General features: G+C 43.0%; 1 protein-coding gene and 2 long non-coding RNA genes across 8 annotated transcripts; 2 read left to right on the forward strand and 1 right to left on the reverse strand.

Annotated features, from left to right (window-relative positions):
- The first annotated feature begins 25,142 nt into the window (after positions 1-25,142).
- Positions 25,143-267,295, forward strand: PDZRN3 (PDZ domain containing ring finger 3). 4 transcript variants are annotated; one of them, XM_025920850.2, is made up of 10 exons: positions 25,143-26,238; positions 41,906-41,992; positions 47,519-47,626; positions 245,935-246,182; positions 249,246-249,333; positions 259,354-259,452; positions 260,529-260,591; positions 262,387-262,488; positions 264,082-264,198; positions 264,893-267,295. In XM_025920850.2, the coding sequence occupies exons 1-10, from the start codon at positions 25,516-25,518 to the stop codon at positions 266,441-266,443; spliced, it is 3,186 nt and encodes a 1,061-aa protein (XP_025776635.2). In that variant the 5' UTR covers positions 25,143-25,515; the 3' UTR covers positions 266,444-267,295. The 4 variants fall into 4 exon arrangements, with proteins under 4 accessions (XP_025776635.2, XP_086553710.1, XP_086553712.1 ...); XM_086697584.1 differs by lacking the exons at positions 25,143-26,238; positions 41,906-41,992; positions 47,519-47,626 and adding an exon at positions 194,715-197,048; XM_086697586.1 differs by lacking the exons at positions 25,143-26,238; positions 41,906-41,992; positions 47,519-47,626 and adding an exon at positions 198,930-200,131.
- LOC147583507 (uncharacterized) lies at positions 84,699-102,593 on the forward strand. The gene is made up of 2 exons (XR_015248282.1): positions 84,699-93,908; positions 96,947-102,593. It is a non-coding gene; the product is annotated as an uncharacterized LOC147583507 (long non-coding RNA).
- Positions 233,702-473,287, reverse strand: LOC112857523 (uncharacterized). 3 transcript variants are annotated; one of them, XR_003223323.2, is made up of 7 exons: positions 473,216-473,233; positions 321,044-321,205; positions 318,483-318,561; positions 267,505-267,563; positions 247,519-247,630; positions 237,093-237,148; positions 233,702-233,935 (listed from the first exon to the last, which is right to left on the reverse strand). It is a non-coding gene; the product is annotated as an uncharacterized LOC112857523 (long non-coding RNA). The 3 variants fall into 3 exon arrangements; XR_015248280.1 differs by lacking the exon at positions 233,702-233,935 and adding an exon at positions 236,270-236,610; XR_015248281.1 differs by lacking the exons at positions 233,702-233,935; positions 321,044-321,205 and adding an exon at positions 236,270-236,610 and having other exon boundaries at positions 473,216-473,287.
- Positions 473,288-537,443: the final 64,156 nt, after the last annotated feature.

The raw sequence follows: 537,443 nt of genomic DNA on the forward strand, positions 1-537,443 counted from the left end.
AATTTGTGGCTGTCTTAGGTACTTAAACAAAAACATCTCCCACTGGCCCGTTCCTTTGTCTGAAATAGCCAGCATTTGCTGTAGCCTTGAAGCATCCTCTGGAGAAGCTCCGTTGGTTTACTTTGGCTCCACGTCCGCTGTTAAGTGGGAGAGGAAATGCATTTATTAGCAGTGGCCAGCCAACTCTTGACAAACCAGCCTCAACAATGGGAGCCCTGTGATAACCCCCGAGCCAAATATCAAAGAGGTGGCTGTGGGTGAGGAGGGTGGAGGAGGGGAGACCTGAGTGTAATTCCCTGTTGCGCCATCAACATCTCCCAGCAGTTATGCCTCTCTGAGGCACCAGTCATTTAGCTAAATCTTCCCTAGGTGCTGCACTATCCCTCCCACTCCTTTACCTTGGCTGACTCAAAGTGCTCTCAACACTTTGTGCTGAAACCACTTAATCCCAAGAGGTGAGAGATAGAGCCACACCGTAGGCATTACTCATGGATCCGGATGGCACGAAGTAGCACCAGGACTTGTCGTCAATCCTCTCCCCTCAGTGCTGTGCTCTAGGGCCTCAGTTTCCTCACATGTGAGAGGAGGATGTTTGGGGTAAGCCAATGGTTCTTAGGATTTTTAATGATGAAGACCCAACCCACGTTTAAAAAACCAATTCTGAGGTACATAAACTAATAGACACACTTTAAAAATTATACCCCCAAATCACTCAAAATTCCCCGAAATAACCATTTTAACATTTGGTGATAATTATATTCAATATTTCCCTATGTGTACAAAAAGAAAAGGAAGACAGGAAAGCAGAAAAGCCGGGGGAAATTGGGGAAATAATGGGGCGCCTGGGTGACTCAGTCGGTTGAGCGTCTGACTTCAGCTCAGGTCATGATCTCGCGGTCTGTGGGTTCGAGCCCCATGTCGGGCTCTGTGCTTACAGTGCCGAGCCTGGAGCCTGCTTCAGATTGTCTCCCTCTCTCTCTGCCCCTCCCCCACTCATGCTCTGTCTTTCTGTCTGTCAAAAATAAATAAAAATTTTTTAAAAATTTTTTTAAAAAGAAAAATGGAGGAAATGAAGCAAGAAGGGAGGGAGGCAGACTGTGAGGAAAGAAGAAACATTATGAATAAAAAGCCAACCCTGAAGATGGTCAAGCAGAGAGATGAGAAGATCTTGGGTCCATCATTCTATCGAATTGTGGAATCAACCAACCCTGAAGTCCCACCTACTTCCAACCCCTAGTGCAGTAGTTCTCAACTATGGCTTCATAGCGGAATCTCCTGGAATGGTAAAAAATGAAATAAAATGTAGTAGACTAAGCCTCAGAATTTCTAATTTAACTAGTAAGGGGTACAGCCTCCATGCCAGGACTGCTTAAAGCTACTTAGGGTTTATGCTTGGCTGTATAGCCAAGGTTGAGAACACCAACAAAAACTAAATCTCCCATCATTGAAGCCAGTGTTTCTCAGACCATAATGTGTATCTGAATCAGTAGAGAATCTCGTTAAAACTGCAGGTTCTGATTCAATAGATCTGGGATAAGGCCTGAGGTTCCACATTTCTTACAAGCTTCCAGGGGAGGCCACTGTTGCTGCAAAGGGACCACACCAGGAGTAGCAAGGTTGTGAGCCAATTTGAGTCAGTTTCTGTTCCCTACAGCAAAAAAAACATTCCCTGTGAAACATCTTCCACGTTAGGTTTTATTTGATCATCCCTTCTGAAATGCCTCACTTTTCTTGTTAAGATAGAATTCTTTTCTTTATTTATTTTTAATGTTTATCTGTTTTTGAGAGAGAGAGAGAGAGAGAGAGAGAGAGAGCCCACAGCAGTGGGGAAGGGCAGAGAGAGAGAAAGAGAGCTCACAGAAGTGGGGAAGGGCAGAGAGAGAGAGGGAGACAGAGGATCTGAAGCAAGCTCCTTATAGCGAGCGCAATGCAGGGCTCCAACTCACAAACCATGAGATCGTGCCCTGAGCTGAAGTCCGATGCTTAATCAACTGAGTCAACCAGGTGCCTCTCATTTTTCTTGTTTAAAAAACAGGAATATTCTTTGTGAAAAACATTCAAAATTTTTTTGCTTTTAAAAAAATTGCAATAACATTAACTGCTCCCAGTTAATGTTCTTCTGTTCCTTGTATGTATCTTCTGTTCCTTGTAATCTATCCCTTTTCTCAAGGATGTGGTGTGCCCTTCTGTCTCCAAATGAAATGTATTTCAAGAGTCTTTACATGTATTTTTTCACCGCATTTATTACTAATCTTCAGCAATTCTGGTTACGTATAAGTTGTACCTCCCGTACTTATCATCCTTTCTATAACCATGTTTAGATCTTTATTATATTTCATTGTATTTAGCAGGATTTCTTCAGTCCTTCAGTCATCAGTTTGGAGTTATGATTGGGTTTTTTGTTCCGTCTACTATGAATTTCACTCTGCCTTTTTTTCTCTTTCATTTGTTTCCCAAACCACTTATCACCCTTTGTTGTCTTAGCACCTCTCCTTCAAATCTTCATATCTCTTATTTTAAATATTTTCTTAGTGAGATTATATCGTATATATATAATTCCTTGGAGATTATTTCTGTCATCTTTTATATATTTCATCTTATTCTTTTTACATAAAGATACGTATCTATATAATACAGTTCTTGTTTATACTATTTTTTCAGGGTTTTTTTTTTCAGTTTATTTATTCTGAGAGCGAGAGAGCACGAGCAGAGGAGGGGCAGAGAGAGAGAGAGAGAGAGAGAGAGAGAGAATCCCAAGCAGGTTCTGCACTGTCAACCCAGTGAGACCAAGACTTGAGCCGAAGTCAGACGCTTAAGTGACTGAGCCACCCAGGCACCCATTTATTTTTCCAGTTTTTATGCATAAGCTCCATGTACACCTTTTTCTTATTAATCATCTTTGAATAAGTAACACAGCCTGATGAAGGTAGTGGGGAGTGGTGTGAATGAATTAGCACTGAAACAGTGTTTAGCTTCCATTCAGGTTTATGGTCTATTTTACTTTCTCACAAAATCTGTCATTGTTTTATTTCCTGAGAACACATCTCCTCATTTTCAGCAACGCCCAGATTAGAACTTCGCACCACGAAAGCCCTAATAAGATCAATTTTTAACTTTCAAAAGCATGGGAGAGTGCTAGAGAATAAGCTTGTACAAATTACCAGGGCATGGTGGTCTGGAGGTGGAAATTTTCATGTAAAGGAACGATGAATTTAGAAAATACCTCAAGACCCCCCCCCCAAAAAAAAAAAGAAAAGAAAAAAAGCCAATATCAACTCACTAACGTCGTAAAGGTACTTGAGTTTTGGTACACACTATAGCATCTGCAAACATTTGACAAAGAGCCCATGTGTGTGCAACATGTTATTTATTCTGTCTCTGGAAAATGGCTTGTCTGCAGATGGATTCACAGGACTTCTTTCATTCACTTATATTTATCAGGTGCTTACCATGTGCCTGTATGGAGTTCGGTCAAGTGGCAAGACAGGTAGTATGTAAGTAAACCAATAAGTAAGTATTTTCAAATTGTGGAAGTATATGAAGGAAGCAGATGGAGTCTTGAGAGGAGAATGACCTCTGCACAGAATGGCCTGATATTCAGGCTGGGAACCGCACGACAGAAAGCTCAAAAGCACGTGAAGAACTGAGGAAGAGCAAGCACGCTTGGCAGAAGGAACATCACCACAAGCTTACCCTGAAGTGGCCCGTCTGTGTTCTAGAAAGCAAGAAAAACTTTGTGGGGATGGGTATTGGTAGTTGAGTGGCTACACAATGACACTAGATGAGGTCAGAGCATACAGAGCCCCTTTAGACCACAGTGAGGTGTTAATTCTGTGTCTACCGCGAAGCAAAGTATCTTGGGCAGAGGTAGGGCATGATACAATTAAATTGACTTTTGATGGCTGTCGCGTAGAGCATGGATTTGAAAGTGACTGTGAACGAATCAGATGATAGACGGATGCCGCTCTGGTGACCCGGGACAGAGGTGATGATCCTCGAGCTACACTGGAGGCTACAGAGATGGAGGAAAGGTACTGATTTGATGTCCATTGAAGACGTACAACAGATGGGACATCCTGATGGCCTGAACATGCAAGGTGAAGAGCAGGGAGAAAGCACAGTCCTGTCTCCAGTTTCTGGCTTGGACAAACTCAACACAAGATGGCGGCCTTTACTGACATGAGGGTGATCAAGAAAAGAGGGTGTTTGGGAGGAGCAATCAAGAATTCGATTTTGGAAATGTGACATTTGACATGTCTCTGAGCATCAGGAAATAACTAAAGTAGTATGAGGCACCCAGGCAAAACTGGACAACATAGTACAAAAGATATTTGAAGTCCTATGAGCGAATGAGGCAATAGATGAAGACTAAAGAAAGGAGCCCAGTGAATCTTAGTTTTATTACTTAAAACTCTATAGCTTACATGTTGAAAATCATTGAATATAGTCACACTGGCCTTCTTTTAACTTGTTTTCAACTCTTCTGGTCACCCCGACAGAAATGCTAGTCAAATTGTATTAAGAAAAAAAAAAAGGAGTTATTGGTTCAAACATGCTTAAGCCCAACAATCAGTATGTTTTCAGGCACAGATGGATCCAGGTCATATGTGTCACCAGAACACAGTCATGCCTTATTTCTTGGATCTCTTTTCCTCCATGTTGGTTTCATTCTAGGCCAGCTCTCTCTCCTTGGTGCCCAACAGGGCCAGACTTACATCCTTCTGTTAGCATAGCCTATGTTAAAGAGAACTTATCCATTGCAATAATCCTAGAAAACTTCATGGATTTCTTCTGATTGTACTACCTTAGTATCTTAGTCCATTTGGGCTGCTACAATAAAATAATACACACTGGGTGACCTATAAACAACAAATAATTGTTTCTCACAGTTATGGAGTTGGGAAGTCCAAGATCATGGCACCAGCAGATTTGGTGTCTAAGCAGGCCCCACTTCCTGGATGACCACACTTTTGCTATCACCTCATATGATGGAAGGGGCAAGGGAGCTCTGTGGGGCCTCTTTTATAATGGCACTAATCCCATTCATGAGGGCTCTGCCCTTATGACCTAATTGCCTCCCAAACACCCTATTTCCTAATACTATCACATATATGGATTCCTAGGGGGTACACAACCACTCAGTCTATGGCACTGGGGTCATGTGTCAACATTATGCACAGAATATGCTGATTGGCCAAGCTGGGTCCCCTACCAATCCCTGAATCCAAGAGATGTGCATTATACCTTGGCCTAAAAACAGGGGGTGTACAAGACCTCAGAGGAAAGATCAGAGAACCACTTTCAGAAGAGGATATTGGTGCTGGACCAGGGAGAGCAACAGCCGTACTTAGAGATCACTTCTGTCTCTAAAATATACTGACTCATATAGACATCTGATATTTCCATTCGTCCCATCAGACAATCAACATAAAAGTTGACTTAACTTGGGGTGCATGGTTGGCTCAGTCAGATGAGTGCCCAACCTTTGATACCGGCTCGATCATGAACTCTTGAGGAGTTTGGAGCGTGTTTAGGATTCTCTCCTTCTCTTTCTGCCCCTCTCCCATGCAAAATAAATACATACTTTTTTAAAAAGTTGACTTACCTTTAGTTGATGGCCATATATGTCAAAGGTAGTTGTGGGTACTGATGAGGGTGGACCATTGATGGATGACCCCCAAATTAAGAGGTCAAAACTAAAAGGTCAAATTCCTACCCTCAAAAGGAAGGATGTAAGTGGGTAGATGTAGGAGAAGTCAGAGATATGAGGGTGGCTGTTTATGGAAGCGGTCACTCTCGGGATTCTTAAAGGAACAGGGTGACATCACGTTGTACAAATTCACCTTCACAGCTTTCCCTTGACCACTGAACAAGGTCAATGGCTGAGAATTCTATCAGGGTTAGGGACCTGGGCCCTAATAAGAAGCCTTTAAATGTAAGGACCTTAAGAGAAGTTTACCAGACAAAACTTATAAACCCATTTCTAAGCTTAGCAGGAAAGGGTGTGGACCTAGGTGAAATATTTGTAGCTTTAAACAGTGGAGCCTGACCCAGCATTTCTGTGTGGGTGTGACAGCTTGGAAACCGCAATTGTGGCAATAAGTCTTAACCGTCTTCTCTAAATTCTATTGAAAAGCACTAAATCAAACCCAGGTCCAGACTGCGGCTTGCACGCACAGAATAATTAGGCTCGTGTACTAGCTATTGTCTCTGTTTGAGCCTGTTGTACAAAAGCATAAAGCCAGAACCACAGGGGGGCTGTAACCGGGTGCCATGTCTGCATTTTAATTCCATGCACTTTCCCTTTCTCCGCTAGAGCACGAAGTATGAAGTGTGGAGCAGAGAGAAAAGCAGAGAGTTTATTTCCAGGTGTCTGGACATATTCAACAGGCACAAACTCCCACTAAGGTAGTTTTTCATCTCTAGGCTTTCGGGATTTGGCATACCAAATACGAATTTCTGAACTTTTTAAGATGCAATAGTTTAGGAATGGTGAGTAAGTACGTCAATGTGAAGCTTAAAAAGGAGGTTTTTGTGCTTGTTTCTGCAAAAAAAAAAGACCTCATCTCTGCTTGGTTTTGTGCATGGAGGGTGGGGTGCCTGGAGGAGGAAAGCCCAGAGGCCAGGAGAGGAGGCTGCAGATTCAAGGCTGCAGCTCTTTGTATGCAACCTTGCAGGAGTCACTTAATTACTCTGCATTTCAAACCACCTGGAAAATTCATAAAAGACAAGCTGGCTCAGAAAACCAGACACTCCACTGAATAAAGTGTGACTGAAGAAAATGAGGAGAAACCATTTCAGGCCAGAGGAAAAAGAAGTTAATGATTTTTTTTTTTTAAGTAAATACTTCATTCTCCTCTCCCATTATTAATTTGAGATATTTTAATCGTCAGAACACCTTTCAGAGTTTGAAATATTATGAACATCGTCTGCTATCTATTCACATTTTCTGTATCTCACTGTGTTTGCTTTATCGGAAGGGAAGAGGAGAGAGTATAAACAGTTCTAAATAGTTCTAAATAATAGCTGTGTCTCATAAGTGATGTTTGAATGAGTTTTGTCTCCAAATTATGGAGATGTTTATTTCCTGGAGCTGGGATTCATTTAACATTTGCTTATGCTGTTGGGGGGCTTTTTTTTTTTATCTTCTTAGACCAACAAGGGGCAATTTTTGTTGTTCACGGCAAAGAAAGAAGTTGTAGGAGTTAAGATAGTACAAGGGCTGTGACCAGGAAGACCTAAAAATGATAATGGCATAATCACAATACAAGTGTTTTTCTTGCTTAGCTTAGCTTATGGAAGTGTCCTGAGGGAGGGTGGCCTGTCGCTTCCCTTGCTTCCACATGGTAATTGAGAGACCCAGATTCCTTCCGTCTCCAAGTTCAGTCATCCTTCACTGTTGGTTGCCTGGGGAATCCAGCTAGAGGGAGGGGAAAAAAGAACATGAAGGAGGCACCCTGCCTCTTAAAAATGTTGGCTCTGAGGGGACACAGGCCGCATCTACTCCATTAGTGAATATGAGTGACAAGGTCCATCTCAATGCAAGCGGTGCTACGAGTGTTGTCCCTGGCTGGGCAGCCATGTCCCCGCCATATTGTCATGGCCTGGATGGGAGAATGGATTTGGGGTGGGTGCTAGTGCCTGCTACCTCAAGGATTTTCAGCCTTCTCACTGTGTGGAATCCTTGGGACCTTGCTCTACCCCTGGTGAGTTTAGGGTTTGGCATCAAGCACTCAGGAGTTAGAAATTCCGCTCCGTCACTCACAGGTCCACAGGAAGTCTTGGGCAAATCTGGGCCTCAAGTTCCTCATCTGTCAAACGGAGGTAATAGCATCTACCGTGTTAGAGTTGTTGTGAATAATTTGTACATTCGTTGCTAAACTTTTGTCATAGAGTAAGTGCCAAGTAAATGGCAACTAAGTATAAAATTCCTGAATGTTTAGTTCTGCTTAGTTTGATTATTTACATCTTGAGATACCCTGACACTTTGTTTGGGGCACCTGGGTAGCTCAGTTGGTTCAGCATCTGACTCTTGATTTCACCTCAGGTCGTTTTCCCCAGGTTGTGGGATCGAGCCCTGTGTCGGGCTCCACACTGATGGTGGAGCCTGTTTGGGATTCTGTCCTCTCCCTCTGCCCCTCTCTCCTGCTCACTCTCTCTCTTTCTTTCCCTCTCTCTCTCAAAATATTAAAAAATATGACACTTTTTTCATATTCCTATCTTCCCAGCTCATCCTCACTCTGATGTAATCCACAATTTGTCCTGCCCTCTCCTTATTCTGTGGCTTTTTCTTAGCCATTATGTACACCTTCCATCCATATATCCATGACCCTATACAACCTTCCGAGAAGAGGAGAGGGGAGAGAGAGAGGCAAGCCTGAAGATTTCTCGAGCAAGATACAAAGGTTCAGTGGAGGGTGTGCAGGTGGTATTTTTGTGTCTATATTAGCACAGGCATGAGTTTGCATACATGTGCTTGTTCATGCATGCATACAGTGACACATTACGGATGTGCAAGTGTCAAGATGCAAGGGTATTGCTTACCTCATGTGCTCTTAGAAGTGTCTTACAATGTCTGTCAGGGGCTCCCTTACAATGTCTGCCGGGGGTCCCTCGGATATTTGAATCAAGGTAAAGTGGTGAAGTCCCGTATGGTCTGGTTAGCAGAGCACAGTCACTGTCTGTTCCATGAATCAGCTGGTTATCTCAAGGTCTGTGACCTGTCTCAGGGATTCTGGTAAAGACGGAAAGGATGGATCATAGAAATAGCTTATATTCTGGGGCACCTGGGTGGCTCAGTTCGTTGAGCGTCCGGCTCTTGGTTTCCCCTCAGGTCACGATCCCCAGGTTGTGGGATCAAACTCTATGTCAGGCTTTGCACCGAGTGTGGAGCCTACTTCTCTCTCTCTCTCTCTTTCTCCATCTACCCCCTCCCCAACTCTCAAGAAAGAAAGAAAGAAAGAAAGAAAGAAAGAAAGAAAGAAAGAATATTCTTTGAACACCTGCTATGTGCAAGGCACTGTGTTCCTTAATCCTGCATACCTTCAGGTGAGCAATACTAGACCCATTTAAAAGATAAGGAAACCAAGGTTCAGAGCTTATACAACTGTTCACAGATGTACTGGCATCCTAATAACTGGTGGAACTCAATCTTAAAACCAGATCTGCTATAAAAGACATGCCTTTGGTATGGTGGTCAAATATCTCTTGCAACCATTACATGCACATGTGCACACGACTAGTGTGTATGTTCTTCTAAGAGAGGATGAAGAGAGTGCCCTTATTTTCAACAGTATATAAGTTCACTTACAGAATGCTAAGGATCTTGAGAAAAAGATTCTGGATGTGAAAGTGCAGAAGTCTAAAGAGAGGGATTGAGAGAGAAGACAAACTCTAACTGAACAGAGAGAAAAATATAAAGGACTTAGGTAGGCCACACACATCTCTTAATGGCTTCTGCTAAGGAAGCATCTAGATCTATCTGAAGGTTTAGCCTCTCAATTAGGATAAATGGAGGGGCTGGAGAATGTAGGGGGCACATATTTATCTGCACGTGAATTTAAGATGTGATTGTAGGGATTATCTTTAACTTAAAAGAGTATAGTGCAGGGTTAATAAATCATATCACATACAGCTTCACAGGCCGAAAAGGACAGGGTTAAAATGCAAGTGATTTCACAACCAAAGGCAAAGTAGAAATCCATATGTTGCTCTGAAATACAGAAATGCACTAACTTTAGCAGATGTTTTGGCTGCTACGGAAGGAAGGCAGGTCCCTTGGTTTATGGGAATTCTAGAGCTGGGAAGTACAGAGACCCCATTTCTCCCTGGCTGCCTCTTCCTTATTCTATAACCAGCAATATGGACCCAGTGCCCCCAGGCAGGACCATGGCAAGACTCAGGTTTGCCTCCTCTACAGTTACTGGTCCTCTGCTTTTCCCACAAAATTACAATGTCCCGTGAGTAAGCCAGTTAAGAACCACTTATTTATTATGTGTGTCTATGAATGACAAACAATATATCAATAATCACAATATCGTTGCCTAGGGACACGACAGGTGACTTTCAGAGCATTCTTTAGTGGGAGGATCAGTGGAGGGTTGTGAGGAAGTGATGTTGAAGCTGACACATGAAAGTTACGTGAGAGACAACCAGATGAGAAGTGGATCACAGCATTTCTGCTAGGGAGAGCAGTGGGGGGAGTTCCTGGCAGTGGGGGAGGGGTTCTGGAAGGTTTGAGGAGAGGGAGATGCTTAGCATAGCTGGTGAAGTTGCTCTAACACGATGCTTCTCAGCTAGAAGTAATTCCTATCCACCAAGAGATATTTGGCAATGTCTGCAGATATTTATAGTTGTCACAACTTGGGCAGTGGATGCTACTGTCATCTAGTGAGTACATTCCAGGACTGCTGTTTAACATCCTACAACGTACAATACAGCCTCCGAAAACAAAGAATTCTCCTACCCAAAACCTCAGTAATGCTCAGGTTGAAGGCCTCTCCAACAGAAGCCCCAGATACCAAAGCTGCAACAGGACAGATTTATTTTTTATATTTATCAGCCCAAATGGAGTGAGTCAGCTGATATGTCAGCTCTATAAGGCCATGAACCCGGGCCCCTTCTGTCTTGTTGCTCTGTACCCCTCGGGCACAGGTTGGCAAACTTCTCTGTAGAGGGCCAGACTGGCAATATTTTGTCTTTGCAGCTCGTATGGTCTCTGTTGCTTCTCAACTCTGACATTGTGGTGTGAAAGCAGCCACGGACAATGCCTAAGTCCATGGATGTGGCTATGTTCCAACCATACTTTACTGACATGATCGTGATACGCTGGGGTTGGCCTACGGGATATCCTCCCCTGGTCCTATGTGCTTAGCCTGCTTGTTGACCAGTAGGAGGGGAAAGCAAGGATATGGGGAGCAGGCTTATTTCCTTTTGAGGGACAATATCACTTCTCCCTCTGTTCTACTCTCCAGAACTCAGAAAAACTAGAAAAGTAGCTCTTGGCTGGGTAGTCATGGGCCCTGGGAAACCCAGCTTTTTTTTTCTCTCTCTCTTTAAACACAAGGGAAAATGGATACCAAGGGACAATTGGGAATGCCTGCATTTGCTGCAGCACAGAACTAAGAGAGAAGCACAAAATGAGGCTGGCAAGAGAGGCAGGGTGAGATCATGCCCAGCCTGAGAAGCGAGGTATAGAGTTACAATTCTTTCTCTTAAAAGAAACGGGAAACTGTTGAATGGTTATAAGCAGCAGTGGTTCAGAACCATTTTTCCATCTTAAAAAGATCACTCTGGCAGTGATGTGGAAATGGAAAGGGGTGTGCTGGGATGTAGAGAGAAAACTTTGGAAACTATTGCAATCGTCCAGGTAAGGGAGTTGGTGGCTTGGATGAGGAGGGTGGCAAAGACTTGAAGTAAATGGATGGGAGGGAGATTTAGAGGGGAGAGCCTGTAACTCTCCTCAGATCGAGTTCCCTTTTTAAAACTGAGGGGGGAAAGCAGCTTGATTATTAATGTTTTAAAAAATGAAAGGTGAACTTGATCAACAGTTTCCATCTGATCTGGCCCCAAGCAGTCCATGTCTGCCACTTTCCTCTTTTTCTTCCCGGACAGAAATGCCCATTGTTGACCATCTTCTCTGGGGAAAAGCCATCCCCGTTCTCCCAAGCATGAGCCTCCAGGCTGCGGTGACTCAGACCGTGGACACAGAGTTCACAAATCCCAATTGTAACAAGTGGGCAACCCCAGCACTTTACATAAGCAAAGCGAGGAAGCAGCATGTGTTTTGAGACTGACTGGCACCAAAGGAGACAAAAGCCTGCAGTATAATTATGCCAAGCATATAATATGATGCAATCGGTTACTGTCTCCAATATGCCCCACAGTGCAGCACAAGGGCTTTGAATAGTACACTGCTCCAGCCCCGTGTGTCCGTGCCATTGGAAGCCTGAGAAAGCCACTGCACCTTCTCTTCTGTCAGTCCAGAGTGTCCTGGGCATTTATTGAGCGGCTATTGTATACCCAGGACTGTGCTCAATCTGGGGGATATAGAGGGGAGAATAAGACTTGACCTTATGCTTTCTTCAATAAAATATCTCTCTAGTTTCTGTCTCTCATCCCTGTGAACAAAGGAGGAACAAGTGTCTCCCTGGTTTGTTTGAAATGCGCATCCGGTAATGAAGGCATATTCACTGTTATTCTCGGCACAGGGCTGTGGCAAAGATACTTTGGTTTTTACACTTAGCCCTGTGGGCACATTTATCCTTGAAAGACAGTGCCATCCAGCTGTTTCCTTTCAAGGGATTGCCTTAATGACTATTGCCACCATTTTTTTTTTTTTTTTTTTTATAGAGACAGGACCTCACATTCTTCTGATATTCATTTGTGTCTTGGGTTGGTAAAATTGTTGTGGGGACTCACTGGTTAATTCGCAGAATAATAAATAACTCCAAGAGAGTGATGATTCACAGGTAGCTCTGATAGGGACTTTTCTTTCTCTAATTCCTTTCTGGTGACATGTGTCAGCAAAACTCCTTTTAGTCCATCACTCCATATTCAGAGTCTGTATACAAAGGCATTTGGGTCCTCGAATTGCAGGTGTCTAGGGCAGAGAATCTGGGCCCGGTTTGTAGATGATAACTTCAGGAAACACAGACAATGCAATTCCACTAGAATGCTGACCCCCTCCTTATGGTCATTAATTCAGTCCTAATGTTGTCTCACGCAGGAAACGCCTGGCGTTGTGCCACGCACTTTCCATAGGCTTCCTGATTTCAGCGGTATGCCATTCAAATCTACATCTACCCTGTGAAACAGGTGCTAATAACATCTCCCTTTCAGAGATGAAGAAACTGAGGTGAGTGACTTGCAAAGGTCATACAGCCAATAAGCGGTATTGAATGTAGGTTTTTCGGATTCCCAAGTTTATAATATTCCACTGTTCCCTTCGTTCGAAGTATCAACATGAATTGAACATCTATTTAGTATAAAGTCCACATCTCTCTGTCTCACTCTGATGGTCTTAATGGGTTTGAGTTGAGCTGATTTTTGTCTTGCCCAAGTGGCAGGGCATTCATACGTGAGAGCCGTTGGCAAACTAAGGCCTGCATGCGAAATCCAACCCTTTGGAAAATAGAGTTTTATTGGAATCCAGCCACGGTCATTCATTTACATATTTTCTACAGCTGCTTTTTTGTGCTACAACGTTACAGCTGAATACTTGTGACAGAGACGACATGGCCCACAGTGCCGCCAATATTTACTATCTGGTTCTTTACAGAGAACGTTTGCCAAGACCCAAGATGGAGCACAATTACTCGTATTGTTTCTTTGATGAAATTCCTTCTAATGAGTAGAATGGTGTTATTCACCGACTTAGGGTCAGTGTTACTATTAAGTGTATATGTATATGTTATTTAATTCAATTCATTTTTGTCGACTGCCACAAAACAAAAAGGTCAGAAGTCCATGTGTGGGGGTTTTGGCATGAAGAAGAAACTCTACCATTCCCAAATAAAGGGCGAAGTGTGGAACTTCCTTTGACTTTTCCCAAAAGGCGTTCCTAAGTTTTTGTTATGATAGTCACCCCCACCACCCAGCCCTTACCTGCAGTTTCGCTTTCTGTGGTTTCGGTTACCCAAGGTCATGGAAGCAGGTGAGCCTCCTTGTGGTGCATGGTCAGAAGGTCAACGGTAGCCTGACGCTACATCACCATGCCTACGTTGTTCACCTCACTTTACGGCATCCACAGACATTTGATCATCTCAGGTCACAAGAAGGGTGAGGCTAGGGGTGCCTGGGTGGCTCAGTCAGTCATGTGTCCGACTTCCGCTCGGGTCATGATCTCATAGTTCGTGGGCCCTGCGTCGGGCTCTGTGCTGCCAGCTCAGAGCCTGGAGCCTGCTTTGAATACTGTGTCTCCCTCTCTCTCTGCCCTTCCCCTGCTCATGCTCTGTCTCTGTCTCTCTCTCTCTCTCAAAAGTAAATAAACATTTTCTTTAATGAGAAAAAAAAAAAAGAAAGGTGAGTCCAAGTAGATATTTTGAGGGAGAGAGAGACCACATTCCCGTAACTTTTATGACAGTATATTGTTATAATTGTTCTATTTTATTATTAGATATCATTAATCTCTGACTGTGCCTAATTTATAAATTTAATTTTATCATAGGTATGTACATATAGGGAAAAAACCCCACAGTCTATCCATGGTTTAGAGCTACCCATGGTTTCAGGCATCCCCCAGGGGGAGAGGGGGTCTTGGAACGTATCCCCTCAGGTAAGGGGGGCTACTGTCCCTGGAGTTGTGTGCAATTCTTGGACTATCACTGGCAATTCTGTTTACAAACTGGGTAGTCCCTGTCTTTGCTAGTCAATTACTGCCCTCTGGAAGTAACAAAATCAAAACATGTATTACAGAAGTTAGAAACACAATTTCACTTACTTCCCAGAACTTAAAGACCCCTCGGCGAGCTCTCTGAGTGCGGCTTTATCTTCATCTTTAAGCTTACACAACCCGTGGATAAATTATAAGTTACTGCAGAGATTCCCACCAATGACAAACTGACTCACTGTCCTCGGAGTTCTTTCATCTTTTTGGATTCAACTTCTAAGGCTTTGTGTATACTGTCAAGACTGAGTGTGCTATTTGCCAAAATTACAGAGAGTATGCCCGCGTTTGGACACATTTTCCATTTTACCTGTAGAGAAAAATGTTACCATTGCTGAAGGTTTTTCCATGATTGCTTTTTGCGCCTGTAACAAGTAGCTCGTGGCCAGCTTTGTGAAATGTTTCGTGTCTGTTCCTGCGCAGCAATGAAAATAGATCGAAAGGTTTGAGTGACTTTCGTTTGTTAAAATATAACAAACGATTATCCTAGGAACACCATACCATTGTAGGACTATTTTCAGTAATGTTTTGTTTTAGCTTTTTCATTGCCAAATGCCGGGTTGATCTGGGTACCAAAACCACAGTTTCAAGACAAGATTTCAAAGAACGGTAATGTCACGTTTCTCTCCGTTGGCTGACATCTCAAAAATATTCTGCCTGAAGCCCTCCCAGATGAAAAGAAGTTATTCTTTTGTTGTAAAAATGATAAAAAGGAAAGGCAAGGGAAAAACCCCTAAACAATGAGCATCTATCTCTCTCTCCTTTTTAAAGAGGGCATGGGCAACTCTCTTTTTTATTTTAATACAATCAAATAGTATGCAAATGAAAAGCAATTGTGTGTTCTATGTTAGATGAGGAAGGGGCACTCTGGAAATCACTAGTTCGAGAATTGTAACTCGACATCATTTGAACTCAGGCTCTGTTGACGCCAGTGTTGAAGTGGCTATGTTTTGCTGTAAAAAGGCCCCGACAGATGACACGCTGAGCACAGCTCTGACTATTTGAGACCCAAGGTGACAAGAGAAAGTGATATCACACTGCAGGGTTTTGTTTGTCAAATCAATCAGCAGTGGATGATACATGAAAGCAGTTTATAATACTGGATCCTCATGGAGTGGACAGCATTAGAGTGTGAGCCATCACACTTGCAAACAGAAAGTCGGATCTTCTCCTCCCTCCCCACCGAGCCTAAAATAATAACTTAGCACCTGTGTAAAGTCTTCACAGGTTTCTACATATAAAAATTAGTTAATTAGCAATTATTACCGAATGTTAGGTGAGCACAGATTATTATTATCATCATTTTACAGACAGAGTAAATGAGAGTGATGGAGAAGGTGCCAGGAGAAAAATTACAATTAATGAGTTCCTAGATCACAGGCCTGACCTGCAAGGAGGTTTAAGGAGCTTGCTTGTTTTAAAGAAGACACTGTAAAGTGAAACTTAAATATTGGAAAAACAGATTTTGCAAATTGAAAATGTCATGTTTATTAGCGAGGGTTGGGATTCTGGTTTTCATTTATGAATATTCCTTTTTATGATTTATTTTTACCCTCCGATACCCCTGTGATGACTGAGTCATCTTATTTTTAATGGGGGTTCCATGGGATCAAAGGATTCGCTCTTCAGATCACATTCTTTTCTTTTCTGCTAGGAATAATCAAGAGTCTCTGAGAATTTAGAAACCTGCAAAATGTTTCTGGACCAACAAATATTTGAGTAAGTTGCATAGACAGTCAACATATTTTGTGAGTGTCCAAATGTGAGCCAAACACTGTCATAGGTCTTAGGGATCCAGCACTGATATACACGACAGGTGTCTTTTAAACTTTAAAAGCTTAAATTCCAGTTTAGAAACTGTACCTTCATGTGATTTAGCTGAAGGAGGAGGGTCCATTGTTGCATGGAGCCGTTTTGAATTTATTGAATGGCCATAATTATGTGTATGTGTTTTCCCTTCACAGGCGATTGCTTCAAGTCGGGGAGAGTAAAACTGATAATGGTTAGGTGAGCTGATTGGCTGTTTTGAAATTCATCCCTAGACAATGGTTATGCATATATTTTACAGACAGTGTTTCTCCCTCCACCCTAAGATGAGTGATGGCTTCTGTAATAAGACTCTAGTGGGCATGTATTTTTGCCCATTCCTGCATCCTTTGGGGAACTGCTACTTCCCCTGCCTTCATTTCTTGTGGTCTGGGTGAGTTTGTCCCCACTCTGTGGTTCAGAAGTGGACAAATGACCTAAGGCAGCCCAAGAGTCATGCCTTGGAAATGTATTGGAACTACTAGAAAGAGAATGTTCTCTCTGCTGGGGTTGATAAGCTCATGCTATGCAAACCTGGGTTGCAAGGGTTTTCTGTCTAATCACTGGGGAGCAGATTCTTAACACATTCATGTTAGCACCTGGATTCAGATGCCTGAAGCCATTTCTACCTCCTGGACTTTTCATTGATGTGGCCTTGTCTTTTTTTTTTTTTTTTTTTTTAAATGCCTGAGTCACTTTGAATTGACTTTCAGAAAGTTGATGGTAAAACAAGTTCTAATGCAATTCGAATCAATAATTTTCTTAAAATACAGTTTTGGCATAGATGAGAAAATAGTTTAATAGATACAAGTTTAATAGATATAGATAATAGCTTAATAAATGTAATTTTGAGGGGAGCCTGGGTGTCTCAATTGGTTAAGCGTTCAACTTCAGCTCGGGTCATGATCTCATGAGTTCAGCCCGGTTCATGAGTTCCAGCCTGTGTTGGGCTCTGTGCTGACAGCTCAGAGCTTGGAGCCTGCTTCGGATTCTGTGTTTCCCTCTCTCTCTGTCCCTCCTCTGCCCATGCTCTGTCTGTCTGTCTCTCTCTCTCTCAAAAATAAACTTAAAAAACATTTTTTCATAAATATAATTTTGAAAAAAAAAGCTTATGAATGTATATAGACACATGCAGAGTGCTCCCTGTGTATCTAATATCCATTCCTTATTAACTGAACCCTATTAATATTTTTGTATTTTTTTTAAATTTTTTTTTCAACGTTTATTTATTTTGGGGACAGAGAGAGACAGAGCATGAACGGGGGAGGGGCAGAGAGAGAAGGAGACACAGAATCGGAAACAGGCTCCAGGCTCTGAGCCATCACCCCAGAGCGCGACGCGGGGCTCGAACTCACGGACCGCGAGATCGTGACCTGGCTGAAGTCGGACGCTTAACTGACTGCGCCACCCATGCGCCCCAATATTTTTGTATTTTTATGACAGCTTTATTGAATACTCGGTATATGAGATACATTTCACATACCGTGAAATTCACCGTTTTGGTTTTTTTAAGTTTATTTATTTATTTTGAGAGAAAGCACAAAGTGGGGGCACAGAGAGAAGGGGAGAGAGAGAGAGAGAGAGAGACAGAGACAGAGAGAGAGAGAACGAGAGAGAGAGAGAGAATCCCAAGCAGGCTCTGCACTATCAGCCCAAAGCCCGATGTGGACCTCAAACTCACAGACTATGAAATCATGACCTCAGCCAAAATCAAGAGCCAGACACTTAACTGACTGAACTAACCAGGGGCCCCAAAATTCACCCTTTTAAAGTATACAATTCAGTGGCTTTTAATACATTCACAAAGTTATGTAACCATCTGTATGATTAATTTTAGAAGATTTTCATCACCTCAAAAAGAAATCCCATATCCATCCCATTTCTCCTCCTCTCAGCTTCTGACAAGCACTAATCTGATTTGTGTCTCTATAGATTCTATATAAATAGAATCACACAATTATGTAGTCTTTTGTGTTTGGCTTCTTTCGCTCAGAATAACGTTTTCAATGTAACCCATATTATAGCATGAATCTGTACTTCGTTCCTTTTTATGGTGACTGATATTCCACTATATATTAGTTTTTCTTACACATTCATCAGTTGACGGATACTTGGGATGCTTAAACTTTATGACTATCATGAATAATGCTGCCATAAACATTCACATGCAAGTGTATATTTTCAGTTCTCTTGGTTATATAGCTAGGAGTGGAACTGCTGGGTCATCTGGTCACCCAGTGTGTAACATTCTGCATAACTGCCAAATTTTCCAGAGTGGCTGTTCCATTTTACAAAGCCACAAGCAGTGTATGAGAGTCCCAATTCCTCCATATCTTCATCTATACTTGTTATTGTCCGTTTTTTTGACATTAGCCATCCTAGTGGATGGGAAATGATATCTCACAATATACACCGGAAAGCAGTGTATTCATACACCTTATGAAAGACTTTATTTTACAAATCTTCTTTGCATGTAGGGATTGTTGCTGAAATGTAAGAGAAAGTACTTGGACGGGATTCTGAGAAAGGTCCTAAAGAAGGCTAAATTAGGAGGGGGGTAATTTTTGGTCTTTCCCTCTTTCCTTCACTCTTCCTCTTGGACCGATTGGCTCTGCAGTGGACATCTTGGTCCACAAAGTGAGCAGGGAGGCCAGGCCCTACTGACAATAGACTAGGGAGATTAAAGAATCCTAAGTCTTCGATGACCTGGAAGCCAGGGTATCAGCTTTGTGCTACTAGATATAAATACGACTTTTTTACTTCAGGGACAAAGAGATTTTTTGCTTACAGACTTCATGGTTATTTTGATGTTCTGTTTTCCTCAGCTAAACTTAATCTTTTTTTCTCCTGCACTTATAAATGCATGTGTGTATATACACCTGTGTTTTTATGCACATAAGTGTGTGTATACATACACACACATCCGTGCATAGATCGGCTAGATGCACACAAAACCGAATTCTTGTCCTACCTGAGAACATAGGTAGATCACACTCCCCACAATGCCCTGCTGTCATTGTGGCCCTGTGGTGAATTACAGCCGGGAGGCTGTGGGTGGAAGGAAGCATTCCCAGTCCTGCCTACACACACCTTCCATGGACACCTTCCCTTCCCTTCTCTTCTCCCCATCCACTGAATGGAGGCAGGTCTGAGGAGAGGCCTTAAAGTAGGGGAAAGCCAGTAGGTGGAAGGAACGAGGGTACCCAATGACCACATGGATATCTATACTGGACAAGAGTAAGAAACACATTCTTTAGTGTTAGATCTTAGAGAATTTGGAGTTTGCTTACCCTCACTGAATTGCATATACATACACATCCACATTTATATGAAATCACAGACTTTAACCCTAGGTCACTCAATGAACCAGAGTTAACACTCACCTCCTGACATTTGATCCAATCCTTTCTCTGTGGTACTAGGTTGTAAGGATAACCAAGCATCTGCAACTGTACGTTTCATCGTATGTATTTAGAAAGTCATCTAGGGGTACCTGGATGACTCAGTCAGTTAAGCATCTGGCTTTGGCTCAGGTCACGATCTCATGACTCTTGAGTTTGAGCCCCACATCAGGCTCTGTGCTGATGGCTCAGAGCCTGGAGTCTGCTTTGGATTCTGTCTCCCCCCCACCCTTGCCCCTCCCCCCTCAAATATAAATAAACATTAATAAAAAAATGTTTTTAAAAGAAAGCCATCTAATTTGTTTGAGCTTTCATGTCCCCTTTTGATACCGTGTAGTTTGCATTGGATACGATACTTAATACATTTGTTTTAGTATGAAAACTAAATGGTGAGTTCATCCAGCTGGCAACATTGGGGCCCTGTGAATTCACTAAGGTAAGAGCTAGATCCTGTGTCCTTTTTCATATGTCTTGTCTTCTATGCTCTCTACATGACAGGGGAGCAGTATTTGTGGGATAAAAGAGAAGCTCCCTTCTAGCTCCAAATGTCTACAATGTCACAAGTGTTTTGAATCACATTTGTCTCACACACACACACACACACACACACACACACACACAGACCTTTTCTGTTAAAAAAAAGCCACTCAGTTCACAACCAAATAATGATCCAGCTCTTTATGTGGGAGTTCAAAATTCAGGATAGATTTTGTTATGGGAATGATGTTCTAAATGATGACAGGCCACAGAAGTCTATTTAATTAATAATGTGATACAAATACCTTGCATGGTAGCACCAATCTGTGCCTAGGATTTTAGAAGCAGAAACTTACATCGAGTAGCAAGAGGGAGCAGTTTGTTCAGCATTTTTAAGTCTCTACTAAGTGTTAAATATGTGGGAAAGAAGATGGATACGGTAGCCCTGCTCTAGAATAGAATGGGGGTGGGGAGGTGGACATTGATCAAGCTGTGCCCCTCTGCTACCAAAACCTACCCATGCCACCCGGCACTCTCAGGTCATTTGAAACCCTTTAGTCTGCTGTGTGGCCTGCCAGCCCTGGATGTTTGGATTCTACCCACTTCTCTACCCTTACTCAATGCTATCCTTCCCCTTTCTCACCCTGTTTTAGGTCCTAGGCAAGCTCTAACTTAAACCAAGTGCTTGACTTCCTCTGGACCTCTGTACTTTCTGCCGCTTCTGCCTGGAATGTTCTCCGCTGACTATTGCCAGCTCATTCTCGCCCTTCAAACAACTCCCATTTCTCCTGTCATCAGACTTCCCTATTTGGAATGGGCTCCTCTAATTTCTCTCTAGCACAACAGCTTGTTGCATAGTGTTTATAGCAGGGCTTCTCAAACTTTAGGTGCATACATACCACTTGGGGACACTGTTAAAATGCAGATTCTAACTCAGTACATCCAGGAGGAAGCCTGAGATCCTGTAGTTTCAGCAGGTTTCCAGGTGATGCCACGCCTCTGACCACACTTTGATCAGCACTGCTGTAGAGAACTTCCAACATACCATCATGGTGTCGGTCACTTATTTGTTTATTGATACTTGGTTTTTTGCACCGTGGAACGAGGACTCAGCTGGGCACCATTGCCCATCTGGTTCACCCCTGTCACCCCAGTGCCACGACAGCACCTTCTTAGCGTACAGAAGCTACGAATTAATTAACTATTGGGGAAATTAAGGCATTCCAAGTGTGATGAATGTTATACATGGGAATATACGTGGTGCTGTACAAACTAGTCCCATCTGAAGGGACAGGAAAGGAGGGCTCACCACTGTGCAGCACCAGAGTCTTGCACAAATTTGTAAGAAGCTTTTTCACAACTCCCCCTGTTCTCTAGCCAATACCCCCCACTGTGGTAGCTCATCTTGACTTAGCCAAATTTTCAAGTCTCTAGGATAAAAAATTACCTATTCTTCTTCCTGCCCAAGGCCAAATGAAACGCCCCAGGCCCTAGAAGGGCTGACATTGGCTATGTTAGGAGGCAAGCAATCTGCTTGAGATGCGTCACACCTGTTCACCTGTGACTAATACAGCTTACTACTCTCTGGTAGTACTTCTGGTTGGTTTAAAAAAAAGGTTTATTAATCAAATTGTATGTATGGAACTATTTCAGCTAGTAGAATGTAAGTAGTTAAGCCTAGGGAAGCTGCTGCCAAAAAAAAGCAAAAAATCTTGACTTTTTTGCCTTCTTTAATGCCGAACACACAAATCATCTAAAGCCTAGGGGAAGCTGAGGGTTGACGGAGGGAAGAGGCAGGTGAGTCATGTTGAAGGCATGGAGTGATTTTCTACATCATTTGTAAGGTAGTAACTCCCGAGTTAAGAGTTATGCAGTAAACCACATAGTTGTCACAGAGGTTAAGTGTGAGGGTTGTGGAATCCTTCTGTCTATATTCTTGACTGCTGTTTTGATAACTTACAGAATCTCTGTAAACCTCAGTTTCTTCACTTGTAAACTGGAGCCAACAACACACACAAGTACTTTGTGATGTGCTGTGAGGGTTAATGAAAAAATGAAGGTCAAGTAGTGAGCACAATGCTTCGCACAGAGTACTAGCTCTCAACAGGGCACACATTATCATCTGGCGCAATCCGATAGAAGAGACCGTGAGGACAAAAGCCAAAATCAGGGTGATGGTGGACATAGCATTGCAGTTAGGCTTGGGATCACTTTTGGTGAGGAAGTGCCAAACCTGACTGTAAGAGGAAAGGGGGATAGCAAAGATGGTGGAGGCCATAAGGATCATTTGCAGGGGCACCTGGGTGGCTCAGTGGGGTTGCAAGTCTGAAATGGGCTCAGGTCATGATCTCACATTTCGTGAGTTCGAACCCCACATGGGGCTCAGCCTGTCGGCACAGAGTTTGTTTCGGGATCCTCTGTCCCCCTCTCTCTCCGCCCCTCCCCAATTTGTGCTCTCCCCAAACTAAATATTTAAAAAAAAAAAAAAGGATCGTTTGCAAAATGACCGATCCACCTGTCCCCAAGGAATCATGTTTATGAACAGTCAGCTGGTTCTGCGACTGTTGAGTTAGTATCTCATCCAGGTCAGAAAAACTAGCTAGTTTTCTCAGAGGGCCTGCCAGACCCAACACTCACCTTCCTAAGCTTGTATTCACGTTTATGAGTGTGCTGTCTCAGCTTTCTAATTTAACACCATTCTCTGTGCTGCATTCCCTAGGTCATTCTACAGCTAGCAGGGGTTGTGGGCTGCTAGTACTTGCCTGACTTCAGCAATTAATGAAAGGTTGCCCTAAACCAGCAGCAGTTCTCAATCCAGGGCAAGTTTGCCCCCAGGGCACATGGGCAAAATCTGGCGGGGGGGTGTGTGTGTGTGTGTGTGTGTGTGTGTATGAGGATGGGGTTGTCACTGGCATCTAGTGGGCAGTAACCAGAGATGCTGCTAAACGTTGTTGAATGGACAGAACAAGCCCCCACAACAAAGAATTGCTTGGCTGTCAGTAGAACCAAGGTTGAGAAACCTTGCCTTAAACTGTACTTGTTTTAAACTTTTGTAGTTCTCAGCCCCCCTGTTAAATTTAGCCCCTAAATAATATGCATGGTCCGCCAACTCTGACATTCTAGGAGGTGGTTTTTAATTCCGACCTCCAAAATTTTTGATACTAAAATTAACCAATAAGGAGTGGCTCTGCCAGACTTTGCTTTTGCCCAAAGAAGCTGATCCACACTCCTCCACAGCTTCTCGTAGGCCTCAGCTGTAGCATTTTATCAACAGCCTCTCAGTCGGCTGCAGGGGGAGGTGGTGGTGGGTGGCTCCTAAAAGAAGCTTACACCCAAAGCAAGCACTGATTTCCCATTTATGGTGTATGATGAGCTTCCCCCGGTTTCTCAAAACCAGTTTGGTTTGAAGATTATCCCCCTGTTGACACTAGCCCACCCTGTGAAACTGACAAGCCCACACACCTTTGTTGAAAAGAATGTGTTTCTTACTCATTATCTGAGAACCTGTGAGCTGCTTAATAAATATACTAATGGAGGATTCCTGGCACATGCTTTTCTGAACAAAGGCCAATTATATTCCACCCCATGTACTATCAAAGAAATGCGTTAATTGATTACAGCAATGAAAAGAAAGCCTCTACCACAAACAGCAAATGCCACCAACACTGATTAAAGAACACTGTCCAGTGACCTCAATGATGCATTGAAAAACCTAGTCAGTGACATCTTTTTAAAGGTCAGTTCAAAACAAGTAATCCTATGGACATCAAGGGAATCCTTTCACTCTGGTGAAGCAGTTAACTAGTGAAGGTCATGGGGCTGTAGCAGCCAGATAAAGAAGAGAAGTAAAAGCAATTAGACAAAATGGATGTTGTAATCCCACTTTCTAGACCTCAGAGCCACACTAAACACAGAGATCCAACTTTTCCACTTCACTATTCAGAAACTGCCAGCAGGGTCCAACTGAGAATTCTTTCCTTTGGTTTCTTTCTTACTGGTGCGGACTGCATGTTTCTCATCAATGTCTATAACCCTGGGTGAAAAAGAAAATCACCAACTCCATGGATGGTGCTATGTATTTTATCATGTAACTTGCAATCTCAACGTATTCCTTCAACACACTGGAGTATTGCTGAAAACTACAAGTGTCACGACACTGCTTGAAAAACTGACCCTGAGTAGAAGGAAAAAAGTCCAGGTTCAAGGATGGCCACTTTCCAATCAGGTGGAGGTACAGCCACCGGAAGCATCAGCCTCTTTTTGGAAGCTCTTTTAACTTGGAGATTCTCAGGCCCCGCCCCAGACCTACGGGATCGGGATCAGATTCCACCTCCACATTAAAATTTGAGAAACACTGCTGTAGGACATCTGACAGCACTTTTTTGTTTTTCTTCTCCCAGCCTGAGTGTCCCCTAAGTGGAAAATGGAAATGTAACAAAGTAATATTTGTGTATAACAAAGGAAAAAAAAAACTGAACACAGTTCACATGACGGGATGTGAGGGTGGGTTATGGGGAACTTCTCTCAGATTTATACTTGTGCGATTTTTCACTTTGTAGGACCAGCGTTACTTCTCTTGTCAGGCAGTAAAACAATTTTTAAATGGCGCTAACACTCTCTCACAACATCGTACTGATGATTTTTAAAGGGACCGATTTAGAAGCGCGGACACTTGAGAGGTGTTAAGTGAAATGGACCGAGCCAGGACTCTACCCTCTCCCATCCCGACAGCCTGTGAGCAGCTCTCTTCCCCGCAGATTCCCCCCTGCAGATTCGCCCTCTGGTCCTGGAATCCTTGGCCTGCCCAAATCCTGGGCTCCGCAGAACCTCGGGTCGGAACTGCAGTCGCTGGAGCGTTCCGCAGGCTCAGTAACTTTCCCTGGAATGAAATAAATAAAGACCGTAAGTGCTGAGATAGCTGACCCCAAAATATTTTTCGTTCTCTGCAATCAGCCAAGAAAAGAGAGCGCGGGGGAGGGGAGTTAAAAGTCACGATCTGTCCCGGAAGGGGCTCCAGGAGAAGTCTCTGGGCGGCAACAGCAGCCTCCGCTCCAAACTCAGTGAGCTTTTCTTGGCCTGTGTTGGTACCCTATAGCAAAAACTGCAAGAGAGCAGAGAGGAGTCGCCGGAGAGAAGGGCTCAGACTGGCGTCCTGGGCAGGCCAGTCCTCTCTCGGGGTCTCCCCATCCTCCTCTGCCTCCTCCTTGTGGCAGGGGGCGGGCCGGAGACAGCCGAGGCAGGATGTACGTGCGCACGCGCTCGCGCATATACGGCTGGAGGAGTCCTGTTCCTCGGGCATTTTCCGAGGAAGTCTGGAGCAATTAGGCTCAGTCCGGGGAGAGCGAGCGAGCGAGCGGGAGGCGCAGCCGGCGCGTCTGGGCTGCCTCGCAGGGAGGGAGGGGGCGGCCGGCCGCCCGGCGGCGACCCCGGGCCCCGGCCGCCACCATGGGCTTCGAGCTGGACCGCTTCGACGGCGACGTGGACCCGGACCTGAAGTGCGCGCTGTGCCACAAGGTCCTGGAGGACCCGCTGACCACGCCGTGCGGCCACGTCTTCTGCGCCGGCTGCGTGTTGCCCTGGGTGGTGCAGGAGGGCAGCTGCCCGGCGCGCTGCCGCGGTCGCCTGTCGGCCAAGGAGCTCAACCACGTCCTGCCGCTCAAGCGCCTCATCCTCAAGCTGGACATCAAGTGCGCGCACGCGGCGCGAGGCTGCGGCCGGGTGGTCAAGCTGCAGCAGCTGCCAGAGCACCTCGAGCGCTGCGACTTCGCGCCCGCGCGCTGCCGCCACGCGGGCTGCGGCCAGGTGCTGCTGCGGCGCGACGTGGAGGCGCACATGCGCGACGCGTGCGACGCGCGGCCGGTGGGCCGCTGCCAGGAGGGCTGCGGGCTGCCCCTGACGCACGGCGAGCAGCGCGCGGGCGGCCACTGCTGCGCCAGGGCCCTGCGGGCACATAACAGCGCGCTTCAGGCCCGCCTGGGCGCGCTGCACAAGGCGCTCAAGAAGGAGGCGCTGCGCGCCGGCAAGCGCGAGAAGTCGCTCGTGGCGCAGCTGGCCGCGGCGCAGCTGGAGCTGCAGATGACCGCACTGCGCTACCAAAAGAAGTTCACGGAGTACAGCGCGCGCCTCGACTCGCTCAGCCGCTGCGTGGCCGCGCCGCCCGGCGGCAAGGTAGGCGCCCGCCACCGGCCCCAACCCCCTGCCGGGCTCCCCTGGGTACCCAGGGCCCCTCCTGGTCCCTTTGGGCACCGGGATGCCTGGAACTTCCCAGGAGCATCCCTGCCGCCTCCTTCCACTGCTTACTCGCTGTATCACTAAGAGCGGGCCGCTGCAACAGTTTAAGCTTGGAAACTATGGTCCCTGCAGATCACATACACAGGGTGAAATGTAGCTACAGCAGCTTCCGGGGGTCTGGAAAGACTAAAAGGACCCCACAGCGTGGAGTAAGAATGAGTGCAGTTCCAAAGTCAGACGTTTTGCTGCTCAGATCAGCTAGGTGATCTTGGGGAAGTTGCTTAACTTCTTAAGGTTGAAAAACCTAGTTCTCTATACCTGTGGCACCAAGCATGAGATATCGACACACAGGGTAAACTGTATCCATGCATCCTTAGGAATTTCAGAAAGAGCAAATGAAATACACAGTTCTGAATAAGTTCAGAAGGATTCCAGAAGACAGGCCCCTGGAGTGAAAGCTGGATTCAGACGTGGGCTTTGCTGCCAACTGGCTGGCTGACCTTGAGCAAGCTGTGTAGCCTTTCTAAAGTTAGAAACTGGTCCCTAGAGATGTGACACGGGTAAAACACAGCCAGGCCCCGTCTGTGGCGTTCATGCGGGGATTCCAGAAAAAAAGAAGGTGCCACCAATCATAAAGTAATAATTGAGAGGAAGTTCTTTCAAATTGCAACTATTTTAGAACTTGGGCGTTTTGCACACCAACTGAGTGACTGTGAGGTTTAACATCCAGATGCATCAGTTTACCTAAATGTAAAATGGGTGGTTGTCAGCCTACTGGGAGAGAATAGTTACAAAGACCTGGCCCTGTGCTGGGTGGAGAGTGTGTGCTCAACAAAGTGTTAACATCCCCCTGGGGCCATCCCCTTGCGCTGATAGTTGGTGTAATTACAACGGTCACCCTGAGTGAAGGCTTGCTTTGCTCTAGGCCTTATGCTGAGTACTTCTCAGGTGTTTCCTTTTTAATCAAGTGAGGCAGCTGGGATGCTTCCCATTTTGTAGATGAAGAGACTGAGCCCCTGTGAGGGGCAGACATGTACCTGGGTCGTAGCTTTTAGTGCCAGAGTTGCCTTCTGAATGCTCATGTGCCTGTCTTTCCAGCCCAGAGTCATAAGCACTATTGTGTTGCCTCTCAGTGTAAACCCAAGGCCCATTTTTTGAGTGTTTATTATGTTCTAGCAACTGTGGGAAGCACTTTACAGGCATTATCTACTTAATCCTTTCAGGTGGAAGAAGCAGGTTCAGAGAGGTCATAGAACTTGTCCAGAGTCATACTGTGACTCTGGGAACAGAGTGAGGATTCGGGTTCTACATCGGAGTTATCAGCATTGGGATGTATTGACATACTGAGTCCCATCATTCTTTATTGGAGGAGGCCGTCCTCTGCATTGTAAAATGTTTAGCAGCTTCCCTGGCCTCTACCCACTAGATACTAGTAGCACTCCTGCCTCCAAGACATGACAACTAAAAATGTCTCCAAATATTATCAGGTGTTCTCTGGGGGTGGGGTGTGTGTTTGGACGCGTGCAAAATCGCCTGTTGAGAACCAGGGTTTTCCTGATTGTAAAGGCCACGTTTTATGCAAACGGGGAGGGGCGTGGTGCCACTGTGTGGTTGCCTGTTCCATATGGCTGTGGGAGAACATTTTTGCCCCAGGGGCCTGCATCTGCTTCGCCTCTCTCTGCCCTCTCCCAACCCCCTCTTTATGCACACACCAGGCCTGCAAGTTTTCCCTCTCCCCGCTCCTCCCCTCCCCATCCTGGCCCCCTGGCCTGTCAGCCTCAGTCTGAGCAGCTGGCCAGCTCTGGGCGAAGGGCAAATATTTACAACTGAGAGGCTCACCCAGGACCGCACAGGCATACAAAAGACTGGTGTGAGCCTGCTCACCAAAACAGAGGGCAAGACTTGGTCCTCTAGCAGGCACCGGGTTTGCAGCAGAAGAGTTCCTGAGTTTCTCTTGTTTATGCTGTCATGCGAACTTCCTGCGTAGTTTTAAGTGATGCTTATTTATAAATAAGCCATTCACTACCCCGGAGTTGATACATCATTCATTGTTAAGCTAGTTTATTATTTCTTCTTGCCTTTCTGTTTTCTTTCTGGAGTGTTTGGTTAAACCTTCTCTCAGAATCAAAAATAGGATACTTGAATCTGAACTGTGGTTGTGTTTGGAGCTGTGCTGGGTGAGCCAGTAAGATAATCAAGGGTATTAAGCTTAGGGACAAGATGTTGTTGCTTTTTGAGCTTACCGAGAAAGTTCGGGTCTGGAGTTGGAGCCTGCCCTGGGACTCCTATGCACCCCAGCGCTAGCCTCAAGGACAGCCAAGAATGGCCTGGCCTGCAGTTTGCACAAGTTCCTCTCTCTGGCTTCAGACCCTGGCTGGCCTCAACTGAGGCCTCAGGGAAGCTTGCTCCTCTTGCCCCAAAGTTAACCCTCAGTGGCCCTCGCTGAAAAGCTTTTGCTGTTCCTGCATCAGCCAGAAAAACCTCTCCCACTGCGAGCTGTTTAAGAACTTGTTTATTTCATTGGGTCGACTCTCTGTTCCTGCTGGGTACTGTTTATTCTCTTCCAAAAGGCAGAAGGATTTGTATTGCTTGGAAACTCTGATGCACAACACTTGATTTTTTTTTTTTTTTTTTAATAAGTCGTAATGTTTATCTGTCCCAAGCTGAAGTAGATAAGAAACACTTAGAAGATTTTCCCTACCAGCCCTTCAAGACCTAGACCTTGTTCCATAAAATGATCTGGCATTTTAAAAATTACCTTAACCTTTGGGTTTTGGACGCTCGCTGAGTGTTGAGGATTTGTCTGTGCTGGACCTACATAGACGTTGTTTCTCCTGCTCTAAAATGGGTACTAGGGCTTGCTTCTCAAACATCCCTGTGATCCGAAATCACCCAGATAGCTTGTTAAAACAGATTGCCGCATCTTACCTCCTCAAGATACTGATCAATTAGGGCTGGCTTGGGGCCTCAGAGTCTGTAGTTCTCACAAGCTCCCAGGTGATGCTGCTCTGCTTGTCAGGCTGGGTTAGCTACTCTTCTGGATGAAGAGTTAGGGTTCAAGTACAGACCTAGATGAACACATATTAGTCTCCTTTTACAAAAGATCAGGGTAAAGTTCTAAAACCCAGACCTACCCAGCAGTTACACAGTGGTTAACTACGGCCTGACCAGGCATCTTTAACCAATAAGAAGCTGCTTCTGGGCCGCAACAGACATGGTGATGACGGTTTGGTTGAATAAGTTCAAGAGTTTTGCTGCCAGCCTCAGTTTTTCCACCCTGACTGACCTACCTGATTCTAAGAGAAAAAGCATTTCATAGACTTCTCTGGCTTTCCAAGCAAGGGAAAGTTCTGAGCATAAATTTTCTTGAAAATTACTGAAAACCCGGGAACTCCTCCTTGGTACCTTTGCACTTTTATTTCTGTATCCAGTCCGTCATTAAGTCTTAGTGATTTTCCGTCCAAAACCCTTTTTAAAAAATTTTTAAATGTTTATTTTTGAGAGGGGCAGAGAGAGAGGGAGACACAGAATCCGAAACAGGCTCCAGGCTCTGAGCTGTCAATACAGAGCCTATTGCGGGGCTGGAACTCACGAACCGTGAGATCGTGACCTGAGCCGAAGTCGGACGCTTAACCCAATGAGCCATCGAGGTGCCCCTCCAAAATACTTTTGGAATCTATTTACTGCTCTGCCTCCCCATCCAGTGATATCCCTGGTTCAAACCACCGGTTTTCCAACTCCAGCTATTAACATTTTGGGCTAGATAATCCTTCATTGTATGTGTGTTGGGGGGGGGGGAGGGGAACAGTGTTCCTTGTTTTATAGGATCTTTAACGGCATCCCTGGCTCTATCTGCTGGATGTCCGTAGCACTGCTCAGGTTGGGATGATCACAGGTGTCTCCAGACACTGCCAGATGTCACCTTGGAAACAAAATCAGTCTTGATCTCAGCCACCACCACCTCTTGCCTATACCACAACTGCTCCCACTACGTATTTTCTTGCTCTCATGCAATTACCTAGCACCGGGAATAATCTCTTAGAAATGTCAGGTTGAGGGGCGCCTGGGTGACTTAGTTGGTTAAGTGTCCGACTCTTGATTTCAGCTGAGGTCATGATCTCACAGTTTGTGAGCTTGAGCCCCGTGTCAGGCTCTGTGCTGACAAGCGAGGAGCCTGCCAGGGATTCTCTCTCCCTCTCTGCCTGCCCCTCCTCTGCTTGTGCATATGCGTCCTCTTTTTCTCTCTCAAACTTACAAAGAAAAACAGAAATGTCAATCTGAAGCCTCCTGAAACCCTTCATTTGTTTTCTAGTTTCACTTGCGTGGCTGTAAGGTCCATGGTGCTCTGGATCCTGTCAGCCACCACCTGTCTGTCTGCTTGCATTCTTACCCTGTTGCTTCTCTCTTCCCAGCTTCTTGAGTCTCAGGAAGTTCCATGAATATGACCCTATGCTCCTTTCTGCCCCCGGGCCTTTACACTTGATCTTTTCTCTACTTACAAGTCTTTGCAAATACTCATCACTAGATAATCTACAAATTTTGAAATGTCGCCTTCTGCCCCTGCCTTTATGCCAGCACTTAAGGTTTGCTCATCACTAGATAACCTTTCTATCCTTCCCATCCCAGCTCAAGCACTCCTACATCCACGAAGCCCTCTCTCACCTCGTAGATGAGGTCTGGTGCCCTGAGATGTTCACTTTGGTCCTCCTCCTGCATGGTGTTTATCAAAGCTGTAACTAAATAATTGGAAGGGCAGTTTATTGTGTCTCCCCAGGAGGAAGCACGTCCCTCTTCTTCAGGGCTGTGCCCTGGACACAAGATTGCCATGTGCGCTGTAAGCTTTCAATATGTGTTGGTTTGGTGGGTGAATTCAAGATTGGAGAGGCTGTCTTGTCAGCCATCACAACTTTTCAGTTTTCTGAAAACCAACAGTGAGCTTGTATTGAAAAAGAATGAGTTTTTCCGTGACCCCCAAGTTAACAAAATTGTTCCCAGGTTTTTGGGAGGCATTCTTTTTGTTCTGCTGGATCCACCCAGATCAAATTGTATCAAGCACCAAATCCCAGAAACGATTTTGTCCATTTCAGAACTCCTGGAGGTAAGTGAATCTAATAGACAATTGTATCAGAAGGCTTTCCAGATGTGCAAACACTTTGAAATGTATCTATCACAGTGTTCACCTTCCAGTGTATTTTCTGTTTCTGGAAAAGCTTCAGCGAATAACCATTTCCTAGTGCATCTAACAAAACAGCCCAGTTCAGCTAAAGGAATTGTGGGCTGTCAATCCATTTAATTTAAATGTTTGATACACAGAATTAAGATTTGGTTTAATTATGTTAGCTACTCTTAATTGAATAATTAGAACTGGACTTTTTGAATTGGGAATTCTGATATTTATTCATAAGTGGTTCCTTCTGCATTTGGAAATAATGCTTGCTGGTTTGTAAAAATATTTGACGCATAAGAATCTATAAGGCCGTGGGGCGCCTGGGTGGCTCGTTGGCTAAGGGTTTGACTTCGGCTCAAGTCATGATCTCGAGGTTTGTGGGTTTGAGCCCCGCGTCAGGCTCTGTGCTGACAGCCCAGACCCTGGAGCCTGCTTCAGATTCTGTGTCTCCGTCTCTCTGCCCCTCCCCCACTTGTGCTCTGTCTCTATCAAAAATAAATAAAATGTAAAAAAAAAAAAAAAATTAAGAATCTATAAGGCTGTTATGCATTAGAGTATAGAACCAGGAGCTTGAAAGGAAAAGAAGTATTCATTTAATTATGTTGGGTGCCATACACTTAGGGTGCTTTATGTACGTATGTATATGAGCTTCTCCATCTTTTTCATTAGGTAGATCTCTCTTTTTTAAAAAATATGTTAGATAAAAGTTAGGTAAAGTCCAGAATTTACAGAGATTCCAAGTATAAAACTGAGATTTGAGCCCAGTGTCTGACTTCAGGCTCATACACTATGGCCACAATAAGAAAAGCATTTTCTTCCGAGGCACTGTTTCCTGTGAGGTCTCATACATGTTTCTAGAGGGCTGTTATTTATATATGCAGGCACTATGTTAATTGGAGGTGTTTATTTTATCCTCAGACCCCGTGAGGTAGGTACACCAAACCATTACCTTCCATATTACAGGCGGAGAAACCGAGGCCAGGAAGATTAAACATCTTCTCCCATCCTCTTCCTTTGGCTCCTTCTAGTTGGTTTGGTGGCTTCTGGTCCATGTTGATGAAGTGTGTTCTTCCCATGCCGTGACTCCCATTTTCATAGGTCTGGTGTAGAACACACAGAACATAAAACAGATCCTATGAAAAGAGAATCCAGTAAAACAAAAAAGAATTAAAGAAATGGAATCCTGGATGGAATAGTGGCTCATTTCTCTAATATTCATGCTAGTAATTTACCGAGTGGTTGATGGTAGAAAGAAAATAGAATCTTTTCCGAGTGTATTCTTGCTGTTTAGCTCCACACATTCTTAGACACATTGTGCCAGGCACCATGATAGGCACCACTGGATACAGAGGTCAACCTGAGCAGCTTTAACCCATGGGGTCAGTCACCCACTTGAGTCTTTGAAAACACGACACAAGTCTTCCTACTCTTTGTTTACTCAAGCTCTTTTGCTATGGCTTAGCTTCTGCCCCCCCTGAACTAATGGTGTTCTAATAAGCCTGTTCCAATAAAAAAGGGAAGTGGTATAACATAATGATTAGTCTTGTAAAGAAAATAACTAACAGATGGACACAGGCATCCACCTTTCTCACCCATTCCATATATACATTCGTGGGGAGTTTAGGGGACAGAGACCCCGTGCAGCCTGTGTGTGAGTGGGCCCTGCAGCAGTGTCGCCTGGAACGGGGAGGGATGAACTATTCTTTGGGCAGCGGTTAAGCAGCAATGAGTCCTGGGCAGAGAGGTCACCCTTAGAATTTTTCTAGGCGCTGTTTTCAGGTGTCTGTGTCTCTGCTGTATGTAGTCCTGGAGTCGGTGAAAATAGGATTCACATGTTTCCTCTGGCTCACTGTTTAGGGCCTCTGGGAGGATCTTGTAACCTCCTGTAAGCCTTATTTGTCTTATCTCTAAAATGGGATACTATTTGGGCTGATACAGTTGGCTTTAGGATTAAACCAGGTGATTGGTGTTAGGTGCACAGTAAGCCTTAACGAGCATTGATTGAACATCTGTTGAGCGCCTGGCACCTGTAGGTTTTTTAGATCTTTTTAAAAGGAATTGCTGAAGAAACATGAGAAATTTGAAGTGGTGTAATGGAGAAGATGGGCAGGAGTTTTTGCTCACAGGGTCACAGTTTCATTGTGAGAGTCGTGCTGCCCTGAGTGACTAGTTCTCTGGGTTCCTATCTGACTCTTTTCCCCTGGTGGCCACTGGGTAGAAGAGAAACATGCCAGGTCAGTTTTGCTGTGTCAGGGTAGCCTCTGGGCTAACATGTAAAGGAGGTGGTTAAAGCTCATGAATAAAATGAGGCTTAGGGGGTTATTAGGTGTGTTTGTGTCTGTCTAACTGAAAGTAACAAGGCTCAGGAGAGGTTGGCTGGGCAGAGCCCCTGCCTTCCTATAAGGGAGAACTTACCCGTGTTCCAGCTGCGTAACTTTTGCTTGCTTACCCTATGGAAATGTGACAATGCGGTAGCTCCTTAAATAAAGTTTGTTCTTGTTTGTTAGTTTTCCGGTGAAGGCTTGCTTGTAGATGTTCACCAGGAGAGACAGGAGTTGATAAAAGTTAAAGGTGCAGACTTGAAATCAAACTCATGGGAATAAAGAAGTAGATTTTTAGGGATTTCTTACGTTATTTAAGTAAAACTGCACAGTAGACACTACATATGTACCTTTGAACCTCGGGACTGTTTCTCTATACTGTTTTTCTTTTTCTTTTTTTTTTTTTTAATTTTTGTTTTCAATGTTTTTATTTATTTTTGGGACAGAGAGAGACAGAGCATGAACGGGGGAGGGGCAGAGAGAGAGGGAGACACAGAATCGGAAACAGGCTCCAGGCTCTGAGCCATCAGCCCAGAGCCCGACGCGGGGCTCGAACTCACGGACCGCGAGATCGTGACCTGGCTGAAGTCAGACGCTTAACCGACTGCGCCACCCAGGCGCCCCTCTATACTGTTTTTCAAAAATAACTTGTTTGGCCTATGGATGGGTTTATGTATACTATTCTGTAGATAGTATGACTTCAGAGAAGCTCTTTTTGTATTTCTTTCCACCTGTTTTTCCATCCTCTTTGCCTTTCTCATCTTTGCTTACTTTTATTTTGGTGACAGATACACACCACTGATACTTACATTGACTGTCTCATACATTTCTTTTTTAATGTTTATTTTTGAGATAGAGTCCGAGCATGAGCAGGGGAGGGGCAGAGAGAGAGAGGGAATCGCAGAATCCGAAGCAGCCTCTAGGCTCTGAGCTGTCAGCAAAGAGCTCGATGGGGCCTGACCCACGAACCGCAAGATTGTGACCTGAGTGGGTCTTAACTGACTAAGCCACCTGGGCGCCTCTCATCCATTTTCAGTTCGTTTGCATCAACCTCATGACTGCCTTCAGTTTGAGGCTTGAACAGCCCTCCCCTGTTCTTCCCCCAAGAATATCCCTTCTTTAGAGCTGGAGGTTGAGTTACAGGGAGGAGATTGACCCCAGCCAGCCATTAGAAACATAGTTTGAATGGCAAAGAGGACAAACACATTTCGGTGTAAGGAAGTGAAGATACCCTCATCTCTTCAGTAGGGAATTTCTGGCAGCCAGCTCTGCCTCCTGGTCTCTCAGCCCCCACCGCTGTACATTTTTGTGCTTTCTTGTGACTAGTGCACAGACAGAGCTGTTTCCCAGCTGTGGGACTCTCTGAAAGCTTTGCATAATCCGAGGCTGAGAGGTGTCCTGTCACCCCAGTTACATAGACTGGCGGTCAGTCAATTACAGTTCTCAGAACCCGCTGGGCAGCTTTCCAGTCCAGCCAGTTCTCGGCTGTGAGTCCCACAACACCAGTGATTGGGGAACACCCGTCACTGGGCGGAAAAGAGTGTTTAGAAAGAATCCACGTTGACAGTGGCATGGATGGGCTCTGGAGGCCACCGCATGGATTAGGAGATGGCACACATCCAAGCTTCTGAGGCCAGATTGTTTGGAGGAGGGTGGTGACAGAGTAATACTAAGGAAAAGGGACTTTTCCTGTAGGAGACACTTCATGTCCTTGGACACTTAAAAAACAAAGACTCCCCCCCGCCCCCAGCCACCATGTAAGGTGACTTTGACAAAGTAAATTTGATTTTTGCCTTTTCCACCGTTGACTTTTCCTCCCATATTGTCCACTTAGACCTTGAGTTGAAATTTGAGCAGATTGTGTTTTGGACAATTTAAACATTGATCCAGTAGTTACTTGTTCGAATATGATAGCAAAGCTTATTTTCAGAGAAATCAACTATGGTGTTCGTGAACATTGAGTTTCCATTTCTGCTGACTTAATGGTGTAAGTTATGTGGACTTTTCATGCCATTTATTTAGGGCTTGGTGCCCACATCTCCTTCTCCAAGGCTAATATATCTCTGTTCTTTCTTAATCCTAAAGACCTAAGCACCTCTCCAAGAGGTCCTCCCCTGCCCTAGGGACCCAGCAGTGAGCTGTGTTCTTGGGTGGAGGCTGGGGAGCTGAGGATCTGTTAGAGCTTCCAGCTCCACCCCCCCCACCCCAAGGAGCCCGTGCTGTATCTGGGGTCCAGAGAACGACTGGAGGCATCGTTTTCCATCTGCTGCCCAGGCTGTTGGTGAGACATGCCTGTCTCCTGGGTCCTGGCTCCTGAAGGAAAGAGACACAGGCCACCAGAGAAGAGGAACAGGATAGGGGCAGTTCTAGGGAAAGCGGCCAAGGAGATGCCATGTCACCAACATTTTTGTTGCTGATTTTCCCGTTTTTCACCTTTTCTTCCCAGCCCATCAGGACCCACTGATCTGGTAGAACGTGGAGCAGTCCACATGCCTCAGTGGTCGCCAGTTACCCCTCCCTTTCCATCTCCCCAGCATCTTCTAGGTTTGCTGTCCCTATCCAAGTCCACACGTTCTTGGACTTACTGATTGTCCTGTCCCGTTGTGAGCCAACACCTGTTTCCCCGTTCTCTCATGGCCACCTCCCTCAAGGCCTGGGTACGTCATGTGTCTTACTTCCCCTCCTTGTCCCCGTATCCCACCGGGACAGTATCACTTGCCCGTCCTAGCTCGCTGCACTGAAGGTTCAACCCCAGCTGCTCCTATTATGTTTACTTGTCGTCCTGCTACCATCTCTAAAATACCGACTATCTGTTGGCACTTAACCAGCCCTCCTAGAACGTGCCACTCTGTCTCCAGACTTTGGGGGGAAAACAGAGACACATACATGGAAGAATTCCCATCGTACAGCCAGATGGTATGATGAATACATAACTATCGTATTTTGCTTAACTTGAGGCTCTCCCAAACTTGCCTTAGATGGACTGAGTTAATTTGGGATTTGCTTGGACTTTGGGGCAGAGTAATTTATGTGGCTAAAGAGAACCAGGGCCCTCAGTGCTCAGTGTCATAGCGTTCACCACACACTGTGCCCCTGTTCATCTTGTGAGCAAGTCTGTTGGCCAGGCACTGTACTGAGGCACTGGTTGGCGGTTGTCTATCTCATTCATGCTTTATAATAACCCCGTGATGTGAGAAGAAACCATTATTATGCCCATTCTGGGGATGAGGAAACTCACCTCAGGTTCTGACTGTGCAGTCCGAGATCTTAACCATCACCCCGTTCCTGTCAGGGGCGTAATACTCTTATGATACCCTTCACGGTATAATAGACACTCTAATCTTTGCCACTGTTATTACATAGTCCAAAGAAACCTTGCTTAAAACTCTGATTACAAAACTAATTAGATGTCTAATCCTTCATGACATTTTAATGTGGAGGTTCACTCTTGTGAGGCAAAAGGATTTAAGATACAGTGCCAGAATTTACCCATGGAATACAAAGAACACGGACGTTGGAGTCCCATGGATCTTGATTCCTGGCTCTCCCTCTTTGCAGCTGTGTGATCTTAAGCAAGTGTCTGAATTTCTTGAAGCCTCAGTTTCTCAGGTTAGAGTGTGAATACAGTGCCTGCTTCAGAAAGCTGACCCTTTAGTCAGTTGTTTATGTGAAATAGAGCTCTTCCCCTTGTTTGTATTACTTCATTAGGCCATTGAGAAAATTTCAAAGCATGGGTTATGATAAACTCCCCGTACAGATTAATATCGGTTAAATTTTTCTTTAGACGAAAGAACCCCTTGTAAACATTTCCGTGAAAAGTCAGCAAAGTGGCATTGACAGGAGCCTTTGCCCTTGTCCCATTTATATATGTCTCTTTAATTACATAGAGCATAATTGAGCCAGAATCATTTGAATGCCCTCCATCCTGAAGCATTTTCAGCTCAGTACCAGGTTAAATGATATAAGCAGGAATTAATGTTAACGTGTTAAATACGTTGTGTGAAGCCCAGTGTTTAAATTCTTGATTAATGTTTCTTGGTGAAGAATTAAAAAGTAGAGTAGTTGAGATTGCTTTGTGGGGAAAGGAATGGAAAGGGAAAACCAGAGTCAAGTTCGTGGTGTCAGAGGCGAAGAGACCTCTGGAAGTTAGATGGAGAAATGAAAGAAATTCAGCCCAGACGCAGCTTTTCTCTTCTTTTGTTGCTCCCGGCATTGTGTGGTGAGTCTTGCCTGCGTTGGCTCACTATTACAAATCAGTCCTAAAATAGGCAGTGGCACTTGAAGCCAGTTCTTACCTTCCTGGACAGCAGACTACATCAAGATGCTTGTAGAAATGAGAATACCCCTTCTTTCTCTCCAGCGATTGCATCTGGCAGGGAAGTTTAGATGGTCAAACTGATTGTTCCAAAATGTTCTTTGCAAATCGCTGTTTGGCTGAGGAATGCTGTGTCTGAGGCATTTTCTGGCTTGTCCCTGGAGAGAGATCTGGGAGTCTAGGTATAGACTTAGGTGTCTGGGCATCTCAGATCGGGTCTTCTGGAGATAATTAGTTCAGTGCACAGTTGGGAGTTTTGTGTTGATGTTGGTTTCCTGGGTGAGAGCTCCTATGAGGAGTTCCTTTATGGAACTCCAACCATTGAACCATGTTGAGAGAGACCTAAGAGGTTAGCCCACATGGCCTTCTTTTCTGTATTCAATATGAAAAGGGAGTAGTGTAGAAGAGTAAATGGCGTCTCGAATCAGAGAGCCTGGGTCTAAAACGCAGCTAGACCTCTTACTAGCTCTTCCCACCTATATCATGAGGGTGGTAAGAGTGCCAGTGGAGGAGATGGGTTGGATTTATTAAAGAAAATAAAGCATTTAAATAAATGCTTAATATAATTTCTGGGACATGGTAAGCAGCCAGTAAATGGGAATGCCCTGTAATAAGATTTCCTGGTTTTTCTATAATTTTTAGAGCAAGGGTTATCACACAGTGGGTTTGAAACTAGTCTTTTAAAAAAATTCCGTTGTGCGTTCTCTTCCGTACATCATTTGAGATTGCCAGACTAGAGCCATCTGCCTCGGATTACTGTGTAACCGTGCAGTTTCTGTCATTAGTTAGGAAAGCCAGAAATGCAAGATATGTGTGATAACTCAGTCAAATTCCAATGTATTTCTAACTTTTTCACCCCTCTAAGATAGCAAAGTGAGACGCGGACTCACCAGGATTTTGCTTTTCCAAGGCAGGGAGATATAAACTATTTCAGTTTGCAAATCCTCACGTTTACATTTCAGAACTATCTGGTTGATCCCGAATGTTTATTCTGTTAGAACAGTGACGTTCTTGGGTTCTTGGCCGGTAACTTGTGTACATCAAATTTAATTGTATCAGTACCACTGACAGACGGATACTCTGGATGGTGGTACCAGGGATTGGAGATCTTTTTTTTTTTTTTTTTTTTTTTTTTTTTGCAAAATTGGTAGTTATTATAGAGGCTTTTCTGTTTTTGCTTAGGTACAGCAGCTTGATAAGAGAGTTTTTGCCTTTTACATTAAAACACTGTTTTACATATCAAGTAAGCGAGCAAGTGGAAGTGAGTATTTTATTGCGTTGTTCTTAGAGGACACCTAGTTCTTTCATTAAAAACTGTCTTTTTCTTCTTTTTTTTTTATTATTTTTTTTTTTTTTTTATTTTTTATTTTTTTTTTTTATTTATTTTTGGGACAGAGAGAGACAGAGCATGAACGGGGGAGGGGCAGAGAGAGAGGGAGACACAGAATCGGAAACAGGCTCCAGGCTCTGAGCCATCAGCCCAGAGCCTGACGCGGGGCTCAAACTCACGGACCGCGAGATCATGACCTGGCTGAAGTCGGACGCTTAACCGACTGCGCCACCCAGGCGCCCCTTTTTTTTATTATTTATTTTTGAGAGAGAAAGAGACAGACTGAGACAGAGTGAAAGTGGGGGAGGGACAGAGACAGAGAGACAGAATTGGAAGCAGGCTCCAGGCTCTGAGCTGTCAGCACAGAGCCCAACATGGGGCTTGAACTCATGAACCCTGAGATTATGACCTGAGCTGAAGTTGGATGCTTCACTGACTGAGCCACCCAGGTGCCCCTAAAGACTGTCTTTTTCTAATGAAAAATTGTCATTTTTGTTTTTACAGGATTTTAATAATTGATGCTTAGGCTTATGTAACAGTTTTAAAATTTTGAAAAATTCTAATATTTTAAATTCTGTACACTAGGCAGGAGAAACGGTTGTGGTTACTAAGAGCTTTCAACGGGGCGCCTGGGTGGCTCAGTCGGTTGAGCATCCAACTTCGGCTCAGGTCATGATCTCACGGCTTGTGAGTTCGAACCCTGTGTCGGGCTCTGTGCTGACAGCTCGGAGCCTGGAGCCTGCTTCGGATTCTGTGTCTCCCTCTCTCTCTGCCCCTCCCCTGCTCATGCTTTGTCTCTCTCTCTCTCTCTCTCTCAAAAATAAATAAACATTCCAAAAAAAAAAAAAAAAGAGTTTTAAGCACGTAGGTAATTTTGTATATCGAGGCCCATTAGCCATACACACAGAAACACACACACACACACACACACACACACACACACACACACACATATATTTGGTTCTGTTGGGCACATTAAAAAAAAATTTTTTTTTACATTTATTTATTACTGAGAGACAGACACAGAAGGTGAGCAGGGGAGGGTCAGAGAGGGTGAGACACAGAATCCGAAGCAGGCTCCAGGCTCTGAGCTGTCAGCACAGAGCCTGATGCGGGGCTCAAAGTCACAAACCGCGAGATCATGACCTGAGCTAAAGTCGCTTAACTGACTGAGCCACCCAGGCACCCCAGTGTTGGGCACATTTCTGCTGCCCAAATACAGAACCACAGTTCTTTGTTGACAACTCTAGCTTTAAATGGAGCAGTGCTTCAGAAAAGCCATTGACTGCCCGTCAGAAAGAGTGGTTTCCCTTGCCAGTGTAGCTGGGTCAGATACTTGGCATTCATGCCATTCAAATGTTGTCATTTATTTCCACAGAAAAAGGAGAAGGCAAAGGTTTGATCAGGAAGTGGTAAATATCAGAACAAAATCTATTTTGTCCTAAGCTGTTACGGGTTTTTTTTTTTTTTTTAAGCTTCTAACGAAGTATTCATATCTTAAAAAAATGTAGTGTTTAAATAATACCATGTTTAAACAGAAAACGTGAGTGAAGCGTTTGCAAGTCTCTGCAGTCCCTACGTGTAAAGTTTTGTGTATCATTCAAATAAGTGGAAACATTTCAGTGGTGTCTCGGTGAGGTTAATGTTGATGTCAATGCCTGTTTAGTGACAGTGTGCACCTAAGGTTAAACCTATTTTTATTCATCTGTCTGTTACTTGAGAGTGTTCGCTAAGGTGCCATGGAATCTCTGTCCCTTCTGACTGTTCACCATTGCCTGTGAGACCCGCCTGGGTGACTTCTGCTTGTTTGATTTAAAGGGGTTCACACTGACCAGCCTCCTTTGAACAGAGTGTTTTCTGTTAAATGTCTCGGCATCTCCTGTGGACTGGACAGTAATTACTTTGTGAAATTGCCCCCCTCCCCCTTGCTTTGCAGTAAGATACAGGATTTTTCTCTTTCCCCTCCACGTTCGCGTCTGACTTTGCACAGACTGCTTTTCCCCCAAGTCTCTCAAACACAGATGACTATTGACAGGCCATACATGTGCTCAGACTTCCGAGAGCATTGCTCCTTGAACCTCTCATGACAAAACAAGAATGGCGCTGTTGAGGATGGTTGAGAAACAGAAAGTAGCTGTCTAGACAGCTGGCGTGCGATGGGCCAGTCAAAGGAAAGATGCGTGTGCAGACCAAGGAGTCATTGATAGATAATGTTCATTAGACATGTCTGGACATCGCCAGACATTCTTATGCGGGCACTGCAGGGTTGGGATCTAGAAACGTTCGTAACCTCCTCAATACAGGACACGGTTTCAGCTTGGGCCCTAAAAGTTGCCTTGCTTAAACTACCCAAGAGACGTAGGATTTTAATGATGAGCTAAGAGCCCGTGAGTCTGCTTAGATAGAAAGGAAATTGCTACCATTTATTCCCTGTTTGTAAATAAAATTTTGAACTCCTCTGTTCCCTACAGGGAGAAGAAACCAAAAGTCTGACTCTTGTCCTACATCGAGACTCTGGCTCCCTGGGATTCAATATTATCGGTGGCCGGCCTTGTGTGGTATGTTAATTACTAAAAGTTTTCCTTTCTCTGCTGTACGAGGAAGACGGGTCAAGGTTTGGGGAGTGAGAAGTAGAAACCTCGCTCACCTCATTCTGCTCTCTTTAATTAGGGAGTTCATTGTTTATCTAACATCTTCACCCTCAGGAGTTTTTATTTAGTTGTGGTCTCCTAAAATAGCATCGTCCTAGTAATACAACAACTTATCTAAACCATTTAGGTTTGGGGGGGGGCATGTCTGGTTGGGTAGCAGTTGAGTGAAGAACGTTGTGTGAGATGCGGCCAGTTGGAACAGAGTAACCCAGCTGGAGTGGGGACTCTGTGCCTGGAAGTCTGATCTGGAGCTCTGCTCTGTCAGCTCTTCGTTAGTCAGGGACAGTTCCTCATTTGTAGACGATTGCGTCCCTTTGCTTTTCCTCCCACTGCAGCTCACCCCGTTCATCATTAGCTCCCCCTCCAGAAAGAGGAGGTCAAATTCAGACCAGTAGGTTTAACTGGGAGGAAAATGGCCGCTGAAACGGCTCTGGGGACCAGACACGGCAAAGGGCGTGTTGCAGGATCTCCCCTTTCATATGGGGTTATCTGAATGTGCATCGTCTGTTGCTCGTTTCTTCTGCTCGCCATTTCCTCGTCTATTAGTGTAAAAGGAAAATAGTCCAAGGGAAGGAAAAGAAAATCGTGAACAGGGGCTGTTTGGTAGGAACTGGGAGATGCTGTAGAGGCCAGGGAGACTGGGTCCCTGTGGTCATGGAGTTTGTGTCCTGGTGGGGACATCAAGCAAGAAACAGGTAAATAATAACAGTTACGGATTGGGGGACATGTGATGCAGGAAAAAAATGGGAGCACGGCAGGTGGTAGAGACCAAGCAGCAAGGGGTGTCGCTGGCCAGGGTGATCAAGAAAGAGCGGAGAAGATGTTAAGCTGAATCCTGAAGGGTAAGGAGATACCAGGCTTCCGTATGTGGCTAAACTGTGTGCCTGGGTTGGCTCACCCTTGGGGCCCAGATATACTGTATTTAGTTGAGTGCTCTTAACTGTAAAAAATTGAGCTTATTTAGTTAGCTCTAAATTATATTTTCACTGCTGAACTATGGTACGTGACTTAAAAAAGTTTCATGGAAAAAGCAGCATTTTAAAAGATGAAATTAAAATGTGAGTGTGAATAAAATTTCTCGTATGTTCTTTGATCGTTCCAGTGCACTGCTTTGCATGGGCCCATCTTTGAAGACCACTGAGCTAGAGGAAAGTGAACAGGCCTGAGGAAGCCCATGCAAAGCCTATAATAGGGTCGGAGTTGGCATTTGGGGAAACTGCAAAGAGTTCAGCGTGGCTAGAGTAGAGGAGCGGGCAAGAAGTGGTCAGAAAGAGACTGGGAGAAGATGGGGGAGTTAGCGTGAGGAGAAATGAGGGTTGAGTTCCCTTGGCTTTAGGCCAAAGCCACAGTTTCAAAAACACACAGGGTTAATTTTAAGAAATGACAACTTAACTTACAGGTGATATGTAGCCATTAAATGACGGACTGACCCATTATCTGTCCTATAAAACATACATACAGAGAGGAACCCTTCAGACCACGAGATTAAACTGTGAGAATGAAGAGGGGTGGGGACATTTTGCTGAGATGGGCACACACGGTTGTGTTTGTCTCCTTGTCTCGGTGACTTTCTTAAGAAAGTGTAGAATTCTGTCCCGTTGGTACTTTTTTCCTTTTGACTGTAGCCATTTGGCTGAACAGCTTGGCAGCATGTTGCAGTGCTGCTCTGCTTGAGTCCTTGCTGCCAGGAGTCCACACTCGCCAGCAAAGGGCAGGGCTGAGGGAGGGGCTCGGATGTCTAAGTAATTGGTCCCAGGAAACGAGCGGTCCGTGTTCCCCAACTTGTTTTAGAATGTGTTGTGCTCTGCCGCTTAGGGCGAATGACAGAGGCCGTCCTTGATTTGGCCTCGTAAATATTATTTCTCCTGTCCCTACTCACTGTTAATAGTTTCAAGAAATGACTTCAACCAGCTAAGATGCACTTCACCGTTAGATGTTTCAGCAACTTCCACAGGAGAAAGAGCCCAAACCAGGAAGGTCTGTTCTCTGCCTCACCAAAGCATATGTAGGAAAAAGGAGCCCACGGTTGGCAAAATGCTTGAAATGGAGAGGCATGCCTGTGTCTTGGGGATGGTTGGAGAACTTGATACGTGAAAGGCCGTGAAGATTGTATTTATTTTCTGTCCCTCTCTGGGAAGAAAGGCCACTCCCAGCCTCATTGGAATATGGTTCTTTCTTGTGCTTATCAAAGTACATGTTTTAGGTACTTTTTTTTTTCTTTCTCCTTTAAAAAGCTGATTGAAGTGAAAGCCAGAATGAATTTTGTAGCATTCATAAGTGTTCTTAGTTACTGTGGTCTTTTTTCAAGAACTGCGTGCATGTCCCCTGGAGGAAAGTTTAATTCCATATGCATGTGGTTACAATAGTGTTTTTAAAAAACTTGTCCTGATTAGCAGAAATAGCATAATGAACCCTAAATGTATTCTGAACTGTTGCCTGGAAATCTGGCAGGTCATTGAGAACACGCTAAAAAGCCAAGATGAGCAACAATGCACACTCATTGTTAGTAACTGGAATTGGAAGGCAGTACCCATGACGTGTGCGTTTCCCAAGGGATTCTTGTGTTAGATGCTTGGTTGGGTTGTGACATAAGCCCAGCGGGGGGGCGCTGACATGAGTCTTTTCCTTGCATGATGCACTGCCCTTCGCAGAGTCACATCATTCATTCATTAATTCTTATATCCCTTCAGACACAGCAGCCAGTCTGGTGTGTCAAACCTGTCACTTCGGCCTTTGGCGGGTATTCTTCATCTTCAGGTACCCCTCTGATGGAAACAATCCCTTTGATTTTTCCTTTTCTCAAGCTGGCAAAACAAAACATATCCCGAGCCGTGTTAGTTCACCTTGATAAATAACTTGGACTTAAAATGTATTCAGAGAGGGACCAAACAAAGAATCGAGCAATGTCTTTGAAGAGACACATCTAGCTTTCCAGGATGGGATTGCTTTGGTTTTCTTGGATTTTGTCCTTGCTGTATTTTTTTTTTTTTTTTTTTTTTGCGTTCTTTCTCCACCTCCTACCACTGTCTTACTAATTTAACCTGAATTGTGCTGTTTGCTTTTGCCTGTTCCTCTGCTTTTGCTTGAACTTAACTGATTGTCCTAAGAAAAATTACTTGTGCACAAAGTAGTATTCTGCAAAACAAACCAACGTCAAAATCCTGTTCCCATCTCCCTCTTCCGGCAAGAAATGCAAAGCAACGAATTCAGAGTAAGTGCAGATCTCTTTTCATTGGGTATATTGACATCACCTCTTAGGGAACCCACAATTGCCCACAAATCAAATCCTGTGTGGTCCATTGAGATTCTTCAGGTTTCTCCAGTGGAATATTCCATAGCCTGGAATGTGGAACTTCCGAATTAATGCTTCTTGTTGAGATTTTTCTCCATAGGAGGCAGTATTGCACTTTGAGCTTGTGTAAGGGAATGCCTTTAGTTTTGAAACTGACCTGTGCTACTTTTTAGCTCTGTGACCTCTGATAAGTTCTTTAACCTCTCTGTCTCAGGTTTTTCCTCTATGAAATGGAGAATAATATAGTACTCACCATTTTTAGTTATTGGAAGGATGAAACAGTGGACACAGGGTGCTCCCTACCTGCCTGCTGCCTAGCGTGTAGTCAGTAAATAGAAGCAGTTGCCCAACTGTGTACTTAAAATTGAGATATGCATGTGGGGAGATACATGAATGTGCTGGGATTAGTGCATTAGTGAGGCGGCTGTGAGAGAGAAAGGAGGCAGGGAGAAATCCAGACAGTGAAGGGTTAGTCTGCAGTGGCCCCATGCAGGGTGCTGTGATGCTGGGCAGGGCTGCCTGTTGAGGATGGCTGATCTAGCACAGCACCCACAGTCTCGCTGACCCTTCTCTCTTGGAAGAGTGTTGATAGAATCCAGATGTCAGTTTGGAGACCTGTCTTTGTCACGGGGGGATAAATGTTGGGGAAAACACTTAATGCTCATTTTAGGTTGTGATTTTGATTTCTTTTGAATCCTACTTATGACCTTATAGGGTGTGTGTGTGTGTGTGTGTGTGTGTGTGTGTGTGTGTGTGTTGGAGAGACAGGGGTGAGGATGGAGGGAGAGAGAGAAGAGGTACAGAGTGTGCATTTGCTTATTCTTATCCATTGCTCTTTCACTTGAAGCGGTCGATTCAACTATGTTAAAGTCCTCCCTTTCTCCTTTAGAATATGGGTTTTTTCTTTTCTGTTTAAAGAGAAAAATTTTATATTTTCCTTGTTACTTTTTAACAAATGGGATTTATATGTATTTCTGTATACAGAAATTATTTTTAAAATAGATCATCTTACGGCCTTATGGCAACTCCAGAATTTGGAGTTTCTGTGGAAGATCCTGAAATTACTTTTCAAATGCTTTTGTTTGGAAACAACACATACTTGGGCCGTTTAACTTATAAATCCATCTGTTAATCACTAGAAATTTAATCCACACACTTGGAGAGAATTCATCCCAGTGCTGTTTGGAAAGAAGTTCATGAACAAGCTGTGAGGGTTTTTTTTTTTTTTATGAGCTTGTTGGAGCTTTTTGATTTTAAATAAAGGAAGGAGTTTGAGCAGCGAGCCGTCGCTTTTCCCAGAAAGTTTCAGTCCAGACTTTGAAAGATCTAAAGGGATTTGAGATTGGAGATGAGAATTTATTAGGATTGGGGTGCTGGTGGTGAGCTTTTCTAATGTAAATCAGAGCATGCATAAAACACCTATTTTCACAATCAAATTGTTGGGTGCTTAAAAATTTTAATAGTACTTTATGCTGGTGAGGCTATGGAAAAACACTCTCATGAGCGACGAGTGCTTAATTTGGCAATGCCCGTCAAATCTACATATCCTTGGACCACTGGTTGCATTGATAGGGATATGCCCTAGATAAATACCGCAAAAGATATTTCATTGTACAGGTTGGAAGAAGGTATGAGACACATCGTTGTCTCTGAGAATGGCAACTGGAAGCTGCTTACTATCCCATTACTGGGATACCGTTCAGCCATTTAAGGGAGTGAGGTAGAAAGGAAGACTGGAGAAAAGTCCCTAAGATTTGTGAAGTTAAGCAAAAGAGGCAAGGCGCACAAGAATTGAGAGAGCACACTCCCGTTTGTATGCATGAAAAAGGAACAAATACATGTTGAAGAAAGGTGATCTGTGAAAAATGTTTTGGAAAGGGTATATAAACTGCCAATAGATGCTATAAAGGGGAAAAGGACACTGGGTAGGAGGTGGCAAGGACTTACACATTTTGATAGGTTTTGAAACATCGTACCATGTGCATGTATTAATTTTAGATTAAAACAGAAATTAGGGGTAACAGATGGGCTTTCACCCCATTGCCACTTTTGACATAAGCTCGAGTCCATCATAGTTTAAGAGTGTAAGCTTTAACCAAGTTAATGCCTAGCATTCATGTGTGTGTTTTTTTAACCCAAAGGACAACCAAGATGGATCGTCCACTGAAGGAATCTTTGTATCCAAAATAGTTGACAGTGGGCCCGCAGCCAAGGACGGAGGCCTGCAAATTCATGACAGGATTATTGAGGTATGTGAATGCTGGGCAGTGTCTTTTAATAGGCCGAATGCCATCCCGTCTTCGTCCGGTTCAGTTTGGTCAGGGAGGGAGGCCTGAACCCTCCTGATGGTTGGGCAGGAGAACTCTCCCATTGTGTGGGACTTTATGGAGTGCTGATTGCCTTGGTGTTAAGTTTTTGTTTATATTAAATATAGAGAAGCCAGATTATGAGTGTCATGTTCACAATTTGGCTCTCTTCCTTTAGTCTCGCATCTGTTTTGTGGGCTTCAGTTACAGTTTTGTGCAAAAGCCGTTGGAGAGTTGTCTGTTAGTTAGAACCAGATGAGCAATCCCTGTTGTGCACATTGTGTCGGTGTTCACGTTGGTTCCCAGGGTAAGATCGTGGCAGCTCTGGGGGCTTGCTCATGTCCTCCCAGCTCGCGGCACACAGTTACTGCTACAAATGCATCGTTCTTTCTTCTGTTGCCGGTTTTACCAAGTGATGGTCCAGGGATGTGCAGGCAAAGTTTGATAGGATAGTCACTCACATCATTCCCAACTCTGTCTATTCAGTTCTTCACGGAGCATTTTAAGGTTTTATAGAGCAGGTTTGTGGATTTGCTATATGGAGGAAGTAGATCTCCTGGCCCACCATCCAACACACTGGAATAGGGTCACATAGATGGCCTCAGATGCCCCAGGTTGCCCAAAGGGAGACAGTTACTCATGGTCTCCTTGTATGGGCTCTTGGTGCAAAGTTGGATACAAATGACTGTTTTCTGCTGCTTTTTTTGATCATTTTGATTGCTCTTTTAATAGGTAAATACATGGACTAAATGGTTGGGTGTCCTGTGAGGAAGAAACTAAATAGGAGAATCCTAGGTAATATGTTGAATCCCACAAGAAAGTCTCCAAGGCCATAGCCATGTAACACGGCACATTAAACGGGGAACAGGAAAAGCAGCACTGTTGGTATTCCAAACACATTAGTGTAGCGTCTGTATTTCTTGAGTGTTTTCATGGTCCGTTTCAAAACTTTGGGCCGAGTGGGAACTCTGACTATGAGATAAGCCATGAGTGGAGTTCATGTAACCCACTGGAATTTGGCCACATGCTTCTCCCCAGAGAAAGGAGCCTTGGGAAGACAGAGAACAAAGTCTGGCTTTCCATTCTTGTTTGAATGAATTCTGCAATGTGCGAAGCAGAACACTTCAGGATCATTTATGTCCTCAGGAAAAGATGCAGTTAAACGTCTCCAGGAAAACAAACTGAACATGTTAGGGTCTAAGAGTCACTTTTCTGCGGGAGCGGGTACATCGTGGTCACTTATGTATTAAAGGGATACTTGATTTTGTTTTAAGGACATTATTAATATTGTTACATCCCCATTGACTTTCTGAAGCGTTCTTAAACTTGGAGCTCTTTTTACTGCATGTTTTAGGGTCAATCTTTGTATTTCCCAGGTCAGGGGAGTGGATTTTCCCGAAGAGAAATTGGCTTGGACAAGAGCACTTTCTCAAGAGCTCAAAGGCAAACTTACTGTTTTTTTTTTTTTTTTTTTTTGTCTGAGAGAGAAAGAATACATTTTCTGAGGCTATTGTTCAGAAAGATAAGTACAGCTTCCGTTGCCAGGGGTTTGGTGGAACAGCCAGTTTCTCTAAGTAATGGAATTTCATTGCTCTTATGTTTTGCAAATGAGAAATCTACAGCTGGGCAGGATTTTCTCTTGGCAGAGGGGGGATCTGTATTTGAAATGTGGAGGATGGTTTCTGGTAAGTCACATTCCCCTTTTGGACAGTATGTAAAATATGAATCATGTCCCAGTGTTGAGATGGAAAGAAGGATGATCGCAACAGAGAAACAACATATGTGTCATTGCAATCGACACACCGTGCCCTTCTCCATTAAACCCTGATCTCCTTTGACGTGATACGGTAATTCCCATGACTGAAAAAAGTGTAACCTGCTTCACCTCGTCTGTGTCGGAGTTGATTACTGGGCACGAATTTGATGATTTTAACTGTGCCTGTGTTTCATCACTAAGGAGAGTCAGGCACTTTCTACTTTCCTACCATATTTCTTCCTTTTCAGGGGAGTGGGCCAACTACCAGCAGACCTTCCCCGTAAGAACTTTAATTCTCATGAAAGGGTGCTTCTGTGAAATCCACGGAGACTCACTGAGTTTCATGCTTTACTGCAGTCTTTAGGCTCTTGCTGCTGCTGTCTCTCCCTGAGACCAAAGCCAGGCCGCCTCCCTTCAGTTTTTTTCTAACAAATAGTGTTTCACTGACCCCGATACTAACGTGAAACGAAATTTACAAAGAAAGTAATAGATGCACACACCCCTACTTGTAAGATCTCAATGTACTGTAATAGAAAGCTGAAAATGAAGATAACTGATAATAAATCCCACGTATCAGGGTGTATGTGTGCGGACATGGTGACGTTTGAAGGTACCCTGAAGGTGCCAGGTGCTGGCACCCCCTGCTAGACCCAACCTGATGTACCAGCTGGAGAGGCTGCCAGAGCGGGAAGGTGGTGCTGGGGACTCTGGCCCTGGAGCCGTGTCACCATCCGAGATTGAATTTTCTGCAGTGGTGAACAGGTTGTGGTTGAGTTCTAGCACAACCAAGTCCAGTCTTCTTGTGACTTGCACACTTCCGTGTTTGTGTGTGTGTATTTTTAATGTGTGCTGAAATAAACATAACCCAATCTTGACCATTTAACTGTTTTTAGTCTTACCCTTCTGTGGCATTTACACGGTCATGCAGCCATCACCACCATCCATCTCCAGAGGTTTCCCGTCTTCCTTCAGTGAAACTCCCCGTGAAACAACTCCGTGCTCTTTCTGCCCCAGCTCCTGGCAACCACCATTCTACTTTCTGTTTCTGTAGGCACTCCGTGTAAGTGGAATCATGCAATATTGCTCCTTTTGTGTCTGGCTCATTCCATCTGACATGATTCATCCTCTAGGTTCGTCCCTATTGTAAGATACATCAGAATTGCTTCCTTTTTATGGCTAAATACTATCCCACTGTGTATTGATGCCTATACCACATTTCGTTTATCTCTGTATTGACGGACACTGGATTTGCTCCCACTTTTTGACTATTGTGAATAATGCTGCTATGAACAAGGGTGTACAATCTGTATATATGTAACTGAAAAAAAAACCCTTAGTGTGTAAATACGAAACAGAGTTAGGTTCTCCACTCCAATAATTATAAAATGTCTGTTATTTTACCTTCACAAAAGTCTGGCAGGATTTGTGTCAGTTGCATTGGAGGCTTAATGTTCATTGCATGGGACTGTGTGCATTGTAGGACTTGGAGCCTCCTTGGCCCCCTCCCCAATCCTTGTGCCAGTGAATGCCCCCACAGATTTCCAGCACTACCTCAGGGAATGGTGGGGGTACCAGAGAGAATCACTGGACTAGAGATTTATCTTACTCCAAAACCTTATGATGCACAGTGAGTTGGTCAGGAGCAGAGCTGTGAATGTGCCCCCCCTTCTAGCCTGACTGCTGGAGTTTTCTGTCTGGGGGCCCTCAAGGCATGAGAAGGCCTGAGCTGGCTCATTCTGGGGCTAGAAGTCTTGGACCCCCTCTGATCAAGTGTCTTCCCAGCCCACATAGCTACAGCTTTGGAGCCTGACTGTTCCAGGAGCCCACGCCCAATATTTGCATCCCGTGTCCTCCTGTCTGCTTTGGATTGGGACAGACAGATTGTTGTGCCCACCCTACCTCACATCTGACACTGAGATACAACAAGTTCCAACTTACTCAGTATTTCCTTGTGATTGTGTGTGTGTGTGTGTTTTCTCCCTGTCCTTAATTATGAGCTGCCTCAGACCCTTTTCATAACTTCTCACCTCACCTTTGATTGCATATAGTCAGCTCCTCTTTAGAAATTTAATTTCCCCACAGTACCTTTTGTGTACCATAAATACCCCAGTGGTTTAGTTTCTCTGCCTCAGAGCCTAGTCTGCTTTATGAACTCCCTTTCAAAGACAACGCACTACTCTTCATATCTCAGTACCACCACATTTCTTAAAGGAACTTTGCTTTTGTCCTTTGTAACAGTTTGAAACCTTTGGAAAAATCTGCCCAGTGCCAGCTGAGTATGTGTTAACCAATGTAAACAGAATCCATCACAAATAGAGTGCTTTTTTCTGTGACCTCTAGAGTCTACTCTGGACCACCAGTCACATTCTGCCCAATTCTACTGTAAGTGATTTGGAGAAACCAAAAGGTGAAAAATCACATATGGTTGATATTACCCTGAAAAATCCCTTAGGGATGTTCCATGTGGGGAGCATACATCTCTCCCTGAGTCCATCCAGCCGATTTCCCTAGCATTGGAGCATCTCGCTGTTCCCTCAGTTGACTACCATATGAGGTATTTGACTTGTTATGCAAATACCTCATTGGGCATAGTGCTCATGCCAAGAAAAGCACAGCAAAACCAAAGCCTACTAGGAAACTGGCAAATTCACTTGGAGGCATGTGCTATCGGTATATTAGTTTCTTGGTTCAATTTTTTTTTTTTTTTTTTTTTTTTTTTTTTTGTAGCTACATGGCTGGCATGGCAAATGCATGACCACATGATGTAGTTCCAGAGCAACTCTTAAACCACTTGTAGAGGCCGTCCACATTTATTTATTTATTTATTGATGGCCAGTTTTCAGGCTTCTTAGGTTGGAGAACTGAGCTCACAGCTGCATTGTGCGAGACTCCCATGTGGTAGTGAGCGTACTTGTGTGACAGTTGTTGGGTTAAATGCAGTGTCCTCTTGTACTTGGAGAGTGCAGATGTGGACTGCAGTGAAAGTGGACGGTGGCCCAGAGCCATTATTTTGTACCGTCGCCTGTAAATACAGGTTCCCCTTGAAAGCGGGAGGATATGAAGACCCACAGTTGTGGTCACAGAGGCCGTGAGACCTCAGCGGCTTTTGTGTACTCCAGTTACTCTGTTTTGTTTGCTGTAGGTCTGGTTAGCCTGTCATTGCTAATAAGGCTGGGTTGCAGGACGGACCAGAAAGCTTTAACAATACCTTCCCTTCCAGAACCAGGCTTTGATAGAACACGATGAGATTTTACCATTTGTTATTGTTAGAAGATACTGTTCTGAGACCAATAAAAATTGCAGAATGGCCTATCATTCACCTGATGAAGCATTTATTTAAAAAAAAAAAAAAAACAACTTGGGGTGCCTGGGTGACTCGGTCGGTTTAGCGTCTGACTTCAGTTCAGGTCATGATCTCGAGGTTCTTGAGTTTGAGGCCTGCGATGGGCTCTGTGCCAACAGCTTGGAGCCTGTAGCCTGCTTTGGATGCTGTGTCTCCCTCTGTCTCTGCCCCTCCTCCAGTCGCGCTCTGTCTTTGTCTCTGTCTCTCTCTCTCTCAAAAAAAAAAAAAAAAAAAAAAATTACTGTCTTTTATTAAGACTCTCTTTTTATTATCATATTGACTTTTATTTTGACATAATTTCAGATATATGTAAACAAATTCCTGCATAATCTCTTCCCAGATTTGCCAAATATTGACATCTATTACATTTACTTGAATTCTTTTCTCTGTCTACTCTTAATCCCTAAATATATCAGTGTGTGTGTTTTTTAGCAATAAGATGTTACCTTACAGAACTGGAGTACAGTTGTCTAAATCAGGAAATTCATATGGGGGGTGTCGTTAATCTACCAAATTTATTCAGATTTCACTAATAATCTTTATAATGTCCATTACAGTGAGAGAAAATCTTAGATCATATGTTTTATTTAGTTGTCATATTTCTTTAGTGTCTCTTAGTTGACAGCATTTGTTGAAGTTTTTTGTCTTTTACAGAAAAGGTCATTTGTAGACTGCCTCTCAGTTTGGATCTGTTTGTTGCTCATGAATATGGATTTAGGTCATATATTTTGAATGGAATACCTCAGAAGTGATAGTGTGTCCTTCTCAGCACATCCTGTTGGGAGTCACGTGATGTCAATTGGTGACATAAATTTGGACTGCTTGGTTCAAGTCCTGTCTGCCAGACTTCTCCACTATTCAGTTGTTGTTTTCTCCTTTACCTCGTATCTTACAGGGGGATATTTTGTGGATATGTAAATATTTTGCTGCTCCTCAAACTTTAATACACTGGTTTTCGCATTCTTTTATGGTGTTTACTTGAATTGATCAGTATTAGGGTGGTTGACAAATGGTTATTTTCTAACTGCATTCCTTCTGTGTTTATTAGTTGGCTTTCCACTATAAGAAAGAGTATTCTTTCCCCTGCTAAAAGTCAGTCTTTTTGGTGTTGACATGTAAAATGCAGCTAACACCTCCATAGTATTTGTTTTTTTTTTTTTCTTCTCCTGCCCCTCTGTTGAACCATTTTCATTTTACCCTAATGTCCTATACTAAAGCAATGGAAGACACTGGCAAAATGATGTTCCTCTAAAATGCAGCCAATTTCTTTCATCCTAATGGTGGAAAAAGCCCTGTGTTTTAGATCAAGATGCCCAAGTTGAAGTTTTGCCCAGTTACTGACTCTGTGGTCTTGGTATCCTCAGTGGTGAGCCTTGATTTCTTCATCTCTAAAAGAGGAAGAGCATTACTGCCTCCCTTACCTCTCATGCTGTGTGGGTGGATCAAGGAGATAATGCAGGTCGAAAGATTGTTGCTATTAAGTACAAATAGGAAGAATTGGTTTTCTTTTAAATTAAAATTTTAGCTTCTGACCCAAGAACTTAATACCAAAGCTAAACATAGAAGTCAGCAAAAATAATTTTGACATCTGTTTTCCTCTTACGTGTTTTGGCAAGAATATAGCGCTGCTATAGGATCATTGAGAAAACTCTGACCTGTTTCAAGGAGTAGTCATCTCTGGAATTAACTTTGTGACCAGTTACAACCAAATATACCCTCTCTGATCTATATTAATTGCTTTCTAATGACTGTACTGATGTATTGACTTTGTTATGTGTATTAGTGTTGTTGCTGTCTTACTATTGGGCTATTAAAACTAGTTTTTGGAAAAAAAAAACCCAAGAACAAGTAGGTTTTCACTGAACATCTTTGTAACAGACATCCCTGCACACCAGCCAGATAAACATACAACTTAGATGAAGAACAGAACATATGGCATGATGCAATTTGTGTATTTTAAAAGCATTTCTATATATTTGTCTTTTCATAGGAAAAATCCTCTGAGCTAATAAACATTTTATAGTTCTTAATTTTGTGGGGGATTGGGGGGAGACTTGAAATTTCTGAAGTCAGCTCGTATGTGGAACTTGAGAAACTTCATAGAAGACGATGGGGGAAGGGAAGGGGAAAAAAATAGTTACAAACAGAGAGGGAGGAAGGGAGGTAGTCAAACCAAAAGAAATTCTTTTTTTTTTTTTTTTTTTAATCATTTGTTTATTTTTGAGAGAGAGGAAGAGAGTGCAAGCAGGGGAGGGGCAGAGAGAGGAGACACAGAATCTGAAGCAGGCTCCAGGCTCTGAGTTGTCAGCACAGAGCCCAACACGGGGCTGGAACTCAAGAGCTGTGAGATCATGACCTGAGCCTGAGTCAGATGCTTAACAGGCTGAGCCACCCAGGTGCCCCAACCATGAGAGACCCTTAAATACAGAGAACAAACTCAGGGTTGATGGGCGGGGGAGAGGGGAAAATGGGTGATGGGCATTGAGGAGGGCACTTGTTGGGATGAGCACTGGGTGTTGTATGGAAGCTATGAATCACTGAAATCTACCCCCAAAACCAAGAGCACACTGTACACGCTGGATGTTAGCCAATTTGACAATAAGTTTTATTAAAAAAAAAAAAAAAAAAAAGATGGTGAAGCTAAACAGTAAAAATAAAAAAATAAATTTCTCAAGTAACATTAATGTTGGAAGTCTCCAAAGTGAGCATTAGTTTGGTAATCCATAAATAAGTAAAGATGAAACATGTGATGTTGGAAGTTTCTTCTCAGTTTTTTAAAAATTTTTTTATTAAAAAGATTTTTTTTCTTATGTTTGTTTATTTATTTTTTTTTGAGAGAGAGAGAGAGAGAGAGAGAGACCAAGCACGAGTGGGGGAAAAGCAGAGAGAGCATGGGACACAGAATCCAAAGCAGGCTCCAGGCTCTGAGCTGTCAGCACAGAGCCCGATGCAGGGCTCGAGCCCATGACCATGGGATCATGACCTGAGCCACCCAGGCGTGACTTTCTTCTTCGTTTTGAATGTCACAAGGCTGGCTCCTGCTCATAGTTCTTGAAAACGTTATTTGACGTTCTCATGTCTGAAAGCTCATGGCCTCTGCCCCATGTATGGACACGTGCAGGCAGCTAGCTTTATGCTGAAACTCTGGAATCAGGGCCCTGGACACTCCTCTTTGGCAGAGCACCTCCCCCCCATTCTCAGCTTAAGTTGATCAAAGTTCGCTGATGTTGGCCTGTGTACTTGTGCAGGAGTTCCGGCTCTACTGAAGTTTTAAATCTATCCCTCATGGTCCTCTTTTAATAAAAAGATTTAATTAGATCACCCACAGAGTACTTGAAAATCTAGAATAAATCAGAAGGGACTGGTGTCCCCGTTAAATTTTCTGAATAAAAATTAGGCCAAAAAAAGTATAATTTGGTAATTTCCCAAGGAAAACAAAATAAAACCGCAAACCTTTTGATAGCTGTACAGATAAAATGCATTTTATATTCACTCATCTTCTTTACACATGATGTCTAGACACTTAACCTTTAAGTATGGGGGGTGGTTTGAGAACAACTTTCTTTAAAATAAGGTTTTGTCTTTCTGTCACTATAAGGCAAAGAAAGCTGGAGAGACACAGGTCTGGGGACCCTTCAGAGCAGCAGACTGACATCATTTTGGAAACAGAAACTAAGCCCATTGCCTGTAGATTAGGGTGCGGTGAGCAGGAGGAGGGAGCGTTGATTTGGAAATTGTCAGTGCAAATTGCAAATGGGAAGACTTGGGGCGGATGGCAGCTGTGTGTACTGATTTGCCATTATGCCACTTTCACTGGGGACTCTGAATACCCCGGGGGGTGGGAAGTGGCGGCAGCATTTCCTCTAATGATGATGAATGGTTCCCAGGAGCCTCACCAGGAAGCGCAGCTGGGACAGAGCCTGTCTGCCTCTGCCACACTGAGTGCCACACTGCTCCAGGGAGACCTTTTTACCATTTACCCGTCTTTGTCTATTTTGGTAGCCGTTTGAACTGCACAGAGTCTGTGTCCCACCCCTTTTCTCCTGAGGGTGGCACTCCCTGCTGTCTTTTTGGCTCCTCTGATTCTTTTAACTTCCATCTTTCATCGCTTCCTCTTTTCCTGCTGGTGCTAGGGAGTCATTTGACAGCTCTTGCCGGGTAGGGGAACTGAGAGCCTACGCATGTTGCTTTTCCAACTCCTCTTCCACCTCTCAAAAGAGACCTTCTGCTGCGTTTTAAAATGTGCTAAATATATATGTTTTTTGTTTTTCAATCCTTCGAGAAACTCTAGGAACGGAATCAATTTTGACAGTCTCTAATCAAAGAAAACAATTTTTATTCTTTTCACAGAATGATTGTTACTAAGAAATACCGTGTTTCCAGACACCATGATTTTTTTTTTTTTTTTTTTGCTGTGAGACTTTCTGTTTTATTTTACTTATTTATTTTTTAATATAATTTATTGTCAAACTGGTTCACATCCAGTGTGTACAGTGTGCTCTTGATTTTGGGGTGGATTCCTGTGACTCATCGCTTACATACAACGCCCAGTGCTCATCCCGACAAGTGCCTTCCTCACTGCCCATCACCCATTTTCTCCTCTCCTCCACCCATCAACCCTCAGTTTGTTCCCTGTGTTTAAGAGTTTCTTATGGTTTGCCTCTCTCCCTTTCTGTAACTATTTTTCCCCTTCTCTTCTGCCATGGTCTTCTGTTAAGTTTCTCAAGTTCCACATATGAGTGAAAACATATGATACCTGTCTTTCTCTGACTGAGTTATTTCACTCAGCATAATACCTTCCAGTTCCACCCACGTTGCTGCAAATGGCATGATTTCATTCTTCCTCATGGTCAAGTAGTGTTCCATTGCATATATAAACCACATCTTCTTTATCCATTCATCAGTTGGTGGGCACTTGGGCTCTTTCCATAATTTGGCTGTGGTTGAAAGTGCTGCTATGAACATTGGGGTACATGTGCCCCTATGCATCAGCACTCCTGTATCCTTTGGATAAATTCCCAGGAGTGCTATTGGGTAGGGTAGTTCTATTTTTTTAAGTTTTTAAGGAACCTCCACACTGCTTTCTGGAATGGCTGCACCAGTTTGCATTCCCACCAGCAGTGGAAGAGGTTTCCCATTTCTCCACGTCGTTGCCAGCATCTGTTGTTTCCTGAGTTGTTCATTTTAGCCACTCTGACCGGTGTGAGGTGGTATCTCTGTATGGTTTTGATTTGTATTTCCCTGATGAGGAGTGATATTGAGCATCTTTTTATGTGTCTGTTAGCCATCTGGATGTCTTTTTGGAAGAGTGTCTATTCATGTCTTCTGCCCGTTTCTTCACTGGATTATTTGTTTTTCGGGTGTGGAGTTTGGTAAGTTCTTTATAGATTTTGGATACTAACCCTTCATCCAATACGTCATTTGCAAATACCTTTTCCCATTCTGTCGGTTGTCTTTTAGTTTTGTTGATTGTCTCCTTTGCAGTACAGAAACTTTTGATCTTGATGAGGTCCCAATAGTTCATTTTTGCTTTTAATTCCCTTGCCTTTGGAGGTGTGTCGAGCAAGAAATTGCTGTGGCTCAGATCACAGAGGTTGTTGCCTGCTTTCTCCTCTAGGGTTTTGATGGTTTCTTATCTCACATTTAGGTCTTTGATCCATTTTGAGTTTATTTTTGTGTATGGTTTAAGAAAGTGGTCTAGTATCAGTCTTCGGCATGTTGCTATCCAGTTCTCCCAACACCATTTGCTAAAAAGACTGTCTTTTTTCTATTGGATACTCTTTCCTGCTTTATCAAAGATCAGTTGGCCATCCATTTGTGGGTTCACTTCTGTGTTCTGTATTCTATTCCATTGGTCTGTATGTCTATTTTTGTGCCAGTACCATACTGTCTTGATGATTACAGCTTTGTAGTAGAGGCTAAAGCCAGACACAACAATTTGAGAATTTATTAGGCAGACACTTGGAACTCCTACCTAAAAAATTATTAGGTGTTTGTTTAAAAACTTGGGAGGAAGATGATTATATAGAATGATACAGTTGTGGCTTATTGAAATTTTTCAGGTTGTGGGAACGCCCGGGTGGCCCAGTCTGATGAGTGTCCAACTCTTGATTTCAGCTCAGGTCATGATTCCAGGGTCATGGGATCAAGTCTCATGTCAGCCTCAGCACTCAGTATGGAGCCTGCTTAAGATTGTCTCTTTCCCTGTCCCTTTGCCCCTCTCCCCAGCTCACATGCTCACTCTCTCTCTCTCTCTCAAAATAAAAATAAAATCTTAAAAAAAATCTTCATGTTGTGTGATTCTTAGGATAGTAGTGGAAGAGAAATCCTTGGCTAGTGTATTATCTCTTTGTGGATGTGAATCAAATTCCCCTTATTACGAGAGAGATCAGGATCCATAGAGAGCTAAACTGTGGTCCCTGACTGTAGGGTGTTTACCTGTAAGGCCAGTATATAGAACAAGATGGCTGACACTAGGGTTATAAGAAAGCCAGTCAGTACATAGAATGGTTAAGTCACACACTCTGAAATTAGAGCAAATTTTGAATTCTAGTCCTGCCATTTGCTATTGTTAGCCTTAAAACTACCAGCTATTTTTCCAGAAAAAGGTGGGTTTGTCTGCGAAGAGTAGAGAATTGGAATCCGGGATAAGTAAGCTACAGCAAATGTATAGGCAAGTTCAACAAACCAAAGAGAGGAACATTATTGTATGGAAAAGGAGGAGGAAGTTGGGAGGAGTTGTTTTGAATAAAATTACATTAAAGGGAATCAGGAATTCAGGGTGATGATGATTTCTCTTTGGCTAAGTTGCCAGGGGTATTTGATTTCTTGTAGGAGATATAACATGTATCTTCCCCTACTGGGGTTTTTCTTACAGAGTTCTGTAATTGACAGTTCTTCTTGTAATTGAGTGGTACAGCTCTCCCTACCAGCTTCTCCTCCTACCATCTCAAGTCTACTTTAGCGAGGTTTCCCTGTCTAAATTTTCACACTACCCTCATGACCTTGGGGAAGCTTATTATTATTTCCGGGCACTGCTTTCTTCTGTAAAATATGGACACTGTTTCATATATTATAAGGTTGCTATAGTAAAGAAAATAATGCGTGTGTCTGAATACTGTAAATTTGGCCCCAGAATAAACACTCGCCAGGTGGTTAGCTTTGCTGGGTTGTTTCCTGTAGTTGTGTAGAGGCTGGCCTGGAGGGACCTTGCAGCGAGCTCAAGCTTTGATGATGATTGTATGGCACAGTTTCGTGAGCCTGAAATTACAGTTGTGAGTAGATCATTTTAATTTGGTTTGGAGTTCTTTTTTAAGTTAGTGACCTTTTGAATCTGGATTGAGAAAGAGCTGTCACTTCCTAAGGCTATATAAATCACAGTAATTGATCAATCAGAAATAATTCTTAATTTACATCATAGTGTGAACAACATGGTAATTCATTGCATATGTGCTGACTTAAGTGTTCTAAAAATAAAGTAAAACAATTGCGTGTTTAATATCAGCTATTTTTAAAATGCCAGAACAGAATAAGATTTCCATTTTTAAGTTGACTCATGAAGAATGTTGGGATTTTCTTAAAACTGTGAAGGGTTTCTTTGACTACCTCATCCCTTAAGATTACAAGTCACATTTAATTTCTTTCTGTATCTTGATGCTAATATAATACACCAGTGTAGAAAAATTGAAAAATACAATAAAGTATAGAGATGAAACTAGAAACCGTTACTGATAGTAAGCATTGTCTCTTTAAAAAAAAAAATGTTTTTTTAATGATGTTTGTTTATTTTTGAGAGAGAGAGAGCGCATGAGTGGAGGAAGGGCAGAGAGAGGGAGACACAGAATCGGAAGCAGGCTCCAGGCTCTGAGCTGTCAGCACAGAGCCCGACGTGGGGCTCGAACTCACAGACTGCGAGATCATGACCAGAGCCGAAGTCAGACACTTACCTGACTGAGCCTCTGGGGCGCCCCAGTAAGCGTTGTCTTGACAAAAAGAGAGGAAGAGATAGAATCAGATGTGTGCCAGGATCTGATGGGGCATGGAAATTGCATAAGGGACACATATTTATTACTTGTTTTTAAACTGTCTTAACTGGAAACAGCTCAAATAAAATAGGATTAAGTATGATTTTGTTGTGGCATTGTTAATGGATTTCTAACGCTTTATATCATTTTTGGAAATATGCTTATAAGAACGTTTGGTGAGTATTGATGTTCATGGTGACTTAGAAGAGATTGCGGGTAATAAAGGAATTGTAGAGGAGGAGGAATCAAGCAAGAAAAAAAGTATTTCATCATATTTTTATTGAAAGCTCCTGAAACTATCAATAGAGCAACATCTGAATTTTCTTCCGTGATTAAAAGGTAAGTTTGACTTACCTTCTACTTCATTGTTTCCTTCTAGAGGACTAGTGGTGATGGTATCACAAGCTGGTGACGGTTTTAATTTCTCTATTTGGTGTCCTAATCAGCGTCTTGGTATCTAGAGAACTAATTTCCTTTGCTGTATGAACCAGCAGAAGGAAAGTGATCACACAGGACGTTAAATGCTAAGTTTCATGGAATCATGTTCACAGAAATGTTGCCTTAATCTTGGCGTTGGGGTTTTAATGAAGTTCTAAATGACACTTTAACTTATATTACTAGACAGAGTCCTTTAATTTACTGTGTTTTGACACATAAAAGTTTTTGATTGCCTAAAGAGCTTGTAAAATAATAGGTTTTACATATATGTATCTGTGTGACTCTCTATGAGTATATGAATCTGTGGGTAAGTGTGTATGCCTGAATACATAGCCCTTCCTTAAATTAACGTGAGTCACTTGCGAGATTTGCTTTTATTTTGTATGAGTCACTCAATGGAGACTCAAGACCAATTGAAGGTCTAAGCTATTTTTAATATAGTCCCTGTTTGGTAGGTAACCTTGGTTTATACTCTGTAAGAAAGGAAAGGAGAATCCTGTGGGCAGATGGTATTATGTAAAATAGAGGCAAGGAAATCTTTGTTGTGACAAGGTGACTTAATTACCTGTGAAGCCTATTCATAGGTAAATGTAGGTTACTTGGCCATATATACTCAGTCTTTTTTTTTTTTTTTTTTTTTAATTTTTTTTTTAAATTTTTTTTTTCAACGTTTATTTATTTTTGGGACAGAGAGAGACAGAGCATGAACGGGCGAGGGGCAGAGAGAGAGGGAGACACAGAATCGGAAACAGGCTCCAGGCTCTGAGCCATCAGCCCAGAGCCCGACGCGGGGCTCGAACTCACGGACCGCGAGATCGTGACCTGGCTGAAGTCGGACGCTTAACCGACTGCGCCACCCAGGCGCCCCTATACTCAGTCTTGTAAGTGAAATGCAGTCTCATCTGCTGAACTCACTAGATTTAATAGAGCATACAGGGAATTACACTAATTCAGAGAGAAGAAGAGAAGAAAGGAAGTTGCTCTTTCTATCAAAATATTTTCCTTTTCCCCCTTTAGTTAGTTTGAAAGTTAAGTACATATAAGCGTCCTTTGCTTTTTACCATAATTAGAACATTAAAGGCATTCAATATGAGCTGTTGGTAGGTTTTTGTTATAACTGATCCCAGTTCTAAGTGAGCTCTCAAAGCTTAAAATAGAGGTTTAAGGAGAGAAAAATCTGATAAGCTTCCATTCGTTCTGAATCCGTTTATTCCAGTCTTGTTAAGCGTGATACATGGGAGAGATACAAGCCAGAGGGTGTAGAAACAATGTCATATTATTTCCCTGAAGGACCAGCCATTAAACTTCTATGAACATACGTGGGAGAGGAAATTAGGCCTTGCGATACACCGCAGGGCAGGAGAGAGAGTGCACCCTCATCTGCAGAAAATCGGAGTGATGGATGGTCAGTTAGGCCTGTGTAGCATTTCGTACTGATTAGCAAACTGAAACAAGTGTTTATCAAACCTCAGTCATCTATCTTCTTACCATCTCTGTGCCACCTGTTTTTGTGAAATACCTAACATTGTTTTAAAGCAACATACATTTGTTTAACTTAAACTTATTTAAAAAAAAATTTTTTTTTTTAATGTTTATTTTATTTTTGAGACAGAGAGAGACAGAGCATGAACGGGGCAGGGTCAGAGAGAGGGAGACACAGAATCTGAAACAGGCTCCAGGCTCTGAGCTGTCAGCACAGAGCCCGACGCGGGGCTCGAACTCACGGACCGTGAGATCATGACCTGAGCCGAAGTCGGACGCTCAACCGACTAAGCCACCCAGGCGCCCCTAACTTAAACTTATTTTAAAAAGGAGACTGTGTCATGATTGTAAGTGGAAAGTCATTTTCATGTGGTGTAAAGAGAAGATAGTAATAAAAATAAAAACAATGAAAGGGTAGAGTTGGTAAATTTCAGCTTGTACTATCACTGGCTGATCACTGATCCTGAGCCTTGCTTTCTCTTTGAGAGCAAAATTATTCTTTGGATTCATACGGATGATGACTGGAAGCAAGCCCCAGGAGAGATTTGGGGTGTGGACCCCATTCTAATCTTCCTTTGGGTCATGGTTAATGAGTGGACTCAGGCTGTGAAAATGCATAATGATGTACACGTAAGGTTTATTGACTTCCTATACGTATGTCACACCTAGACGGTTTTATTCCTAAAAATGATGATACCAGCATTTAGGCCCCATATTGTTTCTGTCCCCTCCACATTGCTTGGAAATTTACAACAGAAAGGTGTGCTCATTAGGTCCATCAAGGTCCTTGAAAAGCATAGCCCAGAACCACCTACAGTACATGTCGCCTGTTTGTGACTTCATCTTTCCTGTGTGGCCATGAGCCAGTCTGGGCTAACTGCTCTGTGCAGCTACTTAAGTTTGTTTGGTTGAGGAATGAGGAGCTTTTAGAGATTACAGTCCACTACAGAGAAAAATAATTCCATCATTGTTAAAGAACTTCAGAGGCAAAAGGTGAATATTAGTGTCATAAGCCGCAAATCAGGGATTCCATCGTTGATCAACTTTTATTTGTCTTTATACATTAAAAAACAACAACAACAACAACCATGCTGTGGGTAGGCATTCCAATCATAGCTGTAGTTTGAATTCCATTCCATTCATAGTTTGTAGTACGAACATTTGTCGATTGATGCAACCCAAACATGGATCTAGGAACTGCTTGGGGTACAGAATGAATACATCACAGGAGTGAAAGGTACAGCATAGGAAATACAGTTAGTGGTGGTGTTTAGGACTGTGGTGACAGAAGGTAGCTACTTTGGGGTTAGCACGGCATAATGTATAGCTTTATCAGAGAATCACTATGTTGTACACCTGCAATTAATGTAACGCTGTGTCACCTACACTTCAGTGATGCAAACACCTGGAACAGCTTGTGGAGACTGCTCTTCCAAAGACCGACAGTAAGAAATAGGTTTTATGTAAAAACAAGTGAGAGTGGGTCCTGGTGCATATGCACAAAAATTGAAAAAATGTTGATGAGAGATACTTGACTACATGCAGCAGTCTGGTATTTCTGTTTTATTCTTGTCTTTTTTTCATGCTTTTTGCCGCCCACCAAGTTGATGGCATGGCTCACTAAAGGGCAGTGACCAGCAGTTTAAAAACCTTCTGCTCTGGAGGACAGAGCATGTTGATAACTTCCATGTTGATCGCAGATGTGTGTTTCGGATATTATCCCTTGGAATCTGTCAGATTTGCTGAAAGCATGCCTAAGTCTCAGCTCTTACAAGAAGAATGGAATCAAATGTGACATTAGAATGTATGACCATATTTGCAAAAATAAGTCTCATTACCTATCAACTTTCCCCTTACAAAGTTCTTGCCTGAGGCAAAGTTCACAGGCTGTGCACGCCCACCAGCAGACGGATGGCATTAGTGGTCACTTGTGTCATAATATAATAGACGTACCACACAGGGACCTAAGTTCAGCCTGTGGAAGCCTAACTTGTTTTTAAGAGTGAAGCTTTCATGTGCAGGGTCATCTCTCTGATGAGATTTGTGTCTGACTGATGTTCAGGGTGGATGCTTCATGTGGTAGGGGTCATCATTGCCTTCCAGAGTCTATGGAGAAGTGGGTAAGCTGTACCCAGATAGGCTTCTCAGTTCAGCATTTGTTAGACCCTACTGGTCAGGTGTCCCTGTGACGTTCATAGGTCATTAATGAAGGACCAAGGAGAGTCCCGTGTGAGGATAAGCACCCGGGATGGGAGACACATTGATAGAGCCGTGTATTTGCTGTGTTCCTGGGACCTACCGCTGCGTCTGCTGCAGAGTATTCAACCAGTAAATATCCATTTCCTGAGTTGGAAATAGATTTTCAAGTCACACGATCCATTTCTGAGGGTAAAACTGCAGGAGGTCTAACATTAGAAGCATTAGAGGCAGGTGACACTATGTCATGAGGTCTCCGTGGAATTGGAGACTTTGACAACACCTCCTTCAGACAGGTGGAATCTGCCAGTTGTCCATCCCAGAATAGCAGTGGCTTAAAATAGACCTCGCTGTCAGTGCCAGGGGGATTTAGGAGTAGAGTTCCTTTATTTGGAAACAAGGGAGTAAATTGGCTTGCCAGAGGAAAATCGTGAAGAAGCCCTATTTTGCCCCCACCTTTTTTTAAAAGATAAATATAAAGATAGCCTAAAAAAATAAAGAGTTCAATTTTTGGTATAACACATTAGGTTTTATAAACTAAATTTAAGAAAAACTCTACAGCATTTATGAATTGTAATCTTTATGTTTTAGGTAAACCCTTTTTTAAAAAATTTACTTTTATTTTTTTATTTTTGAGAGAGAGAGAGAGAAAGAGAGAGAGAGAGAGAGAGAGAGTGTGTTGGAGTGGGGGAGGGGCAGAGAGAGAGGGAGACACAGAATCTGAAGCAGGCTCCAGGCTCTGAGCTGTCAGCACAGAGGCCATTGGACTCAAACTCACGAGCCACCAGTTCAAGACCTGAGCCTGAGTCGGAAGCTTAACCAACTGAGCCACCCAGGTGCCCCTAAGTAAACCCTTTTTCTTATTAGTCATGTTTAGCAATAAGATTTAGTAAACTGTGTTACCTCCAGTTAATTAAATTTATGTGCAGTAAAGTTAGCTTGTTTGTATGTGTTTTTTGCTTATGAAGCTGAAGTCTTTACTGTCCTGTTTGGATAATAAATAACTCTGGTCATCTTTGTCTTCTGTCTCGCTGGCCTTGGTCTTGTCTTCCTAAAGGGCCCCATTTTAGGAACATAAAATTGATAGCAACTTCCAGCAAGTTCTGGAAGATGTCTTCACTCACTTCTTTTTCAAGTGTGCAGTTTTCTTAGATGAAAGTTTAGCCACTATCGTTGCCATGGAATTTTCATACATGTTCCAGGAAATAATTCCTTTACCACAATTGCTTGATTAAACCAACTTGCCAGTGAAGCAGTAAACCCCAGTGGAACTTTCTGAGGGCTTCTTTGGAGGGGAATATAAATGAAGCATTAAAGAAAGGCCTGGGGAATGGTCTTCACTGCTCCTTTACCATCAGTCCCACTCCCCAGGAGGGATCTGATGAGGGAGGTGATGTTTGAAGCCTGTTGGACTAAACAGATATATGTTACCTTTCTCCTGTTAACCTTTCTTCTGAGACGTTTGAGATTTGTGTTCTGCGCTGAACTAATGAGAAAAAGGTGACAAGCTGGAAATAGATGAGTGTCCTCATAGAATGAATAAAAGGCTAAAAACGGTGTGAATGTTAATATACATGAAGACATCAGATAGAAATTTCTTAGTAGACATTTCCTGCTGTGTTTCCTAGTAACATCTGCTAACAGAAAGTTTAAAACGTGAATTCCTATGCTTTGGAATGCTAAGAGTAATAAGACAGAACAGCTATCTTAATTTTTTCATTTGAACACTTGAGCCAAGAAAAGAAGCTAAATTTGTTGTGAGTCGGGCGTTTGCTTGTACGTTTATATGCCGGCCAGCTGAAACCTGAAATGTTCCCTCTGGAAGGTGGAGGCAACCTCATCCTGAAAGTTTACTTTGAAAACAGCAACAACAAAAACATAACTTTTTGTTAGAGGTTTCAGAAGGAGAAAACAAAACAGTGTAGTTTCTCTCTTCTTTTGGTCAGGGGGGAATGGCAGAGTTCATTGAAAGGGACATTTTTAAAAGTAAGTGATGTGTGTTACAGAGGTTGTAAGGATAATACTAAGCTCTGTGCATAATGAGCTACTTTCATTGACATTTGGTGATTTTGAATGCATTTGATGTACCGTTTTGCCTAGCTTGATACCCGGATGAGAATGTACAATATTAAGAATAGAATGCAGTATTATGTTTGTATCTCCTTTAGAGAAACTGCCATGAAATGTGGTTTAAGGAGGTCCTGTAAGTAACACGAGAATCTAAACCAGAAGAACTCTAGATGGATTGAAAGTAAATGTTTGAAGGAACTTCAAGAAAACAAACAACAACTAGGAGGTTTTATTAATAATATTTTTTTCTTTTTCTTCTAAATCAGGTTCCATTTATTTTCTTTGCACAGACATGCACGCACACACCATTAAATAGAGCATCCAGTCACGAAATAAAACTGGGTGACTTTTGCTAGAAATGTAGCTGTTGCCTTAATTGAGCAAAACACGTTAGGAGCTTACGTTCAGCTCCAGAGTGGGAGCGGTCTGTTGGAAAACAGTACCCTCTTCCTGGGAGAAGGTGGTTCTTCTCTTATTTCTCTCCTCTGTCATTTTAACCCCATGGCACCCAAAGTTCAGTAGTGACCAAAGAAGATGCTCCTGTCACAGGGATGCCAGATTCTGCTTGTTAAGAGCATTGAAGCAAACTCTGTGGTTATAAATGGCATGCTTTTTTTTTTTTTTCCCCTGTCCTTCTCCCCCCCCCCCCCCCCCCCCCATTCACCACACCAGACAGAGGGAAGGAATGTCCTGGCCTTGTCAGGGAGAGAAAAGAAGTGCCATGGCACTGGAAGTGAAAACATAAAGCTAATTGTTGATGGTGTAATGTTACAGACCACCAACGAGACACTGCCAGAACTTGAGGTCTGTTAGATCTTGGGGGAAACAGAAATGCCATTTTGATTTAATTTAAGAGAGTCCTAAAAGTGGTGGTAGACACGTTGCTAAACATCCCTGGTTTCTGGAGATTAGAAGTTATTTTTTCATGACATTAGGGTCACCTGTAGGTTTAATAGGCTGGTCATGGGACTCCCATGATCAGAGCCTGATGTGGGGCCCTTCATTCATTCATAAGCTAATGGGATACTCACGGTCTGAGCCATGCACCTGGGATGCAAATGCTGTTGGCCACTCAGTGAAGAGCGCTGTGGTTCAGGTGAGTCGAGCCCTTGAGGTTACCTTGTCCTATTTTACTTGTGGCATTTCCTCCTCCTCTTTGATTATATTTTGTTTTGAGTGCTGAAAGTACTTCTGGGAGAAGAGAAGCTCCTGGCCGACGGGGCTTCTTTGTGGGGCATAACTGGCTGGACACACGGGGAGAGATGGGCAGAGGGTGCTGAACGTCATAGAGGGGCTAGTTTGGGGTATCCAAGCGAGTGCACATGTATGTCCCCACACGAAAAGGCCTGGGAACTGGTGCTGAGAAAATTGACTGCTGGCTCGAGGCTGTTTTGGCTGTATCACTTGTTCCGTGGTACACACAGATTGTCCTATAGAACTTACCTTCTCTAAAGACCTTCCACAGCCGCGGTATTTGAACAGCAGAGTGTCTGTAGTGGGTAAGAGTAAACTAGCTGCATGGGTTTGAATCCCAGCTCTGGTACTCTTAGCTGTGTTAGCCTTGGGCAAGTTACCCAACTTCTCGGAATCTTCATTTTCTTGCCTGAAAAATGAGGGTGAGGGCATCTATCTCAGAAGTTACGTGTGTGGCTTCAATCATTTAATATGTCTTAAGTTTTTAGAAGCCCTCAGAAGAGTTCTTCGCACATGGCAAGTACTCAGTGACGTTGTTACTATTGAGTCATTCTTACAGTTTCCATTTGTTGAGCACCTGTTGTGTGTCGGGGAGTGAAGTTGTTTATCCTGATGAATTTTGTATCCTTCACGCAGCCCTGCAACAGCAGGGGGTCTTGTTTCCATTTTACGGCAGACACCACAGAGACTCAGCTCAGTGCCATAGCTAGCCATTAATGAGTCCCCATCTGGCTCTGTCGCTTTTCTGTCCAGCCAGACCCATGCCAGTGCAAACATGTTTAAGCCTCATTAAATGAATATACATATTAAAAAAACTACATCTGTGACATATATGTCACTTGTATATTTTATATTAATATTGAGTATAAAGAATTTCATTAAAAAAAACTTCGTGTAGGTAAGGGGAATGATCAAAATTTGTATACAAGTTGTCAGCAGTGGCCTACTTTAGAGGGTGGAAAGGGGTGGCTTCCGAAATCTATTATAATATTTAGTTGTCTTTTTCTCTCTCTCTTTAAAAAGACATCTTTTATTGAACATACTACCACCCAATTGTAAAGTTATGTGCAGTTGCCCGAATCATTGAACCATTGAAGTTGTATTTTTTTTATTTTTCTCATCTTTATTTTTGAGGGAGACAGAGAGAGACAGAGACACAGAGTGCCAGTGGGAGAAGGCAGAGAGAGAGGGAGACACAGAATCCGAAGGAGGCTCCAGGCTCTGAGTGGTCAGCACAGAGCCTGACGTTGGGCTCGAACTCATGAATGGCAAGACCATGACCTGAGCCAAAGTCGGACACTCAACCTACTGAGCCACCCAGGTGCCCCTGAACCAGTGAAGTTTTAAAATGAGGAAGACCATTCTCTGCCTACCTTTCTTTCCTTTTCCTACTCTGCTGTGAGGTAAGCAGTGTTTCAGCCTGGCACATATCCTTCCACAACCTTCTGCATCATTATACAAAAATAGAAACATACCCACGCATATGGGATGCTGGATTTTTCTTTTTTAGATCATTGTCTTTACACAAATGGAATCCTACTATACTCATTTTTTACTTTCTTTAACAGTATGTCCTGCACATACCATAAATAGATACAGATTTAAGTCATTGGTCTTAATGGACGCATGTGATCTCATCGTATGAATGTAACCTCAGCTTATTCTCTGGCACATGTATTGACAGATCCTTCAATTATTTTGCAACATTTGCCTCTGCAAACAGTCCTGTAAGCATGTCTTTGTACGTATGTACTTCCTTTGGTCCTAGGGTTTGGACCCCAAGAACTACGTGTACTGTATACATTCATATAATTTTGCAGTTTTATTTTCTACCATGAGCAGATTATTTCTTTATAATCAGAAAGATTTCAAGTAAAATACATAGAGCTCGATTTTCACACATTCACACCCACACACAGACATACCACACAAACTCCAAAGCCAGCATGAAGGATTTATCTTCCAAAAGCAGAGTCACATTTATTCAAAGATTAATGTAACATTGTTGGGTGTTCAGCATTGGGTTTCTGTGGTAAAAAAAAAAAAAAAAAAAAAAAAAAAAATGTGTAAAGACATATGGTCATGGCACAGAGAGTGTTTCTGTTATTTTAAAATTTGGGGGAAACTGGCAAACACAGTGAGCAGACCATAAGTTCTCTTTGCCTACTCAGCTGAGTGGAAGAAAGCTACACACACACACACACACACACACACACACACACACACACGTGTGCGTGTGCACACAAACCTCTTGAAAAGAATCCCAAAGTTACGTCACTTCTACTTTCTCAAGGGCTGTTCTGTATATGGGAGTAGGTTTGACCTTAAAAATGTATAGTTAGGTAAACCTCAGACTCCAGAATTCATCCTCTTTCTGCCCCCCCAGAAAGGGCGTTTTACTGAAATAAAACCCATGGCTGGTTGCTTCTGGGGTGTTGCTTCTGAAGTTGTTGACTGGATACTCTAAAGTCGGCCGTATTGGATTTCTGAATTGGTTTGAGGTAAATTTCACTGTTATGCAGCAAGATATAATTCAAACCAGTCTCTGGAAAAATAACAATTACAGAACACAGTCGTTTATGGGGAATTAGCAAACCCACAGATAGGGTACGTGGGGAGGTCCGTGTGCACTTTGTGTAGTCAGACTGAGGTCGAGATGAAATAAAAGCCCTATTTTGAGACTTAGGCTGTGTGTCAGGATACTGCCTTGTAGGTAAAATGGCCACAGAAAAGACCCTGGTGTTACTTGAGTAAGTAAACCTTTTTTTAAATTTTTTAAATTTTTTTTATTTTTGAGACAGAGACAGAGCATGAATGGGGGAGGGTCAGAGTGAGAGGGAGACACAGAATCCAAAACAAGCTCCAGGCTCTAAGCTGTCAGCACAGAGCCCATCGCGGGGCTCGAACTCACAGACTGCGAGATCATGACCTGAGCCGAAGTCAGACGTTTAACCAACTGAGCCACCCAGGTGCCCCAGTAACTAAACCTTTTGGATGGAGTCCAGTCCAGCCTTCTCCTATTTGTGTTGAATTCCACTCTGTGGGGACTAGTGATGTCACAGGGTCATTGTGAGTAAATGGTGGGTAAGGCCTAAGTCAAAGAGTAATGGCACATGCTCTCAGCTTAGGAGGAGGAGGAGCTAACTGCTGACACGTTTGCCCATCTACCTCAGCATGCCTCGTGAGCTTGATTTGCACACAAGGCACAAGGACTGTGTTAGCTCTCATCTCAGTAATGCTTTGTGGTTCAGGGGAGACAGACCCCTCAATAAGGATGTGATGAGAGTTTTGGATCTTCTTGCCAAAAAATGCACATCCTCCTCTTCTCTCGTTCTTTCTCATTGCTCGTTTCTTTCATGCGTGCGCTCACACAATTTTACGGGACTCAGACTCCTTGGAACCCATCCATGAACCTGTTAAGAATTTCTATGTTTGTAGGGTCCTAGACAAAGCTCTCAAAATCCTTATTCTCCCTCAGCCAAGACTAACTCCGTCCTAAAATGGGCTTTCCATTTTCCCACTTGATAAATGACCATCCGTAGGAAGAGTTCACACTGTAGACCTGCATACGAGGTGCCAAATAATGTGGGAAACAATAGACGGTGATTTAGGGAGACAGGAAGGACCTTCCTTTCTTGGGATAAGTTCATCTGCGACCCTTGCTTCTCTAGTGGGGTTTGAAACTTGTCACTTTTTCTACATAGGTCTGAGGAAGCTTAGTGTGAATGTAAATATGGCCTCCTCCCAAACTAGCTCCATACCTAAGAGCATATACCCCCAGAGCAAACACTTTACCTGACATTTAAGGTCAGGACCACAATAATAGTTTGAAACTCCCAGGAGCTCCAAGAACAGTGATGGCAGTGGTTGATGAAATAATCTCTGACTTGTACTCTTACTATAGTCAGATCATCAAAGGCAGGCTTCTTATTTCTCTTGGAGTGACAGCCCCTCTCATACAGGGGCAATTTTTGGCCTGCCTCCTTCAGAAAGGCAGGTTATAAACTTTAAGTTTTGTTGTTCACAGAGTGGGGTGAGTTCTCAATACCATTAACGTTCATTTTCTCACACCCAACAATGAAAGTAATAGTAGTACATTTAAAATTAAGTTTGTAGGCCTCAGTAAATGGAGAAAACGAACATGGAGTGTTTGTATAGGCCTTGGCACATCTAAAGTGCTAAGTAACTGGAAGTTTGAATTGATGGCTATTTATTGTTATCTAGTGGTAGCCGTTTATTGGTCTCAGACCCCACAGGGTGGGGCCTTCCAAATTCAGTGTACCTTGAAAGATTTCTGTTTTTCGACAGGATTCACATATTACAGAGTTCGTATCTAAAATCTAGGGGTTGGGGGCTGCCCACCGGGACCTGTGTTTAACCATGTAGCTCTCTCTGTTCACCAATCAAGAGCCCATGAACTTGTTTGACATCCTTCATGAATGAGGAAAGAATTCTGTAGCAAAATCTTTTCCAGTTCACTCAGCAAAGTATTCATGTGTCTCATATCCAAGCATATAATGCAAGGAAATGGCAGGAAATGGCAAGTGGGGGCAGGTTCCTCATCAGTCACCAAAGCAAACTTAGATTCTTGGCTGCTATTAATTTATCTTTTAAATAAAGGGGAAAATCCTGTGGATCATTAATGCATTGACAAATTTTAAACACTTCACCCATGAGTCAATCAATCTCTCTCTCTCTCTCTCTCTCTCTCTAAACTGCTTTTGGCTTTTTTTTTTTTTTAACCCGTTTCGTTCTCTTTTACCTAAGTATTTCCTCCAAAATGAATCTTAAACTTCTTTGTTGTGAATGAAATGGGAATAATTACCGTACCTAAAAGTACATCATAGGAGTAATTAAGGCTATCATGCAATATCCCAGGAATAAATAGATAGCATAACTTAACATAAGATAAATCAAAAGAGATAAGTTAAAGGGTTACTCTCAAGGGTATGGTAAGAGTGGGGGGCATATTTTTCTGTAAAGAGCCAGATCGTAAATATCTGCAGCTTTGGAGGCCATGTGGCCTCTGTTTCAACTGCTTTGCTGTTAAGTGCAAAAAGCAGCCATAGACAGCACAGAAATGAATGCTTGTGGTTTCCAATAAAACTTTATTAACCAAAACGTACTTTGGGCAGAATCTGGCTCCTGGGCCTTGATTTGTTGACCCCTGGTGTAGGGGAAGCCTAGAGGTGGGGCAGGATCCTGTGCTAAGAGCAGTGCTGTGACCTAGTTGGGCCAGCAAGGCAGGGCAGGAAGGAGTTACCAGATCCTAGAAGGAAGGGGCCCTGTGGAGAGGGACTGCCCAGACAGGAACAGTCGTCCCTGGAAGGACACTGCTGTCTAGAGACCACCCCATGAGGAAGGACAAATAACCCACGCCTCATTTGTCTTCCCTCCCTTGCTTCTCCTCTGGTGTGCCCCGTTGACTTAAGCCAGCAGAGCGGAGGGAGCACACTGACCTATTCTGTAGAGTGCCCTCCCTGGGAACAAAGAACAGGGTGGGGAAAGAAGGAAGCTGTCTGAGGTGAGAAGTTAATGAACCTGGATTCTCTCAGTTCCAAGGCGGGTTGTGTAAACGTTTGCTTCCTGTTGTTATTTATTATTCCTAGATCTCATAAACATCTACATGTCTCATTCTGTGTGGGGTTTATGTGCATTCTTTCACTTTACAGTCTGAAGGGTAAATGAATCCAGGGAGCTTGAAGAGAACTTGGTACAGAGACCCATTCAGTGCAGAAGTTAGTCATAGAATTGATTCAAATCCCTGGGGCCACTCAAGCTCTCCTTGGCTCTCCACGGCTCTCCACAGGGTTCTTTCTGTAAGTGATTCTGGAAAGTTACTCTATTAAGGTCTCTTTTGGAGTTTGAAAGCAGGGAAACCCTGTTTGCTTGAATGAATGGGTGAATATTGACCTTTAATAGAATGAGGCATCAACCAGAATGAGTGAATGACTCCATTTAAGGAAAGTACTAATTTAGTCATGTCCTGAAACATCACATCACACTGTGGATTAAAGTGAGGTCAGCAAAAGTGAGTGTCTTTGGTAACCTTGCAATCCACACTAATAGAGGCCTTGAAAATAAGTATCTTGAGAGTATGTGTTGTGCTTGGTTCTATCCTCACTTTTTTGTATTCGTTATAATTCAGTTTCTTGATTCTTTCTCTAAAAATTCCACTTATCTCTAGGACTTTGACTTCTTTATTTATAACTCTCAAAGCTATCACTAAATGCATAGTAACCCACACCAACCAGATAACAATTCCGTGAAGTCTCACTTTTGCAGGACATAGGATAAATGGGTATTGGTTTCTGTCAACAAGAGTAGTCAGGGAGTTGAATCAAGCAGAATTTGAAAAGGCTAAAGGTTGAGGATTTCAGCAGGCATCTCCGGGAGCTTGTGGTAGGTGCTGATGCTTGTATTCTGAGCAGTAAGTGGTCTTAAAAAGAGAAATTTCTTACTCTTTGGCGGGGTCTTAGAATTTGACTTGCATCACCCTGAAAACTTGTTTCTCTACATTTTTGTAGTTTGGATCATGTATTTTTACGTTCAGAAAACACACGAAAGTTTGCCGCGAAAACTTCAGATCTGTGGCATTGGTGTTTGGCACGGGGCAACTTGGAGAGATCACCAGTTGTCTTCACTTGAGCATTGGCAGTGGGGACAAAATACATCTCAGGTCTTGAGGATAGTTGGCTCAGCTTCTAGCACTTACTGAGGTGGGTGGCTGTCCTTACATATCTGCTTCAGTTTTGAATGGCAATGGGTAACACCGTCAGGTTTGCTAACTGTGTTATTTTAATCTGTCTCATCTTAGACTTTGTTCGCCAGTTCTTAACTGAAGAGCTGAACTTCCCAGTTTGGGGGGAGGAAGGGTAAAGGAAAGACTTTGGCAGAAAGTGGGCCATTCCTTAGCCCAGTGTACTTCAGTGCATGTGTGTGTCATGTCTTCAAAGGGACATCTTCCTTGCAGAATGACAGCAAAGGAACTAAAGGTGATTTCACTGGGTTTTTCTCCCCGTGCTCTTCCCTCCCTCCTTTTCCCATCATACTGCCCCTTACCTCTCTTTCTGTCACATTTCATCCAGACTTTCAGGTTCCATGACCTTGTAAGTATTCTTGGCAGCCAGACATAATTTTGTTGAGAGGGTTACTGCCGACTTATTATATAAAAATTGGTTTTGAGTGACATGAGTGGAGAGCCACAGAAGCAGTCTGAGGATCCTTGGAGGTTGGTCCATTTCGTCTCCTGCTTGTATAACGAGAAGACAGAGACAGGAAGCGCTGAGGGGCTTGTTCCCATCCCGTCACCTGACAGGTGGAAGACTTGGGGCCTGGCTGAGGCCTCATTTGCCGCAGCGCGCTGCCCACACCCCAACACGTGTTCTTGTCAAATGCTTTTCTGTTTCTTCATTCTGGACCTTTTCCGGAAATGTTCTTGAGCTTCTGTAAGCCCTTTGTCTTTTAAACACACATTGCATTTTGGCCCCACGGTAAACATTATGAGCTTTGGTGGTGAGTTTGCTCTGTGACTTGCCCGCCACCTCTCAGGTTTCTCCTTGAGACAGTTACCACGTTTGATTTCTGGGAGCCAAAGATGAGATGTGCGTTCCAGGGACAACGTTTTCTTGTGTGTAGCATCGCTGTGCCGGCCACAGATGTCACTTTGGAAAGAACACTTGCCTTGGAAACGGGATGCTCGGAGGTGTGATGTGTTAACACTGGAGTCGCTCATGCAGACATGGCTTTTCCAGAACGTGGCAGGCACCTTGGTGATCGGTGAACCGCACACATATTGTATTTGCTCTTTGTCAGGTTCCTGAAGACTTAGCTGTGTGATTATAAAGCCCTCTTTTTCCTTTTAAATACGGTCCAATGCTGTTTGTGTTCATTGTGTTCTTAGGCGATCATGTTGAATCACAGAAGCACGAGGATTTGCAAGATGAAATCCTTCCGAGCTGAGAGGTTTTCTGTATATGAACTTACTAACTTTTTCTTTATAAACCATGCCGTTGCTCTCTCATACTACGCTTCAAAGAAGAGGCATCTTATCACAACCCTTCCGTGAACCGAGAGGTATAAAACCCAGTTAGTTATACTTGATGGCATGCCCTAGTATGACTTGGTTGTGAATGAAGCGATTGTCGAGCACAGGGCTGAACTGCCAGAGACAGCAATGGTCTAGAGGAGGGGAAAAACTTGAATTTGTTTTAAAAATCCCCTTCCTTTAGGTGGAGTCAGTATCGGCTGCTGCCTTTTGGCTGTTTTGCGAAAATAAAATTGTGCTTGCTTGACTGAACTCAGTGATTTCATTTAGGTTTTTAACCAAGGGTTGGGGAGGGAGAGTGAGCTCAGAAAGCTTTCTTAGCTGTCCAGCCTCTCGCTGCCTAATTAGCATGGTCAAATACTCAGTTTGGTTTTCGAAGCTTTGGAGAGCTTTAGCCAAGAAGGCCCTTCTGTCCTGGGGCAGGTTTTCTTGATGCTGAGGAGATTAGCAGTCAAGAGGCTCTGAGAGCGGCAGTTAGAATGTACTCGGAGGGCAGCCTTTAGCCCTAGAAGGTAATTAATGTTGGACATTTTTTCCCTTTACAGGCTGAGTGTCAAATGTTGGACAGGGCTAGAGCCAGCTCATTAATCCTGGCAACTGTTACTTCTCTGTGATGTTAGAATGTAGAGTATTTGCCCTTTTAATTTTAGGCCTTCTTGTCGCCCACAGTCTACTTATGTCTAGAGGGTGTACTCAGGAGTCTAGCTACATATTCTTCCTGGCAGCCAAAAGTTTGCATTTGTGAAAAGGCAGAAGTGAACAGCTTATCCTGAGTGTGGTGAAAACTCCCTTGAGTATTTGCTATGATTTTTTTTTTTTTTTAAGTGTTACAACATGGGTTAATGTGGTAATGACCCCTGTGTATGGGGAGGTCAATTTTATATGATTTTGGCCATTTATAAAGCCTCATAAGGTGTTTTTTGGAGGGTTGTATAGATTTGGATGAAAGAACATGGCCCAGGACATTTGCATTTTATCACTGAAAAGGGTTTACTCTCTGTCAAGGGTCACATAGTGAATGTTTGGGGTTTGGGGCCACATAGTCTCTGTTGCAACTACTCAACCTGGCCTTCTTAGTGTGAAAATAGCCAGAGACATTATGTAAACACACGAGCATGACTCGTTCCCATAAAACTTTATTAAAAAACAAAAACTGGGGCGCCTGGGTGGCGCAGTCGGTTAAGCGTCCGACTTCAGCCAGGTCACGATCTCGCGGTCCGTGAGTTCGAGCCCCGCGTCAGGCTCTGGGCTGATGGCTCAGAGCCTGGAGCCTGTTTCCGATTCTGTGTCTCCCTCTCTCTCTGCCCCTCCCCCATTCATGCTCTGTGTCTCTCTGTCCCAAAAATAAATAAACGTTGAAAAAAAATTAAAAAAAAAATAAATAAAAAACAAAAACAAAACAGTGAGCCACATTTGGTTTGCTGGCTATGGTCGGCTGATGTTGGCTAGAAAGTGTTGCTTCTGATACATAGGTTTGGCTCTGTGGTTAGATTTCATCTTAGAGGCTGTTGTCCCTCATTTTCCTCCTCGTCCCCTACATTGCATTGTCACTTGCTATATGCCTTATAATAAAAACAATCATTCCTGAGGTGCATTGTACATGCTCTGTCATTCGCAGGCAACAGAAGGCTCTAGCTATCAGTTTTGGGGTCTTGTAGTACTGCCAGGATGGTCACTTAGGACCTCAGAGAGGCTTTCGGAGCCAGCAAAACTGATCAGCACTTACGCAAGCCACCACTGGTTTCCAGCCAACTGTCAACAAGCTCTGTATCTTGCTATAGAATTTGAGATAAGCCATAGTCCCTGGGGCACACTGTGGGATACAAAAGAAAAGCTGAAAACCTCCCTTTTGCTAATGAGCTGGTGGCATTTACTTAATTTATCCAAGGTCTCCAGCACAAAAGCTCCAGAAACAATCTTTCCAAAACTCCAGAAGTTTTCCCAAGTTTCCTTTTAAACTAGTGAAATCCAAGTTATATATAGTTTTCCCAAATATAGAAAGGAATCTGCATTTTTATTAGAAAGTTGGGAGGAGGGCGCTCTTAGAAAATCAGGCTTCTTTCTCTTTGACCCCTCTAGGGTTGGTCAGATTATTTCAGTCAGTACCTAATTATTTGCTCTCTCTGGACAGTTGTGCTCCTTTTCAGTATTGCTGTCTCACCGTTCCCAGGATCTCAGGTGTGCCTGGACTGGTGAAGCAACCAGCAGTAGTTGAGTTATATGCTCTATTGACAGACGGAATGCACAGTGTGATTTATGGAAGTTGTTCACATAGAGATCACCAGATAGCTTGATGCCCTGACATCCATGCGAGGTCTTGAGGCCCATGGAAGAGGAAGAGAAACATACTGGAAGGAGCAGATGAAGTTAATGATATTTTAAGCGTTGTGATTAATCGATCCAGGACTTCTTTTTTTTTTTTTTTTATGTTTATTTTATTTTTTACTTTTGAGACAGAGACAGAGCATGAGCAGGGGAAGGGCAGAGAGAGAGGGAGACACAGAATCTGAAGCAGGCTCCAGGCTCTGAGCGGTCAGCACAGAGCCCTATGTGGGTCTCAGACTCAAGGACTGTGAGATCATGACCTGAGCTGAAGTCAGACGTTTAACCGACTGAGCTACCCAGGCGCCTCGATCCAGGACTTCTTTACTTTTTTCCTCCACTAGAACAGAACGTAGTATTGGATTTCCAAGACACTGAGTTAATAACTAGCAATCTGACTACATAAACTTTGATACATTGGAAGAGCTTATTAAAATTTTTGAAAGAGAGATAAAAGAGAAAGAGAATCAGTCCATGGAACCACACATTAAATGGGTCAAAACTTAGAAAACACATAGCTGTGAGTAAACAGATTGGATATTTTATTTATTTATTTTATTACCAAGTTTGAAAATAGTGGAATGACTGTAGGGACCTGAATCCTAGTCATTTCAGTCCAGCTGGCTTACGTGTAAAAGTAAGATGCTAAATGAAGTGATTTTTAAGGTGTGTGTGTGTGTGTGTGTGTGTGTGTGTGTGTGTGTGTCAAAATTCTGTCAACAACAAGCCTAATTAATTTTCTGAGAACAGTCATGCTGTCCTTTGCTCACGTCAAGTACAAGCATTGCCCGGGACGTTTTCACCAAACCTAACCCGGTCTCAGCGTTGCCTGACCCTGTGAGAGAGGAAGCTATGTGTCTGTCTTTACCAAACAGAACTTGGGAAGCATTTGTGACCGTCCCAACTTTCAGGGCATGGCTTCTGCTCTCAGGGTTCCAACCAGCCGACTTAGAAGTAAACCCTGGGAGCAGAGTCTGTTGATGAGGTGGGGCCCACCTCTTGGAGATGGATGGGGTTCTCAAGGCCCTTCTCCCCAGGGCAGGGCTCACCCTCCGGCAGCTGTGGCTTTGATTGAAAAGGTATGCAGCCCTCCAGAGCTGACTGCAACCAAATGGCATTGGTCTTTGAAAAATGTACTTCAGCACACAGTCTCTGTGGAACGTGTTTACTTAGGGATTTTGCCCTTGCTTAGAAGTGAGAATGTGGTTTGAGCTGGATTGCCCCTCACTGAAGGCATTTGCTGTGAATGTGTCTTCAACTAATATGCTTAAGGATTTATAACGAAGAGTCATTCTTAAATAAAAGGACGCTGATACAGAAAGCAGTAATGGTGGATGGTATCTCTGTTTGAAGATAAGGGTTTTGTCACAAAGCCAGGGTTTATGGTGGGAATACTGAGTAGCGGACCATGGCAGGTGATAAATCACTTTTCTCACCACTGGATATTGAGAAGAAAGGAATGCAAAGACCTTTTTTAAAAAATAGGAAAAGAAGTACTCCGGAGCATTTATAAATGATATAGAATGTTTGCAGTAGAACCAAGATTGTGGGTATGCATGGCGTGAGGTGAAACGTTGTAATTCAATTATGAGGAAAGCTTTTATAAAAATACAAGTTTTTAGACATAGGGTTTCTAAAAACTCAGTCCATACATTGAATGGAGTCAAATGATGTTTTTTGATTTAGGGTTTTCATGCAAGTTGAACAGGTAAATATGGTGATCCTAAAACTCAGGACCTTTATCTTGTGTTTACTTCCTGCACAAGTTTTCTTGACATTGCCCACTACTAGGTAAATCAGAAAAAAACAGGAAGAAGACTCATTTACAGCACGCTAAGGGTGAGAACAAAGTAAGCACTGTAAGAAATTTTTGAGGGACCTTTTGAAAGGCATGAGTCCAGAGAGGAATTTGGGAGGTGGGGGTCCTCCTCCTCCCCCATTCTTGGTCCCCAGGGGAAATGATGCCATTGCCCCTTGGACACGTTGAGGCTCCTACTTCCCTCCACCATGCTTCCTTGTGGGTAGGAAGGCCCCGACCCCTCATCAGTCAAAGACTAGCCTTTGGGGAAACCTGAAGCTAGGCAGCTGGCCAACTGGAGTGGTAGATTTTCTTACAGAGGCTTTAGTCCTTTTTAAAGGGCTCTGCTAAAGCATAGTTCCATCATTGGGTGAGGGTGTGGGTTCACACAGCATTAATAATGGTGAGGCTGGGGACAGATAAGGTATGGGTGTGAGGTGAGGACTCCTTTGCCACTTAGTATGATATGAACAATAAATTCATGTCCAGGAATTCTCTTGACGTGCTGCTTTTATTTGGCGACTAACACAAAAAATGGAATACCCCTGTAGTTATTGACATCAAATGCCATTGCAAGGTCTTCAGTTTTGTTAATGTTCCTCAAGTGTCTTCTATTTTTTTTAATGTTTATTTTTGAGAGAGACTGAGTGTGAGTGGGGGTGGGGCAGAGAGACAGTGAGACATAAAATCCGAAGCAGGCTCCAGGCTCTGAGCTGTCAGCACAGAGCCCAATGTGGGGCTCAAACTCAGGAACGGCAAGATCAGGACCTGAGCTGAAGTCGGACGCTTAACCGACTGAGCCACCCAGGCGCCACCCCTCCTCAGGTGTCTTCTAGACTGTATGCTCTATGAGTTGGCCAGTCAGGATTCGTTAGTTCAGTCATTTGTTCATTTGTTAGTTTGTGCATTCATTCATTCAAGAAATATCTGAGGCCTTGTGCGTACCAGTTACTGCCTTGGTGCCACTACACCCAAGAGACGTAAACAAGCCTCCTTTCCTGATGGGCTTATTATCCTAGGAGGTTAGAGCCAGCGATAAGCCAAACCAAGTATATGATGTGTCGGCTGGACAGTGAGTGCCTGGAAGGAAATGAAGCAGGGTAAGGGGGACCAGAAGTGAGGGAATGCTAACATAGCCTCCGTTATGTTCCCAGCTACCCTCAGGTATCAGCATCTCCTAACCTTCTCTGCCTGTTACCCTGACAACAGCAAGACCCTCATCCCATTTAGTGATGAGGAGACCAAGGCACAATGTTTATGTCCTCCTAAGGGGACATAGGAGCTACATGTCATATTGCGCAGAGCCCTTGCTCTGAACCCCTCCAGTGTCCCTCATCTTGACAGCTGCCGTTTCTATCCCAGGACCCGGTGAAGGATCGGTGGGTATGTGTTTGAATTTGCAACTCAAAGGCAACATGCCAAGTACTGGAGAGGAAAGAGACTTGAACTTGGGTACTGCCTGGAGAAGTCCCAGAGCAGTGAAGAGGGTGCCTGGGAACACTGCCACCGTGCTAGGAATGTCCCGGGAGCCCTGAGCACTGCAGGCTTTGGGGTGCAGTGGTGGCATGGTGGTTCTGGTTCTCTTCTCAGAGAACTTCACTGAGGAGGAGCTGGTGCAGAGTAAAGGAGAGAAAGGCATTTGGTGCAGTAGGAATTGTCAGAGTAGAAACCAGAGGCTTGAAAGAATGTGACCCCCCAAGACGCAGGAATAGGTGCCTTTGTATAGGTATGAGGTGTGCCTGCGGCCCCTCCCTGCACTCCTCCTCAGAAGAGATTCTTAACCTGCTTGTCGGGATGTTCACCTGAGGTGATTTTGAGTGAAACTCAAGTCTTCATTTCATGCAACATTCTTCAGCTTCCTCTTCTCTAGGAACTAAAAGTTTGAGGAAGGACCTTCTAAAATCTTGTGTCCTGTGATGACTCCAGGAATAAAGAAGAATTGGACATAATTGACGGGGTGAGGCAACGTGATGAGGAAAAAGGTCATGTGATTTGGAACCACATGAATTTGATTAACGTTTTGGCCGTAGTACGTTCCTTGGGCAAGTTCATTGACTTCTTACGGCCTCAGTTTTTTCATCTGGAAACGGGATAATGACATGTACATCCTGATAGATCAGGAGCGAAATAGGAATTTTGTCAGGGCTCCCTAACTTCCATTGCCTTTCCCTTGCTGCCCAGCAAATCTCTTTTAAAAACTAGGGGTCTCGGGGCGCCTGGGTGGCGCAGTCGGTTAAGCGTCCGACTTCAGCCAGGTCACGATCTCGCGGTCCGTGAGTTCGAGCCCCGCGTCGGGCTCTGGGCTGATGGCTCAGAGCCTGGAGCCTGTTTCTGATTCTGTGTCTCCCTCTCTCTCTGACCCTCCCCCGTTCATGCTCTGTCTCTCTCTGTCCCAAAAAAATAAATAAACGTTAAAAAAAAAAAAAAAAAATTTAAAAACTAGGGGTCTGGGGGCGCCCAGGTTGAGGGTCCGACTTTAGATCAGGTCATGATCTCACAGTTTGTGGGTTCGAGCCCCATGTCGGGCTCTGTGCTGACAGCTCAGAGCCTGGAGCCTGTTTTGGATTCTGTGTCTCCCTCTCTTTCTGCCCCTACCCCACCCCCCTCAAAAATAAATGTAAAAAAAAAAAAAAAAATTTTTTTTTTTCAACTTGGGCGGCTGGCTTACCTTCATCAAATAGAGACAATTTCCAGCACAGTGCTCTGGGTGGGTCCAAAACAACGCTTGTAGGCTTATCAATGTGCCTGTCACTTGTTCCAGTCACAGGATTTCAATTTCCTCTTAGTGCTGTGGCTGGTTATTTAATTTTTAAGAAATCGCATGGCAAACACCATGTATCAGGAGCCAGGGCTATGAAAAGGGTATGCCGCAAAAAGGGTTTGGTTTTTCGCCAGCTGATTCCAGGCCACCTTTGCTGCCACGTGCTGGTGCATCAGATGACCGGCACAGGAATCCTCAGCTCGCTGCTGATTGGCCTTTCTCACTTGGGTCACTAGAGGGTAGTTCTGCGGTGTAATGTGTCTGTCGTCAGGGCACCGGCATGCATTTACCAAAATTCTGCAGGAAGAGTGATTCTCTGCTCTGATGTGGGAAGAGCCCTGTGGATCTCCAGGTAGCTCAAAGGCTGTAAAATGTCTCAAGTCAAAAGTAGTTTTAATTTACTGCTTCAGAGATGCAGCATGAAACATAAGACACCAGCAAGTTTATTTTTGGAGCACCTAAAGCCTCATGGTTTTTTGGAAGGTTTATAACAAGGGCACTTTACCATTTGTAGGGCTTTTAACCTTGAATTTAAAAATAGGAGGACTTTCTGTCATCATAACCAGCTCCAGGCAGAAGAGCAGGTTAGTGAAGATCTAAGCTGGCGTGGTCTGTGGCTTTGGTGCCAGCTACCATTTCTTGTCGCCTCCTGGCTTCACATAGCTGGTCCGTTGGTTGGTGCCTTTGTCTCACTGGGATCACAGCAGCTCTGTCACCTGTCTGAGAAACCTTGACTGCTTCTCCCATTGGAAGTAAAACTGCCTTCCCTACCCCGTTTCCTTTAGCCCCTTCCTTATTCCCTTATTAACATTAGCCCCAAGTTTTTTTTTTTTTTGTTTTTTTTTTTTAGTAATTATTTTTGAGAGAGAGAGAGAGCAGGGGAGGGGCAGAGAGAGGGGGAGACCCAGAATCTGAAGCAGGCTCCAGGCTCTGAACTGTCAGCACAGAGACCGACATGGGGCTCGAACTCACGAGCTCTGAGAACATGACCTGAGCCAAAGTCGGACACTTAATCCACTGAGCCACCTAGGCATCCCGCATTAGCCCCAAGTTTTAATTTTATTTCTTGAAATAAAATTTATTTTAGTGTTTCTTTTTACTAGTATTTACTATGTAACTTTGTCCCCACCTTTAAACCATACACTCCGTGAAAAGAGGACCCAGTTTTTGTACCTGCTGCCCTCGTCTAGTGCCCGACACACCTGAGGCCCTCTGTTACTGTTTAAGCAAGGAAGGTAGTAGCTGAAGTTTTAAAAGTGTAAGCCTTTCAGGGGTACCTGGGTGGTTCCTTTGGTTAAGCACCTGACATTAAAAATTTTTTTTTTTTTTTTTTTTTTTAAACTGTGCTGTTTTAAATTTTTTTTTTTTTTTTTTCAACGTTTATTTATTTTTGGGACAGAGAGAGACAGAGCATGAACGGGGGCGGGGCAGAGAGAGAGGGAGACACAGAATCGGAAACAGGCTCCAGGCTCTGAGCCATCAGCCCAGAGCCTGACGCGGGGCTCGAACTCCCGGACCGCGAGATCGTGACCTGGCTGAAGTCGGACGCTTAACCGACTGCGCCACCCAGGCGCCCCCAAAATTTTTTTTTTTTTTAACGTTTATTTTTGAGAGAGCAGAGAGAGGGGGAGATAGAGAATCCGAAGCAGGCTCCAGGCTCTAGGCTGGCAGCACTGAGCCTCAGGTGGGGCTCAAACTCACAAGCCGTGAGAACATGACCTGAGCCAAAGTTGGACACTTAACCCACTGAGCCATCCGGGCACCCCAAGCCCCTGAGCCTTGATCTCCATTCAGGTCTTGATCTCAGGGTCATAGGTTCAAGCCTTGTGTCGGGCTCCACGCTGGATATTAAGCCTATGTCATTGAAAGTTTATGTTTAAAAGGCAGAAAGCAGTCTGGAGGAAGGTTGATTGAGGTGTGAGCATTGTTAAAAATTTTTTTTCATAAATTAACCTGGTTTTTACCTTAATATATGTAGAGTTCTCTGAATTATGTCTGCCAGATAAATAGGACTAATTTGGGGGGCTTTTTTTGTAATTAAATGGACTTTGAATAAGAAGCAATTTCAGTGTTTGTTCTATTTGTATATGATTGATAAAAATTTTTAATCATCAGTTTTGTTTTGAACCCCTCAGGCATTTGTGAAGAACTTTGAAATCCCAGGCCGTGATTTTGGCCTGTGATTTTTAATAACAACCGTACCTGGTGTTTGTTGAGGGATGTCGTAGTCACTGATTTTTTTTTTTTTTTATCTTTTTATATCATTTCCATATGTAGTTTAGAAGGCTTGTTCCTAAATCCTCATTTCACAATTTGCAGAATTCAACACAGGAGGATGTTTAAGACATTGTGCCCTTGTTGTGGAAGTATCTACACACATCATAGTGAGTTGTGCCAGTTGTGTCCTCACTGATCAGTGTCCATGCTGTTCAAGCTAACAGGCTCTTGAAACTTGTTCTTTTCACATCTTGCCATTTAGGGTGGGGAAGAGCAACCCATTTCTGGATGCCCTTTGGAGGGCACACATAATGAAGAACTAGGTTTTTGTCTAACGTTTTTCCACGGGTCCAATTCTATTACTGTAGAGATGTTCTGAGCAATAGATAATGGAACTTGTAAATCAAAACAGCTTAAACATGTTGTGTTAAGTAAAAAGACTGAGTGATTGTCAGGTCAGTGAGCTGAGTAGTTTGGTGACCTTGTCAAAAAGCCACATTCTTCTTGGTCATTCTTAGCATGTCAGCTCGGTCTCCTCATGGTCACAAGATGGCTGCCACAGGTCCTAACATCACATCTGGACAGCCTCCAGAGACAGCAACAAGACAAAGATGCTTTCCTAGAAGTCCTGAAACAGACTGTACCTTTATATTGAGTTGCTAAATAGAGTGGGTCACACCCCAACTCTATTATAAGACATAATTTTCCTGTGATTGGCTTGGCCCCAGTGGGATTCATTCACGGTCTCTGAGGGTGACTAACTCTGGATTTCCTGTCAAAGAAAAGGTGTGAAAGAGAAGGGTGGGCAGTAAATGGTCACTGCCATTCCAGGTTTCTCCGACTGGAAGCCCCCTTCGTAAATGTATTTATTGCTCTCAGATAATGAGCATTTTATGAAATGGGAACAAAGGGAGAGTTCTTTTGGTGTGGAACTCTCACATAGATTTAGTTATGCCTTCTGGTAGTTTTGTGATAAAGCCAGTCGTTCAGTATTCTATGAAATGAATCCTGTGCTCACAGGTCATGGGAATATTCCAGTAAGATTATAAAATCACATTTTAGTCTCAATCTGGTGAGTGAGCATGACTGTTTCCCAGTTGGGGTTTTCTACAGTCCTTGTATTAGAAGAGATGTCATTTTGTGTAAACCAGGAAAGGGAATAGGTTCGAGTAAGTCTCACTGCAAAGTTGCCCAGCACACCATCCCTCCTCCTTCCTGTCACCCCAGAAAATTTGGAAGGTAACTTAAAATTGTCAAGCAGTCATCATGTGGCATCTGGAAATTTGAAGCTTCTGGTATCTTGTCCTTTTCCCTAATTATGTGAATACTTTGAACCTTTTGGCTTTCCATTGTTGGACCTTTCTGAAGTTGACAAAGGTACTGAGTTTATTTTTACTTTTCTCAGCTGTCACTTATTTCTTTGACATAAAAATCCTTATCTCACAGGATAAGCTTCAGAAAATGGCCTGAGCAATAAAGACAAACCTGGTTTTTATAACAGGAACGCTTTTTATCGGAAATAAAGTTTTTAACAAGCAGGGTCTTTTGGGAACCTGTAAGATTTGTCCTATCTTCCTAGGGTATTGAGGAAGTTGAAGTCAGCCTACAGGTTTATCAGCTTTATTCTTGGAGACAGTATTCAGGAACATGAACTCTGAGCGCATCCAACTTTTCTCCTTTTCAGAGGAAACGTGGGCCTACGGAGAATAAGTGATCTGTTCACTTCTGTTGATTTTCGTTGGGTATTTCATTCCCCGTGGCCCCAGAAAACACACAGCACACACAATCCTGTATGGCATCATACGTGTTGTTGCTATGACAATTCTGTACTTAGATAGCTTCGATGTTGTAAAAGTAGCAGTTGGTAGTGGCTATCAGGAAATAGCACTCCCTGACATTTAGTGAGCACTTACTGTGTGCCAGGCAGCGCAGATAGGACCTGTGCTGGCATCATCGCTTCAACCTCACAGTCATGTTAGTATTCCCCTTTTTACAGCCAAGGAAAGGGGAGTTGAGGCGTTAGACTTGCCCAGTCTCCCACAGCTGGCCAGCAGCAGGCCTAGGATTCCGGCCCACGTTTGGCTGATCTCAGACCCCTGGGTGACGGGTTGTCGTGGTGATGCTGAGAAGGAAGGTTCCTGACTGGCATCAGGTGTGACCTGGAAGAGTGAGCAGCCATAGGACAGGATGGGTTATCCCCGGCATGGGCTGCTGTGTCGATCAGGTGGCAACTTGAACTCGACCCTCCAGTGGAAGAGAAGGGGAGAGAGGAGCCTCAAAGACTTAGGCCCTGGTGGGACAAGTTGGTCCAGGTGCTGGAAGAGGCTGATGGAATGCAGATGGGGCTGGGGTTGCGATCCTAGCTCCCCATGACACACATCCCAAATTGAGGCCATATGGCTGCTGCTGCAAGGAGACCCAGATGCTGGCTTAGGTGACAGGTGAGACTAGGCCACACGGACACACGGGGAGACAATAGCCACAGCCCTGCAAGGCACATGGGTGAGTCTCGGGATCATAGAAAACTCTCAGGTGGGAAACGAAAATTTTACAGACTTGAAATGATAGCATCAGGTGGCACCTGGGTAGCTCCGTCAGTAAGCATCTGACTCTTGATATTGGGTTTGTGGGATCAAGCCCCACATCAGGCTGTATGTTGACAGTGCAGAGCCTGCTTGGGATTCTCTCTCTCTATTCCTCTCTGCCCCCTCCCCTGTTCTCTCTCTGTGCCCCTCCCCTGCTCTCTCTCTCTCTTTCAAACATAAATAAACTTTAAAAAAAGTCAGGCTCAGGTCGGCAGCTATAAGTCATTCAGCTGGGATTGCCAGCCCTGGCTCTGAGATTTTGGATGTAGAGTTAAACAGGTTTGACTCTAGAAGGCGTAGCTCAGGAAGCAAGACCCAGAGCCAGGAAGAGGGCGGAATATCAAAGACTGCAGAGCCACATCCTCTAAACCAGTAACCTCTCTCATGGCAGCCCAGAAGCCCAGGGAAGAAGGTAGGTGTTCCAGATAGCGCCTGTTGGTGATCATAATTACAGCAACACCAATGACAGAGAGGCTACACCAGGTTGTGAGCCATGGAGGCAGATTGCGTCACTTACCAGCTCCTGTATCTTCTTGCTTTGTTACTTCTAGTACATCGCTTTCCCTTTCTGGGCCTCCAGAAATGGCATCATACATGTTGTTGCTATAACAATTCTGTACTTAGATAGCTTCGATGTTGTAGAAGTAGCAGTTGGTAGTGACTATCAGGAAATAGCCTCTCGTGTACAATTGGGATAATAATAATGCTTCACAGAATTTACAGCAGATATCAGTAAAGGGACAAATGGTGAATATCTGTGGCACTGGGAGCCATGTGGTCTCTGTTGAGACTCTTCCCTGCTGCTGTAAACTGGTGGAAAGTTCCGGCATTTGAAAGTCTGTTATTTGTCATAGAAATTTGCAGAAAAGCCTGCAGTAGGCGAGTGGCCCTTGGCTTATAAATGAAATTGCTTAAAATGGTAGCCTTAAGTGTTAGACTTTGGACTCCAGAGTGTCAACCCAGTCAAGTGCAAAGAATGGCTAACTTTTATTATTTTTTTTAACGTTTATTTATTTTGAGAGTGAAAACGTGAGCAGAGGAGAACAGAGAGAGAGGGAGAGAGAGAATCCCAACCAGACTATGTGGTCAACACAGAGCCTGACATGGGGCTCAGTCTCATGAACTGTGAGATCATGACCCAAACTGAAATCAAGAGTCAGACACTTGACTGACTGAGCCACCCAGGCTCCCCACCCCCCCTTTTTTTTAATACAAAGTTTTAGGCTGCCCAAGTGTGATAATATGAGGCATGTTCTTTCTGCAAGTCTACCCACCTTTGTTCTAACATTCCTTTTGATTTATCTATCTCATCTACCCTTTTTTAAATAGAAAATATAATTTGGCAAGTGGCAGCCCATAGTTAAATAAGTACCACCAAAAAGTCTGAAAATGTGTTTTTCATTTACAAGGAAAAGAGTTAAGCTGACTTAGAGATGTTGTGTGTTGCCAGTAACACTTAAAGGAGATACACTTCATCCTTAAGGTGAGAAGCAGCTGAGAAATGGCTCTTGGAACCTTTTTCGGTGAAGTATTCTCTTACCCTCTCTTGAAATTAAAAAGAAAAAGAAGTGAAGAACGTGCAGAAAGCCATGTTAGGGTGCTGTCTCTTCGAGCTCTGTAAATTTTAGATGCTGTTGCACTAAATAAAGGTTAGGGAGCGTAAATGGCCAGCCTAAATGGGGCTGACCGTGGTAAATACAGGTTTTGGTGCCTGGCAGATATTTTGTAACAAGGTTCTCCAAAAGCAAAAGCAAAGTGAGGTCTGAGTAATGACCTATTTCGTCTGCAGTGTGCAGGGAATGGGGCCTTTTTTCTTTAATTTTTCAAAAGAACTCTGGAAAGCGTTTCTAATTTCAGTCTAATGGAACCTAACATCAGGGGTTTCTCAGGTCAGTGTTTTCTACGAATCACACCCCACGGTCATCTTGTAACATAATGTCCAGTATTCATACACTCTCTGCATAACGTACATCTTTAGATTGCTTTTTATTAGTTTGGACCCTGACTATTGTGAGGAAGTTTTCATGACTATTTTGTGTGTGTCTGTGACATGAATTCATCAAGTGCCCATTAGTTCCTACTATGTGCAGTCCACTCACTCCTGAATGTGAATGTCATGAAGACTGAGGCTTTTCTGTACCGATTTAAAGATTTGAAATCCACCCAGATAGAAGATGTTTCTGACCAAAATTGACGATGCTGTCAGTGGGGTTTGGTGAGCAGAATGGATCTTCTTGAAATTCGTAAAGCTTATGTGGGTATTTCGAGAAAACAGCAAGACAGCTTTTCCAGCAAAAAAAGATGATTTGGTTTTCTCTGTCATATTAATGGTACCAAGCTGTGACGATTTAAAATAGCACAAAGAAATGAGGAAAGAGTTGGCTTTTAGGTTGGCTTGTCCTGGAATGGAGACCTAGGACTTAATGAGTTCAGGCTGAAATTTCCCAAACTCTGGCCTCAGAAAAATCCAGACATGTGCCAGTTCAAAGACGAACTGCAGCACCCTTTCCTGTGTTGATCATGTGAAACGTGTGATTCCTCAGAAGTAGTCCAGTATTTCTCTGATAATAGCCGTGTCCTGAGAGGTGAACGGACTAGTAATGTGAGATGCTAAGGTATAAAGCTTCCATTCTCAGGTGCCTACATGTTGGATACACTTGAGGGATCTGCGTTGGTGAGTAGAAGAAAAGCATCCATTGTGCAGGACGCCCTTGCTCCCTGCAGCCCAGCACTCACTCGTGTGTCCAGCAGCCTCTCTAGAAATGCTGAGTAATCAGAGCAGGGACACTCATTCCATCGGAGCCCCGGACGGAAAGACAGCTTGCTGTGCTCAGAGCAATTCTAAAGAGGGAAGAAGGTGTGGGGTTTGCCAAAGTAGGGGTGAGTGCTATTGCATGAAACGTGGAGAGCTTTCAAAAATATTTGCTACTTTTCTTGAAAACAGCTCCACAAAAGCATTTTAGCAGATGTGGAAAGAAAACATTATCCAGCCCATGTATCAATGAAATCTACCGCACATTTTTTCCCAAGCATCCAATAATCCATTAGAAATAAAGTGTTCCTAACTGCAGGCAAGGTAAGAAAGTCATTGTCTGAAGTTTATTATCTGGAACGCTGTAGTGGAACATGGTGTGCTAATGGGTGAATTCACTTACTTTTCAAATGGTTTCCCCAGAGGAGCTGTTTACATGATTGTCCTTCTCTTTTCCTGCTCCTCTCCCTGTTGCTCTCTGACCAACATCATTTAGATTTAGCAGATAGAGTCGAGTAGTTGCAAATGTGCCAAACCTACTTCATACACATGAGCACTGTCCCCTTGGAGCCAAGGGACTTGCTGTACTAAGGATTCTTATTTTTTTTTTTCAACGTTTTTATTTATTTTTGAGACAGAGAGAGACAGAGCATGAACAGGGGAGGGGCAGAGAGAGAGGGAGACACAGAATATGAAGCAGGCTCCAGGCTCTGAGCTGTCAGCACAGAGCCCGACGCGGGGCTCGAACTCACGGGCCGTGAGATCATGACCCGAGCCGAAGTCGGACGCCCAACCGACCAAGCCACCCAGGCGCCCCTCTGTACTAAGGATTCTTAATCTTAATGCAGTATTCCTGCCTATGAGTGAGGGTCAACCTTGGCTGTATTAACACAGAAACATCCCTGTTCTAAAACCTCCATTTCTATACACTTAATCTGATGGTTATGCAAGGGGATCTATCTGCCAAAGGCCACAGTCCATCCCAAGACGGTGAGAAGAGGAGCAGACATCACAAAGCTGTATCTAAACCCCTTTCAGGGGTGCCTGGGTGGCTCAGTCGGTTAAGCGTCCAGCTCTGGATTTCAGCTCAGGTCTTGATCTCACAGTTTGTGAGTTCGAGCTCTGCATTGGGCTCTCCGCTGACTGTGCAGAGCCTGCTTGAGATTCTGTGTCTCCCTTTCTCTCTCCCCCTCCCGGCTCTGTATCTCTCCCTCTCTCAAAATAAATCAAATAAAACATTATAAAAAAATTAACTCCTTGAATGAGTAGATTGGGTATTTCCCGTTATGGAGCAAAATGTATCAGTCATGCCATTGAGCAGATATGTTTACATGATTTCCCATTTCTTCTACCATGTATACAGTGGCACAGGTTTTCTTACAGCATGCTCTGTTTCTCGACCTGACATTAAAAATTAAGCTCCCTAGATTATATTCCCATGGTGGGGTGAGGGAAGGGCACCCAGCTTTAGGGTTGAATTTTGACCTGCCCCTACTTGAGTCAGTCTGTCTTATTTAGTCTCCCTCTCTTAAACTCTTGAACAGGGTCATCAGTAAAGCCAAAAAAACAGGACCTGTGTTAGAATCAAAATCAATTGCCCAGTGTAGCCATTGGCACCTCAAAAGGACTGTGCACAGTGTTTTTCTTCTCTTGAGATTTTAAGGAAAAAAGTTTCACGGTTTTAACAGACAGGGTTTTAAACCTTTGGGGTTAAAGTCACGTTAATACTCTCAGATTGTTGGTTGCCTTGAGAGCAGGCAACTGTTTGGTGCAGGCTCTGTCCCCCGCAGAGATAGGAGTTCCAGGGTTCACGGCACTAATTAGACCATGTCAGGCAGGGATGGGGGGCAGGGCAGGGCCACAGCTTCTGCCTTTGGCAAAAAATGTTAACTGTGATTTGACAGTGACCTGTGTGCTCGCATGTTCTCTGTGACTGTAAATATTGATCCCAAAGAAAAACTAAGATGATACTGTGGTGTGGCACGTTTCCACCGTTCTTCTGTCCGTATTGTTATTTTAAAAAATATTTTTATTTAAATTCATTCTCTTTTTTTTAAGGCTTATTTTTTATAGAGAGAGAGCAAGTAGGGCAGGAGCAGAGAGATGGGGGGCAGAGGGGGGTGGAGAGAGAGAGAAAGAGAGAATCATGAGTAGACTCCATGCCATCCCTGTAAAGCCTGATGCAGGACTCAAACCCATGAACCCGAGATCATGACCTGAGCTGAAACCAAGAGTCAGACACTTAACTGTCTAAGCCACCCTAAATTCATTCTTTTTAAGCCACCCAGGTGCCCCTAAATTCATTCTTTTTAAGTGTAAACAAATTTTAAAAAGAAATAATCCTAAATAAATAAATAAGACCTCCTTGAATGGCATAGCCTAATCTTTTATTAACACGGTTATCATTTGAGGGTCCCATTCCCCTGACTTATAAAATAGCATCAGGACCAAGAGGAATCAAAGCTCAGTATGTTGCTGGCGTGAAACTGTAATTTTTAAGAACCCAGATCTGAGTAACTTCTCCAGTTCAGCCATCAGGTTCGGAAAGCCCTCATCAACCAGGCAGAATGTGTTAAATCCAAACCCACTGAAAGACGTTAGCCAGAGAATGGCCATGCACAGCCCCTGGCTCCTTGTGGCTCCTTGGGTGTTCTGTTCTGGTTGCTGGGAGTACCTACAGGCTTCTTGAGGTTAGGAGCCCTGTCTTAACACTCCTGTAGCATTTTTCTTGCGGTGGAATCCTAGTGATGTGCATATAGCATACGCCATAATCACTTGCCGTGCACACTTGGGCCATCTGGCAGCTGGCCAAGCAGAGGATTCCCATGTCCTTGGGACTGTTTTGTGTTGTCTTGCATAGGCTGTCAAACAGTGTGGCCCTCAGGTGTTCCTGGCTTCGGGGATCAGTGATGAAATTCACAGGTTTCTGAGAGTGCATGGTTTAAGACGTTATGGTAAAGCTTACATAGCATGTTTTAGGTAAAGTTTTTAGTCTACTCCTCCCTTGCATTTGCATTTAGAACGGCTGAGGAAGCTAGCTGTGTTTGTCTTGGACTGGATTCTCTACAGGCTTGGAGCCGCCCACTTCTCTCCTGACTTTAACATCAGTCTGGAAGATGCGGCCCCCTGACCAGTGGAGAGAGCCTGGGCAGGAAGAGGGATAGGAAGGACAGTTTGCATGTTCACACTTCTGGGCCCGGGTGCTGGCTGTGCCTGGGATGGGGCAAAACACACTGAAGGGTAAATCATTTATTTTTTGTCTACGTTTCTATTTTGATTGAGTGGATACTCTGGAGCTTAGCATAAATTTTCTTGTGATGGTTGTGGTGGCAGCGGGGGTTTATTATATGGTAAAGGAAGAAAATTTTAGTTTTTAAAAGAAAGATATTTTTGAGCCATTGTAATAACGCTTATATTTTACAAAGACCTCTCGTACACTGTGCAAAAGAATAGGACATTTACATGAATATTTAGTACTTAATTAAAAAAAAATTGTCTACTAGCTTTTCAGACATGCTCCTGAAGATTTTTTTCCCCAATATACCCAAGGAGTTTTCCCTCCCAGTGTAGTGCTAGCCAAGAGTTTCATTTTCATTATGTAAAAATAACTGGTTATACTGCAGAGGCCTATTTTTGGTAGCAGAGTGTCTATATTTGGTTTCTTTAATCTTAAAAAAAAAAACCATAGTAAAGATAAAAACTTTTCTTATTTTGTGAGAATAATGCATTTTCCTTTTATAGAACGTACAGAAAACTATGTGACAGTGAAATCCCACCAACAGGAGATAACCACTGTTAGTATTTTGGTGTTTCTCCTACTCTTACCCATAGGAGAAAAATACTGTGATTAAACCATTTAGGCTACTCTGTGAATTTTCATATTTCTGCTTCTTGCTCGTAAGACACAAGTTGAATTAAATGGTGTTTAGTGTTCTAAAACTCAATAGAGTCAGTGAAATGATTTGAAATGATGCTTTAAAATGTTAATATATTGCCTGCCTTTTTGAATCATTATGACCAGAGTCTCCCATATCTTTTTCTTGAAAAAATTTTTAATGTTTGTTTATTTTTGAGTGAGAGCAAGGACGCGCGAGCGAGCACAAGTGGGGGAGGAGCAGGGAGAGAGGGAGACACAGAATCCGAAGCAGGCTCCAGGATCTGAGCTGTCAACACAGAGCCTGATGTGGGGTTTGAATTCACAAACCTGCAGATCATGACCTAAGCTGAAGTTGGACGCTTAACCTACTGAGCCATTCAGGCACCCCCAGTCTCCCGTATCTTTAAACATTCTTCAGAAATATGTTAATCATAAGGCATAAAATATGACATTTAAATATTAAGTGGAAGAAAAGAGCCAGTGAGATTAATTGATTAAAAATGCTGAGATACATTCCAGACTTGGAATTGCTTTTATTTTCAACCACTTGTTTGATTACATAGCTTTTTAAATACGAGGCCTTGGATTTAAAGTGTATCATTATTCACCTGAATTAGAAGAAGGAATGACCACGTATTCAGTTTTATTGCCACCACAAGAAGGAAGGATTCAAATCATAAGATGAGAAATAGTCATAGAAATCCAACTTCCTAACTTAAAACTAGTGATCAGGTTCCAAGCAAAGATAATTCAGATTTTATTAACGTGAAGCAGCTGTGGTCTTTAATACAGTACTTTTTTTTTTTTTTTTCTGGAAAAGGAAAAGGGCTTATAAAATAAAGAATACTTTTGTTGTTTCTTTTTGAAAGCAGCTGGCTTCCCGTGGTTGAGCTGTTTTCGAGTTGAGAAACCCCAGGCTCTGGATGTTTTTCTTGTAAAGGAGCTGGGAGGAGGGGAGAAGTGGCTTTGACCATCCTGTGCAGGGTCCAGCTGCAGCAGTGTGGGGACCAGAGGAAAGAAGGACAGACAGGCCCTCCTTCCTCTGCCCCTTCTGTGTTTCCCCAAGGGCCAGCCTGCTGCTTTGAGTCTCACCACCATGACCCTGCCCACAGGGCCCCAGCAATGTGAGGAACAAGCTGGCAGGGCAGTCCTGTAGGCCTTGTGGAGGGAGGGCAGAGTGGGGGTTTGGGGGAGGAGGCAGCACAGGGTGGGGAAGGCTGTTCCCTGGTCAGGTGCACAGAACTCAGGGTTAGCCATGGAGTTCTGCACTGGGTGCTGTGATCCACTGGCCCCAGCATTCTCCAGAGGGACGAGTTCTTGGGCTGCTTCTACAAACTTCCTATGACCTCAGGGTCCCTAGGAGAGTAGCTTGGGTGTCATTTCTTGAGGATTGCCTTTGATTCCTGGCGTCGACTCCTCTCCAGACATTGGCTAGTTTTCCTTATCAGGGTTTATAGTTAATATTAGTAGGATTATTTGATAAATGTGACCTCCTTCCTGTTTAGTCACCATTTTGTTCTCAGCACCAGGCACTGTGTCTGGCCCACAGGAAGCTCTTGGTAAATAGTCAATAAAGGAAAAGGTGACTTTTATTTTGAGAATTAACCTTACCTCTCATTGCTTTATTTAGATATCTGAAATCTCTTGACGAAAATATATATGTAAACGTTGATAGCACTCTTTTGGGGGCATAGCATTCCATTTGTCAACAGGAAAAGAACAGAATTAAAGTATTCTTTATTCCAGATATTGAATATATATTTATATTACTATAAAATAACGTTTATATTTTACATTTTCTGAAACCATTTTTGGCTAAGTCTTAATTTTCAAATTGTTTTTTACATTTGTAGATAATGATTATTGCTTATTATGTTTGAGATTTCCTTGGTGTTTATTTCAGTTTCAAAGATGAAAGAGTGAGTTTGTATTATTAGGCTCATTTTAAAGGTGAGGATTTTGAAAGTTGAGAGCATTTCTCATTGTGGTAGATTTGGGAAGGAAAATTGGAGATTAGCAGACATCTTCAGAATTGTCTCTTGTGAATTCTGAAGCATATTTTGTAATTATTGCCTTTTCTGAGCCACTTTGCTCCCTTCAGTGATGAGCACAGCACCTAGCATATATTAGGTTTTGGACACAGTATTGAATCAACGTATGTATTTACTTATGGGTACGAACATGGAGGGAAGACATAAATCCAGCTATGAACAGTCTTGTATTAAAGCCTGTTCTTTTTACTTTAATACATTGTAAACAGTAGTTGCTTTAAATTCAGACGTAGAGAATCAAGGTTACCATTGGCCCCTCCCTGCCATCTTTCCATGCCCTGAAGCTCCTTCTTATCTTAGAGTTTCTCTTTCTTGGACCATGTGTATTCACTGTGTATGTTTTTTGTCAGCTTTATCTTTCCAAAGTTGAGGACTTTGAGACATGGCATTGATTCAGACTCAAGTAATGTGGAGCTGGAGGTCATCATGCAGGAACAAGTCTGAAGACAACCCTTGTTGCTCATAAGGAAAGGGTATGCCAAGGAGAATGATTTTTTTTTTTTTTTTGCAAAATGTCACTGGGAAAATTTTAATTACTGAAGAGAATTGAAGTGTTCTAAATATCCTGGACTAGAGGAATCTGTGAAAATTTGGGTTTTCCCTATGGGTTTGTGGGTTCAGAGTTTGGCTCTGCATTTTGATAACCATTGTAGCCGTTGTGTTTTGTTGTTTTATTCTGAAAACAAAGGTTCTCCTTCTGGAAGCTTCTCCGAGGCCTTACGCACATAGCTGCTTGACCGTCCCAAGGGACATGGCTAGTTTTTTAGTAAGTAGTGCTTGTTCCAGGGGGATAAAGTAGTGGCTCTAAAATGTTCCTTTAAAATGTGAGTGGTTATGGTATAATTATCTACACTGAAAGAAAAAAAAATAATTACTGGCTCTGAATCAAAAAAATAACAACACTTTGGCTATAAATCCCTAATTGCCTCTAAAATGCAAAAACAGACATGTTTAATTTTTCTTTCCCCTCTGCAACTTATCTGCTTTGTCTGGTGATTAAAACAGGCGACAGCCAGTCAGGCCTGCTGGAATCTGGTCCTTTCCCTGCCACTGAGGGCTTTGGCTCAGCCCTGACGATGTGCTTGGCCCTGTTCAATGCATTAGTATAGAAAACTGTTCTCCCTACCATGTGGGGGTGTCTGCAAAGGTTTTTTCTACTGAGAAATAGTTCCTAAGACCCTGAAGATGTTTGTGTGAAAGATCGTATGGTCACTGCCTTGTCACAATGAGTGACTATGGATGGGAATTCCAGAATTTGGCTTCTTCATTTCTCTTAACCTTTTATGTCTTGAAGGTCTTTCCAGGTTGAGATGTACGGAACAGTACTCCAGTTTTTTAAACTGTTGCCGGGGATAACATGGGGTAGCTATTTCTCCATGAATGTACATTCAGGTGATAAACAGACCATACTTAACATGAACCATGATGATGACAACAACCGAAACAATAAAGGACGCTTAGAAAGTGCTTACGTGCCTGGCATTGTTCTTATTATCATCCTTGGTATGTTTGTTTTCATCCTCAGAACAATCCTGTGAGAAAGGTATTCTCATTATTCCTATTTTATATTGGAATAAAATGAGATCCAGAGACATTTTCTAATTCGACAACTGTAACAGAGCTACTAAGCTCGATAGCTGGCGTATGAATCCAGATAGAACTTTATAGATAGATCTATCTGTTTATCTATCTATCTATCTATCTATCTATCTATCTATCTATCTATCTATCTATCTAAAACTGCTAAAATGGCTCTTTGCCTCTGTTTTGCATCTGCAGCTGCCAGTGAGACATTTACATACACTTGTAGGTATCTTTATTCCCCAACCCCCACGCTCTCTCATTGTTGTTTCCCTTCTAACCCCTCATGCCTCGGGTGAGGATCAACTACATTGTCATTTGTGTGCCATGCACATTTCATCTCCCCACCCCCCCACCCCCCGTCCATGCCCTTCTCATCTGTCCAAATCCTACCAGTCCTTTGCCAGAGCACAAGATAATCTCTTGCCTGTTACCTTTGCCAACTGTCTGCTCCAACCTATATTGACGTTTTTCTCTTGTGTTTTCTGAAACCATACAGTGGAATGCTTAAGGATGTGAACTGTGGGGTCAGAGTGTCTGGATTGCTGGCCTTTAGTTTCTTCATCTATAAAATTGGGATAATGGTTATTATTTCATACAGCTAGGAAGAGTAAATAAGATAATTTTGTAAAAAAAAAATGTTATCTTTTTACTGCTACTTTTACATTCTCAAAACACTTTCCCCTCTTTATAGTCTTACCCTTGGCCCTTGATTATTCTATTTTATGTGTTAGCGTTGCTTCTTTAAATTATGGGGGCTAGGGTCACCTGATCCTCTCTGTCCACCAGAAAATCAAGCCGGAGTGGGGAACAGATAGTAGGTGTTGGCTATTACCGAATAAAACATTGCTGAGAATGCGTGACTGACTCATCATGTCGAGCATCTGTGCTCTGTAAGCTGTGCTCTGTTTATCCGTGAATAAAAACATTTACCTTCATTCTGGGGAGCTGTTTTCCAAACACCATATTTGAGTATCTTCAAATTCCAAACAGTTTATTAGTCATACTTCTTACAAACAATGGCACTTATTTTCCCTGGGCAGATACTCTGTAGGCAGACATCTAGATCAGTCCAATTAGAACTTGTTGAATAACACAAACAGTGATGTCTTAGCAGCATGTTTTATGCAGTCTTGCTTTGTTTCTGCTAGAATATGCTTGATCAAAATGAACTGTCCTTTTGAAATCTATTTTAGCTTTCACAACTTGTACACTCTGTATATATCTACCTTCCCTGTTTCTCCCAGGGAAGAGAATAACCTAATTTTATGGGGTCATAAGGAGTTAAGTAAGGTAACTGTGTGAAATCCTCATGAACCTACCGTCTAGATCTAGTTATTATCCAATTAAAATTAGTCATTAGGACACTTCATGAGGAATGGGCAAGTTGTGAGTGGTAGGAAGGTACCAGGGTAATTATTCCCTAATTGCTAATAAAACATTATTTATATAGCACTTACTATATCCAGTGACTGTTCTAAAGTATGTAGTTAAACATGCACCTGTTCACCCCTCTCATTCCCGTAAGAAATCCAGGAGGCAGCGTTGAGGTGAGGAAGATGAGCCCCAGAGAGGATGAGTAACTGTGAGGACAGAAGAGGGTGCTGGAGAAAGAAGTCAGAACATAAACGTGCTCCAGGTGACTGGAGTCTCTGCCTTTCTAGAACTGACCCTGCACTCAAGTAGAGAGGGGTGTCCACGTGGAAGGAGAAGCTGTGAAAGGGACTGGGAGACCATAGACATCAGTTGCTTGTACATGGATGGGTCTGACAGCCTAGCCACCTCCTAGCAATGTGGCCTTAAGTGAGGTACCTTCTCTGAGCATCAGCTTCTTCACTGGCACATTAGGGGAAAGGTAATGGCCATTGTGTTGCTATGAAAAATAAACCGTGTGTAACAAGAAGGTTAGTAGTTGACTGCTTCAAGGGCATGGCATCCAAAAATAAGTCCCTTAATGCTTCCAGGACTCTTTCGTTGAGCTTCTAATATTACAATTAGGAAAATAATTATGTAAGTTTCTAATGTAGCTAAAGAAACGGAAACAGTGGTAGCCATTACTTACATTCAGCATAGGTCATAAGTTGTGGTACATTGGCTTTCCTTTGGCTCCTCTCTCTCCTTTTCTTCTCGCTGTACTGCAGCTTACTTGAGTATCCATCTCTAAAGAAAACATTTTCTTACTTAGGTGCAATGGAAGTGACAAAATTAAAACACTAAAACTTGGTGATAGCACAACGTTGGAAAAAAATCGAAAAACACACTTTGTCTAGTTGATGACGTTATGTTTTTTATGAGTGATCACTGTAAAGGTTATTTTGTGTACGGGTTTTGTTGCGCTTCCTTCCCTTAAATTTATTTTTGATCAGTTAATACACTCAAGATTTAAATATCCTCAAATGCAGTGAGTAGTGACTAAAACACAGATGTGGGCGTGTTCTAACAAGTGTTGACCTTTTACCATAATGGCTTGGAACATTTTTAAGGGGTAAATACTGTGGAAGACAGATAGGACTCCATTTCCAACTCTGATTGATCCCTTTCCCTCTGTCTTCGGATGTGGAAGGAGCGTTCTAATGTTGGTGTGTGACTTTGCTATCTCTTTGCTTTTTTAAAGACTTCTTTTGGAATTAAGATGGATGTTTTGTTAGGTTAAAATTCAGATAAAAAAAAAAACCCACCAGGTCCCTTCATTCCTTATTCTAATCTCCAAGTAGGTAACATAACTATCCCCATTTTACAGGTGCAGAAGCTGAAGCTTTAGATAGTCGGAATGATCTTACTTAGTAAGGTTACAAAACTTGCAAGTGGAGCGGTGGGCAGACCAACCCTGTTGGTTTGACTTCAGAGTCCGCTCTGAGGATGTGGTGTAACTGTTTCTCTTCTTTGTGAACTCTGATGCGAAGATGAATGTAAAATAGAGTGGACTAGAAGAGCGTAGACTGAAGGGCGTAGACTAGACTGAAGAGCGTATAGTGGCAAGTTTACAGTCCGCAGTCCAGAGACGATGTATTTAGTGGGGTGGAATATTCAAAGCGGAATTTAGGGCCCTGACAAAGCATAGTAAGGAAGAAGGGAAGGCACTACTCTTTGGACATGTGCACCTGGTCTAGGAGCTTGAAGATATGCACCTGATTGTTAAGAGCAGGGCTTCTCCAGCGTGATCTCCTTTGACCTGAATTTGCCAGGAGGTGGCCATCCCAGTTGACAGAAGGCAAAGCAGAGTCCAACCAGGGCTCCTTTCCTGGGTTGTGACCGCCTTCCTCGTGGGTTGTGTTTTAGGATGCTGGAAATGGGTGTGTTCAGGCGTGCCCAACCCGTGGGAAGATGGCGGTGCGGCTGCCTCTGCCCTCAGTTGCCCGGGACTCTCTGAACCCAAGCAGCCTTGCACAGAGCGGGGGTGGGGGGCAGCATGGACCTTGTGCAAGCGCTCTTGTTTCACTTGATCTTAAGTGAATGACAGTACAGTTGTTACTGCCTCAAACATGAACTGTGATAATGGCAGATGGAGAGGAATAAACCATCACTCCTTGAGAGCATCCGCAACTTTTCCGTACTGTTCAGCTTTAATGGGTTTTCTTTCTGATATTCTCAAAATGAACATGAAAAAGAACATTTTGCAACATCGGCTTCTGTAGGGCAGGGACCCTTTGGAGCATTGATGCCCGTCTGACCCTTGTAACAAATCTTCCGGTTTCAGAGGTGGGCCCAGATGCGGACTTTGTTTTCTTGAACATCAACTAATTCATTCTCCCCTTGCCCTGATCACTGTCACCTGTATATTTCTTTCTGATGCCCAAATAGGATATTAGACAAAAAGACCCACTTGCGCGGAAGCCGTGGTGCTTTTATGCTTAGAATGCAGCGCTCAGGCCACCACAGTGAAGTTGCTTTAGGGTCACTGCTTGCAGTGCTGGAAATGTCTGCTGCTGTGAGGTTTAGCTTGAAGTTGTGCAGGGCAGGGCTCTGCAGCAACAACAGTGGTTTCCAATTTTGACAGGGCACTAAATCAACTTGGGGACTTGTAAATAAAGAGTGAAGCCCAGGCCCCACCCTCAGAGAATTCTGGCTGAGTTGCCTAGGGTGGGACCAGGTATTGATAGGCTGAAAGGCTCTCCAGGGGTTTGTAATGCACAGCCAGGATGGAGAACCAGGGCCAGGGAACTGTGATTCTCAAGCTTGAGTCTGTGGTACCATCTCCTGAAGGGCTTGTTAAAACCAGGCGACTGGGCCTCACCCTCAGAATTTCTGGTTCAGTAGGTCTGAGTTGGGGCCGGAGAGTTTGCGTTTCTAGCAAGTTCCCAAGTGGTGCTGATGTGCTGGTTCTGGGAACCCACTTTAAGGACCTGGTGTGGAAGGATCTTTCCAATTGCTTTATAAAATTCTATTACAGTAAAAAAAAAAAAAAAAAAAAAAAAAGTGATGCCTACACAAATACCCAGTGTTGCTTTTAGTAGAACAACTGCATTAGGCACAAATATTAAAGTTTTATACTGCCCATTCCTAAGTAAGCTGGGCCATTAGCTTTTTTTTTTTAAACTAGTATGCTAACTGGAAGGCAGCTAGATCCCCAGGATCTGAAAGGAACTGGATTGGAGGCGGGTAAGAGTTGGAAAGAAAAGAAAACATTGCAAGGGCCTATGGAATTATTACTCGGGCTAGCAAATGGCCCATCGATGGGGGAGCTTTACTGAGACAGGTAGCTGGGGAACACATGAGTGGCAGCAACACTAACAATTCTCTGGGCAGCCTGGACTGTGGGACTGTAGTGCCAACAAGAATAAAAAAATTGGTGCTTGGCCCCCAGAAGAGGGCCCCTTAGCTGCAGAATGTACAGTCTATGACTGGATGTATAGATTTCTTCTTTAAATGGACACCCGAAATTTCTTTTTATCTCGTTCTTGGGACTTGTCCTAGTCCCCTTTCACTCTCCAAATACTTGTCTCAGTGTTGTAGTGAAAAACCCATTATGAAATGTTTGAAGTTCTAGGGTTCCACCTCAGCCTTGTCCGGGGATTCCTCTTACTGCATTGCTGCCCATGTGTCTACACCTGACTGTAACGGAGGAGTGAACTTGTAAAAGCAACTGTTCTGTGTCACATGCTCACGGCCTTCCAGGATAGGGCTTTGAACCCAAGCGATGGCGCGGCTCGACTCACTTTTCCTTCTTGCGATGTAGTTTCTCTTGGTTGAAGTGCCCAGTGCTGGCTGATAGAGAAGAAAAGAGCCCATTCTATCCATTTGACAGACCCTTAATTAATAGTAATCATGAAAACTGAAGTCATGCACTGCCACGGCATTCACCATTGTTGTCTTAGCAATTCCTGGACTTTACAAACAGAGCGCCCCTTATTCTGCAATGAAATGAAAAATAATGGCGTCATTTCAGCTTTAAAAGGAAGGAAATGTTCAAGTGGAATCTCTGTATAATTAAGCTTAACATTATTATCAACAGAAAGTGATTGTGCTTGTGTTCAGAGGCGAGAAGAGACTTAGACAAAGAACTGGTTCTTGTGATGTAGGAGGTTCCCTCCCACCGATAGCCAGCTACCTTTGTGTTTGACGTTGGGCAGGTGCCGTTTTCGGTGCCTTTCTCTCTCTCATCCTGCTGCTTTCAAGTTCCTTCTCATCAGTTCTTGGGACTGTCTTTGTAACATTTGCTTGTTGGCCGTTTCTTTTTAGGCCTTCCAGCATCTGCTTTCCTGCTTTTTCTTTTCTATTTCGTTTTTCTTCTAGGGTGAGAATCACTTTTTCTTGACTTGGACACACTGGCTTTCTGACATGTAAAATGAAAACAGTCTAATTTTTAGCCAAAACAGGTGTTGAGTGATTGATCCTATCAAGTGGCTCACTCCAGAAACCTCATTTACTCCTAGCTTCTTTATTACCTCCTCATAATTCATTAGCTTAATAAAACGCACGTGTGAAAGGGCAGCGGTCGAAACCACAGCTCTCCAGTGTGCATGCGTGCCTGCTCCATCCCCTGCCCCTATGCCAGGGGTTGGAGAGGACTGAGCTTCCCCTGGGAACATCAAGCCTCCAGGACGTGGTGCTATGAAGAACCTCCAATTAGCCCATGCCTGGGAGAAGGATTCCTTGTTTGCTGTGGCACATTGAGTCTGCCCGTCTTATGGAAACACCACCCGCATTCCCTTTAGTGGAATCCCAGGGATATAAAGTTTTTATATATGCTGCTTCATGATTCCCAACAGCCACAAAATATCGAATATTTTTGGCCTGTTACGGAAAATTTCCAGGTCCCCAAACGTCACCAAAGAAAGCCCCAGCCTCCAGGTATGTGGTACTTGTTCTCACTAACATCTAAGCTTGGTTGCTGGATACCAAAGGCCCACAGAGGAAGAGATGGGGCGGTTATTGTCCTAGTCTTCATTTAGGTCTAGTCTTCATTCGCCCCTCCCCTTTTTAACATTTTCGCCAGAGCCCAGACTCATCTTGTGGAGCATTCCCCCCACCTCTTCATTCCTAAACCCCTGTGTATTATAAAGGAAATGAAATCCATATGTTTCTGATTCATTTACATGTAGCTCATCAAAATGTAGTTTTGTAAGAGCTCTTTGGTGTCCAAGAAGCATTTGGAGCCTTTTTATGAGACTTTTAAACACCTCCCTCCCTTTCCCCTTAGAACCAGGAAGTCGGGACTTGCCAAGACTAAATAAAATCAAGCTTCAGGGTTGACTCCGTCTCTAGTCTGACCCACCAAACTTGAGCACACTCACAGCTTCAGCAAAAACAGAAAAGACTCTCTCTCTACCCTTTTGAAGGTGCCATAGAAGTGGCGCTAATCCCACTTAAACTCTGCATGACAGTGGGTTTGGTCTGGTCCTCAGCTTCTCCCGGAGAGAGCCAGTGATCTACACAGCTGAACCTCCCCCCTCTGGCCCGTTGGGCGAGCACGATGCCCGCTGCAGAAGCTCAGGGGGGTGCTTCCTGGCAGTGTTGCCCACCTTGTCCGCTGGCCGGTCACTAAGTTAAGTCTTTTTGACTTTCTCAGCCATGGATTTCCTACCAGGGGAATTCCTTTGCACCAGTGACTTCTGTCTTGCAGGAATGGTGACCGAAACATCCGGGACCATAAACTAGGCTTTAGGGCAGCACTGCTGTCATTTAATGACCTTTTTGAGTGTTTTTCTTCAGCAAGAAAAGCTTATAAGCTTTGAGGAAGAAACTATTGCCATTAGGACTTTAGAGCTTTTACTCTATACCCCCCCAAAAATGAAAGGAGTCAACCTGTTTTCAGAGTTCAGATAGTGAGAGGTTCTCGCTTGTCCTCTGTGATCCTAAAGGGGATGGATTATGTACAGCCACTCGAGAGCTTAGGATTCCTCTCTTGGGCTGTTGTAGTGGGGGGGGGAGGGGGGCGGGGGAGGAATTCTGCCCTCTTTGCACATCTCATCTCACTTCCCTCAGTCAGGGTGGTGTTGGGCCTTTCAGGGGCCACAGCCTGGGCGCATGGAAATGCAGAGGCCTGGAAGGAGCGGGAAAGAAAGCTGGACCTGGAAGCCCTCACTCTGCATTCTAGCTGCTGAACTCAGGCTCTTTCCAGAGTGTGTTTATTTATGCACGTGGACGCATACAATGTAGTAAAAGGCATCCGCTCATTCATACATGACATTGACTCAGGATGAGTCTGGAGAAGTGTGCTCTGTCTTCTTGTGCATAGAATTTGATAAAGTCCTTGTTTAGCTTCAACACAAAGATGATACAATTAAATATTATGTATACTGTGCGTGTGTGTGTGTGTGTGTGTGTGTGTGTGTGTGTGTGTAAGTGGAGGAGCCATTCTGAGCGGAAATTTTAAAATAGCAGCTATAAAATGTTTTAGGCAAGTTGGAAAAGTGTAAATTAGGTCTTGTTCCACCTTGAAGTCTGAGCATCACCTGAAACCCCATGGCAGGGAAAAATCCATTACCAGCAATACTTGTGTTGAAGCTGCCCCGTCACAGGTGAAAGGGCTTGCACCAGGGTCCTAGGTGCACTCAGTTATTTCTCAAAGTGCGTAAGCCTGCTCTTGTATGATCCAAGGACAGACAGCCGTCAGTCCATTGCAAAAATGCCTTCAAGGGGTCGAAGTTTACCTGATAGACGGTGAGGACCTTTGGCTCTATGAGCAGTGGGTAAGATTTTGTTCATTTTGTCCTGCCTCCTGCTGGTCTTCACTCTTCAGTGATATGTGGGTCCTCAGGTTTACAGATAACCAAGCACTATACACATTGTCTGTTAATTTCCCCTCAGTGTTCCAGTACTTTACTTTCTGGCGGAGAAATAGAAGTCGCACTTCATCCAGTGAATTGTGCCCAGTGTGATTAATTGATTGATTTACTCCTTAAGCAGATACTGAGTGCCTTCCCTGTGTGGAGACTTATTCTAGGTGCTGGGAAGTAGTGTTTAGGACACATGCAACTTCTCCATTGACACAGCTTCTGTTCCTGTGGGTACAGCTTACATTCTGGGGCTCAGCCAAGGAGTCACAGAGCCAAGGGGTGAACTTAGGCCTTCAGCTTCACTGAGAGAGAGTGGTGACTTTCCTTCCTACTTGAGCTATGGCTGACTTCCCTTGGAATGGCCCTTCCCGTCATCCTATGGAAAAAACTCTGTCACAGCATTCTCTGCCACACTGAAATTGAAGACTTTGAGGGAAAAAGCATTTTTATCAGAATTTTGGTATAGCCAAGAGGTTTAAAGATCCAGGGGTTTTTGGCAACATGTTGTGAGTAATTTCTAGTTAAGGATGTCTCAAGGACTAGAACTTTGAGGGTGAGCCATATGAAATTTCTTTTTGGTATAGGTCAGAATGGTCAAATACTGGCAATTCCTCATGTCTGTCCTCATATCAGACATTCCAAAAGTCTGATAGATTTTCTTCCTCTTTGTACCTTGTATGTGGTAAGTGCTTGATAAATGTAAGCAAAATTGCTATGTATATCTCAGGTACTCAGACACTTCTGAGCAGTCTAAATTATTTGTTTTCTGTCCATTTTGCAGTTCTTGTATGTAGCTAAAGTTGTATAACATTTTGTTAAAACTTACTATTCATCAACTTCATAGCAGTAGTTTATAGGATTTTTCACAGTGCGATCTTCCCTTCTCCAAAGGGTTTCTTAAACTCTCTGATCCTCACATTATAACCTCACTGAAAAGGATGTTGTTGGTATCCTCATCCTGGAAGGTACTCATGAGAGGCGTCTTGAAGGCATAGGATAAAGCAGGTGCGTATTCAACTTCATTAGCCCTGCCTACAGCTTGGGCTTACCTGCCTCCCAGGCCCTGTCCTGAAATACCAGGTGTTTGGCACCCAGTGGGGCTCAATAGATGTTAGCAGTTATTTTTATCATTGCTATTAAATGTCAGCGTTGTCAATGATATTATGATAAATGACATTATAGTGACAGATGATATCAACCCTTATGGTGAGCATGGTATAACATAAGCTTGTGGAATCACTATGTTGTACACTTGAAACTAATGCAACACTGTGTCAAAGCTACTCAAAAAATAATTTAAAAAGGTCATTGTAGGTATGCATGCTCTGAAATGAACAGGATATCTAAGTGGATTTTTTCCAAAAAAAATTTCCTTTGAAAATTGTTTTTGTTGTCTTGTGATTTGTTTGTATGGGTGTAAGTATTTGGAGGTGGGGAATATGACGTGGAGATTTTGATGAAAAGGTACAGTATTGGCTTCAGTTTTCATATCAAATCACATGCACATTATGAAATCTATAAGGAAACCTGCCACATAGGTTGATGCCTGGCATATAATAACCCAGAAAATGCTGTTTTTAACAGTAACTCCAACAGTTAGTTCCTTCCTTCTCAAAATATAAAGTACCCGATGTTTTGAGATTTTTTGGATTCTTTCAAAAGCCATCTTACAGACTCTTTCCAGGAAAAAAATCCAGATAGTTGGCGATTCAAGGTAGTCACTGGAAAAAATGCAGTGAAACTTAGTATGTTGGCACCATGGAGTGATGGTACCTTTGAATGTCTTTCTCTAAGATAACCTCCATTGTTCACTATTCAAATATATGTAACAGTTCAAGCGATGCTTGGCTGGATCAATTGGTAGAGCCAGTGACTCTTGATCTCAGGGTAGTGAGTTCAAGTCCCACATTGGGGCGTAGAGCCTACTTAAAAAAACAGAGACAACAAACAGAACATTTTAAGATGCATTGTTAAAAAGAGCAAGGCTTAAAACAATAGGTGTCATGGTCTCATTCGCATTAAATAACATCCATGGGGGTAGATGGTGCAGAGGACAATTTGAAGAAGCACAGGGTTAACTGCAGTGGGGGAGGGGGTTGGGAAAGCACAGGAAACTAGTTGAAATAGTTGATTACACATGTTTTATTCTTTCAGTTTTTTTTCTGACGAACATACATTTATTTGGATAGTGACAACTAAAAGTACCGAATCTGATTTAGGCAGGTGATGCTCTTTCTTTTCAGAGTGCTTATTAATCTACAGTTTTAACAGTCTGCTTTGGTTGTTACAGTATGAAGTGTCCTGTGTTCTAGCCCCAAGGATGGACTGTGCTGAGCTTACTTCCCATCTACAGTGAACTTCATTTCTAAGTGAAATAGTTGGCCCAGTTTTCTAAAACATGCCTGTGGTGTCTGTCAGTGCCAGGTGCATTGAGAGCTATCCCTGGAAATAACTGTGGAAGAGGCAGGAGTCTGAAGGCAATACTGAATCCTTGATCTATTTGAAATGTCAGGGTGCCCGGCAGCCCAGTCGGGTGAGCACCCGACTCTTGATTTCAGCTCCGGTCATGAGGTCAGGGTCGGCGAGATCGAGCCCATGCTGGGCTCCATGCTGACAGCAAGGAGCCTGCTTGGGCTTCTCTCTCTTCCCCCTCTGTCTGCCCCTCCTTTGCTCTCTTACAGTAAATAAATAAACTTAAAAAAAAAAAAGAATTGCTTCTATTTTTAAAGTTTCAGTTAAGACCAAACAAACAAACAAACAAACAAACCCATAAGGCCAGATCTCATTTGCAACTTATAAGACTCAATCTAAAGTCTGGATGAGATGTCCTTTTTGTTTTCAGTACAAGACTCAGTTTTGCCCAGTGTGTATAAAAGGCAACTCCCTTATCGCTCAGATGCTGCCTCATCTTGCGGTTTTGAGGAGGAAGTGGGTCAGTCAAATGTGGATAAAGCAGTTCTGTGGAGGGCCGTTGGAAGATGCCATAGGCTAGGTGCTCGCCTCACAGCGCAGGGCTCTGGGTTTGCCTGCCTGCTGAATTGGATCCTAGACCCCTCTTGGCTCTGCTTAGTGATATTTGGAACAACGGAAAATATGTGCCCTTGACGTTTGTCTCTGGGTGTCGTGTTGACCTTCTTAAAGCTCTCCGTGAATACGAGCTGTGTATATTTGTAATTAAATCTGTAGAACGTGAATCCAAAAGAATAACTTGAAGTCACCAGAAGTGCCCACACTTCTGGTGCCCATAGCAGCGTTTGCCATGGCTGACTCCATTTTTGGAAGTGATGTGTTTTGGGTTCACAAAGTACCAATTCAGATGATGTTGCATGCAGCTCTGTGAAGATAGTATGTGTGTTTTTTCATACAGTGATTGTCAGCAAGTGGGTCTTAGAATGACCTTTTATGGTGCCTTGATCCATGGGAATGACTTGTTTGAATTTAACTTAGAAATCTAGAAAAATCCATTGCTAAAGATTTACTGGTACGGAGTGATTGAGCTGACATTGAAACCCAGGCTGTGTGATGGTGGGGCCTTTGTTCTTAGCAACACAAACACCCCAGTGTGCTCCTGCCCAGGCACTGCTGACCTGCTGCTTTCTCTGCTTCTCTGGTCATCCAGAGAGACCTGTAAAACATGCTGATTTCTCTTGTGCTTTGCATTTCTCTGTCCATATTGAATAATGCCATCAAAGTGAGAACTTTATTATGTATTTTCTGCCCATGTCATTGCTAGAATTTTGGAGACCCATCCCAACATCGACCGCATTGTACATAGTTCTTCTCTAGAGAAACTTGAGATTACTCTTCTATTTGCTTTCACCCAAGTTCACTTTCCATGACATCTCTTTCATCCAAGGTCTAGAATATTTCCAAAGAGTTTTTGGAAATCAGTTACTCACATACTACTCTTTTAATATCCTCCTCTGCTGAAAATATGTCAAGCACCCAGATGTTTCTAGCATTTACAAAATTTTAGACCTCTTCAGAAAGTTGGGAGACAAAAAATAAGATGTAGTCCCTGCACCCTGTGCTTAATGACCTGTGAAATGTATTGAACTTAAGTCTTCAGTGTAAATACTCAATGTTTGAAATGGCTAAATTAGCCACCTAGGAGAAATCAGTGTGGGTTTAGAGACACCTGGAAAGACTTTGTGACAAAGGTGAGACTTTGACAGAAGGTTATTAGGGCTCTGAAAAAAAAAAAAATCTCAGTATAAGTCTGGAGTGCGTACATCATAGACACCATACAAAAAAAAAGACTGGAAGGAAAGTAGGAGAATGCCAGCTCATTGTCAGCACCGTATGTAGTGAGAGCCTGAGCCAGAACATCCATCTCTTCCTTTTTAAGGCTATTGGACCATGGACCTTGGAAATAACAGACCGTGGACCATGGAAGTAACAGACCATGGACCGTGGAAATAAAAGTTAACTTTAGTTCTCTCTGCCTCGGTTTCCTCATTTATAAATCAGTCAGTCAATCTCATGTATAACTCATGAACTTAGATGGATTAAATGAATTCATATTTGTAAAGAATTGCACTGTCTGGCTTACAGTCAGCACTCAGTAAGTATTAGCTAAATTGGGCATATTTGAATGGCAAAATAATGGGAACAGTCTGTTCATAGTCTTAATTTTTTTCATATTTTCTACAATGAACATGTGCCTTTAAAGCAGGATCTCTTAGTAGGGTTTACAAATATATATACCACAGGTGAGTCACACTTAGATGACGAAAAATCATTGCAGAGCATATTTTCATGAGGTTAGGCAACATTTTTGCTGACATTTAACTCAAAGCTCTTATTCATCTCCATAAATGGAATTTCAGGTTTACCACAAATTCCCACAACCTCTTTGCTCCACAGGGAATTTTAGCGTACCTTAGGATAGACCATTTCATTGCCTCTATTACTAGTAATGGGCAATTCTCTGTTGAGAATTGGATAAAAAGGCATCTTGGTGGGTAATTTAATTAACCACAGTTGTTTCCAAAAAATGATAGTTTTTGTACCTCCTCAGAGTAACTTCCGCCAAATTGTAGTCTCCATTTATTATATCTTTGAGCTTAATCATTTTATAAAATACCATATAAAATACCTACCCAAATGGAGGCCAAATTCTAGCATTTCCCCAATGAGAAAAACAGAGAACAACTTTTGTTTTGTTTTGGAAGAGGCCAACCTTAATATGTAAACTCTTACAGGTAGAGATGAAATAGTGAAGTATTAACTCATAACATAAAATGTTTCAGCTCTACACATTTAGGATCTCCGGTGAGTCATACACAAGATAACATGTTAAATTAGAAATACTGCCTTTTTACTATCTTATTTTATAAAACAGTCTTATTAAAACTTCCCTTGCATAGTTCACACCAGTGTCTTTGTCACCTCATGAGAGCTCCTTTCTTCATCCTGTAGTTTTCCAGAGCATACCATCATGACTTTTGTCTGACTTGTTAGAGTCAGGCCCTTCTTGAATCCTGTATATCACAGGGTGTTTCATTCTGAGCCGTAAATCCTCATCCAGACAGCATTTCAACATACTTTCCCTTTCACCGTATAAAAGGATATTTGTCCTATCCACAATTAACCACTTACTGATCGCTTTCAAAATTAACCTTTAAAAGACTGCTTTCCAGTCAATCTGACTCTTGGAATTACAGATCTACCCACTAGGAATAAGAAGTAAGTCTCTTGTCCCTTTTTTTGCCTTTGGTTTCAGTTACCTCTTGTTGTGTACAGAACCCTTTCTGTGTCTGTTACTTAACACAACATTGATGTATAATTCCTCATAATTCTGTGGATTGTGTGGGCCGTTTTTCCCCTGGCCTTACTTGGATTCATTCATATAACAGCTGGATTGTCCAAATGGCCACACTCGCAGTCTAGCGATTGGTGCTAGATGTTGATGGGTCCCTCTCTCCATGTAGTCTTTCCTGCTCACCGAGGCTAACAGGCTTTTTGATGGGGCAGTCTCAGAACATGGAGAGGGAAGAGTAGAAGGTGCGAGGTCTCCGCCAAAGTTAGTCATAATGCCAGCCTAGATTGGCAGTGAGTAAATCGATTTCACCTCTTGATGAGAGGAGAAACAGACAAGTTGTGGCCATGTTAAACCCACCACAACCTTTTTTTAAAAGTGATTCTCTGAGGGGTGGCTGGTTGGCTTAGTCGGGTAAGCATCTGACTTGATTTCCACTCAGGTCATGGTCTCACTGTTCATGAGTTCAAGCCCCACATTGGGCCCTGCGAGGACAGTGTGGAGCCTGCTTAGGATTCTTTCTCTCTCTCCCTCTCTCTCTCTCTCTCTCTGCTCCTTCCCCACTGGCTTGCGTGCTCTCTCATTCTCTCTTTGTCTCAGAATGAATATATACAGTTAAAAAATTAAAACTTAAAAAACACAAAAAACCTGATTCTCTATAGTGACGTCTATAAACGTGGCAAACTTCGCGTGCTTAAAATTTATTCAGGCTACCACACCGTCCCTAAATGTCACTTCCCTAAATATTTTGTGGTTCAAAACTAAGTAGTTAGGAGAATATGAAAACCTACTTAAGGGCTCAAATGGGAGGGAACTGCCTAGTCTGAAGAATAATTACCTTATGTTATGTTTTAATAAGTACGGTAAAGTCCGTGAAGCTGACCCTTGAAAAAACACAAGTTCCTTGTCAGCCTTGAAGGTTAGGGACAGATTTGTGGAAGTGGTCGTGTTCCCATAGGGGTTGGAGGTGGGGCAGAGCCGTATACTGTTCTGGTCAAAGCCCACTGGGGCTAAAAATAACACTTTTGGGAATACGCTTTCTGACAAGAAAGCCATTTGTCCGGTGTGTGTCTTTGTGTAAGCATTTCGATTAAGTAACTTTCAAGACCCTGTAAGATATACAGCCCTCTGGATGAGGACATCCAGCCCATCACAGTGATTAGCAAGCGTTTCGTGTGCATCTGCTGGGCTGCCATGAGGGCTTAATTACCAGGTCATAGAGTTTGCCTTTACCTACATCGTTGTGTAAGATTAAAACCAGATGAAGAAATCAAATGTTCTATGCAGGAGAAAAGTAGATGTAAACTAAGGCTTGCTCCAGCCTTAAGTGCTTTCTTTATTTTGCTGCAGGTTAACTGCATTGCCTCACCTAAGGAAAGACCAGGGAACTACTCTGAGCGAGAGGTAGTAGCATCAGGAAACCACAAAAGAGAGGGCTCGACTTCATAAGTGCATTTTAAAAATGCGTAGTACACGGTGTCAAAGTCGGCCTGCAATTTTTGAATTATGTTTCCTATAAAAGTACATCAGGTAAATATATGTGATGGGAGTCATGGGTGTTCTGGCTAAGCTCATTTTGAAGAACTTGAAAAAACTAGATTGCCTTTTTAAGGAGTATTATTTTGATTTGAAAAAGCTCTTCTTTGCCAGCGAGCCCCTGCCCAGAATTCATAAGAAGGGAGACAGCCTCATTGTGCTGGAAATGTGCATAATGCGTCCTGTTATGTGCAAGGAAATGAAGTCTCTGCTTTCATTCAGAAGCAATTAGAGGATGTCTTTGTGGCTGCTGGAAAACACATGCAAACTCCCGGAAGTCTGAAGGGTAAAATGGAGGTGGAAAATAAACTAGAATGCATCACGGCATATCCTAGGTTGTGAGGTAACAGCCCAGGCCCGGGACAAGTGAACACAGCTTGTGTGTCTACTGTGTGACCATCCCCAGTCAAGATGTGTTAGAGCTTTAAAGAATCATTTTGGTTCCTGAAGCCCCAGTGGTGAATTGAATGCTGATGTTGAACATGAGTTAGGAGACACGGTTTCCTTAATCAAATAACTGTGATTTGGTGTCTGGAAGGAGGGTTCTGTGTCTAGAGCCACGTGTGTTCTCAAGATGCCCCTGTCCTTAAATCCCCCGTGGTGGCAGCTTCTACTCAAGGAGAACATGAAACAGAGACCTCCCGTGTCTCTTAAAGAAGATAATAGTTGGATTCTGTTGGCTGTTCTTGAACTAGTGCTGTCCAGATTGGATAGTGTTCCACAAAAGATTGAAAGTTAAGACTGTTGCCTGGGGTTTGTTTGATGCCCGGTCTCCACATGTTCCCAGCTATTTGACAGTTGTGCCTTGTAGATTAAAGCCATCTGGTCAATTAAAGCAAATTTATCACTGTATTAGAATAGACTAAGTGCTATAACAAATAATCCCCCAACTTCACAAGTCCAACACAATAAATGTTTATCACTTGTTCACATCAAGAGCCAGATGCCCTCATTTCTGTTCTTTGCCCCAGTTGAGGGACCCAGGCTTCTCCCACCGTGCAGAGCCCACCTTCTCTAGATCTCCTGAGTCTCTCTCTTCCCTGGGAAAGCCAGTGAAGATCCAAGGAGAGGTTTCTTTGGGCCAGGCTCAGAAGTGAGGCACATCTCTTCTCACATTCTCTTGGCTGGAACTCATACTCCCTGACCTCATTGGACTTTAGGAGAGGCACATGGAGAAGTGCAGTTCTAAGAACCATGCAGTGTTTCTGAGCGCTGACAGTATGGTCCTTGCCTTTCAGTGGAGGACCAAGGGAGAGGGTAACTGCCCCCTCAGACGTGGTTACACATCTTAACACCAGCCCTAGAAGCCTCTCCAGTGGCCCGAGGCTGATATGCAAGGAAAAAGACTCTTGCAGTATAGGAGAAATTCTCTGTGAGCATAACATGTTTCCTGGAGTGGTCAAGACCTTGGTGTCTACTACCCCTATACCCAGTAAAGTAGATCTGTTGGGTCAAATTTCCCTCTGGGTCCATTCCCTTTTTTGTCTCTGATGCAGTTGTTCCTGAGTGTGGGAAACATGTTCTTGTGGAGAACCTGCCACCACGGGGGATTTAAGGACAGGACATCTGAAGAACACATGTGGCATTCTAGACATAGGACTCTCCTTCCAGTCTCTAAATTATGGATATTGGTTTAAAGAAACCTTTGTCTCTTAAAATAAGTTTCTCAGTGCTCAGGATTAGAAACAGCTGGAAATCTTTGCAAGGGGGCAGAGGTTTCAGATGTGCGTCTGAGTCTTTTTTCCTTGGGTACCACAGAGGCTCCAGAATGACACACATACCTGTCATGCCAGCAAAGCCACATCCTCAGAGCGTCTGCCCTGGCAGAAGTGATGGCTGGGCTGTTTGGGCGGGCTCTGGACCACCGCAAAGTTTACTACTGGAGATCCAGCTGTGGGAATTTTTCCTCTTCTTCCATCTGGTCAACCCTTGCTATTGTAGGGACTCCAGGAGAGTTTGATAAGGAGCAGTGAATCTTTCGATTTTATTAATCTAGCTACTTAAGGAGACTTGCGACATCTCTTTGGTGTACACGTGAACGCTGTGAGTCATTAAATTTAACAGATGCCATATCTGTCAGAATTGGCTTATTGTGGAGTACTGTGGCGTAGACATTGGTATTGATTACCGTGATGAAAAGTTGTAGCCCAAACAAAGAAATTACAGTAACATTCCTTGGGGTTTTTCTAGAGTCAACTTAGCATCACAAAAACATCCTGGCTTTTATATCTGTCACATTTATTAAATTGTGTGTGTGTGTGTGTGTGTGTGTGTGTGCACGCGCATGCACATGCGTGTTTTTAACGGAGCCTATCTAGGTCATACCATATTTTCTTTTAACACTGGTGTTACATAATATGTAATAGTAGAAAACACCAAAGTTATATCCTTCTAAATTCTTCCTTTACCTGCAGTTGAATCCTAAGCCGAGTGCCTCCAGGGCATACCTGGAATCTGCTTTGCTTGTTTGTGTACATGTGCATAATAAATACCATTCTATAGTCACCTTCAAGGTATACATTACGTGCAGGGTCTACACCATACATAGCAACAGATGACATGAAGGACAGTTTAGGAAATGCAGGTTATTAAGTGTGTAATTACTCTAATTATGGGCCTGTATGGAACTTGATTTGTTCTTAAGCTGCCGTCTGCCTATGTGAACTGTCAGGTGAGACTTTCACAAGCTACTCTATCCCCAAAAAGCCGCTTCTGTGGGTGTGTGTCTGTGTTTATCTTGCCTAGGGTCTTTGTTTTCACTTCAGATGTTTTAAGCATTGGGAGTGGGGTGGGGGGTCCATGACTTGGCTGAAATATGTTGGCCTTTGCCACTGCTGAGCCAGTTAGTCTCTCTTCAGGTGTAATCAAGGTGGAAACCTTGATTATTGCGAAGGCGACACCAATTCTTTGTTTACATGTTTAATAACAGGGTAGAAGGATCACTGCCAAAGGATCATCAGAGTACCGTTCTGCTTAGGCTAAGTTCTATTGCAGTCGCATCGTCTGAAAAGCGCAGCTGCTTGCAACAGTGGTTTATTTCTTGCTCTTGTCATGTGTCCATCTTGGGTCAGTAGCAGCTGTTTTCTGTGCCTTCAGCCTTCCAGAAGCTAGGCTGAAGGAGTGGCCCACTGCCTGGGACATGTCTCTGTGCAGGCAGAAGGAGAAGACGACATAGATCCAGGTGATGGTCCTGAATCTTCTGCTGAGAAGGGGCATGCTCCCTCCCAGCCATGTGTCATTAGTAAGTGACTTGATCAAGTCTGACATCCCTAGGACAGAGAAGGAGAATCCTTACACAGGGAAGGGCAGCAAACATTCTGAGCAATAACACAGCCTCATGCACTTGGCAAGGCAAAATTGATTTTCTCAGTGCTGTCCTTTGTAAACTAGACATGTCTTACAGTAGTTCGGGGAGACTGAATGACATACCATTAGAAACATGGAGATGGAATCCTCACTCTTTTTTAATCCTCATTGCCAGAAAGGTGATCAGGAATTTTCAGTGTCCAAAGGTGTTATTCACAAGAGGTGAGGACAAGATTAGGAAATCTTGGAGAAGTATGGCAAAATACGAGCCTGCAAGCGAAGTAGGGCTACCTTAGGGTAAGGCTGAGAGCCTTCTGCTTCAAGGTTCACAGACTCCTCTGTGAACCTTCTGAGATCTGATCACCATTTTTCCCTTGGTTCCCCTAAACATATTCCTTTCCACGAACACCCCATCCCATGATGTGACTGGAATGAGTCTGTTCCTTTCCATAGTACTCTTTTAAGAGTCAATATATTAACACGTAAAAGATGCACTTAAGTAGCTACAGAGTTTACCTCCAAAGATGTGGAGGTGTCCCTATCAAAAACAAGCAGTATTTGAATTTGAAACTCCGCTCCAGTCTTGACTGCACATGGAGAAGCATGGCTATTTCCAGCCAATGGAAATAGCTTGGCCGCAGAATGAACTGGAGTGTGTGATTCATCCGCTCACTGCTTCAGCCCTGCATCACTGTATGCCGGTACCTGTTGTAGATATGGAGCTGTGGAGGCTATAGGGAGACTAAGACACACACAGGAGCCCTGCTCTCAGGCATTTACATTCTGGTGGGCACGGTCATTAATGATCTATCATTTGTTCGCTTGTTTATTACTTAGTTACGTTCAAAAGATCTCACTGATGAAACTGTTAGATGCTAAGGATGTAGCATCGAAGGGAACTGGCAAAAGTCCAGCTTTCCTGGACGGGCCATTTTAACGGGGGATGAGTAGATGATAAACCAAGGAGTCAGTACACAAGATGTCGGGTGGTGCTAAGTGCTGGGATAAAAAATAAAAGAAGGAAGGGAGTTCTGTCAGGAAATAGGGGGTGTGGATAGACTGTTCAGGTTAGGTGTCATTGAATAGGTCACAAGACCCAGAGGCAATGGCGGTAATATTTGTGAAAGATATTCCAGAGTGAGGGGACAGAAAGTACAAAGTGGAACGAGCTGAGATGGCAGTGCTATCCCTAGCTGAGTTCTTTGCTTACCTCTGTCTTGCGTTTCTCATGTCGTATATTCCATCTTTGTAAGACCTGTCTGATGCAGGGCTTAGTCTACTGCATCAAGTAGAGTGGAATACAGCCCACATAATTCCAGGAAAAAAAAAATGCCCTCTGAATTCATAGTAGACTGTGCCTAGAGGTTTTCTGAATTTATTTGTTTGTTTCTTTTTTGCATTTGGAATTGAAAGCTGGCAGTGGGTTGATACATGGTTAAAAACTCCTATAGTCATACAGTCCTGTAAATAATTTGAAGCTTGTTGTTGAATGGGTTAGTGTAAGAGGAAAGAGCTGGAACTCCTGTGAGGAAGTATATCCTTCACAATGGCTCTATTGTCAAGTGAAATTAAGGCAAATAAAAATCACAACTGGCCTGTGCACTAATTTTGGATTCGGTTGCTTTTGCTTTAATTTGTGCCAAAAAATAAGCATTAGGAAAATATGGAAAGTTGCTTAAGTTAACTTAATTAAGAAAGAGTGCTGGATGAGGTTATTGGACTTCTTCTGTAAAAATACTTCACTTCTGATCCATTTGATGTTGAACCTTTTTCTCTCTTTGATGTTGAAATAATAAGACTAAAATCAACCTGTTTTTTTTTTTTTTAAGTTTATTTATTTTGAGAGAGAGAGAGGATAAGCTGGGGAAGGGCAGGGAGAGAGGGAGAAAGAACAGGCTTGTGCTGACAGATGGCAGGGCTCGATCCCATGTCCGTGAGATCATGACCTGAACCCAAATCAAGAGTAGGATGCTTAAGTGGCTGAGCCGCCCAGGTGGCCCATCTGCTTTTTTTTTTTTTTCTTTTTTTTTGAAGTCATCTCTACATCCAACATGGGTCTTAAACACACAAACCCTGAGATCAGGAGTCACACGCTCTATCTACTGAGCCAGCCAAGCACCCCCAAATCAACTTGTTAAACATGAAACCTATAGATGCAAGGGGAATCAATGAGTGAACACTTCTAATTTTTTTTTTTTAAACATTTATTCATCCCTGAGAGACAGAGACAGAGTGAGTGGGGGAGGAGCAGAGAGAGAGGGAGACACAGAATCTGAAGCAGACTCCAGGCTCTGGGCTGTAAGCACAGAGCCCGATGCGGGATCCGAACTCACTGACTGTGAGATCATGACCTGAGCCGAAGTCGGACACTTAACCAACTGAGCCAGCCAGGTGCCCCAGTGAGTGAACACTTCTAAAAACGTTTTTGGGGGAGCCTGGGTGGCTCAGTCGGTTAAGTGTCCGACTTCAGCTCAGGTCACTATCTCGCGCGGTCTGTGAGTTCGAGCTCCGCGTTGGGCTCTGGGCTGATGGCTCAGAGCCTGGAGCCTGCTTCCGATTCTGTGTCTCCCTCTCTCTCTGCCCCTCCCCGTTCATGCTCTGTCTCCCTCTGTCTCAAAAATAAATAAAAACGTTAAAAAAAAAATTAAAAAAAAAAAACGTTTTTGGCTTACTGTCTAAAAATTCTTCGTCTCCTCCTTATCATCATCATCATCATCATCATCATCATCATCATCAGTCATCAAGGGCCCTTTTGCTTGCAGATGCCTTTGGTGGCCAGCAATCTGACTACTTTCGGCAGGTCAAATACCAGTTTTTAGCAAGTGTCATGCTGAAGGGGTGAATCATTTGAAATGTGGTTGAAGACAGTATTATTTCTGACTTCGGAGATGTCCACATTGGACCACTGACCTCCAAACAACAGGTTTGGCAGTGTAGAGCCTAGTAAATGACACGAAGATCTGTAATGTCATCTCTCTGGTTTCCCCAGGGCCTAAGAGGCCCCTCCTGTGAGGTCTCTTTTGTGCTATTGTTGTTTCTAGGTGCAAATCCTGTGGTTTTAGGGGAAACCTGGTGGTGTTTAAAGTTGAGACTCAAGTTCCAATCCTGCTACTGCCTGGCTGGGGAAACTTAGACAAGGTCTTAACTTTCTAAGTGTCTTTCATCATCATCAGGGTGGCTGAGAATCACAATGAGGTGATGCATGGAAAGCCCTTCCATGGCTAGCACATGATTGGTGCTCCTTATTGGTTAGTTTTTTTTTTTTGTTTTTTTTTTTTTTTTTACAAATACTGTAGAGCTAGGAGTTATTATTCAGGTTCCCTTGATTTTGGGGGTGGGGTGGGGTGGGGAGTGGTGATCTCTACAACTGGCAGCCTGTAGACTAGATGTGGCCAAGAGGATGTTTGTTCAAACTATCACTGTGTCTAAAAATGTTTGGAATTTGTGGCCGACGTTGAAAAATGAGGTTTTTACGGAGAAGTCTGGGTCTGTGGCCATATTCGCAAACTGCACCTCTGCCAATAGCACCCTTCCCCTACTCTTCCCCGCATGACCAACAGTCAGTCAGGGCTGAGAAGTGCTGGCTTCCCTCAGGTGGACATGAGCACACCCTCGCCCCTTCGTGTTCCTGCCTGCTCCCTGACGGCATCTAAAGTGTTAACGGTCCCCAGTCCAGACGGTAGGCTGACTGGACCCAGTGAGCAAATGTGTCTGTTTTCTTTGTGTGGCAGGGAGAAGTTTGGAGGCTACAGATGGGCTTTGAGATGTATTTGGCTCTGATGAGGAAAGGAAATCCCTTGTACACCCCTGACTGGAGAAGAGGCACCTCCTTCCAAGGAGGCTGTCAGTTTGATTAAAACAGGCACTTTTGACAGCAACTAATCAGAAGTAGTGTGTGGGAAGGGGTTTGGGACACGGGATTCAGAAGGAGGATCAGCCCCTACGACCAGCCATTGAGTGGGGCGATAGATGCACATCCAAGTCAGTCTCAAGTACCACACGAGCAAACATGGAAAATGGTAGAGATTGTGAATGGGAAAAATTAGAGTGAGGGCATCAATAGGATAGGGAATATGGCTTATAATGGAGAAGGCAGGATTCAGTTGGTTCCAAACAGGCAGGATAATTCATTATCAATCAAGATACGGAACAGATCAGCACTCTTGATCAAAGTAAGGTAATTAAAAATTATACAGGACCAGATAGATTTGCAGGTGAACCATAGGGGGAGGATGCAGGGATAGTAAAATGGGTGGAGGGGAGCGGGAGATACAGGCTTCCAGTTACGGAATTAGTAAGACACCAGGATAAAACCAACAGCATAGGGACGGACTACAGTCCCTGGTACTGTAATAGTGTTGTATGGTGACAGATGGTAGTTACACTTGAGGTGCAGAGCGTAACATACAGACTTGTCAAATCACCACGTTGTGTACATGAAACTAATGTAACGTGTGTCAACTATACTTCAATAAAAAAATTACAGTCTAGTGATAATCTTTTGCATTTCCCTGGTTTTCTTTTCTTCAAAGCTTGTATACATTTCTGGTCTTCGTCACAGCCTGCTAAATTTGTCACAAGTGAAAGAAGAAATGTCAATTGATTCACTGGTCCATTCAGTGAATTAGTAATATGTCTTCCATAGAATTCCAAAATTTTGATTATGTTTTGAAGTACATAAGAAATGAATGTAAACTGAAGATTTCTCTGATTTTTTTCCCCTAAGCAATAAATTCAAGACTTAAGACTTGAATTTACTTTAAAAAATTTGATCTCTGTTATTTAGCTACAATTTAAGAGGCACGTTCTACTTTGAGTGACCTCTACAATTTATTATTATTATTATTATTTTTAGTGTTTATTTATTTTTGAGACAGAGAGAGACAGAGCATGAATGGGGGAGGGTCAGAGAGAGAGGGAGACACAGAATCCGAAGCAGGCTCCAGGCTCTGAGCTGTCAGCACAGAGCCCGACATGGGGCTTGAACTCACGGACCGAGAGATCATGACCTGAGCCAAAGTTGGACCCTCAACCGACTGAACCACCCAGGCGACCTGACATCTACAATTTTGTAGGCCATTTAGTTCTTAGGCTTGACCCAGATTTAGCATAACCTGGTACATCAGGACTTCTTACAAGATCCCTTTGATTACTTTGCTTTTTGTTTAATTCTCAAGGAACCAAGAATTACCTTGGTTTTTACAAAAATGTGAATATGTTGGCATTGATATTGGGTTATTCATGTTAATAAGTAGTTCTCAACTAGCATCCATGTTGGTGAAGGATTTCATATGTAAACCGATACATAATCGTAATTTTGTCATTTGGTGGTGGTCGTATGTAACCAGTTAATTTTTATTGCATAAGTATTAAGTCATAAAAAGCATCTACCCTGTGCTCAGTAAAAGAACCAGACCTTTCTAGACATCTTTGTCATTATTGTTCTAGCATTTCACTGTTGACTTCAGGCTGATGGGGAGCACAGTTGAACAAGACCACTGCAGGGAAGGCATAATTTGACTCCCGAAGTGGAAAGAGAGTCTGTGTTCTGTGGCTTTGCAGTAAGCTTCTGTAGTGGTTATCACAAGTTTCAGGAATTAAGTAAATGGCTAAGAAGTAAAATCATGCTAATAATGTTGCCGGTGTTGACAGCAAACATTGACAGAGGGCTCACCTGTGGCACGCGTTGCTCTGAGGGTTTGCTGTGCATTAATTCATTTAATTTTCCCAACAACTTTATGAGGAAGGTATTCTTCCTCCCCCCTGTTTACAAGTGAGGAACCTGAGGCACTGGCTGATGACGTGACTGGCCCCAAGTAGGGCATTTAGTGAAGTGGCACAGAATTTAGACCATCCTGTCTCGTTGATGTTCTTAATTCCTGTGCCTGCTTTTCAGAAGAGCTGGAGAAAACAAAGACACACACAAAAACATTCCTTTCTGCCTGTTCATTAATTCAGTGGCCTGAACAGCTGGCTCTTGAGGCATTATAGCTCTGTCGGGAAATTCATAGACACTTTCTCGGGTGGTGCACTGAAACACTTGTATGAAACTCTTCGTAAAGTGTGCTCTACTTTCCTGTTGCCTTCAAGAGCATCGAGTGAGTGTAATTCACATCTTTGGAGATGACTGTGAATCTCCAAGAAGGACGGTGACTGTTACTGTCCTGCTCTTTAGAAGGAATTACTGTGTCACTTTTTTTTTTTTTTTTTTTTTTTTTTTTTTTTCCAAACTCCCAGCGTGTACTTGGGAGTTCACAGATCTGCAGGCTTTGGTTTCCTTGCATTTTCTTTTATCTTCTCCCTACTGATGGGCGGTTAGCTATTGCTGGGTTTTTAGAGCCCATCTCCCCCTTCCCTCTGTCTTCCCATAATGTCTTTAATCTGCTGTGAGACGGGAGAGCACAGAACTGGCTTACCAAAGAATGAAGGGATAACCAGGAAATAGACTGGGTTCCCGAAGGAAAGGCTAAGCCAGGCGCCATTTAGTGAATTCTTTGTTTCCTTTTCATGCTTCCTTTTCCTTCCCCTCCCGCTTTTCTTTGTTTCCCTTCTTTTTAAAGAATTAATGAGTTCATCAAGATGATCTAGTTACACCGCACGTGTTTCAAAAAAGATTTATTTTCCTTGCCGTCCCCTTGGGGATAAGCAGTGTCCTTACAGTTCCTGTATCTTTGCTTTTCCCTGGAGCCCCTTGCTTAACGGAGTGGGTTGATGATGGAGTCGGTATCTGCTGGCTTGCATTGGAAATGGGTGATCTGGGCCATATCAGGGTGCAGTGAAGCAGGGAGGGCACCAGAGACAGCGGTGCAAGTGACCAGGGGTACAGAGTAATCGGGAGGGGGGTGGGGACTGAGGGTAGTGAAGAGCATGTAGCACAGACCCCACAAGCCGTCTGCACCCCTGTGTTCAGGTCATCTGCCTTCAGTTCAGTTTTGTCTTAATGCGTCAGATAAGCAGATTGACTGACATGCCAATGGTAAGGGGCAGAGGCAAAAGTCAGAACACTCCTACAGTCTCTGCCTAACAGGTTCTGAACAAGGAGTGGAACTCTGAGCAGCCCTTGGAGTCACATTTTTGAGTTTGCCGAGTTCAAGTTTAGTGGGATAATGAATGAAGCCCAGCTTATGAAGAAAGACGGTGTACAATGCTTTCTGACAGAAATGCTTAATTTTTATTTGCACTGGTGGACCTCAATCCCAAATCTTGGCTCCCCAGCCCTAGCCACGGGAACATAAAACAAAAGCCTCTTGAATATTTTTGAGTATATATTACTCTTGTCAGAGTTCTTTCGGTGAACATAGGTTGTTCAAATTTTATCCCTCTTTGTGTGAGATGTTTCTTGCAAGGTTTTAAAACAACCCCTATTAGATAGAAGGAACATACTTAAAGATCATAAAAGCCATTTATGAAAAGCCCACAGCTAACATCATCCTCAGTGGGGAAACACTGAGAGCTTTTTCTCTTAGATCAGGAACACGGCAGGGATGTCCACTCTCACCGCTGTTGTTTAACATAGTGTTGGAAGTTCTAGCATCAGCAATCAGACAACAAAAGGAAATCCAAGGCATCAAAATTGGCAAAGATGAAGTTAAGCTTTCACTTTTTGCAGATGACATGATACTATACATGGAAAATCCGATAGACTCCACCAGAAGTTTGCTAGAACTGATACATGAATTTAGCAAAGTTGCAGGATACAAAATCAATGTACAGAAATCAGTTGCATTCTTATACACTAATAATGAAGCAACAGAAAGGCAAATAAACTGATCCCATTCACAATTGCACCAAGAAGCATAAAATACTTAGGAATAAATCTAACCAAAGATGTAAAAGATCTGTATGCTGAAAACTATAGAAAGCTTATGAAGGAAATTGAAGAAGATATAAAGAAATGGAAAAACATTCCGTGCTCATGGGTTGGAAGAATATTGTCAAAATGTCAATACTACCCAAAGCTGTCTACACATTCAATGCAATCCCAATCAAAATCGCACCAGCATTCTTCTCAAAGCTAGAACAAGCAATCCTAAAATTCATATGGAACCACAAAAGGCCCCGAATAGCCAAAGTAATTTTGAAGAAGACCACCAAAGCAGGAGGCATCACAATCCCAGACTTTAGCCTCTACTACAAAGCTGTCATCATCAAGACAGCATGGTATTGGCACAAAAACAGACACATAGACCAATGGAATAGAAAAGAAACCCCAGAACTAGACCCACAAACGTATGGCCAACTAATCTTTGACAAAGCAGGAAAGAACATCCAATGGAAAAAAGACAGTCTCTTTAACAAATGGTGCTGGGAGAACTGGACAGCAACATGCAGAAGATTGAAACTAGACCACTTTCTCACACCATTCACAAAAATAAACTCAAAATGGATAAAGGACCTGAATGTGAGACAGGAAACCATCAAAACCCTAGAGGAGAAAGCAGGAAAAGTCCTCTCTGACCTCAGCCGTAGCAATTTCTTACTTGACACGTCCCCAAAGGCAAGGGAATTAAAAGCAAAAATGAACTACTGGGACCTTATGAAGATAAAAAGCTTCTGCACAGCAAAGGAAACAACCAACAAAACTAAAAGGCAACCAACGGAATGGGAAAAGATATTTGCAAATGACATATCGGACAAAGGGCTAGTATCCAAAATCTATAAAGAGCTCACCAAACTCCACACCCAAAAAACAAATAACCCAGTGAAGAAATGGGCAGAAAACATGAATAGACACTTCTCTGAAGAAGACATCCGGATGGCCAACAGGCACATGAAAAGATGCTCAACGTCGCTCCTCATCAGGGAAATACAAATCAAAACCACACTCAGATATCACCTCACGCCAGTCAGAGTGGCCAAAATGAACAAATCAGGAGACTCTAGATGCTGGAGAGGATGTGGAGAAACGGGAACCGTCTTGCACTGTTGGTGGGAATGCAAATTGGTGCAGCCACTCTGGAAAACAGTGTGGAGGTTCCTCAAAAAATTAAAAATAGACCTACCCTATGACCCAGCAATAGCACTGCTAGGAATTTACCCAAGGGATACAGGAGTGCTGATGCATAGGGGCACTTGTACCCCAATGTTTATAGCAGCACTCTCAACAATAGCCAAATTATGGAAAGAGCCTAAATGTCCATCAACTGATGAATGGATAAAGAAATTGTGGTTTATATACACCATGGAGTACTACGTAGCAATGAGAAAGAATGAAATATGGCCCTTTGTAGCAACATGGATGGAACTAGAGAGTGTGATGCTAAGTGAAATAAGCCATACAGAGAAAGACAGATACCATATGTTTTCACTCTTATGTGGATCCTGAGAAACTTAACAGAAACCCATGGGGGAGGGGAAGGAAAAAAAAAAAAAAGAGGTTAGAGTGGAAGAGAGCCAAAGCATAAGAGACTGTTAAAAACTGAGAACTGAGGGTTGATGGGGGGGTGGGAGGGAGGGGAGGGTGGGTGATGCGTATTGAGGAGGGCACCTTTTGGGATGAGCACTGGGTTTTGTATGGAAACCAATTTGACAATAAACTTCATATATTGAAAAATAAAAATAAAAAAAAAATAAAACAACCCCTATTAGCTGTTTGTGTAGAAAAGGTTCTTGAGGCTAAAAATACCCACTTTTCCTTGTGGCGGTCTGCCTTTCCCCTCCTCCTAAAGGCAGTGATGCACAGACCTCAGTGTTAAATTGCGTCAGATATAAAATATATTTTTAGTACCCGGTCCTCTGGGAAGGCATTCCTCATTCTGTTTCACTAGCCTTTAAGAATGGTTCCTTTTGTTACTTTGTTTTGATCCCCACTATATGGCACTGGTATAATACCAAGATAATTAATAATGCAGGCAGAAAGGGTGAAGAATGATAATTAGCAGAATTTGGAATCCTCTCTATAACTTGATAATTGCGTGTAAAAGATGGTCAGCTTTCTGAGTTGTTATTTCCGACAGTATCCTCAAGAGTTCTCTCATCTTCCTTGGGCTGAATTGGGGCCACACTCTGTTTCTGTGGTATGGCTCTCCTGAAGTTAGAGTGTTTCATGACGTATCTAAATATTATTGATCATCACTTGCTGCTTGATCCGTTGGCTGTTACTCCCATTGAAATGTTTTTCTCTGGAGCGGTAGTCTTCAAACTCCTTAGCCAGCTTTCCTGACCTTTGGAAGGGAAGCCATTTAGCGTGACCTTCCTGGCACACCGTCTGAAAGCAGGACCGGGCGTTCATGGGATTAACCAGCATATTTTTAAACCAGCTGTTTTTAAACATGCCTGTTTTTCTGGCAGGTCTAGGCCAGGAGGAATCCAAAGTGACTGACTGTGTCAGTCATAAGGAGTGATGTTGGCTGCAGCCTGTCTAGTTTGGGATGGGCAGCTCTGGACCTCACAGCCCTCTGCCCATTGACCTTGACCTTCATAGTTCTGAGTGATTTGTCCAGGTTTATTGTGTAAAAGATGTAAGCCAGTGAGCAAACCAACCTCATGAATGGAGCCTTACTCATCAGCTTACCATGGGGAAGAGTTACATGTTTTTTACATTTTGCCCAGTCCGAGTAAATAGGCTTTTATTTGCATCATTTGGTTTTTAGGTCACATGGTCTTTCTGGGTGGTCTGGGACGTGAGATGAAACGTGACTTTTTAGGATTTCCCCTGTGTTCTTGGAACAGTGCTAGCCCCCCGTTGACTAGAGTTCTGGAAAATGAATCTTTCTAATAGTAGAAGTGGGCAAAGTCTTTAAATAATTAGTTGGACTACTGTAGATAGCTTAAAGAAAGACAGCCACTTCCCCTAAAAGAACTTAATTCATGAGTTTGAGAATTCCAAGAAGAGCTCAGAATGTATGATATTTGGGGGGGGGGGGCTAGATTTAGGAATTGGAAATGGCCAGTTTGGCAGTCAGATTCCAGTACAGATGGGATTTTTGGATTTTCATATTTCATATTTCATAAGGCAATTTAGAAACTTCCAGGCCTCATATAGTATCTGCTATAAATCCAAGGACCTCAGCTTTCTAACTGCCCTATAATTTGAAAACAAAATAGCTGTTTGTAATGGATTCCTTTAAAAAATTTTTTTTTAATGTTTATTCATTTTTGAGTGAGAGAGCAGAGACAGAGCATGATTGGGGGAAGGGCAGAGAGAGAGAGGGAGACACAGAATGTAAAGCAGGCTCCAGTCTCTGAGCTGTCAGCACAGAGCCCGACGCGGGGCTCGAACTCATGGACCATGAGATCATGACCTAAGCCGAAGTCGGATGCTTAACCGACTGAGCTACCCAGGCACCACTGTAATGGATTCTTAATTGATGAGATCCAGGATAAGTGAGGCTTATGTCCTTAAAAATCATTTACTGGTTCACATTCCCTGGAGAGAATGAGGAAGTAAATAACAGAAGCTACCTTTTTTTGAGGATCTACTTAATTCCAAGCCCTGTGGGAGATGTTCTCCATATATTGTTACCTCCTTTCATCTCTCTTATCCCTATTTCACAGATGGGAAAAGTTGAAGTTCAAAGGGTTTATGGGAGACAGTCCATATCACACCATATTCATAACTGAAGGAACATTGTCTCACGCCTATAGATCTGTTCTTGTTTACTTCGTTTCTGATCGCTCTTGCCCTCAGCAGGTTGACGCGAAAACTATCAGGAGAGATGTACTGGAAATAATATCCTGAGTTGATTGCTGGTGGCCCTGGGTCTCAAAAATGGGACGTTTCTAGAGTTCTTTGAGACGTCAGAGAGGGCATCAGTCATCTCTCTAGTCCTTACCTGTGAAGTGGATGTAGGAACGCTTCATGGGTTGTGAGAGTACTCTGATACAATTAGAGTAAAGTGTATTGATTTAGTTAGTATTTGTGCACATTATAGTATGACAGCTGTGCCTGGTACTAGGTAGGTATACAGTGGTAAATAATAATAGTGCTCTTTTATGAAGGGCTTATTGTGTGACAAAGGTCATTTTAAGTCCTTTAGTGTCACATTTGATTTTAACCATCAAAAACATAAGGGTAGGTATTATTAACCCTTTCTTCACATAAGTTGAAGAAACCACTGCCCAGAGAAGTTCAGTAACTTGCTGAGGTCACACAGTTTGTGCATGATGGAGCTGGGATTGGGACCGAACGATCCACCTCTAAAACCTGTGTTTTAATCATGCCATTGCAGTTGTCTGTGCTCTGCTGGCACAGGGTCCCTCCTGAAGCTCACAGTCAAGTGGGGCAAGGACAGAACATAAGCAACATAAAGAGCATGAAAGCAACACACTGTGCCAAGTGCTATGAAGGGAGGAGACAGGGTGAGGAGAGTGGGACAAGCAGGTGAAGCTAAGTGAGGCCGGTGAATCTGACAGGGCCTCTCTGAGTGGGTGGCATTTGAGCTAAGACCTAGAAGAATGGCCGTTAGCCAGGTGACCACTGGGGAGCTGAGGACTTCAGCAGAGGGGACATGGTGGGTAAGCCTAGAGGTGGGAGAAATCTATATGCCAGCGGCTCCTATAAAGTAGCTGCCCCAAATGAGTGAACATGGGTCCTGGGAAAGAATACTTAGATCTTAAAAAAACAACTCCCAATCAGTTGAAGATTCTGCAGCTGCCTCTGTGGCTTTAAGTGTTTTCTCTCTTTTATTACATGTGTTCAAATTTAGAAACATGAAAGAGATTTAGCCTTTTCATGAATGCCCATAACTGGCCACATTTCACAGTCCCCTCCCCTCTTCCAAATGTGGGAAAACAGAAGGAAGGAGAAGTTTTGAAGTTCTGCCTCCAAATATTTCCTTAGTGGTCTTTTATGGGGCTTGGTTCCTTAGAACCTGACATGTGTTCATAAAAAATGATGTTCCTCTGCCTTTATATACATTCTTTAAAAAAAAAAAGATATAACAGAGTCTTAACTCTGAGCAAGGGAGTCCTCAAAAGAGCAGAGTAATTGTAAATGCTGAAGCACGCTATGCATAAAATTAATGAATGCTAATTTATTTGCTCTGCTCTTAACAAGAACAACATCAGGGAGACCACCAGAAATGTTTCCTGAAAACCTTTTTGTGAGTACCTACCCATGCCTTTTGATTCTGCCATTTCTTTTTTAAAAAAATTACTGAAAATCACAAATCTCTTGTGTCTCTGTGGTACTTTTTACCTCCTGAGCTACACCGGCTATTTTCCCAAAATGTAAAGTAGGATTATGTTCCCTTTTAATTTGCATGCCTGGGTAACAATGTCACTAACCCTTGCTATCCCTTTATAAATCATAATTAATTAAACTAGGGCTTGCCAGTGAAAACATACCCCTCTAAATACAGATTTTGGTTCTGTGGCCCTGTCCAGGCAAAAAAAAAAAAAAAAAAAATCCCTTTTATTAGAAATTGCTGATCTCAGATCAAAGCAGTATGAGAAGATCAAGTTCTCTTTCATTTTTAATGAAGGGATTTTCTGATCTCCCAGGGCACACCTGACCACAGCGCAACCCGCGCAGGGAGCCTGCGAAGAGCGGCCTGTGTGGGTCACAACCTGCTTTCAGAGGTCTCTGCTTTTTCTGCACTTAATGTGTTTTGTGCGGCTAATTTGTTCATCCCATGGAACTTTAGATGTCCCTGTGATTTCCTTTAGGCTGCTAGCAGTAATAGGAATCACTGGAGTTTTCAAGCCTTTTTTAAAGACTGATTTTGGATACCTTTGGGAGAAAGGAGTTTTGTATTACAGGAACGTAAAATATGTATATGCTTCTACTTTTACTTAAATTCCCACTTTTTTTTTTTTTTTTTAGGTCTGTCAGGCAGACTGTCTCCTAGTCTCCAAAATCCTTTGGTACGTTTGCAGCCTCGCCTCTAAAAAGGAATGGTAGTCTTCAGTCACCATGTCTGCCTTTGGCAGGGGTATAAATTAAATTATAAGTCAGCCCTTCTAGTCTGAGATATTTCCCAAACACCATAATACAAGTTCGCTGTGAACAGAAAGCTTTCAGGGAAGGGTGACCGTGGCCTCTGGTATCTATCTGTGTGTAAGAAATATTTCACACTACTGAAACTATTCCTTCCTGATTTGTAAATCCAAAGAATCAGCTCCCAGGCTCCCAACTCCTTTTACAGAACACTTTGGATCCTTTGCCAGGGTCTCTGTGGATGTGCTCCCTGCCTGTTCATTTCCTGCTGCTTTTTGAAAGCCTCCTGCTTCGTTTCTGCCAGTTGCATCTGCTCTGGCCTAAATGAAAGCAGCTTCCAGAAAGCGCTGGCCAACATCGGAGCAATGGGAGGGCTGTGCGTTAGCCCGCTGTGAGATACCGAGGTTGAGGTTTGTTTGAAGCTCTTCCATCCCTGTAGTTAAGCCACCAGATTTCTCTTTGGACCTTTAGGCAACTGTTCTGCCTTTGTGGTGGTGTTTTTCACTTATTTGAAGTGTTATGATCCATATTTTTTCATGACATTCCTTTGTGCCCCTCAGTAACATATTGTATCTTTCTGCAGAGAATTACTATGCATTTCTTTTGTTGTTTGACATTTTATGTGTGTGCATCTGTGTGTATATACATGTACATTGTGTGCATGTATGCATACATATGTGTACCTGTGTACATGTATATGTATACATACATATAGCTCTTCTAATCAGTAACTATTTAAATAGTTTTATAGCTTATTGTAAGCTTTTCTGAAGTAGTCTATCATGTTCTTTCTAGATAATGAGAATTGTTTCTCTTTCAAATATCTCAACCATTTATTGCTTTTTTTCTTGTCATATTTCATTGGCTAGAACATCTTTGTAAGAATCTGACATTTTATTCAGACACTCATCCTTAAGATTTCAGTGAGTTCATAGTCAGCATTTATGTCCTAGCATAATAATTCAGCTTTCATCATTAGGTGTAAAAACCTGCAGTCTGATAGAAGTAATTCATTTTAAATTATTTTTTAAATTTATTTTATTTTAGAGAGTGAGAGAGCAGGAGAGGGGTTGAGAGAGAGAGAGACAGGGAGAGAGAATCTTAAGCACCCTGAGTGTGGAGCCTGATGCGGGGCTTGATACCACAACCCCAAGATCATGACCTGAGCCAAAATCAAGAGTTGGACGGTCAACCGACTGAGTCACCCAGGGACCCTTGAAGTAATTCGTTTTAGGGTGGAAATATCAAAGAGCACATATCAAAGTGAAACACTCCTCCAAAGACAGTGAAGAAAGTTTGATTAACGAGATGCTTACTGGATGTCAAGTACAAGCTTGAGAGGTAAAAAATACGCTGTATTATCTCATTCTTAGAACAACCTTCTGATAAAGTCTTATAGTGCCCATTTTACTGCCAAGGAGGCTGAAGCTTAGGAAGTAAATAACCTGTCAGACATTCTTATAAGCATAGTGATAAATGCAAGGTCTTGTGAGTCCAGAGTCTGCTTCTTTATACCACTAGGATGTTTTGATGTTTGTGCCCCACAGTAGGTTAAAACGTCTTTCGTTTCCATGTCAATAATTGGAAAGTCTTAAAGGACTCTACTTGTTAGGAGGATTGTAGTCTGATAATTGCTTATCAACTAATTATCATGATAAGTCTCATGTTTATCTCCTGATTTAGTGTTTTGATATTAGGGGTCAGCAAACCTTTTCCATAAAGAATCAAAGAATAAAAATTTCACACAGACCCCCCCCGGATGGCTCGGTTGGTTAAGTGTCCGGCTCTTGATTTAGGCTCAGGTCATGATCTTACGGTTTGTGGCTCGAACTCCGTGTTGGGCTCTGTGCTCACAGTACAGAGTCTGCTTGGGATTCTTTCTCCCCCTTTCTCTGCCCTTATCCTGCTCGTGCTCGCTCTCTCTCTCTCTCTCTCTCTCTCTCCTCTCTCTCACACACACACACACACACACACACACTCTCTCTCAAACTAAATGAATAAACTTTTTTTTAAAAAGAATAAAAAGTTGAGGCATTTAGACCATGCTATTTCTGTCACAGCTGCTCCACAGTACTGAGATAGCCCCAAAGCAGCTATTGATAATATAGAAATGACTGGGTGTGGTTGTATTCCCATAAAACTTTATTGATGAACACAAACCTTTCAATTTCATATAATTTTTATACATCACAAAAATTTTCTCTAGTCATTTCAAACTCATAAACCGTACCCACATAGCCCACAGCCGAAGTTTACTCAGTTTACTTAGAACTTCAGATAAATGGAGAGGTGTGCTGTTGACCAGCACTTAAATCATCCTTCCTGTGACACTGATTTTTTAAACATTTTTTAATGTTTGTTTTTTTTTTTTTGAGAGAGACAGAGAGAGAGAGACAGAGCATGAGTAGGGGAGGGGCAGAGAGAGAGAGAGAGGGAAACAGAATCCAAAGCAGGCTCCAGGCTCTGAGCTGTCAGCACAGAGCCCGAGGCGGGGCTCAACCCACCGACTACCGCAAGACCATGACCTGAGCTGAAGTTGGACGCTTAACTGACTGAGCCAGCCAGGTGCCCCCTGTGACATTGATTTAACAAATACTTTTAGGGGCTGATTACTGCATGGCAGCCCCAGCTCGGGCAGTGAGAGTACAGAGATGATTGAGACAAACTTTGTTTTCAGAGAGTTGACAGTCTGGTTGGAGGAAGGGTAGCAGGGTGGAAGTGGTAAAAAGTAAACAACTGCAATACAACATGAAAAATACTTCAGACTTACAGCAAAGTATGTAACAGGATCATTGACTCTAACGAGCTTCTGGTCAATCTTGGGCTTTCTGGATTCTCAGACCCTCTAGAATTGCCTCCCTTCCTCCTCAGCGGTTTGTAGGGCATGAAGTTTTTTTGGAGAGACACAAGTTTTTAGGTCATGTGATGGCGTTCCTGATTCCACACTGCTATGCTGGAGACCATTCAGACACCACAGAGCGGCAAGCAAACCCAGCATCTTTTTAATCTGGTGCCATCTGCCCGCCCACCCCTCCCAGACGCACATTTTAGTCCTCTGAAGCTTGGCGAAGCTTCCTTCAGCCGATCTAAGTCTTCAAAAATGAGAATTAACAGGGAATGGAGGGGAGGGGTGTGCAGTGGCCCTAGAAGAGGTGTCCAGAAGCGTGACGTCTCACTTGAGGCTGTGCGGGGGGGGGGGGGGGCACCGGCACTTCGTGCACACAGACCAGTTTAAAGAGCCCACCAGCAGCAGAATGCTCCCCAGGGACAGAGTACATTGGCATTGTTTCCCTGTGCTTGTCTCCTCCTTTTATTTTCTCACTGACGTGTCTTGCTTGAATTAAATTCTTGACTCTCCCATGCCAATAGTTCTGTGGTTGTGTTCTGGCTGTTTTTTTACAGCCTCCTAGCTTTCAAACCAGGTGCATCCCACTTCTGCAGGGCCCAGTCCCTAGCACACTGCTTTTCCAGTGTTTGCACATTCCTCTCGACTGATCTTACCCTTACTTGGAGTTTCATTACCATCTGGGCACTGATGGCTTTCAGATCAGTATCTCCAGCCAGACCGGTCCCCTGGCTTTGTGTTTCTTCCTCCAGCTGTCTTCTCGAAGAGCTCATCTCTTCCTCTGCAAGACCAAGTTTGCCTCTACTCTGCCTCCATTTCCTTCCTTCTCTCTCTCTCTTTCTCTCTCCCTCTCCCTCCCTCCCTCTCTCCCTCTCTCCCTCTCTCAATCTTTGTCACATCTTTCTGTATTAAATGAACTTGCAAATCTTTGATGGTCTTTCTTTCTTCCCCCTGTTCATCTGCTAATCCAGACCCAAGTATCTCGTAGTCTGAATTTGAGGTTTGGCTATAAGAACAACTTGTATTCCATTGCCTCTCTCCTATCACCCTGGTGCTTATGATCCCTTCTCAGATACAAATCTGATCATGTATTCTCTCTGCATTAAACCCTCCTGTGGGTTTCCCACTGCTTTAAAAATTCCCAGGTTAGTGCACCACACTAACCTAGGAGGTATCATTCTCATCATAGTCTGTGTGAATAGTGCCTCATTCAGTTGTGCAGTGTATAGCCTAATCTGTCCATGACCGTTCTGGCTCACAGAGCCCAGCAACATCTACTCTTGAACTTTTGACCCAGCGTGACATCCCTTACAGCTCTCTACCTAAACGCCAGTCCCACAGTTTCTGACTCAGTGGAGTTGGGCCTGAAAATATGTATTTCTATCAAGTTGCCAAGAGATGTGGTACTGCTGATCCAGGGACCACACTTTGAGAACCACTGGTACAGGTAGAGCTTGATAATGATGGAACTTTTTCTGTTGTAATATTCTACTAACTTAAAGCCTCCAGGACATGTCTGCATGTTGGCTACCTAATCCAATTTTGTAAGAGCTAGAGGCACCTGCATTTTATAAAAAACAGTGAAATGATTGCATTTACTCATTTCTTAATAAAATGAAACTGCACAAATAGCACATGAGTACATTTTTCTTAAAAATCTTTGAAAAATTACAGATCTGCCCAAAGTCCCTTCCCCTCATCTCTGTCCCAGGTGTCTCTTACCAGTTGGTGTATATCCCGTTAGGCTGCGTTCTGCATTTCCTGGTAGAATATACACTTACTGTGGTGGTCCCCCTCCCCCTATCTTGAATCATACAATAGCGGGCCTTCTGGTTTGCAACTTGCTGTTTTTCATTCAACAGTGTTGGACATCCCCTCCGTTATGGTATATAGGGATTTTGCTGAATCTTGATAGCCTCTCACATCTGTGGCCTTTGTTTCCACCCTGCACTCTGCTCAGGGGTCCACACGACAGTCCAGTGCTGTCTGGTTTCTAACCGGGTTTGGCCACGGCGGGGTGGCGGTAGGAAGCAGGGGCTGTGTGGGATTTTGGGATGAGGAAGGAAATGGATTTCGGGGATCGTTTCTCACCCTCTGCCTGCGAGGTTATCTGAGGGTGGCTATGGATGTAGAGGGAAGCTTAGTGCACTCTTAAGACACAATCTGCACAACATGGGCCTTGACACGGTAACAGTCCGCTTGTGTTGGTCCTGCGGTCCTCCCCCCATACTCATGTTGGAAGTCAGCCCTGTTGGTGTTAATTATGCCATCTGTTTCCTTACTACAGGAGTATATCACTCCTTTTGTATTAGGTGTATGCGTGTAGTAAAATCTACACAGAACATAAAATTGATTACCATATTCACCTTTTTTTCCTGTTTTTTCTTTTTGATTATGGTAAAATTAGTGTAAAATATGGTATACGTTTTAGGTGTGCGAAATTAATAATTTGACAATGGTGGTCATTACGATGTGATCACCTCCAGAACTCTTGTCACCATCTATGACCATACGTTTGGCCACCGTGGTTCATTCCACCCAGCTCCCAACCCCTTTCCCTCTTGGTAACCACTACTCTCTTCTTTGTGTCTGTGAGTTTGTTTCTTGTTTGTTTTGTTTTGTTCTTGTTTTAGATTTCACATAGAAGTGAAGTCATACTGTTTCTCTCTTTCCCTTCTAACTTCGCTTAACATTATATTATCAGGGTCTCTCCATGTTGTCACAGATGGCAAGATTTTATTCTTTTTTATCTTGGAGTAATAGTCCATTCATGTTTACCCGTTCCTCTGTCATTGGACATTTACAGAGGTTCCATATCTTGCCTACTATAGGCAGTGCTGCTATGAACATTGGGGTGCATGTATCTTTTTGAATTAATATTCTGTATTTTTTGGATAAATATCTGAGAGTGGAATAGCTGGATCATATGGTAGTTTTATTCTTAATTTGTTGAGTAGTCTCCACAAACTGTTTTCCACAGTTGCTGTACCAATTTACATTCCCACCTCCAGAGCACAGGGGTTCCCTTTTGTCCACATCCTCCCCAACACTTGTTATTTCTTACCTTTTTGATGATGGTCAGTCTAACCAATTTGGACTGATACCTCTTCGTTGTTTCAATTTGCATCTCCCTAATAGTTACTGATTTCAGATAGCATTTTGTGTGCCTGTTTGCAATCTGTAAGTTGTCGTCGGAAAAATTTCTGTTCAGATCCTTTGCCCATTTTTAAATTGGGTTATTTTGGGTCTTAAGTTGTATGAATTTGTTTTATAGTTTGGACATTAACCCTTTGTTGGATATGTAATATGCAAGTATCTTCTCTCATTCAGCAGGTTGCTTTTTGTTTTAAATTTTTTTTTTTTTAACATTTATTTATTTTTGAGACAGAGAGAGACAGAGCATGAACGGGGGAGGGTCAGAGAGAGGGAGACACAGAATCTGAAATAGGCTCCAGGCTCTGAGCTGTCAGCACAGAGCCCGACACGGGGCTTGAACTCACGGACCGTGAGATCATGACCTGAGCTGAAGTCGGCAGCTTAACCGACTGAGCCACCCAGGCGCCCCAGGTTGCTTTTTGTTTTGATGATGGTTTCCTTTTGCTGTGCAGAAGCTTTTTAGATGTAGTCCTATTTGTTCATTTTTGCTTTTGTTTCTCTTGCCTTTGGAGTCAGATCCACAAAAACATCACTAAGATTAACGTCAGGGAGGGGTGCCTGGGTGACTCAGTCGCTTAAGAGGTCCAGCTTCAGCTCAGGTCATGATTTCACAGTTACCTGGGTTCGAGCCCCGCATTGCGTTCTCTGCTGTCAGTGCTGAGCCTGCTTTGGATCCTGTCCCATTCTCTTTGCCTGTCCCATTCTCTTCTGTGCTCGCACATGCTCTCTCTCTCTCAAAAATAAACATTTTTGAAAAATTTTAAAAAAGATGTCAAGGAGTCTACTGCCTATGTTTTCTTTTCAGGAATTGTCTGGTTTCAGGTCTTAAATTCAAGCCTTTAATCCATTTTGACTTAACTTTTATGTATGGTGTAAGATAGTGGTCTAGTCTCATTCTTTTGCATGTGGTTGTCCAGTTTTCCCAGGACCATTTATTGAAGAAACTATCCTTTTTCTGTTTATTCCTTTGATATAAATTGTGTATGTGTAGCTAAATTATTTCCGGGCTCTCTATTCTGTCCCATTGATCTGTGTGTCTTTTTATGCCAGTACTGTACTGTTTTGATTACTATAGCTTTGTAATATAGTTTGGGGTCAGGGCACATGATACCTCCAGCTTTGTTCTTTCTTAAGATTGCTTTGGTTATTTAGGATCTTTTGTGGTTTCACATAAATTTTAAGATTTTTCTAGTTCTGTAAAAATGCCATTGGAGGGCTGCCTGGGTGGCTCAGTTGGTTGAGTGTCCTACTCTTACTTTCAGCTCAGGTTATGATCTCATGGTTTGTGGGTTCGAGCCCCACATCGGGCTCTGCACTGACGGTGTGTAGCTTGCTTCGGATTCTCCCTCTCCCTCTCTGTCTATGCCTCCCCTGCTCACTCTCTCTCTCAAAGTAAATAAAAAACCATTTTTTTTAAAAAAAGAAATCTTTACCAAAGTGCCATTAGAATTTTGGTAGGGAGTGCATTCAATCTGTAGATTGCTTTTGGTAGTATGAACATGTTAACAATATTGATTCTTCTGATCTGTGAACATCAAATATCTTTCCATTTACTTGTGTTTTTCATTTCCCTTGTCAGTGTCTTGCAGTTTTTAGTGTATATAGGTCTTTCACCTCTTTGATTAAATTTCTTCCTAGTTATTCTTTTTTTTTTTTTTTTTTTGATCCAATTGTAAGTGGGATTGTTTTCTTAATTCCCCTTTCGGATAGTTTATTAGTTTATAGAAACAGCACTGGTTTCTGTAGATTGATTTGTGTCCTGCAACCTTACTGAATTCATGAATTAGTTCTAACAGGTTTTTTGTGGGTTTTTTTGTTTGTTTTTTGGTGGGTTTTTTTTTGTTTGTTTTTTGGTGGCATCTTTAGGGTTTTCTGTATAAAGTATCATGTCATCTGCAAATAGTGACAGTTTTATTTCTTCCTCTCTACTTTGTATGCCTTTTATTTCTCTTTCTTGCCTAATTCCTGTGGACTTCAACATGAAGTTGAATAAAAACAACAAGAATGGGCATTCTTCACTTGATCCTGATCTAAGAAGAAAAGATTTTAGCTTTTCACTCTTGCATATGATGTTAGCTGTGGATTTGTCATATATAGCCTTTATTATCTTTAGATATGTTCTCTCTCTATCCACTTTGTTGAGAGTTTTTATCATAGATGGATGTTGAGTTTTGTCAAATTTTTCTCCATCTGTTGAGATGATCGTGTGATTTTTTTTCCTTCATTTTGTTAATGTGGTGTATCATGTTGGTTGATTTGCAGATGTTTGAACCATACTTGCATCCCTGGAATAAATCCTACTTGATCATGTTGTATAATCCTTTTAATGTATTGTTGAATTAAATTTGCTTGTATTTTGTTGAGTATTTCTGCCTGTTTTTTTTTGTTTTTTTTTTTTTTTCCAGTAAGGATATTAGCCTGTAATTGTCTTTTTTTGTAATGGCCTTGCCTGGTTTTGTATCAGGGTAATGCTGGCCTCATGAAAGTAGTTTGGCAACGTTCCCCTTTTTTAATATTTTGCTGTTTTTGAGAAGGATACTGGTATGGGTATTGAATGGTAGAATTGGACCAGTGAATTCATCCAGTCCTGGACTTTTGTTTGTTGGGAAGTTTTCAATTACTGATTTAATCTCTTTACTAATAACTGGTCTGTTCACATTTTCTGTTTCTTCATCATCCAGACCTCAAAGATTGTATGTTCTTAGGAATTTGTCCATTTCTGCTAGTTGTCCAGTTTGTTGGCATGTAATTGTTGGTAATAGTTTCTTATGATCCTTTTTATTTCTATAGTTTGAATTGTAATATCTCCTTTTTCATTTTTGATTTTATTTAAGTCCTCACTCAGTTTTTTTTTTCTTATTTAGTCTAGCTAAAGGTTTATCAATTTTGTCATCTTTTCAAACTTGAGCTTTGAGCTTCATTGATCTTTTCCTTTTTTGTTGTTTTATTTTGTGTTTTTGTTTTTTTCAGTCTCAGTGTCATTTATTTCCACTCTCATCTTTACCATTCTCTTCATTCTAATTCTGGGCTGTGTTCATCTTTTTCTGGTTCCTTAAGTGTAAAGTTAGGTTATTTATTTGAGATTTTCTTTTTTCTCGAGGTAGTCCTGTACTGTTCCCTTTTTGAACTACTTTTGTTGCGTCCTATAGAGTTTGGAATGATTTCTTTCTGTTTTCATTTGTCTCTGTATTTTTAAAATTTCTTCTTAGATTTCTTCAGTGACCCATTGGTTTTCAGTAACGTATTGTTTAATCTCCACATTTTGATGGTTTTTCTACTTTTCCTTTTGTAATTGATTTATAATTTCATACCATTCTGTTCAGAGAAGATGCTGGATATGAGTTCAGTCATTAATTTATTGATAATTGTTTTGGCCAACATTTGATCTGTCGTGCAGAATGTTCCCTGTCCACTTGAGAAAAATGTGTTTTCTACTGCTTTTTGATGAAATGTTCTTCATGTGTCTATTAAGTCCAGCTGGTCTAATATGTTATTTAAGGTCCATGTTTTCTTACTGATTTTCTGTCTGGATGATCTATCTCCTGATGTAAGTGGGGTGTTAAAGTGCCTTAGTATTACTGTATTGCTGTTACTTTCTCCCTTTATGTCCATTAATACTTGTTTTATATATCCTGGTGTGCCTGTGTTGAGTACATAAATATTTATAAACATATATTTTTGCTGGATTGATCCCTTCATCATTACATAATGTCTTTCTTTACATTTCAATGCAGCCTTTGTTTAAAATCGGTTTTATCTGCTATAAGTATAGCAATACCAACTTCCTTTTCATTTCCATTTGCATAGTATATCTGTTTCCACCCCTTCACTTTGAGTCTTTGTGTGTACTTACTCTTGAAATGAGTTTCCTGTAGGCTGTATGTAGATAGATCTTGTTTTTTATCCATTAAGCCACATTGTGTCTTTTGATTGGAGCAGTTAGTCCATTTATATTTAAAGTAATTATTGATAGGTATGTACTCACTGCCATTATGTTCATTGTTTTCTGGCTCTTTTTTAGTTCCTTTCTGTTCCTTTCTTTTTCTCTCTTCCCTTATACTTTGATGGCCTGTGTGTGTGTGTGTGTGTGTGTGTGTGTGTGTGTGTGTGTGATGTTTATATTGCTCTTCCATTGTCTTTTGTGTATTTGCTATGAGTTTTTGCTTTGTGGTTACTGTGTGGTTCACATATAGCATCCTGTATATCTAACAGTCTTTTTTAAGCTAATAGCAACACAAATTTGAGCATATTTCGGAACATTATGTTTTTACTCCCCCCCACACACCCACATTCTGTATTTTTAATATCACATATTACATCTTTTTATTTTATGCTTGCTTTAATTATTGTAGTTTTAGTTAATTTTATTACTTTTGTCTATTAACCTTTATGCTTTATAAAGGTTGATTGGCCCACTACTTTTACTATCTATTTACCTTTTACAGTGGTATTTTTACTTTTATATGGTTTTTTTTTTGTTATTAATTAGTGCCATTTCTTGTCACCTCATAGGAGTCCCTTTAACATTTATTGTAGGGCTGGTTTAGTGATGATGAACTCCTCACGCTTTTGCTTATCTGGAAAACTCTCGATCTCGCTTTCATTTCTGAATGATAACCTTGTCAGGTAGAGAATTCTGTGGTGGAAGTTTTTCTCTTCAACTCTTATAGTGTGTCCTGCCACTCCCTCCTGGCCTGCAAGGTTTCTGCTAAGAAATCTGTTGATAGCCTTTTGGGGTTTCCTTTATATGTAAGTTGGGTTCTTTTGTTTTTTTTTTTTTTTTTCCTTGCTGCTTTCAAGATTCTCTCTTACCTTGAACTTGTCACATTTTAATTCTAATGTGTCTTGGTGTGGATATCTTTGGGTTCATTTTATTTGGGTCTCTCTGCAACATAGATCTGGATATCTCTTTCCTTTTAGATTAGGGAAGTTTTTAGCTATTATATCTTGAAACAACATTTTTGGCTCTTTCTCTTTCTTCTCTTCCTGGGACATCTGTAATGTGAATGTTTTACTCAATGAAGTCCTAGTGATCCCTTAAGGACTCTTCACCTTTTAAAAATATTTTTTCCTTTTGCTCCCCTGTTTGGGTAATTTCCGTTGTTCCGTCTTCCAGCTTACTGATCTGTTCTTCTGCTTCCTAGTCTGCTTTTGAACCCCTCTAGTGTATTTTTCAGTTTGGTTAGTATATTCTTGAGCTTTGTCACTTCTGTTGCTTTTTTTTATTTTTCTCTCTTATTTGAGGATCTCACTTCCCATTCTTCAGTCAAGTTTGGTGAACATCTTTGGTGAACAGCTTCTTTGAACTATTGATCAGATAAATTGCTTATTTCCAATTCATTATTTTTTTTTCCTGAGGTTTTTGTCTTTTTTTCTTTTTCTTTTTCTCTTGCTTTTTCTTTTTCTTTTTTTTCATTTGGAACATGTTCTTCCTCTGTCTCTTCATTTTTCCTTTGTTTCTGTGTATTAACTGAAGAAAGTATTTCTCCCTGTCTTGAAGGAGTGGTCACTGGAACACTAGGTGGGGAAGGGGAGGGATGTTTAATTCTGTTGTCTGTGGAGTACTTTATGGAGTGGTAGCTTTCTTAGTTTTGTGTCTACATTTGTTTCAGTCCTGAAGGCCCAGAAATGCAAGGCCTACTGGCCAGCAATGCCACATGTTCACAGGTACCCCCCTCTTGGAGCTAAGGGGCTGGGGCCGGTCCTGCCCATGGGGTCTGGCAGAGTAGAGGCCACAGTGGCTTAGGAAGATGGAAACAGCAGGGTGAGCACAGGTGCTGAATGTGGCACGGTGGGAGACCAGGTGGTTGAGCACTGGGCCAGGTCTGGTAGACTGTTAGAAAATATGGGGGTGAAGCAAGCCGCACTAGCATCTGCCCACCCTGTGCTAACAAGGAAGAAGAAGAGTTTAAAAAGAGGGGGGAGCTCACTGTTACCTCTTTTCTGGTACCGATCTGTATCAAACCCCTGCTCCTTCAGTATACTCCCTAAGAGTAATCAGTGTATCTCCCTCATACACAGCCAGGGTAATGGAGTCTCCGTTTCCAACAGTCCTCTGGCTTTCCTGGATATTAGCCCCACTGGTTTTCAAAGCCAGTAGTTGTGGGGACTCACCTTTCTGATGCAGATGGCTAGAGTGCCCAATGTAGGGCTCACACTCCTCCTCAGAAAGGAGCTGTGCATTTATGTTATGTCTCCCTCTTGTGGGTCGTGGTGCCAGGGGCTAGGGGTGGGGGTCCTGGCAAGGCTGCTTCTTTGTCCCTCTTACCGATCTGGTTGTGGCTTTTTTCTTTTCCTCCCCTCTACCCCCGTGTGTGTGTGTGTGTGTGTGTGTGTGTGTGTGTGTGTGTGTGTGTGTGTGGTGTGGTAGAGTTGTTCTGGAGTCTTCAAGTCTTTTTGGATAAAATTGTTTCATATGCGCTTATGGTGTGTTCTTGGGGGGAGGTGAGCCTCAGGATCTTGAACCCTCTCCCCTAGTCTTAATCATTTAAAAAAATTTTTTTAATGTTTATTTATTATTGAGAGGCAGAGCATGAGCAGGGGAGGGGCAGAGAGAGGAGGAGACAGAATCTGAAGCAGGCTCCAGGCTCTGAGCTGTCAGCACAGAGCCCGACACAGGGCTTGAACTCACAAACTGTGAGATCATGACCTGAGTGGAAGTTGGACGTTTAACTGCCTGAGCGGTCTTAATCATTTTTAAGTGCACAATTCACTGGTATTAAGTACATTCACATTGTTGTATAACTATCACTTACTGTGTCCGAATTTCCTTCCTTTTTTTTTTAACTTTATTTATTTTTGAGAGAGATAGAGAGAGCGCAAGCACGGGCGTGCATATGAGTGGAGAAGGGGCATAGAGAGGACAGAATCACAAGCTCCTCAGTGTCAGTGCAGAGCCAGACATGGGGCTTGAACTCGGAAACTGTGAGATCATGACCTGAGCCAAAATCAGGAGTCTGATGCTTAACTGACTGAGCCACCCAGGCGCCCCAGAATTTCCTTCTTTTTTTTTAAGGCTGAGTAATACTCCACTGTTTATCTATACCCCATTTTGTTTATTCATCTGCTATTATCCGTTTATTTATTTAGTCCCTGAAATGGTTTTCATCTTTGACTCTTGTGAATAATGCTGCTTCTAAGTCTGGGTGCTCGAGACCCTGCTTGTAACACTTTTGGGTGTATAACCAGGAGTGGAATTCCTGGATCATATGGCAATTCTATTTTTAATTTTTTGAGAATATACCATATTGCGTATTGTTTTCATCTCTTATTGTTTACTTTGACCTGAAAGACTAACTCTGGGAGTTGCTGTATCTATATGGTATCCCACATCAAAGGAGCTTATTTTAGTCATGTCTATGAGGTCAACTGCTTTTGCTTACACCCATTTATAATTTTGAGCTGGCAAATATTTTGGTCCCCAGAATGTATTAGCAAAATGCATTGCAGAAACTCTGCATCATCTTGCCTGTGAAATATGAAGCCGGTTTTCAAAGCAGATGTGTAAATTACAGATATGGATTCAATTATATGGCATACTGAATATTTTGATTGCCATGGCTACAGATTCTACAGATAATCTCTGAGTTTCTTGTGTGTCATCTTGGGAGTATACTCGTCAATACAGCTCAGTCTTCCAGGCTTTCCAGCCTTTTAAAGTGTCTTGTGGCATCCTTTCAGGCCTAAATCTAACGGTGATAATAAGTTTGGGGGGTTTTGGTTGCTTATCTAAAAATAACTTATTCTTCTATAAACTATATGTTAGGTACCAAAAGTGAAAGCATGTTATGCATGCTTTTGCATCTTGCAAGTCAAGATGAGATTTCTTTTCATGTAGAAGGAAAACCTCTTTGGAAAATCTTTGGTATACCAGGATTATACATTTTTAAAAAACTGTAATATGCTTGGAATTGTATTATAACTTTCCTAAAAGTTGTTGCACGTGCATAACAGGTAACATTAATACGTAGCCCAAGCACCTAACTCTTAAATGTCTGATCTTATTATTACTTGAATAACAAAGATAATAGAATTATCATCATCCTTATCAGTATCAAGGAAATTGATATTCAGAGAGGTTGTGTAAGTTACTCCAAGCACAAAGCTGGTAAACGGAGGTTATATAATGTAAGCCTGGGTCTTGACGCTTCATCACACTTTGTTTTCTTCCACCTGTAGCTGCATGCCATTGGGTAACCACACACACACACACACACACACACACACACACACACACACACACACGCTTCCTCAGACATTTGGACTGCTTTAGCACCTACTTTGTGGTAGCCAATGAACACTCCCCTCAAATATTAAATAAAGTAAGTATTTTGAGAGGTGCCTGGGTGGCTCTGTTGGTTAAGTTTCAGACTCTTGATCTCAGTGTCGTGAGTTCAAGCCCCAGGTTGGGCACCACACTATGCATGGAGCCTACTTAAAAGAAAAGGAGAGAAGAAGAAGCATTTTGATTTTCTGCATGGTGGTGGAATTTGAGGAACCAGGATCAGTTAGAGTTCGACCTGAAACTAGCTAGCACAGCTTTGGTTACAGCTCAGCTGGGCACAGCAACTGGGACTCAGTATTCCATTGTGTGAGGCATTTGCTCTGACCTGGAAAAATCCTCAGTGCTCTAGTCTGTAGGCAAATGATCACAAGCAGCAACATAGCAGGACCATAAATGGATTTGCAGAGTTCTGCTCTGGAAGGTTTGGGCAGGTGTCCAGAACTTTCTGAACTGCAACAAGTGTAGACCTCTCTCTGGAGTGTTTGTTTTAAATATCAGGCTTCGAGGGTAATTTTGGCCAGGCTTACTTTTACATTTTTCATGGATACCTATTTATAGGTCTGAATCAAATTGTTTTTTGTTTTGTTTTGTTTTTTTTTACCTTGTATACCCAGATGCCATAAGGAAAAAGATTGATAATTTGACTATACAAAACTTAGAATTTACATATAGTGGCAAAAATAGGATAAAAATTAAACCAGCAGAAGCAGACAAAGGGCCGATTTCCTGCTTTCCTAATAGACTCCTACATATCAATAGGGAAAAGACAAACTAGCCAATAGAAAAGTTAGCCAAGAATACCATCAGTTAATGTATGAAAAGGTGCTCAACTTCATTCATAACTGAGACGTGGTTGGCAAAGGTGTAACAGTCTGATAATATGCAGCATTGATGTGTGTGTTGACGTAGACATCCTCATAAACCATTGGTGGGAATTTAAATTGGTGCAGCTTTTGGCAATATCTGTTAAAATAGATAATGCGTTCTGGCTCATAAATTTTCATTGTCAGTCTGTGGATAAAATCACAAGAGAATGCCAAGATATGGATGCTCCTGTGCCGATATGGATGCGTGCACGTTACAAGGAGCACGTTACAAGGGTGCTCCTTGTAACATTAGGCAATGGAAAGCCAACCACCACAAGATACCCCTCTCCTAAATTAGAAATATAACTGCTAAATAAGTGACAATACATTTTATACAATGGGTTGCCCTGTTAAAAGGAATAAAGTAGATCTACAAGTGCTCGATTAGATCTCAAGCTTTATTAATGAAACAGTTCTTTATTTCTGTTAATGATATCTACATACTGGTATGTGCTTTTATCTGGAAGGACACGCAAGAAATTGTTAACAATGGCTAAACTTTTGGGACTACTGTTTGAAAGTGTGGGTAAACTTATTTTTTTATTTCATACTTCAAAAATGTTTTTCTTCGATGCATCTTCTTTGACCCAAAGTTCACTCAAATCAAAATTGGACTGAAATGCATGTGAAAGTGGTTCCAGCAGTTATAGGTAACCACATTTAGCTTTAAGTCTTGATTTCATCTGTGCAATCCAATCATTCAGAGCTATTCTTTAAGGAGAGAAAAATAGGGGGTCATTACGATCTGGGTATATCCTGGCCTCTGCTTACCTGTGGAAATCCATCTTTTAAAAGTCTTGGGTGGAGGGGCACCTGGGTGGCTCAGGTGGTTAAGCAACCGACTTGGGGTCAGGTCATGATCTCATGGTTTGTGGGTTCAAGCCCCACATCAGGCTCTGTGCTGATCACTCAGAGCCTGGAGCCAGCTTCGGATTCTGTGTCCCTCTCTCTCTGCCCCTCCCCTGCTCATGCTCTGTGTCTCTCTCAAAAATAAAAAAAAAAAAAAAATTAAAAAAAAATAAAAAATAAAGTCTTGGGTGGGGTTACATTGGAAACAAGAATGTGTAGATTAGGCAATTTCCTTCTAGGAACTTTAAAAAAAATTTTTTTTTAACATTTATTTATGTTCTGAGAGACAGACAGAGGCACAGCTTGAGCAGGGGAGGGCAGAGATAGAGGGGAGTCATAGTTTCCAAAGCAGGCTCCAGGCTCTGAGCTGTCAGTACAGAGCCCAACATGGGGCTCGCACTCATGAACCGGGGTACCATGACCTGTGCCGAAGTTAGACCCTTAACCGACTGAGCCACCAATGCACCCCCCTTGTAGGAACTTTTTGAGGCACATGGCGCAAGGCTGATTATTGGTGAAAAAGGAGGCTCCCCGGATTGCCAATTCAGAAAAGAACACCTAGGCTCCTGGATCTTTAGAGCCCTTCTGTGTTATACGGCTAATGAGCATATAAAGGGTACACTCTTTTTTGGGGTGGTTGCTTTTTTCATGTTGGGAAGCAGTATGGGGGGGTTATTTCTTCTCAGTCCGATATGTCTTCTATCGCTTTCTGACTTTGCGCTCTAGCATAACTTGTGTCCTGTCTGTAAAACGGATTTGTGAATAACATCTTGCTTACAGAGTTGTTAAGGGTTAAATGAGATAATGCAGGAGAAATGCTCATCTTCCCACCTAGCACCTGGCAAGCCTTCTTTGGTACCTGTCATTCTCTTGGACCACAACTGCACAAATGTAGCTCAGGAGCGTTTGCAGTTCTGCCCGCGTGAAAACCAAGTAGCTTAGATAGATTATCGCTTGGGATTCTGACAATTAAATGGGTTACAAACCAGCACTGAAGAACAGGAAAGCAGGTCAAAGAATCAGAACTCCAGACAGTTGGCCCAGACTGTTAACCTAACTTGGAGTGTAGAATATAAAAGATCCAGATGTGTCCGTTGAAATTTCTTAGGTCAGATATTGACCGGAATTGTTGGAATGTGAGTGTATTTGTGTCTTCATGATCATCATGGCCTGAATCAAGACCAGAGAATTTGCCCAGATAGAAAGTCATGAGCATACTCATGGCAGCCACCTCGCTTCTCTCTGCTGCTAAGCCTTCCATCCTACCCCTTCCTTAGCTCTTTTTTTTTTTTTTTTACCAAAGAAGATCTGGATAGAAGCATACTTCACTGTAAGACACATGCACAGATACTCAGTATAGTCCCTTTGCCTGAATCTACTACTATTTGCTCTCAGGCCTGCCCCAAAGAAAGAGTGATTTAGGTCATCTCAAACTTTTCAGTGAATTAATTCCAACTTGAACTAAGTAGGATAAACAGACCCCGGACCCCACATCCTGGAGACTTAGCCTTTCAATTCTTTTTAGAAATCTTTCTGCAGGATCAAAGCAGTGTCCCCTCCTCCCACAGGAGTTGCCTGTTTGTCTTGCTTATCCCAACCAAAGGTGATTTTTCATTTGCATTACTAATCACCCTCTTCAAATGCATTGTTTCTAAAATTAGATTAACTGCCCCCAAATAGTTCCTTTGGTTTGACAAAGGCAGCCTGACCCTTTAAACATGGGCGGCTAGTCTATGAAAGTACCAACCCAAAGGTCACTCAAAGTTTTGCATGTAGGAACAGATATGATCCTTCCATTCAATCCAGTATTGTAAGCCCATTCTCATCAGTGAGCCTAAATTTTGTGGGTATCCATTTTCAAGAGCGATAGAAGTTATTTCATTGAGGAATAACAAACTAAGCTTTTACCAAGGGGCATTCAACTGTGGGTCCAAATGTTTTTGTTTAGTGGGAGAGCGATAGTTTTTTGGTGGATTTTTTGCAATAAAGGTTCAGGGATCCAAGAAAACTATAGGAGCTTCGTTCTTGACTCCTAGCTTGCTGAGTTCAGGACCTGGATGTTAAATGTCCGGGTTTGAGGCAGGGAGAGGTGGAAAACTTTCTTACAGTTGAAGCTCTGTGTAGATGGAGGAAGGAAACGGCGGCTGTTGTTATGTGGACATGTGAATGTTTACAGGTTTGCTTCTCAGGGGCGCTGGTTAAACAACTTCTTAAGTGGCCAGAGTCCAGCAAGTTAATCATTAACCTGATGCTGAGCGGCTGCTGCCCCCTGGATGCAGAATTAGTTTATCATTACCTCTGACTACTCCCTTTTATGGTTCCGAAGAGCTTCTATGAAATCTCTTATCAGCGCCAAGCCTAATCTTCATTAACCAGGGGCCAGTGGGCTGATATTCTTAGTTGGACCAGAGTAAGCAGTTTATGGTCAATTGAGGAATTTTCAATCACAACTGCTTAAAGAAAGATAAAAAGGACAGCAGCTCACTCATTGCAGTCACTGGACCATGCTCACAAGTTGGTATTCTCATGACCTACTGTCCCGCTTAACTCTGGGTGTAAGCCTGGGTCTCTGCATTTTCTTCTTGACTCTGGAAGACTCAACATTGGCAGGGTAGAGTAAGACACCCTACCCTGGCAGGCAGTTTGGGCTTGAAGCTACATCTGGTGCCGCTTTGGAGTCCCATTTCAGCGGCCCTTGTGTTAGCTGTGCTCCCAGCCAGGCCACCACTCCTGGCTAAGTCTGCCCTGGAACCTGGAACCTGCCCTTAGTAATTTCCACAGACATCTCCAACATTCCAGTTTCCTGGGTTGACACACCGCATCTAGAAACTGCTCTGAAGAAGCCCTATCTTTTTCCTTTTCGTTCCGTCTCCTTTGCTCTTCTGATGTCTAAATGTGTGTATGTCTGTGTGACATTTTCCGTATTCTCATTATCAAAGTAGACGTTAACTAAACGAAAGCAATACATGTCTTCTACATGATGGAAAATCTGGAAGAGTCTGAAAATAAGAAAATAGCTTTTAAAAACAGAATTTTTAACATGCAAGCTGAGCTAATTTCATTTCCGTGTGTAAAAACAGCTTTTTAAAGCATTTTAAAAGGCTTGAAATGTTTGTGCAAGTATGAAACTTTGGCTACGCTAGCTTCTGCTTCCCCTGTAGCTGGAGGTTCAATAATCAGTTTATTAAAGCTTTTCTGAGCCTCCAGAAGGGTTTGTCTGGGTCTTATTTACCCCAATAGGCAAGTTAGGGAAATTTAGGTTTAACTTACAGTTCAAGTCAGTATTTTCTAAAATCTCTTTAGAAAACATGCGTGATTTGGGCTTTATTTATAGGGGCAGAGAGCTGTCCCCTCCCCCCACCCCCCCCCCCCCCCGCCTCAAAAAAAAAAAAACAAACACACACACACACTGAAATTCCCTTATGACGCTATTAAATGCCTTTCTTTGGGTTTTATGTTTCTAGGATATTGTCCACATAAATACATGCAACGTTAAAAGAATGTGGACGACTAGTAGCGTGTATGTTTTAGCCTTCTGAACCAAGGGTTTATGAAACTGGTTGAAGAGTGTTTTATTGAAACAAGACAAATATTTATGAACAATTCAGAATCCTCTGTTTTGAAATGTAAAGTGTGGTCCGAGTGGAGCACAGAGTTCCAGGTGTTTCCTGTCTGCATTTGGAATGCTTAGCTGCTGCTCTGGGCTGACCGAGCAGTGCTTTGCTAGCTTTTAATAAGAAACTAAGAACCACACAGCTTCCCTGCTAATGCCCGAATGGCTGAAAGCGCTCACGGCAGCATACTTGATTTAACGAGCATAAAGCCGTCTCGAGACATGTATGTATGGGTGTATTCTGATCTATTACATTTGTCACTTAATTAAAGAAAAAACAAACTTGTTTGCAGAAGGACTGTGTTAACTCCTGCAAGTATATAAGCTTTGCTTCTTAAGCACATTCGTACTAATCAGAGGTTTACTTTCTGGTCTTGCCAGCTTCTGTGTTGTTACAGTCCCTGGTTTCTGTGAAATAGAAATATTATGTATTCGCCCAGACAGTTGGAAGCCGTTCGTGTAAATACCGGCCGTTGTGATTTAACTGTCAGCCCGAAAGGCCTCTGCTTGGGAAGGGCTTCTTTTAAAGCTGAGCACAATGAGATGTCTGTTTCAGATGCGGCTGTGAAGCCTTGGTCCAAAGGCACGGATCTGTTTTCTGTTTGCCAGCAGAACTGCCTTTTACAGCATGCCCTGCTTTGTCTGCTGATGCTGCGGACCGTACTTTGGGGCAGTGAGAAATGCTGCCATTTCCTCCTTCCATCTGCTCCCCCTCCCCGATCTGCCCCAGGCCTGATACCCCAAGGACCCGATTTAAGGAAAAGGTTGAGATGTGCGGCACTGTCATTTCCTTAAGTATCAGTGGGAACATGAGAACGGAGAATCTTGCCCCATAAAGAATGTCCAAGTATACAAGCAAGCCCAAGTGTGGAATCCATCCAAGGACTGGAAGGATTGTGGAAGGGGGTCTGCAGATACCCAGGGCTGGGGTGGGAGTGGTTGGAAATGGGGACCACTTTTCTAGCTTGGAGAAGTACTGAGGGAATAGTAACTACCTGCTTCCTGCCTTGGCCCTTGTTTTTTGCATTGACTAGAGACCGCTTCAGTAGACTTCCTTATTCCTAACTGTGAGTGGGTGGGAGACCACATGAGGACAAAGACTGACTTATTTGTTTTTGTATTGGACTTTGGGAAAAGGTGAAAAAATAGAGAAAAGGAGAAATTAAGTCACACATACTATGCCCCCCCCCCATAAAAGTAGCCACTGTGAACATTTTGCCACGTTTTGCTTGGAGCAGGGGTTTTTATTTTATTTTTTTCCTTCCTCTGCTTATATATTGAAAAGTAATACCTGAATATCCTTTTCTTCATAGGTCGTCGTTAGAACTATAAAATGTTACATATATAACTAAAGCCCCTCCTTGGATCACAACCCCTCCCCACTCAGCGCTTACTTTGAATTTGATACGTGTTCTTTCAGTCTTTTATTTTCTACTTAGGGGCCTTTAAATTTTCCCTCTGGTTCAGGCCTCTTCGCAGAACACACACTGGATCCATTCCCCTGTTACTGGATCGCCACGTTGTTTGCACTCATTTTTCCAGGCCATGCTGCTGCAAGCTTCCTTGCACGCTTTCCCTTGTGTTTATGTGCTTACCAGCTCTTGTCCGGGACAGACCTGGGAATGGAATTGCTGGTTCTTGGGCAAGACCGGACTGTAAACATTGTATGCAAGAGTACGGAGTACTGCGTTTACCGACGTAGCCACTGACTGTATTTATTGTAATTGTGCTTGATTTCTGGCCAACAGATTAATCCATAGGAGAAGAGACCAAAGAGACAGCAGACAGAACACAGTAGGAATCCTACTGAACCTTCACGCTAAGTAGTTTTCTGAGCTGCTTGCACATTTATTTGATGTTTCCCTGATTATCAAAATACTTGCCTCTGATAGGAAACATTTGTTGGAGGGCCTCTCCTCTCCACCCCCAACCCCCAGTGTACAACAAATGAATCAGTCATGGCAGAAGAAACAAATGGCTTTTTGTTGTTGCTTCTTCTTTAAAGATAATCTGTTGTTTTCAAAACATTTGCAACTATTGCTTTCAAGGAAAGGTGGCTGGAGGCCCCTGGTTTCCCCCAGGTGGAAACATTTGCAGCCATTTGCAGAGACATCATAGAGAAGAGCTGCCCTTGCCAGGACTGGAGGCAGGAAGTTGTCTGTTGGGTATTTACTCAGGCGTCTTCTGGCAAGAATTGATTACTCTGTCAGAGCTGAAAGTTGTGGCTGGTGATTGCTTAGGAGGATATTTTTTCTCCCAAGGCCTAAAAGCCTGAGACCCTGATTTAAAATGACATTTTGGTGTGTCTTTCCCGATGGGATACTTCTGCCCCCCACGGCTCAAAGTCCAGTCTATCAGTTAGCTAATAAATATTGACAGGATGCCCCCTTGAGCCGTAGCACTGTGAGATCCAGAAGAGCCATTAGTCGTCATCTAGTTCGATTCCTTCGTTTCTATAGATCAGGAAACTGAGGCAGGAGGAAATCAAGTGATGAGTAGTTCACACCTTGTGGAGAAATTAGGGGACAAATGGAATGTGGAGAGCCAGCTCTTCTGTCTTCCAAGGGCAGAGACCCCCACGGGGATCTGTGTCCTGCTGGATCCGCTCCCAGAAGGCACCCAGCGCCGGTTACATGGTAGGTACTCATTGAATGTGTTATCCTGCAATCCTCCTTTCCCACGGTGGCTGGTTTCCAACGTGAGCATGAAGGCAGAGGCACCTCCTCACGCGGGTCTTGGGAAATAAAGGAAAAGTCAAACACATGAAAAATGTAAATAGCAGAGTAAGCCTCTGTGTTTTAAAAATTATTATTTATATCTTGCCTCCTTCCACAAAGGATTTAAGGTATCTTAGGAGCATTAAACACCAGTAGCAGAGCCCGCACTAGGCCTTGAGTAACTGATGGCCACACAAGGTTTATGGGTAACACATGTTGAGCACAAGAGTGGGTGAAATTGTCTTTGGGGCAGCAGAAAGTTTTCAGGTCCGTCCATTTATACCACGGCTGTAATATATGAGTAGAACCTCCCAGGGACGCTAAAGGCTCTTTTGCCAGATGTTTGTTTATTTATTTTGTCCTTTGCAAGAGGAAGCCTTGGTTATGGCTAGGGATGTGGACAGCAGAGAGCAAAGCATTTATTCTCCAACTTATCAGTTTCACGTGTCATTCCCTCCCCTTTCTCACATCTGCAGCAGAAAGCCTTTTATCCTTTTATTTCCAGAGAAGTTAGGAAGACCCTGCTTATATTTGTGATTAAAATTTAAAACCGCCCTTACCTGGGAAGTCCTGCTCTCCAAATTAGAGGCCTCTTGGCTGATCGTAAGGATGGAAATCTGGTCACTCCTCTGTCGCCCCCTGGTGGTCCCAGGGGTCATCGGTGGTCCTTGAAAAGTAGCTGCGGAACTGGTCCCCATTGAGGCACTACCCTCAACCTGACGTGTTGCTCAAAGGTGAAATTGACTGCCAGGATGGCAGAATTCTGTATGGAGAAACCGGTTGGTGTTACTTCTTTCACTCGCATTGTTTTCTTCTACTTCTGTGCCGCTGTCCCCAGAATTCTAGAGATGACTCAAGACAGATTTTAGGCACGAGGCTATGATAACCAAAGAGAGGGAGGCCTGCCTTGGTAAGTGCTCTGTCCAGGGAACTTACTTATTCCAGGCTGTATGGTGAGAGGGATTGGTGGGAGGTGACTGTAGTTCAGCTGGGGTGTCCAGCCTGTGAGGGATAGCGGTTTTCTTCAAGTAAGTTTCTAGTCGATAGTCCTGCGTATTGTGACAAATGGAGAACAGGGTGGCAGTAGCTGAGTTTTTTTTTTTACTTTTTTAATGTTGCTTTATTTTGAGAGAGAACATGAGCAGGGGAGTGGCAGAGAGAGAGGCAGAGAGAAAATTCACAGGAGGTTCCATGCTGTCAGCACAGAGCCCGACTCAGGGCTCGATCCCATGAACCATGAGATCATGACCTGAGTGGAAATCAAGAGTTGGACGCTTAACCAACTGAGCCACCCAGGCGCCCCCAGTAGTTGAGTCTTGTTTATAAAATGTAAGTCTGACTTACAATTATTAACGCCTGAGCACTCCTTCTTGTGTACAGTTTTAGAGATTGATGAAAGCCTCATTTAAATCTGTCTTTTCTGTGCCAAGTGTTCAACTGCCAAAAGTCCTTTCTCATTGGGCTGATTCTAATTAGACCTGACATTACCAAACTCCATCACTTCTCCAAGTTACTGAAGTGAGTAGGGGTGTGTAAATAACTGCATTAGAGAAAGCAAGAATGAAAATTTTTGCTTACACACAGAGTTTTAAAAGAAATCATTTTTTTTCCCTGATGTATGGTAGCCTCTTCTTACTTAGCATTCCATAAATGGTATCCTTTGTCATGAGGTAGTTTTGAGCGTCAGGGCTTTTTTTTTTTTTTTTTTTTTTTTTTTTTTCAACATTTATTTATTTTTGGGACAGAGAGAGACAGAGCATGAATGGGGGAGGGGCAGAGAGAGAGGGAGACATAGAATCAGAAACAGGCTCCAGGCTCTGAGCTGTCAGCACAGAGCCCGACGCGGGGCTCGAACTCACGGACCGCGAGATCGTGACCTGGCTGAAGTCGGACGCTTAACCGACTGCGCCACCCAGGCGCCCCGAGCGTCAGGGCTTTTAATGGCTATGTAGTTGACATGTGGCTGTGTTTTAGCTTCTCGTACTATTATTGCCATTTTTTTGTCATTATAAACAATGTTCTGTTGAATGTCTTTATATGTGGATCCTTCAGTCCATTTACGCATTTTTCCTCAAAGCTTCTAGAAGTAGAGTGTTTGTCCCATTATTATGAATATCTCCCTTGGAAGGTGGGCACCACTGCTTTCCCATAGGTAATATCTGAGCAGATTTTCCCCTTGTCCTTTGTTAGGACTGGGTTATTTTTAACCTTTGCTCCCTTGATAAGTGAAAAAATGGCACCTTGTTATTTAAATGAGTACTTGTTGGGGCCTGTGGGTGGTTCAGTCAGTGGAGCCTTTGAACTCCTCTGAACTTGGCTCAGGTCATGATCTTGTGGTTTTGTGAGTTTGAGCCCCGCGTCCGGCTCTGTGCTGACAGCTCAGAGCCTGGAGCCTGCTTTGGATTCTGTGTCTCCCTGTCTCTTTGTCCCTTCCTGGCTGCACTCTGTCTCTCTGTCTCAAAAATAAATATTAAAAAAAAATTTTTAAATAACATTAAAATTAAATTAGTACCTGTTTTACATACAGAGTTGGATCTTGTTTGACCTTGTCATTAGCCAATCATATTTCCTCTTTGGTGCAAGGCTTTTTATCACCACCATGTTTTGGTTCATATGTTCATCTTCTTCTGTTCTACTGATGTAGAAAAGCTTCATTTATATTAAAGATAAGCAACATTTTCATCTTTGTTGTAAATATTTACTCCCATTTGCCTTTTTTGGAGATTCGAGCGATACAAATAAACCATCTTTAATAGACATTGCTTATTTAATAAGCATATAAAATAAATAATGCATTAAGTTTCAAGTGTCAAAGATTTGATAAATTGTAACTGAGTATCTTTCACAAGATATACTATTTGAAAATTTTGGTTTTCAGGCTGATACGTCTAGTGGTTTGTCTCCTGGAAGATGTTTTTGCTGATACAGGTAATCAATGTTTGCTGATTTTGTCTGGGAGTCTTTGGTGCAGTATTATATCTACCCAGGGCATTGTGGCTCAGTTCTCTTAAAATCAACAGTAACAAGCCTGACCCAGTGAAGAAAGTTGCCTGGAATGAACTTATGTGACTTGCAGTTTTTAACACAAATCTGTGCTTCTCCCGAAGTCTGTCTTCCAAGCCTGTAACTTTTAGGGACTTGGGGCTTATTAGAAGTGTTCTGTCTGAGGGGTCCTTAGTATCAGAAGTGCCCAAATGGGTTATTCGTGGAAAACCAGTGAAATAAAATGACATCTACGTGTGAAAGTATGGCTTAATTCTTAATCAAAAGAGCAAAACCCTTGCCTTGAGTTCCTCTGTCTCATGCTCTTCATTTCCACGTTTGCCTCTCCAGGGTGTGGAGAGACTGTAGAACAGGAATGGGATTTGTCTAAAGAACAGAAACCTGATGGAATGGTGTTTCCAAGGAACCGGAAGCACTTGCTGGCGTTGCTAGAAAAACCATTCTTTCCGTATCACGAGCACAATCGCACAGCGACACCATTGTTTGGTTTCTTCCGTACCTGTTTTGAGTAGAGTTCCTAGGAAGCCTCCCTGTGCGTTTCTCCACATGCCAATCATCCAGTCCTGTGGTTAATTAGTATCTGAGCAATTCTTCTTCTTAAATTATTATGTGCACACACATGTGTGATCCCCAAACGGTTATCTTTATAAATGAAATCTTACCACTTAACATGGGTATGGACCCGCTTAACAATAAGTAATATACTGTGAGGATGGGAGCAGTGGTTTGTCGTTCTGGTGAGTTGTTGACTCAGAGCATTACTTCATTCCTTAAAAATGCAGGGCTCAGAAGACAGAGTCCTTATAAAATATGTCAGATCTGTAATCACCAACTAATAATGATTTGGCAGAAGCAGCATTATGGCTGCCCAAGGAGTGTTCAAATGAGCGCCAGGCTCGGATTGAGTCCGCTAGTGGGGCCGAGATGTTGATTCCAGAAAAACAACATTCTCTATTTGGAACCAGGAAAGTTGTCATGGAGATGAAAATCTTCCTGGTACCATAAAAACCCTGCTTGTCATCTGACTTGAGCCCCGTATTTGCACAGGTGGTTTTCCTAGCCGAGAAGGACTGAGTAAAAACAAATCTATTCTTCCTGAATGGCGCCTTTATGTGTCCAAAAGAATATTGTTTCCTTTCTTCAGCCCCTCAATTAATGACCCATTATCAGCTAATTAAATCACATGTAAATTTTATGTGAATTCATTTGTTACACAACACTTGCTAACTAACCCCGTATTCCTGTGTGTTTAACCACATATGTGTTCTAATTAATGGTGAGAATGAGGTGCATTGGTTGGTCATCCTGGGAAAACAATAATGTACCCACAAAAGGCAGACACGCATGCACAGCCACGAGTGTAATATTAATTTCCGTTTAATAAAGAAGACAGAAATACGAGTAAACGAACGCCTGGCATGTACCCTGCGACTTTGGGATGCCGTGTTTGCGTTTCTATTCAAAAAAGGAGTTACGTGCTGGGATTTCTCTTTCACTGAGTTCTGTTTCAAATGTGGAGGTTGTAGACGTAATACAAAAACGCATCTGTCCAACTTCTCTCCCTCCCCCCTTGCTTTCTTGCCTATGTGTCAGAAAGCAGAACTTGATCTATGTATAAATTTTGTATAAAAGCTTTAATTGTAGGTTTTTTATTTCAGTCTGTGATGCTTTTCTGCCCCTAAGAATTTCAAAGCTTTTACCACGTTTCTTGAGACACACTCGTGGTTGAACTGAGACAGTTGAGTTCAGACACAATAAATGCTGTGTTGTATTTTTGGAAAAGTACTCGTATTCTCTCATTTAAGACTTTGCAGCGTGCATGGGGAAAAGCAGTAGATGGTGTCCTCTATAATCAAAAAGTAACAGAGTGAAAGAAGGACTTTTTTCGTTATTCGTTAGGTGAAGCTGAAGAGACAGCAGTGGGAATGCTCTTTGGAATGAAGCATTATGGATAAAGGTTTGATTTAAAATGAATAAATTGCCTTTTTTTTTAAGGTTCGGTATTTAAACTATGAAATCATACTTCGTTGAGGTTTAAAAATAAAGAATTACCCATGTGTAATGCTGGAACGTGGTTATGCACTCCCAGATGTTTAACCCACCTGTCACTTGTAAATGGAACTCACATCAGATTTATGACCTCAGTAGAATCTTCTAGGTAAATAATGTGCCACTTACACATTTGCTTGTAAAAGTAGCACCTAATAGAAAAATTTTTGAAGGAACCATTAAAATCTAGATTGAACCTACTTACACACACACACACACACAGCTATCTAAAACTTGTTCATTTTATTTTTAAAAAACAGTTACCACAATTCTTTGAGAGGACGTTTTATATTTATAATAAAGTGTTAACGTTTTAAAACTGAGATCGAGAAAACTTTGCAATAAAAATGCCTTATCTAAAATAAAACTAGCTGCGGTAGTAGAATATTCTCTGCCCAGTAGTACCCATATATCCAGCCCCCAAAATGCAAAACCACAACTGTGTTTCGCATCTCTTTTGTGCCTCAGAAGAATTTCACTTTTTCTTATTTTAAGAGGATCAAAAAGATTTCTCTAGAAAGAACTGCAGTGTGTAAAACATTGTTGAAGCTCTGCCAGGAGGTGGCGCTCTGATACCATACCTCTCGGTCATTCCTTTCAGCTGAAGAGAGCCTCTTGCCACCCTGTGCCACACTGGAGAGTTTTCTGTAAGATATCCCACAGCCGATCTTTACAAATACCTGGACCCCTGAGGGACTTGCCGTACATCTGACCACTTAACATCCTTGACCAAGCTGCCTTCTCTGTAGCTACACATTGAAAATTGTACTTTTTTTCAGTTGCCTGGTTTCAGGATGCCGGTTCCAGAACATAACATACCGCAAAAAAGGAAGTCAGATCTAGCAGCCTTACTTAGGTGTGTCTGTTTGGGGGGGGGGGGTGGCGCGAAGGGGAACCACACTAATAAAAGATCATTCAGAAAGATATTAAATGTAATATTTAATGAATATTGAAGAAAATAATTGTACTTGACGGTGGCCTAAACTTCTAGAAAACTACGTATCTTCGTTTCTCTTCTCACATCTATCTTGACAGACCCCTTCTGAGAAGCCATTTATTTAGACCGTGAAGAACACCATTATGGAAATGGAATCTTTGCTGTAAAAACCTATCATTTGGGCTGCAACCAAGTTATAATTTTGACTGAAAACATAATAATTACTTCAGACAACAAGTTTTACACTTAACTCTGTGCATCATGAGTCAACTTAATCAAGATGCATGTGTGGTAGCATCTGATTTTCTCTCCTTTCAGCTGTTGTTATGCTTTTCGTCTTTCCTTAATAACACGACTCTAAGAGCGGGAGATAATCCAAGGAACTTCATTTGACAGCTTGTTTTAGAGTTTAGATGACAATGTCAACCACTTTGTTCCCACCAAGTATGGAACCAGAGAGTCAAATTTGCACGGCTTTCCTTTGACACCCAGAGAGCCTGGGTATCAACCTAGGGTTACAACCTAGGTATAACCTAGGGTTATACCTTCCTCCATGTCTGACATGGTTGCTTATTTTTTTACATAGTAAGCACACAACAGATACATGTTGAATGAATCCTCACTAGGTTAGAAGTGGGAGAGACTGAACATTGAAGGGATAGTTTAAGAGTCTTCTGCAGTTAGCAAGGTGAATGATGATGGTGACCTGTTTAGGGAAACGGCAGGAAAGCTGGAGATGGGATGCATGAGTCCTAGTTGGGAAGCAGATTCCATAGAGCCTAGGAATAAACACCAGTACATGGGACTCTCAATAAAGGGATCACCTCTGATATCTACTTCCCACTTGAGTGTACAAAGGACTTGGAAAGATGCCCTGCTCAGGAGGGCAGTTGACACGATTTAATCAGAGATGGGAATCAAGTGGAGAAATTGGTTTGGTTGTTAACAGCCCCACAGCAAACTAAGGCAGCTGTGGTTTTTGTGTGTGGACTTTGCAGCTTTAATCGAGTTCTTGAAGTCATAGCAAAATTTCAAAGAGTTTAAAATAACCTATCCAGATAGTTCCGAAGATTACAAGATGTCTGAATCACCTAACGGACTTTGCTTGGGAAGAAAAGCATGTGAACTACATAAGGAATGTATGACACCATGCCTCCGCTTGAGAAAATCGGAATCTGTCTTGGTAGACCAGACGTGCACAAATCGAGCCATGTTACACGAGAAAAAACAAACAATCAAGGCTCAAAATGAGCAGAAGAGTTGATGGAGTGATCCACATGGGCTACGTTATTTAGGTTAGACATCACGGAGAAATCAGAGCTTTGGATAGACAGATGTGGAAAGAGAGGAGTTGTCTCTGCAAAGTGTGGCTGTGGTGGACAGAGGTGGAAAGGGCCCAGAACATCAAAGTAGGAGGTTAAAATGGGACCAGTCTTGAGCGGAGGTGGGACCTGACAGGTGGGCTAGGCTGGGTTACTGAGTTGCCAGAGTAAAAGGATGAGGAGCCTTCCCTTAATCCAGTTTACAACAAGGAACCATTGTTGGGTGGGGGCAGAGCTTGTTAAGGCTGTGTTTTAGGAGGATTACTCTGGCAATGACACTGGTATAGACTGGAGCCTTGGCGATTAACGTCCCACAGCCCTAGTAATTGAGCTAGGAGATACTCAGGGCCCAAAGTGAAATGTGACATACCTCACATCGGAAAAGGGGGATGGGGGGAGATCAGAAAGAAGTTTAAAAGGCCAAGTTCAAGTTCAGTCTTAATAATAGACTTCAAAAGCAGCGAGGACTTCCCCTGATATTCTTTATAAACCCCCATTCTTACGGGGACATTGTTTTCCAAACAGTGAAAGAAATCTGACAATAACAACAGTAAGAACAATGACGTTCACTAATATCCATTAGGTTTTCTACGTGGCCGGCTCTGTCTAGGCACTGAAAATGTATTAAGTGATTTAATCATCACAACAATGTAGACGAAGGTACCGTCCTTATCCTTATTTTACAGGCAAGGAAATTGAAGCGTGGGGAAGTTCCATAACTCATTCCAGAGGATACAGCTACAGTAAGCAGCAAACCTAGATCAGAGCCACCTGGCATCCACAGGTCCCCTACTGCCTTTGGTAATTTAATAGAAGCCCCCTTTGCCCTTCCTTCTCCCTGTTCTTGCTCCAACCCCAGACATTGGACATTTTGGAGGATGCTGCTGTATTGATATTTCAGTGGTTTCTAAACCATCTGTGATCAGAACAGGGTATCTGATCACGTAAAACTGAATACGAGCTATGCTTCTGTAACAATTTTTGAAAATCAAAGAATCTAATTCTTTAAAAAAAATTTTTTTTTAAGTTTATTTGTTTTGAGAGAGAGAGAGCATATGCAGAGGAGGGGCAGAGAGAGAGGGAGGGAGAGGATCTCAAGCAGGCTCCAGCCCTGTCAGCACAGAGCCCAGAGCAAGGCACAAACCCATGAACCATTAGATCATGACCTGAGATAAAATTAGGAGTCAGACGCTTAACCTAGTGAACCACCCAAGTGCCCCCAAAATAATCTGTTTCCTTAAAAAGGGAAGAAAAACCACCTTTGGTTTATGATAGTTTGGAGCAGTATTTTTGTCTGTTGGCCACCTTTTGTTCTATAACATCTATTTGCCTGAAAAATGAGTGTGAATCAACCCAAGAGAAGGCCTTTATTATTGGTATAAGAGAGGCTCATGGCAACATTATTTGTAGTGGAGGAAAAAAAATATCAGAAGCAACCTAAATGCCAATCAACAACAGAATAAAGTATGGAATATCAAATAATGAGACAAATATATGTGCACTAACTAATAGGGAAAGATCTGTAATAAATACAACTATTGGGAGAAAAAAGGAAGTTACATAATGCTGCATGATGTTTGACAGCATTTGTGGAAAGACACATCCATACCAAGCAGTATAGACCTATAAGGAAAAATATCTGGGAGGGCACATCCCAGACAGGCAACACTGCTTTCTTGTCGGAACTGGAGATGAGTGCAGGAATTTTAGCTATGCCGGGCGTGCTTTAATTTTTTGTCAAACAAAACGTATTCTTATATTACTTGGACAATTTAAAAATTACGTAAAAGGTAAGACGCTTGCTGAATAAATACATCTTGCTGTTGAAAGGAACTCTTCGGTAAATCATTCTGTAAAGCAATTTTTTGATTTACTGGTTTTGCACTACTAGATTTTTTTTTCTTTTCTGTTTAGTGCGTGAAAAGTAAGCTTTGTCTTACACTATGGCCGGCCGAGGAGCCAGAAGTCATATTCTTTGTTAAAAAAAAGTTAGAGTCTTTGGATTTTGTCTTTTGGCATTGAAGAAACTGAATAAATTCATGTGGTTACATAAGTGTCTTTAAAATAATGCAGAAGATAAAGGTCATAGGTGGGCAAAAATTACTTTATAAATTAAGCTTCTTGAAGAAAGTAAAGAAATTTATGTCCACAACCAGCAGCTCTTAAATACTCCATTTCAGTAAAAAAAATCCATAAGCAGGTGCCGCAAAACTTCTGCAAATAGTACTTGATAGGTTATAAGTATTTCCCTTTATAAGTGTTACATGAGGTATTTGAATTATATTACTGCTGCTTTGGATGAGGGCAAATGGCTTGACAGAAGGTACACATAGATTTTATTCCTACATGTTCCCAGGAGTAGCTGTTTATAAATGTGTCAGGACTGTCGTGCCCTGAGCTTCATAGTTAACCAAGGGAAAGGGAGTTACTTTAAGGAATGGTCAGATTTGGACATGTAGTCAGAATCAGTTGTTTAATGAGTAATGTTGGAGATAGGAATACACAGATCATGAAAATAGCCTTTTACTTTTTAATTCTCTTGGTTTGTAGTAAGAAAGCCTTAGTATGCACTGAAGATATTTAACTAGCTTGAAGTACAACATTGCTCAGTGAAGGAAGATTATATTGGTCAGGATTCTTTGGAACGCATGTGTCTAACCCCAGCCCAAATTGGCCTCAGCAGTAAACAAAACAAAACAAAACAAAGAACAAATGGCAATTCATTGGCTCAAGCAGTGGAAAAATACAAGCGCATCTAGCTTTAGGCTCAACGAGATCCAGCTCTTCAAATCTTGTCATCTGACGTAGATTTGTCTGCATCTCGTAGCTGTGCTTAACTCTGGTTGGTTTCATTTGGGGCCATGCTGTACACACACGGTGGTAAAAACGGCCCCTAGTGTTTCCAAGACTGTTCCTGTCAGCCCAGCCCCACCCAGGGTAAAAGCAAGCTCTTTTTTTTTTTTTTTTTTTTTTTTTTTTTTTTATAATTCCATCGAAAATCTTACGGCAGTCTCTGATTGTACCAGTGTAGGTCATGTGCCATCCTTTAACCAATCACTAATGCCAAAGATTTGTAGCCGTATTATTGGCCGGGCTGAGGCAGGCACATGCTCATCTCTGGAACTAGTAATGGGGTCAAGTTCAGCTGAACCGTGTTGAGAGAATGAGGGGAGGAATAAGGAGCTGTTACCAAGTAGGGATACAGTATAGGTGAAGAGAGAGACGCATTACAGAAATACCAGGTATTTGAGCCTGCAGTCTGTCTGGGTTTTGCCAAGTGCTCATATTGTGTGTGTGTGGAGGGGTGTGGGTACAAACACAGGCATGCACATATGTAGACATCCTCCTCATCTGCTAGGGTGCCATTTTGAATGTTTGGGTGGTGAGTCTCATTCATAGTTTAGAGATGTACCACGATACTTGATCTTCTACCTTACAGTTCCAGTCACTCATAGGCTCCATGTTGTAGATGAGGTCCTGAGTATTGTCGTCGTATCTCTTACCAGTTGTATTCTTGTGGCACGTAACAGGGAGTTCTCCCATCACACCCCCCTGCTCGTTTCCATGGGGCATCTCAGACAGACACAGCAGGAGAGTATGGAGAGACCTCAGGCTTCATGCAGGTCCCTGAGGGCTCAGCTTGGGCTTTGGGGAGCTTGAGTTCCAGGAGAGGTCTCTCTGGGGCCAAAAAGAAGGTCTGGAATAAGAAGGGAAAGCCAAAGAGATGGGGGCCCCAGAGCTACCCTCCCTCCCACTTTCAGATTTCTTTTCGTATAAAATTTTGTATGAGAAATATTTCCAAGTTGTAAGTAAAGGAAGAAAGGGAAATGCTCATTTTTGGTGGTTCCCAGAAAATCCAGATGGCGCAGCTTAGCTCAGTACCACACTGCTTCCCCCAGTGCCTCTTTTCTTAAATATGCCTCATCTTTCCCCTTGCTCTCAGGTCCTGTGAAGGGAGGCTTTCTAACACGCCTGTGCGCTCCCATATTGCTGAGCGCGGAACTGCACGGAGGCGCTCAGTGAATATCCTCTACCAGTGCTTTGGACAGGTGGTAAATCTTGCATTTTCCAGAGCATGTTCAGGACAAGGGTCATAAACCCAAGCGCCTCCTAGGGCAGAGGACACAAAGGACAAGAATGAGTGAGGTGGGGCACTGTTGGGAGGGGGCTCATGGGCACACAGCCTGGCTTCAGACAGACAGAAGAAGACAGGTCACTGCCTTGAAGACACACAAGCCCCTGCTGCCTGAACTTACACGTTTTTGCAAGAGGAGACAGCACGACAGGATTTTCTGTGAATATTTTGATTCCTTAGTGTTGGAAAACCAGTTTACAAATCTCAGAGACCCTTTGAATCGGTGTACAGACGTGATAGGGCCCAGGAAGAGGATTCCGGGAGTCGAGCACACGAGAAATGTTGGCTGGTTTTCACTGCTGGTTCTCAGAATCTTCTAAGATTGCTCTTTACAATGGTTTGTGAGTTTTTCTTTTGGGGAGGAGCCCCTGGTGGACCATTGAGTCATTTATAGGCTGATCTTCATGCAGTCCCTGAAGCAGGAATGACCTGGCTGCGGGAGTTCCTCCTAAGCACCCCGGAGAGACTTTCACGGATTTAAAATAGGAGTTTCTGTAACCTGAGCAGGGGCCCTCGTGGCGCAGGGACTTACTTGTGCAGCCTGCCTGGCTGCCAGCAGGGCCAGAAGGTCATGGCGTGTGAGCCTTTAGCCATTGGGACTGTTGGGAATCGCAGCCGGCTCCCTGAGCCTTCCTGGAGTTTACTGAACTGACCCTGACCTTGGAGGGTTTGCCTGGCAGGGTTTCATTGGCTCCTGATACTGTAGTTTCAGCCTGAGATGGCAAAGAGAGAGGGGCTGTGCATTTCAGGATTGCTACACCCGCACTTACCTCTGGCTGGGGAGTCCTCTGACACTGTTTTCTTTGGCAGCCAGTTGGGCCCTGTTGCTTAAATTGCTTTGAAGTTCAGAGGTGCAGAGACCAGTAGCCCCTGACTGCGTTCTTTATTTCAGGCAAGAGTTCTGTGGCGTCGTGCCTGCCAAAGAAGCAGGCCTCCACCAGAAGGGCCATTGGAGTCTGAATGTACCTTCTCAGCAGCCTTTTCTCCTTACGTAGGATTTCATGCTGATTGCAGTAGAGACGAGTAACCACATACCCCCAGTTTTTGCTGACGTGGCATGCATTTGAACTTCTAGCCGGAGAATTGATGAAGGATAGAATCTTTGGCCACAGGTACAAATGTGGCTGTGAGGTTTTTGCCCACCTTGGGTGCGGACACCCATGCCAGTGAAGCACGAATCACTCTTGCCATGAATGATAAGAGGGGCTTGGAGTCTTTCTCGGCCGAGTGATGCATGGATCCAAAAAGCTTCAGGGTATCCTGATTGTACATAAACAGGAATCCTGACAAGGCTCGGTGTTTTCCCTCCCCTTGGTGGCCTGCAGGGGACTTGGGGTTCTGTGTGCAGTGGTGACAGTCGGTGCCTGAGATGGGATGGTCCGTGTTACCCCAGCCATGCAGAGCCTTCTGGCCCATGTGGGGCTCTCCTTCCCCCCAGGGGAGGAAGGCAGGCATTGCTGCTTACATATCCTCACAGAGGGAGAGGGGTGCTGGGGTGTAAAGATGAAATTAGCTGTGTAGAAGAAAACTCATGTCTTTAAGGTTCTGTAGGGCAGATAGTGGCAATTGAAGTCAGTTTAGCAGAGGATTTTTAGTCCGTGCATAGGCTCCTGGATGAAGAGACGTGGTCATGAGTCACGGGGTTTGATTCCACAGGCTCCCGTGAGATCCCATCATTCTTCTGTAATCACGTTGGTGGGTTCACGTAGCCGGGAACATTCTGCACCACCGCCGCCTCGGGTGCCTGCAAGCATCCAGGAAGCTGCCCGGAAGCCCAGCGAGGACGTCAGATACTGCCTTCAGTCTTCGGTAGTGCGCCCTCTGAAAGCCCTCCTCCCACCCCTTGACACTAGTTCTGACGGAAAGGTGTAAAGGGTTCTATTCAACAGAAGTTGGGAAAAAAAAAACAAAAGGAGGTAGGGAGGCGCCTCAGTGGGTTAAGTGTTCGACTTCAGCGCAGGTCATGATCTCACAGTTTGTGGGTTCAAACCCCACATCGGGCTCTGACCTGACACCTGAGAGGCTGGAGCCTGCTTCGGATTCTGTGTTTCCCTCTCTCTCTGCCCCTCCCCTCCTTGCACTCTGTCTCTCTCTATCTGAAAAATAAATAAACATTAAAAAAAAAAAGTTCAGGATCTGTGCTGGATGCCAGGGATATAGTCGTAAACAGGTAAGCTTCCTGATTTGCAGGGACCAGTGTGGAATGAAAGCAGAGAGCCACGGTGTTTGAAAACTCTGAAGAGGGGTCAGTCATTTAAAGGCATGTAAATAATGCTGTTTCCTTTTCTCCCGTGGTCTCTCTGTCTACCCACTGTGGGGTTTTTATTTGCTGTTTGATGTTGTGCTCCCTCAGGCATAGAGCTATCCACAGAACACGTGCAAGTGCAGACCCGCACAGGCTGCTGGGGGCCCGCCCTGCAATCTGCCACACGCACAACGAACTGCTGGGTCCCCTTCCCGTCAGCTGCCTGCCCATCGCCCCGTGACCCCGCCGGGGAAGGGAAGGTATCTCCATGGGTCTGCAGCCCTAACCCCGCACGGAACATACTGGGAAACCTCCACTGCCATGCCCCACCTAAAGATGCCACAGTCACATACACCTGACTCCAACCCTCTCCTGGCCCAGCCCCCACCAAGGATGGAGTCAGCAGCAGAGGCAGGGAAGAGGAAGCCAGCAGCGCCCAGGGTGACGCCACGTGAGACAAGCCTATAAGCCTCCGGCAGATACATTGTATAATCAGATTTCAGTTTCAAAACACAAATTCGAAGGTAAAATTATTAAGACTTTCAAGATAGTGACTGCAGAGCATTAAGCCCCAAGCATGGGGCTCTTCTGAGTGGAGCTGGTCCTACAGGTAAAAAAGAGGATGCTGTCCGTCCACCCTCCCACCTCCAATGAATATAATTTCTACTAATATAAGAAATAAATACGGAGACCAAGGCAAAGAAAAACCAAAAAGGTGACAGTTTTAGAAATGGTAGGCAGGTGGTGTTTTAGGAAATGGGTCATTTAAACCAAGAACGCAGGCTGTGAGAAGGCGGCAACCAAGGCAAGAGTTGGGAAGAAGGTTGTTCGAAGCAGGACAGATAGCACGTGCAAAGGCCCTGAGGCCAGAAAGGGCTTGCCTGTTGGAGGAACTGAAAGTGGATGTTGTGGTTGAGGCACAAAGAGTAATGAAGGCAGTGTGGGAGAAGGTGGCAAAGGTTGATATGGAATTGGTAGAGGTATTTGGAGACAAGTTTAGTTCCTCATAGCGCTCTTTTCCTTAAATTGTACCTGTATCTTTGTACAGCTCATTCTTGGGTTATTTCTGCCCAAAAGGCTCAGCTTCCCCCCCCCCACCCCCCCCAGGAAACTTTTAGGGCAAAAACTTAGATTTTCATCCATTTCTTTCAAAGGGGGATTTCATCTAGTAGCTAGAGGACCTGTACTGGCATGTGGCTTGACAATTAATCTAAAAGTCAAGCCACAGACCATGCCTTGCATTTGCCCTCATAAAATATAAAAGCCTAATGCCTCCATCACACCCTTATTGAAAAGAGCATATCTAAAGTTGGAGCAAATCAGCCTGCAGTTGGTGTATGATGTGTGTGTGTGTGTGTGTGTGTGTGTGTGTGTGTGTGTGTGTGTGTGTGTTTTTCTATACACTGCTCTGAGATAAGAAAATGGTTTCTGGGCTTCTCATGAGGTGATATTTCTGGGAGGCTTTGCCCTGTTGAGAAATGGCCTCAAAGTTGAATGCTTTGAACAGGGAGCAGTAAAAGGCCACCCTTGAGGCAGTGAGTGAGAAATCCTTGGGACAGTTAGATGGGTTCCAGATGTTTTCCACACTTGGGTGTCAGCAACACACAAATTACTGGCTTACATAAGAACCATTCTTTTTTTTTTTTTTTTAATTTTTTTTTTTCAACGTTTATTTATTTTTGGGACAGAGAGAGACAGAGCATGAACGGGGGAGGGGCAGAGAGAGAGGGAGACACAGAATCGGAAACAGGCTCCAGGCTCCGAGCCATCAGCCCAGAGCCCGACGCGGGGCTCGAACTCATGGACCGCGAGATCGTGACCTGGCTGAAGTCGGACGCTTAACCGACTGCGCCACCCAGGCGCCCCAAGAACCATTCTTAAGACACTTGCAGGAATTCAAGATGGTGAATGTTTTGGCTCTTTAATGGTGGCACATTTGTTCTGACTCTGCAAAAACTTGGTTTTTCTTTTCAGCCAGAGAAGGCTTGGATGTTGCTAGAAGAGTGAGCTGTGTTGTGTCCCAGGCAGTCTCAGCGGTAATTAGTTGGCTTTGGGTAATTGTGACGTCTTCATCTTGTGTATTTTAATGAACTGATTAGTTGGCCTCCCAGAAAATATAGAAAGGGAAGGCAGCCTTCTCCTGGGAGTTGTGCAGAGCGAATGTAGGAAATGATAGTTTGGGTTTCCTCTGTTCCATTTTATTACTTAAGTGTTTATTGTATTGGTGTTATTTTTTCCAGGGGTAAAAGTTCTTTGTTTTCTTTTTGAAGAAGATCTTGACCATCTGATAATAAGATACAGAATTAAACGCTATCTAAGTTTGGTAAAAAAAAATTATTCAAGTGCCTTGGTTTTCAAAGCCTAAAACTGTTTCTTAGGAAACATCTCTAAGTTCAGAGATACTGAAGCTGATGAAAATCAGTACCAGAAGTTGACATTTAGATCCCTTCTTTATAGAAGTCAGTGCTCAGTACTGGTAATTATTTTTTTTTAATTATACTCACTATGAAAATCCATTTGATTCCTGTATAAATTGGAAATGTTGAGTATTTATATGTTTAGCCAGTTTATTGGTGGTAGGGAGGACAGTATAAATACAATGGACTTCCAATTTGGAGTAAAAGACATTTTGATTCCAAGGCATATTTATCTTATAATAGAGCATAGGTTTAAGGGTATTTCTTAGGTTACTGTATTAATATTTTTCCAACACTTTATTTAAAAAAAAAATTTTTTTTTTACATTTATTTATTTTTGAGAAACAGAGTGAGACAAAGCATGAGCGGGGGAGGGGCAGAGAGAGAAGGAGACACAGAATCTGAAGCAGGCTCCAGGCTCTGAGCTGTCAGCACAGAGCCCGACATAGGGCTCGAACCCATGAACTCTGTGATCATGACCTGAGCCGAATTCCGATGCTCAACCAACTAAGCCACCCAGGTGCCCCTCCAACACTTTAAAAATCCTTAGTTTTTCTGATGTGAAGTTAAACGTCTCTGACTTCTGACATGTCTGACGCTCAGGTCTGAATGTTATCAATGACAAACAGGTACTGGTAGCTTCATAAATAATCACAACACAAAATACCTCCCAGGTCTGCCTCCCAGCTTGGCTGATGCTACATTGAGGAAATTTTCATGGACTGGATAAGTTAAATGTATGGTTTTTCCTTTGTTTCTGTTCTTGTTTTTTTTTTTTTTTTTTTTTTAAATCTGTATGACCTAACATTTACCATTTCATCTATTTTTGAATGTATGATTTAGTGGCATTAATTACATTCTCAGGGTTATATAACCATCACCCTGTCTATATCCACAGTGTTTCCATTGTCCCAAACAGAAACTCTACAACTGCTAAGCCAGCGTATGGCTTTTTTTGTCTGTTGGTTTTAATGGGGCTGTTTTGGTGTTTGAAAAATCATATCGGTCGGCTGAATGATCGTTTTTCTCCCAGTCTCCTCTCCAGTCTGTGTGTGCCCTGCCAAGTCTAAAGCCATGGAAATTCCCAGCTGTGTACTTGGGCCTGGATTGTAATCCCACCCCTGCCATCCATGGGCTCTTACACAGGCCATAGAATTTGGAGTTATTGCCCATCGGAGCCGGATTCAAGCTGTTGACCTAAAAGCCAGCCATTTACAGCCATTGGCATCTCCCCGACCCCAGTGTCTGGTAGTGTGTTGATTATTTTTCTGTTTCCCTCACCACCCTCTTCCGTCCTTGCCGCGTGCTGTTTGCCTGCTCCCTGTCAGCTTGATCCACTTACCTTCCTCTGATGAAGATAAAGTTTTTTGCACAAAAGCTCCTCAGCCCATCTCTTGCTGTGTGTTGGCAAGGGCGTTGGTAATAGCTTTAAAATTCACTTAAAGAAATTGGAAACACTGAGTCACATGCCGTTGTGGCCAGACATGTTGTTAATTACTTGATAAAGAGGCTACACGGGCCGCCCTTTGGTTGTAATTACAGGTTTTTATCAGCCTAGCCTTGCCTGTAAGTTTTTCCAAATTTCTTCTTAAACATTACGTGTGGAGACGGATACATCAACACACATCAGATTACCTACCAATTTTCCTGAAATTGACTTACTTAATTGTCATCCTTTGCGTGCTAGCTATGTTTCTCACAGTGCCTGTATTAAAAAAAAACCATTTTTCATGGTCTTCTAGTTTAAAATGAACATGTCTTGCTACCCCTCTAGGTTTCTACTTGACAGAGATCTCATTCAGAAAGTTGCTGGAAGAATGAAATACTGTCTGTCCTAAACGGAGGACTTAATTCTTTATGATGCAAACCATATTTGACTCTGAAGCTGCCAGACCATTAGTAGACAAATCACGGTAGCAAAACTACTTCTACGATGAAGAATCTGAGGTGGAGCCATATCTGAAACCCTGTAATATCCTTCTGTCATTGGTTCAGATTCTGTAAGGGCCTCAATTCTCAAAAGATGTAAAGAGGATTTGAGGAAAGCATTTCCCATTCCCTCGTGTTGATGATGATATAAATTAAATTAATTGTGAAATTAATCCCCATTATCCCTGTTTCACGCATCAGAGAACTGAGACCCTCAGTTCTCTGTAAGGAGAAAGCTTACTTTCGTCACCCAGGTGTATTTGTTGGAAATTGGGGAAAGGAAGAAAATACTAGGATGTCTGGCTTTTTCTGGCTTCATTTTAAGGTCAAATTCCCTCCTTCTGTTGTCACCTCATCTCACTTCTCCTAGGAGAGCATTTGCTCTCCCTCTTCCCAGGTGCCTCGGGTCCTGCTCACACAGGAAGTCCAAGCCTCCTTCATTACCAGCTTCTCAGACTTGAATATGCAAACACATCAGCTGAGGATTTTGCTCAGGTGTGGATTCTGACTCCTTTATCCTGGAGATGGGCCTGAGGTTCTGAATTTTTAACAAGCCCTCGGGTGGCGCGCTGCTGCTCCTGGCGTGTTGGCCCCGCTTTGCAGCAAGGCAAACCCTGCCTCCTCGATGTCTGCTGGTAGCTACTAGTCATCTTGGAAGAATAGTCTGTTGTCCTTTTTTTTTGACTTTCTGTGTCACATTCTGGCTTCTTTCCCCACCTTTCTCCTGAAGATCTTCTGGCACAGGACACTGTGAGATCTTCCTGCTGTCATACCCAGCAAGCACTGTCAGTTCTTAACCCCTGGGTCTTGGGACATTTGAGCAACCCCTCCCCGTGCTCCTGTGACCTCACCTCTCCCTACACGCTCTGAGCAGTCTTTGCTTAGGCACCGCCCATATCTACCATGCCCCATCTCCAGAACCCAGATTTGTATTCCCCCCACCCCGTCTCTGGGACATCTCTGCTCAGATGTCAACATATGTCAAGCCTAAGGCTTATGAGCCAGACTCCTGCTTTCCCTCCTTCTCCTCGTCCTTACCCTCTAAGTCTGCCTAGCATTGTCATCCACCCAGTTGCTCAAGCTAGCAATCTTGCAAATATTCTGGACTCTGCTTACTCACTCACTCACTCACCTGTCAGTTCCTGTGAGCTCTCATTTCCTGTCATTGTCTCTCATATCTATCCCCTACTCTGCATTTCCACCCCAGACCCCCCTTTATCTTGCCAGGGTCATTGTACCTCTTTCCTTAATTCCCACCTGCTGTCCATTTTCTCCTTCCTGCAATCCTTTTGTTACACTTTCTGCAAGAGTTAAACATTTTTCTGAAGCCATGATGTGATTCATCTTTACCTCATGGAAGAAAGTTCTTCTGGCTGCCATAGGTCCCCAGGGCCCTTCCCGGCCCCTCCCAGCCCCCACTTACCTCTCCAGTTGGCTGTAACCCAAGCCTGACACACCAGCCATCCTGTGTTACAGGTACATCCAAGAATGTCATGCTTCTGTGCCTTTCTGTCCACTGTCTCCTCCATTTGGGATCCCTTTGCCAGCCTTGTCAGTGAAACCCAATTCCTCTTTTAAGTGATGGGGTTGCAGTTTTTATTCCTAGAAAGGGGACCGAGAGAATGGACATTCTATCCATCCTCTGAAAACAAATCAGGAAAAAGCAAGGGTAGAGAGTGTTTCACGGCTAATTTTGAAGCCTCGCTTGCTGATATCATCAGTGGACTTTGTTCCCACCGAATTCTTGATTAGGCTGTGGTTCCAAGAAAGCAGGACCCCTTGCTCAGTAGAAGCAGTTGTATTTGTAGCTTCTTGCTAAACCCTTCCCCACTGGTCTATAAGGCTGTATGTTGTGGATAACATGATCAACCAGATAAGTAACCTCACTTTATAGCACATAGGTTCCATCACCTCTGTATTTGCATCTTAAAGAATAGGCATACATTTGGTTAACTACAGGGCCGACACTTTGCACAGGCAAGAGCTAGTGACAGGAAACCAGAAACAGCATTACGATAGCTGCCGTGATAGCCCCTGATGAACACTAGAAGGTAAATTGTCCTTTTCTGGAAGTACTGCAGCGTTTGTGAACCCAGACACATTTCTTCCCGGGGACAACTGACAGCCCTGTGAAGACATCATTGACAGAGCATCCTGATGGCAAACGTGCATCTAGCCTAAAAGCTACATGTTAACTGCTCTTTCTCACATCTTCGTTATGTTGACTTTGCAAGCAGGGAGAGTGAGCTCCAGAAGGCGTATCTTTGTGGCTTCTTCTGGACTGCTACAAAATGAAGCTCTTCCCTTTACCCTGGACATTTTTCTTGGTGACATTCTCCCTCTGTGCTTTGATCAGCCGCTCGGGTGCCTGGGATATCTGTAACAACCACAGTGATCTTGTCTTGTTCATTAAACTCCGCCGTAGAGGGAAAATTTCCTCTTCTACTCTGGATTATGAAGCAAAGGCAAGGTAGGCGTGTTGGTTCTCTAATGCACAAGAACATTTTATTTTACTTACAATAGCATAGGAAACCATCAGTAGCAATTCCCTAAGCCCTTTGGTGTCCAGGGACCAGTCATGCTAGTGTAATGAGGAGTGTTGGAGAGAGGCTGGATGCTTTGGATTGACCCAGGTGTGTATGACAGTTTCTGGATCTTCCTGGCAGAAACACCAAAAAATGCCCTGTCCTCAGAAACATTGTCAGTTCAAGATCCCTCAAAGGCTGTATTACTTATGTGATGGTATCTGGCAACCCAGGTCCTTTCATTGTTGGGGGGCTTTCCAGACCAGCCCTGTGGATATCCTAGGGCCCCTTCCTTCCTGCAGGGTCTTAGGGTACTCAGCTGAGCCTGCTCAGAGCCATCACAAAATAGGAACTTTCTCTTAGCACGTTGCACGGGTACTTTCGCGTATGTGATGTTTTAGAAAATGGAGTTGAAGACTGTCAGAGATGTGTAAACAAAACAAAAGAACACGTCAGATGCCTTTGGGAACCAGGTAGTAAATGCATGATTTAGCCATTCTGATACAGCCTAGTTGAGTGGTAGCCACGGTGGCCAGTGGGACATGGCGTGTACATCTAACGTAAAAGCGTTGAGGAGGGTGAAGAGTTGAGACTCTCCAGTGTGTTGCTCTCCACTGAGCTTACCTTCATCTCCCTTTCTGGTGGCTTTCCTCTAAAGCAGAGTCCAGGTTTCTGGGATCCCGTGTTGCAAATCAAAATGCGTTTTCTCTTTGAAATAGATTTGTAACAGTCTAATGAACTAGACTCTTGTGATGGTATTAATGTAATTGCTCTTGAGATAAATTATGAGTTCACGACAATTAAATAGACACATTTCTGTGAATAAAGACCTTAAGAAGGGAGCAGCTGACTCTTTCATCTTTTGACCCATCCCTGCATCAGGCCTGATTAATCACTCACTGCCTTCTTATCCTCAGACCCCCCCCCCCCCCCCCCATGGCTTCAGAGCCTTCACAGCTTGTCACTCCAGGCAGCCACTGCCGGTCAGTCAGAGGTGCCCTTCGTGTTGAAATAATTTGCCACGCTTGGATAATGGAAAGGACATTGGGCGGGGATGGAAGACACCTGGGCTTAGTCCTGCTGTGTCCCCTCGCTAGCTTTGTCGTTCTGCTCTTTTTCACTCTTCTTGGACCTTCATAAGGTGAGAGAGGCGGATTAGAGAATCTCTGATGTCTGTTACGTTGTTTTTTTTTTTTTTTACTGTTTGTTTCATTTTTGAGAAAAAGAGAGAAAGACAGAGCCTCAGTGGGGGAGGGGCAGAGAGCGAGAGGGAGACACAGGATCCCAAGCAGGCTCCAGGCTCTGAGCTGTCAGCACAGAGCCCGACGCGGGGCTTGAACTCCCCGAGTGTGAGATCCTGACCTGAGCTGAAGTCGGATGCTCAACCAACTAAGCCACCCAGGCGCCCCTTCCCTTAAGTTTTTAAAATGACACTATAAATTTTATGAACAACCTGCTCGTAAATTTGAATACTTGGTTCCATTTTTTTCTTTTCAAGGGTAGAATGAGTGATTTGCTTCTCATGAACTCTGGGTTTCCATATACCCAGCTCTTTGTCTTTTAGGAGATAGATTTCTATCATCTGACCTTTTTATAAAGTTTAATAAATTGTGTTGTCTCCATTTTTTTGTTACTTTGAGGTAAGAGGAGAAGATTATTCTCCAAAGTGATGTACTCCTGCAAGGGCGTGACCCTTTTACCCTCTGACACCTCAGATGGCCATATACAGCCCCCATGTCGCAGGGTCCAAAAGCCTGTAAGGATAAGCTGTTTGCACACATAGTGGTGAAGAGCACAGATTTCAGGGTCAGGACAGACTGGGCCAAATCCCACGTGTGTCTTTTACTACACTTTCATGGCCTTGGACAAGTCACTTATCTGATCCCTAATTCCTAGCCCTAAGCTAAGAATAATACAAGTACCTCATTCACAGAACTGTGAGTGGAAGATTCAGAAGTGCCACCCCCAGAAACTATATGGGCGCCAAGTGCAGAACGTGCTTCTCCTGGGACCCTGATGGGGAAGAAACTGGTGTGGGACGTGTGGTTGAGAAAGCCGTGTGTACACAGGGGCAGGAGCCACTCTAAACATACCGAATTGGGAGCAAGGTTACGCACTGACAGCATTTCTTCAGACCGATCCATCGTCTGCTTGTGGGAGGGGTGCAGATCGACCAAGGAAAGGTCCCCTGTCTTGAGGACACACAGTGTAGTACAGTGAGAGGTGCAGCTACCAACTGCCCTTGTCAGTGACCCAGGGCTGGTACGGAAGCAAGCGTGGACTGTGGGGAGCAGGCTAGGGAGGAGGTCCCAGGAGAGCTTTCCTTTCCGATTTGGACTTGAAGAGCCTACTGGAGATGGTGTCCAGGAAAGAACAGAGCAGAGCCTGTCTTCAGCATGGTTGAGCAGAGAGCTAGCCAAGCAAGTCAGACTGACCATGGGCAGCTTTTCCGAGCAGAGAGACCCATCCGTGAGTGCAGAGGACCAAAGGTTTGAGCCTACTCAGATCTTAAACTGATACCGTTTCAGCAGAGGAAAAATCTAGAGGGTCACTTGGAGTTCTGAGCAATGGGAAATACCACGTTACCAAGGGCCTGTCCCAGCTGCTGAGTTCTGAGAGCTGCGAACTCTGCTGGACTTGATAACGTCTTGGCCACAGTTTTGACAACAGTGGCTTCGAGCTGTGGCTGATCTCAGGTTGGCTGGCCTTCATGCCCCAGCGGTTTTAGGATCAGGGCACTCTCTGACAGGCAGTCACAACAGCCAAGGGCAGACACGGTTTGTTTGGTGAAGAGGAGTATTAATAGAGTTATTAATAGTTAGACCCTGGCCTCAGGTCTTACCCTAAGGATGGTGGTTTGAACTTCTCTGTAATTGGATTGCCCCCAATAAAATCATATTACAAACAAAAGGGTTTATTGGAACACCTGGTGCCAGCGTCTGTATTGGAAATTGTATTCCAAGGCACTACAGTGTCCATTGCACATAACCTAATTTCCTTCCCTTCCTCCCATAAGCTACCCCTCCTACTCAGTCTATCCCTCCGGCAGGTTGTATTGTTTTGTTTTGTTTTGTTCTGTTTTTTCAGCAAATGGGTGAGAACCTGCAACGTTTGTGTAGACTGAGTTGAGCTCCCCACATGATGAATTGGGAGCATGGGCATGGGGCAGGGTACAAGAAGGGAGGCAGGATTGCTTTGGGTTGCCCCACCTGTCTGGTTAAACTGTTCCAGGAGGGGGAGTGGGGAGAGGCCTGGGTCCTTCCTTACAAGCTGTCTTTACAAAGACCATGTTTGAAGTACTTCTGGTGGCCACACCAGTGGTGATCTGCTTCTCAGGCCGAGCTCACACATGGTTGCTAGATTGGAGCGATTTCAGCAGGTGCCTGCTCTCCAGGCTCCAGCAGTCTGGGATGACGCCCCCTAGGTGCTCTTGGGTACTTACTGGATACAGCCACAAAATAACCATGGGAAAGGAACTTGGCGGGTGGACTGTGGACAAGTGTGTACTGGCAAAAAGGAATGTCTCCTCGCATTAGAGTCCCGCGGGATTTGGTTCTACTGATTGCTCCCTTCACAATTTGAAAACCCTGCCAGAAGGAATTTAACTTTGACTCCTTGCAGGCTCAAAGAGTATGGATGCCCTCATTGGCAGTGTTACTTGAAGTCGCTGGGTTACTTTGGTAAATGACGAGAGCATCATAAAGTAATGAGAGTGCAGAAAGCCAGTACCTTTTTCAAGCTGACTAACCACAGAGGAGGCGAGACCTCTTTAAGGTGGAATAGGATTAAAGCCACATTTCTTAGTTTCTCATTCCACAAGCACTTAGGCTGAGTAAATCTCAGCAGTGAACAGATGTTCATTCAACAGCGAATTACGTAGAACTGAAGGCTCGCCTCCGAAGATAAAAGGTGGATGTTGACTAATCAACTGGATGAGACTTGGTTGAAATGAGTTTTTTGAACATTACCAGCCTGTAGCTTCTGTTATTTCCTATTCTTTTATAGAGTACTTAATCTCGCAGAGATTATAACCCTACCTGTGATGTGCTCAAGACAAAAAACAACGTTCGTCAGAGGGCTGGACCTCTCTGACTGTTTTTAATTCAACAACTACTTCTGAACCTAGTAACAGAACCCTTAAGTTAGTTTCTCTGCAGGTTCAGGATTTGGCCTGAGTAGTGCACATAGAACCCTCTGTTATTTGATTTCATCTTAAGGATAGGTGCAACTTAGTGACTCAGGGCAACATTCAGTCAGTTTCATGTTGTAAATGCCGCTGGTATTCAGTAAATTTTTACACCAAATAAAAATCTCAATTTGTTAGTAGGCTTTTGTTTTTTGCCAAGTCCTTGCTTTCAGTGTTTTTTAATGTTTAAAAACAGGTTTGTAGCCTTCAGGAATATTTTTGACCCACCACCCCACACAAAGAGGATTTTAATCTAAGACCCAAAAATCATGGTTAATCCAAGACCATAGGTAACCCGGGAATTAATTACTTTTGCTTATAGCATATGTTTTGTTCTGTTTACTGGAGACTTTTTTGTCAGAGGAAGAAGCATCCTGGTTTTAGAACATGGGCCTTGGAATCTGGGAGATGTGTAATGTGTGTTTGCTACCTCCCGGCAGTGTGGCCCAGAACAAGCTCTTGCTAACCCGTGATATTCTCCTCTGACGGGAATAGTCATAGTCTTGATAGCTAACATTTAGAAGGTACTCACTAAGTGCCAGCCACTCTTCCAAGTGCTTTATATGTCATTTAATCCTCCCTGCAATCCTGTATAATAACCTGGGAATAACAAAGTAGGACCTGCACCATAGGGTGTGTGATGTATTATTAAGTGAGACGGTTCGTGAAGTACACTCCATGCATTGTCTGGTACATTGTAACAACTCACTAAATATGTGGTGTCATCAGTGGGTGTAGTCACTGTCTATTGCTGTATAACAAATATCCCCCAAGTTTACCATGTCTGCAAAAGCAAAAATTTAATGTCTCACAGTTTCTGAGCGTCAAGGATCTGGGGAAAGCTCGTCTGGGCTCTTCTGGTTCAGTGCCTCTCAGGAGGTTGCAGTCAGGCTGGCCACCTGGAGTGTGGTCGTCGGAAGGCTCACCTGAGGATCTGTGTTGACAGTGGTTCCCTCACAGAGATTTGCTGTTGCCAAGGCTTCTTCCAGTCTTCCCAGGCTGTTGGCACCAGGCCTCAGTTGCTCCCCAGGTGGGCTTTTCCAAAGGGCTACTCAAGACATGCCAGCCGCCTTCCCCCAGGACAAGTGATCAGAAAGAGAAAGAAGGAGGGAGAATGAACAACAGATGGAAAATGCGGTGGCTTTTATAACCTAGTGTTGGAAATGACACACCACTGCTTCTGCCGTATTTTGTTGGTCGCACAAAACAACTCTGGTACGATGTGGGAGGGGAGTACACAGGGTGTGAATACCAAAAGGCATGATGATTGGGGCCATCTTGGAGGTGACTGCCACCGTGGTGTTTGTGTACTGTGCTTCTGAGTATGTTGAAGCACGTGCCAAACCATGAAGGTGGGAAGCAACCAGAGACCCTAAGAAAATGTCTCTAGCATTCAGTATTTGCCACTGAAAGCCTACCAGCCTGAGCAGTCGGTGTATGGGTACATTTTATAGGTTAAATGCACCTGCCACGCAGTGGGGGCAGTATTTTCTGTGACTTTTTATTTGCACACACAGACATGGTGCCAGATACTCTGTTTGCCCTCTCCATTTGTTCACCCTCGCTTTTATTTTAATATTCTGGTGCATATTTTTTGATTTCCCTCCACTGCAGGCATGGCTCATAGTCCGTTCTAAAAGTATATAGCAACCCCTAGCTAAAGGTTCATTTCATTACAAATCGGCTGAAGGCGGTGAATTTATATTCAATCACCAGTCTGAGTGTTTTCTCCCAATTTTCTGGGGACGGATTCCCTGCAATATTCCCTTAAATGGATTTTTTGGCCTTTCTCTCAGGCCTGCATTTGACATTTTCTCAAGAATGTTTATTTTTTAATTTACAACTTTGAGAGGTTTATTTTATGAGATGGGTTTTATGCAACAAAATATAATGGGTTCAGGGGTGGGGGAACCCTGTGAATTTGAAATTGACTGCCATGAGGAGGAATTATTCATTTCATTTGTAGGAGAAAAATGACAGATAACATGAAAGTGGAAAGGTTTCAGGTCTCAATTCACAGATGGAACAAATCGCCTTTCATAAGTCAGCATGCTCAGTGTTTTGTATTTGCCATAAATATCTATTTGTGAGGCTTTTGGAAGGAGGTGATTAGGACGTGAGCTCCCAGTGGAGGATTTTTGCAGGGTCCACTTGGCTAAAGGGGCCTTTTGAATTAAAACAAAAGAAAATGAAGGCCCTTGCCTCATCAGAACATCAGAGCTTAGAATCAGATGGACCTGCCTTTATTCTCTTTCTTCCTTCTAGGACTAGGGGTCCCTTCTGTTTTTCAAAAAGAAGATGCTTGGGTACTTGATGTCTGGGCTTGCTCATTCTAATCATGTAATGGTGAAATATTAACTTACCGAAGTGCTGGAAGCTTTAATAACCATTCTGCCCTGACTCTTTGAGCAGAAAGGACTGGAAGAATCACCATGCTCCCATTTTCACCCGAATACCCCATACCACTCCATTAATTTCCAGGCATCGCCCTTCATTAGCGACCCCGTGGCTGAAGGACTGTGTTATGAGGCTACAGGGTCATGAACCGCACCATCTACCCCTTGGTTCATTTCACAGCTTGCTCCTTTCTTAATGCCTTACGGCTCATTTTCCCCCCTTCACTTGGCAAAGAGGGACCTTTCCCAGGGCCTGAAATGGATGGGTCTCCCACTGGTCCTCTTTTGTTTAAAGCCTCTCTATTCTCTGAGCTTAAAAGTGAACACTGTCACCGTAATGGTAGCGTTTGCTCTGCACTCTCACCATAAATGAAGCTTGGACTGCAAGGAGATTATGGACCTACAGTGTTTTAAGGCCGGTGTTTTCTTACTGCATCCATTTTTAAATGAAGACGAATGCAAGACAGTGACCTTATCGTTCATTACATTTGCTCTAATATGTAAACCCCATGGTGGAAGATGGTGTTTGGTGAGTTTAATCTGCTCCACCTTTTTAAATAAATAAGGCAATTATGAGATGTGGTTATATTTTCCCCACTGAATGCCATTGATAGCGGGCAGCTTTAGAAATCCTGTGTGTATAAAATTAACTTCCAAAGCTGATAGAAGCAGGGAGACAGCACACCTGCTAAGCGCTGGGATTTCTCCCATCTGTCAGGATGATGAGCTGTGTTACCTTTGACCTTTTTCTTTGGTGATTGGCAGGCCAAGGAGGACCACAGCTCCTTCTATCAGTGCCTACTAAGGTGGCAGTGGGGGCAGAAAGAAATTTCTGTTTTCCCATAAAAGGGAGGTCCTAGGTGCCTAAAGGAGTGACTTAGGAACGTTGAAGGAGGGTAAGAACACAAACTCCAGAGCCAGGCCGGTTTGGGTCTGAATCCAGACTCTCCTGTTTACTAGGTGTGTGATTAATATTTTAATGATCGTTACCTTACAAGTGACCCCCAAACCTAGTAGCTTAAAACAACGCACCTGTATTCTGCCACCCAGTTTCTGAGTGTCAGGAATCTGGAGTGGCTTAGGGCTGAGTGGCTGTGGGTCAGGGTTTCTCCTGAGGGTGTACTCAGATTGTTGACTGGGGCAGCGGCCATCTGAGGCTGGGCAGGGCCGGGCCTCCATCTCTGAGTTCCCTCCCACGGCTGTTGGCAAGAGGCCTCAGTTACTCTCCCATGGTAAGGTCTGCTCATGACATTACATCTGGCTTCCTTGAGAGCAAGAAAGAGAGACAGAGAGAGTGCCCAAGATGAGGGAAGCCTTAGTAGTTTTAATACCCTAACCTTAGAAGTAACATCTGGTCACTTCTGCTGTATTCCATTAGTCACCCAGACCAGCCCTGGTACATAGTAGGAGAGGACTGCAAGACTGGGAACACCAGAGGGGGCCTGTTGAGGGCCATCTTGGTGGCTGGCTACTGTAACCAGGCAGGCTGCTTCCCTTCTCTGAGCTTCCATTTCTTCATCTGTAAACTGAGGAGAATAATACTTACTTCAGGGGGTTAATAGTGAAGATTGAATTTTAAAGTGCTTAGCACATTATCTGATGCCTGATAGACTCTCATTACTACTTTTATCATCATCATCATCATCATCATTGCTGTATCTACCCTGTAAATTTCTATAGTGTGTAAGATTTTTTTTAAGTTTATTTACTTATTTTGAGAGACAGCACGAGCAGAGGAGGGGCAGAGAGAGAGAATCCCAAGCACGTTCCACGTTGTCAGCGCGGATCCCCATGTGGACTCAAACTCACAAACCGTGAGATTGTGTCTTGAGTTGAAACCGAGAGTCCGGGTGCTTAACCTACGGAGCCACCAAGGCACCCAGTATCATTTTTAAATGGGCCTAATATATATTGAGAATTCATGTTTTCTTTTTCTCCTCGCCATTAATAATCACCCTCACTTCCTTGAATTTCATCCTCTTTCCTGTTTGCCCACAATTAGAATCCACAAGAATGTCAGTACTTAAAGTCCCATGGGTAACCCTGCTGAGTTTCCTCTGACTGCCAGAATATTGAGGATATGGTTAATGGTAGAAATTGCGAAGTACCCTCATGAAGTACTGGCCATGTTATTAAGAGTTGAGAAAAAAATTATTTCCTGTGAAAGAGTTTTTGATCGGGGAACTAACACTGGAGTTTGAAAGAAGACAAGGGACATCAGAGGAAAGTAAGAGTGAAAGCTATAGAACTTACTAAATAGAGACCATCTCTATTTCTGTACCCCTGTAAGGGTCAGATAAGATCTTAGGACCTTTCTCTGGGATTGAAGCTCATTTGCACATAGATTTGCATAGACTTTTGAAGGGTTCCCAGCTCCCATCCATTCATCCCAGGTTAACCAACTCAATCTATAGAAAAAAAGCAAGAGTACAGTATAGGCCAACATATTAGGTCAAGTTTTCCTGTGTATTTTTATCTAAAGTGAATGGCAGTTTGGTGGTCTTTGTACACATGAAGCAATCATTCATACACCCACACGTATGAGACTTGTGGTGTTTCTGACAGTTTACTTGCTCCTGCAGCTCTTTGAATGATGCCAGCTACCCATAATTTGTTTTTCTCAGCCATGATGTAATCATTAAGTTGCCGTAATGAAGATTGAAGGTTTAATAATGGGAAGTGTTACAAATTCCAATTTAATCATTCCTAAATTGATTAGTGACTTTCCCCAAATGCCTGGCTGTGGAAAAACAGAGACCTAAGAGAGACAAAGTGCTGTGGTCCGAGTTTGATAAATGGTGCTTTGGTGTAGCTGTAATTGAGTTATTGAATTTACTCATCTTCCAAATGATGTTTGCATTGTCTCGGCCATATGTGTTGAGGGCCAGGGAAAGGTCATTAGAAGCTTCAGACTGAGGGCATGTGTGGGTTACAGTGGTTTTGATCAGCGACATAGAGGTTAGTCAATTAAAAGAAACACCCAGTGCAAGGTGTCCAGAGCCTCTCGCCACAGAACAGTCAGTGGCAAAATCCCAAAGGCCTATTTAAAAGAATCTGAAGATTCTGTAAGTAAATGTCTTCTCTTGGCCCGGAGCTATTTAGCCCCTGACAAATGACAAGGGTGAGCCTCTGCGGGCGGATTTGAAGGAAAGGACACCTATAAACAAATCCTGCGCTGGCAGGTCTAACAAAGCCAGAATTGCAATAATTAAATAACAGCACTGGCCTAGCTCACCAAGGAGATGGGCTGTGTGGTTTTCTGCATTGCTTTACTAATGCCAGATGTGAGCTTATTAACTTTTCACATCGATTTTCCTCTACCCTGGTATCTTAAAGGCAATAGATTGGCTCTGTACTAAGTTGAGAAAATTTCCAGAAAAGTTTTTGTTGCTCTTTTCCATAGCCCACCACTTCATCCTTGCCTTTGCCCACATTTCAGATGGGCATGAATATTAATGCCCCTTGGGTTTCAGTGTGTGGTAAATAGCCCTCCTTTTTCCTCTGAACATATTTATGTAATAGAAAATGTTAACAGAAATATAATAGAAACTTTAAGATGGTAATTTTTTTTTACAGATCCATTAGAATTCATGTGAATAAACATTCTAAGCCTTCCGGGGGAAGCCAGGAGGCCATTTTGCCTCGGACCTAGGAGAGATCTGCCTTGAGGATGTGGACAGAGGCCACCTGGGGCCCAGCTGCCAGTTGGCATGGGTGAGGGCCCTGTCACTACATGGCAGTGGGCCAAAACATGCACATGGCGGGCACGACTCAGTTGACAAGCCACCTTAGCTCCGTGTGCTTGACAGTCATGCAAACAGTGTTGTAGAACCCCCTGAAAACATACCATGTGCATTTATTTTCCCAAGTCTGCTTACGGATTACCTTCTGAAATAGAAACTGTGTTAGTTTCTTAGGACTGCCATAACATTCATTTCCCTCATCTGTCAAAGTCCCTCGATGACTTAAAAAAGAGACATGTATCATCTCAAAGTTTTGTAGGCTAGAAGTTTAAAATCAAGGTGTTGGTAGTGCCATGCTCCCTCTGAAGGCTGTAGAGGAATTCCTTCTTGACTCTTTGTAGCTTCTTAGGGGTTCCCAGTAGGCTTTGATGTTCCTGGACCTTGTAGGTGTTATCACTCCAGTCTCTGTCTTCACCTGGTGTGCTCTCTCTCTTCTTTCACATCTGTGTCTGAATTCTCCCTATTTATCAGGACACCAGCCATATTGGATTAGTGCCCACCCTAATGACCTCATTTTAACTCAATTACCTCGTAAAGACACTGTGTACAAATAAGGTCACATTCTGAGGGACTAGGGGTTAAGAATTCAACAAAACCTTTTTGGGGGCACCCACTTCAACCCATTACAAATACTAAGTTTAAAAACTGAAAAACGGAACCTAGATTCTTTCTTGTTACTTAGGTCAGTTTGACATGTGTTTGTCCTATTTGCATCAAAGCTTCTTTTTCTGACTATCTAAAGGGAGAAAAAGGATAGTGGGTATTAAGAATGGACCCTAAAAATGTCAGTTTGTGACTGGCTTGTTGGGTGATTGGCCCAGTGGGTCTTGAATTCGGAATTTAGGCCCAACTTAACCAGGTCAGATGACTTCAGCTCCAGGTTATAGATTTCATTCCAACCCTGGTTGGCTTCTCTAGATACATGTGCCGTTGTTTCCAGAAGGGCTTGTCAAGCAACATAGGAGTGTCTCCCTCCCATTCCAGACTGGCCTCCACAGCACATGGCAAGCAGTGGGTGGGATAGGAAATACTGGCTTTGGAGAGTTATAGCCCTAGGTTCAGATCCTGCCACCACCTCTTAACTAGCCAAATGACCTTGATCATGTTACTTTATTTCCTGAGCCTTTGTTCCCTCATTGATACAAATCAGAGGCTGAAATTCAAATGAGACGGTGTGAGCAAAGTATTTGCCGCAAAGCATGGGTTTAATAAAAAGTTAGTTCTTCAAGCAGCCCATACTTTGTATAGTCCCAGAGCATGCTGATATCATTTTAATAATCATTAGCACTGCACTTTGCAATTTACAAAGCTATTTCACTTATTATTACATTTAATTTATATTTATTGGATTGAAGGACACTATAAAAATATAAAGAGCCTTCTTTTAAATTATTCACAACTAGTAGCCATAACTGTGACTCTTTCTGTGTTAAGTATTTTTTAATTTTTCTTTTAAGGAAACAGCTGCTGTTCGTAATCTCAGAGTTAGTATCATAGTCCAATGCAGTGGTTTTCAGCTGAAGGCAGTTTTGCTACCAGGGGACTTGGGGCAGTGTCTGGAGACATTTGTGATTGTCACAGCTAGGGGTATGGGTCCTGCTGGCATCTAGCAGGTAGACGCCACAGGTACTGCTAAACATCTTAACAAAGCACAGGACAGTCTCTACAATGTAGAATCATCTGGCCCAGGAGGTCAGTCAGTAGTGCAGTGTGGAGAAACCCTGCCTTAAGCTCCCAAGATATTTTCAGAAGTGCTCACCTTTCGCCAACACGTACAATTGGAAAATGGATCTTTGTTTTTGATTTCCATCCCTCAAAGAAAACTATTTAAATCAGAAGCAATATTTTCTAACGTTATGAAAGAAAAAAAAACCCTGCAGCTTCAGTCAATAAGTATTTGATGAATACATATCCCTAGGGTATTGTGTTGCTGATAAGTGACAGCTGTGGAAAAACCTGGCGCTCAGGCTGGGCTTTAAACATTAAATGGTTCAAGCTCTTGGACTGGCCCTTACAGTCACAGTCGTGACCCAGTGAACAGGCACACAACACTGGCAAATTTCACTCAGAGCTGAGCACATGGAAGGGCCGTCCCCAAGAACATGCCTGCCCCAACATGGCGGTGTCCTAGATCATTCCAAATAATGTGACCTCCAAATTATCGAAGGGCTGGTGGCTGGAGTTGCTCAGATTTAATATATGCTAAAGTGATGAATTTTTTTTCTTAATTTTTTTTTCCCAGAAAGAAAATAGCTATTTGGTAGAAGAAGAATGCCTGGTAATAATCATATTAATAATAGGAACCAGGCGTTTGCCAAAAGTGGCCTTTGCACGTTGATTGAGTCTCACAGCAGCTCTTTAGAGGGAAGTACTGATTCACCCATTTCATAGTTTCAGAAACTGAGGCTTGGAAATGAAGTGATGAGCCCAATCTAGGCTTGCTGCCTCCTGTTCCTCAACTTAACTCCTGGTTCCTATTTCCGTCAGTCAGCATGATGAGAAAGTTTGGGAGGGAGGTGCTTTTAATAATGAAAGACCGTTGGCCTGCAGTCAAGTTGTATGTGAAGTGTATTGACATCTAATTTGAATCCGTCCCCGTGGTCATGAGGCCTCTTAAATATAATAAATCCTGGAAACTTTGTTTGCCTTTTATAGCCCAGCAGATGAGGTGTGTGTTCACCAAACATCAGGTGTTCATATGTATTCACAGTTTTTCCATAGACACGGACTTCATCCAAATAGCATTTCCAAATATGCTTTAATTAACTCAGGGGAAAAGTGTTTGTGTGCTTGTGTTTTTCAGGGGGTAAGGAGATAAGGGGTGCTTAAAACGACACAAATTTATTATCTCACAGTTCTGGAAGGCAGAAGGCTGAAATGTGCCCTACTGGGCTATCATCAAGGCATTGGCAGGACTCTATGGAGAAAAATCCATTTCCTGTCCTTTTCCAGCTTTTGCAGGCTACCTGCATTCTTTGGTTCAGGCCTCCTTTTGTCTTCCAGGCCCACAATGTTACATTTTCTGACCTTTCTTCACAGTCACATTATCTTCTGCTTTTCTCTAATGTTTTTTCGTGGCAGTAAAATATCAGTTTCACCATCTTAACCATTTTTTAAGCGTATAGTTCAGTGGTGTTAAATATAATTCACATTGTAGTGCAGCCAGTCTCCAGAACTTTCCACCTTGTAAAACTGAAACTCTGTACCCAGGAAACAACTGTCCATTCCCTTCTTCCCCTAGACCCTGGCAACCAGCGCTACTTTTTGTTTGTATGAATTTGACTACTCTAGATACTGCATATAAGTAGAATCAAAATATTTGTCTTTCTGTGGCTAGCTTATTTCGCCTAGCGTAACTGTTTTCAGTGACCGTTTTCTCTAACTTCTGGAAATGGAGAATCAGTAATACTTGTCATAAAAAAAATGATTGTAAAAATGAGTTACACTGAAAACAGCCCGCTAATAGATGCCAGCTGGGTTGTACTATCTTTTGGACACTCTGACTTCACATCTCCCTTTTAGATTAGCATATATTAGCAAGGTCAAAAACACATATCGGCCCCAAACTGAGATTCCTTCCTACTTGTTTATATCTGAGACCTCTGACTTTTTTTTTTTTTTTTTTTTTGCAGTCTAGAGGATAGTCAGACATTGCAGAGAGCAAAACGCTCCTTGTGATGGGATTCAGTGTTAATTCAAAGCCTGTCTTTGTACTACTTAAAAATAGTTCAGGTGCTGTTGAGAATCACCACTGTAGCACATCCAGAAAGGAAGGAAGAAATGGGCAGGAACACGCGAATAGGCTCACGGGAGAAACAGTTGTTGTTGTGGGAGTATGCGGTGTGTCTGCAGGATTGAGTGCACTGAAAGAAAAGAGTGGCTCTACCATGCTTTTCCTTCACCTGGGCAGATTCTCATTGATTGTCAATTATGTGTCAGCAGGTGGTAACAAAAGGCAGTTTAATTCCCCATGAAAATCAGGACTTGCCCTGACTCTGTGCCTTTACTGCCAGTACCTGGTGGTTGCAAACGCTCATTAATCCCTTTGTGTAATCCCCTTGAGATCACCAACCTTAAAACGAATCTCCAGTCCACCCACCACCTCTTCAGCTGGGGTCAGATGGAACATCAGATGGGGTCTGGCAACAGTTATAGACAATAAACTGTGAGTATCTTAGTAGCAAATCCAGGATAAATTCCTAGGGATCCATTTTTGCCCTTCTTTGGAATCTACCCAATGCCTTACCAAGAAAGAATGAAATGTTGCTCAAGGGGAAGGGGGAGAAAAATCCCTGTTGTCCTGGAAAGTTTTTATGTATTTCTGCTTTGTTTTTTATGTACTAGAATATTTTCTTCCATTCTTTTTTTAATTAAAACAGAATCCCCCCATTGGGGGGGTATATGGTTATTTTGAACAAGAAAGATGTTGTGATAAAGTTTTTGGATTCACATCAAGGCAATCTGACCTTACCTATAAGTTCATTCTAGAGTTTCTCTGTGTTTAGGGAGGGAATGAATATAAGCTAAGAACCGTTTCTAGGTGCTGTTCATCCTGTATGATTACTGCTTTCACTCACACTGTGGACCAGCCCTACCCCCACCTTAAGGGACTCAGGAAGCATTCTCTCTCCTTGGTCTGAATCCTCGCCTCAAATGCCTTAGGCACAACCAAATGTCGGTAAGGAAGCCTGGTGTTCTAGGTGAGGCTTTTGTTGTTCTGTCCTCACTACCTCTCTAAGACACATCTATCCTGGGTGTGTTACCTTTTGTTGCTTTTATTTGTTGTTTTCCTATGGTGGCAGGTTTACCAATCTGCTAACAGAATGCCAGGTGTCTTTACACCCCGTCATGTTCTCTTGTAGTCCTATCTAGTGATAACTGTTTGCTTGGGGAGACCAGGAACTTGTGTTGGTCATTTCAGATAGAACACCATATGTCAAATTTGTAAAATCTTGTTAACATTGTGTTTTCTTCGCTTGAGAATTACCCTCTAGTAGGGGAAAATGGGATGCCAATTACAGCAGCCTCCTGCTGTGAATAAACTGGTGTTATATTCCCAGACATCAGGCTGTGCAAGGAGAAAGCCCCCAATTGCCTTTTGCTTTCTTGCATGATAGACAAAGCTTTAGAGTAAAGCGTAATTAGCTTGACTGACAATCAGGAAAATACAGTCTTCAGTATCTGTTTTTATTTTAAAGTCTTCTTGTTCCGGACACCCATTCCAAAAGCCATTTTACCATTCATTCCTCGATGCAAAATTCAATCAATTCGGAGCACCAGAATTTGTTTAAAATGTTCAGTGCGTATTTCAAAAGAAAGATAAATGAATCCATGTAGTGACCAAGGAAACTTCTAGTGTATCAGACTGTTGCTATTAAAGAAGAAACCATAAATCCCGGTGGCAGGAGAGCTAGTAAATTTTTTTTAAGCTGACTCCTTTGGGGGGAATTTGGATCCTACGCTAAGTTCTTAATTTTATTGGGACAGAGATACTGCAAAAAGAAAATCGTTTCTCTGGCACTAAACACAAATAATATACAACAATAATTGTGACTTCCCAGTAGCCGTTTTCTGACCCTCCCACTAGGGTTTGCTTCATCATGGTGAAGTATGGCAGTGTGGTTTTGTTCATCAACTCTGGTCCCTTCAGAGGTTTTCCATAGAAAATTAGAAAGGGATGTTTTGTTTGGTTTAATTAGGGTTTTGTTTGCCAAGTCCACTTCTCAGATTCTGCCACCTAGAAGCACACGAGCCGATGGGTGTTCAGATCCTGTCCTCTTCCACCATTCCTAAGAAAGTCGCTTTGTTTTTGATAGGGGATGCTGGACCTGAGGGGAAGAAAGAGAAACACGTAGAAAAGGAAGAGAGCCTGACATTCAGAATGCAAAAATGAATAAACCCAAAAGAAAATACCCTTTATTATTTATGAATTAGTTATCGAGGGCTTTGTATGTGCCAGGTGCCAGGCTACCTCTGTGGGTAAAACAGCCTATATTACACCACCTTTGCCTGTGAGCACTTCCTTTCTAGTCCAGGAAAGAGAGGCGGATACTCTGTTCTTTTGTAATTAAGATTTATTACAAGATTCATGACAATTCCTTGACCTGGGGACAACTTAGCAACTGCACCTTTGGATGAGGGGGGTCTCTGAAAACCTAGCAGAGCAGAATCTGGGTTTCAGATAAAAAAAAAAAAAAAAAAAGAGAGACCCCCCCCTCCCCACTTTCTACGTTATAAATCAGTTTATAATAAACATATATATATTCATTTATATATGCATTCAGTAAATATATATATTATTTATTCAATAAATATATATTCATTTATATAGACATTCAATGTATATATGTATAATATAATATATATTGAATGTAATAAGTAGTAGCATACGAATTATCCAGTGATGTCTCATGCTGTTCGTTGGGGATCCTAGAGCCAAAAATCTCTTGACTCTGAGTAACCAGACAGCTCCCAAATACTGTTGCACGTGATAATCTCAGCTGTCTGCTTCTTGATTTTGCCAGATCTTTCCTTCCTAAGTCTGATGGAGCAAGGATGGGCCCTCCTTGAGGTCACAATGCAGTGAGCCCGCCCGAGAGCAACAATTCTGCCACTGCTCCCCCAGTAAGACGACCAGTTCTTTTTGAAGCTTTCCTTTTCTCCTCGCTTGAGTGCACATCTCTTGCAAGACCGAGACTTCAGCTTCTCCTCTCCCTGTGCCATTTCCTTCACGCCAGTGCTGGTCCCAACAGTGAGCAGTCACACAACAAGCAGAGCGGCCGTAGGCAGTGGTCTCCTTGGGTGGCCCAAACCAAGACAGTCCAGGTGTGAATCCTGACTTGGAGCCTAATACTGAGTCCCTCTCAGCCTCTTGTTCTTGTGTGTAGAAGCGTGGCAAGTAAAGCCGACAGCAAAAGGGTGTTGTAGAAACTAAACACAGTAATGGGTGCAAAGTGCTTTGCAGGGTACCTCTTATATGGTGGTGGCCACTGAATAAATGGTTGCAGCCACTGCTGTTGTTAATTGAGAGACTGGGACGGCCCCCTGATGGCACACTCAGAAGGATCTGGAGGCCAAGTAGAGACTTGCTTTTTTCTTGACATGTCATTATACCCAATCTAAAATGCTTTAGAGACTTTTTGTGACATTATACAATAGGGTGAAAGCCTCTAGACCTTAAATGGAATCAAGTTCCTTTTTAAAGGTTCACAAGCTATGCAACGCTTCCGTGATGAAATTATGATTCTACACCTCTCGAGCAAAATTACCGTTCAGATTGTTTGAGCTGATTACGCTGGTGTTCGAACTGCAGACTTCCACAATCAGAAATGTGAGCGCAAAGAACAGCATCGCTGCGAATTAGTCGTCTCTTTGACACCTTGCTTTTCATATAACTGAAAGAACTCACATCACAATTTACACTCAAGCAAAAATGATATACGGTGTCTATGCATAACATGAAAGATGAACTCTGATTTTTTTTCCTCATTAATGAATATTGAGCAAATAAATAGAGCATTTCAGGATCCTGGAATATATGGGATTCAGTGTATTTATTTTCTTCATTACTCTAGCCACAATATCACCCAGGAGTATCTCAGAGATGACAGCCAGGCAATTAGAGACAAGTCTGTCCAGGCCGTGGTGCTGCGAGAGTGAATCATGGCCCTTTCTCTGGCCGCCCCCTGGCCGAACCCCTGTCCTTAGGGAACCTCAAACTCTGGATGACTTGGCAGTTGCTCTGACATGTACTTTCTCACAAGTGTGTGACATGTCTGTGATATAACATCGACTGGCCAAAGAACCATCCAGATGACTTAATATTATCTCTAGGTCTTTCTGAAAAAGCAAACCAGTAATCTGTTGGAAACATTTTGCATTTTTTCCCAGATTGTCACCAGAACTTAAACTGTGTTTGGGGGTGTGAATGCAGAGACAGTGTCTCTAAACAGATGAATGAAGCAGATTACCTGTTTTTGACACAAACACATTTGTGCTTATTAATTAGTGCTTCATGCATTCATGAGGTGAGTTTCACTAACACAGTCTTTCTGGTGTTTATTCAGTTAAGTGGGGGAAGTGTCCAAAGAATTCCTTTAAAGATTTCTGGATTCTCCAAATTTGTACTACCTATCCTAAATTTCTACAGCTTGCTCAACTATATGTAGAATTGGCTCAGGATGGCTGTGAAATGCTAAAAATAAAAACATGTGCACATAGCATAGGCCTGACAAATGGTTAGCTCTAGTCAAACCTGGCTATTTTCACTGATATAATTGTTGGGTTTGGATTCCAACCATTTCCTAACATCAGATAAGACCCTCCCCGCACCCCCCCCCCCCCCCCCCGTCTTCCATACTGGCCTCTCTTGACTGACTCATTCTGAGATCACTTGACACATATTATAATGAGTTATAGTAATAAATACAGTATGAATCCCTATATTCATATGTAATCCATAGACAAGCTATGGTAAATGCATTTCTTGGATGAAAATAAACATTGTCATTTTCTTGCCTCATTCTTGATCAACTACGAAAACTCAATAAGAGTATGTTCATCACTTTCAATGTTAAAGTTTTCATTTAGAAAATATGGTATCATCAATAGAGAAAATGACTTTCTTGCCAGAAACATGCTCTCTGAAGAGAATTTTTAAGTTTCTGAATTCATAGAAAACCTGTGGTTTTCAGTGGATTGTTAAGACGGATCAGGATTCCAGACCTCAGACTGTCGGTCCCATTTATTTTGGTCTTAATGACTCTGACACATGAGGAGCTAGTTGGCTTGTTGATTGGGTCTGTAATGACCTTTGCCATCATGCTGGAAAAGAAAGCTCACTCCTGTGGAGGACACAACCCGTGATGCAGGTACTAGAGATCACTGAAGAGAATGTTAGCCTAGATCATTATTTTTCCAATCATTATTCTCTCACCAGTTGATTTTTTTTTTCCAGGGGGTTTCTTTTGCTCATTTTCTTTTGCTGTTAATTCTCAAACCAGCAAGCTTTAGTTGCATAAAACAACAACAACAAAATCCCCACAATGTATGTTTGAGAATTCTAAGAGTAGTGGATTCTACCATCTCCCTTTTTTTCACAGACTTCTGGATGTGATTCGTGACCACCGCATACTAACCTTAGGCAAGTTGCTGACCTGCTCTGACCTCCAGGTTCCCCAGTCTGTGAACTAGCAAGAAAAGGGAGTGCTTATTTAAATCATAAAGCTACTTGGAGGATTAAGTGAAACCATGTAGCTAAGGCTTCTCACACTGGACTAGTATATATGATAGGTATTCAGTAAATCCTGCTTTGCCCTTAAACCTTCAAATATGCACAACATTGGAGGAAAACTAAATGGAAAGAAGGATCCACACGCATCTGCTCTGAGACGTACTAGTCATTCACAGGGAGTACCTGTCCCAGTAAGATGAACTCATTTGGATTTTTTTCAAAGCAGTGGAAGAAAGCACCATTGAGAGGCCACCAATCCCTGAAAGAGAGATGCCATCTGATGGTGGTATCAGATGTGGAAGCAGTCAGCTAACAGCCCTAACCGTGGGCACCATAGTAGATTCCATCCTCTAGGACCACCTCATTTTTCTGATCACGTTCATCAAGAAAGCACACCCAGCCCAAAGTAAACTGCAGCCAGTTGACCAGGGTCACATTTGGAGGGTCCACTGTGTTCAGAGTCTTTCATGGGTGAATAAAGATAAAAAGCAAGGGGGGGGGAAAGGCAAGGGTGGATCACATCTTTCCCTGTTGATAACCAGGCTCCAGGTCTCTGCACCAGAGTGCCTGTCCAGTTTCCATGGCCGGTCTGCTGCTGCCTCTTCCATTCCACTTTCCTGGGGTAGTAGGCTCGCAGGATGGTGGGAAACACTGCCCATAGGACAGAGGCCTCATGCAGAAGAGGTTGGTGGAAGTGCTGGGGACACCTGGGTACAGTACAGCAGTCCCCATCATCCTCTGACCTGGTTCTCACTTGAGGCAGACAAACCTGTACTGGGGCCTTTCTTCACCAACACCATTTCCCTATTCCTGGGTCTTGGTAATTCTCTGAATATGAGCTAAAGCTGAAATTCATTGCTCTCTCCTTCCACAGGAGACTTTTTCAAAATAAACATTTTGTTTGAGTGTGTCAGGTAGTGTGTCCTTTAAATTTCAATGTATAAGTTCCATGATTTGCTTTTTTAATTTCCCCACATTAATGATGGGGAGACCATCCTGGCAAAATCAACAGAAGAAATCCATAGCACAGAATCAAGTCTTCCATTATGTTATCTCTGTGGCTAAATTGTACATCTTGCTGGGTGGCAGGGGGTGGGATGGGGGAGCGGTCATAGCTGTATTTAAAGCCATTGACCCACCCTATCAAATAAAGGATAAATGGGTGCCCTATTTCTTCCATTTATCCCTGAAAGTGTTGTTTTGGTTGAACCTGTCTCTTTACTGGTTATTGGTCATTATTCTTCCAGAAAAAAAAGGTCAACAACATCTGTTTCAAATTCAAAAATATGACCATTACTTAAGAGCCTTCGCCGTACTTAAGGCAGATAGGTCTTTACAAATACGATTATCTTTATTTTTTTACCGTCACAATATTATGCTATTTTGTGTGGAACCTTTCTTCAACTGTAAATGTAAGCCTTGAATGCATCTTAAAAGAATCAAGTTGGTCTGTTCTCTCAGTACTTTGTCAGGATGTGCACAGCTACAATGAAAGCCATTCTGATATAACGGTTGAACAAGTAAATATTTGCCAACTCTAGGACAGTCTCATCATCTGACCTTAATGAATTCACCAATGGAGAAGGTGTCGTTTGTTTTTCACCATGATACGAAGAGGCACACATGCACACATGTCCACATGTGCACAAACACTTCCTTCTTCCTCTTCGATACCCAAGAAGGTGACATTTATGTAAATGTAAATTGTACAGACAGTATGTTGAATTTCTGCCCTAACACCATTCCAAGAAAGCGAAGACCCATCTTCTGATAATTTAGCTTTAAATGTATTTCTCCCTACGACCGTTGCCACTATTAAGAAGCTCAGAAGAAATGGTTATTATTTATGCAGGGTTTGTGCTCCCTCTGCTGGTTCTGTAATTAAGTAATAAGTCTAATTCCCCTAACTATGCTGATGTCATCAATTATTTTTGTGCATGGACATGGAATTACCCAAATCAGCAGGTTCTGTTCAAACATCATCAGGAAAATTAGCAGGGGGTCAGAGGAGGACAGTTGGCCTGGCAAAAACAAGTGAAGAAAATGTACATTTCGACTTGTATCGATTTGTGTTTGAAAAGCCCAAATGCAGTGTTATGGTTTTGTTTGCTCAGTGCTAGAGAAAAGCGACTCATCATTGTTAAATGTGGGATATTATATCCCATCCTCTCAGAGGATTTTGGAAACAAAGCATTCTCATCCTTGGAACAAGATTTATTTTAGTATGTTTTACAGGTGAGAAAAAAAAGCTCAGAAATCATATATGCCTTGCTAGTGAGAGCCTTTTTGGGCTAAAAAAGTAGATTTGTATACGTGACTTGTACCGGCCAGAGTCTTGATTTCCTTCAAGGAATTTCCTTGAATTCCTTGATCTGAATTGTCTTTCTTTACGAGTGTGGGGACCACAGTATACCTCTTTCGTAATGTTAACATATTGTCACAAAGTCATTAAAAACTCAAGCTCTAGGGGCACCTGGGTGGCTCAGTGGGTAAAGCATCCGGCTTTGGCTCAGGTCATAATCTTACAGTTTGTGAGTTTGAGCCCTGAGTTGGGCTCTCTACTGTCTGCACAGAGCCTGCTTTGGATCCTCTGTTCCCCCCCACCTTTCTCTCTGCCCACCCCTGCTCACATCATGTTCTCTCTCCCAGAAATAGATTTAAAAAAACCGCAAAAAACAGAAACAAAAAAACAAATAACAACAACAACTCAGGCTCTAGGTTTGGATCAAGTGAGGTTACATTCTGGCTCCAACAATTATTGTGTGATTCTGAGTAGGTTACCTAACCTTCTCGACCTCACCTTTCTTGTCTGCAAACTGGAAAGAATATGCTAGGCAAGAGTTTTTACCTTGTGGAGGTATCATAAGGATTAAATAATGCATGCATGGTGCCGACTGATGCTTACAGCATATCTGTGATGATGATCTCAGTATCGTCTTTGGTCATTACTCAGCGTGATTCTTGCTTCACAGTGAAAAGAGCTTCTTTTCCCAATTAGAAAAACTTAAACTTTTTATGAAAATTGGGAAGGGAACTCCAAAATGGTAAGGGTTCAGTTGTACACTACTAATCAAACCTTGAAATAAGAGATGCAGAATTGGATGGAACTCTAGAAGAAATCAGCCAGTGCACCAAGAGAGTGTAGAAATTCAAGACCAATATCCTAGGGATGAGAAGTCAATCATACCAAAGTATCAATAGAAAAAAAATGTTTATAATAATAATAATGAAGAGACTTCACATCAGCTGATATCCCAGTACACAGAGATGAGATGTGAGTAAACATCCTCTGGATGTTATATATTTACTTACTCCTGCATTGTTTTATCCACCTTTTGAGTTACATGTAAAATACTGCTGCACTGTTTGTGCTTGTTCTAGAACCTCCTGTTTCTCAGCACCATGTTCTAGTCATCTCTCCATGGCAGTAACATGTAGATCTTCATCATGGTCATGGTCAATATTTTTCTTGGCCCACTTGGTCCTTAGCATTTATAGATACTACTCCACCCAGCTTAATGATTGTGTTCTTAGATAATACAGATTAATTCCAATAACAACCTGGGCAAACAGAAGTGGTAAATCTGGAGTGAGGATACATATCCTTCTCAAAGGGAGACATCAGCAACTCTTAGACTGTTCACATCAGCCCGTTTTCTATTCTGTCAAGGGAGAGTTTGTTTGGAGGCACATTGATGTCGCAATGCATCGCCTTGCTCAGGTGAGCGTGGGGGGGGGGGGGTGGTCATTGCTAATGGGCTTTGGGGGTGGGGCAGAGAAAGAGGCAGCTAGAGACTAAGAGTCACCGCCTCTGCCTGCTCTGAGTTGCTCTGAGCTCTCGAATTCTCTGGTTCTTGTAGATTTACGTATGTACTGGTAATTTCAGGCGTATCTAAAACACACCTGCCTGTGGTACAAAGCCCAGGCTTACCGTCCTGCCCAAGGGGCGGTGTCATCTCTATTTATTTTCAAGCTGGTTTAAAAATAGAGAACGTTGTGCTAGAATAGCTTGCTGTGATCCGATTATTTAATGATAATTTGTACCTGTACTTTTCACAGGCCCAGGCTACCCTCTGTCATCAAAATATTTGGAATTTATTCTTCAAACAGTGTAGGCCACTTGGGTTGTTGATTTAAAACATACTAGAGGTTTTATAATAGTTATTTATATTGGCCAACACTGACCACTCTGCAAATGACCTGTTGATGTTGGATGCAGATGAGAGGCACAGAATACAATGCAGGAGATGGAAAGAGATCAAAAAGAATGAGTGTGTTAGCTGAGCAACAATGCTTCATGGGTTAGCAGGGAGATCAATTGTCTGTGCAGGTGAGGTTGCCAGAATTGCGTTATTTGGCCCATTCGTGGGCATTAGGTGTTCTCGTCAGGAGATTTAGGAGTTTCTCAAACCATGTGTTTCATTATGGTATCAACATTGTTGACTTTATAAAATCATCATAGGCTGTATAAAATTATGCATAATTTATATATATGTAGTTTGTGTGTGTGTGTGTGTGTGTGTATAGTTCAGGCAAGAAGAAGACAAATTCACATGTATTAAAATGATTGTGCATTTTTAAACAAAAGCTTGCCAGTCATTGTGAAGTTAAGTGTTTCTGTGAAATAAGTCCATTCCTGTGGACTGTTGAAGAATTAACAGTAAATCCATTCATAGGCCTGCCCGCTGGGAAAGGATGTAGTGTACTTTGTCCCAACTGTTTTCTCTCCTCACTGTACTCCTTTGCTGTCATTTATTCAATCTCGGAGTGTCCATTTGTTTGCTGCCCATTTCCGATGTCATTTCTCAGCGTACAGATGTCAGATACTCGACAAGAGAACATGCATGTTTGACAGCTGCCCAATAAATTATGCAGAAGAACAAGTTAAGGACAACTGCCATGGACTTAAAAACAAAACAACAAAAAAAAACACCCCAGATATGTAGCTGGTTAAAAAGAATTTCCCTTGCAGAGCTTGCTTTGGTGCCGACCAGTTGTTACTTCATGAATAACTTATAAAATTATTCAACCATATCCTCTTAGTGAAGCGTTAGCTTGGTTTGCCCGGGGGTGGGGGGGGTGGCCTTGCAGTAACTCAAAACTTGGAACCAAGTAAAATAGGGTGCCCAGAAAGAGAGCTGAAGGGAAAAAAACGCATGCGATTTGGAATTCCCAGTATTAAATCAATGCATGAATCATGATACCGTGGAGGCGGCAGTGAGGGCATCCAAGAAGCCTGGCCCAGCCCGAACTGACTTGGCCTCCTATTTTGTTCCCTGTAAGAGCATGCAGTTCCCAGCACACAGCTCTGTCTTCGGCACAGTGAGACGGAAGCAGATGTAAACAGAGTTGCACAAGGTGTATATTCCCACATCAGTTTTAGAGAATTCTCTGTGGCAGATATTTTGTGGTGTCTTGGCAGAAGATGACAAATGATTATCCCCGTGTTGGAGGCAGAGAAATGAAATGTGTTTGTGGCCCAGTCTAACCCCCCCCCGCCTCCCCCCACTTCTGCCTGAGACCCTGCTACTAACCCACCATACTGACTCTGTCTTTTAATCATGTGCTCTGCCCCCGCCCAAAGAGTGCATATTTCTGGAATGATGTGGAGATTAAGGATTCATTCTGTAGCTACAAGGCCATTTGTCCTCTTCACATGGGAATCAGGCTCACTGCCATGGCCTCAGCTGCATCTGTGTTCTAACCATTGGGCAAACTGGCCCATTAAAAAAACAAACAAACAAACAAACAAACACACAAAAACCCGGCAGCTTGTTTCTTAGGTACACTAGCCAAGATCCAATTGTGTTTGGCTCTCAGAACTTTCTCTCTGGGTTCACTGTTCATGCCCGCAGTGGATTCCTTTTACTTATGAGAACCGATTTCCCATTAAACAAGAGCGGAGTTATCTTTACATCTCTTTACAGGGCTGTGCGTGTGTGATGAGAAGCTGGAGCGTCCCTGCGATTCAGTAGAGGCAGAGCCGATGACCTAATGTAATAGTAAATGATTACGGCATAAGTGAGAGTTACCTGGCGTCAGCAAGCTGGTAGTTGTCTTAAGGGGAAGTGCTGTTTGAACACAAGTGGGCAGATGAGCCAGGGAAGGAGATACATGGACCTCATCCAGTCACGTTTAGACAGGGGGTTGGCAGCTCAGCCCCTCTTTGAAACCAGTTTAACTTTGGTCTTTCTCTCCCATCTATTTACGCTCTTTAGTGACCTTATTTGGCTCATTTTTGCACCATGACCAAAGTGACAGACTTTAGTCTCTGTTGGATTAATCAGTGTGTTCTTTGATCCATGGCATATGTTCCCCCTAGACATTTAAAGTCAACGTATTCAGTATTTGTGGTCTGGAGGTTCAAAGTTGTTAACCAGGCTGATAGACTGGTTTGGGTATTTGCATCCAAAAGACTCTTCCTCCTTCTCTGTGTCTCTGTTTCTCTCTCTCTCTCTCTCTCTCTCTCTCACACACACACACACACACACACACGTCCACTCCCAACAACACAAATATTGACTACACCAATCATTCATTAGCAGTAAAAATTTGAGAGCAATTATTTTTTTACTGCGCTTGCCCTGAAAGACACCATTAATTACTTTATTGCCTGTGGATTTGAGCCAGTTTCGGTGTCCCCAAGTCTGCTCTCCTCCCGAAGGAGTATTTGCAGCTCCTAGGAACACAGCACAGGATGTCATCTGGCAAGCAGTGCACTGACATTGTGTGTTGACTTCTGAAGTGAGACGTCAAGACTCTCCTTGCCTTGGTACTGGATTCCTCCCCATGTGGAGTTCACAGGTCAGGCTTGGCAGTGACGGTAGGTTTCCCCGATGGCCTAGACCCACCAAGTAGTGGTGGGTGTTTGTGAATTTGGCATTGTGTCAGCTTTTTTTTTTTAAGTGTGAGAACTTTTCCAAGTCATCTTAGAAATAATTGTCAGAGGGAACGATATTTTTGACCATTAACTTTGATGGTCTCATCCAAAGGAGCTAAAGATCCAAGGTTCCTAATGGGTGGCCATCAGCTGGTCTTTGCTCCAGAGGTTTTTAGCTCTGATGTTTCATAGGTGGCTCTGACCCAGACAACATAATCTTAATGCTGTTGGGTGGTTTTCATCCTTGTCCTTGTCTGCTTAGTAAAAGTCCATAAATGCCTTCTGGAATTTAAACTTGTGCCCTGCACCAGCTCAGCCATGAGTTTCTTCTCAATCATTTGTAATGTATATATTTATTTATTAGGAGTGGGCTATTCCTTTATTAAAAATATATTGATTGTACGAGTGGTATGGCCTTTCTCCCCACCAAATGGAAATGAACTGAGACTTATTAATGTATCTGATTACATGGTTGGGCCTCAGTATCTGTTGGCTGAATTCATCAACTTGAGTCTAGCTGTTCCACACCACTTACTTTCAGTACGCTTGTGAATTATGATCCCAAGATGGAGCATTCATTAGCAGTGTCACCCATTTTCAAATCTAAGTTGAAATAGCATAGTGGTAAGTTTAACAAGAGCTTGAGAGTAAGTTCTATAGGATGAAGAGGAATTACAGTGGAGAAAGTGTATGGGCTGCAAGGCGTCTCGATCCAGGATAGGGTACTGTGGGATGGACTTATGCCATGAGAGACAAGGCGCAAATTATAATTTGGGAAACCCTTTTTTTTAAAAGTTTGTTTATTTTTGAGAGAGAGAGAGAGAGAGAGAGAGAGCGAGCAAGCAGGGGAGGGGCAGAGATAGATGGAGACACAGAATCTGAAACAGGCTCCAGGCTCTGAGCTGTCAGCACAGAGCCTGATGCGGGGCTCAAACTCCCTAACCATGAGATCATGACCTGAGCCGAAGTCTGACCCTCAACTGACTGAGCCACCAGGTGCCCCTAATTTGGGAAATCTTTCCTAAAAGCCGCTGCTGTTGGAAGTCACAGTGAAGCTGGGTTGAATCATTTTCTTCCTTGGAAGGGTTTTGATTTTTAAAACGTGACCCGAGGGGGCGCCTGGGTGGCTCAGTCAGTTAAGCGTCCGACTTCAGCCAGGTCACGATCTCGCGGTCCGTGAGTTCGAGCCCCGCGTCGGGCTCTGTGCTGACAGCTCAGAGTCTGGAGCCTGCTTCGGATTCTGTGTCTCCCTCTCTCTGACCCTCCCCCATTCATGCTCTGTCTCTCTCTGTCTCAAAAATAAATAAACGTTAAAAAAATAAGTAAATAAATAAAAATAAATAAAACGTGACCCGAGCATGAAGGCAAAGGCCGGGTTGGTCCGGTGCTTCCGAAGAACCCTTCCTCATGACTCCACCTTCTGGAAGAGCAACCCCCCAGGGTGTCCAGCCGGCTGTTGATGGTTGCGAGTGTGACCTGGGTTCACACACCATGGGGGGGGGGGGCTGGTTTTGTTTTCTTAAGCAAACTGCCTTTTCTGCAAAACGCATTTGTTAATACAGGTACTTGTTCTACCCTGGACGGAAGTATATTTTTCATCCAGGGACGTCCGTATGAGGGAGGGAAATATATTCTTTTGCAGCCTGTGCTAGAAGAATCAAAGTCCGGGTTGCCCCTTATTATAGTTTAAATGATCGATTCTAGCATGTTTTGATTAAATTACATATTCAATTATTTTTGTTTGAAATTAAAAGCTTGATTATATTACCGAATGCTATGTAATTTTACACGCGCTGTTCGCTTATTTAACAATGAGGCCCAGAGTGTGATTAACAATGTGGCTGCCAGTAGGAAGAAGCAAAATAATTATTTTTTCAATATACAAGTCCTCATCATGATGCAGAAATCAATATGCATCCGTGGAGGATTTGTTCTTGCCATGGATTATGGACTTCAGGGTGGCCTCCCCTCATTTCCCTGTGAATGTAAAACCTGGAGATTTTGGCTGGCCAGGCAGGTTTTTATTTCTCTCTCTCTTTTTTAAAGACTGATGTTTAACTACAACCACTGGGACCTAAATCACAGCATCCAGTGCCCAAATATGAATATTAATCAGACGCCAGGCCATGGAGCTCCTCTCTGAGTTTGACAGTTTAAAGGATCAGTTAGTTAATTACAAGATGACATGGCATGCCGGGTCCCAAGGCTCTGTCCTGCCTTCTGTCTCCTCTTTTCTTCCTTTTTGACAAGTTGGATTACATCATTACTTGTAGTTTCACTTGTTATCCCCACCATGAAATAAGAATATTTTAAGCTTTAATTATCTGTGGTTTCTTCCTCCTCTGTCTCAAAGACCAGGCTTCAATAGAATGGAAGGAAACATACAAGAAGCAGAGGTTCAAAAGCTCATGCACATCAGCCTAACGACCCCAACCACACCACATGCAACGTTATAGCGAGAAATCCAAGGTGCTTAATAGGCATTGTACACTGGTGGTGGTGGTCATGGTGATTTGTTTTAAATAGGAAGATAACTGTTTTGACTTTTGGGGCCACGTCACAATCTGCGTGTGTTCATCCTATGACTCATGGACCACCTGCGTGAAAAACCGGTGCCTGGGTCTGCTGAATGGTTGCCTCTTTGGGTAGGGCTTAGGAATCTGCATTTAACCCCACCATCTTACCCACTCAGGAAGGGGTGATTTGGGTGCACCCCAATGTCTAAGTAATTAAATGTTTTTTTGGGGGGGGGGTGGTTCTTGACATGTTAGTAGTGCTCTTTTGAGAAACTTCCTTTCTTGTAAAGTTTGCATGTGGCCGCTAGAGGAACCTAATTCCCAGGAGGGCAAACAAGGTTCAGATCTTTGTTCGGCTCTTCAAAATAAAGCTTTTTCTCAAGTCCTAAGTGGAATTAACTCTTTACCCTGTTTTCCCCGCACTACCTCTCCTGTATCTGTCATGGCACATGTGAAGTTGATGGTCCCATTTAGTCTGTGTGTCTGTGGGCCTTACAGACGCTGAGCTACTCACGAGAAGGAACTAGGGCTTGCTGTCCTCTCTGACAGGCATTAGTGATGAAGATTTAGGAAGAACAAGCCAAAATCTACCAATTACCGTGAATGCTGTGAGCCATCCACTCTACTGAGTAATTCAAAAAAGCTTTCTCCGTGGTCTTCCTGACAATTCTGTGTGATTCGGTGAGGACGTGGAGACTTAGGAAGAAAGCCACCAAGTCCCGGGGGTATGTGCTAAATTAGAGGCTGAGCCCCAGCACCTCGGCTCTGCAGAACCTCACACAGTAGGTGCTTATTTACAGATGATGAAAGGACTTTTTTAGATGCCAGAAGGCTGTTCGGATTCTCTGCTGACTCCTGGAAAGACAATAACATTTGAGTGTGTCTACATTCACTTGGAAGGCAGGAGAAGAAGGAAAAACCATCATGAGTCACTGGAGGGACTCACGGAGAGCAGGAATATGTACTATCAGGGGGACTCGGGAGGAATTCAGAAGGACAGAATGATCAACAATGTCAGACCTTACAGGGAAAGCCAGGCAGGTGGTGCTATTTAGGGGGAAAAAGAACATTAACATAATGGCCAGAGAGCTCTGCTCACATTCCAGTTCTGCCAGTAAGTGGCTGGGTGACGTTGGCCACAAGGCTCCCAATTTTTTGAGCTGCAACTTAATTATCTCTAAAGTTAGTGGAGGTAAAACTTGGACCATGGATCTCCGTGTCTTCCTTCTTAGATAGGTTCAATCGAGGCCTTACAAAAGGCTCTTGGTTGTGATATTTGACAGGTCCTTGTGACCATAGGTGGGATGGTTTTGGTAGAGTGTGTTTGCCTGTAGGAGGAAGGGACGGTGAGAGCAAACCAGATCACGTGGTGTTGTGGTAAGAAAGAACAACAGGTGGGGCGCCTGGGTGGCGCAATCGGTTAAGCGTCCGACTTCAACCAGGTCACGATCTCACGGTCTGTGAGTTCGAGCCCCGCGTCGGGCTCTGGGCTGATGGCTCAGAGCCTGGAGCCTGTTTCTGATTCTGTGTCTCCCTCTCTCTCTGCCCCTCCCCCGTTCATGCTCTGTCTCTCTCTGTCCCAAAAATAAATAAACGTTGAAAAAAAAAAAAATTAAAAAAAAAAAAAGAAAGAACAACAGGTACCTCCTTGTAGAATCCTCTGTCAAGAAGTGTCGCAGTGAACAGTAGGAGAAGGAATAGGGTGGGGGGTGGCGTATTTGAGAGTCTTCAGAGTGAGGAAATGTCTACAGCCTGGGGAGGAAAAAGATCGCAGGGGCTGGCATGGACAACACAATGGGAGGGATTGGAGCTGGGGAGATCCTCTCTGTGAGTGCCAAGAACCTGAGTTCAGAAGGAGAGAGGCCTCCCTTTTCCTTAGAAACTGGAGGAGTGGGACGATGGGAGGACGGTCAGGGCAAGGATGTGCCAAGTTTGTTCCTCTCCCAGTTCAGATAACTTTGGGGTGGAGGGGAGTTATTTTTTTAAGCTCTTTTATTTATTTTGAGACAGTGCAAGTAGGGAAGGGGCAGAGAGGACGGCAGAGAGTCTCAAGCATGCTCTGCGTTGTCACCGCAGAGCCCAACGTGGGGCTTGAACTCATGAACTACGAGATCATGACCTGAGTTGAGCACATGGGAGACACGGAAGGCACAAGTTAAGAGGACAAGACAAAACCGGTTGGCTTGCAGCATTACAGTCCAGTATTTCGTTCTTGTTCTTTAAAGTTTATTTGAGAGAGACAGTGAGAATAGGTGAGGGGCAGAGAAAGAAGGAGAGGGAGAATCCCAAGCCAGCTCTGTGCCGTCAGCATGGAGCCCAATGAGGGGTTCAATCCCATGAACCGTGAGATTGTGACCTGAGCCGAAATCAAGAGGCTGATGCTTCACCACCTAAGCCCCAGGCACCTCCAATTCGATATTTTAAAGAAGGAAAGGAGAAGAAACAGTGCTTCATTCTCCATCCTTCTGTGCACCCTGGTTAACTCTTCCCTCCAGGCAGGGAAATTTCATGTCACCAGAAGCATCCCGGTTTGCATGTTCTTCTCGAGCTTCCCGGGGATGTGTTGCTGTCTGCACCTGCCGTGCATACAGAGAGTACGTTCCTACAGAGTGTGTATCTACAGACAGCTAAATAGGACAGTGAGTACTTTGTAAATACATATTTATTCTGTTTTGTAAATTCTTAGATTGTATCTTTGAGGATTTTTTCCAATTGAGGTACTAACAAATTATTTTATTTTATTTTTAATACTTATTTTTGAGAGAGAGAGGAGAGAGGGAGCCTGAGCAGGGGAGGGGCAGAGAGAGAGGGAGAACAGAGAGAGAGGGAGACACAGAATCGGAAGCAGGCTCCAGGCTCTGAGCTGTCAGCACAGAGCCCGATGTGGGGCTCGAACTGAGAAGCTGTGAGATCGTGACCTGAGCTGAAGTCAGCCGCTTAATCAATTGCGCCACCCAGGCGCCCCCTAACAGATTATTTTAAAAGTCCTTACAAGGTTGTACATACATTTGGCTACTCTGTTAGTCAGATGCTTTTCCCCTTTATAAATTTACTGGTCTGTACACTCACTCCCAAGGGGCAGAGAACTAACAGTCTCATGTTCAGTACAATTAATAGGTTAGCGTGTGTGCTGGGCAAGTGGGACTGTGGGACGGCTTGGTCAAGCAAAGCTTTGACAAACACCCTCCGTCTACATTACTGTGTATTTAATTCTTTTCCAGCGGTGAATTGCCTTGCCCCAAGGTAGGTCATGTCAGGGGGACCCAGAAAGGAGATGGGCAGAACTCAGTGTATTGGCGGGGACTCCTATCCAGGGGGAAGGTGTAAAGGGATAAGAAGGTGCCCTCAGTGCTCCTTTGTTCATCCCATAAAATAAAATGTGGTTTCGGAGCGCCCACTTACTGGCTTTCTCATTCATACTATCCTGCATACCTCTGCCCACCCGTGGACGGGTCACCTGAAAGATGTGGCGGTCCCAGGCATCCAAACATTTGGACGCACATTAACGGTCTCTACACCTTTGTATGTCTCCGATATTACGGTTTCGCTTCAGCAAGCCCACTAATATCAGATATATCCTATCAGAGGCTATTTTAAATCACTTCAATTTTCTGTGCCCTTGGGCTCTGCCCATAAGACCGGAATCGAAAGCATAGGAGTGTGGCCTGTGATCTAGTGTTTTACTCCCCCCACCCCCCATTTATATTAGAGGGAACTTTATTAGCTTTTGGACACACATATATCAGTTTTAAAGATTAAGTACAATGTCAATAGTTTTTACCCAGTTCTCAGGCATGTCAAGTTGCTGTATTTTCCCAGAGAATGTTAAAAAATTAGTACTGCCATTTGTGAGAGCATTTTTCTCTCAAAACAAGCCATTGGTCATAATATTGTTTGCCTACTTCTTCTCTGAAGTGCTGTTTTATATCAAAAGTAAATCCAGGATAGAAGCTTGACAAGTAGCGTCAGACTTGATAACACATGAACCTTAGTGGTACAATTGACTGCTGAAGCCTCACTTTGCCACGTTGGCTTTTTTTTCCCCCGTCAAATAACTCTCTTCTTCTCAACTACTTGTTTATCTTTTGAGTGATTTTAAAATAAAGAATTAGCTCCCTGTTAGTGCCCAAGCCCTCCATCCAGCTCGCGCCTTTCCTGTACCGCAAATTCCTTCAGACATGAACAGCGCAGGAACCTCTGGCTCAGTTGCGAGCTGTCGGAGAAAAACAGTCTACGGCAGGGGTTGGTCCTAAATCCTAGAGGCTGGCCCACGTTCAAACGCAGAAGCTGCATTTCCCTGACCCGCTTTTGGAAGTAGTTCAACCTGGCGTCCACCAAGAAAAGTACCGAATAGTTTGCCCAATAAGACACCCAGTTCGGAATAAGGGTCTGGGCCCTTTCTCACCGTCCCTGCCTCTACCCTGTGTCACCCTCTGGCCATTTTATACTTTCCCCCTATTCCCACCAGCATATACACCAGTCCCAGACCGCTTCCTCAGACGGGGCTTCTGTCCCACCTTTTATGTGTCCTCAAGACCATCATTCCCCTGGACTTCCCACCATGGCCCGTACATCCTGCATCATCTCCACCTAGCAGGCTCTCTCCCGTGCTGTTCCGCACACACCACACCACCCGGGTTATTTCCCTTGTCCAGATTCCCTCCATCTTGCACTACCAGCTCAGACCCTGCCTCCTCCGCAGAGGCTGTCTTAATTACAGCAGAGCCAGCAGCATGGCCCCGAGGAGCTTTGTTATAATTATCTCATGGGGGCCATTAGGAGCAATGGTCTTGTTCTCCTCAACCTCGGCTCAGAGTTTCCCTTCCCCCTTAATAGTTCAGTCCTGTCTTCCAGAGGAGGGTGTCAGCTCTTTGAATATAAAGACAAGGTTTCACAGTTTTTCTCTGTTCCCTCAGTAGGTACAATGTGCAGTTCAGATGTTTGGTAAATACCTGCTTATTGATGAATCACTGTAATGAAGCTATTTATGAGTCATAAAACACTGTGGGGTTTCTGTCTTTAGGAACTTGCAGCTTTCCCCTTAGAAGGAAGAAGCTGGTTGGAGTCACCATTCCATTGCGAACACTTAGCATGATGTTTGTTGGCTTAAATGGTTAGGAAGACAGAAAGACGTGCCCCCAAGAAACTAGCAAACAGCAGATTGCAGCAAAGCTGTAGCCCAGCACCTAGGGTCTAGAATTCTAGGCGAATTCACGTAGGTGAATTCTGTTGGGTGAAATTGGGGTTGGCTTTAATGTGAATGGGATTTAAAAGTTCGGAATTCAAATTTCAGGAAGCAGAGTATGCAGAGGGTGTTCTAGGTAGAGCTAACAGGCTCAATAAAAGGACAGTAGGGTTGGAAGAATTGGGGGTGTCGTCATAAAACAGACCCAAGCATAGGAGGGACAGTGGGAGACAGAGAAGACTGGCAAAACAGGCATGGGAAACGTCATGGTGTGGCTGAAATTCAGTGCCAAGTGGATGTTCATTCCAAAAACATGTTAAACATGGCGGGATAGAAGATCTCGTGTGGTACGGGAATGAGCCCCTTTTCTGGTTTTAAATTCCTGATTATTTTTGTGGTAATTTTTATACACAGTAGATGAAAATGGTTTCCCGTGTACCATAGATATCAATTTGTTTTCAAAAATACTTTATTTAAATAAAACCAAGGGAGTAGCTTTAAAAAATTTTTTTTTTTTTTACATTTCATTTGCTTTTGATAGGGAGAGAGAGAGAGAGAGAGCATGCGTGCGCGTGCACACGCACAGGTGGGGGAGGGGCAGAGAGAGTCAGAGACACAGAATCCAAAGCAGGCTCCCGGCTCTGAGCTGTCAGCACAGAGCCTGACATGGGGCTCGAACTCAAAAACCGCAAGATCATGACCTGAGCCGAAGTCCAATGTTTAACCGACTGAGCCACCCAGGCGCCCCAACAAGGGAGTAGCTTTAAAGAAAAATACGAAGTACATTGTGTTGGGGACATCTATCAAAAATGGTGATTCCTCCATGGCTGGAAATTTGGAGTGGACTAGCGTAGAAATGGGAAGATTCCTCCCTCCGACCTGCCACCCCCCAGTGGGAAGGGGAGGTGAGGAAAAGTTACCCAGGCCAAGGTCGACCTACTGGGATTGTCGATGTTTGATACCTGGGCGCCATCCTTGAACTTAGAGCTGCGATAGTCCCGGGGTAGCCACAGGTCAGACGCAGGGTGGCTCTTCTGTGAGGGCGGGGGTTTTATGTTTCTCGTTCATCCCTACACAGTGTCTGGCTCAGAGCAGGCAATTAGTACGAAGGTGTGAATCACTGGTGGTAGGTATGAAGCGAGGCTTTTATTTCCACCTGTAGCACAGAGTCTGGCCGCTGCTTTCCTCGTAGCAGCCCGGCCAGAGCTGGTGAACTGGGAGCAGCCTGGTTCCCACGCCCCCTCCCGGGTGAGCTCACGACACCAGCACACCCGAGTCGGGGCGCGCTGCCTCCTCCCTGCGGGCGGAGGAGCCCAGCCTGCAGTCTCCACCCGCGGTCTCACGCCCACCCGCTTATGCTTTCTATCTTACCGTATTGCCACGGCCACTTAAACCGGCCAGTGAGGAGGCCCACGAGGGAAGTGGGGACCACAGAGCACCCCCCCATCTCAAGGGGACACACGTTTGCCACCCGTGTATTGGATTTGGGGGGTTTATCTAAAGTTGACAAAGGAACTACACATTTTAGGCGAAACTTCGGGATTTTGTTTTTTGCTTAGCACCTCACCCAAAACGTTGAAGATGTTGCATGGGTCCAGCCTACAGTCTGTGACCTGTAACATACTGAGGTGAAGTCCCCTCTCCTCCTCTGTCCCTCCAAGGTTTGGTCCCCTTCAGTTGTCCCTTTATGTACTTCTTTCCCAGCCTGTTATTCTAGTCATTTCTCTGAATCCACAGCAACGCAGTTGGTGCTCTTGTCGTGTGAGTTCCAAATCTCTCCCTCCTCCCTCTTGCCCAGTGTCCTTCATCCTGGCGGTGTGGTCCTGTCACTTGCTGTCTCTTCTCGGTCACCCACGTTCAGTCTCCACAAAGCTGAGCCTGGCTTACCCCATCAGGACTTTGAAGGATGTGCGTGTCCCCAACTTAATTCCCCCAGATCCTGTCCTGACGTCCTCTCCAGTCGTCTTCCCTGTGTTCACACACCTGTCTCTGTCACGTCTCCTTCTCTTCCATCTCCTGCCTATACTCCAGGCCTGGAATCCTCTTTCCTGCTGTCAGGAATCCCACATCCAGTGGTTGGAACAGACTTGAGTGGTTCGCAGCAGGCCTGAGACAACCCCCAGGGTCGCCGGGAGCTTGGTCACAGAGCTACAAAATTGTTCACGCCTCATGGTGTTCAGAATGTAGCCTTTGAGGAGTCTGTCACTTTTATGCGGGCGAAGAGGCTCCGGGAGGACCTGACACGTTTCCCAGGCCCTGGCCTCAGGAGGGACACCTGGGGTCAGGCTGCTGGGTGGTTGTAAACATCAAAAAGGAAACTAATACCCAGCACGAGACAGAGACACATCGCCATTGCAGCAAAAGGCAGGCCAGTTATACTTACAGATTTTGGGTGTCGGTCAGCATCAGTGTGAATACGTTGTGTGACTTAGAGTTTTTTCTGCAGCTCCTCCTACTTTTCCCTCCAGGGACCCGGCCTTTAGAGCCTCTTGGCCTGCACCAGTGTTCGTAACGAACACGGTAGGTTGTGTGAAACAAAGGGATGTGCAGCGGCTCACGGGCTTGGGGGTTACCCAGTCTGAATCTGGGTCTCGTCTCTGCCCTTACCTGCCGTGTGTGCGTGGGTCAGTCACCTTGCCTGCCTGCCTGCCCCTCAGTTTTCTCCTCATGATACGGGGAGAGGAGGGAGCAGTGCCTCATCGTGTTACAAAGACAAAATGAGCTCTTTGCTCAGACTGTGACAGTCTGGTGGGCAAATTTTGGTTCACAGGCCAAATCCAACCCTCAGCCTGTGTACACACGGCCTGCCGATGAGGAGTGTTTTCTACACTGTAAAATGGTTCCTACGTAGTGTCCTTGATTTCCTCTCTTGGCCCACAAAATGTAAAATACTTACTCTCTGGCCCTTTGTGGTAGAAGTTCCCCACCCCCTGCTCTAGAACATTCTGGAAGGGTTTGGGCTCCCCAGGTTTGTCACTTCCCTTTTGGCTTATGGTACACCCTGAGGCTGTGTTCACAGAAGTTTTACAGGCTTTCTAGAATAAGTGTGTGGAGGGAGGCCTCCATCGTCCTGATTTGGGAGGTGGGTGCCACACTGCAGGATGGGGAAACCCGAGGTCCCAGGAGGTTGTGAATGTCCTTCCTATACCCCACGAATTGTTCTTCTGGGCTGGACTAGGTTGACCCGTTACCCTCCCTTCCTCACCGGACTCCCTGAGCCACAGCCAAGGGTGTGTTCTCTCTTTTGTGTGAGGAACTCAGTCTGGAGAGGGTTTGGAGGGTCATAGAGATGACTCAGTCTGGAGTCCACCCTCCAGGAATCTCAGCTCTAGCTGGGGAAATGGAGGCACGCACTCACTTCCGGTAGCAAGCACCAGCGGGGACACAGTGTGCTGCGGGGCCTTCAAGGAACAAAAGCATCCACTGGGGTGTCCCCAAGGCTTCACGCCCGCCGGGAAACTTGAATTTTCTGTCGAAGTTGAGGCCTGTTGGAGCTCTTTTCCCCTGGCTACCTTCCACAAAAATACGCGTGTCCCAGCCTCCCTGTGACGGATCCGTGTTGCTCTGGTGGCTTGTCCAGTGGCATGTTTTGGGGTTCGGGAAGCAGCTCCCAGTGGCCGGGGCTCGTCTGCCCGCGTGGTGTTTGAACAGTGGCCGTGGGTGGGTGCAGCAGGTGGCCCTCGCCCTAGCCTCGTCGGCCCCTCCCAAGGCCTTGTGTGCGCCTTGGCTCCCGACTGCCTCGAGGGAAAATGGCAGAGCTGTCGGTGGCCGGCAGCCAGGGTGTTCCTTGGGTCCCCGGAGCCCAGCAGATGCCCTCCGGACAGCATCACCTCACTCCAAAGGGAGGACGTGCTCTGGTTTATAAAAATAGGAGCTGAGGTCCTGCGCAGATGTTCTGAGCTTAGAGAGCTTTTCAGAAACAAAATTGCACTTAGAGCTGCTGTTCCGTGTGGTTTCAGCTCCTGTGACATTCGTGCGTTTGTGTGTTCTAACCTCTTTGCGGCTGCTTTTTTTCTTCGCGCTGGTCATGTGATTCTCATCCATACTTGGCTTTCTCGCGGCTCTTACTCCTCGTTCAAGCACTAAGCGTGGTTCAGACAGGCTACTGAAACACCACCCCCAGCAAAGGAGAAGGTTAACGAAAAGACACAAAACTGTTTCCTCAGCCCGTGGTGGATTTGAATCTCTGGCCATGACTCGGTTTACCAGGCTCATAGGGACAACTTTGATCCCACAAAAGGTAGAATCTCAGTCCGTTTGGGCTGCTTAACAGAACAGTGTCGATCCTGTGGCTTATGAACAGCCGAAATGTATTGCTCACAGCTCTGGAGGCTGGAAGTTCAAGATCAGAGGGCAGCCCGTCTGGCTGAGGGCTTCCTTCACAGATGCCGTTGTATCATCCCCCTGCAGAAAGGACTGGAAGCTCTGTGGGGTCTCTTTTACAAGAATATTAACCCTGTTCATGAGCTCTCCCTTACCTCATCAACTAAGCACTTCCTGAGGACCCCACCTCCTAATGCCATCACCCTGGACATGAGGATTTCAACATTAATTGGCGGGCGACACAACATCCAGACCATAGCAGGCATAAAAGGCCAAGGTTTATGGCCTTGATCTTCTTGTGAGAGTTGGATTCTGTGCCCATTTTGGTCACTCCTGTGTTCTCAGAACTCAGGGAGGTGCCTCATACCTGAGGGGGTACTTAGTGAATATCAGATGCTGAATTAATTCATGAGATACGTATTGAGCCCCTGGGGTTGGGGGGAGGGGTGGGCATCCATAGCTGAATTAGGCCTGGTCTTCCCCAGTGAGGAAGAGAGATGTAAACACAGAAGGACCACACAGTGTGAAGCGTGCCCAAAGGAAGCCGCAAAAGTGCTAAGGGCCCCCGTTGCAGGGGTAGAGGGGGGCAGATTTAAGGGGCACACCGAAGGCTCTGGAGCTGGTGGTGCAAGCCGAGGGCCCACCATGTGCACAGACATGAGGTGCGAAGGACCCTAATGCAGGAAGTGCTGCTACACAGTAGACAGGGGAGGCCGGGCAGAGCAGAATGGGTGAGATCTGCGTGCTTGGGAGCTTGGTCTGTGCCTTGAGCGCGGTGGTTTATCAGCTTTGTGTGTGTGTGTGTGTGTGTGTGTGTGTGTGTGTGTGTGTGTAGCTGCATTGTACAGTAGGAATTGAAAGGAGAGTGAGATTCAAAGCAGGAAGAAACCAAGTTAATGAATTGTCACGATCCAGAAGAAAGCTGAAAAGAGCTTAAGGAAAGGCAGAGCCATCGGGCGGGTCTCTGAGAGAGTTGAGGGACGTGACATCAGCTCCAGAGCCCGCTGGTGCGGACCCCCAAAGAGACTCCGCTTCTCTCTTGAGAACTTGATGAACTTGGGTCCATCTTCCCACTTGGTTTTTGTCATTGCTCTTCCCAGAAGAATATTCCCTCTGAGTGAAACTCTGGTTTGAGGACACCTGTGTTCATCATACATCAGGAAAAACCAGGAAGGTCAAATGACAGGTATCGGACGTACAGGCACTGCAGTCTGTGTGCTGGAGGAATGTGCTTGAACGAGATAGTTGTTTCTACAGTCAAGTGAACGTAAGTTCTCGCGTCCATCTGCTGACTCTCACGGCATTCCTGATGACTTTAGGAAGTTCAGAGAATGTTTATACAAGCTATTCCCTCGGCACCCTCAGCCCTTACTGTATGTGCCTCTTCTGTCTGTGTCTCCATGGTCCTCGGTGACCCTTCTTTGCACTGTATTTTTCATCCCTGTGAAGGCAGGAGGAGGTGGCTGTCTGAGCGCACAGAGCACCTGAGGGTGCTGCGTGCACGGGTGAGCCTGTGAGGCGCTTTCCGATGATGGGATTACCGACTTGAAAAGGACATTCAGCATCTTTGTCAAACAATGTGCGTCTCTGTGTCGCCAACTAGTTTTTCGTTTTTACTGGGACAGCTGTTCTCTCAGAAACAGGTCTGTTGTAAAGAACTTCCTGTCGCTAAGATCTGTGCCTCTTGGATCCGCGATATGAAATGCCTTGGTTTGTATCACAGTACCGGTGAACCTCCTTTTACACCGTTGTGTTTCTTACTCCGTGAAAGCAACATGTTGCAAATGAAACTATTCTAGATGGTTGTACAAAGGAAGGGGCATAGCTACAGCAAATAATCGCTTTGGTAAGTCCTGTTTTAGGCATAATGGGTACAAGTGTTTTTCATTCTTGAATCCAAATACTATGTAATTGATCATAAGAGTGGAAAACCACCCATGAGTTGCATTTGAATTAGTATCCCTTCCGCTCTTCTGCCCGCCCCCAAGCATGATGCTCTTTTTTTTAATGTTTATTTATTTTTGGGAGCGGGGGTAGGGGTGGGGGAGGGTCAGTGGGCAGAGGATCTGAAGCAGGCTCTGCACTGACAGCAGAGAGCCAGATGTGGGGCTTGAACTCATAAACTGTGAGATCAGGACCTGAGCCAAAGTTGGGGGCTTAGCTGCCTGAGCCACGCAGGTGCCCCCAAGCGTGAGAGTCTTGGACTCCTAGCTCACAGATGTGTCTTTCTAGAGTGGCAATTCTCAATACTGTCACCTAGGAACTATTTCAGGAGGTCTGTGGGGTCAAAACTATGTTCATAAACATCAAGAGTTTGATAAACATCAAGATGTTATTTTTTTTCTTTTGCTCTCATTCTTTCCTGCATGTACAGTCCAGTAGAGTTTTCTAGAAGCCATCACACAGCAGAAATGACCGAATGCAGAAGCGAAAGACCAGCTGTATTCAATTAAGTTAGACATAGAGGGCTTTGTGAAAATGTAAAACAATGCCATTCTTCCCGCAAAATTCTTTTGGTTTTGGAAAATACAGTAATTTTTTCATAAAAATGTTAGTTATGTTAATACGTAATGGGTTTCTTAGTGCTATTTTAAATGAAGGAATCGGCATTTTTTTATTTCTGATCATTTCTAACATTGTGAACATCAGTAGGTGTAACCCAAATAAACAGCAGCCCTTCGATGTTCTCAATAATTTTTAAGAGTGTGAAGGCTTCCTAAGACCCAGAAGTTTGAGAAACATTTCTGAAGCACAGGGCAATATGTGATAAAATTCGCTTCTGAACAAGGTTGGAAAGTTTTGTAACAAAGACTAAAAGGGTTTGCGTCAGTTCCTTATCCATTGAGCTGGAGCCCATTTGTCTATTTTTCTGTGGACGTGCAGGAAAAAAGGTGCGTATAAGCTACTGTGACACACAACAGCTTACCACAAAAGGACCTAATGGTCCACAGCTTTGGGGGAGGAAAACCAAGCTCCCTGTTGACCTCTGTATAGGGTACTTCCGGTTCACCCTACAGGGCATGCGTTTGTGAGGCGTCCGTCTTCATGTGTTCTTTCAACCAAAGGACAGGTGTTGTCCCAGTGCCTGCACAGGGCTGAACCCTGGGGAGATGCAGACACAGTTGCCTGCCCTCACGAGGCCGATGTTCTTATCCAAGGACACAGCAACAAACAGCCTGAATGAACAGCGAGACTGAGGAAGTGAATGGGGTGATATAACAGTAATTTGGAGGATTGAGAAATAAATTCATGCCAGGTACCCCAACAAAGGCTTTCCTAACAAGGCTTCATTTGAGCCGAGATGGGGGTACTGAGTGGGTAGGAAGAAGAAGGGAGGGGCATTCTGGCGGAGGGAGCCCTGAGGAAGGACGTGGCTTGCTGGGAGTGAAGTGAGCACCAGTAGATGATAGAAACCGATGAACAAAGACCGGAGTTTACAGGGTATGGGAAGCCCTGTGAAGAATGTGACTCTAATCCGGGTTTGACTAGAAGTCGTAGCAGCGTTTTTAAGGAAAAAAAGTGATCGTGTTTCTGCTTTATAAAGACCGACCTGGCAGCCTTACGGTGGGTACCCCGTGGGTAGGCAAGAGAGGAAGCAGAAGGTGCATGGGGCGGGTCTTAGCATCGTCCAGGTGGAGTGGACGGTAAATGGAAGTGGAAGGAATTGAGATCTCACTTGGGTTACAAGAGAGCAGAACTACAGATGGAAGGCTCTGGGTGAGGGCAGTGGACAAGCATGACCTCTGGTTTTGGCTTGACAGCTTGTGTTTTCTTACATCGTTCCAACAAAACTCTGCAAGGTACTTCGTCGCCTAGCTCTTTAGAGATCAGGAAACCGAGCCCTCAGTAACTTGCTCATGGATCCAAACTGCCCTTCTCAACATCAGAGCAAGTCAGAGGTCACTGCCGCTGCCCAGCGCCATCTGTGGCTTCTTTTCCCTGGTGGCACGCCTCAGCTGTCGGCTCTAGCCACGATAGTGACACCAGGTGTGGGTCTGAGATGGAGGTTCCCTTCCTCCCCCTCCATCAAAAGCCGGGACTATTAGCTCATCTGTGACAAGTTGCCATGCCTCATCTTCTGGGTCCGAGAAATGGGACCAGATGTATCTGCTGGCCACCAGCCCAGGTGGGATTTTATTTACTGTTTTACTCACATCCCAGGTGTGTCTGGACTCCCAGAGAAAGGGAGCATTATTCTTCAGTCCCTGTGATGCATCTTGACAGGATGTGGGAGTCCTCCTGGGAGACAGTTCAACCTTTATAAGATGGAGGTGGGGTGAGGGTTTGGAAACAGTGGTGAGATTTTTAATCGTGAATGATTGGGGCTGAAAAAATATTACCTCTGCATTTCATTGAGGTGGTGGGGTAGTCATTTGAGAAAAGAAAGTTGTTGTTTGTAAAGCCGTCCAACTTAGTGGGTCAGAGGCTGGATGAAGGGAAACAAGAGGCAAGGTAGAGGAATCAGTTCTTAAATGCGGCCGGTCCTCACCTTCCATGTGTAATCGCAACTTCCTGCTTTCTAGACACACAGCACAGAGCAGAAGGGGGTTAAGTCTAGGCAGACACGGAATATCAGACACAGATCTGTAGTAGACAGGGACAGTTAGCTCAGTGGCATGAGCTCCGAGGAATCTGCCAGCGTCTGCATAGCTCAAGAGATGGCACGAAGCTGGCTGCTTCTCTTCCTTCCAGTGAGCTGGGCAGCCCTGTAACAAATAACTTTCTGCTTTGGGAACTGCAAATGCACTTTAGCAGTGATTATCTGCTTGCTCACCTTTAGGGCAGCCTGTCTCCTTACAACCCCCGGGTTACTTTGCATACACACATATATACCTTGCAATTTAAATTTTTATATTTTATTCATATGTGGCAGATTTTTCCTGCAACTTGGGAAAGCACTAAATATTATACGAATATTATTCAAAACATGTGCATTCCACAAAACTCGTTTATATGCCATCATTATCTGCAGCATTAAATACATTTTATATCATCAGAAATTTTATGATATATTTAAAAATGAATTTCTACTTAGCTTAAATGCGTTAGGGATTATCCTAAGAGACCTTGCTAAAAATGCAGTCATGTTTATTTGTAACTGCCAGAAAATGGCTTACAAAATTGTTAGTGTCTTTTATTATTCCCTACCACTGGAGCACTTGCTTGTTAATTAGAGAAATTTCAACTGTCATAGTTGGCAATTATAGCTTCTGTATCATTGTCTGTTATGAATAGTCAATGAGAGCTGATTAATATGCATGAGCAGCAGTCTATATAGCGTGTGCATTGGACCACAATCCAGCTGCCAGAGTCCCTCAGAGGAGGGAGTGGTGTGTGTGTATGTGTGTGTGTGTGTGCGTGCGTGCGTGTGTCTGTGTGTGTGTGTGCACGCTGCGAGGGAAGGAGGGGAAGCGTGGAAGGGGAGAGAGTTGTTTTCAGCCTTGGAGAGCAACGCCAATGTGAAGTGTTGCAGCCGCCTGATGCACCTGAGGCTCTCCGAGGATACCTTCATGCCTGCGCGCAGGACGCTGCTTTTCCCGGGTGCTGGCGCGTACTGAAGCCTTCCTTTGACGTTCCTCTAAACATGGGATGCAGTTTGTGCAGCCTGCAGAAGCAAGAGGAGCAGTACAAATTGCTCTATGAAGTTTGTCAGGTAACGCTTTGCCTTTTATTCCGGGGGCGTGGGCAGGCACTCACCTGGCAGACGGTAACTTCTGGGAAAGGAATTAGGGATTTGGGTGCATACTTGTATTCTGACCAAGACCGCCTTGCGGACTTTTCTCTGTATTCTCCGTTAAATCTCTTGGGTAATTTCCCTCCCAGGGGCACTTCCTTAGGTGCCTATATTTGAATATGTAAAGATGTTGACAGTCATAAAGTGTCTTTCCAGCAGTCCTGTCACAAAGCTCCTTTACAAGTGACTGCCCTCTGGAGTGTCAGCGAATGTCTTGGGAAGGGTCAAAGCGTGGTCACCCTTTGAACAAGTTGGAGAAGAGACGGGGATGATGATTAATGCCCGTGCCGTTTTGTCTCTGTTTACAAATAGTTAGAAGGCGTGCCTTTCAGCAGAGCACAGGCGTCTACCGCAGACTTGATTCTTTGAGCAACTTCTTGTCCTGGGACATGTGGTTCACATTTATGCTTCACTCTTGCCATTTCTGTACCTCGCTCTGTAAAAATGTTAAGAACTTCAAGAGCAGGTGGCTTGATCTTGGGTGCCATCATCCACAGCAGGTGACTTCTCGAAACTTCTGTATCATTAGTCACGTGAAATTTCAGTGGAGATGAAATAGGACATGTAAGGGATAACCCAGATAACTTACCTGACATTTGTGTGGAGTGTTTTATTTTTAGATATTCAAGTTTTATCCTGAACCTTGAGGTTTTCATAGTGTTGTTGGTAACCTGACTTGGCAGTTAAGTATTTTCCCCTTCAATCATTCTAAATCTGCCCAATTTTTCTTCATTGATATAAAAATTATAATCCTGTTAAAAAGGTTTTTTTTTAATTAGAATGCTAGAATAAGGTCTTTATGGTCAGAAAAAAAAGGTGCTTATTCCTTAATTTATCACACTGAGTCGCATATTAACATACTCTTTAAAGAGCCAGACAGTTTAAAAATAGAACTGGATTAGCCGGCAGTTGGGCACCATTTTTGCACAGGCCACCAGAGGGCGCTTAGCATTAAAAAGACACAGCGAAACAAGGCTGCTTCTGTGGACAATCTAATGATAGAATGACCCTGGGTAAAGAAAAGGTGTGTGTGTGTGTGTGTGTGTGTGTGTGTGTGTGTGTGTGTGTGTGTGTGTGTGTGTCTGTGTGTCTGTGTCTGTCTCTGTCTGTGTGTCTTCACTGAAGCATACAGAATGTCAAACCTTTGGGGGCTTGGTCATGCCCCCCACCCCCAACCACCCCTTATACAGAGGGCACACATCTTACAAAACCCAAGCATTTTAAATCAGTGTTGGTCATACACTTCTGACCTGCAACTTCACACCCAGCACACCGCTGGACTCTTCTGTCCTTTGAAAGCAGTCTGGGGGCACACTGGAAACCTGGGCAAAAGTGCCCTTGGCACTGGAGATCTGCCCTCCATCCCTTGTGTGATCACATGGTGATGTTGTAATCCACATTTTGCCAGGTTATCATGTGCGATGAGCACGAAGTCCCCAGTTCTCAGTGAGTCAGACGTTCAGAAGCAAACCACGCAGAACAGCAGAACCATCACCAGGGTGGTTATGGTGAAGACTTTCACTACTGTGTATATAATATAAGGCATAAAAATGGAGTCTTAATAACTTGCTGGGTATTTTTTTTCTTTTGGTCGTCATGCACAAAAATATTATTTAGGATCCATTGCTGTAGGTGTATTAATTACACTGGCCCCCTCCACAATGTGGTTACCCTGCCCTGTGTCCTGCAAATCTGTGTTCACTTGTGCTTTATTCACCTGTATTATTTGGGCTCTTTCCCCCTTGGCCCCCAAAAAGAAAGAGCCTGGATTCTGTTTGTTTGTTTTTACTAGGTGAATTTATGTGGAAATATTTCTGGCCAACGCATCATGCAGTAAATTGCTGATAAATGACTTCCATCTGGAATACACTTTGTCAGCAATTTAGGAAGCCATGCAGATTTATTTTCAGGAAACTCAAACTACTTTTCGGACCCATTACCCTTGTGCCAACTAAGTAAAATCCCCTTTCTCCTATTCTTTGCGAGTCCTGAACCATAGCATAAAGGAATTCACAAAACACTTGCAGGAATTAATAACTGCATTCCCCTTCTTATTATGCAAAGCCTTATTAAAAGCAGAGAAATTAAGGTTTCCATAAATTACAGTTCCAGAAGGTCCAGTGTGTCTGGCTTCAGTAAGCCCTCGTAACAGCAGCACAAAGAGGATCAAATATTCTGGGGCTCAGACTTGATCCTTTCCTCATCCAGAGATAATTCAAAGAGATGCTCTTCATTAGGGCCTTTGGCAAGCTGCCTACAATTTCTTTTTGGGGCTGCTGTGAGCTTAATGATGCAGAACAATGGCTTTGCCTCTTGTTGCACACATACCTTATTGTACCTTTAATCACATTAGAAAAACAACAGCAACACATGAAGTTGCCTGGTCGTTAAAGGGCACTGTGGAGAGCACACACGTATGAGTGATGCATGCCCTGCGTTACGGGATACGCCGAGATATTAGGGGATATCTGCAGTACTTCTGAGGACAGTACAAGACAAGTGTCCTGCCTGCCCTTTCTGTTGAGGTATAGCAGTCTTTGTGCTTTCCCGGTCACTGTAGAGTACCAGGGAGCGTCAAGACAGGGCCCGTGCCTATGGGACATTTTAAAGTTTCAGTTAGCAGTTGTTTCCTGCTCTGGAAAAGTACCCCATCTCGGACCACTCAGAAGCATGGCTGCTTCCAAGAAAAGGAGAGAAACAGGAAAGGAAGATGCTTTCAGGCTATCAAGGGGGGCATTCTTCTACTTGGATAGATTAACTGCCCAGAATATCTCATGTTCAGGGGGGTGATGGGGTAGGGAGCCTGGGAGCTCTAGAGCTGTGGCCAGAACCTGGCTAACACTGGCCACCTGGTTATGGGCAGAGGGTGTGCGAGCAGTGTCACCAGGGATGGAGACATCTGTGGCTCCGTTGGCATGGTGCCAGGGACCTCATCACTGGCCAGGCATGAGCCCTCCCCACAGCTGTGTCCTTTCAGGACAAGGGGAAGGCGGGTATAGAGAGATGCTTTGATGAGGGCTTTCAGATAGAGGCCAGGGGGAGCGGAAGGGGTTATCACGCCCATTCCCTCCACCTCTTCTAAGGTCTCAGATCAGCCAGAGACTCTGCAGAATAGTGATCTTTGCTCACTCGATTGGGCAGTAAGGAATTAATTCTGTTTGGGACTTAGGCTTCAAAGTAGAAATTGTAATAACTAATACATTCACTGAAGTCTCCATGGACATTTTCAAGACGGCAAGGGAAACATACTGATAAAATTGCAGCGATGTTCATTACAGCAACCACAGGATTATTTGCTGAGCACTTACTATGTACCAGCACTTTGCTAAGTGCTGACTGTGCGTTTCTCCATCAAATCCTCACAGCAGCACCAAGGGGTTGGGGATATTACTATCCCCGTTTCCAAGATAAACTGAGACACGAAGGAGACACAAATGGGGGTGGCTGCAATGTCTGTGCTGTGATTCCAAGGTCTGAATTCTTCTCTTATAGAAATCATTTTTATCCAAACCAGTGAAGAGATGACCTGTATTATACGGAAGGCTTAGCTTAGTTTTTAAAAATCATGCTCACCTTTGCGGAGCTCACACGGAGACCCTGCGTTCTCACTCAGGGCCAGCCATGTGCTGCTTGGCACCTCTCTCAGCCTGGGGACGCTTGGGTCTGTTCTCTTACAAATGAGAAGGCTTGAGACAGGGCCTCTGGTCCCTCATGCCAGGGGAGGGTGGTGGACACAGGCGAGAGCAGAGTTCCCATCACCTTCCCAGGCACTTTTAAGAATGGATCATTTAAGAAAGTTCACGTTCTTTTGCCTCTCAGGAGCAGCAACAAAACAATGGGAGTAATCCGTGCCTTTTATGCCATCTGAAGTTGTTGGTTTTGGGAGTCAGCCAGGCTGTGGTATGATAGAGTGTGGACAGAGTTAATGATGGTTAATTGGATGAACATAAACTCGACCTCCATATAGAAGTGCTGAACGTGGTTTAGCGTTCCTGCGAGTAAGAGTGTGTTTGCTTCAACAACCTATCAGTTCACGGAGCTTTATTATTAGAAGCAGCTTCACAAACTGATTTGGTATAGGCAAAGCAAGAGGAAAAAAAAAAAACCAAAAACCGTCTCTTCTTGCCCGAGTGACATGGCACCTATCTGTGGCTGAGAAAGTCACGTTTTTTCATGGTGGGCGTTTATCTGTCACTAGTACTTGTTTTCCCGTCGGTTAACAGTGGACCGTAAACCTCTTTAATGTAGATGAAGCAATGGGAAGGACAGGCCGAGGGTTAGGCCAGGGCCCGCTCCCCTCTTTCTACGTACCTCTTCTTGCTGTACAAAGCATTAGGTGACCAGAGAGGGGTTCTCTTGCTTTCCTCTTAGAACTGAGGCCAGTTGGCCACCACCCCAGCTTAGATGTTCTTCTGAGTGTTCCCATGAGCCCCGGCACACCGCTGTATCCCTGCACTGAACCTCTTTGAGGTCCTGTGCACCTCTGTATCCCTGCACTGAGCCTTCCCATGAGGCGAGCATATTCTGTTCCTCGTTTCAGTGTCATCTGTTAAATCGTCCTCTTCAGTTACACTGCGAAATCCTGGGAGGTCTAGTCACCACCTTTACCCTCAGCATGGGATTGGTTGAACACGATGGATTTTGTATGTGCTGGTAGGGCATCAGGAGCAAGACTGGAAACAAGGGTACTGGTCAGGAATCCCCGAACGAGCTGTTGGACGAGATGACTGTGATTTGGATCAAGAAGGTGCAGCTGGAGACCATGGGGGCTGCAAGACATTTACTTTTTATTCATTCTGCCAACACGTTTGCCCAGCCAGCCCCGTGCCCAGAACCGAGATTCCACTCCTTGCTCACTGGCTCCCCTCTGCCCCTAAGATAAAACTAACTCCTTAACTGTGGCCTGCAAGGGCCTGTGTGGTCTGGCCTCTTCTTACCTCTCCAGCAAGCTGCCTGCCGTGTGCCCATTGTGTGTCTGCTCTGGTCCTGGCGGGCTTCTTGTAGCCCCGAGAACCCACCTTATTCCTTCCCTGTAAGACCTTACAACTGGTTGTTCCCCTCCATCTGTAACATAGTTCACCAGTTCATCCTTGAGGACTCAGCTCGAACATTCCTCTCCCCAAAGACCTTCCTGACCTAAGAGGTTCCCCCACCTCCACCCATGATCTCTCTGTATACAGTTTATTTCCTTCCTAGCACTTAACACAATTTCACGTACCTGTTAACTTGTCTGTTGTCTCCAACCGCCCAGTCCCCAGGAAAATGTCAGCCCCATGAATGCGGGGACTTTGTCTGGTTCTATGTGACACCCCAGGTCCTGACATATAACCAGTAAACTATTCAGGATGTGTTTACCAAATTGGCTTCTGAATGAGGAATGTATCAAGTAGGTCCCACTTTGGTTTGGGAAGGCATTTAGCAGTGACAAATGAGTCGATGTCCCAGGATCCTAATGGCTTCCATAGATACAGCTGCATACTGCCATGAGGCAGGTGGTTCATGGTCACAGGGGAGAGGACTGCCCCTCTCTGCATTCCCATGACACGCCTGCCATGGCTGGCAGAGAGAAACATATGGAACGCTGAAAAAATGTAGCTTTAATAAATGACTTCTCTTGCACTCATTAATAATGCAAGGAGAGGTCATGGCTATATTGGGTGTGGGGGAGAGGAGGCACAAAAGAACACCATCAGTAGCTCCAGAAGCATGCCAGAGCCAAAATAACCCTCCTGCTTTCTCTGACCAGTGTGGGATTCAGCAGGGAACATAGCATCCACTCTCTAAAGCTCACAAAGCTCCACGTTTCTAGAAGCATCACCTTCACCAGTGTGGCAGGTGTCATAACATTGGTGAAATGCCATCCGACTCTGCTGCCTAACAGCAAGTACTGCGGTGAGAAAAGTCAGGAATGAGTTTGTCTACGTCAGATGACCTGCTTTCCCAGTTCTTCACCAAGGGCGTGTTGAGTTGTGTGTGTGTCTGTTGGTCGGCTTTGGGCAAAGGGTCCCTTTTCCAGTCTGCTGGTCATCTGGCCTGGCAGGGTAATTTCTCCCGGTGTATCTGGTTACACCCATCAGTTTGTAATAAAGAATAAGCTGAAATACTGCACACGTGAAAGAAAGTTACTAACATCAGCGTTCGATTGTAGAATGCAAGTATCTTGATGTGAGGGGCAGAAGGGATCAAGGAGAGCTTTTCTTTTCTTAATTTTTTTTTCAACATTTATTTATTTTTGGGACAGAGAGAGACAGAGCATGAACGGGGGAGGGGCAGAGAGAGAGGGAGACACAGAATCGGAAACAGGCTCCAGACTCTGAGCCATCAGCCCAGAGCCCGACGCGGGGCTCGAACTCCCGGACCGCGAGATCGTGACCTGGCTGAAGTCGGACGCTTAACCGACTGCGCCACCCAGGCGCCCCAAGGAGAGCTTTTCTGACTGTTGAGGGGTATCCAGAAGTTTCAGCATCACCATCGCGTAGGAACTTGTTAGAAACGTGGGTTCTCCAGCCACACCCCAGACCTGCTGAGCCAGAATCTCTGTGAGCGGAGCCAGCAGTCTGTGTGGAACCAGGCCTCCAGGTGAGTTAGCTGCTCATTCAGCCTTGAGGACCTCTGTTGAATGTTAAACCAAAAATACTGCAAGAGGTAGGAGTCTTAAGTTACCCAAGATTTTGGGCAGATTCTCTTAAGTCTTCTTTTGGATGAGTTGGTAGCAGGAAGAGCTCATTTCTCAGATACTTAGGTTCAGATCAAAACATAACCATCTGTTGGTTAATACCAAAAAACAAAAGGTCATTTTGTTTCGATTAGGCAGGGCTTTTTTCAAGCAAGTTGTTCTATAACATGTAATTTACAAGTGGAAAATTGAAGGTTCGTGACGTTTTGTCTGTTAAAAATTTATGTGCACATATAGACATCACACATTTATACGTTTGTGTGTATGCAGGTAATACGTGTGTGTGTAAATGTGTGGGTATCTTCTACAGATTAAGCTTCAATTTTCTTCAACCGGTGTCCCTCTCAGAATTACCTGAGGTTCTAGAATTATCCTGCATCCTCCTAATGTTTGCACCCTCCTATTCCTACAAACACTACCTTCCCGATAGTAAATGGGAAATTAATCTAATAAACATAATCCCCAATAATGTGAATGATGGTAAGCACAATCCTCCTGCCAGAAGAAAATGTCTTTTCAGAAAGGACTTGTGAACCAAATGAACCGTAATTTGCAGAATCCTGGGTGAAATAAGTAGAGCACGGTCCCCTTTCTGATGATGAAGCGTGTGGCCATCACCATGATGGCAGGTCCCGCTTGATAGACCCTGCTCCCGGGACACTTGCAGGTTGCAGGACTCGGTCTAGCTGTATGTGTCAATGAAACAGTACCACTGACCAATCCTTAATAATGATCTTAGTGTACATTTTTATGGGTTGTGTCAGAGGATAAACAGTTGTAGAGGTGTTCATAGGTTAGTGCCAATTGACCACCCCCCCAGTAAGCCTCTTTGTATGACACCCACCAGCAAATAAGTATCTGCCTCGCCTTGCCTCTCATTCCCACATTCACTGGGTATTAAAGTTGTTCTCACTTCTTCCTCTTTTTTTCTATTTGATAGAAAAAGGGAGTGGGGTAGAGGAGGGGACTCTTCATTTGTAACTTGCGTTCTTACACCAATTTCAAGGTACAAAAGTTCCTTTAGGGCACTGGTTCTCAAGCTTGAACACGGCATCAGCATCACCTGGAGGCCTTGGTAACAGCACAGAGTCCTGCGCCCCACCTCCAGTTTAGATACTGCTGATCTGGGGGAGCACCCCTTGGGAACCACTGCTGTGAGAGGTATGTGATTACGTATGGATGAATGGATGGGTGAACGGATGGACAGACTGAGGAGGGGATGAAAGGACAGGAGGGAAGGGGGGAGTGAAGGCAGGCAGGCATTTAGGGTGTATATCTCTTTGGTTTTATTAATGCCAGACAGTCTTTCAACATCATAGTGGACAGGTTCTTGATCCACATCCCTACCTGGTGTTGCCTGACTTCTTAATTTTTCCATTGCCGTGAATATAAAGAGGTATCTCACTTTGGTTTAAATCTGGTTTATTCTTGATTATTAATGAAATAGAGTATTCTATTTTTGACGTGTATATTGGCCATATTGTGCTTCCGTTGGTGTGTGTGCGGTGCCCGTTCAAGTGTCTGCCCCAGTTCTCTCTTGGATTTTTCATCTTTTTCCTTTGATTCATAGGATTTTTAAAAGCATAGTCTGGATACTGGTCCTTTATGAGATAGGAGTTGGAGGCCTTTTCTCCCAGTTTGTGGCTTGTCTTTGCCCGCTCTTTATGATGTATTCCAGTTGAACCAAATCCCTTAATTCAACATAGTCAAATATATCAGTCTTTCCTTATGGTCTGTGCTTTTAGTCTGTGTTAGGAAATACATTTTCTATGGTGAAAGCCATAAAGCTACTCTCCTATATTTTCTTCCAAAAGCTATATATAAATGTTGCTTTTCACAGAAAGGTGTAAGGCTGGAGTCGACCTCACTTTCTTAGTATGGATCCCCCGGCACCACTTGGAGAACAGCCCATCTCTTCTCCATCGAAGGGCACTGCTCTTTTCCGTGTCAAGCTTGGGGCTATTTCTGGCCTTTCTGTTCTGGCCATCTGAGAGTCTCCCTGCACCAACCTCGTACTAAGAGTGTCTGTTTTATTGTGCTATAGTTTTGCGGTAACTCTGGTCCCCTGGGAGGGCAGGTCTCTCTCTAGTGCCACCTTCTTGAGCTCTTGGCACTCTGGCCACCCACGGACGTGTGATGTGCAGCTTGTCAAAGTGACGACTTGGTAGGCTCTTCTCTCGAATTGGGGGATGGGCTCACAAGTAGTCAGCGTAGCATTCTTTATATTTACGTGTATCTTAACAAAACTTTTAATGTCTTCAGTACTGAATAAAATATGAAGAACAGCCCCAAGAAGAAATATCACAGATTATTTTTTTAAGTTTATTTATTTTGTGAGAGAGAGAAAGAGAGAGCACAAGCAGAGAATGGGCAGAGAGAGAGAGAGAGAGAGAGAGAGAGAGAATGAATCCCAAGCAGGCTCTGTTGTGAGCACAGAACCTGATGTGGGGCTCGAACCCACAAACTGTGAGATCATGACCTGAGCTGAAGTCAAGAGTTGGACCTTTAACTGAGCCACCCAGGCTCAGGATATTCACCCAGAAATATCATAGATCATAAAAAGCCTCCAGGGGCGCCTGGGTGGCTCAGTCAGTTACACACCCGACTCTTGATTTCAGTTCAGGTCTCGATCTCAAGGTTGTGAGTTCAAGCCTCGTGTTGGGCTCTGCACTGGGCATACAGCCTGCTTTCAAAAAATAATAATAAAATAAAAAATAAATGTTAAAAAGCTTCCCTCCCCCCTCTAAACTCTGAAGAAAAATAAACCAGACACAGTAATAACGGGGAGGAAGGAGTTAGCTGTCTGTAAAGATCTTTAAAAAGTATTAAAATGCTGGTTACTTTTTTCCTTAACATAAAGCATTCTTCATCTGCAAACGAATTCTCTGAAATGACACCATTTGTTGTAACAGAAGACATCTGTGAGACTACACTTAGAACTTGTGTCTTTACAAACACATCTCTTAGGGGTTGACATGTTTGTGTGTTTCTATATAAAGAAATCTGAAGGAAAATTTTTGTCTTTTTTGTGAACAAACAATGCATAAACCAAATAACGCAGACAGACACGATTTACAACATTAAACCAATGAAAACAGAGTTAATTTGTGAGACATGTGGGAAAATAACAGTTTCCTCCCAGTGTGTTAAACAGTGTACTGCGGCCCAGGCACATTCCTGTTTCGCCATACGTGGCAATTAATTAATCCCCTCCTCTGCCCAAAAGTGTCAGCGGTGTGGCACGTAACGTTAGAAGCGACATGCATTTTAATAAAAGAAAACTCTAAAGAATATGAACCGATTTTCCATTATCAAGCAGCTGTTTACTGTTTAGGGAGTCTGGAAAACCTAGAGAGAAATTAGTATCCTTCATACCGGTATTTCAGTTGGCACCAGGAGATGAAAAGCAGTGGGTATTTCCCCCCAGAATCGCAGCGGTATTTTGCATCCAGGATTCTGTTCCTTTTTATCGAGCTATAAAACGCCTGGCACGAATGACTTGTATTGCAACCACTTGGCATGTTAGGTACCAGCTGCCCTCTGTTGCCCTCACTTGCGTGTATCACTGTGTTGGCAGGTGTTAGGATTCCCCGACCAAAGGTGCCTCTCTTTCCCTGGGCCCCTTTTCTCTTCTCTCGCTAGCAACTCTCTAAGCCTCAAGTTTGTAGTACAAACCTAGGTAGCTGGAAACTGTCCAGGAATTAAAGTTCAAGTTTGCTGGCCTGTCTGTCTCATCTCTGCCCTCCACAATGAGGGTTCTGTCCGGGTTCCTCCAAGGAGTAGAACCTGAGAGCAGGTGCCTGTGCCCCGTATGGTGATGGGGAAGGGGGGGGGGGGCGGCGGGGGAAAACATCAGGGAGAAGTCACTGTGAAGAGTCAGAACATCTTGTTCTCAATGGGTCGTCAAGTTTCAGAACCAACTCTACTCCACATCTGGACACAGTTAAGAACTGTCCAGAGAAAGGAGAAAACAATTCCAGCATTGTATTATTTGTCCTTGAATTGACAGCGAAGGCCCAGGACAAATACGTTCCACTGATTCGGAGTTTCATGCCAGTAGCAATGATAAATAACGGGGTGTTATTTGCCACGCACGTGGTTTATGTACAGCTGTTATATGTGGAATCCTGTGTGATTCCAACACAGCCCCTTAAAGTGCAGGTACTGTTGTTATGTCCATCTTATAGACGAGGCAACTGAGGGTTAGAGAAGCTCATTCACGGGCCTGGGATTGCACGGCTGCTAAGGGGCAGAACCGGGATCCGAGCACAGGACTGTGTGACTCAAGCACACCATCTGAACAGCATCCCTGGCATTGCACTGAATGTCTGGCAGTGTGGTCAGAAGCACAGTCCCTCTCCTCGGGGGTTTACATTCTGGGATGGCTGGAGGTCAGAAAGTAAATCTTATACTAATGAGCATATAATGACAGTGTAAGGTAATCTAGGGAATACAGATCTGCAGCAGAAGCATCGTCAAAAGTCTGGACCAAGAAACTGTGTTCAGTTTCCTCCTTTGTTGAAAGGGAGGCAGTTCCAGAGCTGTTGGGGTTACGTGATGCATCCTGTGATGCCTCATTCAAGGGAGGTTCATCTTAGCACCGTGTTAAGGCAGGAGAGGAGTTCATTTGCAAGTTATCCCAGTAGAGAGTCACCCTGTAGTTGCTGTAAGGCCAGCATTTATTTTAAAAAAAATTTTTAATGTTTATTTTTGAGAGAGAGACAGAGACAGAGTGCAAGTGGGTGAAGGGCAGAGAGAGAGAGGGAGACACAGAATCTGAAGCAGGCTCCACGCTCTAAGCAGTCAGCACAGAGCCCGACACAGGGCTCGAACTCACCACAAGATCATGACCTGAGCTGAAGTTGGACGCTTAACCGACTGAGCCACCCAGGTGCCCCAAGGCCAGCATTTATTGAGGGCCTGCTTTGTTCTCTGGCCCACATGCTGAGGGAAAGACTGAAACCAGCCCTGTGCTCCCAGCACTCATGGCCTGGTGTCTGTATGGCATGGTGTCACCTATTACATATTGTCAAACAAGCTAGTCAAGGCTCTGGGGACCAAGGGAGGAAGCCAGCATTTCCAAAGGAGGAGCAGCCACAGTTGCTCCTTTAGGGGTAAAAGGTCTCTAGGAGACAGACAGGTAAAGTGATGGCAGCGGCTGCGGGAAGGACAACTTGTGTGGACATCATCGGCCCCCACCGTTGCCACGTCATTTCTCTTAAAGGGGAAACAGGAAAACAGGCTTTCAAAAGAAGTACGAAAGGCCAAGGCTTCCCAAACGTAACACACAAAGGTAGAGACGCACAGCATGTTTGGAAGAAGTGCTCAGATTGTGTCACTTGTCCAACATGGTATTTACTGAACACCTGTAGTGTGTGCCCCGTAGGAGGGGCCACTGGTAAGGATGCAGGGGCCGCAAGGCTAACGAAGTCATGATCTTAGCACCCGGAGGTGGAGGGAGATGAAAATGCACCGGTACCCAGCTCTGCGGGTGGCCGGTGCTGGGCAGGAGGGCCCCCCGTACGGAGTGTAGGATTCAGTCACGGTGGCCATGGTGGGCTTCCTGACCGTCTGAACGGAAGCTGTCAGCATCGGCCGGGTGGAGGCTGCAGGGCCAGAGGAGTCCTGGATTGAAGGAAAAGTATTTCATGACCGATACTCCCCTGTGCATACGTGCCCTGTGTTCTCTCGTATCCCGAGAGGGCTTGGCTGTCAGGGTGCCATCCCAAGCTTGACTTCTACTTGCCGAGCTAAAGCAGAAGAGAATACGTGGAGAGTATGAAGGGGCTGCATAGCATGACTACACCGAAGATTTAAATAAAGACATGCTCTGGAGAGGCATTAAAAATGTTAACCATATCCTCTCCAGACTAAAAAAGCCAATGGAGGGGGTAAGGGAACATAGTGTTCAACAACACATTTTTTAAAATGTATAGAGTCCTACGTTCGTAAAAATAAAAGGAACCTTGTAACACAACCCAGAGGGAGAGTGTGTGCACATCATAGGATAGCAGTTAGAACAAGTGTATACACGGCCAGACATTTCCTCTAGATACACATGGGGGATGTTACCCCTGGAAAACACATTTTTCAGTGAGCTCATCCATGAGGCAAGATGAAATGAGGTCAGAGAGAAGCTTCCAGAGCTTCAGACTCTTGGTTTCTAAGTCAACTAAGTAAAGGTTTAAAGGAAGAGAGTCCCTGACCCAAACACAAGCAGCGGGCGGGGGAGACATCTTTACTGTTGCCTACAGGAGCTAAAGACAAACACTGTTCCCAGAGCTGGGCTCTGCCATTCCTTGATGGGGATCCATATTTTGGCCGCCAGCCATCTGATTTCTTTTTGTCAGTCCCACACCCCGTTTTGCTGAAACATAGCTGCAAGTGCATTTCCACTCAGCTGGGCACACTTGCTAACTCTATGCGAACACCAGAACTAGAAATCTCACCCCAGTCCTCTCCTCCCCTCTGACAACTTTACTCTTTTAGAAATTCGTTAGACCCTTTTTCTGGCTTTAGGTTTGACATAACCAAAATCATGTACACATACTTCTGTCTCTCTCCCTCTATCTCTCTGTTCCCCCTCCCTCCATCTTTCCCTATGTCCCCCTCCCTCCCTACTTCTCTCTCTCTCTCTCTCTCTCTCTCTCTCTCTCTCTCTCTCTCTCTCTCTCTCTCTGGAAAACCCCTGCATTTCCTCATATTCTAATTGCATTATCAAGTGTTGTGTTTGGATCATTAATTCCTTCCCAGACGATTTGCTCTTGGTAGGTTTCTAGCAAATGTTGCCCAGGTCTAATAAATCATCTTAGAAAATACTGCAGGTTCTTGTCTGTCGCAGGGACGGGAGTCCGCACGCTAATTCCTGTGCCCTGCAAAGAGTTTTATCCTCTTTCCTCCCACAAAAGCAACCCGGTTAGCTTCTTCATTAAAGGTCACTAACAGTCTGACAGCAGAGGAGAGAGTTCACAGTTGTGCTTTGGCCAGCCTGTCATTGGAGTCGTCCATGGCTGGGTTCACTGGAATAGACTCCGGGTTATTTTGTCACCTAAACAAAGTGTCTCTAGGTGGCCACAGGCAAGGAGTCCGTCTCCTCTGTATCCCCTGCTGGACCCGAGAGGGGGTTGTCTGAAGGACCTGCCACGCTGATGTGATGCTTCTGGGTAACCAACACTGAGGGCAAGAAAATGAACTCAAGCGGTTGTAACAGTTGAGGATCCTTATCCTTGGGGACATACTTGTTGCTCCCACAACGGGGCAGAGTTGCTGGAGCAGGAGATTGTGGAATGGAATCTAGAAGGGCTGTAATGTTCATCCTTTTCACACACATCTTTCATTTTATTTTTTATCTCTGTTAAGATCCAAAAACTTATTATCATGGGCCTTCTCTGTGCTGGAGTTCTGTGCAGCTTAAACTTGTAATTACTCTGCCATTCTTATTCCCCAGAATTTAATCACCAAAAAAGCGAAGATCAATTATTATAATGTGGTCATATTTTAAAGCCCTCGGTACCTGTGAAGTTGAGAGGGAGAGTCATTTTATTCCCTATTTTAGAGGTGATAAATATCCCACGATGTCATCATTATTCTTTTGGTGCCATTTATAAATCACACTTGTAAATCTTTGAGAAAGAACTACCACCTTAAGTTTATTTTTGATTCATAAAGGTTCTAAATCTTACCAATTTCTGTTTCTTCCATGCCTCCAGAGTCCATCATTCCTGCTGACTTTCATTGGCTCTTCTTTCAAAGCTAATATTTCCAGAATTCTGCATTAATTTCTCACAGTGATCACTAGGTAACTCTGTACTTCAGTGGAGACAACGTAAAGAGAATTTATATAGTCTATTGATAGAAAGTTGTCTCTCGTTGCAAGGGGAGTATCTGCAAACCATGAATCTCTTGGCAATTCACTGAAGATCTATCTGGATTCATCATTGCATGTTAAGTACTCTTAAATGCAATATTCTTAGACATAGTACAGATGAAGTGTGAGTGGGTAGGATCAAGTGTTTTGTCTTCTAGAAATTTTATTCAAATTTAGAAGTATATCTCAAACCAGCAGGAAAGAGACACATATTTTTCTCCTCTAACCTAAATTTTCTCAACACACAGAGCAATAATTTGCAATTAAAAACAGAATATTGTCACAGTTTAGGACAAACGGGAGGTTAGTTTTTGTGCTTATACATACCAACTTAGATAAGCACTGAATTCATATAATTCACATACACACACATACCATCATCCCTCTCCAAAATGAGTCCATTGCCACAAGCTAGGAGAATAAAATATGGAGCCCATCCCCCCGACCCTGAGGACGCTGGAGTAGCAAAGGCCATCCTGCTAACTGCAGACTTTATTCTACAATTTGCCTCATGGGGATAATTAAGAGGGAAAAGATGATCAGGAAAATTTTTCATAATAAAAATGCTGAAAATTACCCATCATAATACCACTTGGAACTGTTGATGTCCAGTAAAGATTAAAACTAAAAATGTAGGAATTGTATAATTAGAGATGATGTGCTTTTTTTAAAAAAAATACAGTTCTAAAACACCAATCATGTGGGAAAGCTTGTGCAAAGAACAAAGTATTTTAGGAGCAAATGCATGGGCTTCCCCTGTTGAGGCTAGGGACTGTGTGTCCCATTGTGTAGAGAGAGGTGTTGAAATACGAGATTGAGTGGCTTTTTTAACCAGTTGGAAGCATAAACCATTCTTCTTCCTATACTCCAACCTTATTATGGTTTTCTAGCAAAAGAATGGACATGTCGGATTCTCTGACACAGAGGCTCCCAACAATATAGTAGCTTCCGTTGGACAGGAACCAGCAGGTGGTGACATGGTGCCCTCACCGCGCACGTGTGAGGGACCCCAAGAAGGAACTGTGATTAAGGATCCAGAACATTACAGGGAGTCTATATTCAAGTCTCTCTAAAATAAATAAATAAAATATTTAAAAAATATAGAAAACAAACAAAAAAGATTTCAAACCACTGTTGAAGCTCCACTAAAAATGTAAGACACAAATCCACAAGAGTCAGGAAATTGTATTTAAAGTGTATCATCATTAGTTCTCATTTCTCCTGGCATCCATTGGTTTGTTACCTGACATTGGTGTTGTTGAAAAAGTTAGGAAGTATCATAATCTTGTCAAGAGGAGTAAATAAAACACAGATCATTGAGGTCAAAAAGCTTCTTTTAAAATTTGATATCTTGGCCTGTGGCTCCTGTAAGATTCAAGACTTCGAAATGTCTCATGGCGCTGGTTTTCTTCCCGCTGAAGAGTTTCCTGTTTTAACATAAGACTAACATTACTCTCCTCCTAGTTGGACTATTTTAAATCGTGGCCCATCGCTAGAGCTCCACAGAATGCCTCAGGAAGTTGGTAGAAACAAGAGGCTAAAATTTGAAGGGACAACTTTGTAAGAAGAGAATTGAGACCAGAGGTTCCTTAGCTTTTCGCAGTTTAGTAGGAAGGGGTGGGTGAGTGAATGTCCAAAACCAGTGTTTTCTCATTCTGCTTGTTAAACATGGACCATTACCAAGGGGACTTTCTGGGATAGGTCCATGGACATAGTCACCTTGGTACAGCCTGGCCCGGCTCACCCGTTCCCACCAAGGTGTCAACCATGGATGTCTTTCTTAAGCCAGGAATTTCCTGCTTCTCATCAGAGCCTTGCATTTCCCATCTGTGCCTCACCTGCCCCTTTTGTGATGAAGGCTCTTCTTCACTCTACCCTCCCATCTTGTGTACACCTTATCTTACCTTTGCTTTGGGCCGAGGTCAGGTCACAGTGCTCCAGCTGTGCAGGTCAGGGGTTAGAGGTTTAGAACCTATGCTTGAACTTGGGCAGATGTGATTCAAATCCCATCTGTACTGCTTAGGACTCACACAAGTCTTAGGATGCTGTTTTTAGCTCCTTGGGCTTTGATTTTCTCATCTATCAAAATAGAGAATGCTGCTGACCTCACCCATGACCGTTTTATTGGGCAGAGGGGATAGGATCATGCGTCTACAGCATTTAGCACAATTCCTGGCACAAAGCAAACATCCAGTACAAGTACTCCAGAATACTATATCCTTGAGGCGGGTGCTGGGATCGAGAAAGGCTTCTTTCCCATAGACATGAGTGCAACATAAAATCTTTTTTATTGATGTCCTCACACAATGTATTTGCAGTCATGTTTTACCGAGATTTGTCAGTCGGAATGTCTAGAATGTCTAGAAACCACACAGGGGCTGGTGTCTCCTGTGAGAGTGCTGATTCTGAGCCAGACCCTTTACACTGAATCTTGATAACTCTGTTTTCAGATGAGGTACAGGGAGAACTCTGGTAACTTGTCCAGGTTTGCAGGGTGGTGACAATGGTAACATTCAGCCCTGCCCCAGGGCCTTTACTTGACACCGTTCAGTGACAGAAACCCTAGGAAGGAAGTGCTGGAATGACCTAAATTTTCAGTGGAGGACACTGAGGCACACAGAGGTAGGGTAGTCCTCCTGGCATCCCATCTGGTAAATGGCAGAGCAGAGATTCAGACCCCTGTGTGTCTCACCCCAGAGCCCAGACAGTGTTCACTCTTCACCCGTTGTCACTGAGCTTTGGTTACCACTTGATCAGTGCCTGGCACATAGTGGGTTCCCCAATAATTCTTGAAATGAATGAGGATAACAGACAGCTAACATTTATTGAGCATTCACTCTCCCGGGGCGCAAACCCTAACTACTTGCTATGTATGGCCTCATGAATTCTAACAACAACCCAGTGAGTTAGGTCCGTCTGTTGACCCATTGTACAGATAAGAATGCTGAGTCACCAGGAGGTTAATTGCTCAAGATGACTTAACACAAAAGTGATCAGCCTGTATTTAAGCTGAGGCAGTCTGGGGCGCCTGGGTGGCTTGGTTGGTTAAGCGTCTGACTTCGGCTCAGGTCATGATCTCACGGTCCGTGAGTTCGAGCCCCGCCTCGGGCTCTGTGCTGACAGCTCAGAGCCTGGAGCCTGTTTCAGATTCTGTGTCTCCCTCTCTCTCTGCTCCTCCCCTGTTCATGCTCTGTCTCTCTCTGTCTCAAAAATAAATAAACGTTAAAAAAAAATTAAAAAATAAAATAAAATAAACTGAGGCAGTCACCCCCCAGAGCCGAAGAGTCTTAACACATGTGAAACTAACCCCTTCCTTATCTTGCACAGCTTCATGCAATCTCCATTACAATCCTATTTGAAACTTAAATGACCATGGTCACATAAAACATCATTAAACACTTGTCTTAATATTCTTTTAATTTCTGCATGACAGCAATTGTTTGCGAGAGTCTTCCTATATGTCCTTTTCTTTATGATTAGAGGCTTGAGGGTGGAATTTTATCTTAAACATTCCCCTAGTCTTTGAGGAAAACAGCTAACAAATTTAAGTTTATAAGAGATATTTATGAGACCAATATGAAGTTCACACCAGGGAGATGGAAATGACATAATAAAATGGTTTTCATGAGGCCTTGGGTGCGATGCTTGCAAAAATGTAACCACACCTTTCCCCTTTGATTGGCGGCTGTATTGCTTTTATGGTAGGAGATAATGCTAATATGGATCATTGCGTGCAATAAAATTGACATGTAGAAGGGCGCCTGGGTGGCTCAGTTGGTTAAGCGTCCGACTTCGGCTCAGGTCACGATCTCACGGTCGTGAGTTCGAGCCCCGCGTCGGGCTCTGTGCTGACAGCTCAGAGCCTGGAGCCTGTTTCAGATTCTGTGTCTCCCTCTCTCTCTGCCCCACCCCCCGTTCATGCTCTGTCTCTCTCTGTCTCAAAAATAAACGTTAAAAAAAATTTTTTTAAATAAAATTGACATGTAGAAAGCTTGGCTACCTCTGAACTAAGTGTGCCTCTCCCAGTGCGAGGTAGAAGCCACTGGCATCTTGAACCAGAGGTCTGCAGCTACACAGATGCTCTCCGGCCTTTCCATGTCATCTGTAAAATGCAGATAATGTTACATGATCTCCCCCACGTGAAGATCACCTGGGTAAATGCATGCACAGTGCTTAGAATAGCGTCTGGCACAGAGGGAGCGCTGTGCCCCTGTTGCCTTGATGATGACGGAAGTGTCCGAAACTCCTGCATTTCGCTGTGGCCATTATGGCCGCTCATTAGATACCCAGGTGAGCAGTGGAGCGCAGGGAGATAATGCCTCCTCTCCCAGACTCGGCAACAGGGTAGTACTCGGGAAGGACACCTTTTTGGCGTAGGGATAAGGGAGCTGAGCCCCCCGACAGAGCCCTCTGTGTGTCCAGGGCAAAAATGCAGGTGCCCAGAAGCCAAGTGTTCACATGCTTCCACTGTACGGGCTTTCGGACCTCGTGGCAGCCAGCAGGGGGACCCCTGCCAGCCCTTCCTTTGGCGGGGGGTGGGTAGAAAAGGGCTCCCTTTCTTCTGAGCCCACCCACCCTACTCACCTCCTTGTCTGGACACCTGGAGCACAGCTCAGTCTGCACAACCAGAAGCAGTGATCCTGGAGGAGGGTGTGGGGGAAGAGGGCAGGGGGATGGGGAGGGGAGAAGGAGAGAGAGAAGAGAATGGTCAAGGAAAAGAAACCGTTTTGCATTTTGTGATTTTTCTATAAGGTCTGTAATGTTGGCCTTTCTCGTCTCCTTCCCCTATAATGGGAGGTTTTGCATTTTCACTTGAAACGGCCCCGCCTCACCTCATGCAGTACAGAACCCACGGAGGACAGGAAAGCTTGGGTAGAGCTGCCGTGCTCTTTCGCAGACATTCCATAACCTTTCTGGGCCTCATGTTTCACACTGTCCACGAAGCAGAGGATACTTTCCTTGATAGCATGTGGATCCTATTGAGCATGGCATGCTATATTATTTAACTTTGAGAATGCTTCTCACTAAATATGCATGTATGTAAAAATATATAAAATGCATGTTTTATTCTCATTCGAAACTTGGAACTTCTAAAGTAGACTCCATTAGATTTGTGTTCAACTTAGCTAAGCATATAAGATCATAGAGCAGAAAATATATTTTTGTGTAAGGGTAGAAAGGACCACGAAAGGACCACGCCAGCAGATGTGCACAGTGAGGGAACTGTGTCTGCAAACGAATGAATAGGTCACTCAGGTGACTTGTTGGCAAGCCTTCTGCAATCCAGCAGGTCTCTGTGTGCTATGGGGAACAAAAGACACGGTTCAGGCCCTCATGGACTTTAAGACCTGGTGAGAAAATGCAGGCAGTCAATAGAAAAATAACTATGTGATTATACATCAAGGAAAATGCTGTGAATTCTACTCAGTGACCTCTCCTTGTGTGACTATTCTCCAGCATCAATAAACTCGTGTACAAATGGACACTGGGCGGGTGGTTGGATCTTAAGAATTGGTCAAGGCTTTTCCAGATGAGTATGAAGAATAAGAGAAGGGTGAGGGTGGTTGGAGGCATTTGGAAGAATGTCTGCCAGGAGTGAACGGTGACAGACCATGGAATGTGATCAACCATTTTTAACTGAATTTAAACTTGAAACCAATCCCTGCTGCAAAGGCATTAAGGATACAACTGGAGAAGAAATGTTCCAAAGAACTTATGAATCATAGAAAGTAGGGGAGACTTAGCTATAGGAACACCTTGTTTCCAAGAACACGACACTGGGCTTTCCTATGTTGAGTTGCATTTTTAAATTATCACCTTTAAGATGATTTTTTAAAAAATGTGCATGTTTGGGGCACCTGGGTGGCTCAGTTGAGCATCCAACTGCAGCTCAGGTCATAACCTCATGGTTCGTTCGTAAGTTCGAGCCCCACATTGGGCTCTCTGCTGACAGCATAGGGAGCCCACTTTGGATCCTCTGTCCCCCTCTCCAGCTGCCCCTCCCTCTCTGTCTCTCTCTTTCTCAAAAAATTTTTTTTTGAAATGTGCATGTTTATCTTAAGATGTAGAGTAATTCAAATGTGTTGTAGTTTAATGGATATTTGGAGGTCATCACAATGGGACTTTGGGGTGATGCCATCACGGCTTCTTCGTAAAGGAGATGAAATATTAAGGTAGATTTTTACCTGAGAAGAAAGCATTTTACAGTATTTTAGGACTAACTTTACAAAAAACTGGGGCGCCTGGGTGGCGCAGTCGGTTAAGCGTCCGACTTCAGCCAGGTCACGATCTCGCGGTCCGTGAGTTCGAGCCCCGCGTCGGGCTCTGGGCTGATGGCTCAGAGCCTGGAGCCTGTTTCCAATTCTGTGTCTCCCTCTCTCTCTGCCCCTCCCCCGTTCATGCTCTGTCTCTCTCTGTCCCAAAAATAAATAAACGTTGAAAAAAAAATTTAAAAACAAAAAAACAAAAAACTAAGTACACAGATGATTTTTAGCCTCGCTTTCTTGAAGACATGTTACCCATTTTATTATTTAGAGGCTGGCAGCCAGGAATACTCTCTCTTTAAGAAAACAAGTACAGGATTTTCAAATCTGAGATACTTAAGTCAGACATCAGGAAGGCCCCTCTCGCAGGACAGTTACCTCAACTATAAATACAGGTGTGCACAGCACGCAGGTGCAGTAAGGCAGGTGATCTTCCCCTTGGAGAGGGAGCAAGCCCAAGGAACCAGCATCAGGATACATTTAGAAGTTAACATGGACAAACTCTAGTGTGGTCCGTGGTAGGTATCATACTAGAGATTTAAGGGTTTTTTAAAAATGTTTATTTACCTTGGGAGAGAAAGTAGGAGAAGGGCAGAGAGACAGGAGAGAGAGAATCCCAGGCAGGCTCCATGCTGTCGGCACAGGGCCCGACACAGGGCTCACTCCCACGAACCGTGAGATCATGACCTGAGCCGAAACCAAGAGTTGGATGTCTAATGGACTGAGCCACCCAAGCAGGCATGCCTTAAGTTTTTACATCAAAGAAACTGAAATCTATGCAAGTGTTGTCTATTTACACATAGACATCACATAGTAAAGTGAGGGTTTTCCACAGAAACACGTTACTGTGAACACTATTTGTTCATTAAGACTCCCTTTCCTTTTTTAAAAAATTTGTTTAACATTTATTTATTTTTGAGAGAGAGAGAGAGAGACTGAGCATGAGCAGGGTAGGGGCAGAGAGAGAGGGAGACACAGAATCTTAAGCAGGCTCCAGGCTCTGAGCCCTATGTGGGGCTCGAACCCATGAACTGCGAGATCATGACCTGAGCCGAAGTGTGATGCTTAACTGACTGAGCCACCCAGGTGCCCCCGATTCCTGTTTCTTCTTAACAGACATAACACCTACATTTTAGATAAGTTGGCCTTCGCTATGTCAAGCCCCAGAGCAGACTATACATTTGAAATAAATTAAGACAGAACAAGGAGTTTTCCAAATGAAGAACCATTTTTTTCAGCCCAAATCAGGGCTTGAAACCTTTTACTTGTTGGTGTGTAGTTTATTATTGTCTGCTACTTCCATTGGAACCTAAGTTTTAATTAGTTTGACAACACAGGTGTGATATTTTACAGAATGAAATCACTGCCCCTGTATTTAATTAAATGAACCCTATGAAAGTTGTGTTTTAGCCAGGGGCGTAATTGATAGGAGGCTGGATTCAAAATTGCGTTAGCACTTTATATTGGGGTTGGGGGTCGTTTGCACATGCAGTAGAAATAGAGGTGATTGCAGTATGTTGATCCTCAGAAACCAAATGTCTTCCCATAAATAGATACTTATTTTCTAATTTAGAGACCTTGTGGTATATCTTTTCCCAGTATTACATATGCACGTATCCTGAACTGCTCACAGTTAAGTTATACAGCACTGTGCAAGCTTTCCAGGCTCCTGTTTTGAAAGGCGATACTACAGATGTATGACGTGACCTTCACCAATGGCATTTCTAGGTAGACAGTGATGACCCAGGTCTCCCCCCCTCTCTGGGTTATGGGCTCAATTTGTGTTCCAGGATGTGTAGTCTGTGGGAACATTCCGGCCACCTCAGCAAATCAGATCCCTCACGAAATGTCTTAGGGCAAATGCTGCCCACAACAACATTCCTTCTGACCATTTCTTGAGTGGCTCGCACATGCCCTAGCCTCATTTCTGCACCAGAAATTTTCCCAAGTGGCATCCTGATGTCTTCCAAGACAGGAACGACTCTCACTGGATAACCTCAGCAGATGTTTTCTCAGGAACTGAATGACCGGAAGATGGACAGATGGGTTGTCCGTGAAATCTACCCCCAGATGGAAACGCCCCCAGCTTTGTGTTAGTTCTCAGGACCTTGGAGAAGACCGTCACGAGTGCCTCATACAAAGAGGTGCAGGCGTGTTACCCAGGCCTAATCGGAACCAGGAATCATTCCACACCCTCGAAATAATTGTCTTGTCTCAGGAGACCTTACACTAACGGACCTCTTGAAGGTTCCTTAGTGTCATGTCATATTTGTGACAATGATGTCTGCCTTGAGACAGACTGATTGGATTCTCACCATAATTGCACCTAAGTCCCAAGGGGCCGGCCAGAGCCTTAGGTGGATAACTTAAGCCTTTAATTTATAATAAAGATAAAGTTTGCAATCAGCATTTCTGGTTCCAAAACATTCCATTTACTTGGTTTTAGAGCTGCATAAACTGTTTTAAAAGCAATCTGCTCAATTGGGCGAGTTAATGATATTTAATTTGACCGGGCCAAACGTCACCGGATGAGCATTCCATCTGTAATTGCAGCCATCATCATAGCCGTTCTGTGTAATGTAGATGTAATGCTAATCCTGAGAATAAAGGCTGTCATTCTCGGATGGTTGACAGTGTACCGGAGTTATCCCCTCGCTAAGGCTCTCAGTGATGTGATTCCAAGATGACAGTGTAATAAGTGTTATGTGCACAAGGTAATTCAAAACAAATTTGGCTGCAAAAATGGATCGTCTAGGATAGTACACTCCTGCCTTGTCTCATTGTCCTTTAAGAGAATGTAATGATCCCTAAAATACCCTGTCAAGAAGCTTGTGTGGCAGGGGTCAAGTCTGTAAAATTTATCTCTTGCACCCCTGACCCCTCCCCCCCCCACCCCCATGGGAGAATCCGAACTCGAGGACTTGAAAATATTAATGTGTATGTTGGTAGTCCAGGAACAGGAGATAGGTTGGGAGCCTTTCAGTACACAAATGTCTCTTAAGACTACCTAATTAAGCTGCATTTTGCTGCTTTGATTTATAGATGATTTTCTCTTGGGGAAAATGTGACTATTCTGGTATAGGATCCCCATTAGTACTAGTATCTTAGTAAATTTCCTATTGTTTGCATGTGAGGCACTACAAGTACATTATCTCATTAAACTTTATAATAACCCTCAGAGGCACAATACTATAATTACATTTATTTTGCAGATGAGGTAACTGAGACTCAGAATAGTCAAGTTGTCCAAAGCCCACAATCAGGACCCCACCCCTGTGGGGTCTCATAGTCGCAGACCCTGTGCACTCCATCCCTGAGCTGTAACCTAAGGAAGGAGGAGCTCGTTTAGATGGTGCACAGGCTTTAATGGAACTGCGTTTGATTAGCATACACACATGGCACTGGGCTCCTGAAACTGTTCTGGTGGGCACAGGTGCCAGAAAGGCCTCTCTTTGGAACTCAGCCATATGTGGAAGTGACGTCCCGGAGGGGGACGGTACGTCACTTCACAGTCACCCCAACATTCCAGGCCTCCCCCTTTGGCTTTGCCATTGCTTTCCTTCAACCTAGGCTGTAGAGATGTTATGGATGTTGTCGGACCAGCGCCTTTTAACAATGTCAGAGGCGGGAAGGGGTTGGAAAAGCCTTCCTGCTTTTTGTAACTGTGCATGGAGACGCAAGGCAGCTGTCTGCCCCGAGAATCCTCTTAGCTTAGACTAATTCACATGGGTCCTTAGTGTTTCTTTTTGTAGGTACCATTTAAACATCTGCTCAGTCTTGTAGCACTGATGTGTAAAATCTAATATTTGCCATCACTTTTCTATAAAAATGAGCTGATTAAGATCCATTCCCAATCAGAAAAGCATTTTCACAAATTCTTTTATACAGATAGAAGGATGTGTCTAGGAACACATCAGAATACATTCCTGCCTAATTTTACAATACATTTGTGTGATATTTACACCTACTGAGATGTTCTGGGCTGCAAGCAGTGAAGATTTAAGTTAAAATGGTTAAAGTAGTCTAAAGGATAAGGAATTTGGTATTGAATATAAGAAATTTCGGGGTAAGAGGTTCTAAGCTTGGTTAGTTCATTTGCTCAGTGATATCATCAGAGACCCCAGTTCTCCCATTTTTCTGCTCTGATTCCCTCAGTATGTTGTTAATCTGGCCTCAGAGACTGGCTCTTAACATGATCCCAACATACTCCCCTGAGTTTAAGCAACACATGCAGATGACCTGCCCAGAGGCAGAAAAGGGCCATTCCTACTTCGTGTCCTATTTTAAGAACCAACAAAACCTCAAAAGATTCCCAGTCTTATCCTACTAGTCAGAAGAAGTATGTTGCCTGCCCGTGCTTAAATCCATCACCGAAGGAACAAGACGATCACAATGGGTCCAAGTCAATCAGACCCACACCTCAGTCTCCCCAGGAGGGAAAGCTCTCTGATCTGGTGGAAAGGAAACAAAATCTTATCTCTCTCAGCAGAGAGGAAGTACATGGGTCAAGGAGGGATGCTCTTTGACCAGGTAGCTGACATTGTCTGCTGTTGTATTTGCAAGACCTAATTGTATATTTAAAAACCAGACTCCTAAGGGCACCTGAGTGGCTCAGTCAGTTAAGCGTTTGACTCGTGGTTAAGCTCAGTTCATGATCTCGAAGTTTCATGAGGTCGAGCCTTACATGGACTCTGTCTGCACTGATAGTGCAGAGCCTGCTTGAGATTCTCTCTCTTTTTCAGCCCCTCCCCTGCTTGCACTCTCTCTCTCTCTCTCTCAAAATAAATAAAACTTAAAAAAAAAAAAAAAAGTAGACTCCTAGGATGGATTCTTTTTTAGACACAACTAAAAGACTCCTGGAAGAAAATCTCTTACTCATTCCCTTTCGGCAAAAGGCCTGGTATTTACGTGTCAATAGAGAAAGCATAGATTGGATATATCTTGCGAGACCCATTCAAAAGTCTTCATGTTTGAGTTCATTGGGGGTAAAAACTACATGTGGTACGAGCCAGCCTTAGACGGACTACTGAGGGCAGAGGACGAGCGTGGCTAGCTGGCCTGGGCCACACCCACATCTCCTGCCCATGGTGCCTCTGGCGTTAATTTAGCCTAAGGACAAATTGACTATCACGCTGTAAATTCCTGTATTACTTGACTCTTGGTGTCAGACAGTAGTGGAAAGTACGGCTCAGAGCTTCTGCCACAGCATGAAGTTCACAGATCTCCACGTTGCTGTTGAACCACCCACCCCCTCCCCCTTCCTTCCCAGCCCAAGCCTTCAGCACGCTGGGCTCTGAGCAAGGAGGGGGTCAAGACGGTCAGCTGTTTGGAAAGCTGGAAAGAATTCCTTTGTGTCCTTTTACCCCCTTAAGGGAGGAGGGGTGAAGACAGTTGGGGTGTTAAACCCTGGTGTTGCCCATCCTCGCGGGTTGAGGAAGCAGGGCTCTTGTTTGAGAGCGAATGGTGCTTCGGTGAAGGGTGCATTTGAACCATTGTGTAGCCCAGAGTTCTTGTTCCGTGACTCCCTTGAGACGTAAGTAAATTACTTAAGTAGATTGAATCCAGATCATTAATAATCTCCACTGGCACAATGCACTTGGGCTTCATTACAAGGAAAGAGTCCGACATCTATTCTTTAACCCAGCAGTTGTTTACAAGACACTCGGTCCTAAGAGTTCTTGTCCCTGTAGGGCCCGAATGAAGGGGCTTAGCAAAAATAGAAAAACGGCTGTGTAATCAATACTCGTGTTCTGCTCGGACAAAGAAACCAAAGTGCCCTCTGCCTCAGAGGAGGGACCCTAACTGTCAGTGTGCTTTGAAGTACAAGATAATGGGGGGCGGGGGCTAAGGGGAGGATGTGTATGTCAGACAAGAAAAGGCCCAGGGTTCATTTTGACATTTATAAAGAAATACTACAAACATTCCTATTGAAAAAATGGAATATTAATCTAAGAGGTTTAAATTCAGGACTTCCTGTGTTAAGTGACATGAACTTGTCAGTGTTCTCCAGAGATGTGAGAAGCTGAGGAACGTTTGCAGAGGTATATGCTGCAGAATTTGGTTCCTATACAGTCATCTTATATCTGACTTTAAAAAAGCAAACCAACCGCTTGGGGAATAATATTGAAATACGCCGGAGCCTGATAACTTGCATGCAGTGCTGCCATGTGACATTATCAGACTGTTGGAACGTGGGGTCAGTTAAATAGTTGGGCTAACAGGTTGCTGGGAGTGGCTTCATTTTCTCGAAATAAGGTTCTGGCTTCTGTTTCCTCTTGCGCAAGCCGTGCTAAAGATAGCCGTGTTGAGTGAGTTTTTATCGGATGCTGCCTCCAAGGATTCTTTCCAGTGGTACAGAGTTGCGACCCACCACTACGTAGGTGATCTCTTGTGGTTTATTTGAGGCTGTCGGAGGAGGGAGATGGACGTGATTTTTGCTCTGCCAACTTCCCAGGCTATGTTGAGAGAAGGGTTGAGCGGTGGCTTCATGGAAGTCATGCTGTAGACAGTAGACACTCAGTAAACACAGGCACTGGGGATGCGGCTGCAGCAAAGGCCGTACACAGGGAGAAACAGGACCGCAGTTATGCTAGCTGTCGTGTCCCCAATGTCAGCCAGTGCCAGCCATTTGTGTACTTCCTTGATAGCGGCCATATCCACCTACGGCCTGGATTATCATTTCCTGAGTATTTTTAATTGACTTTTTTTGAAAGGAAAAAAAAAAAAGCAAAGCAATTCATTTAAAAAGAAAACTTCCTATCACTCCCATAAAAGGAAAGCTAATGTCACCTGACATAATACACCCCATTAAAACATAACAATGTAATTAATTTCCAGTTAGCTATTATTGCCTGATAAAGGCTCGGAGCCCGAGGCTGCTCTTTTCTCTCACAGGCAAGATTAGCAGGTGATGAACCTGTGTTAAAGACATCCCGGTAGGAAGCCAAGACTTCCCCACTGTGAGATTTATTATTTAATACCAGATCTGGAGTCTTTCAAACTCATTCCCATCCCACTAGGCATTCCTTAGGAAACCTAAACCAGAGAGAACTGCAATTGTCGGACACCCTCGAGTTGTTATTTTTACGCACTCACCCAGGAGAACAATCTTCCCTGCTTCTGCTTGACTATAAGCCTCTCTCACCCTAAATATTTTTCCACAGGTCAACGGCAAAGACTTATCCAGAGCAACTCATGACCAGGCTGTGGAAGCTTTCAAGACGGCCAAAGAGCCCATTGTGGTACAGGTGTTGAGGAGAACCCCACGGACCAAAATGTTCACGCCTCCATCCGAGTCGCAGCTGGTGGACACAGGAACCCAGACCGACATCACCTTCGAGCACATCATGGCTCTCACGAAGATGTCCTCTCCCACCCCACCTGTGTTGGATCCCTATCTCCTGCCAGAGGAGTAAGTCACATGACCATGCAACGCTAACGTGTTAAGTGTGGTAAAGTAGCCCAGTGAAGTTGGTTTCTTCCCTTCCATGTGGTGAAAAAAAACTGATGTCTCTTACAATTTTCCTCCACGTTGCCCGTGCTTAACTTTATCGTTTATAGAGGCAGTCAATTGAATCCTGCTCAAAACCGCACCGACATATTAATTACTTTATTATAACCCTGGAGCAGAGTTATTCAAATTATATTCCCAAAACAACATGACTTACAAATGTCGTCAAAGTTATTTCAGAATAAAATGTTATCACCACAAATGGCAATGTGAAGGTTTGGCGTTACAACTAGAGGGAATGCTGATGATCCTTTTAAATAGACAACAAAGTACGTTGGGAGCGTAAAGAGAGCCCTGAAGGTTGTGCGTTCTGCTTTCTTGGGTCTCGTTTCAAACCTGGATCTGTGTTAATAAGCCCACACGTGCCTCATATAAGTACCGAATTTACCGATTAAGTAACAGCTGCGGTCCAGCACCCCACATTAATCACCCTCCACATGACTCTCCTCTTACCTTCCTTCCTGCCAGAGATACAGAGGAGCTCAGAGCCTTCGAGTCAGTCAAGCCCGATGCTCAGACTCATCCCTAGCTGGGCAGCTGGAGTAATTTACTTTATCCCCGTGTTAATAGAGGAAAAATTGTAATAGCATTTAGAGTACAGTGTTGGATTAAAGGAAATAATGTGTGGGAAGTTCTCCCTAATAAGTGGCAGCAGCAATCATCATTAATTCAGTGACGGATTAAATATTTAGGGGAAGAAAATGAAGAGCACGCCATTTTTTAAGACAGACCACTGGCTGAGAAGACAGCCCCTTTAACGTAGCTTTTCGCTTGTGATTTTGCATATTTGAGGGCAATGTGTCCACCTCCCCACCTCAGCCTCTCTAGGTGATGTGAGAGTCACTCCCGGCTCTTCCTGTCTTGCTCCTTGTTCAGATCATTGACTTGTGCTTTATTTTAAAGGGCGTTTTTCCTCTTCTGTGGCAAACTTCTGAGTGATACCTGTTGGGTTTCTGCTAGTAACTCAGAAGCAGGAGTGAGCACATGTTCCCTGTGGTTCTGTCAGGTGCCAGACAGAGGCTTGCCTTTCATCCCGTGGTGCTATCCGTTAGCCGTTATAGGAACCCAGGGTCGATTGCCCAGGCCCGACAAAGTCATCTCCGCTGCAGTGGACAGTGTGTAAGGGGAAAGGAGGGGCCACCGATCACATCCATGCTCAGGGCGCATGGTCGTGTGCAAAGAACTGTTAGCTCATTTATGCCTCACAACTGCCCCTCCCATGCAGTGGGGAACTCACATGCTCACCCGTTCTCCTCAGCTTACGTAGGCAGCCGGATTGAAAGGCAGGTCCCGCATCACCTCAACTCCCAGCTCTTAGTCACCGCTGCTCGGTTGCGTCCCAGTTGATCCTGTGAAAGAATTGCCTGATTCACTGAGTATCATCATTCATGCCAGTTATTTGACTTTATAGACCAAAACTGCCTCCCAGTATTGATGAGGCCTTTACGGCAAGTCCTGACTCTCAGATGGTGAACTGTCACACTGATGGGCCTTTTAGAAACCAGACCTTTAATCTCCTCTTAAGTCTAGCTAACATGACATGACTTCCCCCCACGGGGAAACTTGAGAAATGTCAGTAGAGTGCAGAGGTCAGACCAGGTTCTGGCCGCAAGGTCAGAGGAGAGCAAGAGTACGCATCGGGATTGAAAGGGGAGTGTTAACTTGATGCTTGACAGCCCAGGCCTTCCAACAGCATCCTCAGTACTAAAAGCCCCTTAAGTGCTGGCAGTATATTTACCTGATAGGCCCTGATAGGTCCAGAAAACTGAAAGCCAGCCCTCGTTGGAATGACCCTTCATGTCTGGTCTGTTTTTTCAAAAGTAAGTGCATGGGAGGGAAGACCAGAGCCCATCGATTGCTGTGCTGACCTTTGAGAACAAGAAGGTTTGAGCCCACAGTCAACAATCAGGCTGAAGCTTGCCGTCCACATCTGGCACCTTTCAGAGTTGCCGGCCGAGCCTCCTATCATTCCCACTACCTTTGCTTCTAGACGTTCAGTTAATGTTATTTCCAGAGAGCTGGTGGGTTCTGTAAATAGTGTAAGTAGTATAGTGTTTCTGTAAATAGTGTTTCACATCTGTTGTCCTAGAGAGAGACTCAAGCTTCTGTTCTCTGAGCAGTGGCTGCCTATGCATGTGTGCTTATACACTCATGCATTTTATGTGTGCATGTATGTATGCTCATTATATACCTGTATGTGCATACAAGGTTTTCATGCCAAATGTATTCCTTGTTGGGGAACAATCACAAAAGTTGTGAAAACACTGTCCTAGATGACAGCATAGCACTTTTTGTCACAGTCCCTTTGGACCTGACTCAGAGGCCAACACATGTCTTTGAATGTAGCCTGAAGTCCAGCCTTTTTTTCCCCAAAGATAAAATCCATCAGTGAAGCAATAAGCAAGAAATAGGAGTATGTCTCCAACCTCGAGTTAGAAATGAGTCCTCTTGGAGTGCCTGGGTGGTTCAGTTGGTTAAGTGTCCGACTCCTGGTTTTGGCTCACAGTTGGTGAGTTCAGGCCCTGCACGGGGCTCTGTGCTGACAGTACAGAGCCTGCTTGGGATTCTCTCTGTTCATCTCTTTCTGCCCCTTCCCCACTCATGCTCTCAAAATAAATAAATAAACATAAAAAAAACAAAACAAAACCAGAAATGAGTCCTGTTGACCCACATGACTAGTCAACTGGGGGATGGTCCCTGGGTGCACCTAAGGCTGTCCCACTGTCATCTCCATCTTCTTCCAAGGGGAAGGACTTTAGTGCAGAGGACAGAAGTGTTACAGGGGAGGTTCTGACCCTATTGGGAAACACAGGCAGGGAGAAGCAAGCTGAGACAGCACCCCGGAGAATTTGTGCCACATCACAATGGACCCTTGTCACGGCGGGGGGGGGGGGGGGGGGGGGGGGGATGAAAGCAGCTACTTCCAAGTGCAAGGGGCCTGAAAGGTCTCTCTTCTGTTTGCAGGCATCCCTCAGCCCACGAGTACTATGACCCCAATGACTACATTGGGAGCATCCATCAGGAGATGGACAGGGAGGAGCTGGAGTTGGAGGTAAGCACAGCCTGTCTAGATTTAGGGCTCCTTCCCAAGACTGACAAGTTCCCTTTAAGTGTAGTTTATGGATATCAGTAAAATAGCCACTGTGAGTGGATTTTTGTACAAGAACTACTTTCACTCATGCATTTAAAGGCGTAATTGAGCTTTTCTCCCAACTCCCTTCAAAACAGAGCATAACAATTGGATCACAAAGCAGAAATGGAGGATTTTTTTTAAATTCCTTAAATGACAGGGTAGTAAGTCCTGTTGTAGATCTTTGAATTTGTGTAATCTCCTTTCCATCAGGCTCTCAAATCCACACATTCTTGCAACTACAGTGAGCTTCCCTAGCTTTCTGCTCTTGAAGTCATCACCTTTTGTACTCAGAGGCAAGAATAGGTGGATAAATGATTAGCTAGCCCACACCAACACCAAAGCGTTTGCCCAAAGTTTACTAACACTGAGCTTGAAAAAATTAGAAAATCCATGGCTCTCCTTAAGTGTTACTTGAGGCCAAATAGGACTCAAGATTCTAGATGATGTGTAGTCACACTGGCCTCTCAGGTTTTTTCAATTATTTTTATTCCAGTATAACTACCTTGCGGTGTTAGGTTAGTTTCAGGTGTACGATATAGTGATTCAGCAGTTCTGTACACACCGCAGTGCCTGTCACGGTAAGTGTGCTCTTAATACCCCTCCGCTATCACCTGTCCCCCCTCCCACCTCCCCTGGAGGACATCAGTTTACAGGGTTCTTGTTCTCATTTGTGATTTAGTAAGAGTGATAGAAAATAAGAGAAAAGCCAACTTTCAAGATATATTTATTTATGCTTTTGTGTAAACACTGATTCCTGTATTTCATTGTGTTTTCAAAAAATACAAGAGCATTTTTTGAAAAGTGACTTTACGGAATAGGATAATTGGGACCTTTGAGAAAGATTCGTGATGTCAAGGGTAAACCCTGTGTCACCATCAGAAGGTAAGCCAGGAAAAGTCCCGTAATGCTTTATTCAGCTGTATGGCCAACCATCGTGTAATCTGGGCTACCAACCAACACCAGTGAGGTTGATGAGTTGCTGAGCAGCAGACAAGTGGAAAACAGCTGTGTTCGTCCAGGTTTCCTTTACAGTTACCAAGGGTTTTTGTTCCAGAACAGAAGCTGAAGATCAAAGTGTGCAAATAATGTCTTCGCTGGTTGCCCCCCTATAGCCCAATGCAGAAAATCAGTGTATTTGGCACTAAAGTCATGACTGACTCCGGGACATTTCTTTTTGAAAATTTAAATGTCCTGCTAAATGCATACGGTCTAAACTGGAATGGCAGAAATTCTGACTCTATAAACTACCAGGGTTCCTGCTTGTCATCAACTGTAGACCACAGCACTTGCCATCCACTGACTGCTACATGAAATGTAGCCTTGTGCCTTTCAAGGAAATTAAGGATTCTGCCTTTTATTTATACTTGGCTCATCTCCCCAACTTCAGGGCCGGTTCATGAAGCAGCCAGTGCCTCCCCTAGGACGCTAGCTCTTATGGTGTTAATACACAGTGTTCGCAAAGGTGGTTCCACATCACCTATGTTTGAGAACTGTCAGAGTGAACCACAGTGAACAGATTTTTGTCATAGAGGACTTGTCAGTCTTGAATACATTCAAGAGCATGGTAAATGCCCTGGAGAGGGGGAGAAAATTCAATAGGCAGAATTATGCACACCTACTTCTCTTCCTCTAACAGTTTCTCTTTGGCCAGGTACCTGTTAACATTTCCTGGGTCTAGAATTCTCTGGAATGGTGCTTTACAAGAAGAAGGGCTATTTAATAATCTTTACAGGACAACACTGCTTTTTGATAATCAATGTAATTGTGACAGAGGTCTTTAGAAAGCTATTAAATATCCCAGGAGCTAGATTTATGGAGCCCATTTGACCTTTGAACTACACAGGGATTAAGAGTGCCGACCTCCTACACAGTCTAAAATCCATGTCTACCTTTTCAATCTCCAAAAACTTAACTATTAGCTTACCGTTGACCAGAAGCCTTCCCAATAACATAAACAGTTGAATAACACGTATTTTGTATGTTATATGTGTTGTATACTGTATTCTTGTAATTGGGTAAGTAGAGAAAATAAGGGAGAGAAAATACATTTCTTCCAATACCTTATTGTAGTTATCGAAAACAGTCCACATGTAGGTGGACCCACACAGTTGAAACCCATGTTGTTCAGCTGTATAGTGTAGACTTTGTAAGTCATGGGCACTTAGTTAAACTTGAGTTGATAGCAGTGAGTTCTTGAGTTCTATTTTAGTGTCTAACACTTTCGAGAGCCTGATGGAAGCTATGGTTTCTTCCTAGAAACATGCTCATGTCTAAAAGAGCCTGCAGATGGTTTCTGGAAGGTCACTGAGTTCCTACAGTATCTGTCCAATCTGGCCCATTCTGCCTTACAGTTTGTTACATCTGAATACCACCAGAATCATTGTTTACTTTCTATTTTGCTTTAACCCAACTCACTTAAACCAAGGTAAATTTATTCTAAAGGAAATGCTCTATAACTATCTCCAACAGAAAATCAGCATCACTGCCATAAATAGAAGGTGCTATACAATATAGACAGTGGACATAAGGCAGTGTTACCACATCCTAGTGTTAATTGGTGGTGCCTGGCAAGGACTGGGAGCCTGGGGCTGATTTGCCCCACTCCTTCTTTTTCTCTTTCTTAAGAGATTGGCTTGTGTTACAGAACTGTTAAGACTAGCCAGACTGAGTCTGCCTTAGTAAATGAAGTAACTTTCTCAGTGTGAACTATCTTCGAGCATCTTGCTTTTGGTAGACGCCACTCTAAAACCATTCCCTAGAACCTTGTTATTCAAAATGTGTGATAGGAACAGCACAGAATCACCTGGGAGAAGGAAAGAAATGCAGAATCTTGGCCTTTAAAACTACCAAGTCAGAATCTGCATTTTAACAAGATGTCCGGGTGCCTCATTGCACGTTAAAGCTGGAGGAGGCCTGACGTCAAGGTGAAGAAGTCCAAGCTTCCGTGTGCTCTTGTCATGGGTAGAAGCAGTGAGGCTTTGGTTACCCATTTCATCCACTCTCATGTAAAGATGTGCCTCCAAGACTCCAATGCCATCTACACTTCCCCAGGGCAGAGTGAAGTCCTATGGACTAGAAATGACTCCGCCCCCTGTAGACATGCAGCACTATGCTAAGACTTTCTTCTTTTCATGATTAAAAAGCAGAGGCCAACAATCCCAAGTATTTAAGAGATTAGGTGAATGTTTTAAGTTAGACCTTTGATGCCTTGAGACTTTGCTAAATCCATGATTATTTTCATTTCTACTTGCCTGCTTTCACTGATCACCTGTTACACTGAATACACTGGTGCCAGAAATGCCAAATCAGGAAGTCACCACCCTGCTTGCCCTTAAGGAGTTGAAGCCCCTTGTGGTTCATTAGCCATTAGGATTGTCAGACGTGAGCTTGGCATCTCCTAAGAAAACCAATATATGGTCATGAGTCCATGCCGGGCAGGAAGGCTGCTCTCACATTTGGACTTTTGTCCTTACCAGCTTAGTTGTCACCAGGTGATTTCTCTTAACTAAGCACATCTCATAAAGTGAACCTGGTGGTTTTGGATGAAAGGTCTATTCTAAGTCCAGTGGGAAAGACTCCAGAGTCTTCCTGGAGCTTACTGTTGCATTTTCTCAGGAAGAGAACGATGTCTGTACCTCCAGTACTGCCCTGTTTCAGAGGCTTTGGAAGGTAGTCTGGTCAGTTCCAGAATGTTAATAAACCAACCTCAGTGCCAAGAATTGGGTTTGCTAAAACAGACCCGGTTTTTAGGGAGACTGGCACATACCGGTCATCTCCTGCTTTTCAGAGATTTCTTAGAACAGCCAACAGTCTGTCTCTGCTATATTCCATCCCCCTTGTATTCCCCCACTTTGGGGTGAGATTACAAAAAGAGTGTGTTTTGGGTTGGGGGTCCACTGTTAACACACCACTCAGCCTCTGCATCGAATGACATCAACGTTCCACACCTTTCGAAAGATAACTAGTTCCATGGATTATTATATAGGAGGAAACTACATGAGTGTATTGGGATAATACTGAAGCACACGCGTAGAGAAAAACAGATGTTCTGTCTTTTAAAGCACACAAAATGATCGTATTTAGGCAAGTGTCAATTCCCTGTTATTGTGAAACTGTGTAAAGCTAAAAGGATTATACCCAAGTATACCCAAGGGTTGAGCAGCCACATAATTACCCATAAATTTTCAGGTACTGAACACCTGTTCTAGATCTTCCTGTAGGCAATTAAGAAGGAAAATAGATGTCTGAAGAAGGTTTTTTCCTTAATCTATTGTTTTAATTTCCCAGTTGCTTCATCAGTAGCCGCCTCTCCAGGCTGTGAGGCTCCCCTCACCTATGTTGTTTTCTGATGATGTAATTTTGAGGTGAGAAAAGAGAAGAAAGCTAGTTTCAACGGGGAGACTAAAATGACCTCCAAACCTGGTTTCATTTGAATAATCTAAGTAGATCATTAGGGATTTGGAATTGTCCTGAAGAAGATACAGGATGCCTCAGCGAATCTATACTTTTTTCTTTAGCCTTTAAGGGTTTCTCCGGGGAACCTTCCACAGTCAGCCCTGCCTTCCCTGAGTTGGCCTCCTCACCGTATTAGTATAATCAGCACTTTTTACCATTCTTCAGACTACTATCTACACACCAAAACCTTCCACCCACTCTTCTCTTGGTCCAAATAGCACCTGCCTAGATCTTAGCGTGGCCCAGTCTCGCACCGCCTTTTGTCCAAATGTCACCTCCAGGGAGGCTTCCGGAGCACTCTGTCTAAAGCATCCCTGCCCCATTAGTGCCATCTCTTTCTTATCGTCTGGCTCCCCCACTAGAATACAAGTCCCATGAGAGCTGGGCTCTTGTCCAAATCGTTCGCACCTACACTCCTCATGCCTGGATAGCGCTTGGCACATAGTAGGTACCTTGTGAACATTTGTTGAGTGAAGGAATAAATGCCTTGTTACCGTATCTCAAAATACCATACCTCAAAAATACCGTAGGTTTTTGAAGGGAAGTGCAGCCTGTTTAGAGACACCTCTGTGTTGCATTTAGCCCTATGCAGACACAGAAAGGGTTGAGATAATTTAAAGAAATATGCACAGCAGTTCTGAACCGATAAGGTAGAGTTATGCTTCAGAGACTCGTCTTCCCAGAGTGGGATAAGCCATTGAAATTAGTCCTTAGGATCCCCTCTGATTAAAGTGGCTGACGTTGAAACAGAAAGCTTGAATCACCCAGGTGGAATGGCCCCATTAATTCTCTTAATTGGGCTATCGTTTCAATTTCATCTGAAATGTCAGGCTTAGCAGTTCATTTTTATCCAACAGTCCATCTAGACCAGGAACAGGACACCGGTGGTAGGGGAGCTGTAATCCAGATAATGCTAATACATTATTCATACCAGTTTGATTAATGGTCTTCTTTGAAATCTTATCTCCATCATCACAGACAGATATGTATTGATAACCTCTAAGCTTTCAGTGATGTGCTCAGTTGAGTAAGGCTCTGCCTTTAGCTTGGGGTCAGAATGCAATGTTGAGAATTTACAAACCACCCAGTGAGCTTGGAGAACTGTCTGCTAAGCCCCAAACACCATATCTGGTTATGAAATTGTAGAATAGCGGAGAAGTGAAGTGACTTTCCCAGGACAGTCTAGCTTGTGAGTGGCAGAGCCAGGATTGGTTTTCATTTGGATTTTTTTCTGCCTTGCAATCTCAAGCTCTTTCATTGAATTTTGAGCACCTACTGTGCACAGTGTATTTGGCTAGATCCTTTTTTACTGCACACGTTATTACACAGCTACTGTTGCCTTACTATAATCTTCTTTAGGAGCAACCAAGATAAAACTCAGATTTAGAGAGAGTCAAGATGGTAGTGGTAGCAGTTCTTACTTACTATGTTGTTTTTCTAGAGCTTCTGAAAACCTTTTATGGTTCGCTCTTTGCTTAGCTGTTAGCAACCAGGCTCTTTTTTAGGATGTTGAATCACTCCTAGGAAATTGAGTGACCATAGCTAAGTTACACCATATGCCTTCTTAATGAAAATTTCCTGGCTTTTGTTTAGAGCTCCTCAGAAGATCCAGCTAACACAAGGAAACATTATAGCCCAAGCCATCCTAGGTAGTATCAATGTCAAGTACATACCTGGAGTAAACTCCAGAACACCCCTTCCTTTATTATTGCTTGAAATGTAATATCAACATTATTCATCCGGTACCACTCATCCTTTTTAAAACCAGATGATTTCTAAGACAGAAAGCTGTTCCCAAAGGACTAGCCTTAAACTAGAATTACCCTCCCATTCTTGAATCTCTTTTAGAAAGCATTACCCTCCCATTCTTGAATCTCTTTTAGAAAGCAAGTCCTAAAGTTAGCTTCACAGCCAAGTGGAATTGGGGCTGGAAGACAAAGCTTTAACATTCTCAAGGCAAGTGTTTCAGATTAGAGCTGGCTTCTGTGCTCTGCCCTGTCACATGGTGTGGGTGTCATGCTAGAACCAGCTTCGTATCCATGTCAAGGATGGAATTTGGCTTTTGTGATATTTAAGTCAAATCTGGCCAAAGTGAAAATGTGACTGTCACCCTGACAGTCTGCCCTGGGAGGATTTGCAATGGGATTTAAAGGCTAAATGCAATGTTGGCTAAATCTTTCTGCTGTAGGAAGGGAGCACTGCATTCTCAGTGCATCACTACCTAGGAGTAGATTGGGTAATGAGAACCTCTTGTCTCCCTTGCAAAAAAGTGGGAATGTTTGACCATCATGTATTGTGTGTCATTTCCGACGGTATTTATTGGAAAACTATTATTAACCGGCTAATCACATGTGGGGTTAATGACAGAATATAAAATGTGTTCAAGGAGAGTATAATTTAGTATCTTTGATTCACTTATCAGGGATTCAGGAATATTGTTTTAAAGCAACTAACACTTGAGGATGTATTCCTTTCCAGTCTGACATTTTGTTGCAAGAAAGTTTTCTCCCTGGTTATCAAAGATTTGTTGAACTGGCAAGATTCAGAAGGGAAACAGTCCCCCTACCAATAGCAACATCAACTAATGTCCACATTTATAGTTCCATAGTTTTCCAAATTATCTGTCAGTCAAAACACTAACTGAAAAAACATAGTAGAAATGATTTTCACGTTAGGTTTTTATCGAAATCATTTACTTCGCCCTTAAGATAGCTCACTACATGTTGGGAACTAGGCCAAATAAAGGTAATCATTTTTTACATAGCAGACCTTCAGGTATCACATTCCTTATGAGTCTTCCTTCTTCATTTGAATAACCGTAGTACATTACACTGTTCTTTTCTAAAACATGATTTCCAGACTTTTCACTTTCCTGGGTTCTCAAAATGGAGTCCTCACAGAGCTGTGCTTCTCGGACTGTCTACAATGAAAAACGATGATGACCAGGTGGACCAGTTGGTTTAATTTTCAGTGTGTTACCAATATGTGGTTGTACCATGTGAGACCATATAGCTCACCACATATACAGCTTGCCACTTGAGTCCACAGTACCTGAACCGATAGACAATTTGGCCAATGAGACAAGCCTGCAGATCTTGTTCTTGGATATTATGACAATGTCCAAATGCTGTAATAGTTTCTAAACACTTCCCTCAATGCCTGCACTGACTTCCTCACAACCACACTTGGAAGCACATGTGAATTCTGATATCTTTTATGCTTAGATATTCACCTTGGTGGCTCAATTATTTGGAAAAAGCTGTAACTCATATTACTGTTTTCAATTCTGTTAAAAGGAATATCACAACATTTATTGGCTCATTTTTCTTCCTATAACCTTTCCATCTCTCTCTCTCTGCTTTGGTTGCACATGGACCTGTTCCAAAACCATCTGGCTTCCACCATGATACATAGCACAGGGCTCTGTGGTAGTAGCATTTGGCTACAGTTGTGCATTTGGACCCAAACAAATCATCAGGAAATTCCGCTGATTTGCACTAACCTTGGGAAGGGCTAAAACAGAGAGAGTCTTTGCTCTTACCCAGACCCAAATGAAGAGTAACCTGAGACAGATGTGGGCATGTGTTTGAAACATAAGAGGAGGATGTGTGACTAACAATATAGTTGAGGTATGCAATTTGGTCACTCCAAAGTATTTGGAAAGAATTGGCCCTTGTAGTTAAATAGTGACCCTTAAACTCACACGTCCCCATTACTGTGCTTAAGTCCAGTTCTCAAAACATGAGAAATTCCCATCCAATTCAAGTATCAGAAATTAATGGGGTTTCATTTAATGAAAATTTGCCACATTGCTAAAGCTATAATTAGAAGTCTAACATGTCAGTGTTCAGGAAATAAAGCCATCTTATTGGGGGGGGGGCAGATGTACCCACTCTGCTATAAGCAATTTCTGGGACTTGAGGCATGTAAACACCCCTGCAGTCATTACTATACTCCCATGTCCTATTGGCTTTCTGTAGGCCAGGCATTGTGCTAAGAGCTCTGCATGCCTTAACCTCAATGAGTCTTGACCCTGCCTAAGGCAGCAGGGTGGCAATTCCTAGTGACACTTAGATACAGCAACAAGTACATGACAAAGATACTAGAAGGAGGTGGATTTGGGACCTGCTGAACACAGGTCAGCCTGTCTTCACAGCCCCAATTCTTTACCACCACATTATACTCCCGTCTGTCAGCCAGAAATTCTGCAGAAACTAGTCGGATTGGGACAGTCGTCACTTAAAGCTTTTTCACTGGTTCCCACGATGCTGAGATAAGATCGGAGCTCTTCACACTGGCCTACGGGGTCCCACCTAATCTGTCCTCATAGCTGGCCATGCTCGGCCTGCCTCTCTCTCCCTCGCACACAGGGCTTTGGCATTACTGGCCCAAGATATTTGTACTTGCTATTCTTCAGCCTTGAAAATTTCCATGGTGTTGGGTGCCCTGCCTTTCACAAGGGAGGGTTCAGGAAGTATCTGTTGTATAACTGCTTGGAGCTTTCCCACAAAAACAACTGCACCCTTACCCTCCAGGAAGAGGAGAGAGAGGAAGTGGCCCCCAGAGACCGTGGTTTCGAAGTCCCATTCTGAGTGCCTTCACCCTCCTGGTTGGCAAGCAGTCAACAGTAAAAACCAGGCCAAGAGACCTGGTGGAGACCTTATCAGGCAGCCCTTCAAACAGACCTGTGGCTTACTGCTGCAGAATGTCATCGGGGTAGTTGGCAGTGTGGGAGAGAAGGCAGTGAGGCCTATTAATACTTGCAGAAAACCCAGAACTTCGTCCCAAGGCTCCAACAATTTTCAAAGTTCTGACTTCATTCTGAAGCGCGGACTAACTGGCACATACAGGGACGTTCCCAGTGCTCATGTGTCTCACATTTGGGCTCACTTTGCTTTTATCTTTTTTAATTTGCGGTAATAGCGGCTGAAACTAATTTCTCGACTGTAAATATCACAGCTGTTGTGGAAAGCATTAATTGCGTGCTATCACGTTACCCTCCTTTCTTGGATCAATTTATGTGTAATCTGTTTGCAAGTTCTATTACTGTGAATGTTAAGGGAATGCAACGTGAAATAATCTAACCGAACACATTGGAAACATTTGTACTGAAATGGCTGGATGGTTTGGGCCTTTGGAAATATTCTCGTTTGTGGCAGACATTGAAAAAATGCTTTTTAAAAGCCCTACCCCAGAAATCTTGACACTGAGTGAAATATAGGTAATTTTTCTTTTGGGGGATCAATAAAATAACTATTTTCAAAATGACTTTATATTGACTGAAAGGTCAGAAATGCCGTGGGCATTGATCCTGTGTCCATAATCACTTTTTGTTTAGTAAGTTAACTGCTCTACACACTCAAATACAAAGAAATCCAGTTCATCATTGAAACAAAATATTTTTTAAGCCTTTGACCCTTCCCCCCCCACCCTCCACCCCCCCCGCCTTCTGAGGCTCACTAGAAATGCCCTTTCTTTGTCTAGGAAGTGGACCTCTACAGAATGAACAGCCAGGACAAGCTGGGCCTCACAGTGTGCTACCGGACAGACGATGAAGAGGACATTGGGATTTATATAAGTGAGGTATGAAGGCTGAGTATTTCTAACTATCGTCTCAAGACCAGAAGAGGGTTTTTTTTTTCTATTATATATTACCCAGCCTTACCTCTGGCTCATTGAGAAGTCTTTGGAAAGACACAAATGTCTTTGTCCCCTTCATCACACAGTCCTTGGAGTTACGTCTTTACATGGGAGTTAAGTTCAAATGTCAGCACATAAGGCAAAATTACCCTGGAGAAGCCTGCAAATCGGCCATAAAACGGAGCCGTTTACATGGTTTTGTGTGTTCAGCCCCAGGGGAAGAAGAGCAGATTCACATTTCCCTTCTCGTGTTCATTGAATGGGATGGTGGATGGAATCATTTACACTTTTTAAAGTATTTCTTTATCTCTTACTCTTTTTTTTTCCTTTTGGTTGAATGTGTATATAGTTGATTTCATGTAAGTTAAATGCATCTTCAAAGTACATAGATGGAAGCTATTTTGATCTTATTAGAGAAGACAATGCAAAGCCACTGCTGTCAGTATGGATCCCTTCCCATATACTCCCATGTCTGCAAGCACAGACACTCAACTGTGTGAGGAAATAAAACCTCTCTCTGTGGGAAGAACAAAGTGTTATGTTTACTAGGCTTAATAATTATTCCTTCGGATGTACTATGTTCACCAAGCTTAAGAACGTCCTCTATGACTGAATTTGGAGGGATTTTTCCCATACTTAATCCTGTCTGTCTCAGTTATATTTTGTTTTTAAAGTTGTTTTCCAAAATTGAAGCATTTAGTACAATAATCAAGGCAATGGCTGATGATGAACAACATAGCGAAGGGTACCCTTGAACCTGTTCTGCATCACACTGTGGTTTTCATTTCTGTGAATGCAACACAAGTCAGCTGTGCCTCTCCATCCCTTAAGTCCCCAGGGTCTGCACACGCTGCCATGTAACAGGGATGCTATGCAAGCATACGAGAGCACGCCCAGGAAAGGACTTGGAAACAGAGCGATCCATGATGGTCTCTCCTTGCATGACACTAAGTCTTGTTTATTTCTATACGTGTCTTAGTTCTCCATTCTGTGCTGACATATTCATTGTGTTGTTTCAGATCGACCCTAACAGTATCGCGGCCAAGGATGGGCGCATCCGAGAAGGAGATCGCATTATCCAGGTACGTCAGCTTCCAGCCAGCAGCTTCGTCCCCTGCCTGACAGTGGGGAGCACATTTTATGGGTTAAGTCAATAGCTTTAGGGCTGAAGAGGTTAAAGAACCAGGATTACCAAATCAGATGTGGTATATAGTGAGGCCAGACAAGTTAAATGAATGAGTGAATCACAAGCCCCAGAAAGTAAGATGCACCAGGGAGTGTGGAGGCCTAGGACAAACGGGAGCGTGCCCCAGCACCTTACAGAAGGCGAACCTCATTTCCTTTCATTCTCTTTGGTCAAAGACCACCCAGCAGGGGCCCAGGTCAAGCCAGTAATTTTGGCCACTTGTGAACCAAAATAATTCTTGTTTTAAAAATTTTTTTGATGTTTTTTATTTTTGAGAGAGGGAGACACAGAATCTGAATCAGGCTCCAGGCTGTGAGCTGTCAGCACAGAGCCCAACGTGGGGCTCGAACCCACAAACAGTGAGATCATGACCTGAGCCGAAGTCCCATGTTTAACTGACTGAGCCACCCAGGCGCCTCCTCCCTTTTATTAAAATTTAATTTTGGAGCACACGTGTCAAGGTTGGTCTTGCCCCGAAAATAGAAACATCTTGGGCAAATTTAGTAAAATAGATGGAGAAGCATTTTAAATTTCATGAGTTGAATGCCACCATACCATAGAATGGCTTCTATGGGTAGTTTCTTCACCAGGACCCTGAATGCTCTTTGGACTCAAAATGAGACTGGCTTGTTTCAACAGCAGTCTGTTTTAATCTCACAGAAATTGAGATTCTTTGCCACAGGGCTTAGCGTCTGCCTCTTCTCAGTCACACCGTCTCATTTCTAACCCACCATGTTTATATCTGCCATTACACCCCTCACCATGAGTAATTTTTACTTTCTTCTTCCACTGCTTATTCTACATTTCCTCAGACTTCATCCCAAACCTCAGCTGCTTAAGAACCCTTTCCTGGTAGAGTCACCCAGACCTTGATTCCTAAATGTGCTGATGCACCTGCAGTCCTGTGTTTGGGGATGCTGTAGCTTTCCATTAGCCTTCACTACGGGGCATGGAAGTAGTGGGTTCCGGACATGGCCCTGCCTGTCTCCACTGGTAACTGGGTTCAGTCACCCCAAGTCACCCCTTTGCTGCCTCCTGGTTCCCTGGCATAAGGAGTTGAGTGGCAGGCTCACCTTCCTGTTCAGTGGGACCATCCCTGTGCCCCCTGGAGGAATCCTCTGCCTTGGGACTGACACCTCCATACCAGGTGTGAGAGAGAGTCCCCCTCACTAGACTTTCTGTCCCACCTAAAAAAGGTTCAAGTACCAAACGGGCACCCAAAACACCACGTGTAATGCCATTTCCTTATGTGCCTTCCCCTTCCGTAATGGTCGCATCACACCTGCTGCTGCTTTTTCTCCCATATTCTCTGAAAAGATCTGTAATAATGAGTGTCTGTAATAATTCCCTTTCAGTTCCTGCCTGAGTAGTCTGTCTGATGAAATTGCTCAGCTGTTCCCTCTTCACAACATGGTGATTTTTCTCAGTCTGCCTTCTGGAGTCTCAGCGACTTCTGTTCACGGAGCTTCCACATTAGTAGCCTTGTACACCTGTCACAGTGACAGACTAGTCTGAGCAGGGCCTTTCCTTCTGAAAATGAGCATCCTTTTCAAGCTCTGTGGAAGTTCTGTGTTCCAGCTGTGACTGGGTGACACGGCCGCCTGGAACAGTATGGAATGATTTTGGGTGAACTAATTATGCTGTTGTCCACCCCTCCGATGCCTCATCACTTTTTTTCTTTTTTTTTAAAGATTAATGGGATAGAGGTGCAGAACCGTGAAGAGGCTGTGGCTCTTCTAACCAGTGAAGAAAACAAAAACTTTTCTTTGCTGATTGCAAGGCCTGAACTCCAGGTGAGTCAACTTGCTGCCAGTGAAGCAGGGTCTGTATTTCTTAAATTTATTTTTTTATTTGGATCTCCTCCATTTTATTAAATCTTTAATATACAAAGTTGAAGTCCGTGGCATACTGAGCATTTGGGTTTCTTTTTTTTTTTTAATATGCAATTTATTGTCAAATTGGTTTCCATACAACACTTTATTTTTAATTTTTTTCAACACTTTATTTTTGAGACATAGAGCATGAGCAGGGGAGGGGCAGAGAGAGGGAGACACAGAACCCCAAGCAGGCTCCGAGCCGTCAGCACAGAGCCCTACGTGGAGCTCAAACTCAACAGACTGTGAGATCGTCACCTGAGCTGACCCGCAACCAACTGAGCCACCGAGGCGCCCTGGGTCTGTGTTTCTAAAACCAAAAACCCAAATCTGTTGGCCCTATGGACCACTGCCCAAGCATTGAGTTTGAATTTGAAGGCACTATGTACCCTGAAATAGCAGTCTCATTTGATGTGACCTAAAATCCACTGTGTAAGGAGACCCCTGACATGCAGCCTGGCATTTATACTACAGGCCCAGCAGGCTCATTAGCATGGGAATGAAGGAGAAAAGAAGGAAATATAATGGAATGGAAAACATAGCCGGGGTCATAACCATCAAGATGTTTGAGTTTCTAAAGTTTGACAAATGTTTCAGCCTAGATCCACTGTGTGGACCTCCATTCTAACCCAAGAGTGGAGGGAACCTACCACATGATGGCTGTGGTCAGTAACACTGCATAGCTACTACAACTTGGCTGAGAGTTTGGATAGTCTCATCACACGAAAAAAGTAGCTGTGTGAGGAAATGCTATGTTATTAGGTGGATTGTAGGAATCATTCCACTACATTTATGTATATTAAATCACAATGTACATCTTACACATAAAATACAATATTTTATAAAACTAAAGAACCATTCTTGTTTTCTTTTTTTCAAAAGGCCAAATAATAAATATGTTTGGCTTTGGGAGCCATATAGTCTCCAGTGCAATTGCTAGACTCTGCCACTGGAGCACAGAAGTGGCCACAAACAGCAGGCCACATTCAGCCCACGGGCTGTAAGATCTCAGCTCCCTGAAGAGTCTGTGCTAGGAAGATCCTGGCCTAATAACGAGTGATGAGCCTTGCCCCAGGCAGCTAGTTTTAGCACACCTGTTTTGTGTGTCAAAAAGAACTCTTCCCACACCACAACTAGACACTCTTCAGGGCCTGCTAACCTTGTGTGCAGGCCAGGAGACAGGGCTGGCCCAACCTGACCCCCGAACACAGGGGGCCTGCTCCACTGACGGTAGCTGCTAGGGATACAAGGGTGTCACCCTGCAAAAATAAAACCATGGACACCAGAGACTTGGCCAGACATGGTGTAGGGTGGAAGGTCTCTTTCACATGAAAGAGGCCAGTTTTCTGATGGCTAGCAAACCAACAGGTACATTGCACTTTGATAACTCCTGCGAGAGGGAGCCTTCTCCCCTTCTCCCAGGGTAATATCCTTGCTTTTAAAAAGTAAGTAAAATGAAAACAAAAGGGATATTTTATGAGGCCTGTGGTGGCTGTTGCTTCTCCTCTGCAGCTGGACGAGGGCTGGATGGACGATGACAGAAACGACTTTCTGGACCACCTGCACATGGACATGCTTGAGGAGCAACACCAGCAGGCCATGCAGTTCACCGCCAGCATGCTGCAGCAGGTAAGGCCACGGCCCCTCACCCCTCTGAGCAATGGCAAAATGTGCACCCTCCATCTCCCTCATGATGTGGAAGACCATCAGAAACCCACCGGCCTGGAAGGCAGCAAGAAAATGAAGTGCTTTTCTGTTTGCACACCAACAAAATGCAAGCTGATACTCTCACCGGCCAAGGGAGTGCAGCTTGGCTTTTAAAGCTGAGCAGTAATGGGAGGTACAGCTGACTTGCTGGCTGTTGGGAAAACACACGGGCCAGCTCTAAAGCAGGTCAGAAAACATGAAGTCATGTTTTCAAAAGTAGAGCAATTCCCTGGGTGTTGCCTGAGCTGCTTAGATTGTTTTAGCCCCCTTCTGTGCCCACTCCGTGGTCAGAGTCCTGATGAAGTACTAATTGAGTAATAAGGCCCTGTAGGCTTCCTGCTCTCCATGCACTGGGACCTTGAATGGCTAGGATCATTCACTGAGGTAAAGTGACTCTTCCCCTCCACTTAGACAGGAAAAGTGAGGATGAGAAGTGTAGGAGTTTAGCACCGGTCGATCTGGCCAGATCATTGAACTAGTACTGATCCCATACGCTGCCCCTGAGCCTTAGAAATGCAGAGCCTGCCCTGTCCTGAAACCCTTGCCCTACAGGAAAGGTGGAACCTGGTAACCACGGGGGGTCCTCCCTCATTTTGGCCGTTTGTTCTTGTTCCAGAAGAAGCATGAGGAAGACGGGGGAACCACAGACACCGCCACCATCCTGTCCAACCAGCACGAGAAGGACAGCGGCGTGGGACGGACAGACGAGAGCACACGCAACGACGAGAGCTCGGAGCAGGAGAACAACGTCGACGATGCCACCGCGTCATCCACCCCGCTGGCCGGGCAGAGGAAGCTCACTTGCAGCCAGGACACCCTGGGCAGCGGCGACCTGCCGTTTAGCAATGAGTCCTTCCTGTCTGCCGACTGCGCCGATGCCGACTACCTAGGCATCCCCGTGGACGAGTGCGAGCGCTTCCGGGAGCTCCTGGAGCTCAAGTGCCAGGCCAAGAACAGCAACCCTTACAGCCTGTACTACGCCAGTAGCCCCCTGGACGCCAGCAAGAGCGACCCCGAGAGCGTGGACAAAGAGCTGGAGCTGCTGAACGAGGAGCTGCGCAGCATCGAGCTGGAATGCCTGAGCATCGTGCGCGCGCACAAGATGCAACAGCTCCGGGAGCAGTACCGCGAGTCCTGGATGCTGCACAACAGCGGCTTCCGCAACTACAACACCAGCATCGACGTCCGCAGGCACGAGCTGTCGGACATCACCGAGCTCCCGGAGAAATCCGACAAAGACAGCTCGAGCGCCTACAACACGGGGGAGAGCTGCCGAAGCACCCCGCTCACCTTGGAAATGTCCCCCGACAACTCCTTGAGGAGAGTGGCAGAGGGCAGCAGCGAGGGGGCCGTGGGGACCACAGAAGCTTACGGGCCGTCCCCAAAGAACCTGCTGGCCATCACCGAAGATCCCGAGGTGGGCAGCTACAGCCCCCCTCCTCCTCAAGAGCTGGGGACCAGCCAGGCCCCCGAGAGCAGGGAGCGCAGGCCCAGCGACGACAGCGGGAGTCCCAGCCCTGGCCCGAAGCTGGCCGGCTCCTACCTGTCCCCCTTCCCCCACTCGCCCTACAAACACGCCCACATCCCGGCGCACGCGCAGCACTACCAGAGCTACATGCAGCTGATCCAGCAGAAGTCGGCCGTGGAGTATGCGCAGAGCCAGATGAGCCTGGTGAGCATGTGCAAGGACCTGAACTCGGCCGGCCAGGCGGAAGCCAGGATGGAGTGGAAAGTGAAGGTCCGCAGCGACGGCACGCGCTACATCACCAAGCGGCCGGTGCGGGACCGCCTGCTGCGGGAGCGCGCTCTCAAGATCCGCGAGGAGCGCAGCGGCATGACCACCGACGACGACGCAGTGAGCGAGCTCAAGCTGGGGCGCTACTGGAGCAAAGAGGAGAGGAAGCAGCACGTGGTGAAGGCCAAGGAGCAGAGGCGCAGGCGCGAGTTCATGATGCAGAGCAGGCTGGATTGCTTGAAGGAGCAGCAAGCGGCCGACGAAAGGAAGGAGATGAATATCCTTGAACTGAGCCACAAAAAGATGATGAAGAAGAGGAATAAAAAGATATTTGATAATTGGATGACAATCCAGGAACTCTTAACCCACGGCACAAAATCACCAGATGGCACGAGAGTATACAATTCCTTCTTATCCGTGACTACTGTATAATTTTCACTTCTGCGTCGTGTACATAAAAGAGAACGCTACCGTTGGGGTAGAAATTCCTGCCTCGTTCAATGCGGCAAGTTTTTGTATATAAGATAAATACGGTCATCCTGTTTATAGTCCAGATTGGCCAGCTCTGCAACTAGCTCTATTTTAAGTGGAGAAAAACCACCCTTAACAAAGGCAATATTAACAAACAGAGCTTTTTTCAAATAGCAATTGTACTTTTTTACTTCCTACCTTTTACATAAAGTGTTTAAATTTCAAAAAGATCTTTTTATTAAGCATACTTTCACAGAATAATTTGTTTAAAACTATATTCATATAAAAAAGTTAAACACGCTTTTTTTTTTCCTGCCGAAAACACAGATACAACTGCCAGTGTGTATTTTTAATGGAACTCTATTTTATAATGTTACTTTGTTGGATGTGTTTCATATGAGTGACCATTAATATATAATTTAGGTCAAGGCTTCAACTCAACACTACCAAACTGTGTGGTTAATGATTTAATATACATAACCAAACCAGCAGTGTTTAGAGTTGGGATACACATTTAAACATTTTTCTGGTTAAAGTTCCCAAGAGTGTGTAAAGGTTTTAACAGAAAGCAAAATATCATGCAGCTTTATGGAAGTTTAAAGCATGTTTGCAAATATTGCAGCCCAATGGAAGAATTTGCATGTACAGGAAAGTTGTGGATGGAGATGGTTTGTGGAATTTTAAGTGCTCATTGTAGTAAACCTTTGCTTTGTAGATTTGAAGGGACAGAGTTTTACAAGCAAGCTCATGAAATCATGATTAGTTAAACATTAAGTAAAATGAAGTTAAAATAAATTATTATTTTCTATTTGACATGTTTTGAAGTGATTCCTCATTTTTTTTTGCAGTGGTGCTGATAAAATAAAAGCCTTTTTCAGTGTTATTTTTTACTTCCATTACATTATCTACTTCCTTGCGAATATATAAGTCAGATCATCCAATACCTGCATTTTGCCCAAAACCCAAAGACAGACGTGAAACAAATATCTATCAGTGAAGAAAGAATAAGGCATCAAACTCACCATTTAATCCTCCATTTTGACTCCTGTCTTGCAGAAAGCCTCAACCTGGCCCATTTATCCTGTAGACAAGAATAAGTAGGAGCAAGTTTATCAATCAGGGTCATGTTTACAACGAAATCTCTTTGGTCTATTGCAACCATTACTGCCTGCCAGTAAAACACCTCTGGGTGGCTAGCCCCAACTTTCCATTTCTGCAAATTATCTGGTATTGCCACAGAATAACATAAGTCACCAAAATGAGTGGGTTTCAAAACTGGTATGTTTTAAAATCCCAACAACCCCCAGGGTCTTAAATAATGAATTTGCTACAAATTGTTCCCTGGCTCTGGTGTTGACACCAATTGCAGCTATAATACCTACTGAAAAAAAATCAAGATAGGATTTGGAAGGGTGTCATTTTCATTTGCGATGATGTCTGACATCTGGTTTACTCCCTGATCTGGCCAAAAATGTGATTGAAATGACCAGGTGTATAGGCATCTCATCTATTCCTCCCCTGTCCCCTACTTCAACCAAAATGCCGCCTTTGAGGCTAAAATCTTGAGAATAACTAGGAGTCAGTCACACTGGGCAACGGAACAATATCGTGAAGGTAAGACACTGAATTACTTAAGATGTCTGTTCATTGTCTCTTCCAGATTAGGCGCTGCAAAGATAATTACATCTGCTACATTAATCAACCCTCCAAAGAGAAGTTTTTACAAAAGGGTGGACTATTCGGGGCCTGCTTTTCCTATATTCTCCCAAGTTCACCAGCCAACAGAACCGGACCCTCGGCTCCCAGAAGATGCGCATCTATAGTGCTCTCTTATCTCACAACCTTTCTTCCTAGTTCACGTTTCACAGACCATAAACACTGCTGTAAGACACATGGAAGTATGCAGGTTTCTGAGGGGAAATAGCTTTCCTCCCCTTGTCTGTTCTCCCTCAAGGTCAGAAGCACGTATATGGCCACAACAACCAAGAGCTCCAGTCCAATCATGTGACACAAAAGTAGAGAAGTTTCTCACCAGAGCTTCCCACATGCTTCCAGATTTAGGAGTCAGCCAGTGCCACTTAAAAACAAGTTCAATTCTAGATCCTTCCATTACAACTTACTTGTAAAATCATTCTATCATATAGGGGTGCCTGGGTGGCTCGGTTAAGCGTCTGACTTCAGCTCAGGTCAGGATCTCATAGTTCATGGGTTCAAGCCCCGCCTCGGGCTCTGTGCTGATAGCTTGGAGCCTGGAGCCTGCTTTGAATTCTGTGTCTCCCTCTCTTTGTGTTCCTCCCCCACTTGTGCGCGCGCTCTCTCTCTCTCTCTCCCTCCCAAAAATAAAGATTAAATGAAAAAAAAATCATTCCATCATATAAATACATTTGGTCACAATTTGCAATGTGACAGGTCTCCAAATCTAATTGAGCAAATCCACTCCAAAAAGAAATTCAAAGACAAATCAGAAATCATTTTATCCATGAGCAAGAGGCTCGAGGAGAAAAATGGGGCTCATTTAATAAACAAATGGGAATTTGAATTTAGAACCAACCACCTATTCCCACAGCTGTTAGTGCCATGGCGACACAAGAGAGGTAGATATATACAGTTAATTCAGATGCATTCAACTTGTGCCCTCAACCAAAAAATAAACACATTTTACCAGTGGATACCCTGGAGTGAGCATAAGCCAGGAGACATGAATCTGCCATTTCTTCAGTGAATTTGAGCTCCCAAATGCCTTGTGGTGCTGGCATTTCCCAGCCTGTGGTTGAGTTGAGGGATTTTCCTGGGTTAATAGTGACGAGACAATTTAGAACTTCTGTTCTCACTGGTGTCAAAGCCTAGCTCCTGTGTCAACAGAAGTTCCTCTGGAACCAACAGACTTTTCTACTGCCCCAGCTGCTGATACTTTATTTCCCTGATTTCCTTGGCCGATGTAAGAATCTAACAGAAGCTATGGATTCTCTACACAGAAAAATAGACCTATAAGTAACATTGAGGGGTGCCTAGGTGACTCAGTCAGTTAGGCATCTGACCTCAGCTCAGGTCATAATCTCATGGTCAGTGAGTTCAAGCCCCTCATCAGGCACTGTGCTGACAGCTCAGAGCCTGGAGCCTGGTTCAGATTCTGTGTCTCCCTCTCTCTGCCCCTCTCCCACTCACACTCTATCTCTCTCAAAAATGAATAAATGTTAAAAAAAATTTTTTTAATAAATAACACTGATGAGTTGTGAATAATTTTAAAGGACTTATGTGCCCCCTAAAGTCCATTCATGGGCCTCAAGATCTAAAAACCTAAACATTAGGCCAACTAAACTAGACAATTCTATGGATTTTTCAAGCTGTTTTTAGTTGTACCTGATAGCACTGTTTGATTTGGATGCCCACTTTTGATGTCAAGGAATACATTTTTTCCCCATTAGAACCATACTGCCTATGGCAATTAAAACTCAAGAAACCACTAGCAACTATACTCTAACAGTCATTGTGCTCATGGTTATTCCTCTCATAGCTACATAAATTTCAGACTTACAAGACAGATTCCCACTTCTCCACATCAGTCACTCCATTGGCTGGAAAACTCAAATTTAAACAGTACTCCTGAAATACAAAGGGATGGGGCCTGTGGGTGGCTCAGTCCTTTAAGCATCCGACTTCAGGTCAGGTCATGATGTCATGGCTCGTGAGCTTGCACCCTGCTTTGGGCTCTGTGCTGACAATGCAGACCCTGCACGGATTCTCTCTGCCCCTTTCTCACACCCTCTCTCTCAAAAACAAACAAACAAAAAACCCAAAGGGATAGAAATGAGAATTTATTAATGATTCACTGCTACATGGTTCAATACAGGAGGCCCTAGCCATATCTGGCTGTTGAACATTTAAAATATGGCTAACCTAAACTGAAATGTTTTAATAAAATGAATTTAAAAGACTACTAAAAAATTTAAAAAGGACATTTCAATTTGTATGCATATTGAAATGGTAATATTTCACACGTGTTGGGCTAAATAAAATAATTTTATTTAAAAAAAATTTTTTTTTTTCAACGTTTATTTATTTTTTGGGACAGAGAGAGACAGAGCATGAATGGGGGAGGGGCAGAGAGAGAGGGAGACACAGAATCGGAAACAGGCTCCAGGCTCTGAGCCATCAGCCCAGAGCCTGACGCGGGGCTCAAACTCACGGACCGTGAGATCGTGACCTGGCTGAAGTCGGACGCTTAACCGACTGTGCCGCCCAGGCGCCCCTAAATAAAATAATTTTAATTTCATCTTTAATGTGGCTCCTAGAAAAATTTTAATTACCTATGTGGTACATAATCTATTTCTATTGCATAGCACTGATAGAGATTATCAAGCATGAGTGTGCAAAACCACCATGTGATCTCACCAAAGGTGGGGCAGTTGTGCAAGGCAGATGGCCTTATCAACAGTTTAGACTCAGATTATGATGAAATTTGCCCAGTTGAGTGTAGGGATGTGATTTGAATTTGCAACCACCTGATGCCAAACCCTTCACCTGTCACCACGGTGCCTCCATCTGTTTCTCAAGAAGTAACTTGAAGTCTGTTCAAGTTATGTTATTACTTTTAATACGGTCATGACTGCAATAAAAGAAATTGCTTCAAAACGACAAGCATTTTGCTCGGTTCCCTTTGAGTTTTAAATTACAGAGTATTCTAACTCTCCTGGCAAGAACATATGACAGACAACACATAAAAATACAGGAATTTGGGGGCTCAAATTAAGCTTTTCATCTTTTAAATGAAAACAGGAGATCCCAAGTCGCAAGAATCACAAATGTGATGAGGTAGGACTACAGACGTTGCCTGGGGAATACTGGTTGGAGAACTAATTAGTATCATAAACTGAAGTATGAAAATTTACCAAATAATTATCTACTGGTAGCTTTAGAAGTAGGTTACAGGTCACTTGTTAGCAAAATTGCCCCAAACCAAGAAAGCAAACACAGTTGTACCATAAGCAAGTGTAACTCCCAGTTTTATCTGTCTCCTGATTGTTTGAAGCACATTAGGATTTCTGCCGAGCAGCAACTAATTAAAAAGAAATCACTAAAACTGAGATAATATGTAAGAATTCTCATGGCAAATGCTGTAGCCTTCAATTCTGATTAAATGTGAATTCCCTAAAGCAGGTAGAAAACAAAGCATGGTTCTTTGGGTTTCATTCAGATGGGTTTTTCTGCTTAAATGATCCATTTTGTTTTAGCTTCCAGTTTCAACTGATCCTGAAAAAGCGCAGTCCAAGGGGGCCTGTGATTTGCCAGGAATGGGGTTTTGCCTTCCAATGGCAGAATGCTGACCTCAGTGCACTCAGCTACTTTTTAAAATGAAAAATGGGCCATTAATGACTCTTTCTTCAGTGGGGCTGTAGAGTTAAACTTGCTTACCTATTTGTTGAGTCTTGCCAAAGTCCTCACAAGCCAAATGAAACTGTCTAGACCTCAGTCCCTCAGAAATATATTAGGAGCAGGTTGAATTGTGCATTTAACTCTCTTCCCTTAGCTGCCACCCCGGACATTATAGGTTTGACTTAGCATTTTCAGCTCTGAGGAACAGTTGCCACCCTTGTGCTCTGGGAGCTACATCAAAACACAGCATGGATTTCTTCAGTCAGTAGTTTTTTCTGCCTGCAGAGTTTAAGGCCACAGTGAGTTCTCATAAAGCTTTCTGTTGGGAAAGAAAAATCATAACCCAATCATCACAAAAATACTTGAAAAAATATGCCAGCATGGTTACAACAGGGGATGGATAGAGAGCTAGTGCCACAGAATTCAAGGAAGGTTTCCCAAAAAAGTTATGGTTGAGCTGAAAGCCAATGGTTGGATGTGAGTTAACTAGGCAAAGAGAGTGGTTATATTTGAGGCAGAGGAAACAGCATATGCAAAGGCCCTGAGGTGGGAGAGACATGGCTTACTTGAAACAAAAAAACAAAAACACCCAAAGACAGCCAGGGTAGCTTATGCTCACAAAGCAGTGGAGAGAATGGTGGGTGCTAGGACTGGTGAGGTAGGAAAGAGCCAAACTCTCTGCACGACCATAAATAGCCATTCAATATGGCCAACATTTATTGAGCACCTAATGTGTGCTAGAAACTATGCCAAACGTTTATATGTGCTAACCTGCTTGAGCATAAAGAGCCTACGAGATGGGTAGGATTGTTATCCTTCTTTTGCAGGTGAGAAAACAAACAAGACTTAGGGAACCTACTTGCTCAAAGTGAAAGAGCTAGTACACAACTAAGGGGAAAGGAAAAACCAATTCTTTCCAGCCATTCTTAATCACTGTGCTCAGAAATAGCATTTCCTTGACAGGGGGCCCATGGATTTTCACTCTGAGACAGGCTCATATTGCGGCAGATGCCAGACTGGATTGTTTATGTCTTACTTAGCTCAAGCTTAAACAACAGAAATCTATTTCTCACACTTCTGGAGACTGAGTAGAAGTGTAAGACCAGGGTGCCAGCATGATCAGGTTTTGATGACAATTCTCTTTCTGGCTTGTGGCTTGTGGCTTGTAGATGGTTATTTCTCCATTGTGGGGAGACAGGGAGCTCTGGACACTAATCCCATAATGGAGACCCCATCAGGACTTCGTCTAAACTTAATTACCTCCCAAAGGCCCTACTTCGATATGCCAATACAATGGGGGTTAGGGCTTCAGGACATGAATTTGGGAGGCATATAAACATTTAGTCAGTAAGTATCTGCATAACCTGTGTTAATCATTTTGTGCCTTTCTCCAACGCAGGGATAAATCTGTCTATAACCCTGTTGCTTCCCACTTCTGTGCTATTGCAGATGATAACTTTAACAAGGTTGGTCAATTGACTTCTGCAGAGTTAACCAAGGTGACCATTGGTAAGAACCCATCTCCCTATCCAGGCTTCTTTTTCCATCACCTATCAAGAGCACACAGATCAGGAGCTAAGAAAGAGTAAGTTTCCACCTCCCTTCCTTCCCAGCTAAAGCCATTCCTCTCAGGTATTACCACTATCCGGAGGTAAAGAATCTGACCTGATGTAATGGTCCTACCGAGTGTAAAATGAAGAAGACAATTTAAGTAGTTTTAGGACCACACAGCTTCTCTGATTAGCCAGCCTTCTGAAATACCTCCCCTGAGTTGTGACCCACTGTGTGAACTAACAGGGTGACTCTGTATCAGAGGGAGGTTTTCCAACCCCTGCTGCCACTCATTCAGAGTTTCTCTCCAGAAGTAATCTCCAAGGTATCCTAAGCAGAGGCCACAGATTTCCAAAGGCAGTAAACACTCACCTCCATAAACAAGTTTCTCAGTGCTGATCAACTGAAAGCACAGAGGAGCTGAATAAATCCTAATTAAATATAATTTAAGCCTTTCCACTTCCTGGGAAGGACACATTTAAGACAAGGAACATGGGCTTTGCAAATGCCTCACATTTACCCAGAACGGTTGTAGCGCAGTCTTGGGAATAAGGGGTGTCGGTTCTAAAGAAAAAATGAGTTTCTAAGAGCCACCTTCACCATAACCCGAGGCTTGTTATGAGCATTTATGGACTTTGTTACCTTAAGAACATGTGCATGCCCCCTTTCTGGATTCCAAGCCAACATTTTAAGGAGTACTTTGGTGAAGGGCTTGTACCTGACCAATTTTTCTTCATCAATTTTTCAATCTTCTGGCTCTTTCTGACCCAGCCTTTTCAGGAATTACAACCTGTTTCTATTTTCTACTCCATTAACCCTCCTGCTTTTTCCTCCTCTTCACTGGAGTCACTTCTTTAATATATACCAAAGCTATCATGATCTGATTTCCCTTATGAACAAATACAATTTACAAACCAGACTTGGAATTCATTCCTTCAATTAACATCAAGCATAATTCCAAAGGAAGTATATAGTGTTACATTTAGAAACAAGGCCAAATATTAAATGTGTTTCTTAAAACCCACTAAAACTCATAAATACTCAGCATATATAAAGAGAAAAGACCTCCAAGTGTGAAAGATCTACTACCTGTTCCAGATCTTGCCACAGGGTGAGCCAGGACACCTGCCTCTCAAAGTGATGCTTCGGGAGATGTCAGCAGACCAAACTCTAAAGCAAGCAGCCAGTAATTCATATGATTCCAGAATGTTCCCTTGTTATTTATCTTTAATACAGAGATCTCTTTAAAACTGCAGACAAGCACAAAATTGTGCATATAATTCAGGGGATTCACAAACCAGTGTACTGTCTTAAACCAAATCATAACAAATGCTGATGATCTCCTAGTCCAGAAAATCTCATGTCATCTTCACGACCTTGGATTAGGCAATGGATTTTTAAAAATGATGTCAAAATGTATGAAACAAAAGACAAAATAGATAAATTTGACTTCATCAAAATTAAAAACTTTGTGCACTAATGGACATTATTAAGAAAGTGAAAACACAATTTACACAACTGGAGAAAATACTTGCAAATCATATGTCTGATAAGGATTTAATATCCAGAATATATAAAGACCTCCAGTCATATGAGATTAGGGGCCTACCTTAATCAAACTCAATGGCAAAAAGATAACCCAATTTAAAAATGGGCAAAGGACTTCAACAGACAGTTCTCCCCAAAAGATGTACAAGATCAATAAGCACATGAAAAGATGCTCAACATCACTAGTCACTGGGGAAATGCAAATCAGAGCCACAATGAGGTACAACTTCATATCCACTAGAATGACTACTATTGAAACCAGAACAAAACAGAAACAAAACAATGAGTGTTGGTGAGGAGTGGAGAAATCAGAGCACATACATTACTGGCGGGAATGTAAAAACGGTGCAGCCATTCTGGGAAACTATTCAAAAAAAACAAAACAAAACAAAAACAAAAAAACAAAAACAAAAAGCCTGAAAGCAGGGACTCAAAAGCTATTTGTAAACTAATGTTCACAGCAGTACCATCCATAACAGCCAAAATATGGAAACAACACAAGTGTCCATTAAAAGATGAATAAACAAAATGTGATCTATGCATTCAGTGGAATATTATTCAGCCATAAAAAGGAAGAGCATCCTGATAAATGTCGCAACATAAACAATGAAAACATTATGCAAAATGAAATAAGCCAAACAGAAAGAGACAAATAAGGTATCATTACAGTTATATGAAATACACAGAATAAATTCATAGACAGAAAGCCAAAATGTGATTACAGGGAACTGAGGGAGAGAGGGAGAGAATTAGTGCTTAATGGTTACAAAGTATTCTGTTCAACATGATAAAAAGGTTTTGGAAACAGTGGTGCTGGTTGTACAATATTACAAACGTAATGCACTGAATTGTGCACTTACAATGGTTGAAATAGTAAACTTTACGATGTATGTCCACAATCACAATTAAAATCACAATTAAAAAATAATTCATGTCTTGTAACTCTCAAACCAAATTTCCTTTGGCCTCTTGAGAGCACAGATTGTTGCAAACACTGATGAGATCTACACACAGTCTCTCTGTCAGATAATGAATTTATATATGCCACTTTTTATTGAGTTCACAATTCTTGCAAAGAAGTATTAGATGCTAGGTTGTTTCTCATCTGAGGTAGAATGGATCCAAGGCAAAATGAGGCCAGTGTCCCTACATTTGTGCTGAGGGTGCTTTTATTTATTTAGGTGCCAAGGAAATAAATTATACCTTATGGGCTTGGGAACTGCTCAGGGTATGACTCAAGCCTCCTTTGGTGTTACATATTGAATATTTGTATCCCCTAAAATTCATATGTTGAAACCTAACCCCCAAGGCGATGGTATCAGAAGATGGGGCCCCTGCAAGGTGATTAGCTCATGAGGACAGCGTCCTCATGAATGGGATTAGTGGCCTTACAAAAGGGGCCCCAGAGAGCTTCCTCCCCACTTCTGCCAAGCAAGGATACAACAAGAAGGCAGCCCTTGACAACACAGAAGAGAGCCTTTGCTGGAACTCAACTATGATCTTGGACTTGAGCGTCCACAACTGTGAGAAATAAATTTCTGCTGTTTTGAAGCCACCCAGTCTATGGTATTTTGTTAACATTAGCCAGAACAGACTAAGACGCTTTGTATCTCTTATGAAATCATCAATTGCAAGTGGTGCCAAATACCAAAACATTCTTTAGAAAACTTCTAATATGTCTTGCTGTAAGTTACAAAGACACTGTGAGCTCTGCTGTAACTGGCAGGGGACAAGGGTCTATCTCCAGGCATGAGGTAAAATTGACTGGCTTGCCCCTAGCTGCCCGCATGAGATTTCACTGCACAGAGTTCTCTCTAATCTAAAAAACCTGGGCAGAAAGATGGCCCTCGGCAAGAATTCTCTCACTGCCAGAATTCTAGGAACTCTTGTTAAAGACTGCCTGGAAGCTTAAATGCCACGGGGTCTCTGATGCAAAATCCTTCCTCCTACCACCCATTCTATATCTGTGAACAACCTACCATCACATAGTCTCGATCTGTCTCTCTCTCTGTCTGCCTGTCTCTCACTCTTACCTCTTAATCACCTACTCTGTAATCTTACTGCGTGTGTCATAAAGCACTGCTTTCGCTGAAGTCATCTGACTAAATACATGAGGTTCTCACTGGGGATGAGAGATTAACTCAGGTTCTGCTTGTCCCTCCTTCTAAGATTTCTCGTGGAAAATGGAAGTGGCTAAATTGAGAGGGGTGTTCACAGGGAGGAAGAACGAGAGGCTTTTTCTTGCTGTCCACTGGTCTTCACCCCTTCATCTATCTCTGGAGCACCTACTATATGCTGGTCACTGGCTAGGCACGGGAGATACACTGGGGACAAGGCAGAGATGATCCCCCCTCACAGAGTACCCGTTGAGAAAAAAGAAACACGAGTAAACAAAGAAATAAAAAGACTTGCAAAGACTTATCACGATTGTGACATGGAAACAAGCAAGCACAGGTCTGAGAGGAGACTTACCCACCAGACCAGTGGGGTCCCTGGACCAGCAGCCCCAGCGGCACCTGGAGTATTGCTCGAAGTGCAGATTCTTGGGCCCCACCAACACCAACTGATTCAGGCAATCATGGGTCAAGGTATCTGTTTTACCAAGCCCACCAGATGATTTAGGTGCATGCTAACGTTTGACAAATACTGCAAAAACACAGAGGTTTTGACTATTTGTGTTTTTTACCCCTAATCCTCAGAAGAGTTCCTGGAAATATCACATAGTTTATAAAATATGATATATGAATGAACACTCGGGGAGGGATATGATACTTTAACCCGGATTATCAGAGAAGACGTCTCTAAATATTTAACCTGCAAGCTAACAGTTTGAGAAAGGCGCAGCCACGCAAAGAGCACGGGCAAGAATGTTCCACACAACTCTAGAAGCCAAGTGCAAAAGTCCTGAGGTAGGAAAAACCTTTCTTCAGAACCAGACTGCCTGACAAGGCATGCTTTGCAGTTCAGGAATCCCGTCTCTGCCTCTGGGATCCAAAGTTGTACCTCTCCAAGGAAGGCAAGGGTAGGTCTCCTCTTAGCTTAACTAGTAGATGAAAAACCTGACCTCTGTGAGCATGACTGCCTTTCCTGATGGGTGGGCACATAAAAACTACCACGCAGGACCATGCTTGAGACAAGGCCACTGCTTGGAAAACCCGTTTTTTTTTCTCCCGTCAGAATGGCTTCTCAGTGGCCTTGGGCAAAAAGCCTCCCAGGTGTCACCCAGGAAGCAAGGCTGGAGGACCTGGGTGGGGTGCAGCAGCTCTCTCCACAGGGCATTGTGAGGCTAGCCCAGCCCTCACTATTTCCACCACGAACAAAGCACACTTCAAGACAAATCCAAGATGGCTTCATAAAGACGGGGTGAAAGGCAGCAAATAAGAGAAAGCAGTGACAAACAGGACTGCAGGGACTCAAGCTGCCTGGAGCCAGGGGAAAGGGCTGGCACAAGTCAGTGCTGATACTACATCATCAATACCCAGCCTAGTTCCAAGCTGGGCAGCACACAAAGCCTGCAGCCAGCCAGCCAGGGAAGAGGCAGCCTGTCTCCTCACCAGCATTTACCTTCATCAGTAAGAAAAGATGCGAGTGTTGCTCTAATTATGCCCACTGGGAAAATTTCTTTGATTTCATTTTTTAATGTTAAAAATTAACAGAATATTAACACAGATACCTTTTAAAGTTGAAAAAGCAAAACACACAAAGAGTGTTGGGTGGCTTTTAGGTACCCAGAATTTTTTTCACTTAGAGCAAAAGATTAGCATTTAGGTGAGGGGTCAGCAAACCTTTTGATTAAAGACCCGGTAGTAAGTATTTTAGCATAGGCGGCTCAAGAGATAAAATCAAGAATGTTATCTTGACATTTATATAACAAGAGAGAAAACAGGGAGCTCCTGGCTGGCTTAGTCAGTAGAGCATGTGACTCTTGATGTCAGGGTCCTGAGTTCAAGCCCCACATGGGGTGTAGAAATTGCATTTATTTTTTTTTTTTAATTTTTTTTTTCAACGTTTATTTATTTTCGGGACAGAGAGAGACAGAGCATGAACGGGGGAGGGGCAGAGAGAGAGGGAGACACAGAATCGGAAACAGGCTCCAGGCTCTGAGCCATCAGCCCAGAGCCCGACGCGGGGCTCGAACTCACGGACCGCAAGATCGTGACCTGGCTGAAGTCGGACGCTTAACCGACTGCGCCACCCAGGCGCCCCTAGAAATTGCATTTAAAAGAAGAAGAAAACAAATTTCCACTATGTTTTGTTGATGAATTTCCAAGTTTATAAGTGTAAGTATTAGTGATACAAGCCTACACTAATGAGAAGAATGTGAGGGTGCAGGACTTTTGTTTACTTGGGGTTCAAAGTTCATGTTCCTGACATCACAATGATTACAAATATTTATGGTAAAAACCATTCTTAGTTCATGGTCGTACAACAACAGGTGCAGGCTGGATTTGGCTCATGGAGCATAAATTCCTAACTCCTAACTTGCACCACTAGTCAGGGTTCTCCAGAGAAAGTGAACCAATGGGATGTATGTATATATGTGTGTGCATGTGCACATACACACATATTTATGTATGGGGGGGTGGTATTTATCATAAAGAACTGGCTCATGCGGTTATGGAGGCAGGCAAATCCCAAGATCTACAGGGAGAATGGGCAAGCTGGAGACCCAAGAGGGCGGATGGTTTACTTCCAGTCCAAAGGCTGACAAGTTGAGATCCAGGAATTGCTAATGCTTCAGTTCAGATCTGAAGGCAGGAAAAAAACTAATGCCCCAGTATAAAAGCCATCAGGCAAGAAGAACTCTCTTACGTGAAGAAGGGTAAGGTTTTGTTCCACCCCACCCGGCACAGCAACTACGTGGATGAGGCCCACCTACATTGGTAAGAGCAATCTGCTTTATTCAGTCTACCAATTCAAATGCTAATTTCATCCAAAAACGTTCGCATATAAATGCCCAGAATAATGTATGACCCAGTATCTGAGCACCTCATGGCTCAGCCGGTGAAGGTGACACGTAAAATTAACCCAACCGTCGCCATCCAAATTTGAGGACTTTTCATGAGACCAAGATTTCAAAAACCATGCCTTCTTCTCCCTCCTTCCCAGCTGCCAACAAGCATCCAGGCAAACTGTCCCTCACACTGCAAGGGTGTGCGTGGCCATAACTACGCCTGCACGGGCACAGGTCCCGGTTGGGGGTGGAGGCTCTGGTTCTGGCTAAGACCTGAGGTGTCTCTAGACATGCCTCCAATGCCTGCATCCCAGCCAGTGTCAAGTACACCAGTGTCTCCTAGATTCCCTGAGGAGCCATTTCTTCCATCTCCAAGCTCCCCATCTTTTAATCCCTGGTTGGAAAACAACTTCCTGGGTATGTAGTGTTTATAAACATTTCTTCAGGCCCGATTTTTGACTTTTGCCCAGCGCAAACTCTTCTGTACTTCCTACCCTAACTGCTCAGAGAAACTCCCTCAACACCCCAATCATACCATTACTCTAGGGTGTGGTCTGGCTCTGACGTAGAAGTGCCTCTACTAGAGATGTAGCAAATGCTTTTGCCCTTCATTTTTCTATGTGGTCTCTGCCTACCTCCCCAATATTGGATTCCTCTTGATTAAGGGATTCGTCTCTGTGAAGGGAAAGGCACTCTATGAGTCTTAGATGGCACTATCTGGTTTCATGGTGAGGTTTAGAACCAGTATCTTCTCATTCTGAACACAGGAGGCTCTTGCTGAGGTCATTACCATTTGATATATATCAGATTTTCGCCGGCACCCAGAAGGCACACCCAAGAGGTAACACCCCAAGAGGCTACAGAGGATGGATGGTTTGGGCTCTGTGTTTTTACATTCCTTCCACATTTATGAGTTGCCATTTTCTGCAATGAAACTCTCCCTCATTTTATTCCAGTGAATAGATTTTTTTTTTAATACGTTATATAAACAATAACTGTCATTATTATTTTTCACCATCTTTACCATTTTGAAGTATGCAGACCAGTGTCAGGTATGTTCACAGTGCTGTGAAACAGATATCCAGAACTTGTTTCATGTGTAACACTGAAACTCTAAATGCATTAAATAAGAACTTCCCCATCCCACCCGGGGCCTCAAAACCACCCTTCTACTTTCGATCTCTATTTTGAGTACCTCACATAAATGGAATCCTACAGTATTTGTCTTTTTGTGACACTCTTATTTCACTCAATATAATGTCTTCCACATTCATCCACATTCTAGGATAGGTCAGAATTTCCTTCCTTTTGAAGGTTGAACAGTATTTCATTTTACGTATACACCATTTTCTTAATCCATTTACCTGTCAGCAGACAGTGGAATTGTTTCCTCTTGGTTCCTGTGAACAGTGCAGCTGTGAACAAGTGTATGCATGCAAGTATCTCTTGGAGCTTGTGCTTCCGGTTCTTTCGGATATCTATATTGAAGTGGAATTACTGTGTCATACGGAAGTTACAGTCTAAATTATTTGAGGAACACTCTCTTCCATGGTGGTTGTACAATCTTAAAATCCCATCACGGTGTTGGAGGGTCCCAATCTCTCCACATCTTCCCCAACACTTGTTATTTTCTGTTTGGTTGATAGTTGCCATCTCAACGGGGTGAGGTGATACCTCAGTGTGATTTTCAGTTGCATATCTCTAAGAGTGTGGATTTTAATTTGTGGCCCTGCCTTCTAGCTCTGTTCTTGGTTTTCAGCACTCTGAATTTATTTTCTTTTCTGTAAACTGGGGTAGTAACACTTACTCCAATCACTCATCCATTCACTAAACACATATTCTTTTTTTTTTTTAATTTTTTTTTAACGTTTATTTATTTTTGAGACAGAGAGAGACAGCGCATGAACAGGGGAGGGGCAGAGAGAGAGGGAGACACAGAATCCGAAACAGGCTCCAGGCTCTGAGCTGTCAGCACAGAGCCCGATGCGGGGCTCGAACTCACGGACCGCGAGATCATGACCTGAGCCAAAGTCGGACGCTTAACCGACAGAGTTACCCAGGCGCCCCTAAAGACATATTCTTAACTCTTACTATGCGCTAAATGTTATGTGATGGGCTAGAGCTACCGCAATGAACAAAACAGAAAACAAATCTTTGCCCTCTGGGAGCTTACCTCCTAAAACACACAGACTGAAAATAAACAACAAAGAAGAAAATCATAGAACGTATTCAATGATAAGTGCTACAGAGAAAAATAAAGCAAGGAAGGGGTAAGGTGTTCTGGGGTTTCTGAGATATTGTTATTTAAAATTTTTTTTTAATGTTTATTCATTTTTTTGAGAAAAAGAGAGAGTAAGCAGGGGAGGGGCAGAGAGAGAGGAGACACAGAATGCAAAATAGCCTCCAGGCTCCAAGCTGTCAGGACAGAGCCCAATGCAGGTCTCAAGCCCACAAACCTAACCATGAGATCTTGACCGGAGCCACAGTCAGATGCCTAAGGGACTGAGCCAACCAGGCACCCCAGAGGTATTGTTATTTTAAACAGGATGGTCAACAAAAGCCTCACTGATGTGTGCCATTTGAAGAAAGATGAGAATGGGGAGGGAGGGAGGAAGCTGGGAGTTGGAATGGGTGATGGGGCATACAGGATGGGGAAATACCAGATATGCAGGAACAGCAAGGAGACCTGCAGGGCTTGAGTGGGAAAATAGAAGTAAATGATTAGAAATCCCAAAGGATGAGGTAGGCACCAGGATGAGTTTGGCAGGAATCTAAGGGATGTGGGGGTGGTTTTATAAGGATTTAATGAGATAATTTATACAAACTTGCTGATGCTCTATAAGCATTAAACAAAGGATAGATCCAAAATGTCTGATGTTCCTATTGCTGGGGAAACCATAGCTTCCCATGGGTCTTGGCAAGCTAATGTCTATCCAGCTCTCCATCAGGGTGGAGGAGGCCATGGTGTGATCATCATTCTGGTATTGCCTAATGCTTAATGTGTGAGTTGAACTGGGTCCCCCTCAAATTCATAGGTTGAAGTCCTAACCCCCAGCACCTCAAGATGTGACCTTATTTAGAGCCTTTATAGGGGTAATCAAGTTAAAATGAGGTCATAGGGTGGGCTGTCACCTAATCTGACCCATGTCCTTATACAAAGGGGAAATCTGGAGTCCAACACAAAGGCGGGAAGAAGGCTGTGTGTAGATGGAGGCAGAGATCAAAGGACACTTCTACAAGTCAAAGAATGCCAAAGATGGCCAGCAAACCACCAGAAGCTAGGCAAGGGGCATGGAACACATTGTCTCCCACAGCTCTCAGAAGGAGCCAAATGTGCCCACGTCCTGATCTCTGAACATCTAGCCTAAAACAACAAAGAACAAATATCCATTGTTTAGGCCACTCCATTTCTAGTACTGCGTCATACTGACGCTAGTGAGCTAACCCACTCAAGCACACAACAGCGGCAAAATGTTTACTGGGGTTTCTCTTTAGGGGGACGCTTTCTCTCCCTGATTTCTCTCAAATGGGATCACTACCTGGTAAGTTTTTACTTATGTGAGAGGTGGGGAAAGGAGGGGAGGAGAGAGAGAGACAGAGACAGAGAGAGAGAGAGAGAGAGAAAATCACAAGCAGGCTCCATGCTATCAGTGCAGAGCCCAATGTGGGGTTTGATTTCATGAACCATAAGACCATGACCCGAGCTGAAATTAAGAATCAGACACTTAACTGAGTAAGCCACCCAAGTGCACCAGTGCCTTGGTTTTTGAGTGCCCATTTCAAAACTAAAATCAGAGCCAGTCTCAAAAGAGGCAAGCACAGGCACCACCCCAATCAACATGTGGGAAGAAGATGAGGTGAAGACTGGGAATGTCAAGTCTCCAGACAGGAAGCAGGCAGCCCAGATTCCCAATGAGAGAAGAGCAAGAAGGCATGGGAGAACTTGGATTTCAGAAGCCAGAAGGGCCACTTACCTTCCGGCCTATGCCAGAGCTGCTACACAGGTATGGGGCAGGAGCAAGAGGATGTGATGTTCCCCTCATCTCTGATCCTGGAAGCCTAACTCAGCTACACAAAGGCCCAAGAATCTGGGAAAGCAGACATCTCACAGAACCCCAAAGGATACACTCAGTGTGGTACAGAAGGAGGGAGAGCCAGTGAACATCCACAAAGAGAACTCGTGCAGTCACCCCTTAACGAGGTCGAGTCACCCGCAGCGAGGTAATTCGTGGCCAAGGTCAAACGTTTTTCTCAAGAGTTCTTATAAACAGAAGCTACAATTAGGGTTCAACTCTGTTCAAAGGATCAACAGCACAGTCTAGATTATTTTCCGAATATTCACCAAGATGCTAAGAATTGTTATAACACTAATTGTTATTCACACACACACAAAAGCATTATTCACAGAAGTGGATTAAACAAGGTAGAAATGGTTTCTTGACTACAGGACGTTTTAGTGACTTTGATATGACAAGGGACTTTATGAGTCTCCAAAAAAAGAAAGAAAGAAAACCTACAAAGACTCCAGTTTTATTTCATTGCAATCTTTTTTTTTTCTTCTTGTATTTCTTTTCACAATACCCAGTCAATCACATCTCTGAGAACAACTCACTAAGAAACGTAATTGGGAAATGCTGGTAATAAACTTTGAATTATGGATAATTTTAGAGACACCCACAGAAGAGAAATCAATAAGTCAGCCAATATTGAGCCAGCCAGAGCCAAGGCCCACAGCACCTTGCAAAGAAAGAAAAAGTGTGTCACTGCCATTTTCTCTTAATAGGTCCCTCCTTGAGGCAGAAATCACTGGAGTTTACCAGAACCATCTTCCAGTTCTCCCACACCAAAGAATCAGACCACCATTTAAAGATTTGCTAGACAGTAAAGCCAAGCAATTATTTGAAGGAGAAAAACTCAAAAAGCTTAAAATGTGATTAGCTTTGCTGATAAGAGTGAGGCAAGGAGGTGACCATAAATTGTTGATAACAGCATTATGCAGGCCTATCAGCTGGTGCAACAGGGTCAGAAAGCAAATAGAAACAGAATTCTTTGTTATTAGTTCACTAAAGATCCCTTCCAGCCAAGGGCACACAGATAATGGTCTCTACCTGGAAGTCTCAACAAGAAAGTCACATAAGTTTTATCAGTGCCTCAGGCCATGCAGTCACAGATTTATAGACATGGAAGCTTGCTCAACCTAGCCTTCTATTTTTATAGTTAAAGCAACTTAGTCCAGTAGGGCTGAGTGGTGCTAAAAGGATTCATGGAAAGCTCAGAGTTTGAAAAAGCCAGGCCTCTTACTTATACCCCAGTATTTTTATCTCCCCACCATCCTTTCTTGAATGTGGTCTCCAACAAAAGTCAATTAAAACTGGAACCTTTCAGGTGTCTGGGAGCAGGTACGTACTGAGAGAACAGCAGTAACAATTTCTCAATGTTTGGTGAGCAACCAGGCATTGAGCTAAACTTCTGAATCTCAGCTAGCACTTAGAAAACCCTCTGAAATATGTGCCTTTGCATTAATGAGGATGTCAACCTTCAGCAAGGGCCGACAACCTATTAAAGTCCCATACAGAGTGGGGTATACTCTCAAGGCTCATTCCAGAGCCAGCATTCTTTGCTGAGTACTCATGAAATTGGGAGCACCACTTTAAACAAACAACAAAACGTGTTTAGAATTTCCTGTAGCCTGCAAGGATAGTCCTAAAACCAATGGCATGAGTGAGAGTGACCTCACAAGGTCACTTTGCCTCAGCTCTGTGTCGCAGCAAGACACCTACTACACCATCCCCCAACCAGTCCTTTCTTTTTCTCATGCCTGAGTAAGAGCAAGCATATAGTTTCTTGCCTAAGAAAATACCGGAAGAAATGTTCCTATGTTTGTTGAAAAGCCAAAGCACACTTGTCTGTTCAAAGAAATAGGATTCGAACTCTTGTAATCTTGTTTTTGCTCCAAAAAATGATAGTGCACTCTCCCAAGTCAATGAACGAATATCTGCATCAATGCTCAGAAGTACAGAGTGTAACCATCACGTGGCTACACACGTGTTCAGTCATACCATGGTAAGATGGGAAGGGCCATCCAATGTTTGGCTATCATAACCAGCACTGCAGTAAACTCAGTAGACTCATCTTTGCACTTCTGCTCCATTCTTTCATTCTTTAACAATTCCACAAGTGGTACTGCAAAATCTTTTTTTTTTTTTTTTTTTTTTTTTTTTTTTAATTAGAGAGAGAGAGCATCGGCAAGGGAGAGGGGCAGAGGGGGGAGAAAGAGAGAATCTTAAGCAGGCTCCTTGCTCAGCATGGAGCCTGATGAAGGGCCTGATCCCATGACCCTGGGATCATGAACTGAGCTGAAATCGTGATTCAGATGCTCACTGACTGAGCCACACAGATGCCCCACAAAATCTTTTTCCATTTTGAGAGACACCCCTTCCAAGAAGGCTGTGCCAACTGCTATACTGCCTGGCTGTATAGAATGTGTTAGGAGATCCATTCACTTGACAACCTAGAAAATGTCATTTACACAAATGGCTGTTAAAATGGGGGCTACACAGTGTCTAAGCCACCAGGATTTTTCAGCAAGGCCACTGCTATAGTCTTTTAACTGGCCTCCCAAATTCAATTTTGCACATCCTGTGCATGCTTCCTCCTTGAGGCAGTCAAAATAATCTCTTTTAAACACAAATTTGGGGGGTGTCTGGGTGGCACAGTCGGTTGGGCGTCCGACTTTGGCTCAGGTCATGATCTCACGGTCCGTGAGTTCAAGCCCCGCGTCGGGCTCTGTGCTGACAATTCAGGGCCTGGAGCCTGCTTCGGATTCTGTGTCTCCCTCTCTCTCTGCCCCTCTCCCGCTCATGTTCTGTCAAAAATAAACAAACATTAAAAAAAAAATTTAAATTTTTTTTTTTTTTTTTCAACGTTTATTTATTTTTGGGACAGAGAGAGACAGAGCATGAACGGGGGAGGGGCAGAGAGAGAGGGAGACACAGAATCGGAAACAGGCTCCAGGCTCTGAGCCATCAGCCCAGAGCCCGACGCGGGGCTCGAACTCACGGACCGCGAGATCGTGACCTGGCTGAAGTCGGACGCTTAACCGACTGCGCCACCCAGGCGCCCCTAAAAAAAAAAAATTTAAACACAAATTTGGTCATGTACCTGACTCAGCCTAAACCCCATGCTTCCACTGCTCTTATGAAAAGCCCCCACATCCTTACATGACTCCTTCAACTTCCCTCTTCAGCCTTACCCATGTTTCAACCACACATGCCTACTTTCATCTCTTCCACAGCATTCTTTGCCACTCAGGACCTTTGCAGATGTTGTTCCATTTTCTAGAATCCTCTTCCTCATCTCTTTCCCTGGTAACCGCTCCTTTGCTTTTAGTCTGCAGCTAAGATGTCATCTCCTCAAGGAAGCTTTGCCATCCACACACACCCTCCGGACTAAGGAAGGTCCCGCATCATAAGCACACACACCATCTTGGGATTTTCCTTCCTAACATTAATTAAAATGCTAACAATTAATTTAATGTCTGTCACCCCAATAAATCTAAGCTTCATAAGGACCTGCCAATACCTGGCACAGCGCCTAGGATATGGAAGATGCTTCTTGTCATGGAAGGAGAATAAAAAGAGGAACACTAGAAAAGAGGAAGGGAAGAGGAAGAAAGGGAGAGCCGGGAGATCTGGGAGAGAGGAAAGAGAGGGAGAGGAGTTGGGTTTTCCACTGATATCTTCCAAGGAGATGGAGAAAGGAGAAGAAGAACTTAAAGTATCGAGCAACTACTGGCGGGGAACTATTTTATTATCTTGAACTTGCTCTAAGCTCAGCAAAGGATAAATATTCATCAGATGCCTATTATGTACCAAGCAACTGTTCTAGATACCAGAGATACAGGCAGGCATCAATTCAGGTGAGGTCCTTAGCCTCCTGGAACTAACATCCTGGTGGGATGGGAGAGGAGAGAACAAATAAACAATGAACAAGGATCTGAACAAGACAACATCAGACTGGAAAGAGCACTCACAAGTCCATAAGGGAGGTCAGTCATGAAGAGTCAGAGTGGACACTGCTTCTTCGAAGGGGGACAATACTTATCCAATGGGGATGGTATTTATCCAACGGGGATAGTACTGTTGCTGGGAGACAGCAACAAGAAGAACGAAGGGCAGGGTGAGGTAGAGGCGATTTTTATTTATTTTTTATTTTCTGTTATTTTAGTAATTTCTTAAAGTTTATTTATTTAAACTTCTCTTTAAAATTTATTTATTGATTGGAGCCCAAGCAGGCTCCACGCTTCCAACACAGAGCCTGACAAGGGGCTCGAACTCATGAACCATGAGATGATGACCTGAGTCGAAAATGAGACGCAGATGCCTGACTGAGACATCCCAGAATGTCATTTTTAAAAACAAAATGGAGTCCACTTACTCTGAAGCTGTGGTAAATCCTTCCAAGTGGCAGAAACAAAGGGTCATAGGAGTGATAGCCTCAGTAGGTAGATTAATTTCCTAGGGCGGCCACAACAATACACCACAAATGGAGTGGCTTAAAGCCACAGAAGATCGTTCTCTTATAGTTTGGGAGGCCAAAAGTTTGAAATTAAGATGTTGGCAGGGCCATGCTCCCTGGGGCAGGTGCTACGAAAGGATCTGTTCCACGCCTGTCTTCCAGCTGCTGATAGGCTCGGGCGCCCCTTGGCTTGTCGGTGCATCACACAGTCCCAACTCCAACGTCACAGGACCATCTTCACATTATCCTCCCGCTGTATAGGTCTGTCTGTGTGTCCAAGCTTCCCCACTGATAAGGACACTAGTCCTAAAGGATAAGAGCCCACCCTGATAATCACATTTTAGTTTAATTATCTCTGCAAAGACCATCTCTCCAAATAATGTCATGTTTTGAGATACTGAGAGTTAGGATTTCAACATATTTTCTTTTTTTTCATTTACACAAATAAATGAAATGTGTAAAAGACTTGGGGGGGGGGGGACACACAATTCAGCTCATAACAGTATTCATGAGTCAAATACAGCCTTGTGAAATATAGAAGCCGCTCAGATATTAATTTTAATATCAATAAAAATATGTATGATTCCAAGTGCAGAGTTCTACCAAATTCAAATATTTTAAAAGGTCAGAGAAGCACAAAATCCAACACAGTCTGAGTGGATCTGTGGGATCAGTAGACTGAGTTACGGAGACCCTGGTGTGGACTGTGCCCATCAGGGACATGACATGAGTCTAATCCACATTCCAGCTGGTATCTCTGATTGCTGGGGAATTTTAGGAACCTGAATTTGTGAAACGATATATGTTTCCTAGGTAAGCATCTTTTAAATAAAGGTTTAGAAGTAAGTAAAGGAAGGTCTGTAAGCAATAAACCCATATAATTTTTTTACATTGGAAAATCTTTGCTTACTTTCTTGCATAAATTTTTTGTGAGAAATAAGTTTGAGGGAGTTAATCAATCACTCTTACAAATTCCTGTTTGAAACAGACACTTGATTAACATAAGCTTGCAACTGCTCTGATCTATTTTTAAAACAGTATTGAAACACTTAAGAGATCTTAAAACCATATTTAGGTAAGTTTAATTTATTAGAGTTATAGGAACTGGATGACTAATTGGAAAGTTTTGAAAATGCATACAATACAATGAAGTTTTTAAAAAGGAAGCTAAATATAGTTAGCTCAGAAATTAAGTTTAAAATGTTTAAAAAGGCTTAATTAACTAAGTTTAATAAATGAGCTTAAATAATAAACAAAATCTCCTTTAATGAGATTGCTAAAATATGAGACTTATAAATAGGATCATGAGATTTAGAAACTGGAATTAAAAAGTGTGAGGGAAGATTATAGTTTTAATAAATTGAATGTTAAAAAAAAAAAAAAAAACTACTGAATAGTTTTTTTGTCCTCCCGGATGTCACAAAACTCACTTCCATTCAAAGAAACAACTCCCCACCAAGTCAAAGATTAGTATGGAAATAATAAAAAAACAACCTTTTCTTTGTGCTGTGTCAGAATTTCCTCATTAAGAAAGGATGGCTGCTTGGTGCGTGTGTGTGTATGCGCACTATGTCTGTGTCTGTGTTTGTGTCTGTGTTCTCCTTTTTCATTTGAGACATTTCACATATAGTTTGCTCAGGTCAATCTAACAGTGGATCCTGGCTAGATCCTCTGCAAAGCTAGACAATCTGTAGTCATGGCCCCCTGGCTTGCGAATTGTGATGGGGCATTCAGATCACTGCCCCCCCCGGCAGCATTGCCTTTCTCCCAGACCTACAGTCTTCCCAGGCTGGTGATGACCCACCTTTGACCGAATTTTCCACCCACTGGCAGGAGGCCCAGGCTGGTTAACGGGCCTGGCTCAGATCACACTGGCTGCTGGTGGCTAAGTCTGCAAGAAAGCTCATTTTCTCCCTGGCTCTCTGGAGTGAGTGGCTGTGTCGGCAGCATTCTGGGTCTAAATGACACAGAAGTGCCCCTGCTCCAGCCAAAGGGCCAAAGGAGCAAAAATTCCAAGCCGTAACTTATTTGCCCTCAGGAAAGGTTAGTCCACAGCCTAAGTCTTATACACAGGCCCTGCAATGTCTGAGCAACTGTCAGGGGAGAGGTAAAAACTGGTTGACTTTAAGCCTTGAAAAGGGGATTAATCCTAACAAATGGGGTGGGGTGGGGGCCTCGGATAACGACCGGGAGGCATTAATGGTGTGTCTCTGAACACCGAGGCACGGTCTTTATGGCCCTGGTAGGAAAGGAATAAACCACGGGCCCCGTAATAGCTCCCTCCAAAGGGTTATGATAATCCTAACTGTTGTCTGAGCTGGGAGCACAACAGTGAAAATGGATGAAAAGTATATGTTTATGTCCTTCCTATTAAATCCAGAGCTATAAACACCAGGCACTAAAGTTGATAGCAGCACTGACAAATGCTTCCTTTGGAAGAGCACCGAGAAGGTTAAAACAACAAAGAAAAAGGCAGCAACTCTTGGTCCTGGAGTTTTTCATCCAGCTTTCTCCTGGCCTCTGCTTGTCCCTCCCCCCCGCCCCCTGCACTTAACTGCAAAAATAGACTTTGTGGGTGCAAACAGAATGTGTGAAAGCAGATCTTTCTCTTTCTAGACTGGGAGTTTTGCCTTAAGGTGACCTCAGAGCCATCCCTGCAGCCTGCCACTCCCCACAAAGTGTCACATGCATGCACTCGATTAATAGTTCCCATCTTCTGGCTAAATGGGAAACTCTGGTTTGCCTCTGAGAGCCTCAGAGAGCTCATAGCGTGACTCTATGATCTAGAATTTCTCTGAGAGTCACAGAGAGAATATCCAGGATGGGGACTAGGGTGAGGCAGGTGAGACATGCACCTGGGGTACAAAATATAAGGGGGTGCCAAAAAAACAGTAATAAGGGTAAATAACATTTTAGTGCAATCCTTTTTAAAAATTAAAAGCATCAGGGGCACCTGGGTGGCTTAAGTTAAGCGTCCATCTCTTCTTTTGGGCTCAGGTCATGATCTCATAGCTCATGAGTTCAAGCCCTGGATCAGGCTCCACAGTGACAGCACGAAGCCTGCTTGGGATTCTCTCTCTCCCTCTCTCTGCCCTTCTCCTGCTTGCTCTGTCTCTCTCTCTCTCAAAATAACTGAATAAACTTAAAAAAATTAAATAAAAATTAAAAGCAGCAAACTACAGTCCTTGCGCTGGTCACCTGTTTTTGTAAATAAAGTTTTATTGGAAGTCCAGGGCCAGGATTAGCATAAGGTAAGTGAGGCAGGGTAGTACAATTGTAGGGTCACATCATGTTTTTATTTAAAATTTTGGGAGGCGCCTAGGTGGCTCAGTTGGTTGAGTGTCCGACTTGGGCTCAGGTCATGATCTCTTGGTTTGTGGCTTCAACCCCCACATTGGGCTCTGTGCTGATGGCTCAGAGCCCGGAGCCTGCTTCAGATTCTGTGTTTCCCTCTCTCTCTGCCCCTCTCCCACTCACTCTCTGTTCTCTCAAAAAAGAATCAACGTTAAAAAAAATTTGTTTTAATTGGTACTTGTTCATCATGGATTTTGAGGTTTAAAAACACTACATGAAAGGACTATTTACCTTGATTACTGAGCTTTTTGGCATCCCTCACACTACTCACCCTGGTCCCAGCCCTGCAGAGCACATACCTCAACATGTCCACAATTTTCCCATAACTTGACATTACTGAACTCTTAGTATTTGCACATATGGCTGCAAGGACTATTAATACATGTATTCTCTCACTGAATTCTCCTTTTTATGTGTAAGCTGAGGCACAGAGAAGTCAAGTAACCTTCCCTCAGTCACACAGCTAGTCAAGTAGAGGAATTGGGACTTACAGCTGGGCTCAGCCACCACTCCATTCTCACTCCCTGGTTGGGTGTTGTTTTTTTTTTTTTTTTTTTTTTTTTTTGGTATCCTCTCTTCCATTTCTAAATGTATTCTGTCCACTTCCTCAGCACACGGTGATTTCTTAATCCAATTTATCCAGCGTTTATACTGATAAGTTATTTCTATCATCAGACAGATGGTTTTATAGGAGACCAGCCAGCTAAGTGCACTAAGAATGCAATAAAACTTGTTTTTCTATCCAGCTAGATTGGTTTACATGAGGAGATAAACATTGTGCTAAGATCAACTCCCAGCACATCTCGGCGAGAGAGCTGGTGCCCCTCTTGGGCTGGTGAGGAACACACAGGGCACCCCCTTCTGGAGACCCTCAGGAACCCACGGCAAGCAGTGGTGGAGGCTTCTTCTCCTTGTGTAAGAGCTGACAGACATCCTTGTCTGCCCCGCAGGAACTGGAGCCTGGGAACTGACCGCCCAGGGTCACCCAGTTATCTGTTCCCTCCTTGGGTGGTTGCCACAGACACCACCTACTCTTCCAATTCCTGTTTCTTTTCTGGAGAAAGAAGGTTGCAGGTGATGGGCGTGGTGCAGTAATTGAAGGTGGCGCCTTAAGAACAATGATGATAAACCTTCCCTATCAACCTCACCACGAGCATTTAGCAGGGCTTTGGTAGGTGATATAGGAAATTCTTCCCCTTCTCCCCATGCACAGGGCTCTACCCCATCTAACATGATTCCAGGACAGCGTTGTTCAGGGCGTGGTGGGCACACAGCCTGCAGCAGAAATGCTGGGGCTACAAGTGGAAGAGATGGACCGAGCCACTCCACCTCCGTGAGATGGGAGCCGGGAATCTGCATCTCTAACAAGAACTCCACGCTTCTATGTGCATCTCTGTTGGGAAACCCTTACCCACCATGCCCATTTAAAAATTGTTTCTTTTAGTTTTTATTTTATTTTTGAGACAGAGAGAGACAGAGCATGAGAGGGGGAGGGGCAGAGAGAGAGGGAGACACAGAATCTGAAGAAGGCTCCAAGCTCTGAGCTGTCAGCACAGAGCCCGACACGGGGCTCGAACCCACAGACCACAAGATCATGACCTGAGCTGAAGTCAGAAGCTTAACCAAATGAGCCACACAGGTGCCCCCCCATCATGCCCATTTTAAAGATGTGAAGAGGGAGGCTCAGAGAGTTTATGTCACTTGTCTAATGTCTAACCTACATGGGGCAGAGTCCTCTGGGTCCCATGTCTATCAGACTCCAAAGCCCAAGCTCTTAACCCCTTTCTCTACAGCAGCTTGTATTTTTCTTTCTACCTACCCTGTCCCTTGTCAAATTCACCTACACCATCCTGAAATGTTTTCAGTTTTGTGAGAGTAACTCTAAAAGAATCATTGCCCAAGTCTGTATCTGAAGTTTTCTTGAAAGAAGAACCTGGGACAGGGACTTCGGGATAGGGGTTTATCTGGAAAGAAATCTCAGAAAATAGGAGAAAGGGCAGGAAGAGCAAGGTGGGGGAGGTAGGGGGGGAGAGAAAGCCAATGTAAGAGGGAATTATCATGGGTACTTCTGTGAGTACCATGGGGCTCCACGCTCCTGGGACCTCCTGAGAAAATGGCATGCCTCCCAGAAGTGTCTAGAAAGGTGGCAGGGCCAGGACATCCCAACTCCCCTTGGTTTCAGGTTGGCTTCAGGGGCAATAACACACACATACACACACCTGTGTCTGTGCATGCATATAAATGCTTCTGGGTACCACGCATGCCAGGTGAATGAGCCCTCACAGCAAGGCCCTGGGGCACAACGTAGAGATGGGCACGCTCGAGGTGGAGCACATGGTTCAAGCTGCACTTGCACTCCCACACAACAGCCCTCGTGGCTTTGGCTGAAAGCAGAAGCGGGCTGAGCGTATGTGACTTGGGGACCAGAGTTCCCCACTATCCTGATAGACTGAACTCATTACTGTTCCCGTCAGTCGAGAAGGTAACAAAGACAGATGACACAGCATGTGGAATAATTCACAAATCATGTTAAGATGTGCTTGGCAAACTGATCCTGTGCAAATGTTAGCAAACTAAACATGACCGTCTTTGACAATTAGACCTGCAAGGAGCTGGAAATGAGTTTGTCTTCCCACATCTTTTCCTCTTGGTTTTAGTCCCCCCGCCCCTTTCTTTTGGAGACAGAGGGAGAAGGAGGGGGGAAGGGGCAAAGAGATAGAGAAAATCTTAAGCATGTTCCATGCTCAGCATGGAAACTGACACGGGGCTCGATCCCACAACTCTAGGATCATGACCTGAGCTGAAATCAAGAGTCGGATGCTCAATCAACTGAGCCACCCAGGCACCCTGTAGTTTTACTTCCTGCTGGGAAAAAAGAGGGACTCTTCTCAGAAGAAAAACCATAAAGCACCACACTTGAGGAAGTCCCTGTTCTGACGCTTAGGTTGCCTTCCGTCTTCACTCTGTGACAGCAATTCTACAGGACAGAATGGCACTGCTTGTAGAGTCAGAAGGGAGTCCTGCTCCATGACAGATAAGCTGTGTCCCCCGGCAGCTTACCTCACCCCTGGTGGGGTTGCTGCCAGTACTAAGTGATGTTGTTGATGATATTCCCCCTGCCTACTCCAATGGGGCACCCAAGCACTTGAACATGGGTGCAGGAAAGAAAGCTACCACTATGCCGGCTGGTCTCACTAGAGATTCCTGCTTGCATATCTCAGGAGGACACCGAGAACTTCCAAGCTGATTGCACCTCTCTGGTATGTTTTCTTTCCAAGGGTCTCTATGGCTCTTTCCTACCTTCTCTTCCGTCCCCACCCCCCACTTCTCTCCTGTCTGCACCATTGTCTGCACCTCTCCTTCTCTCCTCTGAGCCAATGCCCTTGCTGATACTTCAGGAAGAAAATGGAAACAGTAAGATGAGAACCCTACCACTGTGCCCATCAGCTGACCTGCATATAGAACCCCCTCTCAGCTCACAATTTCTGTTCTAACAGGAAAATGTTATTGCTTAAAATAAATGTGTACTCTGGAGGCTTGCCTTTCTTTAGAGCTCAGACCCGTTCCTTCCCACCTCACTCTCAGCCTGTTACTGGATCATTCCCAAGAGTAAACATACTTGGAAAACATTTCTCATTCTTGAAAAAAATCTCACTTAGTCCCAGAACCCCCTATACACACCAGAACATTCCAGTGGTCCCCTTCTCACTGGATAGTCTCTTTCTGTGTCATACTGCTGTCTCAACTTCCTCACGACTAGTTTCCTTCTTCAGTGATTCAGTTGGACAGCTGTCCTGCAAGTGAAGCCATGCCTCAGCATCACTAGGGACCCTCATGCTAACGGGGCCAGAGAACCTGTCTCGGACCTCGTTATTCCAAGTCTCTCAGCACCTTTCAGTGTATCTGGTTGTGCTCTTCTCAAAACCCTCTCTTGACTTCCAGCCCACCATGGTCTCTGGTCTCGCCTACCTAACAGCTGCTGCCCAGGGGTCTAGTGTGATCCTGCCCCTGGACTCTCAATCCGACTATCCACACTACCCATGGTGCAACAGCAGAAAACCTGGGTTCCACCATGACCTCTTCCCTCTTCGTTTCATCGAGTCCCACAATTGTAAATACCATTTATAAGCCAATGGCTCCCAACTTTTACCTCCAGACACTTAATATCCCCACTTGGCTATGGAAGACACCCTAGTCTCAAAATTAACATAACCTGGGGGCTGGTAATGCTGTCTTGATCTGCATGGTGTTTACGTGAATGTGTTCACTTGGTAAAAACTGAGAATAGTTGGGCTTTTCTGTATATAGCTTATACTGTAATACCAAGATTTTTTAAAATTCATATTCCAGAACCATCAAAATTGCTCTTTTCTATAAACTTGCTCCTCGGATTCTCCCAAAGAAACCAAAAATGCCAACATTATTCTTGATTATTCTCTTTCCATATCCAGTCCAACTGTAAGTCCTGCATTCTGGGCTGCCAAAACAACTTAGCCCCATCCCTGCCATCTGGCCAAGCCATCAGCACCTCTCTCTGAGTTACTGAAACAGTTTCCAACAGACCTTGTGGATTCCATCCTGGCCCCTACCTTCCATTCTGCTCCAGAACAAGCAGCCAGAGTGAGCTTACAAAAGCTGCAGTCAAATCATGCTACATCCCTTCCTCTCCCCCCGCCAACGAAAACTTGCTGAGTCCCAACCAGCCATCCTTCTTTATGCTTCTTCATGCCATCAGTTTCCACCAAAGAGCCTTTGCTCCAGCTACTGCCAGTGTCCATGTTGCCCTTGCCCCTGGCCTTGGTACTGCTGGCTCCTTCTGGTCAATCAGAAATCGGTTTAATTTTTTTTTTTAAATTTGTTTACTTTTTGAGAGACAGAGAGAGAGACAGAGAGAGAGAGAGAGAAAGAAAGAATGGGGAAGAGGCAGAGAGAGAGGGAGACAAAGAATCTGAAGCAGGCTCCAGGCTCTGAGCTGTCACCACAGAGCCCGACATGGGGCTCGAATGCATGAGCTGTGAGATCATGACCTGAGCTAAAGTTGGATGCTTAACCAACTGAGCTACCCAGGCGCCCCAGTCAGAGATCAGTTTAAATATCTTCTTTCCACGGAGGCCTGCCCTGACTACCCAACCTAAACTAGTCCTCTGGTAACTTTCCAGCACTCACATATTTTATTCTCCACATAATACTTAAAACCACCTGACAGTGTTTGTATTTTGTCTCCCACCACTGTCTAGAATGTGATTTTCTTCAAAGCAGAGATGTCTGCTAGCCTCTGCATTCCCCCCGTCCCCTTTTAAAACAATGTCTGGCCATATGGTAGATGCTCAGAAAATGTACGTCGAAAGAAACACATTTGTACAGCCCACCATAATGCACAGAGCCTTGCAAAAATATCTATCTATATATATCCATCTAGAAATGTATGTCACCCCCACTTTCTGTCACATTCCTTGGAGATGTAAGGACCTCATGGTAAGTTCGCAACGAGTGAGACTTTTGGAAAGCAGTGATTGAACTCATGCAGTTATTTCTGTTCCTTCCAAAATCTCAGTAAGATACTATAAAGGTACAAAAAGCTATAAATTCACAAGGACAAAGAGAACATAAGATAAGATGCCAATAGTTGAAAGACAACAACAAACACCGTTTTTTTTCTCAACACAGAAACGGTTGTACGGGTGGGGAGGGAGGCAACAAGGATGCCAGTCTGTAATGCTGAATCCCACAAGGGACTTGGGAGCTGAGGTACTAGTGGTCTCAAAAGGGAGGTGCAGAGGGTGAGGCCGAAAAGAGGAGAATTAGCTCAAAGTTTGTGCAAAGGACAGTTAGATTTCCAGGGGACCATCCCCAACACCTCAGTGCTAGGCTAGGACCCATCCTGACCTCTAGCGTCAAGGGGATCCTTTTATCTGGAAATACCAAACCAGACATGCTTTCCCATCATGAAAACTCAAGGCACAGCAAAGAGTCAGATGAGGCCATGAACAGAAAAGGGGGATGCAGTAAACGTGTGCACACCAATCATGAGCCCCCTGTGGCTCCTAGAATCATCTTGGGAGCTGAGTCTATACTTCCCAAGGTAGAAGACTGAAGGATTCCTAAGTTGAGAAACTGAATGATACAAGAGAAAAAAAATCTCCAGGGGTAGACATTTAAGGATTATCAAGACAAAACAGTTGGAATGCACCTGCTTACCTTACAGTTAAGCCACCAATCTTTTCCCACCAAACACACACTCCAAACACACAGGCATACCCACACAAGAGTCACACACTCCAGATACTCTGCATACATGTAGTCTAAAAATATACAAATAGGTACTCCTCCCCCACATATATCCCAAAGACACATATACACATATATCCCAAACATACATAAGCCAAACATACATCATACACACACACATAGACAAATATGAAATGCTGCACACTCATCTCAACATGCACACTTACTTCAAACACATACACAAGTATACCCACTCCACTTTCAATCAGCTTCTTCCCTACTTCTTAAAATATGAATGAGCAATCAACGACAACCAGATTCGTGGATAAATCTTCAAAAATGAAAGCTTAGTACCAAAACAAATAGATTGGGGTAAAGTAGGAAAAAAAATATAGTACATGAAATGGAATTAAATTTCCAAATACCCTAATCACCATACTTACAGAGATAAAATAAATATATATACATATATGTATATATATGTATATATATGTGTGTATATGTATGTATACATATACACACATATATATGTATGTATGCATGCATATATATGTACATATATATGTATATATACACCTATGTCTACATATGTACATATATATGTATACGTATATATGTATATATACACACACACACACACATATATATATATATATATATATATATATATATATCATATCCAGGAAACAAAACCAGAATTCTATAAAAGGAAACATTTTCAGAATAACAAAGACTATCTAGAAACTTATGATAGAAAAATATTAGTTCAAGAAGTGGAAGAAACAGTTGAGAAGAATCTCTCGGGAAGTATAATAAAAGATAAAATATACAGGAAGTAGAAGAGATTCAATAAAATTAGAGGCTCAGTCCAAAGAGTCCAAAATGGGAGGCCCTGAAGGAGTAAACAGGAAAAAGGAAAGAAGGGAAGGGGATCTACCAATGCATAAAACTAGAAAATATGCAAGAGCAACAGAAAATGAATTTTTAGAATGAAAAAGCTCATGGATCCCCAGACCAAGCAGCTAACTAAAAGTCCACTTTAATCATTAGGACAGTTTTAGAGCACGATGGACTAAGAAGGCAGAGGACTTCCTAAAACACACACACATACACCTACATACCTAAGGACTTTCTGAGAGGCAAATATATGCATATATACATATAAACACATGCATATCACCCATAAAAGATAAAAAATCGGCATTAGGGGGCACCTGGGTGGCTCAGTTGGTTAACCATCTGACTCTTGGTTTCTGCTCAGGTCATGATCTCACAGCTCATGAGATGGAACCTCGTGCTGGGCTCTGCGCTCACAGTGCAGAGGCTGCTTGGGATTCTCTCTCTCCTTGGCTTGCTCTCTCTCTCTCTCAAAAAAAAAAGAAAAATTAAATTTAAAAAAAAATCAGCATTAGACTTCTCAACAACAAACTTGAAAGCTAAAAGGCAACAGAGCAAGGCCTCGAATTTTCTGAGAATTACTTCCAACCCAGAATTACACACCCAAATAAAGTGTTAATCAAACGTAACAATAAAATGTCTTTTCCCCCAATGTCTAGCATTCATATTGTTTGTGTTCCAGACATCCTGTCTCACCAGGATGCTAGAGGATTTGGGACACAGAAATGAGCGAGTAAACCAAGAATAATTTCCATCAGGTCCAGGAAAGAGAACACCAATCACAAGAGGAAAGGGAGTCCCTGGAAGATAATCGTGCAACTGGCTCATGGGACAACCAGGTCGTGTTGGTACAGAATAGTGACTCTCAGGAAATAAAACTGACGGTTTATCTGATGTGTTGGTCTATATTAAAACTGGTCTTAATGTTTTACCAGAGTAGTTGAGAAAAAAAATTCGTGACAAGTACCCAGAAAGCTAAGCAAATTAAAATAAGTAATGAAAGCAATTATCCAGGTTGTACAGGACAGGAAGAGTTAACTGTATCATTCACTGCACGGCTCAGCAGTCAACAGTGTCTACATAATGAAAATAATAAGAGTACAGAATAGGAACGTGACCCCAAATTATGATGTAACAGCAATGGAAAAATGAGGAAAAGGGAAGCTTATGTGAGGGTTTGTGTCTGTGTGGGAGAGTATATAAAAATTGAATCTATCATCTTCCATTTTAGGAAGACTGTAAATAGTCTAAAAAACATAAGTCAAGAAACAACAATGTAACTTTATTTCTTAAAAATGTAGAAGTAGCCAATTGCGGAAAATAGCTAAAAAAGATGAAAGTAATTTTGCCTCCAGAAAGGGAGCCCCAGGAAGGGGAAGGTGACTTCTGCTGTACATTTATTACTTCAGCAAGCCTAAAAATTAAATTAAAAATAGAACAAAGCAAAATATAATGCAGTAACCGAGCAAGTGAGGGTGTATCATCACAGTGAGGGAGAAAGCTGGAATCACCACAGATAAGCCTCACTGTACAGAGGCCAAGAATGAGTAATGGTAAGTAGATAAAATGGGGTTTAGGAGCATCAAGCTCAAAGGGTCCTCACTTTTCATGCTTGCCTCTTGCCATATCATCAAAACAGGAAAAACAGCAGGTAACATTCATCAAGGGCTAACCAGGAACAGAGAAGGGCGCTAAGCAGTTTCCTAACGTTAGCTAATTCCATTCTCAAACAACCCCTAAGACAGAACAAGATTCTGTCATTTTTCTGCCTTCCAATGAGTAAACCAAGGCCCAGCAAGGATAAATAACAGAGCCAAGGTCAGTGCAATTCCCTCTTGTGCCTGAATGAGAAGGGAACGAGAAGAAGAAGCCATGTGTGTCTCATTTTCTGCCTTTCCAAAAAAATAAATGGCCAAAGACGGGCAGATTTTAAATGCTGGGAGACTGTGGTGAAAGATCAAGCTGACTGAGGCTGAAGCCAACTCCGAGTGGGGGCTGCGGGGGGAGGGGCGGGGGAGGCGAACATGCTCAAACAACAAAAACCAAGGCTGCTTAAAGCCAGACACAAATCTGTCCACTCATTAAGGAGGAAATTGCCAAGCTTGAAGCATTTATAAATCACCCCAAACTAATCACCCATTTAAGGACAATCCCATAAAAAAATAAAAGGGACCACAGCAGGCTGCTCTCGAGAGATAAATGGCTTTGCAGCCTCATCTGGGTATGCAAATCTGAGGATATCAGGAGGCCCTTCCTGAATGATAACTTCGTTTGTTTTAGAGGGGGCAGCCCATTGGGAAATGGCTGAAGACCTGGGGAGAATTCTGAAGATGTGGGGTGCGCTGCCTATCAAGGCAGTTCGAGGGTAGCTTTTCTAAGAAACCTGTGTGCCATGGGCACGGAAGGCAGGTGTGTAGGCAGGTGACTCGACCGTGAGACTGGCACTACAGTGCCGTCAGGGAAACCAGGTGACTCTGAAAGCCATGAATGAAACAGCTCTCTTTCCTCCGTCATGATGTCTTTCTCTTATTTCTTCCTCACCTTTTTCAATGCCACTGTCTTAACACAGAGAAGGGAGTTGCACTATTTCAGGACTGGCTAGAAGCATCACAGTGTTCTTCAGTTTCTTCCTTCTCTGATTGGGTAACAGAGACGCAGTGTAGGGATGGAATGGTAGCCCCTGAAAGTTATGTCCATGTCCTAACCCCCAAACCTGTGAATGTGACCTTATTTGGAAAGAATCTTTGAAGTTAGAGTTAAGGGTCTCTTATTTACTTACTTATTTATTTCTTATGAAATGTATTGTCAAATTGGTTTCATACAACACCCAGTGCTCATCCCAACAGGTGCCCTCCTCAATGCCCACCCTCCCTCCCACCGCTCATCAACCCTCAGTTTATCCTCAGTTTTTAAGAGTCTCTCATGGTTTGCCTCCTTCCTTCTCTGTAACTTTTTTCCCCCTCCCCTCCCCCATGGTCTTCTGTTAAGTTTCTCAGGATCCACATAAGAGTGAAAACATATGGTATCTGTCTTTCTCTGTATGACTTATTTCACTTAACACTCTCCAGTTCCATTCATGTTGCTACAAAAGGCCATATTTCAATCTTTCTCATTGCCAAGTAGTAGTCCATTGTATATATAAACCACAACTTCTTTATCCATTCGTCAGTGGATGGACATTTAGGCTCTTTCCATAATTTGGTTATTGTTGAGAGTGCTGCTATAAACATTGGGGTACAGATGCCCCTATGCATCAGCACTCCTGTATCCCTTGGGTAAATTCCTAGCAGTGCTGTTGCTGGGTCATAGGGTAGATCTAGTTTTAATTTTTTGAGGAACCTCCACACTGTTTTCCAGAGTGGCTGCACCAGGTTGCATTCCCACCAACAGCGCAAGAGGGTTCCTGTTTTTCCACATCCTTGTCAGCATCTATAGCTGACATCCTGATTTGAACAAATCAGCATCCTGATTTGTTCATTTTAGCCACTCTGACTCGAGTGAGGTGGTATCTCAGTGTGGATTTGATTTGTATTTCCCTGATGAGTGACGTTGAGCATCTTTTCATGTGCCTGTTGGCCATCTGGATGTCTTCTTTAGAGAAGTATCTATTCATGTCTTCTGCTCATTTCTTCACTGGATTAATTGTTTTTCGGGTGTGGAGTTTGGTGAGTTCTTTGTAGATTTTAGATACTAGCCCTTTGTCTGATAGGTCATTTGCAAATATCTTTTCCCATTCTGTCAGGTGCCTTTTAGTTTTGTTGTTTCCTTTGCAGTGCAGAAGCTTTTTATCTTCATGAGGTCCCGATAGTTCATGTTTGCTTTTAATTCCCTTGCCTTTGGAGATGTGTCAAGTAAGAAATTGCTGCGGCTGAGGTCAGAAAGGTTTTTTCCTGATTTCTCCTCTAGGGTTTGGATGGTTTCCTGTCTCACATTCAGGTCCTTTATCCATTTTGAGTTTATTTTTGTGAATGGTGTAAGAAAGTGGTCTAGTTTCATTCTTCTACACGTTGCTGTCCAGTTCTCCCAGCACCATTTGTTAAAGAGACTGTCTTTTTTCCATTGGATGTTCTTTCCTGCTTTGTCAAAGATGAGTTGGCCATACTTTTGTGGGTCCAATTCTGAAGTCTCTATTCTATTCTACTGGTCTATGTGTCTGTTTTTGTGCCAATACCATGCTGTCTTGGTGATGACAGCTTTGTAGTAGAGGCTAAAGTCTGGGATTGTGATGCCTCCTGCTTTGGTCATCTTCTTCCATATTACTTTGGCTATTTGGGGTCTTTTGTGGTTCCATATGAATTTTAGGATTGCTTGTTCTAGTTTCGAGAAGAATGCTGGTGCAATTTTGATTGGGATTGCAATGAATGTGTAGATTGCTTTGGGTAGTATTGACATTTTGACAATATTGATTCTTCCAATCCAGGAGCACGGAATGTCCTTCCATTTCTTTGTATCTTCTTCAACTTCCTTCATAAGCTTTCTATAGTTTTCAGCAACACAGACCTTTTACATCTTTGGTTAGATTTATTCCTAGGTATTTTATGATTCTTGGTGCAATTGTGAATGGGATCAGTTTATTTGTCTTTCTGTTGCTTCATTATTAGTGTATAAGAATGCAATTGATTTCTGTACATTGATTTTGTATCCTGTGACTTTGCTGAATTCATGTAGGAGTTCTAGCAGACTTTTGGTGGAGTCTATCGGATTTTCCATGTATAGTATCATGTCATCTGCAAAAAGTGAAAGCTAGACTTCATCTTTGAAATTTTGATGCCTTTGATTTCCTTTTGTTGTCTGATTGCTGATGCTAGAACTTCCCACACTATATTAAACAACAGCAGTGAGAGTGGACATCCCTGTCGTGTTCCTGATCTCAGGGGGAAAGCTCTCAGTTTTTCCCCACTGAGGATGATATTAGCTGTGGGCTTTATATAACAATTACAGGGTCTATCCATCATGAAGAGCTAGCAATTATAAATGTCTACGCACTGAATACGGGAGCCCCCAAATATATAAAAAAATTAATCACAAACATAAGCAACCTGATTGATAAGAATGTGGTAATTGCAGGGGACTTTAATATTCCACTTACAACAATGGATAGATCCTCTAGACACAGAATCAATAAAGAAATAAGGGCCCTTAATGATACATTGGATCAGATGGACTGAGCGATATATTTGGAACTCTGCATCCCAAAGCAACAGAATATACTTTCTTCTCAAGTGCACATGGAACATTCTCCAAGATAGATCACATACTGGGTCACAAAACAGCCCTTCATAAGTATAAAAGAGGTGAGATCATACCATGCACACTTTCAGACCACAATGCTATGAAGCTTGAAATCAACCAGAGGAAAAGTCTGGAAAACCTCCAAAAGCATGGAGGTTAAACACCACCATACTAGAGAATGAGTGGGTCAACCAGGCAATTAGAGAAGAAATTAAAAAATATATGGAAACAAATGAAAATGAAAATACAACAATCCAAATGCTTTGGGATGCAGCCAAGGGAGTCCTGAGAGGAAAATACATTGTAATCCAGGCCTATCTCAAGAAACAAGAAAAATCCCAAATACAAAATCTAACAGCAAACCTAAAGGAAAGAGAAGCATAACAGCAAAGACACCCCAAACCCAGCAAAAGAAGAGAAATAATAACGATCAGAGCAGAAATAAACAATATAGAATCTAAAAAAACTGTAGAGCATATCAATAAAACCAAGAGTTGTTTTTTTGAAAAAATAAACAAAATTGATAAACTTCTAGCCAGGCTTCTCAAAAAGAAAAGGGAGAGGACCCAAATAGAAAAAATCATGAATGAAAATGGAATTATTACAACCAATCCCTCAGAACTACAAGCAATTATCAGGGAATACTATGAAAAATTATATGCCAACAAAATGGACAACCTGGAAGAAACGGACAAATTCCTAAGCACCCACACACTTCCAAAACTCAAACAGGAAGAAACAGAAAATTTGAACAGACCCATAACCAGGGAAGAAATTGAATCAGTTATCAAAAATCTCCCAACAAATAAGAGTCCAGGACCAGATGGCTTCCCTGGGGAGTTCTACCAGACATTTAAAGCAGAGATAATACCTATCCTTCTCAAGCTGTTCCAAAAAATAGAAAGGGAAGGAAAACTTCCAGACTCATTCTATGAAGCCAGCATTGCTTTGATTCCCAAACCAGACAGAGACCCAGCAAAAAAAGAGAACTACAGGCCAATATCCCTGATGAATACGGATGCAGAAATTCTCAACAAGATACTAGCAAATCGAATTCAACAGCATATAAAAATAATTATTCACCATAATGAAGTGGGATTCATTCATGGGCTGCAGGGCTGGTTCAATATTTGCAAATCAATCAATGTGATACATCACATTAATAAAAGAAAAGATAAGAACCATATGATCCTGTCAATCGATGCAGAAAAAGCATTTGACAAAATTCAGCATCCTTTCTTAACAAAAACCCTCGACAAAGTCAGGATAGAAGGAACATACTTAAACATCATAAAAGCCATTTAGAGTTAACGGTCTCAAGGTAAGATCATCATAGATTAATCCAGGTGGGCCCTAAATCCAGTAAGCATCCTTATAAAAGAGAAGATACAGAAGACAAAAAGGCCACATGAAGCTGGAGGCACACAATGGAGGGATGCAGTCACATGCCAAAGATGGTCTGGAGCCACCAGAAGTGAAAAGAAACAAGGCAGGACTGTCCCCCAGAAACTTTGGAGGGCATGTGGCTCCTGATGACACCTTGATTTTGGAATTCTAGACTCCAGAATTGTGAAAGAATACATATCTTCCATTTTAAAACACCCAGTTTGTGGTTGAGTTTTAAGCTCAAAACTACTGGTCACAGTTCATGATTCTAGAAATGAGGAAGACAGGGAAAACAAAGTGGCACGGCCTTCTAAAAATCACAGCTCCTTAGTGACGAAGAATGGACCGATATGACTTTGATCAAATTACTAAACCTATCAACACTCAGGTTTCCCATCTGGAAAATGGGAGTAACAATACCTGCCCAATGGAGTTGTCAGAATGATCAAATAGAAGAAAGGAAGTCAAAGGGTATCACATTGCCTGACTCAGAATAACAGACAATATCGTCACCTGAATCCATCATCTCATTTCTGGTTTACTTGAAGAGCTGTTTCTTGTACCATCAGGACACCTCACATTTCATTACAAAAGTCTTTAAACACCATTTCTTTTTTTAGATATAGTCCCAAGAGTTCATTTAAAATTTTTTTCAATTTTTATTTAAATTCTAGGTAGTTCAGCTGGTTTCAGTTTAATATTGGTTTCAGAAGCAGAATTCAGTGATTCATGGCTTACATATAGCACTTGATACTCATCACAGGTGGCCTCCTTAATGCCCATCCCCCGATTAACCCATCCCCACCCACCTCCCTCCATCAACCTTAGTCTCTTCATCATTAAGAGTCTCTTATGTTTTATTTTCCCCCTTTTTTCCCTCTTCCTATATGTTCATATGTTTTGTTTCTTAAATTGCACATGAGTGAAGTCATATGGTATTTGTCTTTCTCTGAGTGATTTATTTTACTGACTCAAGGGATACAAAAATATTGATCCAAAAGGATACATGCACCCTGATGTTTACAGCAGGATTATCAACGACAGCCAAAATATGGAAAGAACCCAAATGTCTATGAAATTATGGATAAATCTTTTGATTTCATTAAAAAGAATGAAACCTTGTCATTTGCTATGACATGGATGAAGCTAGAGTGTGTTGTAATTCTAAGAATTTAATTTGGTTTATTTCTAGGCTCTATTCTATTCCATTGGTCTATGTGCCAGTTTTTTACACTGATGCCATACTGTTTTGATTACTAAAGCTTTGTAGTATAGTTTGAAATCAGGAAATGTGAGGCTTCCAGCTTTGCTCTTTTTTCTCAAGACTGCTTGGGCTATTGAGGGTCTTTTGTGTTTTACATCAATTTTAAAATTGCTTTTTCTATTTCTGTGAAAAATGAAATTTTTTGAGAAAATGAATTTTTAAAACTCTGATAGAAACCTCACTGAATCTATAAATGCCTTTGGGTAGTATAGACATTTTAACACTAATTCTTAAGATCCAAGAACATAGTGTATCTTTCCATTTATTTGTGTCTTCTTCAATTTCTTTCATCAATATCTTAAACCTTCGTGTTTAAATTCTCCTAGGGAGACTGTGGTGACAAAGCCATGAAACATGTCCCATACACTACCGGAATTATATGTCATGCTGTTTGCAAGTCCTAGGAGACTTGGAAGCTGATATACGGTACCTGTGGGGTGGACTGTGAGCTAGCTTGCTCCCAAGAACACACATGGAGATTAGACATGGTGAAGGTCTGCCTTGGTAAAGAACATCCCCACCCCCAATCATGCCAGCTGCCTTTTCAAGACCCACTCAAATTGAGCTCTGGAAGTAACAGCTGGAATGAGGTGACAAAATCTACAAAGTGCTAATCCACATTTAGTTGGAAATGAGCTGGCTGGCATAAACCATTTTTCTACATCTTGTAAAATGAGACTATTCTTTCTTTAATTCCATGGAAGCAGATACCTCCTCCAACTGATTTCCTTTATTGGACAAGGTAGATTGCATTAAGGTACCATTTGTCACTGTGTGGAATGTGGTCCCTATAGATATGGCATCAAATAATATTAAATTAAAAAACACAGAAGAGGTTCTAGTCCAAGACGGCAATATAGGAAGACCCTGAACTTACCTCCTCCAGAGATCACACTAGGATAAACCTACCTTAAGAATAAATCCTCCTGAAGGAAGAACTGAGGGCTAATTGAATAGCATCTGCATAACAAGAGAGAGAAAGAACGACAGAAGAGAACAATAAGAGAGAAGGGGAGACAAAGGGAACCCCCACACTCCACATTGCAAACTGCAGTAGAGAAGAACAATACTGAGGGACCAGGGGTGGATTCCTCTGTCCTTGGGGACAGAAAAAAGGCTGTGGTTTAAAAGAGCAACCGATGAGGTGCCTGGGTGGCTCAGTGACTTAAGCACCTGACTTCGGCTCAGGTCATCATCTCACAGTTTGTGAGTTCGAGCCCCAGGTCAGGCTCTGTGCTCAAGCCTGCTTCGAATTCTGTGTTTCCCTCTCCATCTGCCCCTCTCCCGCTTGCATTCTGCCTTTCTCGTTCTCTCTCAAAAATGAATAAACATTAAAATAAAATAAAATAAAAAATAAAATAAAATAAAATAAAATAAAATAAAATAAAATAAAATAAAACAAAATAAATAATAAAAGAGCAACGGCATAGAAAAGAGACAACACTAGAACTGTGACAAGTGGCAGAGGTGCTGGTGGAACTCCCTCAGGGTCAGAGGGACTGGCGAGCAACATGGTTTACGCTCCTTCTCCACCCTCCAAGTGCAGACCACAACAGTGTCCGGATACCACAGCCAGCTTGCTGCTTTGCATGTACTGGGGCACAGAACAAAAGCTGAAGTTTCAGAGTCAACGAGCCTGTAAGAGAGCCACTCCTAGAACTCTGCCAAAAGCTGCTGGAATTCTCTCTGGGAGGAAGGAGCTGGCCGACGTGGGCTATGCTCCCTCTCCACCTTGAAAGTACAGACCAGGAAGGGTTCAGGCTCCGTAACTGACCTACTGGTTCAGTGAGCCCTGGGTCCCTAGCCCACACCAGCCCCAGCCATCCCACCAAGGCAGCCACAGAGTGGTACACACTGGGACTCCCCTGGTTAGTGTTCACTACAGCTCCAAGCCTTCATGCCAAGGTGATGCAGGTGCAAAGCAACCAGAACATTCCAGGCTCTTACCTCCTCAGCTTCAGAAGGCTTACTGGGGCACTCCTGGAGCAGAGAACCCTGGTGCCTCCTGGCTGACACATACCTTGGATCCAGTCTCTCTGCCAAGGTGACCCTTGCACAAAGCCCCATGGGAATCCCTAGCTCATGCTGTGGTTCCAGCCAACCTGTACAGAGACCCCAGGAACCCCCTGCTCACAACATCCTTGGCTCCAGTCACCTGGCCAGGGCACTCCCTGCAATGAGCACCCCAGGATTTCTCAGCTTGCACCCACTTCAGCCTCAGCTGTCCTGCCAGGGCACACTTTGCACAGAGGGCAAAGAGATCATACCAGCCCATGCCCACCTGAGCTTTAGGTGTCCTACCAGTGTGACCTCTATGCGGAGCAGCCCGGGAGCTCCCAGCCTATACCCTCCATCAGCCACAGCTGCCCCTCTAGGGCACCCTCTGTGTGGAGATTCCTGGAACACCCAAGTTTATAGCCACTTCAGCTTCATCTGTCCTGCCAGGGAACCCTCTGAGCAGAGCATCCCGAAACCGTGGGACACCCTGGCCTACACTCACTTCAGCTTTAGTTGTCCCAGCAGGGTGCCACTGGACAGAAAACACTGGCACTTCCCAAACTTCACCCTGCCTCAGCTGCAGCCACGCTGCTAGGGCACCCTCTGCATGGAGAGCCCCAAGATACCTTGGCTCACATCCACTTAAGCCTCAACTATCCTACCAACGTGTCCTGTGCATGTAGAACCTTAGCACACCCAAGCATGTACACACTTCAGCTTTAGCTGTCCCACCAGGGTAGCTACTGCGTGGAGAGCACCAAGGACTGCACCAACCTGTGCCCACTTCAGTTTTAGTTGTCCTGCCATGGTGCCCAATATGTGGAGAGCCCCAGGACCTCCAGCCCACAACAGCCACAGCTCCATCCAGCCAACAAAAGTCACTAAGCACACACAGTATACATAAGAGATGACCATTCACAAGACCATTCCCTCAAGTTTAGGAGAAGTAGGTGTTCCACCTATCTATAGACACAAACAAACAAAGTCAAACAAAGTGGGGAGACACAGGGATATGCTCCAAAACAAAGAATAAAACAAAATCTCAGGAAAAAAACTAAATGAAATGGAGAGAAGCAATGTGCCTGCAGATTTAAAGGAATGATCGTAATGATGCTCACTGGGCTACACAGAATAATTGAAGAATTCAATGAGATCTTCAACAAAGAGAGAGAAAATATTTAAAGGAACCAATAAGAATTGAAGAATACGATGGTTAAAATGAAAAATACACTAGAGGAAATCAACAGGTTAGAAGATGCAGACGAACCTATCAACAATCTTTAAAACAGAGTAATAGCACCCACACTGAACAGGAAAAAGAAAAAATAATTTTAAAAATGAGGTAAGTGAACCGCATTTGAACAACATCAAGTGAACAAACATTCACATTACAGGGGTCCCAGAAGAAAAAGTTAGAGAAAAAGGAGAAAACTTATTTGAAGAAATAATAGCTGAAAACTTCCCTAATCAAGGGATATAAATAGACATCCAGGTTCAAGAAGCACAGAACATTCCAAACAAAATGAACCCAAGGAGGTCCACAGCATGACACATAATAATTAAAATGTCGAAGACAGAGATAAAGAGAAAATTTTAAAAACAGCAAGAGACAAGCAAAAAGTTATGTACAAGTGAAACCCTACAAAGCTATCAGCTGATTTTTTTCAGCAAAAATGTGGCAAGCCACAAGGCAATAGTGTGATATATTCAAAGTGCTGAAAGGAAAAAACCCACAACCAAGAATACTCCACCCAACAAGGCTACCATTCAGATGTGAAGCAGAGATAAAGAATTTCACAAGCAAAAGATAAAGTAATTTATTACCACTAAGCCAGCCTTACAAGAAATGTTAAAGGAATTTCTTTAAATGGAAAAGAAATGGCCATAATTAGATGTCAGAAAATTATAAATAAAAAGATGGAAAGTATAAGAGCATATACATCAAATGTGGGAGAGAGAGTAAAAAAAAGTTATTTTAGGATGTGTTTGAGCTTAAGTGACTAGCAACTTAATACAGATTGCTATACACTTCGGATATTATATATGAACCTCATTAAAATCACAAACCCAAAACCTCTAATAGACATCCAAAAAATAAAAAGAAAACCAAACATAACTTTACAGAAACTCACTGGTCACAAAAAGAGCAACAAAATAACAGAGGAGAACTACAAAAAAGAAAAAAGAAAAAAATTAACAAAATGGCAGTAAGTACATACCTATTAATAATTACTTTACATGTAAATGGCCTAATTGGTCTATTCAAAGAGCATAGAGTGGCAGCTAAAAAACAAGACCAACTATATGCTGCCTATAAGAGACTCACCTAACACCTAAAGACACACAGAATGAAAGTAAAGAGTTGGAAAAACATCTACCATACAAATGAGAGTGAAAAAAAAAAAAAGCCGGGTTAGCAACACTTACTTCAGACAAAATGTACTTTAAAACAAAGATTAACAAAATACAAAAAAAAAAGGGCATTACATAATGATAAAGAGACCAGTCCAACAAGAGGATATAACAGTTATAAATATCCATGCATAAATATCTATGCACCCAACATTGGAGCATCTAAATATATAAAGCATAAGAAACATAAAGGTAATATGTTAAGGGACTTTAACATGACAATTACATCAATGGACATATCAACCAGGCAGAAAATGACTAAACAAACAGTGCCTTTAAATGACACATTTGACCAGATATATACAGTACATTTCATCCAAGAACAACAGAACAGAAAAGAGAGAAACACTTTCTTTTCAAGTGCCCATGGAAAATTCTCCAGAAGAGAGCACGTTAGGCCACAAAAGTCTCAATAAATTTAAGATGACTGAAATCATACTGTCCATCTTTTCCAACCACAACGGTACGAAACTAGAAAGAAATCGCAAGGGCAAAACTGGAAAAAACACAAGACACAGAAGCTAAACAATATGCTACTGAATAACCAAAGAGTCACTGAAGAGATCAAAGAGTACATGGAGACAAATGAAAATAAAAGCACAATGGTCCAAAATCTTTGGGATATAGCAAAGGCAATTCTAAGAGGGAAATATATAGTAATACAAGCCTACTCAAGAAACCAGAAAAAGCTGAAATGAACACTTAACCTTACAACTAAAAGGACTAGAAAAAGAAGAATAGAGACCAACGTGAGTAGAAGGAAATAATAAACATAAGAACAGAAATAAATGACTTTGAGACTAAATTTACATATTAGGTAATATATACATATATATATACACACATATATATATTTATATATAATGTATATATATATATATAAATGTGTATATATAAATGTATATATAATCAATAAAACCAAGAGCTGGTTCTTTGAAAAGGTAAACAAAATTGATAAACCCTTAGATTCATCAAAAAAAAAATAAAAAGAGAAAGGACCCAAATAAAATTAGAAGCAAAAGATAAGTAACAACCGACACTGCAGAAATAAAAAAGATTATAACCGAATATGATATAAAAGTATATGCTAACAAACTGGACAACCAAGAAGAAATGCATAAATTCCTAGACTCAAACAATCTTCTAAAATCAGTCAGGAAGAAACAAAAAATCTGAAAAGACCAATTACAAGTAACAAAATTACTAGTCACAAAATTAGATCTGTCATCAAAAAATTACCCAAAAATAAAAGTTTAGGCCCAGACAGATTCACAGATAAATTCTACCAAAGACTGAAAGAAGAGTCAATACCTTAACATAACAAGGCCATATATGAAAATGCCAAAGCCAACATCATACTCACTGGTGAAAAACTGAGAGCTTTTCCTCTAAAATCAAGAGCAAGACAAGACACTTTCACCACTTTCATTCAACACAGTACTACAAATCCCAGTCACAGCCATCAGACAAGAAAAAGAAATGAGCAGTATCCATATCCATTGGTAAGGAAAAAGTTAAACTGTTACCACTTGCAGATGGCATGATTCTATATACAGAAAACCCTAAAGATTCCACCAAAAACTATGAGAAGTTATAAATTAATTCAGTTAAGTTGCAGGATACAAAATGAATGCCCAGAAACTAATAGCATTTCTATACACTAATAATAATGTAGCAGAGAGAAAATTAAGAAAATAATCCCATTTAAAATTGCAGCAAAGACAATAAAATACCTTAACCAAGGAGGTGAAAGATTTGTACTCTGAAAACAACAAAACACTGATGAAAGAAAATGAAGGTGACAGAAACAAATGGAAACATATTCCATACTCATGGATTAGAAGAATTAAGATTGTTAAAATGTCTATTCTACAGGCAGAATAAATCTACAAATTAAATCTACAAATTAAATCTACAAATTTAATGCAATCCCTATCAAAATACCAACAGCATTTTTCAAAGAACTACAACAGGTAATACTAAAATTTGTATGAAACCACAAAAGACCCCAAAGAGCCAAAGCTATCTTGAGAAAGAACAAAGCTGGAGGTATAACAGTTCCAGATTTCAAGACATAATACAAAGCTGTAGTCATCAAAACAGTATGATACAGGCACAAAAGTAAACACATAGATCAATAGAAGAGAGAAGAGAGCCTAGAAATAAACCCACAGTTATATGGTCAGTTAATCTATGATAAAGGAGACAAGAATACAGAATGGAGAAAGACAATCTTTTCAATAAAGGATGCTAAGGAAAATAGATACCTGCAAAAGAATAAAACTGGACCACTTTTTAACATCATACACAAAAGTAAACTCAAAATAGGTTAACAACTTAAATATGAGACCTGAAATCAGAAAAATCCTAAAAGAGAACACAGGCAGTAATTTTTGACACCAGCCATAGCAACATTTTTCTAGATACGTCTCCTCAGGCAAGAGAAACCAAAGCAAAAACAAACTATTGGGACTACAACAAAATAAAATGTTTTTGCACAGTGAAGGAAACCATCAACAAAACAAAAAGCAACCTAGCGAATAGGGAGAATATATTTGCAAATAGTGTATCTGATAAAGGGTTAATATTCAAAATATATAAAAAACTTATATAACTCAGCTGAACACGAGAAAACAATCAGATTAAAAATGGACAGAGGAAGTCAATAGCTTTTTTCCAAAGAAGGCATACTAAAGGCCGAAAGACACATGAAAAGATGCTCAACATTACTAATCATCAAGGAAATGCAAATCAAAACCACAATAAACTATCACTTTCACCTACCAGAATAGCTAAAATGAAAAAAAAAAAAAAAAGTGTTGGTGAGGATGTGGAGAAAAAGGAACCCTCACGCACCCCTGCGGAAACGTAATGAAAACAATAATTCAAAAAGATATATGTGCCCCTGTTTATTGCAGCATTATTTACAACAGCCAAGACACAGAAGTAACCCAACTGTCCATCTACAGATGAATGGATAAAGAAGATGTGGTATGTGGTATACATACATATGTGCATATATACATAGACAATTGAATATGGTACATCCTTAAAAAAGGATGAGCTAATTGCCATATGTGACACCATGGATGAACCTAGAGGGTATTATGGTAAGTGCCATAAGTCAGGCTGAGACAAATACCGTAAGATTTCACTTGTATGTGGAATCTAAAACACAAAATAAATGAATAAACAAACAAAGAAAAGAATCAGACCCATAAAAACAGAGAACAAAGGGATGGCTGCCAGAGGGAAGAATGGGCAGCAGATGGACAAAATGTATGAAGTGGAGAAGGAGACACAGTCTTCGAGTTACTGAATAAGTTACAAGAATAAAAAATATATCATATGTATATATACACACACATATATATATATGACTATGTATATATACACTTGCTTTGAATACATATATATAGATAGATAATAAAGGTGTAGCCAATTGGCTACGGAGCGTAGCCAATGATATTATAATAGCACTGTATGGTAAAAGAGGGTAGCTATACTTGCGGTGAGCACAGCATAACATATAGAGATGGTGAATCACTATGTTTTGTACCTGACACTAATGTAGCATTATATGTCAACTATACTCACATAAAACCAACACACACACACACACACAGAAAGCTATTCCCTCTTCAACTTTCTTCCTGTTCTCAAGAAAAAGTCTCAAATTGGTACAAATGGGTCCTTAAAACTTCCATAATGCTTATAATTCTTTGCTCTAACAGATGGTAGGCCTTGAGCTGAGGGTCTTCAGACAACAGTATTTAAGTAGAATTGAACATTAACATTTGATTTTCATAGCATGGGGCACTCTCACAGTTACCTCTCTTTATGGCAATTAATTCCTATTTTTCATTAATAATTTCAAATTGGAGTTTTCTTATTTTATATGCTGAGGTTTTAAGATGAATTAAAAAAATTTTTTTAATGTTTATTTATTTTTGACAGAGAGAGACAGAGACAGAGCATGAGCGGGGGAGGGGCAGAGAGAGAGGGAGACACAGAATCCAAAGCAGGCCCCAGGCACCAAGCTGTCAGCACAGAGCCCGATGCGGGGCTCGAGCTCATAAACTGTGAGATCATGACCTGAGCAGAAGTCGGATGTTCAACGGACTGAGCCACCCAGGCGCCCCTTAAAGATTTTAAATAAAGGGGCAGCTGGGTGACACAGTCAGTAAAGTGTCTAACTCTTGATCTCAGCTCAGGTCATGATCTCACATTTTGTGAGTTGGATCCCCACATCAGGGTCTGCACTGACAATGTGGAGCCTAACTGAGACTCTGCCTTCTCTCTGCCCCTCCCCTACTTGTGCTATCTCTGTCTCTCTCTCAAATAAACTTAAAAAAAAAATTTAATAAAAATATTAAATAAAAACATAGTTAGCATGGGAATACGAGAAGAAAACACATAGAATAGAAATGACTCAAGTTTGGGTGAACATGAAGATAAGATATATTGAATCTTTGTAAATAGGACAAAGTAGAGTTTTAAAAGGAAGGTTTAAGTGGCTTCCTCCTACACCCTGGGAGCTTCTAATTCCCTTAATGACCAAAGAGGGGGGTCTTTATTTAGCTCAGGCAGAGGAGAGAGAGCTAGAAAAATACACACTTTTTTAAAAATTAAGGAAGAATGTAGATCAAGACCTAAAATTCCTACCAGCATATAAGGTACTTTGGATAAAATTAAGAGGTATAAAAAGCCCCAAGAAGGTGAACTCAGTTCTGCACCGGTTGGGAAATCCAGCCCCACCTTCCCTCAGACCTCACACACTTGGTCACAACCTGCACAATCATACCAAGCACCTCTGCTCAGAGCAAGCTGAATTCATTAGGTTGTACAAAAGTACCAAGGACGGAGGAAACCACAGTAAGACCAAGCAACATTCATTGCTCATGAACTCAGCATAGCTGGAACTAGGTATTCAGTTTAGGATCTTATACACTGTCATCCTTGAACACAATACTGTCAGGGGCACTTTCACACTTAGGGCTGAAATGGCAAGTACATTTGATTGCAGAATATCCATGAATTGGCAGTGTCTATTTGAAACTTATTTTATTTTACTTTAATATTTTAGAGAAAGCATGTGAACAGGGGAGAGGGGTTGGAGGAGAGAGAAAGACAGAGAGAATTCCAAGCATGCTCCGTGCCCAGAGTGGAGTCCATCATGGGGCTTGATCCCACAACCCTGGGATCATGACCTGAGGCGAAATCAAGAGGAGGACGCTCAACCCACTGAGCCATGTAGGCTCCCCTTAAACTCTTCTTACAAAGGTCCGTGGGAGCACACCTTCTGCCCTGGGCATGGGAGTGGGGAGGGGCAGCATCTGGGCTTGGTACCTGCAGCTCCACCAGAGGAGTGCCAGACGAGCGCCATGTGCCAGCTCACACAGTAGGGAAAGCTTCAAGACAGACCAATAAAGGATTCGGTTGGAGGGAGGATCCCAGACCTACCATGCCTCTTTCTCAATCCCCAGGGTGGAGGTCCCAGTGACTATAGACTCCAGCAGATAACATTCTATCTCTTCCCCTTGACCTCAGCTTTAACCTGTGCTATAGGGAGAGAAATCAAAAAGAGAATTATAAGGCGTTTTAAACATACATGTGGTCCCACGGACTTCTTAAGGCAAGTTTTAAATAGCCAATGCCACCCTGAACTGAGATGGGAAAAAAAATCCACACCCCTATTTTCAAAGACATCTACTTGAAATTAGACATACCCTTCAACTACAAAGAAAGGAAACAAGTACCTGTGACTTTGCCATTCATAAAAATGGCAAATATTTTCACATGTCATACTTATTATAGATACATCAAATTATTTTTATACCAATTCCTAATTTGGTAGACCCACTACTAATTGTGGTTATTTAGTGCAGCAATAAGGAACCGCATGTTACTACTATACCGCAGATTTATTTTTAAAAATATTTTTATAACTGTCAGTACTACTGGCCTCTCTTGTGATCCTATGATATCTATTTAATAATTTTAAAACATATTCTGAGAATATGATTCAGAAACTAAAACTTCATCAGATGACTGAAAGGGTCCACAGCATTCAGTGGGTTAGGAATTCTCTATCAATGCTCTGGATTGTAAGCACGCTGGCTCAAGGACAAAGTCCAGACCTCGCTCACTTGTGAACCTCACCCTTCTGCACCCAGAACACACATAAAAGATGCTAAATAAACAGTTCCTGACAAAATGCTCACCATCTCTCCACTAATGGCATATAATGATGTTTTCGCTACTGAGGCAAGGGATAAAGGCTACGTTTTAAAGACGGATGGATCTAACGGGGTTTTCTCAGTAATGTCTGTGCCTAAAAGAACCAACCACTTCTACCCCCTCTGTTCACTGTAGGGGCCCCCAGGCTTATCCCTAATTGCCGATCTGTGCCCACAATGTGCCTGTTTTGGCGTGTCTAGAAGTATCTGCTCTCCCTCCATGAACGAGACTCATTTTGATGTCTGTGTTAGGGATGTGCAGCTGGACTTCTCACTGCAGCCTACACCAAGGACTACACCCTGAGTAGTGATTCTTGGGGTGCTGACTGGACAAGCGTGCCATGTGGATGCTACCCCTCACTCCCAACCATCGTGTTGCCAATATCCTCATATTTATGGCGATCGTCATTTGATTTTTGGCTACCTCCAATGTTTACCTCCTAATCTTGTCTCTGAGGATAAAATTGAGGCACTTCATGGCTTAGAAAATACTGAGAGAACCAATCAGATCACTGGATTTGACTGTGAGAGGGCAGGGTGTGCAATGAATTGTTTTCCCCTGCAGTGGGAGCAAAGAGAACTCAGGAGAAGCTTCACTGCTGTTTGCAGCAGGAAACAAGGAAGGGCCTCATTCTGAATGTGTTCTGCTCCTCTCTACCAATTTCCTTCTTATTTTCAGATTACTTTGATTGGCTAATGAGATGTCTAAAGCCTGAGATTAATCAATTCAAACCATAACCACAGCTGTGCTTGCCTCTCAATAGCCTTTGCTGCCAGCACCAAAAATATAGCCTTTCTCCACAATAAACACTTTTTATAATACCAATAAGACCACTCCAGGGAGCATTGTTATCATGAAATAATCATGGCCCTGTGGGATTTAGGGAGCCTGGCCATGTTTCATGCCTCATAATGCTGGAGCGAGGAGAGGAGCAAGGAAGGGCAGAGGTAAGGGGTAATTATATCAGAACAAGGACACCCCCTATTGTGCCTTTTTGCTTAAAGCTTTAGATACCTTGGCCGAGAACATGTACATGTGAATCTTACCAGGTTGAACAGCTGTGACTTTCTTGCATACAGCCATCTGCATTCATGTATTTTTAACCAACCATTTTCGGCTGTCAACCTGCAAACAAAACTTAGGTTAGGTTTTGAATCCTGGTCAAGAACACTGAATTTTGGCCCTTTGTGAGCTCTCCTCACCAGCAGACTACTCCAGCAAATATTATTTTAAAAATTATAGTTGTCAGCAAACCAACAGACACACTGAATCTTACAACTTGCATTCACAAAAGCAGCCGTGACAATGGATGGATGTGGGAGAGTCTCCAGGGTCTGGGGTTCAGCCCAATGGACTTGATTTGGGCTTGTTTTGATTACATGTAAATTGCCCACCCCAAATGCCATGTCTAGTTTTGGATACCGTGGCAAATTAATCATGTTTAGGTGGCAGATAGTGGTGTGGGTAGTTCATATCTGTCAATAATAATGCAAAATGACAGCCAAAAGCAAACAGGGATGTTTGTGAAAAATACTGACGGATGTGTGGTTTTCAAAGGAATATGGCAGCGCTGTGTATGAGTCAATATACTGCTAGTAATGAGTCGGTGAATCATAGTGACTGTTTCCAAAAATGACTTCTGAACTTAATTAGATGTTATCTCCATTTCTCTTACTGGTGAAGCTCAGAGTAACGTATTTCCTTCCAGAGCATGAAAATTTAGGATATGTTATCATAGTGAAGTTTAATATGTTAAGGTAATTTTGTAACTTAAATAGACTGGGGGCTTTGCTTTCTCGTAACAGACAAACTGTCCCATGATTAAAGAAGTGAGGGGGTGCCTGTGTGGCTCAGTGGGTTAAGCATCCGACTTCAGCTCAGGTCATGATCTCATAGCTCATGGGTTTGAGCCCCACGTCTGGCTCTGTGCTGACAGCTCAGAGCCTAGAGCCTGTTTTGGATTCTGTGTCTCCCTCTGTCTCTGCCCCTGCCCTGCTCTCGCATTCTCTTTCTCTCAAAAGTAAATAAACATTTTAAAAAATTAAAAAAAAAAAGAAGTGAGGCTGACCATTTGTTCTTAACATTAGTCGCTATATAGAAAAGTGTAAATATGGCTTAGGTGCAAGGGTGATTATGACCATTTTTCCTCCAGTCCAAAAGGAACACACACACACTCCAAAAAATAATGGAAACCAAAGTTATTTGACTCAATTTTGCTCTTTTTCTAGTCAACATTATAACTAATCCTTGAACATCTCAGGGGTTAGGAGGGCTGACCCCCACACAGTAGAAAATCCACAAGTAACATTTGTCTCTCCCCAAACTTAACTACTGAGAGCTTGGTGTTGACCGGAAGCCTTACTAATAACGAAACAGTCGATTGACACATATTCTGTTTGTTATGTGTATTACACACTGTATTCTTAAAATCAAGTAAGCTAGAGAAAAGAAAATGTTATGGAGAATATCCTAAGGACACTGTAGTGTATTTATCAAGAACTATCTGCATGAAAGTGGATTCCTGCTGTTCAAACCCATGTTGTTCGACAGCCAGCTGTGTTCGAAATGGTATCTGTCATCTTCTCAAGGGTCAGGTTGGACTCTGAGACATTCAAAATATTATTTCTCAAAAATGTGTACACACTCAGTCAACAGGAAAGGAGTAACACCATGAGGACGGCCCCATTCCAAGCCCCAAGTCCCCTAAAAAATACCACCACCATTTTTTGTACTACTGGGATAATATTCTCACTCAGCAAATCTCTCTCTCCTTTAAAGCTCCTCTGAAATAGTTCCATGTCTTAAGAAGAGAGGAGCAAGATTATTTTCATCTTTCAGAGACATTGATTCAACCAATTCAGCATTTGTGGGAGACAAAATGTTCCCCTATTTTAATTCTATCAGGCCGAAATTGTTATAAAACGTCCTCCTGTGAAAGAATATTCCATTTTAATCATGATTTCTCTTAAGAAAAAGAAACGTAAACATGTCAACATGACACTCGAGGACCACAATGTGTCTTCCTAATACAATAATAGCCATAGGTTTATGAACCATTCGATGAAACAGCCAAAGGAGAAATTAGATCATTTGGCTCTGGTTGCTGAATGTAATAGATCTCCCCTCGGTTAAGATTGCTGGGAACAGGCCGAAATGATTAATGGAAAAGCTTGATGGTGTAAAAACTGCTTAATGTAAGAGCACAATATGGCATGCAAACCAAACTAAAACAACCATAAATATTTTAGGCACCTTATAAAGATTTAAGAATATTTATTCCACATATAAATCCTTCACGCAGTATTGGTGAAAGCCTGGAGTCCAGAGGTCTGGAAGGCCGAAACATAATGCTGTGGATGAGGGCTGTGGGCTCTCTCCTTTCTGTTTGCGTTTCCCTGCGATGATTAAACCAAATTAGCCGGCTAACTGCTTCGAAAAACGAGGCAAAGCTCCTGAGCGCCCTTCCTTTTACAGCGCTGTCAGCACTTACTATTCCAAGAAATCTGATCTCCAAAGTTTTGTGACAAGGCACGAGGTTGCTGGGGGTGCACAGGGTCCCTTTGGTCATTTTGTCTCACGTTTCAAGTTTCTACACACCCACGCTCACCTGAGTGTGGTTTGGGGCTTGCCGCACTGGACCGGCCTGGAGGCTGGTTAGAAATGAGCCGGGCACCTAGGGGGCTCAGTTGGTTAAGCATCGGACTTTAGCTCAGGTCTTGATCTCTTGGTTTCTGAGTTCGAGTCACACCTCAGGCTTGCTGCTGTCAGCCTGTCAACACAGAGCCCAGTTCAGATCCTCTGTCCCCCTCTCTTTGACCCTCCCTCTGTTTTGGCTCTCCCCAAAATAAGTAAATAGGAAGGAAGGAAGGAAGGAAGGAAGGAAGGAAGGAAGGAAGGAAGGAAGGAAGGAAGGAAGGAAGGAAGGAAGGAAGGAAGGAAGGAGAAAGAAAGAAAGAAAGAAAGAAAGAAAGAAAGAAAGAAAGAAAGAAAGAAAGAAAGAAAGAAAGAAAGAAATGCAGATTCCTGGGCTCATTTATAGGTGATTTGCATGCACATTAAACTTTGAGAAGTCCTGGGTTACACTGTCATCACTGGGACCTCTCGTCTCCCTGCCTCTGTCCCCAAAATGCAGACAGCTCCTCAGAGCATAGTTAAAAGTGGAGTTGGTGAGAAAGTAGCATTGCCACTGATGAGCTGTGTGATTTTAGTAAGATTCCTTAGCCTTGCTGACCCTCAGGTCTCTCCTCAGAAAATAGGGAGAAATAATAGTAACAACTTCAAGGGAAAGAGGAAAGGATTAAATAAGATAATGTGTTCACCGTATCCACAACGAGACGCCTTGCCCATAGCAAGAGCCAAACCGACAGTAAAAATGTGCAAGGGTACAAAGTCACCAATGTGACCATTCCCAGTTTTGCAATGGACTTTTTACAGATCTGTTAAGAATTTTTTTCTCAACTTCTTTATCTACTCAGTGGGGTCAATAAAGATCCATAACACAGAGAAGAAAAACAGAAAAAAAGAACATGTGTGAAAGTTGGGATAAGAGCTGAGCAAAGTGTTTGTTACTACAGGAGAGAAATAACAATCCTCGGAGCACAATTCTGGGTCAGTTATCTCTTCCTGTGAATCAAAAGACCCTAAAACTTGGCAGCTTAAAACAAGTACGTGTTGCCTTACAGTTTCTGTGGGTGAGGAGTTCGAGACCACCTTAGCTGGGTACTTCTGGCTCACGGCCTCTCAAGAAGCTTCACTCAAGATGTGGACTAGGTCTCTAGTCATCTGAAGGCTTGACTGAGACTGGAGGGTCCACTCCCATGGTGCTGGATATCAGCAGGAGACCTCAGTTCCTCCCACTATGGGCCTCTCTACAGGCTGTATGAGGGCCTTCATGACATGGGGTCAACTTCTCTTACGTCAAGTGAGCCAGGAAAGAGGACAAGCTGGAGGCCACAATTTGACCTCGTCCAGAAAATTATACATGGTCAGGTCTGCCAGACAGCCTCTATGAGAAGCATCCATGGCTGGGGTACTAACAAGGGGCCAGGAGTGAATATGCTGCTTAATTCATCTCCTCAGACCCCCTAAGTCCCCAGTGAAAATAAAGTAAGATCTAAGTACAAACATCTTGGGCAAATACTCCTTCAGAGCAATCCTTATCCCAATCAAATTTTGCCTCTAAATCCTTACTGCATAGAGATGCTGTAGCCCCCAAGGTGTGGCTACTATCATTTGTAAAACTTCTGTGGTATCCAACACCCAGGTCACCACAAAAGTCTCCAGTGATGGGGTGAATTTCCAGTTCAACCAGACACACTCTTTCCCACCCCACCAAAATACCCCATCCTTAGCTCAAGTCCTACTGATTCTTTTAGGTATAGATTAAATACCCCTTCCTCTAGAAGACCCTAGATTAAATAGGACTTTCCAATATCTCCCCAGAGCCATCTCGACTTACTTTATCATAAGGTCTTCAAGTTCAGAATTGGGAAATTATGTACTTGCCTGTATGTCTCTCTTCATCAACCACAAAATTCAAGATGATAGGGACATATCCAATCTTGTTTGATTTGCATATGCTGGAGTCTGATACGGTGCCTGACACATAGTAGGCCCTCAATTAAAATCTGTTCACATTTGATTTAATCATTAAATCAATAAATATTATCGACGCCCTACTATGTACTGGGCAGAGTTTGGGGCACAGTGGATACAGCTATAAACAAAACCAACCAAGTCCTTTCTGTAACGGGGCTTTTATTTTAAATGGGTAAAAACAGACCAAAAAACTAATAAGCAAAATACAACATATCTGGATATGACAAAATGCTTAGGAAAAAATACCACAGAGCAACAGGACAGAGTGATTGTGGGGTGAGGGGTTCCTTTTTTACAAAACATGATTTTGAGAGGCCCTATGAGAAAGCGGTATTTGAGCAAAGTTCTGGATAAAGTGAAAACACAGCCATGAAGATCTCTATGTGTAGAGTGTTCTAGAAAGTGGAACTAGATATTGCAACAGCTAAGGTGGGAACACATTTGGCACGTTGGGAGAATCACAAGGAGCCCATGTGCTGGCATAGAATGAGGTGAGACAGGTGATGGGGTCAGAGTGGTACAGGGAGGGAGAAGAGATCACGGAGCAGCCCGTAGGCCACTGGAACCATCAGCGAGCTTGACCAGGGGGAGCAGGATCTGATGCGGATGTAAAGATCCATGTGGCCGCCATAGGGAGAGGAGACTGTGGGGAAGAAGGATGGAGGCATAGAATGTGATAGACATTCAGCCTCCAGAAGTTGAAGTCGGCCTGTGATCTGCCTTCTCTGGGGGAAAGAAACATAGAAACAAATAATTACAACATAGCTAAGCAATGGTACAAGTAAGAGCCATTGATTCTAAGCAATACTAGTAACTGCCATTTATCAGTCACTGACGACATGCCTCATGTTCTTCACACATTATCTGATTTATTACTCTAAAGGCCCCTACAAAGCAGGAGGCATTATCCACAGGCCATCAGTCTGCAAATGCTACCCAGTTTGCAGCACCCCCAGTTGTCGACGTCATAAAAATAAACTGAGGCCCCGAGAGGTAAAGCAATTTGCTGAAAATCAAGTTCATTGTCAGTGGCAAGGCTGGGGTTTAAACCCAGGCAGCCAGACTCCAGAGCAGGGCTCTGAACCAGGTCAAGATGTTGCCTCCAAATGTCTTTCTTGTGGGTATTTGAGCTTCTGATCTCTGGTCTGAGGCAACAGACAAACCACCAAGGAAAATATGAAGACTTCTCAAAATGATAAAGTACAGGTTTATGATGCTGAAATTAGTTACAAAAGCAGCAATGGGCTTTAATGAGCTAAGAATTCTTTTAGCCTAAGAAGGTGATTTGTATCCTTCCCTGTTCCATGCTCCCAAATTACAAAAATCATTTTTTCTCAGCCTCCCACAAACTGCTAGATCTTACTTATCTTGTTCTCCACACAAACACAGAAGACCTTCCTCTTCTTAAAATTCAGATCTAGTGCTGCTTAAAGTTTCCCACCGTTCCTCTCAGTTTTGCTTTTCAAGGGATGCTGACTTTGGTTTTGCTAACTGTAAGGGCAGCGGGACAGATCCCAGCAAACTGCAGAGATGGCAAATGCCTGGTCCTTGGGGCATCTCTCTCTGCTCCTGTGTCCACAGCAGTCAGCCCTCATTGATACCAGCGCCCTCCACTGGTCCTTCAGGAGATGTCAAGATGCTTTTTACGGCACCCCAGTCTTAGCCATCACCAGTAGATCCAAGTAAACCCCGTCTGCCATCTTGGAAGTGACCATCTCGCCCAAGCCTTGGTTATGAAAAGCAAGGACCACCCTCACTCAGTGACACTCTTTGAAATGCCCATCAGGGTTCTTAGCTTGGTAATCATGGGGAATACAGATATCCGGGAGACCATGAGTAATGAGGGCAAAGGGTGCTGGGTTGGTGGGTTCTCTTAAAGGGGGAGAGTCTAGAACCATAAATTGTACCTGAGAGGTACCTGCTCCTAAAATCCAGACAAGAGAAGAAGATGACAAGACTGAGATGACAGCAGTAGAGAGAAGTTTAGACAGTGTTTTTCAAGTTGTGGGTCATGAAATCAATTTGCTGGGTCAAGCCCAGCATTTAAAAGTGTAGTAGAATTGAATAGCTAAGTATTGTTTGGTGAAATTCATTCCAACTCTCTGCAGCACACGTGTGTCCTGGGTTACAATGTAAAAGGTAGGTCTTACCACGGGGCACAGTCTCTGGTAAGCCCAATAATGGCTTCCCAGAGATTCCATACCCCAGTCCCCTGAATTTGTGAATGTTACATCACATGGCAAAAGGGATTTTGCACATGGAATTAATGTGACTCATCAGTTTACTGATCTGCTAGTCTTAAAACGGGGAGATTTTTTCCCTACATTTCAGGAAATGGTCCATAGGCTTTCCGACCTACGGAAATGCAAGACCACAAACGGGTGTAGTTTCCAGCCCTTAAATTCGTGGTAACTTGTTACCACAGCAACAGAAAATGGAAAATAATCCAAAAAGTTTGAAGCAGATTGCTGATGTGCTATTATCAGTTCTTTCTGTCTAGTAGTCTGCGACCTTGGACAAGTTAGCCAATATTTCCTTATATAAAAGTGGATACAGTAGAGACTACTCATTGGGTTGTGGAGGGACTAAAATTAATGGCAGTAATGCATTAATGTCCAGAGTAATAATAACTAGCATTATTGTTATGACTTTGGCTTAACAGAGAGGCAAACTTTCTGAACTTCAATTACTTATCTGAAAAATGAAACTACTGCTCATTTGGTTGGGAACAAAGACTAACCAAGTATTATAGAATGAGAACCACAAAAGCCTCTATCTATTTAAGGACTAGTAAATGAAAGATGGTACACAAGAGAATACTTGTTCTTCACCTCAATATCTTCTCTCCCCTTCTTTTTCACTAAGAGGACCTCTAAGTTATGGCAGTAGGCAGGCTGTCCCCAATCAAGACAGTATCTCCCAGGCTGTTTGGCAGCTTTATACAGCCAAGTGAGTAAGTAAATGTTGGCTAATCTCATGTAAGCAGAAGTGTTATGAGTAACTTCTAAAAAGCTGATTTAGGGGAACCTGGGTGGCTGAGTCGGCTAAGTTGCGGACTCAGGTCATGATTTCATGGTTCATGGGATCAAGTCCTGCATGGAGCTGCACACTGACAGTGTGGAGCCTGCTTGGGACTCTCTCTCTCTTTCTCTCTCTCTGCCCTTCCCCTGCCTGTGCAAGTACTCTCGCTCTCTCTCAAAATACGTAAACTTAAAAAAAGTAAAAAATAAATAGAAAGCTGATTTGAACGGAAAAGGCTATAGGGAGACCCTTCCTTACCTTTTTCTTTTCTGTTGATCAGCATGTGACCAGGATGGCTGAAGTTCAATCAGCTATTTTGGACCCTAAGGTAGACAACTACAGAGCAGCAGGATGAAAGGAAGCTGAGCCCCTGGGGATTTAGACTACACCAGCAGTCCTAGATGCCTACACCTCAGGTCTCTGTTTACATAAGAGAGAAATAAATTTCAATCTTCTTAAGTCATTGTTATTTTGGGTCATCCTTCATTTGTAGCTGAACCTGAAATTAAATAATAAAGTTGCTTAAGGAGGCCCAGAATCCCAGGGGCTGTTCTGGAGAAAAGGATGTCTCAAATAATGAGACAGGCTAACAGGGCTTATGGGAAATTAGAAACTCAAGAAATGCTCATGTACAGAAGGCTCAAATAGTGCCTTGTATATATCAGAGCCCAGCAACATGGGGTGCTGATGGTGGTGGAGGTTTTAGTCATAATGCCTATACCCTGGAGCTTTTATCTGCTTCCCATGAAGGCTATATCCAACCTCCACTTTAGGCTTTAACTTAAACCTTACTGATGGAAATAAGGAGAAAAAGTACTGTGAGGTACTAGATATTTACCCAAAGGATACAAAAATACAGATGCGAAGGGACACATGCACCCTGATGTTTATAGCACCATTATCAAAAACAGCCAAACTATGGAGAGAGCTCAAATGTTTGTCAACTAACGAATGGATGAAGAAGATGTGGGATATTTATGCAATGGAATATTACCCAGCCATCAAAAAGAATGAAGTCTTGCCATTTGCAATGATGTGGATGGAGACAGAATGTGTTATGCCAAGTGAAATAAGCCAGAGAAACACAAATACCACCTGATTTCACTCATGTGTGGACATTAAGAAACAAAACAGATGAACATATGGGAAGGGAAAAGAGAGAGAGACAGAGAGGGAAACAAACCATAAGAGACTCCTAATGACAGAGAACACACTGAAGGTTGATGGATGGAGGCGGGTGGGAGATGGGCTAGACGTGTCATGAGTGCTAAGGAGGGCACTTGTTATGATGAGCACTGGGTGTTGTATGTAATTGATGAATCACTGAATTCTATTCCTGAAACCAATATTGCACTGCATATTAACTAACTAGAATTTAAATTAAAAAATTGGAAAAAGAAACAAGGGCGGGGGCATCGGAAAAAAAGTACTGTGAGAAACACAAAACAGGGTGATGTCTGACATACGGGCCATAGAGCATAAAGCTTGCAGCTTCATAATTGGCTCATCACAACACTGAGCAGCCCCACAATCTGAGGCTGCTGGATCAATAGGTATATGTTATAAATGATGCTTTAAAACTTTGCAGATTGCTATACACATAGGCAAAGAATTCTCAAGAGGATTCCAAACATTTGTGAAATAAATACAGATAAATTAATTTGAATAGCTAACTAAAGTAGAAGGAAGTCTTTACATAAAAATATTTTAGAGTGATAAGACACACATTTATCAAGTGACTCAACGTGCCTCATGGATCAGGCATCAGGAAAAATAAACTAACCTGGCATCTTTGAGTAGATTCATGAAGGAAATTAATTTGTAGTCCACAGGGAATTTGCCTTATGCACCCCCAAATGTATTTTGTCAAAAGAATCAATAAAGATGAATGATTTCAAGATGAACATCCTAACATAATACATTAGAGTGCACTGGCCATTTGCATTTTCTAAAGACGTGAATAATGAAATCAGGGTGAACAGGAATCCAAGACAATTCTCTACCCTCCAGACAAGCCAAAGTACAGAAGCAAAATGAGATTCCCTCACTTAGGTTATTCAGGGCAAAAGTGTGGCCCAAACAGTTCATCTTACCCATGACTCCAAGGTTCTAAATTTCAGCGGGCATTTGGAAGTTATGAAATTAACTGCCCCCCACCCCCCCGCTGAGCAGAAAATATTGAACAAATTATAATGCAAAGAGAAGCTTCTAAAAAATCACTGTGAAGGGCAGAAGAAAGAAGAAGAGCATTTACCATATGGGATGCACGATTTATGTTTGCGATCTTACTTAGCCCTCATAATATCCCTAGCAGGCCAATATTATTCTCCCTGCCTTACAGATGAGGTGTGAGTGTAAGACAGGAAGCTACTTCTACAAGGTGTCACTGGTAAACACTGCCATAGCTAACATAGCTTACAGCGAGCCTAATAAAAATCTAATGTGAGCCACATATGTCATCTAAAAACTTTTAGTAGCCACATTAAAAAAGCAAAAAGCACCACGCAAAATTAATGCTACTGTTCTGTCTATGGTAACCCAATCAATTTGGAACATTATCATTTCAACAAGGAATGAATATAAAAATTATTGAGATATTTCACATTCTTTTGTATTTTTTTAAATTTTTTTTCTTAATGTTTTTATTTATTTTTGAGACAGAGAGAGACAGAGCATGAGCAGGGAAGGGGCAGAGAGAGAGGGAGACACAGAATCTGAAGCAGGCTCCAGGCTCTGAGCCATCAGCACAGAGCCGGATGCAGGGCTCAAACTCACAGACCGTGAGATCATGACCTGAGTGGAAGTCGGACGCTCAACCGACTGAGACACCCAGGTGCCCCCACATTCTTTTGTATTAAGTCTTTGAACTCTGGTGTGTGTTTCACACTTACACTACATCTTAATTCAGAGTGGCCACATTTCAAGTACTCAATAGCCACGTGTGGCAGGTGACTACCGTACTGGACAGCACAGACAGGTGTATTCAAAATTGCTACTTACCACTTTATTTTTGTATATAGCATGGAGTCTTAATGCTTGAATTTCATAAACTCACCCAATTTTAAATACCTGATGAAGCCTGAGAGGGTTGGCCATATTTAATTTTGCCAAGTGCTTAGGTAACGTCATGCTACATAACAAGCAGCCTCAGATCTCAGTCGCTTAGAACAACCTGCCTTTAATTCCTCTCCCATGTAACATGGCCAATATGAGTTTCCTGCCACTCTACTCGGTGTCATCTTCACTCTGAGACCAAGGCAGATGGAATAGGTCATACCTTACAGAAGAAGGGAGAGATAATGGAGGAACGTACACTGTCTCTTAAAAATTCTGGTAGGAAATGACACACTTGGCTAATGAAACAGCTAAAGCAAGTCGTACGGCGGAGCTTGATGTCTCAGGGGCCAGAGTAGGAGGGGATATATAGTTCTTCTTTTTGGAGGGGTAACAAATACTCTGAAGAATCACCAGTCTACAATTCTAAGAGAGGAATTAAGGAAATATTAATTAACATCTCTTATCATTGTGACAATGATAATTTAACACCATAAAACTAGGAATGGCAGAACCTGCATTATTCTTATCTTCTTACCTCACCAGAGATTGGTGACATCACCCATTCAGACAGGTGGTGGGTATGAGCAGGAATCAATGATCTCCATAATGACCACATCTCTGCTCTGCCCCATTTCCTAAACCACATAGTTTCCACACAGTCTAAATTTTCCACATTTTTAAAAAATCCATGTAATATGGGGCTCCTGGGTGGTTCAGTTGGTTAAGTGTCCGACTCCTGGTTTGGGCTCAGATCATGATCTCACAGTTTGTGAGTTTGAGCCCCACATCGGCATCTGCCCTGACAGTGCAGAGCCTGCTTGGGATTCTCTCTTTACCTCTCTCTTTGCCCCTCCCCGGCTCACTCTGTCTCTCTCAAAATAAATAAACTTAAAAAAATTTAAATCCATGTAATTTTATACACATCAATTAATAGTTATTTCTAAGAGTGGTTTACCCAGATGCACCGTACACTTTTTTATATTTCTGTATTATTTTATTTTGTGCATATGTATTTCTGCACTACTTTAACCATTAGTAAAAATAAACAAAGACCTAAATAATTAGCTTAGTTTGCATCAGACCAGGGATGGGGACCAGGGATTGCGGGAAGTATGGGTGAAGCAGACAGCCTCCTATAAACCTTAGGCATACTCTCAGACTCAGACTCATATCCATTTACATTTTGCTTTAAAATATGGTTTAGGACTTAGGGGACTGGATAGGTATAAATTCCTCAAAGGATCCAAGTTGACCCAGAGGAATCGTTCCAAGAGCACACTAAGGGGAGTGCAAAACCAGCCTTCTCCTTCCAAAGCAAATGTTCTCCACAAATAACACATTCAACAAATATTATACCAGGAATACAGAGATGGTTGTTTCTCTTTGACAGATAAATTACAAAGCCTCAAACTTCCAGTTACAGTTCAATAAGGCCCTCCTGAAATCAAAAGGCATTTTCCTCTCTCAAAGAAAAAAAAAAAAAAAAGATAAGTATAACCAAAAATCATAGTACCTTGTATAGCCCCAGGAAACCGGCAGAACTTTATTAATCTTTAGATTAATATTTGGTCACCTTATAAAAAAAAAAAAAAACTGCCTACCCTGGGTCTCTCAAGCAGACTTATTAGCTCTCCAAAGAAAAAAAATATTTTAAGCAATAAATAAATTTCCAAACAAATAAATGCCACAGGCCCAAAGCCCCACAATTCACAGGAACAATTTTATTGTCCTTTTTACTGTTTGTGATATCACGAAAGTTTACAATTAATAGCCAGCAACATGAAAGAAGAAGAAGATAGGGAAAATGTTTATTGCTTTAGAAACAGTGGCTCTCCCTCTCGGTCTGTAACGATGCTTCTTTCTCAGTGTCACTGAGAAAGGGAGGCAGAATAAAACATGTTCTTAATGTGGGTGCCATGCATTTCGACAGGGATAAGCTGATATGTGGTGGAGGAGTGTGTTGATGATGCTTCCCTAAAGCAATTACTGCCAAAGACAGACGGCGTAAATTTCATATTGCCTCTGAGCAAGATAAAAAAATGTGCCAAGGGGCATCTGAGTTTGAATTAAGACAATCAAAATGCCAAAGGGGAAAGGATATCTAAGGTTAAAATAAAAGCCCGATCCAGAGGATTCTGAATTCTTATTGTTCTTTTTTCCCTTATGTAGTCTTGATTTCAGATATAGCCTTAGTTTATTCATTTACTCATTCGTTTACTCAAGAAACACGTGCCAGGAACGAGAAACACTGATCATAGTAAAAAAATAGCGTCTTTTTTTAATCCAAATAACTCAGTATTCGCTAAAACAGGGTATATTCTAATCTTACCAAATACTAACAGTATTATAAACATGTGACCAGGATTTTTGTTAATTTGATGTTCTTGTTAATTGGACCAGGGGAGAATTAAAGCTGATTTTTACAACCTCTACAATAAAGACACACAGACAAACACTTATGAATGCAGGATAATGTGATGCTGTTTTTGACTTATTTAGAAAACAGACGGTCTTAGCACGTATCGAAAGGACATTTTACAAAGTATTTCTGCTTATGATAAATTTTTTTTCTTTTTATTTACTCTGCAGTTCTTTGGTGACTAAGGCTTAGCCATAAAGTCTCTTGGGGAAGGAAAAGGCAGTTTACCCCAGAACAGTAAAATCCACAGAGCAGGGACAGACATGAACAGAAGAAGAAAGAAAAGCAGGACAAAGACTTGAGGCCACAGATGCCCTGCTTTTCTCCTGCCTCCACCCAAAGGACTGGACCTTGAACGGAGGTGGCAGAAACTTTTGTGCCAGCATCTGCATCCCATAGAACTGTGGGGAGATCGCACACTCTGAGACAAGCATTTATGGTGGGATGAAGATAAATAAGGTAAAAAATACGGGCCTGGGGTCCTGCCTCAGTTCCCTTCTCCTGGAACACGCTAGGCCAACAAGTTCCCAGAGGGCTAGCGGATCAGGAGAGGCCAGGGAGAGACCTCCTGAATGGAAGGCATAATCAAGTCTGTAGTCAGCAGCAGTGGACACCCAGTGCAAACCCCAGAGATGGAACCAGACCAGCCACGGGGCAGTGACTGCCAGCTTGACGTCCTGGGCCTTGACTGCCACACCACAGCAGGACCCATTCAGGCCCGCGGGTCAGCAAAAATAAGAGGTGTCTCCTTCCACCCAGCTGTCCCCCTCGGAGGTTACTAACCTTCTTCTTAACCAGATGCCACCCAAGGAGAAGAGAATGAAGAACAGAGGAGGGAATCGGCATTGACACAAAAGAGAGTTAACCTGAAAGCAACTGTCTTAAACAGGAAGGGTCTGAGTTACCCTTACTTAGCAAGCCTAAGTTTCCCTGCCCTAGAAGAAGGATGCGCCTTGCTGTCCAACTTTCTCAGTGACAGAATCCTGATTATCAGCTGTGTACATAGCTAACCAACTGTCAGATTATACCACCACCACCCCCACCTTGCAGGGAGATATGACTGTGTAATTAGGTTCCAGACAGTAAGATGGAAATAGAAATAGTATGTGAGACTCCCATAAAGTCTCTTAAAAGAATGGGAACAGAGACTTCTCTCCTTCCTCCATCCTGTTGCCAGGAAACTGGCTGTGATGCCTGGTATCCCAGCAACCATTTTGGACCATGAGTCAATGGCCACACTCCAAGGAAAGAGAACAAATAGCTAGAAACAGTCAGGGTCCCTAAGGACTTTCTGGTACCACTGTATCAGCCCTGAACCTTTCCCTTCAGAGTATTTTTTAATGTGAAAAAAACAAAGTAAATTTTGATTAAGTCTCTATCATTTTCCTTTTACCTGTTGAAATAGTATACAGTTGAAAAAGTCTGATAAAGTCGTTTGTGAGAAATATGTAAGAACTAATAGCAAATGAGAAAAATGTAATTGTTTACACATCTAAGATATATCCCTGTATAACACATATTTCTATGTAATACACACACACACACACACACACACACACACATAAATATATCTCCAGCTACACATACATGTGTTATATTTTGTAACACCTTGGTAGCAGTTACTTATATGTAAATAGAGTAGGAGACAAAGTTTATTTCGAAAATAACTGTTAAAAATTATCCTAACAGGTGAATTTAGGCATTTGAGGGAAAAACCGATTTGGTCTTATTGTCTTAAAAGGATGACAAATGTCTGACTGCTTGTCCCAACAGAACAGAAACATAACTCAATTTTCAACAATTCTATTCATTTGTGACCTGTGACGGTCTCAAATGGAGCCTGAAAACCTGCCCTCTCTGAACAAGGTTCTCTGATCCTCCCCTAAAGTAGCCTAACATAAAAAGTGTGAAAAGGGTTCAGAGGAACTTCAATCATGCAATGACTGCTTTACAACTGCATTTTGACATTCTTGTATTTGACATACCTAAGTCGTATTGATAGCACACATTTTAGAATTTGCCCAGACCTTTTAAAACTCAAATGTATGGTGGTTGAAAGGGGCTTAATAGTTAGCAAAATAGGAGGTATTTCCCCAGAGCTACCAAATCAGATTGTGGCCGATCTACTGCTGGTTATTTGGAATTATTTATGTTCTTGTGAGAATAAAGAATCTAAAGTAAGGGTTTTTTTTTTTATCCTAATGATAAATACGCAGAGACTGTAAAACTGCCTGTTAGCTGGCATAGACAATTGTATTAAAAAGAAACCTTGTAAATTTCAAAAGCCGACAAACAAGATGTAGAAAATTGCCTGCGTTTATGGTGCTATTTATCAAAAGACTTCCATAAGTGTTAGAAACGTGTGTACTCGTACGGCAAAAATCTACACTGAACCTAAAATGATACAAAATTCTCCTTTTTGAAAAAAAAAAATCACAACATCAACTCTAGCCCATTAAGAGGGAGTTAAAATGGACTAAATCCATGCCTTTATTATTCAATGACTTGCAAGAACATCAAAACCACATCACTTACCCAAGAAGGGAGAGTAAGTGAGAGAAAATTTAACTGATTAGACTTGAAAAATGCTGAGCAGCTATTTTGCAATATTGCATTAAAAATACATATGCTTTCCGTTCCTGAGTTTTACTTCAATTTCTACCAAAGCCACTAAACAGAGTTTATTTTTAAAAGCTAAATTTCAGTGACCAGGAAGTCAAAGCTTGGTTGGAGTAAAGCTCTTACACAGAGATCAGTATTAGTAAAACTAACAATAACACTAGGAAGAAAAGCAAACTGTCAACATAGGCCATCACCTGTGTGATAATGTGGCCACACTGCCCCTTCACTTGTCCTGAGAGCTCAGGCAATGAGACGCTGCCTATTTGTACTTTCTAAATCCCACAGGGCAGGGATTTATAGGATTTCATTCACGGCAGTCTCCCATCCGACATCGAGAACAGGACCTGGCACATCGGAAATTCTCCAAAAATATGTGTTAAACAGATAAAGGAACAGAAATAGAACAGAAATTGCTCAGCTGAGGTAGGCAACATGGCTTTCTAGTAAGATGCCAGTGTAATTCTCAGCATCACAGAGCAGTGGAGTTAAAAACCTCAGCTCTGGGTGCACATTCCCCAGCAATGAGACATGGATGCAACATTTAACAACCTTATGCCTCAGGCTCCAGCCCTGCAAAATGGGGAATAATAGTTGGTAGGTTGTGGAGGATTAAATGCTATAATGTATGCAAATCACTTAACACAGTGGTTCTCAGCTAGGGTGATTTTGCCTCCCAAGGGACACGTAGCAATGTCTTGTGGCATTTTCAGTTGCCACAAATGGGAAGGGGGTGCTACTGGCATCTAGTGAGCAGAGGTCCATTATGCTGCTAAAGATTCTACAGGGCTCACGACAGCCCCCTGGAACACAGAATTTTCCAGCCACACATCATTAGTGCCCTCACTGGCAAACCCTTCCTGAGCACAGTGTCTGATCAGAGAAAGGACTCAGTGAGGGCCTCTCATAGTTAAGGAAGAAATAACTACTAACATGTAAAAGGAAAAAGGAACCCGGCATCTGTTTGCAAGTTGGCGGTATCTTTTCTGAAGCTCAGATGAGGTATCTTCTTGGTCTCCACAACCCCCGTCCAGAAGCAAGGGAACAGCTCAAGCCTTGGCAATGGAGAGGGAACAGCCTCTGGGGTCCATGTTGTGCTAACCCGATAGCTTTTTGTTTAAAATTCCTTCCTTGAGGTTTCCCCTGCTGGTTTTAGAGAAAGATGTGCCTGGGGCACAGTGCTCTAGCCTACGGAGCCACAGGGCAGGATTTTAAATGGTTTCATAGAAACACTAACTTCAGAGCAAGAAGTGCCAGGGAAACTAGGGCCCTTCTTGCAACAAGTTTGTGCAGTCTTTGTGTAGGAACCTTGATATTTCCCAATGTGGGCACAAAAGAATTTTAAAAAGCAGCTTGTCCCAACTCCTAAGCTGGGTCAAAGGTCTACCCTTTAAAAATCTTCCTAATATTCTGATTTCTCTTTATTCCAACTATTCACATTAGACCTCATGGAGTCAACAAGTTCTTTTTTTAATGTTTATTTATTTACTTACTTTAAAAACAATTTTAACATTTATTTATTTTTGAGAGACAGAGACAGAGCACGAATGGAGGAGGGGCAGAGAAAGAGGGAGACAAAGGATCTGAAGCAGGCTCCAGGCTCTGAAATGTCAGCACAGAGACCACTGTGGGGCTCAAACCCACAAACCGTGATATCATGACCTGAGCCAAAGTTGGATGCTTAACTGACTGAGCCACCCAGACGCCCCTATTTATAAAGGTGGGGGAGGGGGGAGGGAGAGTAAGTGGGGAAGGGACAGAGATCGAGGTAGAGAGAATCTTAAGCAGGCTCCATGCTCAGCACAGAGGTCATAACCATGAGATCATGACCTGAGCCAAAATCAAGAGTCAGACACTTAACCAACTGAGCCACCCAGGTGCCCCACCAAGTGAAGTTCTTAACTCCCACTTGGAGGAGGTAAGATTATCAAAGTGCTCCCAAGCCTCCTGGATGCTAACAAAGACTCTTAACAAAGATCTGAGGTCTCAGGCTAGTTACCTAACATCTCCAGGCTTCACTGACTGCCTCTCAAGCCTACTGCTTCATTTTTGGATTCAGCACTGACTTTCTGGATGCTCAACATCGGCTAAGCTCTGGGTTAGATACCAGCAACTTATCAGTGAGGCAGCAGAAATGGTGCCTACCCTCATGAAACTTCTAATTACTAACTATAATTGCAGGAGAGGGATCAAAACAAAACAGGTGGTAACAGGCAAATGTTTTGGAAAATGCAGGGATCATCGTAGTATCTCTTTCATAGGGCTATCGGATAGGATTAAATGAGATAAGACATGTCAAGCTCTTAGTGCAAAACTGACCCCCAGGCCATGCTCAATGAACTCAAACAATTATTATAAATAATGATTGTTAGCATCACATCCAGGAAGGTAAGAACCATCTTTCCAGCGTTGAAATGAAGTATATTGCTGATGACATAATACACACCTTGCTTTAATTTACTGCTCAGGAAGGCATTGTCACCAAAACCAAAAAGTGCACATGAACTTATGGGGCCATAAAGGCTGGCTAGGAGCCCAGGTGGGTGCTTAAGAGGACAGGATTGAAATCACAGCTCTGATGTGCATTAGCAGTATGATCCCGGGCAAATGATCTAGCTTCTCCCAGACTCTGCTTTCCTGTCTGTAGAATGGGAATAGTAATGAAGGCACCAAAGGTTTTTAGGAGTATTTCATGAAATGATGTGTATAAAGCATTGAGCACTGGTGCCTGATGCATGGTAAGCTCTGGGTACATAAAATTTGCCTCATAAATTATTATAAGTATAGTCTAATCTCTCTCCAAGCACACCTGGGCTATGCACTTTTAAAAACCTTTCTGGGCTCCCTTAACCTATGTCTCTGACTTCACATCCTGTAACACAGGTTTTCTTAAAATTGTGGTGGTACCTCCTTTTCCCTCTCACACCAGGGGACTCACGGCCTCGTGGACCCCGCTCTCTGTTGGCCTTCATTCTCCATCATTCTGCTGCCTCACGGTCGCTGTGGCCCATGGGTTGATGAATGGTTGTCATGAAACAAAGCCTGTCAGTAACTGCAATACACTTGGGATGAATGTCAGCGTACAAGGAGTGTGGGGACATTTTTAAGAACATATTTTTGCAGGAAGCTTTTAAGAAGCGGTCCAATTGCAACCAGGTTAAATTCCCTTGACGATGCCCTAATAGGATACCCAGGTGAGTTGTGCTTGTGGGTACGCATCACACACACACACGTGCACACACACGCAGTCTTCCCAACCCCCCCACCCCTTGCAGAGTTCCTCAACAAATTCCAAAAACCTAACGACAAATAAGCTAAGATTTAGGGATCTACAAATATCCCAGAAAACAAAGACCTACAGGGGACTTTCAACCCAGACATCACAACTGCCTGATTTTTATCACCTGTCATATGGAGGTGATTTGAAAGCAGACTTTGTGGACATAATGAATAAGACTGGCTTAAATAAAATGCCATTCATCAATCCCTCTGTAAGGCAGAGACCTTTAAAATCAGGGACGCCAAGGCATTTTCCTAGAGAGCAAAGGGCCACTTAATTTATCTCTTGTTGCTGTTTTTGTTGGTTTGTGGGTGGCTTTAAAGGCCAAAACTCCCTGCCTGCTCCAGTTGAAATAAAACCCACCCTCCTCCAGCCTCTGGGGCCACAGCCTGCCCAATACCTGCTCTGCTAGGCACCCAGTTTGGGCTCAGCAGGCAGCAGGCCATCTTACAAACAAGATTGCAACATACACAGAAAGACACGGGAAGAAAAGAAATCTACAGTGACATTGTAAACAGAACAGGAAACCTCATCCACATTTGCTCTGAAGGGTAGGAGCAGACCAGTGATCAGGCTCCGTGCCTGTGGCTGCTGGACTACAAGGCTGGAGGCTGTAAATTGATATAGGAGAGCAAAGAAGATTGGGCCACTAACATGAGCATCCTGATACGAACCCCCACCGAGAGAACCCCTACCGGGCAACTGGCATTCTCTCATCTCCTGAATGCTACTCAAAAGCAGATTTTCTCTAAGTGTCTGTGTGTGTTTTAAGAAAGGTTGGGGAGAGGGATGGAATGACCTGGCAGCTGCTCGTACTCTCCTACCATTTCTTCCTCTACAGCACAGTGCACAATATGACCTGGCAACGCTCCTTCCAGGAATTCAACAAGATGCATGGATAAGAAAAATCACTAACATACCCGTGTTAAAAACAAACAAACAAACAAATGAGAAGCACCTGGGTGGCTTGGCTGAGCATCTGACTCTTGATTTCAGCTCAGGTCATGATCTCAGGGTCGTGGGATCCAGCCCTGCATCAGGCCCCGTGCTGAGCATGCAGGCTGCTTAAGATTCTTTCTCTCTCCCTCTCTCTCTGCCCCTCTCCCCCAACTTACTCTCTCTAAAAAAAAAGAAAAAAAAGAAAAACAAAAAGAAAATAACCTAAAATATCCATTAGTAGAATGGATAAATACATTATGAAATGCTATGTAGCTATTTTATAAAATTGACGTCCATCCACACAGACTATATGGAATGCTATCAATAACATTTTAGTAAAAAAAGCCATAATGCTACATACAATGTGATCCTATTAACATATGTATGCATGTATTTGCATGTGTATGCATGTATTTGCATGTGTATACAATTACTGATACATGACAACATTCTGGAAGTAAGTGCAGCAAACTGTTAACAGTGTTTATTTCAGGCAGGTGGGATTGAGGGTGCTTCATACTTTCTTCTTTGTATTTTGTGTTATCCACTTTTATTTTTTATTTTTTTCATTTTTTAATGTTTATTTTATTTTTGAAAGAGAGAAACAGAGAGAAAGAACACGAGTGGGGGAGGGGCAGAGAGAGACAGAAACAAAGAATTCGAAGCAGGCTCCAGGCTCTGAGCTGTCAGCACAGACCCTAATGCAGGGCTCGAACCCACAAACCATGAGATCATAACCTGAGCCTAGGGAGCCATCCAGGTGCCCCTCCACTTTTCTTTTTTTTTAAAAAAAATGAACACTTATAATCCAAATCAAAGTGTATTCCTTTCTTAGGGAAAATAAGAAAGGAGAAAAGATATTTTGAGTAAACAAAGCACATTTAGCCAGATAAAACAAAGCTCACGGAATGTGACTGGGTCCCAGTTTGGCCAGGTTAAGCCTAATTCTAGTTACCAGATAGAGACACGTCTGAACAGCTCTGCTTGTTCATTGCCAAGATGTCTGCCAATAATGAATCAGCACTGATGGGCATTAGCAGTTTACAAGTGGATGGGAGAGGTCAATGCGCAAAGCTAATAGACCCTTTCTGTGGTTTCTGGAAAGCTCCCCAATTCACAGGGGTAGGCTCCATCTACCTCCCCAGTTAAACCTCCATGGTGATTTGATTGGGAGTAGACATCTGCCATCTGACTCAAAATGGGCCAGTCAGCATCCTTCCGGAGGCTTAGAATTTAGACAAGCAAAGGAAATCAAGCGGTGTCATGGGCTTAATCATATCCCCCCAAAAATTCATATGTTGAAGTTGACCTCAGAATGTGATCTTATTTGCAAATGGGATCACAACAGATGCAATTAATTAAAATGAGGTCACAAGGGTGGGCGCTAATATGACTATGTCCTTGTAAAAAGGGGACATTTAGACACAGACACCTCACACACAGAAAGAACGCCATGTTACGATGAAAACAGAGCCGACATCGGGTGATGCTTCTACATGCCAAGAATGCAAAAGTTGCCAGCAAAGCACCAGAAGCTAGGAGAGAGGAATGACATTCTCCTTCACAACTCTCCGAGGAAACCCACCCAGTAGACATCACGATTTTGGACTTCTAGACTCCCAAACTATGAGACAGTCCATTTCTGTTGTTTAAGACACCCACTTTGTGGTACTTCATTCCAGCAGTCCTAGCCGACTGATATAACTGGTCTCAGTAAGTGTCCACAACTAAAATTCATAAGCTTGAAAGATGGGTGCAGGAGGGCACATGTGGCCAGGGCGACAGTCAGTCAGCTGAAACCTATAAGGAAGGTCCATGGGCAGAAGCAGACACGAGAGGTGCAGGAGAACTCATGAGTGCTTTCTAAGCCTCTAAGCTTCTGGCCTCTTCCTGAAATTTTGGTTCCCAATGTACCGTAACCAAACCCTGCCACTCTGTTTGAGCTAGTTCCAGGAGGTTTCTGTTGCAGCACTGAACATTTATAAATCTTGACTCTCTAATCCCACAATATTGGTAATGGATCAGACCCACCAGCACAGAGAATTCAATTAAAGCTTGTTGGATGAGAGAATAAATATGCAAATGAATGTATGTGAGACAAACTGATCAGTAGGCGCAAATTCAAGAAGAGGAAGGTTGATTTAAAATTCACAGGGACGTCCAGACAGGATGAGTCACTTCCTAAAAATACGAAGGGGAGAAAGAAGCAGTGTTTGGTGCCACAATTAGGTGGCACCAGGCAAAGTACTTTGACTTGGCTCTGAACCAAAGGGCAGAAGACAAAGGAGTCAATCTGTTGTTCTGCCCTCTCTTTGGCCTTTGGTACAAGTCACCCCTCTGTTTTTCTCCACTCCAACCACATGATTTGGTGCAATTTCCAAAGTCACTACCCACCCACCCTTACCCTGGTGGTGGTCTCCTTGCCAGGCTGGGCCAATCCGAGGTCCCATGCGTCCCTTTCTTAGCCACACTGATCATTTCAGGAAAGATCTATGACCCAAGACTGGTCAATCAGAATCTTTCCCTGAGATCTTGTGACCTACAATGTTGTAAGCCCTTGGCTGCCTCTTTCACAATTACCGTGTCACAGAAGGAAAAAGAGCAACAAGGGAGAGAAGGCAGACAGACAAACGCTTAATGATTCTGATGTTCTAGAATCCTGGCATCCCCAGACCAGTAAGACCACGGCTTTTTTTTCGTGGTTTTATTAGAGGAGAAAATAAACTTCCCCTTCAAGTGAGCTCATTTCTGTCATTTCAGCCCAGAAGTCCTAATTTGTACAGAGGACACAAAACATCATTCACACCAAGAATGAGGAACATTGCCCATACCCCTAGACAGCGGAGCAAAGCGCCCCACCCTCTAGGAAGCCTCAGAATGAAGGGCACTCCTCCTTGGTGGGTAGCTGACACCACATAGACTGGCACTTCTGCCTGACTGTGGCTACAGGTCATGTGGAATGGGCAGTGGATCTGTAAACAGCCAGGTGCCCAGGGCCTAGGAGACTCACCCAGCAAGAACACTCCAGTGGATGCCTGCAGGCTGACCTCATCATCCTTGCTTTTAAAACACCTGAGCCCAAAAGCTGCAGAGAGGGGATGTCAGTAGACAGTGACTAGGAGAGTAGGAGCAGAGACAGACCAGAGCTGAACCCCAATAACATGAGGGTACTGGTGTTGAGAAGAAGACACAAGTTCCCAACAGGGCATCTTCTAGGATTTCTGTCGAGAGAAATAATAGAGCCATTAGACCAGGCTTAGACTCAAATCTCGGCAACACCACTTCTACATGTTTAACCTCTCTGAGTCTCAGTTTCCTCATCTGTATAATGGTAGACAAATTTTGACCTCAAAGGGTATCACGAGAATTAGATGAAATAATGGTGTATAATAAATGAAGTATTTCACATCAGTAAGAAAAGAAGGGTTTTAATAAATGGTGTTGGGACAACAGAGTAGCCATCACAAATATAGAAAGACGTACACATACCTTAATCATACACCAGAATAAACAGTGATGGATCAAAGAGGGAATTATGAAAACAGAGCTAAAGTGGGGCACCTCAGTGGCTCAGTTGGTTGAGTGTCCAACTTCAGCTCAGGTCATGATCTCACGGCTCATGGGTTCAAGCCCTGTGTCGGGCTCTGTGCTCGCAGCCTGGAGCCTTCTTTGGATTCTGTGTCTCCCTTTCTCTCTCTCTCTCTCTATGCCACACCCTGACTCACCCACTCTCTCTCTCTCAAAAATAAACACTAAAAAACTTAAAACAAAAAGAAAATAGAGCTAAAGTAGTACTGGAGAAAAGAAGAGGGGTGTGTTTTCATAGCATCATAGTGGGAGACACCCTTTTGATAACAGCATAAAATACAAAAGATTGATACATTCATTTATATAAAAAATTTTATTCAATTAGCATGGCAAAACTACTTATGTAAAAGGAAAGACTAACTGACAAGCTGGAGAGAATCATTGGCAAAACGCTAACCTCTCTCATAAATAAGAACTTCTAGAAATGGAAGTTAAAGAGACAACCCTGAAAACAAGAAAATAAATGCAAAATGCAAATGACCAAATAGACAAAAAGATACTCATTCACGCTATGAGAAATGTCCACCACCACTATACCAAGACGCCAGTTTTTACCTACTTTATTGGCAGCAATGCAAAGGTCGGATAGCCCATTGTGCTCTGTGGAACATGGCTGCAAGCCGTATAAACAGATGTAACCAACATGCAGGGCTTGTTGGCATTATCTAACAAAGTCACAAAGGCACATACCCCTTGACATGGCACTTATACTTCTAGTTTATCTTACAGATATAGCTATGAGGGGAAATGACTTCTATGCAAGGTTTTTCATTGCGGCATTGCTTGTATTTGCAAACAAATGGAAACAAATTTCAATGGCTTTTTACAGATGACTAAATAAATTATATCAACCTAAACAAGGGATGGGATACACGGCTGTCTTTCCCCCACAAAAAAAGCAAACAAAAAAATGGGTTCTTTTATGTTCTGACCTGGGAAGAACCACAAGTTATATTGTTCAGTGAAAATGCTGAGTACGGAACAAGGGTAGAGAATGCTTCCATTTGTGTTTTAAAAAATAACGAAACAGGGGCGCCTGGCTGGCTCAGTCAGTAGAACGTGAAACTCTTGATCTCTCAACTCTTTAAGACTGAGCCCCAATTTGGGTGTTGAGATTACATAAACATAAAATGTTTAAAAATAAGTAAATAAAAAACAAAGAGATAAGGGTAAAAATAATCTGCAAGGGTATACAAAAACCATTCATCACCTTTTTCTTTGTAAAAAAAAATAAATAAATAAGAGGCACCTGGGTGGCTCAGTTGGTTAAGCGTCTGACTTCAGCTCAGGTCATGATCTCATGGCTGGTGGGTTTGAGCCCTGTGTCAGGCTCTGTGCTGACAGCTCAGAGCCTGGATGGAGCCTGCTTTGGATTCTGTGCCTCTCTCTCTCTCTCTCTCTCTGATCATCCCCTGCTTGTGCTGTCTCATAAAAAACGTTAAAAATTATTTTAAAAAATCATTAATAGCATTTTTGTCTACTGGACAGGAGGATCCACTGATGCTTTTTCTGAACTGTGAGTCTATTATCTATTCACAAACTAAATTAAGAAAGAAAGAAAGAAAGAAAGAAAGAAAGAAAGAAAGAAAGAAAGAAAGAAAGAAAGAAAGAAAGAAAGAAAGTAAGTGATGGATAAACAGCTCTTAGCACAGTACCTGGAATGTAATAAGCTCTCAGCAACTATTAGTGGTTTTGTTATCATGGGATCTGGCATCATGGGACCTGGCTGTATATTCTATGTTCCTTACACTCTTCTCACACTAACTTACCCCAGACCCAGCCATCCATTCCTCTCTTCTCCTGCTAACATCACCCAAGGAAGAGACTATCCCTTGCAAGGCAAAGGACCCCTCCAGCTACAAAAGCTCAGTTCAGGGATGATGACAAGCAGGAGAAGGTGAAATGCAGACTCCTGGGTTCTTTGTGACTCAAACCCAGCTCTGCCCCCTTCTAGGACCCTGAACTATCAGGCCCTGTCCCTTGATATGCATCTCCGCCAGCACACCAATCATCCTCTGCATGTACTGTATGTCCTTAGGGAACTCCTGGCAATCGTGGGGGTAGGAGTGGGGATCAAGAGCTCTGCTTCCCATCAACTCTCCACTCGGAGGTCCAGGTTCTGTGACGTGGAGACCACTTCTGGCATCCTCTGGATACCCAGAATTCCATTCCTGTAGGTGTGTGGCTACTGGGTCATATTAACGAAATATACTCAAGAGGACTTTGTAATTTTTAAACGCTGTGCCTTCACAAGGTGTTATCACTTTAAACTCCTACAGAACAGAAATCACAGCATCCATGCCTTCTGTCTCCCTTGGAGCATTTAGCATGGTGCTGAGTGCACAGCAGTTGCTCAATAAATGCCACTTGGTTGGCAGAAAGCAGAGTGAGTCTGTTATGCACACTATGGACCAGTTGGCTGGTTCAGAGATCTTTACAATGTTTTATCTGGCTAAAATATTAACATAAGCAACTCCTAGGTGTTTTCAGGAAAATGTTACATCCTTTATGCATACCTACCCACCGATCCACAGGTTTATAGGAGTTAGAAATAGGGAAGAAAAAACCCAGATACACTTTCACCTCGGATATAATGTCATCCTCCAGCCAACACTTGATCCTCTATTTCCCATTTATAACCAAGTTCTAGAAGGAGAGGTCTATGTTTTCTCTTCCATATCTTCCTCCTTCTCACTTCCCAAACCACTCCCAGGTGGTTTCTGCTCCACCTCTCCCTGTAATCACTCTTGTCAAGGTCATCAACCCATTTGTTACCAAATCCAATGGACACTTTCCAGAACCATTCTCTTTTGGCCTCCCAGCAGCAAACTATTTCTCAACCACACCCTCCTCTCACAACCCACATTTACTACGCTGACCTTCCCCCCATCTCTCTGACAACTCCTTCTCTACTCTGCACACTTCTCTTCCTTCTCCTAAATGCTACACCCTCAAGATGCTGCTCTAGACCTTGTCCCCTTCTGGGGCAATTCCATCAGTACTCATCCATTCAATGGCTATTTATCAGGTCTATACCCCTAGTCCCACATTCCCTTTTAAGCTTTATGTGCCTGTATCTTAAAGCCTATTGGACATCCCCTTTTGGATGTCATACCTCAAAATCAATGTGACCCAACATATCTTCATTCTCTCTCCCTTCAAATCTGTCCTACTCCTGTGGTCCCAAATTCAGTAAATGGTGCCATCTTCCACCCAATGGCCTAAGGCAATTTGTTTCTTTCTTTCCCCTCAATCCCATCTTCAATCAGTCGTCCTGTCCTGTGGGTTCTGGCTCCTAAATATATTTCTAGTCCATCCATTTATCTCCTTCCGTCCCATCTACCACTACCCTAGTCCCAAACACTCTTCTCTCCCCTTCAGACCAGTGCACTGGCCTCCATGACACCAGATGGTGACACTCACCAAATAAATCCATTCTCCATCAGAGCCATCTTTCTGAAACACAAATCTGCCCAGCCATCATTCCCCCTGGACCATTCCTCATCCTCACTCTACAAATTTAAAAGGCTGTCATGTTAGTCCTGGCAATGAGCCAGCTGCCATGAAAGACTAAGAAATGTTGGCTTAAACAAGATAAAATCTTCCTTCCTTTTGGTCAAAGGAGAAAGTGGTTAGTGGTGCAAGAACGTAGGTTGTTTTGCTCTACAAATTCATCAGAATCCAGCCTCCTGCATCCCTGGCCTTCCTAAAGCATTGGTCTCATCAGCATGTCTAAGCTTGCCTACAATCACCATGTCCATATTTCAGGCCATCAGTGGGGAGGAGAGGAGGATCAGGAGGAGAGGCAAAGAAGAGGACAGGAGCTTGGTTTTAAAGACAAGGCCTGGGGAGTGGGGTGCTAGGTGGCTCAGTCAGTTAAGCATCCAACTCATGATTTCTGCTCAGGTTATGATCTCACAGTTCGCAGGATCCAGCCCCGCACCAGACTCAGCACAGACAGCACAGAGCCTGCTTGTGATTCTCTCTCCCTCTCCCTGTGCCCCTCCCCCATCAAAAACAAACAAACATTTTTTAAAAAATAAAGACAAGACCTAGGGTTTGCACAAATCACCTCTGCATACTTCCTACAAGTTACTACTTAGTAACATGACTTGTTCAAGTGGCGAGGCTATCACACGTGGCCATTAGCCCAGATAAAACTAGCAGTCATAATACTACTGACTTCACCTCCCAACCATTTCACAAATCTGTGCCTTCCACGACTGCCAAGCCCAGCTCACGCCATATTTCCTTGGGATACGGGTATAAGCCTTCACACTCCTCTCCCTGCTTTGTGTTTTACACACACTCATTCCATCTGATCATACTGAAACAATGTCTTAAGACCTTTCAACAGCCCCACATAATCTTCAAGACTTCTTCCATCACAAATGGCACAAATCTAATTCATACTGACTTGAACGAGAGAGGGGAGATTACTGGCCCGTGTGACTGAGGAGACTGGGGTTGTTGGGCTAGCTATAAGCACGGCCAACAGCTCATGGATCCAAGGGAAATTATTATCACTTAATCTTCTCCATCCCCAGGCTTTGTTTTCCTCCTTGTCAGTATCATTCCCAAGGAGCCTCTTGGGGAACCCTCAGCATCTCCAAGCTTATGTGTTCCACTTAGGAACCCTAGCAACGTAAAACAAACCTTGAATGCTCATATTTATTAGTAAATGCAATCAGACTCTGAGGTCTGATGCTTTTTGTCTTTGATTGGCTTGACTCAAACCTCCTATCCCATGGCCAGGAATACATCATACCTTCATGGGCAGGCCTGGGTCCCGTTTCTTCTAACTGCAGTCAGAAGGTGGGGTCAGTCTCAAGTGAACCATACTCACTGCTTTTGGGCAGAATAAGTTCCCCAGAGGAATTAAGGGATACTGTTAAAAGTACAGAGAATGAATGAAAATAGGCAAAATCCATAAATATACATAATATGCTCCATCATTTTATGGAGTGACCATATTCTTTGGTATGGCAAACAGTCCTTTTTAAATTTGGTGTTATTTATATCTGTCTCCAGTCCTTCCCCACCCCACCCCCCATGTCCTGGTGATAGCCACTTACAGGCTACTGTTAATTCTGAAATGTTTGTGGCTTGTAGGTACGTATGCACACATGGACACACGTGCATGCATATGCATACCCCCTCCACTTTTCTCATGGCTTCTCCACCTGGGTTACTCCTCCTGACCTTTTGAGCTTCAATGTGGATGCATCTCCCACCAAGAATCCTTCTTAGATCCCCCAGGCTAGTAGGTCCTCTCTATTCCCACACCACTCAATGCAGAGGACAGTGACTCTACTTCACATATTACTTTGAAGTTATGCATTTTTGCGCCTGTGCCCCACCATATTTCCAGTGGGGAATATTACAGACCGATTCTCCTGATCTCCATTCCCTTCGTCTTCCACTGGGAGAGTATGGGATGACTTCTGCCAGCCTCCTTTGCAGCTGGATATAAATTTGAGTCTGCATGCTCACTGCACTCATGTAACTTCGGGAAGGCAGAAGCAAGGCAGAGGTCATCTCCCTGCCTTTGTCATAAAGAGCTCAGAAAGGTAGGGTTTTTGTACAATAGCATTTGGTATGCAGTCTCTACTCTCTGAGTGTCAAGAGGAGATGTCAAGAGCAGTGCTGATGACAATGGATTCGTGGTTACCTCCTTTCAGCTGACCGGACTGCGCCTCAGAGGTACTCAGACAATCACTCCTTTGACACTTCCTGGGATTTTCTAAGCATCAGATTTCCGGCATTAAATCTCCACCTGCTTAAAATACTTAGGGTGATTTCTTTTTCTTACACTGATCCTTCCTGATTGATCATTTCTCAATGGAATTGTCTTATTCATATTTGCACACTCAGTGCCTACAACAGTATCTGGCAGCAGGTGCTCAATAAATATTTCTTGAAAGCTAATGAAATTAAAATATATGTGTAATTTCTTGGCAACACGAGATTTATTAGTATGACAGATCATCCAAGCATGTCTCCTTGCCTATGTTTAGCTTTCAAACCCAGATCTTGGTACCAGATATCCTGCTGCTTGGGAAAACAATGTCACTACATTCGACAAAAGAAATCCAAAATCTCTGAGGGACAAAGGGCACCTTTCCTTATACAAACAGTGACCCAGGGTTCATGTAAGCACAGGCTCTGATAACAAACAGCAGCATTATTAACAAAAGAAAATTCTATGATCCTGACATGCTCTAGTGATTTAGCACCTGCAGGTAACTTTTATTCTGAATCTTAATTTACTACCCACTGGTGACCCTTGTGTAAAAATCAGAACAGGGGAGATTTGATCTTGCATGTAAATTTTATGTTTTGTCTGCTGGCAGATTTATGACTTGGGTTGCGCCCAACGCATTCAATGAGGGAGAGCCACATAATGGTCATACGTGTCATCACCCAGCACATTAAGCTGCCTTGCAATATCCCAGATTACAGTAGTACATTGCAAAGCATGGCCATTTGAAGGTAATTCATTCCAAATTCAACTTGGATTGCTTTGCCTCTAAAACTGACAGAGGGCTACGCAGGAAGACCATTGATGTGTATCTCCAACCTAAAAAATAAATTTTATACTTTCAGAGCAGTACAAAAGGGAGTCAGGACATTCGATTCATTTAAAAAAAATAACACTAATATTCTTTTGTGAGATCATTTGCCCCAAACAAAAGGAAACAGAGAAATGTCACGGAGGCAATTGAACAGAGCAATTAAGAGAATAGATGTTCAGGTCAGATGGATCTGGGATGTTAGCTCTGTAACTCCCAGACAGTATCTGGAAGCTCCAGCTGCTTGAAGTGTACTGTGTACTTATCCACAGGCTTCTTAGGAACACGTAGGGGGATGCATGTCCAATGTCTAACACAGCATAAGGACTCAGGGGGATACCGGTTACCCCTTCTTTCTGCCTAGTCATTTTTCTTGCACTTTGTCATCAAACAGCAACTAATGACAAAGAAGAATACATTCCTTCACTTAGAGAAGCAGGCTGCTTTCCCAAGAAGAAAAAAAATATAGTAATTCCTGAAACGTTCTGAAAGTTAATTGAGGTCTTATATTTTATTTTTAAACAGAAGGTGTATTATCTGGTAATTTATCTATACTTGCTTTAATATAAAGCGTGGGACTGAAATGAATACTTCAGGGGTGCCGGTTATGGGGGTATGTTCCTATGTTGAAAACCTGGGTTGGACCATCAGGACGTGTGTGTTCTTGTGTGTGTGTGTGTGTGTGTGTGTGTGTGTGTGTGTGTCTTATACTATAATAAAAAGTTATTTAAGACTTCAAGAAAATATATCGGGTTTATCCTAGAGCTCTGAGTAAACCCCAGCACACTTCCCCAAGCCTGTGGGGGTAGCCCCCCCTTTTTTGCAGAGCATGTCACCAAGGAAGCAAAATCCACAAGAAGTGACAGTATTACTGGGCAAAGAAGGAAGGCTTCTTCACGTGATCGAGGACACAGCAGAGTCAGGAGTTTATCACAGCAGATGTGGACTCGCGCTGATTGCCAATTTCCAAACACTCATTTGGAAACCCACGGTTCAGGCAATTAGGGCTGATTCTAGGCTGTATTTGAAATACAGGACTTTTTTTTAAAAAACCAGAAACTCATCATCCACAACCATTGATGCAATGTGCTGGTTCATTTTTTCCAGTGACTGACCTTTAAGTGTCCAATTACAAAGTTTTATTATTTCCACCCCCTTTTCACCATTACCCCCTTGGGAAGAAGAGAATTCAGAGGCCAATAGGAGTGTAGAATGTGAGACTGGAATTTGATTAGATATTGCAATTACAAAATCCCTAAACCCAAACACCAAAAACAAATTTCCAAGAGCAACATTAAAGCCAGTAGCACAGACGTTCAGGCCTAAATTTGATTTTATAAAATTTCCTGGGAAGAAGATGCATAACATTAGGAGGGCATGTGGCTACATGACTTTTAAGACTCTGTCTAGCTTTAAATGTATATAAATACATTGACCTTAAAATAATGCGTAGGCCACAACATCCCAAAACGGGCTCCATAAGCACCATGATTTATCAGTTAAAAAAAAAAAAAAAAAAAAAGCAGGGGGAGGGTAAAGCTCATATGAAATATATTTGCTCCCAGAGCTTCATGAGACTTATTAAAGGTTCTGAGAAGTCCTGCTCCAACTAAGTATGTTTAATTATCTGCAACCCAGTGTTTCCCTAATTTACCTGACCAAACTTGTCATACCAGAGAAAACCCTCTAAAAGTTGGGGAAGTGCCACGTTCACCGTGGTGAGCTCTCTGGTTGCCTGTCATATTCCGTGTGGAACTCCTCAAGCAGGATGTTGGTGCACTGGCCTTCGGGTCTCATGTGGCTATCAGCCATGCATCCTACAGCTCTCTGGAGTTGTGAATTTATACTTTCAAATTTTCTATGACACTTAACTCTTCAGGGCAAGCTGTTATCATAGGGCTCCTTTCGCCAAAAGGAATGACACTGTGATTCCACAGTCCCACAGGGAGTAGAGCTGTCAAGGACTGTGAATAACAGTTATGCCATATGTGGTTGAAAGGGAGAAAGAGTGAACTGAGAAGGGGGTTCACATCCGCACAAATGAAACCTAGGAAGTTTTTGCCTCTGCCTCTCCCCACTTACCTTTCTTTTTGTTCTTAATCTTCTTCTAAACCTTCCTTCCCCCCTGCCCCTTTCCTTCCCTTCACCTGGTATATCTTTATCCATGCAGAGTGGAGGGCAATCCTTCTTTACAAAGGGATCAGAGACTCCATATTCTAGGCTTCCGAGGGCCTTTAGGTCTCTGTTGTACTACTGACACACTACTCAGCTCTGCCACTCTATGGCGAAGGCAACATAATATGCCAACAAATGGGGGTGTCGGTGCCCCAAGAAAACTTTATTTACCAGAGTAGGCAGACAGTCAGGTTTGGCCTATGTGCTGGAGTGTATCAACCCTTAATGCTCTAATGGGTCATGCTAAGGAAATCAAGTATGTTTATTTTCTTTTTACCTCTTGAATAACGTTGCCCATTCCCTGTTGCAAATCCATCCCCAATACTCTTCTATACATCTTATTCTCATTTCAAAGCTGATTTCTAACCCCTGCTCCATCAGGGAGCATTCCCAGACTGCCCCCAGCCACCTACTATGAATTAGCCTTTCCCCTTACGCTCACAAGGCAATGGAGGTCAACAGAAGTTATAGGATTGCATACTCTGCCCTTGACTTATCATGGATTTTTAAATATTTTGTCTTCTATTTTAAAATTTTTTTTTTCAACGTTTATTTATTTTTGGGACAGAGAGAGACAGAGCATGAATGGGGGAGGGGCAGAGAGAGAGGGAGACACAGAATCGGAAACAGGCTCCAGGCTCTGAGCCATCAGCCCAGAGCCCGACGCGGGGCTCGAACTCACGGACTGCAAGATCGTGACCTGGCTGAAGTCGGACGCTCAACCAACTGCGCCACCCAGGCGCCCCTTGTCTTCTATTTTAAATGCATGTGTCTTCCTGCTCTGGAGCCTGCGGCCTGTCTATACACACGTTAACAGTTTTCTTACAGCAGTTTCAGATGTCTGTGGAATTCTGTCTGTCCAATTTTTAAATGGAGATGAATATTTATAGGAGTAAATACAAATCACAAAAATTGAAGTTGCTTTTGGCACGAGGTGCTTATTGAGCACTTTCTGGTGACTGATGCAAAGTATGTGTGTGTGAGGAGAGGAGGGAGCAGGCAGGCAAAGTAGTTTCACAAGAAATGGAAAGAAATCTCGCAGGGAAGCCGTGGTAAGGATATAAAGAGTACCTTTCTCCTCTCACGCCTCCAAAACAGATGTCCTACTTATGCATCCATAGTGTGAGCACCAGATCTTTCAAGAAATACCATCTAAATTTATTCAAACAGGGACTCCGCAGTAACTCCTGAAAAGCAGCGCCTTCAAAGGGAAAGGAAAGGCGCTCACCTTGCGAGACCATCAGAACTATTCCCACTGATGCCTCGCGAGCCTCCACTTATCTGACATGAAAGGAGAAGGGCCTGCTGCCGGCCTACCGGGATTTGAATCCTCTGGTTCCAGGGAGAGAAGGTATTACCAAGACCCGCTTTAGCATGCGGCTTAAAAGACACGTAAATGGAATGCGTCTCTGCCTGCTTGGTTTTGAACTAAATCTTCTCCTCCTTCCCAGATGTAAATGAGATCATTACTGAGGCTCAGTTCGCAGGGATGGATGGGAGTGGGGGGTGCGGAGGGGCGGAGGGGGGGGGGCGGGGGTGGCTCTCTAAGGATGTGACCAGGCTGATAGATTCACTGAGAGCCACACCCTGACCTGTTGGACATGTGGTGACAGCCCCTCTGTAAAAATGTTGTAGCCCTGGGATGGTCTCAAGAGTGGGATTTAGGAACATGCCTGCCTCTGGTTTCCTGTGTAACTGAGGGAAGGTCACTGGTCCTCTCTGTCTTATATTTTCCTCATCTATCAAATGCAGGCCGTGTCAGTGACTGTTGACAGGGTTGTGTTCATAGCTATCAAGTGCCTGCAGCAATGCCTCTTGATGCCTCAGTTTCCTCTTACAGAAAAGGAGTAAAGATGACATCTGTTGCAAAGGGCCATTAATGAGTAAATATAAGCACCCAGAACAGTGCCTGGTGCACAGCAGATGTAGTGGAAATGTTGGCCATTATTATTAGTGATGATTAACAGTCAGGTAACTGTGCAATGATTAGGAACAGAGGTGGGCAGGCGTTTTAAATAAATGGCCAAACTGTAAATATCTTAGGCTTTGCAAGTGCTCTCGCAACTATTCAACCTTGCTGTTGTAGGGCCAAAGTAGTCTTAGACGATGCCTTAGGAATGATGGAGGCTTTGTTAAAATAAAATTTTGCATACAGACACCCACATTTGAATTCCAAATAATTGTCACCTATTACAAAATGCCATTCTTCTTTTGATTTTCAAAAAACCATTTTTAAAATATAAAAACTATTCTTAGATCATGAGCCATATACAAAAATAGGCTGGATTTGGCCTGTACACCATAGTTTGCTGCCTCTGATCAAGAGTGATTGCTCCAGGGGCGCCTGGGTGGCGCAGTCGGTTAAGCGTCCGACTTCAGCCAGGTCACGATCTCGCGGTCCGTGAGTTCGAGCCCCGCGTCGGGCTCTGGGCTGACAGCTCAGAGCCTGGAGCCTGTTTCGGATTCTGTGTCTCCCTCTCTCTCTGCCCCTCCCCCGTTCATGCTCTGTCTCTCTCTGTCCCAAATATAAATAAATGTTGAAAAAATTTAAAAAAAAAAAAAAAAAAAAAGAGTGATTGCTCTGGAGGGGGCATCTGGGTGGCTCAGTGGGTTAAGCAGTTGACTCTTGATTTTGGCTCAGGTCATCTCATGGTTTATGCGTTCGATCCCTGCATTGGGCTCTGTGCTGACAGCTCAGAGCCTGCTTGGGATTCTGTCCCCCTATGCCCCTTGCCCACTTGCTCTCGCTCTCTCAAAATAAATAAACATTTAAAACACAAAAAGTGATTTCTTGGGAGGGATACCTGTTATATGACATTGAGCAAGTTAACCCTTCCAAGCCTCTAAAATTTGATAATATCACCTATAACTGACAGTTGCTATAAAGGTTAAATGACCTAATGCATGAGAAGAACTCATCAGGAGGCCTGGTACATTTGTCAACACTCAGTAAACATCAAGTCTCATTAGGAACAAACCCATTAACCATATTTAAGTAAGCTATGAGGCCACTTTTTAGTAGCAGCATCACAACACCAGTCTCTTCACAAGACCTAGAAGGAGACACTGACAGGATATTGGCATGTCCCGTGTTGCAAACAGTGACCAGGAAACCTCGGCAATTAATACCTGACATTCCTGCATGAAAGCAAATCTGGGAGTCCCTGAACTGTTAACACCCTCCTTTAGACAGTCTGGAAGTGGTTACAAAATACACGGAACACGCCCCCAATAAATAACACAAATGATCACTGGAGACAGTAATGGTCTGCAGGTAACAAAAGAACCACTTGAGTACCCGACGCTTCTGCTCCTCCTGTCTTTGGGGCCACGTGGAATCCCCAGCACACCACAGTGTGCACACTCCCACTCAAAGTATCAAACAGCATCCTCAGCCAGACCCCATTTCCAGATCTTCTTAAGAAGGTCTATTTTGGATGGTTCCTTTGGATAGGATCATTTTAGGCTTTTTTTAAATTGTCATCATTGGTTTGTTTTGCTTATAGGACTTATGAGATACTTCGTGCACCTGACTGTATATAAACCCTGTCTTTTCTGACAATTTCGGATGCCCAGACAGTCCCATTCTTTACTATTCTGACCAAACTTTGGTGTCAGACAGAAACATTACTGACTTTTCTAAAAAAGTAAATGTTTCTATATTAAATTCTACTATGTCAAACTGAACTGTTATTAGGATGATCGGCCAATCTGAGGAGGTAGAAGAGAGGGCCTAGTTTGTGGAAATAGGGACCATGAATCTGCCTCATGAGAAAAAGGTGGCAGAGAGATTACTTGCAAACAAATAAGCAGGGACACAGGGAAAAGTGTCACTGTGGATTTTGAGACAGACTGGAAGCCCGTCCAACAACCTCTCATCTCCACAAAGCCACTCGAGGAAGTGGTAACAACAGGGAACAATAATACTTGATATGGACAAGGAGCATCTCTGAATCTGTTGTAGAATGTGAACAAAAGCATCTGTTCAAACTCTTGCTTTTTTCTTTTCTTCTTCTTTCTTTCTTCCTTTCTTCTTTCCTTTTTTCTTTCCGTCTTCTCTTGTCTTTTTATTTTGGTGTAGCTACTATGGAAAATACTATGCAGTGTCTTCAAAAAACCAAAACTAGAAATCCCTATCATCTAGCATTTCTACTGCTGGATATCTATCCAAAGGAAACAAACAAAAGCACTGTCCCAAAGAGCCACCTGCACCCTCATGTTCATTGCAGCATTGATTACAATAGCCAAGACATGGAAACAACCTAAGTGTCTACCCAGAGACCAATGGATAAAGGAAATGTGGTATATATTTACAATGGAATACTGTTGAGCCATTAAAAAAAAAAAGGAAATCCTGCCATTTGCAACATGGATGGACATTGAGGGCATTATGCTAAGTCAAGTAAGTCACACAGAAAGACAAATACTGTATGATCTCAGTTACATATGAAATCTTAAAAACAAAACCCCTCACAGGTAAAGAGAACAGACTGGTGTTTGTCAGGGGTGGGGGGGGGGGGGTGCTGGTGAAATGGGAAAAAGAGAGTACCCGAGCATATGCATGGAGGAGGGACAGGAAGAGCAGAGAGAAAAAGGGTGCACACCTCCATTTATAAGAAAAAAAGTCCTGGAGATATAATGTACAGCATGAAGAAGAAGAAAAACAAACCTCACTATTTAAATTCACCTGTAATACGTACGTCCTTTCCAACAGTCCTCACCATGCTTCTCTGACAACCACACCCGACCCCCCTTACTTCACTCCAAAGTCTGCTTGTACAACAGTTCTGGAGAACCTCTACTGATCTGTGGGTGCTGAGGGTTTCCAGAGCCCGAACTGAGTAGCCAGCACCTCTTGGGGTACCTCACTCTCTCTCAGGCTCTCAGGCACTAAAGGGCTGCTCAGCCTTGCAGGGGCCACCTCGTCTGCCCCATATGTGGCGGGACCCCCATGGACGAGCTGGACAGGTGTCTGATTACAAATCACATCACTGTTATTTAACAGGTCACATCTGAGCACCCCTCAAATTATGAAGGAAGGACAACAAACAGGAGACAAAGCAGATTGCAATTCTCTCTGGCGGAGCTTTATTTAGAAGGTACCTCGCGGGGCGCCTGGGTGGCGCAGTCGGTTAAGCGTCCGACTTCAGCCAGGTCACGATCTCGCGGTCTGTGAGTTCGAGCCCCGCGTCGGGCTCTGGGCTGATGGCTCAGAGCCTGGAGCCTGTTTCCGATTCTGTGTCTCCCTCTCTCTCTGCCCCTCCCCCGTTCATGCTCTGTCTCTCTCTGTCCCAAAAATAAATAAACGTTGAAAAAAAAAAAAAAAAAAAAAAGAAGGTACCTCGCCTGCGTAATTCATTAAGCTAAAGCTCCATTTAGACCAGTTTGGAACCTTAGATGATGATCACAGAGCAATTGCCCATTACTTGCTCTCTGATTTAAAGATGTCTTTCTGCCAAAATGGAAGGGATAATTCTGCTTTACAAGCAACGACAAAACACTGAAAAGTTGTGCTTGTAGCCAATATGGCTCTGGCTTGTGTTTTATTATTCAGCAGTGAGGAAAGAAATTATTTTAAAGCATCAGTTTCTGTACAACAGCAGAAAGTTGGAAGTGATTTAATGTCCCCTAATATAGAAATGATTCAAAGAACTATTTACGACACCGTGAAATGCCAAGATGAGGTCAAGAGGAATGAGAAAAGCTACAAAAAATATACTGAAGAAAAGTCTCTAAGACATGCTGTTAAGTAAAAAGAAAATTAAAATTAAAAGTGAAAACAACAAAGAAGTTTAAGAACAAGATACTCTAACACAGTGGCAAGAACGTGCTTACTGCCACAGAACTAGGCACTTCAACGTGGTTAAGATGGTAAACTGTACATATATCTTAACACAACTTGAAAAAAATAACATGTTCTCCATATATCTTTAAAAACAAAACTATGTATTTTCATATGTGTCGCTTAAGCATATGAAAGTATAGATAAATGTCAGCAGAGCCTGATAGTGACCTCCAGGGAGGGACCTAGAATTAAGGGTAAGAAGAGTGCAAAATGTAGCCTTGGAAGCATTCTGTGAATGTTTTGTAACAAAAACATAGTCATGTATATTGTGTCATAAATAATTTAAATAAAATCTGCATGCAATTCTCTCTTTTCTCTACAATGAGGATACAGACTAGGTCAACAATTCACTTTTCCCTCTCTATAGTCAAAAGCCATGATATTTTAAGATTTGTGTCAATGAATTACTATCATTATTAAGTACAGGTAAAATAGATGTCATGCAATTCCTCAACTTAATATAAAAACTTGTGTTAGTTGGCAAATACTTAGATAGTGCTTGCCATGTGCCAGGCACTATTCAAGTACTTCACAAGTATCAGCTCATTTAGTTAGCAACAAACATAGTGGGGGGCGGGGGGGGGGGGCTATCATTATCTCCCACTTTACAGAGGAGGAAAGGCACAGAGAGGTTAAGGAACTTATCCAAGATCACACAGCTAATAAGTAAGGCAACTGGGATTCCAGTTCAGGCAGCTCCAAGTCCATCCTCTTTGAATACATACCTATGCTGACTCTCTTGTCATCACCTATGAGCCTCCTTTCTGTTCTTCAAATCCACCACATTCCCACATAAGGCTTTTCTTCATTCCCACATAAGGGCTTCTGCACTAGCCATTCATTCTTCTGCTAATATTCTTCTCCAGATCGCTGCATAGCACAGTCTTTTTTTTTTAATGTTTTATTTATTTTTGAGAGCGACAGAGAGACACAGAGAGAGAGAGAGAGAGAGAGAGAGAGAGAGAGAGAGAGAAAGGAAGGAGCAGAGAGACAGTGAGACACAGAATCTGAATCAGGCTCCAGGCTCCAAGCTGTCAGCACAGAGCCTGACACAGGGCTCGAATTCACAAACTGCAAGATCATGACCTGAGCCTAAGTTAGACACTTAACCACCCAGGCACCCCATGACACAGTCTTTCTAATGTTTAGCTTTCAGCTCAAAAGTTGACTTCCCAAGGTGCACTTGGGGGGGGCTCAGTCAATTGAATGTTGACTCCTGGTTTTGGATCAGGTCAAGATCCCAAGGTTGTGGGAATGAGTCCCACATCAGGCTCCACACTGAGCATGGAGCCTGCTTAAGACTCTCTTCCTCTGCCCCTCTCCTGTGCATGTCTCTCCCCCCACCCCTCGCTCCCCAAAAAACAAAATGTACAGGGGGCTCTGTCCCACACTATCCATTTCACTTCTTTCATGCCAGTCACCACTATCTGACATTGCTCTTGCTATCTTTTTAAAGATTATTTCTTGTTTGTTAATAATTTGTTCACCTATTTTTATACATTTTTAATGTTATTTTATTTTTGAGAGAGAGAGAGAAACAGAGCACAAGTCGGGGAGGGCCAGGGAGAGGAGGAGACACAGAATCTGAAGCAGGCTCCAGGCTCTGAGCTGTTAGCACAGAGTCCGACACAGGGCTTGAACAAACCGTGAGATCATGACCTCAGCCAAAGTCAGATATTTAACCAAATGAGCCACCCAGGTGCCCCGATTTGTTCACCGTTTTTTTTTTCCTATTTCTCCCAATAAACTATAAGTTTCATGAGGTTAGAACCCTGTCTGCCTTGTCTACCACTTGTGTGGACTCCCACCTCAGTGCCTAGCACACAGAGCAGGTGCTCAGTAAGCAGTAAATGGAAGGATAGATGGACAGATGATGGATGGATAGATGATGAATGATGGACGGATAGATGGATGGATGAGGAGATGACAGATGATGGGTGGGTGGAGAGATGAACGAATGGACAGACAGCTGGAAAGATGGAGGGATACATTTAAGTTTTAATGAATATAATTCTACTCCTTTTGTTCTACTCAATACAATTATTGGGATTCAGGTGAGGTGGATGTTATTATAGAGATGAGCTTGAAATCATTAATTTCCTTTTAAAAATAATTTACAACCAGATGGTCTTGATATGTTAATTATTAAGATCAAATCACTTGCAGCACAGCTCACAACGGGTGAGCATATTGGAAACAACCATTAATGGGGAAAAGAATCTTTATGACAAATGTTTTAGTTTATCCATGAGAAGAAAACTCTGCCTGCTTTGAAGGCCAGCGATACCATTAAAACACTGTACTACTATCATTTGGAGGTAAAGACTCCTAGGCACTAACGACAAAACACCATCCTCAGATGCTCAAAGGGCCAGAGGAACGACCCAGCAGCACTCAGGATCCAGCTGCTCAGTGCTATGTGCAAACCGAGACTGGACACCGGTCTCCCTCCTCTGGTCTCACACTGTCTGGTCTCCTTCACCAGGGACTTTTGAATTCTTTGCTTTAAAAGAAAATCAGAGAATATATCCCGTAGCATGTTCCAGATATTAGGAAGCTAAACAACTAATCTCTACAAGTAAAATATGAGATATTGAACTAGGCTCCCTGGAGCAGCCATCTCCCACATGTAAGTAATTTTAGGAAGACGGAATTGATTTCTGACCTTGTGCCTTGGCGCATTTGTAAGCATTTGTATTTGATGAAAAACAGTCAGAATAAAGGGCAGCTTGATTTTTCAAGGGCTGTAAAGTATAGACAAGGATAACAGGGGGTAACTTGCCCATTACTCTGCAAATGGACAACAGAAAGTTCTGAGTACAGCATGCAAAATATGAAATAAGACTAAGCAAAAGGCCTCATTTCACTGTTTTACCCATTTTATTTTATTTTTTTTTAATTTTTTTTCAACGTTTATTTATTTTTGGGACAGAGAGAGACAGAGCATGAACAGGGGAGGGGCAGAGAGAGAGGGAGACACAGAATCGGAAACAGGCTCCAGGCTCTGAGCCATCAGCCCAGAGCCCGACGCAGGGCTTGAACTCACAGACGGTGAGATCGTGACCTGGCTGAAGTCGGACGCTTAACCGACTGCGCCACCCAGGCGCCCCTGTTTTACCCATTTTATTTGAGCCTTGGTTGAACTCAAGATGAGCAGCTTTGTTCAATTAACTACAGTTTGTTTGTTTGTTTGTTTGTTTACATTTTCTCATTTCCTCACATTTAAGCCCTTAGGCAGACCTCAAAATTATCTAACTCGAACGTTATCTAACTCAGAAAAAATGTTCTTGGTTTCATCAAGAGATGAGACTCACATTCCTCTGGGAGTGAGATTTGAAGGCTCCTGGATCTTACTGTAAGACAAATGTAGACAGAGACCCCCACACTAAGCTCAAAGGTAGCACTAAGGTGCTCAGGCTGTGGAAAAAAAAAAACAAAAAAAAAAAACCATCATTCTGCAGACCCAGCCTGGCTTGCAAGCCTCACTTCTCCATGGCCACCCCAGGGAAACAACATGATGCAAGACTCATTAACGAGGACATGCATCTAGAAAGATTAATTGAACAGGCAGTATACGCAACAAGAGTCTGTTCTCCCCACATATGCATGCACCATGTACACACGTTTTTGTGCAATTTGCATAGACTTCTACTGGATCCCGCCTCTTCTAGCTCAATGACCTTATAAAAATGTAGACACCAAACTTACTTTGCTTAAAAGGGACTAAGAAAGAGAGACCACAAACAATTATATGACTTAAAAACCCATGATTAAGTCTTTAATAAGATTTGGCTTCCATTTCAAAGGTCTGCCTAAATGTTTCATAATTAAGGAGCGATGAGCCTGACAGACATGCGGCATGTCAGACATAAACAGAAATTGGGGATTTCGTGCTACCCCACAGTAAATAAACTCCAGAGTGGAACAAGGCAGGAGGCATTACTGACATGGCTGGGGTGGAGGTGGGGGAAAGCCAGATTAGTGCCTCTCATGCCAGGGAAGTCATTTGAGGACTGCTTAACCTTATGAAAGATCAGCCTTTCTAGTTGCCAAGCCTTCAGAGACTCAGATTTATCAAAGAAGTTCCAATCATGCAACGTAGGTGAAACAGCCTAGAGGGACAGAGCTTGCACACCTGAGATTCTGGGAAATTCTGAAGCCCCTGTGCCTTTGTCAAAAGGGAAATTTATTACCAACAGCTTTGTGCTTTGAATGCACAGTTTCTTGTGGCATTGTCTGATCTCCTTTCCTGCAAACAGCCCCACTGCATCTCCTTGATGATCCTACCCCATACGGTAGGTGTCAGAAGAGTCTAAACACCCTTTGAAATGCGGGTGGCTGGGGATAGGGTCCTTTTGGGATATATATTCTGGATGATACTCATACCAAGGGATAACTACCATGTGTAGAGAAGTGTTTACCATTTTGCTAGGAAGACAGGTTCTTTTCCTTCCAAACAGTCTATCAAAGACCCTTACGATCCATACCTCTCAATTCAGGCTTCCACGGAGAACAAGGGCAAAAATAATGGCTCGTTTCATAGTAATTAAGGTGCCCAGTGTGCTGGGTGAGAGTTCTCTAGGGCAGCACAGTGAATAAGTAGCCCTCATGCTTGGGAACCAGAGCCTATAAAAACTACACACCTTGCAGAGATGTCCTCTTGATTGCCATTGGAAAAATAATTACAATAAATGGTTAAATACACAAGACGAATAATGAATAAATACGAGAAATCACAAAAATAAATGCAGAAGGAAAGCCATGAATGGAAGTCAACTGCAAGGTAGGATCTAATAATGTCTCAAATTCTGTTGACACCAGTTCACGACATGGCTCAGATCCGCTGTTGTCTGAGCACCAGAGTTCATCAGCATCTGCCTGGGCCTGCCTGGACCACCCATCTTCCTCCATGCTCCCAGAATTAACTTGCTATGACCTACCTCTATTCATATAACTTTAGTGGCTCCCAACTAGATTAAACCTCAAGCCAAAAACTGAGTGTACAGGTAGAAGGTTCCATAATGTAGCCTCTGCTCACTTGTTCAGCCCCATCTCTCATAAAGGTACCACTCACTACCCCCCAGCCCTACAAGGCTCTGGGCACTGTTTTATGTGATAGATTGTCCATTTCATGCTCACAGCAATGCTTTGAGTGAGGCATTACTACTGCTATCTTACAGCTGAGGAAACCCCGTCTGGGAAGGTTTTGTAACTGACCCAAAGTTACACAGTCAGTAAACAGAAGGACAGGAATTTGAAACCAAGCCTGCCTGATTCCAACACACACGTTCTTCCCCCTACACTGTTTCAGCAGATAAATAATTATTTGACCTCTTGCAAAGTGCTTGGGGTTATAAGGTGAGAACTCAGAAATGTCATACAGAACTATCCTGTAGGAGGCATACAGAAGAATTTCTTCTCATCCCAGAAATAAAGGCAATCAGGAATGAAGAAAAAATCATGTTGGTGACAGAGAGTGATCATAAGAGGCACGCTAACTGCAACATTATTCCTTTCCACGAACTCCTTAAATTTTCAAAAAAAAAAGTTATGCTCACCAATCGCTTTGTGGAAACCCAGGAAGGGGCTGGGCTTTGTTCAGGTATTAACAAGTGTGCGATCAAAGCAGCATGCACAGATGGGGAGGCGGAGAGGCAGAAGGACATGGGCAGAAATTGCGGGGAGCACTCAGGGCTCTTATGGAAACTGGCACAGGTGGAACCAAATCCCCAAGTGGCAGGAGAGTTTTCCATCTCTTTCTCTAATGAAGCACTGAGCTCCAACACGTCCCCGGAAACTCCCATGTATTTGGTTGGTTATCTCCACCCACCTTTGCGTCTGTCCACATTCTACATAGGAGCCCCCACCCCCACCCCAAAGGAGCAGTCTGCTCCCAGGGTCCAGAATCCCCTCCTACCTCCAATCAAAGGCCCCTATGCTGGGCTCTGCGATAAGTGTGGAGCCTGCTTGGGATTCTCTCTCTCCCTCTCCCTCTGCTCCTCCCCCGCTCACGCTCGCTCGTATTCTCTTGCTCTCTCTCTCAGAATAAATAAATAAACATGTAAAAAGAAGAAGAAAGCTGTAAGGACACACAGGGACACACACAAAGGTATGCACCAAGGAAAAAACAAAGCTATGGAACAGCAAAAACTCTATTCCTCTTTGTGTAAATTAAGATGTGCATGTGTGCGTGTCAGAGGTGCACTGTGTGTGTATGTGTGTGTGTGTTTTAGGGAATTTTTTTTCAAAGTTTACTTATTTTGAGAGAGAAAAAGAGAGCACCCGAGCACATGCACGGAGGAGGGACAGGAAGAGCAGAGAGAATCCCAAGCAGGCTCTGAACTGTCAGCAGAGAACCCGGTGTGGGGCTTGAACCCACAAACTGTTACATCATGACCTGAGCCGAAATCGAGAGTTGGACGCGTAACCAACTGAGCCACCCAGGAGCACCTGTGCTGCGGTTTTTAACTGGCATTCTTTCTCCCCTTTTTCTGGAATCAGAAACTTCCTCTCCTTGGAGTTTATGTGGTCCTGTGTTTCAGAGGCCCTAACGACAACTATCCCTCCACCTGGTGAAAGACACGGAGGTGACCCTGGTCTGTCCCATCACTGCCCCCCTGTCCACAGCGATTAGCCCTAACAGATCTAGTCAATGTCCTTCATAGGTCCCTGGATAAAGAAGTTCTGTCCATGAGAGTTGCTGAACTAGGATAGCAGCTAGGACAGTGAGAGGAGGTAGGTTAGCATCTTTCCCACCAAGGGAAGGAGAGCTGTCTGCAGAGGACTGGAAAGAAGAGAGAAGAACTGGCTGATGGAGAAGGAGAGAGCAACAGGAAGAAGAGAAGGCTCCCAGTGAACCCCGAGATCCAGTCAAGAACTCAGATCTGCTCTCTGACTTCACAGTAACATAGCTGTTTCACTTGTGACTTAGCAGTAGGTTGAGTTTGTTTTGCATCACGTGCAAATTAAAGACCTCTCCCAAATACCATGGATATATACATGGAGGCTTCCGGATGTCTTGCACTCAAAATCTAAAACACATTTAACAGTACTTACATGTGATAATCTATGACTGAGATTAAAGTGAGGGTGGATCAATTTCACTCACTTATTTTAACTTTTTCAATAAGTACCTACTATTTTTATGACTTCTTTTTTCCAGTGAAAACAGTTTTTTTCCCCCCAAAAAAACATTTTTGCCTCCAATTAAGGATGGAAAGAATCTGTGCTCACTCTTGGAGTAAGAACCATTAAATGCCCTGGAGGCGAAATCACACACACAGCGCGAAGTAACCGCTCTGGTACAGATGCTGATTCAGTTCACGGTATAGTGAGCCACTGCGAACTGGAGTCTTCCAAAAACATAGTTTAGCCCTCCTTCGTCTTGGCTGGTTGTGCGAAAATGTTCTTCCTCCATGTAATTGTTACTCCAGGCACCAGAAATGCAGGATTTCTTACCAATTCCAGCTTGCTGCTTTATCATTCGAACAGACCCCAAATTATACTCCACACTCTCTCTTTACGCCAACCAAGAACAACCAAGTCACCTCCGAGGAATACACAACAACATGGCCAGATTCTGTCAGATTAAAATATGAGACAAATTAACCCTCATTAAGAGAATGCACCTGCAACACTGCCTACCAACTGTGAAGAAGCAACTGGCCGCATCCCTGAGTCCATATTGTCTTCACCCCTCATTAAGCAACCCCCCTGGATTTTGCCGAGCAGCCACTGCCATGAGAGGCTTTGCGGGAGGTGGTGTCGGTTGGAACACATGGAGGTGGTTTCGCAGGCACGTTGGGACTCTTTTGTCTATTCCGAGTACATTTGTACAGGAAGCAAAGGGAAATGTGATTTCAGAAACCTATTTTTACTTTCTTGAGGAAAAAAACCCGAGTTAACAGTTGTAAAGGATGCCAGTTATGGTCTGGTTTATTCCAGGACTTTAAAAGCAAAGGCTCTTTATGGATCAGTTTCCTTTCTGATGCCTTATGCTGCTCAGTGCCTCGGGTGGCCACAGAATCACAGGCTGCCAAGTTAAAGGAGGGTCTAATTTTCTGCCGCAGAATGGGTTTTTTCCTTTCCCACTGAAGACAGTCTGAGTAAAATGTAAACTTTTCCTGGTGTAATTTCTTTGAGAAAAAATAATGCTAACATGGAGTCCCTGGAGAGAGCAGCTTTCTTACCAGAACTCCTTGATTGACTGAACTTGAATAAGGAGACAGTCCAATGTAGTGAGCTGTTCTCCCCAAGGTCACACGGCCAAAAAGGGGTGAAGCCAGGTGTGTTTGATTCCAGAACCCACATCTGTAATCACAATGCTTTAGTGCAGAGGTACGCAAACCACAGCCCACGGGCCAAATCCAGCCCACCACCTGTTTCTATAAATATAGTTTTATTGGAGCACAGCTATGCCATTCAAAATGTATTGTGTAGAGATGCTTTCGTGGTGCAGTAAGAAAGCTGAGTAGTTACAAAACCAAACTTATCTTCTGTCTGAGCCTTTACCAGAAAAAGCTTGCTGACCCCAGTACGGCTTAATGCTCTAATCCATGAGAGTAGAACTCAACTCAAAATCAGAGGAGACCAAAAGACCTAATCGGTAATGTTCATTGTACGATAGAACCCACTCAATTGGCAGATACCATGCCCAAGTGAAGGGCTCCTGTGCCACGATGGCCCAGCCATGCCTGACCAACAGTGGCATTCTACATGCTGCCTTTTGGTCTATGAGAAGAAAGAAGGTTCATGCTTATTGGAATCAAGAGGACAAAGGGGAAAAAGCCAATAAGGTCTTTCTGAACCAGGCATACATCTCCTTCCGTCTTCTGCCACTGCCCCCCAGCAACCTTCTCCAGTACAAGCCCCAGAAGACGGGGCTAGCAAGATCCATGCCTTATGTGGAATCGACTCACAGGTGTTCCAAATACTGCCTGCCATGGTTTCAGTGACAGGCCTTTCCCGGGGTTGGGAAGGCTTCAAGGACAGAAATGCCAAGCTAAAAAAGAGTAGGAAAGAAGCCCGCATAGGACATGCTTCTGAAATCTTATTTGAGAGAATGCCATCAGGAATGCATGTCAATGCATAAAAACAGACCACTGATCAAGCTTTCATGGTCTAATTGTGGCAAAAGCTAATCAAAATCGAGTTTATGTTTGTTTGTTATTTTTCACTATACAAGAGAATCATATACCTTTCTCTCCTGGAATGACAAATTAGATTCTGGAAATTTAGCTATTTTAAAAGAGTGGTTGCTCACATAGTATTTTTTCTTTTCTTTGATAGTTATTGAGCACCTGCTCTGTGCCTGTCTATGTTCTAAGTGTATGAGAGATAATGGTCTCTGTGCTTATAGAGTTTCCATTCTGGTTGGGAGGATGTGTAAGTAAGTAACAAATAAACAAGAATATTTTAGATAGAGGTAAATGCTATGAATGTATAGGACATAATAATGGTGGTGGGGGGATAATTTTAGGCAAGAAACGCAGGGGCATATACCTACTCTATGCCAGGAACTGCACTAAGTTTTAGGGAAGGAGTAGGAAATACTGGCCACAAAGAAGGAGCCACCAAACATCAGATCTACATAAAGGGGTTTCACGCAACAAAACTAGAGCTGTCTTAGGAGGACAGAAAGGATTTTCAGTAACTACGTCAAGACCTAGGAATGACAATGTCGATGTCCAATAATGGAGAGATTATTAGCATATGGTATAATTTAGACGTTGTTTTGAAACGTTATATAATGAAATGGGGAAACGTTCCTAATATATTATATCGAAAAGGACATTTCTAAAACAGTATGTGTGATGGTTAATTTTATATGTGAACTTGACTGGGTTATGGGGTGCCCAGATATGTGGTTAAAGATTATTCTAAGAGTGTCATGAGGGTGTCTTCTGGTGAGATTACACTTGAATCAGTTGACAGAGTAAAGCAAATAACCCTCCCCAAAGTGGGTGGCTCCATCCAAGGCATTGGAGGCTTAAATAGAACACAAAGGCAGACCTTCTGAGAGTAAGGAATGCCTGCCTGCCTGCCTGCCTAACTTCAGCTGGGATATTAGTCTCTTCCTGGTTCAAGACAAGAACTGAAGCATGGGCTCTTCTTGGGTTTTACAAGTCTGCTGGCAGTGGGACTCAAGCTCCCGTGGCTCTATATATCTTGACATATATGTGCATATGTATGCACATATACACATGTGTATATACTATTGGTTCTGTTTCTCTTGAAAACCCTGATTAGTACAGTATGTGACATTTTCTTAGACATGTGTGTATACATAGAAAAGAACTTTCCATTAAATATCAACTGAGGTTGTAAGTGAATAATCAAATTACAGATGATTTCTGCTTTCTTTTTTTTTTTTTTTTTTGTGCTTTTCTGTATTTTCCAAATGCTGTGCTTTATGTAGACAGGCCCACACACACATATTTATACACACATACACACACAGAGACACAAACACACACATATAACTTAGAACACTTGAAGAAAAATACTGAATTTTCTAGTCTCCAGGGCAAAGCCATCCAGGGACACTTGGTATATAATAGAAACAGGTTATCCCCGCCTTGGGCCTGTGGACTCACTTCATTCGCCTGCTGAGCACTGATCCCCCTCTCCCCAGCAGCCTTCTTGGTAAGACTTGTCTTCCCGCATAGATCTGCCAAGAGGGAGAGACACAGCTGATCATCCAAGCATGAGCATTTTGATCCCTTTAGCAACTACAGTTTTCACTAGAAATGAATTCATTATTAGTCTGGTTCTGGGGCATCAGCCATGCAAACCTGACCAGACTGAATCCTTCCCTGAAAGACAGTCACAGTCACAAAAGTGTGGACGGCCCACGTTTGAGGCCACATGGCTGAGGGCCAGACCTAGACCAAGGAGAGCTTTTCTTGCGCTAATTAAGTCTCTAGATGGATATTTCCCATTTGTCAGGTTTTACACAGTAACAGCTACTCAAGAATAATCTGCCGGATAGTGACATTTCCTTCTCTCATTTCTAAAACTAACTCATTCAGGAGTGCAGGGGTGCTCTCCAGTTTGGGTCTCTCAGGATGTGGTTCTCCAGCCCATCAAACCACACTTCAAATTCACCTTCATTCAATCTTCCAGGATCCAAAAATACTAAACACTATACTTTCCAACAGATTCACATAATAAAAGAATATGATCTGAGTCTTACGACAAGCCTATTCAGTCGGTAGGCCGATAGCAGTATCCCCATTATATGGATGAGAACACTGAGATCCAGAAAGATGGCTGGTCCACAGTCACACGGCTTATAAATGGCCAAGTCAGGACTGGCCTTTGTTCTAATGAATTACTCCAACCAAAGAGCACTGTCTACCAGAGCCGACTGGCCCTTGTTCTCTTAGTTCCTAATGCTTCTCCACCCTCAAATGCCCCTCTTAGTTTCCCTCATAACTGATAATGACACCAACTCTGGAAGACATGACACATAAATATCAGAAAGATAATTTCATGCTTTAGAGCTCATTCCTATAGCCCAGGAGTTGCAAACTTAATCACCTAAATTCAGACAGCCAATGTAAATAAAGGAAGCAGCCAGTTTATGGGAGGCGCACGGTCTGTGGGAAACTGAGGAGGAAATGCCCTGTCTACGTGGTCAAGTCTTTCTCTAAATCCATTTTATTGAAGGTCTTCAAGCTGTAGCCTATGGGCCGAATTTGGCACTCCACCTGTTTTTGTACAGCCCATGAACGAAGAACAATTTTTAGATTTTTTTAACAGTTACATTTTAAATGGTTCTTTATTTTGTCTCTTGACCCACAAAGCCTAAAATATTTACTATCTGTCCCTTTCTAGAAAAAGTTTCCCAACTCTTGCTTTAGCATGTCACTTAGCCTTCAGAATACAACACATACCCACCTGCAGAACCTAAGTAATTAAACCTATTTGGCTATGAAACCTGTCGAAGTGACTCGTTAAGAATGTGGTTATTCAATGTGAAGAAAGCTACAAAAACTGTGTGATTCCAACTATATGACATTCTAGAAAACTATATGGAGACAGTAGAAATAGCGATTATTGTCAGGGATTGGTAGGGAAAAGATGCACAGGAAAAGCAAAGAGGATTTTTGGGGCAGTGCAAATACTCTGTATGATACTATAATGGATATATGGAAGGACATATGTCATTATACACCTGTCCAAGCCCACAGAATGTGAATGAAACCTAATATCAACTATGGACTTTGGATGCAATTGGAGTATCAATACAATTTCATTGATTATAACAAATATACTGGTGGGGGATGAGGCTCTGTGTTTATGAGGGCAGGGGGTATATGGAAAACCTCCATACCCTCTTCTCCATTTTGCTGTGTAGCTAAAACTGCTCTAAAATATTTGAGGAAAGAACGTGACTATTGCCCCACCTACGTAAGATTTGCATAGCATAGTGCTTTTCTGGGACAGCATCATAGCTCCACATTAGTATGGTGACGTCCACTGCTTGGTACACATGAAACCACACTCCTCTTTCATGTGCATGGCAGACAATTTTCATCAGTTGTGGTACTCTTTCCTGCTGAGGCCAGTGTAATAAACACAGACTTCAGTCATCTACAACAAATAAACCAGAGTTACCTAAAAAAAGAAACTTACCTAGTGAAATAAGTCGGAAAGAGAAAAACAAATACTGCACGAGCTCACTTTGAAGTGGAATCTAAAAAGACACACACACACACATGCACACACACACAAAACAAAACTAAACAGCACCAGTAACTCACAGGAACAGAGAATGGACTGGAGCCTGAGGCGGGGGTTAGGTGAAGGGGGTCAAAAGGTATGGACTTCTAATTGGAAGATAAATAAGTTCTGAGATATAACATACAGCATGGTGACTGTAGTTAACAACATGGTATTGTTTGATACTTGCTAAGACACTAAATCTTAAAAGTTTTTATCACACAAAAAAATTGTACTGTGAGGTAATCGATGTTAACTAAACCTGGTGTGATGATCATTTCATTTGACAGACAGAACTGTTATGTTGTACACCTGAAACTTATACACTGTTCAATGTTAATTATATCTCAGTAAAACTGGAAGAAAGAAAGAAAAGAAAAGAAAAGAAAAGAAAAGAAAAGAAAAGAAAAGAAAAGAAAAGAAAAGAAAAGAAAAGAAAAGAAAAGGAAAGAAAAGAAAGAAGAAAGAAATTCACCTGCCATCTTGAGTTGTGACCTAGGAGCAAGAATTTGAGAGATACCTTGAGTGCTCTAAGCTTCTTTCCTTCCTTGAATCTCACAACCAAGGCTCATGTCTACACTTAAGGACCAGAGCCTGCTTGATTTTCATGACATTTTTTTCAGAGAGGGAGGAAAGAGGTGTACTTGTCCCAGAGTGATTGTCTAACATAAGGCTGTACTTCAGGTCTGAGGACTGAAGCACCAGTGAAAAGCTCTGGTTATAGAACTTTTCTTGACCAGCTAAGACTTCAGCCCTAAACTAGTATTTTTATTTAAAATCCCTTTCCTTTTTTTCCCCTGCACTTTCCCAAACACTGAAGCTGCCTCAAGGAAAGCCACTTGAGCCCCGGGCACCATGGTCATCCGTGTTCTATAAATACTTCTGGCCTCTCCAAGTCAGGGCAAAAAAATAAAAGAATCCAAATGCATTTCAATCATTTGCTAGGTTCCAGTTTTCTAATTCTTCTTCCATCCTTCTGTTCCCCAGGGACAACCCCCTTCCCTGAGAATCCTGCATGAACCCAATATGCCTTCATACTCCTTCAACCACACACTTTATTATTATCTTAAGGTCAATACCTTTATAAACGTGCCTTTGACTGGTTTTTCTTAGATATCTTGAGGGCAGTTCTTCTTCGCAAGCAATAAAAATACCCCAGCCTACGATGTTATCAAGATGAAAGTAATTACAAAATCCTGAGCTGAACTGCCTGGGAAAGCCAGCATCCCTTATTACTGTTTAAATCTTTGAACAAGGAGGACCTGGCTTTATGTAACCATCCATCTCATACCTTTATTATTTCAAAAAGGCCTCACCCTTAAAATATACAGTCTAAGAAATTATTTGTTTTTGATAGCGATTCGTCATCACATAGTAATATTTTTCCACAGGCATCTTAGGGGATCCACGGGTAAGTGGATATTTTACTGGCCTTACCTTTGTTAGTAACCCTAACAATTCACTTTCCCACATAGTGTGTTCTCTCCCCTCCCCCATCCCCTCCACCGGAATCTTTTTTTTTTTTTTTTAAGTTTTTTTTTTTTAATGTTTATTTATTATTTTTGGGACAGAGAGAGACAGAGCATGAACGGGGGAGGGGCAGAGAGAGAGGGAGACACAGAATCGGAAACAGGCTCCAGGCTCTGAGCCATCAGCCCAGAGCCTGACGCGGGGCTCGAACTCACGGACCGCGAGATCGTGACCTGGGTGAAGTCGGACGCTTAACCGAATGAGCCACCCAGGCGCCCCCGGAATCTTAAGCTAATTGGCTGCTAAAGGGTATTCCGGCAATACCAAGTTCAGTGTCAACAATTTCAAAAGTAATGAAAGAAGCAAAGCATAGAAGGGGTATGAGCCTCATATGTCTGTGTGGCATGTTACTCCAGCAAGATTTTGCTGATACGTGCATCCGTGGTGAAGAGAAGACCACCACTGCCACACCAGTAGCAAGTTGCAATAGTGTCTATGCGCTTTACGCTGATGTTGGGAGGTGAGATCCTACCCTTACAGAGGAATATGACCTGAAAAGGAGCCACCACAGATAGAAATCATGTTCACTTGTGATGCCTTAGGTCCAGTTTCAGCCATCTGTCAAAAACACAGACCTTGGGGGATGGGCCATCATTCTGTCATTTTCCAGATGTATGGCAGTAAGCCAAGAGAGTGAAACTCTCTGAGCCATAGGTATTTCACCTAAACTTCGGGACAAGGAGGTGGGTTGTGAGGACCAAAGAGATTAAGACATATGAAGCATTCAGTAAGCATTCTACATCAACAGAGCAGATGGGGGCTCCTTTGCCCTATAAACAAGCAGATTATAGCAGATTATCTTTAAGTCTGTCAGCTCCAACATCCAGTTGGTCCAGTTAGTGGAACAAAGGCCAAGGGGACCAGTGAAAATAAATTCTGTTTAGAGCTCAAGACATGCTGGTCCCAAACCAAAGCCAGTTCATTATCATCTTCACTTTATAGGTGAGGAACCGAAGCAAACAGAAAATAAATGACTTTGCAGGCAGAAAAAAAAAAAAAAAAAGCAGCAGGGGAGGGGTAGTAAGTGGGGGAAAGAGAGTATGTGCCGTGAAAACTAGAAAACGAGATGAGATAGACTGTCCAAGGAGTCACCTTCACACGGGGTGCTCAAGGCATGTCTTTTCTGAGGTGGGGTCTTAAGAACAAGTCAGGTATGCAAGGATCTCCCAGTCCAGGGAAAAGGTGGGACTATGTGAAGTCTCCAAAGCACAGAGGAGTTGGATCCAGGGAAGTGTGTCTCAAACTTTATGTGCATCACAGGCTTGTTCATCACACATCGCTAGGCCTCACCCTAGAAAGTTTAATTCAGTGGGTCTGCAGTGGGGCCTGAGAAGTTTCAAGTCTAAAACATCCCCAGATGATGTGGATGCAGCCAAGCTGGAATGTACACTTCAAGAACCAGTGCTCCAGGAAAGGAGTCTGCAAACTTTGTATGCAGACAGTAAGGATTTTTTTCACATTGCGGACCATAAAAGTCTCTGTTGCAACCACTCAACTCTGCTGTTTATCATAAAGGTAGCCACAGACAATATGCAAACAAATGATCACGGCTCTGTTCCAATAAAACTTTATTTACAAAAATAAGTAGTAGGCTAGATTAAGCTCCGTGGGCCATAGTTTGCCAGCCACCTATCTAAGGGAATCAGGAGCTAACTATAAATCTGCCTTCAAGTCTTTCCAGAACAGAAAGTCCCTATGCCCATAGCCTCCACTAGAAACAACTGTACTTTCCCATTCTTTCTGATCACACAGTTGTGTCTTGGCTTAAAAGCCATAGGTCCAGGAAGAATTCATCGACCTCCATGGGTAGGCAAGGTGCCCCTCCCGTGTGCCTCTGGTGCCATTCATGTGCTCTGTCACAACACGGAGTCCAGCTTCACATACATGACTGCATGGTCCTACTTCTATCAGAAGGGGGCCAAATCTGTTGCCTTCAAACCCCAGTCCAGTGTCCAGAACACAGCCTGCCATACAACCAGCAAGAGTGTTAGTTAATGAATGACTCAGTCTTCCATTTTCCCCTTTCCAAGAGCAATTCCAGTGACATCAGGCTGTACTTCTCACACCCTAATGCATATGGTTCACTCGGGAATCTTGTTAAAAAGCATATTCTCATTCGTTTACTCTGGGGTGGGACATGAGACTCTGAATTTCTAATGAGCTCCCAGGAGATGCTGAGGCTGCTGGGCCACAGACCACACTACAGGTGGCAGGCACTTAAAATCACAGAATAAAGGGATCTCTCTGAAGCTACGATCTAAGTGGAGCACCTTGAATCACTTGCTCAAATGCTTTTGATACAGAAACCCAGGACTCTAACTCCACCTTCCTGATATTGAAAGAAACCACATTTAACAACCAACAATGGGAGTGTACTTTAAAAACCTCATTATATTTCCTGTTATTGTAACCATCACTGTAATTAAGCTCAAAAGATTTACCACACACAACTCGCTTTGGCACACCGGGCATGCTTTGATTTTCAGCGGCCTCGACCTACTCCAGTACCCTTGAAATTCATCTGTCTCACACAGGGATGCCACAGACTATAAATCACAAGAGTCTTTTATTAAGCTCATGAGTCACCTGTGCCAGGCTCCATCAAGAAACAGACCATTTTCAGCATATTCTAAATGCATGTTGTTCTTTTGCTCCTGGCCACTGGCCTGTCTAGTGCAGAACACCCTTAAGATCACCATGGAGTCATAGTGGCTTGGAACTGGCAGGGGTCTGGTATTTACCTGCTCCAAATATACCCACTAAATGAAGAAGCTAAACTCAGAGAGATTAAGCAACTTTCCTAGGGCCACACAGCAAGCTAGAAGCAGGAGCTAGAGTAAGTGTTCCCTGAATTATGAGCCTGACATCTCTTTTTTGGTAATGACTGTCAAAGTGCGGTCCATGGCCAGCACTGATCTGTGGACTATTTGTTACCAGTCTACAATGAGATATGTACAGAAATCAAGAGAAAGCATGTATAAAGTCTTACAGCAGATTGACATGGCTGATACCTAAGCACAGGTTTATGGCCTTGTCTCTGAATGTGGGGTCTTGCCAACACCTTAGTCGACTGTGTGTGCCACAAGGTCCATCATTTTCCATGCACAGTAGGACCACAATGAGTTGGAAATTTGAAAAGAAAGGGAAGGAGGGAGTAAGGCAGGCAGGCAGGCTTCACTATGGCTACTACTTTGGGAAGCAGTGATCTCTACCACTACATGTGTCCCATGGCATCACCGCAGACCTGTGGCACTGCCCCAATTCACAGTTTGTTTAATTTAAAACCATAGACTATGTTATTTATTGGTTGACAATCTCTCAGTACTAACACTTTGACCACCTCCAAATAAATCTTCTAGCTGGCAGGGAAGGAATACAACCTGGAAGCAAAGAATTTGAGCTCTGGATGGGTCAACCTATGGTCCATCCTGGTTTCGTCACATTCCTTGCTACATCACCTTGGTTACTACCCCTAAAGTCCTAACCCCCCTTTTGCTCATCTGTCAATTGCGAATAAGAGTAGTACCCACAGCTTATAAGGCTGTAGTGAGAATTTAAAAAAAGAAGAAGAATCTACATCAAGAGTCTAGCACAGTGTCTGACACATACATATGTTCATTGTGCTAAATATGACTAGCACAGAGGGTAGGAGTATAGCCCCTGGAGTCCATACGCTTACACTACAATCCCCACTTTATCACCTACTAAACGCTTAACATTAGGAAACTTACCTTTTCACCCTTCAATCTCTGCACCTGAAAATCAGAGTACAAATGTCACAGGCTCTAGGAGGACGGTGTAAGGATCAAATGAAGTAATCCACGAGAAGTATTTAGCACAGAGCCACTCAGCAAAAACACAGGCACAATCTAAGAGGGCTGTCCCTTATCACTGTCACAGCAGTTCTGAAAAGAACTGGCCTTAGAAAGAATTCATACATGATAGTTGACATGTGGAAATTCCTGGCCACTGCTTCAAATTGTGGAATTAGAAGTTGATTAAAAAAATAAAAGGCAAAGTCAGACCACAGGGGACCATGTAACTCTCCCCCGAACACAATGGGAAACAAGTGTCACCGAAAAGCAGACTTCAAAACCTTTTTACCATGTCTTACTGCCTATTTCTGTTAGGGTTTTGAAATGATTCCATTTATTTACAAATGAGATTATCTATAGCTTGAGCTTGCCAAGAATTAAGCAACTTGATTATACGGTGCGACATTAATTTCTCTTCTGATGTGGTCAGGAGGAGGCCATAGGGCATCTCCATGGCTGCCAAGAGCCATTTGGCACCTGCTTCCTTGGGCGCTTTGGCCTTGTTTGGCTCCAGCCCCACTGGTCAGGGCTGAGCAGATGGAGTCACACTTCACAGAGGCCGGCTGGCTCTCCATCACAGAGGTACTGGGCTCAGGCCTGCAGCAAACCACACTGCATTACTTGTCACATGACCAGGAGAAACAGCAACAAAAGACATCACAAGCCTCGAATGTGAGGAATGAGAAACTAAAACCCTGGACTCTGAGCTACGGTCGGGATCTACAACTGAGGAAGTAGAGGCAAGCGGAGAATCAAGTCACCACCTTCCAAACCAACATGAGACAGGTGGCGAAGCCACAGACAGAGACAGCTCTTCTGGGCTTAACATCTCACCCTGGACATTGGATGAAAGAAAATGGCCCTGACTGGGCACACAACTTAGATGTCCTCCAATGGAAGAGGCAGCACTAGCTCTCGGGGCTGCTGGCCTTCTGGGAATGCTACAGAGTGGCAAGAGGAGAAAAAATAGGACTGTTTGCCCAAATCATCACTGGCAGTTATGCTACCACTTCGTCCTGCCTCTGGTGGGGACCAGAAAGAGTGCTAGGTGAGCTCCCGGACGACAATGCACCGTGCTGTCCTGCTGCATTCACCATAAACAGAGTGCAAGGTGCCTCTGTCCAATACCATGGCCACTAGCCACATGTGGCTACTTAAATTCAAAGTAACCTTGCAACAATGTGGATGGACCTGAAGAGTCTAATGCTAAACGAAATAGGTCCGTCAGAGAAAGACAAATACCAGAGGATTTCACTCACATGTGGGATTTAAGAAACAAGACAAACGAATAAAGGAGAAAAAGAGAGACCAAAACAGAGACTCTGAACTATAGAGAACAAACAGATGGTGGTTACCAGAGGGAAGGTGGGTGGGGGGAGGGATGAAGTAGGTACAGGGGATTAAGCATATGCTTACCCTGAAGAGCACTGAGTAACATACAGAATTGCTGAATCGCCATATTGTACACCTGAAACTAACGTAACAGTGTATCTTAACCACAATCGAATTAAATTTCTTAAAAATGGGAAAAAATTTCGAAATAAAAAATAATTTACTTAGCAAAAATGATTTTTAAAATAAACAAAATTCAATTAAACATTCATTTCCTTGGTAGCTCTAGACCCATTTCAAGAGCTCAATAACCCTATGTAATTAGTGGCTATAGTATTAGCACTGAAAGAGAACATTTCTATCACTGCAGAAAGTGTGATGGGACAGCACAGAGTAGGTTACTTCCAAAAGTTAGTAAGTAGGAAAAAATAAGGGCATCAAATGCTGGTGAAGGTGTGATGAAATGAGCAGTGTTATACTTGAGGCTAAGAAGGTAAATTTGGTACATTTATGGAGCATAACCCAACAATATATTTCAAGAGTCGTATTTGTTGCCCCAGTCTTTCTGCACAAAGGACTCTATCCAAAGGAAGTAACCAAAGATGCGGTCCCAAACTGTATGCATTTTTCATTCAGCAATATTTGCCCAACAATTATTTATCAGAGCAAAGTTAGAAATCATGTAAATACATAATATCAGCAGAATAAAAAATAGATTTCACCATGTGATGGAATATAAGGCAACTAATAAAAGTTGAATTTGTAAAAACCAGTAACACAGAGGAAATGACTGACCAAAGTAAAGAATAAGAAAAAAAGGTAGCAACATATCTGTATGTCATTACAGTATGTTAAAAGTTACATATACAAACATGAATGAAAGAAAATACACTGAAATATTAACAGTGGCTATCTCTGGATGGTGGGATCATGAATAGTCATTTAAATCTCTTCCTATTTCCCGGAAAAGTAACACTGATTCATTGATGCTATGTGTGGGACACAGTTCAGAGGCTTACACGTGCCCACACTTCTAATCCTCACAACACACTATAGGGTAAATTCTATCCCCATTTTACAAATGGGAATTAGTGATAAAGAGCAAAGGAAGTCCACAAGGTCAGAAAGCAATGGGGTAGATGAGCCAACCTGTCAAAGCAGATACTTGACTCCAGACTCCAGAATCGCAAACTTTAAGCTATAACCATCAGTCTGACTTACAGAAGAGGACAGTGAATGAGAAAGTACAAAGTAACCTGCATAGGTAGCACAGGTATTAATTGGCAGAGCTAAAATTCGAGCAGAGGCTCACAGACTGTTAAGTGTTGCCAGCCTCAGAAAAGTAAGGGTCCAAGCCAGAACTGCGACTGGGGTGTAGAAAACAAGCCAGTTTTCATTTCTTGTACTCCACAATGTGTACACTCACTACACAGAGACTCAATTTTCACTGAGTGCTTAACATGTAAGCCCCGCATCCTAAGCCCTTTGCATATATGATCTTGTTTAATCCCCAGAACTACCCTTACAAACAGTTGCCATTATTCTTCCCATTTTAAGATGAGGAAATTGAAACTCAGAAAGCTAACTGTCCAAGATCACAGGGCTATGACTTGGAAAACCCAAGATGTATACTCAGGCTATGGACTCTAGCACCTTCATTCTTTACTGGGTCATAAAACAAGTACACAATTTATATTTCAGCCTGATACTTTTGAGAGTGAAAGGGAAATTAATAATTATTCCAGGACAATAGGTGCGTACTGCAACTGTCCCAGGCAACCCACTGTGACCAGGAAATGTAGCCTCCCGTAATCTTGTTCTCCAGGGTGAAGGTCACTGGGCAGAGCTTTGGACCCACTGAGGGCCCCCAGTATGGGCTAGAAGGACAATACTGTTGTAAATTCCCAAGCAGGTGTTACACAACAAATTACAGATGTTTGCTTCTTTGTGCTCTCAAAATATACACCAGCACGTGACTGCCCAAACTAGCATGGGGGGAGAGGGGGGCTGGTTCAAGTACCCCAGAGCAGAATGAGTAAGACAAACTCAGACCCTTTCGATTTCATGGGATGACAGTGGATAATTCCACCTTCAGCAACTGGGATTTGTTGTTATTCTTGTCAATGAGAACAAAGACAAGACGGGGTCGATTTTGCCCACTTCCCAGCCCCAGCGCCAGCCATAATTCATCATCACATGGCTCCCTGCACACTTCCTCACACATTACTTAGAGGAGGCAGCCGGCACTGGGGGCAGAGATCCTGCTAATCTACAGATCGGATTCGCGGCACTCCCCTGGGGGCCATACCCTGCAGAAGGCACCCACTGCCGGACAGAGCCCCAGACCCTATCTAAGGATGCACCCGTAGGGGTCAGCAAGGAAGGGGTGACCCAGAAGTGAACTGCTCCACGATCCATTAAACAGCCACCCTGAAACCCAGAGCGCCAGCCAACTAATGGGGCTTAGGGCAATCATCAGTTCACTGGAAAATGACATCTTCCTGGAGGCTAAAACTGGCTTCTGCAACACCCTGAGAACAGAAGGCTTGAAGAAAGGCCAGACACCTGGGCCTGGAGGCACCTGTCATGCCACACCAGATCACAGAGCAGTGTTTACAGGGGTGACAAATGAAGCCCACAGAAGGAGAATGCCTAGCTGCCATTACCTTGCTATGTGTCCTAGGGCAGTTCCCTTAAACTCTGAAAGCCCCAGTTGCCCCGTCTGTAAAATGGGCAAAATGATAAACTTACCTATAGGGTTCAGTGAGGATTAAATGATATAATACATGGGACACCTGGGCGGCTCAGTAGGTTAAGCGTCAGACTGTTGATTTCTGCTCAGGTCATGATCTCACGGTTCGTGAGTTTGAGCCCCACCTCAGGCTCCGTGCTGACAGTGCAGAGCCTGCTTGGGATTCTATCTCTTTCCCTCTCTCTGCCGCTCTCTCTCAAAAAAAAATAAATAAAAGCTTTAAAAAAAATAAATGAGGTAACACATGAAAACGGCTTGGCATACATTTGGCTTATAGTAAGAGTTCAGTAACCGTTAGCAGTGACAAAATAAGTATCATATCAACAGCGATTAAAAAAATACAGTAATTAACATGTAATATATTAAGAAAATTAACATGTAACATATTACTAAAAGTATAACAATAGCAGTGACTGTTACTATTATATATTGTTTCTATTATATCCCACCTCAAATGAGAACTGCCTAAGTAAGTTGCCTAAAATCAAGTAGACAGAACGAATAGAACAGAATGGAATTACAGTGAAAATCGAACAAGAATAAGGCTATGGATTCCTAGGTCAAAGATCAAGGTCAAGGCATCACTCATGGAAAAACACCTCCAGATTTCAATATACTTATAAGCATCGCCCCTGGACATCGGCCAAGTTCGCGGGGAGGTTGTGAAAAGCAGCAGAATTGAAGCTCCAGGGCAGCTTCGGAAAGAAACATGATCGTCGGGGCGCCTGGGTGGCGCAGTCGGTTAAGCGTCCGACTTCAGCCAGGTCACGATCTCGCGGTCCGGGAGTTCGAGCCCCGCGTCAGGCTCTGGGCTGATGGCTCGGAGCCTGGAGCCTGTTTCCGATTCTGTGTCTCCCTCTGTCTCTGCTCCTCCCCCGTTCATGCTTTGTCTCTGTCTGTCCCATAAATAAATAAAAACGTTGAAAAAAAAATTTAATAAAAAAAAAAAAAAAAGAAAGAAACATGATCGTCAGCAGAAGTCAGCTTCACATCCCAAATCCCAACTGAGAACAGAGTCAGAGAAGCACCCTAAGCACCTCAGGATCTAATGATGGACAAACTTAGCTCTGTCTCACTGAGAACCACTCAGCCTAATGTCTTCATAAACACTTAATTCTTCCTTTCTCTGGAGCAGAGCTCTGGGCAAATTTTTCAGCAAAAACAAGACAGAGTGGCTTGGAAAACTGTTAACAGAACAGAGAAATAGCAACAGTCTAATTTTTATTCTCCCCTCTCTTTTTCTGCAGGGATGCCAGGGAGTTAAAGGGGAAGAGCGCCACCCTCAGAAGCGTTTCTTTCGATCCCTGACAGATTTACAAAGATCCTCTTCCTCCATGTCTTCTTTCCCTTTGTATTTAGTGATTCCCTCAGCAACCTTCCCCTCTTCCCCAAATCTGGAGCAATCATTTGCAAACACAATGAGGTGGCACACCAGGCTGCTGCTAAACTAGCGCAATTCACACGAGACCCTTGAAAATCCAGAGCTAGAAATAAAAAGGGAGGGGTGTCCCATGAATCACTGCCCACCCACACAAAATCAATACCAGGGAGGCGGTCACATAGCATGGAGAGCCAATTTCCCTTCTGAGAGGGAAGCAGTATTTACAGTTTCAGCTAATATAACATGTGAATGACAACTTAGTAAAATCGAGACACTTGATGGCTTCTAGCCATCATTCAAGGACTGGGCTGTAATTCACCATATTGCCGGCCAGAGTTCAATACTCAGTTACAGCTTCTCATCCGTCCTTCTGTACCCACATCCTCCGCTGTCTCCTGTGCTGCATTCTACAATTCTCCAACCCTGTTTCTAAATTCCTTCTGTTAGTGGCTCGGGAAGGAAGAGAGCATGGTAACCAAACTTTTGCCCCCAATTCTGACCAGAACAGTCAACTTCTCCATTCCATGGCTCCTCTAGAGTCTTCCTTTTCTTCTCTATTCAAATTGGGTCTATTTTTGTTTAATGTTTATTTGAGACAGAGAGCACAAGCAGGGGAGGAGCTGAGAGAGAGAATCCCAAGTAGGCTCTGCGTTGTCAGTGCAGAATGCAACAACATGGGGCTCAGTCTCCCAAACCATGAGATCATGACCTGAGCCAAAACCAAGAGTGGGATGCTTAACCCACTGAGCCACCCAGGAGCCCTGAAATAAGGTCTATTTATAAGCAATGCCTAGGTTTCCTGAAAGTAGGATCATAAACTCAAACCCTAATCAGAATCTGGTAGACAACTTCTGTGGGTGAAGCGAACAAGGTGAGGATTCTTATTTTGAGAAACCCTGTTCCACGCACTTTGTCATCTTTCCCTTTTGCATCACAAACCCCAAAGTCCCAGGAGCTCTCAGCACAAATGCTTCCAATCTGTTTTAGAGTTGGCTTTATCCACTTGTCTCCCATTTCATTTTCACAGGAAACAACACAGTGGGGCTCATTCCTGGTTTACCAGAGAGCTAGTGATTGGTACCTACTGCCCAAATGTTCAACCTCAAAAACCAGTGACTTTGCCAGCTCTAACAATTACAGGGGCGCCTGGGTGGCGCAGTCGGTTAAGCGTCCGACTTCAGCCAGGTCACGATCTCACGGTCCGTGAGTTCGAGCCCCGCGTCAGGCTCTGGGCTGATGGCTCGGAGCCTGGAGCCTGTTTCCGATTCTGTGTCTCCCTCTCTCTCTGCCCCTCCCCCGTTCATGCTCTGTCTCTCTCTGTCCCAAAAATAAATAAACGTTGAAAAAAAAAATTAAAAAAAAAAAAAAAACAATTAGAGGAACGGAGACTGGAATAGCAGCCCGTAAATTTTCCTGCATTATTGATTTTCACTAAGTGTGTGACACATTGTATTTTCTTGAATCGAGTGGAGATACTTGTTTTCTTAGCAGAGGCTCAATCGATGTTTTTTCTGCCATCAGTCAAAGGGAAGCAATGAATCTGAGCTCCAAGGGACAAGATCCATTCAACAAAAAACACCCAGAGTTTTGCAAGAGTCAGTTCTGGCGGCTCAATGTCCTGACTCTTTCTAGAAAAATTTGAAAATAAATTTTCTTCCACCTCTAAATCACATTTTTAAAATTCTTTTAAACATATTCTTTACTAGAGAGAGCAAGTGTTGCCCATGGACTATTTCACTGCCTTTAAAGCAGATACACCATCGGTGGGCGAAAGTCTTAAGAATGGATTTATTTTTGACTTTTCCTTTTTGATTGTCTATCGCCTCTCTCCACAAATGGCAAGAATTCCTTTCAATTAGAAAACCCAAAATATACAAACGCTCATGTGGAGAAGCCAATCAACCTCAGGTGGAGTAGATACGCCAACAAGAGGCACATCCTGGGGTGATGCAAGTATACTAATAAATAGCTAGGAATTGAAAAGCTGCTGAATGCCTGTCTACAAACACACACCCCCGAATCTCCTAGGACAGGATGATCCTCCCTGAGAACAGTCTGATTTGGTCCAAAGTTTCAGAAGGGATTCACTCATACAACACTGTCCAAAGAATTTCCTGCTCTGAGTGTTCTATATCTGTGCTATCAAATATAATATACAGTATTAAGAGCCCCATGATGCTATTAAGCATATAGAATGTGGCTAGCACAAAGGAGAACTTTAAGCTGAACTTCAGATTTTACATTTAAAGTAAATTTTAAGTTCTATTTATTTTTAATTCAATTCGATGTAAATGGCCCCAGTGGCTAGTGGCTACCATATTGGACAGTATGTATCTACAATAAAGAAGTGCCTATTTATTTAGGAATTCCCGCCCAAGTTTCTTTTCCCTTATAGCAAAATCAACACGTGCAATGGGCTAAGAGCAGTTGTCAACGTGTACTGATGTGTTCAAAACTACTAGCAGTTGTTGACAGTGGAAGACCCACATGTTAACCATCTAAAAATACTCCCCTGCTAAATTCTTTGAATTGGTGCATTCCCACAAGACAGGCAACTGTTGGGGTTGTAGGGTGGCCAGCAAGTACAAATTGTTCCCTCTCTAGTTACTGAGTTAGAAACAGATCCAAGTTTGCTAAGCCTCGCCCAACTTTGTCCCCTGCTGGGGTCAAGGGCTGCTAGACAAGATTGAGGAGTTCTGTGCATCTACAGCGAGGGTAGGGTTTCTGAGGATGTGGACATCATCCGATGGCAGCAGTGCTCTTCCATACATCAGAAAGCCAACAGTGGCTTGGCTAATCCAGGTGGTTAAGTAGCATCTCCTCACCTTCCTCTTCTGCCCAATGGGCCCATGTGGGAACCCTCCAGCTCATCAGAGAATAAACAGGTGGTCCAAGCACTGGTTAATCTTGCTCCTCTCTTCAAATTTTTATGCTCAAGATATTGAGCAAAAACAATTCTTCTCACAATTCCATGCATTAAACAAAGAAAACATTTGCTTAATCATTTGCTTAGGCCTGGGTGCCCTGGTTGTGGTTCTCAGGACTTCTCAATTCTCTCTTCTTATTTTATCCTGAGAGTTCCTTAATAGTTTCCTTTGAAATCACTTTAACTTTTTAACCTAAATGTGTCTGCATGAGAGATATTATACCACCACACAACAGAAAGCACAAGTCTGATGTCCTAGTTACAAATAATTTACTATACTAGTAAAATGTTTTAAATGATAAATAAATATATGGGCCCAACACCTTCTCAATGACCTTGTAAGTAAGGGTAGCTACACTGGAGACAATCCTGCCAACAATTCTGAAATGCAAGGATAATTATCTGAGATGCTCAACTGTTTTTCACCTTTAGTTTCATGTAGAAATGGGCTCGATGCACCAGTTTGTATGAAGAGGAGAAAATGTTGCAATTGCAAAGAGATTAGGGAGTTGTATTGATTATGGTAAACTTCTTCCTGCTTGACGAAGAAAACGACTTTTGAAAGAGAGCTTGCTTGCTTCTGATCGCCAGATTTTCTACCTGACCCTTCTTAACTCACCTCACTGGTCCAGAGCACATCCCTGCCTTTTCTACCTCAAGAAGCTGAACCTTCCACTTGCCATTTAAACTCTCTGGAAGATTACACTTCAAGCTAGGATGCCTCGTTCTGATGCCCTTCACTCGGAGACAGGTCTGACCTCCAGGATGCTAATAGCCTGTCTGTGCAGCCGCCCCTCACAAGCCATCATTTTGGATGGCCTCCTTGCCTAATTTTACTACTCTTTCAGAAACAATTACTCTTGAGATTAGCCTATAAACCTTCCATGTAAAATGGGCAATTATCGATTACTGACACTCCCACAGCCCCACCCCTCTGTAAGGGAATGGTGTAAAGGACTCCAGGGCCACTTAATCATCCCTGTCACATTTCCTGGAGAAATGCAATGCGGGTGCTGGTCTTCTCTCGTCCCTCCCACCAATGTCTGACCTAAACTGTGATGGACAGTGAATGAGAAGTCAACCAGCTCAAGAGAAGAAATTATTGGCACATGGCCTCCAATGTGGCCAAATGTAGCCCAGTGATCTAGAAGACTCTATTTTGGGATTTTTCTGGGGTTGCTGGTACCTTGCAGTAATAGTAACAGAAGAGAGTAGGTACCTATAACCCATAATTTGGAGGGTTCATTTATTTATTCATTCATTCAAAGTATCTATCTGTGTACCTTCTACCTGGCAGGCACCTGGAACAGCAGAGACCAAGTTAGACAAGGTCCCTGACCTCAGGAGGATGATTTGTAACTGACTGGCAGATGATACACAAGTAATCAAATAAACAAGATATTAAAATCTGATCAGAGTTATGCAAATGGTAGACAGCAAATAGGAGAACTTTTTGTAAATGGGGAGGAGGATGAGTGGTAGGAAAGGGTCTATTTTAGTAATGCACCGCCCGTGGAAAAGATGGTGGCCTTGTTAAGAATCAGAGAGGGTCTTGCTGCACATTTGAATCCCCCACAAAAGATTTTTTTAATTTTTTTTAACGTTTATTTATTTTTGAGACAGAGAGAGACAGAGCGTGAATAGGAGATGGGCAGAGAGAGAGGGAGACACAGAATCTGAAACAGGCTCCAGGCTCTGAGCTGTCAGCACAGAGCCCAATGCGGGGCTCAAACTCACAGACCGCGAGATCATGACCTGAGCTGAAGTCGGATGCTTAACCGACTGAGCCACCCAGGCACCCCCACAAAAGATTTTTAAAATAATGATACCCAGGGAGGCCTGGGTGGCTCAGTCAATTAAGTGTGTGACTCTTAATTTTGGCTTAGGCCATGATCTCATGGTTCATGGGTTCAAGCCCCACATCAGGCTCTGGCCTGACAGCTCAGAGCCTGCTTCAGATTTTCTCCCTCCCTCCCTCCCTCCCCAACTTGTGCGTGCTCACTCGCTCTCTCTCTGTCTCTCTCAAAAATAAGTAAATAAACCTTTAAAAAATAAATAAATAAAATGGTTGTACCCTGGCCCCACCCACAGAGACCAATTTGGGTGCCATATGGTGAGCCCAGGGATCAGTATTTTTAAAAGTTCCTCAGGTAATTCTAAGATGTAGCTAAGAGTAAGAACCACTGCACTCCAGGAAATGCTGTAACACTCTGTAGAAAAAGTCTACACAGTGGTTCTTCAAGTGCAGTCTCTGAGCCCAAAGTATCAGCATCACCTGGGAACTCATTAGAAATGCAGATTCTTGCACCCCACCCCAGACCTGCTGAATCAAACTCTCCAGGGGTGGGGCCTGGCAATCTCTTTTAATCAGCCTTTTCAGATGATTCTGATGCCTGTGATGTTTGAAACCTCTGGCCTAAAAGATAACATTTTAAAAACGTGAAAATATGCCAAAGCCAGAATTCCTAGTACTGTGGAAAACCAGTAACTCTGACCTAAGAGGTAACACTATTGCAGAGGATTACAGAATTAAACAATAATGCTAATGCTGCTGCCCATTTACAAAAATAAAACATCAAGTTTTCATCCCCAGATTGTGTGCCCGGAATGGCTTTTCCCAGAGTGGTAGTGAATTTCCAGTGAGCCACTCACACTCCCCAGGAGGAAATCAAGCCCCAGATCTGCAAGACGGCTGACTAACATCACCTAGCAAGGTGTTGCTTTTCCATAATGCATTTTACAACCAGGGGAACAGATTCAGACAGGCTAAGTAACTTCTGGAAGGTTGCACAGCCAAAAATTAATTCTGTGTCTACTTTAAGCTTTCCACCCCACATCTCCCCTGCCCCACCCCCATCCCCAAGCTCAGCCATCTATCCAATGCTTGAGCCTGTGGCTTCAGACGACACTCATTCCAGCATCCAGCCAAACTGACAGTCCACCACCAGTACCATCTAAGGACAGACATCCATTTGTGTGGTAGGGAAGAGGCCTGCAGTTATCGGGGCCAGAAGTGGGGACAAAGGATGTGGATGGCAATCCTCTGCTAAGCCCAGACTGAGGTCAGGTCCCTCACCCCCACTTCCCACAGAACAGTGGTTTTCAACCCAGGCAGGACATGAGTGTCACCTGGGAAGCTTATAAACCAATATGCCGGGGCCACCCCATGGGATCCTAATTTCAATGCTCTAGGCTGGGATCTGGACATCATTATCTATGAAAAGATGCATGTGTGATGGTTAGCAGTGGTGTTCTGTTGTGCAAAATACTATGCACACGCTCAAGGCTGCATTCCTCTAGTCACCGGCCAACTGCTAGGCTTCCTTCTTCACCCAGCATCCCCTAGGCTCCACCCCTCACTGCATGACAGGAAGAGCATAAAACTCGCCCTGATGATGAGGCAATCAGTCCCCTGGTGCCTGGCCTATGAGGGTGGCTGAGAACCAGGCATCCTGGTGAGACCTGCCTCCAAACATAAATAGCAACAGAAACCCTGCTGAAAGTCACAGCACTCTGTAAGTTGCCCCCCTTGGAAACCTGTTTTTCTTAATTGCAGGGGGACTCCATCAGGAGATGCATTTCTGGTGCTAAATGCCTTGACAGGGGCTAATAAGAACAACTGCTCTCCACTTAAGGGTTAGCTGAAAGCCTGTGACTCTAGATGAAATCAAAGGTGCTAATAAGAAAAGTTTGGATGGGGCAGGTTGCCCTGGAATCAGGTAATAGATGCTGTCTTTATCGTGGCCACTTACAGGAAAGGAGGCCCAAGGCAGCATTTCTACGTGCAATTATGCTCTCATCCCAACCCTGCTACTAAGGGAACATGAACTTTACTGCAGCGCTCAGCACCGGTTTTCATTTTACTGCACAAGCTAACTCATATTCCACCAGGAAGATGAAAGATTTCAGGTTCCGAGGCTGTCAGACATTTGCACTTACGAATTTAGTGAGACTCCTAAATCATGACTGAAGCACAGCTTCCAATATCTCTCCCCTCGTTCTCGGGCTTTCTAATATTTCCCCTGCTCTTTTGGTATCTTGGAGCAATCACGCTAATAGGAACAATTTAATGGAGTCCTGGGGAATCAGGGGTTTGGAGGATTAAATTTCAACACTCAGCCTCTTATCATAGAGAAACACCCTTCCTTAATAGATGCCCTGGATCCCAGACTCACTTGTTTCTCTCACAGAAGAGCCAGCTGCACCTGATCAGGACCTCAGAATTAGAAAGATGGTTACTGCCCCTTTAATCTCAGTTCCAGTCAAGGTGGGCTAAGGGCAGCGTAATGCTAATCAAAAATTAGGAGTGACCAGCGACCTGGCGAGACTAAAGAGTCATTTTTCTCAACGCTCGGAAATCCAGTCCTAATCAAAGCAAAGCTGTCTTCCCCTGCCCTTCCCCACCCACCAAGTAGCTCCAGCCAGAATCCTGAAGACTTTTTTACCTCCCTCCATGGTCCTCACACCCCCACCCATCTAGCCAATAAGCAAATTCCTCAAAGCTCTCTGTAACATTTCTCTTTAATGCACCCCTATGCTCTCAACTGTGGGTACCTTTGCTGTGGTTTAAATCCTCTTCATCTCCTGGCTGTATTTGTTTATTTATTCAAATATTTTAGGAGATGGTACTAGGTACCAGGCTTATGTGCTGGGATCACAGGGACTCCCACACTTGCATGGAAACGAAACATTAAGTAACTTTGCCAATTGGTGTTCAATAACCTATGTAATAAATGTGACTCCAAGAAAGTGCTATGGAAGTTGCAGGTGGACGTAAGTGCCTTTGAGATTTAACTGCTGAAATGTAAAATATATAACATTTTTAGAATGCAGAAAAATCCAGCTTCTGGTATAAAGAGGTGTTTATGGAACTCAGGGGTCCAGCACATAATAGCTATAAACTCTGGACAACACACACACACACACACACACACACACACACACAAAGGTACTGAAGCATGAACAAAAGCAGACATTCTCGAGGGTAGTCAAAACTCGGAAGACATAAAATCAGTTACTTGTCTCTACAGCTTTCAGCCTAAAGACAGGCTGAAGTTAGCACATGAGGCAGCTCAAACTCCAGAAGATAATACCAATGCTTCTGACCCAGAAAACAGAAGGACAGGGTTTGGAACTAGCACAAGACCTGGAAAATAATGAGAGAAGGCTAGAGAGGAGAAAGCCCAAGAGAGAGAAGTCCAGTTTCCACAAATAGCCTCTGTCTACATGTCTGGCTGGCCTGAACCAAACATGCATAGAGCCTATTGCAAAGCACTCCAGCTGAAGATAAAAGAACTGAACTGAGACTTGACCTGCTGCTCAAAAGCGAGAGTTTACCATTCAAGTTCAACCCAGTTAATTGCCTGGTCAAACAAAAATACCAAGACTCTTCAAAAGAATATAATGGAATCCAGAGTTTCTACAAGGTAACATCACAACACCCAGGATATAATCCAAAATTACTCACTATATAAGGAACCAGACAGTGGGACCCAGGAGCCAGAGTAGAGACAATAAATAGAGGACAATCCTCAGACAACCCAGACAGTGGAATGTGAAACAGGTATTCCATGTTCAATAAATTAAATAACATATTTTTCTCAGAATGAATAAAGAGAGATATGGAAACTAAAAAAAAAAAAAAAAAAAAAAGACTAATGAAAATTTTCAAGTTGAAAATTAAGATATGTGAAATTTAAACGTCAATGGATAGGTCTACTAGAAGAATGGAGATGACAGAGGAAAGAGTTAGTGAAATTATAAGTAGATCAAAAGAAATGATCAGGGACACCTGGGTGGCTCGGTCCGCCACGTGTCCAACTTTGGCTTAGGTCATGATCTCACAGCTCTTGAGTTCGAGTCCCACGTCAGGCTCTTTGCTGACAGCTCAGAGCCTGGAGCCTGCTTCAGATTCTGTGTCTCCCTCTCTCTCTCTCTGCCCCTCCCCCACTCATGCCATGTCTCTGTCTCTCAAAAATAAACATTAAAAAAAAAGAAATGATCAAATCTAAAGCAAACAGAGAAAAAGGATTATGAAAAATATACAGAGCCTCACAGAACTTTTATTTGATACCATATGGACTAGTTTATAGATAACTGCAGTCCTGGAAGGAAGAGAAAGAGAAATGGGAAAAAAAAAAACAAACTTGAATATATAACATCCAGAATTTCCTTAATTTTGTTACAATCATACATTTATAGATTTACAAAACTAAGCAAACCTCAAGTAGGATAAACAGAAAGAAAACAATGCTTAGCACTTAACAGTCAAAGCACTGAGAGCCAAAAAAGAACAGAAAATCTTAAAAGCAGCCAGAGAAAAACAATACATTACATACAAGGGAACAAACATTTAAATCATCACAGACTTATCAAGAACTATGGAGACCAGAAGACAGTGGAGCATCTGTAAAATCCTGAAGAAAACCCTGTCAAGAGAATTCTGTATTTAACTCAAATGTCCTTTAGGAACACCTTCCTGGCTGAGTCAGAAGAGAGTGAGACCCTTGATCTCAGGGTCATGTTCAAGCCCCATGCTGACTGTAGATATTACTTTTAAAAATAAAAGTTAACATGCTAAAATATCTTTCAGAATAAATTCAAAATAAAAACATTTTTATTTTTATTTTTTAATGTTTATGTATTTTTGAAAGAGAGAGAGAGAGAGAGAGAGAGAGAACATGACTGGGGGAGGGGCAGAGAGAAGGGGAGACACGGAATCCAAAGCAGACACCAGGCTCTGAGCTGTGAGCACAGAACACAAGATGGGGCTCGAACCCACAGACCCCGAAATCATGACCTGAGCCGAAGTCAGTTGCTTAACCAACTGAGTCACCCAGGTACCCCTAAAAACATTTTTATTTTATTTTATTTTTTTTTAATTTTTGGGACAGAGAGAGGCAGAGCATGAACGGGGGAGGGGCAGAGAGAGAGGGAGACACAGAATCGGAAACAGGCTCCAGGCTCTGAGCCATCAGCCCAGAGCCCGACGCGGGGCTCGAACTCCCGGACGGCGAGATCGTGACCTGGCTGAAGCCGGACGCTTAACCGACTGCGCCACCCAGGCGCCCCTAAAAACATTTTTAAATGAAAGAAAACTGTCACCATAAGACTTAAAAAAAAATTCTTTTAAGGTTTATTTATTTTTGAGAGAGAGAGAGAGAGAGAGAGAGAGAGAAAACACAAGGGAGGAGCAGAGAGATGGGGAGACACAGAATCAGAAGCAGGCTCCAGGCTCTGAGCTGTCAGCACAGAGCCCAACGCTGGGTATGAACTCACAAACCACAAGATCATGCTGTGAGCAGAAGGTGGACACTTAACCAACTGAGCCACCCAGGCGCCCCACACCATGAGACTTTAAGAAACTCTAAAGGAAGATTTTCAGGCTAAAGAGATAATTTCTTAAAATCAAAATAAAATGTTTTATTCCTAAAATTGTCAATGATTCAAATACTATGTAAAGATTAAATGAGGTGTAAGGTAGTAATGTTTATCAAAAGGGGACACTGACTTCAAATGAAGACTACCACTTGAAATAGAAGTCATAAAACAAGAACTAAATGATTAAGGTATGAACTAGCTATATATAACTGCCTATTATTCAGAGAGTAAAAGGGTCTTTATGAACAGTTTTTTAGAACTTAGAAAAATGCGTATTACCTGCTGAGTAAAAGTACATCTGGAAAACCCTAAGATTTTCAAAGCCTTTGGTGTAATTTTTCTTTTTCCTGGAATCTAAAGAAACAGAAAATCACATCAAGAATAATGCAAGAAGATGTTCATCACTGTGTTATTTTTTCCAGCAAAAAAACAAAAATTGGATGGAGACTGTTTTGGTAATAGAGTAAAACTACAGTTTTACAGACTAATGCCAAATATAATTTTCACTCCAGAAAAGATAGCAATTTATAATGTGTATATGTATTTATACTCCAATGAAAAAAATCCTGTGAAGCCTAAAGCACACATCAGTGATTATGTATGGATGATTTATCATGGACAAATGTAATTTTTTTCTTTATATTCTTTGTTTTCTAGAAATTTTTTTCAGTGAAAGAGAGAGAGAGAGCAAGCAAGTGAGAGCACACAGGCACGCATGAGCAGGAGGGCAGAGGGAGAGGGGAAGAGAGATCTCAAGCAGGCTCCAAGCCCAGTTCAGAGCCTGACACAGAGCTCCATATCATGACCTGAGATCATGACCTGAGTTGAAATCAAGAGCCTGACTGAGCCACCAAGGTGCCCCTCTAAATTATTATTTTTTAATAATATTGCCCTTTTTAAAATTTATATATTTTGAGAGAGAGAAAGATACACTGTGCAGAAGGGGCAGAGAGAGAATCCCAAGCAGGCTCCACATTGATAGCACAGAGCACCATGCAGGGCTCCAGCCCATGACCCATGAGATCACAACCTGAGCTGAAATCAAGAGTCGGATGCTTAACTGACTGAGCCACCCAGACACTTTTATTTTTTTTTTAACTTTTTTTTTTTTCAAGAGACAGAGAGACATAGGGCAAGGTGGGAGGTGCAGAGAGAGCGGGGGACAGAATCTAAAGCAGGCTCCAGGCTCTGAACTGTCAGCACAGAGCCCGATGCAGGGCTCCAACCCACCAATGAGATCATGACCTGAGCTAAAGTCGGACAGTTAACCAACTAAGCCACCCAGGCGCCCCCGAAGTTATTTTTAATAAAGAAATTAGTGACCGGATAAGTTTGGATATAGAGTATAAACTAAATTATGTTTTCATATGTATAGAAAGAGCTAGCTAGAACAAAATCCCCTAACATGCTAATCACCCAATGAGACACTTTCTTCAGTGCAATTTGCTAGTTCTATACCCAAATATGGGTATATGGTGCATGATGCTTTCCTGATTCCTCAAGAGAGGAAGAGGCTATATGACTTAATGGTTAAGGAAACAGGCTCTGGGTCCAGCTTGCCTGGGTTGGAAGCTCAGCTCTGGCATTTGTTACAGTTAATCCCTCTCTGCCTCATCTGCAATATCTTGATAGGAATATTAAGGAGTTAATTTTTGCAAAACGTTTAGAGTAGTGTCAGCACTTAGTGTTCTCTAATAGTGTGTTAAATAAAAACTAAATAGAAAATTATACTAAGGAAACAGTCAGATGAAAATGTTCACAGAACATTATTTTAATAGAAACCAAGAGAAGAAATTACTGACTAGAGATTAGTTAGAATGGCAGAGTCAGTAAGAGTACAAAGTCTAGGAGTAGACTTTCAAATCCCACCCCTGCCAGTCGCTAGGTGGAGGACACTGGACAAGCAACCTAATGTCTCTAGGCCTCTGTTTTCTCATCTGTAAAATGAAGAGGCACCTGGGTGGCTCGGTCTGTTAAGTGTCTGACTTCAGCTCAGGTCATGATCTCATGGTGCTTGAGTTCAAGCACGGTGTTGGGCTCTGTGCTTAGAGCTCAGAGCCTAGAGCCTGTTAGGGATTCTCCCTCCCTCCGTCCATTGGTCCCTCCTTCCCTCTCTCTCTGCTCCTCCCCTGCCCATGCTCTATCTTTGTCTGAATAAACATTAAAAATATAAATAACATAAAATGGAAAAAATAATAGTACCTACTACAGTTGTTTAAGGGTTAAAAAGGATGACACTTCTAAAACTCTCAGAACAGTGCCTGGAATGCAGTCAACACTGTATTTGGTGTTCCCTCTCATAGGGGGACGTTGATGTGGTGGTGGTGGTGGTGCATCTACATATGATAATATGTGTCTTCCACATACTGCTGAGTGAAAAAATCAAGGGTTGCTGCCTACATTGGAGCCCTCCACAAATGTGAGTGAATAAATTGGAACTGCATCCACCAAGAAGGGGGGTAACTTTTATAATTTACCCAAAAGCACAGTGTAGATGAAAAGCTGGCTCTCTAGAATAGTTAGTAGGTTCCCATTCATTTAAAACTGAAAAGATGGACATTTACGTTTCTAAGTATCCTTCCATGTTGACTTCAGTTACATCAGGAGGGTAGGCTCAGGATGATACAATTCTCTTTTCTGCACTTTTCTAGAGCTCCCTTCTCATCCCATCCCCCAGAACATACCTTTTTGTACAAAAACAATAAAGCTTTCTGTGCATCGTGGATCTACTGAGAGAGATAGAAATGACAGAGAATTCGGTGGACCACATTCCCTCTACGTATAGGTATGGGTACAAGGCTTTGGAGGAAAGAAACTCAAAATATTTATATATAAAAATGAACAATTTCTATCTCTGCCCAAGCATTACAGGCTATTTGCACAGTTTTCTCTGTTAATGAGAACAGTTCTTAAAAAAAAAAAAAAAGATTTTTTAGACTTGAAACATAGGAAAAGGAAAATATTGAGTGGTTGTCTTTGGGTAGTAATATTATAGAAAATTCTTTTCTTTTTTGTATTGTCCTATAATGAATGCATGTAACGTTAATACTCACAATGTACTACAAACAGCTAAACTATAAATGGTTCATCTACTCCTTATAGTCAAAAATAACATTAGAAGTTACATTTATGAAAAACCTTTACATGGAAAAGGGTAGTTTGCCACATTCTCTCCCTTCCCCTTCCCAAAAGCAAAGCAAGCAAGTGAAGCGTGTGTTTCCAACAGACAGCTCTATTTTATCAGTTAGCAAGGTACATGCCCCTGGCAGATTCACCACAATAAGCTTCTGCCATAGTATAAAGTTTAGGAAACCTCATTTCCAAGTTCCTGGTATGTCACATTCCCAACCTCCCCTAGGAATGCTCTAGGAGGTGACTGTCTTATTTACAGATTATTTTTATTCTTTATGTTCCTGACTGTGCTGTACTCAAACATTTTCATGGCTACAGCAGAGTGGTGAATCCACATGTACACACACACACACACACACACACACACACACACACACAGGCCAGAGTGGAGAAATAAAACCAGGTATTAAGTACATATCATACCCTCCAGACTGTCAGGCAGAGGGAAGACTAGGACACGTGTACCAGCCCACAATCATCAATGTGTTAAAATAATTTAATTGGGTATTTCATGGCACATTTTGCATTATTATAGCTCCCTTTGGATGCAACAAATGATTTGCTTCAGTAATAGAGTCCCAAGTAGTGGCATTATGTGATTAAGTAAGTGAGAACATCAACCATTAAATTCAGTTCAGTCATGCTTACATCCATCTTATTTCTTTTTTATAATTTAAATTTTCCTGCTGGTATATATTCACCTGAGACTATTTTTAAGTAATCTGTTTATGAGAGTTTCTCTTCCTTTTCATCTAATTACTCCTGCACTTCGAGTTTGAGAACTGCAATTTGATTCTCCTCTGTTAAGTGGACTGACCATTATGTTAGAAGGCATGAAAATACTGTCCTCAATTTCCCTATTTACAACTGCTCGCCAAAATGTTTCAAATGGCTTGTTTTGTGGACCTCATGGATCTCCAAACTATTTCAAATGGCTTGTTTTGTGAGCCTCTTAACAATACTAGTTTACTGGACTTGAACATCTGATTAGAACTCATGTGTCATTAAGCAGTGGTCTGAGCCTCTCTAGTTATTAAGTTCAACAGTATACCGGAGGCTCAAGGAAAACATGGTGAAAAGTTTAAAAGCAGCTTGAAAATTCTAGAGGAATGGTTCTTTTGCTGGACCAATGGCTCTCTTGAGGATGTGTAAGAGTTGTAGGCACTCTCCCCAAAGCAATGAACATACACGTAACAAATTTTGCATGTTACTTAAGAGTTCAAACATGTACGTCCTATCCAGTAGTTCATAGAACTCAACATCAGAAACCCTGCTTTGAAGAAGTGGTTCTCAACCAGGCTATTTTGTCCTGCATAGGACATCTAGCAACATCAGGATACAGTAGTGTTTGCCCCACCTGGAAGGTTTGGGTGCTATACGGATCTAGTGGATAGAGACCAAGAGGGCTATTAAACATTCCCCACATGGAAAATTATCTGACCCAAATGGCTATTGTGCCAAGGCTGAGAAATCCAGTTCTACAGCATAGGCCAACAATTCTAATGGAATATTGACACCCAGCTCCATATATACCTCAGAAGACTAAATACAAATCATGGGAAAATCCACACATTTTCACCTCGACTCATTCACTGACCCAATTATTTATTCAACACACTCCTAAACACCCACTCTGTGCCAAGTAGCACTACAATCACAGGGAATACAGACGTGATGAGGACAGAATTCTGTGCAAATGAGTCATTAAAGTCAGTTAAGCAAAGAGACAACTAAAAACAAACAAACAAAAAACGATGCTATCAGTTAGGAATGAGTTCAGCTGCATATTACAATTTAATCTAAGAGGGATTTGACTTAACCAGGTATGTTTTCATGCAGAAATAAATACAAGAGTCAGCAGCCCCAGACATGCAAGGCTGTTCCCTGTGTGACAAAGGCCACAGACAACTTCCATTCTCCTGCTCTGCCATCTTTAATGTTTTGCCTCATTTGTGCTCTCACAAGATCTCTGCTGCTCCCCAAGGCCCAATTCTGAATGCCAAACAGAAGAGGCAGAGTGAAAGACCAGGGCAAAACAATGTATAGACCAGTTAAGTCAGCCTATTTTAAATGGAAATGATTATCTGGAAATTCTACCCAGTGGACATCCCCTTATACTTTATTGGTTTTAATGAGGTCACATGACCACATACAGCTGCCAGGGAGTCTGGGAAGGCAAGTATTTTTCACTGGACACAAGGTTACTCTGAGAAAAACCAGGGTCCTGCTAATAAGGAAGAAAGATAGAATGGTTTGCGGAGATAATTAGTAGTGTCTGCCCTAAATGTGGTAAATACAAGAAAACAGGATTTAGGAAACATTAAAGGAGCACATGCAAGAAGCACATAAACCACCCTGAAGCACTTGAAGGAGTGGGGAGTCTCTCAGACATGTAAACAGAGACTTGAAAATGAGGAAGAGGGGTGCCTGGGTAGCTCAATCAGTTGAACATCAGACTCTTAATTTCATCTCAGGTCATGATCTCACTGTCCGTGGGATAGAGCCCTGCCTCGTCATCACATAGCCTGCTTGGGATTCTCTCTCTCCCTCTCCCTCTGCCCCTCCCCTCCTCAAAATTAATAAATGAACTTAAAAAAAAAAAAAAAAAAGAAAGAAAATGATGGGGTGGGGGAGGCGGTATTTGAGCAGTGGGATGGCTGAGGTAATGAAATGGTCCAAAGAAGAAGAATCATGTATATAAAGGCTAGGATAGGGGAGGAGGGGGACAGAGACTGTGAAGGATGAGACAGAATGGACAGGTAGGGCATTGTAATCCATATTAATCATGAAGGTAATGGCTAGCCTTTAATAGGTTTAAAGTAGGCAAGTGACACTTTCCAAACATTCATTCAAAAATATCGCTCGAACTGCAGTGTGGTATGCCCTTGGAGTGGAATACAAGACTTGATACAATAAAGCTAGGGTAGTATCACTGAAGATAGAAAGACGAGATGCTTATCTTTTTAAAATATAAGCATACTGGGGCGCCTGGGTGGCTCAGTCGGTTGGGCGTCCAACTTCTGCTCAGGTCATGATCTCGCAGTCCGTGAGTTCAAGCCCCACGTCGGGCTCTGTGCTGACAGCTCAGAGCCTGGAGCCTGTTTCAGATTCTGTGTCTCCCTCTCTCTCTGCCCTTCCCCTGTTCATTCTCTGTCTCTCTCTGTCTCAAAAATATAAATAAATGTTAAAAAAATTTTTTTAAATAAATAAAATATAAGCATATTATGCCACCCCTCAGCCACGAAGCAGAAGTGGGAGTTGGAAGTCTTTGTCAGAATATAGGAACACTACCTAAATCTGTGCTGTAAGGATGTGTTCTAGAAAATCCTTGCCCTGACAAATTCCTCAATCACGTGATGACTTCCATTCTCTTCCGTCCTTGAAGATGTGACAACCTTGGGCTTTTATCCTTCACAATCTGTTAGGCAAATGTTGGTCACTCATCTCAGCTAGCAAGGTGTGTCCATCACAAAGTCAAAGGACCCTACCGTCCCCTCCTGCCTGCTGATGTTAACTGCATTTCCTCAAGCATTTGCCTACAAGTGCATCAGCCACATTTACTACATACACATCTTACACCTACATCGAACTAGGGGCTCTTACACTGACTCTCTGCAGCAGGCCCTTACTATCACTTGTGTGTCTATGGTATCATTATGAGCTGTGACTCTTCTTGTACTCTACATAACAATGGTAGAAGGAGAGACTGCAGATAAATTGACAACACATGTTGCAGAACGCACTCAACTCAAAATAACATGGGGAAACACTCAGTGGCCAAAAGATCTTACTGTAGGATACACGCAGTGACACTCATTAGCAACAATCATACACTGCTGCCTGCCAAACACTGTTGGATGAGAGCATATGATATAGCATGCCAACTAGAGGGAAGAATGTATCTGTATGCTAAAATGTACTAAAGTAAAGCTATATATGAATATATTTTGAAAACGTGTCCATAAAGTAGCATTATAAAAAAAACCTGAGCAAGTTGGCATGCAACAGTGTTTATCCTTAAAGGTCCCTATTCATTCACTGGGAAAACAGGAGCAAGGGCTTCACAGTATAGTTCTGGGTATGTGTAAACCCTAAGGGCAAAGTACAAGTGTGTATTATTACAAATACTCATTTCAAACAGTTCTTCTCATATTTGACCATAGAGGCGAAGGTCATTTGTTCAGAAGTCCAAATCCTGGCATAACTTATCTGAATTGTTCAATAAAACTTTCTATTGTTTTTCAATATTTCATGAATTAATGTTTTTTAAAGAAGCTTTCAGGTATAATTTGCATTTCATAAATCTTAGCCATCCACCCCCCCCCCCCCAAATTCCACCATGTCCACTTTTATTTAATCCTCACTTGCTTCCCCAGCCCTGGGCAACCAGAGTTCTGGTTTCCATTTCTATTACATTTGCCTCTTCCGGAACTTCCTATAAATGGAATCACACACCATGTATGATTTTGCATCTGGCTTCTTTCACTTATAATGTTTTCAAGAATTGTCCATGTTAAACACGTATGAGTTCCTTTTTATTTCTGAACGGGATTCCATTGCATAGATATACCACATTTTTTTAGTCCACTTACCAGTTAATGGACCTTGAGACTGTTTCCATTTGGGGACTGTTATAAAAACTGCTATTGCATGTACCTGTCTTTGTGGGAACCCATGTTTTCATTTCTTTGGTGTAGGTCTCTAGAAGTAAAATTGCTAGGTCACATGGCAAGTTCTTTTTAACTTTTTAAGACACTGCTAAACTGTTTTCCCAATAGGGTGTATCATTTTATACTCCTTTCAGGACAACCTAATAGTTAAGTTTCTCCACACACTGCCAACATCTGATACTGTTTATCTTTTCGATTATAGCCATTCTAGTGGATGTATAGCAGTACGGCATGCCAGTTTTCATTTGATTTTCTGTAAGGATTAATGATGGTGAATATCTTTTTTGTATATTTGCTAGCCATCTACATGTTTTCTGGTGAAATATCTATCCAAATCTTTTGCCTATTTTTAAAAAGTGGGTTCTTACTGAATTATAAGAGTTTTTCCAATATACTTTGAAGGACTCTTAACTAGATACATAATTTGTAAATGTTTTCTTCCATTTCCCTTTCCATTTCTTCCATTCCCTTCCCAAAAGGGAAATGTGTCTTTCCCTTTTCTTAATGATGTCCTCTGAAGCACAAAAGTTTTTCAAGTTGATTAAACAAATTTATAGGTTTTTTCTTTTATGGATCATGCTCTTTATGTTGTAGATAAGAGACTGTCTGGCTTTTTAAAAAAAATCTAGTTTGACAATCTCTGCCTTTTGATTAAGATATTTAGATCATTTTTACTTAATGAAATGACTGATATGGTTGAATTTACATTTTCCACTTTATTTTTTTCTGTTTCTTTGTTGTTGTTGTTGTTCCTGTGTTTCTTTCTTCTCGATTGGCTTCTCTTGCATTAAATAACTACTTTTTAATGTAACATTTTAATTAAAACATATGTCTTAATTCATTGCAACCTACTTCAGATTAATACTAATGTAATTCTGATGATACAAAGAAAGTGCGTCAGCACGCTCAATTCCCTACTCTTTCGCTTCTGTGAATGTGTATGTATTATATATATAATACAATGCTGTAATTACCACTTTGTCTTTCAAAAAGATTAGAGAGGGTATCAGAAAAATATATTTATAGAGTTTCTTATAGAGTTTATCACTTCTGTTGCTTGTTATTTCTTCTGGAGATTCAAGTTCTATGTAGTGTCCTGTCCTTTTTGCCTAAAGGATTTCTTGAGTATTTCTTGTTAGGTCTGCCAGCAACCCATTTCCTCAACCTTTACTTACCTTGGAATATCTTTTCCCCTTCTGAAATAAACCATTTTTCTCTTAACCACTCTCAAGAATTTCTCTGCCTTTTACTTTCAAGACTTTGGCCATAATGTGTCTAAATGATAATCTCTTTGACTTTATCTGACTTGGGATATGTTGACCTTGGTAGGTGTCTGTTTTGCATCAAATGTGGCAAGTTTCCAGCCACTGCTACTTCAAAGAGCTTTTCCATACCCTTCTTTGTCTTCTTTTGAAACTCCCATTATATTTATGCTGGTATAATTGATATCCCATGTTCTCTGAGGCTCTGTTCTTATTTGTATTCCTTTTTATTCCCTCTAAATAGACTGTTTCCATTGATCTATCTTCATGTTCACTGATGCTTTCCTCAGCTACCCTGAATCCCTTTAGTGAATTATTCCTTTCAGTTATTGTATTCAACTTGAGATTCTCCATGTGTGTTTTTTTTTTTCATAATTTCTATCTCCTTATTGAGAATCTAGCTGTTAATTCATTATTGCCATACTTCCTGTGATGCTTCGTTTTATGTATCCACTTGAGTGGGCTAAGGGATGCCCAGATAACTAGTAATACATTATTTCTGGGTGTATCTGTGGGAGTATTTCTGGACAAGAGTAGCATTTGGATTGGTGGGGGAGCATCATTCAATCCCTGCACGGTCCAAATAGAATAAAAAGGCACAGGAATGTTAAATTTGCTCTGTTTGAGACAGACAATCCATCTTCTCCTACCATCAATGGTCAGTACTCATGGTTCTTAGGCATTCAAACTGGGATCAGCACTGAAACCATCAGCATCCCTAGCCCCCATTCTCAGGCCTTCCTTCAGACTTCGATTGAATGACACAACCAGCTTCCTAGTATTCCAGCTTACAGATGGCAAATCACGGGATTCTTGGCCTCCATAATCATCTACACCAATTAATATACATATGGAATGCATATTTTCTTATTTTTGAGAGAGAGAGAGACAGAGCATGGGCAGGGGAGAAGCAGAGAGAGGGAGACACAGAATCTGAAGCAGGCTCCAGGCTCTGAGCTGTCAACACAGAGCCAGACCCGAGGCTCAAACCCACGAACCCTGAGATCATGATCTGAACCAAAGTCAGACGCTCAACCGACTGAGCCACCCAAGTGCCTTTATAAGAAATATATAATAGGAATACACACACACACACACACACACACACACACACACACACACACACGTATATATATACACGTATATACGTATATACATGTGTGTGTATACGTGTGTGTGTGTGTGTGTGTGTGTGTGTGTATGTATTCAACTTGAGAATTTCCATGGGTTTTTTTTTTTCATAATTTCTATCTCCTTATTGAGACTATAAGGACTATATAAGACTATATATTGAGGAATATATATGTGTGTGTGCGTGTGTGTGTGTGTGTATGTGTGTGTATACACACCATCCTTTAATATACCACCCCAGACCATCCTTTAATTCTTTAAGCATGGTTTCCTATAGTTCTTTGAATATGTTTATAATAGCCATTTTGAAATCTTTGATAAATTCAACATCGGGGGGCATTCAGAGACAGTCCTATTAATTATGGCTTCTTCCAATTTTAAGTCAGATTTTTCTGTTTCTCTGTCTCATATTTTTGGTTTAACACTGGAAATTGCAGATAATATATTGTAGCAACTCTAGATTCTGACTTTCACCTCTAATGGCTGTTGTTTCTATTTTGCTGGTTCTATTTATTCAGAAACTTTCAATGGCTCAACTTTGAGCCAGGCTATTCTTAGGGCTCCTGGGTGGCTCACTTGGTTAAGCATCTGACTTCTGCTCAGGTCATGATCTCTCAGTCCTTAAAGTCAAGCCCCATGTGGGGCTCTGTGCTGACAGCCCAGAGCCTGTAGCCTGGTTCAGATTCTGTATCTCCTTCTCTCTCTGTCCTTTCCCCCACTCCACACTGTCTCTGTCTCTCTCTCTCTCAAAACTAAATAAACATGAAAGAAATTTTTAAAAAAAGATCAGGCTACTCTCAAATCTGTCCCAGCTTTTGCTTATTGCTAGGCACTTTAATGTATTCTGTGGCTATGTGAGAAGTTTTAGGGTTGGTCAGGGGTGTATAAATAGCTTAGGTTCTCTCTGGTGTCAGCTATGCATCTGCATAGCCCCAGCCAGGAACATGCTTACCTAAAACATGACTCAAAACCCACTCTAGTAGAGCCATTGGCCCTTTCTGCTTCCTGGTCACCAAGATTGTCACTTTCATTAATAATATCCCTACACCAAATTCATCCAAGACGCCTTCTACTATAGCAGCAAAATCTACCCCACCTGAGCTGGGAATAGGAGAGCAGCTCCAGACCAGAACACCCCAGAGACACCCAATAGTGCCCAAATTCTGGCAATTTTTCAAGCATGAATGCTCCTCAGCTTGTTTTATGTCATTGGCTAATTTTCATAATGCTGAAATGGTTGCTTTTGTCAGTTTTGTCCCACTTCACTGATGTATTTTGGGGAAAGCATTTGCTGACCTCCTTACTCAGCCATACCTGGAAGTCCTGCCAATAATTCAATTTTAAAATCAAGCTGCTGCAAATAACACATAGCATGTAGTGATAGAATGATTTGTAAGGCTATGAATGTCTCATGGGTGATGTCATGATAGACTGATCCATCAATTGGAGCAGAATGGGACAGGTAAAAATGGCTGATCACATTCACATTACTATCAATCCCAAGCATAATTTATAAGCTGAAAGGCGTTCCTCTATGTCATTTATAGATCTTGGCAAGTGACAACTGTTTTAAAGCACTAAACGTATATTATACATGTCAGAACACACACGTGTTCATATGTAGATATGTGTACAAATACGTACTCTAAAATAATATTCTTCTTCCTTTGACACCCGTGACTGTCATTGTTCTAATTAAGCTACATCAACTCCAGATTTACTGTGAATCCAATTCTGGTAACATCCCAGATATCCTAGGTACACACTCATCTCCAGAGGTAGAGAAGACATTCCAGGTATACTCCTTCTATTTCCAGGCAGAAAAGCATACTTAACAGAAGAATCAAACGTTAATGTGAGCCCAGTTCCATGAAAAACCAGATATTAAGCATAAACCAGTTCCAGCATAAAACCAGATTATTAAGTCTCAAGATGATTTCCAAGAAGATGTCAACAGTATTTAATTATCCACAACAATCTGATTGGCAGGCAACACTGCTCCAGGGGTGAATGAGGCTAGCCCCCTAGTTCAACAACATCCCCAACGTAGTCCAATATCTTAAATGCACAGAAGAAAATAAAAAATCTCACATTAACTTCAAAGCCGAAAGTGGCCTCAGTACCAATTTTTCACGCTAGATCATGAATAATGTCAGTTGGCTGAAACTCGCTGATGAGAGCCTCCAGGGAAATTTGTAAAGCACGTGTTCATCTTCAACCTCTACCCAAGAGTTTTTCTTCACAGTCATTTGCCACCTGTCACCATCCTCCCTGTTACAAGGTGAAGTTTTGTCACTGGAGTTGCCACGAGCGAAAGCAAAAGACATGGTGGCAAAGGGGAGACCGATGTGAGCGATGCTTGAAATATCCTTTGACAAGGGGTTCTCAAGATGGCAGAGGTGTGGCTAGCACTGCTGCACTTGCTGTCACTCCCAGAAGTTTGGAATATGCTTTCATTTTCCCTGATGCCTCAGGAAGAGGCAAGCATAGAAGCGTATTCATAAACGAATAGGAATGAGCATTACCAGAGCAGGTGTTATTTACTGAGTATTCAACCAGTGCCCAACATTGCATTATAGATGTTAAAATTAATTTTTTTAAATATTTATTTAGAGAGAGAGCCCAGGCAAGCAGGGGGAGGTCCAGAGAGAAGAGAAAAAGACAGAATCCCAAGCAGGCTCCACACTCAGCGCACAGCCTGATGCGGGGCTCCATCTCACAAACCATGAGATCATGACCTGAGCCAAAATCAAGGGTAGGACGCTCAACAGACTGAGCCACCCAGGTGCCCCTAAAATTAATTTGAACTTTGTATTTACTGCTTAACACAAGCTGCTAACAAAGGCCACTGCTCTAAGTATCTAATATACAACATTTAATCACACCGACTCTATGAAGTTGAATGAGAATGAATATCCCCATTTTACAGATGAAAATTCAAGAGGTAAGTCACTTGGCCAGAAGCAATTCACGATTTGAATTATTTTATTCTACCCTCAATATTCTAGCCTCAGCCACTGAACTAATTGTTGGGAGTCTTTCTATTAGAAAATAGCTCCTGAAGTACTACTTTCAGATACGTCAGTTGTATAAAATGGGAATGAAGATACCAATCTAAAAGGATTGCCCTGGGAGCACCTGGGTTACTCTCTGCTGTCAGTGCAGAGCCTGCCCCACATCCACTGGCTCCCTCTCTCTCTGCCCCCTCCTGGGCTCGTGTGCTCTCTCCCTCCGTCCCTCAGAAATAAGTAAATATTGGAAGAAAGCAAGAAAGGAAGGAAGGAAGGAAGGAAGGAAGGAAGGAAGGAAGGAAGGAAGGAAGGAAGGGAGGAAGGAAGGAGAAAGGAAGGAAGGAAGGAAGGAAGGAAGGAAGGAAGGAAGGAAGGAAGGAAGGAAAAAGGAAGGAAGGAAGGAAGGAAGGAAGGAAGGAAGGAAGGAAGGAAGGAAGGAAGGAAGAGGGGGAGGGGGAGGGAGGGAGGGAAGAAGGAAAGAAGAAAGAAAGAAAGAAAGAAAGAAAGAAAGAAAGAAAGAAAGAAAGAAAGAAAGGGAGGGAAGGAGGGAGGGAGAAAGAGAGGGAAGAGAGAGAGAGAGAGAGAGAGAGAGAAAGAAAGAAAGAAAGAAAGAAAGAAAGAAAGAAAGAAAGAAAGAAAGAAAGAAAAGAAAAGAAAAGAAAAAAAAAGAAAAGAAAAGAAAAGAAAAGAAAAGAAAAGAAAAGAAAAGAAAAGAAAAGAAAAGAAAAGAAAAGAGAGAGAGGGAGGGGCGCCTAGATGACTGAATTGGTTAAGCGTCCAACTTCAGCTCAGGTCATAATCTCGCAGCCCTTGAGTTCGAGCCCTCCGTCAGGCTCTGTGCTGACAGCTCGGATCCTGGAACCTGCTTCAGATTCTGTGTCTCCCTCTCTCTCTCTCTGCTCCTCTCCCACTTGCAACCTCTCTCTCTCTCTCTCTCTCTCTCTCTCTCTCTCTCTCAAAAATAAACATTAAAAAATAATAAATAAATAAATAAATAAATAAGTAAGTAAGTAAGTAAGTAAGTAAGTAAAGGATTGCCCTAGAGATGACCTGTGACCCAAGCTACTATTGTATCTTTAGCATATGTTTAAGAGGGATAGACCTTTACTGAAAATAAACAAACGTATCAAGAGACTGGGAAATACACTGACTTTCAATGATTTTGAATTCAAAACCAATCCCACATAATAACACTGACATTACTCAGCTCGTTACTTCATTCATTCATTCCTTCATTCATGTAACTATTACTTTTCTACTTGTTTTTATTTTTTTAAAAAATCATTTTTTATGTTGACTTATTTTTGTGAGACAGAGAGAGAGAGCATAAGTAGGGGAGGGATAGAGAGAGAGGGAGACACAGAATCCAAAGCAGGCCCCAGGCTCTGAGCCGTCAGCACAGACCCCAACGCAGGACTCCAGTCCACGAACTGTGAGATCATGACCCAAGCCAAAGTCGGATGCTCAACCAACTGGGCCACCCAGGCACCCGTCATTCATGTGAATATTTACTAAACATTCACTAGGTGTAGGGATTTTGCTAGGCAAAGGGAATACAACTGTGAACATGGTGGCTCCCCCCCAGCCACAGTACAGTGAGGGGCAGACTAACAAGTAATCCAGCAAATACAATCAGTTGCAATTAAGTACCCTGATAGAATTATAAAGACTTACATCAGGAGGAGGAAAGGAGCTCTAGGCGCATCTTGTACTTTCATGGAGAGCTTCCCCGAGGTTATGTGTTCGCTGAGACCAGAAGGAGTAAAAGGAGCAGTCCAGGTGAATGGGGAGGGGGTGCTCAGTGTTCCAGGCAGAAGAGCATTTTACAAAGCAGGTGTTTCATAAACTAATCCAAGGGTGATTGGGGACAAGAATTATTCAAGAAACTCATGGGGTAGCTCATGCTTAGTATGCCAGCAAGGGATGAAATTAGCCTAGGCAAAACTGCAACTGTTTCTAGAGCAATGAAAGTAGAAATGAAATTGTGTATAACCAAAGAGTCACTGGCTCGGAATAATAAACAACTGAGAAGCAGGAAGCTAGTGAAACCATCCCTTACTCGTCAAGTTACCTTTACATGAAAAGTGACTTCTTAAAAAGCCAATGAATAGGAACATTTCAACACTGCCACGACCCCCATCCTAATTCACATCTGGCTTCTGACATGTTCTTCTCTTTACATGGCACAACATGGTGAACGGTGACATAGACCTTCCTTTCAAAGTGAGCCAAAAATATACAGGGAGATGCTATCTAATACAGCATTTAATCTGATCTTCCTGTCCTCATCCAAGAAGATTCTCAGGAAAAATACAGAAATGGCAATCACAGAATCAAAGTCTCATATTAAGGACAATGAAGTGAGGGAGATGAGGGAATGGTGTGTAATAGGCCAGTGGAGATGGAGAAATCAAGGACTTGGAACAATGGCTTGTTTCTAGAGACCCAAGTATGCATAAAACTCCTCTGGCTGCCAGGCAATTTGGAAAAGGAACAGCTTCAGTTGTAATATAAAACAGGAAGAAAGATCACCACTATAAAGGGACTGCCTTGAGAACTGGGATAGATGAAACCCTTTTATGGGTGCCATAAACCGAGCTTGCTTGTTGGATGAGTTTATCTGCTCTGTGTCCAACGGTCAGTGTCAGGTTCTCGGGGAGAGGTGTGTAACGTCTAGACTGTTATTCTCTCCCTCTCCTCTTTGCCTAGCTGGCACCTACATATTTTGGGGAGGTCTCAGTTTAAGCCATGTCTTATCACCGTGGTTCCAGTAAACCTTTTTTTATTCCCGAGTAAATGTGAGACCTGCTTGTCAAATGCTCCCTCTCTCCCTCACATTGATCAGAGCCCTAATTCCAGGAATCTTGGTAAATGTGTCTTGTCTGTCTTTCCCAATGGAAGCTCTGTGAGCATGGGGCCCAGGCTGTCCTGGTCATTACTGACAACTCAGGGCCTGGAACAGAGCAGCTTTTCATAATGATGTATTTTTACTTTAATAGTCAATTGTTAATTCAATAAAATGTTGCAGCTCCCACTTAAAAACAAAAATGTTTCTACACCACTACTTGCCAGATGCCATGCCAAACATTTTCTCAAGCTTTTTCTCATTTAATCTTTACAGCAGTCTGGTATTCAACAGTATTTGGAAGGAGAGAATATTAAGGCTGAAAGAGAAGACAGATTTGCCCAAGGCCATGCGGATGAGATGTGGCAAAACCCAGATTCATACAGGTCTTCTGACTAACCCAGTGTCCTCTTTCCATCTGCACTATGCCACATCACCTTTCCTGCTCCACTGTCTGGTGACACATTTGGTAGCAGGATGTCATAACATTAATGGATCCAACAAAACACATGATTTTGCTATATCCAGGTCACCAACCCTTATATAGTTGTATATTGTATATGTTAAAAATGTTCTTTTTCAAAAGAAACTGAATCAGTTGCTAAAGGCAGAAGACAACCTTAAAAATAAGATAGTATAATGAAACACAACAAAGTTCTATAACTCTAATGAGATGCTGGAGCTTCTGAGCCTGGGGCTGCTCTGCAGGGTTTCAGAGAGGAAAATAACCAAATCATACCCCTATCCAAATGAAATCTTCTCCTGGAACCAATTAAGAGCATATAAGAGCTGAGATATGGAAAGCAACTTAACTGTCCATCAATAGATGAATGGAAAAGGAAGATGTGGTATATACATGCAATGGAATATTACTCATCCATAAAGAATGAGACCTTGCCATTTGCAAACAGCAGGGACAGACCCAGAGGGGATTATGCTAAGTGAAATAAGTCAGAGAAAGACAAATACTAGTTGATATCACTTATATGTGGAATCAAAAAACAAATAAATAAAACAAAGTAGAAACAGACTCATAAATACCAAAAACAAACTGGTGGTTGCCAGAGGTGAGGTGGGTGGGGAGATGGCCAAAATGGGTGAAGAAGAGTGGGGGACAGAGGCTTCCAGTTATGGAATGAGTAGTCATGAGGATGAAAAGGTACAGCATAGGGAGTCAATGGTGTTAGCGTTGCATGCTGACAGATGGTAGCTACACTTATTGTGAGCACAACGTAACATACGGTTGTTCTGCACCTGCAGCAATGTAACATTGTTTGTCAAGCGTATTTTAATTAAAAAAGCACCTTGATTTGTAATGATTTCTCAGAACAGAGCCTGGAATAGAACAAGTACTAGAACAGTGTTGGTTGTCACATACATGTGTAACTGATGGGTGTCAGATGTCACCACCTGGTGAATGTGGAAAGTAAGGAGAGAGAAGGAAGGGAGGGACAATAATGAGAAATAAAAGAAATTATAGGCATTGTGTATGCGTGCACACAAATCTTAACTGTGTAGCAATGGATGTGAAGTAGATTTATTGAGGTAATCATTTTGCAATAAATACAAATATTGAATCATTATGCTGAAAACCTGTAACTAATATGGTATTATATATCAATTATATCTCAAAAAAGAAGAAAATATCTATATTGCCATGAGATGTGTATAAATTATTATTCTCCCAGGGATCATACAACTTTCCTCCCTCACTTTGGAATCTCATACTTTAAAACACAACATTGAGACAGTATTTCAGGAAAGAAGTAAATGCAATTTAAAATTTAATGAAATCCCAAATGTCTTCCCATAGAAGAGTGATGGCCTATTTCCTATGGGGGCAGGCAGTACTCTCTTTAAAGAAGTACCTTGATGACCTCTTTGGGTAACAGAAGTGAGGACCTCAAACCTGGGACAGATCGGAAATGAGACCATCCAAACAAAGAGAGTCAATGGAAGGTAAAAAGAAAGAAGTGAGGGAAGGAGGGAGGGAGTGGGAATTTCCAAGGTGACCTGAAAAAGAAGGAGGCTTGCAAAAATAGTAAAGAAGCAGGGAAGATATTAATCTTGTTCACATAACCCTGTTCTCCTTCTCAGGCTTATCACAGTTGTGCGAGAGAGAGAGAGGGAGAGAAAGAGACTGTGTGTGTGTGTGTTGTGTGTTTAATCTCTCCTCCTTTCTCTGCCCCTTCATTGTAGACTAAAAGCCCCATCACATCAGGGCTGGTGTCTGTTTGCATTTACTGCTCTGTATCCAAATATGTACTCTTGCACCCAGTGCATAGCACATGCTCCATCGTATCTGTTGATGTATTAAGCAAAGAGGAGGGCAAGACAGCATTTCAGGGGTCCAGAATCTGAGGAGGCAAGACCATCAAGGAATCCTCATGGTGAGGAAAACCAAGGCAGTGTTTAAAAAAACAAGTGCTGTCTAATTTTTAAATTTAATGTGTTCCCTATGCTCTTCTCCCCATCCATTATCCTCAAATTCTGGAAAATGTTCTTATAGTCAACATCCATCTGGTAGCAGGACTTTGGAGGGTGAAAGAGGAGGTGAAATGAATCAATTTGTGTGCAAACAGCAAGAAGACAGTAGTAATCAGAATTCCACCTGCTTTGGAAAAGTTAGGGGAAGTGTGGAATGGCAAAAGAAACAAACAAAAACAAAAACTTCAAGCCTCAGCCCCCAACTTCTCAAAAATCGAAGGAGGGTGTGGAGGTATGGGCTTAAGGCAATTTAGAAGGCTGACAGGCTTAGAAGCAACATTCCCATCCTTACCCAGACCACTCTTGGGAGTAAATTCTAATTTACCCCAAGCAAATCAAGTGAAAGGAAAAGTATAGTTCTAGCTCTCCAGCAACCAGCAGACAGAAGTGCCATTGCTTGAGTAAATGTCACACCCAGCACGGTTCAAACAAAGGCAATATAGTAGGCAGCCCTTCATAGATTCCTTAGAATAAAGCACAAGCTATAAATGCAGCTATCCCCATGGAGCCATCCGGGAAGTGGACAGGTCTACATTCCACTATCAGCAAAAGGTATTGATTGGCACTTATTAAGTGCCCACATGCTCCTGGTGCTGGACAAAAGATCCAGTCCCACTTATAAAAGCACTCACTCAATAAGAGTATCAACATTAATACAAATACCAAGTGACAGTCCCTCAATGACCATTAGATGCCACAATGGAGAAGAATCCTGATGTTTTAGAAAATAAGCCATTGTTGGCATAATCCCTTCCCAAAGTGACAGTCAAGTGGCTCAATATCCTGGTTTACAAGCACACTGAAAACAAAAATGCTAAGATAGCTACTGAATAAAGTTTTTTTTTTTTTTTTAAATCCTGTCAGACACAATAATAAACAGTATTTTGGCTTCTGTCCTACAAGGGAGCAGTTATGTCTCCCCAGAGGTCACAGGTAGATTTTCACATTTTGAGTTCACTCATAAAGGACTCTCAAAAGGAAGAAGATTCCTCCAAAAGGCAGGGATCATTTAGCTTCTCTAAATCTTTAAATGTCTGGAAACAGGAAATGAGGGAAGTGGTAGGGTACAGGGATGGGCTGGATGGAAAACGTTGGCCATCTACACTCAGCTGCTTTGAGGGGTTTGTGACGTCTGAAGGAAAACAAAACCGAAAACCAATAGCTCGGCACTAAGATCGGTTCCTGAATTGTAAGTCATTTCTAGGAATAACTTCCCATTAATCCCAGAAAACATTTTTATCTACAAAGTTTGAACAGCTCTTCCATCAATTTATCAGGGATTTATAATAAGGGAGCTGTCATTTTCCAACAAGGAGATGATATGCTCGTTGATTCCATTTCTCTTTCTGGCACATGAGGAAATGGTGAGTAATGCTCCTTACCCCATGGGGAATGAATCAATGGTGGCATAAACACACCCTGAGCCTCACAATGGAGAACCCTGGTGTTCTGCTTGTCATCCTCTTCTCAGGCAGCTGATCAATGACGATATGTAAATGTGCATCCAAGACAACCCACCCTGTCTGCCAGCATTACAGTAGCCCCTCCCTCCAGGTCCCTTTGTGTATCTGTGACAGAGAGGCTTGATGTACGTCTTCCTGATGCGCTCCATCTCATTAGAGGACAATCCTTTGCTCGGTTCTTAATGGACTTTACAAATTGGTCGTCCTCCCTCTGGTGCAAGATTATTATAATTTTATTATTCATTCCAGGAATTAGTTGCCAAAAATGACAACATGATCAGTACCACTGACAGATAAGAGGAACGTCTCCCATGACATCTTAGGAAGGGGACCATCTGAAATCATGTTTGATCTTTAATTAGGAAGAAATGATTTGCTACTTTTCAGCACAAGTGGGAAGCTACAGCATATGTGCCCTCTGCTCTGAGAAGCCTGAAGGCTACCCCCCACCCCCAGTGCTAAAGGCAAAAATTAAGCAAACTAATACATGCTAAACAAAGCCCTCTCTGTGGCAGCTGGAACATGCAACTCAGATGTTAGTCACCATCAACCTCAAATTCTACGTCGTGAGTCAGAAGATCTAGACTCAGATCGCGGATCTGACACCAAGCTTCTCTGGTGCCAGTTTCCTCATAAATAAAACTGGAGGGATAAAGCAATGTCATTCAATCTTTTCATTTCCAAAACTTTAGGGCTGACACTCTTGGTGGCCAACATGGCAAGAGCTCACTTCTTTCTTCTACTCTATCGGCAGATTCCACGTCACCCCAATACTGAAAATGCCAGATACTCACTTCCCCAGCCCTTCTTGCAGCTAGAGTGATGGTGTGATACAGTTCTAGCAATGAATTATGTAAGTGGACATTGCCGGGGGACCGCGGCGGTGGTGGGGTAGGATCCGGAATTCAAAAAGAGAAAGGGAAAGAAAACAGGGGAGATGGATAAGCAAGTAAGGCATGTTCATCTTCTCCCTCCTTCCAGCTCTGGATGGTGCTGACTTAGGATGTGAACTTGTGGGGGGGGGGGGGCGGGCAGCAGCCCCTGTTTAAACCAGGAGGGGAGGTGTAAGATAGTTGCAGAGGCAATCATCCAGAGATGGCATTGTGAACAGCAGAGGACCAACTCTGGAATTCCCTACCTCTCAATGTCTTATTATGAGAAGAAAAATAAATCCAAACTGAATAAGCCACTCTTGGGTGCCATTTTCTTTCTTGCATCCCAAAGCATCCCAAATGAATTATTATGCTGGGTCATCTTTGCCCTCTTGTTTTTTTTTTGTTTTGTTTTGTTTTAACTTTTTTTTTAAACATTTATTTTTGAGACAGAGACAGAGCATGAACGGGGGAGGGTCAGAGAGAGAGGGAGACACAGAATCTGAAACAGGCTCCAGGCTCTGAGCTGTCAGCACAGAGCCCGACGCGGGGCTCGAACTCACGGACCGCGAGATCATGACCTGAGCCGAAGTCGGCCGCTTAACCGACTGAGCCACCCAGGTGCCCCTGTTTTGTTTTTTTCAATGTTTTTTTCCAGCTGACTACCACCCTCTGATGGATATTAGACTGGCCACAGCTAGTGAGCCACAGGACCCCTAGGAAGGGCTGGTGCCAAATACCTGATCCTTCACAGACCCCCATCCTGAACTCAGAAAAGGAACTGGTTTGTCCATGCCCTGGCAATGAGTATGTCCATCTCTGTGGCCTTTCAGTCTTAGCAATAACTAACTTATAACATTCAAATGCTGAGATTCTCCCAAAGTTTTTGCCTCTGGATTATAGTTCTATCTTTTGATTAAAAAACAATCCTTAAGGAAATATCCTTAGAGATGATACTAGATCGTAATATACACAAAAACTTTACAAAATAACATTAGTAAAATATTACCAAAGAGGCGAATTTCAAGTCAGCTTGAAGAAAAAGTTATACTTTTGGGGCACCTTGTTGGCTCATTCAGAGGAGCATGCAACTCTTGATCTCAGGGTCATGAGTTTGAGCCCCACATTGGGTGTAGAGATTGCTAAAAAAACAAAAACAAAAACAAAAACAACAACAACAAGAAACACACACACACACGCACAGAAATAAACTTTAAAAAAGAAAATAGGATAAAAGTTACTCTTTGGACCAACTCACCACTTTTAAGAGACAGCTCCATACCTAAGACATATAGAGATTGTTCAAAGGAATTAAACATCCTACTTTATTGCTGGATCACACACCCCATGACTTTTACTGGCTAAATGCCCTTTAAAATGCTGAAAGAGCAAACTTTTCCTTAAAAATGAACACCACTACCTTCTGAAAAACTCAGACAAAGGGGCTGTTGTAGCCTAATTTCAATGTAATTTTCACTTGCTCTATGAGAGCAGGAGCAGTTCATGACAGACCTCATTTATGATTAGTTTCAGAGAGCTAAGGGGACAGTTAGAGCTGAATTTACGGTCACCCGATACTACCGGAGCCCTCTGCTCTGTACCAAAGCCATAGAGGCTGGAAGCAAATGTCACTATGACAACCATTTACGCGGCTAAAATGGGAAAGCAAGATTTGATGGGAGGAAAAAAATGCATGCACCTATAACTCTAAAATATATGGCGAGTTTTATGTTTGTTTGTTTTTTAAGGCCAAGCCCAGCACCTGCCCCCTCCCCTACCCCACTCTTAGATGTGCATGCGAATAAAAGGAGCTATAATGAAACCATGAATAATAAGTAAAGACCTTCAGAAATAAGACCACAGGGTCTCCAAATATTCTAATTTACATCCACAAGCAACATACACATGTGTCCTAACTAGCCACCCTTCAGAGGAAATTCATTTGCTTTTTCCCACTGTTTATCACCCCCCCCCATTTGAAATATGTTCTGCCAAAAACCCCACAGCAAAATATTCAAAGGGCTTCAATGCTGCCTTTTTAAAACAACAGGTAGAACGAGTAATGAGTTATTTCAATGTGTGCTTGGCCAAGTCTGCTAACAACCAACCCCAAAATGCCTTTAGGGAGTTGATACTCTCAGAAGCCCCTTGCCAGTCAGCTTTATTCTTCTAGAAACCCTGAAAAACTGTCACTGAAACTTAAAAAAAGAAAAAAAAACACGTAAGGAAACAAGGGCCTTAATGTCCAAAGCTTTCTTTGTCATTCTCTTGGCCTGAGTTTCAAATGTCTAAGTCTTCAGAAAGAGGAGAACCTTCCACAGGCTAATGGTGCAGAATAGCAATGCTGTTTAAAAAGGGAGAGAAAAAAAAAGTTGCTTAGGCAGGTTTTAATGTAACCTGAGCAATCCCCAGCCTCAGCAGCATGAGTACAAATGAAATTACATTTATATCTGAATTACACTGGTCCTGTAACCCCCACTTCAAAAGCTCTCGCTATTTAGGGGAATCCTTTTGATGTATCTTTCTGTTCTGGTGCCCTGGCTGGCGTCCCCAGGATGGAGAAGGCCCACCACGCCCCCTACTCCTGCCACAGCAGCCCTGAACCCTTCTCAGGGAGGCTGTTGCTCAGCCTACGGGGTCGTCTCCTTAGGACTCTCAAAGACCAAGACCCTCAAGGTGCCACAAAGCACTGAGCTCCCTCAGTCCCTGCTGCCCTAAAGCCACAAGTAAGTTCCAAGCAGAAAAGGGAAAAATGTCCCCCTCTCCAACTTTCAGTCTTATTCGATTACCAAAGCACAGAGCAGCCGATCTGGTGGCCTGAATCTCAAAAGTCCCTCAAGGAAACAACTTCAGAAAATTGCCAGAGGCCCTCTCAGTTTAAAGGTCAGACTCTGTTACAGAGATTGAGGTAGGAAAGAATTCTTCTTGTCTTCTGCCTACCTCCAAGGTGACCAAGCACTAGGTTTCCACCCTAAGCCAGGCTCTGAACTCCCAAGCAGAGCCAGTCAAAAGACAGTTGTTGGTGTATCGGCTCTGTGCTCCCCTGTGGGGAAGCCTCCCACGGCCAGCAGCCATGTTGCACCTGGGGCATTCCTGCCTGGCTATGGCCAAACGGACTTGGGAAGACTTCTGAACCAAACTGGGTTTGTTCACGTTCTCTCTCTTTCTCTGAAACCAGGGAAACAAATGATGATGATGGTGTCACCACCATCATCATCCCCGTCTGTGGCTTCAGTAAGGAAGTCTTTTAAGGTTGCTAGGGGAGCTCTCTGGTTCTCTGTCCGTGGATGTGAGTTGAGAGCTTAAAAACCTGAGCTTGTCACTCCATTTCTGCAAGAGCCCCCGTGTACTAGTGAAAATCCACCTCACACCGCTGTACGAATGCCCATTGTTACTGCCATAAGAGTCAAGGGCAGAAGTCACTTGGCCCCCTCCATCCTTACCTTAGTATGTGCTTCACCACAAATGTGATTAATCATGAAGCTACGAGATGCCATGGTTACCAGCAGTGCATTTTCCATTGGTGAGACTCAACAATGTGCTCACGTCTGAGGATCCCAGGAGCAAATCCCCAAACCCATCTTAGAGAACCAGGTTCCTAGCAATGCTCCTGGTACCAACTCCCTCATCACTCAAGATCAAGGCTGGAGATAGGGACCACACCAGAGCTTTGTTTTTTTGTATGAAATAGAATTTAATAAAAATAAGTGTTAGCTAGGGATAAAATTGTTAACTTGATAGAAAACAGAAAGATAACACTAAGCTATCACATAGAGAATTACCACTCCTACAAATACAGGAACCAAGGGAAGAGGCTGGAATTATTAGAACTCAAATTCTTACAGAATATTCTCTGCAGAACTGAAACTCAGATGTTTGAGAAGATGGTGCCACCAGGCTGGTGCTGTTAGCTCCTGAGCTTAGAGGAGTGACTCCCACTGGGACAGGACCCAGACCTCTGAGAAGAGGCCACTGGCCTGCTAGCTCTGGTGTCTGGCAGGCAGAATGTGGCCGGTTCTGCTGATGCGGGGGAAACAGCAGATGAATATTCCAGAGCTGCTACGGGAAGGAAGTGCCATGACGGGGCGAAGAAGCATTACTGGAGTGATGCTTGCAGGAACAAAACATCTTCCAGGATCCTCTAGTCCCTCATCCTGGCACAGCCTTCCAGGAAGCAGTTGGCACAAGCAGAAATGTGGTTTGTAGTGGCCCAGCCTCAGCATCACAAAGCAGAGCAGAGAGAGTTTGGAGCTGAGACAAAATAACTTAATTACCGATGAGATCATTAAGTGTATCCACAGAGAACAAGGGTTTTTAAAGGTAGAGGTGAGAAGAGAAGGGGTGTCTTGCCTGAGAGAACGGCCTAAGCAAAAACAGAGACCCAGGGCACAGGTGTTGGTTTAACACGGCTGACGCATGGGATTCATGAGAGAGGGCAGACAAGAGACAAAGAAAGAAAGCGGAGATGTAGGCTGCTGTCCTATGGTAGAGGGTCCTGGGGAGCACATTGGGAAGTTAGGACATTATCCTACCATCAGTCGGAACCCACAAACATTTTTAATCAAGAAAGTAAAATGACCAAAGATAGGTTTTACAATCACAGCAGCATGGGGAAAGGAATTATCACTATTTTCATCTTTAAAAATTCCGACCGAGGGGCGCCTGGGTGGCGCAGTCGGTTAAGCGTCCGACTTCAGCCAGGTCACGATCTCGCGGTCCGGGAGTTCGAGCCCCGCGTCAGGCTCTGAGCTGATGGCTCAGAGCCTGGAGCCTGTTTCCGATTCTGTGTCTCCCTCTCTCTCTGCCCCTCCCCCGTTCATGCTCTGTCTCTCTCTGTCCCAAAAAAAATAAATAAACGTTGAAAAAAAAAACAAAAAAACAATTCCGACCGAAGCAGCCAAAAGATAGTTTTATTTTACCTACATGGACTATTCTGCTTAGGTTTTCCAGGACGAAACACAGTGTTCAAATGAATACTTTTTTTCAATGGAGGTTGGGAGGAGGGAAACAGGTTTTTCTGCCCCAAATTTCATTGCCCTCATTTGGCTTGCTTCCAGGCTTAAAATCACAGATTTGCTTATCAACTACAAAGGGAAAGATAGTTACCTTACACAGAAGAAACGTGGCAAACGTGAATTTACTAAGTTGTGATCAAAGAAAACATCACCTATAATAAGACATACCAATATCATGAACTCCTTCCTATAAGTCACTGAAAAAGACACAGTATTTTTGTGAAATTCATGCCAAAAATGCATCATCTCAGTCCAATCATGAGAAAGCATTGGACAAACCCAAACTCAGGGCTGTTTTTGAAATAACTGACCAGTACTCTTCAAAAGTGTCAAGGTCATAAAGACAAGCTATGATGGAGAAACTGTCCCAGACCGGAGGAAAGTAAAGAGAATTAACAGTGAAACACAATGTGAGATCCTGATGGGGATTCTGTGACAGAAGAAAAAAATTGGGGAGGGGGGTACATTAGAGGAAAAACTGGTGCATTTCAAATAAGGTCTGTAGTTGTAGTTCAGAATACTGTGCCAACATCAATTTCTTACTGTAGATAACTGCACCATGGTTGTGTAAGATGTTATGATTAGGGCAAGTAAAAAAAGAGATATAAGAGAATTATCTAGAGTAGTTTGGCCACTTTCAGTAAACCTAAAATGAGTTCAAAATAAAAGGTTTTCTAAAAAGCACAGATTTATTTACACGGGCTGGAGTCCCGTGGGATTTCCAGCCATAACCATCACCATACACGTTAGATAAACAGATGACTCCAAAGTGCCTTTTCTGCAAAACAAAGGCCGTGAGACTTTCAGTCACAGTACATCAGCACAGGATGTTACTTGGCAGAGCACTGGGTGGGAAGTATTTCACAATGGACACAGTGAAACAGAGGTGAGAGTTTACCAAAGACCAACACTGTCTGCTTCCTAATATGTCAGGGACCAGCCCAGTTTACAAGAAGGAGTCATAAGCTCCTTCAGCCAACCCACACCTGCTCCCAGGACCAACACATCAGTCATCCTCGCCTCTTCCCTCACATCTACATAAATCAGTCATCAAGAAGAGCTGACTCTATCTTGGTATTCTCTAACCCACCACCGCCTCTTTCATTCAACAATTGTCTATTGCTCTCTTGTTGTAAGATGACCAAAGCCAATTTGGACATTAATGGTTGCCAAGCTCTTTTCCTGAATCTGGAGAACCTCCAGTGTTTAGAGGGGATTTAGAGCTGTATCTCTCCCCAGCCCCCTCTTCCTACCTGGGCAGTATGTCACAAGTAAGCAAATCTCAAGCTACACACAGTTATGAGCAAGCAGGTCCCAGAGAATCTAACCACCTGGGCCTAAGCCAAGCAAAGTCTCTGTTCTCAGGTTTTTAGGTTTTAGGTGCTTTATAGAGCAGTTTGCATCGAAGTTTCCCCCTGAGGGAAATACCACAGTGTTCTCAAAGCAGGTTCACCTCTCATTTAATCAATTTAGGCAACAGAGTCTTCCCTGGAGTACAGAAACTAGGACCCTTCAGAGTTTTTATCGTAATCTTATTCCTAAATGCTGGCAAAGATTCTTTCTTTGACTAAACTTTAGTCAAGCTCTGGAACTTTCTCCTAGGTTCACCTGTGCACATCCTTGTAAAATCCGGTTTTAGCAAGAACCCTGCTAAGTCAGTTTAATCAGAACCCCACTTTGGGGCGCCTGGGTGGTACAGTCGGTTGAGCGTCCGACTTCAGCCAGGTCACAATCTCGCGGTCCGTGAGTTCAAGCCCCGCGTCGGGCTCTGGGCTGATGGCTCAGAGCCTGGAGCCTGTTTCCGATTCTGTGTCTCCCTCTCTCTCTGCCCCTCCCCCGTTCATGCTCTGTCTCTCTCTGTCCCAAAAATAAATAAACGTTGAAAAAAAAAATTTTTTAGAACCCCACTTTGACCTCTGACAAATGATACTTCTCAATATCTCATCAGTTTCTTCATCCCTCACTGTCCCCCAGGTGATGTCTGATCACCTGGCCTACCTTCAGGAACCATCCTGTTAGGTCGGTTTAGCGAGTAAACCCTCTTACACACATGTACCCTCTTAGTGATCTTCCATCCACTGAGCATCTTCCTGCTCCTTTTGCTCTCAAGCCCCACTTGCCGCCAGTGCTGTATTTGGAGTTGAGTCCCATCTCTCTCCCCCACTGTAAAATCCCACTGCAGTGTTCCCTATACCTATCAGGATGGTCATGAATAAAGTCTGCCTGACCATCTTTAGCAAGTATCATAAATCATTTTTTCTTTAACAATCCCATTTGTGCAAGGATAGATTCTAACCAATGGATATCTTGAACACCATTTATTTCACCAATAACGCTTATTTCTAACATCCCTTATGTTAATTCACAGACAGTGATATTTGATGGCAGCCCTGGAATATGGGTCCCTAATTAATCCAAATGTTAACTACTCCTAAAGTAAAATTTAAAGTTGACTTACACCCACTTTGAAGGGTATATCAAATTGTCAATATTCATGCATTATTAATAAACTGCAGAAGATTTAACAAGCTCTATATTCTGGTAAGTTCTGGGGATAAATGATGAATGAGCTAAAACAGACATGGACCCTGTCCACAAAGAGCCTATAGTTCAACAGGCCAGGAAGACAGCACTCACACAACCCACCAATAAATGTATCCTCAGCCAGAGATGTAGGCTCTAAAGAAAAGAACACCATTCTAGGAGAATTAATAAAAAAGAACATGGCCTTGTGCAGGCCTTGTGCAAGGAAGGCTTTTATGAGAATGTGATAAATGAGCAGAGATCAGAAAGATTACAAATTCCAGGTGAAGGGGTGTGGAAAGGAGGGCAGAGGGAAGAGTGTGGCAAAAGCCCTACAAAGAGCTGGTGGCAGGAGGTAAGGACGTAAGGAATGTCAGTGTGACTCGAACAGAAAGAAAGAACCCTATTCAAACCTAGTCACTCCTAACTGCCTGTCCCCTCTCTACTGTCTTCCTCACCTACCCTACCACATCATAAACACAAGTCATTTGCACACTACATTTGGGTCATGACGGTACCCTACTCGGGTAAGCACGTTACTCACTTTCCAGTAAGCGACTCAGTGAATGTTACAACACCTTGATATGCTTTGTTGAAAATCTCTCAAACATCAACATCTCTAAAGCAACATTTCTTCTCCCAGCTTTGTAGCTCCTTATTCAGCTTTATGTTTAACGCATTCTGTACGTCTGCAATTACATTATATGTTTATATGAGTACTCATCTGTTTCCTGAGTAAACTATCAGCTCCTTGAAGACAGTCAGTTTTTCTGCTGTAAACATACATTATCCCCAGTGCCTACACAGGGCACTGGGTACAGGGGTCTACACAAATAGCTGAGGGAAAGAAGGAGATGCCAAAGGAGGGACAGACAAGAGATTTTGAATACAAACGTGTTAATTAAGACTGTGGGCACTCAAGGCTGGCTGCCAAGGCATTACTCCCAGATTTACCACTTGCTCCATTGCCCATTCTCCTTAGGCCTCAGTTTTACCTTATAAAAATGGGAATAATGTGACCAACCTCAAAAAACTTTTGGTAGGAATAAGATGAACTAATATATGTAAGGCTCTCAACTCCTGGTACAGAGCAAATGCTCAATAAAACTTACTATTAAATAAGTTTTAGGCTCTTTTTTATTTTATTATTTTTACAGAGAGAGAGCACACGAGTGGGGGAGAGGACCAAAGGGAGGGGGGAGAGGGAGGGAAGGGGGGAGAGGGGGAGAGAGAGAGAGAGAGAGAGAGAGAGAATTTTAAGCAGGCACCACATCTGGCATGGACCCTGACACAGGGCTCAAGGCCACAACCCTGGGATGATGACCTGAGCCGAAATCAAGAGTCAGACAGTCAACTGAGACACCCAGACGCCTCCTGAGCCTTTTCTTAAATCCAGTTCAGGAGCACTGTGACAAGAACTCTACACACAATGAATTTCTTCTTCCCACTGACATCTAGAATAACAATGTCTAAGTGCACTGCTGTGGCTGATGTTGGTTTACAAGCTGGGAAGCCTTCTTGTGATTCTAATGCCTTCTTAAAAACATTCCTAGGAATATGAGGTAGTGTGCTAGGTGAAATCCACTGGGATGCCTGGGAGTTTCTGTTGTCTTATCCTCCACTGAAGACGCTGGTTTTCCTAGCCAGAAAGGTTTATCCTTGATCATCTTTAATTTGCTTCAAGTCCCATTAAATCTTCTCATCATGTGGATGTTTATAAATCACACCTCCATTTGCTGATTAGGAATCTATTTGATTTCATCACCTTTTATATAATTATATCCTCACTTTCCTATAACTAGATCTCATTCAACATGTGACAACAAGTTCAACGGCATGCATTATACTTCAAACTCCTTTTAATGAAATCTCAATAGCAGAGGCAATGAACACCTCAGAAGTTCATTTCTAATTTTTAACATTATAGCAACTGGTATAAATTATGAGCATCAGAAGCAATAATGAGCACCCAAGATGAAAAATGAAAAACTTGTACACTGCCTATAATACTCAGATTTCGAAAAAAATAAAAAGCGAAAAAGCACTTTGATGTACAAAAAAAAAATCAATAATAACATCTTTAAAAAAAAAAGATCTGGTGTAAAATTTGATTCCAATAGCCTTCTTGGCAAAGAGATTTCCTGTTACTATTTAAATGTAAATGAGTCATGAAGGTTGTGTCAGAAATATTTAGCTCAAAACCAGACCCAATACACCAAGAAAGACAGAGAACAAAGCCCAACCAAGGAAATGGAAATAGAAATGTTTGAGTTTCCTGATTTTGATAACTTTATGCATCTAGAAACAGAGGGAAGTGATAAATGGGTACAATTAGGATACTCTACACGCCATTTATTAAATACTGTGTGACATGCAACTGTATGGATTTCTAGCTTAACCAATCACAAATTTAATCAGAACATTTACCACTTTGTCTTGATGATGCTTTGGAGAATTCAACTATTGATTAAAACCTATTTATGTGTCCTTTCACAACAATCCATTTTAAGAGCCTTTGATTTTTTTCAAAGAAGAATAAAAAGCAGATTTAATTGTGGCTTCAATGTCCTAACGAGAAACATAAGCTTGAAATCATATCTATGTTCCAATCCACTGAAGCAGACATGCAATTTGAAAGAATTTAAAAGAATTAATCACAGCTGCGATAATGCAGCCTACAGAGACTTTTACTTAAGCAAATATTAATACAATTTATTCGGCTAGTTCTACTAGTTTGAAAGGCCCAAATTCATGTAGACTTACCACTGAAGATGAACACTAGAATTTGTTAAAAAATAAAAACGACAATAGCAACAACCATTTACTGAGCACCACCTGGGTGTCAGGCACTGTGCTCAAAGCATCCCATGCAAAATCTGCTTTAGTGCAGACAACTCTGCTATGTGTAGACATTGCGATCAATTGGGTTGTTGTCACTCTCCCCCTTTTCCATGTGACTCTCAATACTTCCCACTACAGTAGAGTATATGCTTCTGCCTATGGGAAGTAGGCTTGGCCAGGGGACCTACTTTACCACCAGGCATGAGGCCATGAGAGGCTTTCAGGGGGCTTGCATCACTTGCCTTGGGCTCTCCTTCTGCCTTCTTCCAAGAGAACATGCCCTACAGAGTGCGGGCACACAAGGAGTAGAATAATGCGGGCACACAAGGAGTAGATCTGAACCCAACTGGCCTCCAGTCTGGGCGAACTGCAAGCAACTCACGGGCCCGTGGGCAAGAAAAATAAATGTTCTCTACTGTAAGTGAATGGTATTTTTGCATTAATATATGGTCTCACGGTATATTAAACTGACTGAGTGTATTTGTTTGTGATGGATGCCGAAACAAACTACCACAGACTAGGTGGCTTAAATAACAGAAAATTTCGGTCTCCACCATTCTAGAGTCCCTCAGTCCAAAATCAAGGGGTCAACAGGGATGGTTCCTTCTGAAGACTTCAAAAGTAGGATCTGTTTCAGGCCTCTCAGCTTGGCCTGTACACAGCTGTCTTCTCTCTTTATCTCTTGGCTCATCTTCCCTCTCTGTGTGTTCCTATATCCAAATTCCCCCTTCTTAGGAGGACACCAGTCATATTGGATTAGAGCCCACTCTGATGGCCTCACTTTAACTTGATTAACTCTGGAAAGACCCTGTCTCCAAATAACACTCCAAGGTAATGGGCGTGAAGATTTCCATACATGAATTTTAAAGGCGCATAATTCAACTCATAGCATTTAGGTACTATTTTTTTAATTCTTTTTTTTTTTTAGTTATTTATTTTGAGAGTGACCAAGAGGCAGAGTGGGGGAGGGGCAGAGAGAGGGGGAGAGAATCCCAAGCAGGCTCCACACCGTCAGCACTGAACCTGATGCAGGGCTCAAACTCACAAACCATGAGATCATTACCTGAGCCAAAATCAAGAGTCAGATGCTTAACTGACTGAGTCGCCCAGGTGCTCCTAGGTACTATTTTTATTAAAAAAAATTTTTTTTAAATCTTTATTTATTTTTGTGAGAGATAGAGACAGAGTGCGAGCAGGCAACAGGCAGACAGAGAGGGAGACACAGAATAGGAAGGAAGCAGTCTCCAGGCAGGCTCTGAGCTGTTAGCACAGAGCCTGATGCAGGGCTTGAACTCACAGACCACGAGATTATGACCTGAGCCAAAGTCAGACGCTTAACCAACTGAGCCACCCAGGCACCCTACCTAGGTACTATTTTAAATATCCAGTGTACAGACACAGAAAAGGAGTTTCAGAAAAGCAACTTTTCCAAAATCTAAGATCAAACAATGAACTAAGCTTGAGCCTAGATTTCTGTCAGCATCTCAGCTATTAAACCTTGTACTTTACTGCCTACCCACATTGCACAAAAATGCTGAGTGAGTTTTTTTAAACTGATGATTTATTAATTATTGTCACGTGAAAACATATACACACTGCTTATGTACATGCTTTCCCATTTGATTTTTGTAAACGGAAATACAGAGACTCTCCCCAAAGCCTTAAAATGGAAGAACTTCTCGAATGCAAACTACTTCATTCATTAAATATTTCCAGAGGACCAACAATGAGGCAGGTCCTCCAGTGGACAACAAGGAGCAAAACACATCCTGCTTCCTGCCCGTAAGGAGCTCACAGTCAAATGAGGGGGACAGATGGGTCAAAACATACATACCTTACTCTGAAATCGCAGCTATGGTCAGTATTACAACAGAAAGTTACAGGGTTCCATTAGAGAGTAAAAGACAACAATTATGACCTAGTCAGAGATGCTCAAGAGAAGCTAAGAACACAAGAAATGAGCTGAGATCTCAAGCAAGGAGGGAACCACATAGGTAACAGCACAGGAGAACATTCTGGATAGTAGGAAAATAGCACATGCGGAGACTCGGTGACAAAAAGAATCCCCAAACACCCAAAGTAAAAAGAAGTCCAGAGCATGCAGAGCACTGAATTCCAAAGGGATGTTGTGGGACATGCATCTGGCAAGGTAGATAGCATCTAATGTAATCTGCTCAGCAATCCCAGCCAGGAGGTACTATTATTGGCCTCATTTTCAGATGAAAATACTGGGGTCAAGAGCTTTCCCTAATGCCAGACAGTTGGTACTTTGCCAAGCAGAGGATCATACCCAAGCATGTCCGCCCATGGAGGCCAAGCACTAACCACCACATTGCGTGGTCTCTCAAAGCAAAAGAAAATGAAGACTCTTATTCAGTGGGGCAGCTACTACACTTATCATCCAACAGAGATTATAGAAATGCTTCTTTCTGGGGGCATCTGGGTGGCTCAGTCGGTTAAGGGTCTGACCCTTAATTTCATCTCAGATCATGATCTCACGGTTTGTGAGTTCCAGCCCTGCATCAGACTCCGTGCTGACAGTATGGAGCCTGCTTGGGATTCTCTGACTTCCTGTCTATTGCTTTCCAGAACTCAAGCTCTTTCTCTCTAAATAAATAAATAAACAAACAAATGAAGTAAATAACATTTAAATAAAGAAAGAAAATAATAGGGGTACCTGAGGGACTCAGTCGGTTAAGCATCCAACTTTGGTTCAGGTCATGATCTCATGGTTCATGAGTTTGGGCCCCACATCGGGCTCTGTGCTGACAGCTCAGAGTCTGGAGCCTGCCTTGGATTCTGTGTCTCCCTCTCTCTCTCTCTACACTTCCCCCACTCACACTCTGTCTCTCTCTCTCTCAAAAAATCAACATTAGAAACAAAGAAACAGAGAGAAAGAAAGAAAGAAAGAAAGAAAGAAAGAAAGAAAGAAAGAAAGAAAGAAAGAAAGAGGGAGAGAGGAAGGAAGGAAGGAAATGCCTCTTTGAATACACCTCACGACTACTGATCTATTTGATGGTATTTATACTACCTTATTTTATAATTTCCTTGTGTAAAATATACTGAACCTTATAAGAGTGCCATTTCTGTAGGATGAAAAATGGTCATCTACTAGTAATTTCAGGTTTGAAGTTAATTCATACACTAATGTAAGTAAAAGATGTGGGCTAGTGAATAAATAATCATAAAATGAGCAGGTATAGAATCACCAGCTAGGGGAAGAAACAAAGTATTCACAGAGCCCCCAGAAGACCCCTGTGTTTTCCTTCCCAATGAGGTGTGTCCAGGGATGTGCCAGGGGTGGAGAGGGGGAAAGGGACATGGCCCTCCATCGGTGCAGACAAGGGGGCATTTCTTTTTAAAACTGACCCGCTTTAGATAGGCCAGACACACACCGCCAGTGTCTGCTCTGAGAGAGCGATTCTCAACTCAAGGACAGGAAGAGAGCCAGACAAAATACTTCAACAACTCCCAGAGTGCTTAGCTTCCAGATAATTTAGAGCAATTTATCACAGCTTTTCCACAAGACAGCCCTGAGTCTTAATGAACTATGGGTAGGAACTGCTGTCCCACTGCATTCCTTCCTCAGAGCAAACCCACACTTCCAGCGCCACCGGCAGAATGAATCATCTCACTGTCCACTGTCCCTGGGCCATGACAGCTGAAGGGTGAGGCCCTGGATTGGCCTTTTCTGCTGTCACTAGCCTTTCTGTGGCTGCACTTTCTCTGGGTCAGGTAAAGTGTTGGCCATGGACTCAGCTTGACAGCCAGGCATCTGATAGTTGAGCACGGCTCTCAGCTAAGGCACACTGGAGGCTGGTTTCCAAGATGGCTTAAACACAATTAACTTTTCATTTGACGTGGCCTGCCTCTCTCAGCTCCTAATGTTCCCTTAGGACTCAAGATCCAATAAAGTCCAGCCTGTGACTAAGAAAGCCAAGCAGAGAAACTGACCAAATATTGTTCAACCCTACATTATAAACCTATGGGAAAGGAGTTTAATTAAAGACCACAACAATTCTTTGGGGAAATGTTTCTTTTATTAACCATTCCCGCCGAACAAAGCAGCTTTAAACAAACCCTGACTGCCTGAAAATTGTATATGCCCAAGATTTCTTTTTTCTTCTTAATCTGTTCTGCTTTTTGGTTATTTGGTCATTAGGAAAATCAGAAGTGTCTTGGACCCAAGAAATCCAATTTAAGTGAGCTCATTCCACATTTATAAATATGAGCAGATGACATTTAAAACAGACAAACCAGGAGGGACGGTTTTAAGTGTGAAATTGTTGTTCAGCATAAAGTATTACCATAAATATACAGAGGAGCTATTTGTGGATCAACTAACAAGTTCAAGGCATTTCAGTGAAATCTATGCACAGCCTGAATGTGGATACGACATTTATAAATGTAGAGGAAATGCAATTCTTTTACGCTCTAGTGTAATAAAACCACTAGTTAGTGTCACTGATATGATAGCCCCAATTGCAAAAGAGTGAAAAAGCAGAAATCAAAATGGAAGAACCACATCCAATGGAACAATGAAATTAGATTTTAAAGTATTATTGGAAGATAGTAAATACCACTGAGGAACAAAGACATGAGCGTATGAATTTTTTAAGACTCAAGGAAAGTCAGAGGATATATAAATTTAAGCCCGACCTGTGAGGTACGTGTGAACATTCCAAGGCCATGCAATAAGTTGGAGGCACATCTTATGTGGAGACTCACTCCTGAACAAAACGTATAGGACAAACAGAACAACAAATGAGAAAATGAGTTGTTCACTTTTCTCAAAAATGTCATGAAAATATGCAAAGAAACAAACATTCTGTAAGCATGGAAATTATTAAGCATGTGCTGTGAAATTCTACCTGCAACATTTTCATTATCAACAAATGCACTTGTTTCTAAATTATGCATATAATATGGCCCTCTTCCTAGGTAGAGGAAGACCTTTCATCGGCTTAAACCCCAGTGAGTTACATGTGGCAAATCTTATTTTCCAAATACTGTTTCCCAAATATCCCTCATTCCAGATGCTCTTTTTGCAGTGAAACCTTGCAATGCCCTATCAGGTGGCAGAGTCTATTTCCCTACGTGCTTGAATCTGGGCAGGCTCCAGGAACAACAGGACAGAAATGACGTTCTGCCAAGTATGCACATAGCCTTTAACTGAGGCAGTGCCTTCCAGTCCCCACCTCTTTAAAGTTAGCTGCCACGCAAAAGTACAATTACACTGACACTAACTTGCTCTGAGTAACTGAGCCATATGGAGAGGCCTACCAGGATGTGGAAAGAAAAAGAGGCCAAAGAGCACTGTTGGCAGCAGACATATGATTGGAAAGGCCATCTTGGAAAGGGATTCTCCAGAGGCACAGCTGGTGGCCTGCAGGTCAGACTCATACTGCCCCACCAAGTCTTTCCCAAACTCCCAACCCCAAAAATCAAAAGCTAAATAAAACGGTTATTTTAAGCTACAACCTGGGTCACTTTCTATGTAGTAGTAGGGAACTGGAACATTAGCTTTCCATTTTTATCTTACCCAGAATTCCTCAGTTGAAGTCTAAGGTTTTTACCCTTCTCTGAGATTTTGAGTCGTACAACGTTCCAATACTTTAGAAATCCCAATGCCATGGATATCTTAAACAGGTATCTTAAAACAGTTTTTTATTCATGAATTAGGATAAAATATCTGTGTTCTCAAACTGCCTTCTGAGGACCACCTTTACCTCAACAACTGGGGTTGTTTGTTAAATAGATTCCTGGGCCTCACCTCAAACACAATGAGTACTGATCTCTGGGGGAGGACCTAGAAACACTGACTTTTAAGTACTCCCCTCATACCCCACACACCTACATTCTGATTTCATGACCCTCTTAAGTTCTGAGCCTGACAATAAGCCTATTTCCAAGGCAACCTCCAAAATAATTTTAGAGTTAATGTGGCACGCCATGGTTTTCTCTACCATGGCATAATATTTCGTATAATACTACGTAACATAAAGTGCATTCCTTGTATCCACCCTCTGTAGTTAAACAACCATTTTATCTACAAAATAAACTTGCTATATTAATAACAGTAGCTCCGAACAAGTCTACTACTCATTCTTTCTGGAGGAGACAAATCAGTAGTAAAATTCAATTTAAACAAGCGTTATTGGGTAATTACAATACACACAATACCTTGCTAGATGGTGCTGGTGATATCATAAAGAACAGAGGGCAACTGACCCCTGGCAACTCAGTCTGTTAAGGGAAACAACCAGTTACCTAAACAAGGATTCCCATTATGCAGATGGTAACAGCACTACAAAAGAACCATTCTGCTCTACTTGGCACCTAAGACCTACAGATCTTGAGCAAGGGTTGGGGCTGTGTTTGCAAACAGATGTGAGAGGAGTCTTATTTTCAATCCCCAGAACTTCTTCCTCCAGGATAGAACTGTCACAGAGCATAGTCAACCCTTTCATAATAGACTAGGGAGGAACAATGGTTAATTGAGACGCCCAGGGCCACACATCAGCAAAGCCAGGAGGTCGGTTACAAACTATTAATGATACAGGTTAATTGTTCAATGACTTCTGTCAACATGATGGCATCCCAGACTTCTGTGTAGGAGTGTCAAATCCCAATGAGGCAAGAGACAGGCCCAGGTCACTCACACACACACACACACACACACACACACACACACACACACATTTAATAAGCAACTAAATGCCTGTAATACCCCTATTGTGATGCCATGACTCTGTCTGTGGAGGCTTTCAGGACTAGAAGAGATGAAGAATATGATATCTTGGAGTTTGAGCCAAGTGAAGGCAGACCATAGCAATCACAATTGTTTATGCTTTACCTATCTGGTGCTTCTACCTTACTAAAGGCTTCCTGTACTTTCTTCCAATCCTCACCATCATCCTGCGAGGTTGACTGAGCAAGTATGTTAGATTTTGAAACTGTGAGATCAAAGGAGGTTAAATAACTAGTCTTAGATCACACAACCATGGCAGCTTGAAGGCCAGAATTCCCCAGTGATCTGACTCTAAGCCCATGGCTCTTTCCAGGGAACATTAGAAGTTGGTGGCTGTGCTGACAACCAATATTCAGAAGTGCATTGCCTACTTGAATAGTACTGGATGAACCTATCTTGATAGTTATGACTGATGGAGAGGTATTCAGACATTCAGGGTTTCAACTTACAGAACACAGGTCTCACTCTGCTTCTTAACAGTGGGATTTTACCCAAATCCCTTCATCTCCCTAGGCCTTGGTTTCCTCATCTGCAAAATCAGCATGACACACTGGAACCATCAATATTGAAGGTTATGTTTTGGAGAAGTTGATTTGTAGGTTTTTGTCTCTGTATCCCCCTCCTGGAAGCAGAGGCAGGCTGACGTCACGGCCTTCCCTGGGTTGTGTAAAGGTCCACATCCATGAAAGACACAACACTAGATGGGCCAAGGAAGAAAACAGCTCTGGAAAGAAAGAAAAAGGACGAGGAATGCCCCCAGACTAGGAAGTGGAAAGGACTGTTTTGGGTCCTGGGAATAGTGTCAGCATAGACCCTGCTTCTTGACTGTGCCCAGGGAAGTAGCCAGATCTCAGAAAAGATGGCTGTGGGGAGCATAGGGGGATAGGAAACCTCAGGACTCCTAGCTTGGTTGAAGAATGGCAGGGAAGCAAGGAAGCCAACAGAACCAAGGGTTCTAGCAATGGACACTGGAAAAGAGGAAGTAATCTGGGTGGGCAAATGCAACGCCCTATCACTCCAGATGTTTTATGGTCAGTGCAGGTCAGATGACGGGGACACAACCTAAAAATGACCAAGGCACTATGGTGCAATTGAAGTGCCTTACTCACAAATTCCTTTGCAGCCAATGTTGACACCAGCAAGGAACACATCACTCTCTATTCTGCTGAGTCCAGAGGAAATACCTTAGTGGCCTGAGGGACCATGTTCGATGAAAGAGACAACAACGTATTAGGTCCATCAAGGGAAAAGCTGATCCCGCCCTCTCATCCTCTCCTCTCTCCAAACATCTGCTCTTTGACTATGATGACAAAGTCAGTCTTTCCGTGGTGAAGACTACCATGAAAACAACTCATCGTTGGGTTGTCTCTAACTTCAAAAGACCAGTGAGTTGAGTTGCTTTCCGGTTACCTTTAGTTTCCCCAGACCACAATCAATGTTGGCCACCAAAAATTCTAATGCAGCTTTCCCTTTCACCTAACAAGGAAGGAGATTGCGTGTACAAAGCTGTTTCATTAGGACCACCAAAGAATTTTTATTAGCAGTTTCGTCACATTTAACTAGCTCCTTTAGTAACATAAAGAAAATCTATGTCAAGAGGTTTGTCAGGCTTTGATGGATGTTTTCATTCTGGGAGGGTTATTACTGCTCTCCTTATGTGGCCAGCCTGCAATGGGGAGTTGGAGCTTATTAGACGCCATACTCCATCTGCCACCATGCCCTGCAGCTAGGATATTGCTGTTCAAGCCCAACGCCAGGCTTTGCAATTACACAGTCTGGCTGAACAGAAAGGACCAGCAACTGCTTCAAGGAGGTTTTCTCTACCTCTTTTACTCAGAAAATCCTGAGCTTTTTAATTGCTGCTGGTCTGTAATATCAAGAAGAGTTGAGAAGAAACCAATTTGTTTGTGATTTGGCCAGTCCAATTGTCAGTGCTTTTTTCTGTGTTTAACAGGCTTGATTCTGTCATAACCAGTGATCACAGCGCCTAGGAGATTAGGGCAGAGAAACATACTACATATTGGCCAAGGCTTTGGTTCCAAGATTTCATGCAAAGTCCTTTTTTCTTTTTAAACTTTATTTAAATCCAAGTTAGTTAACATATAGTGTGGTAATGGTTTCAGGAGGAGAATTTAGTGATTCATCACTTACATATAACACCCAGTGCGCATCCCAACAACTGCCCTCCTTAATGCCCATCACCCATTTGGCCCCTCCCCCAACCAACACCCCACCAGCAACCTTCAGTTTGTTCTCTGTATTTTGGAGTCTCATGTGGTTTGCCTCCCTCTCTGTTTTTACCTTATTGTCAAAGTCCTTTTTATCAGTCTCTTTAATGTAATTTGTTTGATATTAAAGCAACATATTCTCCTTGAAAACATCAGAAAGATATATGTTTTTACAAGACTATAATGTCACCCATAGTCTCTGTGGCAGTTTGTAGTTTCTAAAGATGGCCACAGAGGGTGCCTGGGTGGCTCAGTCAGTTAAGCATCTGACTTTGGCTCAGGTCATGATCTCAGGATTCATGAGTTCAAGCCTGGCCTCAGGTTCTCTTCTCTCAGGGCAGAACCTGCTTCAGATCCTCTATGCCCTTCTCTTTCTGCCCCTCCTCTGCTCACTCTCTCTCTCAAAAATGAGTAAACATTTAAAAGGAAGGAAGGAAGGAAGGAAGGAAGGAAGGAAGGAAGGAAGGAAGGAAGGAAGGAAGGAAGGAAAGACAGAAGATGGCTACACACACATGCACATGCACCCCATCACTCAGGTTCCTCCTACACTGCAATGCTGACACTTTACATTAAGAGTCCATGTTCCCTCCCCTTGAAATTATGCAGATCTTTGTAAATGTACTGACCAATCAGAATTCAGTGAAAGTGGTGCTATGTAATTTCCAAAGACAGATCATAAAAGGATATGTGGCTTCAGCTTCTTCCCCCCAACCTCCTGCCAACCCTGTCTCTCCCTTTCTCTCTTTTCCCCTTCCCATTTCCCCACCCCACTCTTTAAACATGTGCTTTGGGAATCCTACTATAACATAGAAGGAAGTCTCCATACTGGAGAGATTACATGAAGAAACTAAATAGGGGTAGTGAGAGATACATAGAAGTCCAGCTTTGCCAGTGCCCAGCTGTTTGACTGTCCCCTGCTCAGGAACCAGACATATGGGCAATCCTTCAGATGACACCAGCCATTTAGTCACCCCAACTGACACCAAGTAAAACAGAGATGAGCTTTGCCCATCAAACCCTGACCAGATTACACACTTGTGAGTCAGATAAAATGCTGTTGTGGTAGGGGTGGTTACTGTGCATTAGATAATGAAAACAACATCAACTCCAGATAAAGCACTGTTAACATGTTGGTATACATTACTATCAAATAATAAAAGGACTTCTTGCTTATTCTCAAGTGAAGAAAAAACTTGCTCAACCAAGCAGTTTTTGTTTCAGGTAACTTGTTTTATAAGTTACAAGTTTGGAATACAGGACCTATTTTCTCCAATGCAGCAAGTTATCTTGGTGGGCCAGGCCACAGAAACCTGCTGAATCTCAATCTACCTATAGAATGGATGGCACTACAGTAAGAGCTCTACAGAACAGTCCTCCCACATGGGGGGTGGGGGGAAGGTTTCTTCCTTCTAGTTTTTTTAAGAATGAATTTAGCCTTAAGAATTTTTTATGCCAGGATGGCTCACTATCATAAATAATTTAAGTTCATGCAGTAAATGCTAAGGAGTTCAAGGAAGGACATATCACTGTGGATTGTAGTTGGTGAGGTAAGTTTTAAGGCTTATGTTCACTGAGAAGAAGAGGGGGAAAATCAGTAGACAGAAAGGGATCATGGCAGCCATCTCTGGTTTTCTTTCTCTGCCCAATATCAACACCTATGGTAACCACATGTTCCTTGAGACTGTGCTACTCAAAATGTGATGCACAGACCAGCAGCATGAGCATTCCCTGAGAGCTCATTAGAAATGCAGAATCTCAGGCCCCACTCAGGGAACCTGTTGACTTTGCATCTATATCTACAAAGATCCCCAGATAATTTGTATGTATGTTACAGTTTAAGAAGCAGGTCTACAGACATTCACCTTTCCTCCATTAAGTCTATGTGTCCTGGAGACCTGAGGGTCCTTGTGATCCTTGGGTGTGGCCAATCAGTAACAGACACAGCTCAGGATTAGGCACATGACTCAGGCCCAACCAATGAAGGGCACGTGTAAACTTCTGCAGACATAGTACAAAGAATGGAAAATTTTCTTTGGGATTGCTAAACTGTTAAGATGAAAAGCACAGGGGTGCCTTTGTGGCTGAGTTGATTGAGTGCCCAACTTCTGATTTCGGCTCAGGTCATGATTTCATCGTCATGGGATTCTCTCTCTCCACCCCTCCCCTACTCACACTGGTCCTCTCTCACTCTCTCTCTCAAAATAAATCAATTAAAAAAAATAAAAGCATAAATTATGGTCACAGATGGAGTTTGAAGGTTAATGTTTAAATACCAATCTTTCCCCACTCCTATATACAAGCCTAATTAAGAGAGACTGACAGAGGACTCAGAATGACAGAGAGAAACGCTATCAGCCTTATGCTGGAGAGTGAAGCTTGACTTCAAGTCAAAATTGTACTCTCTAACTTTACCTCTGAAAACTGTAGGCATCATCCTCTCAGGGGTACATCCAGTCCTAGGAAGCTTTCCACACAAACGCCCAATAATATGAACATCCTGAAGACAGTTCATTCCAAAAAACCAAAGATTGCTGAGGTCCAAATATCAGTGGATGTAGCTCCTTCTCCCTCGTGAAAAATGTGATGGGGGTTAGGAATTCTCTGCCTCCATAGAAGTGGAAGGAGTCAGGAAAGAAGCATTTCTCCCTCCCCCAAAGCTAGCATTGCCCCCATGTAAGAAAAGCCAGCTTGAGAGTGAAGGCACCCTGAGGCAAGAGATGGACAAGTCCTTGATAAAATCGTGTGAACAACTGCAACCACTAAAGCCAGAAGTTATGTGACCCAATAAATTCCCATTTGTGAAGGGATCCTACGGCAGACATGGCCACTTCCAGTGGCACCAAAGGGGAAGTTACAAGGGACATTTAAGGATCACAGAGAAGAAGCTTCTCTATTACTTTTTTTTTTTTTTTCCTACTGATATAATAGGTTTGGTCCTAAAGTTAGAAAATTACTGTAAAAACTCAAAAGTGAACTGATGACCGTATTCACTAATTACTAGTCACTAGTATATTGACAGTGACTAAGGCAAAAAGTAAAAGGTCAGTGTTCCCCCAAATCTCATTAGGTATGGCTGAAGATAGACTTGTGTACTCAAGATTTACTTGCTACATGGGAAGGTGGTTTTTAGAGAAAAGGTGTCAGGGTAAGTAAGCTCCACAGAATTTCTCTTCCCAAAAAGCGGTATCTCAATGTTCCTTCATCCACAACTCCTAATTCCAGCCTTTCCAGTGATTCCTGATTATGGTTTCTCACCTTTCCAAATGGAATGGCTGAAGCATTAAACTTTCTGACCAACCACCCTGTACTGAAAACTCACACATAAGTTTCTAAAAGTTTTACTTACAAAAAACAGGCCAACATAGTACTAAAACATCATGCCTAACTTTTCTTTTTTCACATATACCTCACCCAGGAAAAATTACAGATTTTGAAGGGTGGGCTTGTTGCATACAAATAGTGATGGAGCTTCCACAGGCACTATGGCATAGGCACAGGCATAGAGCCAGGCAATGGAGGAAGCATGGTACTTGAGGGAGACCTGTTCTCATGGAGGTTGAGGCTAATCACAGAGGCAGAACCACGGCAGGAAGCCTGAGTTGGGACGACCAAGCAACAAGGAGGCTGTCCGTGCATTGCAGGAAATCAAGCGTCCCTCATCCCTGCCACCAAAGGCCAGTGTTACTCCACCTCCAATTATTATGACAACCATCATCACCCTGTGTGTACCCTTCCAAATAGGACTCCCTAACAGCAGAGGCAGATCCAAACTTGAAGCAGAAAGTCAGCCAATTTTTGCATAATCTCAGTGTTTCTCAAAGTCTTGAAGCTGGACCTGCAAAGAGGGTCCCTCTGGGTTCAGTGGCTGTGGCTTCCCAATGATATGCCTCTGCCCTGCAGATGAGAGCACCAGCATCGAGAACTTCTACCCAGGACTGGAACCATGTGACACTGGAGACAGACCTGGGATGAAGAATCAGGCATGCCTAGAGCAGGGCCCAGTAACACTTACCAAGTGAATAAATCCAGCCATACAAACCAACAGTAGGCTCACAGTCAGGACTGGCTACACAACTGGGGGACCCAGCTCAGGATGAAAATGTGGGCCCCCTTATTTGGAAATTATAAAATTTTGAAAAACTATTTAAGATGGCAATGGTAGAGCCTCAAAGGAAGCACAGGGCCTGTGCACAGGTCACACACACATGACATTGCCACCAATCAAGTCAAATAGCAATCGCAACAAATTCACATTATTAAGCGCTTTCACATCCATTATTTGGTCTGTTCTCACAACCTTGCTTTCTCCTGATCAAAGTGTAGCTCTGAGGGTATGTAAGTTCACATCCAGGAAGGAGGGAGGGGAAATGGAACCAGATTTCCCCATTGTTTGCACCCATGAATGTTATTCTGCAGCCATGAAGGCTTAGTCCCTTGTCCTCCTTGCCAGGCACAAAACTAATGGAAGGGGACTTAAACTGAGCTTGGGAACCCACCCCACTAGAGATATTGTTAGCTTGAAATAAACATGAACATCCACAGCATTCACAACTTTGATGCACTTCCTCTTTGTTTGTTGCTAAGCCCCTTTCCACTGGAATACCTGTATTTAATTTTAGGAAACCTCTGGTCACAAAATGGTACCAATGATTTGCAATGAATTTTAAAACTATGACCTGGCTGACAAAGGAGATTTAGTTAATTCTTACCCAAAGCCCTCTGGATATTGCTGCGGAAATGTTAAGCCAAGTAAATGGCTGACTGGCACAAGAGTACAAACCCTGGGCTATCGTACTGTTCCTACAAATGACTTTGCCAAACCATCCTATCTTTGCTTGGAAAGACAGAGCACAGCCACGTTCAGAATGTGCTGCAAGGCAGGCTGGGGAAAATGGCAAGAAAGAAAAACTTTTGTGAACTGCCCTCTCTGAATGCAAAAGCGCCGCATATGTCCTCTCAGGATTTGTCGAGCTTTCCAGACACTGCATATTTAGACCTTGGACAGTTTGAAGGGAGGGAAATTGGGCACTGCTCCATCCCTGATGATCTGAGTCAACTCATTTAAGCTTTCCTCAATGTATTACAACCTATACTTATCAGTGAATTATGGTATTTGCAAAAAACACTAACAGAAATCCAAAAGCAATACTTGCTATAATAATAGGTGGGTCCTGCCCCCCCCCACCACCACCAAAAAAAGCAGCAAAGTTTCATTTAAAGCTCCTAGACCTTAGGCTACACACACAGAGACACTTGAAAAGAAGATAAGGAATACACGAGTTTATTCTGAGATGCAAACAAGAGCATAAAGCAAACAAAGCAAAACCTATGAAGTGAAAGAAGGCGGCGGATGGAGCGGGGAGGGATCTGGTGAGAGAGCACAGTTACCCAACTGTCAGCACAGACGCAGCATGAATTACAGCTTACGGAACAAAGAGAATAAGATGGAAGCACCAGAGATATTTCATCATAATCTACATAGACCACTGAGTTTATTTGGTAGTTAAGGAGGTAATGACTTTCTTTCAAACTCATTTTAAAAGTTCTTTTTTTAATGATGGCGATAAATGTTTTTTAGTGCCGGGACTATATTCACTAGAGTGGCCACATGGCCACATTCAACCCTGGCTAAGGATGCTTAATGAGGTGACGCTGGTTTCGCTAAAATATTCTGTGCTGCTCCACAATCTCGCAGTTAAGAGAACTCTCAAGGTATCAAGACAATATGGGGGAGAAAAAGGGGGATTTTACCCTGTATGTGAGGCCCTCCCGGGTTTGTCTTAAGTATATCATCAACTGTTTCTTTCCCATGAGGCCTGACATGGCAGGGATACTTAACAGGGGCATAAAAACAAATTAACAGAAGTAATGTATGAAATAAGCTTTTTGCCAGTATCTAATGATAACATCACATTTTACTAAAAGGTTGGTTGATATATTTTAACATTAAAAAGTGTGGAGTTTAAGGGCTATATGCATTAAGAGAGTCTTGTCCATCCATCAACCTACAATTTAAAAACAACCACTAAGATGAAAAGGAACTTGCAGGGGCGCCTGGGCGGCTCAGTCAGTTAAGCCTCTGACTTTGGCTCAGGTTGTGACCTTACCCTTTGTGAGGTCGAGCCCGACATCAGGCTCTGTGCTGACAGTTCAGAGCTGGAACGTGCTTCGGATTCTGTGCCTCCCTCTTTCTCTATCCTTCCCCTGCTTGTGCTCTGTCTCTCTCAAAAGTAAGTAACATTAAAAATTTTTTTCAAAAAAAGGAATTTGCATGCTGTCTCTCTAGTTTGATGGGAACAGGTTGCATCTCCAAGACTGAAAAATTAGTTCAAGTTTTCTCTATTAACCAATTATCTTACTAAGAAATATCGCTTTTAAAAATTTCTTCTCATCAGATGCCTACACTACCAAGTCAAGCTGTATTTTTTTAATTCATTTTAACTGTGTGTGAAACAGGTCATGTTTTTGAGGCCCCACAGCTCCTATGACCTTTTAGAAATTTGAGTTTTCAAGCAAAACAGAAAAAGATGTATCAGGTGAAGAAAATGCCTGAAAATTCTACTTAAAAATCCATTATTTCACTTGCAGTTCACCGCATGGATACACATTTGTATTTTAGGTTTCTATTTACTCCAACTAAATCTTCACATTATAATAATATAATGCAATAAACACAAAGACAATGCATGGAGGTGGAAAAACAAAACCAAACCTTGAAACTCAATCTGTATCCAAAAGTAAACAAATATACCTAACAGTAAAGAAGTGGACATACTACAGGCTGATGAATAATTAAACAACTCAAAATCAAACCAATGGGGGGAACAGGCTGCTTTAAAAAGAAAATACCACAGACTTAAAGGCATAAATCATGATTTATAACCCATTCCAACTTTGACCTCACAGAAAGCAAGAAAGATCAAAGGTGATGTTTCATTATGTATGTATTCCTCGACCAAACCATTATTCATCAGTCTTCATTTTGAAAGATATATACAAAGTATGTACACATTCTCATAGATAGAACCATCGTAGGGAAGTTTTTATGTTCAGAATTTATCATAAAATCTGCAGCTAATAGCACAATATGCCTAATTTGTAATTTGCCTGTCTCTTCCCAGATTTATAGCATCACAGCTTTGCAGCCGAAAGATTCAAGCTGCAATGTACCATGGGAAGATGGCTGACAATTCAAATACAGTCACTGTAATTCTACAGAGACCTTATTATTTAATTCTCTAATAAGGATACCACAAAGCAACCACTACTGCCACCACCATTCACGCACATGCGGGCACCAAGACCAGAAAATTCTATTTGGAAAGATTGCAGTATTGTTCATTTCTAAAACGAGGTCAGGTATAAAAGATTTGAGGTGGCACTGCTTTTTTAATTGAGAATTCTTCCATTAAATTACAGAATCCTTTTGTTTATGTGTTTTTGTCAGGGAAAGTTTAAATGACATCCCGAGTTTGCCCCTAAACCCAGGATACAATAATCTGTGAGTTAAGTAAACAGTGAAACTAGTACTTGACCCCAAATGTAGTCTTTAAACATCTAGGATATCTCCAGTTACTATAACTGGTATCACAGCAGTCCCAAATCTATTTAAACCCATTTTAATGTTTCCGGGACGTGATACAGTAAGGTGGTGTGCCTCTGTATTTGGGGAGGAAAAGAAAGGGAAAGTCACTCATAAAAATAAGCTATGTCTTGCAATGTGGACAGGTCTGAAGAAGGCCCCAAATTTCTGGACTGGCACCCAAACCGCATGGCACAGACCCCGCCAGTGGTGTGGCACACCTGAGCTCCCAGGATATTTTCCCCCCATCCCTCAGAGAAGCCACAGGCCCTGGACTGGTCATCCTCAGCCATGAGCACCCTCATCAGTTTACCTAGATGGGAAGATAGTGGGATAGTAAAATTTTCCGAATTGACATTCATCAGAAGATACATTGTGATGGTTAATTTCATATGTGAACTTGACTGGCCATGGAGTGTCCAGACTAGACATTATTTGTGGGTGTGCCTGCAAGGGCATTTCCAGATGAGATTAGCATTTGAATTAGTCAACTCAATAAAATCCAGTATAAGTGGGCATTATTCTATCTGTTAAGGGCCTGCACAGAACAACAGCAAGGAAGAAGGTATTCACCCCTTTGTCTTCTGGCCTATTGGAGCTGAGAGATTTCGTGTTATCTTCTCCTGCCCCTGGACTGGGACTTAACACCACTGGCTCCCCGGTTCTCAGGCTTTGGGACTTAGACTCGAATTATATCACTGGCTTTCCTGGGTCTCCAGCTTAGAATGTGTATCCTATTGGATCTGTTTTTCTGGACAATCCTGCCTATACAAATGTTAATGGGTATTACACGTTCCAAGGTCAAATTAGGTTAGTAAATTTGGAGTTAGACCCCAAAGCTCTATAGAGTTTATTATTTTAGGGCTTTTCAGAGCCTCAAATACACTGTATACTGTGAGTCCCTAAAGGAAGATAATCCCACATAGCTTTTTCCAAGTAGATACAACCACAGATTTTTTTTTGTTTTTATCTTTTTTTGCCTCACAAGACCAGAGTTCTCAGTGAAATACCTCAGGAATGAGAAAATAAGGGAAAGTCTTTGGAACTGCAAAGATTTGAGATACAGCCCCAACACCATTTCCTACCATGTATGTTCTTGAGCAATTGACTCGGAGCCTCAATCAACCCAGGTGTAAAATGGCCATCTGGGGAGGGTGAGTGGTGACCCTAAGTAGCACCTCTGGAAAAAGGCTTCCTGACCTCAAGGCTGCCATTCTAGACCTTGGGGTCACACAAACGTGAATCAAAACCCATCTGTGCTACATTTCCAGATATGAGACCTTGGCATTCACTTCAGCATCTTGGGCCACAGTTTTCTCATCTGTAAACTGACTTAAGTGAGAATATGCTCTTCATTAAGTGTCAAAAAATAGCAATTACTCTCAGACTTTCACCCGAGAGGCTGGAATAGGAATAATAACCAAGAAGAACTACCATTCATTGGGCATGCGGTGAATATTTATCCCACTGTGGCTGCCCAGTTTGCATATCCTCAACAGTGACCCAATTCCCTTTAGGGAATCACCTCTTCTATGCTGTGTGTGGTCTTAGCAGGGTGGTTAATGCAGCAACTCACACCCATTATGCAAAATGAAGTATAGGGCTCTTTTTTTCCCATTCCCATATCCTCTGGTAGAGACAGAGGGAGCCACATTACTTAAGCTAAGCCAAGGGCATTTTCTCTGCCAGGACTCTAAGTCTTGGGCAGCATGAGGATACAAGGTCATGGTGGGAGCAACAGGAACATTCTTATGACCATGAAAGTACCTGCCTCCTACCTAACCCCAATCCTAACCTATAAGGTTAACCAAATCAATTCACCTTAGTAGTATGAAACCAGTATTTTTTTTCCAATGTCATGTCATTGACATTGGTTCATGTCAGCAGATACCAGTCTTTAACAATTTAGGTCTGTTCCTTGACAGAATCCCAGGAGGAAGATGGTAAGGACAAAGAATATCAGTAAGTGAAAAACAAAACAAACATGTGCCTCATCTATGGTTTTCATTGGACCACTTCTAAAAACAAATATTCAGAATGTATCCTTCATAAACCTATCAGAAGAAAATGGAAACTTCTCTGTAATTGAAGGAGAGGGAATTTAAATCAGACAATTGGTTATCCAAGGGAGGAAAGAGCTAAGAAGCCAATATAGGACATTGAGGCAGTCCCAGAGATCAGCAACAGCAGGAAACTATTACTTCCCTGAATAAACAAAGATAAAAAAACTGGCCTTGAGGTGTCTGTGTGGCTCAGTCCCTTAAGCTCCAACTCTTGATTTTGGCTCAGGTCATAATGTCACGTTTCATGAGATCAAGCCCCACATCAGGCTCTGTGCTGACAGCATGGAGTCTGCTTAGGATTCTCCTCTCTCCCTCTACACCTCCCTCCCTCACTCACTCTCTCAAAAATAAATAAAATAAACTTAAAAAAAAAAAAAAAGTGGCCTTATCCCAGCCCAGGGGTGGAGTCACCAGCAGAAGCTAGAATCCTGCACGCCTGAGGCCACAGAGGAATCACACTACTAAAAGAGATGCTATCCAAGACAGAAAGGTAGGGATGGGAAGGAGAATACCCGGCTTTATCCCTACCTCTGCCCTTTGGCCTTCCATCCACAGATCCCATTGGCCCAACCCAGCCAGGTGATGCAGGAACTTGAGAAATTCAGTCTGCAGGGGTCACCTCTCTTGCCCCAGGTTGGATCCCATAAAGGCGGCCCAGGACTAGCAAACAAAGCCTCACACATAACGTTGTGCCTAATAAGCTTTGATTTACATGATTCATGTCTCCTTGGCTTCCTGGATAAACATATTTCATCCTTCCTATGAGACAAAATGCTTTCAGACCCCTATCTCTAACAACTGAAGGTCCATTTGTTTCCCAAAATAAAAAACCAAAACAAAACAAAACCAAAAACAAAACAAAACAAAAAACCTGCAAAAACATCTTCTTTATTTCTCCTCCAGAGGTTCTACAGACTTACTATTCTCAGAGACTCTTCATTTCGGGAAATATTTTATCTCACAATGAAAACCAAATGTAATACACTTGCTGTATTTTTTCTACAGTAAAAATAAAATCTCTAAGAAGTGAGTGCTAGCAAGAGAAGGATGAATGTATAGATCTTTCTGGTCTCATCAGAAAAGAGATATATTTTTGAAAGGAGGTACTGTATGGAATTCAGATTCCTTCCACCAAATTTAATACTATTTTTTTTTTCTCCAGGGGAATTTCTGATGAGATTGTCCAGCTAAGGGACCATCTCCTAATGGGATTAGCTGATCAAGATTACCATGTGCTGTTAAGCAGCCACTTTAGAAGAAAATGCAACTAGGGGAAGGGAATAAAGAACAGCCAGTAACCACGACTGGCTGGCAGGGCCGAGAGAGCGAGATTGGCACTACTTCTGTCTCTGGTAGGAAGAGGAAGGGCTGGTACCCTTGAGCTCCCCCTAAAGGACTCACATGACAAAGACGTCCAGTCTTGATGTAGACCATTTAGCAGGGTCACAAGGCATTCTGACTGTGGTGAGACACACAGCCAGGGGTCTTCCTGGCAGCTGAGAGTGAGCATGCGAACGGCTAAGTCAAACTCACTCCCTCCGGTGAGCAACACCAGGCTCCTACGTTCTTGGTGGTGGCGTAGGGGGCTCCCATGCTCAGACTGAGGATGTCCTCCACCAGGCTACATTTCCCAAGAATCCTAACTCCGGCCCAGACTGCCCTCAGGAATCTTCAATGGAGAAAAGTATTGGAAGAGAAACAATCATGAAATATATCAGAAATAGCTCAAAACACCTGAATCCAAAGCAATCCTTTAAGCAGGGATGTAACAAAGCCCATGGGGAGGGCTGGGTGTGGGGTCGGTGACCACCCCCAAGTTCAGGCACTAAGGAAGGGCACTCACTGCAGAGAATTTTAAAACAACAATAAAAACTGCCTGGTCTTCATTTTATGACCACCATGAGCTGGCACTTCTAAACAATGTCAATGAAAATATACTCTGCCCTTAAAAAAACAAAAACATCACTTCCATTGGTCAAAATTCTAAACAGTTGCTAAACTAACTGGTTTACTAAACTGAACTGGTGACTCAATTCAGTTTTAGTAATACATAAGCTTCAAATCAGCATTATTTTGCTATTTATCTTTTAATAAACATCATATTCTATATGAATGTAAATTCTGAAAATGAATTATACAGTCATTCCCAACAAACAGGAACTTGACTGCATGTGTTGGTTTCAAGATCAAGTTCCTAATGGTTTGAGCTTGTTTTGTGCAGTTTCTACTTCCAGCCCCTTGTGGTGTCACACAATCCTGTGTTTAAACAGAAGCTTCAAAACAAATAAAGGCAACATAACAGATACAAAGACCAAGAAACAGAATTTGAGTTACTCGAACTATCATTCAGTATATCCACTTGGGTATTTGTGTTTAAATTTTTCAACTGCAAAGACCTTTGAAAGCCATTAGAATCCAACACGAATAAAAAAAAAAAAAAGACATAGATGAGGTTGTGACTTTCTGGAATTTGTGGTGATATAAAAATTTTATGGATCCCAGTGAAATTTAGCCTTGTGTTTAAGAGTTCTCCCAACTAGGAATGCCTGGTGGCTCAGTTGGTTGAGCGTCCAACTCCTGATTTCAGCTCAGGTCATGATCCTAGGGTCGTGGAGCCCCATGTCAGGCTCCATGCTGGATACAGAGTCTGCTTAAAATTCTGCTCTCTCTCCCTCTGCTCATGCTCTAAAAATAAATAAAAAAATATATATATATAATGAAATGAAATAAAATAATTTATCCCAACTACCTGCATATCTGTTGCTTCATGTAAAAGAAACGGTTTGAAGTTAAAACAAAAAAACATTCTGTGGTCAACTAGGAGTAAAGCTACATTAACAAAACCAGCTCTACCATCCATCTACTGAACCTGAACCGGTGAAGATAAACTTCACTGAAGTCATCAACAAATTTGCAGAAGCTTTGAAAGCAAAAAGTGTATTTATTGCTTCAAAGGAGTATAAGGATTCTCCCCCTTTTGTCAAAAAACACAGTATGATTGGGGCCTCTGGGTGGCTCAGTCAGTTAAGCGTCCAACTTCAGCTCAGGTCATGATCTCACAGTTTGTGAGTTTGAGTCCTGCGTCAGGCTCTGTGCTGACAGCTCAGAGCCTGGAGCCTAGTTGGAATTCTGTGTCTCCCTGTCTCTCTGCCCATCCCCCACTCATGCTCTATCTCTTTCTCAAAAATAAACATTAAAAATTTTTTTAAAACACACAAAATGAACTACTGGAACCTCATGAAAATAAAAAGCTTCTGCACTGCAAAGGAAACTATCAACAAAACTAAAAAGCAACTAACAGAATGGGAAAAGATACTTGCAAATGACATATCAAAGGGCTAGTATCTAAAATCGATAAAGAACTCACCAAACTCTACACCCGAAAAACAAATAATCCAGTGAAGAAATGGGCAGAAGACATGAATAGATACTTCTCTAAAGAAGACATCCGGATGGCCAACAGGCACATGAAAAGATGCTCAATGTCACCCCTCATCAGGGAAATACAAATCAAAACTACACTGAGATATCCCCTCACGCCGGTCAGAGTGGCTAAAATGAACAAATCAGGAGACTATAGATGCTGGACAGGATGTGGAGAAACGGGAACCCTCTTGCACAGTTGGTGGGAATGCAAACTGGTGCAGCCGCTCTGGAAAACAGTGTGGAGGTTCCTCAAAAAATTAAAAATAGATCTACCCTATGACCCAGCAACAGCACTGCTAGGAATTTACCCAAGGGATACAGGAGTGCTGAATGCACAGGGGCCCTTGTACCCCAATGTTTACAGCAGCACTTTCAACAATAGCTAAAGTATGGAAAGAGCCTAAATGCCCATCTACTGATGAATGGATAAAGAATTTGTGGTTTATATATACAATGGAATACTCCTTGGCAATGAGAAAGAATGAAATATGGCCTTTTGCAGCAACAGGAATGGAACTGGAGAGTGTTATGCTAAGAGAAATAAGTCATACAGAGAAAGACAGATACCATATGTTTTCACTTTTATGTGGATCCTGAGAAACTTAACAGAAGACCATGGGGGAGGGGAAGGGGAAAAAAAAAGTTACAGAGAGGGAAGGAGGCAAACCATAAGAGTCTCTTAAAAACTGAGAATAAACTGAGGGTTGATGGGGGGTGGGAGGGAGGGGAAAGGGGGTAATGGGCATTGAGGAGGGCACCTGTTGGGATGAGCACTAGGTGTTGTATGGAAACCAATCTGACAATAAATTTCGTATTAAAAAAAAAAACACACAAAATGACTTAAAGTTTTAATCCATTGCTCTTTTCCTTTGTGATGCAGTAATATTTTGCTTTATTTTTCAAGGGCATGATTATAAAGTCAAAAAAAACATTTGGAGTGTCTGTGTTTCTTTTCTATTACTACTGTTTCATTTCATAATTGTTACTGAAAATAATTTTGTTGCCTAGTGAAGAAAGATCTCAGATACAGTAGGTGGCTATTGCAGGTACACCTTTACCAAAGAGGAAAACTTTTTGTTCATTTCCCCCCACCATCAGTTTTCAATAATAATAATAATAATAATAATAATAATAATAATAATAAAGAGCTTGGATTCTTGATTTCTTTTTCTCAAAAAACTCTCTTCTAAATTTGGTTAAAAGCAAACTCAGGTTTCACAGTGTTTCAGGAATGCTTAATGGAGCTTATTCTGAAGTACCACTAATATCCACATCCTTTCTCCTAGGATGGATTTCCCACACTGAAACCAGATTTCCACCTTCCTTTTGCCTAAAGATGTATCATCTTTCCATGTTAGAGAGAGACCAGATCTCATTTTATCAGTTCTCACTCCATGACCAGTCTCCCTCTCAGCAAACACAGTGTTTTCATAACCTACCATGCTTTTTCTGCTTTATGACTACCTCAGTCACACAACAGTTCCTGGTACGACTCCCTATGGATATGACAAGAAGCCCATCACTGTCTGAATCCTCCAAGGGCTTTGTTCAAAATGCCAAACCAGAGCCTTTGGGCATCAATGAATGTAGACAGAGCCCTGGAAGTAAACCTCAAGTTTGGAACGCCCTGACTTGAGAGATTGGTGAGTAGGACTTGAGAACAAGTCCATTAGAACCTGGGCCTTGATAAAGTTCACAGGATTCTTTTCATTTCACTGAACTTCCTGGTGAAATAAATCTATTTTGTTCTATGAAGTCACTCAACTGGGAGACATCCTAATGCCATTCTATAAAGTCCCTTCAATTGTTGGGGGAACATGTGATTAATTCACTAACTTTAGTATCCAAGAAACTAGGATTGGAATCCCAGCTCCACCATTTATCAGCTCTGCCATGTTAAGGTAAATTCCTGAATCGTCTGAGCCTCACTGCCTCACCTGTCAAATCATGACGCCACCTGTGACCTCTAAAAGGGGTGCAAGAATTAGGTGAGTAAATATATTTAAAGCATTCACATCAGCACCCAGCATACTGTAAATGCTCAGTAACTGATGGATTCACGGTACTGTTATTATTTGAACAAAGACTGTCAGTGCAAGACTGAAAGAAGATAAATGGATGGCACAGAATAAAGATTACTCATGTGACAAAGGATGTCAAATAAATGTCATTTAACCAAAAGAAAGCATGTGGTGGCCACTGGCATGGCAACTATCAAATTACAGCAGTCACAACAGAGAAAAATCTACATCTCTAGTGTGTCATGTAGGTACTGATTAATAAGATCCCCATGGGAAGGTCTGTGTTTTTATTCATCAAGGGCCAGCTGAGGAAAGAAATGAGAAGGGCAGAGAGAAAGGAGGAGGAAGAATGAGAAGGGAGGGAGAGAGAGGGAGAGAGAGGGAGAGAGAGGGAGAGAGAGGGAGAGAGAGGGAGAGAGAGAGAGAGGACAGGAAGGAAGGAAGGAAGGAAGGAAGGAAGGAAGGAAGGAAGGAAGGAAGGAAGGAAGGAATTTCTTTCACTAATCCCCAAATTGCATCTCATAAAATTTCATGACAATTAGGAGGGAGAACCAGTATGGAAAGGAGGCGACAACAGAATTATTACAGAGAGGCATCTCCAAGAACCCCACAGTGCTTTCTCCTCTTAGAAAGTGGTCCCCCAAAAAGAAAATATATGGTCATATAGACTAGATGTCTTTAATAACTTCCTAAGAGGGAGTACTGTAAAATTTAAATTTTCTTAGTAAAATCTAGATTTGGAAGACTGAAACTCAACTGTGCCAAAATATTAATGGAATTGTGTCACAGTAGTAGAATTGAGCAATTTTTGTTTCTTTGTACTGTTTTAATCTTTCAAGAATTGAAAACATATTACTTTTTTAATCAAAACTTGAACGTCAATTTTTCAACTGATAAGGAAAATTTAACAACTACCTAAGGTAACAGGAAAGGTGGTTCAAAATGGCAGCACAGCAAGACCCTGCAACTACCTTCTCCAACAGACACACCAAATCTATACCTACATCTAGAGCAATTCCTCCTGAAGAACTGAAGACTGATTAAGTAGCCTCTGCACAACAAAGGATAGAGAGACCAGAGAGAGAAGGGTAGGACAGATGGAGACACAGAAATGATGAGAACCCAACCCCAATGAGACAGCCTGCATTGGGGAAGGGATATAACTGAATAGCCCACATGCAGACTCACCTGCCCTGGGGCAAAGTACATAAATAGTGGTTTAAAAGGCAACTAGACTGTAAGTGAAAGAAATGCATTTAATAACCCTAGATCATCTGCCAAATGGGCAGAAAACTGCTGGAACTCTCTCTGTGGTAAGAGACATTGGTGAGCACCATTTTTTACATTCCCCCTCCACCATGATGGCCTAAGTAGAAGCAGGGTTCAGCATTCTAGACCAGCCAGCTAGACTAGGGCCCATACCTGCTTCAGTTCTAACAATCCCAACAAGGTGGCCAAGGTGAATTATAGCCTGAGACACCCAGTCCATGCCCACTCCAACTCCAGCATCCAGCTAGGGGGGGCCATGACATGACCAGTCTTGGGACCTCCCTGGCTCAAAACTGTTCTAGCTCTAGCTGGCCTGCCAAAGCTGTCAGGCATATGCAGTCCACATCAGCTGCCCAGGTCCTACACGAGGTCACTCCTTCAGGAAGAGGTAGCTGTTAAGCCAAATTCAAAGACATCAACAGAGAAAGTCAAACAAAATGAGAAGACAGAACAGTATGTTTCACAAAAGAACAAGATAACACACGAGGGGGAAAAAATCTAATGAATTAGAAGTAAGTAATTACCTGAAAAAGAGTTCAAAATATTGGTCATAAAGATGCTCACTAAACTCAGGAGAAGAATGGAGGAACACTGTGAGAACTTCAACAAAGAGTTAGAAAATATCAGAAAGAACAAATGACAGCTGAAAGAATACAGTATGAAGACACTAACATAAAACACGGGATGGGGGGAGGACAAACATAGTGCTTTCAGAATGCATTTAACTGAAGCAACTACCAGCTTGAAACAGACTGCCATATATATTTATGAACCTCATGGTAATCGCAAACCAAAAACCTAATAATAGAAACACAAAAATAATGAGAAAAGGAACCCAAAAATAACAGTAAGAAAACCATCAAACCACAAAAGAGACCAAGAGAAGAAGAAAGGAAGAGAGAGGAGCTACAAAAACAACCAGAAAAACCATAAAATGGCAATAAGTATATACCCACCAATGAGTACTTTAAATTTAAATTGATTCATGCTCCAATCAAAAGACAGAGAGTAGCTGAATGGATGAAAAAACAAGACCCAATTGCATGCTCCCTATAAAAGACTCACTATAGATCTAAACACACACGCACACAAAGTGAAGGGACAGAAAAAAGTAGTCCATGCAAATTGAAAATAATGGTGGTATAGCAATACTGTTATCAGATAAAATATACTTTGAAACAAAGACTGTAACAGAAGACAAAGAAGGCATTATATAATGATAAAGAGGTGAATCCAAAAAAAGGATACATAAATAGTTTATGCACCCAACAGAGAAGCACCTAAATATATAAGGTAAAATTTAAAAGACATTAAGGAAAAAATTGACAGCACTATAATAAAAGTCAGTGACTTTAACACCCTACTTACATAAATAAATAGATCAAGACAGAAAATATGGAAACATTAGCCTTAATGCATTAGAGCAGATGGACTTAACAGATATATACAGAACGTTCCGTCCCCAAACTGTAGAAATATACATTCTTTTCAAGTATACCTGGGACATTCTCCATGACAGGCCACATGTTAAGCCACAAAACAAGTGTCAATAAATTTAAGAAGACTGAAATCTTATCAAGCATCTCCCCCAACCATAGCTGCATGAAACTAGAAATCAATTACAAGAAGAAAACTGGAAAAAAAACACACACACACACAAACATGAGGAGACTACACAATGTGCTACTAAACAACCAATGGGTCAAAAAAGAAATCAAAGAGGAAATCACAAAATACCTTGAGACAAATGAAAATGGAAATCCAACCTTCCAAAATCTATAGGATGCAGCAAAAGCAGTTTGCAGAGGGAGGTTCATAGCAATACAGGTCTACCTTAAGAAATAAGAAAATTCCAAATAAACAATCTAACTTTATATCTACAGGAACTAGAAAAAGAAAAACAAAACAAGCCCAAAACTCAGGGAAGTAAATAATAAAGACCAGAGTAAATATAAATGAAAAACAGACTAAAAAAAAAAAAAAATCAATGAAACAAAAGCTGCTTCTCTGAAAAGATAAACAAAATCAATAAACCTATAGCCAGACTCATCAGGAGAAAAATAAATAAATAAATAACAAAAAAGAGAGAGAAGGTCCAAATAAAATCATAAATGAAAGAAGTTAAAACTGACACCACAGAAATACAAAGGGTGATAAGAGATTACTGTGAATAATTAAGACAACAAATTGGGAAACCTAGAAGAATGGGTAACTTCTTAGAAACACACAACGTTCTAAGACTGAATCACAAAGGAACAGAAAATCTGAATATTTTCCAGAGCAATTACAAGTAATGAAATTCCATCAATAACTTAAAAGCTCCCCTCACCTATCCCCCAAAAAACTTTCAAGACATATGGCTTCATAGTTGAATTCTACCAAACATTTGAAGAATTAGTACCTGTCCTTCTCAAATTGTTCCAAAAAACTGAAGAGGGATGAATGCTTCCAAATTCATTACCCTGTATACCAAAACCAAAGACACTATCAAAAGAAAAAAAAAAAAAAAAAGCCCAATATCCCTGATGAACACAGATTGGAAAATGCTCAACAAAATCTTATCAAGTTGAATTCAACAATACATTGATGGGCACTGAGGAGGGCACCTGTTTAGGATAAGCACTAGGTGTTGTATGGAAACCAATTTGACAATAAATTTCATATATAAAAGAAATTTTTAAAAATCATTCCAAGTAGAAAAAAAAAAATAAAGGGAATTATACTGGTAAAAAAATAAATGAAAATAAAAATAAAAGGATCAAACACCACTATCAAGTGGTATTTATTCCTGGAATGCAAGAATGGTTTAATATCCACAGATCAACCGATATGACACAGCACATTAACAAAACAAATAATAAAGATCATATGATCATCAAGAGTGTGTGGGTGGCTCAGTCAATTAAGCAATCGACTCTTGTTTTCTGCTCAGGTCATGATCTCACGGTGTGTGAGTTCGAGCTCCACATTGGACTCCATGCTGACAGAAGCCTGCTTGGGATTCTCATTCTCTCTCGCGCCGCGCACGCTCTCTCTGGCTCTCTCCCCAAAAAAATAAGAAATTAAAACAAAATCATATGATCATTTCAATAGACAGAGAAAGAGCATTTGACAAAATTCAACATCCATCTTTTTATGCTAAAAACTCTCAACAAAATGTATATAGTAGGAATGTACCTTAAACAAACAAACAAAAAAGACCATATACAACAAACCCACAGCTAACATCATAGTCAACAGTGCAAAGTTGAAAGCTTTTCTTCTAAGATCAGGAACAGGATAAGAATGCCCACTCTCATCACTTTTATTCCAACATAGTATTGGAAATCAGTTAAGGAAAAGAAGTAAAATGTATCCTAATTGCAAAGGTAAAATTGAAGATTACGCTGAAGATGTAAAACCATCACTATTTGGAGATGACATGATACTATATAGAGAAAACCCTAAAGACTCCACCAAAATACTATTAGAATAAATGAATTTAATAAAGTCACAGGATACAAAATGAACATCAGAAATTGGTTGTGTTTCTATACACTAATAACAAACTATCCGAAAGAGAAATTAAGAAAACATCCCATTTACAATTAGAAATATTTTTTAATATCTATTTATTTTTGAGAGAGAGCAAGCAGGCAGAGGAGGGGCAGAGAGAGGGAGACAGAGAATCCCAAGCAGGCTCTGCACTGCTAACACACGAGGCTCAATCTCACCAACTGTGAGATCATGACCTGAGTTGAAATCAGCAATCAGACACTCAACCAACTGAGCCACCCAGGTGCCCCACAAATGTATTTAAAAGAATAAAATACCTAGAAATAAATTTAACCAAGGAAGTAAACAACCTGAATCCTGAAAACTGTAAGACATTGATGAAAGAAATTAAAGACAATACAAATAGGGAGCCTGGATGGCTTCGTTGGTTGAACTTCTGACTCTGGATTTTGGTTCAGGTCATGGTCTCGCAGTTAGTGAGTAGGAGGCCTATGTCAGGCTCTGTGCTGACAGTGTGAAGCCTGCTTGGGATTCTCTATCTCTGATCCCCGCCCCCGCTCCTTCCCTTCCTTCTTCCCTCCCTCTTTCTCTCTCTCTCAAAATAAATAAACTTCAAAAAAATTAAAAGACATTACAAATAAATGGAAAGATATCCTTTGTTCATGGATTAAAAGAATGTCGATATCGCACAAAGCTATCTACAGGTTCAATGCTATCCCCATTAAAATACCAATGGCATTTTTCAAAGAACTAGAACAAAAAATCCTAAAAGTTGTGTGGAACCACAAAAGACCCTGAAGAGTCAAAACAATCTTGAAAAAGAAGAACAAAGCTCGAGGCATCACACCCCCCAATTTCAAACTACACCACAAATATACAGCAATCAAAACATTATGGTAGTGGCATGAAAACAAACACACAGATCAACAGAATAGAATAGAGAGCCCAAAAATAAATCCACACATATATGGTCAATTCATCTATGATAAAGCAGGCAAGAGTATATAATGGAGAAAAGACAGCCTCTTCAATAAATGGTGTTGAGAAAACTGGACAGCCAGTTGCAAAAGAATGAAACTAGACCACTATTTTATACCATATACAAAAATATATTCAAAATTAATTGAAGACATGAATGTAAGACCTGAGACCATAAATCTCCTGGAAGAAAAAAATGAGTAGTAAGCTCAAAAAAGTTGAGTATTTTTTTTTTTTTTGGACCAGTCTCTTCAGGAAAGAAAAAAAGCTAAAATAAACAAATGGGACTACATCAAAGTAAAAAGCTTCTGCAAGGCAAAGGAAACCAGCAACAAAATGAAAAGGCAACCTACTGAATGGGAAAAGGTGTTTGCAAATCACACATCTGGTAAGTGGTTAATATTCAAAATACATAAAGAACTTACACAACTTTGTATCAAAAGTAAATAAGTAAATAAACAACCCAAGTTTTAAAACTGGGCAGGAGACCTGAAAAGACTTTTTTCCAATGAAGGCATACAGATGGCCAACAGGCACATGAAAAGGATGCTCAACATCACTTGTCATCAGGACAATGCCCATCAAAACTACAATGAGATATAGCCCCACATCTATTAAGTTGGCTATTATCATAAGGAAAAAATAACAAGTGGTGGCAGGATGTTGAGAAGAGGAGGCCCTCATGCACTACTGGAAGTCCTGTAAATTGGTGCAGCTACTGTGAAGAACAGTGTGGAGTTTTCTCCCAAAATTAAAAACAGAACTACCCTATGATCCAGTAATCTCAATTCTGGATATTTATCCAAGAAAACAAAAACACCAATTCAAAGAGATGAGTGCACCTCTGTGTTTATTGCATCATTGTCATAATAGCCAAGACATGGAAACAATGTAAATGTCCAGCAATGGTTCAATGGATAAAAAAAAAAGATGTGCTAAGCACGCGCGCGCACACACACACACACACACACACACACACAGGAATATTACTCTGCCATAAAAGAATGAAATCTTGCCATATGCAACAACATGGATGAGCCTTGAGGATATCATGCTGAGTAAAGTAAGTCAGAGAAAGACAAAGACTGTATGGTTTCACTGATATGTGGGAACCCCCCCCCAAAAAAAAAACCAAAATAAACAAACAAAACAGAAACAGAAACAAAGTCAGATACAGGAAACAAACCACTGGTTACCAGAGCAGGGAAGGAAGGGAAGGGATGGGAGAAAGAGGTGAAGGGGATTAAGGGTACAAATTTTCAGACACACACACAAAGTCACGGATATGCAATGTACAGCATAGGAAATATAGTCTGTAGTATTGCATTAACTTTGTATGCTGATAGACATTCTGGAGATCATTTTATGATGTATAAAAATATTGAATCACTATAATATACACCTGAAACCAAGAGGATATTGTAGGTCAATTGTACTTCCATAAAATTATTTTTAATTAAAAAAAAAAAAAGAACTGCACAGGACCCCAGGGGTCTTCTTGGATTAGATATGGTGGACACATTCTTTTGATAAGAAAAATGAGGCAATTTCATAGATCCTTCAATTAAAGTAGAAGAAGAAAATGTTTTAGGTTTCTAACCAGATCATTTAAAAAATACGACATTATGAAATACTGAGACTATTGTTCCAAAGGGTAACAAAGTACAGGGCAAAGGAAATGCTTTATGCTACTGGAAACAAATGCTAAATCCCAAAGTGAGAAATCTTTAATCAACTATCATTGCAGAGACAGATGCAACCAAAATCTCATTATAATAAGCCTATAAAGTATGTTTTTGGAATTGGAGATACTATCTTTTTACAGACTAAGATTCTGGATTCTCAGTGCTCCTACCTTAATTCAAACCAGAGCTATACAGAAAAGAACAGAAACACTTATGTACTTATATGCCACTTTTTGAAAGTAACTTCCATTTCCTAGAATGATCTCTGCATATAAGCAGAGGTCATCTCTATTCTGTATATGAGTAAGCTTTAAGATTTTGAACTTGAAATTTGGGTTCATTTGATTAGGAACTGAGTAAAATTAAATAATCTTATGTAATGGGGAAAAAAATAAAAATAAAAGAACAAATTCAAGGGGCATGTTTAACCTCCCAAAAGAAATCAATGCTTTCAAAACATGAGCCATACATGTGGTCCTTATCAATAAATAAGTCTCTGGACTCTACCCAAACCAGCTGAATCACTATCTTGGAGTGCCGTCCCTAATCTTCATTTTACCTAGTTTTCCAGGTAATTCTTAGACACACTCTGGTTTGAAAACCTCTGATTAGGAAATTAAGGGTATAATAATTCAGTAGTTCATTCAAGATCTACTCAACGGCTCTTCATTTTCTTACTTTAAGTACTGAAACTACTACCTCTCTGAAATTACTTTCTGATTGGTCTTTTGCTGAGCTGGCAAAGGCCAATCTGTATTAGCAGTAAGTGAGTTTCTAAAACCAAGTGAATTTCTTAAAGCCACACACACGCAATCTAAGACTCCAGACCACTCCTGGTCCATTGCAGCTACTTGCACAGAGTCACATAGTCCTCCCTGGGCATCTTCCTAAATTCAAGGACCTTTTATGATGAGGAATTAAATGTCTCCAGCATACAAAGAGAAATTAATTAGTGCTCACCAAATGAACAACGATTTCATTCCCTGCATGAATATATATTTTGCTTTTGTCACAGCCCAAAAAACACAGAGAAAATCTCTGTAAAAATTAGTTATGCTCTATGGTTTCTGGTGGAGCTGCAGAGTCTACCCCTTGGGCTGTTATTTGCAGTATTTACATTTTTTTTACTGAATTATCAAGTGAAAATCCAATTGTTTCTAATGGCGCTCACTCTGTGTGCTTCCCATTCTCACATATGAGAAAGGGTTTATTATCCATTTGTAGTAATTAAGACACTGATGTTATATAGACCCATAAAAATCCTTCATTAAGCCAGTAAAGGGCTTTTCATCAAAATCACTATAGCTAAATATTTATTTAAAAATAAACACTAAATTAAAATAAGGAATTCCCCCCACCCCCTCCCCACCAAATGCTTTCAAACATTTTTCAAAGTGGTGGCAGGCACCCTTAACCATTTCAAAGCACGCAACTGTATTATCTTACAGAGTAAAAACCACACTAACCAGCAATCCATCATGGCGAGCTATAAAGAAATAAAGTAATTAACCATAAGGAAATAATTCAGCAAGATGCTAACAGTTTAATAACATTTAAGCGTTTGCATTTAAGCATTATTGTTTTTAAATGGTTTCATAATTGTTTTAGATTTGCAAAAGGTGCTAACACGTGAACAAAACAAAGAGCAACACAAGATTCTGTGATGGATATGGTCAGCCAGAGAGGTTATTATATACAGAAATAAAGTTCGCATTGTCCAGGCGGAATTTAGAACACAAGCCCTTTGCCAAGCTCATCTGTTCTGTGCACAATTCAACAGCCTTCAGAAGCCTGCACCCTTCCTCAGCCAGGGGAAAAAGGAGGAAATCCAACAAATCTCTTTCATGAAGAGAAAAACTCAAGTTACTAGCCTCCTGTCACAGGGGAATCCCATTTAGAAAGCAGGTGCTGAGAAAGCAAAACATGTTGATTGGAATGTGTGAGAACCCCCCCCCCCCCCCACTGTGCAGCTTGGGGATAAGGTTTTACTAGCAAGGCCTTTCTCTATCTTTGAGCCATCACAGAAAGAGCCAAGGAGAAAGCTGTGCATCTGTTTGCAAAACCTTCTGCCCACAGCAGAAGCTTCCTGCATCTCCATCACCAAGGAAGGAAAAGGGGTCTGTTCATATTTTCCATCCAGTACTAGAACAGCGTCCTCTCACAGGAACACAAAGATAGACTGTCAGGGACCCATGAGTTTCCTGGGAAACATGTTATATGAGCCTCCTGCCTTAATTTCTATGAAATCCCTAAAACTATCTGAAGGACAGAGGATTGCTATACGGTTCTCCTTTGCAAATTACATTTAGGAGTATGTTGGCAGCAACTAGCAAAGCAACAATTGACACAGGTTTTATGAGAGTAATGGTAATGGTAGACTTGAGATGAAAATTATATTGCTGCCAAATAAAAGCCAACAAACCCCACTGTGCACCCTAGGAGCAAAGGTCTCCTAGTAGCGGGAGCAGAGAGACGTGCCGCGGGGAGGGAGTTACCCCAGCTCAGGCGTCCAGACACACCAGACGCACACACAACAAGGACCCAAGTGATCGGGACCACATCCTGTTGTGAGTGCCAGTTTCATGTCAGGGAAACAACTGCATCCTTAACTTTCACTTAACATTGTTAATTAAAATGTCATTGGTTTTACAGTTTTCATATGTGGTTTGTAAACGTGTATTGAGTTCATAGGTGTAGAGCAGACATGAGAGTTAACCCGCAGAGCAGGGTCTCCCAGCACATCACTGCTGACATGTTGGGACTGGTAAGTCTGTCACAAGGCTGGCCTGGGCACTCTGGGCCGTTTGGCAGCATTCCTGGCCTCTACCGGCTAGATGCCAATGGCACCCCCTCCCCCAGTTTGTGACAACCAAAAAATGTCTCCACACATTCCCAAATGTCCCCTGATGGACAAAAATAGCCCCCAGATGAGAACCACTGACCTAGATAGAGTATGAGTCAGCATCCAGGCAGGAAAGAGATGATACACTCAGTTCAAGTAATTAATGCAAGGGGAGTTTAACATGCAAACTATTTACAAAGATGTGGGGAGGGGGTAGAGAAAGGCTATTACCGAAGGCGTGAAGGGGCAAAATAGGGAGCAGCACACTGTGGGGTCAGCAGGGGAGACACAGGGAGCGGGAGAGAGACATGGAGGCACACAAAGCCTGCAGCGAGGGTGCCCCATCCACAGCTGAGAGCTGCAGGTACAAGATGCCGTGAGAAGTAAATGGTCTGGGGGCGCCTGGGTGGCTCAGTCGGCATCCAACTTTAGGTCATGATCTCATGGCTCATGGGTTTGAGCCCGCCACTGAGCTCTGTGCTGACAGCTCAGAGCCTAGAGCCTGCCTGGGATTCTGTGTCTCCCTCTCTCTCTGCCCTTCTCCCACTCACGCTCTACGATGAATAAACATTTAAAAACATTTTTTAATAAAAATTTAAAAATAAAAAATAAAAAAAAGAAAGAAATAGCCCGACTTCACTGCAGGAACTCCCCACAGCTGCTCCCAGCCAGATGCCATAAGCAAGGGACACCACTGGCGTGGTTCAGAAGGGCCGGCCCCCTAGAACACAGAGTGCAGAGAAGGAATGCGATGTACGCAAACAGGAGAGATCCACCATGCCTCATTCTCTAACTCCAAGAACTCAAAAACATAATAAAAAATGTTAAAGCCACCCTCCAAGCTGGCAAGTTGCCTTTCATGTGAAAGGAGAGTCCTTCACATCGATGCACGTGACATGGATGAATCTGCACGACATAATGCTGAGCAAAAGGAGCCAGACACAGAAAGAACAAAGCCTGCATCATCTCTTACAGGTGGAATCTACAGAAGCCCAATCCACAGAAGCAGGGAGTAGAATGGTAGCAACCAGGGGCTGAGGGCTGGGGGGCCAATGGAGAGATGTTGGCCAAAGGGTACCAAGTTGGAGTTATGTTGGATAAATACATCTAGAGATACAATGTACAGCATGATGAGCACAATTAGTAATACTGTACTGAAAAGAGACATTTGCTAAAACACATTTTAGGTGTTCTCATCATGCACGAAAAAGTATGTGAGAGGTTACTAATTGGCTTGACTAAAGGAGTCATTTTACTCTGGGCGTCTATGTATCAAATCATTATGTTATATACTTTAAATACACTTAATTTTATTTTATAAATAAGTAATTAAAAATGTAAGGCCTGTGCCTATCTGGACATTATTAAAGTTTGCAAGTGATGCCTGGAACCTTCCAAATGTTCTTGCCATACCTACCCATAGTCAGCCCTGAGTTCCTATTGCTGGACTCTTTAACTCAAGAAAATACTGTGGTTGGCCACAAATACAGTACAGAGCACCACACTGGTGTTAAGTGGCTAAAGAAAGGACAGTTCGTGAGAAATAGGGTATGAATCCCATGTCGACTTAGGGAGACAAATAATACCTATGGATAAAAGAAGGCTCTTGCCAGCCATCACCAGCCTGAGGACAGTGTCACAATAATAACATTGATGTCAGTACCTCATGTCCACACTGTTCATTCAGAACCCCACCATCTCTCTGTAGTTGCATCTGGGATTAGCAGGAGGAATCTTTAATCCCTTGGTTGGAATATCCCTTTCTCCATCTTCCTATTTCCACAAGAAGATTTCTCCCTCCTTCCCTGAAAGGCACAGCAGTAGAGTAAGCTCTGTAAGTCCTCTCTAGCTACTGGTCATGGAATGAGGAGTAATGAATGTGATTGGTGAGATGGGGTCACCTGACACCCAGTGGACCACCTTTGCCTAGGGCAGTGCACTGCACTGAACAAGGACAGCAAAAGCCACCCGCCCTTTGAAAGCATGACGCGTGCTCCTTCCAGTATGCAGATGAAGCAGAGTCAGATGCTGGCCAGTTTGGCCAAGACTGCACTTTCTCAGTTCTTCAGCCTGCAACTCAATATGCAAATCCAAGTCATATGAATCCCAAAGTCCTTGTTTAGAGAGGGAGAGAATAGTCCATGGTGCAAAATGACCTAAGCCCATTTGGCCAGTCAACACTGACAGATTTGGGGGAGCCATTGGTGGTCACAGCCAACAGTTGGAGGTAGGTGGGAGCTATACAGCTCCTCCATGGTTCACTGCTGTGGGCCATGTTATAACAAAAGCAAACCTTGGACCAAATGTTTCCATTTGTATAATCATTTCTCAAAGCAGGCTGGCTCAAAATAATCATACAAATTATCCTGTGAGCTCAGGGACATTTGATACTCTACCCTTGGGCTTTTCTTTTTTTTTTTTTTTTTTTTTTTCTTTTTCTTTTCTTTTTTTTTTTTTTTTTTTCAACGTTTATTTATTTTTGGGACAGAGAGAGACAGAGCATGAACGGGGGAGGGGCAGAGAGAGAGGGAGACACAGAATCGGAAACAGGCTCCAGGCTCTGAGCCATCAGCCCAGAGCCTGACGCGGGGCTCGAACTCACGGACCACGAGATCGTGACCTGGCTGAAGTCGGACGCTTAACCGACTGCGCCACCCAGGCGCCCCCCCCTTGGGCTTTTCAACAAGAAGCTTATCAAAGAATTTCATTCACTTATAATCTCTTTCATCAGATCAAGCAGCAGGTGCCTCTGGTAAGTGGGGGACACAGAGCTAAATAACTTCCTAGACCAAGAGCAGTTGCTGCCATATTAGGCTTGTCATTTTTTTAATCTTCTTGGCTCAAACATTGTGGTGCCTATAGAGTGTTTCTAGCCAACCAAACACCTTTAACACCACTCATTCGACCAATGATAAATTATGACTTCTATACAAGTAACCAACCCCAGAGTGGGAATTTCAGATCAGAACTGTAATAAAGTAAAGGTGACTGAACATTTTCTTGGATGCTCCTCCCTCTAAAACTAGGACACTGTTAGTCAAGGGCGAAAAAGAGAAGTAACAGGAAACAGAGCTAGAGAGATTTTAGGGAATCGCCTCACAATTTGTCATTCTTTCTCTCTGTCATGCCTGGCCAATCCAAAATCTGCAGGGGAAGCCATCAGGCTGGATACCCACGGAAGAGTTGATAGTGCATACATCCAAAAACCATCTGCTAGCAGAATTCCGTCTTCTTCAGGAGAGGTCTGTGTTTTTCTAGTAAGACCTTCAAGTCATTTCATGAGGCCCGTCCACATTAGGAAGGGCAATCTGTTTCACTCAATCTATTGATTTAAATGTTTAAATCATCTAAACAATACCTTCATGAAACATCTAGAATAATATCAGAGCAAATATCTGGTTACCAAGGCCCAGCCACGTGGACGCATCAAACTAACCATCCCAGTCAGCCTTGGTGACAGGAGAAGTGATGTAACATGGCTTCCAAGAGTAAGTGGTATGGTAAGAACCGTCACAGATTCATCAGTCTCTTGGGAAACTCTCCGGGAAGTCTGGCTACCCTGACATTGCCATGCTGTGAGGAAGCCCCCGCGAGCCAGGTGGAGAGATCACAGACAGGAGATGCCCAGCTAGCCCCCAGCTGTGACAGCCATCCCTGCCCCAGGGTCAGGCACATGAGGAAAACAAACTACCTTCGACATCCAGCCCAGATGAGGCTTCGGATGCCAGCAGCCCCAGCCACCATCAGGCCGCAACCACATGAAAGATTCCCGGTGAGAACTACCAGCTGAGCTATCCAGACACAGAACCAAGAGAAATATTAATATACTGCATCCTAACCCACTAAATTTGGAGGCGGGTTATGCAGAAATAAGTAACCAGATTAAGAAAATGTGAAACGTTAACCAACAGCCCCTAGGGTATACATTAAATTTAACTTACACATGCACACATACCACCATCTCCATTAAAATATTTTGAGAAAATTACAGGCCACATAACCATGCTGCCATCCTCTCAGTTTCTGGACTTGAACCCCTTTGGCTCATTACGTCTGTGTGCAAAAGTTTAAGGATCTGGAAGGGTGTCGGGGTGATTGTTAGGACCCTAAACCACCAAGACTGGCCCACACTTCTCCTCCCACAGAGCACTGAAGATCCGCAGGGCCCTGCCAATAAAGTACAGGTGTGTTCACAGAGTGGCAAGGGCCCTGGGGAAGGGATAGGAAATGTCTCTTTACCCCCTTTGACTCAATTCTGTTAGGGGAATACCCCAGAGTTTGTAGAGAAACACTGCTCCCCTTTCAACTTGTTGCTCTGCTCTGTAAGGCTGCAGAGAGGAGCCAGTGAAGGCTAGATGCAGAGAAATCAGGATGTCAGACTTCATGCCATTATCTGACAAGTGAGTTCCTCTAACAAGGTCAGGTTCTAGTACCTGGATCCTCATTTCATCAGGATGAATTGTCTTCCAGGAGGGGCCTCAGCCCTCATGCAAATTGGCTTCCCAGGGTACCCACTCCATCAGCACAGACATGGCCAGACTTTCTGAATTCCTCTTAGATTTCATCTCGAAGCTCTGCTCCGAATAAATGAAATAGTGGAGAATACTGACAATCTAACAGATTAATCAGTGTAACAGAGTGACCCTGGAGTCAGAATTTAAATTTGTTTTTTAGCAAGAAGCTGACAGCTGCTTCTCTGCCAAGCAGGGTTAGCAACTCAAATGGCTCCAGGCAAGGGTGATATTCGAAATATTTAACAACTGGTACCAGCTGGGCTCCAGTAGGCTCTGAGCAGTCCCTGCCAGTTGTCCCCACACAGATCAGGCAGGTGAGGGGAAGGACGGGGCACACAGGGCTGTGGAAGAGGAAAGACAGTTGTTCTTCGTGTATAGGAGAAGCTGCTATCTGCTCTGCCAATGGCAGATATGAGAATGTAAGCCTAGTGTTTTCAAATATACAGGTTTTCCCAAAGAGAATGAAATTGGACTTGTTTGGAAATTTCCCAACTTAAATGTTGGCAACTAGTTTGAAATTTTACCAAAAAAAAAAAAAATTGGGGGCGCGTGGGTGGCTCAACCAGTTAAACGTCCAACTCTTGGTTTCATGGTTCATGGGTTCAAGCTCTGTGTTGGGCTCTGCGCTGGCAGTGCAGAGGCTGCTTAGGATTCTCTATCTCCTCTCTCTGCCCCTCCTCCACTTCTTCTCTCTCTGTCTCTAATATATGAACAAACTTAAAAAAAAAAAAAATCTTGGCAGGCCAAACCAAATAAAGATATAACTATATGTGACCTTTCTACTTGAATTCTTCACAGCTACTCTAAAGACTGGCCCAGAAAGCTAAAAAGACCCTTACAGCAAGTGTCCTTGCTCTATGTAAGGACACTTAAGTAGCCTCTTCATATGCAGCCAACATTGCTGTGCTTTCACACTTTGAAGGGATGAATTTATTGGTCCTTTAGGTTAGCAAAGTTGTCCCACCCTCTTTCTACGTAAACCCCTGGGATGAGAAAAGGCAAATCGACATCAGGAGCTAGGAACTTCCAGGATGAAAATATTAGGAGCTTCTACTCTCCCAAAAATTAAAGCTGTAGAAACCCATCAGGGTGGACAGGGACGGCTGAGTTCTCCCAACTAAGGCCTCAAAGGGAGCTTCAAAAAGGAGAAATCTGGGCTGGCATGCCACACTGTAAGAGCTGGCTGCCCTCCCACAGGGTTGGTGATTTGGTAACAAATCATGGAATAGGAGCTCTATGAATAGGAACATGGCATCCTGGGCAGGGTCTCAACCAACAAGGCCATCATACAGTAGGGGACAAGCAGGGTCCTTTGAACCATGCAGCCTTCACCTTCAACTATGACACCAGTGGCCACCCAAATCAACTACTGTGGTGAGCCCATCAGATTCTTTCATCCCAGCCTGGTGGTTAGAGGTGTCTTTTGGCTTGAATAAATCTATGAGTAGAGCCAGCTTGGTGGGCATGTGATGCATGCAGTCACAGAGGGCCCTCTTTGCTTGATTTTGATGCTCATTTTAGAATTCTTATATTCTTAAATTTCTCTATTTTCATTTTGCACTGAGCCCCACACATTAGGCAACTGGTCCTGGCCCTGAAGTTCTTGAATAATTGCAAAGGAACACTGTTAAAAGGGGGCCTTGAGGAGGAGACACAGTCATTTCTGATTCTTTGTGGCAGTTAAGTTCTATAAACATAAGGTGGAGTTGGTGAATAGTGAACCACTGCTCCTATGAGAAATACAAGCTTACATTCCGTTAGCTCTGGTCAATACATCTGTGCAGCTAAAAAAATCGCTACCCAGAATCACAAGTAAGCCTAACACTGACAGGGCTGACCTGGCTAAGGAGACCAGCCAGGGTTTTGTCCAAAAACACCACAGATGAGGAAAAGGATACTCTTCAGAGTTACAAGTGGGTCTGATGGAATCCCACATCTAATTGCCAGTTTGGAAGAATCCTCTAATAACAAGATAAAGGTGGTTTTGGCAACCTGTGGAAAGGACAAAATTTCAAGTTACTTTCCTATGACAATTTTTGAGGCGTCTAATTTACAAGGCTGGTGAGACTTAGCTCTCTTACTATTTTAAGATCCTCAGGCACACTGAAAAAAAAATTGTCAGATACTGATTATACATAATTCATTCTCTAGGGCAGAAATCAACTGAAGAAACTATGGGATGGAGTTTGAAATAAAGGCTAATTGAAGGGGAGAAAACTTGAACTTAAAGGACATGAGGAAAGTAGCTGAGGCCCTTCCCAGCAGACTGAATGAAAACAGTGGGTCCTTCCTTCAGGATGTGGTTACTGAGGGCCCACTATGTGCGCTGAGGTAGTTTTCAAGCGTGGCCACAGATTTTCTTGACATTTGTCTTAGTCTATTCAAGTTACAAGCACAAAATGCCACAAAACTGCACAGCTTATAAAATTATGTCTCCTAGTTCTGGAGGCTGGAAGTCCAAGATCAAAGTGATGTCATGGTCACACACATTCTGGTGATAGCCTGCTTCCCAGTTCAGAGCTGACACAACTCACTGTGTCCCCACGTGGTGAAAGGGGGAAGGGATCTCTGTGGGTCTCTTTTATAAGAGTACTAATCCCATCCACTAGAGCTCCCCCACTCCATGACCTAAGCACTTCCAGAGGCCCCACCTTCTAATACCATCATCTCTGGGGGTGAGGATTTCAAACCTGAATTCAGGTTTACACAAATGTTCAGAACATAGCAATATCCTTTTCTTCAAAAGGAGGTGAAAGCTAATTCTCCTCTGGAATGTGGGCCACACTTGGTGAATAACTTGGAACACATAAATTCGGCAGAAGACTTTTTTAATTTTTTTAACATTTATTTATTCTTGAGAGAGAGAGAGAGAGAGAGAGAGAGAGAGAGACAGATTGCAAGTGGGGGAGGGGCAGAGAGAGAAGGAGACACAGAATCCGAAGCAGGCTCCAGGCTCTGCACTGTCAGCACAGAGCTCAATGTGTGGCTTGAATTCACGAACCACTATATCATGACCTGAGCGAAAATCAGATGCTTAGCTGACTAAGCCACCCAAGTACCCCCAGCAGAAGTGACTTCTGAGGCTAACTCAGTAAGGACATTGTTGCTTCAATCTTCCTCCCTCTTAGATCACTGGCATCACTACCATGTTGTAAGGCCACATGGGAAAGAATCGAGGCCTCTCACAAAGGCCTCCCACCATCTTGCCAGCCATATGTGTGAGCAACCTTGGATGTGGATCCTTCAGGCCCGGGCAAGCCTTCAACTGACATCTTGATTGTGACCCCATAAGTGACTCTGAGCCAGAACTACCCAGTCAAACGGCTCCCAAATTCCTGACCCATGGAGCCATGAGGGTCAAAAAATCTTATTGTTCTAAGCTACTAAGTGGTGACTTAATTTGTTACACCGGAATACTTACTATAACTTGTTACTTTGCAAAGGTAACAACACCAGAACAAAACAACACAGTCGCTACCAGAAAGAAGCCCACAGCCTACTGGGGATATTTATTTGGTTAAAAACAAAAACAAACAAACAAAAAACAGTAACAATACCATGTGATAAGTGTTAGAATAGAGGGGTCATTCAGGCAGTCTGAGCATGGTCATGCTGTAGTAACCAGCAACCTCAGCGTTTCAGAGACTTACAACCCCACAGCTTATTTCTTGTTCATGTTACATGTCAACTGGGACTGGTAGAGAGCTCTGCTTCTCATCCTCCTTATTCCAAGGTCTAGGGTCAGAGCAGCCACTGTCCACCCTGCTCCTGGCTGCCAGAGCAGACAGAAAGAGAAAATGGCAGAATATGACTTCCTCTTGAAGTGTCCACATGGAAGTTACACAAAGCCATTCTGCTTATACTTCATTGGCCAAACAAGTCATTTGACTGTGCTTAATTTAAGCAGGGGCAGGGAAATATCATCCTACCATATTCCCAGAGAAGAAATAACATACTTGTGCCTTCCCCGGTGACTACCTGGGTCAGCACCCTGAGGCACTCTGGGTGCTGCGGAACATAGGGCAATAGCAACTAACTCTCCCTCTGAGCAGAAAGGGTCAGAGATGGAAAGAGGCTCAGAAGGAAGAGTTTATTAACTAGTCAAAGATAGAACAGCATTCCAGATGGAGGAAAGAACACATTAAGTTTCACTTGCTCAGGAAGGTATCACATGTTGGAGAAGAGCAGGGAGCATAAATGGAGGGTGTGTGAGTTACGCTGAGAACACAGTCAGGAGATAGGTTTGATGAGGTACCACACACAGTGCTAAAGTTTGCATTTTGATGACCAATAGTTTAATGAGGACATTTGACACTGGACAATTCTCTATGTGCGGAACTGTCCTATGCAGGGCAGGACAGCTTTCATCCTGGGCAGCAGAGCACTCAATGCCACTAGCACCCAGAGAAGTGAGGACATTCCCAACTCTCATTCTCATTCCAAATGCCTTCAGGGCTGCAGGGAATACTGAGCCCTGTTGAGAACCACTGGTAAGCAGGATAATCTGTTTTTCTTCTATAGCACTCAAAAGTCTCATCAGATTTTAACAGTACTCAAGAAACACCACGAAGAAATCATGGCAATAAACAACAATTGCCACATAACTTAAACTGTTCAACAATAGCAGTTGGTTCCTGTGGTACAGAGACATTAGACTGTGGATTACAGGAAACTGGTATCATACCCCTCTAACCACCTCTGAGGAAAGTACTGTTTTCTCTCCTTCAAGAAGAATGCAAGCGGGGCGCCTGGGTGGCGCAGTCGGTTAAGCGTCCGACTTCAGCCAGGTCACGATCTCGCGGTCCGTGAGTTCGAGCCCCGCGTCGGGCTCTGGGCTGATGGCTCAGAGCCTGGAGCCTGTTTCCGATTCTGTGTCTCCCTCTCTCTCTGCCCCTCCCCCGTTCATGCTCTGTCTCTCTCTGTCCCAAAAATAAATAAACGTTGAAAAAAAAAAAAAATTAAAAAAAAAAAATTTAAAAAAAAGAAGAATGCAAGCGATTGCAAGAAAAGACCAGAAATAACTGTGAATCTGCTCTAATTTACTTTTTTAAAGGAGACATCACTAACAAATAAGCAAATTAAAAAATGGGTAGAAGACATGAACAGACATCTCTCCAAAGACGACATCCAGATGGCCAAGAGACATATGAAAAGATGCTCAGCATCACTCATCATCAGGCAAATATGCATCCAAACCACCGTAAGATACCACCTCACACCTGTCAGAATGGCTAATATTAAAAACACAAGAAATAACAAGTGTTGGTGAGGACATGGAGAAAAAGGAAACCATGCACTGCTGGTGGAAATGAAAGCTGGTATAGCTGCTGTGGATAACAATAAGGAAGTTCCTCACAAAATTATAAACAGAACTAGCATAGGATCGAGTAATTCTACTACTGGGTATTTACCCAAAGAAAATGAGAACACTAATTCAAGAGGCTATATACACCCCTATGCCTACAGCAGTATTATTTATTACAGTCAAATTATGGAAGTAACCCAAGCGTCCATGCATAGATGAGTAAATAAAGAAGAAGTGGTATAGGGATGCCTGAGTGGCTCATTTGGTTAAGTATCCAACTCTTGATTTTGGCTCATATCATGATCTCACAGTTGTGAGATCAAGCCCTATGTCCAGCTCCCTGCTGGGTGTGGAGCCTGCTTGGGATTATCTCCCTACTCTCCCTCTGCCCCTCTCCCACTCATATGCACGTGCGCCCGCACTCGCTCACTCTCTCTCTCTCACAAAAAAATAAAAAAAATAAAAAAAAATAAAAAAAATATATATATATATATATATATATATATATATATATATACACATACATACATATACACACAGTAGTGGGGCGCCTGGGTAGCTCAGTCGGTTAAGTGTCCAACTTTGGCTGAGGTCAGGATCTCACTGTCAGTGGTTTCGAGCCCCACATCATGCTCTGTGCTGACAGCTCAGAGCATGGAGCCTGCTTCAGATTCTGTGTCTCCTTCTCACTCTCTCTGCCCTTCCCCCACTCATGCTCTGTTTCTCTATCAAAAATAAACATTAAAATTTTTTAATGTAGTATGTATATATATATATATATATATATATATATATATATATATATAATACACACACACACAAGAAAATATTACTCAGCCATAAAAAGAATGAAATCTTGCCATTTTCAATAACATAGATGGATCTAGAAGGTATAATGCTAAGTGAAATGAATTCATCAGAGAAAGATACCATATGATTTCACACACATGTGGAATTTCAGAAACAAATGAACAAAGAAAAAAAGAGACAAACAAAAAAGCAAGACTCAACTACAGAGAACAATCTAGTGGGTGCCAGAAGGGTGCTATGTGGGGGGGGGGGGGGGGAAGGGGGGCACGGAGGGATAGATGAAGGGGATTAAGACTACACTTATAATGAGCCCTGAGCAATGTATAGAATTGTTGAATCATATTGTACACCTAAAGCTAATTTAACATTGTATGTTAATTATACTTGAATTTTATTAAAAAGAAGACATCACTAAGTTTGGTACTTGGATATCATTTTCCAGTACAGCTCAAAATGACCTACACACCAGGGCTGACTAATAATACAGAATTTAAGTAAGGGCATGACTTTATCTAATTTATGTTTTCTTTTTTTTTTTTTTTATGTTTATTTATTTTTGAGACAGAGAGAGACAGAGCATGAATGGGGAAGGGTCAGAGAGAGGGAGACACAGAATCTAAAACAGGCTCCAGGCTCTGAGCGGTCAGCGCAGAGCCTGACGTGGGGCTCGAACTCACAGACCGCGAGATCATGACCTGAGCCGAAGTCGGACGCTTAACCGGCTGAGCCACCCAGGCGCCCCTAATTTATGTTTTCAAAAGACCATTCTGGTAGCTTGGTATAGAGCAAGACCCATTCAGACAGTTTGTAGAAGTACAAGCAACCATACTAAGGACTGGGAAAATAAAATAAAGGGGATGGGTTCAAGTTCTCTTTAGGGAGGAAGAATCAAGATTTGCCCATTGACTAGAACAGGTGAGCAAAAGGGAGAAAACAGTGAGGGAAGCCATCAGCCATGAGTATGCTGATGCTAAGAACAGAGCATAGGCATGTAGTAAAACAAAAAAAATTGACAACCAGTGACAAAGCAAATAAGCTAGCACAGCACTCCCTACATCCTCTTCAGCAAAGTCTAGTCCTGCAAATTTTTCTACATAAAAAGAGCTCTGTGGTCAGTTAAGCTTGAGAAATATATTTTATACTCTCTGACTCAGAGATTTACTATGTATGTATTAGTGTATTAATGTTCCAAGCATTTCACAAGCAAAAAAAAGTTTAGGCTTTATTGAACCCAAAGCATACCATTAGTATTTGGTCTCAGAACCCTTTTTACTCAAAAAGCCCATTTAAGATGCTGCAAAACCAGTGTTCCAAGGAACCACTTTGGGAAACACAGTTTAAAAATCATGTAGGAGATAGGATCCAGGAAGCACACTACTTGGTACTTACCCAAAGGATACAAAAATACTAATTTGAAGGGATACGTGCACCCCAATGTTTATAGCAGCATTATCCACAAAAGCTCAATTATGGAAATAGCCCAAGGGTCCATTGACTGATGAATATATAAAGAAGATGTGATACATAGATAGATGATAGATAGGCAGAAAAATGGAATTATTACTCATCCATAAAAAAGAATGAAATCTTGCCATTTCCAAGGACATGGATGGAGCTAGAGAGCATTATGCTCAGAGAAAGACAAATACCATATGATTTCATTCACATGTGGAATTTAAGAAACAAAACAAATATGCAAAGGGAAAAAAAGAGAGAAAAGCAAACCAAGAAACAGACTCTTAACTATAGAGAACAAACTGATGGTCACCAGAAGGGAGGTAGGTAGAGGGGTAGGTGACACAGGTGATGGGGATTAAGAGAACGCACTTGTTGTGATGACCACTGGGTGGTATACAGAAGTGTTGAATATCTATATTGTACACCTGAAACTAATAGTAACTGTATGTTAACTAACTGGAATAAATAAAAACTTTTCAGAGTGCTTTATTAGCTCCGTTGGTTAAATGTCCGACTCTTGATTTCAGCTCAGGTCATGATCTCACGGTTTGTGAGACTGAGCCCTATATCAGGCTCTACACTGACAGCACAGAGCCTGCTTGGGATTCTCTCTTTCCCTCTCTCTCTGCCCCTGCCCTGCTCAAGCTCTCGCTCGCTCGCTCTTTCCCTCTCAAAATAATTAAACTTTAAAAATTAGGCAATGTATTTAAATAGTTATTTCTCCAAAAAATAGTTATTTCTCCAAATGTCCAATAAGCACATGAAAAGATGCCCAACATCACTAGTCATTAGGGAAATGCAAATCAAAACCACATGATATTCTACTTCATGTGCATTAGTGGGGCTATTATTAAAAAAAAACAAAACAACAGACCATAACAAATGTTGGAGAGGATGTGGAGTAATTAGCAGCCTTATACATTGCAGGTAGGAATGTAAAATGATGCAGCCATTGGGGAAACAGTATGGTGGCTCAAAACTTTCAGCACAGAGGGGTACATGGATGGCTCAGTCAGTTAAGCATCCGACTTCAGCTCAGGTCATGATCTCACAGTCTGTAAGTTTAAGCCACACATCAGGCTCTGTGCTGACAGCTCAGAGCCTGGAGCCTGCTTCAGAATCTATGTCCCTGCTCTCTCTCTCTGCCCCTCCCCTGATCATGTTCTGTCTTGCTCTCTCAAAAATAAATAAATGTGAAAAAAATTTAAAGAAAAATACTTTCAACATAGAATCATAGTATGATCCCACAATTCCACTTCTGGGAATGTACCCCAAAGTACTGAAAGCAGGAGCTCACAGAGTTATCTGTACAGCAATATTCATAGCAGCACTGTTCACAACAGTCAAAAACTAGAAACCATCCAAACGACCACTGACGCATGAATGGATAAACAAAATGCGGTCTGCACATACACTAGAATATTCTTCAGCCTTAAAAAAGAAAGAAATTCTGCTACATGCTACAATTTGCATCAACCTGAAGACATTATGCCAAGTAAAATAAGCCAGTCACAAAAAGACAAAAGCCTGGGTGGCTCAGTCAGTTAAGCACTTCTTAGTTTCAGCTCAGGTCATGACTTCACAGTTTGTGGGTTTGAGCTCCACATGGGGCTCCGCACTAAAAGTGTGGTGCCTGCTTGGAATTCTCTCTTCCTCTCTGCCCCTCCCCCACTTATGTTTCTCTCTCTCTCTCTCTCTCTCTCTCTCTCTCTCCAAATAAACTTAAAAAAAAATAAACAGTGGTTAAAATGGTTACTTTTATGCTATGTGCATACACACACACACACACACACACACAATCAATTTTATATATAAAGAGAAGAAAATGTTTTAACTGTTTTAATCCACGTAATTACGACCAACACAGAGAGGCCAGCTTCCAGGATCAAGATGAACTGAAAGCCATGTAGTAGGCCAGGTCAGTTCATTTCTGAAATTTCGCCTGAGTGACAGTTACACACAGACTTAAGCCAATTGGGTCACTGACAATCACTGCATTCTTGTTGGCAAATGGTGGCCTCCTCTGATTCAAAGGGAGAGAAGGCCACAGGTGTCCTCTCCATTCCCCTGCCTTTACATGGAGTTGGACAAGGAAAAACAGCCCCCACCAAGTCCCACAGCCAGCTCTTGTTTGCCTACTGAGGTCTCAGCTCTCTGTCCTCACACAGAAGTTACACACAAGGAAAATACAAACATGTTCTAGCAGCTAGCCTTCCGGATGTCTGATATCACAGAACAGAATCCCCTACGTAAGGCAACACTCAGGGATAGAAGAATCAGGTGCTTCCACTGTTCCAAAGTAAACAAGATCCTGAACTTGCCAGATTCTTCTATACCATGAGTGAACAACCTAACGTAACTATAATCTTATTACAAGAGAATTATTTACATATTGACTGTGGTGACTTTCATGCCACCATAGCCAAGTTGAATAGTTGCAATATCAACTAGATGGCCCTCAAAGCCTGAAATATTTTTTATCTGACCCTTTTCATAACAAGTTGGTGACCCCTGTCATAACCCTTTGTGTGCAAGGCAGGAGTGCCTATGTAGTATTTCTAACCCACCTGTATTTCTCAAACATGACTCATTTCACCAACAAAAAATATACACTATTGGCAATAATTTATCAATGGAGCAGTCAGAGGTCAGTTAGGTGGTTGGCTAGAAATAATTTCATGGGGTCTCAACTATGATGGGCATGAGAAGAAAAACACGATAGGTTCAGCAGCCTAGTAACTTGCAGTAATTCTTAGGGTCTAAACCCACGCGTCCCTGTGCCTCCCCCAGTACACACTTAATGGGTGTTCTGTTGCCTGACCAAACTGTAAGTTCGGCTGGCTTTGCCCTTGGATTATCCCCACACTGACTTCACAGTGAACCAGGAAAGAAAGGGTGCATTAAAATGCCCAAGTGTAGGTGGCAGGCTTCACTAGTGTATAGGAATGGATTGGGGAGCCCCCACTTTTGTGCCTTCTTACTATTATGTGTTTGATTGCCTTGTAACCTATCATCTTGGATGGGGTTTGGAGGAAGAGATCTGTAACACCTACCTATCTATGATCACTGGGGGCTGGAGTATTTGTCAAAAGAGCCCTCATCGGTCAAGCTGACTTAGGTCAGATCACAAGTCTGGGTTTTTCTTCCTGGAGACTAACGAACCCCTGAAAACAGAACCGGTATGTTCATGCGGTAGCTACACACGCATGGAGACATTTTTTGCGGGGCCTTCAGGAGAGAAGATGTAACATCAAACAGCAATTTTCTCAGTGGAACTCAGTCACAGACACTCAATCATGTGGTGAAATAAACAGGAGCCTACTGAGACCCCTTCAGTTTGAAGCATAGGCTAAGAGTTGACGACTTTTGAATTCTGGTTGATTTGTGCCTCCTGATCCATCCAGGCCCCACAGGCGCAGGTGCATTTTATCTTCTATGGCGGTGTTTCTCCAGTCAGCTCCTGGGAAAAGCTGTATGGGTGTGTTTTCTTCTTGTTTTTAATACTACTGTCCCTCAACTTCCCCCACCTCCAAAGTTTTCTGTTTGGTCAATCTGAAGTCAGGCAGGTAGTTTTCTTCAAAGATCTCCAGGTACCATGCAGCCAGGATGAAAACTTACATTTTTTTTTTAAAGTTTACTTATTTATTTTGAGAGACAGAGAGAGAAAGAAGGGGAGAGGTAGAGAGAGAGAGAGGGAGAGAGCAAATCCCAAGCAGGTTCCTGTCAGTGCAGAGCCCGACGTGGGGCTCGAGCTTACAAACCGTGAGATCATGACCTGAGCTGAAATCAAGAATCAGACACTTAATGGACTGAGCCACCCAGGCGCCCGGAAAACTTACATTTAATATGACCCCTCGATGACACAGCCAGAGTAGGCATTTTCTCACCTGAGCTTCTAGCCATCCTAGGAGAGTCCACGTTGCACAGGCATGAACCCAGAGCCAGAGGGGTTAGAAGTAGCCCAGGTTGGCTTAGCAGGTAAAATGGAACTACTGGATTCACACCAGGTTTGACTGGCCCAAAAAGAAAAGCCTTCCATGGGTCTGAAGACAACCAGGTAACCATGGGCTAGCACCTTAACACTCACCAGCACGGTGATACCTGTCTTGTGGCAGGGCTCACTATAATACGAGAGCAATGAATGTGGAGGTGGGAGGAACTCACTTTGGTCAGGAAGAAAGGATGTCTCTATGAATGCCTCCAAGAAGCCTCTCAGCCACCCTGGTGCAGAAGACAGCTCAGGAATGACACCCTCACACAGACCTTAGTCTTTCTACCACTAACTACTTGCAATTTAGTGTCTACATATGACCAAGACCCAGGGCTCATATTTGGAGTGCCTTCCTTAAATCTAAATGCTTTGTCAAAAAAAGAGGGTATCACACTCCTGAAATGGAGGAATGGGGTGGACAGAAAAGTCTTGAAAGTTGCTGTGAGCAAAAATAGATCCTAGCTCCCTGAGGGACCCATCTTCACGTAACCACCACAGGGATCAATCAGGTGACATTACATTCTTAGTCCCTATAGCACATCGTTCATTAAAAAGCCCTGGATCATCAAGCTTCCTGTACGCTCTTGGGTTTCATCCTCAAGATAAAGACAGATAAAGTGTAAAACATACTTTCTGAACTTGCCATTTTATTGATTTTAAGTATTCTTCTCATTGTCTATTTTAGTTTATACTTTATATCTTCATTTTTATAAAATCCTATTCTTTAAACAGTCTAATTTGCATTAAAACAGTTCAGGCACATGATCTTTAAGAAGCCATAGTATAGAAGGACATATAATAAAAGGAATACTTTTATGTCACATCTCCTTTACTTCCAAAGGTAACCATTTGAAACTATTTTATTTCTAGTTCTTCTAGTGATTACTACCACATAATTTGCTAATTTTTCTTCATTCCCTTTATATAGCCATCCTTTTCTCATCTTGAGGCATAAAAAGAAATCCACACGTACAAATAGAATATGGCTTAAATGTTTCAAGAATACGATTTCTGGACTATGAGTCAAATTCTCTCATCACTCAAAATTTAAGGCACACAAGAAAGTAACTTTAGTTATCCTTTCTTTTGATTTTTAAAGTAAAATATTTAAAAGGCAGCATTTAGGAACTCAAAATACATTTTCCTATACTCACTGTGGCAGAGTAACTACATTCCAATATTCATTCTCCCCTCCTTCCTTTAATAGTTTTAGCTCAGCATATGGCCACCTGACCCAAGACTGTATTTCCCAGCTCTTCTTGCAGTTTCATAAGTCATGTGACTTTCTGACCTATCAAATATGAAGGGAAACTTTGTATGCCAACACACGTCAGATTTTTAAGATATATGAATGCAACATTAATAGTCATTTCCTTCTTCCTGTTGGTTAGGATACAGATGACACGGTAGGAACAAGAGCAGCCATTCTGAATCATAAATGGAAGAGTATATTAGTACATTAAGTATAATGGAGCCTACCCACTTGCCTTGAGACAACCAGAGACAGAGATCTGTTCGAAAGACAAACTTTATCCTATTTAGGCTTCTTTGATGCAATAACTTAGGCATACCTTAGCAGACATTCTCAAATTAAAACCAAAATAAAATCGCTCAGATCCTCTTCATTCATTTAGCAGGTATCTAGGTGGCTACTATGGGTCAAACCTTGTTCTAGGTTGATGGGATGAGACAGAAAGAGAAAGACGCAGGGGGCAGTGGGGAGAAGGAGACAATAGGAATCCTTGCCCCACTGTAGGAGACAATTTCCTGGGTTGGAGTGGGCATAAGTAAGCTGAGGCTGCCATAACAAACACCACAGACTGGGTGGCTTAAACAACAACAAAAAAATCCCCCAGGGGTGCCTGAGTATCTAAGTTGATTAAGCATCAGACTTTGGCTCAGGTCGTCATTTCACAGGGAGTTCAAGCCCCACATGAGGCTCTCTGCTGTCAGCACAGAGCCTGCTTTGGATCCTCTGTCCCCCTCTCTCATTGTCCCTCCCTCACTCAAGTGCGTGCTCTCTCTCTCTCTCAAAAATAAATAAATATATATATTTTTAATTTTTTTAATGTTTATTTCTGAGACAGAGAGAGACACAGCATGAGTGGGGGAGGGGCAGAGAGAGGGAGACACAGAATCAGAAGCAGGCTCCAGGCTCTGAGCTGTCAGCCCAGAGCCCGATGCAGGGCTCGAATTCACAAACCGTGAGATCATGACCTGAACCGAAGTCGGTCGCTCAACGGACTGAGCCACCCAGGTGCCCCATTAAATATATATATTTTTAAATGTCCCCCACAGTTCTAAAGGCTGGAATTCAAGATCAAAGTGTCAGCCACATTGATTTCTTCCGAAGTCTTTCTCCTTGGTTTGCAGACTGCCACCTTCCCACTGTGTCCTCCCCCTGCCACCCTGGATCTGTGCTGTGTCTAATCTTCCCCTTGTAAAGGTCCCACTCCCAGGGGATGAAGACCCACCCTAATGACCTCATTTTACTTCACTGATCTCTTTAAAGGCACTCTCTCCAAATATAGTCACATTCTGAGACACTGAGAGTCAGGGCTTCAACACAGGAGTCAGAAGTGCACACAATTTAGCCCATAACAGAACAAAGGGGAGGAGCAGTTAGACAAAAGAACAGTGCTGACTGAAAATAGAGACAAGCTGGGGCACCTGGGTGGCTCAACTGGTTGAGCATCCAACTTCTGCTCAAGACATGATCTCACAGTTTGTGGGTTCAAGCCCCACATCAGGCTCTGTGCTGAAAACTCAGGGACTAGAGCCTGCTTTGGATTCTGTCTTCCTCTCTCTGCCTTTCCCCTGCTCGTGCTCTGTCTCTGTTACCAACAAAGTCTTAATTCTTTAATGTCGTGAGAGCCTTTGAAATCAATTAAAATGACAAATGATCTTATAAGAAAATGCTAAAAGATGTGAAAAGGAAAATCCAGAAGAATACAGATATATGTGTGTGTGTGTGTGTGTAGTATATATACTACACACACACACACACACACACACACACACACACACACACAATCATCAGTGATTATCAAAGAAAAACGAATTCATACAAAAATACATTCTTTATCACACTGAAGTGTATTAAAGAGACCGATCTGGGGGCACCTGGGTGGCTCGGTTGGTTAAGCATCTGACTCTCAATCTCAGCTCAGGTCATGATCTCACAGTCAAGAGATAAGAGCCCCACATGGGACTCTGTGCTTGGCGTGGAGTCTGCTTAAGATTCTTTCTCCCTCTCATGCTTTTTTCTCAAAAAAAAAAAAATTATCCAATTAATAAAACACATATTTAAAAGACTTATCTGTGTGGTGGGACTATGGACAGTATGCAGAAAATACAGAGATGATCACACAAATTGGTTCAGATAGATAAAACATGACTATCTTGTGTTAAATGTGTATAATCTATAAACCATCTATAAACCTCCATTGTTTAAATTGTAAATTCACTGCAGAATTGCTTATAGTAATCCCAAATTTGAAAGAATTTAAATATTTATTGTTAGGGACTCAGTTGTGTCCCCCACCAAATTAACATGCTGAAGCCGAACCCCCAACGTGACTACTTAGAGACAGAGTCTGTGTTAGGGTTTTTTTGTTTGTCTATATTGATTTAATCCATGTCAAATGTAGTTTACAAAGGGAAAGGACAAGTACCTTTGTACAGAATACACAGACACAGCATCACACCAGGGGGCCCAGGGAGGGGTGGAGGAGGCCACTCGTTTCCATGGGAACAGCAGCTCTCATCTCAGGAATGGTTCTTGGCAGAAGCCTGGGCAGCCAGAAGCACCCTCATCCAGTGCCAGACTCAACCCCTGTTTCAGCTGGGTTCCCATTTCCTATGCCTCCTCCTTCCCCTAGCTCCGTACACAGAGCCCCAGGAGTTATGACTCCGTCGAAGACCATGTCCCTTGGGGCAGGCGCCCCATATTTAGGAGAACAAATAGACACCTCTGAACACCAAGCACACAGAAAAGAGAGAGGCGGGCACCCCAAGAAGTGGATGAACCAAGCTCCCCGCCAGACCTGAAGGAGGCACTGTTCCCAAGTGTTCTTTGAAAAAGGAGAAAAGTCATACAACCAAAGGGGATTACAACCGGCAGGACAAAGGGTGCGAAGTTGCCCCGTTTATTCACGAAAAGGTAATGAATTTGTTAAGTGAGGTCATGAGAGTGGTCATGAGAGGTCAGCCATACGGGCTGGGTCCTTATAAGATAAAGAGACCCCAGAGATTTCTCCCTCTGCAGAAGCACAGAGGACCACACGAGGACACCAAGAAGGCAGCCTTTCACAAGCCAGGAGAAGAATCCTCCCCAGAAACTCAACCTTTCAGCACCTTGATCTTGGACCTCCCAAACTGTGAGAAAATAAATGTCTGTTGTTTAAGCCACCCTTAAGTCCGAGGTATGTTGTCGTGGAAGTGCCAGCAGGCTGGTGCCTGGCCACTGAAACACCAATCAGAAACTGGCTCATACATTATAGCACATTCACTGAAACGGGGTACTACAGAGCCTTTACGAAGACACAGAAGCAGATTCACTCTTTCCGCGCCAGGCAATAACCACCCCAAGTCTGCCTGTCAGTCAAGACTTCTGTCATGCTAAAAACTATTTTATTCCTAGAGATTTGGCTTCATCTGAGTGAGACTCCTACATGACAGACTCCTCCCCTTCCATTTTCCCTCCCAATATTTTATTATAAAAGTGTTCATACCTGCACAAAAGTTGAATTTTACAAGGAATTTCTATGTGCCCGTCATGAAGATTCTAGAATATTTTACTGTGTTGCTTTAGCACATACCTATTCATCACTGCTCTACTCATCCATCAATCTATCTTATTTTTTTACATATTCAAAGTAAGTTGCAGCTATGAGTACACTTTCCCTTAAATATTTCCATATGCATAGCACACAGACTGCTTTTAGCTACACAAATACATAAATATATTTTTAAAAATTTACATGGCAGCAGAGTCCACAGACCACACAGTATTACACTATCAAAGGTAGGGCTTAGTAACAAATAGGGCAGGGAGGGGATACTTCAAAAGAACTAATTAGATTTTGTTTGCTACCTCAGTCCAGCCTCCACTGAGAAAGAGCAGGGATGCATCCACGCCTCACAAGCCAAACATCGATATGTTTGTCATTAATCAAAACTGCAGTTAAACAAAAAATCAAAGGGAAAATAAAGGTCGGCTATATTTGTTGCTGTGTGCCTTTTCCAACAGGAGTTAGTGTCTCAGACTGGAAGGTTCTGCCTCGGCTGGCTCTCAGCCTTTAGCTTCTGGGAAGACAACACCAGCCAAGCATCCTTTCAAGTCCTTGAAGATATGGTCTGTTGCTGTTTTCCTACAAATATTTGCAAGTTGATATCATTGAACGTTGTCTGTTTTTTTCAAGGGCTGTTTTAACTCCAGAAACATCAAACTCCAAACAGCCCAAGAAGACTTTCATGTAATATACAGTGTATCAACTTTTCCACCCTGACCTAAGAGGTTTATTTATTCATGTTCAAGGTAATTCCAGGTCTTTTAATTTCTAATTAGCAAGCAATCTTATAAGATTAAAAAGCCATGTGAACCATCTTCCCTTTGATAGATGGGTCTTCCCCACCAATCTAGTTTACCGGAAAACAAAGCAACTTTTTTCCTAAAGCAGAGATAACATTTCCTCCTGCTTTGATGAAGGGACCCAGCGTGGCAGTGCCCGTAAACGTACTTAGGAACATAACTATACTCAGACATAACACAACTCAGGTGCTTTGCCTGATGGGGTCATTCCATGATTCCCACCAGGAGAAGGATTGCTCAGTGCCCCGGTCCCCACTCAGGAGCATTTACATGATAGTCCAAGGACCTTTATGGCACAGGAATAGGTGTCTCCTGTAATAATGAAAACACCTCAAGTTCCAAAATTTAAGAGTGCCAAAAAGAATTCTGGAATAAAGTTCTATTTACTAGAATAAAAACCCCACCAGAACATCTGTCACAAGAGACTAGAAAACCATTCGATTTAATTATTTCACTGCCATAGATTGCATGGAGAAGTGCAGGAATGCAGGATTCTTGGGTGCATGTATGGTATGCTTCCTTCACAGAGATGAGACGCACAGGGCGAAAAGCAGCTTATATGTCTTTTTAAACATATCTGTTCTAACTCACACTCTCATTTTTTTTCCTATTTAAAATTCAAGAATAAATTAAAAAGCTAAATCCACTAAGACTTTAAATGGCCTTCACAGAGAGGAATAAATGACATTGCATTTATCTGTTGAGAACATCAACAGAAAACTAATTTGAAAAAGAAAAGACTAATTAATAAAAGCAGAAATGACTACTTAACTTCCTTTGATCTTAGAAATTATTAAATAGTAAAATAACCACTGCATTTTATTAGGCACAATAAAACAGAGAAGGCAAAGGAGAGGAAGCCAATAAAGGTGCTGACCTTTAGAAACAGGGACAAGTTCTCTGCTATAAGAAATCCACACCACTGGGGTAGCTGAGTAGAACGAGGCACCCTTGGTGCAGCTGACCAACTCTGAGGCAGCCCATTTCCAGGTTCTGCCTTAGCAAGGAGGGATGGAAGAAGTCATGTGCTCTGAGAATCCTCGCTGCCCCATGAATCAGTCAAGCTTTGAAGAGATTGCATATAAAACAATGGCCCTAAGATCTGTGTACAAATCACCTAAATAGCCATAGTCTCTGATCTCAAATTCCTTACAATCAAGTGGAAAGACTAAATGCACATGTAGGCCAAAGAGGCAGTCTCAGAAACAGGAGTGCAGGACAGAGGAAAGCAGTAAGAAAGCCAAGAAGGTGCAGAACTCCAAGGAAGAGGGACTCTGTCTCTGGACTCTCAGAAGACTGAAAAATTAAGTCCAGGTCAAGCTCTGAGCACCAATGAACATGCAGTCAACATCTGGTTTGCACATACTATGACCCCAGTAACTGGCAATCAGTTTATCTATACTTGTAGAAACAAAAGAATCACATCGTCAAAATCTCCGCCTTCTATCCCCCTAAGAACATCTATCTGCAAAGCATACAACTGCTTTGTAAAGAGAAGGGCATGCCCACCATCGCTTTTTACACTCTGTAGTGGTACAGTTATGTCTTGACCATTTTTTGTTTGTTTTGGTTTTTGGTTTTTGTTCCCAAGGCTTAAGAAGAAATGCCTGGCACTTGGTAGGCATCAAATTAAGAAAGGCTAAACGAATTGTCATTAAGATGGTAAAAGCCCATGGTCTATAATTGAACTTAAAATCACATAAAAGAACTAACAATTTTATATGCTTTAATGAGTTATATTTCTAAGGTTATTTCATTTTGTTGATTTAAAAAGAAAAAAAAAGACAAGCTGCACAAGAGCTACCTTCTTCAACTGAAATTTCTTTGGCCCTGAGAGAACTAGTTATATGGAAGTTCCACAAGAGGACGAACAGCAGGACTCAGGCACTGTGTCATTATCCCCATTTTACAGACAGAAAGATGGAAGCCCAAGGAGATTGTCCAAGAACTCCCGGCAACTAAGACCCAACACACTTCCACGCCCATGCTTTCAACACTCATACTACATTACCCAAAACCTTGTCACAAGCAAACCCTCATTTATTACTTGAACCACAGCAGGTTTTCCAAAACTGGCCTTAAAAAGGTCCTGAGAATTATAATTCTCTTAATCTTTTATTAGGTAGGATTCAGTTTAGCAGAGATATCAAATCCAAACTAACAGTGACTTGATTCACACAAATGAAATCCAGAGGTGGGCAGGGCAGGGCTGGTAGGGCAGCTTTAGAAAAGTACTTAGGGACCCTCATCTTGCTCCTCTACTGTCTCCACAGCCTACTATGGCTGTCCAAGTCTAGTCATCACATCCAGAGTCCCTGAGCAGGAAGCAGGAAGACAGTAATATGACAGTTTCTGAAAATCACATGTGCCTCGTTTACATTCATCATATGACCATACCTAGGTACAAAGGAGACTGGAAAATGTACCCTTTATCATAGGTTGCCATGTGTCCATGTAAAAACTAGAGACTCTATTGTATTGCTAAGGGATAAGGGAAGAAACACTTCAGAGGACATCTAGCATTTTTTGGCCACAAATATATGATTAACTTAGTAGAAGTGAGGACAATGAGGCTACTAACTTGGTACTCCATCCACCAACTGAATTGAAATAAACATGCATGACTGTCATTTTGGTCTTGATAGCTTATTCTACTGGTAAAAGCACAAAGTTCTTTGTGAGTCCAATCAATAGATTTTTTAAAGTTTGGTCTTCCTTTATCTTTGGAGTAAGGCCCATTAAATCACATAAAAATCATGTGTTTGCTATAGCATTCACATGCATCCAAGTATGTACTAAGCAACCATAATGTACCAGGCACAGGCCTGGCACTGGCCACTCCTAGGAACCTCAAAAGACTCAGGCCTGCCCCTCCCCAAGCCTCGGTCTCAACATTACACCGTGATGAACATGCTACGAAGGACAGCACAGGGCCCCTAAGAGCACAGAGGAGTGGCCCAGATTCACACCTCAGGAGTGGTCTGAGAGGGATTCCCTGAGCTGAGGTATTCACATCAAGCTCTGGATGATCAGGGGGCTTCACTGGACCCAGAGTCACCAAGCAAATTCACTGAAAACTCCTCTCAAAATGCAACAAAGCACTTCTCTCTCCACTGACAGTCTTCACACTTCTAAGAGCTTTGTAGTCCACTCCCCTCAAAAGATGCCTGAGAAAACCAGATGTCACCTCCATTTCCCAGCCTGAGGAGATGAGGGAAGAAGAGTTCTGTAATCAAACATGAGTGCATAAACCCAGAAAGCACATCCCCGCTTCAGGTCGAATGGACCTGAAGTCCCCATTAAACTTAATAGTGGGATAAGTTAAAACATTTGCATAAAGCCACAGAGAAAGAAAATCTCTATCAGAAATGACATCTTCATAGTGGATGGCTTGATTCATAGGCTACTCGGTGACATAAATTTAAAAGCCAGGACCCTTAAGCAACATTTTAGGTTGAACTCTTCTCCCCTTAATTACAAAATAAAGCATAGATGGTCTCTGCTCTCCCGAGGCTCCCCCAGAACTGTGGAAGGCTGGCTGTTTCCCACTCAATACTCTCCCCACTGCACCAGATCAATGGGCTCTTTGGTAGTGATGTAATTGGCTGCCTTCCTTCACCCAAGACTCTGGCCTCTCTCCCAGGGGTCTGAGGCTTCCTTCACCTACAAAAATTAAATAAAATTAGAGGAATCCTCAGTCAGTACTATGACACTCAACCTCGGGCAGGCAGATCCACGTGACCGGCCTTAGCTCTATCAACAGATAGAGGGAGAGAGCAACCTGCTCAACACAGCCAGCAGTGGCAGGCAGCATGTGGCAGCCCATTTGAAATGCAGAGTCCCAGACCCCACCCCAGACCCAGTGAGTCAGAATCTGCATTTTATCAAGATCCCCAAGGGATCCACAGGCACAGTGAAGTGTAAGGAATATTGTGCTAGAAGATGGGCCAACAAGAAAAAGTTTCAGCAGCAACAAACTCCATTGTTAGACACGGGTATTGATCTGCTGTAGAAGAAGCCCATAATTAAAATAGGAACTTGCTAACTTAGATGTGAATTAAAAAAATAAATAAAAATAAATAAAATAGGAATTTGCCTCCATTCACTGGCTTATCACAGTTAAACAGGAATATATGTGTATCAGCCATCAGTGAGATGTTGGCATTGGCAACTGATAATCACCCTGGGGAATAGGTTAAAAGTCTGATTCTATAGCCTTGGGACCAGACTCTGTGATTCAATGGGCTGTGGTAAGACCCAGAAACCTGCACGTTTTATTTTTTTTTTTTATTTTTTTTTTTTATTTTTTTTTTCAACGTTTATTTATTTTTGAGACAGGGAGAGACAGAGCATGAACAGGGGAGGGGCAGAGAGAGAGAGGGAGACACAGAATCGGAAACAGGCTCCAGGCTCTGAGCCATCAGCCCATAGCCCGATGCGGGGCTCGAACTCATGAACCGCGAGATCGTGACCTGGCTGAAGTCGGACGCTTAACCAACTGCGCCACCCAGGCGCCCCAAAACCTGCATGTTTTAACAAGCTCTCCAGGTGATTCTGATGCACACGGTCCCAAAACACACTATAATAAACAGGCACAATTTAACCATCACACCATGGTATCAAGGAAAATGGGATGTTGACATTAGAAACACTGGTCCCTGTCAGCTGGAAGAAGGAACACCAGGTCTATCAGGATGCAACTGGACAAGAAGTAAACATTGTAAATTGCACACACACATGCACATCTATGTATGTGTTGAGTTCAACAGCAAGCTGCAAGCAATGTGGGATTCCCAAGTGTGACAGTGTGGATCAGTTGGTTAAGCGTCTGACTTTAGATCAGGTCAGGATCCCACGGTTTGTGAGTTCAAGCCCCGCATCGCTAAGAGCCTGGAGCCTGCTTTGGATTCTGTGCCTCCCTCTCTCTCTCTGCCCCTCCCCTACTTACTCTCTCTCTCTCTCTCTCTCTCTCCTAAAAATAAATAAATATTTTTTTTTTATTTTTTTTTTCAACGTTTATTTATTTTTGGGACAGAGAGAGACAGAGCATGAACGGGGGAGGGGCATAGAGAGAGGGAGACACAGAATCAGAAACAGGCTCCAGGCTCTGAGCCATCAGCCCAGAGCCTGACGCGGGGCTTGAACTCACGGACCGCGAGATTGTGACCTGGCTGAAGTCGGACGCTGAACCGACTGCGCCACCCAGGCGCCCCATAAATAAATATTTTAAAAAATTTTTAATGTGGGATTCCCAGGTTAGGGAGGGGGTTAAAAAGTTGCCTTGTTTGGAATAGACCTGTTCCTACTGAGGACAGGTGGGGTATCTATCTGAACCACAGCTTGTGCATTTAATTGGTGGGAAAGTTTAGGGCTCTGTGGTTCATGGCTTAGAAAATTCTGTTTTGTCAAAGATGACAACATTTTACCTGTTGTAGATTCAGCCTGAAGGTGCGTAGTCAAATCTACGGTAACTCCCAGGGGTCAAGTTAAGACAGCTCTTAGAGACATGGATGAAATAATTTCCATTTCCAGTTGGCAAGACAGTAGAAAGCCTCTGGGCCCATACATGAGCCACCAGCATCAGAATCACCTGGGGACTAGTTAATCATGCACTTTCCCAGACCCCCACAGCAAGACTACTGGAGTTCATGGCTTTTTAGATGCCCCATGTAATTCTGGTCATCATCAGATTTGAGAACCACGAAGTTTCATCTTCCAGATGAGAAAAAGAGACATGTGCACAGTCCCCAGCCAAGATTCTCAGATGAATGCTCTACTGGGGGATGAGTTAACCACCCAGAAAACCCCCTTCCTGAGAACCAGGAAAATATCAGCTTGAGGGGACTCTGTGTCAATCCTAAGTCGGATCCCGCTCCTTATTTTTATTCTTTATAACCTCGTACTGGGTTCTAGGATACTCAAAATGCAGCTGTGTGTTCTATAAACTGAAGGTTTGTGGCAACCCTGCATCTAACAAGCCTACTGGTGTCATTTTTCTAACAACATATGCTTCCATTGTGTCTCTGTGTCACATTTTGGTAATTCTCACAACATGTCAAACTTTGTCATTATTGTATTTGTTCTTGTGATCTCAGACCTTTGATGTTACTACTGTAATTGTTTCGGGGCACCACAAACCGTGCCCATATAAGACAGGACTTAATAAAGGTACTGTGTGTGTGTGTGTGTGTGTGTGTGTGTGTGTGTGTGTTCTGACTGCTCCACCTACCAGCCCTCCCCCCATCTTTCTCCCTCTCCTCAGGCCTCCCTACTCCCTGAGACACAACAATACTGAAATTAGGCCACTTAATAACCCTACACTGGTCTCTAAGTGTTCAAGTGAAAAGAAGAATCAATCAATGAGGTACATTTCATTGTTGTCCAATTTTTTTAATTGCCACAGTCACCCTAACTTTCCCCAATCACCACCCTGATCAGTGCCATCAATAAGGGAAGACCCTCGGCTCACAAAAAGATTAGGACATGTTGAAGATGGTTTTTTCAAATGTTTATTTACTAATCAAGTATTTTTTAATTAAGGTATGCACATTGTCCTTTTGGACATAATATTATTGCACACTTAATAGACTACCATGTAGTGTAAATGTAAGTTTCACATGCACCGCGAAACCAAAAAATTCATTTGACTCACTTTATTGCAATAGTCACTTTATGGCAGTGGTCTGGAACCGAACCCACAGCATCTCTGAGGTATGCATGGACAATCCAATCAATGTCTCTGGCCTCACCCCAGAGCGAGGCTCCAAATCATTGCGACTCAGCCCTTGGGAAACGAGCTGATGTTTGTACCCACTCTGGATCTGTTTAGGATTACACATGACGTTTAACAGGAGAGAAGCAGCAATAAAATTTACACAGGCGGTATCACATTCCCTTTCTAAATTCTGCTCCAGAGAAAAAAGCAAACATAAACGTTAAAACTTAGAAAAAACAATGTGTTTCATACACTACAAACTGTGTTAAAATTAAAAGGATAATTACATATCCATACAGATCTGCTTTCGTTTACACCAGATTTCTCCACAGTGAGACAAGTAACTACAGGTGTGGGAGGGGAGAGGGCTTTTTCACTGGAGTCTTTTAAACTTTTCCAGTTGCAAGCTATAGAATGGTATTGCCCACCTAAAATACTAAATTCACTTTTACTTTTGTTTTTAAGAAAACACTGCATGAAGTGTTGCAAAGTTTGCAGTTAGTCAATAGCAAAAGCTGGTCTTAGTCCAATGGGACCCTGTGACTCCACAAGGCCAGCCCAACCCTCCTGTGTGTCACCCTGGAAGGCACCATGAAAGAGCTGGGGTGGGTCATGTGATAGGATCTCCCCACTGGGCATGGAATAAATCCCTCCACCCAAACCATGCCCCCGCCCCTATTCACCATTTACCAGCTTGAACTGTATAGGATTTCATGTTCCTAAATACCTGCAGAATTATAGCCATTAAAAAAAAAAAAAAAAACACCTGCCGAATAAGGGAAAAGGGCTCATCAGAAAACCAGAGCCTGCATACCTGGCACCTGCCATCTCCCACATCCAGTTACCAGCCAAAAGCCACTTAATCATCACAAAAACCCTCAGCTCAGAGGCTGTGTAAACCCTGGAGGACCATAAAAAGTTCTTGCATAGGAACCAAATGAAACCTGGGTATTTCTCTATGTAATTCTTCCTTCAGGTGAAATTGCTTACCCACCTCCATATAAGAAATATATCTACATAGATCTAGATATCTTATAAATACATAGATGGATGAGTGGATGGATGCATAGATGGATGGATGGATACAGATACACAGTAGCACAGGTTCTTAATGTCAGGCCATCAAATCCAGACACTTTTAGCCAAAACAAAAATATATTGTTCTAAGAAGATTCTCAAGGACATTCTGAACCCCCAAAATTTAAGCATCAGTATTCTGGAGCATGTATTTCACTGTGTGGTCCTAAGGCTTCCCATATCAGGGCCATCCAGAACACTTTTTTAAAATGCCTGTTTCTAAAGTCAACCACTCCCTTGCATCAGAATATCTGCAGGCAGTGCCTAGAAACCTACCTCTAGAACAAACGTGTCTCCAGCTTGCTCACATTTAAGAGTCAATAATATAAGAAATATTCAAGTCGTTTGCATATCTTGGCTAGTGTGAATAAGGTCGCAATGAACTTGGGAGGCAAATAGCCTGAAGTGTTTGTCACCAGATGAATGGATAAACAGAATGTGGTATATACATACAATGGAATACTGTTCGATTTTGTAAAAGGAGGAGATTCCAACACTTGAGACAACATGGATGAAGCTTGAGGACATTATGTTAAGTGAAATAAGACAGACACAGAAAGATAAACACTGAGGCCACCTGGGTGGCTCAGTTGGTTGAGCGTGTGACTCTTGATTTCGGCTCAGGTCAGGATCCCACAGTTCATGGGATCAAGACCCACGTCAGGATCTGGGCTGACAGCGCAGACAATGAAAAGCCTGCTTGGGATTCTCTGTCCCCTCTTTCTCTGCCCCTCCCTTGCTCACACATGGTCTCTCAAAATTTAAACTTTAAAATAAGTAAACTTTAAAATAAAGTTAAAAAAATAAACTTAAAAAAATATGATTTTATTTATATGTGGATTATGAAAAAAGTCCAACTCATAGAAGCACAGAGGAGAACCCTACTCCAGGGGCTGAGCCCTAGGATGGGGGGAGAAGGGGGGGGGGAAGGGGGATGGCAGTAGATGGAGAAATGTGGATCAAAGTACACAAAGGTTCCATTATGCAGAATGGTTAAGTTCTAGAAATCTAATATACAGCACGATAACTAAATACTGTTTTAAATTTGCTAAGATAGTAAATCTTAACTGTTATCACCACACACATAAAAATAGTAACTATGTGAGTGACAGCTGTGTTAATTAGTTTGATTGTGGTAATCATTTCACAATGTATGGCCATCAGCTCATCACATTGCACACCTCAAATATAGACACATTTCATTTGTCAAGTATATCTCAATAATGCTATTAAAAAATAGAGTTGGGGGGGAACCACAGCATTTCCTGTAGGCAAATAATTTATATTCTCTTCAGAAAATTCTCCAGGATGGGGTGGGAGTGAATGAAACAAAAATTCCCCCAAAAGGAAATATTAGCTATTTGTTTGAATCTTTATTCCCTGGAAAATCAGGGTGTAAGAGTCAACTTCAGGTAACACCCCAATTGTAATAGCTTTTTAAATGCCGTATTCAAAAGGCTGACTCTCTAACTTGATTAAAACTTCTTCAAAAAACACGCCTGACTTAAAGATTACAAGAAAGTCTGACTTGTTTATTGATCATTCACTTCATCACCAAATATAACACTTTGCATTCTCACTTGATGATTTATTAAGTATGTAAGCTTAATATTAACTCATGCCCAACCTGATGCAATGACAGATAGCCTAATACTTGGAATTCCAAACATGCTACACTGTTTTTACAGCCTTCTAAGGTTTAACGCCATCACATCTCCTGATTGAAAACCTCCCCCTCTGATCCAGAGGGTTTTCCCCCCAAGTTTTCTTCTTAGAAGTCGAGATCTGCCCATGTAAAATTCCTTTTATGTCGGTATTTTAATTGAACACTAAAAAATAATAGTTCGTGGAATACAAGATTTAGTGTGGCGCATAAAAAAATAAAATGACAATAATAAAAAAATATCTATCTTACTGACATAAATTAACACAAAGCCCTAAAAATTCAACCTATGAATATCATATATTCTGCAGTTGATTTTCCATTTTCACCCCCAAAAGTCAATAAATTACAAAGTATTAGCATGCAGCAGGGGGCTTAGGCACTCTTCAGACACATAATTCTCCCCTAAAACATCTCTGCCATTTCTTATCCACATTTGTCTTTCCAAATCTTTATTAACTCCACCAAAAGAGCTTATTGAAGGCGTACCTTCATTTTGACCTCAGGGACTTTCAGCCAGTAAAAACAAAACAAATTAGGACTCTGATATTCACATGCATACGGGGGAAATCAATAGTTTTAATTTTCACACGGAGGCCTACAATTTTCAACTGACGGCCTCAGCAGGTTTTAATGGACACAAACAATTTACTTTTACTGTTTTAATTGTTTTTCGTCAATCACTTTTTATCACCCCTCTACATCTGACTAAACAAATTAATCGAGCTGTATTCATAAATGATGACTTGGTAAAACGGCCGGTTATGTATATTTTAGTGTTTGAGTCTCAATTACAGGAGCTACCAGGAAAGAGCTAGCCACAAGGTAAAGCTTTGGTCATTAAAGCAGAAAACGGAACAAGTCCAGAGGAAAATGACAGAACAGTGACCCTCCTTGGGTTAGGGCATCCAGGGCAGCTGCGGGCACGTCCCTTTCTCCTATCTGAATGCAAAGTGGCTCTCCAGTTGTCCCTGGGGAGGACAAGTGGCAGGGTTCCGGTCACTGGGATGGCAAAGGCCTTGAGAGCCTGAAGGCAGGTGAGGGTTGTTTGTGTGGAGTTAATTAGGAGACTCCACAGCAGCTCAGGCAAGCCGGCCTGGAGTCAGACATGCAGACTGCTATGTACACCACCCACTTTCTTTGGAATCACAAAAACCCTCTCCACTCTCCAAAAGCCTATGATCTCCAGGAGCTGCAAACGCTCATCTCTGAACAGCTTCTTTGAGCACCTTTATGTCTAATGGGCAAACACGAGGAAACCCACCACCCCCCTGGCCTGTCTCGATGGAAAAGCTTGAACACAAGACGATGTTTCTAAAAGATAATGTCCCTAAAAGTAGATCTGTAGGAGCCTTACCAAAGACCAGTTAATGTCTATACAGCTAAGACAGTGTTACATTTTAACTCCTACATCTGCTTGCATCACATGGTCCAGCCCTGGGCTTGATTGGAATCATTAGTGAAAGTTAATCAATTCCAGCTGTCATTTTGGTTTATAGGACAGAATTTTCCAGAACTGCCTTCTAAGCACTTTCTAACTTTGAAAAGTCACAGCTTCTTGGTATCTCACCAGAGGACGGCTATATCATAGTGCGTTTGATTTTTGCAAATTCAATGCCATGCCAAAAAAAGAGAGAAAGAAACAGTTCAAAGGGAAATAACTGAAATAGTACAAATGACTTTGCCCTCCGTCCACTTGATGAGCATGTGTTCTACAGAGAACTGAGATCGGAAGGATGACTCAGCTGTCTCCGCAGTCACTCTAACCCTGAACTAAGTCAGAACCACATCTGTGTTCAACTGAAGAAACCCTGATGAATTCCAGCTTGGGCAGGGATGGGGGTGGGCAGGAGGGAGTTAATTATGTTGGACTTACTGACAAATGGGATCTTGGCTTCCAGAAAGGGGCCTTTATAAGAGATTCTCAAGGAAAATGTGGCTGCCCTCAACGTGCTCCTGATTACAGTGCCTTTAAAACATAGCCTGGTATAGAAGTCAACTCCTCTGAGCATCTATCGGCATCCCAACTGGAAAATTCTGCTGTGCCGAACTGAAATCTAAGAAACTCTTCTGTAACTTGATTTATATACATGTTACAGCAGTCAAACCCTCGAAATCTCTGACGCGACCCAAAGGGCAAATAATTATTCCTTTTAATTGTGATAAATCACTCTGAAGTAGGCAAATATTTGATTCTCAATTAATTTCTTCTGCACTCCCAACAGTGACAGTACAGCTGCTCCATGACTCTTTCCACTGCCCCATTAGGACTGAGGAGGGATCTGATTGAAGGGACAGGTGGCTGACAGTGACTTATAGGGGACAGCCTGTGCTTTCACAATAGATGATAAAAGCAAAAATTATGAGGAAATTAATATGCAGCACTAAATTGACATTTAAATATATTGGATAAATGCAAGGCCATGCTCTGATAGGGCCCAATTGCTAGAGAAGACAAAATGCTGAGTATAGGATCAGCCTGAGTCCCCAGTGCCAAAGAAGCAATCGCTTCTTTGAGAATTCAGATGCCACTTCCGGTATCCTCTCCAAAGACTGGGGACCTGCAGAGCAGCAGGGAATGAGGAGGGCATTTTTCAGGCTCTGCTTTTCACTAGCCAGTTTTCAGGTTACATAAATTCTCTGTGCCTCAACTGTGAAGTGGCAATCATCCTAGAGCCCTCCTTAGGGTTGTTATTAGGACCTAATAAGGTTATGTAAGTATTTGTTGCATAAACAAATAAATGTTAGTTGACATTATTATTACTCATATCAATATTCATTACTAGAAAAATTTAACATGCAGAGAATAAAACCATAAAAGAAGCTAACACACACTGTGCTTCTGTGTGCCTGGTCCAATAACATGGCATAATGCCCTCCGTCACATTCTCTTTCCAGACACAACACACTTTACGAGGGCTACTGCGTGTTGGAAGACTGTCACAGACTTATTCTGTCTTCCTTCTATGTTGCTGCCTAGAGAGCTATAAAAGCCAACTCTAAGGTACTGGGGACATGGCACAGAGTAACATCTCATAACCTTCTTTGGTCTGGGTCCAAATGACCTCAGAAACAGAGAACTCCATGGATGCCAGCCCAGCTTCTCAGACTCAGAAGTTCTCCCCAGACTTCTCAGCACTGGGGTTTGGGATCTGGGGTAGCCATCTTAACACAGTTCAAGGGTTACTTGCAACTCAATCAACCGTATTATGGAGTGAAGATAAAAACCTAAATCCGGGGGGCGCCTGGGTGGCGCAGTCGGTTAAGCGTCCGACTTCAGCCAGGTCACGATCTCGCGGTCCGTGAGTTCAAGCCCCACGTCAGGCTCTGGGCTGATGGCTCGGAGCCTGGAGCCTGTTTCCGATTCTGTGTCTCCCTCTCTCTCTGCCCCTCCCCCGTTCATGCTCTGTCTCTCTCTGTCCCAAAAATAAATAAAAAACGTTGAAAAAACCTAAATCCGGATCACAGTTACTGTATGGTTATTGAAATATGGGTGCATGGGAGATCTGGCTCCAAGTCAGGGCTTGGAGGTCCCCAACCAGAACGCTAGGGTGAAGACGACCAAATCCACATCATGGTGACTATGTGTCCTTAAAGAGAGGATAGATGCCCCAGGCCAATGCTGTTCAGTTCAACATATTTTCCTGAATTGTCTCCCATGGACACTGAAGATATAGCAGTTAACTGGAACACATGGCCCCAACCCCCCTAAGATGCAAAACCCACAGACTGATCAAGTTTTTACCTAAGTATGGGATACACAACTGCTTCATCCAGGTTCTTTGCTTACAAGCAAGAGACAGCAATTCCAATTAAAGGAAAAGAGGATGTAATTAGGAGGACAACTGTGGTTATGTGCAAAGATGCCCTTTATTTCTCACTCCTCCCCATCTCCATGCTTTTCCCATGTAACCAGCCAGTGCCCACCCACCACGGTTGGACTGACTCACCACTCCTTCCAACACTAGGCTCAACTGTGTGATCTGCTTTGCTTATGTTGCTCCTGCTAACATTCCATGGACCAGAGGCTACAAATGGACTTGGGGGTAACAAGGGGGCATAGACTCACTTTTCTCTACATCTGCCCTCTAAATACAATGAAATAACCTGGGCAATAATCCAACAACCAAAAAAGGTGGAGAGAGGAAGTTGGGCTGGCTAGGGACCTCAGGACTTGAAGAACAAAACCACAGTAAGTTCCCCAGGTTCTGTTTTTATCTCACATATATCCCAGCTGTATACCAGAGAGCCTGCAACCCAGGAATGTCAAGAGGCATAAACCGAAAAAACAAAAACAAGCTAACGAACAGAAAATGTCCCCCACAGGGACACAGCAGGGAGACCCAGAACCAGTATCAGTAGCGGCCTGATCTACCTACAGCACTGGCACCAGAGCTCCAGGGAACAACCCATTCTAATCTCCCCACAGCATCAACAATAGAGAAACCTGGGCAGGTGAGATCATCCCACATTCCATACCTGGTTGCACCAGTGGAATCTACATCTCTGGATCCTCCACCCAAAAGGCAACCAAGATCTGGCAACCCCAGCTCACTACCCAGCTACAGAAGGGGAATGAGGCCTGGGGTCTCCTGATTCCCTACCCAGTGGCAGAGAACCACCAGAACTTATGACTCTTGGTCCTGTGCCCAGCTACAGAAAGTGGTATAGGCAAGCACTTTCCTTCCCCAGAGGCACTAGCAGAGAGAGAGAGAGAGAGAGAGAGAGAGAGAGAGAGAGAGAGAGAGAGAGAGAGAGAAGCTCACCTGCACCAACTGGCTGAAAAACAGACCAGAAGAAACACTGTCTGTCCTCTAGGTCCAGAAATGCTCGGGTCTCACCTAACAACACCAGGTGCACAGTAAAGTGCCCACTCACAAATCCCCCACACCCTGGGCAGCACAGGGAGGGATCTGGCAGGGGCTCCAGGGAGCAAGAAGGACAAAGGGTGGATTAACATTGCAAGGGTTCAAAAAACTCAACTGTCATTGGAATCACAGCTCACTCAAGTAGGCCAGAACCCACACACTAAGTAAAACATGGTGACTTACTGCTAAAACTCCAAAGATCAAACAGGATTGAGAACTAGGAAAATCTCAACTTGAACAAGAAAAGACAATCAATTGATACCAATACTGACACAAATCAGATACTGAAATATCTGACAAAAATTTTAAAACAGCTGTCAAATTGCTTCAACAATTATTCTCTTGAACAAATTAAAAAACACAGAACTTCAGCAAATAAATAAAACCTATTAAAAACTGGAAATTATAAAAGTGAAAATACAGGAGCACCTGAGTAGCTCAGTCATTTCAATGTCCAACTCATGATTTCAGCTCAGGTCACAATCTCACGGTTCATGAGTTTGAGCCCCGCATTGGGCTCTATGCTGACAGTGTGGAGCCTGCTTGGGATTCTCTCTCTCCCTTGCTCTCTGCCCCTCCCTTGCTTGCACACACACTCTATCTCTCTCAATAAACAAAGATTTTTTTTTAAAAAAAGAAGTGAAAATAAAGTAACTGAAAAAAATTCAGTGGATAAGCTCCAGAGTAGAGTGGAAATGACAGAAAGAGAGTTAGTAAATGTGAGGACAGATCAATAGAATTTTCTCAATCAGAACAGAAGAGAAAAACAGACTGAAAAAATGAACTGCCACTCAGGGACCTACGGGCATGGTAAACATTTGTATCTTTGGAGTCCCTGAAGAAAAAAAGAAAGAATGTGGAGCTGAAAAAGATATTCAAAGAAATAATGGCTGAAAATTTCCTAAATCTGATAAATACAAAAAAAAAAACCACAAAAAAACAAAAACCCATAAACCTACAGATTCAAGAAGCTGTGTGAACTCCAAATAGGATAAACCAAAAGTAATCAATGCAAAGACACATCATAACCAAACTCCTGAAAAGTGAAGGCCAAGAAAAATCTTAGAAACAACCAGAGAGAAACTGATTACTTACTATTACTTATAAGGGAACACCAGTTCAAATGATTTATTTCACATCTCAAACTATGGGGGCCAGAAAGAAGGGGCATAGTATTTTTCAAATGATGAAAAAAACTGTCAACCAGGAGTTCTGGATCTGATCAAACTGTTATTCAAGAATGAAGGGAAAATAAAGACATTTCCAGATGAAAGCAAACTATATGAGGATGTGCTGCCAGTAGACATACCTTTAAAGAACGGCTCAAGGAAGCTCTCAGATGAGGAGGAGAATGGCAATAGAAGTGGCAGAGCTTCATCACAAAAAGACAACACGTGTTAAAAAATAGACCATCCTTATCACCCTGAGTCGTTTAAGTCACGTTTTATGGTTGAAGCCAAACTTCTAACATCGTCTGTTCTGCTGCTTAATGTATACAGAGGCAACACTCAAGACAATTACATTTAGAAAGTAGCGAGAGTAAAGGCACCCAAAAAGAAGTAAGATTTTACTCTTCCATTCAATGTACTAAAGCATCAATATGAGTAGGCTGTGAGAAATTATGGACATATATTCCAAAACCTAGGGCAATGACTAAAAGGAAAAGAAACAACGATATAAATATAATTCGAGAAATAATACAGGGGCGCCTGGGTGGCTCAGTCAGTTGAGTGGGTGGCTCTTGATTTCTGCTCAGGTCATGATCTCAGGGTTGTGGGATCCAGCCCTGCATGGGGCTCCATGCTGAGCATGGAGCCTGCTTGGGATTCTCTCTCTCTCCCCACTCTCCCCCTCTTCCCAGGTCTCTGTCTCTCTCAAATATTTAATTTTAAAAATTTAAATTAAAAAGAGATAATACAAACAATACAAACAAAAATACACTAAAAATAGCACAAATAAAAGATTCCTTTAAAGTGTTCAAATAACCACAGGAAGTCAAGAAAAGAGGAGCAGAGAAGTGAGAAAGAGAGGAAACAAACTAAATAACAAAATGGTAGACATCAGCCCTAACCCATCAGTAGCCACGGTAAATTTAAGTAGTCTAAACATAGCAAGCGAAGGACAGGGAAGCAGAGTGGATAGACACAGGACTCACAAATACAATGTCCACAAGAAACTCACTTCAAACACAATGGCAATGTTTGAAAGTAAAAGAATGGGAAAGGATGTACCATGCTAAAAGCAATAATAACTTTTAAGAGGCACCTGGATGGCTCAGTCAGTTAAGCGTCTGACTCTTGCTTTTGGCTCAAGTCATGATCTCACGGTTTCTTAAGATCAAGCCTTGCATTGGGCCCTGTGCTGACACAGCAGAGCCTGCTGGGGATTCTCTCCCTCTCTCTCCCTGCCCTTACCCCACTTGCATTGTCTTGGTCTCTCTCAAAACAAATAAACTTTAAAAAGTAGCAGTAATAATTTTCAAAAGCATGAGTGACTGTATTAACTTCCAATCAAGTAGACTTCAGAGCAATAAAAATTACAAGGGACATAAGAAAAACATTGCATAATGATAAAACAATTCACCAAGACGTCATAGTGACCCGGTACGTATAGGTACCAAACTAGAGAGCTTTAAGACCAATGAAACGAAAATTGATAAAGCTGAAAGGAAGAAGGGATAAGTTTAAAATCATCATTGGGGACTCTGAGCAACAGATACAACTACTAGAAAGAAAACAGCCCAAAATATACCACAGCTGAACAATCCCATCAACCAGAAGTGACATTCACAGAATACTGAACAACAAGCAGAATACACATTATTTTCCAATGTCCGTAGAACTTTCACCAAGAGGAACCATATCTAGTATCTTAAACCCAATACATTTTTAAAAATTAAAATTTCAGAATTTGTCTTTGAACCAAAAAGGAATCAAACTAGAAATCAGTAACAGATAGACAAAATGAAAATCTCACCACATGTAGAAAATCAAGGACACACTTTTGAACAATTCACAAAGGGAAAGCCTCAAAGGAAATTTTTAAAGTACATACAACTGAATGAAAATGAAAATGTAGTGTTTAAAATATGTGACTATGTGACACAGCTAAAGCAAAATACCGAGACCAAAGTTTATAACACTAATAGCTCACATTAGAAAAGAGATCTCAAATCAATAACCTAAGTTTCTACATCAAAAAACCACAAAAAGAAAAATACAAAACAGAAAAAAAGTAAATAATGTTAAGAGCAATAACAGCAGTAATGATAACAAAAGAAACCACTGAAATTGAAAACGAAGCAAATTAATGAAACCAAAACTAGTTATTTGGTAGGAAAAGTAGTAACATTAATACACTTTTAGAAAGACTGACAAAAATCAAGAGAGAGGACACAAATCACCAATGTCAGGAATGGAACAGGAGGTATCACTACAGATCCTTAAGTCATAAAAAGGAGCATCGTAAGGGAGTATGTACTAAAAACAACTTTACACTAATTAATCCAACCCCTTAGAGGAAATGGAAAAATTCTTGCAGGTCACAAACTACCAAAAGTAAGATATACTGGATAACCTGAATTCTATAATCATTAAAAAAAAACTGAATATTTAATTTAAATCACACCTACAAAAGAAATTCTACAGACCAGATGGCTTCACTAAAGAATTTAACCAAAATTTAAAGAATGATTAACACCAACTCCACAAAATCTCTTCTTCCAGGAAACAGAAGGGGGGGGGAATGCTTCTCACCTCATTTTATGAGGCCAGTATTACCTTGAAACCAAAAACAGAGAAAGACTGTACAAAAAGAAAGAAAAGAAAAGAAGAAAACAGAGAAAGAAACTACAAACCATAAACTCATGCTACCTGGATGTAAAATTCTTTAACAAAATATTACAAACAGAATCCTAACAATTTTCCAAAATAATTACACACTATAATCAAGTGGAATTTACTCCAGGTATGAAAGGCTACTTCCACACTTGAAAATCAGTCAATGCGGGGCGCCTAGGTGGCGCAGTCGGTTAAGCGTCCGACTTCAGCCAGGTCACGATCTCGCGGTCCGTGAGTTCGAGCCCCGCGTCGGGCTCTGGGCTGATGGCTCAGAGCCTGGAGCCTGTTTCCGATTCTGTGTCTCCCTCTCTCTCTGCCCCTCGCCCGTTCATGCTCTGTCTCTCTCTGTCCCAAAAATAAATAAACGTTGAAAAAAAAAATTAAAAAAAAAAAAAAAGAAAATCAGTCAATGCAATCTATCCTATCAACAGGCCAAAGGAAAAAAATGACATGATCATAGGAATTGGTGCAGTAAAACCATTTGACCAAATCCAACATTTGTTTATGTAAAAAACTCTCAGCAAGCTAGGAATACAGGGGAAATATCTCAACTTGCTTAGGAACTTCTAAAAAAAAATACTCTACAGCTAATGTCATACATAATGGTAAAAGGTTGAATGCATCACCCCTAACACTGGAAACAAGACAAGTCCTCTCTCACAATTTTTATGTAATACATTACTGTAAGTCAATGCAATAAAGCAAGAAAAAGAAAACACACACATATTGTAAAGGAGGGACTAAAACTGTCCCATTTGCAGATGATAAAACTGACTTCATAGAAAATCTTGAGGTATCTACAAAAAAATAACTCTTAGATCTAATAAGTGAGTTTGGCAAGGTATCAGGATACAGAATAGACACATAAAAATCAGTAACATTTATGTAGATTAAAAATGGGGGCACCTGGGTGGCTCAGTCTGTTAAGCATCTGACTCTTGATTTCAGCTCAGGTCATGATCCCAGGTCATGGGATCAAGCCCCAATTCAGGCTCCCTGCTTAAGATTCTCTCTCTTTCTCTGTCCCTCTCCCCAACTTGAGCTGTCTCTAAAATAAAATAAATATGCAAAATAAAAATGAACTTGTGATAACAAATTAAAGACATAATAGTATTTACAATTGCACCAAAGAATATAAAATGATTAGATATAAATGTAATGAAATAGGAATAGGATCTGTAAGCTGAAAAATCATAAAATTCTGATTAAAGAAATCAAAACAGACCTACCTAGAGAGAAAGATCATGTTCATGGATCATCTGAGTCTGATGACTCTACATATCAATGATGTCAATTCTCCTCAAATTAAGCTACAGGTTTCATGTCATTTCTATCAAAATCCCAACAGGATTTTTTGTAGGCATAGATAAGTTTATTTTAAAATTTATATATAAAGGATTAAGCTCCAAAATCACTAAAGTAATCTTGAAAAAGAAGAGTCAAGTGGTAGAATTCGCCCTACCTGACATTAAGGTGTATTATATAGCTAGAGTAACCTAGACAATGTGGTATTGGTGGAAAGACAAAGACATTTGACAACACAAGAGAATAAAGAAGCCCAAAATAAACCCACACAAATATACCTAACTTATTTTTCTAAAAGGTGCAAAAGTGTTTTGATGGATGAGGGATGGCCTTTTCAACAAATGCTAGTGGAGCAAATGGTCATCCATAGGCTAAAAATGAATCATGGCCTTATACACAACAATCAATTCAAAACGGATCATGGACACAAATGTAGAATAACTATAAAACATTTAATATTTAGAACAAACATAGGAGAAAATGCTTGGGATCTAGGACCAGGCAAAGTGTTCTTCCACTTAACACCAAGACTAAGATTCTTACAATGAAAAACTGACAAAATGGACCTCATCAAAATTAAAAACTTCCTATCTTCTGTTAAGAGTGTGTCAAGACTGGGGCACCTGGGTGGCTCAGTTGGTTGAGTGTTCGACTTCAGTTCAGGTCATGATCTCGCAGTCTGTGAGTTTGAGCCCCGCGTCGGGCTCTGTGCTGACAGCTCAGAGCCTGCAACCTGCTTCAGATTCTGTGTCTCCCTCTCTCTCTTCCCTTCCCCTGCTCATGTTCTGTCTCTCTCTGTCTCAAAAATAAATAAAAACATTTAAAAATTTTTCAAAAAAAAAAAAGAGTGTGTCAAGACTAGCAGTGTGTCCAACAAAAGATACACAGAACTCTCAAAGCTCAACAGTATAAAGGCAAAGAATTCAATTGAAAAATGGGCAAAAGATATGAAGAAACATTGCAAAGATAATATACAAGTGGCAAAAAAGGATATCAAAGATTTTAGCCATTAAAAAATGAAAAGTAACACCACAATGAGGTACCACTGCACACCTATCACAAGTGTAGAGAAAACTAGATCACTCACACATTTCTCATGACAATGTGACATAGTAAAACCACAGAGTCTGGCAGTGTCTTACACAACTAAACATACAGTCATCATGTGACCCAGAAACTGCACTCTTAAGCATTCATCCCTGGGAAATGGCAATTTATATGCACACAAAAACTTAATACAATAAGAGGCAGCTATTTACAGGGCTTTATTTATAGCAGCCCCCAAAAGGAAACAACCCAGGTATTTTTTTAATCAGTGAATGGATAAACAAACTGTGGTACATCCATACTATGGAATACTATCCTGCAAGAAGAAGAAACACACCAAGGATATGCTCCACAATTTGCATGAATGTCCAAAGAGAATTAAGCCATGAAAAAGCCAATCCCCAAAGGTTATATACTTGCTGTAGGATTGCAGTTATATAACCTTCTTGAAATGAGAAAATTATAGAAATGGAGAAACGATTAGTGATTTCCTGGGGTAGGGGTCTAGAGAAAGGTAGACATGGTTATACAAAGTTATCTCTGCGGTGGTGGAACAGTACCATATCTTGACTGTAATAGATACACAAATCTACGCTTTCGATAAAATTGCACAGAACTAAGAACAATCACCCAAGTGAGTACAAGTAACTGAGGAAATCTAAACAAGATCAGTAGGCTGTATCAATGTCAATATCCTGGTTGTAATACTGTACCATATAGTTTTACAAGATAGCATCAATGATGGAAATTATAAAAAGGATACAGAGGGTCTTACTGTATTTCTTACAACCTCAGGGGAATCTATAATTGTGTCAAAATAAATTTTTTTAAAGGGGAAGGTTGGAATTTCACTTCTTTAATGGGCTTGTGTATTTGAGCTTTCTTGTGCCTCTGCCACTGTCATGAAAACATGCCAGGATTAGCCTGCTGGGAGGTAAAAGATAAGGGGAGCAGAGCTAGTGCCCCAGCAAAAGCCACCCAAGATGTGCCGACAGCCAGCCATTGCCCACATGTGAACAACCCATTACAGCAGAACCAAATGCCAGCTGACCCCAAACAAGCAACTGAGGTTTATTTTTGAATGCCACTGAAGATTCTGTGGCTGTTTGTCATGCAGCATTACCACAGCAGTAGGTAACTGATACAGCAGCCAAGCCTCAGGAAAGACACAACCAAGGGAGCTCCAGGGATGCAGGAAGCCCAGCTACATCCGGGTTCCCACAGAAAACTTCAGCAGCTCTCACCATTTTTTTGTGCCTGAGTTTTTTGGCCCAAACACAAAACATTCAGATTCCCCAGGGAGTGTCTGCTTGGCTTAGCTTGGACACCTTGACTGCATGCAATGACAGAGTGTGGGACCCCAAAAAAACACTGGGATACAATAAAAAGAAGGGAGAACAGACGCTATGTTAGCCCAGCAAAAACGACAGATGTCCTGTGCCAAGACAAACAGGTTGTATTTACTTACATCATGGTTCCGATCAGCTTCTAAAATAGATTTAAAATCCACAATTCCCATTTTGATCATTTCAGGGAAAAACAGCTTTGCACAAGTAGGCCACACTGAGAGGGAGTGTGACGGAATGGTTAATATGTGGACCCTGGATGCAGATTGTGTGGATGTGAATTCAGCTCTTCTCAAAATTACACATCCTAACTGGGGGCAATTAACTTGAAAAATGTCATATCCTATATCCAGATACTACAGATTTACAATGCCGATTACCAGAGTAAAAGATCTAGGAGTTCTGAAGTACAGAGCACTGTTGAAGTGGGATTAACCCAGCGGATCAGTCAGTCAGTACAGCAGAGTTAAAGGGCTGGTTCAGTTGGTATCCTGGCTCTACCACCCACTGCCTGTGTGACCTTGGGTAGGTCACTTAACCTCTGTGCCACGTTGCTCTCATGTGTAAAATGGGGATGAGAATAGCACTTATCTAATGGTTGGTGTAGACTTTTATTTTTTAGACAGAGGGAGCAAACAGGAGTGGGGGAGAGGGGCAAAGGGAGAAGGAGAAGGGGGAAGGAAGAGAAAAGGGGGGGAAGGGGGAGAGAGAGAGAGACAGAGAGAGACAATGAGAATCTCAAGCAGTCACCATAATCAGTGCAGAGCGTGACGGGGGGCTTGATCTCGTAACCCTGGCATCATGACCGGAGCCAAAATTGGAGTTGGACGTTCAACTGACTGAGCCACCCAGGCACCCTGGGGTGTTGCGCAGACTTAATGAATGTGTCAGTAAAGCATTTAGAACAGTGCCTGTTCCAAACTACGGCGTTGGGGCACCTGGGTGGCTCAGTCGGTTAAGCTTCTGATTCTTGGTTTCGGCTCAGGTCATGACCTCGCAGTTTGTGAGTTCCAGCCCTGCATCGGGCTCTGCACTGACAGTGGGGAACCTGCTTGGGATTCTCTCTCTCCCTTTCTCTCTGTCCCTCCCCCACGTGCTCTATTTCTCTTAATTAATTAACAGTGTTAATTTAAAACATGACTTCTCAGTACATACTGCCTGTTATTAATTCTTCAATTCTTTGCTGGAAGAAGGGAGTCCCTTGCTTTGTCCTTCCTCCTAATAGAAGATGACAGAATTTATAACATTTGACCTGCGGGTTTTAACAACCAGAAAGGCCATATGGCAAATTTCATCCCTTAACAATGAAAGGAAATGGCTAAAGAGCTCTCATAAATCCCTAAACCTTGATTTTCAAGGCTTCAGTGACCGATCCTTTGATACCCAACATCCCACTTCACTATTGTAAATGTCCTATTCCATTCAAGGTTTCAAAGGGATGCTTCAGGGCCATTCCCTCATTGAGCACATGGCTCACTAACACGCCACAGCTGGGCCAGCTGAGGACTGGCTACAGCACAGAGCCACGCCCCTGCATTGGCAGGCACTGGGATGGATGCCCCAGTGGCTGTTTGGTCAGCTTGCGTCAGGCCACGTTGGAATTAGATTAAGGGAAGGCTCCTTGTGCAGTGGGTTAAAGGAGCAATTTTTCATCTCTGGAGACCGAGGTTCTAACCTCACCGAAGCCACAAGAGATAACAAGTTTTGTGGCTCCAGTCCATCCCACAATTTGTCAACATCCAGCAGGAGTAAAATGCTTCTTGAAGGCTATTCATCAAAAGGAGCAGAGTCATCATAACGAAGGATTGATGGTGTGTAGACCTGCAGTTGACAACTTCAGCGTTGTTAGAAATGATTTCATAAATAAATAAACAAAATTTTAAAAAAGAAAATGGTTGGGGCGCCCAGGTGGCTCAGTCGGTTCAGCGTCCGACTTTGGCCCAGGTCATGATCTCACAGTTCATGAGTTCGAGCCCCGCGTCGGGCTCTGTGCTGACAGCTCAGAGCCTGGAGCCTGCTTCAGATTCTGTGTCTCCCTCTCTCTCTGCCCCATCCCCACTCATGCTTTGTCTCTCTCTGTCTTAAAAATAAATAAAACATTAAACAAAAGATTTAAAAAAAAAGAAAATGGCTTCCTTTCATTTAAGAACTTCACCAGGACCAAAAAAAAAAAAAACAAAAAACAAAAAAACTTAAGCATCCGACTTTGGCTCAGGTCATGATCTCACGGTTAGTGGGTTCAAGCCCCGTGTCAGTCTCTGTGCTGACAGCTCAGAGTATGGAGCCTGCTTTGAATTCTGTGTCTGTCTCTCGCTTTCTCTGAGTGCCCCCCCTCAACTCGCACTCTGTCAGTCTCTCTCTCAAAAATAAACATTTTAAAAAAATAAAAAAATTTTAAAAAAAGAACTCCACCAGGACATGGGCTCAGAGGTAAAGGCAGAGACAGTCCCCACGCCCTCCACCTCTAGCCCCTGGCAACCAACCATCTACATTCTGTCTCTAGGAACTGGTGTGTTTCAGACATTTCACATAAATGAAATCATTCGACATGTGACTTTTTTACCTGGCTTCTTTCAATTAACATAATGATTTTAAGGTGTAACCATGTTGCAGCGTGTATCAAGTACTCTGTTCTTTTTTATGGGGAAATAATATTCCACTGTGGATATAGCACATGTCATTCAGTTCATCAGTTGATGGACATTTGGGTTGTTTCCATGTTTTGGCTACTATGAATAATACTACTGTCAAAAATTCACGTACAAGCTTTGTGTGCCTGTGTGTTTTCAGTTCTCTTGGGTATTTACCTAGGAGTAGAATTCTGGGTCTATGATAACTCTCTGTTTAACTTTTGGAGGTCCTGGCAGGCTGTTTGCCAATGTGTCTGCACCATTTTACATTGCCACTAGCAGTGGGTGGGAGTTCAAATTTCTCCACATTCTCACCAATACTTGTTATTTTCTTTTTTATTCCTAGCAGGTGTGAAGTGATAATTATTGTGATTTTGATTTCTTAAGCATCTTGGCCATTTATATGCCTTTTGGAGAAATGTTTACTCAGATCTTTTGCTCACTGATTAATTGGGCTGTCTTTGTATAGTTGAATTATAAGAGTTTTTTTACATTCTGGATACCAGTCCCTTATAAGATAGGATTTGCAAATATTTTCTCCCCTTCTGTGAGCTGCCTTCTATTTTCCTGCTGGTGTCCTTTGACCCATAAATTGTTTAGTTTTCATGATGTTCAATTTATTCCATCTTTCTTCTGTTGCTTATGCTTTTGGCTGGTGATTCCTTTAAAGTGGAAAACTTTAAAACAGGGAAACTGAGGTAGTGAGCTATGAGTGCTGCCTGTGAAGGAAGGAGAGGCCAAGGTCACTTACAAGTTTAGGTTATGAAGGAGGAGAAGCTGACTGAGCATAGGGAGCTACTTCAACAGGCATATAAAAAGTGTGCTAGATTGGGGCGCCTGGGTGGGTCAGTGGGTTAAGGGTCAGACTTTTGATTTTGGCCGAGGTCATGATCTCATGGTTCATGGGTCCAAGCCCCGCATCAGGCTCCGCACTGGCAGTGCAGAGACTGCTTGGGATTCTCTCTCCCCCTTTCTGTGCCCCTCCTGTGCTCATGTTTCCAATAGCATGTCACTTTGTAACATTTCTTGCACTCCCATGGGGTATTCTTTTCCTCACTATACAAATGAGGAAATTAAACCCAATATAAATTAGTTAACTTATCCAAGGTTCCCAAATTAACAAGTGGCTTGACTTCCACTCTGGATAATTCAAAAGTCCTTGCTTGTCTCACCATTCCATACCGGGTTTTTTGTTTTGTTTGTCCATTTTTTGTTTTGAATGTGTATTTGTTTTTCATGCTGGGATGGCAAAGGTTTGGAAAGTGCAGGGGAAGCCACCAAGGGCACTGTGAGGCTCCACCGCCCAGAGACTCCCAGTCCCTAGAGACTGGCAACAGCAAACAGATTTCGTCTTGCTCATCAGCCCTGACTGATTCGGACTGAACTAAAACAATACTGACCAAAGACTGAGAAGATGCCTCAGGTTCAAAGGGAAAAGGATGCTGTGATTAGCAATTTCAGCTATGGGCAACAGACAGGAAATTCACCCTAAGTGTCTATGTGCTTGCTAATGTGACCCCAAAATTCCTAGGCAAGAAGAATGCATCAACTCTGATGCTTTTTTAAAAGTTTTAGGGGCGCCTGGGTGGCGCAGTCGGTTAAGCGTCCGACTTCAGCCAGGTCACGATCTCACGGTCCGTGAGTTCGAGCCCCGCGTCAGGCTCTGGGCTGATGGCTCGGAGCCTGGAGCCTGTTTCCGATTCTGTGTCTCCCTCTCTCTCTGCCCCTCCCCCGTTCATGCTCTGTCTCTCTCTGTCCCAAAAATAAATAAACGTTGAAAAAAAAAATTTCTTTTAAAGTTTTATGTATTTTTAAGTTATCTCTACACTCAATGTGGGTCTCGAACTCATAACCCCGAAATTAAGAGTTCTGTGTTCCTCTGAGCCAGCTGTGTGCCCCAACCCTGATGCTTGTGACTTCCAGCTTATTTTTTATTTTCTATCTCTATCCAGTTTCCCCTCAAACATACTTTGGACTGGCAGTGCTTTCTTTCCTAGCATCCTTCTTCCCAAGACCTCAAGTTCCTGCGACACTATATTGGGTGAAACATCATTTGTTAGCATCCCCTTGTCACTCACTACACATTTGACTCCAGTACCAGGGACTTGTGGTCACTGTTTTCCTTACACAAGCAGGGCTGTTCCATTATTCTGTGCACATCTAGCACCTGCAAAGCTCAAAGCGTGGCTCTGCTGCCCACAGTCCCTTTCTTATTTATCAAGGCTTTCTAGAAAGAATAGGATCTTCACCATCCTCACAAACACAGCTTTCCCATAGCCCATGCAATACAAATAATCATATATAAGTAATGCATACGAGAAGCAATTCCACTGCCCCTGAATACATGCACGGCTAGAAAGATCTGGTGTGTGTGTGTGTGTGTGTGTGTGTGTGTGTGTGTGTGTGTGTATACACACGCACATGACCTCAGTTTTCTCTTCCTTAACCTTACAGAGAAGTGCCATAAACATATGTATGTGTGTATGTGTGTGTGTGTGTGTGTGTGTGTGTGTGTGTGTGTGTGTCTTTTGTGTGTGGAGGAGGGTAGAGAGAGAAGCAGAGAGAGCGAGATTGAGAGAGTTTCCAAATTTCTATATTCTGCTCCAGTCCATCAATAAGAAATAGAGATGGGGGAAATGGTGATATATTCATATAATGGGATACCACAGAGCCACAGTCATTAAACAAAGAAAGCAGGGAAGCAGAGAGTCTCTAAGATCCAATATGGAGAAATCTCCATGACAGATTATTAAGCAAAGCAGATGCGAAACTGTCACAATGTAACAAGGGTGTCCATAGATATTAGACAACAACAAATACAAATACCCACCAACACAGAGCAAAGACATATGAACAGCTCCAAGTCTGTTAAAACAATAATATGTTAGTTTGTACATAAAATAAATTGGGAAGAATATACACCCAATCGTACAAAGTCATCACCCTCGGGAAATGGGACCAGGAGAGACATGATTTTAGGGGTTTTATGGTTCCCTAATGACTACATGTTATTAACGGGATGTGTTAAGATTTTTTTAGTCTACTTCAAAAAATTGTAGCTGTCATTTAGATTTAAGAATTCCACTGAAGACTCCTCTCAGAAAGACAGGGAGAAAGGGGGATGGAGACTGAAACAGAGAGAAACAAAGCTCCCTTTAAAGGCAGAATGCTAACCACTTTGAGCCCTAAAAGACTATTTGCAACTACCTGCATAAATTACAGCTACCGAAAGCTAACTTTTTAAAGTTGGAAATAAAACACAGCAATGCCCCCAATTACAAACAGCCCTAACGGCAGATGCTGAATCTGTCTCCCTAAACACCCAGGGGAATCCTATTCCTGCAGGATTTCATTTCTCCATCCCGAGACTTGGCTTCACTGCCAGGAAACGTCTCCATCCACTTTCAGAACCATGGTTTGGAACCAGGTGCCTCAAAGCTCAGACCTTAGTACTTCAGTTCCCAGGGAGTGGGGAGGGCGCTATGGGGAGGGAATGGAGGGAGGGAGATGGTATGGGGACCACAGACAGTCTTCCCCCTATGACCCTAGCGCATCAAAATGCTCAGTCTTAAAAGACACAGGCAGGCTATTTGGCCCAAACATTACTGCTTACATGGGAATGTACTTTTTGACATTTTTCTCCTCCAAATGGTTTCTCCTTTAATTGCCCTATGTGCCACTGGATGCCATCAGCCCTGCGGTGGCAACGGCACCTCCCTGTGAACTGCCACAGGAGACACCCCATTGCAATCTGCTCATGGCCCTTTGTCCTGGGGCAGGAAGTTGTGATTTCTTCTGACTCTTCATTCCCCCCACAGAGTCACTCCCCGCTCGCTTCATCCAGGTTCCCGCTGGGTTACTGCTGTGACAAAGAACGCATCCTTTCTGTTGAGGTGGCACTTCATGGTTTTCTTAGAAACCTTTTTTTGCTACAATTTATGCCTTGATTAAAAATGTGCTGTCGGGTGAAACATGCCATTCAGGGGAGGGTGTTTTGTTAATTAGTAAAACAAATCAGGTCAAATGTTCCTCATAAAGATTTAGCATGTCTGCAATTTTGAAATAGCTTGAATTCAGCTTAAGTCATTTTGTTTTATAAAAAAAATAGAAACAAGAAAATCTACATTTTTTTAGGCAAGTTCTACAATTAGTAGCAAGAGAGACATATCCCTGGGGTTTTTGTTTTTGTTTGTTTTTTGTTTTTTTACAAAACCATGTAGCATGAAAATAATTATTTTTAAATGACCATTTTGATACCACTTTGTGTGTGTGTGTGTGTGTGTGTGTGTGTGTGTGTGTGTGTGGTTCTAAAATACACATTTATCTTAATGCTAACACATTCAGTGTTCATACTGGTCTCTTGCCTTTTTTTTTTTTTTTTTAAGTCTTGCCCGGTTTTTTTAATTAATTAAAAGTCCTTTTTTTTTTATTGAAAAGTAGCAGCTACCTGTTTGAGAGGTTCTTTGGGAAAACTTTTCCTTTGCACTATCCATCCAATATCTGTAAAACTTAAATCCTTTCTGGACAAATGACCTTCAAACACAGGGTGGAATCCATGTATATACTAGCCCTTCACCTATTCTTAAAATCTTATGGGCAAGTTGTTTATCCCTCTCATTACCTCTTGATAGGGTCACAGTTCACCTGACTATTCACAGCCTCTCTAACACAGCGCCTTCCATGATATAGGTGCTCAGTAAATACATGTTGCATTCATCAACTGATTTTTCATTATTTTTGGTACATTCTCTTTTTGTTCTTGACTGGCATTCGATCAGGCAATGCTCTCAATTGCCCTGAAGAACTTAAGAGGACAGACTGTGTCTTACTCATCTTTCTATTCTTAGAAACCAGCACAGAGGTCTTTAACACTTCTTAAAAATTTTTAACTTCCAACTATATACTCTAGGCATTGTCAGAGATTCCAAAATAAATGAGATAGGGGACACCTGGATGGCTCAGGTGGGTGAGAGTCTGATTTTTGGGTTTGGCTCAAGTCACAATCTCATGATTCATGGGATCTAACCCTGAATAGGGCTCAGGCTGACAATGCAGAGCCTGCTTGGGATTCTCTCTCTCCCTTTCTGCCCCTCCCCCACTCATATTATCTCTCTCTCTCTCTCTCTCTCTCTGTTAAGATAAATAAACAAAAATAAAAAAGAAGTGCTGCCTCACGATGACCTTGCTACTTATTCATAAAAGTGATAAAAAGGGCTAACATTTGATGATTTAAAATGGAACCATGTTAATGCTTCACAGGAATTTCCTCCTTTCATTATCCAAACAAGCCTTAAGGGCAGGGTTTTCATTCTCACTTTACAAACAAGGAAACTGAGGTTCTAAGAAGTCAAGGAATTTGCCCTGGTTATAATTTACTCATACTTAAGAGTGGACAGAGCAAGGAAACTAACCCAGTGTAGTCCAGAATTGTGGACAAGACTGGACAGTGTATAGTTTCATGCTAAGGCTCATGGGGAGGCAGGGAAAAAGGAGGGACTGTAAATCAGAATAGCAAAGACATCTACTGTTTCAACAAAAACGTTATGGTTCTAAGCGATAGAAATAGATATGCAACTCCATGTGGCTTTAAAAGGAGAACAAGGAAATTTACTGGCTCTTAAATGGAAAAGTCTAGGGATAAGAACACAGCTGAATCTCAGTAGATCAAACAATGTCAGGAAGACTGGTCACTAAGTGTGGGCTCCTCCTGCCTCCAGGTTCACTGCCAGGCAGTCTTCTGTGAGGACGACAGCACACATGTCACCAGCTCAGGTGAACATCCACCAGCTAAGCACTCTCAGCCAAAAGACAGGGCAGCACACCCAGGAGCGCTCAAGCAAAGCCCAATGCTCATCCCTAAACCAATCACCGCACGTCTGCAGACAGCACTGCTCACACACCACCATAATGGTTTACCTACTTGCCCAGCATGATACAATAAAATAGTAAGATATAATATAAAAGTTAAATTGAATATTAAATCAGCTTACTGAAAAACAGACTACAAATTAAAGTGTAAAATAGATTATTTAAATTCAAAAGTAAGTAAATGCAAATTTAAATTTTAAATCAATAATTTTTTTAAAAATAAACATTTAAAACCAGGAGCAGCTCTCCAGTAGGGTGACTATGGATGTAGACTGAAAAGGGAGAGAAAGTTGTTTGCAAAGTATGTCTTTTTCCACATCACCAAGGCAAGCAGCATGAGTGAGCACCCCACATGCACTCCAAGCTCCCAAGTCTTAGCAGGCTGGCAGCTGGTGAGTTCATCAAGGGTCTGTCCAAGTGAGGATACCAAAAAACAAAAATCTGATACTGCCTACATATGATTTTTAATAAAATGTCTTATTTTTTTAGAGAGAGAGAGTGCTCAAGTGAGTGGGGGAGGAACAGAGGGGCAGAGAGAAAGACAGACAGACAGACAGATGGACAATCTTAAGCAGGCTCAATGCCCAGTGCAGAGCCCTACACCGGGCTCAATCCCAGGAGGCTGGGATCCTGACCTGAGCCAAAATCAAGAGTCAGGTACGTAACCAAATGAGCCACCCAGGCACCCCTCAACTATTTTGGAATGACTTCAGATTTATAGAAAAAGGTGCCACCAATAGAACACAGAGTTTCCTCCACTCAGCTTCTCCATTATTAACATCTGATACTATCAGGACACATTCTTCAAAACTAAACTCATATTGGCACGTTACTGTGAACTACTATTCAGACTGGATTTGGTGATCACCAGTTTCTCCATCAAGTCCTCCTTCTGTAACAGGACCCAATGTGGCCAGAACATTGCATATAGAGTCCTATCTCCCCCAGACTTCCTTAGGCTGTGAGTTTCTCAGTGTCCTTTCATGACCATGGCCATCTTGAGGAAAAGGTCCTATAGAATGTCTCCCATTGGGATGCTTGACTGTTTTTCTCATCATTAGGTTAGGGTTACCTCCATAATATTTTAACTAAAAACATGGATACATCATCACCAGCCAGTATTTTGATGATTGATCCATCAATCCCTGTGAGGATGTTCTCCCTCACTGGGGTTGCATACTATCTTTCTTGCATAAACCACACCCAGAATGCACCATCTGCCAGTTTTGGTTTCAAATTCTTTGAAAAAGCTGTATCAATTAGGAATGCTCTGGGCTACAAGTAACAATAGCTTAATTAGTACAAACATTTAATTATCTAATATATGAAATAGTCTGAAGATAGACATCCCTGCACTGGTGCTGTGACTCCAAAATGTCATAAAGGACTTTCCACTTGACTAGTTTTCAGTGTTGGGTTACAGCCTCATGATCACAAAACAGTTGCTGCACCTCCAGATTATCTACATTTAATGCAGAAAAATGAGGAAACCATAGGGCCTCACACATTTGTTTAATGTATCAGGAAAGCAATTGTTCTCAGAACCAACCCTTCCCCCAGCACACTTTCCTGTATTCTTTAGTCCAAACTGGGTCACTAACACATCCAGCTCTAAAGAAAGTTGGATATTCATGTACTTTGCTTTGCAGCCTCTGTAAAAGAAGCAGACTGGGAAGAAAGAGGATAGAAACAGGCACTGAGTTACCCGGTCAACAGTATCCGCCAAAAGGAGAGAGAACCTAGAACCATTCCAAAGCCATATGAATGAAAAATTCTTCCAAATTTTAGCAAATGTTTTTTTCAATCCTTCTTGCCCCTAATTCAACAGCAATTTTTTCAGCAAATTATGCTTCCAAAGCATTCATCTTAGTTTCCATAGAAATGTTAAATGTTGCACTTTTACCTAATTGGATTACATGATATTCTATTTATTATTTAATCCACATAATTGAATTTTATTCTTACTTACAACACAACTCACATAAACAAGTTTGGGAGCAAACTCAGTCTGCCTGGTGTGCATTCCAATGTCAGCAGAAGAGGAGTCCCTGAGTGGCGGTGGGGGGGTAGGCAAGCCAACAACCTCACCTAGCCGGCTTCACCGAGGGGATGCACATCATCAGCTGCCCTGGGGGTCCATGGGGAGAACTACTGAACAAACACCATGCTCCGCTTCGGGGGAAATTCAATTAAAAATTTAGAGCCTCCCAAGAGCAAGCTATCTATCATTCAAGCCCATCTATGTCATGACAAAGATGGAGAAACATGGATGGGCTTGAACAACAGAAGTGTTCAAGTGCTTCAGAAAAACAGAACTGTCCAGGAAGAAGGGCACAGTTGGACGCTGGCAGTCCCAACCCACCTCCTCTTGTCCTGACACCTTAGAGGACACCGTGGGACTACCACCTGCAGCACCTACATCTCCTTACCTGGGGCCTTCTCTACCACACCTTTCTCTGGCCAGGATGCCACAGAATTCACACCTGGACCAACCTTCCGTGCATGGCCCTCAGGAGGAGGTGTAACAATACCCCAGACCCATCACCCCTGAGAAAGACAACTCTGGGATATGTGCTCCACACCATTTCCCAGACTTTCCAGCAAGATTTAGCTCCATGAACCATGTGGGAGGTGGGTGGGGGGATGGGTCAAAGAGATTTAAAAAAATAAAAAGGTGCGAGCTGTGATGGCTGGCCTGATAACATAGTCCAGACCAGCTCTTTCCCTGCCCGGTCCCACTTCTCAACTCCCCTAAAAGTGTTTCTTAGGACTACCTCCCAAATCAGCTACTTGGACCCAAATCCTTACCACAGGATCTACTCCTGAGAAATACTAAAGTAGGATAAAGAGTATTTATAATAGCTTCCATTCACTAAGGCATTCATTATGTGCCTGGAATTGTGCCAAGAAGCTTACATGCGTGACCACTCTCATTTTCACAATAAGTCTACAATTAAGAAACTACTGCTGGTGTAGTCAGATCAAAAAGCAGAAGCTCAGAGAGGTTAAGTAACTTGAGGAACAACACACAGCTAAAGAAGCAAATAAATGGAGAAACAAATTGGAGACCTTACATACAATGGAACATTCAGCCATAAAAAGGATTGAGGACTGATACATTTGATAACACGGGTGAACCTCAAAAACATCATGCTAAGTGAAAACACCAAACAAAAGGTCACAAGTAGTATGATTCCATTTATAGGAAATATGCAGAACAGATAAATCCATAGAGTCAGAACTCAAATAGGTAAGGGCCAGGGGCCAGGGGCCAGGGGCCAGGGGCCAGGGAGAGGGAGGGAGTGGAGAGAAACTTCTCAGTGGATGTGAGGTTTTGCTTCAGAGTGATGGAAATGCTATGAAAGTAGAGACAGACACAAACCACTGGGAATAAACCAAACACCACTGAATTGTTCACTTTCAGATGGTTCATTTTATACTATGCGAGTTTCTCATTAGTATTTTTTTTTTTTTTTTAACAGTGCAGCTGGCAGTTTAAACCAGAGAACTCAAACCGAGAAGGTCCTCCATTGCTCATTCTCACAGCATGGTCCAGGGACCATAGGTGGCATTGTTACAAATGCACATTCCCAGGCCCTACCCCAGAGCCCCTGAAGCAGAAGCTCTTGGGGCAGGCTCAGCAATCTGAGTTTTCAGAAGCCCTCTAGGTGATTCAGACATGGTGCACGGGGTGCCTGGGTGGCTCAGTCAGTTGGGCAACGGACTCTTGGTCAGTGCAGGTCTGATCTCTAGGTTTGTGAGTTCTAGCCCCACATCCGACTCTGTGCTGACAGTGTGGAGCCTGCTTGGGATATTCATTCTCTCTCTCAATCTCTCTCTCTCTCTCTGCCCCTCCCCCGCTCACACATGTATGCTCTCTCTCGCGCGCAAAATAAATAAACATTAAAAAAAAAAAAAAAAAAAAAAGATGTGGTGCAGTTTGAGGACCAGCAGCTTATGCCCAGAATTTAAAACAAGTCTTATTCTTAGCAACACTGAGCTGATATCAGTCTGAACATGAAAACGAAGTATGAGCTGGACGAACTGAAATTAGGATTTCCAGGGCTTGTGCAGGTGGGTTTGAATGTACCTAGGTTGTCACGTGCAACCACTGTTTACCAGCCAAGTTGCGGTCAGAGTGTCCTTTCCTTCAAAGTGTGTGGACACTACCCAGAGCACAAACCAGAGCTGGGCACTGCAGCCCTGGCAGCGAGGTGGCCTCAGCTGGCCTGGCACGTTCATCCTCAGCTGCCTGTCAGGAGGCCCGGGGTGGGCTGGGGCATGTGCTCAGCAGACCAGCTGAGACCCAACTGGCAAACGGTTCTCCAAGAAAAAAACAGAGGACATTCTTGTGGCCTGCCCGAACGAATTCTTGTGAATATCCCCAGGCTCCAAGGAGTTCCAAATCTGTTCCTTTCTCAGGACCAGAGAAGCAAACCCAGTAAATTTACTAACAAAAGCTGTTAGGCATGAAACCAAAAGTACTTCATTTTGAAACTAGGTTTGTAGTTTTGCTGGGAGCCCTTCATCGATGTGTCCGTTCTTCCTGTTTTCCATAATAATCCTCTGGATACAGACTCTATTTGGAATGGTCCCCCAACTGCACAGAGGCAAAAGGATAGGAAATTCAGAGCAAAGACTCTCATTGGAGGGTCTGAATCTGATTGATCTGGCCAAAGAAGGAGATGAGGAGTTTGCCTCCAGCCAACATGATCAAAGGAATGCCCAGAGATCTGGCCACAACACAGCAGCAAAGTTTGGCCCACTGGCCTGGAGCGACAGGAGGCTAAGAAGAAAAGCTCCAGTCAAATGAGGCTCCATCTCAAGGGGCCAGACGGAAACCCATCATTTCGGGCAACCAACCCAGTGCCATTCACAGTCTCTTCACTGAGGGCTGCTGCTCCCCAAACCCAAAGGCCAAAATTTCCTTTACTACTCCCACAGGTTTTGACCTGAGAGGATTGCTGCTTCTAAAATAAGTAGAGACAAGCAACAATAAGCATCTTCCCCAGTTCTAGAGCCTGAGAGAATGGAGTAATGCTGACAAAGCATCTCAGGAGGCACATGGAATTCTGAACATTTACCTAGGATATACTGAATCATTACTAGTTGTTAGGACTCGGATCATGGCAGGGAACAAAACAGACAATGTCCGTTTTCCTGGAGCTTTCAAATGATCACCTCCTCCAGAGCCTTCACAATTAGGCAGGAGTTATGACTCTCTCCATTCAGTAAATGTGAATCAAGACTCTGAGAAGGGCCCAAGGTCACACAGCTGGTCAAAACTGGGGGCGGGCAGGGCAAATTTTAGGCAGTCTGACTCTAAAGTCTACACTCAGCCACACCACAGCCTTCGAGAAAGGAAGCGATATGGTCATGTCTTACCTCTGCTTCTTTCCTCGCCCTTCCCTGCCAAATGAAAATAGCTCTAGCGCTCTGAACCCAAAATTGACGTAACAGAGGTAATTTAACATTCTCTGAATTATTTTACATTCTCGCGACAAAAAGTACTGGCAGGAAGAATGTTTTGTTATTTTTTCCTCCAAGGAAGGAACTGCTAGTTATAAGAATGCAGGCAGGAGTGGAAGGTATTTGTGTCATTCATTCAACACAGCTCTGAGCAGCTGTTGGGAGCATGGGACACACAGCAGACACAGGAATGAGGTTGACACGGCTCCCATGTTCTTGGAACTGGTAGTTTAGGCAGGGGAATGACTGGGCACTTCTCTCAGTTGAGGTACAGGTGCGGGAGGGCCCGAGCAGAGCCATTCAGGAGCAGGGAAGCCTGGCAGCCACCGGGGGAGGGCCACGGGGCTCCCTGAGGAAGTGAAGACTGAGCCCATAGAGTCAGGGGAGGCAGCAAAGGTAAAGTGGCTGAGGTAGGCCACCAGGGAGGAAGATTCCTGACAAAGGGAAGAGCCTGTTCAAAGTCCTTGAGAAAGGAAGATGCATGACTGGATGAAGAAAAGGAGGTGGCCCGGGGCACATGGGTGGCTCAGTCAGTTAAGCGTCTGACTTTGGCTCAGATTATGATCTCACAGTTCATGACTTCAAGCCCTGTGTCAGGTTCTGTGCTGACAGCTCAGAGTCTGGAGCCTGCTTCAGATTCTGTGTCTCCCTCTCTCTCTGTTCCTCCCCCCACTCACACTCTGTCTCTGTCTCTCTCTGTGTCAAAAATAAAGATTAAAAAAAATTTAAAAGAAGATGGCCCATGGTCTCCACGAATGAGCAATAAGATCAGGTTGCTGGGGGAGACAAGTGGAGACAAGTCGGACAGCAGACAGCCTCGTAAGCATGTCCTGTGAGAAGTGTGGAAAGCTTCATCTTACAACAGTGAGCAAGAGAGTTGTTTAATCACCCAAAAATCACCCAAATCTCACCACCCAGACAGAAGAACAGTTAGTATTTTGCTGTGAATCCTTCAAAACTTGTTCTTGGCCTCCCATAATCACAAGCACGGAGCTACAACCTCTTCAAATATGGAACCATACTACAGTCTATTTTCCAGTCTTTTTTCTCTTCATACACGGTGGTCATCATTTTAGGTCATGAGTGTGGCCCTGGGTCTTTATTTTAACGTCCGCCTGACAGTCCATTATATTAAGCGATCAAATTTTAGTTAACCAGTTTCTGGGCATGGACGGCCAGGTCGCTTCCATTTTCCTACATTTGTGGATGAACCACAAAGACCATCCTAACACGTGCATCACCCCGGATGCTTCCTTCAAACTCTGCCGAGTTGTCTTTTCCCTCTGGTCATCCCAAAGGCCTGATCTGAAGATTTGGTGTTTGAGTGCCAGTTACCTTAACAAAGATGTAGGGCTTGACTTGGCAGGGGGTGACGATGACAGTTTCTACCCTGATCCAAAGCAGATGGAGGAACCCAGAGAGATATTAAAATAAAGAGGGGATTGGCAGCTGGGTCTTCCTTTGGGAATCAGAGAGGCCAGAAAGGATGAATTAAGTGTTTAAAAAAAAAAAAAAAAAGGTGAAATGAGCTGGAATCCAGCCACAGGCTCATCTTGCATCTGACAGCAGCACATATGTCTAGGAGCTGGACTCTCACGTGGAGACTGTTGAGGGGAGCCGTGGTGTGTGGTGAAGAGCTAAGGGTGTGTGCCCAGCCCATTCGCCTCCCATGTCCCCTGTGTCCCTCATCCTCTCTCACTGAGCTCCAGCCTCATTGGCCTGCGGTCGCTTACCGTGCGGAGCCTGTCCCCTCTCACAGATTCTGTCTTGGCTGAGCCTTCCTCCTAGAATGTTCCTCCCCAGATCTTGCCACGGATGGAAAGTTCTCATCACTCACTCCTGTAGCCCCTCTCCTTGAAGCCTTCTCCAAGCACTCCTTCCTGCACCCTGTCACCATCAAATCTCCTTTTCTTTAGAGTACCCATCAGAAGTATATTTTTCATCAGTTTATTTAGTCTGCCACTCCTTCCTAAAGTGTAAGCTGTGTACGGGCAGGGATCTCATCTTCCTTATTCTTTACTATATTCTGGTCACCTAGCACAGAGCCTAGAGCAAAGGACACAAAACTATGTCTGGTGAGTGAGTGAGTGAGCAAGTGAATGGAGGCATACAGACCTGGGTCCAGATTCCAGTTCAGGCACTGAACGACCCTGGGTAAATATTTAACTACTCTGAACCAGTTCCTTATTTTTCCAATGGGTGTGATCAACGCTCGCACCTCAACAGACGATCATGAAATGAGCACAGTAATACCCATGATGCCAGTGCCCATACCACAGCAAGCATCGGGGGCAAGGGAGGTGGACAAGGCAAGTCTTTCTAGAGGAAACCCAGCTATGTTGGGCACTGTTGTTACCACCTTCAGTTCTTCCCTGGGCTTTTAAACCCATAATTTTACGTGGAACAGGTACAGCACAGGTCTCTACGGCTGCACTAGACAGCTGAAGATAATTATCAAACAGGTTCGGGGGGACCAAAATGTTATTGTCCCTTGTTTACAACCTTGCTCAAAGATCCGTTTTTAACAATTAACAGGGCCTCCGAGGCAGGTTCTGACTTACTCATTAAGGCAGGAAATAAGCCTGTATGCAGTCTCCACTTAGAGTTGTAAATACCAATGATTACAGCCAACCTGGTCCACACTCATGAGATAACAGTGGTATTAATTATTGACAGAATTTACTACTTGCATTACTGGACATGTCTCTCCTTGAATTCTCAAATTCCCAGCAAGAAACCTCTTGCTTTACCTCATTAGCTGTTCCACATGTGGAGGGGAGATGATGACTCCTATATGACACAGAGTTTGGTTCTCCTATATGACTAACAGGCCTCTTTTTCTAGAATGGAGAGGAGGAACCAGGTGGTTTTCAAGTATAGTGCTCCCTCTGGTGGCCATTAGTCAAACTGCAGCACCAGCATTCATACTGGCCTGCTCCCAGGCACAATGGGAAGTGGCCTTTGGGCCTTGAAGATGACCTTTTACTCCAGATGAATGAAGGATAATCCCCTCTCACACATGACTTTTATTAAATTATATGTGGGAGGGAGAGGATCATGGGTACAGTGTCTTAAGATAATGGGAATTAAGGCTTTTGCCAAAAGGAGGCCACACCTCAAATCCTTTACTGTGGATTTCAAAGCCAACTTGAACCTTGAGGGGAAGGGGATGTGGGGGGAGTGCTCGGGTTTGTTTATGCTGAGCAAGAAAGGGCTTCCCGTTGCCAAGAAGACCGGATCTGAAGCGCTCAAAGCCTCACTGGGCTGCCAACATTTCTTATGCAATCCCCTTTGATGACTCTGGTGCAAATTTATAAAAATATGTGGAGGTGATTTCCCGGGAAATCCACCCATGAGGGGAGAGAAGGGAGAAGAGAAATCAAGGTTTGGGGCTGGATTCTGTCAAGCCTAAGACAGATGGGAAACGCAAGATGTTTGCCTGGGCTCCAAGAACAGATCCCAGATCATCTGAATATGGGGGGCACTGTGGAGTGGGTGCCAGCACTGCTGGAAATCAGATCACTGGAGAAACCCTATCAAGTTCATTCCTCTTTTTTTTTTTTAATTTGTAGGCATTTCCCAAAGAAAAACCGGTATCTTCCCCCACTTCCTTGAAACAAGTGTTTTCTTCTTCATTTGAAAAGTGCCCAAAGTTGAGACTTTCTTACCCTCTCTGAACAACTGGACTTGTCCCACCTCCCCACCATCCCGACCTATCAGAATGACCTCTTGTTCATCGTAAGCGACCCCAGACAGTATGCCAAAGCCCATGAGAAAGAGAACAGGTGAATAAATCTGGTGTTGCCCACTGTGGAATACTGTATGCTATTAGAACAAGAGTAAACCACGCCCACTGACCTGCAGGGATGGTGCCTACACTGTTGAGAAAAGCTGTGCCTTTCTGCGCAGGGCACCCTTTAGTAAGTATGTGGTAAGTTCTAAGTGGGCATCTGTGTTTGTAATGTATCTGTATACACAAGAGAAGGATACACTCCAAAAAGCTGACACAGGCTTTCTGAAAGGGGAAAGGGGAGGCAGGGAGGAGACATTTTCTTTCTACCCTAGATATCATTCTCAGGAAAAGAAAATCCAACTGTCCCCATGCCAGGTGACCCCAAAGGCCCCTCCACAAGCTTTTCCCTATTTCCCATAGGAAATGGTGTGTATTTTAACACTCAGAGAAGGGTCTTATCTGCCCCAAGAGTTTGAGCATTTACAAGACCAGGAAGGAGTATCTGTGACACTCCTGTACATAGGCCTAGCATGCAATGGGTGCTCAATAAATGTTTCCAAATCTCATAAATGGAAGAATCATTTAATGATTTGGGGATAGATTCCTAACAACTGGGGTGAAATGCAGGGTTTATAAAACCATACCCCAAGTCCAACTCCAGATGAGTTTAAAAAAAAAAAAAAAAAACTCAACTGAAAGAGGCAAATATTTAGTCCACCGCAGTGGTTCTCAGCCTTCAGGGAGCATCAGAATCTCCTGAAGTTCTTGTTCAAACACGGATGTGGGTCCCAGCCCCAGAATCTCCCATTCGGTAGGTCTGCGGTGAGACCTGAGCATTTGCGATTCTAACATGGTACCAGGTGCTGCTGATGGTCCCAAAACCACACAGCCAAACACTGAGAACAGCTGGTCTCTGATCTTATGGTGAATTACTCCTTTTTAGGCAAAGAAATTACCAACAGCAAAGCGGAGTCGGACCAGCAGGTCAGAGGCTCGTTACCCATCACCATTACGCCTCCACCTTCTTCAGTTTGTTGAACTACACAGGCCCATCACCATCTGAAGGTGATAGAAAAGCCCAAGAGTCTGCACTTTTTGAGACAAATCCTTCCAGGTGAATCTAAGACACAGCCAGTTTGGGGGACTACTGGATTTACTTATACATAATTTAGAACCTGACAGGATAAAAAGTAACACTAGAACATGAAACGTGGTGAGAGGCTGAGGGACTGTATAAAGAGCTTGTTCAAATGTTGAAGAAAAATTCCAAATCCCCAGTTCTTAAATAGAAAAAGACTTAAGGGGCGCCTGGGTGGCGCAGTCGGTTAAGCGTCCGACTTCAGCCAGGTCACGATCTCGCGGTCCGTGAGTTCGAGCCCCGCGTCAGGCTCTGGGCTGACAGCTTGGAGCCTGGAGCCTGTTTCCGATTCTGTGTCTCCCTCTCTCTCTGCCCCTCCCTCGTTCATGCTCTGTCTCTCTCTGTCCCAAAAATAAATAAACGTTGAAAAAAATTAAAAAAAAAAAAAAGAAAAAGACTTAAAAAGACCGCCGGGAGCCACCAGAGCAATTACCCACCAGTCCCCTATGGAACTTTCTAGAACACTTTGGGGATTTCTCTGATCAAATAATTCCTCGAGCTCCCTCTATGGACTTCTTGCCCTCGAGGGAAGCTTTTAGAAGAAAAAGGCCCTCCACGCTCGTTTCCATATGCCCTATCTCTGCATTTCTAGAAGTCCCGCAGGACTCCCAGGGGCACCTAAAGACTCCAAGAGACGTCCATGGCAGCAGTGATCCTGACACCATCAGGAACAGCTTCTTCAGCAGCTTCCTGCTCTGAGTCAGGATGTACCAGAAGCGACCCCTGGGTGCACTCTTACTTAGCTCCGGGAGGGAGGTGGGTTGTTTTTTGTTTTTTGTTTTTTGTTTTTTGTTTTTTACTTTACATGAGAAAACAAAGGCCCAGAAAGCTTTCAATGCTAAGAAGGGTAGCCAAGCCAAAGTTTGGGGCTCCAGAAATCTTCATTAGCAACTCACCCCACTGCCATCCCTCAAGAATGGTATCTTCTATCCTACGTGAAGTGCAACGCGGGTGGGCTTCCAGACCCACCCTCCAGACAGCCCCTCTAAGACCCCTAAAAGATGCCATCTGTTGGGCCCCAGGCATGGTCTCACTTTCCACACACAGCTTCTCCCCTCATTGCCGTACTGCATCCGAGAGAGGGTATAGGCATCCCCATTTTGCACACCAGGAAAGCACGGTCAGAAAAGTAATGCAGTTTACCTGAAGTCACAGTGGACGGGCTTGGCTTTTCTCCACCTGGAGATTCTAGGCGGCATTTTCGTTTGTTTTCCAAAAGAAAAGGTGGGATTTCAGACCCAGGTGAACGCAGTCCCAGATCCAGGGTCCTCCCCGCTTCACCATGCTTGAGTGACAATGTCCCGGGCCGCCCGCACTGTCTGGCCTCCAAGTGCACCCAGCCGGCACAGCCACAAGTTTACCTGGGCTTGGGGGGCGGGGCTGGGCGGGAGGCTGCCCCGTGCACGCTGGAGGCTGCCCCGCGCACGCGTGCGCAGCCCTGGCATGGAGCATGCCGGGAAGGTCAGCCGCTCAGACCGCTGGGAAGAGGAGTTCCCGCTGCTGCCCAGGTGCACATGCTTGAGAGATGTGAGCCAGAGCTGAGTGGAAGCAGAGGGAAGACCCCAGAGAACAGCCCACACCAGCCACAGATCCTCAAGGCTGCCCAGAGCAGGTGTGACTCCTTCAGATCCTTCCTTCAGATCTTTGCCTCACACCCGTGCAGTGTCCTGCTAGAATGACCAGATTGAAACTGCAGGCGCACACACACAGGTTCAGTTTGAATTTCGAACACACGACGAATTTTTTTTAGCATATCACAGATATTGCATAGGGGAGGAAAAAATCTTCTCTACCCATCAAGGTCTTCCAGTTGACTACGAATTAAATAGACAGGAGACAGATTAACACACAAGAAAACCCAAGTTTTCGTACACAAGCATGGAGGCCCAGTAATGAAACTGAGACATAAAGAAATGACCAAGGTAGGCACTTTTTATACATGTTAGACAAAAAGACAGTAAGTCCGGGGCGCCTGGGTGGCGCAGTGGGTTAAGCGTCCGACTTCAGCCAGGTCACGATCTCGCGGTCCGTGAGTTCGAGCCCCGCGTCAGGCTCTGGGCTGATGGCTCAGAGCCTGGAGCCTGCTTCCGATTCTGTGTCTCCCTCTCTCTCTGCCCCTCCCCCGTTCATGCTCTGTCTCTCTCTGTCCCAAAAATAAATAAAAACGTTGAAAAAAAAATTAAAAAAAAAAAAAAAGACAGTAAGTCCATGAGGAATGGAGAGAACAAGAGAAGTTAACTTCGAGAGCTTCGATTAGTAAGGGATTCTAAGTAGAATTTGGGCCAGGGCAGTGAATTAGTAAAAAGTCACAAGAGTTATTGATACAACCTTCTGGGCTCTAAAGGTCCTATCTCTGGCAGTAAGGATGCCTCTCTACCTCCTGGTGCAGGGAGAGCACCTTTCGCATGGGAGATTTATTTCCGGCTTTCAGGGTGACAGAGGAGGGGGTCTGAGTGTCCTTCCTGCACAGCTGTCTCTTAAGTAACTTTTGTGTAAAGTAATTGTAACCGAACCCAAGAAGAGTTTGTCCACCTGATGCACAGTGAATCAGTAAACATGAATACGGAACTTTTGCAGTGAAGAAAGATGGGCTATTTATTGGGGTAGTGCCACCCAAGACAATGGGGAACTAACGCTCAAAAAAGTCCCGAAATCCCCAATGACTCGCCAGTGAGGGTTTTTAAGGGCAAAATCTGGGGCTGGCTCTCCTGAGAAGGTGGAGGCCGTTGACCAGAGGCCCATTGGGCCATGCTGGCAGGTGTTCTGAAGTGGATCTGTCTGCCCTCCTCCCGCCCCCCCCCGCACCCCCCCCCCACAGTCTTCTCCACCTCAAGAGACTTGGATTCTGGGGGGGAAATGCCCTTCTTCTTTTGACTAGAGGATTCATTAGGTACCTCTGGTGATTCTATCTCTAAGGTAATGCCAATTAAGTACTTGTCCTACAGGCTCCTTTAAATGATAAGAAAGCATTCCTGTCCCTGGATCTTGGGCCTACATGTTCCTTGGCTGGTCTAGTCGTGCCTGGGGTTGAGGTGACCTCTGGTGTTCATGCTGCCATCTGAGCTGGCAAGATGGATGCCAGCTTTATAATCAATAGGCCAAAGAGGCACATTTTGAGGCGGCCTACCCTTGGCCCCTATAAGTGCCTGGGACACAGGTATCCTAAAAGGTTATGTATTGTGTATCTGATATTCAGATTGAACTGGGCATCCTGTGTTTTACCTGACAGCCCTATTTACCTGCCTCCTTAACTGTCAAGGGGCCTGGGACTCAAGGGTCTCTTAGATGGCTGCTGGGCACCCCTTAGCCTCCAAAGGCAGCCACCCACTCAGCCCCTCCATTTGTATGCAGATTTGCTCTAGAACAGGCCAAGCAATGCACTAAGCACTCAAATTCCCATTATGATTTGTTTCTTGACCCTTAAGTTACTTAGAAATAGTTTTACATTTCTAAACACGTGAGGGCATTTCCCCTTTTTTTTTTTAATCATTAATTGCTGACTTAACTGTATGGTGGAGAACGTGCACCCCCTCCACTCCAGCTACACCAGCATCCCCGCCCTCTGACATCTACCGCCTCCCATTTCAGGGCCTTTGCACTTACTGTGTCCTCTTCCTGGGATGCTCTTCCCGCAGATACTGCAAAGCTCACTCCTTCACTTCCTTCTTCTATCTACTCAAATGTCCCCCAAGAGGCCTGCCCGGACCACCCTATATAGAATGACAGCCTCGGCTCAGCACTTCCCGCCTTCTCTGTTCCAGTGCATTTTTGTCTCCATAAAAAAGTTACCACCTCTGGGCATAGTAGGTATTTGCCACATTTTTTGCTTATTGTCTGTCTCTGCCTCTCTCTCTCTCTCCTTGGTTCACTGCTGTATCTTGGTGCCTGGCTTACAGCGATACTCAATATGTGTCCAATGGCAGATGAGCTATGAGAGCAGTAATTTTAGATGTGTTGAGACTTGTTTCATGGCGTGGTAATGGTCAATTTTTATAACTGCTTCCTGAGTATTGGTAAGGATGTGTCTTCTCTAATTGAGAACAGAATTTTACAAAAGCCCCTTACATACCTACTACATCTTTTAAGCTTGTCCAGATCAAAAATCTCCCACTATGATGGCTGATGTAACAATTAGACACATGACATACATTATCTTATTTGATTTTCATAGCAACCATTCCAGGTATTATGGCTACGTAGGAAATCCCCACCCAAAATTCATGCCAAAAGAGGGGTGCCTTAAGCTCAGTCGGTTAAGCATCCGACTCTTGGTTTTGGCTCAGGTCATGATCTCACAGTTCATTAGTTCAAGCCCCACATTGGGCTCTGTGCTGACAATGCAGAGCCTGCTTGGGATTCTCTCTCTTCTTTTTCTGCCCCTCCCCTGCTCACTGTTTCTCTCTCTCTCTCTCTCTCTCTCTCTCTCTCTCTCTGTCAGAATAAATACATAAACTTAAAAAAAATCAAAATTTATGGCCAAAGAAAATCAACCATTTTGTTATGTTCATAAGTTTTTGTGGCCCCTGTCGGGCAGGGTGGGGACAGGTTGTGTCTGTTCTAGTGTCTGGTGGCTGGAGCTGCCTGTTGGCATGGGGATATCACTGAGAACACCTGCATGTGGCCATCATGTAGCCGTTTGCATATGCTGGGCCAGGCTTCCTCACAGCATTGTGGCTGAGCTCCGAGAGGAGGTATCTCAGGAGAAAAGACAGAAGTGGATGGTACGTTTATAATCTAGCCTCAGAGGTGCCAGAGCACGATCTGTCACACCACAGTCCGGGCCAGATTCAAGGTGGCCGGGCCTGGGCCCCATCTCTTGCTGGAAGGACTATTCAGCTCACATTAAATAAAAAGCATGTGTGACAAGAGATCACGCTGCTGCAATGTTTGGAAAACACAATCCATCACAGCAACCCCCAGAAGTAGATTTTATTTTTCTCCATTTTAAAATTAGGAGAACTGGGGCGCCTGGGTGGCTCAGTCGGTTAAACGTCCAACTTCGGCTCAGGTCATGATCTCACAGTTCGTGAGTGCGAGCCCTACGTAAGGCTCTATGCTGACAGCTCAGAGCCTGGAGCCTGCTTCAGATTCTGTGTCTCCCTCTCTCTCTGCCCCACCCCCGCTCTCATTCTGTCTCTCCCTCTCAAAAATAAATAAACATTAAAAAAAGTTTTAATAATAAAATAAAATAAAATAAAATAAAATAAAATAAAATAAAATAAGGAGAACTAAGACACAGGGAAGTGAAATAACCTGTACAGTGTCACTCAGCTACTCAGTGGCAAGGTGAAGACTTAGTCTAAGGTCTGTCAGACCTTAGTCACACGAAAAATAGATGGATGTTCATTTATACTCAGACTTATTGTTAAAAATAATTTAAGGTAGATAGATACAAAATCATAAGGGCGCCTGGGTGGCTCAGTCGGTTGATCATCTGGCTCTTGATTTTGGTTCAGGTCATGATCTCACGGTTCATGAGATAGAACCCCGCATTGGGTTCTGTGCTGACAGCTCGGTGCCTGCTTGGGATTCTCTCTCTCCCTCTCTCTATCTCTCTCTGTCTCAAAACAAATAAATAGACTTAAAAAAAAGAAAATACAAAATCATAACATTTCATATTTAGGAAACAATTCGCATAACTCGTTCATCCACTACTAGTATTTTAGGAAGCTGAAAAAGAGACACTCTTCAATTTCATTTCCCATGGAGGAAATGACTTCTAATGAAGTCATTAGAAAGAAGTGAACTGTTAAACAGGAATCAATCAGCTTTCCAGGGTCCCTTTGGTTCCTCCCATATTGGTTTGGACTGTCGTGGGGGTGGGAGATGGAAGCTCTCCCTTCTGCTGCCCGCTCAGCCCAGATTGCTGCCCTGAGGACTGCAGGCCACAACTCCCACCCAGCCTTTTGGTGTGGAAACTACCCAGAGGTCACGGACTCAGATCCCAGACAAGCCAGGGGCGCCTACCCTTCTGCTCTTCCCCTCCCCCAACCTGAGGAACAGAAATAACCCCTCCCCATCCGCATGTGGTGAGAACCCCAAGCACAGGAAGTCACATCACCAAGCTCTTTCTGGAGCACAAGCACAGCTCATTTCCAAGAATCCCCTCAATTGCTGGATAGGAAAGGCAGGAGGCACCCCAGAGACACCCTGATCTAGTGGTGCTCTGGCTGTTGTGGGCATCAGAACCCCTGGCTAGGGACTGGGCATGTATATTCAGAGCTCTCTAAGTGGGCCTGAGGCCCAACCCTGGGTAAAAATCTCTGCTTTATCTAACCCCACATCATACAGCTGGGAAACAGAGACCCAGGGGGAGCAAGCGATCTGCACACAGTGACCAAGCAGGGTAGTGGCAGGGTTGGAGCTGAAACTCAAGGATGGAGCCACTCACCCAGCAGCCTCCCTAGGATATTTTGAAAGTGACTTCTGTCTGCTTGTCCTCTGACAAGTCGGTTTCTCAGGCTGAGCTGTTTGAACTAAATGAACAGCAACGACAAACTGCCGGGTTGGAATCATAAAGGCCGCCGGATCTTGGGGCAGGACGAACTGTCCCAAGAACCCATGTTCAATCCTTACAATGAGGCCAAAAAGCAAAATTACCATCGCGCCCATTTCACAGACTGGGAAAAAGAGACTGTGAGAGGACACGTGGTTTGGCTCACACAGAACTAAGGCACCACAGAGCTGCAGCCTCCAGTGAGGGCCCTGATAGCTAAGCCCACCAGCTGCTGAACCACTGGTTATAGCCCTTTACAGGGACAAAAGCATTTAAGCTTCAGATCAACCCTGGGAGGTGGGAGCTGTTGTAACTCCTGTGTAACTGGCGATTTGCTAAAGCACATGTATTTCGGCCTATTACCCAGCAGGTGGCTTGCCAGGTGCCCAATGCCTGGTGATTTAATTCTTTCAACAGTAAGTCCTGTTTCTCTACCCATTTTAATGATCAGGAAACTGAGGCCTGGAAAACTGAAGAGCCTACTCATGTTTGCAAAGCCGCTTGATGCTCTGCATCTAGAAAATGTTAGCTCCCTGAAGCCGTGGTTCTGCCGTCCAGTTTTCCTCAGAACCATGCACAGTGGAAAGCACGCAATAGGTCTTCAATTCATCCGATTCGGTGCCATTAAATCTAATGCAATGGGACAAACACTGAAATGATAAACCTCTCCTGGAAACCAATAGTACCTGCCATCCACACCTCCCTGGGGAGGCACCCAGGGCCTGGCACCTGGTGGGAAGCAGGAGGTAGCCAGTGAACATGACGGTGGCTTCCAAGAGAAGATGCTCTCGTCTCCGGTGTGCCCTTAGGATCTGCAGAGACACCTCTACGTTAGCTACGCGGTTAGCTACACGGCAAGCCCCAGCAGGCACGGGGCCCTTGGGGAAAGCAGAGCGAGAACAGGCACGTTATTTTGAAATGGGGGAGGTGGTGGCTTGCATCCCCCCAGGGTCACCCTCCCACGCACTACCGGCTCCCTCCCCAGAGCCAGCAACCCCGGGAGCTTCCAACCCTCCCTCCTGCCAAGCCAGAAGCAGGAAGCTGGCTTCTGGCTAGGTATTCTTCAGACTCAAAGCTCTGTACCCTGAAGGGACTTGGTCTCAACCCATGTGGTGCTTTCCACAAGCTTGTTAAGGGGCTGTTGTCTGTCACGGCAGAGTCTCAGGGTCCACAGTAAGGATTTACCTCTGTGAAGGTGCCATTTTTTTTTGCCAGGCAGGGAAATCCAACAGGACTTAGTATTTTTCCTTTGCTTTGGGTAAATACCCAGAAGTGAAATTGCTGAATGGTAGGGTCGTTCTATTTTTATTTTTTTGAGGATCTTCATAAGCTATTTTTGTTTTATGGTGATATCCTATGGTGTGTTCAGTTCACTCAGAGATGGAGTCCCCACGCTGCATGTTGCAAATGCACGGTTTGCCCAAGGGGAGAAGGAGTAGGTGAATAACGGTCCTGATAGAAACATTTGGAAAAAGAGCTTTCAGGATCCCACAGGGCCTTCGACTTAGAATTCAGCATCCTTGACTTGTCTTCTCCAAAAGCAGACAGAAGCCAGCCACCCTTTGTATCGTGATTTGACAGAGAACCTAAATCTTAAATGTTCTCCATACTCCTTACACGTGCACCCCCAAATGTTCTAGCACAGGATCCCAGTGCCCACTGGTAGGAAGGAGGAAGGAAGGGAGAAAGAGAGGTAAAGGGAGACACAAGAGAAAGAAAGAGACAGACAAACAAAGGTTAGGGGAGAGGGAAGGGGAGGAGGAGAAGCAAATGGTTATCTCAAAAGCAAATACATACACGTTGAGCCAGAATTCCTACTTCTAGGACTTTATCTTACAAATACGGTTACCTACTTGTGAAATGGTACGTATGCAAGGTTATTAATTGAGGGACTCTCTGCATTAGCACAGGACAAAAATATTAGGAGCCTAAAAGCCCATTGAAAGGAGATGAATTATACATATTGTGGATTAAGTTCATAATATTATAGGTAAACTCTCATGATGGAATGACTCAGCAGTTGTAAAAAGGAAAAAGATCTTGGGGCGCCTGGGTGGTGCAGTCGGTTAAGCGGCCGACTTCAGCCAGGTCACGATCTCGCGGTCCGTGAGTTCGAGCCCCGCGTCGGGCTCTGGGCTGATGGCTCGGAGCCTGGAGCCTGTTTCCGATTCTGTGTCTCCCTCTCTCGCTGCCCCTCCCCCGTTCATGCTCTGTCTCTCTCTGTCCCAAAAATAAATAAATAAACGTTGAAAAAAAAATTAAAAAAAAAAAAAAAAAGGAAAAACATCTTTAGCACCTATTGTGGGAAAATCAAGATACACTCTTGGGTGTAATTTAAAAAAAATCACAGTCCAGAACAATTCTATCAAATACTTTCATTTGTATGTATAAGTAGAGGGCGCCGGGGTGGCTCAGTCAGTTGAGTGGTGGATTTTGGCTCGCATAGTTTGTGACTGTGACCCCCACATCAGGCTCTCTGTTGTCAGCATGGAGACTGCTTTGGATCCTCTGCCCCGCCCCCACTCTCTCTCTGTCCCTCCCCTACTTACTCTCTCTCTCTCAAAAATAAATATTTCGGGGGGCGCCTGGGTGGCTCAGTCAGTTAAGCATCCAACTTCTGCTCAGGTCATGATCTCACGGCTTGTGGGTTCAAGCCCCACATCGGGCTCTGTGCTGACAACTCAGAGCCTGCAGACTGCTTCTGATTCTGTGTCTCCCTCTCTCTCTGCCCCTCCCATGCTCATGCCCTGTCTCCCTCTGCCTCAAAAATAAATAAACATTAAAAAATAATAATAAATAAATATTTTTTAAAAACTGTTTTAAAAGAATGAAGCAGAAAGCTCTGGGCTCTGGGTATTGGATTATATCTCCATCCAATTTATCTGGAAGGACATAGAAGCCACTGGTAGTGTTCACAGAGTGGCTCAGGAATAGGGATTGTTTTCGTGTCTTGAAAATCTTAAATCCTGTGATTGTATTAGCCTTCCAATATAAAGATTAAGATAAATTTTTTAAATTGTCAAGGCAAAAGAAATTCAGGATTACTCTGTGGCAGGAGTTGGAAACATTCTTAAAGAACCAAGGTAGTGAATACTGTGGGTTCTACTGGCCTTGTGGCCTCTGACCCAGTCCCTTCACACTGTCTCCAAAGTGCAAAAACACCACTGGGTGATACAACAGGCATGGCTGTGTTCTAATAAAACTCTATCTGTGGACATTAACTTCATACAATTTTCACACGATATGAAACAATTTCCTCTTGATTTTTTTCAATTATTTAAAAATGCAGGGCTGCCTGGGTGGCTCAGTCAGTTGAGTGGCCAACTCTTGATTTAGGCTCAAGCCACGATCCCAGAGTTGTGGGATAGAGCCCCTAGACGGGCTTTGCACTGAGCCTGGAGTCGGCTTAAGGTTTTCTCTCTCTCTCTCTCTCTCTCACTCAAAAAAAAAGGGGGGGGGGAGCCTAGAAGCAAAAAAATAAACATAAATAAAATTTAAAAACAAAACAAAACAAAAAACCCAAAAATAAAAACACAAGCTGTAACTTGCTGATCCTGCTCCAAAGTCGGGAAGTGGTGTCTGTCTCTTGACTTCTGTGGTGATTTCACTCTGCTGGGCTGTTGCATCCAGCTGCGGGCAGCAGGTTGAGAAATATTAACCAGCTATCGGAGTGCAAGCAGGATGGGAGGCACGTTAAAGAAACGGCAGGAACTGATCCTGAGGAAACAGGTGGAATGAAGGTGAATGTCACCATCAAATATGTGGTGGGCTGCGGGAGAGGATCCCGGTCTCCTTTGGAGAGTGACAAGGTCCAGGAAGGACGGTGACTGGAGGCTGGGACTGAAAGGAGCTCCCAGGGACAAGCAGCCCTGGAGCAGGATGGCAGCACTGGGGTGTGGCATGCCCTCGGGGCCTCCAGCCTGCCCCACCACTTCAGGGCACCCCCAGTCTCCTCTGTGACACCTGAGCTCCCCTACTTGCTCTGCCACCCACAGGTGAGCCAGAGGCCCCATGCCAGCCGCTCTTCACCATAGGCTGGTGGATAAACACCCCCCTTTGTGAGGATAACTGCCATATGCACTCTGTTCCCCAGGGCCCCCAAAAGGGCTGTGGCTCTGGTGAGGCAAGAGAGGCACTCCCTCTCAGAGTCACACAAACTTGTAAATGTTAAGAATCACACAGGTTGAGGGGCGCCTGGGTGGCTCAGCCGGTTAAGCCTCTGTCTGACTTGGGCTCAGGTCATGATTTCACGGTTCATGGGTTCGAGCCCTGCATCGGGCTCTGTGCTGATGGCTGAGAATCCGGAGTCTGCTTCAGATTCTCTCTCAACCTCTCTGCCCCTCCCTGACTTGTGCACGCACACTCTCTCACTCTCAAAAATAAATAAAAGAATCACACACGTTTATGATCAAGTGTGTAAATTATTTTTCTTTCTTAACTTTTGAGTGGAAATCATAACCTGAGCCTTCAACCCCTCCCGCCTGGGAGAAGACAGTTTACCCAGCGCCAGGGTGCAGGGGGTCAGCTCAGGTGGGCGCGGCGGGCGGGAGGCCCCTCGGTCAGGCCCGGGCATCCCGCATCCACTTGCTGGCCGCTCAGAGCTGCCAGCTCCTTGTCTGCAAGACCCGACTGCCGATGGTGGCCCCCTTGGGAGGCTCCCCATCTCAGAACCCTTGACGTCACCCTCGCTCCTTTTCCGGGCAGGGTCCGTACGTGATCTGTCCACAAATCAGGTCCAACTTCAAGGTGAATCCACAGTTTAACCACTTCTTTCATCCAGACGTCTCTCCCTCTCCCTCTCCCCCTCCCATGTCTCAGTTTCTGTCCCCGCCCCCTTTTGTGGTTTATTTCCTCCACGGGACTTTCGTGCCTTGTGCATTTCTCTCCTTGTCTGTTCTGTGCCCCCTGCCCAAAATGTCAGGTCCACGAAGACAGAGACACTGTTGTTCGTGCCTGGATGGATGAGTTAACGTGATGGAACTTCCCGCATTCTTAAAACATGGGCAGCAAAAGGAGCTTCCCGCAGCAGAGAATTGAAAATTGAAGCCCTGTTCGGCCTTTTCACGAATGCTCTGCCTCTCTCTCTTCAGCTGGTTTTCTTTTGGGCCCCCGTCCGAACTGCCACACACCTGAGTGTAACTTACCCCACTTCTCTTTCAGATCTTATTGTTTGTCCTTCAAAATGGTTTTGGCACATTTTTCAGCACGGCTCTGTCACGAGGCTCCAAAATGTGTCTACACGTCTTCTGTTGTGGTTACTTTGAAGTTTGTTGAATTGTTATGTTTTGACAGGACTGTCACATCTCAAAACTTGTTGCTGACTAAAAACATATGCAAGACCTTTTTTCCTTCTCTTTTTCTTTATTCATATTTGCAAAGAAGAACGCCACCACCGTCTTGCAACTAAACAGGCAACCACAAGAGGGCACCATGAGGCCACACTTCTGCTCCGTGCAGCGTGGACAGAAATTTAGACTTCCCGGGAGGGAAATAGTGGAAAACGTTGGATATACTTTATCTCTTTCGAGATCTGCATCTCCTACTGCTAATACACACGCTGCCCTTCGCCCTTCTGGAACAGGCTTGAAAAACTAAATATTGGTACAATGTTGGTAACAGTAATACTAACAAGCTGCAGAACTTCTAGTTAATAGAAAATTAAAAGTAACATATTTATTCAAATACGTTTCTTTTTCAGTTCCTTTATCAGCGTTGAAAGTGTACAGATCAACACCTATAAGCATAAACAGAAGAGATCTGAGACTTCTGTAAATTATAGCCTTCAGAAAAATTTCCTCTGAAATAGAATCTCCAGACAAGGTAGATAGAATAGTTGAAAAGAATAAACACTTAGAGACTCTTACCATAGAATCATTCAAACTCTATTGCCATCTTAGAGAGTGGCAACCTCAGGGGAAACTTCTGACGTTGTGTAATCCTGTAAACGGGATAGTTGGATTTGGAAGAGGCAGGGGCCGAGGTGCGGGGGATAGGAAAAGGTTTTATACACGCAGGTAAATGTTATGAGTAGCCTTTACATAGAAGTGAGACAGAGGAAAACTAAGGTTCTGACATCTCAGAGAATCCCTTTCAAAACTTAACTAGCTGTGTGTCATTGGAGAGATTAATTCACCTTTCCGAGAAACTTTTTTGTTTTTGTTTTTTTTTTTTTAACGTTTATTTATTTTTTTGGGACAGAGAGAGACAGAGCATGAACGGGGGAGGGGCAGAGAGAGAGGGAGACACAGAATCAGAAACAGGCTTCAGGCTCTGAGCCATCAGCCCAGAGCCCGACGCGGGGCTCGAACTCACGGACCGCAAGATCGTGACCTGGCTGAAGTCGGACGCTTAACCGACTGCGCCACCCAGGCGCCCCTTTTGTTTTTGTTTTTAATCTCTACAAGAATAATAACGGTACTTACTTCCAGGCTGTGAAGAACAGGAAAAGTACATTGAAATCACCTGATGCGTAACAGATGCCAAAATGACTACACTAATGACCGTTTGTTTCACGTGCCCAGGCCGGACAGGTGGCATGACTGGAGAAATGCCACTTCTGAGTATCAGTTTAAAGAGAAATGTCTCTGTTGCTATTAATAATGGGGTCCCTTTTGAAATCCCTCAAGAAATGCCAGGAAATATTTCAGTGGTTTTTAATTCAAATAAATTCATGACAATTATAACCCCTTGCCATTTGCTTCAGACATTCCTGTCACAGTGGATCAAGACGTGTTTAAGGATCTTCTTTTAGACGGTGTTGCTATCAGCAACAGGCCAATGGCTGAAATATTTTAGAAAACAATTTGAATGGCACAGGTGTCACAGATCATGAGGCTGCTTAGTACCATGCCTGGGGACAGGCGGGGAGTGGAGGGTAGGAGGAGTTGCAAAAACCCCACCCTCTGACCTAAAGGAGTCTCTCTAGATAAAACAAGCCAGGAGTTTTAACCAACAGACACTCAAAACTTCACCGGAAGATCACATCTGCAAAATTTCGTTTCAGGTTTCTGGCAATCATGAGATGTTGTGGCCAAGGCTTACAAGATGCTACTTGGCAAAGGTAGTCATTGATACACCAAGGTGTGGATCCCAAACTTCTGGATTTTATTTCCGGTTTCTGCTCTGCCAAGCCTTATGCACTGGTTTTCATTCTCATGTTGGTCTCCTCCTAGGAGGTAGGTGGCTTCAAGACTGGGGTCTGAGTCATGTGTAGACCAGGAGGTCAGGGGACGGATGAGAAAGCAAAAGGGAGAAGACAAAGGGTCCAGAGGCAAAGAACAAAGCACTTTTCTCTAGCAAGGAACACTAGCTGTGGATTTCCGCCTCTGTCTCAGGGGCCTGAGCTTCATGACATGACTGCTTCTTGGTGGCTACGGGCCGGCGGCAGTCACCTTCCAGCCTGTATGGTACAGGCAGGCAAGAGGAAAGTAAACAGTAATAGTTTTGGAATACTGATCCACTGCCTGCCCAGGGGCCTAGCCAAGAGTTGTCAATGTTTTATTTTACCAAACACACACACACACACACACCACCAAGGCTCACCTCCGCCAGCATTTCATAAAAGAAAGGAGATTTTTAACACTGCCAAACGAGGAAGAACGACCTCAGCACAACGATGTGTTCTATTCATTGCATCCATTTAGTTGCATGTAAAATTCTCCGCTTTGTCCTTCACAACCCAGTCCTGGGAACCACGTGAGGAGGGTTTACCCAGCACGTGTGTGGTGATACATGTATGCCACAGCACTGAAGAGCCTCGCTGTGGCTTTTGAAACCTCAACGCAGACCCTTCTTTTCTGACGGATTCATATACATGACCGTGGAACACATTCTACTGGAATTCAGTCTTGTCGCAAACTTTTACAAGCTGTCATAAATGCAGATGTATATTATTAGGCCAAATAACACATCTGTTTCTGCTCCAGATCGTGATTAACATTCTACTCATAGGAACCAGGCTGGGACCTAGATTCAACTCCTGAATGAGAAGTAGGAGCTGAGGTGGGATGAGGAGAGATGTTTCCCAGAAGGACACAGCCGCCCGCCGTCAGTCATCCGAAAGCCTCCATGAGAAAAGAGGAGATTGTGTGGAGTCGTGACAGAAAGAAGACACAGAGCTGGAACTCAGCGCTGGGGAACCCCTGACTGGAGGCTCTTGGCTAATGGCTCTGCCTCCGCAGGGGGCCACAACTGAAGGGGGGGCACGAAAAACGAGGTGGGGTGGGGGGGTGCTTGTCATTTCTCTTTTGTGAAGCAGGTCACCTGGTTAGATGGTCTCTTTCCTGACTTTCCCCAAAGATTTTGTACCTTTCAAAAGAAATAATCCCATTTGATGGAAAGAAAGCAAACATCGCCTGCAAGAGGAAACAGACTTTAAATCTTTTTTAAAAAAACATTAGAAAAAAAATTTTTTAATGTTTATTTATTTTTGAGAGAGAGACAGCGAACAGGGGAGGGAGACACAGGATCCAAAGCAGGCTCTGGGCTCCGAGCTATCAGCATAGAGCCAGACATGGGGCTCGAACCCATTAACCATGAGATCATGACCTGAGCCGAAGTCAGACGCTTAACCCACTGAGACACCCAGGCACCCCCAGACTTTAAATATTTTGTCAACAGTATTATAGGCTATTTCTCCACTGGATATATCCTGGGCATTTCAGTTATTGGTAGCAACCTTTCATGGCAGTCTTCCTGCTAATGTTCCCTCAACCTCAGTCAAGCTCTCAATGGTCTTAAATGGAGGACCAGGTTAGTCATGAGTGATCACAAACCCGGAGGATGCAAGTATGCGTGAAAACAACCACCACTAAGGACAGAAGTCGGCAGACATTCGGCAATGGGTCAAAATGTAAATATTTTAGGCTTTGTGGGCCATACAGTCTTTGTTGTTACTACTGCACTCTGCCCTCATAGTGAGGAAGGAGCCGGAGACAATACATAAAATGAATGGGCGTGGCTGTATTCCAATAAAACTTTATTACAGACGCTGAAACTTGCATTTTAAATAATTTTTCACGATACGAAATATTGTTTCTTTTTAATTTTTTTCAACCCTTTTAAAAATGTAAAAACTGTTTTTACCTCGTGGGCCGTACAGAAACAGGCAGTGGACCTGAAGTGGACCCACCCTTGAGTTAGAAAAATAAAATAGATAATGCACTCAGGAGCAAACTTAACAAGAAAAACACACAAACCTGTATGAAGAAATTTAAAAAAAAATTTTAAGTCACAAAAGTAAACTTAAACAGAAAGGTAAACCATGTTCTTTATTTTATCTTTCATCATAAGTGTACTCTTTGATCCCCATCATGTTTCACTCATCCCCCCCCCAACCCACCTCCCACCTCCCCTCCGGCGACCAGGAGTTTGTTATCTATAGTTAAGAATCTGTTTCTTGTTTGCCTCTCTTGCTCTTTTTTCCCCTTTGCTTGTTTTTGTTTTATTTCTTGAATTCTACATATGAGTGAGATCATATGGCATTTGTCTTTCTCTGACTTATTTTGCTTAGCATAATACATTTTAGCTCTGTCTATGTTGTTGCAAATGGCAAGATCTCATTCTTTTTTATGGCTGAGTAATTTTTCATTGTGTGTGTGTGTGTGTGTGTGTGTGTGTGTATACACCACATCTTCTTTATCCATTCATCTATCAATGGACACTTGGGCTGCTTCCATAGTTTGCTACTGTAAGGCTGCAATAAACCTAAGAGTGCATGTATCCCTTTGAAATAGTGTTTTTGTACTTACGGGGTAAATAGTGCAATATCTGGGTGGCAGGGTAGTCCTATTTTTAACTTTTTGAGGAAACTCCGCACTGTTTTCCATAGTGGCTGCACCAATTGACATTCCCATCAACAGTACAAGAGGGTTCATTTTTCTCCACAGTCTTGCCAACACTTGTCTCTTGTATTTTTTGTTTTAGCCATTCTGACCAGGGTGAGGTGGTATCTCATAGTTTTTATTTGCATTTCCCAGATGAGGAGTAATATTGAGCATCTTTTCATGTGTCTGTTGGCCATCTGGATGTCTTCTTTGGAGAAATGCCTGTTCATGTCTTCTGCCCATTTTTAACTGGATTATTTGGTTTTTGTGTGTTGAGTTGTATCAGTTCTTTATAGACTTTCGATATTAACTCTTCACCTATGCCATTTGCTAGTATCTTCTCCCATTCAACAGTCTGATTTTAGTTTTATTGTTAATTTCCTTTGCTGTGCAGAAATTTTTTATTTTGATGTAGTCCCAAAAGTTTATTTTATTTTTTTTTTAATTTTTTTAATGTTTTATTTATTTTTGAGACAGAGAGAGACAGAGCATGAACGGGAGAGGGGCAGAGAGAGAGAGAGAGAGACACAGAATCGGAAGCAGGCTCCAGGCTCTGAGCCATCAGCCCAGAGCCCGACGCGGGGCTCGAACTACGGACCGCGAGATCGTGACCTGAGCTGAAGTCGGACGCTTAACCGACTGAGCCACCCAGGCGCCCCCCAAAAGTTTATTTTTGCTTTTATTTCCATTGCCCCAGGAGACATATCTAGAAAAAATGTGCTCTTTTCAAAGATTTTTATGGTTTCAGGTCTCACATTTAGACCTTTAACCCATTATGAGTTTTTGTGTATGGTGAAAGAAAGTGGTCCAGTTTCATTTTTTGCATGTGGCTGGCTGTCCAGTTTTCTGGGGAAGAGACAGTCTTTTTCCCATTGTGTATTCATTCCTCCTTTGTCAGAGATTAATTGACCATGTAAGTGTGGGTTGAGTTCAGGGTTTTCTGTTCTATTCCATTGATCTATGTCTGTTTTTAGTGTCTGTCAGTACCATGCTGTTTTAATTACTACCACTTTGTAATATAACTTGAAATCTGGGATTGTGATACCTCCGATTCTGTTTTTCTTTTTCAAGATTGTTTTGGCTATTCGAGGTCTTTTGTGGTTCCATACAAATGTTAGGATTGTTTGTTCTAGCTCTGTGAAAAATGCTGGTGGTGTTTTGGTAGGGATTGCATTGAATCTGTAGATTGCTTTGGGTCATATAGACATTTTAACAATATTTGTTCTTCCAATTCATGACCATGGCATGTCTCTCCAGTTCTTTGCATCATCTTGAACTTCTTTCATCAGTGTTTTATAGTTTTCAGAGTACAGGTCTTTCACCTCTTTGGTTAAGTTTATTTCTAGATATTTTATTGCTTACAGTGCAATTGTAAAGGGACTGTTTTCTTTTTTTTTTTTTAATTTTTTTTTAACGTTTATTTATTTTTGAGACAGAGAGAGACAGAGCATGAACGGGGGAGGGGCAGAGAGAGGGAGACATAGAATCTGAAACAGGCTCCAGGCTCCGAGCTGTCAGCACAGAGCCCGACGCGGGGCTCGAACTCACGGACCGCGAGATCATGACGTGAACTGAAGTTGGCCGCTTAACCAACTGAGCCACCCAGGCGCCCCAGGGACTGTTTTCTTAATGTCATTTTCCATTGTTTCATTATTAGTGTATAGGAAACCAACAGATTTCTGTACAGTGATTTTGTATCCTGTGACTTTACTGAATTGATTTATCAGCTCTACACCATGTTCTTAATTGGGAAGATTCAACATCATAAAGATGCCCTTCATTCCACACTTAATTTTAAAACGTAGTATAATCAAATTAAAGTACCGACAGATCATTTTTCTGGAATCACACCAGCTGATTTTAAAGTTCACATGATACAGCTAACAACGCTGTATTATATACGTGAAAGTGGTTAAGGAATAGGTATTAGATGTTCTCAACATAAAAAAAAAATGGCACAACTGACATATTTAACACAAATGTCATTGCAGAGACACCTGATTTAAAATAGAACTACCCTCCTTTATTCCCCATACTCCTCAGCTCTATAGCCTTCATCACAGTCTTACATATATTTCCACTTACCTTGTTTCTCTGTCTTGATTGCTGTACTCCCAGGCCCAGGCTCATAAGCAGTCTCTTAATAAACGCGTATGGATGACCAAAGAAGCAACAGATCACCGTCTGGATTGATTGATGGCTGTTTCTGCGATGTTTGATGCTGGCCTGCTCTCGTCCGCTCAGAGCTCTGAGTGCATCCATCTCTCAAGAGCCCTGGGCCAGTATGGTGGTGGCAATGGTCACGAGACAGCATATGCAAAGTGGCCGTCACCATTTCATACCGTTGTCACTCCAACTGAGCTCTGTGCATTTCTGGTACACGACATGGGTTGAAATTAATTGCTGCTGAAAATGTCTTTAACTGACACTGTGATTCTGCATTGAGACAAAAAGTTATCATGTCCCTTCAGGGGAAAAAAAAATGTCGTGAAAGTCACAATAAAAGAGCAAGTAATTAGTAAATGACAGCAATTAGTAAAGCGAGTATTTGTCATTGTGGGAGACTAATTCCCTACTTTGTTGCCAAGTGACAACCAAGAGCTTAAAAAATGAAAATACGCACAAAGAGGTAGAGCTATGTTTTGCTTCATTGCAGGATTGCCCATCACAAGCCAAAGCAGTATAAACAATGGAGAAATTACAAAATTCATCAAAAGAGATGAAAATGTCAAGCCAGGAGAGACCGTTGTGACTGACCCATGCCCTGTGCA

Source organism: Puma concolor, chromosome A2 (assembly GCF_028749965.1).
Source record: "Puma concolor isolate L17-30 chromosome A2, mPumCon1.1.hap2, whole genome shotgun sequence".
NCBI classification, from domain to species: domain Eukaryota; kingdom Metazoa; phylum Chordata; class Mammalia; order Carnivora; family Felidae; genus Puma; species Puma concolor.

What these genes read in the sequence shown, in the direction of transcription:
- PDZRN3 (XM_025920850.2), top strand. Translation starts at nt 25,516, where the DNA reads ATGGGCTTCGAGCTGGACCGCTTCGACGGCGACGTGGACCCGGACCTG. An exon ending in TTCATGACAGGATTATTGAG is followed by an intron (nt 47,627 to 245,934) that starts GTATGTGAATGC and finishes ATTTTTCCACAG; the next exon opens with GTCAACGGCAAAGACTTATC. An exon ending in TTGCAAGGCCTGAACTCCAG is followed by an intron (nt 262,489 to 264,081) that starts GTGAGTCAACTT and finishes TCTCCTCTGCAG; the next exon opens with CTGGACGAGGGCTGGATGGA.